This window comes from Callospermophilus lateralis, chromosome 2, assembly GCF_048772815.1.
Source record: "Callospermophilus lateralis isolate mCalLat2 chromosome 2, mCalLat2.hap1, whole genome shotgun sequence".
NCBI lineage: Eukaryota > Metazoa > Chordata > Mammalia > Rodentia > Sciuridae > Callospermophilus > Callospermophilus lateralis.
Window position 1 is genome coordinate 32,659,607 of NC_135306.1, and position 558,563 is coordinate 33,218,169.

At 48.9% G+C, this 558,563-nt stretch overlaps 5 protein-coding genes across 10 annotated transcripts; 4 read left to right on the forward strand and 1 right to left on the reverse strand.

Moving 5' to 3' along the window:
- Nucleotides 1-18,502: 18,502 nt before the first annotated feature.
- On the forward strand, nt 18,503-371,474 carry Gabbr2 (gamma-aminobutyric acid type B receptor subunit 2). Its single transcript, XM_076843252.2, has 19 exons — nt 18,503-18,829; nt 134,403-134,540; nt 168,187-168,357; nt 201,889-201,990; nt 218,258-218,323; nt 223,974-224,174; nt 236,730-236,966; nt 273,191-273,251; nt 286,216-286,296; nt 290,130-290,280; nt 292,988-293,120; nt 305,182-305,289; nt 312,240-312,362; nt 353,531-353,641; nt 357,825-358,049; nt 360,482-360,664; nt 362,818-362,947; nt 368,100-368,217; nt 371,309-371,474. Exons 1-19 carry the CDS (start codon nt 18,503-18,505, stop codon nt 371,472-371,474), a joined length of 2,832 nt encoding a protein of 943 aa, XP_076699367.1.
- A 26,327-nt stretch (nt 371,475-397,801) lies between these two features.
- Nucleotides 397,802-444,288, forward strand: Tbc1d2 (TBC1 domain family member 2). 6 transcript variants are annotated; one of them, XM_076845772.2, is made up of 13 exons: nt 397,802-398,351; nt 401,682-401,823; nt 407,890-408,034; nt 413,236-413,369; nt 420,590-420,783; nt 428,616-429,002; nt 432,942-433,052; nt 434,456-434,646; nt 435,916-436,392; nt 439,929-440,049; nt 441,897-442,082; nt 442,994-443,115; nt 443,762-444,288. In XM_076845772.2, exons 1-13 carry the CDS (start codon nt 397,977-397,979, stop codon nt 443,967-443,969), a joined length of 2,793 nt encoding a protein of 930 aa, XP_076701887.2. In that variant the 5' UTR covers nt 397,802-397,976; the 3' UTR covers nt 443,970-444,288. The 6 variants fall into 6 exon arrangements, with proteins under 6 accessions (XP_076701887.2, XP_076701891.1, XP_076701889.1 ...); XM_076845773.2 differs by lacking the exon at nt 397,802-398,351 and adding an exon at nt 398,404-398,485; XM_076845774.2 differs by lacking the exon at nt 401,682-401,823 and having other exon boundaries at nt 398,295-398,351.
- A 25,862-nt stretch (nt 444,289-470,150) lies between these two features.
- On the forward strand, nt 470,151-499,047 carry Coro2a (coronin 2A). Its single transcript, XM_076841117.2, has 12 exons — nt 470,151-470,207; nt 472,757-472,957; nt 487,447-487,563; nt 491,076-491,225; nt 492,648-492,827; nt 493,733-493,849; nt 494,634-494,738; nt 495,394-495,490; nt 496,274-496,386; nt 496,692-496,782; nt 497,671-497,945; nt 498,922-499,047. Exons 1-12 carry the CDS (start codon nt 470,151-470,153, stop codon nt 499,045-499,047), a joined length of 1,629 nt encoding a protein of 542 aa, XP_076697232.2.
- A 3,409-nt stretch (nt 499,048-502,456) lies between these two features.
- On the forward strand, nt 502,457-520,554 carry Trim14 (tripartite motif containing 14). Its single transcript, XM_076841130.2, has 6 exons — nt 502,457-502,672; nt 504,753-504,848; nt 512,111-512,344; nt 515,622-515,784; nt 516,971-517,063; nt 520,019-520,554. Exons 1-6 carry the CDS (start codon nt 502,457-502,459, stop codon nt 520,552-520,554), a joined length of 1,338 nt encoding a protein of 445 aa, XP_076697245.2.
- Nucleotides 520,555-526,256: 5,702 nt separating this feature from the next.
- On the reverse strand, nt 526,257-546,644 carry Nans (N-acetylneuraminate synthase). Its single transcript, XM_076843254.2, has 6 exons — nt 546,424-546,644; nt 541,362-541,577; nt 532,039-532,138; nt 530,358-530,512; nt 528,147-528,413; nt 526,257-526,487 (listed from the first exon to the last, which is right to left on the reverse strand). The coding sequence occupies exons 1-6, from the start codon at nt 546,553-546,555 to the stop codon at nt 526,278-526,280; spliced, it is 1,080 nt and encodes a 359-aa protein (XP_076699369.1). The 5' UTR covers nt 546,556-546,644; the 3' UTR covers nt 526,257-526,277.
- Nucleotides 546,645-558,563: the final 11,919 nt, after the last annotated feature.

A 558,563-nucleotide genomic window follows, 5' to 3' on the forward strand; every position in this document is an offset into this window, starting at 1 on the left:
ATAAGGCCCAGGGAAGTTGAGTGACCTGTCTAACTCTACTTAGTGCACCTAATTCACTCCATGAACCACATTATTATATAAAGAAAAGCAGAGCAAAGAAAGCAAGAGTTGGGTGGGGTCAGGCAGGGGGAGCAGAGGACAGGCCAGTGTTGGAGCTGTCATGCACCTCAACAGGTCACTTAGTAGATCTGAGTCCCACCAGTTATTTTTGAATAAATTTCATTTTTACTGTTAAAGAATTGCACAGGCCCTGATCAGCGAGTGTATTTTGTCATGTAGAGTATAACAGGGACATTTTTATGATGAGATCCCATCATCAGGCTCACCTTTCACGAGAGCCCAGTCTGGGTGCCAGCATGTGCGGCTGGGGGACAGAGGGGCCCTCTGACAGAGACCCCACACCTGGAAAAATCCTCCAAATGGGCTCCCCATGGGGCCACCAAGCTTGAGCTTCCTCCGGATGTGCACATGGCTCTTTGCAAGATGAATCATTCATGACCCTCGCTGGGAGCCCTGCATGGGGGCTCAGGCCTGCAGTCCCAACCTCTCAGGGACCCGAGTCAGGAGGATCCAAAGTGTGAGGCCAGCCAGAGACTCTGCCCCTAAAGATAGAAAGGGCTGGAGATGGAGCTCAGTGGTAGAGCGCTTGCCTGACCAGTGTGAGGCCTGGGCTCCATCCCCAGCCACACACACACACACACACACACACACACACCCCTACTCTGTGTTCTCCTAGCTGCAGCCTTGCCACTCAACGTATGATCGGTGGACAGGCAGCTTTGGCACGCCCAGGGCATTCATAAGAAGTGCAGGCTCTCCAAGGTCCCAGGGGAGCCGGGCACGTACCACAGCAGGGTGAGAACCAGTACTCTCATGCATGTGGGCGCTCCGATGCAGTCACCCCTTCACAGAGAGTTGCACGCATACCCGAAGTCACATGAATAGATAGGGTGGAACTGAGCCTCAGCCAAGCTTCTCCGGTCTCTGCCACCCCATTAGTGCTTCCTGTGGTTTCACGGGCATATTTATTCAAATTTCTAATCCATCCAGAGGTTCCGTTGTTACCACCCATTTTATGGAGGAGGAAAGTAAAGCACAGAGAAGGCAAGTAACTTGCCTAAAGATGCCCTGTATTGATCTAGGTCCGGGGACCCTACGGATTGCTCACCATTTAGCAATCCTCAGCAGAGTGGACGGTCTGCAGGGGAAGGAGATCCCTACTCATCCTGGTGTCGTGGACCCCACGTGAGGTCCTGAGTCCTAACGTGGCTTTGGGTCCTGCTGACACCACTGAGGGCCGAGAGCAGCTTGCCCTGTCCCCGAGGCCCTGTTCTGACCACAGAGGCTGCTGGCACTGCTGAGGGCTGAGGGGTCGGGAGCTCGGGAACATGGGAGACTGTGAAGTGCTGGCCCTTGTTACTCAGGGGTGTTCTTCTCGAGGGACCCCGATGGGGTGGTGGAAGAGGAAGAAGCTTAAAGAACAGGGAAGTTGCAGTAGGTGGAACTTGAGGGTTGCCATGGGAACCGAGCGCCAAGGCTGATGGAGGCAGGAAATACCATCTGGTTTGAAACACCAAAAAGCCTCCACTCACACTGGACTTATTTCTGTAAACAGCAGAATTAACATCATCCTCCAGCAGCTACGTCATCCCACAGCAATCTGGAGATTATTTGTCATTCACCCGATGTCCGTGGTCCTATCTGGACCAAGTCTGTCAGGAACTCCTCATTCATCAGCCCTCGCATCCCAAGAAACGTGGACACGTCACTCAGGAAATCTGAGCTTAAAGGGAAGAAAAATGCCCATCCCTCACCCCTTGTCAGGCTTTGCAAGCACAGAGGGGAGGCTGGGAGTGACATCCAGAGACAGCAGGTGGGAACCTGGGGTCCCAGTCAGCCCCAAAGGTGGACAATCAATCACTCAGCATCTCATCTTTTTGTGTCTAAGTTATGTGATTTTTAAACTGGCCCAGAATGGGATGGTGCCTGCCCAAGGTCACACAGCAGACCAGTGTCAAAGCTGACGCTTGCACCTAAGTCTGTCTCCTCTAAGTCACCTCTCCTCCGCTGATACTTGTTCCAGCCTCACAGCGTTGCTCCCCGGGAAACACCAGGCCTGGGATTTCTTGGGCTCCCCATGGGCTCTGTGAGACAGAAGGAACACATTTCTTGAGTCCTCCACCTCCCAGCGATCTGACACTGGGAGGCAGCAGATTGTTGTTTTCTTAGGAGAAACAAGGCTTCTGTCAAACACAGGAGCTGAAATCAATCAGGAGGAAAATTTAAAAATAAGAGGGCTACGTCCTTAAGTTTTCCAAACCTAGAGGAACATTCCGGTTTCTTTGCAGCTCCACAACATAGCAGAGGTGTTGTCACGATAAGGACTTCATCACCCGGGCTACTTGGAATCATTTAAGAAGAGAGTGTCACCAGGAATGTAGGCCCATTCCATGTAGCTGTGCTGTGCAGTCTTGCTTGCCCTCTCTGAGCTCTCTTTCCCACGTGCACTGTAAGGCACTTTGTGCACCATTTTGGAGATGCCTTCCATCTCGTGACTTGATAGCCATTTCTAAGAAAGGCTTGGGAGCCACTGCTTCTGGGGCCACCTGGTGTCTTGTTTGTCTTTGAGCCAACACAAACCTGAGTTAAGGGGTGGAAGTCCCAGGCCTTTCAGCTCCCTGGCCTTTGAGACCCAGGGGTTTCCTTGGAATGAGGCTTGAAGGGAATCGGCCTCTCTCCAGGATCAAGGGAAGGGGGCATCTGAGACTGTTGTCCCCAGGCAGCCCGAGATCCCCTGGCTTCAACTGTCACCTTAGGCAAGTGGTGCCCCAGGGTGGGGATGGCAGAGCCCTTGTTCACAGCTGGGCGTACTTCAAGTTGCCCCGTGTTGCCCTCCAACACCCACGCGGTGCCCTCCAGCACCTCCACCCTGTATCTGCCACAGCGTTTGGGCAGCTCCAGCTGCCGGCCGTGGAAAGAGGGTCCGTGGGGTGGAAAGCCCCCACCCCCAGAACTCAGGAAAGCCTCCTTCCTGGGAAACGCCCACCCCCACATCATGGGGAGCAGCTCCAGGGCAGCTGTGGCTCTTCCCTTTTGCCCTGGGGACAGGCGAGGTCCTCCCAGCCCTTTCTACCTGCTCGGAGCTATAGGAACCACTTCAGAGCCGTCTCAGGGGACCCCTCAGAGCCTCCGCAGCCAGGCTGGAGGTCCCTGGGGCTGCCAGCACTGCTCAGCTGTGAGGAATGGCCCGGCAAGTACCATCGGTAATTTCTAACCTGGTGCCCAGAGCAGTGAAAGACAGAGGGCAAGAGCCAGGGTCCCCCAAGCAAGTGACTGCTCTCAGCCTGAGAGCAGGGGCCTAGCAATCCTGGGTGTGTGTGTGTGTGTGTGTGTGTGTTTGCGCTGCTGGAGAACAAACCCAGGGCCTCTTGCATGCTGGGCGAGTGTCTTCCACTGAGCCACCCTCCAGCCTCCACACCAGGCTCAGTCCTCCCCATCCGAGTCCAGGGGCTAGTACTTCATCTTTCTGAACCTCTGGATTGCTCAGTCTTCCCACCTGTAAGATGGGAATAAGGAGTCTTTGCTGCGATTCAGAGGATTACATGAAGAAAGCCATCTGCCCCCCTCCCCTCCCCCTCCCTCTCCCCTCCCCCTCCCTCTCCCCCTCCCTCTCCCCTCCCCCTCCCTCTCCCCTTCTCTTCTCCCTCCCTCCCCAGCTGTGCCTATCACACAGGAAGTGCTTCAAACTCTGTACAGGTCACGAAGCACTTCCATTTGCACTCTCCAATGGAAGCTTCTGAAGGACAGGTGGACCTGGCAAACCCCACGTTCAGGCTAGGGTGACAGGGTGGCCAGGTGAGGCGACTTATAAAAGGTCACCGTTCCACCAAATGACACATGGCCCACATCTGAGTCCACGGCTCTTCGGTCTCATGAATCACTTTCGGAGCCCTTTAAAAAGACGAGGGGACTGGAGATGAACTGAGGTGTGGCACCTGGGGAGGGCGAGAGCTGAGAAGTGCCAACTTCCAACGTCTTCCTGACTTCCTGTCCCTGCAGTTCCCGAGAGGGACCCGGTTTGGAAGCCAGCTCTGTTCCCTGCGTCTTTCCTTCATCTTCTGCGTTGCTATTTCTAGCCGAGGTGGTGTTGGTGATGACAGTGTCTAGTATGTTCTCTGGGAAGTTGACATCCCAGAAAACGAAGTCTCCGTGTGGGATGAATACGGGCCTGGGAAACGGGCAGAGAGCAGCCATCTTGCAGGGACAACCGCTGACAAACAGGCCCGGAGGAAAACCTGGAGAGCAAACCAAGGTCCTCTCTCTTTCTCTGCAGTTATGGGCTGAGAGTGGCTGTCCAGGAAACTGATGTGGTCAGTGGGGATAGACTTCTTGACCAGCCACAAAAGGTACAAGTAAAGCCCGGTGCAGTGGTGCACACCTGTAATCCCAGCGATTCAGGAGGCCGGGGCAGGAGGATCACAAGTTCAAGGCCAGCCTCAGAAACTTAGCGAAGCCCTAAGCAACTCAGTGAGACCCTGTCTCTAAAATAAAAAATAAAAAGGGATGGGGATGTCACTTAGTGGTTAAGTGCCTCTGGGTTCAATCCCTGGTACCCCAAAACAAACACACAAGTAATAACAATAGATCAGGCTACGTGAGGGTTAAAGATGTCTTCTTAAATGAAGGACACAGAGCCAACAGACAAGGCACTTGCAACATCCAAGTCTGACGGGGGTTGGCAAGGGATGCACAACTGGCTGGATGATACAGAAATATTTGCAGACCAAGAAGAGGTCTTGGGGAGAAGCAGAGAGAGACCAGCTGACAAGCACAGGCAGAGACGCTCTCGGTGCCCGTGAGTCAGAGCAACCAACGCAAATGACAGTGACGAGTCCATTTTATCCCCGGGGTCTCACGGGTGGGAAAGGAAGGGGGCGCTCAGGGCTGGTGAGGATGTGGCTCCCGTGGCTGCCAGCCTCTGGGCAGCAGCCAGCCGAGCCCAGCGACTCGGGGCACGTCTGCCACGTGTCCGCCCCAGGTCACGTACCCTCGGGTGGGTTCTTGTTCCCCTCTGCTGCACTCTGTCGTGGGGGTCTGGTCCCTGCAGATGGCCTTTCCAGGGCTTGTCAGCTGACCTCTGCTGAGAGGCCTGACTGGCCCCTTCTCTGTTCCTCAAGGGAGGCGTCACTAGCCAAGGGCATGTCTCTCAGCGCAGAGCTGTGCCAGCTTGGGGTGGGGCCCATCACAGGAGGAGTCTGGGACTCCCCGTTCCACTGCCTTGGTGACGTCCCTTCCCAGGAGATATCAAGCAGCAGACTGCGGGCGGGCAGAAAGCCAGGGTGTCTCCTGCCACTCAGCCAGGGTGTCCCCTCCACAGACCGGCTCTGGCTCCCCAGGTCAGCCGTGGGCCCAGCTTCTGGGGATTGCCTCCCCTCATTCTGCCCCAGCAGCAGGGGGCGCTCTCCTGCTGGTGCTAATGTCCTCCCATCCCCAAGTAGCATCCCCATCCTTCTACGCCCCGAGGAACTGGTTCCCGCCTTCAGGCCCTCGTGTAAATCCTTCATGGTTCTGTTTTCTGGTCAGACTGATTGATCCCTGGGATCCGGCAGCCCCAATCCTGGACGCACACACCCGAGAGAAACTCCTGCAAGTCCCTGAGGAAAGCTGGACAAGGACACTGACAGAGTTGTTTGTGAACAGGGAGAGACGGAGCTGTGGAGCCTCCCTGCTAGAGGAATGAACCTTTTATAAGGTCAGATAAGTATGTGACATGTGTCAGGCACTCTGGAGGGTGGAGAGGAAAGGGGACCAGGAATAAATGGGAAAGCAAGACAGGAGTAGGGCCTGGCCCACGAGAGGGAAAGAAACAGGCAGAGAGGAGGCTGGGAGGGGAGGCTGAAGTCTGAGCAGAGGGGCAACGTGGAGGAAGGAGCCAAGGCTCAGACGCTGTCTCTCAGGAACAGCAAGAAGTGGGGTGTGGCTGGGCCCAGGGTCTGTGCTGAAGAAGAGGCTGGGGGCTCTCGGGGCCTTGCGAGCCGCACTGAGTGCTCTGGACTCTGCCCTGCAGAACTAGCGGAGGCAGCCACACTCTCCTAAAGCTCTCTGCAGCTTCCCATGGCACAGATGGGAAAACTGAGGTCCAAAGAGGGGCAGGGAGTAGCCCAGGGCCACACAGCGGCAGGACTGGTCCAGAGCTCGGGATCCTGGCTCCTGTTTAGGGAAAGTCCTCTTCTTTCCTGTCCTTTCTGTGCTGAGAAATGTGCTGGCCCTGGGGACCTGGCCCTTGCCCTAGAGGAGTGCCACTGTGAGAGGGGACAGGCACAGTCAAGTGGACCCCGTGTGTGGTGTGATGATCTGTGATGTTGGTGGCCCTGAAGGACTGTCTCTGGGCATCCCTGCCTTCTTAAAACCCTCTCCCCTTGTCTGTGACTTGCTTTCCAAAAGAATATGATGGAGGTGACTCATACTGCCATTTCTGGGCCTACCCTTAAGGACACCTGTGGGCCTCCGAGCCACCACATAAAAACTCAGGCTACTCTGCTGACCACCAAGAGAGGCCGTGTACAGAAACCATAGAGAACCCCAGCTGTCCCAGTCTCCCCAGGGGAGCCCAACCTCCCACTGACCTGCCGACAATGTACCCACATGAGTGACCACTGGCAAGACCAGCAGAAGAACTTCCCAGCTGGGTCCAGCCCAGATTCATAAGCAAAGTGTTTCGGTATTTTGAGTCTCAAATTTTGGGGGTCAGTTTGTGACCAAAACAGGCAGTAGGAAGCGCCTGTTGAAAGGGACAGAGTGGGCTGAGGAACAGAGGGAGCAAGGAGGAAGGAGGAACCGGCCTGCAGGGAAGTTCCAGAGGGTGAAGAGGGCGAGTCTTCCAGTGAGCTCCGAGGACCTCCGCGGGCCTGGCCTGGGGCTGGGCTGACCAGGAGATGCAGGGGAGGACATGAGCTGGCAGAGATGGCTCTGGATCTCGGCAGGCGCGGTGCTGGCTGGGCAGGGGGTCTCAGTGCCTGTCAGGGGATGGCTGAAGGGCTGGGGACTCAGAGGAGTGTCCTGGGGGGGAAAAACACCTTCACAGAAAAGGCGGAATTTAATTTGGGCCCTCAAAAGCAAGTGGGCTGTTGAGTTGGTGGGAAGAGCTTTCTCAGTGGAGAGTTTTGTGTGGACAAAGCAACACAGAGGTTGGGGTGCTTGGTCCTGCAGGGATCAGAAGTGCCCAGGGCCAAGCGGAGCAGGTAATCACAATGAGGGACCACAGTCGTGCCCTCCGCCTGGACAAATCCTCCACACCCCACATATGAGGAGACGTCTTCCAGTGGAAGCAAGCCCTGGCAACTCTGCTCTGTGAGTTAGGGCGGACCCCAGCCCCAGATGAATGAGATGTCTCCCAAGGTAGCTCATGTTATCACCAGGAATTGGGGGACAAATACATCCCCAAGAATAGATACAGAACAGTAATTTTTCATTGATTATGATATAATTTTCATGCACATTAAAAGCATAGACTTTTGGCAAGAAATACTTTCCTGAAAGAGGGAGCAAAGAGATTTAGGAAGGTGTGGCAGGTGTCAGGTCCCTTTTGATGGCTGTCAATCATTGAGAAAGGCGGGCCCTTTGGGTGGGAGGGGGAAGTCATGAAGGAAGGCTCTGGAGACTCCCAGACTCAGGTGAGAGTTCCAACTTTGCCCCTTTGTGGTTGCAAAGACTAAGCACAGCATCCAGCACATGGTGACGGTTTAGTAGTCTTTATTGCTAAAATTGCTCACGACTCTCTTTCACCCAATATCAAATGAAGAAGCCAACGTCTTGGGGACGCCCAAATGTCAATATGTTGGGAATAGCCTGCTATTCTAGGGCTTTCCTTTGGCTCCCCCCCTTCATTCCTTCCTGCACCCACACACTAGGGGCACAGAGATGAGAGGGTCGAACTCCAGACCCCCATCCGGGTGGTTTCTTAAGTAAGTCAACTGACCCCCTTGGAGATGCAAATGGCCTAGAACAGTGTCCCGAGAGCCAGCCAGCAGCAGGGGACCCTGGCAAGACAAATACAAAGAAAGGTGAGGCGTCAAGTACCCACTTTCCACAAAGGGAAACAAAATAAAACAAAAAGTTAGAAAATCAATAGCTTACTTACCCTTGACGCTGTGATATGATGGGAGAGATTGGCTGAAACCTTAAGTTCAGTTTGTCACTTTCCCTGGGCTGCCTTGGGCGAATCACTAGCCCTCTTTAGAACCCCATTACCTCTTCTGAGCAATGGGCATGCAGACACTGCGAAGAATTATTAATGATAGTTAGACGATGCATGTGAGGGCGATGGACACTGCATTGCATGGAACTAGGAAGATTAGCCTTGGGGGTGAGGGACACAATCCTTGGTGCCTTGCTTGGCAGAAGGAGCCTGCAGCTCCCCCCAGGTTCTCTAGAAGCTCCCTCATCACTCCCCCTTCCAAAATTAGAGATACCAACATCGTGCATTTTTATTTTGTTCTATTATAAGATTAAATATAGTTTCAAAAAATATCAGAGCAGAGAGAAAAGAAAAGACAGGGAAAACAATAGTAAACCACAGACACCCAACAGAGTGGGTTGGCTTTTGTTTTTGTTTTGATCTTTCTGTTGTTTGTTGGAGGTTTTTTAATGAGTGGAGTCATCCTCTGGACAAATTTCACAAAATGAAAATATAAATAGAGTAAGAAAACCCAAAAGCAATAATAAAACAGTGACATAAGAAACATTTTTTTTTTAAGTAAAAGGAATACCTGTTCATGATTTAAAAAAAAAAAAAAAGAAAGAAAGAAAGAAATTTCATGTGAGAAATAAATCTGTCCTCCCCTCTGATTGTTCCTCACTCCTGGCCCTATTATCTAGAGTCAGCTGCTCTTGACAGAAACTAGAAACTTATTCTTGATTGTTTCCACACTGCAAATGATAATGTCCAGTTTTGTTTGTTTGTTGGTGGCAGGAATTGAACCCAGGGATGCTTAACCCCTGAGCACATCCCCAGCCCTTTTTTATATTTTATTTAGGGAAAGGGTCTTGCTAGGTTGCTCAGGGCCTCACTAAGTTGCTGAGGCTGGTCTTGAACTTGCTATCCTATCTCAGTCTCTCAAGCCACTGAGATTACAGGCATGTGGCGTGGTATGGTCTCCCATGTTTGAAGGAGAAGAGAGAATTTAGAAAATCTCCAGAGGCATCTAATTTGCAAAAAGATAATGAACATCATCGGAAAGAATTAAGAACTTTCCTGGATCCTGACAAAATAAAGATATCAATCAAAGAAACTCCCCAAAGGAAGTCCAGATGGCCATGCAACTGAACTTTATCATGCTCAGCGGCCTGCAATGCCCGTGCCCTTGAAATACCCAGGAAAACCATCCAGCACAAAGCAACACCTGATACGTAGAGTAAATTTTTCAGAAAACTGACCCCAAGCAGGTGAAAACCCTCCCTGAGGAACACAGAAGCAAAATTCCTTGCAGGCCAATCCCTTGGACACAGCCATGGAATCAGGGGTCTTGTGCAGAGCTGTACAGTGTCAGGAAATGAGAGTATCGCTCATCACATAAAGTGCATCATACCAAAGCATTTGGCCAGCTATGTTGTCATTCAAATTTTTAGAAACATGGGGAAAAAAAACAAACCAAAACAGTAGATTGCTATGGTTTGAGTGATCGTGTCCCTCTATGATTCACCTGGAGACCCAGTCGCTATGGACTGGAATTTTTACAAAGTAATTAGGTCATAAGAGTTCCACCCTCAGGAATGGGTTTCCTGATCTTATAAAAGTGGCTTGAGGAGCCTCTCACCCCTCCTGCCATGCAGGGACATAGAAGGTGCCATCTATGAGGAACTGGCCCCTCCCAGGCACCAAATCTGCTGGTGCATTATTGATCTTAGACTTTCCAGCCTCCAGAACTGTGAGCAATTTGTGTTTATAAATCACCCAGCCTGAGGTATTTAGTTATAGCTGCTCAAACGGACTAAGTCGAACATATTGGACTTTACTAAAATGTTTATGAAATTGAAATGAGTGGAATTATAAAACATGGACAAAGAGTAATTAAAATGCCACTAAAGCCAGATGCCAGGCTATCTGTGTCCTTTGTTATTTATTATGATATATAGCAGTGGTGGGGGGGGGGAAGCAGGAGAAATAACTTGATTTTATTAGGAAAAAGCTAATTAAAAGACTCACTGTTGTTGCTCAAAGGGAGAGGCTCGGAACAAGATTGGTGCCAGAGGAGGCTGCTGCATCCTATCGCAGTGCGCTTCTGAAAATCTGGCCATAAATCAGATTCTTAGAAAGCAAATCATATTTTCCCAATAGGAATGATGCTATAATTGAAGCTTGCTTTGCTGGTCAAGGATCCAGCATGAAATTATCCCACGTAACCCCCACCCCAAGCTGACAGCCAGCCACAACAGGATCCCTCTGTGGCAGACTCTAGCCCTCCCCTGTTACCATCGGGTTCCCAGCATCCTGGGAGAAAAAGGCCACCCCATCATCCTTGTGAACCACACTCAGAGGACTTCACCGTCCCCAGGTCCCCGTTGGACGCACCTTCAACAAACATTCTCATTCAACAAACATGCAATGCTTGCTTGTCACCTATGGAGAGGAACCCAGAGTTATAGACAGTTACCAAAGCAAAGCAATGTGATGCCCAAAAGCCATTCTAGAATATGCTGAGATAAAACAAAATGTTGTGTTTTGTTGACTCTGAAAAGCTCTGTTTTATGTATCATGGGAGAAAAAAAAAATACTCTTCCAACCCTAAGGCACTATGAAGGGCAAAGTGCACCCCGATCCCAGATATGAAGGCGTGTGTGTTTCAGGATGGTAGAATGGGGTAATTAACTTGTGAAGAGTGATAAGTGTTATCTCTCAGCATGAACTGAGCCTCCACACTGGAGCTGAGAACAGGGAGCCGTTACTTCTCCTGGAGTGACTGGGAGGAGGTGTTGCAGAGGAGGTGACTTGATCTGGGTCGCGGAGGGTTCCGCTAGTGGGAGACAGAGCAGGAGGAACACGCCAGCCTGAAGGCTAGTTTGAGCGAAGGTACGAAGGTTGACGAGACTGGCGTGGCCGTGGACCAGCTCATATCCTTTAGCAGTTAGAATCTGGAAGGTGTCGGGGAGAGAGCTGCCTTTTAAAGCTGGAAATACTGAAGCCACATTGTAAATAGCCCATAATCCCAGGCTTGGGAGTTGTGTCCAGTAATAGGGAGCCATAGAAGGTTTCGCCCTGGGGAGTGACAAGATTATAGCTAAGCTTTGAAACAGGTACGTTGGCAGGGTACATGAAGAACAGGCTACAAAAGGGTCAGAATGGACTAGCAGCCAGTCTGCAAACACAATATGGAGAGAAAGAAGTCAGATGCAAAGGAAGACAGACGCTGATACCATTCACATCAAGTCCAAGCAGTGGCAAAAACTCATCTCTGCTGTTAGCAACTAGTACTGTGATTTCCCTATAGGGAGCAGAGTGACCAGGGACACCACAGGGATTCCTGAAAACTGGTAACGTTCTGGTTCTTAGTGCTGGTTTTATGGGGTCTGTTCACTTTGTGCGAATTCATTGAGCTGTGTATTGAAGATTTGTGCACTTTTTTTGTATGTGTGTTGTATCTCAATAAAATTTATAAGAAGAAAGAAGAGGAGGAAGAGAAGGAGAAAGAGGAGGAGGAGGAAGAAGAAAAAGAAATGGAGAAAGAAGAGGAGAAGGAGGATAATAATGATAATGATAATTGTGGCCATGGGGAAGAACTGGAAGTCAAGGTCTAGAATGGAGGAGTAGCAGGAACCTGCTGGAACATACAGGCATTCAACCCCGGCATGAGTCAAAGCTTTGGGCATGGCGTGGTGTGTCTGGAGCAAGCAAAGGTGGGCAGAACTCTCATTCCAGGCCTGTAACAGAGACACTGCAGATGTCTGGGTAGAGAATATCAGCAAACATAAAATAAAGGAGCGATCAGGATTAAGAGGGAAATGCAAGAGGAGGAGGCTGTCCGAGGGCACCGGGATGCTTTAGTGAGCCCTGTGTCCAGGTGAAGGGGGAGAGGGACAGGGGCAGCTGGGCTCTGGTTTTCTTCAGCCACTGGCGATGCAGGCATTGGTCCTTGGCAGTACTTGAGAACCGATCATGCAGGTGCACAGAGGAGAGCCGGGCTTCCCAGAAGTGGGCATGGGTTCACCCAGCTACACTCCCCTTTATTCCTGGAGTTAGCAGTTTGGTAAGTCAGAGAAAATAGGAGCCGACATGCATCTGGGCTTTAGCAGGGGGTCAGCAAGAGTTCTCCTGATACCCTGGAGTGCAAGGGTGAGAAACAGGCTGCAAACGTGCAGGTAGGGGGAGTTTTCAGAAGGTTTAATGTCAGGAACCCCCAAGTGGGTGGTCCCAGAGCTGCTACTTTGGCACTTTTTTTTTTTTTTTTACATTTTGACCAATGTTTTCAGATCAGAAAGAAAATCAGGTTATCCAATAGTAGTGGAAGATCCACCATGCAGGATGCCCTCAACAGACCAGAACATCACAACATAATCACTGATGGAATGTTCCAATCCTGTTCCTAGGTCCCCAAGCTAAACTGCTGACACACAGGATCAGAGAGATCTGGATTGCTGTTCACTTGAAATGGTAGCAATGACATCATAGAAAACAAGCGTAGGCTCTTGGAGAACCACAAGCTTAGGAATCAGAGAAGTGATGTGTCTACTAACAAAACGTGAATAACTCTGGCCTGCAAGGACAGAGGCCTCAGCACAAGGGACGGTCCTTCCGATTTTACATTTTTCTTGGCCCAAAGTGGGGGGGTGGGAGGTTATGGCCAATTCTGCTACCACCTTTGAAGAGAGCCCTGGGCAGACTAGACACCAGGAAAGGTGGCCCTATCTGGGGACATTTCTCCTAAGGAAAGACAGACTTGATTAGGGTGGGGTGTGACAAATGCCTCTAAGCTGTCTTTTGTGAAGGGCTGCCATTGATGAGGGAGAGTGCCATGGAATCCAGCTGCAGATTTGGATCCAGAGTAAAACCTTCAGGAAAGCCAACTTTGGTGAAGCCTAAGATAAACCTGTACAGACACCTCATCAATCATGTAATGGACTGGGCTCCTCAGCAGGTGCTGATCCTGCCATCTTTGGTGGCAATATTGTTATTATTTATTGCCTGCTTAATCCATGCTTAGGACTATGTTAAATGCTTCATGTGCATCATCTTACTTAGTAAGAGAATTAACTAGAGGCAAAGTATTTGAAATAGTGGTTGGCACCTGTAGTGCCCACAGATTTAGTGGTTATTATTTAATCCTCACAATTACACTACGAAAGAGGGATCATCCTCATCCTCATTTTTACGGATGAGGAAATTGAAGCCCAGGAGGTGAAGTGACTGACCCGAAGTTGCACCACTAATAGTTGGTAAGTCAGGATTTGAACCTAGGACTCTCTACTCCAAAACTCACCACTGATTCTAAAGGCAAGGGAGACTCATGTGTTGGACAGGTGGTTGGACCAGTGATTTTATAAGCCTTTCCCCCTCTCGAAGGCTCCATTCCCAAAACATGCCTCTTGTCCATCCATGGTACCCTTTGCCAAAGATCTAGAAATTGTTTTTGAGATTTCTAAGTGCTAGGGGCTTTTGGCCTCTTTGCCAGTCTGAGTCCTTCTGGAGACCACCTGATTGTGATCTAAATTCCCATCTGCATCCCTTTAGGATCTGCCCAGATGCTGTGGTTTAAATGAATCCCTCCAAAGCATGTGTGGGAAACAATCCCCAGTTTTGGGAGATGGGGCCTAATACAGGGTAATTAGGCCACGAGGACTCTGCCTTTGAGGATGGATTGATACATGCGTTATTGAGGAGGTAGGCCGCCGCAGGACTTGGAAGAGGCCTCGGCCACCTTTCATTCATGGGGGACCCTGGCCAACTCTCCTCCCTACCTGTTGGTGTTCATCTTCAGTGATGCCCTTTACCTTTTTTTTTTTCAGTACCAGGGATTGAACTCAGGGACACTCTACCACTGAGCTTCATCCCCAGCCCCTTGTAGATTTTATTTTGAGACAGTCTCTCTAAGTTGCCCAGGCTGGCCTTGAATTTATAATCCTCCTTCCTCAGCCTCCAGAGTAGCTAGGATTACCAGTGTACACCACTGTGCCTGTGTTCTTTGCCTCTTTCAGACTTTCCTCCATAGTCATCTAAGGGCACCCTCAAGATGGGACAGTAGAGTAGAGGGTTTGGGCCCTGTGACCACCTCTGCTGAATATCATTAGGTACAACATTTCACCAGCCTGGACCTTAGTCTCTTAATATGCAAAACTGGAATCTTAACACCCATTTTTTAGGCAGTCATGAAGACGAAGATGATGCCTACCAAGGTGTCAGGAGCAGAGTAGGTGGGTGTTTATTATAATAAATGATGGCTGTTATTACTCGAACATAGCACCAGACCACATTGATGCCTGAAACCCATTTTTTTTTCAGTTTAAGAAATATGCTTTGGGTAAAGAAAAAAAGCTACTTAGATTCATTCAGCTAATCTTTTTTTAGAGCTATCATTTGTAACTTATCCATTAAAAAAGAAGAAATGGAAAACAATGCATTTTTTTTAAACTGAGCTGCTTGACTGAAAGAAACATTTCAATGTAAACACGAATAAGAAATAGATGGGAGATGTTTGCCAAGATGGTTGATAATTTTTTTTTTTTTAAGAAAAAATGTGTAGCAGAAGGCCTCGCTGCTGTTGGGAGTTAGAGTCAGGTGTGGATGAACAGGGAATGGGCTGGGATGAGGCAATGGCAGGGGCAGATCTAAGCAGCCCAATGAGATGGCAGAAGGCCCAACCCAGGAATGAGAGAGAGCAGACATTGGGACCATGAGAGTGTGGGCTGCTTTGCTTCTGGACAACAGGATACTACTGAGAGGGATGATTGTCCTGTGACAGGCAGGCAAATGGACCATGGAGCCCCCAAGTCCCTGTGAAGCAAGTGGGCACCATCTCTCAGTACTTTTCCTGCCTCTGAGCTGGGGTCTAGAGATGGACTTCTAAACACAGGTGGGGGTGCATGGGAAAAAGAAGGTAGGGAAGAACATGAGAAGTTAAAGCCATGTGGACTTGGCCTGACACTGGTGATTTATCCCGTTCTGGAGGTGTGACCTTGAGCATGTGCTTTCTTGGTCTCTGCTGCATCTCTTAGATGAGCTCAGTCAAGTGTTTCCACAGTCCTAGGACTTGGTCAGTGCATCTCATTCTCATTAATAATAAGAACAATTAGAACTCAGGTCACTTCTAACCCTCTCCTCTGCTTGTATCCTGTGGTTCTTTTTCTTTTTTTAAAAATTAGTGCATTATAGTTTTACCTAATAGGCATTCATTTTGACATATTCATAAATGCATGCATGGCCTGCTTCCTGCCACCAAACCTGGCTTGTTGTAATAGCTTCCTACCCTGTAATCCTGCTTCTGTCCTGACTCTTCACTGATGGTCTCCACTCGGCCACCAGAGGGATCTTGTTCAAACAGTTCAGATCATACACTGCTCTGTTCAGTACCTCCCATGGTTCCCCAGTTCATCATGGATAGCCAAAGTCTTCACAGCACCTAGGCCCTGCACATCTTTTCTGCCCTTGACCTTGGGTTCTACTGCTTTTTCCATGGCTCACTCTGTTCTAACCATATTGGCTTCTGACTGTTCCTTGAACGTGCCAGTCACACCCCTGTCCCTGAGCCTCTGCCACTTGCTGTTCCCTCTCTTGGAACACTATTTCTTGTTTTTCTTTCTTCCCTTGTGGCTTTGCTGAGAAGTTACCTCCCTGTATCCTTCCCTGACCTCCCTATTGCAGACTACAGCCCCGCCTTGCAGTCTCAGCCCGCTTTCCAATTGTACTGTCCCTGGGGGCACATTTCATGAACTGACATACTAAGATGTGGTCTTATTACTATTACTCCTGCTTATTGTCTCCATTTGTCCACTAGAATGTCAATTCTACAAGGACAGCAAGTTGGGTCTGGTGGATTCACTCTTGCCCCAGCTCCTAGGACACTGGCCAGCATGGAGTATGGCCTCCCACACACTGTTGAAAGAATGAGCAGCAATTAAAATAAAAGAGGATGGACTCCAGCTTTTGAGGAACAGGGATTCTAAGGCAGCACTCCAGGGGACCCAGTTGCCCAAACTGGAACACAAGGCCGGGATAGAAACTCAGAACTACAGGAATGCCCAGGCACTGGAAATGGGGCATGAGCTCAGAGCTTGACCTGGAGCCAGCTGACGGACTGGGAAGTGGGTGCTCCTCCCGCCAGGGCTGCTCCCAAGCCATGTGTCTTGGGGACTAGGTCACCCTGTAATCAGAGACAGGGGCTAAAGGGCATGTGGCCAGACAGGGCCTTGCACCCCTTGGTAAATGCCAGGCAAAGTTATCCCAGCTTTTAACTTATTCCCAGATGTAGTTGTCAGCGGATCGTCTGTATTGGCACAGAGTACAAGGAAAACACAAATGACTAAGGGGAAAAAAGAAAAAAGAGTAAAAATGCTTATTCAGAAACCTGAGCTGTCGAAGAAGGGCAGAAGCCAGAATCCCGTGATTTAGAGGATGTCTGTGATGGCAAGTGAGACACCTGCTGAGTGGGCTCTTAGGGGCTACCCCATCTTTTGGATATTTTGGGGGGAGCGTGGAGATGCTCAGATGAGCTCTGCTCATGCAAACCGTCCAACTTGGGGAGGAAGAAATGCTAAGTAAAGTGGAAGGTAGCGTCTGTAGAAGCCTAGAAAGAGAAATTGGGGCAGGTTTTGGCTCACTTCCCTTGGCGCTGTCCAAGGTACTGACTTCTGCTCTGCCCCTGCTCTGGTCCTGGTATCCCAGCCCTGCTTCAAGGGCCGCTTTTACCTCACTCACAGAGCAGCTCTGTGGCCAACACCTGGTCAGACAACCTCACCAAATGCCTGAGGGAACTGAGATCCATGGGTGCAAACAGCCCCTGGTAGCTCTGCAGTTCCAATCCTCCCTAACTCTGGATACTTGGGCAAGCTACAGACCACTTCAACCTATTCACCTGTAAAGTGGGGATGATGAACCCAGTATACTTTATAGGACTGCTGTGTGGACTACATTGTAAGGCAGGTAGCAAGCACTGGGTGAAGGTTAAATTTCCACCCTTGTTACAAGGTCATGGGTATGGCCCACAATGCTTGCTTCATCCTCAAGGATGTTTTGTGATTTGATGTCCTGCCATATCCCTGGCATTAAACAGCCCCTGAGATTTTATAGTTTGTGGAATAAGGTCCCGACACTTCATGGAGTGACACGGAGGGGGCCAAGGTGTTAGGTCATGGAGTTTATGCATATTTGGTCCAAGACCACTCTGGCTAAGGTTAGCCAGTGCAATTATGCGACTCCAGGGGTGCACGGCCGGCTCTGGCCTTAGGACAGAGCTCCCACTCAGGGAGGAATTCTAGGGCGGGGCCCTTCTGGAGTGGGGACACGCGGAGGTCAAATGCCTGGAGGGGGCGGTAGCGCACGCAAGGTTCGGATCCCAACCCTCGCCTGGGGTCGGCAAAGGGCGGCTACTGCGTCAGGTGAGGAGAAGGGTGTCCTCAGCCAAGACCCAAAGGAGAGGAGAGCCTAGTACCAAGAGGCTTTCCCGAGCACCGGCGGGCATCTTCCGTGGTCCTTCGGGCTCCGCCAGGGCCTTGGGCTCCAGAGCAGAACAGGAGAGAGCAGGCTTCAGGTGCCTCTAGGACGTCTTCACCGAACGTTTGCCTGCCCAGACCTGCTCGCCCAGACCTCTGAGAAGCAGTCACCCTGCGGGTTCTACAGGAAGCGCTCGGCAAGCGGCAGCGGCCCCCACATTTGACAGCGCACGGTCCGGGTCCCCCATCTCTGTCCCCGGGCGCTAAGGGCCCGGCGGCCGGCGGGCAGCAGCAGCCGGTGAGGCGGAGGGCCGGGGGCGCGTGTGTGCGTGTGCTGGGAAGACGGCCCTCCCCGCGGCCGCCGCAGCGCCTCCCCCTCCCCCGGCGCGCACGGCCGGTCCCCGTCCCTGGAGGCGGCCCAAGCCGCCGCTGTGCTGCCTCGCCTTCGCCTCCCGCGTTTCCTGCCGCCCGCCCTCCCCCGGCCGGGCTCCAGGGGCTGCCGCCTAGCCGCTCAAGGCGGGAGAGCGGCTCAGAGCGCGCACGGGGGCGGGTGGAGGCGGCCCGGTGCGGGGCGGCCGCGCTGGAGAGAGGCGCGCGCCGAGACGCCGGCCCCCTCTCGGCGTTTGCTCGCTCGATCCCCGCCTCCCGCACTCCGCTCGCTCCCACCCCTTCTCGGCGTGATTGATCCGTCACGGGAGCCGCCGCCGCGGCCGTTCTGAGCGAACAGCAGTCGGAGCCCGAGCCGAAGCCGGGGCCCGGGCCGGCGCCATTGCGCGGGCGCCGCGGGGAGAGCTTGGCGCCGGGCGGCGGGCCGGGCCAGGCCATGCGGGCCGAGTGAGCCGGCGCCCGCAGCCCGCGGCGCGGCATGGCTTCCCCGCGGAGCTCCGGGCAGCCCGGGCCGCCGCCGCCGCCGCCACCGCCGCCGCCGCCCGCGCGCCCGCTGCTGCTCCTGCTGCTGCCGCTGCTGCTACTGCTGGCGCCCGGGGCCTGGGGCTGGGCGCGGGGTGCCCCCCGGCCGCCGCCCAGCAGCCCGCCGCTCTCCATCATGGGCCTCATGCCGCTCACCAAGGAGGTGGCCAAGGGCAGCATCGGGCGCGGCGTGCTCCCCGCCGTGGAACTGGCCATCGAGCAGATCCGCAACGAGTCACTCCTGCGCCCCTACTTCCTCGACCTGCGGCTCTACGATACCGAGGTGAGTGTCCGGCAGCTGGTGCCGTCGGGGCTCCAGAGACGGCAGGGAGTGGGAGTGTTGGACAGAGGCAAGCTCCAGCCCTTGGCCAGAGCCTTGACTGACCCGCCCGCGCCTGCCGAGGGCACCACGGGCTGGTGCTCAGTGCTCACCCCGGATCCCGCTGGCTTTGGCTAGCACAACTGGTACCCAGATTTGCCGAGCATCCTCCAGATCTGGAGATAGTGTGTTGGAGGGGGGCAACACAAGACTAGTGTCTCCTTTGAACAGAGAGGCAGTGGAGAAGGTGGATCCCCAAAGGCCTGCAGTGGTTGCCCCTGTCCAGATGCCACTCGTCGGGGTATGGGGGACGGGTGAGAGGAACAGGCGCATTGACTGCAAACATTGACTGCAAACTGGACCAGCCGGGGCTGGAGGGGCCGTGGGCCTGCTTACCGTCCCCCTCCCTCAGGAAATGCAAGAGGCGCTTTGAGGTCCGTGGGGCTGCGGGATCTTGGGACCCGAGCGCACGGCAGAGCTGGGCGTGTGGCGCGCGCCAGCAGCACAGAGCCGCACGGCGTCCGCAGGTGTGGGGCCGCCGGCTCTGCAGCGCTGTTGCTTGGATGTGTCCGGCGCTGCCTGTGGCCCGGGCGGTTTAATGAGGAGAACCCCCTCGGGTTAGTTGCTCCTAGAGTGTTGTGGCAGGTCTCTCCCCGGACGTGTAGTGGTGTGTGGACTAGGCGGCTGCAGGTGCAGCTTCTTTCTCGGGTGCAGACTTGAAGCGTTCTAATAGCCCGAGCACGGACTTAAAGCGCAGCAGCGGGCTTCGTTCGCCTCCTGGCCTCCTCTGAGCGGAGCCGGAGCTTTCCATCCCAAGACCTCTCCCTATGCCCTCTGCCCGAGTTCTGTCTGAAGCCCCAGCGCCGACCTTCACCGCCCACCGGGGGCTAGGGAGCGTGGAGGGGTTCTGGAGAAGCGGTCACCTGCACCCCAAGGTCGGGTTTGCGAGTTTTTCCGGACTGAGGGAGCCCCTACGCTCCGGCCGCGGCTCCTGAGATGCGGCCTGAAGGGGGCAGTGATTTCCTGTGCGGTGCTCTGGGTTGGTGCCTCTTCCAATGCTCCAAGAACCTCCGAGGCGCTGAGCTTGACCCTGCTTTCCAGAGCTCCCCTCGGTGCTTCTGCTGGAGCCCAGGTGCAGCCACTTTGGGAGGAGGATGGCGCTACCACGCTGGTGGTGCAACCTGGGCTTCCCTTCTTTCTCTATCTAGCTCTTTTTTGTGTCCCCGGGGAAAGAGCAGAATCTACACTGGTTCTTATTCCCCACCTTCCGCGCTTCACTGATGAACCAGTCTATTCTGCTCGGTAAATAAAAGGTGAAGGAACCAGTGGCAGTTGGCAGCGATGCGCGCAGGCTGCTGCAGGCGAAGCGTCCTCGGGTCCCGGAGGATGCAAGCTGGGTTGCTGTACAGGGCTAACCGGGTGTGAAATCATTTCCGAATGACATTCCTGTCATTCTCATCTTTGCCTGAGCACTTCAAGTTCTCTGGGGGTACTTGTCCAGCACACACAAACGCAATCACACAGAGGCATGTCCTGGCACTGTTTCCATACTTATTCTTCTAGAAGGGACACCACTGGAGACCAGGTTCAGTGGAGACAAAAACATATGTAGACAGGGCAGTCCTGCTTGCATGTCACCAATGATTGTCAGTGGCATGATGTGTTCACTATCAATTTCTTCCCTTTAGAAACTTCCATGAAAGAGATTTCCGGTTAGCCTGTTTGTGGCAGCCAAGGCTTGGGTGCTTAGTTTCATATTTTATTCTTCAAGTGTGTCTTGGTCATTTTCTGAGAGGGGCCAAAGGCAGTCAGAGGCTCTTCAGTTTCTGGGAATGTTTAGGAAACAGTGGGGGAGAGAACAGAAGATAATTTTCAGTCTCCTGCAAACAGTGTGTGTGGGAAGTCTCTAGCCATTTGAAATGGACCAGACCCAGGGCTTTGGAGTAGGTTGGACCAGGGTAGGACACTGAGAAACTGGTTACCTCCCCACACCCGACCTTGAATGAGGTACCTAATTGCTTTTGCCTAGATGTCCACATCTAAAAGAGTGTGGATATTATATACACTTGTAGGGCAGTGATGTGAGGCTCACAGGAAGATACCTGAGTTGGCAGGTTCAGCTCCCCGTGCTCTGCTGGCACACTGTGCGCACTGGGTAAATGGTTTTGCCTCCTTTCCTTCATTTCCATTTAGTGTGTGTCCACAAGTGAGCTGTGTGTGGCTTTTGCTGTGATAACATGGTCACAACTCAACTATTAAGAGTGCTTTTTTTTTTTTGAAATGTTGTGGAGAGTCAGTGAAGTTATCGCTAGAAAAAAAAATAATTGTAGCTGACAATCAAATATATTATTTTCAGCCACCAAGCATTACATTTTAGGAGTGTGCCCATGTGATATAATTAATTTTTTTGTGACCTCATCTTTAAAGCAGAGGTATTTTTTTTTCCTCCTCTGAGCCAGAGTGAAGGAAAGATTAGTCTGGGTAATATGCAGCAAATCCAGGGCCATTCGAAGGGTGCTTGGGGCCTTTGGTGAGTGTGGGGGGAGCTGTGTTTCTGGACTATGAGTGCCACCTAATTGCTTGCTGGCTGTGCCACTTATTGTCTGAAGACTCAAGCAGAGGTTGAATGTGATGACTGTATTTCAACTGGCTTTGCGGATATTTGCTGTCAGTCACTGGCCTGTGACAATGGGCAGCCAGGATGGACCTTGGTCCATATGGCCTGTAAGATGACATTTAGAAGGAATGGGTTAATCTGGTCACTGGGGAGAGCCTATCTCTATATAGGAGCCTTCCATATGTATTTATCCAGGGTGACCCTCTAGTGTAATTAGAAAAACGATAGAACTTTCAAGGTCCCACTCAATGCCCCAGGCTTGTCAAAACGAAACATCACAACAGATCACCTGTCAGAACCTCTGCTTCTCTGGTGTAACATCAGATCACTTCAGCAAATGCTTGCTTATGTATTCCAAGGAGGATTTGCATATCTAAAAACAAGCAAGACACTGAAAATATAGATGAAAGGAAGCATCAGAAACTAGGTAACAGCACGGAAGTTACCAAACCAAGACTAAAATGGTTATTGGCATTTTATGTATGTGTGTGTGTGTGTTGCTGGGAATTGAACCCAGGGCCTTGTGCATGCAAGGCAAGCACTCTACCAACTGAGCTATATCCCCAGCCCAGTTATTGTATTTTGATTATTAAATTTTTGCTCTGAGTTTCCTACCAGTCAAGGTAAAAAGGAAAATTTGGTGGATTACATTACTAACATGTTTGATTATAAGAATCTGGGGGATGATGTCTTTTTAAAAAATCTTTGTCAAAAAATATCACTTGAGTTTGGTTAAAAGAATCTGAGGGACAATATTTTAAGAGATTCAAAGACATTGTCCATGAGGTTGTTTTTCATTCTTTAGTAGTCACATTAATAAAATGAACCGATGATCAAGGAATGAATTTAAAAAATAGTGTTGGTTAGGGCTGGGGATGTGGCTCAAGCGGTAACACACTCACCTGGCATGAGTGGGGCACTGGGTTCGATCCTCAGCACCACATACAATAAAAATAAAGAGGTTGTGTCCGCCAGAAACTGAAAAATAAATATTAAAAAAATTTTCTCTCTCTCTCTCTCTCTCTCTCTCTCTCTCTCCTCTCTCTCTTCTCTCTCTCTCTTAAAAAAATAGTGTTGGTGGTTCTGATTGAATTAATGTTCATTTTAGAAAAGTTGAAATAGTAGAAAAGCATAAAGAAAAAATTTCCCATAATTCACTTACTCAAAAATAATTATGCCTAATAAGTAACATTATTTCCTTCCAGTGGCCCAAATTTACTATATTATGTACTTGAGATATTATACTATGTGCATTTTAAGATCTTGTTTCATTCAATTAACAAAATATAATGGGTATCTCCCCTTGTCCTCAAGTCCTTCTTGTCAAGATGATTCTTAGTGGCTGGGTACAGTTCTATCGTATGGGCACTTAAGTATTGAATCATTCCACTCTTGATGGATTTATGTTTTCCCACTTGTTGCTGTTTTAAAGCATTCTGCAATGAACTAAAGGAAAGTCCAGGGAACCAAAGGTGCACAGCCCAGATGTGCAGCTCCCAGGAGCAGCACCCTAACACAGGATCCAGGTTAGAAGATCCCGTGAAAACCCAGTGATTGATGAGCAGGGTTTTTTTCCATGAGTGGCTTTGCCAGATACCTATTACTCACCAGGCTGAGCCTCCTCAGGAGGCTGAGTACCGCTCTGCTGAGCACCTGTGGAGTTACTGGTGCTGCAGGAAGGTACAGTCCACACAAGGGGCAAGAATGAAGTCTTCGTTTTCCATGCCAGATAGAAAATGATAGTAGAATGGTTGCATAATTCTGTAAATATACTAAAAACCATGGAGTCGTACACTGTAAATGGTAGAATGTTATTGTATGGAAACTACATCTCCATATAATATTTATTTAAAATGTAAAGATGGAGCATGAACTCCTTTAGGATCAGGCCCACATCTTTGTGGTGGTAGCATTCCGACTGCCCAGCACGGTACCTAGCCCTGGTAACTGGTAAGTGCAATGCTTAGGACTCCTGTTGTGGAAACCCAACTTTTTGCTTGTTCATATCACTGAACAAGACTGCAGTGTGCTGTGTTCAGGCATGGCTGAATCCAGAGGCTCTAAAGAGATCTTTAAAAATATCCCCCCCTCAGCATCTTGGCTCTGATTTCCTGTCAGCTTCACTCTGGGGCAGGCTGTCCCCATGTGGTGGCACAGATGGCCTCTCACAGCTGCAGGTCTGCACACTCCCAGTTTAGAAACTCCAGTAAGAAGAGTTGTTTCTTTCCCAGTGATTTCAGCAGCAGCCCCAGACTCACATCTTGTTGGCTTGCACTGGGTCACGTGCTCACCCCCAAGTCAGGCACATGGTGTCCATGGGCTAGGCCTGGGACATCGGGCAGCATATCATGAAGGCCCGGGAGGTGAGGTCAGCCCCATCCCACCACATGAATACAGAGTGGAAAAGAGGTGATTCCTCCAAGCAAAGGGAAGTGGTGCCAAGTAGGTCTGACCAGACACCCACAGGCAGGCCCTGGGGAAATGCTACATTGGACAGTGAGAGGACAGATGCCAGGGCTGTTTAGAAAGAGACCACGTCTGGGTCAAGAGCGGCTCCTGGGGGAGGGGAAGTCATGGTGGGCCTGGAAGGGTGAAGATAAAGATGCAGTCAGGCACAGGCCCCGCGGAGGGGAGGTTGGGTCTCAGGAAGGGTCCCCATGATCCAAGGATGAGACTGTAAGGTGTGTTTGACCTGCTTTCCCCTGAGTGCAGGGCCTGCATGGGGAAGTGGGTCGGTGCTGGGTGTGCATGGCCCCGAAGGCTGCTTCAGGAAGATGGGGCCGGAGGAGCCACGGGAAGGTCTGCAGGGTGAGTGTGCTGGGTGGCGGCTGATAGGAGCTGGTGGTGGACTAGGGACAGAAGGAGCCTGGAGACCCAGGAGCCAGCTAGCTACGGAGTGACATAGCTGAAGGCAGAGACGATGGGGTCTGGAGGGACATGGAGAGGCAGAGTGGGGTACCGTGCAGAATGGGCAACACTGGGACCTGACAGGGCAGGAGGGGTGACAGAGGGGACATGGGCCGAGAGGGGTGCACCACTGAATGGTGATGGCTGCACTCTAAGGAGCCAAGAGAGAGCCTCCGTGCAGGAAGAGGCTGGCGGACTTCCTCCCCCTGGCGCTCCGCCGGGTGCTCACCTAGCACCTGTGGACTAAGTCTTGGTCTCAGGGTCAGGAGAGCAGGATTTGTATCCCATAGGGTGCTCCTTGCCTTCTTGGTGACCCTGAGCAAGTCAATTTGCCTCATTCCTCCATGAAATGGAGCCACTATACTAATGGCCTCCTCGCGTGTAAGAGGAGCAAGTGAGGGGAGCAAACCAGTCAACGCTTGGGCCGTCAGGAGTGTTGGTAAATATTTGCTGCTCTTTGCTAGCATTATTATTATTTTTGTAAGGGTGAGGACAATCAGGCTGACCTCCCAGGGCTCTTATTAGGATTGAGTGGAACGGTGCAGAAGCTCTGCACAATGAGCTAGAAGCAACCTTATCTGCCATCTTGTCGCACGCTGCGTTGCTGAGCAGGGGTATTGGAAATGGGACACAAACACTGAGGTCTTCATGGATGGGCACCTCCCAGCCTGGCTCTTGTTCTGCCTCCTGTCACAGCCCTGTTGGTCTCTTGTCCCTCCTCCCTGGGCTGAAACTCTGTGAGGCCAGGCAGATTCCCCAGGCCTGCCAAGGCTGGAATGCATTGCTAACCTGAACCCTAAAGGAACAGCCAGGTCTGCTTTCTGAGTCGGACAATGACCTCGTAGGACATTGCGCCTGGCCCACAGCCCCAGGCCCTCCATCTTCCCTCATATCAGGGTGCAAATGACTCCGGAGATCAGGATGCAGCAGGCTGCCAACCTGTTGCTGCTCTCTATGTGTTCCCACCGGCCACAACCCCTGAGCACTCCAAAGTGAGGACAATGGCTTGGCCATGCTCATCCCCCATAATTCCTCCAACCTAGTCAGGCACCCACGGACACACCCACCGTCTCCAGATGTCTTTTAAAATCCTTGGAGAGGAGGTGGTGGGTGGAATTAACAGACTAAGGGCCTGTTTAGTCCTTGGCATTGGGCCAGAGTTTTAGCAGTCTGAATTTTTCTTTAAAGGGGCCTTCTTCATGGGTCTGGACTTCCGATGAATGGACACAGAGAAAGAAGAACTTCTGCATACAGAGACCTAAGAAATGAATAGCTGGGAGTATAAAAGGGTGATGCAAATAGATTTGCTGAACAAATAGGTACATAGGCTCTATGTCTTCTGTTAGTCAGGATGGGCTAGGCTATGCTACATTAACAAACGAATACTGAAATCTCTGCTGCTTAACACAGTAAGATTTATATTCTGCTCTCACAAAGTCCTGGATGTGTCAGAGGTCCTCCTGTTGGGTCTCCTTCAAGTGTTAGGATAGGGATTCATGCTGTTTTTGTGTTGTGACCCTTCCATCTTTGGGCTTAAAGGAGGTATGGCTAGAGAAAAATCTGTGGGGGAAGGCACATTAGATTTATAACCACCTTTACTTAGAAGTAGCACATTTTTTTCTGCTCATATTTCATTGACTAGAAATAGTGACCAGCCAAAGTAGTTTCAAAGGATCCTGGGAAATATAGAGGAGCATATGGATGCCATGGACATTTGTCATTTCAGGAAGAAGATATCAAGATAGATTTATAAGTGTAAGAGGCCTTAGGGGTCTTACCTATGAAAGATGAAGGAACAGGTGGGAAAACACCTAGCTCATGATACTGTTGGGATACCTCAGAAGGAGAGGGGGCTGGATCGAGAACTGGGTAGGAGGAATTGCCGACTGGGGGCCTCTCTCAAGAAGTCGTGGCCAGATCAAGGAGGAGGAGTTCCATGTTGGACCCAAAGATCCAGGCTCTAGAGTCTGCACTGGGCGACTGTGGCCTGAGTGGCATGCCATGCTGGCCGGCTGTACCTCTCCCCGTGGGTTCTCTCTTCCAAGGAGATGGAGCGGCCGACCTAGTTGTCTGCCACAGACAGCCTGTTTCTGCTGCCGTGACCTGGTAGCCCACATGCTGACCAACAGGACCTTTTGCCAGGCCCTGTGCAAGCCTCTGGGGTTTAGATATGGATGAGATGCAGACCCTGCCCTGAAGAGCTCACCGTCTAACAGGTGATCCAGACAGACAGACAGACAGACAGACACAGCTGCACATGGTACGGTCCAGAGATAACAGGCACTGACAGAGGGTGCCAGCAAGGCTCCCCCTCCCCAGGCACCTGCCTGGCCATCTGCCGGGTGGCTCGGAAGTGAAGCAAAGTTGACTCCTTATCTCTTACTTTTTGGTTATTTATTTTGGTTTTAGGAAGGTGAGAAAATTAAATGGCACAGTTGGCCCAGGGAGCAGCTGCATGGCATCTGCTACTTTATTTTCTTCTCCTCCTTCTCCACGGTTATGTAACAACGCCCCGTGAGGCTGGTGGAATGCCTTCCCCTCCGTACCTGGCTGTCTCGGGATGAGCAGGTGTGCCGGGCTGAAAATGGAGCAGCCGGAGCCCCAGAGAGGGTGGGCATCTGCGTTCCGCAGCTCTGTTCATCATTGAGACTGGGGGGAGTCTTCACTGCCCTGGCGACTGCAGCTCTGTGGAAGGTGTCTGCTCCTCTGTCAGCGTGGACAGGGCAGGTACCGGACAGTGTCTGGCTCTGTGCTGCTCCCAGGCTCCATCCCAGGGCCGGGCACAGAGCAGGAGCTCGATAAATATTTATCGAACAAACAAAGAGATCTAAAAGCCTGGATCCCGGCTCTCCAGTTCCGAGTGGATTAACAAATGAAGGAAGGGCTTGGTCTTAATTCATTCTCTAGGGTTGATCTTTAGCATTCTCATCATTTGATGCTTTAGGGGAGTGAAAAGAGGAAAGGGTCCTTGTTGGATGTTCCAGTGAAAGATGACGTGACAAGCTGATGTCACTCTTCTCCGACCAACACATAGCATCCTCCAAGGCCCAGCAAACCTAGGAAAGAGATGCTTCCAGTGGCTGAGAAGTATCATGGCCTTAGGAGGTCAGCGTGTTGGAGGAATGCTTTAATTAACGGAAGACATAGGAACCAGCTTTCGAAAATTTTTTTTTAAATTTATTCTTTTTAGTTATATATGTCAGTAAAATGTATTTTGATATCATACGTCCATGGAGTATAACTTCCCATTCATACATCATGGTTGTACATGATGTGGGGTTACATGGGTCATGTATTCATATATGAACATAGGAAAGTTATGTCCAATTCATTCTATGTCTATTCCCAACCCCCCTCCATTCCCCCAACTGCGCCCTGTCCAATCTGGTGACCCTCCCCTCCTCCCTCCTCCACCTCCACCTATTGTGAGTCAGCATTCACATATCAGAGAGAACATTCTACCTTTCATTTTTGGAGGACTAGCTTATTTCACTTAGCATGATAGTCTCCAGTTCTATCCATTTACTGGCAAATACCATAATTTCATTCTTTATTGCTGAGTAATATTCTGTTGTGTATATATACCACATTTTCTTTATCCATTCATCTGTTAAAGGGCTGGTTCTAGGTTGGTTCCATAGCTTGGCTATTATGACTTGAGCTGCTATAAACACTGATGTGGCTGCATCACTGTAGTATGCTGATTTGAAGTCCTTTGGGTATATGCCTAGGAGTGGGATAACTGGGATAAATGGTGGTTCCATTCCATGTTTTCTGAGGAATCTCCACACTGCTTTCCAGAGTGATCGTACCAATTTGCAGTCCCACCAGCAATGTATGAGTGTACCTTTTCCCCCCCACATCCTTGCCAGCATTTATTGTTACTTGTATTCTTGATAACTGCCATTCTGACTGGAGTGAGATGAAATCTCAGTGTAGTTTTAATCTGTTTTATTTTTGCTGACCGATCGTATTTCTTCTTCTGTGAAGTATCTGAGGAACCTGGTTTTGATATTCTACTTCCACTTCCAGAGAACATTGAGTGCCAGCTGCGGCAGTCCATGCTCTGGTCCTAGCTAAGTCATCAGCCTCAGTGAGCCAGGGCATCTAGTAGCAGCTCTGGACACAGTGGGAAAAGAGGTGCCCTGGAATCCCCTGAATAGCCAGACTTCTTCCAGGTTCCTTGCTCCTGGGCCAGAGGCTTCAGCACTTCCCCTCTCATGATCAACACTGGCTCAGGAACTGGGCAAGCTCTCCCTGTTGGTGACCCCAAATCAGATAACCATGTCTATTAGAAGCAGGTGCAAGGTGAGCATAAATGACCTGGAGCTGGAATATGAAAATTCTGAGTCAGTGAAAGGCATGAACCTTTTTGGATGGATTGAGGAAACTTTTTGCCAATTTTCTACTTTTCTGGCCTTTTTGAATAGTCTGTGTTGCTAGAAGGAGGAAGTGTCATTGTCATCTAGAAAATTAGTGGTAGATCCAAAGTATGGAGTAAATGGACTCATCTGTCTTCATCAGTGCCTGTGTTCCACGGCGCTGGCGGAAGCAGACCCTTCTCCTGCCATCTGGCAAGGACCTCATCAGTCACTGTTCGGATAAAATCCAGCCAAAGAAGGACTTTGTGGAGTGATGCATGACTGCCGCTCTCGTGGCGCGGGGTCAGGCGGTGGCACCAAGAAAATGATATTTTCACACTCTGCTCATGATCCACTTGACTTTGCTCAGAGGGAAGTGATTTGAAAGCCATTGTCACACTTAGAATGATCATCACTGTATTATCCAAATAGCTTTGTTTCTAGAACTACCCATTCATCGGATCTTCTCTGAAAATGCCCAGAATTGTTTCAGGAATTTAACTGGGAGCCGGGGACCTAGCCACCCACTCTGGGGCATATGGCCAGAGCCCAGGGTAATGCCCCTACGCGCCCAGCTCAGGGAGAGCCTTGACTTTGATGGAAGGGAGATCGACACAGCTGTCACTTGAGCATCCTCTGGGGCCCAGTGCTCCCTGGGATATGGAGAAACATGGGGAAGCCTTAGGAGAGATTTTAACCTCATTGTCATGAACAAAGAAGAAAATGGGAACATTGAGTTGCAAGTGAATAGATGAAAGGAAGAGAGACCAGGATGGGATGATTCACCCTTCTCAGGTGCTTACCTATGTCAGTCCCAGGTGCTATGCAGCATTCATTCATTCGTCACTGTCATCTGATGAGTGCACTATTATCATCCACATTTTACAACTGATGCTGAGAAAGTTTAGCTGCACCCAGTGGTGCACACCTGTAATCTAGCAACTTGGGAGCAGGAGGTAGGAAGATCAGTTTGAGGCCAGCCTCAGCGTCAGACTCTGTCTCAAAAAATAAAAATGGCTAGGATGCAGCTCAGTGGTAGGTCACCTCTGGGTTTGACTCCCAGAACAAAATAAACAAAACAAACAAACAAACAAATAAATAAATAAAAGGGGGGAGAGGTTAAGAGAATTATTCAACATTACAAATGACCAGGCGGTGAGCTGGGATTTGAATGTGGAGGGTCTGACTTTGATGCCCACGGCTTCAGGCTTCAGCGTTGAGTGAACCAGCCTCTTCCTAGGTTGTCTTCCTCCCCCAAAAGCAAAGGACAGCTGTCAGGAGCTGATGCTTCTTTCTCCCTCATAAATTTCCCTCCCTCTCGCTCACCCGCCCTCTCCATCTCCCCGTCCACCCCTCAGCCACACACTGCTGCTCTGCACTCTCTGCTCACCCTGAGTATGCCTGTCCACACGCCTGGATCACATAAACCCTCCCTCTGCACCACCTCTGCCCCCCGCCCCCATGCACCTAGGGAACATGTCCCTTTAAGCACTTGTCACCTGCTGTCCAGTTGACTCCGGCGGCCGTGTTTGTGTGTCTGCGCATCTCCCGTTAGGTCCTCTCCAGGACAGGGTGGCATCTCTGTATACATTTGGGTCATGCTTGCAAAGCACTGGGCCAGGCCCCAGGCGTGTTCTGGGGCACGCAGAGACGAGCCTGAGCCTGAAATATCTGCGTCCTCAAAGGTACGTGGGGGAGGCCACCCAGGGATCATTACCATGCAGCATGAAAGTGCCACCGTGCAGGTGGGCTGGGGTAGGTGCAGGCACTGTCCCTGTCCCTAACTGTCCTCTGTACCCCCAGCTACAGCTCCACTGGCCCAGAATGCTGCTCAGGTGGCCTCCCTCTTGGTACCCTGGAAATGGGGACAAAACTTCTCCCATGGTCATGGAGCCCTCCGAGGTCCACTCCCACAGTCACTGCTGCTTTGTCCACTCCCACAGTCACTGCTGAGCAGTGACTCTCCCACTTCCTCTGGGCACAGCCATGTGGTCCTTTTGTCTCTTGGGTGAACATGCTCGTCCTGCGCAGGGCCTTTGCACAAGATGCTTCTGCTCCCTGGAATGCTTCATGCTACCTTTCTTCTTCCTTTGCTACTCGCCCAGTCATGCTTCCTCTGATCTCCCTGGCTGAGAAAATTCTCACATCATTTTCTCTGAGAACTGTGAACTCTCCCTTTTGAGTGCTTATTCCAGTTGCAACTTGACATCGGTTGGATTATTTGACCAATGTTGGTCTCGTCTTGCTCCTCCAGGGGACTAGGAATTCCATGAGTTCTAGAACTGGTCTGTTTTGATTCCCCACAGTGCCAGGCACACTTTCTAGCACATAGTAGGTGCTCAGTACACGTCTCTAGAATGAATGAGCAAAGGCTGAAGGACCTCTGAGGCTGATGCAGATGTTGGTGACGACTGGCTAGCGTGGGGGTGCGGGGCTGGGGGGGCGGGGGGAGTCAGCCGGGCAATGTGGAAAGACATTTGGAGTAAGACCAGTGGATGTGTGTTCTGCTCCGCCCGAGCCACACTGTCCATGTTTGAGAGTCATTGTGAGGATTGGCATGCAAGAGTTCACATAAAGCACTGAGCACAGGGACCCGTGTCATAGGCACCCGCTACAATTCACTGTTGTCATGTGATATAATGCACGGGAAAACGTAAAGTGTCGTGCCGTCACATGGAAATTGGTTCTTCATTCAGTGGGAGAGCGTGTGTTGGAGGCCAGTGAAGTGGTGACCTGGGCCTGAGCTCTGCTGGGGGTTTTCTGGTTAATGGCTGCTTTTCAGCCCTGTGCATTCTGGAAGGACTGAGGTGCCCTGAGAGCTCTGTGGTGAACCCCTGGCCCTCAAGGGCGGGAGGTTGCCCCTCATGAAGTCTGTTTAGCTTTGTTTTGTCACTGCTGGTCTTTGTCCACTACTCCCTTCCTGTCCCATGAGGACAGACATGTCACCTGTTTTGTATTTGTATACGTCACCTGCTGGGTCCTGGCACCCAGGACTGAGGCGGGGAGTGCTCAGGAACATTTGTGTGGACACAGGCCTCTGCGTCAGGGGACCTCACTTGGTACCTGGCACGTTGTAAGTGCTCCGCAAGTGCATTTTGCCTGAGTGGCACTAAACACAATGTGAAATATCACACTTTTGGATAAAATCACAAGTGAGTCTCCAAATGGAGCAGAGGGAGAGGGTGTCACGAGGCATCTGTGAGGAACAGCTTGCGGTGACTGAGCCCTGGATTTGAAGGTGAGAGAGATTCTGGTGTCCCCTGGGAGAAAAAAACACGTTTCCTTAGGACCCAGAGACAAATCCTTGAGGTCAGAGGCAGGGCGGTTCAATGGCAGAGCTCTGGACCCGCCGTGGATGACTGGATTGTCACGCTCTGTGGGGGCTGACCTTGAAGTCGTCACTGAACTCTGCACCTTGGTTTCATCATCTGTAAAATGGGAATAATAATGCCCTCCCTGATTCTTCATGGAAGTATTGTAGAGATGAGATGAGATGAGATGAGAGAGAGAGAGAGAGAGAGAGAGAGAGAGAGAGAGAGAGTTTTAATGATTAACATGAAAGGGCTTTAAAAAGCCATAAAAAGGTACAGATATAAGAGGTACCTGAAACTCCACACAAAGAGTAATTAACTCTGGGCTGCTCTCCCAGGACCACTGCCTGTTTCCAATAACAACTTTATAAAAGACAGAGATGGTGTCCACATGAGTGAGCCATTGACCTCCTAATAAAGGAGCACACAGTGTTAGATTTTTAATCCTCTGGAAGTGCTTCTGCAGGGATGGAGGTGTGGTGACCCCAGCAGGCCGTCTTACCAAAGCACCTGGATGAAGAGGCAGTTCATGTGTCTTCCCCTCAGCGGTCGGATGACTTTGGATGTCAGCCATCGTCTCTGGCAGGTGTCAGACCCAAGAACACATCCCGACTATCACACGAGGGTCCCGGGGCAGAAGCCTGGGGCGTGGCAGGGAGCGAGCGTTGTCTGCTCAAGGCAGTGATTTGGGATCGAGGCTGGCAGTGGGGGCTCAGCCGTCCACCATGGGGGTTGCTAGGTTAGGTAGCTGGAGTAGAGCCTGCACGTCAGTTGGAGACGTGACTTGTCCTGACCAAGCCAGCCTCCAGTGCCTGGGGACAGCAGCACGGCTGTGGGCTGAGCTGATGATTTCTGTTTTCTCCAGGAGGAGCTTTGACTCTCCTGGAGCAAGGTCTGGGCCAGGCGGTGTGGCAAGGACAAACCTGTCTTGAGAGGTCTGGGGCCACCTGTTCCAGCTGACTACCACATACTCAGAAGAGCGCTGGCCACACTCCGGGGATGCCGTGTTTCTAGGCCACGAGTGTGGCTCTGCTCTGGGGACTCCTACTCTCTGTGAGCTGTGGCCTGGCAGGCCCTGATCCCAGCCTTGTGGAGAGAGAGATGTGACAGGTCCTTGCTGGTTCCCTTTATGTGACGGGCGGGCCCGTATGGGTGGCCCTGGGCTTGTTCTTACCCGTGAGCCTCCTGGCCCGGTGTGGAGGGGTTGAGAGCTGGTGAGCTGACTCGTTCAGGGGACTGAGCACATAAAGCCCTGCAGGTATCGGGCAGGGGCTGTGGGGGCTCCTCGGTGAGGAGGGTGTGCTTCTATTCTGGGCAAATGTTGCAGAACAGGCCTCTGAGAATGGCAGGTGGGCTCTGCTTTCCACGTCTGAGCGAGTCACCTGTGACTCTTTGGTGACACAAATACAAAGCCAGGCCTTGTCCTGGGAGGAGGGTGTAGCTGGAGCAAGACTCTGGGCTCTGGTTGGGTTCTACGTTCCATAACTTTCCAGAGGCCCCTCTCCGTACCCTCGGGAAGCTTTGAGGTTGCCAAGCAACAGGCCGCAGTTGTCTCAAGAACACGGGGTCCCCTGGAGGGAGAGGGATGGGACTCGACTCCCTCCCTCTGGATCTGAAGTTGTCAGGGTGTGTCTGTGAGGTGGCACTGCCCTGGATGAGGCCTGTAGGCAGGAATCCTGCTCACAGTGTGGCCAGGCTGTGGGCCTGGAGAGCAAGGCTGGGCGGAGGTGGGGCCTGACGTGGAGCCTCTGCCTGGCACCGCACGGCCACCAGGGACCGTGTGTGTGCATCAGTGTAAACTGGAAGTGCTCAGTGTTGGGAACCGCAGCTCCCAGTTTCTGTTTGTGAGCCAGCCTCGCCCTGCGTAGGCGGCCCAGAGGAAGGAGGCCTGTGTCTCAGGGCTGGGCCTTGCCTTGGTTTCAGGGGAACCCCGGACCCCTATTGCTACCAAGGCAACAGGGTGGAACAGAGGGGAGCCATGGCCTGCTGTAGGTCCTGGCTCAGAGGACTCACTGACCCATCAGCACGGCCCCCCTCCTGGGGGGAGTTCCCTGGGCATGGGGCCAGGTGTGGCTGAGACAAAGCCTGGTCTGCTTCCCTGTTTCTTCTTTGAACATTCAAAGGAACAAGGCCCAGAATGCTAAAGTGTGAGGTCCAGTTGGCTTCTCATTCAGCTCTTCTGAGTGGTCTTCTCTTCCCAGGTTGTTGTGAATGATGCGTTTGGAAGCAATAGCTAGTTCAAGCATGGCCACCATTTGTTTAATTATTGCTGAGTGATGAGCCCAGGGTGAGCAGTCGGGGTCAATCTACTGACTCAGCCCAGTGTTCCTTACATTGCCCATAGCTGCTGGTCACAGTGTGGCCCGGCCAGATGGGCCTCTGGTCCTACTCACTCAGGGGTCTTGGGGGATCCAGACAGGCCTAGAAAGTTACCCATTATGGTTGTTCATGAAGGCCTGGTGGCCACGCCTCAGAGACAAGGAACGAGGAATGGTCACAGGGGCCCAAGTGTGTACACTCGGTCAGACTCACGGGTGAGAAAGGGATTCCTGTTTCATTTGCCCAGGCTCCTCAGGAAGGACTGCCAAAGATGGCGGAGGCAGGTGCTCAGAGCACCTGGAAGTTTGGTGGGCCAGTCCCCTGTAGGCCACCATCAGCTGTCCACACAGAGGGCGTGACTTTGCTGGACATTGAGCTCCATGCAGGAACAAGCATGGAACACCTGCCTCATGTTGGGCTCTGGGAATCCAAATGTGACTTGGATGTGACCTCTGACCTTAGGGAATTCACAGGACAATATGGACAACCCACATACCAACAAGTGACCCTTGTAAGATTACATACAAGCCGTGATGGTCCTGGGCAAGCCACTGGTTCTCCCTGTGCCCAGTGTCCTTGTCTATACATTGGGGCGATGACAATAATACCACCACCTGGGTTAGTGACGAACATTCAGTCCGTAAAGGTTCCTAGAGACACCAGCGCTCCAGGTGCCTGGTCAGTGCCATAGGAATGTTTGCCAAAGGAGAGGAAGGAGACCTGGGGATAACCTGTAGGCATATGTCAGGGCCATAGGGACACAGAAGAGAGGGGACAGCTCTCACTGAAGAAACCTGGGAGGTGACTCACAGCAGGCGACCTTTAAGCTGGCCTTGAAGGACAGCAGGTAGATGTGGGAAGAGCCCTGGAGGAGGAGGGAGCTGATGAGAGAAGATGGGTGTGTGTGTGTGGGGGGGGGAGACTTTGAGGGGGTGAAGCAGTGTCATTCAGATGTGGCCGGCACATGGTGACAGTGTATTTTTAATCAATAAGCTGGCACCCAGGGCTTCCTCAAGGTCCTGGCTTCTAGACTCCCCGCCAGCAAAGAGACTTCCTGCTGGCTAAGGTGGAAGACACACCCTCAAGTCACCTGGGAGCTGGGCAAGGTCACCTCCCTGGACCCTGCCAAGCCTAGGACACAGGGAGAGAAGGTGGATCAGGGGGACTTGGAGTTCAGCCCTGGCTCTGTGGCTTCCTAGGGGTGTCGCCTTGGATAAGGCTGTAATTTACCAGCCCTGTAACTCACAAGCCCTGTTAACGCCACCAGCCTGTTTTCCCATCTGCACAGGGGGGTGCTTGCCTCGAGGGTGTCCACGAGGCTAGGGGGAGAGTTTGTATCCCCAGAGCCCCAGCTGGAGCTAAGCACAGCACGGGTGCCTGGGGACATTGACCGGGAATAGGACCCAGCCTCGTTTGACACGGCTTAGATTTGGGAGTGAGTCTGCTGGGAGACCATTCTAATTTTAACAATCGAAAAATGACTCAGGGTCTGGAGAGGGCCCGGAGTGATTCGGAAGCGTACTCTGAGTGTGGTCTGTAGGTGGACGTGGCAGAGGCAATCAGCTGTACATTGCTCTCGATGGCCTTCTGGATGCAGGGAAGCAGGGCACCGCCGCGGGCTGGGCTGGGCTGGGCTCACTTGTGGGGCCTTAGCAGCGAGGAGTCAGGTTGGCAGGGCCCAGTCATGCAATCTGGGGACAGAGGGCTGGTGCTCCCTTCCCCAGGCCTGCCTGCCCCTGTCCTGCAGGCTGATTCCAAAGGAGGCTTCCCTTTTTGACATCGGGGGGAGCCACACACTGTCCCCAGTACCTGTCTGTACTTGCATGTGGCAGGATATCTCAACAGGATGGGCCCCTCCTTTATCCCTCAGTGGGGCAGATTCTGGGTTTGGAGACAGCCGAGCTGCCGGGGGCCCGCTGTCCTTTTGGATTCTGGTGATTAATCAGCCCGTCTGGAGAGGACGGAGCTCTGGCTTCCCAGCTGGGACCACGAATGGCTTTCCTTTTGAGACCTGCCAGGTTCCAGCCCTTTTGCTGCCTGCCACAGATTACTTCTGCTCTGGGCAGAGTGATGGGCCGCTCCTAAAATGCACTTGGATGGAAGAGATTCAGGGCAGAGCAATACGGAGGCTTTCTCCCGAGCGCTGATAAAGAAGTGGATGTATAAAGACTAAATTGGATTTTTACCAAAAGAGACTCAGTTCTGGGTGTTTAGCGAAAGAGAGTTATAATGGCTTTGGGGGAGCTGCGGGAGAAGGAAGGATGTGTCCAGAATTAGGCATGGGCCTTGGAGGGACTGGTCCTGCCCTTGCCGAGAGAATCTGGGCTCTTGGGGTCTTGGTTTCCTTACCTCTGAAAGGGGGAAGGAAGGCCCCCACCTGCCCTCTCAGGGTGACCTGGGGCTTCTTTTGGACGATGGCACTGGGAGCTCTGGACCAAAGCCGAGCTGGGATTCTGGGGTCAGGCACTCGGGCCAGGCCCCGTGAGGTCATTGTCTGACATAGGGGGAAGGGATCACATGAGCCACAGAAGAAATGGGGCTGTGAGACGTTTGGGGACCAAGGAGGTCTCTTTTTGGTTTGGGGAAGAAATAGGGCACGGGATGTCAAGGCTAAGCCATCTGTTCTTGTTTTCGAGTCAGAATTTATTTTTTTTTAGGGGAGAAAATGAGCAGTTGGTGTTTTCCTTCCTGCAAAAGTTAAAGTTGGGACCTCGGCAGAGATTCGAGGCCCAGCCGAGCAAACAGGTCCATGCTGGGGAGGATTTCTGGTGTGGCTTGGATGTGTCTGAGAAGCCAGTTTCCAGGGCTTCCTTTGGTATCTGTAACCTTAATCGCATAACAGTGTTAGGAAGCGTGTGCAGTGCGGCAAACCCACTGTTTGGACTCCTTTGGAGACAGCAGGTCCAGCAGGTCCTGGGAGAGCCATGTTCGGGGGCGGTCCTGACACAGTGTAGCTCTTCTTGTCTGGAGCTGAACAAGATCCTCCAGAAACCTGGGAAGTGGGGATCCTGGCTGTCACCACGCACCAGGAGCAGGCGGGAGTTTGCCTAAGCAAAACAACAGCACATCCTGTGATTGGCACCACGGCATTGCAGGGCCAACATCTTTTCCTCACCAAGGCCGGATGGGGAAGGCATTCCCGGTGTTCCCATTTCCAGATGAGAAAACGGAGGCACACAGTGGGGGTTTCTTGACCTGCCTACAGTTACGTAGCTAGCAACTAAGCTGGGATTCCAACCCAGGCTGTCCAGTGCCAGGCCCACCTCCCTGACCATCATGCACCACTGTCTTTGTGTCTGGCTCTCAGAGGGACCTCAAGAGATCAGGGGCCCAGTCACCTGCCTTCCACAGATAATCTGATCATTATTGCCATTTTTTCTGAAGTGAAAATTAAGGCCCATCAAAGGAGAGAGACTTGACTCAGGGAAGCCTCTGAGTGGAGTGCAGAACTGGGACCAGAACCTGTCTTCGTGACATTGGAAACTCGCTCGAGAAATTTCGCCCTTGCTTTTTATTAGTCCCAAACCACTCTCTCTTTCTCAGAGAACGAGAGCAACACCGACCTCGGGCCTCAGTTGGCCTCTCCTTCCTCATCTCCACCATGCTTTGAGCTCTAGCCTTCTAGAACCAACAGGTGCTCCTCTGGTTGCCTGCTCATCCTGGTTGCCAGGACCCCCCTTGGGTGTGTCCCTCCCCGCCATCCAGAGGGCTGCATTATCCCAGGTAGATTGGTAGGAACCTCATGGAGCTGTGGGTACCGTGGAGGCCCTCAGAGGTGGACTGATGGAGAGAGAAAGTGGTGTTTGCTGCCGATACCCCAACTGCATTCTTAGGGCAGCGAGGGGTTGAAATGCCTCCAGATTGGGAAGTATTGAGCAAGATGCTCCTTCCTGTCGAGGGTCTGGCCTGGTGTGTAGGCGTCCGCTTATATCCAGGTCTCTAGTGGTGGGTGGTCAGTGGGTGGTCGGGCCAGCATGGCCTGGTCCAGTCTAACACTGGTCCAAGGTTAGTAGCCTTTTTCTAGTGAAGTCTTGTTCTTGCTTTGCTGTAATTCTGAAGATTTGTAGAGAACTGGAAATTACAAAGTAATTTATGCCTTTTTTTTTTTTTTCTACCAGGCAGAGATTGAGCTCAGGGGCACTTGACCACTAAGCCACCTCCCCAGCTCTATTTTGTACTTTATTGAGAGACAGGGCCTCACTGAGTTGTTACAGCCTCGCTTTACTGAGGCTCCTTTGAACTCGAGATCCTCTTGCGTCAGCCTCCCCAGCTGCTGGGATTACAGGCGTGTTCTTGAGCATACTCATACATTTTGGTTCTTTCTGCCCTTCAGGCTCCTTGGTCTGGCTCACAAGTTGTCCACCAGCTCCCCTTTCCATCTTCCAGTGGGGACACTTCTCTCTTAGAGACCCTGTTTTCTTCTCTGTATCCAATTTCAGTGTCATTGAGTACTATGGGCAGTTTCTGCCTGGGGACTCGGGCCCATAGCAGGCCACCAGAGTCCATTCTGCTGTTGGGCCCCTCCCAGCTGGGGAGGGAAAGGCACATCTCCAAGATCATTTGCATCTTTTGAAAACATCCTAATGGTAAACTTGTATTTCCATATTTGGAGAGTTTGCATTAAAAAGTAACGTGTTTTTATCTTATAGAAGTAGTTTATGTTCATTAGAGAAAATTTGGGGCATGCAAATAAAAAGAAAATTAAAATCACTCATAACCTCGATATCTAACATAATCACTGTTGATATGGTGTTATCATCACACCATTAGGAAAACAAAATTCAGATTATCTGTGTTTATTACCTGCAGCCACCCCACCCCCCCCGCCTTTTTTTTTTTTTTTTTAACTGGGGATTGAACCCAGGGTCGCTTAACCACTGAGCCACATTTCCAGCCCCTTTGTATTTTTTTTTATTTTGAAATGGAGTCTCAGTAAGTTGCTTAGGGGCTTGCTAAATTGCTGAGGTTGGCCTTAAGCTTGTGATCCTCCTGCCTCAGTCTCCTGAGTCTCAGGGATTACAGGTGTGGGCCACCTTGCCCGGCTTTCCCCCATTAAAAAAAAAAAAAAATTGTAGTAGAATGATTTTTTTTTTTAAAATTGTAGTTTTCCCCTTTAACCCTATATCATGAAGATCTTTCTAGGCCTCTCATCTCTACTCCATATGTTTAAGTGGCTTCCCAACGTTCCCCTGGACTCGAGATCATCTGTGTTGAGTATGTGAGTTGGTTCTAGTGGCGGGCGGCAGTGGTGGAGGGGGTGCGTGTGTGTTCTGGTGACTCAATGCCTGAAAAAATATATATTTGCTTCTCCACAGTTTGTTTCTTAGAATATCACATTTGCTGGGCCAAAGGGGACACAAATTTAAATATTTAATGGGTAGTCATTGCTGCCATTTGTGGAGAGCTAGCCATGGGCTTTACCCGCATTGTCTTGAACTTTCCTAACATAGGTAGGAACTATTATTATTCCTCCTCCAGATAAAACATCAAGGCTTAGGTGGTTGTAGTTAACTTGCCCAAGACCTCCAAGCTGGGACAAAGTCCATGGAGGCCACCTTCAGGAACATGCTAGAATCCTGCCCCAGGCTGCCTGCCGAGCTGGGGGGCCAGCAATGGAAGGGGGCTTTTGTTGAGAGCCACAGCCAAAGGGGCACCAGCAAACTTCCAGCTGCCAGCAAACTTCCAGCTGCCAGCAAACTTCCAGCTGCCAGCTGATGATTGGCTCACAGCAGCCCCAGCAAACTTCTAGCTGCCAACTGATTGGCTCCTCTGCGGTGATGCTCATTGGGCTGTTTCCCCGCCCTTTCAGACCAGGGAGCTGCTCATTACTCCCTAGAGTAAGTACCTAACTGGAAACTAGTACTTGACAAAAACCAAAATCAAGCCTGGTGTCATGGCGCACGTCTGTAATTCCAGTGGCTCTTGAGGCTGAGGCAGGAGGATTGTGAGTTCAAAGCCAGCCTCAGGAATTTAGCAAGGCTCTAAGCAACTCAGTGAGACCCTGTCTCTAAATACAATACAAAAAAGGGGCTGGGGATGTGTGTCAGTGATTAAGTGCCCCTGAGTTCAATCCCTGGTACAAAAAAAAAAAAAATTAAAAAAAAAAATAAAAAGCTCTGCCAACTGGGTAGTCCATGAACTTATTTTGCATTTTTCTTTTTAATTTATTAGAAAAGCTGGGACTTAGGGCTGTAGCTCAGTGATAGAACTAGCTTACCAGAGGCCCTGGGTTCCACCTCCAACATTGCAAAAAAAAAAAAAAGAGAGAGAGAAAGTGTGAGTGCATTTAGATATTCAGTGAGCCCTCTCTTTTAGCAAATTGACTTGGCATATCTCTTATCTGTTGCCTATTTTTATTAATATGTGTAGCTCTTTCCTACTGATTTGTGAAACTTCTTCAGATATGAACAATTGCTTTATGCTGTCCCCATTCCATGTATATTGTGGATTTTGTGTGTGTGAGTGTGTGTGTTTCACTTGCCTTTTAATTTTATGTATTTTCCCACATAACTGGTTCTTAAAATTTCACATAGCTAGATTTAGATCTTTATGATTTCTGCTTCTGGCTTCATGCGTAGAAAGTCCTGCAGATACCTTGTGGCTCTATACCCACTTAGATTTTCATTTGGTTCTATTAATGGTTTCATTTTTTAAAGTTTAACTCTTTAATACATATAGAATTTTTTCAAGTCAAGCAAACTTCTAATGATATCTATTTTTTCCAAGTAGTTAATCCTAAGTCCTAAGACCATTTTTGGAATAACGAATTTTTCCAATATCAACCTGACGTGTAGTTGGTCTGTTTCTGACCCTTCTGCTCAGTTTCATAGGAATGTCTGGAACTTTCTGGATGGACATGCCTCCTAATTCAGTCACCTGAGCTTGTATCAAACTTTAGTACCTGATAAGGAAATCCCCTTCATGAAGGGACTTCTTTGCAATTATTTTCTTAACTGTCCTCAAGCTAGAACTTAAGAATTGCTTTGTTGGGTTTTAAAGATAATAATGAAATTTGCATTTTGGTTGGGACTTGGTGAACTTAGAGGTTGATTTTGGCATAATGAACTCTTTTACAGCATTGAATCCTCATATTCAGAAACAGGTTTTGTTTTGGTACTGGGGATTGAACCCAGGGGTGCTTAACCACTGAGCTACATCTCTAGCCCTTTTTTTATTTTGAAACAGGGTCTCACTAAGTTGTTAAGGCCTCACTAAGTTGCTGAGGCTGGCCTCTAACTTGTAATCCTCCTGCCTCAGCCTCCAAAGCTTCTGGGGTCACAGGTGTGCACCACCATACCTGGTGCAGGGTATTTTTTTAAAAATACCTCTTTTATCTAATAGAAAAGTATATGAATTTATTTAATATAACTTTTACATAACACAGGAGCCTCTGTTAAAAAAGAAAAAAGAGGACCTAAAGAAATAGGTGAATGTTTTATTTCTGTGCTTAGGTTTGATGAAGAGTTGAAGAGTGAAGTTGATGTGGGCAGAGAGTGTGGCTTAATGGTAATCAGGGCACGGGTAGGAGGGCTTACCAAGGTCTGTTTGTTCAGATTCTTGTGTCCCTGTGTCTTCAGAGACACGCTGTTCTTTTCTTCTGAATGTCCAGGAGACCTTGGAAATTAGGGTGTTAGGTCCTACTTCAAAGGAGAAGGTCAGGAGTGACCTTACTTGGTTTTGTGACCTGCTTCACAAAGAAGGGGGAGGGGAGGGGAGAGTGACCTTCCTGGGCCTGCTGTTTTCTCAAATGCCACACTTCCATATTTTGGGGTAGTGTGTCCTGAGCCCCATCACATCCATTCAGCAAATATTTCAGGAGCAGCTGCATCCATGATAGCCCTCTTCACATACATCCTACAAAGGGTGATTCCCCTAAATTAGCTCCTCAGTGTTGCTGAATTGCAAATGATGTTCTTTTACTATTATGGTGGCTCCTCTTCTCCAGAGGTATCTGCTAATTGCTGCTGGTGTATAGAAAACTTTGATTTGTGAATACTGCTACCCTACCCAGACATCTAACTGAGCATTCTCTTTGCACCTTGGGTTTCCCAGGTAGTCAAAGTCACAATGTTAAGGGCCAGAGAGATGCCAATGGAGGGAATGTGAGGTTAGAAGAATAATTCTGTAAAATGGGCCCACTGTTCGGACCCTCACATGCTTTCTTTTCCAAGAAGCAACTTACCTGCAGCCTGCGTGGCCTCAGTGAACAGGTTCACATTCCTCAGCAAACTACCTGTTACTTGCAGGAGAAATGCAGGCCCCAAATAATGTCCATAGAAGGAATCTAAGTTACCCTGAAGGGGAAAAATTGTGTGATCCTTTTCATAGAGGAGATCCTGAAACTCAGGGAGATGAGGATAATTCCTCCTAAGCATGAAATTTGTAAGGATGTACGGTTAAGAATCCGATTAGAATTGACCATAACTAGTCAGCATGGGCCAAAGGAACCTAGAATTGTCGTGGCAGTGGGGACTGTAAAGTCTGATGTCACCCTCCCGTCAGTCAAAGTTAAAGGTGGACCTAGGTGGGACTCACTGGAAACTTCTCTGGGATCCCCAATAAACTGGAGTGCAGGGGAGTCACGTTGTCCCTGTCCTCTCTGAGAGAACCCACTCTCTGCCTTGAGAATGTCCCCTTTCCTTTTTCCTATCCCTTCAATAAACTCATTTCTTTTTCTCTGAAGAAATGTCTGAAATCTTCCTGACTTGATCACAAGAATCAGGGCTTGAGGGGGCGGTCTTCACCCCTTCAGTTTCCCAGGAGGCCCCAGCTCCCTAGGAGCAGTACTGCTGCCCCTTCTGTTCCCGTACTTTTATCTTGTCTCTTCATCTACGGTTTCAATTGTCTGTCATCCACGTTGGGTCAGGACTGAGCAGAAGTCCCGAGCATGAGCACTCTTGTCTGTATCCTAAATTTGACAGGCTGTTGGACCAGCTCGGGATGCTGGCTGTCCTTTGGGTCTTCCAGGTGTCCTCTGTCTCACTGGCTAAGAGGGTTTGGTTTTGTTTCATCTAAATCCGAAAGAAATGCTGGACTTATGAAATGCCTTTTTCAGCCTTTCCCCTGGATGTTTTGCATTTCAAAGAGTTGTCTCTGCAGGCAGGTGAACTTCACGTCGTTGCACCTTGTACATATGAAGACCTGATTGACCAACAATCACCTACAGCTAGATTCCCGTCTTCCCCCAAGTTGGTTGCTCAGTCTGCAAGTATGGGCACCAGTGGCTGCATATCCTGTCCGTGGCATGAAATTTGGGGAGACATGGAAGAGAAGCACTGGGGAATTTGGAGGTGGGATGACTAGGAACTTCACCTCCCCGTGTGCAACAACTAGGAAGCCATAAATGTGAGCAGGCATTTCATCCAGTTTTCTCCATGGGTCTGTATCATGTTGCCTCAATGAGGAACGGAATGACATTGCCATAGACATTTAAATTGCGGGCCATAGAGTGCTTGTCAAGTGCTAATTGCAGCCTTGCAGAGCTGGGTATTACCAACCTCATGATTTCCCCAGCTGCCGCCTGGGTACCAGGTTTTCCAGCCAGAGCACCTCACAGTGAAGGTGAGGCTGGGGTGGTTGTGTTTTGTCTGTTTGGAGAATCAGAGCTGCTTTGTAAATGCATTAAGTGGCGAGGGTGCCAGCGGTTGGAGCAGAGCAGTGGTTGGATGTGCCTCCAAGGCTGGGACGAGTTGTTTTGATAGAAAGCAAGTTGTTCTAAAGCAATTCAGCTGAAAACAATGTGATGGAGACGAAAATTAGGTCCAAAATGATGAGTTGACCAAAAAAAAAAAAGTGATCTTCATGACTAGATTTTCATGCAGTGGTAATTTCTGTACACTCTTTGTTTATTTAACACATATTCCTCATCTACTGTGTGCCAGGTGCTATTGGAAGTAGCTGGGGCAGAGGAGGATACCTCGCTGAACAAGATCCTGTCCGCAGAGAGCTTGAGTGCTAGTCCAGAGGTAGACCAAGGATGCATAAGGAAATACAGCATCTCACCTGGCCAGCTGGAAAACATGCCAGGCAGCTCAGCATCCCTTATCTGACATGCCTGGGACCAGAAGTCTTTCAGATTTTGTATTTTGGAATATTTGCTTACATGTTAAGAGACCTCTTGGGGATGGGCCCTAAGTCTGAACATGAAGTTCATGTATGTTTCATATATACCTCATACAGATAGTCTGAAGGTGATCTTATACAATATTTTAAGTAATTTTGTGCACAAAACAAAGTTTGCATATGTGGAACCATCAGGAAGCAAAGGGATCAGTGACTCAGCCACCCCTGGGGATAGTCTATGGTGGTTTGGCCTCACTGTCACTCCCGACTTTGGGTTTTTTGGATTTTGCATTTTAGGGATGCTCAACCTGTTCTAGAAAAGGAGAGACAAGGATGAATGGTGGTGATGTGGGGGTGTCCAGAGAGGGCATATGGCATATGGCATTCATATATATATATATATATATATATATTTTTTTTTTGGCAGAGCAGGCATAATTGGCTAAAAGTGAAAAAGACATAAAAAGATAGAAAATGTAGCTAGAAACCACCACAAAACCCAGAAAAACAATTCTGAAAGATTCAGAACAAAATACCCACGAGATGTGGCAAACCTGCCTCAGGTGCTCTCAAGGGATGAATATGTGAAAAACCAAGGACCAGGGCTGTTCACTTTCCACCCAGTTATTGTTAGGGTCACGCCTGCAGCTGTCCGAGGCTGCCCAGCGTGCATCCCCCTCTGCTCAGAAGCCTGGGTCTGGAGGCATGCAAGTGGCCAGGTCCATCTTCTTGAGTTGAAAATAGTTGCCACAGATGGTGGGACTCCAGCCATGGTAGCACACTCGGGGTCAGATAGTGCAATGGTCCCCTTGGCCATGTGAAAAGATGGTTTCATCTTGTGCTATTCCTATTGTTTTATAGGCTCATAAGGCAGGGGAGCTTGGGACTGGGGTCCTACTTGTTCACTGAATGACCATGAGGTCCCCAGTCCCAATGTAGAATTCTTTCCCTTGTGTCATAGGGATCCCATGTACTTCCAGGGCATCTTGCTCACTTCTGTGACCTAATATCTACCCTAGAATAGTGGAAACGTCTGTTGCTGTGCTTATTTGTTGGCATTTCCTTTAGTCAGTATGCTTGAGTGAGCTGCTACGACAAAGAGACCCCAAATGCTGTAGCTTAAGTAAGTTAAAGATGTATTTCTGCTTCAATGAACAATCTGGCTGGTCCAGGCTGATGGGGCATTTCTGCTTCACAAGGTCCTGTAGGGATCCAAGTTCCTCAACCCTTGTTGTCCCCTCATGTTGTAAGGTGGGTCCTCCCTGATGTACTTGTAACAAGGTCACTGCCACCTCAGTGACTATTCCCCAGAAGTGGAAGAGGGGGAAGAGAAAGTGCAGAAGTCAAGAGCAAGCAGCTTGTCTTAAAGCAGAGGATGAACCATAAATTGTCTTTATCATTGCCATTCCATTTCATGTTTAGAAATTACTCATATCATCATACCTAGCTGCAAGGGAGGTGGGTTACATTTAATCTCTAACTAGGTGGCCAAGAGCCTACCTTAAATTTAATGGTATGCCATATTAGTTTCCTATTGCTGCTATAACAAATAGTCACAAACTTAGTGACTTTAAAAGCACAGACTTTTATTTTCTTATAGTTTTGGAGGTCAGGAGTCCAAAATGGGTCTTGTAAAAGTCAGGATATAGGCAGGACTGGTTCTTTCCAGAGCCTCTGAAAAGAAACCCCTCACTTTGTCCAGCTTCTGGAGGCCACCTGCATTGTGGAGAGCAGTGATTTGAATCATGATCTCTAACTGCCTTTTGGCCACGTTTGCATTGGGAACTTCCTGTGCAAAGGTGCAGGTCAAGATGGCCCAGTTGCTATGGTGATAACCAGGTCTGAGGAAGTTCCATGCAAAGGTGCAGAGCTATATCAGTCTGGACCTTGAGCTCGGGCACCAACTCCTGGAAATAGAGAATTCTGGGCATAATAAGATAACCACAGTGTCTCACAAGTGACCACGACCTTCAAGGTCTCACTGAGTTGTTTAGCACTTTGCCATTGCTGAGGCTGGCTTTGAACTCCGAGATCCTCCTGTCTCAGCCTCCCACACGGGATTACAGGTGTGCACCACTGCACTTGGCTACACAAATAACCTTTTGATAATAAAACCTATATAATAAAAGTCCTGAGCTAGCTCTGGGTCATTATTCCTCCATCAGAGAATAGTGTCCCACCTGGTCCCAGCTGTCTATGTGTGTCTGTTTGTCTTTTCTCAATTTCCCATCAACCCTCACCGGTTTCTGAATTAATAGCCGTGCTGGACGCAGCACTGAATTCCTTCCTCATGGTCCCTTCTTTGTATCGATCAAACTTGTTGATTTCATCCTCACATCTCCATGATCCACTCTGACCTCCTGTATCCTTTTTCTAAGGACCCTGTGATGGCAGTGGGCCCACCTGGCTGATCCTGGCTGATCTCAAGGTTCTTAACTAATCACATTTTTAAAGTCCCTTTTGCCATATAAGGTAACATATTCACAGGTTTCTGGGACTAGATCGTGGATAACTTTGGGGGTCATGATTCTGTCTGTCACAGGTGAAAGGAGTCTTACCAATGAAAAAAAGAAAGAGAGAAAGACCCAGAGGAGCACCTGCTTAATAACTGGTGTTGTAGATGCTCAGTGTTGAGTGAAGGACATTCGATGGGGTCTTACCTGCCGCCTCCTCCATACGCCCCGACATTCACTGGCTTAACCAATATCTCTGTATAGAAAAGCAAATAGTCACGTATCCTGTGCTGCTCCTTGGGCGCATATTCTCTAAGTTTGTGGCAAAAGAAACCTGGAGGAAGACCACAGGTTGGTTATCCCCACCTATTACTGTTCAGTCTGCATCAATCTGGAGTCCACTCACCCAGCCCCGCCTGCCCCTGGATACTTGGACCTGATAGATCCTTCCACAGACACATAGCCCCACAAACAGAGTCCATCACACAGATGTGGTTTGTTCTCCTGGTTTCCTGGGACTGTCCTCCTCTGGTCACACAAGCTGAGGGCCTTGGCTTCACCTCCGATACCACTCTCTTGACCCTCTCCTCATGTCAGCCCCCCTCCCCCACTTACGGATCGTGGTGTCCATTCTTGGCCTTTCTTTGTAGTCTCGCGGCTGTGGAGCTGGCCCAGGCCCCGTCCCTGCAGCCCGCATGCCTGCCACAGCTGTTCAACTACCTTTCTCCCCCAGATCCCCCATCCCTCAACCTCTTCCGTCCTTGGTGGCTCCTTCTTTGGACACTTACCCAAGAACCAGTGTCCTGTTGAGCTATCTCCATTAGGTTCCCAGTCCCTATCAGGTGAGACCCATCTGTGTTCAGTCTCTGCATGTTTGACCAGGGCCAGGGGCCAGCAAAGGACCCTCCCTCTGAGTTGGAGCCCCCGGGTCTCATCTTCTGCCCTGGATCTGCTGGGAGACCTTGGGACAGTCACGTGCTTTTCCTGATCTGCTGTTACCTCCTGTGCACGATGGAGGCTGGCCAGCTGAATTCTCATTCTAAGCTTTGGTGACTCCTTGTGTTCGAGTGTCCCAAGACTCCTGCCTCCAAGGCCACCACAGGCAGAAAGGATCTCACCACTGAAACAAGAGAGAGACAGAAGCAGGAGAGGGTGTGGAGAGAAGTGAAGCCAGCTTACTGTCCCCTCCACTGTGTCCTGTGGGGTGGCTCCCGCTCTCAGCCCCCTCCCTGACCTGAACCTCTGGGCTCAGGGTCCCTGGATCCTCCTAAGCTGCTGCTCCCAGCAGGGGCACTGATGGCCGCTCTCCCTCTGGACCCAGCTCAGGTCTGGGCCTGGATGCCACTGGCAGCCTCTCTTCTTGTGTCATCTGTCAACCACTCTCCCAGAAAGGACCTTCCATCCATCGCAAGCCACCAGTCCTGGGCTGGTTCTGGCCTGTCATCGGCTAGACTGGACCCTGCTGCTGGGACCTTATCCATTCCCATGGCGTCCCCCCACCCCTCAGTCTGCACTGTAAATAACATGAGCAGAAATGGACCAGGCGAAGGATCGCAGGATGGCCCCCCGCGGCCTTGTGACTGGGCCTGCTCCGTCCCCTCCAAAGACTGTAGAGGAAATCTCTGTGGATGGGTCTAACCCTGTAAAAATGGGCAACTCACCTGAATCAGGACTTGGGAAGCCACAGAAGGCCACCTCTCCTCGCCTCTTAGTGACAATCCCTCGGGTTCCTCTTGTGTCCCAGCACCGTCCTGGGTCCTGCGGGGAGGGCTGCTAAGAGAAGCTTCTCAAACCTCCCTGCGCCCTCCCTGGAGGGTGACGGGCAGAAACCAGCCTGACGGGGCAAGGCTGGAGACATCCTCCTTGTTCAGCAAAGTTCATGAACCTTTGCTCCCTCCCTAGACTGATGTGGGGTGTGCAGATGGGATTTGCAGTGACTGAGGGGTCCCAAATGAGGTTTCATCCTTAAAAGCAACCGTGACCATTATCTCCTCCTGGACAGGGCTGCCGGTGACCTTCAGAGGCAGACGGAGGTGTTGGTCCTGAGCGTAGGTCAGCCGGAGCTAGCTGGCAGAGCAGCACTTTGCAGCCAAACCGGAACCACACAGGTGATGTCCACGCTCACTGGGCGTCTCGTTGCTCGGGATCTGCAAGGTGCGGATTGCACGGAGCAGAGTGCTTATTTGTGGGGAATTAAGGTTTCCACATTTAAACACCAAGTGTTTTCTTTTAAAAGATTAGCCATTTGGCATTTCTCTCTCGAATATTTTTATTCCTTGCTTTTCTAACTTATAAAATCTTTCCCCATATATGTTCACTGTAGGAAGAATGAACCAGAAAATGCAAGCCGTGAGCATTCTCTCCCTTCATCTGCCCCTCTCAGAGATAACATCCCACTTTCTAAGATATGGGGCTTTTACTTTCATCTCTTATTCATGATTCAAGATCTTCATCTCTGTTTTCTTTAGTTGCCCTCTACAAGGATGCTGTGTGAACTGGGAGTGGTGGCATGCACCTGTGATGCTAGCCACTTTGGAGGCTGAGGCAGGGGGATCGTAATTTGGAGGCCAGCCGCAGCAACTTAGCAACCCTCTCTCAAAATAAAAATGAATAGGCAAAGACAGAGAGAAGGAAAGAAAGAAAGATTGGGGGATGAGGCTCAGTGGCAGAGGGTCTCTTGGTTCAACCCCCAGTTTGGAAGAAGAGGAAAAAAAAAAGAAAGAAAGGTTGTGAGTTTACTATCTATTTAGTCTGTTTCTTTCTTTCTTTTTCTTTTTTCCCTTGTTCTCTTTGGGTCTTCTGGGGCTTTCTACTGCAGTACATAAACCTTCCTCGTATTCCCTTTGCTCTCTACAGGCACCACAGCCTCTGCATTCTCCGGTGGACATCTCCCCTCAATATTTTAATGTTTCTGAGACCAGGATGTACCTTGCCAGCAGGCGAAGGAATAAGTTCTGGCGCATTCTTGCTGTCTGGGTGTAAACGGGGCTCCGTTTGTTTTCTACCTCGGTTGCTATGGTCACTTCTTCTGGTGGAGACCTTACACTCCCTTGAATTTTAATGTCCGTTCAGACTCCTAAATTATTGCTTATGATGTGTTCTAACAGATCACACTGTAATGAAGTAATAAAATCACTGGGAATGTGGAAGATCGCCTGTCGTGTGCCTGGCGTGATGATGAAAGGCACTAGAAACCGCCAGATCTCTCAGACCAGATCATAAAATTCTCAGAATTAAGGGAGGTAGACGGGACCGACTCTTGTGCAGGGAAGGGCTCAAGCTTTTATGAAAAGCTTCAGATTGATTTTCAAGAGACACTGGGTAGTTTCCATCAATAGATCATGTAATGAAAGAAAAAAAAACAGGGAAACTGCAAATAACCAAATAGGGACTTTGGCTGAAAGCGCCTTTTCTCCTTATCCTTTTGTTTACCTGAGAATTTTTCTGTCTATCTGAAAGATGCTGAAGGGGTCAAGGTCACCAGTTCAGGTCATGGAGAGCAGGGGGTCAGCGGAGGCTGTGCATGGCTGGCCGAGGGAGCCTGATGCAGAAAGACCCTGAGAATCAGAAGCTGAAGAGACCTTGAGGAGAAACCATTTTTGCATTGGCAAAAAATAAGTGGTTTGGATAAACCCAGGCTTTTTGCTGCTCAAAAAAAAAAAAAAATCTCTGTGTTTTCACTTAAGAAGGAAGGGAATCCTGATACATGCTGCAACCTAGGTGAGCCTCAGGAACATCCTTCCAGGTGAAATCAGCCAGTCATACGGTACTTGTCTTGTGACTCCACTAACAGGAGAGATCAGGGGTGTCCCCCCCTCAGCCGGCGGGGGGTGGTGGGGAGTTGGTTAGTGGGCGTGAAGCTTCAGTTTTGCAAAGATGAAATAATTCTGGAGATTGGTGGCATGACATTGTTAATATACATAACATCATCTTAATCATTTTTAGAATACGTGCAGTTCAGTGGTATTAAATACATTCATAGTGTTGTGTAGTCATGGCCACCAAAGCCATCTCCAAGTCTCCCTTTATCCTGCAAAACTGAAACCCTGGGCCCTCCACCCGCTCCTCCTCAGGGCCCCAACAAATACCACTCTGCTTTCTGTCACTGACATCTGGACTCTTCTAGGTACTTCTTGGAAGTGGAGTATTTGTCTTTTGTGATGGCTTGTTTCACTCAGCAGGAGGTCCTCAAAATTCATCTGTGTAGCATTTGTCCAAATTTTCTTTTTTAAGGCTGAATAGTATTCTCTCGTGGGTACATTCTGCACTTTTCTATCCATTTATCTGTTGACAGACACTTGGGTTGCTCTCACATCTTAATTCTGATGAAATATGCTGCACAAATACCTCTTTGAGACCTTGCTTTCAGTTCTCCTGGGTATGTACCCAACAGTGGAACTGCTGTTCATATGGTAATTCTGTGTTTAATTTTTTGAGGAATCACATAGTATTTTCCATAGCAGTTGGGCCATTTTACATTCCCATCGATGGTGCACAGTGTTCTGATGCCTTCGTATTCTCACCAATGCTGCTCTTTTCTTCCTTCTTTCCTTCCTTGCATCCGTCCTTTCTGTTGAAAGTAGCCACCTAATACGTGTGGCATAACATCTGGGGTTTCTTTCTGAAGTGATGAGATACTCTGAGATTGACTGTGGCAATGGTTGCAGATACGTGGGAATGTACTCAGCACCACTGAATTGTCCATTGAATGGCTGAATCGTGTGGTGTGAAGTACATCTCATTTTTTACGAAGCCTTCAAGGCCTCTTACTGCTCTTAGAAGAAAGTCCATAATCCTCTGGTTGGCCCTTGGGGTTCTGCCTACTTGGCCCTGGTCCGTCACAGTGGAGACTGCAAGGGCAGGCTGGCGTGCTGGCCTTTGCCTGGAACGCATCTGTTGACTCCACTTGGGTCACTTGCTTGGTCTAGTTGAGATCCTCACTCACATAACCCCTCCTGGCAGCCTGGACGAGGTTCCCGTGGGCACTCCTTGTCTCCTGCCCCTGTGTGCCTACCTGGTGTGTGTGCTGGTGCCCAGCCCCCAGCAGCCCTGCCCCCAGTCTGTTCTGAATCCTCTGGCCCCCACCATTGTGCACCATTTGTATTTATGGAGTGATGATTCAATAACATCTTAGGTATTAAGATTTATGGTATTAATATTCTGCCTTTTTCCTAGAATAATTCAAAGCAGCTTAAAATAAAACAAAATAGCAGGAAATAAGGTGACTTACAAAGGATATTAATTAAAATGGCGTGCTCTGTAACCAAAAGGTGATAGACTTATCAGTGGGACAGAATAGGAGCTGCAGAAGCAGGCCCACGTAAATGCAATATGTGATTTTTTTTTTTTTTATTTTTTTTTTATGATGAACGTCGTGGGTGAAACAATTGAGAAAAACCAAGTTCTCCCACAAAGGGCCTTGGAGACAACTGGTTACTTGCAGTAAAAAAGCTAAAAGGTTAAAACAGCCCAATTCAAAAATGGGCAAAGTCCTTCAATAGACACTTCTCCAAAGAAGATGTACAAATGGCCCATAGGCCCACGAGGAGATGCGCGACCTCACTAATGATGAGGGACGCACTTCCAGCGCCCTGAGATGCCACTTCACGCCCATTAGGATGGCTCTGAGACAACAAAACAGGACAAAACAAACCTCACACGAGAAAACAGAAAATAACCAGGATTAGCAAGGCGGGGGAGAAACGGAAACTTGGCCACACGGTTGGTGGCAATGTGGTGCGGCTACTGCGGCATCACATGGCCATCCCCCTGCCCCCCAATACATGGGGGGTTTTATAATACATTTTATGGTTACCATAAAATTCAGCCACTCCTCTTCCAGATGTGCACCCAAGAGAATGGAAAGCAAAGACTTGGACACAAAGCTGTACCTCTGTGTTCACAGAAGCACTGTTCACAACTAGCCAAGAGGGGAACAAGCCAAAGTTCAACCATGGATGAATGGGGAAAGAAAATGCATGCACACACACACACACACGCATACACGCACACACACACATGCACACACACACATGCACACATGCACACACGCATACATGCACATACCCGTGCACACACATGCACACACACACACACACTGGGATATTATTCAACCTTTAAAAGAAAAAAATTTCTGATACTGCAATAATATAGATGAAACTTAAGAACAGACCCCCCTCCAAAACCCCAAATATTATATGATTCTAATTTTATGAGGTACCAGGAGTTATCAGATTCATGGAAACAAAGTGGAATGGCGGTTTCCAGGGGCTGGGAAGGGGGACAGAGGAGGGTTAACCGGCACAGAACCTCAGTTTGGGATGAAGGTTCTGGAGATGGATGGTGGCGATGGTCGCACAACTTGTGAATGAAATTTCACGCCATCGGATTGTACTTAAAAATGGCTAAGCGGGCAAAATTTGCGTTATATGTATAATTGTCATGATAAAAAGGAATTAAAAAGAGTTGAAATGTTCGCTTCCTACTTCACAATGATTTCCAGCTGTGACACTCCAGTGTAAAAAAGGCATAGAAGTAGCAGCAGTGGCTGCTGATAGAGTCCCAGGAAGGTTCTAGGACCTTCGAAGCATGACACCAAGGAGCCACAACCACAAAAACAAGGATTGCTAAATTCGAGGACACAGTAAGGTTGAGTCAGGCACGTAGGAAGGAGGGTCGGGGGTGGAGAATTGCTCTCGTGGGGCTTGCTGGGGAGTACTTAGGAGAGTCAGGCATTAGCAGGAAAGGACACTGGAGAAGGCAGACAGGGAGTCCACTAGCACTGCAGTGTCAACTGATGCCACAGCTGAGCCCACAGGGAGCCTGAGCTGGCCCGGCCTTTCAGGGCTGTACCTACTGAGGCGATGGACCAGGCCCGCATTTCCTACACCAGCCAGTCTCTGGCTGCCTCTGGGCATGAGGTGGTTCCCTGAGACCAAGGGCAAGTTCCAGTAAGGGACTCAGTTAGGAACGGTCAGCAGCTGCAAGTCAGGCCTGTTGTCCAGCCAAGGGGCTTGGGTGGAGCCCACAGCATCCACTGCAGCTGTAAACAACACCATATAGGTGTCTTAGGTCAGATTTCTTGGGAAATGGCCTCTCAGCAGAGATGTGCGCGCAGGAGGTTGTGTGGCAGGGATGTCCTCTGGAATACACCTGGAAGGGGAGGGGGCGGGATTGGCACTCTTGCAGGCCCCCACTCTCCAAGAGCAGCCCTACTCCTCCCAACGCCTGGGGTCAGTTTCTCCTGCCAGCGGGTGGCCCCCATCCTTGCTGGGTTCAGGTAAATCCATCCCCAGGATATGTCCTGAGTACAGTCAAGATAGATCATCCCCCTTTCTGAGGCTGAAGGGGTCCCATGGAATCAACTCCCCTCCAGGCGGCTGGTTGGATTCCTCAAGGGTTGGTGCCATATGGGGCTCAGCTTTGGTCTCTACTGCTGGCAGGTTGGCTGCTCAGCAATGTGAGAAGTTCGAACAGGCCTGGTGAGTGGGAGGCCGCACTCCATCTCCACCAGGGCTCAGTAGCACATTAAGTGCTGCTTTCCGAACACCGTGCAGTTCTCTGCTGCAGATGGCATGGCCCCGCTCCAGAACCCCAGGGTCTATGTTGTGATTCTCCTCTTCAGGCTTGACACAAACTCCACATGGCACATTCTCCCCACCAGGTCCCTCTAGTACTGTGAGGTCTGCTGGGTCATGCGGCTGAATTGTCAGGGCTGCTTGGGCCACGGCTCGGACCCATTGCAGAGACCTTTTCCTGCCCTGGCATCTATTCACAGCTGGTCGCATTCTCTGTCAACCAGCAAATGGGTCAGGACTGTATTCTCAAGTGTGAAATGTGCTGCTGTTGGAACATGAGGAGGCTTCTTAGTGTTGGGAGGTGCAAGATGCACAATTAGTTCTTTACTCTGGAGAGACTGCTCAGCATATCTCAGACCTCGGGATCCCTCTACACGGCGCTGATGTGGTTGGCCCTGAGTCTTTGGGCATTGTATCTAATTCCTTCTGGAATAGACATATCTTACCAAGGTGGACTTCTTGCTCTGCTGGCCCAACTAACAGGACTCCATCGACATAAAACACCAGAGTGGTGTTCTCTTCAATGTCCAGATAGTCCAGGTCCCTTCAGACTGTCACAGAGAGCGAGAGAACAAACCTTGCCCTGCACAGAGGCTGTAAATGCTTGCTGACATTTGTTCCCTTGGAAAGCAAACAGTTTCTGATCCTTCTTCTCCATGGATGGAAAAGAATGAATTCCCCAGCTTGGCTACAGATCATGTGCCTGAGGCTGTGTGGATGTGGTTTTGCAAAGATACAGCTCTGGCGTAGCGGCGTAGTAGGTTGCTACTTGGTCGAGTGTGCATTAGTTCACTGTCATCCACCAGGACACAACTAGTTCTTGAAGGGGCCAGACTGGAGATGGGAATCGTCAGCCCTTTGTTCTTTGGGGCTCTTGCTCTTCTCCTCCCAATATGGCGAGATCGTTCTTGACTTGCTGTCTTGGCTGGGGCAGAGGGAGGTGCAGTTCCAAGAGCTTTTTCTTGGCCTTCCTGCGGATGACAATTTTTACTCCACAGGCCAAGGAACCATGGTGGGGTTCCTGCCAACTCTCACAGTGGCCCTTCCAATCATACCTCTCTCAGGATGCTCATGGAGACACGGCGGGTGGGGTGGGCTTGTGGAATTAGTAGACTCCTTGTGACCTGGACGGAAACCAGGGTGCCTTTTGTGAGTTACCGCCATATGCATCCATCCATGACAGGGAGCCTGTATTTAACAACCCTCAAAACGACTGGGTCTTTCTTCTTCCTAAGTGTATGGTTACTTGTCTAACTTCTGCAGGTCCTCCTGGGGAAAGACAGAGGGAATCGTTGTCCCATGTACTTGCTCTGCTTTACAGGGTCCTTCCCCACGGGAACCCAGCCTCTCCTTCAGAGGGTTTAGGTCTGCAAACTGTCTTGGCTTCACCAACTGAGCAAAGAAGTTCATGCTGGTTTTCATTTTGTTTTGGAGATAGGGCATTGGTATGTTGTCCAGGCTGGGCTTGAATTCCTGGGCTCAAATGATCCTCTTACCCCAGCCTCCTGAGGGGCAGAGACCACAGGAGTGCCCAGCTCTGCTCATCCACCCTTGATTTCTTCATCTCTTGGTTATATGGATTAAGCAATGCTCTTGTTGGCTGCTCATCCCTCTTTCTCCGAGGAACTCTGTTCTGTTGAGCATCTATCTCCCTAGACCTCTGGGGACCAGGCCCCTGATGCTGCTCTGACCCTGCCACGCATTAGGATAATCCCACCCACCTTGCTTCCCACAGTTAGGTGCTCCTGTCTGGCCTCTTATTACTCGGACTCTCATCATCCCCTGGCTGTCAAGGGGTCCAGTCCAGAACAGCATTTTCTGCCATTAGCCTGGCCTGCAGGGGGGAGCCAGGGCTCTGTACCCCCATAATGCTGGTGCCCCTTCTCCACGTGCCCACCTAGCCCCACCCTGGGTGGCCTTCTGGCCTGAGTAGTGGGTCCTTCCTACGGTGAACGCTTCCCTGAGCTGTGTGGTCCCTTTCTCCACCCCGTCCTAACTGTTCCTGCTTCCTCGAGCCCCCAAGCCATTTTGGAAGCGTCTTCTCCAGGGATGCTCACAGAGGTATTCCACACCGGCCCGTCCATCACTGTAAACTTGTCCTTCACCAACTGTGTGTCCCATCCCCCTTGACCCCCTACTCTGAGTCCCAGCACAGATACCACCTTGTGCTCCCTGCTGAATTTTGGCCGGGTCCTGCAGCTTTGGTGTGTGCCACCTGTCATCCCTCCACAGACCCTGTCTGGGCTGTGCGACTTGACTCTGATCTTTGGTCTGATGGCCTGATGATCTGGAAGAGAGATAGGGGTAAGCATGTGTGGTATCATCTCTGGGTTCAGGCTGTTATGGTGACAAGGCGGGAGGGTGCGTAACCTAGAGTGGGCATTTCCTTCAGCCCACGGGAGTTTCTGGATCTCATCTGTGATCCATTAATAGTAAACACACCTAGCAGCTAGGGGAATAGGTGACTCTTGTCCTGAAAGGGGGATCTGGACGATGCACTGTAGCTTCTACTATCACAGTCAAAATCTCCTTAACGCACCAAAGAAAAAACGAGAAAGAGATGAACACTCCCAGAACAGTGGGGAAACAACTCACTGGGCAGCTTTCATAATGGCCCCAGAGATGTCCACAGCCTAATTCCTGGATCCTGTGAATTCTACCTTACATGGCAAAAGGGACTTTGAAGATGCAATTAGGTACTTTGAAGGTGAGATGGGGAGACGATTTATCTTGGATCATCCGGGTGGGTCCAATGTCAGGGAGCAGAAGGTCAGGGTGAGTTGTGGAGCAGTGAAGATAGAATCAAGAAGTTTGAGTGATACAAGGAAAAGACCATGACCCAAGAAACTCAGGGGGCTGTAGAGACTGGGAAAGTTGGGGAGTTTCCTTTCAGAGCCCTTTGGAAGGAAATAGCTCTGCCTACATCTAGACTTCAGCCTCATAAGACTCATTTTGGACTCTCGTCCTCCAGAATTACAAGATAATAATGGGTGTGGTGTCAAGACACTAAATTTGTAGTAATTTGTTATAGCAACAGTAGGATACTAATTTGGATTGGAATGGGAAATTCACTAAAGAATACATGTAATTGGCCAATAAATGCAGTTAGAAATACGCAACCTAGTTACAAATACACACACACACACACACACACACACACACACACACTTACACTCTATCAAAGAAATTAAAATCAAAGCAATATGATACCCTTTTACCTATCAGATTGGTAAAAGTTTTTAAAAAGGTAATTCCCATTATTGTTGAGGACTAAGGAAATATGGATTTTCATACGGTTTGCTGATCGTGTTGTATGCATTAGTATAATTTTTCTGCAGGGTGATCTGAGAATATTTATCAAATAACCTTAAAATATGTATCTGCTTTGATATAGAAAATCAATTTCTAGAACATTATCCCAAGGTAGTGGTTAGAGTTCTATCTGTAATAATGAAAAAATAAAACCTATTCTCAATGCTTAAGGGGAAAGGATTGATTGAATAAATATTGACATACCTATACAATGTTTATGCACTACTTTCTGTGTCCAATTTGACATAGAAAAATATTAGTGCGTTATTAAATGAGAAGGCAGATCAAAAAATAGTGTGTATAATATAATCAAGATCTCATTAAAAACAGGCACATAAAAATGTCTTCTTAAAGGATAGGCACCATAATTTTAGTAGTGATTATTTCTGGTAAGTTACAGTTTAATATAGTTTTTAAGTCTATATTACATGTCAGAAAACTATAGCACCTATTTTTTTTAAGCCTGCAAGCTAAGAACAGCTTTTAGATTTTTAAAGGGATGTTTAAAAAAAATAGAAGAAGGAATATGTGACAGAGACCATATGGTCTCCAAAGAATAATATATTTATTATTTGGGTCTTTATAGAAGAAGTTTGCTGACCCCTGATCTATATCTTCTGATTTTTTTGCAGTAAATGAAACAATGTTAAAATATAAAATAAATGAACAAAAAAATCATAAAAATTCCCACAGTATGCTGTTTTAAACTAAAGGAATCAATGGAGAGTTTAAAATATGTTAAAAGGAAGATGAGAAAATGAAAAGAGGGATGAAGTAGGTACAGAGAAATGTACGCAAAAAGTTTTGAATAATTGCCAAAAGTAAGTCACAAGTTGGGCCCTGAGCTTCCTACATGCATGATTCATTTCATCATCTTTAATATCTAAAGCACCCCTGCTCCTGAGAGAAGTATAATAGCTTTTCTTGGCTGAGACAGTATCACTGTTACAGCTTTATAAAGTGAATTTTTTCACGTGATCGGACTTGGGAGTATTTGAAGCAGAGGGGGCATGCATTGGTTTTGAGGATGTGAAGAAGAGATCTCCTAAGTCTGGAAGGCCAGGCTGTGACAACCCTCTTGCTGACCGGAGCCCTGTCCACTCCATTTCTGTTTCTTGTTGCTTCCAGGCAAGGGTCTTCTGGGAGGTGAGTTGGGGTTCCAAAGCTTGTACTTGTGTGGCCCGTGATCTCAGTGAGCCCCCACGGTCACTGCACGGCATTCATGAGGCCACGTGTTGCCCCCACTCCGAGGCTCTCTGCCCTCTGCACGCGCAGCCCTGGGTGAAAGGCTGGCTCTGAGGACACCGTCGCTGGGTTCTTGGGAGAGCCCTCCTTTAGGATGCCACATGGAGCAAGAACTGGTCTCTGTGTGACAGCTGCTGGTTCTGCCTTTGCAGGGCTGTCAGGGCGATGGGTTGGAACAGGCACTTGTCTGTGTGTGGAGTGACTGCTATAAACCAGGTTGCCGCCGACAGCTTCTAATGGGAGAAGTGGCCTCTGAGCACTTGTGGGATCCAGTTCACTCCAGTATTCATTCATTCCGCCGTGGGGGGTAAGGTGGCTGCTCTCCACTGAGCTGTGCAGATGGAGCACCTGGGAACTGTAAAAATAGAAAGGCCCAGACTCCACTCTATACTTATCCAGCCAGAATGTTCCGGAGGTGGGGCCCTAGGCGCACGTTTCCTTAATGTCTCCCTTGATTCCCACATGCGTCTCTAGTGGAAACCTGCATGGCTGGCGGGCTCCGGGTTTTGGCCTCTGAATCCTCACTTCCTCATTAGTCCGATGACCTTGGGTGAAGGACTTACCTTCTCTGAGCCTCAGATTTCTCATCTGTAGAATGATTTTAATAGAATACATGTAAAGCACTTGGCATGCTGTTTAATATACAGTCGGTGCTTGGTAAAAGCTGTTGGTGACTGTCATCATTAGAATCATTGTCACCGAGTCTGCTGACTTGGCCCTTGCCCTGGATCCTGGTTCTAACAACTGAACATGGGCCTCGGTTGTGGCCGTGGCTTCTTTGCACCCCTTTCCCCTATGTTGGGTGCCCCCCTTATAGCTGAGGAGAGCCTGGACCTGCGTGGTGTCTTGACAGCTCGAAAACTCAGGAGCATCGAGGCCAATGGGGGTGGGGCAGATAAAGTAAATGCAGGTGCAGAGCAGGTGTGAGGGCAACGGCAGATTTGCATCTTGTGTATTACAACTGTACGAGTAGATCTGAATGCTGTGGAGAAATACACCCTCTCCATTTTTCTTGGAAACATTAAACATAAAGCAGTCCCCTTGGTTTATGTTTTGTTTTTCCACTTTTAATAGAGACTTGGATACAGAGAGATATTTTTTCACTGTGAAAAAACCTAGTCTGTAATTTCCGTGATAAATGTCAGCGGACGGTCGAGATGGGAAAACTGTGAGGACGGGGAGTTATGGGACCAGGTTTGCAGAAGGGCAATGGCTACTTTGGCTCCTCCTCCCCACGAGGGGAAGTGACCTATTTTGGCCAGATCTACTGATTTCTCAACAGAAGTCAGAAATTTGGATTTTCAAACGGTTGACTCAGTTTTAAAAAACAAAAACCAAAAAAACAGCCCTATGTGGATCAAATGAAATATATTTTAAGGTTGAATTTACTTCCAATTTGCAACCTCTAATCCACAGTCAAGCACCTGCTGGCTCTTGCCAGATCCCCCTCCCCAGCTGCCTGTTAAGGGACCCCCCCGCAAACTGGTGACTCCTCCTTGTTGATTCCCCCACATTTCACATTTCATTTGACAATGACTCGCCCTCCTGCTGGCATCTCCACATTCCTCCCTGGGTTCTGGAAACATGGCTCTCCTCTGATGAGTTTCTTAAGAATGGATGAAATGAGTTAAGGCACAACTGGTAATTGGCTCACTGTTATTTGGCAATGGAAAAATATTCCTTGCCAATAATTTCTCTCAACACTTTTTTTTTTCCAGGCAAAGCAACATACGGGGTGATTATTTTTAGATCAGAAATAATTTGGGTGTTATAATGTCAGTGTACATAAACCTGGTAAGATTATAGGAAGGTTTTTAAATGAGTTTTGAAACTAGTGACATATAAATTAAATGTTGAAGTACTTGCCCACTTATTACTCAAAATATCAGCTCAAATGTTTTTTTTTTTTTTTTCCTCTCTATAAGACAGCCACGTAAAGCTGGGCTTTGCCCAGTGATGAGGCCTGTTGGATGCACTTGCAGCATCCATCTCTGAACACCAGAGGACTGGAGGCTGGCCTCCACGCCCATTCATCCTCACCACCACGTCCAGCCAAGGTACTTCCTGGGGCCAGGCACTTCTACTCTCCTCTTTTGCCGCCCGGGCTAGTCCCCCATCATCTGGCTCTTGGGCCTTCCTACTGTCTCCCTGAGTCCACAGGGACCTCTTCTCCATTCATTCCTTATACTGTAGCAGAGGATTATTTTCAAAACTGAAGTCCTAGAGCATCCCATTGCCCAGGACCCCCAATGGCTCTGTGCTATCCTCCAGATAAAGATTCAAATCCTCAACATCACTTTTAAGGTCCTGAATGGACAGCACCTCTCCAGTCCCTTACTCTGCCCTCTTGTTCTCTGGGCCCTCACCTCTGTGCCCCCCAACAGCCTTTTCTCAGACTTTATTGTTTTTGGAGCATTTTCGGGTTCACATAAACACTGAGAGGCGGGCATAGGCCCCTGCCCCACATGTGCTCTGCCACTGACACTTTCAACATCCCACACCAGAGGGGCACGTTTGTCACACTGAGGGACCTGCACCCATGTCCCACTATCACCTGAGCCCCTGGCTCTCCTTCAGGTTCACTCTTGCCCTTGAACATTCTGTGGGTTGGGAAAAACATCTGGAGACATAAATCCACCTCATAGGATCATACAGGGTGGCTGTTCCACTCCAAAACCCCATAATCCCTAGTCCTCCCTCCCAGCCCCTGGCCGACACTGACCTTTGTACTCTCTCCTTGGTTTTGCCTTTTCCAGAAAGTCCCACCATTGGAATTGCACAGCATGGAGCCCTCCCAGACTGGCTCCTTTCACTTAGTAACATGCATGGAAAGTTCTTTTTCCACGGCTTAATGATTCATTCCTTTTTTTTTGGTACCAGGGGCACTGGATCACTGAGCCACATCCCCAGCCTTATTTTGTATTTTATTTACAGACAGGGTCTCACTGAGTTGCTTAGTGCCTCATCATGACTGAGGCTGGCTTTGAATTCTCGATCCTCCTGCCTCAGCCTCCTGAGCTGCTGGGGTGCACCACAGTGCCTGGCGACTCATTCCCTTTTAACAACGAATACTATTCCTTGTCTGGTTGCTCCACGGTTATCCTTTGTCTACTGAAGGACATTGTGGTGGTTCCAAGTTTGGGCAGTTATGAATAAAGCTGACACACACATCCATGTGGACAGAAGTTTCCAACTCCTTTCTGTGCGACCAAGGAGGACCGTGCCCTTCCCAGCCTCCTATGCACTGGGCAGCACTCTCTTGGGGACCTCACTGTTCCCCACATCCCTGTGCCTCATTGACCCCATGCCTGTCCCGTCAGAGCTCGGCTCTGACCTCACCTCCTCAGGGTGCCTCCCTCGCCCTGCAGGCCGGTGGTCCCCCTGCCCTCTGTTCCGTGTGTCCGGCCCCCTGTGCTTTCCCACGGTGCTCCTCAAGTTGTTGTCAGCCCAAGTGAGGAAGTTCCACGCTCCTCGCCCCTGCCCAGCACATGGGAGGGACTCAGTAGGTGGATGCATAAGGGAGAGAATGCTCCTTCTCCCTCCCGTGTGGACCCTCAAAGAGCTCACAGGTATTTAAACAATGTGCTGGGGGTGAGGGGGCTGTGATGGAGCTGTGTACCAGGTGCAGAGGGCCCAAGGACAAGGACAGTTCTCTGTTCCCACAGAGCCCACAGTTAGACGGCTGTTGACGTTCAGGAACACCCCGTGCCGTTGGCCTGCCGTCCTCAGCATGTCCGGCTCTGGGTGCCCATTTGTGTGGACATGTGAGAGAGATGGTTGTGGCTGGAATGGAAGACCACTGAGCTCAGAGACTGAAAACCAGAAGAGAATCCAAGGATCGTCCCCGACGAGCTTTGTGACCTGAGCAAGTCACTTCCTCTCTCCAAACCTGAGTTTCCTCCTGGGTGAAATAGGTATAAAAATACTGGCTCTCTGTGTTTGGGGGGTGGCAGAATCCTGTGAGGAGCACCCCGGCTTCCCCATCAGCCAGCAACAAACATCAGCTCATGGCCATCTTGTTCTGTGGTGATCCGGGCTACTCCCTCCTCTTCCCTATTATTTTGAAGCTAATCTCACACATTGGCTGGTTTTGTTTGGCAGTGTTTCCATCTGTATCTCTAAGAGACAAGGACTCTTAAAAACCATCACCACACCTAACAAGAAACCAACACTAATTCTTTAATAGCATTAAATATTTATCCAAGGTTCAAATTTCCAATTGTCTCATACACGTCATAAATTTTTAAGTTTGCTTTGGATTCAGGTCCATGCATTGTGGGTTGGTTGGCAAATCTCTTAAGCATCTTTTTTTTTTTTTTCTTTAACGTGGTAAAATGCATGTAACATAAAGTTTCCCATTTTGAAGTGTACAGTTCAGTGGCATTAAATCCATTCACATTTTGCAGCCATCACCACCGTCCATTTCTAGAACATTCCGTCATCCCAACTGAAACTCTGCATCCATTACACATTAACTCCGCATTTCCCACCTACCTCAGCCCCTGGCTTTCACCGTTTTGCTTTCTGTCTATGGATTTGAGTACACTAGGTCCTTCCTATAAATGGAATCATACACTTGCTTGTCTTTTGGAGACTGGCTTATTTAACATAATGTCATCAAGCTTCATTCATGTTGGAGCACACAGTGGAAGGGTTTTAATACTGAAAATTTTTCTAGTGTATTTATATACCTCCACCTGTTTATCCATTCATGTGTTGACCTGCACTTGGGTTGTTTCTACCTTTTGGTTTTTGGTAACTACTGCTGCTATGAACATGGGTTAATCATCCCTTAATATCTCTTAAGCATCTTTTAATCTAAAGATTCTCCCTTCATCTCCTTCCTCCCATTCTCTTTCTTTTTCCTCCTTGCAATTTATTTGTTGGTGAAACTGGGTCATTTGTCCTGTAGTGTCCCCTCTCTCTGGGATTTTTCTGATGACCTCATTAACTTTTGGACTGGCAAAGGTATTATAGAATTTGTCCATTATATTGTGCTTATTCTGTGCTGGACACAATTCTGAGTGCTTAAAAAAATACAGAATGAGTTAACCCTGTGATTTGGGTGCTATTCCTTTAATCTCTATTTTAAAGACAGGGAAAGTGAGGTGAGACAGAAATTAAGGGATTCAGCCTCAGTCACCCAGCCAGCAAGGGGCAGAAGCAGGACACTGGCCTGGGCGGCCTGGTTCGTCGATGCTCCGCTGCTGCTCTAGGGAGGGTGTTCTTCAGTTAAAAGGAGACGATGGCTTTGATTCCTGGGAAGACAGGATGAAAACAGGTGAAAAATTAAAATGAATGAATAAATAAAAGAGGAAGTTAGAAATCCCATGAACAGAGGCCGCGTAATTGGCCCACGCTTGGTGAGCTTCGGGATGAGCAGGGCATTCTGGGCATTTCGGGGGGTGAGGGCAGGAGAAGCCCTTCAGAGCGCTCGCGGAGGAGGGGTGAGTCCATCACCTTCGTGTCGGTGGTTAACAGAGTGTGCATGCTCACTCTTGGAGAAAATATCTAAAATAGCTGGCCTTGTGATTTAGTGAAAAGAGAGTGAGGAGAGTGGCTACCCCCATCTTCCTGTTAGCCACCCAATTCCCCTTTCCAAGAGCTTCATATATTTCTGTAGTTAAGTTTGCATGTATTTTCTAAACAACATGCCACTCTAGGGAGATGGAGAATGAGATCATGAATACAACCCCCGTGCCCTGTCTGTTTTCCTCAGTCTGTTTTAGCTGTAGGTGCCGGGTTTCTGTTCTCGCGACTAAAATGTGCTCAGGGGTCACTCCAGTCAAACTGGGCTAACTGGGCTGCACAAAATAACCACACAAGAGACACAAATACCTTTTTCTTTGGGGTCGCTGGGACGGCTCCTCTGACCTTAAGGGTCCGCAGAAAGAGAGAGAGAGCAAGAGCACGCGCTGACCCCTTTTACTGAGGAGAGGTTACTTAAATGAGGCAAGGGGTCAGGTTTCAGGGGGCTGAGTCTATCTTCATGATGTCCCCTGTCAGCAGGTTGACTGACACCTGGGTAGGCCACACCCAAGGGCACAGTAAGAGGAGGGGACACACACAAGGCACTTCCATGGAAGATTCTATCCTAAACAGGGCAAGGGGTTATATTACAAAGGAACAGGTGAGCATAGCTTCACCCATGGGGCTGTAGCAAGACACACCCATGCAGGAGACACCGACCCTCGCACCCAAGAAGGGTGCGACTGAGCGCCTCAGCACCCGGCCGGGGAGCGTAACTCAGTCACGTGTAAGGTTGGCCTCCCACATGTAGGCATGATCACAGACAGATCTTTCCATGGTTGCAGCACCTTAAAACTGGGAGCCATGTGTCCAAGTGACTAGTACCATTGTCCCTGGGCCTGCGGATCAAGGAGGAGGGCTTTCTCATCTTTTGCTGCTATTTGTGTCCCACCACCCCTCTCAGTTTTAGGTAAAAGGAAAATGAAGCCATTGTCCAGGATACTGTTGAGCCATAGGACCCCTAGGAGGGACCCAGTCAAATTGGAGGCAGTGGGGAGTGATGGAAAGGAGGCTCTTTGGGGGACTGGGGAGTGGAGAGCCGCTTTCCCCTTGCCCTGTCACAGATTTCCAGTGTGATCTCAGACGGTCACTCACTGTCTCTGTGGGGCCCGATGAGGTAAAACTCAGTGACCTCTAAGTTGTTCAAGCTTTGACATTCCCAGATGCTTGGATTCTAATAAAAAATCACTATTTTTTTTTTTTTTAACAAAGAGGAAAGTTGCATTTGTCTCAGCTGTAAAGAAAGCTTTAAGGTTATATTTCTGAAAAAAGAACACATCTTTTGTAGGAGAAAAATTGGCCAAATTGAGTCTTCCTCACTGGTGAGTTAAATCAGTTAGATTTAAATCAAACCCACGCAGCCCTGCCCTTTCATCCCCGGGAGATGAAGCAGGAGAAGTCTACCTTTGAAACTGACCTGAATTCGGAGACACACTTTTTAATGGACCTTTAGAATGTGGACTTTCCTTTGGGCCCTCTGTGAGCTTTCTGCTGATGCCTGTGAATGAAGGAAAATGACGGCCGGCATGGCCCATTTAAAAAGAGCCACAGGAAAATGGAGAAGAACTCAGATGCCTGGAAATTGGGGAATGATTAAAATCATCCCTAAGTATCTGTTCTGGGAGGTCATTATTGAAAGGCAGCAGATCAACTCTCCAAGGAACTTGAAGGTAGTCTAGCCTAGCTGGCCTGTGGCCAGACGTGAGACCCAGTCCCCCTCAAGGGGAGGGTCTTGCTAAAGTCAGATTCCCAGGTCATGGTGCAGGTTGGGCAAGGCCTGGGAATCTGGATATTTAAAAGCTTCATTGGTTATAGTGCTCACTGAGCTGGGTTTGGAAACCCCTGAGCTAGTTCCAACCTATCACTTTACCTGGGATAAAGCTGAGACCCAGAGAGGGGGACTGGTGAGAGTCACTGGTGGCAGAATGACCTGGAGAGGTGATCTCTAGCAGTCACCATCCTTATACTCTCTGGAAAGCAGCAGGTTCCAGGATGATGCTGAGACACGGAGATGCGTCTTTAACATGCTCTAAGGTGGTAGCAGTGTGTCCTCCATGATCATAGATGCGCCAATACGGGTACTTAATGATAGAATGCCAAGGGGGACTTAGGGAAGGGTCCTGAATATGAGTAGACAACTGTTGGAAGTGGAGTTTCCTGTGGCTATGAACTTGCTTAAAGGGGGAAAAACAAACCCCAAACGTTTCATAAATAATTAGCATTTCCATTGTCAAGTAAAATGATATTCATTCTTATGTAAGAGAAGTTGTACTTGAGTAACTGGGAACTTTTCTTGACTAACTTCCATAGACTCAAGGTAAGGAGGTCAAATATCTTAACGCCGTTTGGGTAAGAACTTCTACATTTATTTAACTTGTGAACAAAAGATGTGATTGGAGACCTTATTACCCTCTTGTATTTCTTCTCAATGTAATTAACCTAATTCTCCCTCCTGGTGGTGGAGGGAAGAAGGGAAAGTAGGTGGCCTATTCATAAAACTGGTACATCTAGCACTCAACATCCAGCGAGTAGGGCACAATCTGCCGGGTTCCAGGCCCAGGGCCAGGTGCAGATTTCATGCAATCTCCCAGGCCCCTGTTATTCACACATGCGGGAGCTGAGAGTCAGAGGACTTATGGGACTTGCTAGAATCCCAGACATAGTGTGGGGTAGAGATTGGACCTGAGGCCATCTGTTTAAAGGCCACTGTGTCCTCTCTGCTGGTTGCCCGTGACTTTCCTGGGCTGGGCTTTCTTTGGAAAATGATAGAGCAGAGATCAGGGTTGGAGAAGGAAGGTTGTGGGCCTGGGAGATGCTGGCCTGGCATTCTCAGGTACATAACCACTGACTCTCCTGCCGGACGGAAGTAAAGCCCCCTCCTACATGAGAGCACCCTAGGACAGGGGCTGTGACTGATTCTTCTGGCATCCTCAGCAACCCCTGCACAACACCTGTGTTTGTTCAGTTCATTCATACCCTCTTACCGAATGAAAGGCAGACCCTATTACTGCAGTTCCCTAGATGACAGCAGCAACATGCCCTCCCCACCTCCTCTACCCACTGTGATGGGCACTAACTGGAACAGACCAGGGTGATCCTGCACGAAAAGTCAAGAGACCTAAGTTCCAGTTCCGGAGAAGATGAAGCAACAATTCTGAGCCTTAGTTTCTCTGTAAGTAAAGCAACATTGCTGGGCCTACTGATTGCTGAGGACCCACTTCTGATGCTCCAAGATAGTCCTTCAAAAGTCCTGCCAGCCTTGGCCCCAGGCCAGTCCAGGGCTGGACAGCCCTCTCCGAGGCACATCAAAATACTAGAGATAACCTGAAGCAACGTAAGTAGGGGCCTGAAAACCGTCACCAAGACCAGCGGAGCCAAGATGTTCTTGGCTCAGTCTTTCAGATAATTAGCTTTAGGAATTCAGAGGATATATTGGGAGCCCCAAGATCATCTCTAGGTTCGATAATCTCTAGGAGGACACACAGAAAACCTATGCTTGTACTCACTGTTACGATTTATAACAGCAAAAGGCTACAAATACAAAACAAATCAGCCCAGGGAAAAGGCTCAGGGGGGAAGTCCAGAGGAATCCAAGTGTGACCTTCCGACAGGGCTGTCCCAGGGGGGTCACGCAGGTCATGCTCAATTCCTGTAGCAACAATGGCAACGGCGCCTGCGGAATATTTTGCACATTAGTCTCATGGGCAGGGTTCTCACCGGGGGCTGCTCACACAGGTACCCTCTGCCTGGCACACACTTAGATCCATACTCTCGGAGGGAAACCAGGTGTTCCACACAAACTGCATGGTTCAACCATGTAGGCTCAGAGAGCCATTCCTCCAGGGCATGGTGGGAACTCTTGAAATCCAAGTTCCCAGATACCAGGCAGGGGCCAGCCTCTCTAGCAGAATTTTCTAAACACACAGTCTCAGACCTTGCTCAGAGGATGTACATTGCACAGGGATCATCAGTGGGGGACCCTGGAGCCAGAATGCTGGGGTTGGCATCCTGACCTGCCATTGGCTAGAGAGAGAATTGAGGGCAAGTGATTTAATCTTTCTGTGCCTCCGTTTCTTTAGCTATAAAATTAGAATAACGTTGGTGCTCACCTCACGGAGCTGGCATAGGGACTGAAGGACTAGTCTGGTGCGAAGCCCTAGAACAGCGCCTGGCAGGTGGGAAGCGCTAGATGGCACTTACAGCCTCACTGCTGTTATTATTACAGTTGTTGCTGTTATTTAAGGTTCAGTGGTGCCAAAGATACATGTTTGGTTGCAAAAAAGTTCCCAAAGGAACCACACTCTTGCTAACTGGAAATATCCCTCTGGGCTGTAGGTGGTCCAAGAAGGGCTGGAACGTGCCTTGGACATACACATTTAGAACCTTTGGGGTGGGGTGGGGACTCAGTCACTGAGAGTCTCTTGAACACTGGAGAATTCACACTGGAGAAATCGGGGTGAGGGCGGTTGATGGAGGTGGGAAAGGCTGAGTGTGTAGGGAACCGCCCACCTCCGAAGCCCACCAACAGAAACAGGGTGAGCGAGGCCTTCTAGCTTCTCTGTGCAGCAGAAAGAGCACCTGCTTCTTGTTCCAGGGATGTCACCAGCTTGCTGGTGACCTTGGAACAGCCCTGACACTCCCGAAGACTGGAGGAGATATTCCTAGTCCTCTAGCTGTGGCAAACAGGGCTTCTGGGTGTGAAGCTGGTTTTCTGTATCGTGGCTCCACTCAGCTGACTGCATCTTAGGCTGCACGGCTACCACTTGCCTGAGCCTGAGGGACAACATGTGCCCACATGGCACAAAGCAGGTTGATTACATATAGTGTAGCAGCCAGTGATGAGCCCAGGACTCGTGATGGGCCAGTCTCCCAGGGTACGGGAAAGCTCCGGGGATGGGTGGGGTCTCCAGAGCACACCTACCTTCCCTGAAGCTGAGGGACCCCAGAAAGCAGCTCACCTGGAGCTTTTTATCTTGGGTCCCAGATGACATGCTGGGCTCCAGTGTTGAAGGTCATCTTGGTTTCAGAGGGACGGGAAGACAGCCCGGCTACTCTGGCCAGCCCCCCCATATCTCAGGAGATTGCATCCCCCATAACTCCACAGTGATCTTTGAGAACCCCAGGTGAGAAATGGGGAGAACTGGGTCAGCCCGGGGCTACCTGGAGAACTGTCCTGCACTCGAGGCCTCTCTGGAGCTGAATCTGGGTTAACGTGCTGGCAAGTTCCAAGGGCCCTGAGTTAGAACCCAGGTTCCTTTTAGAATGACCCAGACAACCCCAGACATGCTTCAGCCCCCGGCCTCCTTTCCTGGTCTGGTCCTTGTTGCTCTTTGCTGGCTACCTTCTGCATATGCGACTGTCTACTATATCTGGTTTGGAGGTCATGGCTAAGACCATGTCTAGATGTCTATGTCTGCCAGTGGCTGAGAACTTCTGTGGCCTGGGAAGTTTGCCTGGGTGGCACCCCACCACCACTTTCTCTAAACTCTTGAGTTTTCTTTACTAAGTGACAGGCAGCAAAGAGGTACAGAGGGGTCACCCTCCAGGGAACAGTGCAGTGAGGGATAAAAAGCAGGCTGCCCTGGATGGGATTCTGGGTTGCAAGTGAGAGAAACTCGGTTCAAGCTAACTTCAAGGGAAAGAAGAGGTTGATTGGCTCAGAACTGAGTCTTTCAGAGGCTTTTGGGAAGGCTGGCCTCAGGGGCTGGCTTCATTACCAAGACCTGGTTCCCCCTCCCCTCCCTTCCTCTCTGTTTACTGTGTTCTTTGACATCTTTTCTCCTCTTGGTGGCAAGATGACAGCCGGCAACTCACAGCAATGCCAGCAACAAAGGGATTCTTCTTCCTAACATTCATACAAAAATGTATGAGCCTCAATGGATCTATTGGGTCAGTGTCTATCTCTGTCCCAGTTCCTGTGTCCACAGGGATACAGTTGGCTCATGGGGACTGAGAATAGAGGGAGGGTTGTTCCCCAAGGAGAAGATGGGTTTTGTCTCCAGGAAGAAGAAGGTGTGGTATTGAGCTCCTCTGCTCCTCCCTTAAGGAGCTCACAGGCTTCTTAGGGGGAACAGACCTACAGAAAAGGGGCTCGAGCTAAAGTAAACAGATGCAAGTTAATAGAGCAGAATGGAGTCTCTGCTCTGTTAAAATCTTTATGTCAGTGAGTTTCAAGGATGAAAATAGCGGAAGGAATGTCTCTTACACCAGGGGAACCATGATGTGCATGTATATGTGTGTGTGTGTGTGTGTGTGTGTGTGTGTATACATATGCACATGTACTCATATGCATGAATGCACATCAAGGAGGATGGAGTATATGGGTGGATTTTGTTGTAGGAGGTGACCTTTGTCCTAAGCCTGTGTAGCTGTCACTGTGGCACCGCGGCCTTCCCAGGTCTCCTGGGCATTCACTATGTCCTCCCATGCTGCCCTGGCAATGTCCACGTGCCAGGATCTTGCAGCAATGGCTGATAGGGGTTGAAGGAGGACTATCCCAGTGCCCTCGTGCCTCAGAGATCCCTGTGGGATTGATCTCCAGTTGCCCACGGTAGGAGCCTGCTCAAGGGTGCCCCCAGGCCAGCTGCACTTCCTGTAGTTCCATGGCTCCATTTCCTTACCCATGCATTTTGGGGTCATCTCATAAATCACCATCCTTGTCTCAAAGTCTGCTTTTGGGGGAAACCAGCTAAGGTAGCCGGAAAGAATGCCTAAGATCTGGGTGGATGGAGGTGGCTGTGGGGAGAGAGGAGTAGGAGCTGGAATGGTGAGCACCAGAGAAGAAAAACAGTGAATCCAGTCTGGCCCAAACGGTGTTTTTCAAATCTTTCTAACTGTGATCCATGGTAAGATGTGCATTTCATAACGCGATACGGTACGTTCACACCTACACACACATATACACACCCGCATGCACACATCTAAAACAGAATTATATGAAATGAATGCTTCCTATATACAGTGCATTCCTTTTCTATTTCGTTAAAAAGTCCTGCTCAAAACCTGCTAAATTAACTTGATGTCTTACCAATAGGGTAGCATCTGCAGCTTGAAAAAACACTGCGTAAGAGGGAAGGGTATGGGAATCAGAGTAGTGGAAGATGAGTCAGAAAGTCAGGTTAGATCAGACCTCAAGAGGACTTGAATGTCCAGGCGGAAATATTTGCACTTGACTCTGGAGCTGTGGGGAGCCATTGCAGGCTTTGGAGTAAGGGCATGACAGGTTCCTAGCTGAGCATGGGAGATGGACTGGAAGAGGGAAGGGGTCCACTGAGGAGCCTGTTGCCCTGATCCAACTGAAAAAACCACAGGTGTGCCTTGATGCTGGGGCAGGGGGTTGGATAGAGCTGACAGTGGGGGCCTGGGCCTCAGTGATTGATTGGAGGAGAGAGGGAAGCTGAGCGGGAAGCCATGAGCCACGGGGATCTAGGCGGGCTGGCAGGCTGGTTAGGAGGAGGGACGGGTTAACTCTTGGTTCCTGATGAACTATTTATCAGGGCATGAAACTTTCATTAATATTATTCCAGTCTGAGAGCCTGGAAATGCCATAAAGGACTTGTTGAGCGGTCAAGCACCTGGCACTCGGTGCGTACAGGAGGCTGAACTGTTCCCTGGGCGCCGTAAGTGCCAAGTAGCTGTGCTGGAGGAGGCTTGCTTCTTGATGGATTTCATTCTTACGACTCCTCCAAGTCACCGCTGTTTTCCCCTTGGATGAGGCCTTCGGGGTCCCCCCAGCCCATCGACCTACTTACGGCACCATTAACAGTAAGCCAGGCCGAGGGGCTGCGGGGTTGCGGGGTGGCGCTGCGGCCCTCCTTTGTTCCACAAATCACTTACCTGGCCAGGGATGTTCACTTGGCCCCTCTCCTTTTGAAGCTCATGGTCCTGTTGGGAGAAGCAGACACAGAAACAGACATAGGAGCGTATGAGGCAGAAGGGATTCTCTGCTCTGTTAAAACCTGTGTAAGCAATGAATTTCAGGAAGGAAGACAGAGGAGTGAAGGGCAGCTACAAGCCGCAACCATGGGTGTGTGGCACTAGTTGCTTTGTGTGCTGGGTACTTGAGTTTTATAGTTTGCTGAGTTGGTGTTTCATGGGTCGCAGGAACACCACCTCCGGAATGGCCTCAGTGTGTATCTGTGCAGGGGAGGGAAGCATACTGTGCATTAAAACATATTTTGGGTCCTGTCTTAGACTCAGACTCTGTATGTATGTACTTGTATAGAAGTGGAAGTAGGAAGAAGGAAGCTGTGGAATCTGAATTTTTAATAAGGCTTCCAGGTTACTCTTATGTGTGCCAAATATGAGAATCACTGAAGAGGTGGACCTTTTATTCCCATTTTGCAGATGAGGAAACTGAGGCTCCAAAAGTTTTAGGAACTCAGCCACGCTCCGTCTGTTAATGTCTCTCTCCAAACCCCTCACTTCAGACCTACTGATCTGCTAGCGCTTCTCTGGGTTCCCTGCCTGCTCCTCCGCCCCAGCAGGGCTTCCTTCCCCTTGCATGCCAACCTGCCCACTCTACTCAAATGGAACCTCCTCCATAAAGTCTTCCAGACCTTCCCACCCTCCCCTTCCCCAGAGCCTTAGAAAGCTTAGCTTGCCTGTGGCCTCGGGCATTTTGTCTGTCTGTTGCAGATCTTTCCCCAGAGGGCATCTCGTACACTTTCTGCACACCAACTTCTGGCACCTGATAGGATTGCTCAGGGTCTACTCAAGGGTTGTGGATTCTGATTGGCAGGAAGGAGGGTATTTCATGGGGTGGAGTGTGGGGCATATCTGAGTGGAGTCTTGCAGGATGAGGATAAAATGAGGATTTTGTAGTCTTTGGTGCTGCCAGTAGGTTACACCCCCCCACTCTGCTCCCCTCCCCCACCCATAGCCATGGGTGGCTTGCAATTGAAGGTAGAAGAAAGCCAGCAAGGTCCCTGGGTCTGTGGGCTCAGCTAAGGTTGGAGGATCAAATTCAGTTCATCACACATTACTGAAAAGCACCTACTCAGTGCTGTAGGTGCAGCAGATCCAAGATTAATAAGGCCTGTCCCCTGCCATAGCAAGGGGACTTCTAGCTTTTCGGAGGAACTATCAGATTGTTGAAGTTATTATATATAACATTCTCCAAAACTTCAAAAGGTATCCAAGTGAAATGGAGGTCTTAAAGGTTTAATTGAGTGGAACTTAGCCAAAAATCCTTTTAAATGCAAATGAGGTGATCACAAAGGAAGAGGTAAGAATCCAGAGGGTTTCAGAGCCAGCTCCAGGGGATGGAGGCCACCTGTCCTGCTGCCACCACCTGGCTCTCTTCTGTGGCTTGGAGGGAGGGGTTTCAGCAGGCAGGTCCCAGAGTCGGCAGAAGACCACCCAGGCAAGGCTGTTTTTAAGGGAACCCTGGGATCCTGGGAGCTAGCTGCGGGGCTGCTGGCCCTGAAGGTGGCACAGCCAGATTTCTGGGAACAGGCTCCAGGCGGAAGGGGGGACAAGTGAGGTGCTCTCTAAAGCAGAGCGTGCAAAACCAGGACCTTCCTGAGCCATTCTAAGTGGTCTGTGAAAGGAAAGCGAGGAGAAATGAAAGAGGGAGACCAGGCAGAGATACAGGCCAGAGTTTATTTGTCAGAGTTGACAAATAAAGGCCACCTCTCCATCGATGGAAAGGGGCAACACGGGCTTGGGGTTCGGGACTTTGATGGGGCAGGCTCAGGGATTAGAGCCCAGCAGGACCTGATGAGGGCGGTTAAGGGTGGGGTTGGTATGAGGGGTGGTGAGCCTTTCTCAGAAAGGCCCTTGGGCGGGAAAGCAAAATTTTTCTTAAAATGGCAGCTGTCACTTAAGAGGGCCGTTCAGATGCTAAGCAAGGACCTTACATTCCTCTCTTTTTGGTTTGTTATTGGGCCTCTCAAGGGATGGGGTGCAGATCAATTATCTGTACCTTCTCCCAGCTGGGAATGGGCAGCGTCTGGACCCTTGTTAGGGGCGCGGGGGTCATTGAGCCAATGATGATGACCAGGAGGTGCCGGGCGATGCTGACTCTGGATGGCCCGATTTTGGTGAGGGGTTGGAAGTCCAGTGACAGAAGCTGGTTCACGGTTTGGTTAGCGATCCTTTGAATCTGGTCTTGAATAAATCTAATGACGCAGGGGGCAAGCATTAGCCAAAGGCCTATGACGAGGAGAGAGGTCAGGAAAGGAAGTGCCCACTGGGGAAGGGGGTTACTTAGCTGCCCTCCTTCAGCTCCAATGGCAGTGGGAAGCTCGGAGGCCTGAAGGAGACCAGAGGTAAAGGGGGCATTAGTAATTGAGGTTCCCTTGGTGGTGAGGAATCTGCGCTCCTTCCAAGTAGCAGAGTGGGAGAGAAGCATGTGGAAAGCGTATTTGGAGTCAGTGTAGACATGGAGGGAGGCTCCCTTTGCCAAAGTCAAGGCTCTGATGAGGGCCATCAGTTGAGCCTGCTGATGGGATGTTGTGGGGGAAGGGAGCCGCTTCCACTACTGAGGTTACAGAGACTATAGCAGACCCTGCCTGAGAACTCCCAGGAGCCATCTGTGAACCAGGTGTACGTACCTGGAGCAGGGGGCCTTCCTGGATGCGGGAGGGATGTGGAAGAAGCTCCTCCAGAGTCTCAATGCCTGAATGGGCCAGAGGAGAAGAGGTGGAAGAGTCCTGAGGAGCGGCGAGGAGAGTAGCAGGGTTTAAAGGTGAGCACGTGTGGAAAGTAAGACTGGGGTCTTCCACCAGGGAAATCTGCAGAGATAAAAGGCTGCAGGGGGGTAGGGAATGTAAGCCGGTGCAGGTTCCTTTAGGTGATGGGCAGCCCCATGGTGGGTGGGGCCCCAAAGATGAGTTTCTTTGACTCGTTAATGAGAGGCTGCAGCTAACGTTGGTAGGCTAGAGGCCCATCCCCGAACAGACCCTTTGATAGATAAGCCACAGGGGCAAAGGTTGGCCCTACCATGTGTCCCAGGAGCCCTAGAGCAAATCCCTGCTTTTCATCTGTGTGTAGGAGAAATGGGTGTATGAGATCAGGGAGGGAGGGAGGGAGGGGGAGAGAGAGAGAGATAGAGAGAGAGAGAGAGAGAGAGAGTTTTCTGAAGTCTTCTTCTATGTTGTAGCCAAGGGAAAAGTTAAGTCACCGCTTTTCCCCCCTTTTCTTCCTTAGGCCTCTTATCCAGCCTGCCGAGTCTGTCCCCTGTATTTCAATGTTAGCTTCACTGTGGCCTTGGCCAGGGAGATGGCTACCTAGGGCTTCACAGTGTAGGAGAGTTCTGGGCCCCTTGTTTGTCTAGAAGTAGGGTTTCTGGAGGAATCCAGAGCTTCAGTGGCAAGTAGAAGCTGGCGGGGGAGCAAAGAGGAGCAAAGGGAGGGCTTAGGATGGAGAAAGGAGAAAGCCTGCACCTAAGGGACTTTCTTCCATTTTCCCGAGCACTGGCAAAAGTTATGAAGGTGGGAAGGTTGAATTGGTCCATGGGCCTTTAGATAGGAGCCAAACGGAGTGGGGCTAAGTGGGCCAGGAGGCAGCCCAGAGGAGAGTCTGGTGGGATTGGGAGTTCCCCAGGGCGAGCTGGAGTCTGGGACTGAGAGAAGGGAGTCACCGGCTACTTCTCTAGTCCCGGGCTTTGCCCGTAGAGAGTCTTGGTTGCCTGGCCAGGGCTTTGTGAGCTCTGCTGAGGAGCTGAGAACCAAGACCCGAGAGTGAGCTCGCCAAGGGGAAGGGGTGGATGAGAATCTTGGTGCTGGGCCAAGGTCTAAGTCTAGAGAAGAGACTTGTCACTGCCATCTCTGGGGAGCAGACGTGAGGAGGAGGGGAGGGGAAGGGCGAAGTCACTTACCCAAATGAGGCCACAGTGTGGATGGAGAAGAGCGCTGGAATGTCCAGTGGTGGGTGCAGAGAGGGCGTTCTGCAGAATGGAGGGCCAAGTCCCATGAGGGACTTTGGACCAGGGCCCGGGGGTGCTCAGTGACCCTCAAAGACAGGAGCAGGCACACTGGGGAACCCGATCCTGGGTTTCGGCACCAGTGAAAGCGAGGAACTGGGAGACTGGTGAGTGAGAAATGAAAGACGGAGACCAGGCAGAGACACATGCGAGTTTATTTGTCAGAGCTGATAAATAAAGGCCACCTCTCCATAGACAGAGAGAGGCAGCACAGGCTTGGGGTTTGGGACTTTGATGGGGCAGGCTCAGGGATTAGAGCCCAGCAGGACCTGATGAGGGCGGTTAAGGATTGGGTTGGTATGAGGGGTGGTGAGCCTTTCTCAGAAACACTTTGGGCGGGAAAGCGAATTTTTTCTTAAAATGGTGGCTGTCCCTTAAGATGGCTGTCCAGCTGCTAAGCAAGGACCTTGCAGCCTGTATTTGCAGGTTTTTTCTCTGCTTGTGCATGTGTGAGAGCAACGGCCAATGATGAGACATGAGACTGAAGTTTATACCAAGCTAATTGAATTGTGCTCATCCAGAAAGTGTGTCACTGTAAGTGTGCTGTCCTTCTCCTAGTGGGGAGGCACTGGGTCCCCCAAGTCCTCTTCCAGGGCCATGCCAGGCTCCTGGCAGAGAGCCATCATCATGACTGCAGTGGCATAGTTCAACCCAAAAGGGGAAGTGGTGACAGATGCCAGCACACGCCATGGATACTTGGGGTGAGTGTGGCATGTCCTCATCCTAACTGCTTGGGCTGTCTAGGAGCCAGAGGCCCTTCCAGGTAAGGACACTGCTATGAGACATGATAGGCGTATGGCTTCCAGCTGTCTCTTTATCTCTGAGCCCTGGATGGAGTGACTCCTCACTCTTAAGTCTCATGAGCTGTCACTGACTCTATCAGAAGGAAGGAGGGAAGACCAGATGGAGGGGCATGGAGAATAAGAGCCAGGGTCTCCACGGAGGGCCTGGGACTTTGTATGTATGGGAAACTCTGAGCCAGGTTGTTTGAAGGAGACTTTTTAAGGGATGGCAGGTTGGCCCCAAAGGTTGTCTGCCCTTGAGCGCTTGCTCCTGAGACACGTTTGCTCTGAAATCCAAGTTGCTTTTCTAAAATACAACAAAATGCCTATCTCGACCCCTGTGGTAACTCTTTGCGAGGGACTGACCGTCTCCAAGGGCATGATTCCACTGCCAGGGAGATCTTGGGACTGAACCCCGTGAAATCCCGAAATGACTCTGGGGGTCTCTTTTTTGCAAAGTCCAGGTGGTCTCGGGGGTCAGTGAGAGAGTGGGAAGCCCCAGAGGTCCCTGCTCCGCCTGCAGAGGTAATTTCTGATAAATTCTTTGCCTTTCATTTTCGTCAAGTACCTTGATGAGGACTTGAGATCAGCTTTCTCTCCCCAGTGCATCTTTTTAGATGAACTGAGATTGCTGGCGTTCTGGCATAACCTAATATGTTGTCATACCACCCACACCATTTTCCATAATGGAGAAAGGTGAGAAGCTTCTACTGCTTCCCAGCGGGGATTTGAGCCCCTGCCTTGGAATCAGCACCACGGGAGGAGGTTGATGAAACAGAGACCTCGGCCCCTGCAACCTAGAATTGGGGTGCAGGGGCATGGGGCACCGTAGGGCAAGGCTGGGGTCTACGTGTGAGACAGAGCATGGGTGATTTCTCATGAGCAGGAAGGTTCAGGAACCACCCTAAGGGCTCAGTTTCATGGTGCAAGAAAAGGCGCTAGGGAGAGGAAATCTTTTCTGAGTGTAAGAGTGTCTCTTATTTCGCCTTCTCCTCCCTCCTCTTCGCACATGCCCCTCCTCCAGCCTTGCTGACCTGTCATTCTTCCAATAGGCTCTGCCTTGCCCTCACCTGGGAGGTTCCTGTGGGCTGTTCCTTCCCCCCCTTTTTTTTTTCAGATTGACCATTCTGATTTAAAGGCCTGACCTACAGACACCTCCTTCTGGAAGCCTGCCCTGATTCCACCTCAGCAGGCTGCCATGCCTCTTGCCTTTGTGTCTTTCTCTTCGTTTAAGTGAGAGCATGACAGTTCACTGAGTCACGCCCCAAGTACCAGGTAGTATTTCTGGCTCTGTCTCCTTCACCGTTGCTCTGGCGGTGATTATTCTCATTTTCTTTTTCTACAGTTCCCAGCTCCCACCCCACGCCTCCTTCCCCATCATCCTCAGCCCCCCAGCCATGAGTAGCCCAAACCCAGGCACCTGGAGCTACCCGCTAGAGGTCTGTGGAATGAAGGGACTACTCTCCCTGGATTTGGGTCTGCTGTGCCCGCTCAGCCTCAGTGGCTGTCCCCAAATGCCCTGTGGTTGCTAGAAGCTCTGGGTGTGCCAGTTCTGTGAGTGTCTGATGAAAATAGAGTCAGAGCCGTATGCTAATCAGGGAAAGATTGTCTTTAGAGCGTACAGCTGATAAGACGACTTGCATATCCTGGTTCATTGTTGTATTTGGAGTAAGTTACATTATTCCTTAAGGGACGGTGCTGAGTAGCCTGCAGGAAGATTTAGCAGAAAATGGGCTGTCAAGAGCAGGATGGGACCCAGGGAACAAGGGCAGGCCAAGCTGAGAACACAGGGAGGCAGATCCTCCAGGTCAGAATGGGGAAGGGCTTGGGCTATCTGAGCGCCCAGGCCAGAAGCAGAGTCCCCTGGGGGTGGTAAGTTCCCCCTCCATGGAGGTGCAAGCAGAAGCTAAATGATCTCTTGCCCAGAGGTGCGATCAAGGCGCAGACGCGCATCTCAGGCATTTTCATTCCAGTAGCCACAACTGACCCATGATGCTTTCCTCTGCCAGCCCAGGATGCCTGCGGTTTTTAAAAAATATTTTTTTTAGTTGTAGATGGACAGAATACCTTTATTTTATTTATTTATCTTTTATGTGGTGCTGAGGATCAAACCCAGGGCCTCACACAGGCCAGGCAAGCGCTCTACCACTGAGCCACAACCCCAGCCCCATGTGGCTGCAAGAACAAATCGACACAACCCTGGTGGCCTGAAGCAGGTGGCCTGAAACCATAGAAACGTATCTTTCCGCAATTCTGGAGGCTAGAGGTGCAAAGCTAAGGTGTCAGCAGGCCCTGCTCCCTGGGGGGATTCCAGAGGAGGCTCCTCTCAGCCTCTTCCAGCTTCTGGTGGCTCCTGTATCCTTTGGCTTGTGGCTTCAGCACTGTATCTCTGCCTATCTTCATGTGGCCTTTTTCCTCTTATGACCTCCCAGTCACCGGATTTAGGGCACACCCTAAAGATCCTTAATAATTACATCAGCAAAAAAAACTATTTCCAGATATGGTCACCTTCTTAGGTTCCAGGTGGACATGAATTCTGAGGGGGCAGGGGGACACTCTTCAGCCCACTGCAAATAGATACAAGACATGTCACCAGACCAGCGGGCTCATATTCTAATGCTATGCCCCGGAAAGTCCCGTATTCTTCTGGGCCCAGCCTCCTGGTGTGTTCAGGCTGAAGTGGTGTAAGTGTCTTCCTAGGCCCGGGTGGGGGGACAGGGCGGGGAGGTGGCTGGTGCTCTGTGCCCTGCCTCCCGTGCATGCTGTCAGTGCCCACTTCAAGGGCCCATTGCACTTTTCTGGGTCTCTGTCTCACAGTCACTGGGCCCCAGGTGGCAGCCCTGAAAATGCACCTCTGCCATCTCCCAGGAGTGGCAAGGGTGACTGTTGACACTGAAGTCGGTCACCGCTTCTGTCCTGAGGCCGAGCTTCAGGTGCACAGCTCCCAGCCAGTTCTGAGCGGTGCTGGGGCACAAAGGCAGGCCATCCCTGGGAAGCCCAGGACACTCTTCCTGGGCACCTCTGGCTCCAGGACTCCCCAGCCACATTGTGAGCACCCCAGAACTGCACTGCAGCTTCCTGCTCTCTAGCCACCTCCCCTCCTGCTTGGCCACCCCTGCCCTGGGGGATACCTGCATTGCGAGCGGATGCCCACCCCAGCCCCTGGCTCTTTGCTTGCTTCTCTTACCAGAGTTGCCCCTGTGTCGGCTCTTGCACTTCTAATTGTGCCCTAGCATCTGCTTCTTAGAGAAACCCAACTAACCTGGGGTTGCCTCAGCCTCTCGTTTGTCGGATGCACTGTTCTGAGAGGCATTCTAGATTGTTCCTCAGCTGCCCACAGCAGTCAGCAGCTCAGCAACACTCTGTGCTCCCTTTTCCTGCACCCTGCCCTTGGGTCACCTCTCTGCCCTCAAGCTGGCTCTGCCTTTAGGGAAACCAGTGCAGACTCAGCAAGCTGAGCTCCCGGCCTCCTCTTACATAGTGTTAGATTTGCATTGCGGAGCCCTGGAAGTGTAGGGCCTAGGGCCAGGCACAGCCCTGCTTAGATGAGACAGCATTGGCCCTAGAGAGACTCAGACCTTTGCCATGTTTCTTTGTGGGGGAGGGGTATGCATGGCATATCCTTCAATGTTTCTTTTTTTTGGCGGGGGGTGGGGGGTGGGGGGGTCAGGCAGGATTCTAGCTGGCCCCTCTGGTTTCTTTTCCCCTTCAGTGTGGGTGCCTGTCTTTTTAATTTAACCATCTCCTCCCCTGTCCCTCCAAGCATTACCTCTCCACAACCTCCCCACACCTTCCCCCTTTAAATCCATCCCCTATAGCAGGTGATCTGATCCACTAGTGTTTCCCCCCCGAGGTTCCCGACCCAGGGGGACTTTCCTTCTGGAAGGTGGGTTTAGATCAGCTGTACACCTGCCCCTGTTTGCTCTCGTCTCCTCTGCAGTTTTCCCCAAACTACACGTGTTCTTAGCAACTGCTCTCACCCGAGAGAGTTTATTTTTCACCTTTCAGGTAATTTGAGATTTGGGAGAATCTCTGTGTTCCGGCTGTATTGAGGGTTTGTATTTTATTTGTTCTTCTTTATTTTTCTTGGAGAGGATATGGGGCATTTGGGACATAAATAGCCGCCCTGACCTTCACCATCCAGAATCTCCCTCACCCCTGACAATTTCTCTACCTGTTTCGCCTGGCATCCTTCCTAGACCAGATGTGGTCCTCAGACGGCGATGTTCTGAGGCCCCAAGAGCTGATGTTAGATTCTCAGGAATTTTCCAAGCTGGCTGACTTCACATAGAGAGCTTGAAATTGGCAGTGAGGGGACTGTTCATACCATGGGTATCAGGAAACACCAAGCCAGGGCCTCCCCACGTCCCGCTGCCTATGACACGGTCACAGGCACACTGCGAGCTGCTTACATTTGTGTCTCTGCACTAGCCCACACTCCCCGAGGCTCACCACAATGATTTGGTTGTAGAAGGCCCCGGTGAACGTAGAGAGGATGAGCGGCACCTACTTAGTGTACCAGTTACAGCTTATGGCTGTGTAACCAACCATCCCAAGTGCAGTAACAAACATCCTCACCATTTTATTATGTTCAGAGAAGCTGTAGCTCAGAAATTCAGATGGATCACAGCCAGGTTGACCTGTGCCCCATGATGACCGGCTCTTAGCTGGCAGGACCTGATGGGCTAGGTGGCCTCAAAGGCTGCACCTCACTGAGACATTGACCCGAGGACCTACATGCAGCCTCTCAGTGTGCTCTTGGCCTCTCACCACATGCAGCCAGGTTTTGGGAGGGAGAATTCCAAGGGAGAACCCTGAGTTTGCATGTTCTAAGAGCCGGGGACACTGCACGGCCTTCGTGAAGCCTTGTCTCAGGTCATGGAATGCCATTCTCACTATGCCCTGGTGTTAAAGCAGTCCAAGGGCTGTTGGACCCAGGAGGAGGGACATAGACCTCACTTCTCAAGGGGAGAAGTGTCTACGAGATTTGGTGTCATGGTTTAAAACTACCGCACTGAATAAGCCAAGGAGCTATGTGTATTGAACACTTTCTTTGTGCCAGACACTTTATATAAATGACCTCTACTTCTTCACAACTACCTTGAAGATACTGTGATTTCTTCCATTTTGCAAATGAGGAAACTGAGGCTCAGAGAGTTTAAGGATCTTGCCTAAAGTTACACAGCCATAATTCACTCCAACCCACCAGGACTCCCTTCACTCATTTGTGGAGGGCGCTATCACTTTTGTTAGGCTGGGGGAGACAAAGATAAACAGACCCAGTCTGGCTTCAGAGAACACAAAATAAATGCAGCCAGTTTGTACACCCCTGGGGCTTCCTAGTGTCCAGCCAACTAGGGCCGGGTGTGAGCAGGCTCTTCACTATTCCTAAAAGTCAGTCAAAGCAATTTGTGCTGAAAGTGCTGAGTAATTGCTCTTGTCCTGGCTAATTCAGCTTCATAACCTCAAATCTGAAGTCAGTAGTGTAGAGTACTTTAAATTAGCTGTAAAATTTCAATCCAATTGCTAAACTGCCTAAATTATCAAGTTTGCTCATTGCTAGTTGAATGCATGCATAATTAATTTTTTCTAAAGTCTGGACTAAAAGCTGCTGAAATCAGATCTTTTTCTTGAATTAGATTCAAATGTCATAGGAAGTCTTTGGTTGGATGATGTAACCCAAACTGGTACACCAGTTTCAAGAATTCTGAGTGAGAACTGTATCTTGGGAGGGAGATGAGTTAGAGGACTGAATTGCTTTAAAGATTGAAGTCACATTTTTACCAATTGAGAGATGGAGCTTGTCTCTCCATCAATGACAAACGTGAATCCTAGTGCTGTCCTGGCTGTTAATATTGTTCTCAGCAGTAATAGTCAACTTTTGCCAACATCTTTTAGAATGTAAGCTCTTTGAAGACAGGAATATCTGTCTGCTTTATTCCAAATATGTAGAATAAATAGCAATTGGCCTTTAGTGCTCCACAAATACGAATTGAATGGACATGCCTACATTAACTAATGTAATCAGGGCAGCAACCCTATAAAATAGAAATTTTCATTCTCATTGTACAGATGAGGAAGCCGAGGTTGAAGAAGGTTTATTACCTTTCCCAGGTTTCCACAAGCAGGAAGTACCATAGTCATGGATCAATCCAGATTTTAAGATTCTTTGCTCTGTGTTTTCCGAGGTATTTCTGGTTGAAAACCTACTCAGTCTTGATTCTGATGGGTGTCACTGATGGTTTTGATATTAATATAGCACGTTATGATGTTTTATTTATTCTACATTATTGTCGTGCAATGCACCATTCATTCCATGGTGATGGAACTGTTCTGTACTTGTGCTAAGATGGTAGCTACTAGTCACTGTGGCTAGTGAGTACTTGAAATGGGGCTAGTGCAATCAAGGAATTAAGTTTTTTTATTTAACTTAATTAGAATTGATGGAAATTCAGATAATAGCCACTCGTGGCTAGTAGCTCCCAGACTGGGCTGTACAGCCCTATAGTTTAAAATACTACTGGGTTACTGGTCCCTTACAAATCATCTTATCCAACCCTTCCTTTTCATTTTTATCTTTTACAGAGACTTTGAAACCCAAGAGAAAAAGAGAGTTCCCAGGGGCTTGCAATAAATTAGTCATAGACGTGGGCCAGGAGCCCCAGGTCCTGCCTCCCACGCCGACTTTTTCCCTTTGTCATATGATCTTTGTTGCTTGGAAAATTTAGTTCCTCAATTCCCAATGGTCTCCCAATTTTGGGGAAAAAAATCCCTTTGTTTCTCTTCTTTTTTAACTGGTTGTGTTTTGATTATTTCTCTGACCTTGTTGCTGAGCCAAAGAAACAAAACTCAAAAAGAACTGACAATTAAGTCAGTCCTGCCTTGGGGCTTTGGGCCACCTCACAAGCTCCTCAACCACCCCATGCTCTTGCTCATTACCTATTGCCAGGTACCCACAGCCTCTGTCGAAGACCCCCCTCCCTACTTGGTTCTTGTGTTGAGTGATCTCTCTATGAGGCAGTGCTATCCCAACTTCACCCATGCAAAAATTAAGACCCAGGAAGATTCTAAGGGGGATTTAAGGCAAGGTCTGGCCCTTGGGCTCATTTACTTTCTCTGGCTACTTCTTTCCCAGTGCTCTGTGGAGTCTGTTGTTGCAAGGTATCTGGAGACTCTTGGTTGCAAGAATAAGAAAAGCCACTCCACGAGTCACAAACCATCAGAAGACTGATGGGCTCCTGAGGAGAAGTCCTGAGTTCCAATGGGATGGAGGGCCAACTCAACCCTATAATAGGACCAACTTGTCCATGAGTCACAGGGACACTTTAAAGGCAGCAAAAATGTTTTCTTTTAAATTAAGAAGAAAACAACTTGTAGGTTGGAGAAAATGTTTTGATATAGAATATTAATGTATTCATCTTCATGCCAATGCAGTAGGAAGATGTGAATTTACATAATAATGCATAAAACATATAACAATATACATATGTATATGTATATATATTTATTTATATCAGTTTTGTTTTGTTTTAGTGGATGAAGGGGCTCAGGAAGGCAAAAATGCCGGGATCACTTGAGCAATATGATGTGGCCCTTATTAAAGAAATAACTCCAACACATTTTTTCATTGTTCATTGGCCCAAATTTTCCAAGTACATGACGTCACGGGATTATGTGTTCTCATTGGCTCGCTCAGGAACCAATCACAGTTAAGAAAACGGGCTGAACACAAAGTTGCTCTGGACCAAGGCACCAGTGTCCTGTGTGGCATGGCTTGCGGCCAATGGAAGGATGAGCCCCGTGAAAATCTGAATCTGTCTGAAACAGGAGGTAGTTGGGTGCCCCACAGGTGACCTCCTATGTCCACAATATTCACCTTACAATAAGGGGGGCAGAGAATGCTGATGCATTAGGCGTGTGGGTAAAGGACAGCCACTCCTTTAGATCTGGTTTCTATAATCTCATCTTAAGGAAAAGAAAATAGCTTTTATTTTAAGGAACACCCAGCAGTGAATGTCCTTGGTTAGGCTAAATGATTAAGATCAACTTAGAATGTCTTCTTGGCCTAATGTATACCTGAGTTCATCATCTGATCATTTGTGGCCTTTTCTATGAAAATTAACATTCTTTATTAAAGTAATAGCACAAACCTGCATAATTTCTATTTTCTCTTTATAAATAAAGGGACCTAGATGAATGGATAAGGAAAATGTGGTCTATACACAGCCGTAAGGAAGAATGAATTGTGGCATTTGCTGGTAAATGGATGGAAATGGAGAGGATCATGCTAAGTGAAATAAGCCAGGCTTGGAAGTCAAGGGTAGAATGTTTTCTCTCATATGAAGAAGCTACAGCCGCACCCCAAACCAGGGGGGACACCCTGAAAATGGAAGAGAGACCAGTAGAATGGAGAAGGGAGGCTGAGGTGGGGGGAGGGATGGGGAGGGAGGTGGACAGTGGCACCAGGTGGCCCAGTTATGCTGTGTGCATGTTTTAAACCATGGCGAGTTCCACCTTCATGTATACCTATAAAGTACTGATTTATAAAAACAATAGATGGGGGAAGGCCAGGGGGGTGGTGGAGGAAGGTGGGGGTAGAGGGAGCAAGGGGGAGAGGTACTGGGGACTGAAATGGAACCAGTCCTATGTATGTGTGATTAAGTCAAAATGAACCTGAACCGTTATGTACATCTATTTATTACATAAAAAAATAAAGAGGCACATAATTTTGGAGCACATTCAAAAAATATAAATATTAAGTACCAACAGATTGCTATGCTCATTATACCTGAGCTGCACTGTCTCTGTTTTGGCGAACGCTGATGTTTAGGACCATGTGTGTGTTGGACTTACTCCTTCCTACCCAGAGTGGTTTCTTCAGATCTGAAACTGCCAGGATTTTCCCCTTGGTTCTGACTTAGACTCAGTTTCAAATTTGGTGACAAATTTAACATTGATCAAGAGAGGGCACAGTTGGCGGCAAGAATGAAGCAGCTGGGTGGCTGCAGCAGCTTTGGGTGCGTTCATCTGCATGTACCCATGCACCCAGCACGTGGGTGCCGTTCACTGCGCAGGAGGAAGGGAGAGACTTGTAGGTAAGAGAAATTGGTTGGTGGGGACCCGCACTCTGTCATGCAGCAACCTGGCCTTTCCTCTTAGGGGGAACAGCTAGGGAATTAGCTGGCCGGAGGTGTTGGAGGCAGGGCCATGAGCTCAGGGAAAGAGGGAAGTTCCAGCTCCAGGTGTGACTGGGATCACCCAGGGAGCAGAGAGCAAGGGGCGTGAAGAGGAGAAGTTCAGGGGTGTAGCCAACAGAAGAGCTTTGGAAAGCAAAAATGTACTTTTTATGTAAAGGAGGACGGAAGGAAAGAAGGAAGGAAGGAAGGAAGGAAGGAAGGAAGGTAGGTAGAAAGGTGTTGCCATGAAATGGGTGATTTCACAGCAAGCTCAAGTGTTTTGCTGCCATATGGTGTCCCCGGGGGTGGGGAAAACCTTGCAAATGCCCAGAGAAAGCTCTGATCTCAGGAAGTGAATTGTGGGGCAGTTTATAGCCAGTGAGCTCCTTAGATAATTCTGAAATCAGTGTCTTTCTAGAATGTGCCTTTAGAACACATGGTATTATGGTTTGGATGTGAAGTGTCCTTCAAAAGCTCACATGTGAGACAATGTGAGCGGATTCAGAGGGGGAAATGATTGGGTTGTGATTGGGAATTAATCACCTGCAGGGATTGAGCGGTAATTAAAGGCAGGTGGGATGTGGCTGGAGGAGATGGGTCATTGTGGGTGTGGCCTTGGGGTATTTTTATTTTTGGATCTGGCAAGTGGAGTCTCTCTCTCTCTCTCTCTCTCTCTCTCTCTCTCTCTGTCTCTCTCTCTCTCTCTCTCTCTGTCTCTCTCTCTGCTTTTGGATCATTATGTGAGCCACTTTCCTCTGTCCCTCTGCCACTTTCTTCCGCCATGATGTTCAGCCTGACCTTGAGCCCTGAGGAGTGGACCCAGCCTGGTCTTAGATGGACTGAGCTCCTAAATAAACCCTTCTTCCTCTGTAGCTGTTCTGGTTGCATCTTTAAGTCACCCAACAAAAAAGCTGCTAAACACAGTTATGGGATAACTGCTAAAGCACTAGTAGTGTCAGGGAGTAGGTTTGGAGTCAGTCTGGGTTTCTAGTTCTTGCTTTTCTGGAATTTTCTGGGTTCTCACCCTCCTCTCTGGTAAAATAGAGCTAAAATTAGAACCATTTATGGTTGGGTCCCCTGGGACACACTTTTAAACACATGTAAGTTGTTATTGTGAAACTTTTTGAAGTCTATTCTGATTGCTGTAAGTTCTCTGAGATACATCCTCCTCTGACTAAAAGCCATTTGGCTACACTTGGAAACAAAAAAAGCTTGAAACAGATATTTTTTCAGCAGCAAGACTGGCTGCCAGCGTCAACTTCAGGCCCAATTGAATACTTCGATTTAAGACTCCGGGCTCTACCCTGAATAGCTGCGTGGCCTCGGGCAAGTTAACTTCTCATCTGTGAAATCCCATTTTTCCTTAGTAAAATAGGGCGTTGGGCTACGTGGCTTCTGAGGTTCCTTCCAGCTCATTTGGTTTGTGATTTTTGTAGTTGGCTGAACCTTGGGTTGAGGGGATAGAAACCAAGGAAAATGGACATGGGACTCCACAGATAGTCAGCCAGGTAACCTTTCAGGATACCCTGATGGTGCTCATCTGTACCTGTCCTGCCTGTGTGGTCACCTCTGGGGACAGGGCAGTCACTAACACAAAAGAGCCTTGCTCTGTTCAAATACTCAAATAGGTGTTATAGCCACAAAGCCCTCCAAATGTAACACTCACATGAATGTTCCAGATGATTCCTGAATTAGCTAGAAGAATGGACAAGAGGTAGGGTAGTAGTTTGTCCCGACTCTCTCTCTCACCTTTTTTTTTTTTTTTTTTTTGGTAAGGGATTGAACTCAGGGGCACTCAGCCACTGATCCACATCCCCAGCCCTATTTTGTATTTTATTTAGAGAAAGGGCCTCATTGAGTTGCTTAGTGCCTTGCAGTGGCTGAGGCTGGCTTTGAACCTGTGATCCTCCTGCCTCAGCCTCCGGAGCCTCTGGGATTATAGGTGTGTTCCACTGCGCCCAGCCCCAACTCTCTTGATCCCCTTTACCACCCCTAATCCTGAAAGTAGCAGCCCATTTCTTGGGCACAGGGGCCTGCTCTCCCAGCCTCTCGCTCTGGGACCCAAAGGCAGGCCTCCAAGGGTCAGGTGTCCATCTGTGGGCTGAACGAGGCCACTGAGGACAGGTGACAGCTTTTCCACTGCTCGGCCTCTAGTCTCAGTAGCTTATTCAAGGAGGAAGCCCAGGAGTCAGGGTGGGCTCAGAGCATCAGGTGGGCCTCTGAAATTGGCCTATTGGTGGCTGAAGCTGAATCCCACATCCTTTTTGGCCAAGATGCCTCATCCTGGTCAGTGGAACAAAACCCAGAGCCCATGAAGCAGAGAAAGTGTCTGATGAGGGTCCATGTTTCTCCCCGCAGCCCTTTCTCAGGAAAGGGGACTTCACCCCTGCCACCTTAGTGTTGCCCATCCTCACATCTGGTTCCCAAGGCCAGGTGATCGTCACAGTCTTAGAATTCCCTTCCTTGTAGTCTCCCAGCGGGTTCGGCTCTCCAGAAGAGAGTCCACAATCCAGAATCTTCTTCAGAATCCAAGCGAGAGGTTCAAGTCTGAGGCCGAAATGCGTGCTTGTTGGCTGACGGAAGGAAGGCATGAGCTGGAGAGCGAGCCGTCTTAGAAGCACAGGTGTTGATATCCTTGAACTCAAAGCTTACGATCCTCAGACATAAGCATTGTCATCCCTGTTGCATGAATAGGGAAACTGAGGCAGGAGGTTACGTAACTTGCCACAGATCACACAGAGAGCAAGTGGAGCAGGATTTGGACCCAGGCTGGTAACTACCAAGACTTCACTTTGAGTTAACCCAGTGTCACCCCCATTTCCACATTCTTGTTGTAATAATAGCTCTTTGAGATATATTGCACATAGCATATAATTCACCCATTTCAAGTGTATAATCTAACGGTTTTTGGTACACTCAGAGTTGTGCAGCCATTATCACAATCAATTTAAGAGCATTTTCATCACCCCCAAAAGATACCCTATAGCTGTGAACAGTCACTTCCTGCTACCCCCGTCACCCCAGTGCCTGGCAACCCCTGGGCTACTTTCTTTGTCTTTGGATTTGTCTCTTTCAAATGGTTCCTGTAAGTGGAATTGTTATGGTTTGGATATGAGGAGTCCCCCCAAAAGCTTCTATATTAATGCAGAAATGATTGGATTGTGAAAGCTGGAACCTAATAGGTCCCTCCTGGTTTGAATAGACTATTGGTGGTGGTGGGGTAACTGTAGACAGGTGGGGCATGGCTGCAGGAGGTGGGTCATGGGGGCCAAGCCCCGGAAGGGTGCGTCTTCTCTATGGGCCCTTCCCTTATCTCTGTCTGCTTCTTGGCTGCCAAGAGAACTGAGCAGTTTAACTGCATGCCCTTCACCATGCTGTTCAGTCTCAATCAGGCCCAGAGCAACGGGACGGCCAACCATAGGCTGAACCTCTGGAACCATGAACCAAAATAAACTTTTCCTCCTTGAACTTGTTCTTGTCGGGTATTTTGGTCACAGCTTTGCAAAGCTACTACCACAGGAATGACGCAACACATGGTCCTTTGCAGCTGGCTTCTTTCACTGAACAAGTTTTCAAAGTTCATTTCTAGATCTTTGCCCACGGTACTGCCCCTTCTTCTGGTTGGCAGGGAGCGTTCTCTCTGTTCTTCTCCATGGCCTCTACAAGCAAGTCCTGGCTTCTCTGATTCAGACATGTCCCCTGCTCAGGTTTTGGATGACTTGGTGAGATGAGAATCCAGGTCACTATATATTATGTGCTCTTTGGCAAACACCTTAAGCTCTCGGAGTATCTCTTTGACTGTGAAATGGGCACAAATCAGCCCCTGATTTTTGAGGTTGCTCTGAGGCCTCGAGGAGAGAATTGACTAAATACATTTCTTCCAGAGCCATGCACAGTGGCACACGCCTGAAATCCCAGCTGCTCAGGAGGCTGAGGCAGGAGGGTCCCAAGTTCCAAGCCAGCCTCAGCAATTTAGCGAGACCCTGTCTCAAAATAAAAACTGAAAAGGGCTAGGGAATGTAGCTCAGGTGGCAGAGAGTCCCTGGGTTCAATCCCCAGTGCTGCCCACACCCCCCCCCAAAAAAAGGAAAAGAAAAAAATGTCCCTCCAGTATGTGACTGGCCCATGGCACTGAAAGAATATGGATTTGATTCATCTGAGGTTTGTCTTCAAAACTCAGAGGCACCTCTAAAGCCATAGTTTGAAATGATTGACAAGGAATGGTCCTAACCACTGTGGGTTAGGACTGGCTGCAGGACGGTCACCTTGTTATCTCCTTTGACTGAGAAATCTGGTGAGGGGGGTGTCAAGGCCACTCCCAGAGAAGAGGCTCAGGATCTTCCCCAAGAACCCCAGGAAGAAGTGGCAGAGGCAGTTCCTTTGTGAGCCCACATTTGCTCTGCCCCGGGATCCCCTGGGCCTGACCAGGTCTGAAGACACCCTGCCGTTGTCAGGGAGAGGAGGAGCCACAGGCCAGCAGTGTGGGTGCTGGGGTCTCCCAAGCAGCCTGAGCCTGGGGCGAGGTGTTGGGGGTCTGAGCTTTCCTTCCCTGAGCAGGTGAGTGGAGATGAAGGCGTGGTCGGGGGCAGGGAGAGTGGTGACGGGATGGAGGACCAGCATCCCTTTGCTTGGCCCTCAGTATGGCCCCTGGGGTGTGGGCTAACTTCAGGCCCCTGCAGAGGCCTCGGCTGGGCCTTCACATGTGGCACACGGTTCCCAGGTGGTGACCTGGCTGCACGCTGAAGCACTTCCAGGGTGGAGGCAGCCAGGAGGGGCGGGGAGGAGGGCTCAGTGTCAGTGACTAGGCCAGGTGAGGAAGGAAGGTGGGGTTCCATGTTGCAGAAAACCCTGCGGAGAACGGCTGACCCCTTCCTCGTGTTTCCCGACCCATATCCATGCAGAGACTGGAATCCAGAGGGGGAAAAGCCCTTGCCGGGCTCCTGCAGAAAACCTGACAGGCTGCCTGGCCAGCTCCAGGCTCCGGCCTGACCCAGTGCCCAGCCTCGGCACCCCATGGCTTCCCCCTTCCACCCCAGCTGCCAAAGACTCCCTGCGGCCTCCTCTTCCTCCCGTTCCCCAGCGACAACTCTCTTCCTCCCTCCCTTCCTCCGCTCTAACTCTCTCTTTGTTATAACCACCCGCCCACCTTTTGTTTAACATCTCATTTCTTTTCTACTGGAAGACAGTATTTGAACAATTAGGATAATTGAAGTTTTCTCCCCCACAATTCTGGCCAAAATGTATCAACTTTTCAAGGAACTGGGGAAGAACCTAGTGTCCCAGTGGAGGCCTGGGTCCCTAGGTTGGTTTCCTGGAACCCCGGCAGGCTGTGAGGGTAAAGTGTCTGTTCAGCCTGCATCCTCCAGGACAGCCCCCACCCAAGAGCTGCACATAGGAGGCCTGCCGGCTGCTGCCAGCCTGCACTGGCTGCTTAAGGTGGGGGCTGGGGCTCCATAGTGCTCAGGTCAAGTCTGATTCCTACCTGCTCAGAGCCCTGGCCATCCCTCTCCTGCTTGCAGGCTGCACCCCTGCTGTTTCCCATCATCCTCTGCTCTCCAGCGGGATCTGCACATCTCTGCACTGCTGTGCAGCTTACAGAGCAGCCCACTTCCCCTGCAAGGCCTGGAAACTCACAGAATGGCTCTGTGCCTCAGGTTCCCCAGCAGGAAAATGGACAAGAAGAGGACTGTAGGAGGCAGAATAGTGGCCCTGAAGGTGTCCACTCCTGATCCCAGAGGCTGTGGATGTTACCTTTCAAGGGAAAGGGACCGTGCAGATGAGACCAAGTTAAGCAGCCAGAGCTGGGGAGATGCTCCTGGACTATCGCAGTGGGCTCCTGAGAAGGGAGGCAGGAGGGTCTGAGTTGGAGGAGGGTGGCAGTGGAGGGCGGGGCGGGATCCCAGAGACTGGAAGATGCTGTGCTGCTGGTTGAGAAGAGGGAGGAAGGGGCCCAAGCTGAGGATTCCAGGCCACATTTAGAAGCTGGAAAAGGCAAGGAAACCGTTTTGCCCTCAGAGCCCCCAGAAGGAATGAGCCCTGCTGACACCTTGCTTTTAGCCTCCATGCCCTGAGACCATGTTGGACTTCTGACCTCTAGAATTGCAAGATAATCACACATTTCTGTTTTGTTTTGTTTTTAAAGACTCTTCTTAGAATAGTTTTAGAGTCACAACAAAATGGAGAGGAAGCTACAGAGGAAACCTGTACTTCCCAGTCTCCACATGGACATGCCCTCCCTGATCAGCAACAGCTCCCCCTCCCCTACCAGGGCACACTTGTGATAGCAGATGAACGCACACTGATACATCATTATCACCCAGAGTCTGTAATTTACATCCGGGCTACTCTTGGCCTTTCCTGGACTGAGATGTAGGTGTAATGGCATGTATCCACCATTATAGTATTTTGCAGAGTAATGTTATTTCCCTGAAAATTCTGTCATTTATGTTGTTTTTAAGCCACTATGTTTGGGGTGGTTTGTTACAGAGCCATGGGAATTCAATACAAGTCACTACCTCCTAGATGATTGTGACAGGTGCTTGGAAGACTGCCTGGTCCACAGGTGCTCAGTGTACCTGGTACACAGGTGCTCAGAGTTATCATTATCATCACCATCACCATCATCATCATCACCACATCTCATTTAGAGCTCAGTCTCCCACCTGAAACTACGCGCTGCTCTCTGCCCTCCACACAACCCTGTCACTTGGTAGGTTTCTGCGCTTCAGGACACTCTGTAGACCTCACTCCTGGCAATGCTTTTGCCCCCCCAACCTGGAGCCAGACCACTGTCTGCACCCGTCACCTTGCACAGGAATTTTCTGTTCTTATGCTCATCTCGTCTCCCCCAACATCAGACCCTTTATTCATTCAACAAATATTCCTCAAACGTTCCCATTCTTAGTGTGGGCATATATTTCACAAAAAGAGAAAAGCTCTGGTCTCATGGAGCTTACCTCCTGTTCTAGTGAGGGGAGACAGACAAGCAAAGAAATGGATGGATTGCATAGCCGGCTAGAAGTAACATGGGAAAAACGGAATCAAGCCGTGGGTGGGGAGTGGTGGGGGGAGGGGTGTTGTAATTTTGTGAAGTATAACCAGGAAGCCCTCACGGAGGAGGTGACATTGTGCAAAGACTTGGAGATGAGGGACTGAGCCATGTGGACATGGGGCAAGAGCCTTAGAGACAGAGAACGTGGCAAGTTCTTTGCCTTTGCCCTGAGTCTTGGTGTTTGTTATAGGTTGAAGTGCAGCCCCTAAAAGGATATGCCCGAGTCCCAAGTGCTGATATCTGAATGTGACCTTGTTTGGAAATAGGGTCATTGCAGTTGTAATTAGTTACGGGAGGTCCTAGTGGAGTAGGGTGCAAAAGAGGGTGCCCCTACTCCACCCTTCCAAGGAGAGTAGAGGAAACAGGCAGAGAGACACGGAGCAGAAGGCCCTGGAACAACAGAGGCTGAGATTGAAATGGTGCATCTACAAGCCACGGAACACCAGCAGCCATCAGAAGGGCCTGGAACAGTTCTGCCTTAGAGCCTCCAGAGAGCACGGCCCGCCCACATCTTGATCTTGGATTTCTAGCTTCCAAAACTGTGAGAGCATAAATTGTTGTCGAAGGCTCTTGGTTGTGGCCATGGCTACAGCAACACCCTGGGAACTTGCATGAAGGACAATGAAGAAGCCAGCGTGCTTGACACGTGAAGGGTGACATTGAGAGGCATCTCAGTTGTTGAATGAATAAAGGATCTGATGTTGGGGGAGATGAGATGAGCATAAGAACAGACCCAGGGCAGGTCTCAAGGAGCTGAGGCCTCTGCAAATCTTTGGCTCTGACTCCAAGTGAGAGGGGCTGTCGTGGTCTGGCAGAGGACCCCAGGCAGAGCGTCCCGAGGACAGGTCATCTGGATCTGGGTCATCCTGGCTCCTAGCCACTTGCCCAGACCTTGCTACGTCCCTTGCACTGAACAGACATGGACGGCTCTCCTGCCTCCCTGTCGTGGCTGTGGGTTCTGGTTTGGTGGTTACAAAATATATACTGTAGAGGGGAAAAAGGAAGGCTGATCCGGTTCTTGGAACATGAAGGATGCGCTAATGATTATAACATTGAATCATTAAAGGCATACATTATTTACTTGAGATGCCTACAAACACTTTGTGTGTGTGGCAAGATGTACTTTTGGTCTTAAAACCTTATAGTTGGTTATTTTGTATCTTGATTTTAAAAAAACAGTGCATTTTTCATGCCAGGCCCTGAGGAATTGACTTTCACATCCTCAGCATGGTGTAGATGAGCTTCCATTCTTCTCCCCGAACCTCTCAATGCCGGATATTTGTAGGCACGTTAGTACAGGGAAGCATCGATTTTTGCCAAGCCCAATGTGCCTTCTCTTTGAGGAAATGAAAATCATGACAAATGAAAAGTCATTTTTCAAAGTGACTTTGATTCTTGGAGTTTGTGATTAAAAAATGAGGCCTGGGAGACAGAACCCTAGTTTTGGGTGCTAATTATTTGGCTGCATATATGAAGCATATTTCTACAGACAGAGCCCTCAGCGGGCCCACAGAGTCGGAGGGCACACCAGGTGCTTTGATACCACAGAGCTTTGCAGTTCTCGGCACCTGTGTGTACTCAGGATGCTGGGAACGCTAGCGACCTGCCCAGGTGAAGGGTCCACATTTCATCATGCTTCAAGGGGACCAGGTTCAACAAGCTGTCTCTTTCCTGGGGCCACATTTAGATGCCAGGTCTGTCCAGATTTGGCTGGACACTCAGAGGACTGAAATAAGCCATGATGCATCTTCTTGGGGTAGAATGGAGGGAGAAGATGATGCTTGGGCAGCAGAATGTGGTCTGGGAACATCTGGACCAGCTGGTGACCTCAGCCAACCTGTTCACCTCTCTGAGCCTCCCGGGTCCCTCTCTAAAGCGGGCATAAGCATCCCATGCTGCCCTCCCTGGGCCGCTGTGCATTCCCCAGGAGATAATGGAGAAAGTGCTTTAGGAATTGTCAAGGGCTCTTCATGAACTGAGGGTAATTGCTGTGCAGATGAGAGCTTCGACGGTAGAGACTGTAATTTCTGCAACATTAATAACAATGACAGCTTTTTAAACACAGAACCATGACTGTGTGCCCACCTAGCGCTTCCCAGGGATTATCACATTTCACGCCAACGAGGGCCCTGAGGTCGGTACTTATGTTAGCACACCCATTTACAGATGAGGACACTGAGGCTTAGAGATGGGGAATTATGTGTGGAAGGGTGCAAATCCAGCAGAGTGGAGTTTAAACTGGGGTGCCCAGATGAGCTAGCGCCAACTCTCCATTTACAGATGGAGAAAGCATCTGTAGGGCTCAAGCCCAACCCCAGGGTCCCTTCTACCTTGCCAGATCATCATCTACCCTGTGCCTGCTTGCCCGGGGGGCACATCTCTCCCCCAGGCTGTTTATAAATCAAGGGTCAGGATGGCAAAGAGACGAGGACAGGCAAATGTCATGTGTGAATTTTGTTTTTACTTTAGGATTTAAAAAAACATACATTTTTGAGTAATTGGAAAATTATAAATATGGATTTATTTTGGGTAATATCTTGGGTAATAATATTATACAAATATTCCTTTTTAAAAAGTATACAGTAGGAGTAGGGCGCAGTGGTGCACACCTGTAATCCCAGCAACTCAAGAGGCTAAGGCGGGAGGACTGTGAGTTCAAAGCCAGCCCCAGCAAAAGTAAGGCGCTAAGGAACTCAGTGAGACCCTGTCTCTAAATAAAATACAAAATAGGGCTGGGAATGTGGCCCGGTGGTTGAGTGCCCCTGAGTTCAATCCCTGGTACCCACCCCCCCAAAAAAGTGTACAGTAGGAACATAAAGGGGAGTGTCCTTATTTTTAGGAAATATACCCCAAAGTATAGGGGTGAAGTGGTCTTATATTCACAAACCACACTCAAATGATTTAGGGAAATAGAGAGAGAAAGAGAAAGAGGCACATGTGGGAAATTTTAAAAAAAATTTTTTTAGTTGTAGATTATCACACAATATCTTTATTTATTTGTATGTGGTGCTGAGGATCGAACCCAGTGCCTCACACATGTGAGGCAAGCACTTTACCCCTGAGCTACAGCCCCAGCCTGGGAAAATATTAATGATTGGTGAATAGATAAAAAGTCTATGAGTTTTTGTTGTATGGTTCTTTCAACTTTTCCATGGATTTGAAACTTTTAAAATAAAATGTAGCACTGGTTAGGGAGAGATGGTCATTTGCTGACCATCTTTTATGAGCCAGGCTCTGGGCCAGGCATGTACAGAGCTATCTTCTTTGTTTCTCACAGCCTCTTTGTAATATAGGTGTTGTTATCCCCATTTTGCAAATGACTGAACAAAGTACAGAGAGGGTAGGTGGCCTTCAAAAATCACACAGTAGGTGAGTGGTGAGCCAGAGTTTACATACAGGTCTGTGTGAAGCTTTGAAAGCTTTTGACTAACCCACAAATGAACCCTCCTCCCTCATCTGTCTGGAGACTCTTCTTCTCCTGTCTTTTCCACAATGGGAATGCATACAGAAATAACTTTTTATATCTCAACAGGAACTCTAAAGGCTTCATTAGAAACATCCTACACCCTTCATCAGGGTTCTCAATCAGAAGCATGGAAAAAAGGAACTCCAAGTATCAAAAGTTTCATCCACAGGCAGGAGACCCCTCAAGAAGGAGAGTTCTGGAAAACTAAATGTTGACATTCGTCACTGCAGGAGTGCCGATTTCAAAAGACGCTTTAAACCAAAATTGACTCCACAGAATTCAGTATTGAAAAATCAGACTTGGGTTCTGATGAATTCAAGTCTTCTGATATTTATCGACTTGGGTAAATGTCGGCATTTTCAACCCAGAATTAAAATAATAGATTGAGGGAGCGGGACAGGACCTCTGAGGTCATCCTGTTCCCCCTAACATCTCTTTCTGGGCTCTGCGGGACGGGACATTGCTGCTATACTGTTCAACTCTCTCTTCTTGAACTGCATTTAGTTTTACAAGTCTCCCTCAAATCCTGGTTCCACAGGCACAAGATCTAGTTAATATTTTATTTTTTAAAGAGGAGAGCCAGGCGAGGCTGAAATAAAACCTGTGACTTTAGAGAGAAGGAAACCAAGAGGAGGAGGAGAGGAGCCTGCCTGAGGTCACAGAGCTGGGGCCACACTCCCTGTCCAGTCAAGCTTCTCTGAGACCTTTAGGCAAGCATAAAGGAACAGGTGAGCAGTGGTCTGTTCGCCTCGGTGTGGTGGCAAGGTGGGAATCCTGTTCAACAGATGTCAAGTGGAAAGAGGAGAGACAGAGATACAGAGAGACAGAGACAGTACACAGAGATAAAGACATGCACTCAGGGAGATGGGGTGTCACGCAGATTCTTCCTTTAAAGGAAGCATCTTCCAGATAAATGTAGAACATGCCATTAAATTAGATATTATTGTTCCATTCCAGTGTGCTTTCACATGCCTAATTAACTACTGCACACAAACCCTCACTATGAGGGAACAGTCCCACAAAGTCAAGATGATGCAAAAGGCACAAGACTGGTAATTTTGCAGAGTGTGTGTCCCCTTCTGAGGGCACATGGTAAAGCCATTCAGAGGAGCCTGTGGAAGAAAGTGGGTGCCCTCGCTGACCTCTGCGACCAGAGACTGGAGCCGCAGGATCTGTTAGCCCCGGGGCCTGGCCGCTGTGAGGACACAGGCCTCTGACTCAGGTAAAAGTCACATGTCTTAATGATGCCAAGACTAGAGATGACATCCACTCCTTTTGAGCACTTCCTGTAGCCCAGCCCCAGGCTAATTTTTTTTTTTTTTTTTTTGGTGCGCTTTTTGTCCACATGGACAACACAATTGGATGGATTGGGTTTTATAGATGAGGAAGCGGAGGTTCAGATCCGGAAGGGAACTTGGTCAAGGCCACACAGCCTGCAGCAGTGGGGCTGGGCTAGGTGCAGGTCTACTTGGCCAGTCACCCACTCTGGATACCTCCGTTCTTACACCTGCAGGATTGAGGTTTGCCAAGAGTGTTTGATCCTTGAACACCCTTCCTGTCCTTGCCAAGGCTGTTCCTTCGGCCTGAAGTCCTTGCCAAGTCACTCTAGGTCCAGGCAGAATCCGTGGCCCCTGAACCACACTGAGTCCGCCATGGCCCTGTCCCCGCTGTGACTTCAGCTAGGGGTTTACTGAAGTGCTTTTGTGATAATGAACTGTCCCTGTGTCCCAGATTCACTGCAGGAGAGGTGAGGACTTCCGTGTTATTGACTTGAGTGGTCTCATCGGGGATCAGGGTGAGGCGACTGCATGGGAAGCTGTGTCCTCATCCCCCGCCGCCCTCCCACGCAGGATCTTGGGTCCCTGGGTGGGGCTTGTGCTGTCTTGATGTTAAGCTTTCATCGTGATTCAGTGAGCACAGGAATGTAACTATGGGACAGGCACCAGAAACTCAGCAGTCCTTGGGCCCCGGATCAAACAATGCCACCACTCTCTCAGGCTGTCTTTGTGGCCCCTTCCTCTGCGTGTCCCCAACTCCTTTTTGACTCTCTTACTCCTCAGGCTGCCTTTTATTTCTCTATGCCCATGTTAACTCACTGACCAGACCCTCCCCTCCTCCGGGCACAGCTGGTTCTCACTTACCTTGGGACCGCGGGGATGCTACCCAGGGCTGTCTCCCGAGCGTGTTTGGTTTGTGGCATGGTTTAGTATTCAGACATGCGCGTGTCTGGCAGAAACTTGCGATCGCGCGTCATAAAGAGGATTTATTGTAGGGAGCTGGAAGCTGTTTACATGCAACACGGCACCTGGTGAAGATGCTGGGTCTCATTGGCACCTTCAGAGTGTGCATGGAGGAGAGCGGGCGGTAGGTACCTGGGAAGCCCGGGGTGTGGATTTATGCTGTCCCCGCAATTGCAATGCACAGTTCTGTATTTGGAGAGCAAGACAATTTGAAAATGCCTAAATCAGCAACTGTAGTGTTAGAAAGTAACAAATAGGTTCATACGCCAATGCCTCGGGTATCTAGAGCATACCTCATCTGCTCCACACCTGGCCAGGCAAGTGCACGTTGAAGGAGAAGGTCGTCAGGAAGACAGCCAGCTCGGGGCTTCACTCTGTGCCTGGCTGTAATCGTTTTGTGCACTCGTCTCATCAGCAAAGTGTTAGATCTGATCTCTGGTCTATAGCAAATCAACCCATTGGGGATGTCCGTGTAGGGATGAGGGAGGCACATTGTCAGCAGCAAGAAGTGACAACTCACCATCCAACCCACAGGTTGGCTGGCAGTGGGGGATGTATCAAGAAGATCTAAGGATTTAAAAAGCACTTTGGGAAACTAGAATGGAGGGTACAATGTCACCTGACAGCCCTTACCTTTGTGTTCATCCGCTTCTGTCACTGTGACAAAATACCTGAGGTATCAACTTGAAGGGAGGGGCTGGAGTTACAGCTCAGGGGTAGAGCACTTGCCTGGCATGCATAAGGCCCTGGGTTCGATCCTCTGCACTGCATCAAAACACATGAATAAAATAAAGGCATGTGTCCATCTACAACTACAAAAAAGTTAAAAAAAAAAAAGAAGAAGAAGAAGGGAGGTTACTTTGGTTTCTAGTTTCAGAAGAGGTTTCAGTCCATGGTCACTTGTTCCTGTTACTATGGGCCACGGTCCATCCTGATGGAGCATGTGGTGGAGCAGGCCTGCTCACCTCCGGGTGGCCAGGAAAGCAGAGAGACAGGAAGAGACCAGGGTCCCAACATCCCCCCCAAGGACACGCCCCCAATGACCTAACTTCCCTCAGCTAGGCCCCACCTCCCAGTAGCACCACAGTCTGGCAACCAAGCCTTTAGCTTGAGGGACATTCCAGCTCCAAGCTTCAGCAACCTCCCGGGGGCTTCATGAGGGGCTTCATTGTTCCTGGTGGGGACATGGCTTCGCTTTCAAAACCATCTGTTGGCAAGTCACTTAACCTTTCCGAGTCTCAGTTTCCTTATTTGTAAAATAGAAACGGCTTATTGAGCTTTGACGTGTCACGCACTGTTCTCAGCTCTTTGCACGTGTGAACTTTAATCCTGATGATCTTCTATGAAGGATACACTGTTTGTTAGCGCTAAGAAGCTGAGGTGCAAAGCAGATGCGAACCCGCTTAAGCTCCCGCTCATAAGCCACAGAAATGGGTCCGAGGCCAGGCAGCCAGGCCCCAGAGTCACGCTCCTGACTGTGGCTCCTATTCTAGGAGCAGTAGACCCCTTCCACCACAAGCTTTTGGAGAGTGAATTTAAATATGAGTGAAGGGGCCCAGCACCATTCTGTGGGCACTGAGGGGTCTGAATGGAAGGATCTGGGCTGGGTACAGGATCCTTTGTGTAGCAGAGCAGGGAGACCACGGTACTTATTCCCGGAAGGTGAGATTGGGGGGAACAGGGAACCTTCATTTTCCATTTTGTATATTACTCTATTGGAATTTTCTACAAATGTGTTACCTTAGCAATTTAAAAAATGTTCTTGGGGGAAAAGAGAAAGAATTGTAAACAATAAGACCTTGTCTGAAACCTGTGGGATGCCTAAATGTAGATTGCATTTTTAAAAATGAGTCTATTGGAAAGGACGTGCAGGTTGTCATATTTAAAGCCATGTACTTCAATGCGTGCTGTCCAAAAACATTTGGAGTCCTGTGCGGGCCCCACTGTGGATGTGACCTGTGGCTGTGCTGAGATGGGCCTGTGACTGTCACCGTTCCTCAGGACTTGGTTTGGAACTGGGTATCCAGGTTCCTACATGGACAGTGATGATGTGCTCTGGGGTGTCCTGTGCCCTGCTGGGGACTGTTGGTCAGAGGTGGATTGGACATTGGCCCTGCCTCTGGAGGCTATTGGGGAAGACAGAGGTGACCCAATGGCCCAGGGCTGGCCCAAGGGACATGCCTTGGTGTGACCGGCTTTGATGGAGGTCTCTGGGAGGTAGCGTATCAGCTGAACCTAGGAGGAGAAGGATTTTAATAGAAAAGATCACAGGATGAGAGGCTGTTCCAGACTGAAAGAATAACAAGGGCAGAGAGAAGGTCCACTGAGCCTGAGAGTCCATTCTGGGCAATGAACTCACGAAGACCTGCATTAACAAGAGCCAGGCCCCGGGTGTGGTGGGTGTCGCCTCTATTTCTGGTGGAGTTCTGCAGGGCTGACCCTCATCTGTGCCTGCTGCCTTCTCTCCTTCCTTCCTCCCTCCCTCCCTCCCTCCCTCTTCTCTCCAACCTCCCCTCCTCTTTCTCTCTTCCTCCTGTTTTTATGGTCCCCAAGATTTGCTTCTTCAAGTACAATAAGACTCAGCCATGGAGACGACTGTCGTGAGGGAGGGAGTTTTTATGCAGTTTCCTAGAAGAGGAGGTGGCATCCCACACTGGGCCATGGGGAGACCACAGGGTCACCCCATTCAGGGCCACCGAGGAGGAGGCAGGGCAGAGGGGCGAGAGGCAATGTGGGTGAGAACTTCATTGTGGTTTGCACAGAAAGGAATGGAAGGAGCAGGGCGAACCGGCTTAGGCCTGACTCATTTGAACAACTTGCGTGGCTCTGGGGCACAGGACCTGTCCCTGGTTGTCTGATGGCTGGCCCTGGGGTGATTGGGGGCAGGTAGATGGTGGCCCAGGCTATGGGAGCCTATACCAAAGGAGGTGGGCTGTGGGATGTGGGCTGGGGGTTGGTTGGTGGGGTATAAAAGACTCATAAGCTGTTGCTTACTATCTTAGGACTCGCTAACCCTGGGACGGGGTCCCTCCAGGGTGGGCAAGGACACAGGACATTAAGGCATCAGAATACCAAAAAAAAAGGACATGGTTAGTCCTCCCTCCCTCCCTCCCTTCTTGCCTTCCTTTCTTGCAACTTTAAAACACAGCACACACTATTTCAAACATACCCCCCTCAAAAATAAACAAACAAGCAAACCAACAACCAGTGCAGCTGTAGGGCAGCTTATACCTACACTCAATTTGGAAAACGTGTCTGTGTTCCTCTTATTTTTCAAAGAAGGAATTATGCAGACAGCCCCCCTCTCCTCTTTCCCATCCCTCCCCTCTTCCCTCCACAGAAATAACAGCTATCTGAAAGACAGTTATATCTTTTCGTGTCTCTATTTTTATATTTTACTGCAGATGTACACATCCATAAACAATCTATAGTATTTTTAAGCTTTATGCAAACACCACACTGTATGTAACATTCTGCAGCCCGTTTTGCTTTACTCGTTTTAGTTTGCCTTTTCCTAGGTGGCTTTAATTGGTTTATGTTTAGTGTGATTACTGACATACTTCTACCATCTGATTTGGGGAGTTCCTTCTGCCACCCCTGTTTTCCTCTGTTGATGTGGTTATAACCTTAACATTTTAGCATACATTCTAAATTATATTTATTTATTTTTCTACTAAAATCCAAAAGCTATTCAAAGTCTTTCTCTTTCTCTTATACTGAATCTGATAAGAATTGTGACAATGTCTAGTGAATGATCCATTAATACTTGCTCTGTATTTCTTATTATGTCCCAGAATTTTGGTTCCAAAATTTCAAGTCATTATTATTTTTATCACTAATGATTGAATTTGCCAATGGATTTTACCAATGTATTTGCTCACCATTGTTTTTTGCACTCCATTCTTTCTGCAGAGTTCATTTCTTTTCTTGCCAAAGTTCGTACTTAGGCTGTACTTAGTGTATATGGTGAAGGTCAAGGGTAGTCAACTTTAACTAACTTGGTGTCATAAACTCTCCCTATTTTCTTTTCACTCTTGAGGAATAGTTTAGCAGGGTATAGAATTCTAGGCAAATAGCTATTTACCTTCAGACCATTGTCATTTGACTCTCTTGTTGTAGATGAGAACTCTGCTGTCTATCGAGTTATTGATTCTTTGTAGCTTATCTGTCTTTTCCTGGTTGTGCCCAAGGCCCAGTGCCAGGATGAGTTTCCACTCACTTCTATCATATCCTTTTGGCCATATCAAGCACAAGACCAGCCCAGATTCAAGATTTGGGGAAACAGACTTTAACTTTCAATGGGAAGAGCTGTGATGTCATATACCAAGGCCCTGAGTACAGGAAAGGGGAAACAGTTAGGGCCAGTTCAATCTGTCACTCTGTTTGGCCTTCTTGTCTTGCCGTCCTGAGCACAGCTCTGTCCTCATGAGTGGAGGTAGCTGTTCCCCACCTAATCTGCTCCGCTATTGTTTTCAAATAATGAGCTTGGTTTTGGTCCCCCTTTGTAAGAATGTGGCTGTGGCCCTGCCTTTACGGGGGTTGCTATGAGTCTCTCTTATCCTGGAGTTTTCTGGCCGACAGGTACCTCTATCTGCTTTGCACCCAGATCTCATCAGATCCACAGCTTCATCTCCATTTACTACATTTGTTTTTTCCCTTGAGGATTTCATCTTATTTTTGAATAACATTATTTTTCAAATTTTCTATTTTACTATTTCAGCTGCTATCATTGCTGTGCATTTTGTACAACGGGGGTGGGGGTAAGACCTCAAATGTGCATTTAATTTGTGATCCCACTTTGTCTGGGATTCTTTGTTGACTTTCTTCCTAAAACAGTGCTTGTCACATTCTCCAGGAAACATGACATTGTGACAGCACATTAGAATTTACATTATTGTGATAGTGAGGAAACAAAACAAAAACAGAGCCTCCAGGGCTTGAACGTGCCTCTACCTGGCCACAGGTGAGGTCGTTGCCTGGACACCTCCGGCAAGGCTGGCCCGCCACCTCTTCACCCATCTCTGCACAGCACTGTGTTTGCAGACAGGCCCTTCCCCTTCAGCTGAGGCCTGCTACCCAGCAGCTTCTCTGGCATGTATGAGGGACTGTGGCTGGATCCTAGGCACCAGGGTGAGCAAGGGACAAGGTAGGCACAGGAGGTGGCAGTGCCAGACCATGCAAGCCTCCAAGGCCATGGGAGGACTTTGATCTTTTTGTTCTTGGTACCAGGGATTGAACCCAGGGGTACTAAACCCCGGAGCCACAGACACGAGCCTTTTTTAAAATTTTTTTATTTAGAGACAGGATCTTACTAAGTTGCTTAGGGCCTCTCTAAGTTGCTAAGGCTGGCTTTGAACTTGAGATCCTCCTGCCTTCGCTTCCTGAGTGGCTGGGATTACAGGTGCGCCACCTCGCCCTTCTGGGACTTTGATCTTGATGCTTGTCTTCATCCTGGGCTGGGTGGCTGCTGGCTGGGGTTGGACGGGGACAGAATGGCCAAGTAGGGAGAAGGCAGGATGCAGGTGCTGGAGGAGGTAGAGAGACCAGGCATGATGCGGGGGATCTGAGACAGGAGCGGAAGGTGGAGAGAAGGTGATGTCAAGGGGCGCCCTGTGTCCCATTGCCATAATTGCTGTGACAGTTACCACAAACCAATTGGCTGAAAACAACATGCTTTTTTCTCCCAGTTTGGAGGCCACAAATCTAAAATCAAGGTGTTGGCGGGGCCAGGCTCCCCCTGAGGGCCACGGGAGGGTTGGTCCTTCTCTCCTTTGCAGCTTCTGGAGGCTCTGCCCCTTCCTGAGCCCTGTCCCCAAGACTCCAGCCTCTGCCCACGATTGCACGGTCTCCCGCTTCATCTGTCTGATCACTCACCTCCCTCAGGGGGACTTAGGCCCACCTGGGTGTTCCAGGGTGCGCTTCTCCTCCCACAGTCCTTGTGGACTGACATTTTTGCCATCTGAGGCTGTGGTCACTGTCGCCCCATGTAACTAACATTCCCAGTTCCAGGAGTTGGGCTGTGGACCACCTGCCTGTGGGCCGCCATTTGGCCACGGCAGTGTTTAAGGACAGTGGTGATGTAAGCTGGCACTCGTAGAGTGCTGGCCGCATGTCAGGCTGTGACCTAACCCCTTCTGGTGTCTGGACTCACTGAAATCCCAGGGCCACCTTAGGAGTGAGGCACTATTGTCATCCCCTTGATAGATGAGAAGATTGAGATGCAGAGAGGTCAGACGTGCCCCCTGTCACCACCAGGAAGCCATGGAGCTGGGATTTGAACCCAGGTGTCCGGCTCCTAACCAGCAGGCTGCACTGCCTCTCTGCACTAAGATGAGAACCTGATCAGAGGCTCAGGGGTAGAAGGGAGGAGGGGAGTGTGGCGTAGGAGATAGTGAGCCACAACCCCCGAGGCTGCGTCTTCTCTCTCCCCTCCTCATTGCCAAGCACAGCCTCCGCATCCAGGTTTCTGAACCTGCCCTCTACCCTTTTAGCATGGGGGGAAATGTCTCCCAGCCTTCTTCAGAAACACCTGCCCTGCTGTCCAGCCTTCTTCCCTGATGACTGGTTTTGGGTTATCAGTGGCCATGCAGACTTGTCGGGAGCTGGAAGGCCATCACAGTGACATTCGGGAGGTAAGGGCCTGGCTACAGGAACCTGAGGAATCCAGAGCCCAGCACTACCCCAGGCCACTCTCCTGAGGAGCAGAAGCCTGCAGGCTGCTGCCTGCCTGCCCTCGCCACCATCTTCCCCAGATGTTTGCTCACTACCAGATACCCTTCTTGGAATGCCACCTCCAACCCCGGTCCTGTTCCCTCCATGTCTAGGGCTTAGGGCTCAGCTTACATCCAGCTGGGTTATGATTGGGAGCGGGTATGTGCTCTGTTATGGGAAAAGCACCCAATTAAATGTCTGGAGAATCCTCCACTTTCACTTGAAATATGGGTAAATTGTGGACTGTGTGAGTGGAAGAGGGAGGCCACTTGGGGTACAAGATGATGGCAGAAGTTGGGGAGTAAAGGCAGAGGTGGGAGAAGATGGATTGTGTTTGGAAATACCAGTTGCAAGATGACTGATGTAGGATGCCGGAGGCGGGGTGGAGGGCAGATTCCAGGGCGTCTGGGACACCAGTTGGAAGGAAGGGAATGGCGGTTTTATGAGAAATGATTCTGTTGCAATTGCAGAAATTCTCTGCTGATGTAGTTGTTTGTACTCTTAAAAAAAAAAAAAAAAAAAAAAAAAAAAGACCGATAGTAATTAAAAAGAATAATAGTAGGTACCAGATCGCTGATGGTGCCGGGCGTGGTTCCAGGCTGTTTATATGTATTTTCCCATTTCCACTGATGTTCCCATCCACTCTAGGAAGGTGGGTCCCATTATCCCCACTTAGAGGGGCAGACATGGGATGCCCTGAGGTTAAGTGATATGCTGCTTTCATGGCTCCTCTGCTGATATCACATGGTTTCAAGCCCAAGGTAAAGGAAGATTTGAAAGTGGCAGGGTGTCTGAGAGGCACTCCTGGCCATGACTCCAAATAGCAGCGGCAGCCTCTAGACCCTTAGCAGATCAATTATGAAAAGCAGAAGACGCCCGACCCCTGGAGGAATCACACGATCGCTGATCCTCAGGTGGAGCTTGTGAGTTTCCCCATGGTGTCCCCTTGGGCATCCCAGCGGTTCTGTACTGCAGGAGAGCCTGGAAACCGGAGAGGCGGACGGAAGCTGAGGTTCAAGTGATGCCTGTCCCACTGCTGATCTGCAGCACAGCCCTGGGCAGTGACAGTTAGCACCAGTACCTCCTCGATGGGAGCTGTGGACTTACAGCCCCTGAGGCTAGGAGGGCAGATGCAGTTAGCTGCCTGACCTGGGACTGCTGCCTGGTGGCTCCTGGCACTGGCCATCCTTGCTAAGCCTTGACAGGGGAAGGGGACACTGCTGGCCTGCCACCTTCTGCAGTTCCTCATCTCCTCCCACATGCATGCCTTGTCTCCTGTTGACTGCTTTGGCATCGTTCAGGGTGAAGACATTGAGAGACCAGGAGGGCTGGGACCACGTCAGCCCTGGCTCTTCCACCCTCAGCTCCCGTGTGGTGACTGGCATGAAGTGGGTGCTCAATAATGATTCACTGGATCAAGGAAAGAATGATTGAGTTCTGGAGTCAGGAGACCTGGATTGGAGCACCGGCTTTGCAGCCCTCGAGCCTCCGTTTCCCATTGGCACAGTGGATGTGTTCTGAATGTTAGAGACGATGGGGCGAGTCCAGGGGAGACGAGGGCATGTCCTTGTACACTGGAGAGGGCTTGATATAAAGAACCTTTCTCATGAGCACTATGTTGTTAGGACTAGTGTCCAGGATGCAGTCAATAGATGCATATTTAAGGAATGACCTCCAGCAGTGGTTCTAGTGTCACCAGGCATTGATCAGCCAATGAGCAGTGTCCGAGTGCCCGCTTTGCTCTGTGCCCAACTTCTGCACACTGTGAGTGGAAGAGCAAAGCAGGAAAACCTGACCTCTTGGGCCAAAGCAAGCCCTCGGAGCCTGAGGGTGTCAGGGGGCCATCTCAGCAGGGATGAGGCGAAGTGGGGGCACAGACCAACACCCTGAGAACTTTGGAGGGCCCACAGTGACCCCCAAGGAGCTGCAGTGAGTGCCTGTGTGTGTGAGGTGGGGGAGGGGGAGAGGCCATGCAGGCTCCTGTAGCTCATCAGGGGTGCTTGTTAAAACTGGAGCAGCCCCAGAGATTCCAATTTTGAAGTTCTGTTATAAAGCTTGGGAAGTGACATTTTAACAAGCCCTGAGGTGTTCTGATACCATGGTCTGTGCTTTCGAAAAGGACCACCCTGTGCCCTGGGCAAGCCTCTGGGCCCCAGCTTTTGGTTGTCAAACCTAGCCAAACAGAGCTCCTTAAAGATGCACCAGAGACAGTAGCAGTCTCTCTGTATTTGCCTATTCTGGACACAATTTTTTTTTTTTTTAGGTTCATATGCGTGAAATGGGTGAATTGTATGTTACATGACTTGTATCTCAAAAAAGCAGTTTTTAACAGAAGCACAGAAAACAATGGAAGTGCACCAAACTGCATTCTCAGTGATATTTTCGAAAGGAATGGGGCATTATTTTTGTACACGTTGGCAGGAAGGTTCTTAGAGTTTAGCGAATCGGAGCTGAGGCTATGGCTCCACGCCGCTCTAATTATGGTCCCCGAAGCTCTCAGTGGGAAGTAAAAAAACCAGAATATTCTTTCTGAAGCTCTTGTGTGCTACCCTGGAAGGTCTGTTTTGCAAAATTAATCAGCTTTGGGCCAGTTTCGGATCCTGAATCGGTTGGGATTTCTGAGCCATAGTTAGAGAAAACATGTTGGGGGAGAAGAATTTCTTCTTTTTATGTTCGTTTCCAGGGCATTAGCTTCATCCAGCCGATGTGCCAGGCCCAGAGGTGGGATACGAAACTCAGGGAAGTGATCCTTGCCATTGAGGGAGGACCCTAAATAGCAAACATACAGCTAGAATATGTAGGAGAGCCTGAGAAGTGTTGCTGGAAGGCTTTGTGAGGGTCTTGAGAGAGTAACACCCACCCAGGGGAAAATGGATGAAAAATCAATTACAAAATCTCCAGGAGTAAATTGCTCCCTCAAAAGTAATTAGAAATATTAAATTCCTCCTCTCACAAGCATGAATGAATGCTGGCCATTGAGGAAACACAGTGGGAACATCCCAGACCCAAACCTTGGCTTTCGAACGTCCACTCAGATGCTGATTGCAGCCGGCAGTGAGGAACCTGCTGCAAGAATTATTTACAGCCTTCGGGGATCTTGTTTATCTCTCTGAAACAGGGAAGGCCTTGGCAAGTGAAATGAGGTGCTCCGTAGGAGACAGGGCAGAGAGAGCCGGGTATTTATTGACAGCCATTTCTCGGTTAGTCCAAACTTGCTGAGTGTCAGGTGTTATGAGCGATAATAATAATAACAACCACACTGGCAGCAGTCCCCAGGGATTGCTCAGTCCTGCAGTTTCATAGCCACTGTCCTTCCGTCCCTCCTTATAGCCCTACAAGGCAGGTAGAAAAGAAACCACTGGGCTTGATAGGGGAGGACCCCGAGGTGGTCAGAGGTGAAGTGACTTGCACAAGGTGTTTTAGTGACCAAAAGACCCTACTAGAGCAATTTTAGAGGAAGAAAAGTTTATCTGGGGCTCAAGGTTTTAGAGGTTGCAGTCCATAGATGGCGGACTCCTTTGCTCTGGGCCTGAGGTCAGGCAGAACATCACAGAGGAAGGTGTGGAGGGAGGAAGAAGGCAGCTCAGGACATGGCACTAGGAAGGGGGGGGGAGAGAGAGAGAGAGAGAGAGAGAGAGAGAGAGAGAGAGAGAGAGAGAGATACCGATCACAGGGACAAAATATAAACCCCACAGACACACCCACCAGTGCCCCACCTTTTCCAGCCACTCCCCACCTGCCTGCAGTTACTGCCCCGTTAATCCACATCAGTGGATTAACACTGATCAGGTTCAAGGTCTTCTATTCCCACTCATTTCACCTCTAAACTTCTGGCATCGTCTCACATATGAGTTTTGGGGGACACTCATATCCAAACCATAACACAAGGCCACCCACCGTGTGGGCTTCTGCCTCCTGGACTCTGCAGATGTGAGTCCCCCACGTTGTGGCAGGTGGCAGACGGGAGGTAGCTGGCTAAAAACAGGACCGGAGCGTCTCTGTGACAGCTTCAGGTCCTTTTCCTCCAACTTCCCCCTCCCACTGAGCCCATTCACACTCCAGGCCACGGCCTGGGGTTGGGCAGGTTTGCTTTACTGTCATTACGGCTGTTGTTATTGGACATGTGTTTCCTGAGCGATATTAGAAGGAGCCGCTGTTCAGCATGATCTTCCTGAACCCCACTCGGCGCTCGGCAAGGGCTTTGCTGTGACTGAGTGGTTGGTGCCGTGCCAGCTGTGGCCTCCCCAGGGAGTGGGGCACGGGAAGGCACAGCGTCCCTTGCAGCGGGCCTGGGCCAGCTCAGCTGGAGGCCGTCTCAGCTTCCCAAGGATGTTCACAGCGGCCAGCCCTCGGCCCACCATTGGCCTTGGCAGAGCTCTGACAGGCCATGGCAACGGGACAGAAATGAGGATGAATTCTCCCTAGAGCTGACTTTGTTGTTTTGAAGAATCCCTGGGCTTCAACACCAGGCCCTTCCTTTTCCCCATGTCCTTCTTCCTTCCTTCATGTCATGTCCTTTTCAAATTAAAATCCTGGTGAAAGGTGTGAGGAATTTTTTAGTTTATCTTTTTTTTTTTAAGATTGAAACAGTTCTTATTAAATTTAAGAACATTTTTATTTAAAAAGTAAATAGCCGGATGCGGTGGCACACGCCTGTCATCCCAGCAGCTGGGGAGGCTGAGGCAGGAGGATCAAGAGTTCAAAGCCAGCCTCAGCAACTTAGCAAGGCCCTAAGAAACTCAGTGAGACCCTGTCTCTAAACAAAATATAAAAAAGGGCTGGGGATGTGGCTCAGTGGTTAAGCACCCCTGGCCTCAGAGTACCAATAAAAAAAAAAGAAAAAAAGTGAATAGGCAATCGATCAAATGTGTGTGTGTGTGTGTGTGTGTGTGTGTGTGTGTGTGTGTAGAGCGTGCACTCGTGCAAAGGACTCAGATTGAAAATACTGAAATAACTCCTACGAATCAATAAGAAGAAAGTACATAATGCAATTAAAACAGTGTTGAACAGACTCTTTACAAATGGCCAAGACACAAATGATGGTGCCCAACATTAGTATTTGTCACAGAAAAGCAAAGGCCAACTTTCAGTGAGATGTCACACACCAGAATGGTGAAAATAAAAAGACTAACAGTAGCAAGTGCTGGTGAGAATTTGGGACCTCCAAAATGCGAGTGAGTGTGTGTGTGTATGTGTGTATGTATGTGTGTGTGTGTGTGTGTGTGTGTGTAATGTCCTTTCTTGAGTGGGGAAAAAATGGGCAACTCTGCTGGCATATTGATTTTGTTGTTATTATTGAAATTTTGTGTCCTATGACAGCCCCCAGTCTGGGGCATTGCTGTTGTTGGTGGGGGTGAAGAGGGTGTTTGAGGTTGGCAGGGTACAAGTGGTCAGTCGTGTTCACTGCAATGAGGGAGAATTTGGAGAAGGAAGTAGTAGCATCTGAGCTTTGCCTTAGAAGGTGACATGAACCGTTCCCTCCAGGGGACAGGAGGTTCATGATGAACTTTTCATGCTAGGGCAATGACCAGAGGGAAGGGCAGGCAGACCTGGGAACAGAAGTTGGGCCCAGGCCCAGGCAGGTACAGTGGGGGAGGTAGCCTAGCTTCTCAGATGCTCTGCAAACGAGCCTACAGGACTAGCGATGGACTGGGTGTGAGTGCTCGTGTCAAGTGGGAAGCTTGGCCAGCTCCTAATTTTCTGGCTTGGGGACCTGCAGAGGGGCATGTTGGCACTAACACTAATGCAAAAGGACCGAAGCACTGATGACTGCGGCCGTCCACTGAGTGCTTGCTGGCGCTGGGCACTTGTTGAACACCAAGCTTACGTGGAAACCTCACACAGAGGAAGCAGTTTCTCTGTCGCAATCTGCAGTCCCTCTTACCTGGCCACATTGGTATTGATGGGGACTCAGGGGAAGGTGGTGAGTCTGGGTTTGGACCTGTGGGTCCCTGTGTGACCTGGTGCTGAGGGAAGTGCAGGGATGGAGTTTGGAGCTTGGGGTCATCAGGCTGGTGCTGCAGGAGGGCAGGGCCACCTAGAGAACACTGCCCAGAGGGGCAGTCAGAGCCTCCCCGCCTTGGCAGCCCCTCCACCCTCTTCCTAGCTGTGATTTGGACACTTGATTATCTCTTTCCTGCAGGTGTGCCTGGAAGGTTAAAGGGGGAGGTTTGAGGGGTTGCTTGGCCCTTTCCTTTCCTCTTTTATTCACTCTTGAGCTTTTGTTTGGGGCAAAACTCAGCTTTTGCTGATTTTGGAAATAAACTGCAGTAGAGACAGTGGGCTGAACAGCCTCTCAGTCAACCTGCCACCAGCTTCAGTCATGGCTGTGCCTGGGCTGTCCCTTTCTTTCCTTAAAGAATAAATTTCTTTTGGAATTAAACCCAGGGGCACTTTGCCACTGAGCTACATCCCCAGCCCTTTTTAATTTTTTTTATTTTGAGAGTGTCTCGCTAAGTTGCTGAGGCTGGCCTTGAACTTGGGATCCTTGTGCTTCAGCCTCCTAAATCACTGGGATTGGGGCATGTGCCACGGCGCCTGGCTTGGTTTGCTCCTTAGTTGACCTCCTGGCATCACAGCCCTGCAGGCACCTTCTACTCGGGACCCCATCTCGGTCCATTTCTCCTACCTTCTGCTTCAGCAAGATGAGCTGGACTTCCTCACCCCGCCTCTTGCCCATCCGACCTGTCCCTGACGGTCTTCCCTGTCGTCTAGTCCTGAACACCAGCCCCCTTCTTCCTTAGTTGGGAAGATCCTCCTGGTGCCTGGGTGGGGTCCCAAGGTCTGTTTGTGTTCTGGGTTTACACCTGTGTATATCTCCACACACTTGCAGAGCCCATCAGCACCCCCATGTGCTATGCGTCCAGGGTCTGGGGGCCACATGCTCCATAGTGTAGAGGTGGCCTTCTCAACCTGGCATTCAAGGCCATTTATAATTATTATTTTTTCTTTTTTTTAAATTAGTTGCTCAAAACAATACAATGATCTTGACATATCATACATCATACATTTGATTCAAGTGGGTTATGAATTCTTATTTTTCCACGTGTACAGATTGCAGGATCACATTGGTTATACAGCCACGTTCATACATTTATAATTCAACCCCAGCTGAATCGAGAGAAAACCCTGGTCCTTCTCCCCATGCTGAAACTCCACGATTGCCCTTGTCTCCTGGGAGTTTGACGTTGTCTGACGGCCAAACCTACTAGACCTCTTGTAGGGCAGAGCTTTCCTGCCACAGACACCTCTGGGCTGAGGGGACCCATCTGAATGGGGTAAACCATGACCACCACAGCAGGGTCACCTGTGCGCCTCTCTCGTCTCCTGGTGTCCACTCTTCTGCTTGGCTACAGAATCCTCCTTTCAAATAAAAATTTCTGGAAGTCCATGTATGGAATCCTCAGGAGGAAACACTCCTGGTCAGAACCCTGGCCAGTAGGGTCCCACCACGTCAGTCTCCCTCCAAGAGGTCTCTCGGGGAATAGTTTGAAATGCCTACGTTGGAGTTCTTACTTTCAAGGACACCAAAGACCCCACCCAGGGACAAGACCCTCCCTGAGCCTCCTTATGATGCCCATCTGTGTCAGCTCGGTTGGACAGGATGGCAGAGAGCCTGAGTCAGGGGCAGGGCTGGAGAGGTGGCTCAGGGGTGATTGTTGCTCCCAGGCAGGCCCACCCTGGGGTGTGGGTTGGCAGGGGAGCCACTGTGCCAACAGCCTCGCTAATAATAGACAGACTGAAGCCCACATAGAGGACGTGGTGGAGACTGAGAAGACAGAGAGTGCTGTCTCTCCCGCGGGGTCTGTGGCAGGCTGAGGGGTGGGGAGTGTGCGGCTGCACTCATGGGTGCTGGGTGGGCTTTCGGAGCTGTGTCCTGCCCTTGGTGGGCCCTGGAGAGAGCTGATGGAGGTCCTGCCATCAGCGCCAAATTCGATCTGGTACACTGTGCACAACTCTGAGAATTTTTTTTCTCCTTTCCTATGTGAAGTTTCAGTTTTTCAGTAAACAGTAATTAAAACCAACGTACGCAGAGACAACAATGCCACATTTTAATTTATCTATTTCGGCTGACGGCATCCGCCTGCCTCCTTGAGAAAGTCCTTTGTTTTCCCTGTCACGCGCCGGGTCAGGGATACACCTCTGGGTGGGGCTGTGTTCTCCTGTCCCCCGAGAACACAGGGAAGGCAGGGTGGGCGTGGGGTCAGGGTGGAGCCCTGTGAGCTTCATACCCCCCGGATCCGTGATGCACTTCTCAGGCTCCTGTCCTGCTCAAAACCCTCCTCCTCCAAGAAGGTCCTAGCCAGTGGCCTCTTCTAGGAAACCCTTAAGGTAGCTTTTGTCATTGACAGGACGAGCTCATGTGTGGCTCTTGGAACTCACCTGTAGGTAACTGCTCGGCCCTGCTTTCCCCTGGCATGAGCCCTTGCCCTCTCTTGGCGTGGTTTCCTTCTTCATTCTCTGTTTCTGGAAGTTTCCGTGGCTGTGCCATTACTCCTGGAGACTGTAGGAGGTCAGGGAAGCTGCCATTTTATCCTTGATGTTCCACCCCCAGATCTCATGAGTCCTAGGGGGGTATGGATGGCTGGGTCTAGGCTCCAAGCCAGCTTCTCTTTTGCCAACCGCATATCCTTGAGTTGGTTATGTAAACTCTTGAGATTCTCTTTCCAAATCTGTGAAATGGGGATGCGGTGGCCATGTGGGGGCATGAGATGATGTTTGCGATGTGTGTGGGTTTGTCCTGCCTGCAGGAGTTGGGAGCTAGTAAAATGACTTTTGAGGGTATGATTCTGCCCTGGTGGGCCCTCTGGCCACTTGCATTGTTCCTGGCATGATGTTTGTGATTGCCACTTTCCCGATTTAAAAACCAGACTCTGTGTGCCCCGTTGCTGTGTAGGAGAGAGAATCCAGCACGCCCTTGAACATCTATTTTAGAGCAGCGTGAATGAGATCCTGGGGAGGTGTCAGCATCCTGGGCCCACAGGAGTCGGGGTTTGTGTGTGCTCAGACAAGAGGCACCGTGGGGCTCCTCAGCAGTGTGAGGCAGCTATTGGCCCAGCTGACCCCATGAGCCCCTCTTAGCCCAACACTTTCTGAACTGTGGGTGCCTGGAGGCTGAGCACCATGGGTTGCCCCCGACCCTGGTTGGGAGGGTGAGTTGGCACCAGGGTTTCATGGAAAGCTTTGAGATGGGAGCCCCGCCTCCCTCTGCACTTGCATGCACCCCACTTTCAGGCTTTGGGGAGCTCAGCTGCCAGGTCCCACGCACATCTCCAGTAGGGATGCCGAGGGGAACATCCCATCTGCTGCTTGCTCTACCTCAAAGAGAGCGGGTCTTGACAGGATCTGTGGAAATGAGCTCACCAGCCGGGAGGCAGGTGGATAGAGGCTGGGCCTCGCAGAACGCGCTCAAAAGGGTGGGTCGGCAGGATCAGGAAGCCCGGTTGTCCCGTCACAGATTGGCCTGAAATAGCAAGAAAGAGCAAGGGGCGGGTTCCCATATGGTCCTGTCTGACCATACCACCGGCTCCTTCCACCACATGGCTAGAGCTGGACCAGGCATTTTATAGGGATAAAACAGGGGGCTGTGAGGAGAACCCCTTCCCTTTGCCTCAGGAGGGACGGGGTGGGGTTGTTGCTATCCTGGGGTCTCTATTGCTGAGAAGGAAACCCATAAGCCAGACCCCCCACCCCAGCTGGGCTGCGCCTCTCTCCATTCCATTCTCTGGACATGTGCAGAGGTTGGTCCCCTTGCTGAGCTCCCAGAGGGGTACATATGGTATTCTGGGGCCGTGAGTGGAAGGGCCACGGTTCTCAAGCGTGTAGAGGTGCTGGCACGCGCCCCCACCCCCAGTACTTTGAATGAATGAACTCATCGAACCCTCACCACTGTATGAAGTGGACGCTTATTATCCCTGTATGAAGAAACTGAGGCAGGAGGCTGGGGTCTGCCCAAGGGCATTCAGCTGGTAAGTGGGAGATCTGAACTCAGAGCCAGACCCTTGACCATTGTGAGACAGAGATCCAGGATAGAGCCCCTATGTGCTGGATCCCTCTGGAAACACCATCCCCGCAGCATCCTACTCAGCAAAGGCTTCCAGACGAAGCCACATGTGCAGGACCTGGCCAGACCAAGGGGATGGGGACATGCTGTCATAGCAGAAGCCCCCTGCCATCTCGGGGGGTGGGGGGTGGGATCTAGGTGAGGGGGTCTGGGGGAGGCTCTGCTGGAGCTAGGAGACCCAGGTGTGCCCTGGGCAACTCCTGCTCTCTCTCAACTCCAGTTGCATCACTGATGGAAGTTTCTAGGCTCCTGTCTGCCTGGGAATCCCACCCACTGATGCTGCTGTGTAACAGTGCAGTCCATTCTTTGGTTCCATTTTCATTTTTTTTTTTTTTTTTTAGTTTCTGGTTTGAAAAATGCTCTCCTGACTCGGCAGAGAAAAAGACATGGATTTTCTAACCACACTCAAGGCTCAGAGAACAGGAAGGAATGTATTCTCTCTCATTTTTTAAAAAAATATTTATTTATTAGTTTTAGGTGGACACAATATCTTTATTTTACATTTATGTGGTGCTGAGGATCGAACCCAGGGCCTCGTGCATGCTAGGCGAGCGCTCTACCACTGAGCCACAACCCCAGCCCCTTCTCCCTCATTTTATGGATTAGGAAATTGAGGCCCAAGGAAGCCATAAGACTCATGCTGGGCAGGTTTCACTTCTGCTTGTTCTTGTTTTTGTTTTTGTTTTTGTTTTTGTTTTAAATAAGCTGTGGTTCAGTATGCACAGCATAGCACTTATCTTTTTAGCCATTTTTAAAAGTGCAGCTCAGTGGCGTTATGACTTTACACTACTGTGCATTGGTCACCTCTGTCCCTGACCTGTACTGTTTCCATCTTTCCATCTTCCCACATGGAAACTATGCACCAGGTAAACAGCTCCCAGCGCCCTCCTCCAGCCCCTGGCCGCCACCATGCTGCGCTCTGTCTCTGGATGCCTCTGGGTGCTTCAGATAAATGCAGTCCACAGTCTTCCTTTCCCCTCTGCCTGATTTCACTTCCTGCTTGTTCTCCTCACTCCTTTTTTTAATTGTGAGAAAAAACAAATGTGTTCAAATAGTTTTTCAAGGCTCAGGAAGAATCTGTAAGCCTAAAAAGAAAACAAAGTAACAATTTCACAGCAAGGCTGCTACTCAGGGGGGAAAAATCATAATTTTTTTTTTTCTGCTTGAAAATGAATAAACACTGAAGAGCCCTCCTCTCCTGTTTGCAGAATTCATGAAAGTAAAACGTCCTTGGCCCTCAGGCCTGGCGAGGGGCCCAGGAAGCTGTGACAAGTGTTTTGGGGCACAATCCTGGGGAAGAGGCAGAGTGGGGGCCGCATGTAGCCCTGCTTTCCCTCTGTGTCTGGGCAGGTACTCCCCTGCCCCCCGGGGTTGGACCCAGCTTTGGGAGGGAGGGTTCTTGCAGGTCTTGCTCTAGAGGCACCAAACTACCATGTGTAGGAAATTCCCCAAATCCTTGGAGTTGAGAGAGCCCCAGAGGAAGTCCTGGATGAGGATCCTGAGGCTCAGAGATGGCAAGTGCCCACACCAAGGTCACCCAGCAAACAGCCAACACCTGAGTCCCTGGTCCCAAGGCAGCCTCTGCTTTAGGTCCAGATATGAAATTGAGTGTCCCCTCAAGGTATGTAATTCCAAGGTCATCCGACGTCTTTCCCATCCCACCCGATTTGCTGTCTGTCCTGGGGGAGGGAAACCCATTAGATCTTGAATTTTAAGAAGCTCAGGAAGGTCACCATCTACCCAGGGGTCACCAGCTAAGGGTTGCCAGAAGTAGGATGGGGCTGGGACCTGACTCCTGGTCAAGGCAGAAGCCTGGTTTCCAGTGCCGGCCCCGCCCAGTTCACGCCCCGCCCCCGTGCTGCAGGGTACCTGGCCTTGACCTTCTTAACGCCATCACTGTATAGTGTGCATCCTACTCATTCATCTCTTTGACATTTGACCTTGACTAAAAATTTTTCTATCCTCCTGATTTATTCTCCCCAATTGGAATGGCAGGTCTCCAAGGACAGGGATTTTGTCCCTGTGTTGTCCCTGACACCTAGTGCCATGCCTGACAGAAAGTAAGTTCTCAACAGTTCTCCTAGAGTGAGTGGGTGGGTGAGTGGGCGAGTAAGTGCCCTTCCCCGGTGGCCTCCCTCCTCCACCCTGCATCTGCCGTCTCCCTCTTATGCATCCAGATTTGGCATCAGCACCAAGGCCCCCTCCTGCAGGAAGTCCTCTCTGATTCCTGGTACTGAACCCAGGGCCTCCTCTGGCCCCATCTCTGCCCCTTTCACGGTACACTTCCCCACTGTTGATGTCTGCATGTTGGTGTGCCCCCAAGTCATCTGTTGAAATCCTGATGCCCTCTGTGATGGCGTTAGGAGTAGGGTTTTAGGCGAAGGATGGAGCCTTCATGAACGGGATTAGTGTCCTTCTAAATGAGCCCCCAGGGACCATGTTCTAACCTCTAACCACCGTGAGGACACGGTGAGAAGTCACCACCTATGAATCAGGAAATGGGCGCTCACCACAAACGGAACCTGCTGACCACTTGATCTCTGGCTTCCCAGCGCCCAGAAATGCAGGAGAGAAATCTGTACCTTTTATCAGCTGCTCAGTATTTTGCTGTAGCATCCTGAGGGGACCAAGGCCATTCTGTGCTGTGGTCTCTTGTTGGCCCCCTTCTCCTGTCCCCTGCAGCTGCAAGGACTTGCCTTGATTGGGTTCTTCCTGTTTGCCCAGTGCTTGGTGGAGCTTGCGTCAAAAGAGATCCTCGGGAAATGCCTAATTTGGGAAACTGAGTACACATGGCACTAACCCTGCAGCCCGTCGGTGGCCTATGGTCAGGCCATCCCAGGCTCAGCCTCCTGTCACTTCAGTGAGAGTCCAGTGCAGGCTACAAATGGAGTAAAGAGAAGTGTGTTTAGCCCGCAGTCATGGAGGCTCAGCGGCCAAAGTCAGCAGGAAGGGAGACAATGGTCTGGCCCATGGTGACAGTGGCAGGTGGCAGCACTTTGAGGCGAGTGAGCATAGAGGCCCATGGCGACATCTCAGAGCAAGGCAGGGAGAGAGAGAGGGCGGGGCCAAGCTGAGGTTTTGACCTCAGTCCTCTGGTGAGTACTAGTCAGGAGTCTCATGAGATGTCCCCCTGAAGGCACCCCATGGCCTGAAGACCTCCCCGAGCTCCCACCCCAGCTCCCTGCACCAAGCCTTGAACATATGCGTCATTGGGCTCCGCCCTGCCCAACCACAGCAGCTGCCCAGCTCGCTTCCCTGTGTTACAAAGGGAAACTGAGGCATGTGAGTCCCCTGCCAGGCTGCAGTGGCTGCCTCCAGGGCCTGCACCTCCCCTGGTGCCCCTGGGGCTGCTGCTCAGGGCAGCCACTGAGTCCTGCACAGGCTTCCCAGCCCTGGCCACCGTCCTGGTCCCAGCCCCTGCCTCGAGGCCCACTGCAGCCTCCTCTTCCCCTGCTCAAAGCCACCCACTGGTGCCTCTCCTGCCCCTCCCAGCATGGGTGGCACCTGGAAGATGGTCTGCGGTCTGGCTGGCTCCACGCAGAAGCCCCTCTGCCCTCTTTCCTAGGTGAGGGACCCTCACACTTTTCAGCCTGTGCAGGGCCAGCCTCAGGCATAGCAGTTGGGGTGGGCACAGCTGATATGGGCTGGGGGACCCCCTAGCAGGATCTCAGCCATGGGATGGGCCTGAGTCCTGGGACATTAGGACCTCAGACTTGGGGATCTGGAGTCTGGGCACAGCATGTTAATGGGACCCTCAAGTTCCACTATACCTTTCAAGTGAGATCACTATTGTGCCTGTAGGGTCAGGGGCAATAGGGTGGGAGCGAGGAAGCAGCCCAGGATGTTGGGGTGCTGGGAAGGTCACCTCTTGGAGGGACCTCTGGGACCAGGTACCTGCTGCAGCTCATGCTGCAGAGAAGTAGGATCTGTGACAGGTCCTGGAAACTGGCAGGTCCCTTGAGCAGAGTCTTCTGGTCACAGGGATGTGTGACAGGGGCCCGGCACTCATCCATCAGGCTGGGAGTAGCCGTCGTGTCCCCAGCTGGAGGACAGGGAGGCACGTAATTAGCTCCAGCTGAGTGGCTGCTGAGGCAGGGAGGCAGCTGCCTGAGGAGCAGGAGCCGCTGCTGGGGGAGTGGTGGCCATGCTGTGCTTGGCCTGCGTCTCCAAACCCGCGCCCAGCGAATGTTGTGCATGTCCCTTGGGCCTGTGGGTGATCCACAGGGACAACTCTGGCCTGTGTCCCAGGAAAGACAGTTGGATTTGGGGATGTGGCTCCCCCGGGGAAGTCAGCAGACTGGTGGCCAGCCTCACCTGCCTTATTCCACACGATGGGCTTGGTGGTGTCCTCAGGGCCCGTGTCCCCTCCCGGCAGCTCTACCTCAGCCACTAGGACTCACAGGGCTCCTGGAGGAAGCTGAGACTCCTCTCCCTCTCCAAGGCCTCCCTGCCTCTGCTCCTCACACTACCCTTCCTGGGCATTGGACCTCCTGGGGACCACAGTGCTACTCACCACCCATCTCTTCCCCTGCCTCTCCTCCTCCTTGACACCTTTCAAGTGGCTTCTCAGGTCCCCACATTAGCTATGGTGATGTCACTGTCAGGTTGAAGTGCACTTGAGAACTTCCAGGCTGGGCACAGTGGTGGATGCCTGTAATCCCAGTGGCTCGGGAGGCTGAGGCAGGAGTATCGCAAGTTCAAAGCCAGCCTCAGCAATTTAGTGAGGTCCTAAGCAATTCGGGGAGACCCTGTCTCTAAATAAAATACAAAAAGGGGCTGAGGATGTGGATCAGTGGTTAAGCACCTCGCCCTTCCCCCCTGTTCAATCTTTAGTATTGCACCCCCCCCCAAAAAAAAAACAGAGTTTAATGGGTACAGAGCTTTTTCTCTTGGAGAGGATGAAAAAGTTCTGTAAATGGGTGCTGGTGATGACCACACAGCATTGTGAATGCACTTAACACCACCAAACTACAATTGAAAATGATCAGAATGGTAAAACAACAACAACAACAACAACAAACACCTCCCCAGGACCTCAGAGGTGTTCTGGTGTTACCCACCCCCAGGTTTGTGTCTCCTTCTCCCAAGTTCCCAGTAAGTGGCCAACACAGAGGACAGGACCACTCTCTGTCCCCAAGACTTGCTTTTCCTGTCTCTCGGCCTTTCCTCTGGATTTTCAGGATTATAGCCTAATTCCTTCTCTTGGTGAAATCATCAATTCTGTATCATCCTCCTGCAGGATTCCCAGCATTCTCGGAGGCATTTTACCCTACCCCTGGTAATCTCTAAAAGCAGTTTTTCCTGAGAGCATGTGGTTCGGGGTATCTTGGCTAGGGCAGGAGTACAGGCATTGGGACTTACCAGTCATGAGACCTTGGCTTTTCAGTTAAGCTCCCTGAACCTCAATTTCCTCCTCTGTTACAGGAAGGCTAATAACTGCATCGACCTCACAGGGTCATTGCAAATATTGAACAAGATACAGGGTGAATAAGAAATGAGATAATGCATGGAAAAAATTTAGTCGAGCACTGGGCACATAGGTCAGTGTTAAATAAGTGTTAGCTGGATATGTCTAAATTGACTCAAAATCTGGCCTTGAGCATAAACAAAACTCCAGACTGTTAGGGCTCCAAGGGGCCTGAAAGATCGCTGTGGCTGGTAATGGCGGTTTCCTGCCACCTCCTTCTCCTCTCCAACATGTTGGCCACGTCCTAAGTTACACCTTGTGTCAGTGAACTTGGGTGGGGCCTGTGTCTCCTAGATGGGGAGGTCAGTGAGTTCCATGAGTGCTGCTCGAGCCCCTCCACGCCATTCCTTTTCTTCTCCCTTGGCAACTGGTGGCATCCAAGATGGTGGCTGCTGCGTCAGCTGGGGCCCCTCCGTGTCTATGGTATGTCAAGCCTCCTTGCTGAAGGAGAAATCAGCTATTCCTCGGGCGAGCCATTGAGATTTGGGGGTTGTTTGTTGCTACCGCAGAAACCACTCCCTTGACTAACTCAGCCTTCTTAAGCTCAGGCATGTGAGGAGAGGGCACAGAGGGTGGTGGGCAGGTCTGCGGTCGAGAGATGCCTGATAGAGCTGAGCGTACTCCATCTTTGATCTCTTTCCCATCTCTGAGCTTCCTTTGAATGGGTCCTGTGAAGATCACAAGCCAGTCAAACCCATGCCTGAGTCCCTTAGTAAATGAGCTTCTTGCTGGACACACATCCTCCCCAGGGTCACTGGGCCAGGTGGCTCACAAGCCACCCATCAGCCCCTCACTCCTGGACCATCCATTGCACCACCTCCCAGCTGGCCTCCTCCTTCTCCAGAAGCCTCCCTCCTCCTTTCAGACCCCCAGAGGCACCTGGATGAAGCAGGCCTCACTTCCCTCTCCACTCCCCTGATGAAGGCCCTGTAGTGACCTGTTGCTGCCCAAAGGAAAGAAACCACAGGCATCCAAGGCTCCTGGGTGCTGGCCCAAGCTTGTTCAACCTCATCTGTGCTTTCTCCTGCCACACCCCTCTCCCTCCTGTGCTCCTGCCACCAAAGGGAGGCTCCATTTCTCCTGTTGGCCTGTAGTCTCCCACCCCTGTGCCTCTGCTCACACGGAACTCAGCCTGGTGTGCCCCCTGCACCCATCTTTCAAGGCGTGGCTCCGATGCCACCTCCTCCAAGAAGTCTTGGCGGAATATCCAGGGTGACTGAGTGTTCCTTCCTTTTGCACGACTTGCATCTCTACACACTTTCCATTTTTATCCTGCTTTGTGTTAAAACTTTCATTTGAATCTTCTATCCCAGCCGATGGCTGAGACTGCATGACCTTTCCTGTGTCCCCAGCACCTGCCACAAGCTCTGGCTCCTCATCATTCAGTGTTGGAGCAATGACGGTCTGTTCCAGAACTCCTGATCCAAACCGCCATTCATTCCATGATCTCTATGTGTTTCACCCTCTCTGGATTATGGGTCCCCCGAGGGCAGGGACCATGATGTACCCATCTCATATCCCTCGGACTTACCCAGGCCCCCAGCCAATGTCGAACCCATACATCCCCCAAAAGCAGGGAGAAAGGGGTAGAGATGACTTGGTGGCACACAACAGGACAGGAGTTCTGTCCCTCATCAACAGGTGACCCAGGCGCCCATCCCTAGAGGAGCGTTGACGACGTGATATTTGCACAGACCTAGAGAAAAGAGCACCCCTCCCCCCTGCAGGCAGCATGCACAATTTGCATTTGTGACCCTGACTTTTTAAAATGTCACACCTGCATATGCAGCAAGATTTATTGACAGCTAATTAGGAAACACAGTTTGTGTCTACCAGCCTTTGAAAAACATTTTGTAAGTCAGGTAATTGGCTTTAACGGTGCAGAGGAGAGATGTGCGCTGTGGCTCCATCCCTCTCAAATAACTCTGTGGCTGGCCAAGAATTCAGAGTGACAGCTCCGGGGAGAACTCAGAAGTGCCAGTTTTCTTCTCAGTGTTCAGGATGGACAGCCTGGCTCTCAGGAGACTTCTGGAAGCAGATGGTCTGTCCATCACCCCCAGGGAAGGGGTGTGAAAAACTCACGCTGGCTGGAGTGAATAAGCTCTTTGGGACAGAGCCCTGGAGATGGCGGCTTGTATTTCAGGCTGGACCCACCAGTGGGGACTGTATCTGACACGAGCTGCGATTCCAGCCCACCTGCATGCAGTCAGCACCTGTCTGGGGCCTGGCCCTTGGCTAGGCACAGAGAGATAGAAGAGAGGTGGTGCAAGGAGAGGTGGAAGGAAGGAGACCCCGGGAGAGAGCCTGGGCTAAGACAGCATCCCAGCCAGACCCCCGGGGCTCAAGGGCTGCCCATGGGAAGCCCTTTCTTACCACCACGCTCTGTTGATACTTTGGGTCCTGGAGGCTGTCAGCTTGTGACGTCGCCCCCAGTGATGGTTTCTCTCTTGGTTTAGTTGTAGTCTTCGCTGACTGTCACAGGAATTTGAGGTTTAAGGGCTCTGTCCCTTTCTAGGTCTTTGGATTCTTCTTTGCTCACTCTATGATGGGGAAAAGAGCACCGAGCACCATGGCCCACGTGGGCCTAGCGCATGTCACCTCTGTCACATTTTATAACCCAAACCCAGTGGTCACACCTTATATGCAAGGGAGGCTGGGGAGCATAGCCTCCATGCGTCTAGGAAGAACAGACCATGAGCATCACTCAGGGTGGACTCTGGACCTTGCCTCCCGAGGCTTGACTCCCATCTCTGCCCCTGTCTGCGAACAACTTTAGGCAGACGGGAAAGGAAAACACTGGAGAATGATATTGGTTGGATTATATTGTTATATTGTGCGCCTGTAGGAATATGTAACAACAGATCCCACCATTATGTCTACTTGTAAGGCACCAATAAAAAAATATGGAAAAGAGAAAGAAAACTTCAGGCAAATGACTCACCTCTCTGACCCTCAGATTCTTCATCTGTTAAGATATGGGTAATAATAGGACACAGTTCATAGGGTTGTTATGAGGCTTAAGCGAGTTAAAATATATAAAGCAATGAAAATAGCCGCGCACAAACAAGTGCTATATAAACACTCACTGCTATTATTATTGCTGTTCTAATTTCCAAATCTGTTAAGGACTCTTGAGTACCTGTTCTGTTCAAGGAATGTTTAGATGTTGCATGGACTCACTGTTTCTGGGGTAACTTCTAGTACTTGGTAGATGATCATAAAAGGTTTGATTGAACTAATTGTAGTGGCCCAACAATATTGTATGTTTAATCCAGTTGTCCGTAGCCCTGGCTAATTTTTAACATCAATTAGCAATAATCAATGTGAAGTCCCGTTCTTGGGTTCAGGAACAAACAGGAGAAAGCATCGGAAGCGTGGAAAGCCCTTCCAGTTTAAAAGTGACTATCTTTATAAAAGTCCTCTGTGTGTTTTTGAATTCAAGTAAAACAAAAAGTACTAAGAAGAGAGACAAAGAAAATCATTCAAAAATCCCACGGGCTTTAACATGACCTGACTGCTGTTGTGTCTACATATTATAAGTAGAGAGATGGAAAGAAAGACTTTTATAATGTGAAGTCATTATTAATCCTATTTAAATCTGATGTTAAATGGTATTTATCTGCACCTAACCCAAGAAAATAGGGACAAGGAAAGCGGAAGGAATTGTTCAATGTTAAACAGTTTTGCCGTCACTACTGAACCATAGTTGTTTTCAAAATATCTCTCTAAGGGTAATAAAAGATTATGGAAAGCAGTGAGGTTAGAATCCTGGCTTTTAAACTCCTGTGTTCAATTTTAGATGGTATCGATTAAAGCCCTTCCATGACAGGAGAGGAAATTAGCCTCTTCCAATTCCTTCTCCCTCCTCCGTCATCTCCTGGAGCTGATGTTCCTCATTATCTCCACGTTGAGTGGAGCTGGCTAACACCATCATTGTTCTTCACCACAAGCCCTCCATTCCTGAGATCTTTGTTTTGATTCATCTTTCAGTTGCCTAGATTTTGTCAATTAGTTTCTCTCTCCTTCCGCGACCGTGAAATGCTCATAAGTGTTTGGTGACCAAGATGATGCACGCTGAGTTTGTAGTTTCCACTGACAGTGTGCACTGTGTGCTGAGCACAAGAGCTGCAGTCTGAGGCCACATCAACAGAAGTCAATACCCAGAATGCAGGAGGTGACCATTTCATTGAGTTCAGGGTCGTTCAGAGCTCTAGAAGCGCTCTGAACAAATCAATAAGGAAATGATGAACAACCCAAGAGAAGAATGGGCAAAGTCATCCATTCAAGAGAGGAGGCACAAACAACCCAGAAACCTGTGAAAAGATGGCTTACCCTCTTTAGTGATCAGGAACCCACAAATCGAAATGAAATATCAAATACCCACAAGACTGGCAAAAATTAAAGTTGGCAAGGATGTGGAGCCGTGAGATCTCTCAAACATTGCTGGTGGGAGTGTAAATGGATCACTTTGAGAAAGTGTGGCAAACTGTATGATTCAACAATTCCGCTTCCAGGTTTACCCCCTAGAGAAACTCTGCCTGGGTCTGCCAGGAGATATGCACAGAAATGTTCAGCCATCACCACAACCAAACAGAACCCTGGAAGCAACCCAAGTGTCCATCGACAGGGGAACACACAATTGAACCGTGGTGCCGTCACCGTGGCATGCTACTGCCTGCGAAGGTGAAGGGAGTGCAGCTGTGCTCAGCCACAGAATCTGTCAAACGTGACAAAGAGCCACAGAGTAACTGTCAGAGGAACACACAGCATGATTTCACTTATGTGTTAAAAACAGGTCAAATGAAATGGCAGTGTTTAGAAACCTACACATTCAAAACTCTAAAGAAAAGCGAGGATGGATCAATGCAAAGTTCAGACTCCGCCCCATTGGGTGAGGGCAGGGTATGTGCAGGTGGGCACCTGGGGGCTTCAACGAGAGCAGGCATTGGATGTATTGCAGGTGTCTATTGCTATTTTTCATATCATATATAAGGTATATGCATGGGGTGAATTCCTGTCTCTATTTGATAAGAATGGATTCTTATAAAAGTATCGTTCATTTTTTGAGATGGGGGGTCTCACAGTGTTGCCCAGGCTGTTCTTGAACTCTAGGGCTCAAGAGATCTTTCCTCCTCAGCCTCAGCTGGGACTATAGGCATGCACCACTGTGCCCATTTCTGAATGCTTACTTAAAATAAAACTGCATTCTAAAGTTACAGTGCCTAGAATTGAATCCTTACCATTTATGTGACCTTGAGCAAGTTATTTAACTTAGTGAGCCTCTTTATCTAGAACACAGAAATAATAATAGTACTGACCTTTTCATAATATTGTGAGAGATGAAGTGCTTAGCACTGTACCTAACACATCGTGAGGGCACGGTATGTGTTAGCTAGCTTTATTTTCTGTGCAGAGCAGATGGGGGTTTTTGGGAGACCATGCTAGGTGCTACACCCCCAAAACATTGGTCCCCCGGAGCCTTCCCAGGGAATCCCATAAGGGATTATGAAGCTGTCTCGACCTGGGTTGGTTAGAAGAGCAGAGGGCATTGAGACTGAGGACATCTCGTGGAGTCAGATTGGCTGTTTGGGTGTCTGAAGGTCTCTCATGGGGTGGAGGACTGTTCTTGTTCAATGAGGTCACAGAGCAGGGGACAGCAAACTAGGGCACAGGGGCCAAAGCCTTCTGCTGCCTGCTTTTTAAATAAAATTATACTGGAATGAGGCCTTGCTCACTTAGTTGCCTATGGTCTGTGGCTGCTTGCATGTAAACAGCAGCAGGGTCAAACAGTTGCCATGGAGACCATAGGGACCAGGAAGCCTAAGATATTCACTATGTGTCCTTTATGAGAGAGATTTGCTCAGCCCTGCCCTAGTGTGAGAACTTGGAAACCGGAAATGCAAAAGAAAGGATGTTCTAGGCCAACAAAAGGAAGGACTTCCTAAGAAGCAGAGCTGGCCAGGGACAGAGCCTTTTGCTGGTAAGGGATTGAGGTTCACGAGAGGGATTGGAGCAGAGGCCCAGGCTCCTCTGTGAGGGAGGCAGGGGACAGATTGGACACCTGAGCTTTCAAATTCTTCCATTCTGATATTCTGGAGTGAGCAATTTTCAGTTTCAAATGGGTTGCTATTAACTCTGGCATTTTCTTGGCACTTTTACATTTAAACTCTCAGCAACATTTTCTTTGAAATTTCTCAGTCAACAAAAAGTATTTTAATTCTTTAAAAATGAGATTTAAATGAAAATGGATTTCATTCTGGAGTCTCACTTTTTTCATTAAAAAAAAAAATTGATTTTCATGGCCCTTGGATCTGTTCCTGTTTTTTAAGTGTTGAATTTTAAGAGCCCACATGTGCCGGCGATGATTTGTCCGCCGCAGGTCCTTATAGGAAAGGAGAAGCCATCGGTCATGAAATAGTGGAATTTGGAGGGAGCAACTGGGAGCTGCCCTGGATGTGGAGTCAAAGAGGCAGGGAGTGGAAGGCTCCAGGAGCCGAGGTGGAGTGTGGGAGGTGACAGTTGCTTAGGGCCAGAGTGGGGCTCCGAGGGGCGGGGCTGCAGATGGGAGGCTGGTCCTAAGGATGAGTTGGATGGGTGACAGAACCTTGTCCCCTCTGTGCTGGTCGGGTGGTGACTGGGCCAGCCAGGCGGCTCGCCCTCTGCAGGAGCATGGGGAGAAGTTTCTAAGGGGGATTTGGGGAGCGGGAGGGCAGGAGACAGTGATGAAGACCATCTTTCTTCCAGGATGCCGAGCCCCCTTCTAGGGGCTCTGAGAGCAGCTCATCCAGAGCCTGATGGCTGAAGGGCAGCTTGCCATAAACAACTCCCAGAAAGGTGTCCCGCCCAGTGAGCGGCTCTCTAGAAGCCGACAGACCAACACCTTTAGTGAGGTACCCAAGAGCTTCCAGTGTTTCCCTGGCTTATGCAGCAGCGGGGCCACCAGAAGGGACCATCATAAACAGTCCTTTAGGGGAACATCTCCAAGCAGCACTTGGGAAGGAGGCAGATGCGAAACGCACTTGAAGTTGACTTTCACCGGAACTGAAGGACGGGTGCTGTGAAACGCGCCTGGCGGACCGTCTGCGAGGCATCCCCAGGAAGCCGACGCCTGGAGAAATTCCCCGGTGTTTTGATGAACTGATCATCAGGCAAATTGATGGGCCGTGAACTCACTGTCAGTGGGTAGCCGTGGCGTCTGTGCCCAACCACCTTGTCCGGGAGACACTCGCTGCCCTTCCCGGGGTCGGAAACCAAAGTCAGACTTGACAAGGACCTCTGGGGTCATTCCTGCACAGGCTGCAAACATTGTTTGCTACTAGCAAAGAAACCTGCTTTTCATATTCAGAATTCTGTGGACCCTGATGCTGTGTCTGAACCGGATCAGAGGCAGGGCTGGCTACCACGGAGGGTAGTGCTCCTGCCACTGTCCCCAGGTCCTGCTGGGCTGAGTTTGAAAACCTCCAGGTTGATCCAGCTTCACAGATTCAGCTGGGAAGTCCATCTATTTGTGACAATACCCAGGTCAGGTGAGAAGATGCAGTGTCAGGAACAAGGGGGAGGAAGGACAGCCTGAGAGGGGACAGGTCTGTCCCTGTCACTTGCAGTTTGTTAATCAGTGTTCGGGAAGCGTGAGTGCCTACAGGTCATCTGGGCTTCCAGCACTATTCTGGGGGCAATGGCCCTTTCTAAATGTTCCTCTTTGCCTGTCGAGCTTCTAGATTATTAGAAAACTCTAAACTGGGAATCCAGAAAATCGTCTCCTAATCCTGGCAAGATGGGGGACGGATCCTTTCTCTCTGATCCTTACTCTGAATCTGAAAGTAAGGGCACGGGCTAGATTCGCACTGCTGATGTGTGTGGATTTGCACACCAAGGAAGGGGAGCCCTGGAATAGAAATTTAGCTAAGTTGGGTGCAAAACTGTGTTATGTCAGCATATTAAAAACAAAAACCCTCCTCCTATCTATCACTTTATAACAGAAAAACACTCCAACACCATATCAACTGCAAAGGGCCTTATCTAGAAATTAAGGCTAAAGGAATAAATTTAAGTGTAAAGAAATCTCACTACTTTGTTCTTACTTTTCTCATTTTATCTGAGGACATTGGTTTTCTATTGCTGCTGTCACTATGATAAACTTGATAGTTTAAACCACACCGTTTATTGTCTCACAGTTTCCTGCCAGAAGATTGCTCACAGTGTGGTTCTTGGGTTCTTTGCATAGGGCTTCATGAGGCCAAATTCAAGGTGTCAGCTGGGTGGGGTTCTGACCTGGGGTCTCAGCTGGGAAAAACTTCCCTCCATGCTCATTCATGGTGTTGGCAGAACTCAATTCCTTGGAGGTGTAGGTCTGAGGTCTTCTTTTCCTTGGCACTCTTCATCTTCAAACCGACACTGGCTCGTCAAACCCATGTTGGCTTTGACTCTCTGATTTCCCCTCTGTTACTAGCCAAAGAGCTCTGGTTTTGAGGGTCTGTGCAACAGCACTGGGCCCATCTGGATAATAATTTGAGGCCAGCTGATGAATAACCTTCATCATACTTGCAAAATCCCTTTTGTGGAAACACAGCATTTATGGGAGTCCCACCAGAGAACATTGGTCACGGGGTGCTGAAACTGCCCACCATAGATAGTCGGGTGAATATGGAAAGTTTCTTCCAGCTCCAGTACTGGTTGCCAGATATCTTGAGAGTTTTGAGTTGACATAGCCCAGTGTGTTTGCGAGAAGCCAGGACACCCTCACTAACACAGGACCTTGGACAGGCTGGAGATCCGGGAAGTGTTTGCTGAGCAAATACGTCTTAATGAGTTCAATGTTCTTAATAGGATTTCAATGCAGGATTTGATTATAAATCTTGTGGTGCTGTCCTCATGATTGTCATTAGATCAGAAAACAAGCCAAAAATCATTACAGAAAGATATTAAAGCTACAAATGATTCAGTAAATCATGGTAGAAACAATTAAAACATGAACCACTGTATTGTGTCTATTGCTGCAGTGGAAACAGCCTTCCCTCCCTCCATTCTTTCCTTTCTTTTATCTTCCTCTTTCTTTATTAGCAAAATAAAAACAATAACCAATTTTAAAATTAGAGGAAATCTTAAAAATGGAAATTTCCCCCAATGGTCTATAGGATGCAATCCCACCTCCCCAGCCTGTGTCCAGAACCCTGCCTACACTTCCCATGGCCACCTGTCCATGTCCACCCACTGCTGAGGGCAGCAGGGCCATTCCTGTCCCACCTCCTTGCCTCTGTTCAGTGCCACCCCTCCACCCATGACTCCCTTCCCAGAGTGCCCCTCCCAGAGTTCTCCGGGACTGGCCCTCGTGGTGAGCCATGGCCTGCATCTGCCTCTGCGTGCTGTCCGTCATGTGATGTGGCCACCTGTGTCCTGACTTGGGGTGTGGCTCCCAGCAGACAGGGAGCTGTCTGAGGCCAGGAATGGTGGTGGACTCGTTTCTGTGTCCTGGTGAGCATCCCTGTTGGGGCAGCCTGGGGTAGGTTTGAATGCAAACCAACACCAGCTTGCTCTGACCCCGGATTGTAGTCACAAGGGGAGGGTGGGGACCCGCAGAAAGGAAGAAGAAGACAGAATGGACGAGAAGACAAAAAAAGGAGAGAAAACATTCAGCCTTTGGTTTTTTGGATTGGCTTATTTTGCTTAGCATGATATTTTCCAGCTCCATCCATTTACCTGCAAATGCCATAATTTCATTCTTCTTTAAGGCTGAGTAGTATATGTACCCCAATTTCTTTATCCATTCATCTCTTGAAGGGCTTCTGGGTTGGTTCCATAGTTCAGCTATTGTGAATTGAACTGCTATGAGCATTGATGTGGCCGTGTCACTGTACTATGCTGATTTTAAGTCCTTTGGATATAAACCAAGGAGTGGGATAGCTGGGTCAAATGGTGGTTCCATTCCAAGTTTTCTGAGGACTCTCCATACTGATTTGCAGAGGGGTTGCACCAATTTGCAGTCCCACCAGCAATGTAGGGAAGAATGGAGGAACTTGGGATTGGGCAGAAAGCAGTGAGGGGAGGGGAGGGGATGCGGAGGTGGAATGAAGCAGACATTATTACCCTATATACAGGTATGATTATATGACTGGAGTGACTGCACCATTACAGCCAGAGGAATGAGAGGTTGTGCGCCATTGCCATTTGTGTACAATGTGTCAAAATGCATTCTGCTGTCATGTGTAACTAATTAGAACAAATTTTCAAAAAAATTTAAAAAAGAAGAAATGTATTTACAATAAGCAGAAAAAAAAAAAAACAATTAAGAGAGATGAGGGAGCAGTTCGGGCTCCAACAGGTAGCTCCTGAATCCTGGGAAGCTGAGCTCAAGAGAGACGGTACGGGTCCTCACGCTACGGGGGCCTAGGTTCTAGTTAAGGAAATCAGCCATGTGCAGGTGACCAAAAAATAGACAAGATGACTGCAGATCATTTTAGGAACGAAGCTGGGACATTAAATAAGGCCAGTGTTGGAGAGAGACTCGGCAGGAGCCCTATTGGGTAGGGAGGCCTGAGTGAGGAGAAGCAAGGAAAGAGTGTTCCTGCCAAAGAAAGCGGCAGGCGCCACGGCCCAGAGGCAGGCAGGAAATGGCCTTTGATTTCAAGGCACAAAAAGGAGCCAGGTGAGGCCTGACTTGTTGAGCGAGGAGGAGAGGAGAGAGAACGGGGCCAGCGTGGGAGGCAGGGGCTGGCCTCCTGTGACTTCTCTTAGGACAAGGAATGTTAAGAAAACTTGAGAATATTGCAAAGATGTGACCATTTGGCCTGACACCTGGAGCGGTGTTCTTCCTGCCTGCCTGCGGGTCATCTGAATGGAGGAGTGAGACTCGGCCTGGTAGATTAAGGCCCAGGACCTGTAATTCTCTATAACTGATAAGAAGTGCTGGTTTGCAGTGATTTTCTTCTCTGTCCCTAATGGTTAGCATTTTATTTCCTTGTAGGACGTTAATTGTTTTTATATTGAATTTAGCAATCTTATTCCTTATTATTATTTCATTGTGAAAATCCTTTTTTTTTTAATTCTCTTTCGAATCAACTTCATCTTACAGATCCTCTTATTAATGAGTTAAATAAAACAGTGTCATGAGCACACTCTGGATTTTCATGAGAGCTATGTTTTGTTTTGTTTTTGTACTAGGGACTGAGCCCAGGGGTGCTCAACCACTGAGCCACATCCCAGTCCCTTTATTTTCTATTTTGAGACAGGGTCTCCTTAAGTCACTTAGGGCCTCACTAAGTTGCTGAGGCTGACCTCGAACCTGTGATCCTCCTGCCTCAGCCTCCCGTCACTGGGATTATAGGCATGCGCCACAGTGCCTGGCAAGCATTGTTTTTAACCTAACCTTTCAAGAATTACATTCTGATAGGAATTCGAGGGTGATTTCTTTCCTTCTTTTCTGTTTGCTGTGCTGGGGGGACTTTGCACATGGTAGGCAAGCACTCTTCCTCTGGGCTAGACCCCTGTCCAGGAATTTGAGTTTTAAATGCACAGAAAGCAGGAAAGTGAGAACAACTAAGTTATGTTTAGCAAGTGCCTGCAGACTGCCGGGTGGCGGATGGGCTCCACAGGGCCCATGGGAAAACTAGATGGCCAGTTAGGAGCCAGCGCCCTGCCCAGGAGAGGGCTGACCCCACGGCTGGGATAAGCCGGGTAGAGGTGGGAAGGTGGGAAGTTAGTCGTGACTGACTCCAGACGCTGGCAGACATTCCTGGCAGACATTCCATTTCCTCGTTGGACTGCCCCTGGTGCTCTGCAGCCAGCGGTCCTCTCTGATACCTGCCTGTGGGCGCTCCTTGGCGGGGGCAGGGTCCAGCTTTCCCGCAGTACCCAGCCTGGGGCTGAGCACAGAGACGCCACTCTGGGCATGCATTGGCCCATGGATTGGCCCCTTCAGATGCCCCATCATCTTCTTTTCTCATTTATTTTTTACTATGGTGGCAAAATATCCATCATGTAAAATGCACCACATGGCTGTCTTTAAGGGCAGAGCTCAGCTCAGGGGTGTTAAATGCATTCACACTGTTGGGCAGTGTGGCCTCCCTCTATCTCCAGAATGTCACCATCATCCCACACTGAAACCCCGAGTCTGTCAAATACTAGCTCCCATGGCCCTCCTCCCCCAGCCCCAGGAACCTCCATTCTGTCTCTCTGAATTTGACACCTGTAAGTGCTTAAGATAAGAGGACTCCTGCAGCATGTGCCCTCTTGTGTGTCTTATTTCGTGTCGCAGTGTCTCCCAGGCTCAACCGTGTTGTAGCGTATTTCAGAATTTCCTTCCTTCTTGGTGAATGATGTTCCATCCTGGGTGTAGACCACGGTTTGTTCACCCTTTCTTCTGTTGATGGATATTTGTGGTGTTTCCAACTTTAGGCTGATGTGACTGATACAGCTGTGAACGGGGGTGTACAAATGTCTCCTGGGCCCCTGCTTTGGGTTCCTTCCACTGGAAAGAGAAGTGGAATTGCTAGATCCTGGGTTCATTCTGCTTTGACTTTCTGAGGGCCAGCACGTTGGGGTTTTTTTCCTGTAGAACTCTCTTATTATTCCTGCTCATGGTGTATGTGGGTTCCAGACTCTCCACATCCTCGTCAATACTTGCAAGTGTCTGTTATGGAAAGGGGAGACCCCAGGGTGAGGCATCCCAGACTCCGGAAGATCCTTTCCTTGGAGTGCTGAGAGGGGAGGTGGTGGAGAGTGAAAGGAAAGTCCTAGATTTGGAGGATGCTCAAGGGAGGGCAGTCAGGGTAGGAGATGCCGAGACCACACTTCCCTGCACCCACGTGTGGGCTCGGGGGTGACAGAGAGTGTCCCTTCATGGGGGGGAACTGAAGCTGGCAGGTTTCCCATGAGGAAAGGCTTGTGTGACTCCACGGTTGGGTTCCTGCCCCTGGGGAAAGCTGAGTCTAATTTGAGCCTCTCTCTCTTTCTCTGTTGCTTTCCAGTGTGATAATGCCAAAGGACTGAAAGCCTTCTATGACGCCATTAAATACGGCCCAAATCATTTGATGGTGTTTGGAGGCGTCTGTCCGTCTGTCACATCCATCATCGCCGAGTCCCTCCAGGGCTGGAATCTGGTGCAGGTAAGCTCCCCGCCAGCTTCCGTTGGGGTGTCTGTCTTAGTGGCCGCCAGTCCTTTGCAGGGATGGTTCTCGCTCAGTGTGGTCCCCAAGTCACTCCTGTTAGGTCTCCCAGGCCCTCTCCTGCTGCCCCTGCCTCCTGGTCTAATCCTCTGGCCTGACCAAGCATGGCCTCCACGGTGGGTCCTTAAAGGGCAGTCCTGAGGCCACCACCCTGTGTTGGAAACCCTGGGTGCTAACCACCAGCTCCTTAGCCCACCTGCTATCCAATGTGCTCTCCTGCCGCTCCCCACGGCACAGATGCTCCAGGCCCTCGCCTTTCACACAGAAACCCAGACCTTCGGGCCACACAGCCCTGTTTGCGCTATTTCCTAAACCAGATGCCCCTTAACCACTCCCTGCGCAACCTCCCTCCCCACTGAAATTCTTTTGTCCTCTAAGACTGCCTTTCTCCTCAATTAAGGCTCTCCTGGGCTCCTGGCCAGTCATCCACTCTGTACACTGCGGGTTTTAAACACTATCGAGTGCTCACTAGTGAGTGCATAGTCCACTGTGAGACTCACCAGCGTCTCCTATTTGGAATAGGAAAGAAGAGTGTAGGAAGATGTGACTACCAGGAGGGAGCGGTGGCTCAGGCGCATATTTACTCCAACCATCCCTCCCTCCACCCACCCACCACCCGTCCATCATCCTTTCATCCCTGCCTCCCTCCCTTTGTCATCCCTCCATCACCCGTCCATCAGTCCATCCATTCATCCAACCAACCAACCAGTATTTTGGGCGACTTGCTTTATGCCTGGAATCCTAGGGGGTACTGGTGATATAGTGCTGAACAGGACAGACATGGCCCCCAGCCTTTCAGAGCCATATTCTAGGAGGAAGATGGGCAATCTGCAAATAAATAGGTACCAATACTGAGAGCTACTGGGCGTATCTATAGGGCCTACTATGGGCCAGACACTGTTCTGAGCACTGTTCTTAGCTCATTTAAACCTATAGCTGCTCGATGGTATCATTATCGTCCTTAGCTTGATAGAGAAGGAAACTGAGGCACAAAAAGGCTAAGTAATTCACCCAAGGACTTAAACCCAGCTAGCCTGGCCCTTCAGACTGTGTTAAGGACACTGGGCTATGATAGAAATAAACCAGGGGACGGGGATACCCAGTCACTGCCATGGGGTGACCGGGAAAGGCCTCTTAGAGAAGAGGCGTTTGAGCTGAGACCTGAAGGGTGAGCAGGAGCCCAGCAGGAGAAGAGCACTCCCTGCCGGCAGGTAGAACAGCGCGTGCAGTAGGCGACTCGGAGGGAAGAGCCCGGTGTGTCCAGGGAACAGAGACAGGCCTGGGGCGTGAGCAGCCAGGTGGTGCAATGGGTGAAGAGGCACAGGAGCCAGGCCAGCCCGGACCAAGGGAGCTTCCCAGGGCAGGGGATGTGGTGCTGGTTGCTGAAGGAGAAGAGGGTAGAGGGCAGCTGGAGCCGTGGAGAAGAGGCTGCCGGCAGAGGGTGTGCCGGATGCAAATCTGACCGAGTACCCGGGAGCCTGCGTGGCTCTGTGTGCTGTGGGAGCCTGACTTCAAGCCTGGGAGGTACCCTAGACTGCTGTGAGGTCTTAGATAAGTCACTTACTTACCTTCTCTGAGCTTGGGTCTCTGTTCCTGAACATCAAGGAGCACAGTCCTGGTGGTCAGTCCAGGCCCTGGGCCTTGGTCCCCTCCGCTGTGCAATCAAGGGAGAAAGCAGGCTGATTTCACAGAGGTCTTGTAGGCATTAAAAGATGGAAAGTAACTAGGACTGTGCCTGGCATGCAGTAGGCGCTAATAACAGTGAACTTCTCATTGGTGTTAGCCCTGCCCATCTGCTGCTACTCCAACATGAATACCGTGGTTACTTAGCATTCCTGGTTGTTCTTGCATTTCCACTTTTCTTACACTGTTGCCACCACCCCAAACAACCCATTCTCCCTCTGTCCAATGTGGCAAGTGCTATCTGTGCTCTGAGATCCAGCTTAAATGCTGCCTCCCCCAGGAAGCCTTTCCTGATTGCCACTAGGAGACCACTAAAGTGGGGCCCCATAGAAATTCTTTGTATTCCCCCCTTGTGTATGTCTAACAGAGCATGTGCACAGCCTGGTTCCCCAGGTCCCTCTCTTGTTCCTCTCATAGGGTTTTGTCTATGCGTGAGCTTGTGTACAAATGCTCGCCTCCCTGGCTGGGTGTGAGATCTTTGAGCCCAGGTCTGAGGTACCTTTTCACAGACTTTACTAAATGGAGAGAGGCAGGGAGGGATGAGAGGATCAGGGATAAAAGGATCTGTAAATTGACATTTTTCTCTAGACATGAGGGGCCAAACTCCCCAGTAAACCCCCAACCCAAAGAGGAATCGAAGGAGCTTCCTGCTTCTCAGCGTCTCTTAGAGCTGTCTGCCTCTCAGAATTCTTGGGGGAGCTGCAGGAACAAGGGAAGGTTGGAAACTGGCCAAAGTGACCAGGTCCCAGCAGGAGTAAGAGAGGCCTTTCCCTGGAGGACTTGAAACAAGAGGGAAGTGGGTTAGGAGACAGACTGTGCTTGTTATTTATTACCAGGTAGCAAATCACCCCAAAACTTAGTGGCTCCGAACAGCAATATCATTTGTTATTTCATTGTTTCTGCATGTCAGGATTCAGACCCACAGAGTGACTTGGGTCTGCCCTGTGATGTGTGCAGCCCCGCAGGAAGAGGGTTGGGAGCTGTGTCATCCGAAGGCTCAACTGGGGCTGGAGGATCTGTTGCCCAGATGGCGCACTCATATGGCCGCCAGGGCAGTTCCTCTCCTTGTGGGCCTCTCCCTGGGATGCTTGAGCATCCTCATGTCATGGCAGCCAAATTCCCCCAGTTCTGCCAAATGAAGTCATCCAAAAGACCAAGCCAGAGCTGGCAAAGTCTCTCAGGACCTGGCTCTGGAAGTTGCATACCTATATTTGTGCTGTACTCTATTGATCATGCAAATTAGCTGAGAGTATGAGAGAGAAGTACCAAGGTACAGAGGAAGGTGAAGGTCAATGGGGGCTTATCTTGGAGGCAGGCTACACAGTGACTAATGTCTGAAAGGAAAACAGGAGCTCAAGAAGCCCAGCAAGGGGACTCGACACTGAGTCCCTTCCCTGTTTTGCTGAACTCCTGCTCATCCTTCAAAACCCTGGGCAGGTTCCCTTGCCCCCTTTCCTTTTGTGCCTCTCATCCTCTGCCCCTCAAATTGAAATAAATATTCCTTCCTCTTCTATACCATGAATTCTCAATGGGGAGTGACACTTTCCCCTAAGGGTGGAGAATAGGCTGGGAGCCTAAAGCCCTCCATGGAAGAGCCTGTCGCAGGGTGGACTTGACTGTGGGGCAGTGCAGGGTGTAGCACATGCAGATTCTCCACCTCCACCTGCACAGAGTCGCTGTGCATTTCTGACCGGCTCCAGCGTGATTCACTCCTGATCCTCTGCCGTACTAGTGTTGCTAACAAAACCGGGCCAGATGACGGCTCCAGCTGGGTGTGCGCAGGGGCCTCAGGAGCCTGGGAACTGGACGGTGTTCCACAGACTGGAGTGCTCTGGGCATCTGGGAGCAGAATTGTGGGATTGACCCGGAAGAGCAGGCTTCTCCCAGCCTTGTGGAGCCAGGCAAGGGGGGCGGAGGAACAAAGATGTGGGTCCTGATGGGGGCAGGGTACCCTGGGAGCCTGGCTTTCTGCCTCCCTCCCACTCCCAGGGAACACAGCCAAACATGTTATGAGCCAAACTCTGTGGACCTCCCAAGCCGCCTGTGCCCCTGATCTGGGAGATGGTGGAAGGCTGGCGAGTGGGGGCTGCAGCCACTTGAGGAATCTGATGAATCCCTTAACTTATTCAAAACCGAACCAGCTCACAAATGGGAAAATGCATGTGATTTGTGTGATTGAAAAGACGCTCTGACCATCCTTTGGAGGAACAATGCTCGTGGGACAGGGACAGCCTGGGTGTGTCATCCGTTGTTTCTGTTTCCTGGGCCACAGAAATAGGAATTGGCAGCTACGGGGTAAAAACTCACCCTGGTGTTGGAACTGGTTAAATTTAACTTTTGCCTTTCTCTGGTCTTCTTGATCCGTGGTTGCTGAACGGGGAGGATGACACTGTCATTGTGACATGAGTCAGATAGCCCCTGGGAACCTCAGTTCTCACACCTAAATGCAGGCACCTTCAGAGTCCTGGGTCTGACCTGGAGGCAAGGTGGCTCTGTCCCTCTCTTGTCTGCCCAGGGTGTGGGGCTCAGATCTAGCCTCACACAGGGAGTGACCCCCTGGGAGGTGACCCAGGGAGGGTTGGGGTGTGGATGTTGAAGATCTGAGTGTGTTGAGACTGGAGAGGAGAAGTGTTGGCCTGCAGAGCAGCGTGGCTGCCGCTGAGAGATTTTGCTGATGCCCTGTGAGGTGGGTGGGGAGAAGCGGGAGCCACGGTGGAAGTTAGAGGGAAGCAGGGCCTTCACTCCCCGCCATTGAGTCCTGCCACTGGAGGCGCCCTCCATGGGACAGGCCATCTGGCTGTGATGATGAGCTCCCTGAGCATTTTGGTTTCAGCCAAGCTGTCTTTTGGTGGCTCACTAACTGCACAAGATGAGTGGCTTATGAGGACCAGGGTTCTGCCCGGGAGAACAATGGAGGTCCCAGGGCCCCACTCTGAGCAGATCCCTACGGCCCCCTCATCACCTCGGTGCCAGTTCAGTGCCCGCAGCTCAGGTGACACAGATGCGCTTGGCTCCTGGCGACGTGCCAGCCCAGGTGCTTTCTGAGGCTCGTTCATCTCCCGGGCACCAGGGCTCTTTAGCACATGCTGCCCGTGTGCAGAACGTGTGGGAAAGAGGCGGGAGGAGATGCCAGGGGGATGACGCTGGGGCACGTAGCCCGGCATCGCCAGGGCCAAGCCCACATCCACGGCGTGACCATGGGTGTCCCTCCCTGGCCGCTGGCCCACTTCTTGTTCCTTTGTGCAGCTGGCCTCAGTGTAGGTGGCTCCCTTCTCTTGGCGGTCTCTCCACCTGGCAGGACCATGCCCATCCATCATGGCACAGCTGGATGCCCCTTCCTCTGGGAGGTCACTGACTGGGCCTCCTTCTCACATACCCTGTCCCAGGCAGTTGCTGCCCTGGAGCTGCCAGAGGTCAGAGACTCCTCTCCTTCACTCCTGACCATGGGCCTGGGCACAGGCCTGGGCTCCACGCAGAGCAGTACTCGGGAGGTTTGCCGTTGGACACCAGCCCAGGACGCCTTGGGCTTTCCCTCAAGAATGGAGGGCAGATCGTCCAACCCTGCCAGACCCACGAGGACCCACGGGCTCTCAGCTGTAGCCCCCCTTGTTAAAGGAACTCGGAGGGAGGCCTGAGATGGCCTTTGGCTTAGCTTCAGCCAGCATCTCCCAACTCTGGACCCACTTTGTTTTAATTTTGCTTTGCTTCCTTTGCAGTGGTTTGCAGACCCCCCTCAGACCCCATCTTTAGAGATGGGAAGGTGGCTTGCTCCTATCCATACCTAGCACTCTTTGAGGGTGGTCCTACACACCTCCCACTGGCCTAGTCTGTCCTTCTGAAGCCTGGGGCTGGAGGAAGGCAGGAGGCCTTGGAGCAGAGTAGCTTCACAAGAGATGAGGGCAGAGCCCAGCGAAGGTAACAGACGTGCTGACGAGAAGGAGTTTGACACCTTTGGAGACCGGGATGGAACTCCTGCCTCCCCAGGAGCAAGATGAGAGCAGCCCTGGCTTTCAGACAGAATGGTCCAGCTGCCAAGTATACAGTCCACTCCCTGGGGGCGTGAGGGGCTGGTGATAGGGAAAGACCAACTCAAGACTGCATCCCACAGAGCCTGTCTTTAAAAGTGGCTGCAGCAGATCATGAAATTGCGGGTGTTTCTCCTGGCGCCCGCCCAGGCCTGCCCTCGCAGCCCACCCTGCCTCTGGTCTGCCCTGGCACTCCCCCAGGAGCTTCCTGGGGGAGAACGCTCTGGCTTGTGTAATGGGGCCAATCTCCTTGGAGAAGCTCCTGCCAGGGAGCAGAGGCCAGGAAGACTTGGAACAAGAGAAGGAAGCTCTGTAGATGTGTCGGCAGCGCAGGCCCAGTACAGTTAGGACTTGATGTCTGGAAACTCGAAATCATGCTTGGTTTTGACATTTTAAAAAACCAAACCAGTGAAAACCCCAAAGTCAGGCCCTTTGCTCTTGGCCAAATTTCAGCATCTCTCTCAACTGTCAGTCAATGCCATGTTGCTTCAGAGGAACAGGAATTTTATGATCTGACTTGATTTTCCCACATGATTATTTTGTTAAACTATAGGTTACCAGAGAAATCAAATACCACTTCTTACTTGGCAGGGGGTTGTAGAATGTGAGGTAGATGCCTAGGGTGGCAGGGCTGGTATGGTCTTAGCAGTCTTTGGGTCCTGAGTCTTCATTGCACATACTGGGAAACTGAGGCCCAGGCAGGGTGTAGGGGTAGGATCTCACCAAGTTCTCACTGTCACAGTAACACTGGGCCCCTTGGCTTGCTGTCCAGAGCTTGGCAATAGATGCCACGGTTTTATTTAATCTCTTTTAGCCTCTCTTTGCTTCTCTGTAAAATGGTACTAGCAAACACGACTTCTATGTTTTATGAAGATGTTGTGTTTTTTTTTTTTTTGGTGGTTCATTGTTTTCTTTTATTGATTTTTTAAAAAAATAAATGGCAGTGGAATGCATTACAATTCTTATTACACATAGACAGCAAAAATTTTTTATATCTTTAGTTGTATATAAAGTATGTTGATACCAATTTGTGTCTTTGTATATGTACTTTGGATAATGATGTCCATAACATTCCACCATCCTTGCTAATCCCCTGCCCCCTCCCTTTCCCTCCCACCCCTCTGCCCTATTTAGAATTCATCTATTCCTCCCATGCTCCCCCTCCCTAACCCACTATGAATCAGCCTCCTTATATCAGAGAAAATATTTGGCATTTGGTTTTTTGGGATTGGCTAACTTCACTTAGCATTATCTTCTCCAATGCCATCCATTTACCTGAAAATGTCATGATTTTATTCTCTTTTATTGCTGAGTAAAATTCCATTGTGTATATATGCCACATTTTAAAAAATCCATTCATCTACTGAAGGGTATCTAGGTTGGTTCCAGTTTAGCTATTGTGAATTGTGCTGCTATAAACATTGATGTGGCTGTGTCCTGTAGTATGCCGATTTTAAGTCCTATAGGTAAAGATAGAGGACAGGGACAGCTGGGTCAAATGGTGGTTCCATTCCCAATTTTCCAAGGAATCTCCATACTGCTTTCTATATTGGCTGCCCCAATTTGCAGCCCCACCAGCAGTGTATGAGTGTGCCTTTTCTCCCACATCCTCGCCAACACTTATTGTTTGTTTGTCTTCATAATAGCTGCCATTCTGAATGGAGTGAGATGATATCTTAGAGTAGTTTTGATTTGCATTCGGATGTTGTGTTTTGTGTGTAGTCTTTACTGGTGAGCAAAAGTGTTTGTAGAAACTGTGAAGCCCTGGCTGTTGCTGTGATGGCTAGGACTCCTGCTAGGAGCAGACCTCTGATGGGGGCTGTCAGAGTTGAAAAATCAGCCCCTGATTTGCATGGACAACAAGGGTTGCTCACTCTGGTGTGGCAGACCCTGGAACTAAGGGGCTGGAGCAGGATGAGAGCTCTATTAGCAAGACACTCAAGGTATCCACGTCTGCCTTTCTGCCTCTGGAGTCCAAGTCCACCAGGCCAGAATGGAGCCAGAGCCCACATGGCTCCACGCCCTTGCCACAGAGCATGCAGTGGTTTCCAGATGTGACTAGAAACCATTTAGGAGGGGAAATGTAACTAGGCACAGTTGGAGAACGTTGCTGTCTAAGAAAGAGAATGGAGGCCAATGATCCAGGGCAGGTTGAAGCCGTTTCTTGGCGCTGGTCTCCAGAGGGGACATTTAGCACATTAATAATCTATGAGATGCCTCCACTTTCTGAATTCATTAAAAACAAAACAAAAACAGGAGGAGGAAATGCAGCTATATTAAGGGCATCCTCCATGGCCAAGCAGACGGTGCAGGAGAGACCCCAGGGGCCTGGGGACTTGGGACGGTCCTTCCTGCCTGTCTTGGATGCAGAGTGCAGTGAAGTCCTGATTTTAGAGCAAGCAGGTGTCCTGCATGAGGATGGGGAAGGCTGGCAGGTTTTTGTTTGGATGCAGTTGGTAGGAGAAAGGGGGAGATCTCTTCCATGACAAAGGTTTTCATGACAAAAGAGTGTGGGGTTGGCTGGAGGCAGGACCTGCAGTGGTTGTTGCAACAGAGGGGGTCACTTTGGTTGCGGTGAGACACAGGACTGAGGGGCAGCAGGCTAAGCCCCTGGCAAAGGTGGAGGAATAGGAAGAGGAGCATGGGGAGGCTCCGGGGGAGGGTGCTGGCTTGTGCCTGGCTCTCCTATGCATTTTCCCCAAATCTTCAGCTCCAGGCACTCAGAATTCCTTGAGGCTGCTCAACTACCAGTGCTCTTCCAGGACTAAGCTTTCCCCCAGGGGGTCCCTGATGCCTGGCAGAACTTCCCTCCCCTTTCACCTGGGAAACCGAGGCCAGCCTGTAAGTGCCAGCCTCAAATTTTATTTCTTCAGTGGAAACTTCCTGATTTCTCCCAAGGGAGCTGCTACCTCCTCCAAGCTCCAAGTCTCAAGTGTACTGTGCCCCCTTTTCCAGAACCACCTCTGCTCCAGAGTGTCCCCATTCCTGATTCAAAGTCCATTCCCCCACTAGCCTGTGGCACCCTAGGGACAGTGGTCATGTCTAATCAGTTGCTTCCTGCCTGGCCCTGCCTATGGCCTGGTGCAGGACCCAGGAGTGTGCATGAGGGACAGGGGAGAAAATTCACTCTCCAGCTTTGCCTTGGCCTTGAGGATTCACTGTCCTTCATGATCAAAACCGCAGGCCTTCCACAGACAGGGTGGAGACATGTGGTCCCCACATCCAACCTGGCTTGCATAGGTCCCTGCAAAACCCACTGATTTTCAGGGGAAAGGGGTTCTCATTCATTCATTCTAACTCATGCTCATTTTATTCATGTATTCTCTGACTCAGCAAGCGTTGTACCTACTGTATACGCTCACAGGCTCTCCCAGACTTCTGCAATTCACCACCCAATACTGTTACCCTAGAGAGAGACATGGCATATTGGTGCAGTAGCCGAAACAGAGAACTGCAATTCAAAAGCTCTGGATCTTTGCTTTTCTGCTGCTGTCACTAATAGAGCAGACCTGGGGCAAATTAGCAGCCCCCATGGAGCCCACCGAATTCACATGTGTGATGGGACTGATCAAGCCTGCCCTTCTCCTGGGGCTATTGAGAGCCTTAGCTAGAGGGAAGGTGGAGTGTGTGGAAGCCTTTTGCAGACCGTGAGCCCTGCAGATGTAATATTAATGCTTATGCAATCTGAGACACACACCGAGCGCTGATCAGGGAACTCCTTGAAGATTTATAGGTCTCCATTTGTCTCCAGTTTCAAAGTTGTGTGGATGAAATGAACTACCACTGACCATGAAGGTGATTCAGAACAGTACGGTGAAGACGGAGAACCTGCAGGAGAGGCCAAAGAAGCCCAAGGTAGCAGCGAGAGGGCTCTAGTGCTTTTCCTGGTTGAGTTTTCACAAATACTGAGGCAGGTCACAGAAGAGCAGGATGCTATCGAGCACACAGAAGTTTCCAATCTATTTCTGCCGCAGACCCAACCCATATCTTTCCTGTCGATCCGGGGAAACATTCAATGCAAGGTTCTGACCCCCATTTTTAATTCAAGACCGTGGTATCTAAAGTAATATCAGTTCCCAGTGGGTAACTCCAGTGGCCTTATTGTTTATGCGTCTTTCACCGTCAGCCACCCCAACCGCTTTCTGGAAGTATAAAGGGTGTAAATAATTCATTCTAAATAAATAAATCACTCGCGCTACTTACGGTACAGTGGAGCTGCTGGTCATCCGCACAACTGCGGCCACGGCATTGCGTTGAGTCTGGAATTGCAGGTTGCATCTGGAAGGAGCAGGAGACAGAGTCAGAAAACTAACGCTCATCCAGGGTCACAAACGTGTAAAATGGGACCATACCCACCTAGTAAGCTCACAGGAGTAGAACGATAATGCAGAACCTAGTGCCAGGTGCCTAGTAGGCATCCTGCATGCACTCCATATTATTGTGGAAACATTAGTTCTGTAATTGATGAGTGAAGGTTACCAGCCTCTTGAGGAAGATGGCCTGCAACAGACTTTCCTTAAAGCAGTGGTTCCTGTCCTTTACTGGGACCTTGGTGACATGTCAAAACCCACCAGGAATGATCAGCCGTCCCCGTCTACCTGGGATTGGAAGTTTCCCAGGAGCTAAGGCTCTTGACTTTCTGTATTAAAGGCAGGAAAGTCCAGTTAAAGTCTAATTGGTCACCCTCCCGGTTCCGGCCATACCCTCAGGAGCCCAGGCCTCTGTGCTGCATAGCACTCAGGGGCTTTGATGCAGCTAGTGATGAGAACCACTGCTTAGCAGGACAAACCCCCCTCGGGTGGCACTTGGGTGGCTCATGGAGAAGAGGCTGAGGACATAAAGGCACCATGTGAGGAGGTTGGTCTGGGCAATGCTTACCGAGGTAGGAATCACCAGGTGGGCCCTGGAAGTTCCAGTATCAGGGAGGTTTGGATACACTGGTCTGGAGATTCTCTAAACATGGGGGTCACCATGCAGCAGTAGTGGCAGCAGCAGCCCCCCAGGAGCAGTTCAGAGATGCAGAAGCCCAGGCCTCACCCCCAACCTGCTGGCCCCAAGTCTGAATTTTAGCAAGATCCTGGATGGTTTCTGGCCTCTCCCAGGAGCCTCTCATCCAGGGTTACCGGGGGCCTCTGAAGGGAGGCCAGGTGTGTCTGTGGAGCATGGAGGTCCAGTGTGCAGACTCTGGAGTTAGTTTCAGGGACAACTGCTCATCCCCCACTCCACTCTACCGAAGGAGTCACTTTTTTTTGTACCAGGAATGGAACCCAGGGGCACTCAACACCAAGCCACATCCCGAGCTCTTTTTTTTATATTTTGTTTAGAGACAGGGTCTCACTGAGTTGCTTAGGGCCTTGCTAAGTTGCTAAGGTGGATCTTGAACTCGAGATCCTCTTGCCTCAGCCTCTAGAACCTCTGGGATTACAGACACGCAGCACTGTGCCCAGCCAGGATTCACTTTTATCTTGAACCAAAAGGATCCTTGTCAGACTGTGGTGGGGAGTGTGTCCTGACAGCTGACCTAGGAGGCTCTTCTAGCCAGTAAAGCCCCCACCACTTACTGGCCAGGGACACACAGAAGGCTGGTGAGTCCAAAAAGGAAGAGTGGAAAGAAAGGGCCCCGGGCTCACAGGAGAAGACCTGACTTCTAATCCTGGCTCTGATGTCTCCTGGCCAGGTAGCCTTGTACCCACTACTCCGTCCCCTGGAGCCTGGACATGTGCATCTGTAAGCGCTCTGCTCTCCTCCTGGGAAGATGCACAGTGAGCTGCTGGGCATGTGCTCCAGGGACAGAAGCCCAGCGTTCATGTCATAGTGCAGCACTGACTGCCCCTCCTACGTTCTGTTTGATGAGGTGCTGTGCTCATTTGTGCAGGGAAGGCTGTGGTGGCCCAGGGAGGCCCACCTACCCATAACAGCAGGTGTATTTCCTGGCTTGGGTCAAACACACCGGCCTTCACATCCAGACTCTGGCCCTTCTTAGCTGCTCACCCCAGGCAGGTTACTTAGCCTCTCCCAGCCTCAGTTCCTCATCCGTGACATGGCAGTGGCATCACATATCCTGGAGATTGTCAGGAGGGTGGCCTGGGACGGTGGCCACAAGGTTGCCTGCGCCATGCACTGCTCTCCTTCTCCATCCTGGGCCTTCTCTGACGCACAGAGGAACCCAGGTGGCCTCCTGATCTACCTCCCAGGTAGAGGCAGGGTGCTGGGGTCTGGTCAGCAGTGTGATCTTGGGGGCCTCCTGTTATAAAGGGAGAGGGCTAAGCCAGTTGATGAGCCCTGATAACCTTAGTATTGTCCTATCACTGTCCCCTGTGGCTCAGAGCCATCTGTGTCTGCCTCAAGCCTGTCATCTTCTCTCTTGGGTCCCTGGATGTGATTTCCCCTGGCTTCTAGGGCCTGGCTCCCCCTCATTCCTAGATGCCATGAGAATAACCCAGCAGGTGGCCAATGGCCAAGGCTACTTGCGCCTGTAACTCCATGCAGAACAGAGGCAATGGCCTTGCAGCTATGTCGAGCCCTCAGCTCCGATGTCTCTGGATGCCCACCTGCGCTCTCCAGGTAGAGAACACCTTCTTCTAGTGGAGGTGAGCCTGGGAGGTCAGAACCTGGGCAAGGTGGCCCCTGGGTCATGGCAGAGCTCTGCTGCCAGCATTTCTGTTAGATTCCCCCCTCTTGTCCTTTCCCCTAGTGCTAAGGGACAGTGCCTGCTCTCTGGAGCTCTGGGGCTGGCACCCATGCTGTCCCATGGCTGGATGCCTTCTCCCCGGCATCCTTCCCCGGCCAAGGCCTGAGTAGACCCTGATACTTGGTTCAAGTGTCACTTCTTCCTCCAGGAAGCCCCACTCATCTTCCCACCTGCTCTCAGAGGTAGGAGGTGCTGATCCCTCCCGGTGCATCCTCCTCCTTTCTTCAATCCCTGACAACCTCTGATGAGGTTTCAGCGTTGCCTGCCACACCATGAACTCCTTCAGGGCAAGGACAATCCGGCCCATCTGAGCTTGGCTGTCCTGAGGCCTTGCTGGGGATCTGCCATCGTGTAGGTGAATGGACAGAAATGGTCACTGGACACACCTGGACAGCCCCTTACAACACCAACCCGGAATCTCAGTGGCCTACACCCCGTCGGCCTGTGTGGGGGGCCAGGTGTGGTTCTTACCACTGCACTTAGGTTAACTCACTTACTCCACACACCAGCCTTCTGTGGTGGACCCCATTATTCTGCTCATCCCACAGATGAGGAAACAGAGGCACAGAAAGGTTGAGTGTCTTCCCAAAGGATTGGCAGTCCCCAGCGACCGCAGAGTCCCTGCTGGCAGCCACTGAGCTACAACGCCCACCACTCACTCCCACCTGAGCCTCAGGGCCACACTGGGGAGGGGAAGAGCGGACCCCGTGCTAGTGAGGTCCATTTCCTGAAAAAGGAAAATAAGATCCAAAGGGAGCAGAGACCTGCCCTGCTTCCTGCTGCATTAGACCACAGGGTGAGGTCTCCCAGAGGCTTCTAGGAGTGGCCTCTCCAGAGGCCATGGAGGTTCCAGACACTGTATCTCCACAGCCCCTCCCGGGCCTTTGTGGGTAAGGGCTTCCATGTCTGCAGAGGACGTGGACCAGTGCATGCCTGTTCAGATGGGCACTGTTCTCTACATAAGTCACTCATCACACACACCCATGTACACACATTCACCACCCCACCCCCGCCGCACACACCCACACACCTCTTAAACTTACTTTTCCTCCAGGAACTTGTTATATATATATATATATATATATATATATATATATATATATATATATATATATATATATATATATATATATATATAATGGCTCCTTTGGACTCAGAAAGTAGTTGGACTGGCTGTTGATAAAAATCAATAACTATGCTAAGTATTTCAAGCGTGTAGTACTTAGAGTTCTACTCTAGGTGATATTATAATGAATGAGTTGATTTTTTTTTTTAAATAGAGCATAGCCTACAATACATTTTGAATGTATGGGAAGCTTTTGCTTCAAATCAGTTCACAAAGAAGATTAAATTATTTATTATTTCCATGATGCGGATACTGAGCCTTCTGCAGTAGAAAGGGCTCAAGAAAAACAATCCCAGGTTAGATAAAGGCTTAGAAGTTATGCCCAGATGCAGATATAAGCACTGTTCGCTCCATTTCCCGCCCCCCGCCCCGCCCCGTTCCCATGCAAGCTATTCCACAGCACCATCCCAGCTACGTTTAAGATGCCATATTGGCTTGGCTATTGATGCTACTACCAAAAGAGAGAAAAAGAGAGAGGGAGAGAGAGATTTTCCCCAATTCTCAACTTTAGCAGCACTTCTTTGGGAAACAGACTCTCTAGAGCATGTTTCCAGTAGACACATCCATAATCTCTCCCTGCCCTGCAGCACCATCCCAACTTCAGTTCCACAGTGAGTGCCATTGTGATTGACAGCTCCCTCCATGGGGGTGGGACAGTGTCTGCCTGTTTTCCCAGTGCATGGCCTGGAATCTAGGAGGAGCTCCAAGAAACTTTGTTTAAGGTTTTGCTTTTGGACACTGTCTCTCTCATCTCTCTCTTCTATGTAAGTGACATCAGGAACTTGTAGATTTTAAAAATATATGAATGATGCTATATTTTAGTCAGTGACAGACATTATTTTCAACGCAGGTAGTGACTTTGTTGCTCTATTTATGAGTTTACCTGCCCCCCAGTTTTATTCCAACTTTTTATTTTGAAAAATTCAAATGTACAAAAAAGAAAACAGTTAAAAGAGAGTACAATTAATATCCAATTAAAACACTAGTTGTTAACATTTGGCCACTTTCTCTCTTTCCCTTTCACCCACACCCACACACACACACCCACACAGACACATTTTTTTTTTTTATACCAGGGATTGAACCCAGGGGCCTTAGCCACTGAGACACATCCCCAGCCCTTTTATGAACGATTTTATTTATAGACAGAGTCTCACTGAGTTGCTTAGGGCCTTGCTAAATTGCTGAGGTTGGCTTTGAACTTACGATCCTGTTACCTCAGCCTCCGGAGCCCTGAGATTACAGGTGTGTGCCACTGTGCCTGGCTCACTTACATTTTTGAAAGAAGCACTTGACAACAGTTTGCAGATATAATGACACTTCACCCCAATACAGTAGCATGAATGTCCTAAGAAAGATTATATTCTCTTTATATAACAATCATATAATTACCACATCTAAAAAATTGAACCTGGGTACAACAATATTACCTAATGTATGGTCTACATTCAAACATTTCCAACTGTCCCCCAAATGTCCTCACTGCTGTTCGTCTGCAGGTATGTGGGGGGGTGTGCAGGAATGGGGGATCCAGTTAGTGAGCATGAGATGGGCTTGCACCGTCCACCAGGTCTCCATCACTTGTAACTAGAGCAGTCCTCTTTTTTTTTTAACTTGTAGAACATTATTTTTTGTGTCTTGGTTTCGTTTTGTTTTAAAGCCCAAGTCGGTTGCTTCATGAAGGGTCCATTTGTTTGTTCCTTCATGATTAGATTCGGGTTACACAGCTTCAGCAGGAGTGATGACATTTTTTATGTCCCGATCCTCCCACTGCAGCTGGTCAGGAGGCCGCGGTGTCCGTTTGAACTATTGCCGTTGATCCTTGTTAAGGTGGGATCTGCCACACTGTGGTCAGGTCACCTCTCCCCTCCTGGAACAGGAAATCACCCAGGGGTGAAACTCATGTGCCATGTGAGTGCCACCCCACCCCTGCCCTTCCCAGTGGTTCAGCATCACGGATGACCCTGCCCTGCCTCAGATGCACAGGGACAGGGTGGTCATTTTCTCAATCTGCTCTCCTGCTGGCAGGCAGCCTTCTTCTCTACAGGACAGTGTTCTCTTCTGGCCCTTTCTTTCCCTCCCCCGGGCTCTTTCTCTCTTCCTTTAGCACTAACTTGAGCACTTAATATTTTGCCTGCCCAGTCCTGGGATGGGCAATTTCTCCAAGAGCCCTGATTCTTCCTGGGGTGGTGGGGGGAACTATTGAGAAAACCAACATCCGGGCGCTGGATGTACTCCTTGCTCCCAGGGGTCACTGCTTCTAACGGCTTTTTCAGTGGATTGAACTTGAAAGACTAATATTTTAAACTAAAGTGTTCGAACTGACCGTGAGTACAGACTCAGACAGATATGGGACGTCCTGTGTCACCTGGTCTGCATTCTTCAAAATGCCCGGAAAACAACACAAACTACCATAAAAGACAGGGGACAGCTCTAGATGGGAAAAGCCCAGGAACAAAACAAAAGAGAAAACCCGACAAATACAAAGCATGAATGTAGATTGGCTCCTGAATCATAAAAACGAGAAGGGCATTTTTTTGGAAATTGAAGAAATTCGTGGACTCTGCATTAGATGATAGTAAATTATTGTTCATGTTCACAAGTGTGGTAATGGCGTTGTAATGATATGGCAGAGTGTCATTCTTAGGAGACGCATTCTGAGCTGTTCCGGTATAAAGCATCATGATGTCTGTGAGCCAAGTTCAAACACTTTGAAACCAAAAAGTTACATGTGTGCGTGTATGTGTGCCCAAGTCTGCGTGTGCGCATGAACACACACACACACACACACACACACACTCACAGCACATACATATTTATAGAGAGAAAAGCAGATGTAGAGAACCACAAATGTAAATGACAGGTACATGGTGTTCACTGTACTGTTCTTTCGACTTTTTTTAGATTTCAATATTTTCACAATAAAAGCTGTAAATGTGCTAGGGGTGGGGGGAGAACGTTTTCCTTGATTGGACAGGAAAAATGTGACCAAAGTCCCCTTACAGATCTTTCTCCATTGGTTCTATTAGAAACTTGATGTGCTCTTAGGTTCCTTTATTCTGTTTTCAGTTTTTAGGGACCAGTTCATTTGTTCTTGAATATTTTTATTTTGTTTTCAAATACATGCAGCTTTTACATGATTCCATAGTCCAAATTATTCAGCAAGGCATGGTGGAGAATCCAGGGCTCTGATCCCGGCTCCCTCCTTTGTTCTATCCCACTCTCTATGCTGGGCCAGGATCTGTTACTTTTTTTTTTTTTTTTTAAAGCAACATTTTTTTTTTTAAATTGTAGTTGGACACAATACTTTTGTTTTATTTTTATGTGGTGCTGAGGATGGAACCCAGTGCCTCACATGTGCCAGGCAAGTGCTCTTCCACTGAGCCACAATCCCAGCCCCATGATCTGTTACTTTTAAATTTTTCCTGGCAGTGTTTCTTATTACAGATCTGTGCATGGGTGTGTGTGTGTGTGTGTGTGTGTGTGTGTTCCTCTTCCCTCCATCTTACCCAGAAGGCAGTATCCTATGGACACTCTTCTGCATCTTGTTATTTTCACTTAATTTTCCTCGGCTCACTGCTTCATACGGTAGAAAGCCAGCCCTATTCCTGGTCCAGATGAGCAACACTTTTTTTGTGAGGATGTACCACAGTGCCAGGTTTCTGTTCTTATGACTAAAAGGCTCAAGGGTCACTCCAGTTAAACTGGGCTAACTGGGCTGCACGAAATAACCACACAAGAGACACAAATACCTTTTTCTTTGGGGTCGCTGTGACGGCTCCTCTGACCTTAAGGGTCCACAGAAAGAGAGAGAGAGAGCACACGCTGACCCCTTTTATTGAGGAGAAGCTATTCAAATGAGGCAAGGGGTCAGGTTTCAGGGGGCTGAGTCTATCTTCATGATGTCCACTGTCAGCAGGTTGACTGACACCTGGGTAAGCCACACCCAAGGGCACAGTAAGAGAAGGGGACACGCACAAGGCACTTCCATGGAAGATTCTATCCTAAACAGGGCAAGGGGTTATATTACAAAGGAACAGGTGAGCATAGCTTCACCCATGGGCCACCATGCAGGAGACACGGACCCTCAAACCCAAGAAGGGTGGGGAAAGCTCTGCCCCATTTTTGCGACTGAGCGCCTCAGCACTCAGCCGGGGAGTGTGACTCAGTCACATGTAAGGTTGATCTTCCAAACCACGGCTCGTCCAGCCAGCCTCTGTGGGTAGACTAGACACCAGGGTCACTTCCAGTCTTTTGAAATAATCTTGGCCACCTACTTGTTCCAGGGTAATTCCCAGAAGTGGGACATCTAGGTCAAAGGAAAAATACATTTGTCATTTCTCTGGAAAGTACAGAAAAAACAAGTGAATGCACTTGGTTAAGAAAAGCAGGCAAGGAAAAGGGCTGATACCTAAGTGGGGGGTTTAAAGCAATTAGGGTGAGAGAATCCCTTCGTCAAAGAGCTAGTGGGAAACCCTTCAGCCACTGCTGACTTCCTCTGGCAATGTTATGTTGTTACCTGAAGAGAGAAGAAATTATGAAATGAAACACAGAATTACAAGATCATGAAATTTCAGAGTTCAAATAAAAACCACCTTTGGTTACAACAAGGAAACAGAGACGCAGGAAGAGGATTCGGTTCAATTCCATCCAATCCAGTGATCCCTAAATGAAATCCTGGCTTCGTCATAGAGCACGATACCTGTTTTTAGTTTCCACCAAGAGTTGAATGTGAAACCACTCTACAGAGAGCCCCCTCCACCCCCAGGGTGATCCATCAGCCGCACTGTGGTTCAGATCTCTGAGAGCTTGGCTGTCACAATGACATTGCCTTCGACAGAATTCTCTCAGTGTAAGTGGATTTTGTTTCACGTCTTCTGTGTTATTCCGGGGTATTCAGATGCAGTCATGATGATGAATTGGATCCGGCGGAGGGTTTGACTGGCTGTGTGCACTCCAGCTGATGATGTGGGTGGCCATGTTTGCTGAGGGTAGTCTGCAGTGACATAACCAGGGCGTGGGTGGAGTTGTGTTTTGATTCTGAGCAGGCATCATGGAGAAGAGATTAGATTTCGCCCAGCCCAGCCCAACCCAGCCATGAACTTGGAGGGTGAGCCTGGGCAAGTCCCTTCTTGGTGGTCCTCTGTGTGTAAAACCAAGAGCTGGACAAGCCCAGAACAGCACATCAATGAATGGCACCCACACCGCTCTTTTCTCCTGTGCTCGTGCAGACATAACTAATGGATCCCCACTTGTTCGTTCTTCACCTGCCTCACCCTCTCCTCTCTGCTGCTCCTGTCAGCCCACAGGAGATACTGCACGGGCCTGAGCCTATTTTTCTAGATCTATCTTGGATTGTTACTTAGGGTTACCAAATAGGGTTACCAAAATACTGGATCTTTAGTTAAATTTGAATTTAGAAAAAGATTTTTTTTTTTTTTTTTAGCACAAGAATGCTCTTAATATTACTGCATCTGGCAACCCTACTACTTAGGCCTCTTCAGTTATTTCTCTTTTTCTGTTCCCTGTGCAATCTATTTCTTTGGTTTGAGAGATCCACCCTCTCTTTAGACTTCCGGTAGTGCCTATTTCCCCAGTGCCCAGATAAAAGTTCTGCTCGTTCTCTAATTGTTTAGGTTCACATTACAACTTCATTTAACTGAAAATGATCAAGATTTAGGTAGGTTTTTTTCCTTCCTCCCTGAGGATCCTATTCTTGTAAAACTCCCTGAAGAACCTATAATCCCGGGTTTCCCAGACTTCATCATTTGCATATCACTTTCTTGAATTTGCCAATCCATCCACCACTCATATTATTTGCTTCTTTAATATTTTCCTTTAAATTGACTCATTGTTCTCCATTTAAGTCTCACAAATGGAGAATCAGTATCATTTGCCAAGAAGATAGCAAAAAAGCAAATAAATGGAAAACATATCTATTAAGATCTAAAACTGCTCATCTGGGGATCACCTGAGATCATGGGGTGTTCTGCCCTCGATACACATGAAACTCAACACTGACTGATGCCACTCCCTGTTGTTTTGGGGACACCTTCTGTGATCCTCACAGATCATCCCTGAGGATTTTCTTGACTGCCTCCAGCGATGGGGAGCTCAGTACTTTGCAAGGTCTTGATGCATTCTTGAAGCCCTTACTGTCAAGTATTTCTGCTTCGCATCAATCGCCACCAGCCTCCTTTAAACAGCTATACGTCCATCCTACTTTTCCCCCTGGGAACCACAGTTAGCTCCGTCGTATTCATTCACAGGTTCATTCATTCAGCAAGTATTTGGGGTTTGTCGCAGGGCGGCTTGAGGGCTTATGAAGTTTTTTTCTGAGTGAAGGAAGATGCAATTCCGTTTCGGTGTGATAAGGCTCGGGATGCAGTGGGGGGTGGGGGCGACACCTGGGCCTGGACTGGGGGTGGGGGCGCTGCCTGGAAGGCCTCTTCCTACAGAATGAGAGAGAGTCTGGCTGGCTTTGGGGAGCAGAAGGAGCCGTATGAGGCTGGAGAGGTAGAGCAGGTGGGGAGCAGAGAGGCCGGGTGGGCCTGGTGGCCCTCATTCTGTGTGCTCTCGTTGTGTTTTGAACAGAGCCCTGGAGAGGTGGTCAGCGCAGGACTCATCTTCCCAGGTCCTCAGGTAGGCGACTGAGGCCTAATAGGCATCTGGCAGGGACTGTGGCTGTCCCCCCAAGGAGTGGGGTCTTTCTATTACGGAGCCAGGCAGCAGCACCCCAGGCCCCGGCAGGCACTCAGCCCCAGCCCACAGGGCCCACACTGACCTCCTCTGTCCCATCAAAAGAAACGTCCCTTTCTTGGAAAGCTGAAGCAAGTCTCTGTGGCCTGGGGCCTCGCGGTCAGCTACTTCCTGTCTTGCTCCCAGAAGGCTCTGGCTCACAGGGGCAACCTGGGTCTGAGATGACACTTTCTGTGACAGCTCTAGTGTCCCTGTGACACAGGTGTGTGGTGCCTGGTGGCCTCTGCCCTCCAGGCCCTCCGTGGACTCCTGGTTGGTGCATCAGTGGGCGGGAGGCTCGGGGGCCTCCTGGGAGTCTAGGCCTGTCTAGTTGAATGATTCTGCTCTGGACTCCATCGGCTCAAGGGGACAGCCTCAGACCCCGCCCTCCGTCCTCAGCCAGAGACACCAGCACTGTCCTTCTGCTCAGGTCTGGTCTGTGTGAGGACCGCGCCGTGGTCCAGAGGGCAGAGCACGGAGGTGTGCTGCCATCCTGCTGTCTCCCTGCCTGTCTTCTACCTTTGCTGCCGAGAACAGAGAGCTCACCTGCCAATCCCTGCAGTGGGCCTGGCCCCCGGTCCCTTTAGTGCCCCACAGGAGGAGGAGGAGGACAGCGCTGGGGACTGAGGGAGAGCAGGGAGGGCCCCCAGGAGGAGGTGTTGGAGCACAGGAGCTGGCCCGAGGGATGGGAGGTGTGTGTCCCCTCGCGCTGCAAGAGTGGAGCGGGGCCCGGCACACCTTCCCCCACGATGTGATCCCAGCCTGTCGGGTAATCAGAGGTGCCACACTGACGTGAGGAGGCATGATTTCTGCAGCGTGGTAATTAAAAGGCAGTTGGCTTCACAGCTGTGCTCACACGAGAACGCTTTCACCCCTAAAGACACCAGCCGACGCCAAGTGCAAAGGAGCCCAGGGAACCAAAGAGACTCCCCGTGTCATTTGTTAATTTCCTGCATTTGTCACCTGCACAGCTGTAAGGGGGGAAACGGGACATTTTACCAGAAGTTTTAAGGGAAAATTAAAGACATACATCCTAATTGTACACAATCAGGCAGGCAATCTAATCATCATTGTGTTTGTAATTAACAAGCCATTTAAAAATCACCCCAAATAGGGTGCAGAAGGCCTGATGAAGAACGATGTCCCTGCCTAGTGGCAGCTACGTCACTGTGACCCAATCCTTTGTCCACTGAGGCCTCTCATCTGTGAAGTGGGTCTACTCACCCCACCTGAGGTGATATGGAGTGAAAGGGCTGTGGAAATTAAAAGTCCCCATGTCACCACAAGAACTACTATCCCATCCTCCTGGCTTGGAAGCCCAGGAGTTGTGACCCTCTGCTGGCAAGCATGGGTCGGTGCCTCTGCTACGCTGAAGATCACAACAGCTCTGAGGCAGGAGTATGACCCTGCTCTTATAGAAGAAGAGACTGAGGTCCCCAAAGGTGCAGAAATCTCCCAGAGTTGCTTAGGCGCAGGCTGAGGTGCTGCTCAGACCCAGTCTGTCCAGGTGGAAACAGAACTCTTACCCTTGGGCCACCCTACGGCTTAGAGTTGAATTCATTGTGTTGTTTCTCTATGATCCTTCCTTTTTTTGTTTGTTTGTTTTGTTTTTTTAAGATCTGAGGGAGTTACTTTTTAAAAAATATTTTTGACTTGTAGATGGACACAATATCTTTATTTTATTTATTTTTATGTGGTGCTGAGGATCGAACCCAGAGCCTCACGCTTATGAGGCAAGCGCTCTAACAGGGAGCCACAACCCCAGCCCCTGAGGGAGTTATTTTTGTTTTCTAAACAAAATAAAATAATGGTGCAAATATTGAAGGAGGGAGAGAAGAAGGAAAATTTTTAATTCCCATAGCAAAATAATCATATCTTGAGAAAGAATTCAACTACTTCACAATGTACTGCTTGTAAGCAAATAGTAGCTATTTCTTAAATCGGGTGACGGGCAGGTGGATATTAGTTCTATTATTATTCTTCAAAATGGACATTTTTTTCATACATTTATGTACAGAGTTTTGATTTGAGGATGAAGGTTTTTAAATTTTTGTGAAGAATTTTTAAAAATGCATGCATGTAATTTTTGTTCCATATCATAGAATCCAAGGCATGATAAGCCACTGCCGTGGGGTTATTTTTTCTTTCAAGTAAATCCTGTGTTTTCTTCCTCTTCCTTTTTACCTGGCCCCAGTGGCCTCCCCATCTTAGATCTGGGTGCCTCCCTAGGAAGGCCCTTTTGTTTCTGGAGAGAGGACTTCTTTCTGATAACCAAAGTCCCCACTTCGCCGCTTGCCGACATGTGACTCTGACCAAGTCAGTTACCCTTTCTGAGCTTCAGTCTCTTCCCCTATAAAGTAAGAGTAATACAATCCACTCTACCTTTATTACGGATTTTTTCGATGATCGAAATTAGTCAAAAGAAGCAAGTGTGTCTTGGAAATCGTTAAGCCATAGAGAAGAAGCTTAGCAGTCTGTGGAATGGGGGGGGACTTGTGAAGTTAGATCTGCCAGCTGCTTGCTGTGTGACCGTGTACAAATGACTTAACCTCTCTGCACTTTATTTCTTTGTCTGAAAAACCGCAGGTCCCACTCGTGACTATCTCACAGGGCTGTTTTGCACATTCAGTGAGAGAGCAAGTAGTAAGCTCTCCCTGTGATGTTTACTCCATGTTTGTTATTTGATCATTTCAAGGAGTCAAATAGCTAATCTCAAATCCTAGTTTTGCCATTTACTATGTGTGGGGCCCCGGGCATGTCACTATATCTTCCTGCCTCAGTTTCTCCAAGAGGAAAAAAATGTCTCCTCTGCATCGCTTGCAAATGGCTGCTAGCCCCAGTGAGCATGGCCATGAAAGGGGGTGATAAAGGCTGCACTGCTGGTGACCTCTCAGTGATGAAAACCTCGACATCAGCTGCAGGAAGAAGCCATGATTGTTGCCCAAGTGGTTCCAGCCCAGACTGTCTCTGAAGGCAGAGATTTAAAACCTACCAGCAAGTCTACGCGTGCCGTCCTGAAGGCCCCAGGCAGATGGGGTCTTTGAGAAGAGCACAGCACCCAGCCCCTCGCCAGGCGCTCATTAACCAGCACTCTCCTGCCCCTCCGCATCACAGTGACCTCACGGGCGTCTACGCTGAGGTACTTGGTGTCCAAACGGTTTTCCACCAGGACTTGGGTGCAGAGGCCACTTGGCGCAGCCCCCAAGTGGCCCTGAGTTCCCAGCGCACCCGGCCCACACTTTGTGTACCTCCTGGCACTGGCCACAAACAGTGTTTTGTCAAAAGCTTCCTGAGAAAGTTGCGTTGCATTCAGCTCTGCTGAAAGGGGCCCGAGATGACAAATACCTCCCTCATTTAATTACAGACACAGTCAGCAAACTCACGGCCGAGGAAAGAGCAAGGCTCGCTGGCTTTCTCAGCCCTGCATCTGGCCCGAGTTCCCTACCTAGCACTTAGCAACTGCGGCCACCCCTGTTTCAACCATCCCCCCTGGAAATGCCTTATTTCTGCTGAAAAGTTCAATTCAGGTGCCCGAAATCAGGTAATGCAGGAATTGCGTTTGGCAAGAATTCGTCAATGGCTTGGAATTTAATAAAGATTGTGAAGTTGGGGGATGTATTTACATTTTTCATCTAGGTTTATAGCTGCAAAAGAGAAGTAAGGCAAACAAAAAATTGTCTGAATAAGTCAAGATTTAAAAAAAAAAAAAATCCACCCACTCAAAACCAACAAGCTCCTTAATCATTTTCTTCAGTAACTGGGGAGAAAAGCAGTTTTGCAGCTACAAGGAAACAGCCATCACTCAGATGCCTGAACAGGGCAGGTGGCTTGCCCTTGCTCTTTCCTAAAGAGACAGGTGGAGCCTAGGTCCCCCAGATCCTTAAGTGGCCTTGGAGTGGCCGGAGCCAGCGTTCCATTTCTCTCTGCCTGGGCGATGGGGTGCTTACTGCTCCAGGTCAATGCACGGACCCTAAACTCAAAAACCTGTTGCCGCCCGCCAGAGTGTCCCTCTGGGAGATGGATACTGGCCACTCCCTTCCCATCCTGCTGTGCTGGTGACGTGTGCATTGCCCCAAATCTTCCAGCCAAGGCCACCCTGGAAACTTGCTGTGTTTGAGAGATCCCCTCCCCCCAGGCCTGGGAATTAGCCTTCTCCTCCCTGTTCTATGGCCTCCTCTGAGCTGGGCTGAAGAAAGAACCAGGCATGATGTCCAAAGAGCGGTTTCCATCTCCGTTACTACCCTGCACGCTTCCTGTGGACGGCAGTTTTCCTAACCGTAAGATGGATGATAGTCTATCTGAAAGCACCGATTGATCACCAGGGCGGACTCGTCCATGCAGACTGTCCCTCAGATAGTTCACATCACAATGAGCCACTTGGGTGGTGGCCTGGGCAGTCAGTTCACGTCTCTATCCATTTGTCAACCCACTGTTGGACATTTTCATTCTCAGGCATTTCAGAGACTGGATTTGGCTGGGCGAGTGTAGATGAGAGGGTAACAGTAATCCTGTCCCTGGGAAGACAGCCACAGGACCCCTGTGCTCACAGGCTCTCCACAAAACCAACTCGACCACCTGGCCCGCGTCCTAACCGTGAGCACCGTGGACACCCCGTGTCTGTACAGCCTGGGAGGCCACACAGTCCTTTCACATCCTGACGTCATCCCAGCAAGGCAGGTGGGACAGAGCGGTCCACCTTCCTTGACAAATGAGAAGAGGTTAAGTGACTTGACAGGGTCACACAGGGGGCAGAAGGCAGAGCTGAGAGTCAAACCCAGGGTCTTTGGAGCCAGGGGATCTGGGTCGCCACCCACCTTGCTCCTCATTGCTGGGTGTCTCTGGGGTTCAGACTGAGGGGCGTGTGTCATCTCCCAGGGGCTCTGAGGGTGGGGGGTGTGGGCCCTGATGGTGTGGGTTACACTCCTCCATTTCTAAGTTTTGAGACCTTGGGCAAATGCACATAGCAGAATATCTACCTTGTTAGCCACTTTAAAGTGAAAAATTCAGTGTCGTCGAGAACACTCACAGTGTGGTGCCACTATCACCGATGACGAGTGTTACAACATTTTCATCCCCCCAAAGAAAGCCCTGTGCCCATTAAATAGTCACTCTCCAGTCCCCCACCCCCAGCCCCACCCGCCCCCAGCCCTGGTAAGCACCAATCTGCCTCCTGGGCCAGGTTCCTAACCTGGAAGTCTGTAAGGTGAGAAGAGCAGCGGCACTGGCCTGGGATGGGGGCGGCGTGAGCATGAGTGGGATAACTGGGCAGCACTGGGCACAAGTGCAAGGCAGGACCCGCTCTGTGGTGGGCTTCTGGAAAGACCCTCTTGGCCATGAGGATCAGGTGCAAAGCTGTTCGCCTGGCCGACGCCCTGGCTTCCAGGAGGAGTCCACAGCATTCTGTGAACTGGGCCTCTGACACTGAGATGCTAGGAGATTTGGCCACCGCTCAGGCCAGGTGGCCGTGGGTAGTTCAGCAAAGCCAGAGGTCCTGTGGCTGGTGTGGTTGGGCAGTTTCTGGACACCTTCATTATCACAAGTACCCCGGCAAGTTCCTGGGTGGGGATGAAAGAAGGAAATGTGGCTTCAGGACCTTCTGAGGACTAGGCTGTGCCCAAGGACCCCTGGGACACCTGCTCTGGGCAGGGAGAGCCCCTCTGTGCTCCAGGTGCTGCCTGGCTGCAGATGGGGGGCAGGGAGAGGCCGGGACTTCAAGTCCCACTCAATGCCCACAGCTGGCAGGGTTGGGGTGTGAGGGGGGCACAGCAGCTGGCAACACCCAGTAGACAGCGGTTTGAGGGTGCACATCAGGAACCTCCAAACCTTTCCATCAACCCTTGCTCTAAATGGCATCTAAACCATGCAAAGGAGACTGTGAGTCCCTGCTACGTAATGGACTGATTAATTCAGATTGAATTTATTTGCAATTTTTCTAATACTTTTAATGGGGTGACCTGACCTATAACTTTGCACTATTTAAGAACATAAGGTTTACTAAATTAAAGAATGGTATACACACACGAGGCAAAACAAACCAAAGGGGAGCATTTAGCACTAACAGTAGCCAACAGAACATCCTCCAGCTTTCCTTGGGAAGATCCACTAATTCTCCAGTAGATGAATCTGGATTGAGAGAATCCTAAATGTTGCCTCCTGGCACTCTAAACCTTGTCTCACAAAGTAGCCAACGTCCTGAAAATAGATGAACATTCCTTTCTTCCCCCGCCCCCAATCTGGATTAGAGACCAGGATCTGGACATCGGACAGCTAGTCTTTACTTCATGGTGGCTGATCTCCGCGGCAAACAAAGTGCTTTTTTTCTCTTCATGCTCCTCCTTTGTCTTTCCGAATTCAGAGAGTTATAAATTCCTAGAAAAAAAATTGAATAGGAAGAGGAGAGGCATATACTCTAAGTGCACTGCATTTTGGGAATTGAGATTTTTTATTTATTTATTTTTTTATGGGCAGAAAAGAACACTAGCAGCAATGCACCAGGGGAACTTAATGTACCATGTTGATCCAGAGTCTTAGAAAACCAGGCACTGAGAATAAAAAATCATGTCACCTAATCACTATAAACCAGCGTAAGGTGAGAGCCTACTAGACACCAATAGCTGTGCTCAGATACTTACCCTTCAGTTTCCTAAGAAACATTCCCAGTCATAAACAGGCAGAAAACGGGCCAAGAGCAGTCCACCTATGATGTCTCTCTTCTGATAAGCTGAATCTGAAAAGACTTGCCTTGCTTCTGAAGGTGAGTAGATTGAAAACATCTTTGAAAAAGTACTTCAAAAATAATCAAAGGAGCACAATACCCAAAAGAAGCAGAGGAAGAGTCCACTTCTGAAAACCATCTCTTGTAGGATAAAGAAGAGAACTTTCAGAAGGGTGGTTGGCGTCCTCAACCTTCCACAAAACAACACAGGTCCCATGCAATAGCCCAAGACAAGAGGACTGGGGAGGTGGGGATTGATCACATGAAGTGAACAGTAAACCCCAAATGTCCATAACACAATAAAAATGCATTCCAGTCAATAAAGCTCGAAGCAGAGGCTATTGCAAATCAGGTCAGGAAACTCAGAACAAAGACCCCGGATGGCTGACATGCGTGTGCACATCTGCTCAGCTATATCATAGAGAGCTTCCTGGGCAAACAGGAAAGGAGGACCACTTTGTCTCTGAAAGACTCACAAAATTAGGAAGTCTGATAACTCCAAATATCGGCCAGGAGGTGAAGAAATAAGAACCCTTATACCTTATTGCCAGAACTGTGGATGATATAGCCTTTTTGCTAGAAAATGGTGAGAGTTAATATGCACATACTCCGTAATAAAGAAGATGGGATAAAATAAGATGTTCTTCTAAAATGAAGATGAGAATCAAGAGATGAAATCATGACAGCAAATATGATAACTATGGATGTGCAGAATGAAGAGACAGCATATAATAATCAGATGTGCCAGAGGGAGATGAGAATACATATGAATACAATAGAAACACACTACGTACACTGTATTTATTATGTATAATATATACAGTATGAAAAGTATGGAATATAATAAATACACTAACTCGTATAAATGATTATTATGTATAATATACACAATTTATATATATATATATATATATATATATATAAATTTTTTTTCGGAGTTGGAAGACTTCAGTGTCTAAATTAAAGGACGCCTTGTATCACAGTTCAAATAGAGTGCTGCACCCAGATCTATCCTGGCAACTTTTTTTTTTTTATTTTTAATATTTATTTTTTAGTTCTCGGTGGACACAACATCTTTGTCTGTACGTGGTGCTGAGGATCAAACCTGGGCCGCACGCATGCCAGGCGAGCGCACTACCACTTGAGCCACATCCCCAGCCCGCAACTTTTTTTTTTAATTCCAAGAGAAAATATCCTTCAAGCAGTCAAGCAGAGAAAACCAGTCCCCTATGAATGAACAATGACTGAGCTAGCCTCAGAGTTCTCTTGAGCCTCACTTTGTAGTTTCAAGGGAAAGAAGTAGTAGCCCAAGGATTTTATACCCAGCCAAATTCCATCATTATCAAGACAACAGAGGCCCATCCTCAGCAAGTTTCCAATTCCTTCCCTTCCTCAGAATATCAGAAAGCACTCCATCAGGCTGAGACCAGCATAGAGGTGTGTCCAAGATCACATACCAAGAGAACACAAGGAAACAAAAAGGCATAAAGAGAGAATAAGATGGTTAATGAGATGGTGCAGGACCAAGCATTTTTTATAGCAATATGCACACATAAAGAATATGTGCTGTTTTCAGGAATTAGATATTTAAGATAATCTTAACAGAATACAAATAGAAGGAGGATCAAAGCTACAGACAGAAACACGAGTACAAACTAAAGGGTCATATTTTTTTTTTCTTGGTACTGAGGGTTGCACCCAGGAGTATTTAACCACTGAGCCACATCCTCGGCCCTTTTTGTTTTTTATTTTGAGACAGGGTGTTGCTAAGTTGCTTAGAGCCTCACTAAGTTGCTAAGGTTGACTTTGAACTTATGATCCTCCTGCCTCAGCCTCTCGCATCACTGGGATTTCAGATGAGCACCACCGCGCCCAGCAGGTCATATCTTAATATCAAACAAGATATAATACAAAACCAAAAGCAATAAAATGACACAGATATTTATTTTGCATTGACAAATGTTTTAATCCTCAATTCACCTAATGACTATCCACTAAGTACCTGCTATTTGTATTAATCAAGGGTACACATTGCTGAAAAATAAAAATCATGATGAACCTTTACACTCAAAACAACATAAAATCAAAGCATCAAAGCAGACACTGCTGAAAGACATGGGGAAATGGTCCAAGGCAAGAGAGAAAAATTTAGTAATACTATCTCTCAGCTTTTGATAGACCAAGTCAGCAAAAATAGGAAGCATATGAAAATATAATTAGAGCTTGATTATATCTATTATGCATAAGTAGTCTCATAAAGGATTCTATAGCTTACAACTAGAGACTACATTTTTTTTTCCTCCCAACACCATGGAACTTTTACAAGAGTTTACTGTATAAAAGCCCAGAAAGAAAATCTCAATAATTTGCCAAAGCAAACACTGTACAGGCCAAAAATTCTCAAAACAATGCAATAAAAGTAGATACAACAAAAACTATGAATTAAAATTTAAAATACTCTCAGAAATAGATCCCTGGTTAGATCCCTGATCACAGTCTCTTCAGAAACTAATTTGGTTGTGTGAAATAAGGCAGGGAGCCCAGAAGTGTGGGTCTTTAAGTTAGGGTGCTGATGCTGGTGGCCCTGGTGTTGCGGATGCTGGAGGAGGAAGGTCTGGGGACCACACAGGATGCAGTGGACAGCCATCGGGCAGGGAAGAGCACTGATGTTAGGAGTCCTTTAGTCCTGAGTTCAAGTCCTGCTTCCACCTCTTATTGGCTATGGTGGTAACTCAGTATCACCCCATCTCTCAGCTGTAGTCTGCTTATTCATAACTTTTTTCTTCCCAACACCATGAAACTTTTGCAAGAGTTTACTGTATAAAAGCCCAGAAAGAAAATCTCAGTAATTTGGTATTGATCTGCACTGGGGGTTCTCAACCCTCCCTTGGCATCAAACTCACCTGGAAAGTTTTTTTTTTTTTTTTTTAAATACCACTGTTTGGGCTGTAGGTCCAGGAAATCTGACTTAGTTGATTTGGAGTGGGATCAAGTTATCAGATTTTTAAAAATCTCCCCAAGTGATTCCAATGTGCACCCAGGATAGAGAACCCCCAAACCAGGTGATTTCTTAGTTTCCCCCCAGTTCTGAAGTTCAGCAATACTAGTAGGCACCTGAGCCTGCCCGTGGAAGAAAGTTTCAAGAGGCTAAAGCCAGAGAAAGAGAGACGCACAGCAATTCAATCAAAATGTGCATTATCTCAAATGGTGCAGAAAATGTCGGCGCCAGTTAATATTTTGCACCCAACATGATTTAGACCTGGGGCATATATTGTACTCCAAGCCTATGGTAAACACAATGGACCATTTATTCACTGAACAGTAACCACCGTAATTACCTACAGGGCAAACATATGAGGTTGTTCGAGCAACAATTAATTGTGGACCTGGAACTAATGGGACAATAACGGTAAAGTATCAACCAGAGTGTGATTCAGAAATCACATCAGAAAACCAATATTTTCCAAATTGTATTAGATAAGCATTTGGGGGGCTGCGATGGCATGCATAATGTCCCAGGTCCTGAAAAGTGTCGCTCCCGGATTTTTTTCAGAGAGCTCCCCGCTTACCCTGCTGAGCAGAGGAAACTTGCAGGGTGGTTTTAATCTTGAGAAAAGAATCGTGGATAATAGTTAGAGAGGACTGTACAGAGCTGTTCTTTTTGGCACTCTCCACAGGACCTAAATCTTACCCCCAGGCAGGTGTGTGGATTTTGTTTGGATTATGGGATCCTCTTTATGAATCTGTTAAAGCCATGAAATCTTTTTTTCAGGGGAAAAAAAATGTGTATATTTGTATGCACATATACACTCACACAAACTTTTTCCTACAGTTTTTGGAGGGTCTAAAGACATTGTGGGACCCTTCTGATCTCACGAGGTTATGGCATAGACTCCCTGTCCACACCTCCAGGCACAGGGATGTCACTACTTCAATTGGCAGGGTTTCTATTGCTGGACAACTCTGAATGTGGGGACTCCTCCATGCACCCCGCTGGACGGTTACTCTCTGCAGCTTCTTCCAATTGGTCCTTATTCTACCTGGAATTTTTTCAACAGTCATTCTGCCCTTGACTCTTACCAATTGTGAGGTGTCCCTGTCTCTGTGGGAATCTTAGAAATCTATTTCTCTAGGCATTCCCTAGCTTCAGGCATTGGCTGACGGGTGTTGCACGGTCACCTGCAACAGATTGAATCTGCAGGGGCTTGTAGAGTGGAACGGACCTCCAGGGATCTGAGGGAGTGGATGACTGCACTCTGATCAGACCACGGAAAAGGATGGATCTCGATAGCTTGCCCTCCTGGAGTCCAAGGAGAAAGTCCAGTGAAGGACCTTTCTCTGGGACAGAAGGGTGCAGGATGTTGTTTCCTTGGATGCGGAAACTAGATTCTGGGATGTATAGAGTTGAGAGCTGCTGCTGAGAAAAGCAAGGGTGCAGGAGGACACTGGTGGACAGTGCAGACTGAGCTTGCTGCAGCTTGCCCTTTCTGGATCAAAGATTTAATAATGCCAAAGAAAGGAGAGAAGGGAGGGGAGGAGAGAGGGAGGGAGGGAGAGAGGGAGGGAGGGAGAGAGGGAGGGAGGGAGAAAGAACAGATTAGAAGAAACCATGAGCAATTCATTCATAATCTCAGAGTAGGGAAGGCCTTTCTAAATATGACAGAAAACCTGAAGACATAAGAGAAAAAAGTGATAAATTCATCCACTTTAAAAAAAAAAAAAAACACTTTTAGCTGGGCACAGTGGTGCATAGCAGCTCAGGAGGCTGAGGCAGGAGGATCGTGAGTTCAAAGCCAGTCTCAGCAACTTAGCAACGTCCTAAGCAACTCAGTAAGACCCTGTCTCAAAATAAAATACAGAAAAGGGCTGGGGATGCAGCTCAGTGGTAAGCACCCCTGGGTTCAATCCTTGGTACTAAAAAACAAACAAACAAACAAACAAACACTTTTGCATGAATAATCAGACTATAAGCAACATCAAAAGATGAAATACAAACTGGATCAAAACAATAAACAACTTATATCATAAAGCACTAATTTCTTTAATGTAGAAGATCACTTTTCTACAGAGGGGAAGACTAAGAGTCAAATTGGAAAATGGACAAAGGATGGGAACAGTTTCCAAAAAGGAACTAAAAATTGCTGCTAAACATAGGATGAGAGACTCAGCCTCACTCACAATGAGATAAATGCAAATTAGAACTAGAAGATGCCATTGCTCCTCATCACCCTGCAGAGATCAAAAAGGCTGATAACCACCTTCTGTGGAAGAGGCCCAGGAAAAGGAGAGCTGAGATCAGAGGAAGTGTCAGGGGAGTGGTGACATTTAAGCTGGACAGATCATTAAAATCGCAACTTAACAACTGGCACTTGAAACAATAAAGGGAAAGACGGACAGATTTGACTACTGAGTGTAAATTAAAATACCCACACCCAACACGCAGAGGCAAACAGAGGTCTTTGCCACAGCTCTCACAGCCCGACCTGGATCCCGTACATATAAAAAGTCTTAATTAAATTCAATTAGAAAAGCATTACAAGACCCTCCAAAAATAAAGGACACGAAAAAGAAGTTCCTTAACTAGGACACGCTCCTTGTTAAGAACCACATGAAAAAGGTTCAACGTCACGAGGAACCGTGAACACAGTGATTCAGGTTTTTAAAGTGATAATTCATTATAAAATTAGATAGAAAAATGTTCTATTCCCTGTTGACAAGAATGTGGTGAAATTGGCCCTCTAATTATACCTGACTAGCAGATATGCAGATTGATAAAATTCTTTGGGGAAATAAGTACAGTCTAAAGGTTCATTTCCTATCTTTTTTCTCCCCTACCTTTGGTACCAGGGATTGAACATAGGGGTGCTTAACCACTGAGCCACATCTCCAGTCCTTTTTTATATTTTTTTTTGAGATAGGGTCTCACTGAGTTGCTGAGGGCCTTTAAACCTCTGCCTCAGCCTCCCAAGCAGCTGGGATTACAGGTTTGCACCACCGGGCCTGGATTCATTTCCTCTCTTTATCTGGGCAATTTTACATATCAGATTCTGTCCTACAGAATAATCCTGAAATATAGGGGAAGATGCTATGCACAAAGATGCCTGCAGAATAAGAGGACAAATTACAAACAATGTTCCCAAATTAGAGATGCCTCAGTAAATTGTGATATGTTCATATGCTGGAATATTATGCAGCTATTAAAATGTTTACAGGGAGTTTTTAACAGGATGGTTAAGTTTATATAGAACAATTTTAACTGGGGGGGAAAAACAGTTGAATTGTGTATGCAGAATGATCTCAAGAAACTTTTGAAAAAAGTCGAATCACTGTGCATAAAGATGGGCAAGAAACAGACCCCACATTAATGGTGGTTCTTTGATAGATGCCTGGTTATTTATTTATTTATTTATTTTTGTCCTTCTTTCTCCTGCTTTGCATCTTTTAACCATCTCTTCCATTTGAATCTATTACTCTTAACAATCAAAAGCCTTAAAAAAATACCTTGCAACATGCGTTTCTGTCCCAAGATAGGATTACAAGCCTCCTGTTAGGAAGGATGCTGAGCTCCTAGTAAAAAGCATCGTCTCTTTTTTGTTTTGTTTTTTCAGCTTTCCTTTGCGGCCACCACGCCTGTTCTAGCTGATAAGAAAAAATACCCTTACTTCTTCCGGACGGTGCCATCTGACAACGCAGTGAACCCGGCCATCCTGAAGCTGCTGAAGCACTACCACTGGAAGCGCGTGGGCACGCTCACGCAGGATGTGCAGAGGTTCTCCGAGGTAGGCCGAGCATCTGCGCCCCGGGGGCCTGGGCTCACCCTGGGCTGCGTGAGTGACAGCCCCCGGCTGCTCTGCTAGATTTCACCAGCACCATGGAGGCTGCTTGGCCTCTGACAAAAGAGCTGGTAGCTGAGGGATGTGCGCCTGGGCCCGTGGCCCTAGAGGGGAGTGAAACCTCCCCTGTCACTCTTCCCCTTACTCCTAAAAGGCCCTGTGGCCTCCTCCTGCTTACTGATGATAGAGTGACCATCTGAAAGCAAACTGGCCACCAATAGGTTTGCTCCTGTGAGCAGAGTTTGGGGGAGGAATTGGTTTGGAACCAAGACTCCTAGGACATCTTGGATTGTGCTTTGTGGGTTTTTTGGTTTTGTTTTGTTTTGAACAATGTTTTACAAACTTGCATAAATACCTGGTGCTTTGTTTTATTTCAATCAACAATGCAAAAATATATATGGTGATAGTGTTGTTTTCTCCAACGGCCCTGTCCCCCGCTCTCCTAAAAGGCCCTGTCCCCCCCTCTCCCAGGTCCCCCCCATTTTCAGTTTGGTGCTAATCTGCCTAGAATTTTTTCACTATATTTGTTTGAACCTAAATGACTTCATACCAAATATATTTTGCTTTTTTATTTTCTTTGCAACACATTTTAGAGATCCGATTGATCTCATGTTTAATGACCCAGGGTGTTCAGTCAATGGATGGACAGTGTGACTTATTGAACCCGACCCCAGGGATGTTTACAGCCTCTGGTAACACAACCAACACCTTCGTGCATAGGCGTGCACCGTGGCAATAGATTTCTAGAAGTGGAAATATGGGGCCATTTAAAATTTTAAGAGGGACCGACATCCAACAGATCCATTCCAGTTTCTAGTGTCACTGATGGCTCTTGACGATTTCCTGTTCCCACACCACCTTATTAACAGTGGATTGTAGTGAATAGTTAAAAGTTATCCTCCTTTCTGTCAGTGCAAAGTGGTCTTTGGTCCTTTTATCCTTTTCCATTTGCTTTATATCTCCTCCTTTCTCTTCCCACATTTTTTTTCCCCTTTGGTACCAGAAGTACTTTACCACTGGGTCACATCCCCAGCCCTTTTTTATATTTTATTTGGAGACAGGGTCTTGCTGAGTGGCTTAGGGCCTTACTGAGTTGCTGAGGCTGGCTTTGAACTCTCAATCCTCCTGCCTCAGCCTCCCGAGCTGCTGGGATGACAGGCATGTGCCACCACACCTGGCCCCATATGTACTCTTGATACTTGGAGCCTCCACCAAACCAAGACATCCCAGCTGTGCATGTGTGTGGCAGCCCAGGGGAAACAAACTGTGGTGTATTATTCAGATTTCCAGGCAAAACTCCAAGGGAGAGTGAGGAAGGCCACACACCCTGCTGCCAGCCTGGGAAGGAGGAAGTTCCAGGTGAGGGGACCCGCCAAGATGGAGCCGAGCAAGGCTGGGAATCCAGCTGAGCACTTACCTTTCAGAGGCTCTTGCCCTGCCTCCATGCAGAGGAGAGGCCTTTTGATGTTGTCCCCATGAGACCTGGGAGAAGCTTCCTTCTCTGAGCCATGGTTTCCTCCCCTGGAAGTCATATAAAGCTAGTAACCTTTTGCATGCCTCCCTACAGGGTTTTTACTAAGATCCAATCTGTAATAAATTTGAAAGAGCTTTGTAAACTATAAAATTCATGCACCAAAAAAATAAATAAATAAATAAATAAATAAAGGATATTTGGGGAGGTGCTTGGAAAGGAGAAGTGTTGCCCCAACTTTCCCTGGTGATGCAAACAAGACAGGTTTTTCCCAGGCCAGTGTTGCCCACTCTTCCACCTCTCTGCCTCTCATCCCCTAGGAGGAAGCCCAAAAGGAACTTGGCCTCCGGTGGGAACAACTCATTGCCAAACACCGAAGAGGCTTTTGCTGGCAGACTGCCCTCTGTAGAGCAGCAGCGAATGTTCCAAAATGAGACTGAGAGAGGCCAGTCCTGGTAGAGGGGAAAGGTCAGCCCCCTGGCCTCATTAACACCGGACCCTGCAGGGACTTGGGAGTACTTCCTTCTTTCCAATAGCATCGTTGGCTGCTAGAGTCTGAAGGGCCCTTAGAGATACCTCCCCCAATCTCCTCATTGTGTAGAAGGGGAAACTGATCACCATGGGACACAGTGCAAAGTTTCAGAGCACCTCTGAGTCATGAGAGATCGTTCACACAAAGTCAGGACTGAATCCCAGGCTCCTGAAACCTACTTGAGATTCTCCATCACTCTTTGTGTCCATTGATAACTTCCGGGAATCACATGTAGCCTCAGAGGTTTGCAATTCCCACCAGGCCTGGACTGCAGAGGAAATGTGATCAGCCCTGATGTTGGTTGAGTGCTTCATAGAGTCTCAGATGCTCTGATAGCTGGCTGCCCCGTAGGAAGCCGTGATAGTTCCCACTTTGCAGATGAGGAAACGGAGGCTTACAGAGGGTGGGTGGCTTTTCACCCCAGGGCACATGCTGGCAAGGAAGCCAGCCAGACCGAATGCCTGGCCCTCCAGATGTAGGTCTGTGTGTTCTCTACTACACTGTCCTCCCTGAGATCTGGTCTTGACAGGTAGATATCCATGTCTCCGTCCCATACAACCCCTCTCCAAAGGGTTTCAGTGCATCTTCAGGGAAGTCTCTTTTCCCAGGACGGGATGTTGCTTGGTGGTAGTCCTGGCAAGAACCCTTCTTGATTTAAATCCATCAGCCCAGATGACTCCTCTCTGTGCCCAAGGGCTTTGGCATCCCTCTGCCCATGTCTGGGCTGCATTACTGATATACAGCCTCTGGAAGCTTGCCAGGGCTAACAGCTTTTCTTTTCATGAGTGCAAAGGAAACTGGATTCCTTTTATGAAACTGGTCAATCAACAGTGTCAGACACTTTTTTTCCGGATGGGTGCGCTGGAGGGAATGTCAAATGAAAGCCGCCCTGAAGTTGGAGGGGTGAGGCAGCAGAGAGAGGGACCTTCATCCCATAGAGTTGTGGCATTAGATCTGTGGGAGCCAGGAAGGTCTGAGGGTCTCCTGGCTTTGGGACCAGCTGCTCCTGTGAGCCCCCAGAGGCTGCTCTGTACTTGGAGAAGATGCACTGATCTCTGGGCTCTATTTCACCCAGGATGGCTGTGTGACCTCAGTCAGTATACTCACCTTGCTGACACTTGGGTGCATCAGACCTCAGCTTTGGAGGATCACAGCTGAACGGAGGTGGCTCTGGAATTAATAGGTGTTACACTTCCTGCCAGGTTCTCAACTCTAGTTGCCCAGTGGACTCACCCATGGAATTTTGGTTCTGATTTCTTATTTTAAAATCCAAGACAAAATTTAAATTCCCTTAGTCAGACTTTTTTTTTTTCTTTTTCTTTTTTTCACTTTCAACAACTTTTGAGATACAATCTACATAACCCAGAGTCTGTACATTCTTAGCGTACAGTTCAATTATTGTAAATACGCTGACATGGTCGTGCAATTATCACCACAGTCGAGTTCTAGAACACTCCCGTCACTCCCAAAGCTCCCTTGTGCTCATTTGTTGTCAGTTCCACCCCGTAACCTGCTTTTATAGCTTTGCCTTCTCTAGAAATTTCATGTAAATGAGATTATACAGCATGTGTCTTTGCTATATAACATCGCACAATGTTTTGGGGATTCATCCACATTGTGACCTGTGTCAGTAGTTGGCTTCTCTCTACTGCTGAGCAACACTCCCTGTTTGGACAGAGCATTTTGGGGGGGCTTTTACATTCCCCATCCCAAGCCACCTCCCAGAGCAGCAGCATTAGTACCTGCTCAAGCCCTAGGGTGATTTCAACCTGCAGCCAGCATTGAGTGCAGTTGGCTCAGTCAGGCGTTCAGGTGGGAAATGACCCCCCTCTTGTGTAGAAGTCCTTGAGCTTAGAGTGGCCCAGTCTCCTTGGTGGTCTGATGACCTTCAGCAGGTCCTGGAGCAGGATGGAGAAGGCAGACAGAGTTCTTGTTCCAGCGCCAGGGCTCCACCGGGTGGAAGATGAAGATGGTGGTGCTGATGAAGAGTTAAGGGTGCTGCCGAGAAGGTGGTCCATGAGGTCCAGGATGAGATGGGATGAGCAGGCAGGGAGCCTGTAGGCCTCGAGGAAGTGGAGCTCTGGAAGGCTCTGGAAGACGAAGGATGTGGGAGTGAGGATGCAGGGTGGGATGGTTAGACCTGGAAGAGGAAAGTAGGGACTGATGCTGTGTAGGACACAGAGTCCAGGCCTTGGCTGCGTGCCCGCAGCTAAAGTGGAGTGGATGTGCAGGTCCCTGGAAATAGGACCCAGGAAATGAGAGGCCAGAGTGCTGAGCGAAGTCCGCAGGGGCACTAAGGCCCAGATTGGAGGCAGGGCCAGGAGTGGAGATGGAGGCCTAGGAGGACCAGCAGAGGACAAGAGAGGATTGGGGCCTCTCCCCCGACTCTAGGCATATGACTCCTGAACCATCCTCAATCCTGTGACACGACTCACCTGCAAAAGGACTTTAGGCAAATCACTCGCTCTCTCTGAGCCTCAGTCTTCCTCCTGTGAGATGAGGGAGTTGGGCCAGTTGACCTTGAATACAAAAGATTTTTGATTCTAGAAAGTGGGGTTAGGGAGGTCTGGCCCTTCACCCTGATCCTGCCATCACAGGGGCGTGGTCATGGGAATGACTTGGTCTCTTTGTGCCTGGGTTTTGCTCTGGTTTTTTAAAGGCCTATTTTTTATTTTCCGAGCAGTGTCAGGTTTTCAGAGAGGAAGGCAGAGACACTTTCTACATATCCCCTGCCCCACATGGTCAGGGCCTCGGCCACTATCCACCTTCCCCCCACAGTGGGGCATTGGTCCTAACTGATGGACTGATCTGGTGCATTGTGATCACCGACGTCCACAGATTTCACTGGGGCTCACCATTAGTATTGTATAGTCTATGAGTTTGGGCAGTGTGCACTGACGTATCCATAATTACTGTATCTTAAAGTGTTTTTATTGTCCTAAAAATCCTGACATTTCACCGTTTTCCACATTTTTCCCTTTTCCATTTCTTATAATTGGATCATACAGAAGGCAGCCTCTTCAGATTGACTTATTTTACTTACTTAGCATGCATTTAACTTCTCCATGTCTTTTCTTGGCTTGACACTCACTTCTTTTTTAGTGTGGAATAATATTTCATTGTCTGGATATTTACTTATCCAGTTGCTGACCAATGGACATCTTGGTTGCTTCCAAGTTTCAGCCATTATGAATAAAGCTACATAAGCCTCCTTAGGCAGGTTTTTGTCTAGACTAAGTTTTCAACTCCTTTGGACATATACCAGGGAGCTCAATTGCCGAATCAAATACTAAGAGTATTTTTAGTTTGGTAGGAAACTGCCAGACTGTCTTCCAAGGTGGCTGTACCATTTTGCACTCCCACCAGCAATGAATGAGAGTTCCGGTTGCTCCAGCTCCCTGCCAGCATTTGATGCTGTCTGTGTTCTGGATTTGGCCATTTTAATAGGTGTTCAGTGGCCCCTCTCTTTGTTGTTTTAACTTTCTTTCTCTGATGAGGTAGAATGTGGAATGTCATTTTGGTATACTTATTTTTCATCGTGTTTCTTGGGAATGATCATAGTACCTACCTCTTAGTCTCATGAGGATTAAATGTGTTAGGTCACATAAAGCACTAAGAAAAGAGCCTGGATCATTCAAAGCACCATGCAAGGCACAGCTGATATTTTTATCATCATCCAGAATCTGGTTCCTTAGCCAGTGGCTGCCCCCACTCAGGAACCCCGCAACGTGGCTGTCCCCATCTCTCTCACCCCTCCAGACAGGCTTCAAGACTCCCCACCTGCTGGCTGATCTTCAGTGATCTCAAGGTTCCTGGCACTGACCTTTCCTTACAGGGACCTCCCTCAAGTGGCAGGACCCACCAAGGCCCTTGATCTGCCTGAGACCCAAAGGTCACCATCTGCAGAGCTTCCTCTTCAAAGCACCTGCCCTTTCAGGCTCTCCGGGGTCCTATCTGGCCCCTCAAACCTCCCCCACTCGCCAAGTTGCCATCTGCTCCACCATAAGGGTCTCTGAGCTCCTCCAAAGTTCCTGCTTGCTCTTTGGAGTAGCAGCCTGGGAGAGACAGCCCCGAAGCAGAGGGCAGGGAGACCCCTTGATGTGTTGAAGCCAGCAGAGGGTGGGCCTCCTTGTTAGAACACAGCTCTTTCCTGCCACTCTGAGCAGGAACCTTAGTGTGGCTCAAGAAGACCCTTCATGCCACCCGGCCCCAGCCACCCTGTAAGGACTCCTCTATCACACCCCTGGTCACTTCCTCCTGGCACCTTTGGTCCAGCCATACCTCCATGGGGGCACCTCTCTCTGTAGGAGCATCCTTCCCCACCCAATTCACACCTCCCTCCCCAGAGGGATCAGGCTTGCCACTGGGCCTCTGTGCCCACTTCCCCTGGGGCTTCAAGGCACAGGTGTTGGCACAATGAAGTGTAAGAGACCACCTGCTCTCTCATCTTTCCTCCGTGGCCAACACTGATCTCTGAGTCCCCTCACCCTGCGTGATGGTCCATGTGTGTTCAACAAGAATTTCAGCAATGGATTTCTCTGTCCATTAGGTCAGATTCGAAGGGGCAACTGCAGTTATCCCCTCTCTGTTGCCCTGAGTCGGCCTTTACCTGGGGTGGTGAGATGACCATGGGAGATTCAGAAAAATCCCAGCCCTGCTATCCATACCTGTGCCCATCACTCTCTATCCTGATTGCCTCCTGCCTGAGTCACCCACACTACAAAGGAGGAGCCGTAAAGCCAGCAAGCCGGGCTCCCTCCGCCCTCAGCCTAGGGCACGCTGTCATTTCTTAACTTGACGTCTTTTTTGGCCGTGACATGGTTTGCTCATGGGGATTCTCTTAGAGGTCTCAGTGACAAGTTTCGGGCCTGCCTCTGGAGCCAGCAGTGATCAGGGACTTGCCATATGACTGCTTCTGGGTGATGTTGGTGTGGGGTGTTGGGAACGCATATAGTTTGTGTCTGAGTGCATTTTCCCGGAGGTTTCTTCTGAGTGGTCAAGGACTCGGCAACCTTCATCTTTAGGATTGCACAGTCCCATCCTCTAGGGCTGTGGTTCTCAAAGTGTGGTCCCCAGACCAGCAGAATCGGCAGCATCACCATAGCTTCACAGCAGTCAGACACTCGAGGGGACTCAGCCATTTGATGGGAGGCAGGCTGGGGTTGGAGATCCACTGTCCTGGAGGAAGGAACAAGCTGAAGGTGAGACCACTGTGCCCTAAGCCCTCTGTATCTGATCAAGGGTCAAGCATCCTAAGAGGGCTGACCCACCCCTAGGCTTCCCCTGCTGCAGGCTCTGGACTTCCAGTGCATCCACAGATCCTCTATCACTAGGAGCCAGGAGGGGACTCAGGACAGATTAGATTCTAGTCCTAAAGGTACTAGAGCCCCAACTTTTACCTGAAGAACTTGCTGATGTTTTTAGGTGACTTGGCTGTGGCCAAAACATGCATCCTCTCCCTCTCTGTACTTCCCCCCACCCTGCCACCCAGCCCTGGAGGGACCAGCCTGCATCAGCCAGCAGGGGCAGCTCCAGATCCGTCCTACCCATGCCAAGGCAGCTCTTTATGCAGCCTCTTTGGCATGTTTGGGAAAGTAGGTCCATTATTTACCAGAATGTGATTTTTAAAATTTTTAATAATGCTATATTTATGTTTTATATACTAAAAAAAGTTTGTTTATTACCAGCTCATTTACTGTATCTCATGGATATTATTGCTTTGAGTAGAGCCCCCATTGAAAAGTGAGACAGGTTAAAGGAAAATAAAGTTAGGGATCACATGGGTGTTGCACAGAGAAGGTGAAAGCCCCCCCCCCCCAAAACACCGGAGCAATTGAAGTTTGGGGACCACTGGGATGAAGGAGGGCCTCCTGGCCACCTGTTCCTTTAACTCAAACGTGGAGAGTAGGGGAGGCAACAGGCTTTTCCTGGAAACTCTGATCTAGAGCAGTAACCAAGGGAGAGGCTTCTCCACCAAAGTCACGAATTGGTTCCTCAAGCCTTTCACTGTTTGCTGAGGCCATGGAGCCTCAGACCCACTTGGGGATCACTGTCACCCATCAGGGCCCCTAGTGCCTCTTTGGCATGTTTGTGCAAGTCAAGGGTTCTTCATCCAGGGGTGTCCGCATGGCTCAGCCTGCTAAAGAAAAGGCGGATCTCCAAGCTGGAATCCTCAGTGTGCCTCGGAGCTCCTGCCCATGGAAGCGCACAGCATGGTGCTTCTCTCCCTCCACCAGGGGACAGGGAAGAGGAGTTGGCCCACCCTGGTCCAGAGGGGAGCCCACAGGGCCTCAGGGATGGTCGTCCCTAACACTCCTCAGAGTGGAATGTGCCTGCAAACACACATGCACACACACACACCAACCCTTTTCAGAAAGGGGCTGCCTGGTCTCTGCTCAGTGGCAACTTGAGAGGTGACTATGTCCTTGGCCCAGGCTGCATGGATCCTAGAACACGGGTGAGAGAGGGAGCGTGCCTTCTTGAAGACACTCTTCTGGGGAAATGGCCATGTATAGTGACCTCCAAGCTCTTCCAGGGATCCTTCCCAGTGCCTTCTGCAGCCCCGGGCCAAGGTTCCCAGGACTCGACTCCAGCCCTGTGAGGCAGCTCTGCATCAGTACCTTCAGGTTAGGAAAATGTCATTGTCCCACCATCTACTTGTCTACTACCATTTTTTGGAGTACCTACTATGTGCTGGCATTACAGCCAGTCAGCCCGCACAGTGCCATCTGTTTTGTAGAGGGACGGTTATGTGACTTTGCAGCCAAGAAGTGATGGGTATGTACATGAGCCCAGGTTTGTGCCTTCCCTGGTGGAGACAGGCTAGGGGTGGGGGGGTGATGGCCCCGCACCCCGACCCAGAAGCAGGGAGGTGGGTATGTGGGCTGAGCAATCTCTGCCCCAAGGCATTGCCTCCCAGTCCTCGGGAGCTATTGCCATAGGATTCTGCATTTAACTTTCATTCCTTCCCTAGCTCCCGGATCGCAGCACCTGGCACGCCCCTCCACACCTGCTCCTACAGCACGTTCCTGCCTTATTTGGGTTGGGCCTCTTGGCTGACAGGCAATTGCATCTTGTAGCTATGGGTTTTCCAGGGCTATTCTGGTACATTCTGGCTGCAAGTTCTCCCCCAGGGCCCATCTGGCAGGCTTGGGGAGTGCCAGAACCACATGAACAAAGCAGTGGTTTGGGGAAGGTGTGTGGAACCTTCCCTGTTCAGGAGACTGAAGAGTCTGTTGGGGCTCCATCGCTCCAGGCACAGGAGAATGAGTTGGTAGGAAACAAAGATGGGGAGGGCTCCTTGTGCCTCCAAGTTGGGACTTTGCCTGCCAGCAGTAGGGAGCCAGGGAAGTTTTAAATACGGGAGTGAGATGGTAGCAGTCTTGGGTGCAGATTGGGACAAGATCAGAAGCTGGGAAACCAGCCAGCAGGCTACTGCAGTAATTCAAAAAGAAAAAGCATAAGATTGTGGTTACTTTCTTATACAAAAATGTCAGAATCTCTTGTTATTTTTTGCTTTTTTATTTAAAAATATTATTATTTTCCAACTGTAATATTGATATGTACTCAGGGCAGAAAACTTGGAAAACACAAAGCAGCAAAAAGGAAAATTAAACATCAGTCATAACCTAATGTATTACTCTATTTTCTGTTGCGATTGCAAAATACCTGAGGCTGGGTACTTTATTTTAAAAGATGGTTTATTTAATTCACAGTTCTGCAGGTTCAAGGCCATAGTGTCAGCATGGGCTTGAGTCTGGTGAAGACTCATTGTGGATGGCATCACAATGGAGAGCCCAAGAGGGAAAGGTCACATGGCAAGTCGACCCTCCTTAGAGAACTAACCAGGATCCTAGGAGAGCTACTTAAGCACTGGCTAGGACAGTGCCTGGAATGACCTAATTATTTCTCCCACTTGACCCCTTCTCTTAAAGGTCCCACACCACCTCCCAACTTTGCCACGTGGGCCTCCAACCCATGACCCTTTGGGAGACAAACCACATCCAAGCCACAGACCTACCCACTGAAAGGTTGCTGTTAGCATCTAGGCTTACTTCATTACAGTTTTTTCAAGGTGCACAAATAAACATGTACAAACAAATACATGCTCTTACTATAGATGTGGCTAAATTTGGCAATCCAAGGGGAATGTTTTCCCAGGTCAGCAAATGTGACTCAGAATGACCATCCAGTGCTTATTGACTCTGGTTCTAGTGACCCCTGGGGATCTGCCCCCTCCTGGGCTATAGCCATCTCTCATGTGATTTGGGCTGTACGATCGTCCAGTGTCACTTATCCTACAATCTGTTCCCTTCCTGTGTTCTAGAAATTCTGCAAAGATTCTGTCCATTGTTGGCCTTCTCAATTGCTTTTGAGAACTGCTAGGTGCTTTTTTTATTCTTCAAAAATTCTTTGTCATTTCAAGGAATTTGGAACGGGACAGGGGGTAGATGCCTATCTGCTGTTACCATCTCTATACAATCTCTGTTCAAAAAATCCTCCCCGTGCCTGCGCTATCAGGAAAGTGCCCATTACATGGGGAAGTAGCTGCCAATTGCTGCTGATTATAAACAATGATACAATAAACTCATACTTGAATTTTTGTTTGAACATCTCTGATTATTTTCTGTGGATAAGTTCCTAGAAATAGCAGTGTGCACATTTTTGAACCTTTTATACATATTGCCAAATTGTCCTCCAGAAAGATCACACCAATTTAGTTTCGTTGCAGTATATGAAAGCTGTCCTTTGCCAACATCGTGTATTATTCTTTTCTGATCTTTGGCAATTGCTATTTTCATTTGCATTTCTTTGATTACTATTGAGATTGAATTTCTTTTTGACTAAGATTCTCGTTTCGGTTTCTCCTTTGTAAATTGGCAGCTTGTGTGGTTGGCACCTTTTCCTATTGGAGTGTTCTTTTTCTTACTGATTTATAAATATTCTTTACAAAGTAAGGCTATCAGCCCTTTGTCACATTTGTCAAAGATATCTCCCCATGTTTCATGTGGCATTTAATTTTGTTTTTGTTTTGATTTGAGATATTGAACAATCTTAGTGCTTGATCCAAATTTATCAACGCTAGTTTTTCACCTTTAATGTTGTGCTAAGCAAGTTCTTTTCAACACAAGAAATTTTGTAAACATTCATCTATTTTCTTCTAGTGCTTTTATAACTTCATTTTTCAGTTTATCTGGAATTTCAGTATACGATCTTTCTTCAGCATTTAATTAATTTATCTCATTTTAAATGCCTCTGCTAAATTTTATCTCATCATGACTCATTTAAAACGCCTATGTTAAATTTTGTCTTCGGAAAATAACTTATACTACATTTTATATATGTTTTGGACCATTTCTGCATGACGGAAATATAGTGCAAGTCACCTATAAGATTTTTAATTTTCTCATGGCCAGATTTTTAAAAAGGAAAAAGAAGCAGGTAAAGTCAATTTAACAATGCATTTTTTAAAAATATTTTTTTTTAGTTGTAGATGGACACAATACCTTTATTTTATTCATTTACTTTTATGTGGTGCTGAGGATCAAACCCAGTGCCTCATACGTGCAAGGCAAGCACTCTGCCACTGAGTCACAATCCAGCCCACAATACATTTTATTTAATGCAACGTGTCCAAAACACTATCGTTTCAACACCTGACAGGAACACCCTAAGTGTGGTCCGTGGCCACCAGGTTGGACAGTGAAAATTTAGAGTGTTCCTGAGTTGTCAAATTTGTTCCATTGACCAACTGTTTATTCTAGAATTGAAATCCCAGTGTTTTAAATAGTATTCTAAGATGTTATGTAATAATACATATAATAATATTATATATATATATAATATATATATATTTATAAGTTATATATATTGTATAATCCTCCCTTCTTTTTTCAGGGTCATCTTTGTTTTCACCAATTTAATTGGTGTTTCCAAAAATTCTTTTGGTGTTTTTATTTGAATTCCAGCAACCCTATAATTGATTTGGGGCAGATGTGACGTCTTTATGCCCCTGAGTCTGCTTCTGCACGTTTCTCCATCCAAAGTTTCTTGCTGGGTCTTCAGCAAAGTCGCATCATTTCTTTATGTAGTTTCTTTGCATTAGCTGTTAAGTTTATTTTCAGGTATTGCTTTGGGGAATGGGATCCATTTTCCATGACGTTTTTAAAGTAGTTATTGCTGGAGTATAGGGAAGCTATCGATCTGTGTATACACTTCTTACGACCGGCCATATTGAACTCATTACTTCTGGTCGTTTTTCTTCTCTTAATTCCCTTGGGTTCTCTAGGTAGACAACAGGAGTACATTTGCTTGCTGTTTTTTAGCATTACAGCATCTTTATCTTCATCATTTTTTCATTGAGGCGTAGTGGTTAGGGCAGGATGGCTGACTGCCTGCGTTCTAATTCCAACTCAGCTACTTATCGGCTGGGTGACCTTGGGAAAGTCATTGAACTTTTCTGTGTCCCTTATAATGGGTGCTTACTCTTATGACCTCAGGTGTCCTGAACATTAAAATAGTTAATAAAGCTCAGAGCCAACAACAGTTCCCAAAAGGAGCATCCAATGCATATTCATTATTATTGTTGCGTTTACAATTGTTTCATTCACTAGACTTTCTAGAGTCATATTTAAAAATGATAATACTGGGCATTCTAGTTTTATTCTTGATTTTAGTAAGAATGCTGTTAGTGAGATTCGATGTTAAGGAATATTCTATTTTATTGACTCAATGTGTGCACCAGATTGGCACGCTACAGAATCAGATGCCCATTTAGAATCTCTATTGGTAACTGTGCATATTTTTTAAAATCTATTAGTGTGACAAATGATAGTCATCAGTTTTCTTAAATTCCCCTGCAGCGCATTCATTTGTTTAACATATTTATCAATGACCAGCGTCTGCAGTTTGTACGCTAAGCACTGCAGACCCCTGAGCGAATGAAAGAAAGTCCCTGCCCCTCAGGGAGCTTCCATTCTGGTGCCAGGGGACAGGTGGTACAAACAATGGGCAGGTAAATGGACAGTATGTCAGGTGATAAGGGCTAAGGAGAAAAAATGAAGTTGGGTCAGGGGAGTGGGATGTGTGGTGCACAGTGGGACAGGGTCTCGGAGAGAAGCTGTCACTGGAGCAGACGCCTGGAGCAAAGTGAGGGCAAGTCACAGGCTATGTGGGGAAGAGGGCTCGGGTGTGCAAAGCAGCTGGTGTGGGAGGGATTTGGGGTGCTGGAGCAACATCAGAGAGGTCCTTAGGTCCGGGACAGGGCAGGAAAGGGATAGTAGAATGGTCGGCTGCGGTGGGAGATGGGTGACAGTCTGTGGCTCTTCTAGGACATTTCTGAGGACTTTAGCTTATGCTTTGAGTCAGCTGAAAAGCTACTAGAGAGTGCCTTGGTTTTTGTTTTTATGGGGGGGGGGAAATTCACATAACAGAAAACCCACCATTTTAACATTATAAAGCATACAGTTAAAGGATATTTCATATGTATATGAGTATGTACAACCATTACTGCTAATTCCAGAATATTCTCATCACCCCAAAAAAGAAATTCCATGTCCATTAACCTTCACCCCAGCCCCTGAGAACCATGGATCTACTTTTTGTCTCTGTGGATTTGCCTCTAATAGATATTCCACGTCAATGGAATCATAAAATTTGTAGCCTTTTGTATCTAGTTTATTTCACTAAGCATAACTTCAAGGTTCCTTCTGCTGTAGCATATATCCACATTTCCTTTTCTGGCTCGATAATAGTCCAGTGTGTGGTCACAACACCTCTTGTTCATCCATCCATCCACCGATGGACATTTTGATTGTTTTTACCTTGGTTATTATAAATAATGCTGCCGTGACATTTGTGCCTATGCATTTTTGTTTGGACTTAGGTTTTTAATTCTCCCTTAGATAGCCAAGGAGTGAAACCACCAGGTAATTCTATATTTAACATTTGGAGAAACTGTCAAGCCATTTTCTGGTTTGCACCAATGGATGCGTCATTTTGACATCCCCACCAGCAACGTACGAGGGTTCCAATTTCTTCACTCCTTGTCAACACTTGTTATTTTCGATGAAAAAAAAAAAAAAAGAAAAGAAAAAAACCTGTAGCCACCCTTGTGGGTGTGAACTGGTATCTCTTTTCAATGTGCATTTCCCTAAAGAATATCGTTGTTCAGCATCTTTTCATGCTTATGGGCCATTTGTATACCTTCTTTAGAGATGTGCCTATTTGACTTTTTGGGCAACTTTTGATCAGGTTTTCTGTTATCAAATTGTAAGAATTTTTTTTACATATCCTGGATATTAGACCCATACCAGATATAGTTGCTTCTCAACTTAGGGTGGCATTAGGTGCTGATAGATCCACAGTAAGTTGAAAACATAGTAAGTTGAAAATGCATTTAATATACCTAACCTAATGAACAGCTTGACTACCTAGTAACTTAACTAGCCTAACTAAAATGTGCCCTGAACATCCACATTAGTCTACAGTTGGATAATATCTAACACAAAGCCTGTTTTATGTTGAAGTGTTGAACACCTCATGTAATTTATTGAAGACCTATATCCAAAAACACTAGCAGCACAGCATACAGTAGAGGATTGGGGTGTCACCTCGTGAACACATAACTACCTGGGAGCTGTGGCTCGCCATGATATTGCAGGAGACAGTATCACACTGCATATCACTAGCCCTGGGGGGAGGGGGGAAATCAAAATTCAATGTTTGGTTTCCACTGAATGTGTTTAATATTTGCACCACTGGAAAGTCAAAAAAAATCCCAAGTCAAACCATTATCAGTTGGGGACTCCCTGTACCTGGTTTGCAGATATCTTCTTCCACTTGTGGGTTGTCTTTTTACCTTCTTTTTTTTTTTAAATATTTTTTTAGGTTGTCAATGGACCTTTATTTTATTTATTTATATGTGGTGCTGAGGATCAAACCCAGGGCCTCACACATGCTAGGCAGGCGTTCTACCACTGAGCCACAACCCCAGCCCTCTTTTCACTTTCTTAATGGTATCTTTGCATAAAAGGTTTTAGTTTTGATGAAACCAAATGTATACAGCTTCTTTTGTTGCTTTTGCTTCAGATCTCATATTTAAGGACCATTGTCTAATTCAAGGTCGTGAAGAATTCATTACACAGATTTTTTTTTTCTTCTGAGAGTTTTACAGTTTTTAGCTCTTACATTTGGGTCTTTGGTCCTGTGAGTTGGTTTTTAACCCCTTGTGAAGCGAGGCTTACCCTCCTCTTGATGAGCATCAGCCAGGTGCCCTTTCCAGCACAGAGCTGGGGGAGCCTGCCTTCCGTGCCCGTTGATCCTGCTTCCCTGGTGGCACTGCTCTCAGTAGCCAGCCTGGTCACTGCCTCTGATCCAGGTCTCTGGGCAGCTTTCAGGCATCCTCGAGGTCCATCTCCTATGGATCCAGAACCTCTGTCAGCTTTTTCTCCTCTGATATCCATGTCCCTAAGGGTCAGAGAGAAGTTTCTCTTAGAACTCTGCCCCCGAGTACCCCATGTGTTACCTAATAGAGCTATCGGCCACCCTCTTTAGTAAAGCATACACCTTGATTGCTGAAGGGAGGGGTGGGGTCTGTCTTCCCTTTAAAGATGGCCGCCTCCCAGGGATGGCAAACCTTTCAGTGTTTAATTTCCTGAAGAACATATAACAAAAATAAAAAATAATATAATAAATCAACACACACGTAAGTCTTCAGTGAAGCATCCCATAATACCATTATCTTTTTTTTTTTTTTTTGTATCAAGGATTGAACCCAGGGGTGCTCATCCACTGAGCCACATTGGCAGTCCTTTTTGTTGTTGTTGTTACTGGGGATTGAACTCTGGGGCACTCCACCCCTGAGCCACATCCCCAGCCCTATTTTGTATTTTATTAGAGACAGTGTTTCACTGAGTTGCTTAGTGCCTCCCTGTTGCTGAGACTGACCTTGAACTCTGGATCCTCCTGTCTTGGCCTCCAGAACTGCTGAGATTACAGGCATGCGCCGCCACACCTGGCCTCAATCCTTTTTATTTTTATTTGCATAGGGCCTCACTTAGTTTTTGAGGCTGGCCTCAAACTTGTGATCCTCCTGCCTCAGTCTCCCGAGTCAATGGGATTACAGGTGTAGGCTACTGCACCCAGACCATTATCTCATTTTTTTAACCAAAGGATCAAATCTTGTACTCTTTTTGGCTCTACTCCTATTTATCTACTTTCTAATTTATTTGGTTCTGCTTTTCTCTTCATTAATACCTTCATTATTTATTTTGCCATTTTTTTCTTTGTTTACTTTTTAAATTCTTTTTTGGCCGCTATTAAGTGTACCTAAGCAGGTAAGTTTGTCTTTGATCACAACTTTAGCCAAATCCTGTATTTTTAGCTAAATAATATCTCATCCTCATTATAACTATTTTAACTATTTTGTAATTGCACTTTAAGTTTAAATACTAGGACTCTACTCCTCTAAGTACCAGTTTAAAAATGCAGTAGTATCTGTTGTGAGCTATAGACATTAGCACAGTTATTTAATCCCCAGCTCTCATAAATTCTCTAATTTTATGTTGTTTTTATTCCTTACATTGTGGATATTCTTTATTGTTTTGATTTAAGGTATTGATTTTTCTTTGAAACTATACTGCAGTTATTATGACTTTAACATTCAAAAACATATTTACATGAGTTCAGTTTCTATTGACATATCTTTCATGAGTTGTGTCTTTCAATTTATTTGTCTATGGCATGAGTACATCATTGAGTAATGTTTTTTTGGGAAAATCAAATGTGTTTTATATCTATAATGCCCTTGCATAAGTCATAGCTTCCCTCCATTGTTCTCCTATGATGACAATTTATCTAAGTATAGATTTCTGTGATCATAACATTCTTCCTCAAACCTCTTTAGACATTACATCAATGTTGAAATGAAGTCTGATGCAATCTGATTTGGTTCCTTTTTAGATAATCTCCCCATGACCACCATCCAGGATGGTGTAGAATTCTTCACCTTTGGAATTAAGAAAAAATAGCACACATCTGATGTTTGTCTGTCTTGTCTAAAATGTAATCAGCAGTTTTATTGGAAGAATCTGCTCTTTCTCCAGATTGGAAAAGTTTTCTTCTATTATATCTTTAATTATTACTCTTTTGTTCTGCATTTTTTTTTAGAAATATTAAGCCATGACTAAGTCTCTGTAGTGTATCCTCCATGTTATTATTTTCTCTATGGAATTTTTATCTTCGTCCTTCCTTCTCTACAGCTGAGAGAACATCTCAAGGTCATCCTCTACAATATCTACCAGTGTTCTACAATTAAATTCTGCTCTTCACTGCTTCCAATACTTTTTACAATTCTACATTCAATAACAGAATTTATTTCCTATCTTTATTATCTTAATTCTACCAGGTTTCTTTTAATTCTAGTCTCTTTTGTTGCATTATTTTTACATTTTAGAATCCAGCTTTCTCTAATGTCATTGAAATATAAAACAGACACTATGATTTACTTTTATAAGCCGAAGCAAATCCTTTTAGAGATGATATTCTTCCTCTGTTTGTATTCCTCATCTGTTTCCTTGATGTTTTAGTTTTACGGGTTCCATGTGCATTGTAGGCTTTCTTGACCAGTATTTTCCTACAGTATGAGTGAATTCCCCCTGGGTCCCCTCACTGTTTTATCTAAACCCTATTGGATTCTTGACCTTGGATATCCAACCAGAAGACTGGAAGATTGGGGAGCCATCTTGTGCTATGGCATTCTCCTCTCTGTGGTTTCTTCTCATTGTTTGTTGAACAGCTACTCCAGGTGTACATGGGTGTGCCTGGCCTGGCCTCCTCCCTCCATGTCCTGACTGCACTGTTTGGACGATGTCCAGGTCTAGGTTGGGAAACTGGACTTGGAGAGTCTTTGCTTGTTCTAGTGTCCCAGCCTCTCCTGAAGACCGGTGGACTGCACAGCGAGACCGGTCTCTGGTGGTAGGTTCTCTGTGTGGCCCAGCCTCCCTTCCAGGGCTCCTTGCCCATGAGAGGCTGTGAGGCTGCCCGCCCCCCAGCATATCCGCCCTCCCTGCCGCACCACGCTACTTTCTGGGGAAGGAGAGCTGTGAGTCAGCCTTCAATCTGGCTCCTTTGGCACTGCACCTAGCAGAAATTCCTCAAAGTAGCTGGCATATTGATGGCACTCTTTCCTATTTTCCACTGCTGAAGCAGATCCCCCTATTTTTATACTCCCTTCGTCCTTTCTGTCACTTTCAGAAGGAGGTAGCTTAGGTGGGAGTCGGACATCTGTGCTCAGCTTTACCATCTTTCCCCAAAGTTTCATAGTTAACAGAGTTTCCCATAGTTTGGACTTTGGTATACAGAATCTGCATGAGGGTTCCCGAGCGTTTCCTGTCGTGTGGCCTTCCTTTTAAATCCATATATATATATTCATTCTGGCCCTCCTTGTATCTAAAACTACTTCAGGGTTTTTCCTGGGCACATTTCCTCTCCCTCTCAGATTTCAGTTTCACATCCTCTCCATCAGATGGGTAATTCTCCCGCCAAGCACGGTGTCGCCAGTCTCAGGGCAGTGATGCTGTCCCTTGCCAGGGATGCGTCGTCTGGCATCCTGAACCACATCCTAGCCCTCAGCGATGTTGGTGGAGCTCCCTGCGTTTCCCCCCTGAGCTGCCAAAGTTATGACCTTCAGGTGGAAACGGCAGCCGCAACTCCCCTGCCTCCCAGTCCCCATCCATCCCCTTCGGAAGCCTGCGTCTCGCTGGAGAGCCATTTTGGATTCCTCCTGGCATGCCCAAGCTCTCCTGGGTGAGTCAGCAGCCGTGGGCAGCAGGTGGTGGGGTGCAGAGGCTCCCCGTCTCTGCTTGGCTGCCCGCCCCAGGAAGACAGCACATCACACAATTTGCCATATCAAGTCTGTGAACAGCTGCCTCCTGCCCTCCGTGGGGAGTCACGGAGCTCCACACATCTGCTCCTTCCGGGAATGGGGGAAAGATCCCCCACCACGGGCACCTGAGGACCCCCCGGGGGTTGCATGGGGTGCAGAGTGGCATTCTCCTGCAGGACGTCCACAGCCAGCCCCTGTGAGATGACCCGCCTTGCTGGGTTTAGACCAGTGGCACCAGCCTCAGTCCCCCCCCCCCAGTCCCCACGTCCTTGCTGGGGTTTCTCCACCTCCCCTTGACTGCGCCATCTCTGACGATGACACCGCCACTTACTGAACAGCAGCCAGGGTCAACCTCAGCGCTCTTAGCTTATTCCCAGCAACCCAAGGGGAAGTTCTAGTTATGCTCCATCCACAGATAAGAAAGGGGCTCAGAGAGCTTCCCTGATCACCCAAGGTGGCCCAGCCAGCGGGGTAGGCCACTGGCTGAGTCCTCTTGCTTCTCTCTCATAGCCTTCCTAGAGGGGCCTTTATCATGGGTCTAGATCAGGGATCTGCAAACCATGGCCCAGGGCCAAATCCAGTCCCTGGTTTTGTAAATAAAGTTTTATTGGAACAGAGCAGCACCCATTCAGTTGTACATTGTAGCAGCTTTTGCAATGCAATGGCAGAACAGAGTACTTGGGACAGAATCTCAGAGGCCAGAAAAGACTAAAACATTTACTATCTGGCCCTTCACATTAAAAGCCAGCTGATCTCTGGCTTATAGCACAAGCTATAGAGGAAATAGACCTCAAATTAAATCCCAGGCTCACTGCTATCCTAGCTGTGTGACCCTGGGCAACTGGCTCAACTTCTCTGGGTCTCATTGTACTTACCCATAACTGATCATGATTGATCAATTATTCATCAATAATTGTACCAATGGCCAAAAGGAGTGGTCTGACATGCCCGAGGGGCTCACTACATGAAGGGCACTTGATAAATCAGAGTCCTCAATCTGCTCTGACCTTTTCCACCTAACAGAGATGTGTAGCCTTCTCCACTTTTTCTTTCTGACTTCCTTTCTAGAGTGTTCTGGCATTTCTGCTTACGAATCCTTCTTCTTCTCAGATACCTGCAGCACAGATGAGGTCCAGATGCTCCTCAACGGTGCATGGCAGGCATCAGTCGTGAACTAACACACACACCAGGCAGATGAGGTGTCCTGTCTTATCCATTTGTTCAGCTGGTTTCGGTTGAGCCAGGCCATGGGGCAGCTCCTGTACTGCTCACAGCCCAGGGGCATATGGGTAGGTTAACAAGCTGTGATGATAACCGTAATGTCATGTCGATGCTTCCAGATTTTGGTCCCCTATGGAAAATTCCACTTGGACTTTGCAGAGTAAGTGCAGGCCCCCCAGGGCCTCTGGGTACTGCTCCTAGCAAAAGATGTTATAAAAACTACTTAGCTCAGCACAGCTTCCAACCCTGCTCCCAGGCTGGCCGTCTGCTCAGCACTTTGGGGCAGCATCCACGCAGGACGCTGTGTGCTCACCTGGCTGCCGGCTTCCTCCCAGGGCACACTCAGCACCTCTACAGGATGGGCTGGCTCTGGGCTCCAGGCCAGGAAGAGCAGACTATCTTTCCTGACCTTGGAGAAGCTGCTCAGAGCTTAGCTCTCAAGGTGGTCCGTGAGCGTCATGGATCTGGAGACGTCATGCTATGTGCTGCCCTCATGGATCCTCAGGGCTGCAGATGACCTGAAGAACTTTCTAGTTTCTCCAAAAGCCCAAGAAAGCTTGGAGCTGGGAGGTAGGGAGAGAGGAGCCGAGGATGCTGGTGTGCAGGGGGCCAGGACAGTTCACTGAAGAATCCAGAAGGACTACATGAAGGAGGGGCCATTTGTGATGGGGGCTCAAAGGGTGAGCAGGATGTGGTCAGAGGAGAGCAGAGTGCAGGGACTTGGGCTTATTAATGCACGTGTTATGGGTGGTAAAAATGAACTAGAAGATATATGGTAAAATGCTAGGTGTAAAAATCAGAATATAAAATAGTTTATACTTTGATAACTTCTACCTCAAAAACTTATCTCCTGCATTAATTAAGGCCTCAGCAGGAAACAGATGGCATGCCAGAGAGTTAGAGTGAAGAAAGTTTACTTGAAAGGAAGTATTTTGGGCAGGGCCAAGGGAAGTAGCCAAGGCTAAAGCAGCCCCAGGGACTAGCAACGCGGTGGGAGTCAGGACCACCCACGTGCCCTGAGAGCAGGGAGAGAGGCTCAGTGTTGGGGGAGCTTGGAGGTGGGAGGCTGGATGGGCTTTACCCCAGCAAGCCAGGGAGGAGCCAAGGCACAAGTACCCTGAACTCTTTCTCTGCCAGCCCTTGAACTCCTGCTGGGGCCTCCCACTGGCCCTTGGACCCCCCTTGACTCCCATTGGCCCTCTCTAATGGTACCTCCCTTTGATCTTTGGACCCCTGTTGGACTCTCCTCAGCCTCCGACTGCTGCTGGTGCCTCCCATTGGTCCTTGAACCTAGCTGCACTCCTATTGGCCTTCAGACTCCTGCTAGGGCCTCCCATTGGTCCTTGGACCCTAGTGGGACTCCCGTTGACCCTCAGGTACCTGCTGGGACCCTAGTTGGCGCAACCTAACTAGAAGTCAGAGGACAAGCCAGCTCAAGTGGCGATATCCATAAGTCAGGTTCCAAAAATGGGCCAGGACTGAAGGGTGTGGCTGAGGGCAAATGGAGAATAGCCAGCAAGAGCCCCTACGCCTATGAGTTCGCACACTGGGCTCTGGGTAGTTGTTTGCTCTCCTCCTTTCCTCAAATTGTTATTTCCGTTTAGAAATTACTTCCATAAGCTTAAGGGCTTTGAGTCAAAAGCAACGGAACTGACCTGAGTCACCTGGAGAGTCCTGTGTTGCTCCAGGCTGACCATGGGTTCCCCGCAGTGGGGGTGTCATCCCAGGGCTGGGGGCCAGGTACTGGGTTAGGCCAGTCTGACACAGACATGGGGACGGGAGCCTGTCCTAGGGCCGCTTCCCTGGGAAAGAGACTCAGGCGCACACACAGGGGATTCACTGAAGAGAGCACCCAGGAGGCAGCGGGAAAGCAGGACTGTGCAGAGGAGAAAGTGGCACACCGCGAAGTCGCCAGAGAGACCTCAGCCATGCCATGGGGAGCTCTGGAGCTTGGGGGAGGTTTCAGAGGTGTCTCCTATCTAGACAAGAAGGCTGGGCCTGTCATTGGCTGTCGGCTGCTGTGGGGCAAGGACGTGAGTGACCTTCCACAAGGCTGCTCCCTTCATTCAAGGGCATATCCTGGCAGTTAGGGGGAATGAATATCTTCATCCCACAGAAGGTTCTGGCAGTGTGCCATGGTATCCATTACCGGTCCCAGGGGAAGGAAGGAGTTTAGCTGAAGGGGCAGTCAGACTGGGACACCCTAAAAGGGTGTCACTTGACCCTTGGGTCCCAAATCTGGTTATGCAACAGAGACTGCAGGGCACCTCACGAAGCCCAGATTGCCGCCTCCCTTCCCCAGCCCATGTACCAATGTCAGAATCTCTCAGTTGGAGCCCAAGAATCTGTATTTCTACAGAGCTCCAGGGAGAGGCACATGCACAGCAGGTTTGGGGGCCACGGCTCTTCAACTCCTAGCCCCGGGGAAGCTGCTGTCAGGGAGGTCTCTGGGTCTGTATGTCAAGCAGGCTGGGTCCCGGAACACAGAGGGCTTCTGTAGCTCTGGTCTCGTGGTCCTGGAGGACCGCTCTCTCTCTCTCTGTTCTTGTGCCACTGTTAAAGAAATGGCAGTCGTAGTCTGAGAAGGAAAATGGGTTTGAGTCCAAGTTTTGCCCTTCACAGTTGTGAAATTTGTGGCAGGTCCCCACCCCTCCTGGGACTTCAGTTTCCCCCATTGCCCAGTGGAGGCAGGTGGTGGGTGAGTAGCAGTTTGGCTCTGATGGTCCGAGCTCAGCACCTCTCAGACACGTGGGCCTGAGTGTCAGAACCGGTTCTGCCTGCTGAGCACAGGGCTCCCTTTGCAGTGATCTTGAGGCTGGAGGTGAAGACCAAGTACATCTTGGGCACTGCCTGTCTGATCTGGATGTTCTTGCCCCCTGGATGTGCCTAGCTCCGCTTTCCTCTTTCCTAATGTCCTAATTGTTCTTTGCCACATTTGTGTCCAGCAAGGATGCACAGAGAGTCCCCAAAGAGTCCCAACTTTCCAGGGCCTCCCAGTTGAGCAGGGGACACTCAAGTGGAGGAGCACTTACCTGCTCACGGGTCCTTACTGCGGGATTCACACCCTTACCCAAGGGGTCGGGCCAGTGCTACCACCAAGCCCCTCTCTCTTCTTCCTCCACCCTCCTCTCCCAGATGTGGGAGTTGGGAGGTGGAATCCTGGCCCTCTGGCTTACTGATTGTAACCTGGGGTAAGTTATAGCTTCTTGAGTCTTTTAGATCCCTCCTCTACAAGATGGAGGCAGTAGTGAGATCTGCTTTATAAAATTGGCAAAAGGGCAAAATTTACTTAGAGAGAATCCCATGGTGTTCCCTCCAGCCTGCTTCCTCCTGAGCACTTGGAGGAAGAGATGGAGAGATGGAAGAGAGGTGGGGAAGGAGAAGTGGGCTTGGGGCCATTGGCACCTGTGACTTTTGTGCAGGAGTCTGTCCCTTCACTTCTTCCCTGAACCCCACAGAAAATCCAGAGCCCAGAGGAAGAAGCCCGTGGAGGCCGGGAGAGGTCTTTGCTTGGGGTTTAGGACTCAGGGTTGACCACCAGCTGAGGCTGAGGAACCCCTTCCGGAACATAGAACTGGAAAGAGTTCCTCACATGAATGTGTCGCTGTTCCCCAGGGTCTCAGAGTCCTTTGTGCTCCACCTTGAAGCCAGAGGACACACTTGTCCCAACTGCTGACCCAGTAAGGAGCCGCCTGCTGGAAGTGGTCCTGCTTCCGCAGGGGTGGACTGTGCACCGCCGGGGCTGCCTCACACTCACGACCTCACAGCTTTGGGAATTTGAGACTTTCCTCAGGGATGCGGCAGTCTCCCCTGCCCCTCTGTCTGATGCCTGAATTCCTCTACAGCTCCCCCACCTTGGCTTGCACCCTGCTGAGGAGGGGTTCACCCCATCCTCCATTGAGTCTCTGCTTAGACGGTTCTGCCTGTTGGCTACACCCATCCATCCTGGCCCTTGGCCCTGAGGCCCTGTGCCCTGGTCTCCATGACAGCTCTCCAAGGATGTGCAGGCAGGTGTCTCACAGGCCTGAACCTCCCCACCTGGCCCCCTGCCATCCCTTCAGCCATTCCTGAGGTTGGAGGAGCAGGGATGGGGCTCCAAGAGTTGATCTGCTAAGGACTTCTGCTCTCCTTAGATGTCTTGGTGGGTCACCTGCCCTCTTCTGTGAGGAGCCTCACTCCGCGGACCCTTTACACAGGTTACATGCCACATCCCAGCCGAGCATCTCCCTATTTCAGTAATATCCTATCTTTTTGTAAATGTAGGTTTGGTCCCACAAATCTGCTACAATTGAAGCAACAGGTCTTTGTCACCAGGAAGGAGGGAGGTTCTTAGGGCTAATTTCCTTCCCTGGATGGCTGATCTAGAAGCATGGCCTGGGACGGGGAGCACGGGAAGACTGCTGGGTGGCCAATGGGGAGGTTTGTGCATCGTCCAAGAAGGGGCTGCGCTCCTGCAGAAAGGGGTATCCAGATGGAAGGCATGGGAATCCCAGGTCATTCTCTGCTTTGCCAGGGAGCGGGGCCTTGAGCCCAGGACTGCCCTTCAGTGGAGGGGTCTGCTCGCTGGGGAAGGAGGGAAGACTTCCTGTAGGAGGTGGTTTTGAGGCTATGTGAGATCCCCAGATGAAAGTTCATTGTGTGTGTCTCCTGTTTTGTAACAAATCATCATGAACTTGTCGTTTTTGTCTTAGGTGTATTAATGGGAGACGTTCCATTACACCCACATGTGTTTTTTGTCTTACAGTCTTAGTCAAAAGTTCAAAATCTCTGGGTTAAAATCAAGGTCTGGTTCCTTCTGGAGACTGCAGGGGAGAATGTTGCTCTTCCAGCTCTGCAGGCCGCCCACAGTTCTGGGCTGCAGGCCCCTTCCTCCACCTGCAGAGCTGCAGCAGCACATCCCCAGATGATCAACAGATGTGATGCCTATTTCTGTCTCACCTCAGTGTCTGACTCCCCGACTTCCCTGCCCCTTGTGAAGACCCTCAGGTTGCACTGGGCCTTCTGGATAATCCAAGGTGGTTTCCCACCTCAGGATCCTTAACGTAAACCCATCTGCAAAACCCTTTCTAGGGAAAGTGACCCAGTCTAGGGACTGGGATGTGAGTGAGTTAGGGGGGCACTCTGTCTACCCCACTGGTGACTCTGGAATTTCTAACACTGTGCAAGTCTGGCCAGTGGGAGAGGAAGCCGAAAACCAAAGCAGCTCCGGCTGCCTCCAGTCACCATCTGAGCCCCTGCAATTGGATCCAGGGTGTCTCCCACTACAGTAGGGGTTCTGGGAAATGGACCCCAAGGAGCAAGTGGGGGCCAGGGAAGAGGAGATCATGGCCCCTGGGCTTTCTGCCCTCCTGACAAAGAGCTGCCATATGGAGAGTGGGGGACTGGCATGTTGGGGGACATGGGGGCCTGTTACTTCCAGTAGGGTCCCTGCTCCCATATGCCATGTGGGATAGCTGGATACCCACAGCAGGAAGGAAGCTGTCATAGGGCTCAGTGTGAACGGCTAGGCAGGACTCAGGCCACAGGTCCATCTCCCTGGGCCACAGTGAGGGAGGCAGAATCCCAGGGAACTCCAGTTGCTCCCAGCCCCTGTGTGTCCCCACAAGGGTGCCTACAGAGGACGACAGCACTCTGCAGCTCCCCACTTCCCTGGGGCCTTGATGGACGTCCAGCCAGTGCAGTCGCTATGCCCCAGGCTGCCTTCAGGTTGCAGCCAGCAGCCAGCCCTGGGACGCTGCCGCCTCGTGTCCCTGCAAGCTGGGCTCAAGTCCTCATGAGCCCTCCAGGCTCAGGACACCAGCCTCCCACATCTAAGGGTGGACAGGTACAGTGCACCTGGGCTTGTGCTCCTTCCTGCTCAACCGTCTCCAGTAGTTTGGAGACTTCCCAGATGCCAGGCACCATCTGGGGTCCTGCAAGCCAAACAAAGTCCTTGAGTCCTGGAGCTCACATGCTGGTGCTGGAGGGATGAGACCACTGTCCCAGTGCCACAGCCAGCTGTATGTCAGGGTCTGGACTCCTGAGCCCAGCTCGGGAGGCCCCCAGAGGACAGCGGCTCATCCCTGGCTTCCATCTCCAGGTCACTGCAGCTCAGCATCCTCTGTTTGTGTCTCTGCTCTTGATAACCAGGGAGGCAAGAAAAGCCATGTTTCTTCAGGACAGACGTGCAGTGCCATCCAGCAGAGGGAAACTGGGCCTCCCTTTGGTCTACGCTGATGGAAGCCAGGGCTTCTCCATGGGAATGGAGTTTGGCTCAGGGAACAACCAGCATCCGGGAGGCCTCAGGTGTGCTGGTTTCCTGTGGCTGCAAACTGGGGAGCTTCAAACAACAGAAATCTGCTCTTTCCCAGCTCTGGAGGACAGAGGTCCTAAATCAAGAAGCAAGCAGAGCCCTGCCCTCTCTGAAGGCTCCAGGAGAGAGCCCCTGAATCTCCCTTTGCCTTTTCCCATAAGGACACGACGTTGGATTTTTCCAGGATGAGCTCATCTGGAGATCTGCAAATTCATTACATCTGCAAGGACCCTTTTTCCAAATCAGGTCACGCTGACAGGTTCTGAGGGTTAGGACTTGGACAGTCTTTTGGGGTCACCATTCAACGGCTGGCTCTGCACTGTGCACACACAGGGGTCACACACGTGCAGATGGCAGCAAACCAAGCTGCCTGTCTACCCACGGGAATTGCCCGTGGGTAGGAGAGCTAACACATGTTCACTTTGTACTTGCCCTTTAAAAAAATTTTTTTTCACTTACATTCAGCTCTGATCATAGGTTATTAAGAGCTAACTTACCTGTAGAAATCCGAAAATTAGGTGGCTCTATTTTTTTTTTTTAAAGGAGAACCCTCCTCAACAAGTGCTCATCAGGTTTGGAAAAGTGGAAATACCACCACAAGGAGAAGTTTCTACAAGAATTTAAGCTGGTGACCCAAATCTTTGAAACCCCCCAGGGCTGTGCAGGGGTGCTTCAATACTTTTAAATTTAAAAAAGCACAGAATATGGACAGATGAGATTTCTAAATGCTCTCCTAGAACCACAGGCATTGGTGAAGAAAAAGGAAGCCCCTCCACAGTATCCCAACCAGCTCCTGCTTGCACATTTCTGATGACGGGGAACTCACTCCCTAACAAGGTCCCTTCTCCATTCTCACAAAGATTTTGTTTGTTTGTTTCCTCTCTTTGGGCCAAAATATGCTTTCCGGAGCCATCTACCTGTTGGTTCCCCCACTGCCACGAGGATGCCCAGAGCCACGCCCCTCCTCTCCCCCATGACAGCTCTTCCATGTTTGAAGTCAGCCATCACTTCCTGCCTTGGTCTTCTCTTCTCCAGGCTAATTTTTTAATTAGTTTAAATTAATGGTGGTTCCTGGGGAGCTCCAGGCCCAGTAAAAGTGACCTGAATTATTCAAAGATTTGAGTGTTTCAAATGCCTGTTTATCCTAATTAGCATCTTAACGACATCGGTGCCCTCTGCCTCTAACGAGCGACATTTTAACACGTTCCATATTTTAATGGATTTTACTTGAATGAACTATTTAATCAAGTGAAGACACATTTCATGAATGAATAGAAGTAAATCTATAATTACACGCTTTAGTCAGGTAAGAGGAGTGACATTTGCACAATCCAAGGCTATATATAGCCAGTGCATTTGAATGACAAAGTAGGTTACCTAGGCTTCCATAGGAGAGCTGGGAATCGCGCTGCTCTCAAGTTCATCTTGTAACCTAATTAGAATTTTCAAAGAGTTGTAAAGTGCATTTGGCACAGTCCTGGTTCTCTCCATCTTCACTGGAATCTTGGCCTTTCTGGATGATTCCTCAGCTGGCACAGTGGCCTGGTTAGGGAAGGTGTCTGGGGAACTGCTGGCCACAGAAGCCTGAGTGTCTCAGGGTCTGATGCTCCCCGCAGCCTCAGGTCACTGACTCTGAGCTTCACTTGCTCATTGGAATCTTTCCTGCCCTAGACATGTGGCCTGGATGTGGTCACTTGTAGCTATAATAATATTTGGCTACTCTCTCCTCCCTTTCCTACCTTCTCTCTCCTGTTCTTCTCCATTCTTCCTTCGGACATAGCTGGGACTCACTCTGGATCCTAAGGGCCAGGAGTTGAAGGACCTTGGATTCAAGATGAGGTGCCCCATTGGGTGGGGCAGGAGAGGGCAGAGGAGTCCCAGCTGCAAAGGAAAGATGGTGCCCTGGATCTGGAGAAGGTGGGGCCAGGTGACTTGGATGTTGAGGCAGGCTGCCCCACCCCACCCCCTGTCATAGTTCTGTTGCACATGGGAATCACCTGGAGAGATCTAGGACCACTAGCACCTGGGTCCTGTCCCGAGACTCTGATGGGTTCAGTCAGAGGTTGAGGAGGCTCCAGGGCATCCCCAGGTGATTCCCAGAGGCAGCCCAGCAGTCTTCAGGCAACCGGGTGGGGGATGGGGGGCCCTGGCCAGCATCTTCCCACAGCCTCAGGGAAGAGCTTGTGCCCAAGCCACTTTGCATTGAGCCACTCTTCCATTCCTCATCCATGGAAACTGGGCGACAAGAGAGATTTGTTTCAAGCTGCTAAGTTTTGGAATAATTTATTACGCAGCAGTGGAAGACGGATACAGCTTATGAGTTACCCTGAATGCAATTCTTGCTACTCTACCAACCTCTCTTCATCCAGCTTCCAGAATCTCTCTCAGAAGACTTTTGTAGCCTTCCTGTCACTGCCTCCCTGCTCTCTCCATGCCCCTGTCCTCCATCAGTCCTAGAAGCCTGAGTTACCATTTCAAAACAGGCTCTGATCATGTACCCCCTTCACTTGACAACTCATAGTGGCTCTCCATTGTACTTAAGATCAACACCAGAATCTACAATATGAATTGTGAGGTCTAACTGGTCTGCCCCTGTTCACCTCTCATTTCTCATTTCATTCCATTATCTCCTCACAACCCCTCTTTTAGGATCTGCTTTAACCCAAGTGTGAAATTGCTTAGCTTCCCTACCAGCTTCTGACACAGGACCTTTGCACATGCGGTTTGTCAGGCTGGAATCCTTTGCCCTGTTCTACCTCTTGGCCTGGGTCTGAATCTAGTACAGCCTCTGCCAGAAGCATGGCCCTGAGCTCAAGAGCCTTTATCTTGGTGGATACTGATACATTCACCAGGGAAGCCATTTGATTAATGTCTCTCACCCTTACTAAAGATCCAGGACAATGAGTAAATAGTATTGCTCAACATTAGAGGCCTTAATACCACCTCACACAGTGCCAGCATCATGGAGCAGTGCATTCAATGGCGAGCTGCAGGCTTCAGAGCTGGGGACTTTACAGGTGAAACAGCACTGTGGCCTGCTCTGGCATGCTGACCCGCCTCCCTGACAGATGGGACACGCACTAGGCTTAACGTGGACCACAAAGACTCATTTATGCTGAGTGAGGACGTTCTTCCAATGGTCCTTTCACCCCTCCACCCATTTCCTGAGGCCGTTGCTCTCCACCTCCCTCTCTACCTTCCCCTTCCTCCTCCAAACCCTCGCTCCTGGCTATGCCGCTGGAGCATGGGGAAAGCCTAGCTGTGTGTCCCCATGGCCAGTGTGTAGATGCATCCAGTCAGCTGGAAGAATGAGGCCATTGGGATGACTTCATTGGAGTGACAGCTCCCTGTCAACCTCCTCACCTACTGCCTGACTGAGCCGAGGGAGGTGTGGTGCAGATGCAGAGATGACCTGGTGTGCTCGCTTTGCTCAGCCAGGGCAGGGCTGTGCCCACAGCTCCTGGCTTTCCCTGATTCTTCTTGGCTCTTGTTTTCTTACAAAATGTTGGCCTTTCCCTAGAGTTTGAAGTCTGAGCTCAAATGTTAACATTCTTGCCTTTGGATCTTCAATGGAAAACTGCTATAAGACATTGGCTCCATTAAACAAAGAGAGTCCTGCAGTTCCAAAAGAACTAGGTTTTTGCAAGTTGACTCAGTCTTCCATTATCTCACTGAGGGATTCTTATATCCAAATGGGGGGGGGGGGTGTGGATTTCCCTAGTGATGAAGATCAGTTACATTATTTCTTTCCCATGCGTTGGTTATTTTAAAATGCCATTTATTGCCGATGTCCTCCATTTGTTTTCCCTAAAATGTCCATTAAAATAAATATTCAAGCTGAGGCAGACCCTCAGTGCTAAAATGATGGGCGGTGAGTGGCTGATTGTGCTGACCATCTGTTCTGACCTGTTCCGGCTCACTGGGCCTCAGAACCCTCCACATCTGGCAGGGTCCAGAAGAGCCAGCCTGGGAGCGTGGGAAGAGCGCTGGACGGGGAGTCACCCCTCAGTTTCCTCAACTGTGAAATTAGGGGCGGGATGAGACGGCCTCTAGAGTGCTTTTTGTGTATTTGTTTTGAGTCCTGATGGCCTGTAAAATATGCCACTCTACCACATCCACAACACAGCCGCTGCGCACCCACCAACGCACTCACATGGGCACCCCAGGCCACCGACAGCCGGATGCCTGACGACCGCCTGGAAATGATTATTCTGACTTCCAAATCAGCGTGTAGAGCTTTAGGATTTCCAAAGCCATTCTACAGGGTCTCCGCTGGGTCTTGGACCAACCTGTGAGTTACTTGCTACAGTGTCTCCATTTTTCAGCTGAAAAAACTGAGACTCAAGAGAAGCTCAATACTTTCCTTCCCTGTGGGCGCCAGGCAGGTGGAGCGCCTGGGCTTGACTGCGCCTGCGCGGTGCCGCCTGCTGGGCATGCGCATGCGTGCTGCAGGTTCAGTTGCTCCGCCACACCCTCAGGGTAGAAAACGGGTCTTGGGACCCCCACCTGCATCCGAAAAGGATCCAAGCAACAGAAATCAACTCTAATGACAAAGTTAACTTAAAAATAATAAGAACAATAAACTAGTTCCCAGTCTTCCATCAAAGTAGAGGTAGAAACCGCAGATGGACAAGGTTCACTCTCACGGTGGCAGTTTCTTTTTACAAAACATTTATCAAAAAGTACTTCAAGCATTCAGAAAAGCACAGAATAAAATAAGCACCCAGGGACTACTAGCTGGAATTAATAAATGTTCACATTTGGCTCCGTTTGCTTCGTAGATCTTGAAAGAAAGAGAATATGGCAGCTCCCACTGACATCCCCTTTGTACCCCCTCCTTGGCGGTGGCTTCCTGGTGACCAGTGACATTTAGGGCCAGGCTATTCAAAACACTTTGATATATGTATGAGAAGGATCTGCTGACTGTTGAAATAAGAAGAACTTTTTTTATTGTGGTAAAATATGCATAATATATAATTTACCATTTTTGAGCATTTGTAAGTGTACAGTCCTCTCAAGTTCATTGACATTGTTATGCAACGATCATCATTATCCAGCTCCAGAACTTTTTCATCATCCCAAACTGAAATTTTGTAGCTGTTTAACACCAGCTCTCCTCTCCCTCCTGTCCCCATCCCCCCAGGTCGTTTGTGACTATTCCTCATGCTTTCATATAATTGGAACCATACAATAGTTGCCTTTTTGTTTCTGCCTTTTTTCTAGGTTCATCCAAGTTGGAGTATGTAACAGGATTTAATTATTTTTTTAAGACTGAACAATGCTTCACTATATATGTATACCACCATTTGTTTATTTCCATCCATCCATAAACACTCCAGTTATTTCTACCTTTTGGCTACTGTGAATAATGCATGAAGAACATGTGTGTACAAATACCTGTTCAAGTCCCTGCTATCTGTTTTAGGGCATATACCCATAAATGGACCCTCTGTGTTTTCATCAGCTTTGTATCACGCTGTGACAAAAGACCTGACAAGAACAACTTAGAAGAGAAAAAGGTTATTTGGGCTCATGATTTCAGAGTTTCAACTCCATAGCTCTGGGCCAAGATGAGGCAGAACATCATAGGCTGAAGGATACGGAGGTGGAAGGCAGCTGAGAACATAGCAAGCAGAAAGTAGAGAGAGCCCTACTCATCAGGAATAAAATATCAACCCCAAAGACCTGCCCCTCAGGGGCCTGCTTCCTGCAGGCACCTTACCTACCTACCTACCTACAGTTACCACCCAATAGTCCATTCAAATTATTGATCTGTCAAGTGGATTCATCCACTGACGGGGTTGCAGCTCTCATGAGCTCATCATTCCACCTCTGCGCATGCCTGCATTATCACACACAACTTCAAGTCGGTGCCTCATATTCAAACCATAACACTGCAGCGATTCTGTGTTTCCTTTCCAAGGAGCTGCCACCCTGTTTTCTCGAAAGCAGCGCCTCTGGACATTCCCAGTAGCAGGTCACAAGGTCCCACCTACTCCACATCCTCACAAACACTTTTGGTTTCTGTTTTTGATAATAGAATCCTAATGTGGGTGGACAAGAGTGTTGGTAAGGTTCACCTTACAAGAAGAAACAGGGGCCCAGGGAAGCGGTGGTGGGGGAGGTCACACAGAGGGGCCAAGACCCTGAGAGAGTCAATGACAGGGCAGGACCTAGAAGCTGGGCCCCTGACCCCCACCTGTTTTTTCTCCTAAAACAGCCCAGTTTCCTTTGCTAAGTGTCTAAGGGTGCACAGCCGTGGCTGTGGGCCAAATACAGACTCAGGTTTATTCAGTTTAATTCTTAAAATATTATTTTAAATGTGGTATTTTATATTGCAAATGCCTAGATTTCTGATTTCTCCCTCCAAAAAGAGTGCAATCCTAGGCCCGGGTTCTAGAATGGCAGCTGTGATCTTCAGAGGACATGTGACCCCTAGTCCCACCACTCCCTAAGGTCCTCCCGTGCTGGCTCTGTGGCCCTGCAATTTGAGCCTTCTACTTTCCAAGCACATAGCTGTCCTCTATTCTGCCCTGTCTCTCTGAATGTCTTGACTATCTACCAGAAAAGTGAAGTCATTACAAATCAGGGGGCTCAGTGGTAAAGCACTTGCTTAGCATGCGTGAGGCCTTGGTTCATCCTGGTTTCATCCGGCATCTATCTATCTCTCTCTCTCTCTCTCTCTCTCTCTCTCACACACACACACACACCACACACACACACACACACACACACACACACAAACAAATGCTAATATATAATGCAAAATGTAAACATGTAAATAAAGACACAACTGTGTATCCTGACTTGGAGATGGGGTGAGGTGGAGGGGGAGGCCGGCCAGGCCCTCTCCTAGCCTTACCTCCCAGGAATCCCCATGGCAGCCTTAGCAGGCTGCGTCCCTGTCTGGCCTCCTCCTATCAGTGTGTCGGTTGCAGGGTGGATATTCCTTCATATCGTCAGTGGAGTGGAGAAAGTTGCTTTGCCCACTCAAGTCACTTCCCCAGAACAAGCCCCTGCCCTGGCCCTTGCAGAGGCTGCCAGCATATCCACCTCTGTTTTCTCTTTGCTGACAGGTGAGGAACGACCTGACCGGGGTTCTGTATGGTGAGGACATTGAGATTTCGGACACTGAGAGCTTCTCCAATGATCCCTGCACCAGCGTCAAAAAGCTTAAGGTAGGTGCAGCTGATCACGGCCTGAGTGACAGGCCAGTGGCCTTGCTCTTGGGGTTTCCCAAATCTTGAAGGAGCCTCAGGTTTGATCTGGGCCTCAAGTTCTTGCCAACTTAGCATCTCAGACCTGGGAGAAGCTCCCTGGAGCTGGTATCCCTGGGCTTCCCCCTTACTTGGTGTCCAGCACCAGCCAAGGATGCCCATTGCCAGGTTCATCACTCTGCAGAGCTTCGACAGTGATCTCCCCTATCAGCCTGGCCACAGGACGAGCAGGGTACAAGTTATTATCATCTCTGTTTTGAAATGGCTTAGAGCGAGGAACTCCAGCCTAAAGCCACCCCAAGGAAGTATTATTGTCAGGACTGCAAGCCCAGACTCCTGACCCCCATCTTGGGACAGTCACTCTAGGAACAAAAAGGGTCAACTAGAAGTTTCGATGGTTATAAGTAAATGTCTAACTTTCATCTGTCCATCTGTTCCACAAACTCTCTCAAACACCTTTCATGTGCCAGACCCTCTCCTGGGCTCAAGGACACCATCAAACCTGTTCTTGTGCTCAGGTTGCTCACAGCATGGTGAGGAAGACAGGCAGCTCTCAGGGGAAACTGGAACAAAGGGACCTGGGAACACAGGCAGGAAGTGACTCATCCCACCTGGGGAGAGAGTTCAGAGAAGTTCCAAAGAAGGGACAATATTCCAGCCAGGCCACAGAATGTGCAGGATCCTTACCTGCAGGAGTAGATAGGAATGGGGGACATAGATCAGGGGACAGGTTGGTGTGCTCATATGCTTGGGAGCAGAGGGGACTCCAGACTGCAGGGTCAAGGGAGAGGTTGAAGGAAGCAGGATAGAGTTTGCAGGCTGTCCCCAGGAGCTTTGACCACCAAGCTAAGAAGCTGGGTCTTTTCTCCTGAGCTCAGTGGAAAGCTGTGAGGTTCACAGAGAAACAGGCAAAACTGCCTGATCTTGGAGTTCACATGTAAAGTCGCTGGTTTGGAGATCTCAGACACCTGTTGCTGATGTGACCCTTCTGACTTGGGGGAGTCCCAGGTTCACCAGACAGGGCAGACAGCAGTTTCAAGCCATTGCTTCCAAATCCCTCAGTTCATAGACGGACCAATTGTTCACCTCCTCCAGGGTGGACATGGAGCCTGAGGGTCATATGTCAGCCCTGGGAGCCTCTGCAGGAGGGGAAACAGCAACCAGGGGAGGGCCCACAGCCAGCCAGTTGGGTAGAGTGGGATCTGTCCAAAGTCTCCCTCCTGCAGTGTCACAGGCTGGCTGTAGGGTGTGAGGGTCCAGTTGGCTGTGTGGGGCCTACGGGATGCAGGGCTGGGTGGCGGTGGTGGCAGGAGGGGCCTGCGCTGTGCTGACATTCTCCTGCTACATGCAGGGCATCTTCCAGGGCAGCACTTGAAATAGCTCCCTGGCTGCAGAGGCCCAGCGGAGTTCTGAGGGCTTTCAAGTTTAAAGGGCCTTTGTGAATAGAGCAGAGGTACTAGTTGAAAGTCTGCAAGAAATTGGGGGTGGATCTGGGTGCTCTGCTCATCCACCAACCTGCTGCAAAAGAAAGAGGAGACGATAATGAGAGGAAAACGGCAGCCCAAATGAACGGCCTTTCCGTTTCTCAGAGCACCGAGGAGGGCCAGCCCCTTGCAGCACCCTTGACCTTCACTGCCTCTCCTAGGCCTCCCCAAACCCCCTGACAGAGGGAATCTTTGTAATCCATTTCACAGATGGGGACTTGAGGGTCAGAGTGGTTAAGGAACTACCTACCCCAAGACACCCCGTGGGAAGCATTGGGCTAGAATTCAAACCAGGTCTGGGGATGCCACCGCCTGGCTGTCCCCACCCCCCTGGAGAATGATGGCTCTGAGAAAGGATTCCCACATTATATAAGTCCCAGGGCAGGGCAGGCACAGAATGCATGGAGGTCCCCTCTGTGGGGAGGGCTGTCCCCCAAGGCACAGGTATGGATCCTTGTATCTTCCCTGAGTCTGTTCATTTGTCCCCTCCTCCCAGAGGCCTCCTTTGACTCTTTATTTAAATTCTTAGCTGAGCATGATGGCGCACACCTATAATTCCAACAGCTTGGGAGGCCGAGACAGGAGGATTGTCAGGTTCAAAGCCAGCCTTAGCCATTTAGCAAGATCCTAAAGCAATGTAGCAAGACCCTGTCTCAAAATAAAAAGGGCTGGGGATGTGATTAAGTGCCCCTAAATTCAATCCCTTTTACCCCCTAAAATAATAATAATTACATTAAATTAAAATCCCTGTTCTTCAAGGATCCCATTTCCCCTTTCTGCTCATTTTCTCCATTTCATGAGTTGACATCTGTATTTGTTTCCTGGGCCTGTCCTAAGGAAGTGCCACAAACTAGGGGCCTTAAAGTAACACAGATTGATTCTCTCACAGTTCTAGAGACCAGGGACAGGCAGGGCCATGCCCTCTCTGGGGCTCCTCCACACCTTTCTCTTAGCTTCTGTGTCCCTGGGTCCTTAGGTCATAAAGGTGTGACTCCAGTAACTGCTTCTCATCGCCCCTCCCATCTCTTCACCTCCTCCTTTTAGTAGGACACCTGTCATGTTGGATTAAGAGCCCACCCCATTCCAGTATGGCCTCACCTAACTCATCACATCTGCAGTCACCTTGTTTTCAAATAAGGTCACATTCTGAGGTCCTGGGGTTAGTACTTCAACGGATCTTTTGGGGGCACACAATTCAACCTGCGACAACCTCTGACAGGCCGTCCATTCCGCCCCACTGCTTAGCTCCTGTCTCCTCCCATTAGAAGGGAAGCCCCAGGAAGCAGAAGTTTTTGTCTATATAGATCACTGTTTGATTTCTCATCCCCTGGAGCCAAACCCAATTTGCTCAACAATTTGTGTTGTGCACTTGAATGAAATGCTAAGTCAGAATGGACAGAATACTCAGGAACAGAGAAAAGGCAGTTGGTTCTGGAAAGCTCCAAAGAAAAGCAAGTCTCAGATCCATTGTGGGTAAGTTAGAGAAGGAGGTACAGAGGACAAGGAAGAAAGGAGGTATCAGATAGCAGAACAGGAGTCTGCATCGAAGGCCGCAGAGAGCGGAGCGAATGCCAGGAAAAATCAAAATCAATAATGTGGAGGACGAACTCGAGATGCCTTCCCCACGTTCAGAGGAAATGGCCAAAGAGATCAATCCAATGAGAGAAAAAATACAGTTATGGATACTGGAGAAGGGAGATCCTAAGGGGGAACCAGGACACGCAGAACAGAACCAAGATCAAAAACAAAATAGGCAGCCCAGGAGCAGCAAGCACACCCAGCCCCCAGAGTTTAATTTCTAATCCCCGGTAAGAAGAACCAGGGCTACTTAGAGAAATGACTGACCCTGTGGGGCAGGACGGCTGCAAGATGATGCTGGAGCATCTCGTGGCATCAGGAAGTGGGGCAGGGCTCAACTGCAATGCGCCCCAGTGGGCTACGTCAAAGGGAGCACAAGGGCCAACTAAGGTGCTGCCAAAGGCCAAGGCTGGGACACCTGACCAATGAAGGAGGGAAGAATTGGAATATAACTCAAAGTATAAACCAAATATCCACAAGCCCATGCTTGTATAATTGACAAATAACTGGAAGAGAATAGAAAAATGTCTACAATAGAATTCCAAGAGACTTAAAAGAGTCCTCATTCTCCAAGGAATCAAGCTATAACTACCCACTTCTTGCTACTTCCTTCCAAAGAGCACAGTATAAAAAGGAGAATCTACTGCAAAGGAACCTGACTCACACTATCTCAGACCTCAAGGTCAACATCGACAATGATAGGGCATGTCAGCAGCACCCTTGATGTGACAGGATGACAATAGCACACTCTACCCTTCCTCTCCCAAGGCCACGGCTGCAGTCTAGCATGAGAAAAGCACCAGCAGATTCTAGTGGAAAGCTAGTCTACAAAACACCTGGCCAGCTGTCCTCTATGCTGTCTAAGTTGTCAAAAAGTCGGGGCTGTCAGAGCCAAGAGGAGGCTAAGGAGGCACATCAACTAATATTCACAGTATCCCAGATGGATCCAGGACCAGCAAAAGACATGAGAGGAAGAAGAAAAAAAAAACAACTAAGGAAATTTGATTAAAAGATGGGCTTGAGCTAATAACGATGCATGAATGCTGGTTCATTCATTGTAACATGGGTACCATGTTACATGAGATGGCTAAGAGTAGAGAAAACTGGATGAGCCATTTTTCTATAAATCGAAGTGTATCCTCAAAGAAGAAATTTATTTTTTATAGGAAACAAACTTAAGGGGGCTGAAGACAGACCTGTTAGGTGGGATCATGAATATTTGACCATTTAAAAACTACACAGTCAACAATTTTATATAGAAAAGCGAAGGCCATGTGAACAAACTAGCTGACCTCTCTCTGCATTCTAGCAGAATTGGTGACAAAACGAGACATATCTATACACATTTTGGCAAATGTTTTGATATAGAAATTGTAAGGGGAAATCCTACAGATATCTAGCCCAGAAAAAAAAAAAAAAAGGCTTTCCAGAAAAGATGCAAAAACCAGCGATGTCCCAGATTGAAGGCTGTTCTCGAGGTTAAACCCAAGGCTCATGTCAGCCGGCTGAGAGCAATGGCACATTTCATAGCCAGGGTCACGAAAGGAATGGCCAAGCAGGGACCACGGAGCAAAAGAACTGTCTTATCTGTTAGAAAAGTGTATACAGATGCAAAAGGTACCTATAATTTTTAGAGATGAAGCCAAAATTGAGAGTGTAATAACAATAACTGAGATATAAAAATCCAAATTATATTACAGAACCTAACAAGTAGGTAAATAAAAAAAGATGGGTGCTCGACTCCTGGTCTAAACCAGGAGAGGGACCCCCAAAGAGACCATTTGTTCATGAGCTTCCTAATTAGAGAAGGAGCTGGGGCGCAGCTAACTAACACATGGCCCTGGGTTCCATCCCCAGCTCAGCAAAAATTTAAACTAAAACAAAAACATAATAAGAGAAACATAAGCTAAGGAGCATTTTGAATGATGTGACAGTAAATATACTGTCAAGTAAACAGAACCAGAAGCTTTTGAAATAATGAAGATAAAAGCAAAGAATATTCAATCTATGTATTGAAAAACAGCACACGTGAAAATCAGTAAACTTAAAACAGATAATTGCAGACTAAATATAGTGATTCTGATCAGAAATTCAAATAGGCCAAACACATTATTAAAAAGCAAGAGCTTTCAGATTACAAATTATTTAAAATAAGCCCAGTAATCTTGAATTTTATTTTACTTGATTTATTTAAAAAATTTTTTTAAATTATTGATAAATCTTTATTTTGTTTATTTACATGCAGTGTTGAGAATCAAAGCTAGTACCTCACTCATACCAGGCAAGTGCATTACCGCTGAGCCCCAGCCCCAGCCCCTCAGCATTTTGAAAAACTTTTTACAACAGACAAAATAGGTGATGCACAGAGGTTAAAGGTCAAAGGTTAGGTAAAAGTCTATTGAACAAATCACAGTGCGGTGAGACTCCTGTTCATAAGGGACCAAAAAGAAACCAAGGTACAGGCATTCAGCAGGATTAAGGAGAGTCCTTTTCTATAGATAAGGATACCCCCTGCTGTGAGAATAATAGGCTCAGAGACCATTACTTCTCGCTGAAATAAATAAAGAAAAGCCTGTTGGAAATACAAAGAGGATTTGGCAGGAACACAATAGTGTTGGGGGACATCACATCTCTGCCTCAGACTTGGACACCCAGGCAAAAATCAGTCAGAACACAGAAGACCTGAATACTGATATTAAAAAGACTGATTTACAGATAGGTATCAAAGTTCATATTAAAAAAGTCAGGAAATAAAACCATCTTTGTGCAGGAAGCCCCAAGCATTTGACCTCATTCTAAGCCGGTCCTAAACCAGGGGCTGTAGGATCTGTTGCCAGGCAGGGCTGGGAAGCACCCCCTGCAGAGGCCAAGAACTGGGCCTGTGGTATGAGCTCCAGGTTGGGGACTTCCCTCTGCCGGATTTGCTTGCTTCGTCTTCCTTTCCTGAAGTGGCCCCCATCCCCCACTAGTATTTTCATTTTTGATTGTTTTGGTAGGTCATTATTTCAGACCCAGGCATCCATAGGCCCTTATTTCTGGAACAGAGACGTGAGGGGCAATTTCCCCAGGTCAGTGCAGGTTTGTGGAGGCTAAATACTTTTGTGGAAAGAATAGGATTTTTTAAAAAATGCTATTAGAGTCGGGTGCAGTAGCGCATGCCTATAATCCCAGCAGCTTGGGAGGCTGAGGCAGGAGGATCACAAGTTTAAAGCCAGCCTCAGCCATGGTGAGGCATTAAGCAACTCAGAGAGATCCTATCTCTAAATAAAATACAAAATAGGGCTGGGGTTATGGCTCCGTGGTCAAGTGCCCCTGAATTCAACCCCTGGTGGCCCTCTCCCTATCCCAAAATGCTATTAGAAAATAAAACACTGATTCAAAACCCACACTGACCAAATGAATGCCTTACAGAATCTTGAGGTAGACACCATTGAGTCAGAGAGCTTTGTTAGATACAAGAACCCTTCCCCACCCACTCCCAGCCCCAGCACCCTCGCCCATCTTTAGTAGTAGTACCCCTGATTGACAGTAGTCACATTCTTTTCATTTTTGTGGTTTTGTTTTTGTTTTTGCTTTGTTCCTATAGCATAAGAAGTACTATTCTATACCCTTAGTCCTTTTTTAAAATTTTATTTTGAGACAAGATCTTGCTAAGTTGCCCAGGCTAAACTTGCAATCCTCCTGCCTCAGCCTCCTAAATTGCGGAATTCTAGGCATGCACCACTACACTTGGCTCCTTTTAACCATTTTTAACAAAACACTCACTCAATTCAGTGACATTAAGTACAACCCCTTTATTTTCCACTTCCAGACTTTCCTCATTATCCCAAACCGAAATTCAGCACAGGGGCTTTTGCATCAAGTGGACCCTGGGTTCAAGTCCTATCCCTGCCTCAGTGTCCTCTGTTCAAAGACCCTAGAACATTCATGGAGCAGGGCTGTGTGAGGGTCCCTATGTGCAGAGTGTGGCTCTCACAGGCTGGTGGATGTTCTATTGGAAACCTGGGAAACAGTGGAACAGAAAAAGAACACTCAACAATAAAATTATGGAACTCAAGGTTAGAAAGCTACGGGATTCCCTATCTTTTAATGAATATATTAAACTAACAACAAAAGCCTTTAAAAACCTGTGCTTTGGGACATGAAGCAAAGCTGGGAGATTGTGAGCAATTTGTGTATGCTCTCTGAGCCCACAGAACTCCCATTTTGAAGATGCATTTACCAGAGGAGGGAGGAGCCCAAAGCTTTTCTCTCTTTCCCTTCTTATCTGTGTATTCTCCTGCCCTCACAGATGCTTCAACAACAACGAATGACACTTTTAGCCTTTGCTTTTTTCCTGAAGATTTATTAATTCATTTAATCCTCATGATAACTCTACAATAGCCGTCAGCAAATGATGGTTCATGGGCCAAATGGGGCCCACCATTTGGTTTTACAAATAAAGTTTTATTGGAACACATTCATTGACCACATTGATTTTGGCTGCTTTTGTACTACAGCAGCAGAACTGAGTATCTGCAACAAAGATTCTATGGCCTGTGAAACTTGAAGTATTTTCTACCCGGCCCTTTATAGAAATGTTTGCCACCATCTGTCCTAAAGGAAGGTACTGCTATCTCCACTTTATACATAGAGAAACCGAAGCTCAGGCAAGTTTAACAACTTTCCCAAGGCCACACAGTGGATAAGTGCATGGGCTGAGATGGCAGGCCTGCTCTGGAGCTGCAGACTGACTCTGAACCCCCACAGCAGGCTCCTGCTTCATGCCCACCCCATCCTCAGTTAGCCTCTGGACATCTCAGGAGTTTGTCCATAGATCAAAAATTTAAAATAACCCCTTCTTCCTAGGCCTTCTTGGCAATAAAACAGGAATGAGGTAGCTTTGCAGCTTACACACTGACCCTCGGTGGACAGGTGTGCCTAGGAAGGGCAGGCAGAAAGACCCAGGCTGGATAGAAAGCCCTTAAATTCCTTTTGCTACCTGAGCCGTGTTTGAGCTCCAGAATGTCATCATGGGACCAGGAAAATGGAGCCAACCTTTCCACTCTGAAAAGAAGGGATAAGGAAAACTGCCTCTACCACTCAGAGGTGCATCATTTTTCTTTTTGAGTGAGTCACCAAAAAGCCCAATTCGCTGCCAGTATCACTGGGATTCTTATGGCTCGAATGGCACAATAAGGACACGGCTTTGACCAGAAAATCAGCCCAGTTGGTCAGCAGTGATAGAGAGGATCCTGGAACCCAAGTGGAGAGGAAAGGGCAGCAGAATCTGTCCAGGGTCAGGTCCTGCTGGAGAGGGAGGTGCATCCAGCTCCTGGGCAGCTGGAGTAATGGAGTAACTGCAAACCGCACAGGTCTGTCTCACTGTCCTGGAGACCAGAGGCCCAACACCAGCCTCAGCAGGCTGAGATCAAGGCATCATCAGGGATGGGTGCTTTCTGGAGGCTCTGGGAAGGCAGTTCATTTCCTTGCATTTTCCAGCTTCCAGAGGCAACTTGGAATCCTGCAAGTGGCCCCTTCCTCTGACTTGAAAGCCACCAGTTGTCAGCTGAGCCCTTCTTATACCGTGTCCCTGGGTCCAACTCTTCCACTTTTTTTTTTTGAGGGGGAGTACTGGGGATTGTACTCAGGGGCACTGGACCATCAAGTCACATCCCCAGCTCTATTTTGTATTTTATTTAGAGACAGGGTCTCACTGAGTTGCTTAGAGCCTCGCTTTTGCTGAGGCTGGCTTTGAACTCACCATCCTTCTGCCTCAGCCTCCCAAGCTGCTGGGATTACAGGCATGCACCACCATGCCTGGATCAACTCTTCCACTTTTAAAGACCCTTGTGATTACATTGTGCCAACATAACCTCCCTATATTAAAAATCAGTGACTGTAATGCCACCTGTAACATGAGTTCCCCTGTGGTACAATACGGCATCCTCACAGGCTCTGGGGATTTGTGGAGGACACCATGCTGCCTGTTGCAAGAAGACCATAAAGACAGGCCGAGGGGAACTCACCTCACCTTTGCCTCAAGGGAGGGTCCTTGTAGGAATCATATGCTCCCTCCTCCCACTGACCAGAAAAGTCCTGGTGGGAATTGTCACCCTCTTCTCCAAGCAGATGGGAGAGTCCCTATGGGAATCGCCACCCACACACATCTAGCAGCCCAGAGCCCATGCTGACCTCGGTAACTAACTCACACAAGCACCCCAAGGAGACACAAAGCTACAAAATAAACATGGAACATTGTCCCCACAGGCCAGTTTTGCTTAGAATGGTGGAGGAAAAAAGGTATTATTTTTATCTTAAGACAGATACATTCTTAGACTGCTAAACATAGATAAATTTTCAAGAAACAATAATAAACTTGAAGGAAATTCCGTTCTGTGCCTGCAGGCTGGAGTGGGCCCCTCCCCTCCACGCCCTTTCTGTATAGCAAATACTGAGCCTTTAGACGTTTGGGGTGGTGGGAACGTCCAAGAAAGATTAATTTGGGTTCAAGAAAAGAGAGTGTTCATTCTGGGTGTTGAATCAGTCTTTCAGGAGGACATTGGAAGGAATATCTAGGTGAACCCCCTTGAGCTTCCCAGGTCTACAGGCAGACCATGGGGCAGTCCTGGCCAGTGCCTCCCAGTCACCTTCTAGTTCACATGGTGGCCAGCCTCTAAGCCACCGCCCAGAGCTTGCAGTGCCTCCTGCATGGTTCTGTATGGTCTCAACAGCTCAGCAGGTCTGTGAGACGAAGCCTCATGGGAGGGTCCTTGAGAAACCAGGGTGTGATGGACAGTGGGCTGAGACAGAGGTGTGGGTGGTAGGAGTCTCCAGATAAGCCAGGGGTCAGCAGCCTTCCCTCTAGGATGCCACACCCCGTGGTGCAAGGACTGGTCCCCACCTTCCTAGCTTCTGCCCTCCTGCTCTTCTCAGTGCACACCAGATATTTTAGTGACTTAGGGCTGCATGTGCTGTTCACATTCTTTCACTTCAAGATCTGCTCCACCTTTTCTTCATGAGTCCTTGCTGCAGACTGGATGCTAAGCTGCAGACTGGATGCCGAGCTCCAGCAGCTTAGGATAGTGGGCTTCACTTTCTCTGCCTGGGAGGCAATTGGGAGGGGGCAGTGGCCAAGCCCTGAGGTTCTTGGGGCCACATCAATCTGGGGCCCAGGTCACTTCCTATCTGTATCACCTGGAAGCTTAGGTTGAAGTCCCTAGAAACAGAGGCTGGGACTCCTATAAAAGTGCTTCATTGAGGGAGGGGAGCAGGAGGATGTGGGAGGGGAGCTAAGTCAACAGGTCAGGGCTGTCCTGGCTGGAGACCAGTTTTACCTGGCTCTATAGGGATCTCTGGGGCATAGGCACCCCAGGGGGCTGGTCTTGCCTTTCAGCAAGGACACTAGGTCTTCTATCTGTGGAACAGTCCTTAGCAGCTGCCCACAGGGTGTGGACATTGGCATGGTCTCCCAGGGCCAGGAAGGCCCCCCTTAGTCTAGAGCACCTCTCAAAGAAGGGCTGGAGCTACCAACAGCCCCCCCCCACTACAGCTGGGGTGGCATACCACCCTGGAGGAGGGGTCCACTGCATCTGTGAAAAGGCCTAATTCTTTAGGCCTCAGTTTCTTCAAAGTAGGCTTAATAATAGTGCCCCTCCCAAGGTGGGGCTGACAGACTGCTTAACACACCAGCCAGAAAGACTCTGGAATTCTCCCCACACACACGTGCTTACTTGGGTCTTCCTTTCTGTGTATGTGAGAGAGAGAAAGAGAGAGAATATTTTAGGTCCCTGTAAGCATCCTAGAAATGAAGGGAGCTCCAGACAATGAATGAGAAGGAGCCATTAAAGAGGAAAGGTCACCAACCGGAGGTCTGGGCCACCTTGGGCTCCTCTCCAGAGAGAACTCAGTGGACCTTTCTGCCTCACAAGTCCTACCCTTCTTTCGTGGGAGGTCTGGGGCTGGGCATCCCTCCCTGTCTCCAGGCCCCACCCCCACCGCTGTTTCCTTCCAGTCTTGCCCCCTTTTGGGTGTGAACAGAGGTCTCTGTCCCTGGTCTACCAAGACCAAACATCTGGGAAGGAGTTGTCATCTGTCTCACCCAGTCATCTGCCTTCATTGCCTCTGTAGAACCAAGTCCATGAAGGCCTAGAAGTTTCCATACCCTGTCCCAGACAAGTCCCCTGTCTGTCCCAGCAGAGCCCTGCTCTGTGAACCATCCTCAGGACTTCCTGCCTCCCCTCCCCACCCACAGAACTCCTAAAACTGCCCTGGGCTTTGTTGGGAGAGTGAACTTGCTTGCCCTGCCAGGTAGGTAGGCTTTTTGGCCAGAGTCAGGGACCATGGCTGACCCCAAGTTTCTCTTTCCATTCTCTGGACTTTCAGGGAAAGATACAAGCTAGTCAACAGTGAAAAGTGTGACGTGGAACTTCTGCGCACACATATGTTTGTAAAAACTATGGCTATTCCCTAAATTCTTTTCCCCACCCCAAATCTTCTCGTAAGTTCCAGAGTGCTTCCCCACTCTCAGACACCTCCTCTTGCCCCAGGATGCACACATCCATGTCTGGGTATCCTGAACTCTTCATGCTGCTCTAAAAAGGTCCCCCCAGGACCTGATTGCTCTTATCCCCCTTTGCCCACTACCCCTCTTGGATCCCAGGCTCACACTGCACTAGGAGCCTCCTCCCTCACAGGCCCCTCCTCCCTCACAGGGCCCTCCTCCCTCACAGGGCCCTCCTCCCTCACAGGGCCCTCCTAGCTCTCAGGCCCCTCCTCCCTCACAGGCCCCTCCTCTCTCACAGAGCCCTCCTCCCTCTCAGGCCCCTCCTTCCACTCAGGCCTCTCCTTCCTCTCAGGTCCCTCCTTCCACTGGGGGGCCTCTTCCCTTTCAGACCCCTCTTCCCACACAGACCCCTCTTCCCTCACAGGCCCCTCCTCCCTCACAGGCCCTTCCTCCCTCTCAGGCCCCTCCTCCCACTCAGGCCCCTCCTCCCTTACAGGGCCCTCTTCCTCTCTGGCCCCTTCTTCCACTCAGGCCTGTCCTTCACAAGTCTCTCCTCCCACTGAGGCCCCTCCTCCCTCCCAGGCCCCTCCTCCCTCTCAGGCCCCTCCTTCCACTCAGGCCTCTCCTTCCTCTCAGGTCCCTCCTTTCACTGGGGGCCCCCTCTTCCCTTTCAGACCCCTCTTCCCTCATAGACCCCTCTTTCCTCACAGGCCCCTCCTCCCTCAGAGACCCCTCCTCCCTCTCAGGCCCCTCCTCCTTCTCAGACCCTTCCTTCCACTCAGACCTCTCCTCCCTCACAGGCCCCTCCTCCTTCACAGGCCCCTCCTCCCTCTCAGGCCCCTCCTTCCACTTAGGCCTCTTCTTCCACTCAGGCCCTCTTCTCTTTCAGACCCCTCTTTCCTCACAGGCCCCTCCTCCCTTCCAGGCCCCTCCTCCCTCACAGACCCCTCCTCCCTCTCAGGATCTTCCTTCCACTCAGACCTCTCCTCCCTCACAGGCCCCTCCTCCCTCTCAGACCCTTCCTTCCACTCAGACCTCTCCTCCCTCACAGGCCCCTCCTCCCTCTCAGGTCCCTCCTTCCACTCAGGCCCCTCCTCCCTCAAAGGCCCCTCCTCCTTCACAGGGCCCTCTTCCCTCTCAGGCCTCTCCTCCCACTCAGGCCCCTCCTCCTTCACAGGGCCCTTTTCCCTTTCAGGTTCCTCCTCCCTCCCAGGGTCCTCCTCCCTCTCAGGCCTCTCCTTCCACTCAAGCCTCTCCTCCTTCACAGGCCCCTTCTCCCTTTCAGGCCCCTCCTTCCACTCAGACCTCTCCTCCCTCTCAGGCCCCTCCTCCCACTCAGACCTCTTCTCCCTCTCAGGCTCCTTCTCCCTCTCAGGCCCCCTCCTCCCTCACAGGCCCCTCCTCCTACCCAGGCCCCTCCTTCCACCCAGGCCCCTCCTCCCTCACACGCCCCTCCTCGAACTCAGGCCCCTCCTCCCTCTCAGGCCCCCTCCTCCCTCACAGGCCCCTCCTCCCTCTCAGGCCCCTCTTCCCTCTCAGGCCCCTCCTCCCTCTCAGGCCCCTCCTCTCTCAGGTTTGGCAGCTTCTGGGTCCCACCACTTGCCCTCCAGAAACAGAGAGGGCTTGAACAGCTTCCTGCCTCAGGCACCATCTGGCCTCAGAACCTCTAAGGGCCCGGGTCAACAAAGTAAGAGCCTGGACTTGGGATGCAGTTCAGCTTTAGAGAAAGCCTTTGGCTTCTCTGGGAAGGCGCTTGCTAGATGGGTGATCCCTTGGGCCCCATGCATACCTAACAGCCTGGCGCGTAGAACCAGGTGGTCTTTGCAACATGGTTGTCATGGCAGCAGAGATTCTAAATGGTCCTCGAGTGACAGAGCTGGTTATTTGTCAGCAGGTGGTCAGCAGTCAGCCATGAAGATATGGGTCCCTTGGTTCATTTGAGAAGTGGACATGGTGAGCCCAGTCAGTCCCAGGACCTGGGACCAGCAGGATACTAGTGCAGCAACAATAAAGCCTCCTGCCCGCTGAGTGACCCGTGGGGACAAGGATGGCATTCCATGCTGCACATGGCACTCCTCACTGCACCTTGCATTTGAGGCATATTTACTGACATGGGTGTCATGTCGTATGCTGCAAGCTGGGGACCAGAGATGAGTCCCCTTGGTCTCAGAGGGAAATGTGATGGAGAGAAGCATGGGTGCCCCTGGCCCACAGAGGAGGAAATGGCATCTAAGCCCAATGGGACAGAGACAGCTTCTCAGATTAGGGAAGCTCGAGGGGAGGCAGGCAGGGTGGGGAGCAGCCATGCAGGCAGAGCATGTTGAGGGGAGGAAAGTCACTGAACGGTTGAGCTTACAGAAAGAAGGAGGGAACAGAATAGGAATGAATGGATGGATGAATTGCAGGCATTTTGGGAAAAACTGCTGGTAGTTCATTTTTACTGCCTTGAAGAGGAGTGAGAAATGTGAGGGAGAAGTGGGCAGGAGTCACGTGGTAAAGAATCCTGAGCTCCAGGTTTGATCTGTAAACTTCGGGAGCCATAAAAAGACTTCATAGTCAGATTTGGATCTAGGCATGACTCCTACATCTGCCCTGTAGATGTAGAGACTGGGTGGCTAGGCAGGACCAAAGGTGAGGTCCAGCTGTCCACAAAAGAAAGAAGGAAGGACCATGACTAAACCAGGGTATCGGGGCTGGGGGACAGAGTTGATTCTGAAGATAGTGAGCAGACAGAAACACCAGGCCCCTGGTGAAGGTTCTGGCTTTGGAGGTGAAGAAGAGTGAACCTCAGGTGACTCTCAGGTTCCCAACTCGGGTGAGTGGCAGTACGGTTCCCAGAGATGGAAAATAGAGGAGAGGAAGGGGCTTGCTGGGAGGGATCATGAGTTCAGCTTCAGGCGTGTGCTGGAGGCGCTGGGAGGATCCCAAGGTGTCCCGGGGCAGCTGAACAAGAGTCTGGGCTGGGGACTGAGATTTGAGAATTCACAGAACAGACAGGGCATTTGTGGCTGGGGTCATGAATGAGGCTCCCCGGGGAGAGCTGGGGGAGGAAAGAGCTCTCAGAAGAACAACAGCATTTAGGGAGGAGCTGAGGTGTCATTATCATGCCTCCTACACCAGCATGTCAGGAAGGACCATCCCTGCTTCTGAGATGAAACTGCGGCTCCAGGTGATCAGGACCAAGGGTGTGCAGCTAGTTAGTGGCGGAGCTGGGATTTGAGCCCAGATCTCTCTTGACTCTGAATTCTAATAAGCTCTTTCTGCCATACCATGTTGAGCAACACAGGGCTTGGCACAAAGTAGATACTCATTAAATATTGGGCTGGCTGGCTGGATGGATGGACACATACTATTAGCAGCAAGAAAGGCCAGAAGATTTCAACCAACAAGCAGTGTGCCTGGGAGTCTGTCCATGATCGGAAGCAGCTTGGAACTTTTTATAGCATTGCAGACAAAGGCCTGCTTTCCTTCAACTGCTCTGTTAAGGATCCTTTAAAGTCCTTTCAGAGCGAGTTTTTTTTTTTTTTTTCCTCTCTCTCTCTTTCCATTCTTGCTTGCAAACGAAGGATGGTTTTAGAATGCAGGCCTTTTTTATTTTGCACAAGCACACGATGAGTAAGATGGCTTCCTAGTCAGCACTTTCCAATTTCGAAAGATGCTAAAAACTGATCTTTAAAGGCATGTTTCCCTTCTTGGTGCATCAAAGGGCCTGAGGCCTGCTGGAGGGGGTAGAGACCCGCAGGAGAATGACATCTCCTGTTGGACTGGGCCTCTTGGCTGCTGGGCCTCCTGGCTGCTGGGCCTCCTGGCGCTGAGTGGAGGCCAGGCCTCATGCCCAGCCCATCTTTCTTTGGCCTAATCTCTATGGGTCAGGGCCTACATCCCAGTCCCCAGAAAGTGATGTAAGACCCATTAACTTGACCCAGGAGGGACCCTCAGGCAGCCACTTGTTACATGTTTGTTGAGTGAATGAGCTACAAGGGTTGTTGTACATTATGCACCTGTTAACCACATTGAGATCACTAGTATCCCATTTATGGAGCTTCCAAGTACAGATTTACCTTAGAAATGAAGGTGGGCTGGGGAAAATTCTCAAATACTAAGGCTTTCCAGTCCCTATGGGCACTTGCTATGTGGTAAACACATCATGAGGGTTGTTATCTCACTCAGTCCCGCCAGCAAAATCCTGTCAGGTAAGTTCCACCATTATCCCCCCTCTTCTGGATGAGGAAACTGAAGGTGGGACAGGAAAAGGAGCTGAGATTTGAACAATCATGGAGAGCCTCTGGGACCTCTAACCAGGAACCTCTGGGGGCTCTAAGAGTGCCCTGAGGGGCTGGTTGGTTGTTGAAAAGATAGAAAAGTCTAGAACACAATGGGGGAGTGTGATTGACTGGAGTCTTGTGTTTTCCCCTCCTCTGGCCTCAGTTTCCCTGTGTGGAAGGGAGGAAGCACCCTCCAGGCATGGCCTGTACCCCAGGCTCTTCAGAGTCATCTGCTTTGGATGCAGTCCTGCCCCTGGCTGCCCCAGACCAGGGAGGATTCCTGCAGGAGCTGGGGACCAGGCTGGGAGGGATGGGGGTGCTGCCTGGGGTATAGGAATGTGTCCTGCCTGTGGCCTTAAGCCCCGGGCCATGCCTGTCACCCGCTGGCTCTCACATGTGTGTCCTTCTCTTTACAGGGCAATGATGTGCGGATCATCCTTGGCCAGTTTGACCAGAATATGGCAGCAAAAGTGTTCTGTTGTGTAAGTAAAGTGACCAAGCCCTTGTGTCCCCACTGGGTGTCACAGCTGGGGCGAGGATTGGGGAGCTGAAGCCTGGTGCTCACTGATGCTTCCTCTTTTCAGGGAGCCCCCCAGGCTCAGAGCCCTACCCACATCTCCCAGCCTGAAGCATCAGTGCCCCCTGCTGAAGCCATTCAGCCCCTTCTCAGCTTTCAGCCTGGCTGTGCTTTGCTGGGCCTGCTCTGTGTCCTGCACAGGGAGGCCCAGCTGTCTGCACAGGTGTGAGTGACTCAGCCTGCCTGGTCCTGCAAGCAGGGCTCAGAGCTAAGTCCAGGACAGACCATCAGTCCTTCATTGTCTCACCTCAAATCCTTTATGGTTGGCTGGTGTGTGACAAGTGATCAGGTCCCTCTTAGACCTTACCTCATTTAATCTTCAAAATCACGTGAAGTCTAATTGCATGTCAATTATACTTTAATAAAAACTATTGTTTTAATACAAAAATAATTCAAACACAAAGAAAAAATACCATGTGAAGCAGCTACAGTTGTCCCATTTTGCAGAGAAGGAAATAGAGTCCCAGAGAGGTGGAGGGCTTGTCCAACAGCTCAGCCAACTCGTGGCCAAGCCAAGCTTTAGTCCCTGCTCACCTGGTGCCCAATCTGATCTAAAAAAAAGGAACATCTCTCTGTATGATATTCGACCTTAGTTACCCAGGAAGGAAGCCTGTTTCCGTTTTTGATTCCCAGCTCCCCTCCTCCACCTGGGTCAGGAGAAAAGCCAACAGGATGAGGGCCAGCTAGGGAGCACTGTCTGCCTAAGAGCCTCCTCTGACGGAAGGTGTTCTAGGTGTAGTCCCTGGTGATGGCCACAGAGCTGTTCTCTTTCACCTCTGTGTGAGCAGCTTGGAGGCGGTTGTAAAGAGCAGGCTTGTAGGAATAGTAGAGGTCATGAAATGCACTGGGTGACAGAGCCAGGGTACAAAGAACCAGAATAGGCTGGATTGTTTGATGTTTGATCAACTCCAGGAAAATGAAATCTAATGGTTCTGATATGAGTTACATTAGAACAACCGGGCTGGCTGAAGTTCAAGGCCCAGCTGTGGAACAGTGTATGCTGACCCGAGAAGGGGCCTCTGGGGTGGTCTCAGCTGACCCCACATTTAGCACAGGGTCTATGACAGGGGTCACCAGTGTGACCACAACTTCCAAAGGACCAAGGTGACCTCAGACTTACGCACACCAGGATGAAGCTGTCACCCCACCCCCATCACCCTCACCCTGCTGTCTGCTGGGGACTTGGCCTGGAGTGTCCTGCCCACCCTGGTGCCCCATTTCAGGAAAGAAAGGGACCAAAAGGGGACCAGGAACAAGAACAGAGCTGTGGCTGCGGTCATGGTTACCTGGGATTACAAACACCCTCTGCACAGCCCTAAGCATGGCGGGTGCTTGGTAAAGACCAGTGCCCTTGTTTGCCTGTTTCGCCTCGGGGGTCTCGGGTGTGAAGATGGAGCACCTGGCTGGCTGGTGTACTTGCTGATGGGCTCCAAGACATCTGGAGCATCCCGTGAACCAGTGAGGATAGAGAGGGGCCTTTCCACAGTGAAATCAGAGGAGGGAAACAAGAACAGCCGGAAATACGGAGCACAGACATTTAATAATTTCATCCCAAACCCTTTACACCTTGCCCTTGACACCAAGGACCCATTTTGGAAAGGAAAAGGAAGTCCCAATTTGGAGAGCACTTTGGAAGGGGAACTAAGTCTCACCCTTGGGGAACCCCAGACCTTGCAAGAAGCTCGCGAGCTGCGCGAGTTGATGCTGGTCAAATGAAGAAGAGAAGAAACTCCAGGAAAAAGAATAACAGTAAATAAAAATGACCCAGGACGGTGTCGCGCCATGCGCCACACGCAGGCGGGCTCCGGATGGAGACCGGCAGAACCGCTGCTCTGTTCGGATTGAAGCCAGGCTGCCGTCCTACGACCTCACGTTGCGCACCTGCGGGGACGATTTTGCTTTCTGTAGTCGCGGCTTCTGCTCTGGGACAGATGGCCTGACGGTCTGCCTCCCACACGCAAGGGGCTCGCCGCCCTCGCCCACTCCGCCCTTAGCTCTGGCTGGACTCGGGCCCGGAATCTTCCCGCTGCAGCTCCCCAGGAGCGTCCGGGGGGGCTTCTGGTCTGGTGCGAGCCCACGTATTGGTCCATGGAGAAGGAGGTGTTGAGGAGGGAGGGGCTGCTCAGAGCAGAGACCCCCTCAAGAGCCTTCCTGTCCTGACCAGAGGGACGCCACCGCGGCTTCACCATCCAGATGCTGCCTTGCAGACCTCGCGGCCATTGCTGGGCTCTTGAGATTGGAACTGCCACTCAGTGGGAGGGCAGAAAGCGAATGCAAGGCCTATTTATAGCCCTGTGGCCACGTATTCATCTTGGCTCCAGCACAGGGCCAGCAGCAGTGTGGCTTTGGTCTTCTCCATCCTGGGTGGTCTCTGCTAAGTTCTGCAGCACTCTGATCCAGGTTCTGACTTTAGCATTGCCAGCTGTGTGTCCTTAAGCAGGTCACTTTATCTCTCTGGTCCCCAGCTGCCTCATCTCTAGGATAGAAGCAGTGCTCCTTGCCGGGTGCATCATTGGGTGGTGGCTTCATTTAAAAGTAGGAGCCTCATCCCAGCTATGACTTCTTGGCCCATGTGAAGGGTTCCTTGCTACTGTTGTTGGGAATCTTAACAGAAAAGGAAATGTTCCTCCTTTTTAAAAATTATTTTTTAAACTTTTTTTTTAGCCATCAATAGACCTTTATTTGATTTATTTATATGTGGTGCTGAGAATCGAACCCAGTTTCTCACATCTGCTAGGCAAGCGCTCTACCACTGAGCTGCACCCCCACCTGGGAAATGTCCTCTTGCAGGGGAGGGGAGGAGACAAAAGAAACCCTAATAAAAAAAGGAAATGGATTTTGTTTTTTAAAAATGCACATCATGGTTAATGTGTGCAGCTAATAAGTTCCAGTGCTGTTCATGGGGCTGGAGAACATGAGCTCAGGGCCATCTATCACACACAGGGTCCATTCTACAACCTCAGACCCTGACACCACCTGTCTACCACTGTCAGAGAAAATGAAAGCCCAGGCAGCTGCAGAAATGGGAAGTACAATACATCAGTCATGACACAACCGCTTATTGAGTGCCTCCTGTATACAGGGCACTGGGCTAAGTACTGGAGACCCAGCAGACATGATCCCCCAGCTCCCAGCCCCCCTCGGAGGTCCTGTGTGGAGCTATCTCAGCTCCTGTGACCAGGCATGGGGGGTAGGTTGGAGGCCAGTGGATCCGAGCACGGTCATCTGGGGCATCTGGAGCCATCCTCTGTGAGCCTGAGAGCATCACTGTGCGTGGCCTAGAGGAGTGTAGGAAAAGAACTGCCAGCCAAAAGAGCGGGAAGGGGTGAGAAGGAGCAGCGGAATGTTCCTGAGCGAACCTTTGCAGGCTTGGCACATCTTATCTCACTTATCTCTTAACCACCCCAGGGAGGTGGGATCTGCTCTGCATTCTCCATGGAGTTGGGATGAGGAGGCCAGCAGAGTAGCTGCTGAGGGAATCACCTGGCTGGCCTGTGGTGGGGAGCCTGTGCTGCTGGCTGGACTCTCTCTCTTTTTTTTTTCTCCCTGAAGGTCAGAAGCTATGCTGGAAAAAGTTTTAGATTCATCAAAAATAATGTTTAAAGCAAAACATGTTGTCATTTTTGCTTCTGTTTTCTGGAAAACTCAAGAGGAGACTGGCAGGTCACAGAACTGGCACTGAGAGCCCCACTGTGCTCCCGAAGCCCTTGCTGGGTGCTGAACAGCAGTTCCCACGCGGGTGTTGTCCTCCATCAGCGAGGAAAAGCTGCTCCCGCGTGTGAATGGAGGATCCCTTCAGGTCCTCGCTGTGCACCTGTAGCTCAGCCAACACACCTTCCTAACACTCCTGCAAGATCAAGAACGCTTCCAAAGAGGTTATCTGTTTTGTTTTGCTGAGAAAAGTGGGATACTTCAAAAGTGGATCTTGAATCCTATTCTTTGGACTTTCAAGCTGTGACTGAACGATTTCTTAGTCCTTTTTATTTTTTGAGCCAGAGTCTCCCCAAGTTGGAGGCTTGCCTCCAGCTTGCAATCTTCCTGCCTCAGCCTCTGGAGTTGCTGAGATCACAGGCCTGCGCTACCTCACAATGCAAGATAAGGGAGATTTAGAGCAGGCACCTCCCAGGACATGGGGAGGAGAGGGAGCACTGAGCGCCTGGCCTCCTGCAGCCTCTGAGTGCAGCTAGAGTCTCAGAGCCTCATCCACCTCCCCAGCTGCTCTCCCCAGGTCCTCCAGCTTCACCTGACCCTGATCTAGGCCAAGGGATAGCAGGGTGGGACACAAATGTTTCCCACACGACCTTCTACTGTAGGTGTCACCTTGCGAAGGCCTGAAGGATCGCAGAATGTTCAAGTTTCAACGCCTGTGCATTGAGGTAGCGCCTGGGCATCTCCATCCGCCAAGCTGCTCTGAAATCCCTTCCGGGCATCTCCATCCCTGAGGACAGGATCCATACCAAGAAATTTATTCTGAACCCCGGTGGAGCATGCCTTCCTAACGAAGGATTTTTCTGAGTGCACCAAAGCTATCCAAGGGTGCTTTTCCTTTAGTATGTGATAATTGCAGTAAGAATTAAAGCCAAATAGAGGTGCATCAGAGCATTCCGAAGCCTTTTTGTTTAATTGGGAAGCAGGCAGTGTGGCCCTGAGGTCTCACAGCAGGCAGAGCTAGGTCCCCAGACAGACTTTCCTCCCTAGCTGTGTGACCTTGGAAAAGTTAATTTCCCTTTCTTATTTTCAGTTTCTTCTTCTCTAGAGTGAGAATGATAAACCCTGCCCTGACTGCCTCCCAGAGTAAATGTGAATGACAATCACAGCAGATGTATGTCATGCATACACATGAAAGAGACCTGGGTTTAGGATGTCAATTTATGCACATCAGGCTGCCGGTAGAGATTCAGAGATACTTCTCACTTTGCCAAATGGCATGGTAAATAAACTGTCCACCCAGATTAAATATCTTGGCCCCTTGAAAATTGCTTCCCTGGGGTTATGTTTTGAGGTATGACCTCAGCTTTTAATAAAGATCTATAAAAAAAAATAACAGCTTTTATGAAATCTGTTATAGAAATGGTGTTGATGCCATGCTGGCTATTGACAGAGTCCTCCATATGAGGCATGTTTGGGGCTAAAGACTAGAAAACACTGTTTTTCCAAAAAGCTGATTTTTTTTTTTATTTATTGGTAATGACAGCTACATAATAAATAATTTTATTACCCTTTTCTCTTGGTCCTTCAGGAAGTTCATGATATAATATGCAGCTAAATCATGTATTGGGTTGGAACCCTTGATTTGCTTGTTCGTGTGTGGTTCCCTTTACCTCCTGCAGACTTATTATAGTTTGTATTTTACTCAGCCCTTATGTTTTCATTTTTATTCATTATTCATTTCATTTTTTATTCATTATTTTATTATGCATGTAAATTATCCTAGGTACTTTGAAAGAATCTAGATGGAAAATTGAAAATGAACAATGATAGAAAAATTAATAAATCCTCTGGGCCCTGGACAGATGCTTGACGCTCAGTGCCTTCATAGCCTCCCTCTGTTGCAGGCCTTCGAGGAGAACATGTATGGCAGCAAGTATCAGTGGATCATCCCTGGCTGGTACGAGCCTTCCTGGTGGGAGCAGGTGCACATGGAGGCCAACTCCTCCCGCTGCGTCCGGAAGAATCTACTCGCTGCCATGGAAGGCTACATCGGTGTGGACTTCGAACCCCTGAGCTCCAAACAGATCAAGACCATCTCAGGAAAGGTCAGTGCCTTGACTCATCCACCTTAGCCCCCAGGCCCATCTTTTTTGACCATCTTGCCTGATAATGTTGGTGGAAGATGCACCAATATTGCCCTAGGTGTTGCTGTGTGACTTTGAGCAAATCACTGGAGCTCTCTGAGTTTCACGTACCTGTAATTCAGTCAGGGATAGTCACTGGGCTCTGGGAAGCTGTGGGAATTGAGTTGCTGCTCTGTAGATACCTAGCATTGTGTACAGGTAAGAGATGGCGTACCTGACCTTCACCACATTGACCTCAGGGCCTAAAAGGCCCAGCCAGAGAGTCACTCCCTGCTGCACTGGCCTGGACTGTCATCTCTTGTCTAACTGATGCCTCATCTTATTGGTGCTCTCTGTAAGGAGAGGAAAGACCCTCCAGCGGACTTTGGGTGCTATGAACCTGCCAAGTGGGTTGGAACTCAGCTTCATCACTTACCCGCAGAATGACCTTGAGCTTGGGTTCTCTGAGCCTCTGCCACACCCTCAAGGTGGGGATAAGGGGTCAGTGAGCTGTGGGCTGGCAGAGCAATTGCACAGGTGGCCAGCGTGGTGCTGGCACAGGGTGCTGTCTCAGCTGGGCAGGGCCTTGGAAAGGTGCCGAGGTGCTCAGGCCCTCGTGCTGTCCCTGGAGGTCCCAGCCCTGTCCTGCTTATCTGGCAAGGCTGTGCCAGGACCTGGGAAGATGGTATCTGTGATGGCATTTCAGAAGGACGTCGTTCTCCATCAACATGCCTGTCACCAAAACTCAGGGTGATGGTCCTGGTGAGTGGAGCACCCCTTGTTACTTCCGACCTTCAGCTGGGTCCAGACAGCAGGACACGGGGCTCTTCCATTTCCTCTGTTGTGACCCAGACCCAGGGTTCCTGCAGACCCGATTGCATTTCCAGAAAAACCTTCCTTATATACATATTTAGCTTCTTTCATTATTTAATCTCAATCAAAGAAAACTCTACACAAATGATTTATTGGTTTGTCAAAAAATAGGAAATCATTAGGACACATTTTTGTAAACAACTCTTTAGATCATGTTGGCTCCTGGTTGGAAAACACCGAAAGAAATATTTTCAGACCACAATCAATGTGTACATAAAAAAAAAAAAAAAAAATTTGAGATGTTAAATAATGAACAGATATACCTCATTTTGGTAAATGTTATTTTTAAGGGCGTCAATGTTGGCGATTTATTAAGGCACTTGGGTCTGGGAATACCCTATATTTTAATCTAAAAATAGTACAAAATATGAGGAAAATACAAAAACTAAGAGGAAAAAAACAGCAAAATCAAAGTATGATAAAAAGCAAAGAGTGTGAGACGGAGGAAGATCAAAGGTTTGGGTGGCTCCCCTGAGACCCAGGGAGCACAGCAGGGGTGGCCCCAGGCACCCCGGGTGACATTTGGGAGCCTGGATCTCAGGAAGGGTGGAGCCCCGCGGGGGTGGGAGCCCAGCTCAGAAGCGCCCCTTGGGGGGATCATTCCTCGGGTGTTTTCTGGAGATGTTTTGTCATTTGGAATAACACCCCTGCACCCCGACTCTCATTTCTTCATTGGGGCTGGGGAGGAGGCCAGCCTCTGTCCTGCACCATCCCATGTAAAAGGATCTCAGGGCTGTTACCTCACCCCAGAGCCATAGGGGACCCACGTAGGGGGACCCCAGGGTGGGGCAGGGTGGTCAGGAGTGCTCTGCAAGTGAGGGGGCCAGTACTTGTCCCTGCAGCTGCTGAAGCGGAGCTGGCATTTCCTCTGATGTCCTGAGTGACAGGACAGTGGAGAAAAGCCTGCAGCCTCCGTGGCCCTGTAGTAGGGAATCCCAGCTGCTCCTGGAGATCTCCAGTCAGGTGTCACCAGACCCAGATCGACCAGCGGCAGAGGACTGACGGCTTCCTCCTTAACTGCTCTCTCCCCGCTGGGAGACTCTGCAGACCACTCTGGCCCTGCCGGTCTTTTGGTCCAGCTTTGGCGGTAGTGAGCACATTCTCGGGGCATCTCTCCTGCAAACCCAATGGCCTCAGCCCTTCCAGGGGACTTAAAGTTGTGGTGTGGGGCCTCAGGGCAAAATCTGAAAAGGTGTCAGAAACCTCAGTAATCAAGGTTTTAAAAAATATGTGTTAAGCTGGGCACAGCGGCTCTGGAGGCTGAGGCAGCAGGATCACGAGTTCAAAGCCAGCCTCAGCAAAAGCAAGGCACTAAACAACTCAGTGAGACCCTGTCTCTAAATTTTTATTTTAATTATTTATTTATTCTAATTTGTTTTATATGATGGCAGAATGCAGTTCATTTAACATATAGAGTGCGATTTTTCAAGTTACTGCTTGTACACAAACCGTCTCTGAATTTAAAAATACAAAATAGGGCTGGAGATGTGGTTCAGTAGTTGAGTGTTCAATCCCTGGTGTGTGTGTGTGTGTGTGTGTGTGTGTGTCTGTGTGTGTGTGTTTGTGTTTGTGCATGCATATCCTGTGCTTTTAAAAATAATCAAAATTGGTACAAAAATGTGATTAAAAATATGGTATTAAGTGTTTTTATTCTAATTTCTGAGGCTTTTTTTTTTTTGGCTCCCCCTTAAATTTTGTACCTGAAGTTGTGCTTCATTTGCTTCACCCGGTCCTGCCCTGCACAAGTTGTATTTATCAAGCCCTGACCCACACCCAGCTGTGCTTGCTCTTGTGGAACACCCCCTTCTGAGGGAACGTGGTCCCAAATGGATTGAAGTGTTCCTGTTTGTGATCTGGCCACGAGCCTGCTTCCTCGGCCAGCTGTCAGAGTGTCATATAACCAAAGAAAGTTCTGGAGTTGAGAAATGTTTCTCCAAGTTTATTTTTCTCTGCACACGACTGCTGGGGGCCAGGTCAGCTGGGCATGAGTGGCTGGACGGATGTGTGTTTTGGACCCAGTAGTGTCCGCAAGGACAAGCAAAGGCTTGTAGACTGTGACCTGCTGCCTGGTTCCTGGTTCGCAAATGGGGAAGCTCAGGGCAGGAGGGAAGGGATGCACCCGAGGTCATAGTGCGTCCTATCTGGGGCCCAGGGACTGTGACAGGGAAGGGACGGGTTGCATATGTGGTTAGCTTAAGGCTGTGGAGCTGGGTTCCTGGGCTCCCCAGGGGCCCCAAGTCCACTGACATGCGTCCCTGTGCGAGCAGGTTGGGAGGCTGGCAGAGGAGAAGCCGTGCAGGAGGCGGATCCTGGACCTGGGGTCTGCAGCGGCCTTGGGGCTGGGAGAGAAGCCGAAGACTGCCCAGGAGCCTGGGGGAGCAGCCCTGCCAACACCTGGCGAGGACTTCCGGCCTCTGGTTTTGGACTTGTGGCCTCTGTGAACAAATACACTTCCAGTGTTTTTCCAGTTTGGGGAAATTTGCTGGTAGCCCCAGGAACCTGACCTGTGCTCACATGGCAGGCCAGGGGCAAGTCCTGAAGCCAGGGCTCTTGAGTCCTGACTCGGCGTCCTCTCCCATCTGCAAGGCCATGACATGGCCTGTGTCCCCTCAGTGGACCTCTGCTGGGAAGTGGCCTCTTGGGACCTGTGGACCTGGTGATCAGGACATCCAGAAGCCCTCCCACTCATACCTGTTACTCCAGGACCTCTGCTGGTCCCACCCGGCCCTGGGCCTCCATGCTGGGCTCCGTCCCTTCAACTACAAGTGTGAGGCTTGGGTCAGGTGGTTCCTGGGTCCTGGCAGTTCAGCTCCCTGGCTCTGGAAATGCAGTATGGTGACAAACACAGCTGCAGGACACAGCAGTGGTGTCACCTGGACTCTCCTAGGACCCAGAACTCCCTGGAAGAAAGTCACAGGAGCAGGTGACCGAGGGGTGCTCCAGGATGCAGCCTCCAGGGCCTCCTCCAGGTGTCCGTCTGGCCTCAGCGCATCCCTGGCTGCTTACTGGCACCAGATGTGTGTCGGTTGGCGGAAGAATGACAAGGTCATGGGAGCACAGGAGTGTCCTGCTCAGTTTCCAACTTGGGGACAGTGTGCACCCAAGCACCTACAGAGCTTGGTCTCGGCCCCGTGGCCTCCCGAGGACAACCTCTGGGCACTGGCTCTGGGCTGTGACGTCCAGCTCAGTCTTGGAGGAGGGTCCCAATCGCTGTTCCTACAAAGTTCCTGCAAAGTGGCATTGGCAGTTTCCAGTGTCCCCTCTCAGGTTTCAAAGTGCCCTTAAGTTTCTTTTGTGGACATCTGCAGCCCTGACCTGCTAGCCCTAAGGTGGCTCAGCCTCCCCAGGGAGGACATCTGTCTCCCAGTACCGTCCCCTGCTGGGACAGCTGGTCCAAGGAACCAGATGGAGCTGTTCACAGAGCCCTGAAGCAAGCAGGGCTCCGAGGTCCCGGCCTCCAGCCAAGCCTCCTTCTCTGTAGGAGTCTGTGATGGCTTCTGGCGAGAACCTCCCGTGCCCAGCACAGTGGAGTGTCCAACAGCCCAGCTGGCCCTCTACCCCAGGACCCTGACCCAGGAAGGCTTCCACCCATCACCTCTGCCACGGAAGCACTGAGACCAAGCACTGAGACCAAGCACTGACAGCTTTAGGGAAGCTCAAGGCTCTGGGGTGGGGGAGGGAAGGTACCATGAAGGAGCCCAGCCTCAGAGTGTCCTGCTGCCATCCCCTGGGGCTCTTGCCCTGCCTGCTTCCCTGGGTGTTCACTTTCTGGGAAACAGGGTGGCCGAGGGACACGGCTGGGGGTGTGGGGGTGGTGCTGGTGGCCTATGGAGGATCCGCTGGCTAGATTGGAATCTTGGCTCTTCTACACTCCAGCTGGCAGGCAGATGGCTGGTTGTCTACCCCAACATCCATACCTGTCTTCCTGCCTTCCACCTCAATAACTCAATTCAACCTTAACTGGATATATTGCCAAGCCACTGACAATGTATATTTCTCAGACTCCCATGCTAGATGTGGCCAGGATTCTAAGCCTGACCAAGTAGAAATATGAGACTTCTAGAAAGCGTCCTTTAAGATAGGACCTGGCTCCTTTCTTTCCTTCACTTTTATGCTGGCTAGAATGTAGTAGATGGGATTGCTGGAGTTCTATCAGCCACCTTGGACCATGAGGTGACCTTAAGAAGGAAACTTCATTCTGGAGCTGTGAAACAGATGGGAGCCTGAGTCTCTGGTTACACTGTGAAGCTGTCACAGCAGCCCTGCTCTGCCTGCCTGTGGACAACTTTTACATGAAGGAAAGTACTGACTGAAGTCACTGATCATATGTTTATTGCTACATGCAGATGAACCTGAGAATGGCACAATGGTGTTGGACAAGTCATTTAGTCTCTGCTTTTGCTTCTCTGTAAAACTGGGGCAGTAATACCTCTTTCTCAGATTTGTAAGAAGTCGAGAAGGTTATACAGTAGGAAGTATCTTACCACGTGTCAAACCCACAGTCAGTGCTCAGTAAATTTTAGTTTTCTTTCCTCATCAAGGAAAGAGCCCAGCAGTAGGAGAAAGGATTGATGAAGAGTTTGTAGCCCATGTCAGCTGGAGGTATTAGGATTATTTTTATTTTTTAGATTCTTTTTTCTTAATATAACACTATCCACATGACCACCACACAAGTCAAGAAAAAGAATAAGACTATTAACCCAGAAGCTCTCCTTATGCCCTGTGCCTGTTGGCACCCACCACCAGTGGCAGCTGTTATTCTGGCTTCCTTCACTACACAGACACCTGCTGTTGAACTTGAAATAAACAAAGTCCTTTGAGCCTTCCCCTTTTTATTATTTTAGTGAGATGCAGATACCTTTTCATTTGCACTGCTGTATAGTATTCCACTGTGTGAATGTAATACAATTTACCCATCCTGCCATGGGTCAACATTGGAGTTTCTGAGTCTGGAGACATCACATGGGTGCCGCTACTAACGGTTCTATACATCTCTAGATGAATACAAGTGCTTTGAAGTCCCTTTCCTGTAGAACATATTCTGAAACCTGTCCAGATGCTTTCTGTAGTGTCTTCAGATTGAGAGTGGATTTGTTGTTCTGGTCATTTTCTAGTTCTTTTAAATGGCTCCCATCTTCTGTCTCTGCCACACCTTTCTTGGTCTGCTTTCAGTTATGTTTGCTCACTTTTCTCTTTGCGCTCAGTTATTTTATTTTATTTTAGAATTCTCTGTCTTCAATTATTGGTCAGGGTAAGATTTGGTATAGAATTTTTATAGCTTTTTTTTTTAAAGCTATTTTATATAGTCTAGGAGCTTTGGAAAGGTTTATTTAAATGCAATCTCCATTGCCTCCAGGTCCTAGAAGTCCTATAAATGGGGGGTTTTAATGAACAGAAATTCTTTATTTTAATAGCAACTCTCCCAAGGCCATGATGATATTTTCCTACTTTGTCTTTTTGAAGCTTTATTGTGAGGTAATGATCAAGATTTTTTTTCTTTTTCATATGGCTAATGGACCCTGCATTGTTGATTGAAAGTCCCCCTTTCCCACAGAGTGCCACCATATCACCTCTGTCATAAATTACATGACTGTATATTGGTTCTATTTCTTTAAAACCACCAAGCCACATTCTCAGCTCTTTTTATTTTTTACTTAGAGATAGAGTCTCGCTGAATTGCTTACGGCCTCGCAAAGTTGCTAAAACTGGCTTTGAACTTGTGATCCTCCTTTGTCAGCCTCCCAAGTTGCTGGTATTACAGGTGTGCACCACCACCACATCCAGATATTTGGTTTTATTTCTAAACTTCATTTCCCTTCCATTTGTTTGTCTGATTTTTTTTCACTCCAACACTTTCACTTCCCTAGTTTAAAGATTGCCTTGGCTATTCTTACATCTCTGTCTGTTCCTTAATCCAGTTGCCAATTTATGTACCACACACCATCCTGCTCTAGTTTTTATTGGAATTTTACTGAACCTATAGATCGATTTAGGGAAAACTGGCATCTTGGTAATATAGTCTTCCAATCCATGAATTTTGTATATCCCTGCATTTACTTAGGTCTTCTTTAATCGCTCCCAGAAATGTTTTGTAATTTTCTGTGTAGAATTCCTGCACATGTTCTATTTGATTTATTTCTAGGTAGCTGGTGTATTTTGATGACTATTCCTGCGTGCCTTACTATCAGGTGCACCCTTTGGGGTGGGGTGTCTGAGTCACAGGGTGAGCATATGTTCGGCTCCAGCAGACACTGCCAACAGCTTTCTAAAGTGGTTGGACCAACGTACCCACCCACCCGCAGTGAGAGAGACTTCCAGTTGGTTCTCATGCTCACCGCACTTGGTGATGTCACCTTTTAATTTTAGCCCTCCTGGTGGGTGTGCAGCAGTATCTTGTTTTAGTTTGAATTTGCATTTCTCTGATAACTAATGAAGTTGGGCATCTTTTTGTAACTTTAAGGGTCATTTTGATACCCTCTCTAATTCCCTGTTCTGATCTTTTGCCTATTTTTCTTATTGGATTCTCTGCCTGTTTCCTATTGGTTTGTCATTTTTGTTTTTCAACTCAGGTGGCCCTGAATGTAGAAATTCTTTTATATTCTCAGTATGGATCCTTGAGTGGTTCTTTATATTGCCTTTCTCTTCTCCCATCCTGTGGTTTGTCTTTTCAATCTATTGACTAATTTCAATGCATAGAATTTCTTAATTTTAAGGTAACTCAATTCATTCAGCTTCTGTATATTTATGTCTTGTTAAAGGATTTTTGCCCACCCAAAGCTCATGAAGATATTTTCATGCACTGTGTTTTAGAAGTTTTATTATATCTTTCACATTTATATATGGAATATACATGAAACTGAATTTATATATGGCCTGAACTAAGACCAAGATTCATTTTGTTCCCTCATGGACATTCAATTAATTCAGGACCATTTATTGAAAGGGGCCATTATCCCCCACTCCTCTACCCATGCTATGGTGTCACTCAAATGACAATATAGAGTGTGGATCTGGCTCTGGACTTTGAGTTATCTTCCATTGGCTCTGTCTATCTTCTAACAAATACTGTACTGTCTTGATTACTGGAGTTTTATAATAAAACAGGATGCCTGGCATTATAATTTTTGTTCTTCTTCTTTAGGATTTTCTTAGATGTTCTTAGCCCTGATATCATTTTTTCATTTATTCAAATTTTCTATTGCTTCTTTATATCTTTCCATTGTATCTTTTATTACTTTTCATTACTTCTCATTCATTCCTGCATTTCTGTTCTATTTATGATCCTATCTTTCTGTCTGAAGGACTCCTCTTGGTTCTTCTTTTACTGTGAGAGACAAATTCTCTCAATTCATAGTTTTCTGATATTTTATTTCACCTTTGATCTTGAGAATTTAAAATCCAGGTGTAGCTTCTAGATTGTTATTTTCTTTCAGCACTTTGAGGTGTCATTCCATTGTCTCCTGGCTTCCATTGCTTCTCTTAAATCAGCTGTCAGGCTTATTTTTGCTCTTTTGAAAGTAATGCATCTTTTTTTCCTCCCTATTTCTTTCAAGACTTTTCTTTTGCTTTGATCTTTGACAGTTTTTTTATGCTGTGCTGAAGTGAGATTTGTGTTTATTTTCATTGAAATTCACGGAAGTTCATAGAACTTCCTGCATCTGTGGATTGGTGTGTGTTTGGGGAAATTCTAGAATGGTATCCCTTTAAATATTGCTTCTTTCTATTCCCTTTTCTTACCTTCCAAGATGAAAATTGTACATGTTATACATTTTCAATACAATCTATACATCTCTAATACTCATTTCTTATTTCCTCCCTGTGCTTCAGTCTGAATATTTACCCCTAAATAACTTCAGTCCACTAGGACATGCTGCTTTGCCCATCTATTGAGTTCTTTATTTCAGTTATTGTATTTTTTTATTTTTAGAATTTCCATATTCATTCTCTCTCTCTCTCTCTCTCTCTGTCTCTCTCTTCTTTTTGTAGCTTTCAACTCTCTGGTGATGTCCTGCTTCTTTTAATGTATTTTCTTGAATATATAAACCTTGATATTTTAAAGTTCATGTATAATAACTTCAAGATTTGGACCACCCATGTGTTCATTTCTGATTACCTGTTTATTTGTTTTTTTACTTTTTAAAAAATTAAATGTCATCTGGTCTTGTCTTCTGGTATACCTGGTCTGGTATACCTGGTAAAGTTTAGTTAAATGCATTATATAAGAAAATTGTAGTCGCTACTGGTGTTATCTTTCTAGTGAATATTTATTTCTCTTCAAGCTGGCAGTTGAATTCTTAATTCAATCAGGAATTTAAATGATTCCAGGTTCAGTTTTAGTTTTCATAGGCCTGGTCTGTTTTGATTTGCCCTTATTCCTAGTGTGTGATCCTTAGTGTTTTCAACTGAAGTCCTGGGGTCTTTACTGGCCTAGTACTCTAAATTTTGTCTTCCAAATACTGTGGAATTTCCAAACAGTTCTGCTTGTTTCCTTCACCCTCTTTGACTGGTTTCTTAGCCCCTTGCTTTATTCAGCTTAGTTATCAACTTTTTGAACTAAAAATGCCACTCAAAATGCAAGACTCCCTTCCTCTAGGTCCTTGGCCCTGCAAGTATGGCTGTGTTGGTATCCCTGCACTACAGTTTTGGAGTCCCCTTCCAAGGGCCTCTGGAAGCCCTGGTTCAGTGTTTTCTGTCTCTGTAGTGCGCTTCCTACTAACTAAGCAGCAAGTCCCTCTGCAACAATATCTGACCCACCTCAAAGTATTTCCCTTCTCTCCAGAATGTTGGCTCTTCCCCTGATTGTCCTGATAAATTTCTGAGGCCTTTAAAAACTATTTTCATATCTTTTTCTGTTGTGTTAAATGCTTTTGATGGAAGCTTTGCTGTTTCATCCCAGTCGTGGTAGAGTCTAAACTGAGATTACTGAGCCAGGAGAACTCCACCTTGGGGTGGGGTGAGAACATCCTTGGCTTCAGCTCTCTGTGGGGCTGATGTGCATTGGAGGGAGCAGATGCCTTCCTGTGGCTCCACAGGAAGTTGTAGCACATGGAACCCAAGTCAGGGAGGCAAGTGTCGGCTCTGTCCCTGGAAGAACATTCTCATTGCCATCAGGCATTCTTAGGCAAAAGCTCATTCTGAAGAAATAATGAGCTTCCCCACACTGAAGAGGCTAAGGAGGGACTCAACAAACATCTAGAAGTTTCTATTGTGAGGGTCCAAGAATCATATTGCAGGAGGGACTCAGTGGTCATCATTTTGTGTATACTTGAAACCTGAAATTAAAAAAAAAAATACAGATGTGCAATTCACTTATCAACATAATGCAACAAAATATGGCCCCAGAATCTGCATTTCTAATGAGCTTCCCGAGGGATTGGCTAACTGTAGTGTGCGAGCCAGTAGCTAAACATGCCCTGGTGCTCCTTCCCACCAAAGCTGTGACTCAGACATCCCATCCATGCTGGGCTGGAGTTCAGACAGTTGTGGCCCTAGGGGTGCAACTGAAGCTATTGAGAAGGATGTGTCCTTGTCTTCCTCTCTCCTGTTCCCAGGAACGGGAACAGGCTAGCTTCTGTTGGAACGACAGACCCTTAAAGTTTAGTCACATCGTGGGCTAGCAAGCTTGTGTGGGCTAGCCTGGGAACCTAACCACTATTTATAACCTAGTTTCTGTGGGGAAATATGTTCCAAGTTTTAACAACTGTCTTTCAAAATTATACTGGAGCACAACTTGTCAGTAAGGGGGACTGTCTATATAAAGTTAGTTTCTCAGAAACTTTTAGTACCGCACAATAAACTTGACCCCAAAGGATGAGCAATTAATCAACATTCAGTGTCAAGTTTACAACTGAAGAAATTCTTCTGCCCTGAATAATTGGAGGCTTGCTTTAGGAACAACTATTACTGTTTTCTTCGACAATTACGTTTCTTCTGCTGTCATTGCTTGGCCCAAGGGAGACTGGGTTGGCGTCACCTAGGAACAGTGATGAATGGCTGGGATATAAGGTGGTAGCAAGCACAGCAAGAACAAGGTCACCTTTCAGCCCAGCTACACCTGTGTTCCATTCCAAGGACTCTACTCAGAAATGTGGTCAATAGCCATATTCCTGCTGTTCTTGGCCCTGCTCCTGCTCCTTGTCCCAAGGAAGAACAGTTTTGTAAGGTAGAAAAGAAATATATTTATAAGTGGCACATGTGAAAAGATAGGGGCTAATTAACAATAGGATATGGGCCCTTTGTTGTACACATAGACACACACACACACACACACACACACACACAAAACGACACAAAGAAGGTTTTAAAAATTGTAATTAGTTACCTCCTAGAGAGACCATACGGGCAAAGTTAGAGGATCATGGAAACCTTGAAGGACACTGGAGGACCGTAGTCTGGTTGGGACTGTCTAGAAGGATCAAGTAAATGTGGTCACTAGGTTGAACAAATAGAATTCAAAATGGTCACTGCTGTGGTTTGAATAAGTGTCCCCCAAAGGCCTGTTATTAAAGGCTCAGACTCTGGGGTGGTCCTGAGAGGGGTGGTGGAACTGTGAGGCCTAGTGGAAGGTCCTCAGGTTAATTTAGGGCATACCCTAGAAGGGGAGAGGGAGGCTCTACCCTTTCCTCTTTCTCTTCATTCCTGGCTGGTGATATGAGAGGTTTTGCTCCACCATGCCCTCCTCACCATAGGAGGCCAAAACAATGGGGCCAGCCAATCATGGACTGAAACCTCCAAAACTGTGAGCCAAAATAATTCTTTTCTCTTTTTAATTTGATTATCTCAGGTATTTTGTTGTAGTGATGGTAAACTGACCGAAAGATACCACCCCACCCTCAGATACCTTTGTGTCCATCAGAGAAAGCTCATAGGAACAAAATCCAGAGGCCAGAGACAAAGTACCACATTTCTTTCATACTTAAGGCAATTAATTAATAAACTAAATAGCCAAGTGATTTTTCAATACCTTTAAAATAGCTGATAGCCGAATTAACAACCAGAAATGGACCCAAATCACTTTTTTAAATCAAAGAAAATATAGCCAAGTAATAAAAGATGGAAAGATAGCAAGATGCACTAAAACAAACCATTAAAAGATGTTAACTATCACCAGAGCAATATGGCATAGGGAAGAAATTTAATTAAGAAATAAACTACTGGTCAATATTTGAAAGGTGCTCACTCTTGTTATTAATAGGAGAAATGCAAATTAAAATTAATTTTTTTTCTGTCAATGATTTTTAAAATTAAAATACTTACTGTCAAGGGTGCAAGGAAATGGATACATTGATACACAGTGGGATATCACCTTTGATATTTGGGATTAAGTGTAAATAGGTATGCCCCTTTATTTTGTAAACAGAGAAACTGAGGCCAAGGGTCTACACAGGCATGTGTGGGGTCCTGGTGATGCGTTCTGTCCTCACAGAGCTTCACTCCAGTGGGTGAAGGACAGGAGGTGGAACAGCCCTGTCCCTCCCTACCTCTGTGCCCTGTGCCAACCCCTTGCTCTGAATCAGTTTTCTCATCTGTAAAATGGGAAGAACGGTGGCATTCGTCTCCTGAGGTGGTTGTGAGGATTCAGGGAGGTGACCGTGCTGGGTGCAGAGGAGGCACCTGAGTGCTAATGTCCCTGCTGTAACGCGTGACCCACCCCTGTTTTTCCAGACTCCACAGCAGTACGAGAGGGAGTACAACAACAAGCGCTCGGGCGTGGGGCCCAGCAAGTTCCACGGCTATGCCTACGACGGCATTTGGGTGATCGCCAAGACACTGCAGAGGGCCATGGAGACGCTGCACGCCAGCAGCCGGCACCAGCGGATCCAGGACTTCAACTACACGGACCACACGCTGGGCCGGATCATCCTCAACGCCATGAACGAGACCAACTTCTTCGGGGTCACGGTCAGTCCCGCGCCTCTGCGCTCTGTTTTCCTTAGTGTCTTTGGGGGACAGGCAAGGCTGGAGGAGGGGCCGTCACCCACCTTCTGGTGTGCAACCTGTCCTCTCTGTGGGCCACGGGGTTGCCGGGTGTTGGACAGAGGGGCAGGACTGCTGTGCTCACTGACACACTCGGAACCGCCTGTCATCACAGGTGAGTGAGAAAGGACAGAGAGAGTAGACGTTACCTGGGCAGGTGCCTTTTACCACAAGGTGGGGTGGGGAGCAGGAGCTCTGGCAAAGGCAGGTAAAAGTCCTGGGTCTTCCCTTACAAGCTATCTTCTTCGAACTATTGAAGTTTCATTCATAAAACGGGAATAGGATCTGTTTTGCAAAGATTAGCTCTGAAAGATTAGCTTAGAAAGATTAGCTATGGCGCGTAACTACTTGCTAATACTTGTGTAAGCAATTGGCTCTGGGCCTCCGGTTTTTTATCTGAGGAGTGGGAATAATAATAATGTATGCAATGGGGCTGGGGTTGTTACTCATAGGTAGACCTCTTGCCTAGCACATGTGAGACATTGGGTTTGATCCTCAGCACCACAAAAAAAAAAAAAAAAAATAGACAAATAAAATAAAGCTAAGAAAATTAAAAAAAAAAAAAAAAATATATATATATATATATATATATATATATATATATATATATATATCTTGCATGGAAGCTGGGAAATTAGCATTAATAATGGCTGATATTTCTTGAATGCTTATCAGATGTTCCATACCATGTAGATTAGACTCAAGGATATGCTGTGTGTGGTGCTTGGTATCCAGGAAATGCCAGCCATAGTTACTGTTAATAATGGTCTCATGGCATCTTTATGCCCCATAGAAGAGGTCTTGTTATTATCCCTTTTAAACATGAGGAGCCTGGAACTTGGAGCATTTAAGTTACAGCTAATCAGAGGCGGAGCTGATACTTGAACCTGAGTCTGGCTCTTAATTGCTGCATTGTTACTACCTTCTGGTAATGGAGTCACTTATGTCTCCTGATGATGTATTTGCCCTTCACTCTCCTCCCAGAAAATAGAGGACATTTGTCTGCAGAAAAGGTTGGATAGACTAAAGTGCTGTCCTGTGTTCCATGACTCCTGTGAGTCATTTAGAGAGTCAGTGAGTCTGTCTTGGGGTATTCAGGGAGCAGATGAGCTGATTTTTGCATCTCTTCAGTGTCTATATTTGTGCATGGGTGTACTCAGCTGTGCTATTATGATGGACAGGCTCTGTGGGATGCTGGGAGTACCCAGTGATGTGGATACCAAGGGAAGATGTACTCCCTACTGCAGAACCTGTGGTCCAGATATAGGGACAAGATCTGGACAGACTGACATGGAGAGGTTAAATATGCTCAGTACCAGCTGGGAACACTGATACACACCTGCAATCCCAGTGCCCCAGGAGGCTGAGGCAGGAGGATCACAAGTTGGAGGCCAGTCTCAGAAACTTAGTGAGACCCTGACTCAGAGTAAAAAAAATCAGCCGGCTACAGTGGTGCATACCTGTAATCCCAGCAGCTCAGGAGGCTGAGGCAGGAGGATCAAGAGTTCAAAGCCAGCCTCAGCAACTTAGCAAGGCCCTAAGCAACTCAGTGAGACCCTGTCTCTAAATAAAATATAAAATAGGGTTGGGGATGTGGCTCAGTGGTCAAATGCCCCTGAGTTCAATTCCCAGTACCCCCCACCCCCCCACCCCCCCCGCAAAAAAAAAAGAATAATAAAGTCATTGGTGGCTCAGTGGTAGAGTACTCTTGTGTTCAATTCCCAGTATCAAAAAAAGCAGGTGGAGGTAGAGACTGGGGCTTGGTACCTTGGGAGAAACTATGCAAGCGGGGAGGCTTTTCTGTGAATTTTGGTGAAAAAGTCAGGGAGGGCTTTCTGGAAGAGGTGCCTGTCAAACTGTGCCTTGATGGGTGGGTGGGAGCTGGACATGCTGGCAGCCTGGCCACCAGGGCATGATGAGTGGAGAGAGGTGGGGGCGGGCAGGGGGGATAGTCCCCTGGGTCAGACACTGGGAAGATAAGTTGGGGCCAGTTCTGGAGGGACAAGCTAAGGAGCCTGGCGGAGATCTCATAGGCCAACCACTCCCAAGATGCAGCCAGTCACCTAGGGCTGTGAGAAATGCATTGTCTCGGGTTCCAGTCCCAGCCAATCAGCCTCTGGGGGTGGGACCCCCCTACCTGGGGCTCAACAGCCTCTCCCAGATTCCCATCAGGCTTGAGCTCCAGTGCTCTGGCTGCTGGGGAGGCTCTGGTTTTTGCTACAAAAGAAGTGAATTTCCAAAAACCCCTGGGTGCAGGGACCCGAAGGTGCTGGGCATCCACTCCCACGGTGCAGAAGTAAAGGCTCCATGTAGTTATTGGCCAAGTGTGTTTTTATAGCACAACCTAGATTCAGGCTGGAAACTTGAACAGCTCGCCTCAGTCTAGGGTTTAAAAAAAATCTTTTTATCCTCAGAACCCCTTGTTATAAAATCTCACAGGAGCTCAGTATGTAAGACAGACAAAAGAGGAACATCTCAGGCAGCAGAGGAGCCAGAGCCCCACCTGTTCTGTTCCTCTCCCCCACGGCCATCTTGTGGCCCCCCAAGAACCCCCAGAAAGGCTGGGCAGAGCACCAGGCAAATTACCTGCCCATCCTTTCTCCGTCCCACGTGGGCTGAGGCTCTGAGAGGGGCAGCATTGGAGCAGCCGTTTCAAAATGTGGGATGCTTCTTTCAAACTTGACTTCCCATTTAGTAGGGTGAATTCACAGTAACCCAAGTCAGGGTAGATGAATAGACAGCTACAGAATCTAGGGACCGCTTCCCCGTCTCTTATGATCTTCCAAGTCAGCGTTTGCCTGGGTGCCTGTGTCGCTTCGTCAGGGACCATTTATAACCACTTGTAAGCACTCCCTTTCATCAAAGCCAAATAATACATAATCCCCAGTTGATGAGCAATTAGATAAGGACTGCCGAAAGCGCTTTCCAGGGCTCGGAGATGAATTTCTTTTTAATGGGAAATTCCTTGACACCTGTTCCAGTTTGTGACTCAGAATTCAGGGAATATCAGACCTGAAAGCTGTCCTAAAAGATCCTCAGATTTAACACCCTCATGTTATTGATGAGTATCCGAGGTCAGAGAGGGGAAATGACTCTGTCAAAGTCACCTGGCAAGATGGTTCGGAAGAGCCAGCATGGTCACCATCGGGCTCTACTCAGCTCCACACCACAGCCCTCTGGTTGCACCACTGTGACCTCAAGTTGAGAGGGCTGCAAAGGAAGACAGTCTGCACCTCGTTTCCTTGTCCCCTTGTCACATATTAATATGTGCTTGGCCCTGGTTGCCAATGAGTTTCATTAAAATTGTCTTCTGATCACAGGAAAAAGAACTTCTTCTGACAAAATAAAATGTGCCTCTGTGGTCCAGGGAGACCGCAGAAGGCCAAGTTCAACTATCAACAAAGAGTTAGAAAGGAAAGGAACAAGGAGAAGGAAATAAATTGAAGCATTTTCCATTTGCTGAAGGTTTTCATTATGCAGCACACGGGGCCTCCATCTTTTCACTCTCAGGCAGACACTTTTTTCCGGGTCACCCTCATTCAACATGTTTACTATATGGAAAATCGTTTAAACACATTAAATTAATTATATCTGTGACTCAATTCCAATTGATCCAGCGTGCACAGATTGCTGGGAGCTGGGCCTGTGCTTCCTGGTCGGCATGTTGATGGAGAAATTTCTTCTGCATCCTGGGCTGAAGAGCCAGCTTAAATTGGGGCCCAGGTCTGTATTCTCTTCTTAGGGGCTCCCTTCCCAGTTATTCTCCAACACCCGGAAATGGGCTTTCGACAGCCTTGGGACACTGCCCACTTCTGATTTCCTGAGTGTGCTGTTATGATGTTCAGTCCTGTGATTAAGTCCCTGACCCCCACCATGATCTAGAAATCTCAGATGCTTCTTTCCCTCTTCTATCAAACAGGCAACTGGGAAACTCAGGTTGGAATTGACTATTTAAGTCTTAAAAGCTCAGAACACTCTGAGAATCCATTTTCTGAAAGTGATAAGGGCTTAGAAACAAGCTCTGCAGAGTTCATCTAGGGCAGTAATCCCAAAGTCTGTATCCTTGAGAATCTCCCAGGGAGTTTCATTAAAATCCAGATGCCCTACATAAGCATGGTGTGGCCCATGCCTGCAATCTCAGTGACTTGGGAGGCTCAGACAGGAGGATTCCCAGTTGGAGGCCAGTCTCTACAACTTAAAAGACCCTAAGTCTCTTCAATCCTCAGCACAACATAAAAATAAATAAGATAAAGATATTTTGTCCACCTACAACTAAAAATTTTTTTTTTAATTTTTAAAAAGGGCTAAGGATGTAGCTCAGAGGTAGCCTGGGTCCCCACTGAAGAACTTCTGATTCTCTAGTCTTTCAATAAGACGTAGAAACTGACATATTAACAAGCAGTCTAGGAGATTCTCAGTAACCTTGAGAATTGCTGGGCTACACACACACATACACATACTTTTTGGTTTTAACCCTATCAGCAATATATTTGTTCCTACATTCATTCACCCCTTTATCTACTCTGTGCCAGAGTAGTATAGATGGACCATGTCTAGCATGGTCTCCACCTGCAAGAGTATTCCCCATCCAGTGGGGTGGTAGACAAGTAGAAGAATAATTGCTGGGCAATTTGCAAGGTCTGTCCCAGGCCCCTGGAGGGAAGACTGTGTTTTGCTTAGGGCAGTAAACACCAAGGAGCAGTCATCCATTTTCCTGGAGTTCAGGAAGCAAAACTCAACGCACCAATAATTGCAAGGTTCCCATTCTGTGGGCACTCACCCTGTGCCATGTGCTGGGGGCAGTGCTGCAGTGCCAGGTCCCCTATCCCCACTTCCAACATGTCAGTGTACAATAGGGCTGAACAGATTCTTCTAACTTGGCTTTCCTTACAAAGATGCACTAAATTCATTGACAGGAGACCGGGATTCTTCAAAACATGCCTGGGAATATTTGCTGAGCATTCAGGTCAAGATCAAAGCCTTAATTTTTTCAGGTAAAGAGTGTTTATTTGTTCCCAGTTTCCAGGCTGTGAAAACAAGCATGGTCTCCCATGTTTAGGGATGATACAGCCCTAAACATTGTCAGACTGAGATGATACGGCCCTAAACATAATACACCCCCTTTGGTAAAGGTTTCTTCTGCTCAGTCTTTTAAAAGGACATCACTTTTAGTTGGTGGTGTCTACACCAGCTAAAATAACAGAATCTCGGTTTGCCCTATTTTGACAATGTGATGCCTGTGAGCATTTTCCCAGAGAGCCCCTCAGGCTTCGAACCCTGGTTTGGGTGGGGCTGTGAGGCTTCCAAGAGCATCTGGATACAGAGAAATGGAAAGAAGCTCCTTGGGAAAACTTCCACTGTGAAAACAGGGCTTGCTTGGGACTAAACTATTTTGCTGAGATTGCCTCTCACTTCCAGGCTCCATAGAGAAGCCATCATAGCTTGAAAGGGAGTGATCCAAAGTTCCTCCAAGTAATAGACCCATCCTTCATCCTCTTTGCTCAGCTTCTCAGCCAGCTGTAGGTCTGGACCTTCCAGCACCACATCTGTCAGGAGAGGCTGGTCCTCAAGCTCCAGGCAATCACCTCTGTTGGCTGTTATCTTCAAACCCATCTCACCAAGGAGGTGAGGCTGATGGTGATTGCAGAGTTTATTGATCTATTTGCTTTTGTTGCTAGTGAAGAGGAATCTAGCCTTAGCCAGTGCAACTCTTAAGGTTTTCATACAAGACTTAAAATTAAAAAAAAAAAAAAAAAAAAAAAAAAAACTCAGCCAGGCATGGTGGCAAACACCTGTGATCCCAAAGGCTTGGGAAGCTGAGGCAGGAGGATTGCAAGTTCAAAGTCAGCCTCATTGTATGTCACTTATTATTGTCAGGTTTATTTTTTTTCTGTATCTTTAAGGCTTACAACAGGGTACCTGGGACACAGTATGTACCTGATAAATATTGGTTTAATGGACAAGCAGTTTCAATAATTAATGACCCTGTCATTACTTACTGAGGCCCTACAAAACTCAGCAAGACTGTCTCTAAATAAAATACAAAAATGGGTTGGGATGTGGCTCAGTGGTTAAGTGCCCCTGAGTTCAATCCTGGGTAAATCTCTACCAAGACATGAATACAGTCCACACTCAGCACCCACACCCCTACCAACATTTTCCCTAAAAAGAAAACCTTATCAAGTCAGTTGTTGGAATTTCAAGGACTTCAAGTAAGGTAGGTAGCCAGAGGAAGCCAGCAGGTTCCTCATCCCAAGGGTGTTCCAAAGCTGCCCCTCCAACTCTGTTCAGAGCACCCCCACCATTGCCTGGCCTTGCTGGGAGTCTGCAATTGTGTATATATTGATCCAGAGAACTTTGCGCGTGTGCCAGGACACATGCATGTGTGCACATATGCACACACAAACGGTTCCACATCATCCTGGAGAGCTGGCCCACTTCTCCTGTCTGTCTGACCTTGAGGGGTTTTGGGTTGACCCTTCAGGACTGAAGTTACCTTTCAGGCTTCCCACATCCGCATGTTTGTGTCTTATATTGACAACATCGTTTAGCTGTTGGATTCTTTGGGAGTTGAATTTGAGTGAGACGAGAAACACCACCAAAAGTGGATAAACACCACCAATCCGGGATTTGAGCCCTGCTGGGCAGGGCACCGTCCCTTCCTGACCCCTCCATTGGCATGTCATGACCATGTTTCCTGACCTTGCACTCCAGGCTGTGCCTAGAGAACTTGCCTGAAGCTCTGCAATAGGCTGATTGTCATGTGTCCTAGAAAATAAGGTGACCTTGGGCTGGCTCCCAGTGTCACAATTTCCCACTGCAAGGTCCCACTCTCATGAGCCTCTGTTTGGCCATTGCCTACGATCAACAGCAAACCCTTTCCAGAATTTCCTCTGTCCTTCCCTTGTCCCCACCACACCAAAAACCTAGAGGGTCACAGTGGGGTTGCATCATACCCACACATACACAAACTCCACTAAGGCAGTGCCTTGAGAACCCTGTCTCTCTTCCTCTGTCCTCTGGCTAACCAGTCCCCCCTCAAACACAGATTGAAATGCACTGTTGCCCAGCATAGCCATGATGAGCTGGAATAGGAATTGCAAAAAGAAAAAAAAAAGCCACAACCTCTTAGAGCTGTGTGATCTCAGGGAAGTTCTTTGCTGTTCTGTGCCTCAGTTTCCTCATCTGCAGAGCAGAGGGAAATATATTCTACTTTAAAGGGTCTGTGTGAGAAATAGCAGTAGTGTTTAGCATCCAAGGACTGCATGCCATTATTAAAGTTATTATCATCACCACTGCTCCTATGATGGGGATTTTTCAAGGAACAGAGTTTCCAAGGCTCCAGTCCAGCAATATGCAGCATGGAATCCAGTGACCAAGCATCACATTCTTACTAGGTGCCAATCTGTTCCCATATGTGACCTCATTTAATTTTATCAACAATAAACAAACCTCCTAACCTGCACTAGGGTGATAGCGGTTAACATCAAAACAGAACCAAGTGGAGTGCCTGCAAGCAGACATGCTTTGGAGCTCTCTGCCTGCTGCCATCCACTCTAGGAATTTGAAAGTCACCCTAGAGGTGGCAGGCATCTGCTCACAGAACTCCCTCCTGTCTGGCTCAATGCCAGTCAAGTTCTAGCCTCCCTAAGAAAGGCCACTGAGAATTAGACACAAAGACTGCTACTGCTGGCACCCCATCCAGATCTCCTGGCATCCTCTTTTAGGGGTTTGGCTGGTTCTTCCATCCCCCAGGGATGCTGCAGGTGTACCCACTACTGGCTCACAGTTGTGGTCTTGCCTAAGCCATGTCCTTGAAGGGAACTGCCAGTTAGCCACTCTCATGGTCTGCAGAAGGACTGACATGTGGTCTCAGGGCTTTTGAGCCTGCAGGCTCCCCAAGAATCAGCCAAAACTGATGGAGCTTCCCACTTCCCAGCTTGGCCTGCACCTTTTTCTGCACCCCCCCATAGGTTCCTCCTGAAGACATGTCCCTTATGAACCCCACATACTTCTGGGAGACTCCATGTTAGTTTCTATGGAAAATTTAAGTATTTTCAAGAGGAAATTTTTACTAGAACCTAATTGTTACCTTGTGTTGAATTTGGACCTGATCCTCCCGACCCTGGGTAAAAGCTTTCTGAACTCTCTTCCCTCCTGCTCTGCACACGTCCCTGGCACCCTTCCTGTTGTTGCCAGCCTCCTGCAGTGAGTTAGCATCTCCCAAATAAGCAGGTGCCACCACGCTCCATTTCTCTGACCCCTACAGCAACTCACCTGGGGCTTTGCACCTGCAAAATTCCATTGTCTCTGGTCACCTCAAGGCCGCCTGCTGGGAGTGAATCCATATGCGACTGGGAGACTCCACCACGCTCTTCATCGCTGTTGTCTTCCAGGCTCCTCTCAACTCAAAAGCCATTTTCAACCCTTCCTCTGATGAGAGGTGACCATAAACGGTCGTCAGGACCTGGAATTCTCGAACCTGCTAAAAGCGATTGATTTCCAAATTCTTGATGTGATTCCGGGTATCACTTCATTCATGGAGTCGTGTGTGTGTGTGTGTGTGTGTGTGTATGTGTGTGTGTGTGTGTGTGTATGTGTGTGTGTGTGTTGGGGTCTGGGGTCTCTTGCTGAATCCTTCCTGAAATAGCAGAGAAACCCATCCTTTCCCTCCCCCATCCTCTCATGTCTCCCATCAGCATCTCTCTGGGGTTCAAATCCCAGGCCTGAGGGGAGGAGGAGCTGCTGATGGGCCCCCCTTGACTTCAGACTGTCGGGAGCTCTTCCAAGAGGTAATTACTAGTAATAAACAACAAGGATAATAATCGCATCCTTGGTGTGTGACTGCCCTGCTCCAGGGTGCATTTATAGTCTCCACTGTCTCCCCTCCTCCGTGCAATCATATGCTAACAATAGCAGTCGAGTAATGAGCTCCTACTGTATGCCAGGCAGCACCCTCAGCACTTTACATATGTCGCCGTGGCCTGTGATGCTCAGGTCAGCCACATGTTGACCGGTGCATAGGTCCCAGGGTGCTCCTCTTGGTGGGCTACATCCGGTCCCCATTCCTCGAGTCCCGTCTCTGCCCTCCTGTCCTCCACTCAGTGAGGACTTTCCCAACTCCTCCCCATCTGCTCACTCCCACCCTTCATCCTTCCCCTCCGTGGCTACACTTGTCTGACATCCAGCATATTTCACTTATTTATTGTCAGTTTTATTTTCTTCTGTATCTTCAAGGCTTAGAACAGGGTGCCTGGGACACAGTATGTGCCTGATAAATATTAGTTTAATGGACAGGCAGTTTCAATAATTAATGACTCTGTCATAGATTAAAGAAAATAGGCTGAGCAAAGGTAAATAATTTGCCCCAGACTCCTCAGGTAGTAAATGGGAGTTGATTGAAGGCTACTCAAGCCCCTGTTTTGAACTATTTAAGATATTTTGATAATTCAGCATTCCCAGCTCCCCCAACAAACCAGACCTAGGCCAGGCAGGAGGAACGAGATGTACAGCTTTGTCCCCAAGGAACGCAGGTGAGATGCTTTGGAGGGCGGGCAGGACCACTGTCCCCTTATCAATAGTGGAGTTTACTGTGTTTTGTGCTCTGAATTGATCATTTGTGTGTCTGTTGGCCCTGGACACTGGACAGTGATCCTGTGAGCCTCCTGTGGCACCGGTAATTGTCTCTGTGTACCTGATGTCTTGAATAAGACCTGGCTCTTAGTCTATGGAATTCTTATGTCTTCACTGAATGAATTAGGTGATCGCTGTGCAGAGAGGTGACATGGCTGTGTTGGGGTTCAGTTGTGCTGAACTGGTAAACCGGGTCCCAGTGTCTCAGGTCTTCTCACTCTAATGCAGTGGCTCAGTCTCCAATTCTTGCATTCCTGGGCATTTCGCGGCTGCCCCTCCCCCAGCCACTCAAACACAGTCACCAATACTGCAGAAGGAGAATCTCCTTCTGCTGTCAGATAAATTTGAAAGATCAAAATAATGTGGCTTAGCAATTTGTTTGAATTGATGCCTAGCCTTCTAAAGCTTGCTAGTTTGACTTCCACAAGTCAGGGGGAAAAATAGCTATTATTATTCTTGTTTTTAAATGAAAACAGGTAGGGGAGTTTATCACCCTCTGAGAACTTGGACAGAAGCCCTGAGTGCAGACTTTGACCAGGTGCCTGAGAGAAACAAAGAGGATGAGCCCCAGGAAGAGCTGGGGACGTGGTGGTCATAGTAACGATTACTATAACAACAGAAGTGATGATGGTATGGATAGCTCGCAGTTTTGAATGCCTGTTGTACGCTGGGTACTCTGTTAAGCTCTTAACTGATTATCTCATTTAATCTTCACAATGACCACTGTTATGATTTGAGTTGTATCCCCTGCCCCAGAATTCATATGTTGAACTTCTAACCCACAGTGTCTCAGAATGGACCTTCTTTGGAAATTGGGTGGGTGCAGATGTAATTGGTTAAGCTGAGGTCTTCCTGAAGTAGAGCAGTATGTTATAATGGGTGTCCTTATACAAAGGGGAAATTTGGAGCCTGATACACCAGCCGGGAGAAGGCCATGTGAAGAAGGCGGCAGAGGTGTCCAAGGAGACCAACGTTTGTGGCAGGAGACAGGTATAGAAGCAGTTCCCCCAGAGCCCTCAGGAGGAAGCAGCCCTGCCCATACGTTCATTTTGGACATCTGGTCTCCAGAAATGTGAGGCAATACATTTCTGTTGTTTAGGTCATCCAGTTTGTGGTCCTTTGTTAAGGCAGCCCAGGGAACTAACATAGCCCCACAAAGTGGAGACCACCAGTGCTTTGCAAGTAAGAAAACCAAGGTTAAATACGTCACCAAGTGAAGAAACTAGAATCTGAATGCCAGCAGACTTCCTTTCACCCTTTATTCTTTTTTTTTTCTTTTGTTTTTGTACCAGAGATTGAACCCAGGGTGCTCAACCACTGAGCCCTCTCCCCAGACCTTTTGGTTTTGTTATTTTGAGACAGGTTGCTTAGGGCCTCACTAAGTTACTGAGGCTGGCTTTGATCTTGTGATCCTCCTGCCTCTGCCTTCTGAGCTGCTGGGATTATAAGCGTGCACCGCCGTGCCTGGCTCACTCTTCACTCTTAACCACTATCCTGCACCAATGAAAGCTCGCTCCCAGCCCAGGAAGGCTAGAGGCCCCCACCCTCTCCCTTTCCAGGTGAGGAAACTGTGGGCTTTGGGAACCTGCTGAGGAAGAGGCGAGGCCGAAGCCAGGACACTGGCCCCTTGCTGTAGACCAGTGGGCTTCCCTAAGCGTGGCTCCCGGCGGGGCCACAGCATGGCCATTCCTGGGGGAAGCTCCTCAGGCTTCACTCACCTCTTCCCTCTCAGGCAGGGAGGGTGTTTTCCAACCTCAAGTTACATGTTTTTATTTATTCATATATTTTAAAATAACCTATACATTTATTTTTTTGCATTGCAAGAACAATATACCATTGTAGAAAACATAGAAAGTACAGACAAGTATCAAAAGACATCAAAGCCAGATGCGGTGTACATACCTATAATGCCAGTTATAGGATTGTTGGGAGGCTGAGACAGGAGGATTACATGTTCAAAGCCAGTGTCAGCAACTTAGTAAGACCCTAAATAAAAAGTAAAAAGGGCTGGAGATTTGGCTCAGTGTTAAGCACCCCTGGGTTCAATGACACATGCCTATAATCCCAGTGCCTCAGGAGGCTGAGACAGGAGGATCGAGAGTTCAAAGCCAGCCTCACCAAAGCGAGGAGCTAAGTAACTCGGTGTCTCTAAATAAAATAGGGCTAAGGATTTGGCTCAGTGGTCGAGTGCCCCCTGAGTTCAATCCCTGGCACCCCCCCAAAAAAAAGACATCAAAGTCACCCATAACCCATCATTCAGACAAACTCATGGGGTCTTCACTCAGATGTGACTTTTAGAAATTCCTTTGCTATGTATTTTCTTCTATCACATTATTAAGATTTTTCTATGGCTAGGATTTGCATCTTTATTTATTTGTTTATTTATTTTTGGTGGTACTGGGCATTGAACTCAGGGCCTCCCACATGTTAGGAAAGCTCTCTTCTACTGAGTTATGTCCCCAGCAAGGTTCTCACTCTTTAAAATCTTGTCATTTAAAAAAAAAACATGACAGACCATGCATAACACAAATATATCATTTTGGCCACTTATAGGTTCATGATTCAGTGACATTAATTACATTTTCACTGTCCTGTGACCATCACCACCACCCATCTCTAGGACTTTCTGTCATCCTAAACTGAAACTATTTACCAATTCAACAATAACCCCAATTAGGCAGGATCATTTTAAAGTTACTACTTCTTATGGGAGATCTGATTTTTATAAGTATAAGCTATATTTTTAATTTTTAAAATATTTTTAAGGATATTGTAAGTAGCTTTCTAACTTGATTTCATAGGAAAATCCAGATATTTGCAAGCTACCTTTGACCAAATAGTAGCCTAGCAAAAATTTGCCTGCCTTTGCCTGCAGAAACCTGAGAATACATGTTTAAAAGGGTTGAAACTATAGTGAGCAAATATTTTAAGTAAATAAGCATTTGTGATATCCCACTGTTGAGGAAAATACTGAGATGAGATCCTAGATGCAGATGAGCTGGAAGAGCACCAGGGTATGTCCTGCACATTCACGTTTCTCTCTGTGTGAAGCCAGAATCCCCCTTGGTGCACATGTCAAGGTGTGTTAGCCAGCCGGCTTGCTAAGCAGGAAGGAAGTTTCTAAGATCAGGGGAAGACAGTTGACATAGATTCCAGCCGACAAGACGCACGCTTTGAGCCCTAATGGATGCCAGCTCCGCCTGCGTGCACTGATACGGAGGTCACTCGTTCACACTCCATGTGGCACTCTGGTCCCGCCTGGCTGATGGCCAGCCCCTGTGTGAGGAGAGGAAGGAAGCTTGGAAGATCCATTTTCTCGTGGAATTACCAACCCTCATCGGTCCCTTACCCACCCCCATGTCTGTCTTCTTTTTGAAACTACACACAGTTCTTGCACAAACCAGTTATTTGCAAGTGAAGACCTGCAGCCTAGAGAGGACACTGTGCCTTGTGGATGGGGAAGAGGGTCACAGTGAGGGAGGGACTGCAGGGGAGTCCTTTGTCTTCTAAGTGGTGTGGAGTTGTTGAGAAAATGGGCTCTGGTGACAGGCCTCCTGGGTCCCCAACTAGATCCACCTGCTCACTGGGTCAACTTGCACAAGAACTTGATCTCCGCATCTGCTTCCTTGTCTGTGAAACAGGGATTGTGCTGAAACAGGACACTGTAGTTTGTCAGAGAGTGTGCTCTGGAAATATACCTATAAGGGGGTGATGGTGGCAGGACAGAGTAGATGGAGAAGCTGTCCGCGGTGTGGTTGCAGCTGAGCTACAGGAAACCGTGGAGCTAGGGTGGACAGGGGCTGGATCTCAGGGTTCTCAGGTCAGCCATTGCTGCTCTGGCGGGGCCCTGGGATGGAGTATGTCCTTGGGCAAGGCAGTTCCTCTTGGCAGAGGGTAATTCCCAGTTGAGACTCTGAGGCACTGGAGGATGTTGCTTTTGCCCTAGGAGGGGAGGTGGGAACAGCCCCTGAGGACTCCCTATAGATAACAATAGGGCCTACCTTAAAAGGTTGTGAAGATTAAAGGCATTTATGCATGTTAGGTGGCTGGGGCATAGTATGTGCTAAATTAGTGCAAGGACGAATGCATTTAAAGAACAATGTATTTGGATACCGGCTTCTTGGTCTTCTTAGACCCTCAAGCCCTTATAACTAATTTCCAGAATATTCTGGAGTTGGTGGGTCGATTGAACTTTCAGCTCCTGCCATCTCCAGTAATTCACATTCCCACATTCACATGCTCATGAACACAGGCACCTACCCATGCTCCTAAATATGCAATTTATGGGTCTTCATATTCGTTGTTGATAAAGCTGTTTATCCGTGTATTCCAGTGGCTTTCAAACTTATTTTTCAGAAGGGATTGTACACAGAAGCCCAATAATATTGCCCCTCCTTTAACGTTGACATTAGCATTAGCATTACATTTACTATCCCTCCCCCTCTTCCTCCCCCTCCCCAAGTGCTCCTTGTAAGACATTGCTAACCATCCCTCTGATTTAAAAATTAGCAAGCAAATATGCACAGGACCCAAGAGGAAGCAAAATCTTAATGTGGAGCCTGTGTGTGAGCCCTCAGTTCTGCTCACCGGGTCAGGCTCCCCAGAAGGTCCAGGAGTTGGGGCCCACCCCCCTGACACAGATGCACAGGCAGGGGACCTCTTTGCCAGCACCCAGATCCACACTCTGTATTTTAACAGAGATTTGTTTACTTTAACGTGTACTGCAAAAACATAACTCTCCCTTTACAGCAGCAGGATAAGGTTTCTCTGCTAGTGTTTTAAAGGAGGATATTCAGTAAACATATCAGATGGTGTATGGGTGCAGGAAAGGTGGCGCCCATATGGTGGAGGTGTGGGGGATGGTAATCTCCTTTACACCGCCTTCACTTTAGCTTGAAAGCCACTGTGGTCAGCCCCCTGAAGGGTTAAGACTCACAGAATCAGAAAAGAGTTGGTGGGAGAATGGGCGAGACCATCAACAGCACAGCATTGATTTCCTGGGCAACTGTATAGTTACCCAAGCAGCGAATAGTCTGGGGCTTTTACCTGGGAGGTTTTTGTGGTAGTGTTAATAGCCTTTTTGTTTAATGCCCTTTCACCTCATTCCCATGATTTCAGTAATAAAAAATGGTCCTAGGCCAGGAGGTGGACGTCCATTAGACAGAGAGGAGCCCAGATGCTGAAGAGAAGCGTGCTGTGGTGGCCTCAGGAACTAGCCCTGGGACCCCAGCAATGCAGTGTAGAGCTCCTTACATTAGCTCTCTGGCAATCATTGTGACTCCAAGTAATTGGTTAGCTTTACAGCAGAGGCTTCTGTTCCCCAGTCCTCCAGGGTAGGGTCTTGCTGAGACTCACCTCTCTGGAGTCAGCTGCTGGAACATGGTCTGGACTATATCTGAGTCTCAGCTGATGGTAAATGAGCAGATGCATCAGAGATATATTATCACCATCCCTGGCCCCTTCCACTCCACATCTCCTCAGGGCTTTACACAGAGTAGACATACAGGAAAGACTGGCTGGATCATTGGATGAAGGGGTGGAAAAGTGGAGGGGGACACAGGAGGGCATGTGAGTAGATACTTGGATGTCTGAGTGGATGGGTGAATGGATGGGTGGATGTGTGGGTATGTGGATGGATAGGTGGATGGACAGACAGATGGATAAGCATGTGGGTGAATTGATTGTTATGTGGGTAGGTGGATGGATGAATAGGTGGAGGGATGGACTGATAGGCGGCTAGATGGTGTGTCCATAGGCACCATCTGTCCACAGGCAGGTGGGTGTATAGATATAGATGAATGGGTGGATGAGCTAGGCAGATGGGTGGGGACTGAGTAGGTTAGTGAAGCCTAGGAGAGGTATCTCAGGGGTCTGCCTCATTCTGATCAGAGGCCACAGCCTTGATGTTTGGATTCCTTTCCTGTGCAAATCCTGACCTCTTGGTAGTTTTTATGACATTTTTCAACTTGAGGCCCCATCTTATCATCTGACTCAAGAACAGGAGTTCCATCGAGTGCCTTTGTTCTTCACTCATACTTCACCTTTTCAGGGATTGGGCCTCATTAAAATCTGTCCTCTACCCTATCGCTCTTTGAGGAAGTTCCTTGTTAGGGCCTTTCTGCTGTGCCACGGATCGCACCAGCCCATGTGAGTGCCGACCTGAATGCTAAAGACTGTTATTAGCAGATTTAGCCTCGAGATGCTTCAGCGTTGTCAGTTCAGATGTTCATAGGATTATTTTTCAAACATCATCACACATCCTCTGTGACAGACTTGATTACTGTGATGAACTCGTTTCCTTCCTTTGAAACATGTTTCAGTTGCAAAAATGGTTCGGAAAGTATTTCACCGACATGCCAGGCAAAACCCAAGTGACGTTATCTCATTTGCATGGCTCAGTTACCTTGTCAGGAGGGGCCACTTGGTGTGGTACACAGAGCACTGGACGTGGAGTCCACAGACCTTTGTTTGTGTGCTGTCCCCAACATCTTGGCAGCTGGTGACCTCAGGGAAGTCTAGTCTTTGCATTCTCTTGTGCAAAGTGACACAGGTGACCATGGGCCCCTCCATGGGATGCTCATAAGATGGATTAGGAAAGGGACCTAATAAACTGTGAAGGTTGTAGATGATTGAAGAGACCCTGGTAGAAGAAGAAAGCAAGCCATGCCTTGGACACGTCAATTTGTTTATTGATTTGTTTTACTTATTTATTTATTTTGGCTTAAACAACAGAAGAAACGGACATTTACAATGCAAATCATCTTTCAGGGAGGTCTGGCTTGTGCCAAGCTCTATGTTCATACTAAGAACACAAAGAGAGTAAGACTCCATCCCATCTGCATGCTTCAGCATGGGGGCCACCAGCTCTGTTCAAGAGCCCTGGAAATGTGTGAAGTGCATGCTGAATTTCAGACTTAGCACAAAAAAGGTCAAGATACCTCAGTGTTTTTCTACTGATTACAGTTGAAGTGATAATGTTTTACAATATGTAAATAGGGTTCAATAAATTTTATTTTTAACATTAATTTCTTTTTTTCTTTTCCTTTTTGTTTTTCTTTCTGTGCTACTGGGGGGTCAAACCCATAGAGCAATCTAACATCAGTTATATTCTCAGCCCTGCTTTTTTGCGTGTGTGTGTATGTGTGTGTGTGTGTATGTGTGTGTGTGTGTGTGTGTTGCTAGGGATTGAACCCAGGGGCACTTTACCACTGAGCTACATTCCCAGTCCATTTTTGGTTTTGTTCTGTTTTCTTTTCTTTTTGAGACAGGAAGCGACAGTGACATGAGCAGAGACATAGTCAATCAGTGTCACGGTCACATGGCTTGCCATGGTGGGCTGAGGAGAAACCAGAAATACACTAAATGTCCAGTGGTTGGGCTTGACTGAATAAATTTTGATACATCTGTTCAGTGGACTTGTTTGCAGCCATTAAAAATAATTATTATAGGACAATATCTAATGAAATAGAAGATCATTTATAATATATAGCTTAGTTGGTTAAAAAGAGAGTAGGTTACAAAGAGTTTTGTATGGTAAGTCCTTACATTTGATAAAAATTTCAAAATATGTTAAAAAAATAGGAGCATATACTCCAAAATTTTAACAGTGTTTGTGGATGGAATTTTTTCACTTATTTGTCTTTTCCAGATTTTCTATAGTAGATATACATTACTTTAGGCCTTAGTTTTTAGAAAAATTTAAAAAGAAGATTTAGGGGGAAAAAGATCAACTGCCAAAGGCCTGGGCTTTAATTGGGTCTTGGTCCCCTCTAGTCAGAGACTTTAAACAGTAAGCCATGGTCTTGGATCTCGGTTTGCTTCTTTGTGCAGTGGGTCTATTATCGCTGACGTCATAAGGCCATCATGAGAATTAAGCCCAGTTCCTGGAACAGGTGGGCTCTCAACCAGTATTAATGTTCTTGCCTTTTCTGTTACATTCTCTCTTAGATGGACCCTGATTCCCATTTAGAAATGACCTGGGCAGGGAAGGGAGAATAGGATGTCAGAGGGGCCCTGAGTATGTTCTGCTCCCAGATAGGCCTTGATTTTCTGAGCCTGATTGAGCTGCTGCTCCAATTCTCTTTCTTCTCAATATCTCAACTCTTTGTTGAATCCCTGCTGGCTAGAGTCTAGATTAACATGTTATATAATTTAATCTTGAATATGTAGAAAAAATATGTAGGAGGTTGCCTAATATAGGGTAGAGGCCAGTTTGAAAATCTCTTGAGGTTCAAAAGTCTTAGGATATTGTGCTGTTAATGACCGTGGAGATGGATCAGCTGCAGATGACTTTAGCAGACTTTTAGTGCAAATGTATGAAGAACACAGGGATTATGTATGTTTACATGTGTTTGCAAATGTATGTCCATGCACATATATGTATATATTTACAGGCCTGTGGCTTGTGATAAAACAATGACCTAGATTCTCTCCCAAGCCCACGGGATCCTTTGGAAGCCATATGTAGCGATAGTTTAATCTCAATGCCCACCGTCGAGTCCCCCTCAGGAATTTGGCAGAGACCTGCAGCATGTGCAGCTGCAGTGTTTTCCACAGTGCAGAAGAAAAAAAAAATTTCCCTGTTCATCCCCAAATCTAGTAATTCCATCAACAAGCTTATGAAGAGCTGCTTCAGTAATCCATGGTTAATGACCTTACAGCCGGACAGCTGCCTTGAGAATTAAAGTCTCCTTGGAGCAGGGCCTCCTGGGGTTCTCCACTGCAGCTCGGTGGAATCATGTCCTGTTCCCTCGCCCAGCCCCAGTGATAGGATGTGGAGCAGATGTCTAGTTGGGGTCCTCTCCTTGGGCTTAGCTTTTCACCCAACTATTTCGAGGCAGTGGGCTTGATCTGCCCTGTCCTCAGCGGACCTCAGTGGGACTGAGCTCTGTGCCCAGTTCATCGGGAAGACGGAGGGCATGTGGCCTGACACGTGATCAGAGAAGAGGCTTCAGGTCTATCAGGCCTCTTGTGACTCTAGATAGCCTATAGGGTTTCAGCTGGGAACCAACATTGACTAACCCCCAAGCACTCCATATCCTTGGAACAAGCCCTGGGAGGGGGATGTGATAAGTAGCCTTTTCTGGAGGAGGGAACCATTGCTCAAGAAGTCCCATAGCCTGCCCAAGGCCACACTGGTGGGAAGTGTCTGAGTCCAGACTTCACGGCGGGGTCAGACACCTCTAATGCCCATGTTAGTTTCATGCCCCTCGCCCACTCTCTGCCACCTGTCAATGCCACCACGCTGACCACGTCTCTGCAGGGAAATCTGCAGGTCTCGGGTCTGACTCCTCCCCTCCATATGGCTCGCCCTGATGAAGCCACCTTCATGAAATCCCAGCTACCACCCTCTTCCCTCTGTCCCCTCTGCCACTCACTTATTCTGACTCATTTTCACACTTGCCAGATTATTCTTCCTAAATCATCTCTGACCATGGTGCTCATTAAAACCTTGCGGGCAGGACGCAGCCCGGAGTGGAGGAGCCGCCACCAGGCACGCTTGAGCTTCCAGTCCTCTCTCCTCCTCCTCCTGCCCACTCAGGAGCCAGGCCATCGCTGCCTCCACATACAGGGGGACCACTCGCCCTTAGCACTGTGCTCCTGTGATTTTTCCATCACCTTTTCAATTGCTTATTCATTCAATAAATAAATTTTGAGAACTTTCAATATCCAAGCTAGGGATCCAGCAGGGAACAAAATAAAAATGCCTTCCTTCAGAGAGTGTCCAGTCTCGGGCAAGGGGGAGAATCGATCGATAGTTGGTCTATTAGATGGGTACATGGTGTGGTATGTTAGAAGGCAATGGTTGCTGTTTAAAAAGAAAGAAAGAGGAATGTGAGGAGGGCAGGGGCATTGGAAATGCCCCCAGTGGAGAGGGAAGCAGAGAAGTTTTTAAGAGCATGGCCAGAGGAGGCCTCATAGGGAAAGTAATGTTTGAGAAAAAAGTTGAAAGTGGCCAGGGAGTGAGTCATGCACACTGGGTGAGAGTGACCCAGACTGATGGGCTGGCTGGGCTTCCAGGGCAGCCTCTAAGGTGAAATTATAGGAAGTATGGGGCAGGGAGGTACTTCACGTCCACCAAGATGAAAGAGTAACAGGAACCGGCTTTGCCCACCTGCCATACACAACTGAAAAACCACTCCACATACGTGAAACAGCAGAAGTAGAGACCCCTAAGGATCATGATCCCAGACAGAAGGGACACCAAGGAAGTGACTCCAGGTGGGGAGGCTTTCCAGGCCTCTGTACAGGAAAGGGGAACCCAAACAGAGCCCAGTAGTCTTGGCAAGTGGAGGAGACAGGTATTACAGGAGACCAAGGAGGCTGAAGTTTGCAGGCAGAGTATTGGAGAAGAGAGAGCTTCCTGAGAGGAGCAGAGGGTCCCCTAGGTCCTCAACTGAGTACTTGTCAGCATACAGAAAATTTCCTGAGACCAGAGGAAATGCCAGAGGAAAGGAACAGGCGGGAGGATCCTTGGAGCTCAAACAAGTCCAGAAGTCCTTGTTCCCACCAGCCTGCATGTGAAGGCATCTGCATTGGTGGAGAGAAGACTCAAGGGGATTTTTCTCAGTAGGGGGGGAAAATTAAGTCCAGGTGAGACAGAAGGTGGCTCTGGCCCCACCTAACAAATCTTAAAAGCAACATTGAAAGTGTCACATTCTTTCCAAATAATTATAACCAAGTAACTTAATCCAGACAAAGCTGAAGAATATTTAAAGGAATTAAAAAAAAAAAACAAAACCTAGCATTCCATGAGGGGTCTCACAAATCACCCAAAAAGACTGGACTGATAAAGAAGCTGGGTTGTGTGGGGACACAGCAGGGTCAACAAAGGGAAGAGAAGTTAGAGAGAATGTCATGGAAATCTGGATTGCATGGGACCTAGTTAGTCATTTAAAAAGACTTTGGTCCACCCGCAAGAAGACATCTTTCCTGCCCCGCCCCCCCCATCGACTGAAAAGCACCTCTGCTGTGTTCTGAATCCTTGGGAAGCCACTGAGCCAGTGGCCTGTCCTAAGCAGCTTAGCCTTTTGCACCCATCCCTGCCACGAGCAGCCCTCACCCACCCCTTTAAGATAGTGAGGAGACTGAACCAAGGAGGAAAGGAGACCTTTCCTGTGTGGGCTGAGGAAGAGCCTGAGGTTCTGCTCCAGTCTCAGACTGGCTCCATGTAGGTAGTGGGACCTGCAAGACGTGTGACCATGGGAAATCTTCTAACCACCATGCTTTGTTTGCTTGTTTAACTAAATTAATAATTGAATGCCATCCACTTCTTTTTTTTTTTTTTTTTTTTTTTTTTTTTTGCTTTTTTATCTTTTCATGCTGGGCATTGAAGACAGAGCCTTGCACATGCTAGGCAAGCACTATACCCTTGAGCTAGACCCCCAGCCACCACCTACTTCTGAAGAAAGTTTGAAGCATCTTTCAATAAAAGCCACATATACAACAAAACCAGTGTAGAAGTCAAAAATCTAAAATCATATGGCCTGAAGACAAAATGTCTACCAAAAATTGAGGCTAGTACTGCTAATTAAATTATGAATTAAAATTGACTCATTTCCAAGTGAGATAGAGAATTGAACCTCGTTTTCTTCATCTGTGAAAGGGAATTAATGATCCCTGCCAGCCTACACCAGCGAGGTGCCGCGGGGATCATCCAGGCTGGGTAACAGTGGATCACTCAGGACTCTCCTGGTGCAACTAATGGGAATGGTACTTAATTCAAGATGGCGGTAAAGTCCAGGATGAGGCTTCTCCATCTCTCCCTCTCTAGATCTGCTTTCTCCTAGGCCAGCTCCCTTCTCAGCCTCGGTGTGAGTACTTCCTCATTCCTATCACCATAGCACCAAGTCCAGCCAAAGAGGGGTTCATTTCCCTGAATAACAAAATCTCTGCAAGCCCCTTAGTGTGAATTGACTGAGATCTGTTGGGTACCCATCCCTGAAACTATCACATAGCCGGAAGATAGGCTGTACTGATAGGCTGTACACCATGTGATCCACCCCTACACAGAGCCAGCCTCATAAAACTTGGGTGGGTGGATCTCTTTGTTGATTTTTCCCTTCTCTCCTCCCATGGATGGACTGTTTTGTATCCATTCTCTATCCTTCCTGTGCCCTGAAAGGTTGGTTCCATGGATGGTATCACCTAGATTCCTCGTTGTCTAGCTTCTTGTTGAGTTTGTCCAGTGGAGAGACAGGGAGGGGCCTGGAGGCCAAGAGGTGAGATATAGAGAGATCAGGGTGATACTTGTGCCTCCTCCCTGCTTTGGAACTGCATCTCCTGAGATAGCTGTGCTCTCCCATGTGGTTGTGGCCTCTGTGTCTCCTCTTCGAATGAAGCTCCAGTGACCACGTTCTTTGCTGCCTTGGCTCTGAGGGATGGTAACAACTCCTGCCATTGCCAATCTATGGACACAGCACCTTTCTTTGCTTACTTCTTTAATCTGCCCCCTTAAGAGGACTTAATAAAAATCTCCTCTTTTGAACAGAATCCTCCCAGGGTGGATTCTGTTTTCTCCCACAACCTATATTAGTTTTCTATTGTGTCATAGTAAATTATCCCAAAGGATTGTGGCTTAATGAAATAAAAACATTTATTATCTCACAGAGTCTGTGGGTCAGAAATTCAGGAGTGACTTAGCTGGAAGGTTCTGGCATGAGGGTTCATATCATATAGGCAAGATGTTGGCTTAGCAGGGTAGGAGGATCTGCTTCCAAGATGGCTCTCTTAACATGACTGGCAAGTAGATGTTGACTCTGGCAGAAGATCTCCATCCCTCCCCACAGGGACTTCTCCATAAGGCTGCTTGAGTGTCCCCATACTTGGTGGCTGGCCTCCTTCCACCAGCAAGAGTGATCAAAAGGAAAGCAAGACTGAAGCTTCAGTCTTTTAAAGCTCTGTGCTTGGAAATCACACTCTGCCATTTCTGTTATATTCTCCTGGTGACACGGACCAGCCCCATCAACATGGGAGAGGACTATAAGTGTGATTCCCCAGAAGGCAGGAGTCTTGGGAAGCCATCTTAGAGTGCAGCCATCACAGACCCTGACTGGCAGTCTCTGTTAGAACCGGGGTACTATTATCATGGGATGGAGTTGCTGAGCAGGAAAAATAAATATCACTTCAAAGTGCATTGGCAGCTATAAACCAGGTGCAAATCCTATAAATATAAGCATTGTGAGTTGAATTTCCTAGCAAGTCCCATATGTTGAGCAGGGCTCTCTTAGAAGGACCACAGGGAATGGGAGTGAAGACCCCTCAAGCCCAGGCCAGAGGAGGAAAGAAAGAGGAGAGACCCCAAAGCAATCCAGATCCAGTGTCCCTCTTCTACCTGCCCCACTCTAGCCCCCAAATAGCCCAAGACGCCCGCCTGTGTGTTCATGGTCCACTCCACGTCACATGGCTTTCAATCTGGCACCAGCTTCCAGAGTGACTCCTGACTCTAAACAGGCAGCCTCAGGGCTCTCAGTGCAGCAGCCTTAGCCTCCCTTTCTCTCTTCCCCTCCGCCAGCATCTGTCTCTTTTTTTTTTTTTTTAAAGAGAGAGTGAGAGAGGGGGAGAGAGAAAGAGAATTTCTTTAATACCTATTCTTCAGTTATCGGCGGACACAACATCCTCGCCTTGTATGTGGTGCTGAGGATCAAACACGCGCCGCACGCATGCCAGGCGAGCGCGCTACCGCTTGAGCCACATCCCCAGCCCCCAGCATCTGTCTCTTAATGGAAGAGTTTTTAGTGGATGGGAGATTTTCAGGCTTAACCAGGAAGCCAAGGGAGTAGTCCCTGGCCCCCATGCAGAGCCATCTGGGTTTCTGGTGTGGAGCAGAACCAAAGGGGAGATGAGTTCTTAGGCAGGTGTCCCAGGAACACCTCCTGCCAGCCCCGCCTGCTGTTTCCAGGGTGGGAGCAGCAGTAGTGACTCACAGGACACCAAGGGCTAGAAGGAGCTGCAAGAGCCTAGGAGAACTTCCCACCCAGCTCCTTGCCTTTGCCCTGCCACTCACCCTGGCCGATGCCACACACACATGCCCACTGCATTGCAAATGAAGGAAAGGAGACCCAGGGCCAGGACTCCTTCCAGGGTCTCCTGCTTGCTCTTTCAGAGCCCTTTCTACCACTCTGCCCACATCCTGCCCACACCAAGTGGACTCAGAGCAGACAAAGCTGTAGGAGATTCTGTCTGCCTGATGTGGCCTATGGAGGGGATGCCCTTGCTCAGACACAGCCCATGGTCCTCTGCAGCACACCCAAAGGGGACCCACACTCCTTAACCTGGGCTTCAAGTCCCACTGCCCTACCTGCCTGCCCACCCCTGTCCAGCCCTCAGAGCCCTCCCAGCCCTGTGCATTCCTCTCCACTTACTCATTTGTTCATTCATTTCTCTAACAACTGTTTATTGAGCATATATTTTGAGCTAGATGCCGTTCAAGGATTTGAAAGTTAGAACAAATCAGAACTCCATCCCAAGTCCTCATGCCCAGATTCCTGTCACCCTCCAGGGCCTAGCCCTGGTGCTGCCCCCTCCTTGAAGCCTTCCCAGCCCTGACTTGAGTGGGTGAGTGAAGCCACCTCAGGTGAACCTGCTATGCTTTCTCTTCCTTCTCTGCAGGAATCAGAGGGAACTTGTGGGGTTCAGAGTTTCACAGACCTGAGCTTGGATCCTGCCACTCACAGTTACAGCTATGGCCTGGAGACTCAGTGACGCATCTTTCTGAATCTCATTTTTCTCAGCCAAGAAATGGGGAGGTGGTGATATCCCCCAGGCTGTGGCCCACCCTGTTGCCCCAACTGGGAGCCACTGAACACTGAAGCAGACCCACCAGGCTCTTATCCTTGCAGTAGCACCAGAGCAAGGAGTGCCCATGACCCCAGAGCACTATGTTATCCCTAGAGCCCAGCACAGTCCTGGCCCAGAGAGGACTGGTCCCAGTGATGTGACCAATGAGTGAGTGCACAAACGACTGACCAACCAGATGAACAGACAGGTGGCCAGCGGGCTTTCCCCACCTTAGGGGTGGAGTCTAGGTTCTGTTGTATTTGTTTAACCTACTTCAGGTGCAGAGAACGGAGCCCATCTCAGTCATCAGTTTGTGGCAATCAGCACACTGGTTCAGGCCAGGTCGGGCTCCATTTCATTCATTCATTCCTGTTTACCCCCATTTCCCTCCCCAGCTTCCTTTCTCCACAACAGGCATTCTCATGAGTCCAGTTGTATCATTTTGTTTGTGTGTAGTTTTGCCAAATGTGTGCTATTATTGCATGTGCAGGCATTTTTAATTTACATTCAAGCCTGGTATCATAACACGTATCAGCTTTTTTTTCTCTTCCTTTTCTAATGAAGCAATGTGAGATCCATCCCTTCATTGCATGTAATCTGCCACTTCTGATTCTCTCCAGGAAACCTCTGTCTCACAGGCACACACACTCACACACATACACAGGCACACACTCAGCCGCAATGGGCAGGCTTCCAAATGTCCTCTTATGAGAATTTCCTAGGGCTGTGTGCAGGCGTGGAATTCTGGGTCAGAGGGCTTGCAGACAATTAGTAGCGCCAGATGCTGTCCAGAATGGCTACTCCCACGATATCCCACCAGAAGAAATGAGGTCCCTAGGCCTCAGGGCCCTCACCAACTCCTAGACTTATCTGGATTTCTCATTTTTGTCATTTAGTAGATAGAAAGTGACATCACTTTGATTTTCTCTAATTTCTATAATATTGAGCATCTTCTTGAGTTTCTGTGTTTTGCCCATTTTCTGATGGGCTTGTTGTCTTGCTGATTTTCAGGAGTACCGTGTAGAACCTAAATACTAATACTGTGTTGATTTCAATTTTTTTTTTACAAAATTCGTTTTCCATTCCACTGTCTGTCTGCTGTCTTTGTCTCGGGCTTCCTTTATCTAACAGGAATGCTCACTATTGATGTTATCAAACTTCTTTCGCCTCGCATGTGGTTTGTGCTTTTGAAAGGAAGCCCTCACTTACTTTCTTCTGTGATTCCCCCACTCTGCTTCCTAAGCGTGCAGAGCTCTCTCACCTCCCGGCCTTGTGTGTGCAGTTCTGCTTCGGAACCCACTCGCCATCTCCAGACTTCCCTTTGGCCAGCTAACTCTTCCTAGCCCTTCTGGGCTCTCTTGAGATGTCCTCTCTCCCAGAAGCCTTCTCTCACCCAGACTAGGACAGATGCCCTACAGCCCAGGCTTTCTGCCAACCCCAGCATTTCTGCCACTGCCCTGAGGTTACCTGGCCAGGAGCCTGCCTCCTCCACCAGACAGTGAGCTTCCAATGGTAGGGCTGAGCTGTAGGGATTGTTTTGACTGGTCTAGGCCTTGACACAGCAGCTGCCCAACAATCCCTGGTCCCACATTCCGTGGGACCCCAGCACTTGCTGCTTGCAAAACTTTCACAGGCCTTTGCTCTTTCTATCAGCCTGAAGAGCAGGATTAGCACAGCTGGATTAAGAGCTGGGGCTGGAGCCAGGCCAAGCCCCAGAAGGCTGGGGGTGATCACAGGCCAGGTGTAGGAGAGTGGAAGGGGCTTCAGAAGAGTCACATATCCAGAGGCAAGGAAGCGGGGGTGTCTAGGACAGGGACATCCCTGTATAACTGCATGACCTTCCCTCTCCTGGGAATAAAAGGTCAAGAGCTGTTCTGCCATTGCCCTTCTTTCATCGTACCCCATACCTATGACCCTGCTCCAGAATTTCCATGCCAGGGAGTTTCTCCAAAATTTTGAGACCTGCTCAACCCCAGGATCTTATGTGCCACCTGATATCACCAATGGGAGCTCAGAAAGGTTGTCAGGAAGCTCTAACCCTTAGTTTGGGGGTTCCCACAACTAACCTCAAGGTTTCTTCAAATTCCAGACCTGGAGGCCCACACCCTGTGACCCTTTCTGCTAAATTCATTTGGAATCTGGAAGGCCACATGATCCCTCCTGTCTTCCTCTGGCCATATTGATCCATGCAGGAAATGCAGCCTTTTCTGCTCTTTCTCCATCTGCAGGAAATAAAACCCAACACAAAAACCACCGTCTCCTACAGGGACTTGTGGGGGGTCTTGGTGTAGACTTGGGGTTTGTACCAGAGAGTGAATTTGAGTGGCTCAAGTTGAGCATTAGTGCATCCTTAGCCGTTGTCAGGGAGTCTCTCTCCACCTCCCAGAAACCCTCGGTCCCCATCCTCCTCAAAGAGAAAAAAATAATGCAGCCTATTGCCTCTGGCAGACTGACTGACCTCCCTCAGCTGCCCTGGCTTCCAATGCCAGGTGTACCCTGAGGTTCCTTCCTCCCTAGAGTCTAAACCAGGCTCCTACCCACACCAAAATTGTCCACAACTCCAGGAGGAATTCTGAGCCTGGATTTCAGATAACATAAACTTCACCTCCTTCCACACTAGAGAGACTGCAACCAAAGTCCCTGGGAGATGCCGATGTAGAGCCCAGACAACCTTCCTCCCAGCCCAGTGCCTTTCCTGCATCTCCCATCTCATGAGTCACCATGTCCTGACCTGTGTTTCCCATCTGTGCCCTTCTCTCTTTCTGCTGGGCCACCTCCTATGGCCTGAGCCCCTTCACCTCAAGCCTGGGCTGCTGCTTCTCCAGCTGCCTCCCTGCAGCCCAGGCCGATCTGCAGCCCACCCTGACAAAAAGCAAAGATTGCAACAGATTGCAAATGGCACATCTTAGACTTTCGGGTCGGATGGTCAGCAATTTGGTTTTCCTGGTGGAGACTAATCTATTTAACAAAAATAGAACATACAGTAAAGCAAAAATTAAATACTTCTAATGGTGAGGATACTGGCATCTGCAAATGACCAGGAAAGAAGGGGTGGGGGTGGGGACCTTGGCAGGAGGCCAGGTGGTGATGCATGGCTTTATAGCTGCAGAACTCCCCAGACTTGGCACCTACAAGGAGACCTGAGCAAAGGCGCCACTCACCGATCTGCTCAGGTCCCCTCTGCTGACTATGCAAGCAAAAGGTGTCACCACTATCCATCTACTGCCCAAACCAGAGAGCTGGGAGCCATGCATTGACCACTCTGGTCCCCTGCATTGATCATTTCTGATCAATATTGGGTTCTTGCAAAGGGAGACAATGAGGTCTTCAGGAGCATGAGGTCAGTGCATCTGGTTGAGTTCCGCTGCTGACTAGCTGTGTGACCCAGGGCCAATTCCTGACCTCTCAGCCCTCAGTTTTCTCCTTTGTGAATGCAAACAAAGGTGTGTAGCTCATTCCATTGAGGTCGTTGTTGAGAATGAATTAGTAAAAGAGAATGGGGCGGGGCTTAAATAACACAATAGCACAATGTTTAAATAGCACAAATGTTTCCACAGAGCTAAGTACCTCGAGGACTGTTATCTCTGCGTGTTTTGCAGAGGGAAACCTGAGGACAGAGATGAGAAGGGACCTGCTCCTGGTTTCCCTTCCTAGAAAATGACTTAGTTCACCTGGATTGTGTGCCTTTCGACTCCTTGCTCATTGCTCTTTTGGTTATTCAAAGTGGAGAAGAGAAATGTGCTTATGTTTTTGCACAGATTCCTGCATCTTGTTCAGGAAAACTCTAAGCTGTCAGTAAAAATTAATCTATTTCAAGAAGGAGTATTATTTTGTTGGTGATGATATTGCTATTTTTGACTGTAAAAATGTCTTATCATTTTGAAGAAGAAATTTTTAATAAGGCTTTCATACTATTAAACAATACCTGCTCATTAGAGAATATTGCACAGTATTGGAACAAAAAGTGAAGAAGCCATGATCCCATAATCCATGACTAGCCAGTGTTAACACTGTTACTTGATGGTGTTAATTTTAACAAAATTGTGAACATACTGTATTTTCCATTTTTATTCCTTGTTCCTCTTTTATCATTTGTGATTGTATTAGTTAGGATAAAGAATGCTAGCTGCTGTAACAAAACTATCTCAGAGTCTTAATGGTTTAACACAGTAAAAATTTAGTGCTCTCTTATGCAGAGTCCAGAGTGGATACTTCTGTCTGGTAGACAGCCTTCCCAAATCATCATTCATGAGGCCAGTCCCCTCTGTCTTCTATTCCCCTGGTCCTTAGGCCTCGGAGTCCTCTGATAGATCCTGTGAATTGATTGGCAGGTGGGGAAAATAAGGGAATAGGAAGTATCTTGTCAGAGGTTTGCATGGGTCAGATTTCAAATGCCACATGTTGCTTTCACACACATTCCATTGGCTAAAACTCACAGGGCCTCACCTGACTGTCAGAGAAGCTGGAAAACATCTAGTCACATGCCCAAGAGGAAAAGGCAGTGAATCTGGTGAACTGCTAGCCATGTCCGGCACAACCAGAATATAATTTTCCCCAAATTTTTATAACTTCTATAATACAATATTTAAGTGTATATGACTTACACCAAGTCATTCCCTGATTGAAACCCTTCAGTGCTTTCCAAATTAAGCCCAGCATCCTTGACATGGCCTGTAAGGTTCTGATGACCTTGTACCCATCCACCTTGCCAGTCACTGTCCATGCTCATCTCCCCCTCAGTCACCACTCTAGCTTCACTGGCATTGCTCCAAGTGCTCTGATTTCCCAATCTCTTTCCTACCTCAGGACCTTTGTATGTACATGTGGGTCCTTCTCCCCATTGCTCTTAGCTCAGCTAACTTCTTCAGGGCTGAGGACAAATGCTACCTTTCCCCAAAGATCCTTTTTGACTCCCTGCTTTTCCTTCATATTACCTATTATTGTCTGTAATTCTGTATTTGTGTGTTCATTGTTCAATGTCTGTCTCTCCCACCATGCCATCCAGAGCCACACCAATTTTGCTTACTCTTTAATTTGGCACCTGCACAATGTAGGTGCAGTACTTGGAGACTGATTGAGTGTGCTGTAGTTGCCCATTGTGTGTCTCTATCACAGTTTACTTCACTGATCATCTATTTCTTGCACATTTTGTTCTTGCCTGAGGCTTATTATAGTGACATAGGGAAGGAGAGAGAGCCAGTTCACCTCTCCTGGGCCGTCCACCAGCCTTGTCTTCTGGGTCTGCACTTCTCTCCACCATGCTCAGCCCTTCTTTTGGCCACTGCATGCTTTGTGGATGGTAGCTTCTGGGTCCTTTGGACATTCTAATTATGGTTCTTCCATCCTTACTGCTCATCAGTATGATGCCATCAGAAGGGTGGCATGGGGCAGGCCACACTCCCATCCTGCTCTTCCTCTGGACTCTCTACAGATCTACCTTTCAAGTCCCTAGCAGCACATCTAACATTCTGAAGGGTTGGGTCTATCAAAAGAATTTTCAGTGTAAGAAAATATTTTAAATAGAAGGCAAAATATGGCCTCTCCAGTAGCCCAAGGGTACGTGCAAGAACAAAGAATATTTTTTACCTTTGCAGAACATATGGGTAGATGTACCCAATTATTTGGTCTTTCTTTCTCTTTTAAGTCCTGCTGCTCATGTGGAAACAGAGGGCACCTTCTTCTTCAAGTGTGCATGCTGTAGATCGCTACCCTTGTTGAAAAACCTCCCCGCAGTCTAACCCCAGTGGTTCTCAAAGGCTGTCTTATTTCTTTGAGACCAGTGCTGTCCTGGGTGGTGGCTGGTAGCAGACTACTCCAGGGCAGGTAGGGTCATCTACCTGAACAGTGGTGTGCTGCCCCCACCTCCCTATGGCCCTCTACCTCCCCACTACTCAGAGATTTCCCCTCAGCACAGATCAAGCACTCAGATGAGCATGCGTGCTCACACCTCTGCAAGGCAAAAACATGGCTGCCCAGAGATGGGAGTGTGCCCTAGAACCCCAGGGCACCTAGAACGCCAGAGACCGCAGCCTCAGGGGACCAGCCGCTCCATACCTTCAGGCTAAGCCACGAGGTTCTCTGCCAGCTCTAGCCAGATATTGCCTAAAAACCTCCCAGAAGCCTTAAAATGCCACCACCTTCCTGCCTCTTGGACTCTATACAGAGGCCTCTGTGTCCTCCACTGCAAAATTAAACACCAAAAGAGAAAAGGGGAAAAAAGGAGGCCCAACCCAGGGCTTGACCGGGAGACTCATAAGTCGTTGCTGGAGTGAATTTCACTACTCACTAGTGAAACATTGAAGACAGGGACCTTTCCAAGAGGTGGTTTCTGGAATCTTCAGTGTGCTTTTTCTTCCCCACTGACTCATCTGGGACCACTGACCCAACATCAGATAGGATTTTGCTGATTTGAATCAACTGAAGGAATTATGATGACCATTACTCTACTGTGCCCTGGGCTGTTCCTTTTTCATAATTCTCATTAATTCTCACAGTCCTGAGAAACAGGTATTGTTCTTATTGTTTTCCAAATGGAAGAATTGAGGCCCAGAAATACTCAATGACTGTTCCCGCTCACACTAATGGTGATATTTATTCTTGTCTGGCAAATTCTGACACTGAAATTTTTCCCACATGTTATCCTATACACTGTAATGTTTTCTCTGAAAAAGCAAACACAACTGTGTTGCTTCCAATTAAAACTGAACTGTTGCTGGATTCAATGGCCAGCACACAGGCCAGTTACTGAACTCCATCGCTTTGGAATTTAATCCATCACATGGATCCGTCATGGTTCCCAGTGACAGTCCTTGGATTGCACATGACAAAAGCTTAAGGAGGTCATGCACACCTGTGACCCCCCGCAATTATGGGAGGCTGAGGCAGGAGGATCATAAGACCATAGGCCAGCCCAGGCGTTACTGAAACCCTTTCTCAAAGTGAGAAACAAAATGGGCTGGGGAACGTAGCTTAGTGGTAGAGCACCCCTGGGTTGATCTGTAATTCTTGGAAAAAGAAAAAACTGAATAATTAGTTGAGATTGGTTTGTATGAAACAGATTGCTTTTTTGACATTAGCAACATCTCTTCAGGGGAAAAAAACCCTTATCAATTATCCAGCTGAGGTTTTACCTCCGTTGCTTTATTTCTAGGTCTGCTCTGTGGTTATTCTTACAAATTCCTCATAAGTTAGGATCTGTGATCCATCAGCCTCCTTTGAGGAGAACAGAAACCCACTTGAGGCACTTTAGACAGAGATTTAACACAGACAGCTGGTTCCAGCTTTGTTGGAAGGGATGGAGAAGCCGAACATGGAGAGCTGTCCCTGAAGTCAGAGTTTTCAGACAATTGCTAAGTCCCTGGGGCTGGAGGAACCGAAAGGAAAATGGTGTTGCCATTGTCTCCAAAGTACCTGAAATGGCTTCTAGATTCTTGATGATGCTGATAGTACAGTCTAATTTCTAGAGAGTATCTAAAAATGACCACAAAGCAATAAGATAGTGGAAGTAACGCCCAAGCACACCAGCCTCCTAGGCTTCTACTCTGCTGCCTTGGAGACCCTGCCTCTGACCTCTGAGCAGACAGCCAGGAGCTGCTGGCCTCACAGACACCTGCAGCCTCTCGGAGCTCCTACTGCTAGACCCAAAGCAGCAGAAAAGAAAAGAAAAGAAAAGCTTTTCCCTGGTGCATACTTTCTAACCTTCCATGAACGTTTCTCATTAGCAGAACCTAAGTGGAACCAGGCACCAGGGGCTTCTGGGAAATGTGGCTCCCAGGCTCCCAGCCCCTGCCATACAGAAGAGCCACAGTGGACTATAGGCACCAGGCAGATACTGGCCAGCACGCAGGCCAGTTACTGAACTCCATCGCCTTGGAATTTAATCTATCACATGGATCCGTCATGGTTCCCAGTGACAGTCCTTGGATTGCACATGACAAAAGCTTACAGATGCACAAAGACTTCCTGTGTGGGGGAACACTGTTTTTGTGGAGGGAAACCAAACACATCCCTGCTCAAACTGGCATTTTAGTAAGTGACACCAGCCCGGCTCTCCTGGCTGCAATGGCAGGCCACAGTGAACTCAAAGCAGTCCAGTGACCACAGGGGCTTCTCCCAGAATCCATATCACTCAGGTCTCATGGTCCTTCACAGTGTCCTGAACAGAGACAAGGGTTCCAGAACTATGTACCTTTATATTGACCATCGGATTTAGCCTGCCCAGGGAGGGGTCATAATCTTAAATGACACAGGTCCCCTTGGTGCAGGACAACTGAACAGCAGCCAAGATGTGGGCAGCTGGGGAAATGAGTACCCCACACTGAGGCCCTCTGAGCAGCACACACAGCATTCACAACCAAGGATAAGGCACCACCACGCTCAGACACAGTTGCTGTGCACTCTGAGTAGATGAGCAAGAGAAACTGGCCACCCCTAGCCTGCCACTGCCCACTGTCTTCTGTGTTGCTGCCAGCCAGAGCCTCTGAACAGGTTCTCTGCTGCCACCTGGGCACCAGTACCATCCACTCTCTCTCCTGCAGCCAGGGCCATCTTTGCAAATCTTAGATCACAGGACTTCTTTGCCCAACCCCACTCCACCCTGTGGCTGCTTATTACATTTAGAATCCCCCCAGACCCCTCATCGGCATCCAGACCTAGTGTCACCTGGTCCTGGCCAGCCTATTCATCTCCCACTCCCCAGCCCTTCCCACTCTCTCCTGTGCCTCGGCACACCGGCCCTTTCTGTCCCTTGAGCACTTCATGCCCTCTCCTCCCTCAGGGCCTTCACCTGGTTTTTCCCTTTGATTGGAACATCTCCTTCTTGCTACACAGGACTCAGTGCCCATATCACATCTTCACGGAGGTCGTTCCTGACTAATTAAGTTAGCTCTCTCTCCCAGCCACCATTTCTATCTCTTTCACAGCCCCCAGACTGAAATGTCTTCCTCATTTATTGACTCACTTGTTCTGTCCATCCCTCCTTATCGAATACAAGCCTCTCCTAGAGCAGGAACCGATACCCAGAAGAGGTTTTGGGCTGGACACTGTGGCACACACCTGTAGTCCCAGCTATTTGGGAGACTGAGTCAGGAGGATCACTTAAGTCCGGGAATTCAAGGCCAGCCTGGGCAACATAGTGAGACCCTGTATCAAGATAAAAAGTAACTTATCACAGGATAGAAAAATGTTTATGATGTGTGAGTCGACCGCCTTCTAACATGGGAGATATCCGTAGAACACAATTTCTTGAACATCATCCCTTGGATACGAGGACTTCCTTATGCATTATTTCCTTAAGACTCCTAGGTTGAAAATGTGGTCAGTTCCACAGAGTCTTTAGGCAAATCTTAGCAAGTTGCCTTGCCTGGGTCAGTGGTCCTCTGTCTAGTCAGACACACTCAGGATACGGAATGAACCTCATCAGCAAGATGAAGATGTAGATGCCATGGTAACTCCTTTGCCAAGAAGTCGTGTAACACAATTTCCTCTGAAGGGGGCTTTGGGAGTTTTTTGGCCCTGTCTCTGGTGCAGATCCTTCAGATAACTAATTACCCACAGTGTTTCCCTAAGCTTCTGGTTACCACAGACAGAAATTTCCCCTCCTCCTGTTGGTGGTCAGAACATACAGTGGCTCATGAAGTGGGCATTCAGGCATCCTGGGGTGGTGTTTGAGAGTCGAGGCCACCTTGCATAAGGACCCAATGGCTCACCCCCTTTGCCAGCTGATGTCACGTGGGAGCTGAAAATCTCTTCCCAAGAGTTGGAAAGCTTCCTGGTGTTTCAGCTCTTTTCATTTCCGCTCCCTGCTATTAAAAGTGTTTAAATAAAGATGATTACTGCCATTTACTAAGTGCCTTTTATACCCGAGGAGCTGTGCTAACCATAATTCAGAGATGTTCAGGAACTTGCCTGAGAAGAAACTGAACCCAGGCTTGTGAGATTCAGATGCACCTCCTTCCACAGCACAGCCTGGGAAATTAAGGCGCTTGGAGGAACTGTACTTATTAAAATAGTTTTTGTTAGTTAAGTATGACAGGTCCTTCCTCAATGTGGGCTAATTAGCTTGTTTAAAAGGTAAAGGGAAGAAAAAAACTAAAGGGATATTGTTCCTGGCACTGTTCCCACTCCACTCCAGTGTCATTACCCCTAAGCTGGGACACTGTTCCCTACCCTTTTTAATTTAACTAATAAACACTCTGCAGAATGGTCCACATTTTAAACCTGGAAGTCTTTGGAATTCTTCAAAGCGAGGCTGGAGGTTGGTGAAGTAGTAAGATCTATACCTTTATCAGACAAAAATAAAAGTCCTTGTGGGCACCATTTGCATCCTTCCCACCCAGAGTGGTCCATTTGCATAAAAGTGATCCTTTGGGAAGGTGTTCTGTGATTTTCAATCATCCCTAGAAATAAAATCACAGCTCCTGTCTCACCTTCCCTTGAAGTGTTTTCACACTCCAGGGAATTGCTTACCATCACCTGAATATAGAATTGGGTGGGTGTTAGTTTCTAACTGATACTACTCACAGCTGTCTTCGGGACTTCAAAAAGGTGCCAACGTGGCCTTGGGAGGTGTTTCTCCTTCTGAGAACAGGTTGAATGATCTCCTTTGTTCTGAAAGCCCCCAGGTTTCCACCTAAGGGAAGATGCTTCCTGGAGCTTCCTCCTGAGAATTAAGTGGGATCTGATATTTTCTGTGCTGTTGCCTCATGATGCAAGTGGATTATGGGGAGAGAAGAGCAGGGTACCTTTAAGGCAGTTTTTTCTAATTTCATAATGGAAAGATTTATCTTCAGGAATTTATTTCTGGACCCGAAGCCACATGCAATAGTGAAATAGCATGGGTGTTGAAAAGAAACTTGGATTCGAGTCCCAGTCTCACTAATAATAACCTTGTGAAAAGTATATAACCTGCCTGTCTCAGGTTCCTGATCTGTAGGATGGACATCACCCACTTATCACCTAACCCAGTCATTAAGATGCAATGATGGGACACCTGCCAATTTCCTTTGCAAGACTGCAGAATTTTATGTGGACCATAAACTTGCAAAAAGAGATGACATCTCCCCCTTAAATTCCTGGTGTATTTATCAGGCATATGGAAGCCAGCAAGACAGATGCAGAAAATGACGCTGCCTTTAGCCCCCAAGGTCCCTAATGAGGGCGCTCAGCTGCCTGTGACAGTAGCCAGGTCTTGCTGGCGGGGGAAGCTTAATTTTGTGCTGCACCATAGCTCAGTTATAATTGGAGATGACATCACCGTCCAGGAAGAATTTACACAGTCTCTGTCCTTAATAAGAAATACTAACCTCCAGCACCCTCCTGGTAGCCAAGCCAAACATCCTCTGCAAACCCCCATGTCTCTCTGGGTGGGCACAGGGCCAGCCTCCAAAGGCCTTACCTCAGCTTCCATCCTCCTTGGAAAACCTGTCCCCAAGATAACACAGGACACGTAGGTGTTTGACAAATAGTCACGATGATAATGATGATTCTTATCTCTACTTTAATTCACATGTGGTAGTTCTATTATTGATTTTGTGCTCCTCACAAATTAACCAGATAAAGTCACAACTAATTTAAAAATAATGAGTTTGATTTTGCATCTGAGGTCCAATGGGAGTCTGTTTTTCTCCAATATTAATAATCACATTGTACAGTTAACAAATTGCAGTGAGTTCGGCAACGTCTGGGCTAATGTGGCATTTCTCTTTTATTCTCATTTGTTTGTTTTGTTTTGTTTTTAGGGTCAAGTTGTGTTCCGGAACGGGGAGAGAATGGGGACCATTAAATTTACTCAATTTCAAGGTAGGCTTTTTTTGGATGCTTCTGTCTTTCTAGTTGATGGCATTTGTATTCAGGGATGTTGTTTTCTGCAGTAAAATACATCAAAAGAAATGAAAGTATGATATGAGACTACAATAAAACAAGGAGGAGTCAATAGAAGACACTCTTCTGAAATGTCAGTTTTGACTCATGTTGAATTACTTCTCAGGCCTCTGGTCTCTGACCCTGAGAGGCTTAGGAAAGTCAGGAGTGGTGCTTATATCCACACACGATGCTGGGAGCCTAGATTTGGTTTTGGTTTTGATTACACAAGTGTCCAACTGACTCCACTATAGAGAGACTAGCGCCATGAGCCGTCTCCACCACTGGCCTTAAACGACGTCACACATCCCCAACCTCGAATCTTGTTTTATCTTGACTCATCCCCACCCCACCCCCACTTTCAGCTGTCATATTTTAAAGCAACTCCTAGACGTTATCTCATTTCAATCTATAAATACTTCAATAGCTGTTTCTACTAGATAAGGACGTTTTAAAACATAACCAGCCTGCTATTGCTGTACCTAAAACATTTAACAACAATTCTTCATGTGCTTTCATTCCCAGTCTGTGGGCTAATCGTTTCAAAGCTGTCTTTACTGATCATTTGCGGAAAATCCACAGGAGGTCCGACTTTGGCCAGGGTTCAATGTGTCTCTTTAGTCTCTGCTGTTAAAACCCCCACTCTTTACAGAACACTAATTTTTTGAAGAAGCCACTTCATCTGTTGGGCTTTTTCTGCTGCTGTCAGAGTTGAAAGGGGCCTCAGAAACCACCTAGGCCAAGTTCCTTGTGTGATGAGGAAGAAACAGGCCCAGAGAGAGACAGTGACCTGTCAGAGTCCACAGGACATATGTGAGGAGCAGGGCTGGGTGTCCCTCAAGGCAGATGCTTTGGTTCGGCCCCATGTGGTCATTAGCAATGTTGTCAGATGAAACCACTGGAGGGACCTTTCATTGCTGCAGTATCTTTCAGCATCTTGATGTTTCTGGAAAGTCCAAAAACAAGAACGGCACCTGCCACATCCCCTCCCTTTAAGCAGATCCCAGGGCCATCCCAGGGAAAGCAAGAAGTTGAAGTGAGTTATTCAGAATCATTCAGACATATCCCACCAAGCTTCTGATCAATCGGAAGAGGTGTTTCTCGGCACTTTCACTTTGTAATGCCATCTCCTAGATTAACCCATTCTTACCATGTCAGGTAATTGAAACACATGTCAGCTCTCTGATGTTCCCAAAAGATGTCATTTTGTGGGCTGGGGATATAGCTCAGTTGGTAGAGTGCTTGCCTCACATGCACAAGGCCATGGGCTCAATTCCCAACACCCCCCCCTCCACACACACACACCAAAAAAAGTCATTTTGGGCAAATATAATTATTTTACCATTTGTTAAATCTTCCTCCTTCCTTGGTTGAGCAAAGTAAGCATCCTGGCAAAAAAAAACTTTTTTTTTTTTTTTAGTGATGGCAACTAAACTCTGTCCCATTTCCAATTCTCAAACTGTATCATTCTAAGAGAGTATTTTGTGCAATATGGACTGGTTGATCACAGCTACGGGTGCATGCCAATTCCATTGCCTTTTTCCTTTTCATGATAGGTTTAGACACCAACTCTAGTGACTGTGGCTTTAGGCATATCTGGATTTATAAGGAAGGCAGATCAGCGAACAAGTAGGTCAGAGCCTGGGTCTTGTGGTCCCACCCACCTGACTTAAGTCACTTACTCTCTAGAACATCCAGCAAGTGACTTCTCCTCTGTGAGCCTTGATGGTCCTTATCTGTAAAACAGGGCTATCATCCTACCTGATTTCTTGGAATGTGGAAAGAACTAAGTGAGATGGTACAGATAAATATATTTTTTATTTTTTTGCTCAGCTAGTAAGTAGCAGTTATGATAAGTATCTTGTCAAAATTATGACACTTTTTTTGGGGGGGGGCAAATGTAGATTTTCCTTGTGCATTAACACCTGAGTGCCTTTTTGTTGGCCATCTGCCTAAGCTAGCTAGCTGCTGCCTTGGCGTAATGATATGTAGGACGTCAGACAAGGCAGGGCCTTAAAGACGAGCTTATCCCACCACTTTCATGGCGTAAATGGGGAAAGTGACATGCAGGGAAATGTTCCCCAGAGTCATGTGACTGGCTAGTGGCAGAGTAAAGCCTGGACTTGAGCTTTCCCCAGGATGCTGGCACCTCCATGCTTTTGTGGACACCCATGGGTATATGCTTCTTCCCTCTGTATCAGGGATTGGACCCAGGGGTACTTAACCACTGAGCCACATCCCCAGCCCTGTTTTGTATTTTATTTATAGACAGAGTCTCACTGAGTTGCTTAGTACTTCGATAAATTGCTGAGGCTGGCTTTGAACTCGCCATCCTTCTGCCTCAGCCTCCTGAGCTGCTGGGATTACAGGCATGCACCACCACGCCCCACCTTCCCTTCCTTCTTGCCTAGCTATTACTGAATGTCACAGCTAGGCCTGAAGAGACTCCTGTTACCTGTTGAACAGATGTTGATCCTGTTGACCTGATAGAAGGATCAAAGGTTATTTGGGGACTGAAAGGAGCCACTAGAAGGCAGGGGGCAGGTGTGCATCAGTACAATGGTTTTTCCAAATTTGAAGGGTCTCAGAGGTGCCTCATCCCCCAGGATGGAAGGACTCTTAGTTGTTGGATGCTCTGGCCAAGCTGGAAAAGCTCTTAGTTACCATTTCAATTTCAGAGGGGAAACTGAGGTCCAGGTCCAGAAAGGGACTTGACTAGGATAATCCCTGACTCACATGAGACCACAAGTTCATTCCTTCCTCTTTCCTGGCCATGCCTCTCCCTCCCCTCCAAAAGGGATTGATCTAGCCTCTGTCTTCTGGAACCTTCCACAAGGTGGTGGGCTCATCCTCCACCCCAAAGTAACAGCTCCTAAATTGCCTCATGCCAGTGACCTTGCCAAAGGCTTCGTGTGGGGTCACTATGTTTCCTGCTAGGCCCTTTCCACCCTCTCTCTGCTGTCTCCCCCTCCCTGGCTTCCTGCTCTCCTCTCTGATACAGAGGGGTCTGGTGGCAGAGCTGACAAGGAGCAGCCTCTCAGCTGGCCCCAGCAGGGGCAGCTCTCCATCCAGTCCTGCTCCTCAGCTTGCACTTGACTCTCAAGCATTCACTGGTGACATCTGGGAAGCTGACCCAGTCTACCCTTCCTCTGAAGACCTCATGAGATACTTTATTGACTTCTCATTGGCACAAACTCTGGGTGCCTTCTACACCCTTTAATCTCTAGTAGAGGAAGTGCTTGGTAGGAGGCTTTCCTCCCCACTTTGCAAAACTAAAACATAAAGGAATTAAAAATGTGGAAGCAGCTTTGGAAAGATCCAAAAGGGAACCAAGAAGCCAGGTCCTTCTCCACCTTTTGATTCCAGGGTTGTAGGATTGGCACCACAGTCCCTTGCACCCTACTGGGCCCCAGGCACCCATAGTAGAGCCCCAGCAAAGCTCATTGAATTCATTTGGATGCAAAAGCCCTGGATTCAAGTTCTTGCTCTGAATCTCGCTAGTAGCATGATCCCACTGGGCAGGTTATATCCCTGAGCCTCCCTTTCCTCTTCCAAAAAATGGGGAAACACTAGGGCCAGCCCTGCCTGCCTCTGAGAATGTCATCAGGGGCGAGTAAGGGCTTGCTTTAGGGTCTCTGTCTTCATTGACTTCGTCAGGTAAGGACGTCTGGTGCCCCGAGAGGCCTTAATTATAGGAACATGAGCTAGAGCTAGTTCCTGTTGCCAGCCATTGTTGTTCCAGGTGGGACAAACCTCCTCCTCTGCCCAGTTTTTTGTTTTTGTTTTTGTTTTAAATAAAAACTGAGGAGTTCCAGATAAATAGAACTGTTGTCAATAACATGCCAGGGCTAGCTCCCAGGTTCCTCTTTGGGCTGAGGCATTTTGAATCCCAACAGGTCTCCGTCTGCTTAGTTTTCAAGGCTTCCAGAGCCCTTACCTCCCATCAGGAGAATCCTGGGGAGCAGGTATGGGGGAGGCCATCACTAAGAATATCCACAAATCTCCACCTGTGGGGGGAGCAGGCAGGTTGTTCAAGGAGTCGGTGATCCCAGGACAGCCCTGAGCCCATGACAAAGGAGAAGTGGGAATAGTGCCCCAGCATCCTGTCCCTTCAGGTGAGGCTTCTCCAACACACTTCTCCCAGGGGTTGCCCCATGGCACCAAGCCTCAGCTGCCCACGCAGAAACCTTCCCATACATGGACCTGATACAGACCCCCTTCTCTCCCCTGGCTCACTCCCCATGCCCTAGCAGGGGATCCTAGGGTCACCTCCCCAGGAAAGTGTTCATATTCTTACCCTCATCTGAGAGAGACACTGTTCCAAGGGAGCTGCCCAATACTGCAGGGGAGGCTGGGGTGATGTTCGTGTCATATGTAGGTGCACACCTTGGACCTGCACCCATTTCCTGTCCAGGTCCAATATCCCTCCCCAGGCCGTTCCTCCTTCCCACTGAGCCACCTGAAGATGAGAATGAATGTTAGAAAATCGCCTATTTTTTTTCCTCCATAAGAGAAAAAAGAATCCCCATTACTGCTGAAGTCTAAACATGGCTCAGAATCTGCAGCAGGGGAGGGAGCTGAATGGAACAGCGATTGGGGCCCATCCATGCTGTTCAGAGAGGCCCCAGCATCTGCAGCTGAGCGTCCCGCTGCCTGCATTAGGCCTATCTGTGAGAATCTCTCTGCGAGAGATAATGGGCCGAGATCTCACATAGCTTCTGAGCTACAAAAAGGATTCAGACTTGGGGTTTTGGGTCTCGGCACCTGATTTGAAGGGACCAGGTCATGCATCCCTGGAATGACATAATTGTCATTCAGAATGTACCTAGTGAACCTGAGGCGCCTTCTTTCCATTTGCAGACATTAATTATGGTTCGATCTTTAGGGTAACAGATACGGTTCTATTCAGCACGCGTTTCCTGAGCATCTGCCGGGCGCTTTACAGAGTCCTCTGGGGAAGCTAAGTTGAATAAGATACAGTCCCTGTTCCCCCAGGGGCTTCATAATCTGTCTGGCCAAATGCCAGAGCCCATAAAGGCAGGAAGATAATTTCCCAGAACCTTCTAGAAAACTTTTGGGGCTAATTTGTCCCTAGTCTGAGACTCCTGGGGCTAATTTTTAACATCCTTCTCCTTGTATCACGTCACACATTGCTGCTCCCTTTCACCTGGCCAAGGGTCTACAAAGCCCATCTTGCTGGACTGCCATTCAACTCCTTATAATTAAGAGTGGAGACGTCATCCACTGAACTTCAGGGTGTGGGAAAACAGGAGTAAAAGAACAGACATGAACACAGACTCTTTGGGAATGGGAGGCTGTCCTCAGCTTTGACACCTCCCAGCCCTGATGATCCAGGGCTTCCCTTTCCCAGAGCCCAAGGAAGGTGGACAGAATTTCTTAGCAGACATATGCTTCATTGAGCCACAGACTGTCCATGTTGAAGGGAGCCCCGACTCTCACTTATAGCCTTACCTATGCTTGTATGCCCCCAGTGATGGTGAACTCATCCCCTCTCATGGGGGGAGATATGCAGGCTTTGAAGCAGGTGTGCTTGATCATTGCTAACCAGGCAATGTAGCATGTTCTCTCTGAGCCTTTATTTCAGAGTTTATTTTAAACTAATAAAATAAAAGGTGACCCTTTTCCTTGCCTGGAAAGTGACTGTGAGAATTCAGTGACATGACACCGTGATAGTTCTGGCTCAGTAACTGGCACAGAGAAAGACCAGAGCAACTGTGGGTTTCCATCTCCTCTCCTGGACATTCTTGAAAATGACCCCAGATTTATCCCCACTTCAGAATCTCTTGAGAAAAGTGTGGTCTGGCTTCGCAGCCTCACTTCATCGAGTGCCGTTAGCATTGGTCCATGAAAACCCCCGGTTGTGTTCACCCCTTATGCCCCTCATTCATTCCCATATCTACTCCTGACTCCCCACAGAAGGCAAGCATCTAAGTATTTGATGCATATATTGTTTGTATGTGTCCTTACAAAATGCGTGCTATTTTGTGAGTATCTATTTTGAATTTACCCCAATGTAACTTTATCTATTTTTACATATTTATTTTTTCTTTCCTTCTGTTTTGTTGCTTTTCCCACTCAGCACTTTGTTCCTAAGATGCCTCCCGCTCCTGGGTGCATACCTAGGGCACAGTTTGTCTCCCTGCTGCCTCCAGGGGGCACATCCACCACATCCCCCACCCCGCAATGACCATCAAGTCCCATCCTCATGGGTCCTGCGTGTCTTCTTATGGACCTACCTGGGAATTTCTGTAGGACAAATGTTTAGGAACAGATTGTTAGACCAAAAAGCGTGTGCACATGGAATATGCCTAAAACCTTCCAGAAGTCCTTAGGAATGAACATATCCATGTCCACTCCCACTGGCCAAAGGGTCCTTATGTTCCTGTCCCATACACACGTGGTATTGACCAGACCTCTGATATTTTGGTCAGTCTAAAAGAATAGAGTAACATCCCACCAGGACTTTAAACATCATTCTCTGATTCCTAAGGAGTTGGGCCTTCCTTCCTGTGCTTATTAGTCATTTATTCATCGTCAGTTCTGACCCTTTGACCATTTTTATTTTGAGCTTGCTGTCTTTTTCTGGTTGATTCACAAGAGTTCATGCTGTCAATTGGATATCAAACCTGTCTTGGTTTTTAGCTTTGTAAATAGCTTCTCCTGCTCTGTCAGGTGTCTATGAACTTGAAGTTGTTGTTAAACAGGAGTTTTATTTAAACTTTCATGTGGATAAACATCGCCCCCCGCCCCGCACTCTGTTTTGGTCCTGTGGTTCATATTTTTGAAGTTTCTCAACAACCATGGCATCCCCTACATGCCAGGCCTTGGGTGGGCACAGGGGGTGCCAAGATGGGTAAGAGGCAGGTCCTGTCCTCAGGGGCTCCCAGTCCAACGAACAGGTGGCTGTGGGCATTCACAAGAGGGACACTCAGCCCCAATTGGTGGACTCCATGAAGATGCGTGAGAAAGGTGGCATCTGGGCTGTGTTCTGAAGAGGCGGTGAGCGTGTCCACAAGGAGGAGGTGCTTCTGTGCCATCATCGCTTGTGTGAGATGGGTCCCTCAGGCATGTGGTTCTTGCCCTTGGGCCAGTTTGGTTGCGTTAGGGTACACATAAATCTCTGGCAGGTTATTCTAGCCCTGAACTATTTGGCCAGTGTCCACCCAGCCTGTTAAAAATCTCAACACAGAGATGGATGGATTTAGTTAAAATGTGGCAGTGCTGCATTGTTGGGACAGTAGAGAAGCAGGTATATCAAGGAAGCTCAGCATCCACGTCTGCTCTGCAATGCTGAGGCGGCTGCTCAGACCTGCTGCTATGGGGGAGAGCTACTCACTGGGTCTGCTCCTAGGCCGGCACCAGATAGGTGGGTGAGAGTGAAACTTCCTCCTGAGGAGCAGCTGTTCATCTTGGAGGAAGAGAAGCAGTCAAGGCCCATGGTCACCACATGGTCATCATGTTCTTCATTGGCCTTGCTGAGAGGTCTCATTGACAGGACCAGCACTTTGAACTTCTAATGCTTGTGTTCCTGGTTAACTCCATCAGCTAAACAGTATCAACCGTTTATTTGGATCCTTGCAGGTGGAGACTGTGGACCAGGGGTCTGTGCACAGCCTGGAAAGAAGGTCCATGCAGGGGTCCTGAGCAGGAAGGGCTATAGCTAAGGGCAAGCCATCAGGAGCAAGCCCCCCCGAGCAGTCAGATCCTGTGATAGGAGGTCCCATGAAGCAAGACCCTTCAAAGCAATTTCAGGGTCATAGGATGAGGGTCAGGGGCCATGATGCATTCTGCCCACTTGTTTAGCAAGACCCAGCAGGGGACAGACTTCCCCAGGGTTATCCACAGAACCACAACAAGGCCAACCCTACCCAGGAGGAGGCTGTCTTTAGCACACAGCTGTCTCCTGTGTCTGAATTTGGGATTTGTTTGGGGTCCTGGAATTCAGTGCATTTATAGAACTGATTTTTGTTGAGCCATGATTATCTTTTGTTTTCCACTCCAAAGTTAGGCACTGGATCTGTGTGTGTGAGTGTGTGTGTGTGTGTGTGTGCACGCGCACGTGCGCACGCACACACGCAATTAAATTTCAAAGCATACATATGCTTCCCTCAAATCAGAGCCAGAGCCAAAGGACAATGGACATTTGGAGGCATGGAGTGTAGGGCCCATGTCACAGGATGCAGGTCCACCTAAAGCAGAGAGTTGGCAGCCCATTTGTTCTCCTGCCTGGGAGACACAGCCCAGGAAGGAGGCAGAACCACACCATGGTTGAAGCTCTTGCCCAGCTGTCTCCTGGACGCTCCTAGGCCCACAGCCAGAGAATATTTTCAGACTGGACATTTTTTGGCAGTCAAATTTTCACCAATAGGACCTATTTTCTTTATGCATCCAAATCCAAAATCTGAAATAAAGAATGTGCCTTTTAAAGAGAACACTTCTCGTTTTGCACTGCAAGAAGGAACCGTTCTTCTGTGGGAAAGAAGGCTCTTTGTTTCATGGTATTTTTAGCCTCTGAGAACCATAAAATGTCAGCTTTGAAGGGTCCTCGTTCTAATCCAGTGGGTCTCCATCCTGGCTACACATTAGGTTCAACCTAACGAACTTTTTAAAAATACTATCATCCATGACCCACCCCTCAATCCCTCACGTTGGAACCCAGGCATCTGTATTTTCTAGAAACTTTGAGTGACTCTAAGGCCCATTCAAGGCTGAGGACCACAGTGAGCAAGTGGCAATCTGCAGCAGAGCATAGGCCAGGAAGGCCCGCCCATAGCTATAGCCCTTCCTGCTCAGGACCCCTGCATGGACCTTCTTTCCAGGCTATGCACAGACCCTGGTCCACAGTCTCCACCTGCAAGGATCCAAATAAACGGCTGATACTGTTTAGCTGATGGAGTTAACCAGGAACACAAGCATTAGAAGTTCAAAGTGCTGGTCCTGTCAATGAGACCTCTCAGCTAGGCCAATGAAGAACAGAAGGGCGTGAACCTTCCCTCGGCAGGCCCAGGAGGGACCCTGGGAGAATGCAGGGGATGAGGCCCTGTACTGCCCAGGGCAGCAAAAACACAGCCTCAAGTTCCACTCAGGAACAGATTGGGCAACAGGGATCAGAAGACTTGGATACACCCAGGGCAAAGCTCTGACCAGCACCCTGAGCCTGCAGCAGCTGGGACACTGGGAGGGGAGAGCTGTGCTCAGGGAAGGCTTCCTGGAGGAGGCAGCAGGGCATGGGCATACTCACCTGGTAGAATGAGGGAGAAGACGCCTTTCCAATGGAAGGACTACCATGGGAGTGGATAGCAGAAACAACGCATAGAAAGTGTTTGAGACCCTAGCAAGTAGCTCACTGCTCCTCTGACTGTGAATAACACAGCTACCATTTCCTGGACACTTCCCCGGGTCAGGCCCCAGGCTGGGCACCTTGAGTGTGTGCTCCTCTGGCGATTCTGAGGGTGCCTGATTTCAGTTACAGTCACACAAGCACAGAGATTATGGTTTCTTTTTCAATCTTTGTCCCTCCAGCCCCCAGCACACAGCCTGGCACAAAACAGGTGCCCCATGACATTTGTGGAACGACGAATGAGGTGATTAAGCCAGAAGACTAGTGTAGCATCTCCTCAGCACCCAGGATGTCCAAGGCCAAGGTCAAGGGCATGGGAGTAACTTTAACCTTTTGCCACCTGTGGGGCTGCTTTTGAAGGGTTCTTTAGGTTGAAATATCTTGAGCTGGCTCTGGCATACAGTAGGCACTCAATAAACACGGGCTGAGTGTCCAGAGCCTTGCACTGCAGGAATAGTAACAGTACACTGAATTGAGAGCCAAAGGACTGAGTTCAGGTGCCCAGCATGTGGCCGTGAGCTGCTACTTAACCTATTGGAGGCCCCACCCTCCTCTTTAGACTGGGGGAATTAAGCCTGATTGACGTTTGCCAGGAGGATTAAATGCAGGAACTTGTCAAGTGCCTGTCAGCCTCCAAGTCCTGCCCCCAGGGAGAAATTATGGTGATTATGGTCATCGTGGGGAGCTGAGCTTTATTCCCGTGCTGGTGCTGAGGGACACTATATACAGTGGGGCCGGCTGTGTGGCTGGGGGCGCCGTGGGGTGTCAGCCACACCACTTCCCGGCTCCCGATGATTTATTCTGATCATCCTGCATATTTCATGTGCTGTTCCCCTCGCCAAATAAATAAATCAGGCTCTGCTTCTATGAGTGGCGGGAGCTGATTGGGGCATCTGTGGGGCTAGGGACTTCAAAAGGCCAGAGCAGAGATGCTGGAGCCCCAGCAGAGTGTGCTAATGTGACATTTAGGAGCCTGGTGACCCAGGCAAGCAACAGCCACCTGCATAGTGTGATGACCCCCCCAGTAACAGGAACCCTTGCAGAGAGAAGGAAGTGACTTTCACAGCTTCCCTTCTACCTCCACAGTCAAAGGAACAGGCAGGAGTGTGACCGAGGGGATGCCCTGTCCCCTCTTCTGGTGTTCCTAAGGGACCAGAGGTGCATCTGCACTTCTGCAAAGAAATTCACTTAGAGCAAACCCAAGAAGCAGCTTTCCTGGGTAGCCACTTGAAATTCCTTTGTAAGTTCTGGGCATTTTGCTGGCCAGGGTCTGAAGCACTTGGGGCCCATCAGCACATATGGGGGCCCTTCATCCTGGGCTGTCTGTAGCTTTGAGTTCAGGAGGCAAAGGACATAAAACCGTCACTTTTTAGGGATCCCATTGAGGCAGCCCCTGTTGGGAAGAGCATGGACTGTTGGGAAAGTCCAAAGTTCAAATATGGATCTTCCCCTTGTATCATCGGGGACCGTGTGAAGCCTACACCTCCTCCACTGTAAGGTAGGAATAAGAGCAGCTATTCCTCACACGTCAGAGCTAAACAAGAAATGGGCATAAAGGAGTCCAAAACAGGCCAACTGACTTAGTCCATTTTCTTGTTGCTGTAACAAAGTTTCTGAGGCTAGGTACATTTTATAAAGAGATACATTTAGCTTACAATTCCGAAGGTTCAGAAGCATGGTGCCAAAACTTCACCTTGGCTCTGAGTCTCATGCTGGGTAGAACCACAGGATTGGGGCTGTGTGAGGGTGGTGAGCGGTGACTGGGGAAGAGGAGTCAGAGTGGGTGTCCAAAGCCCTTTAGCAACTCATTCTCACAGGAACCAAACAGGGTCCCTTAGAGTTGCATGAATCCCAACGGAGGATGGTGTCCTCCATGCCTCCCTACGGGCCCCATCTCAGTGCTGAGGTGAAGTTTTCTTCACCTCAGCACTGCCACATGGGGGACCATGCTTCCCACACAAGAACCTCTGGGGACACATTCACACTGTACCCTAAACATAGCACCCATGGTAGGGGCTCTGTAAGTACCCTCGGCCCCTTCCTGTCTGCTCCCCATCCTTGTCAAGGCCTGCTCTACCCTGGGGTTCCACTGTCGCTCCCTGTGTTTCTTCCTTTGACCCCCATCTTTCCCTGAATCTGCTTCACCTATGGTCACCAATCTCCGCCATTTACCAAAGTCACCAACCTCAGCTCAAGGGGTTTGTTGTGCCAGTCTCAGAGACGTGTCATTGCTGGCCACCTCCACTGTGAACTTGTCCCTTTCCTTGGCTTCTAAGATGCCCCTCTCTTCCAGCACCCTGCTCCTGGGGTCCTGGTCAGAACTTCCCAGTCTCCTTTGAGAGCAGCTTTGCTCTGCCCACCCCAGAGGTCAGTGTTTCCCTGATGCCACTCTTGGCCCTCTTCTCCTGGGCTCACTCTCCCTGGGGTCTCATCCCTGCCCCCTGCCCCAGCTTCCATGCTGATGATGACCTCAACTCTGCCCCCAGCCCACACCTCTGCCCTGGGCTCCAGACTCAGGACAGCTCCTGGGTGACGCACAAGCACCTCAGCTCAGCACACCCGAAACAGACTTGTTTTCTCCCCACTCTTTCTATCTGACCCCTTCCTGAGTTCCCCACTCATGGCATGGGACCTGAGCACTCATCACCATCATCCCTGGAATCCTGGATGACTTGCCTGCCCACACTTCATCTCCTAGTTGATCATCATATGTGTCTGCTTTACCTGGAAAAAAGAAATCTTTGTCAAATCTGATCCCCCCTCCATTCCTCCTGCCTCCATCTGGGTCAGTCCTCATCATCTTAACCTCAGCAATGACCAAATCCAGCAATGGGATAGTGAGGGAGAGGATCTAAGTCTGGTGCACCTGAGGAGGGTTTGAAAACACACTGAATCAGTGCACAGGAGGATCCAGTGGCAGCGGGAAGCCGTGCTCAGTGTGATGCCGCAGAGCAAAACGACTCCCAAAGATGCTCAGTTCATCCAAAGATGATTGTCAGGGCTCAGGTGTCCAGAGTCGGGTAGAGGGTTATCCCTTCTACTCCCTGCTGACCAAATCATACTCACCAGAAAGACAGTGACATCTTCCTTGGAGTGTGGCCCTAGGAAGGGCCTGGGTGGGGCAGGAAGTAGAAATGAAGTTCTGTAAGGAGGTGTAGGGGCTCTTGCCATGGGGATGATGGGCCTATGTCTTTGAGTCTCTAAGGTTGGTCCCCAGGTAGAGGGAACAGTCTGTGTGGTCTCAGAGGGAAGAGCCAGTGGAGCAGGGGGAAGCTGCGGGGAGACGGTTCAAAGGTCAGAATGAACTCGGTAAAAGTATAGAGTCCAGTTTTGGGGTGAGTGGGCTCTCCATCTTTGATTTACACAGCAGAGGATGGACACCCAATTGGGGAGATGGTGGGAAAGGAGGTCCCAACCTATCTGGGTTGGGGGCTTTGTGATTCCACCTGGAAGGAATGAAGCCTGCCGGAAAGTGCCAGGATGGGAGCCAGACACACACCCAGGATCCCCATCTAATTGGCCACCATCTCTCTCTCTCTCCAGACAGCAGGGAAGTGAAGGTGGGGGAGTACAATGCTGTGGCTGACACCCTGGAGATCATCAATGACACCATCAGGTTCCAAGGTAAGGCAGGGGCTTCTAAGAGGAGAAGGTGCTCAGTCACTCCCAAGGATGGACATTGTCTGGGGGCTGGGATAAACTGAGTCCTTGATTTCATGGGGTCAAGGTCAACACAGTTACTCCTTACGGAACACAGGGTCCCAATCACTCATGTTCATTTCAGATCCTGGAATGGGTTCCTGGAATTTTCACAGAGTGAGATATTTAAGCCATTGGGTGACCAGCAGTCATTCTTTTGAAAGGTGGTCCAGCTAAATTTAGCTGTGTCTCCAACTCTGTGAAAGGTTTTGGTTGGATTGGCAATAAGGCTCTTGCACTTGCTGCTCTTGCTAGAAGACCTTTCCCTCTCTTCTGCTAGAGGACTCCTCCTAGCCTTCTAGAATCAGGTCAAATGACACTTCTGTGCAGCCTTCCTTGACCGGCCAGCTGACTCTTTGCTTCTGACTTTTGTCTCTGCCTCTCCTATGGCCACCATCACTTTGCCTTGAAATTGTGATTTGACCATGATCCTCCTTCCAGATTCCTGATATCAGTCAGGTCTGGCACATGTTGAAGATTCAGTGACATCTGATTGAAAAAGTCATACATGATCAGGTCACATGGATGGATGGATGAATGGATAGATGGATGGATGGATGAATGGATAGATGGATGGATGCATGAATGAATGGATAAATGAATGGATGAATGGATGGATGAGTGAGTGGGTGGGTGGGTGGATGGATGGATAGGATGGCTAGCTTTCTGTGCCTTCTTAAAACCAAGGCCACCAGAAAAGGTTCTTCCATGGCCCTTTGGTTAGACTTGCCATGTCCCTACACGTCCACTGAATCTATGGAATTCAACTTTAAGGACATTGCAATGCTCCAGTCAGCCTCCAATGTGGCTCCTGAGTGTGGTCTCCACACTCAGCTGGGCCTTCTTATCCCACCTAAGGGAACCATCACTGAGCATATAACACATTACTTCATGGTGCCACAGAAAATCTCTGAAAAGTAGGTAGGCAAGTTCTCTCATCCCTGTTATACAGATTGGGAGATGAACTTGTCACCACAAGTTCATACAGGCTGTGAGAGGCAAGGCCTGTAACCGTGGCTCCTGATCCAGGGCTAGGCCTGTCTGCTCAGGGTTTACTGAATAAGGATTCTGGGTTTAGAAACTGAAGGAAAGATTCAAGTACAAAATAAAATCATGAGACATAACTAGAAGAAAAACGAATGGCAGTGGGTGGAGGGGGAGCCAGGGAAATTGCTAAAGAATGGTCAGGGTACCCACCCATCACCAATGATGCTCAGGCCCTGCCAGGCCAGGCCCACTGCCTGCTTCTCAGTCCTTCTCCACTGCCCAGAGACTGAACACTAGTGTTTGAATCCAGAGCCACGTCAGGATGCCTCCAGAATCAGGACCCACTTCTCCTGCCCGTACCTCTGCCCAGTTCAGCTCCAGCCTCCCTCACCCAACCCCCTGCACCAGCCCCTGCCATCTTCCATCACCATTGTGGCTGCTCAAGTCCCATCTGCCCTCAGCAGTCAAAGGGGCCTTGTTGTCACTGAGCTGAAGGTGCTTCACTTCTGCTCAGAGCCCTGCATGGTCCCCAGTGCTCATTCACAGAGAGGGGGTCTTGCTGTGTGCTGTGTCCCCAAGGCCTCCATTTGGGGGCCACTCCACAATTCTCTGTCTCTTCTCTCAAATCTCCATAGTCACCCTACTTACAGTTCCTCAGATGTTGTGACATTCCTGTGTCTCTGCCCACTGTGCTCTGTCCTCCTGGTGACCCCAAAGACTTACTCATCTCCCAGGACTCCGCTCCCCCTAGTCTCCTCTCTGTAGCCTCTTGGCTCTATCAGGGGGCACTGCACTGCCTGTTTCATGCTGCGGCTGTCCTGTGCTTCATGTCCTCACCCCACCAGGAAGCCATAGCACAGTGGGTAGAGCACAGGCTTCAGAGTTAGGCAGACGCAGGCCCCACTTCTGCCAGTTTTATCACTTACTAGCTGTAAAATGCACTCAACACCTAGAGAACTGCTGCCTCTCTCTAAGATGGGAATGGCTGACAGGTAGAAGGTGGCTGTCAATCATGATGAATGAACAAATGGCGGCGAATGGAAGACTAAGGAGTGAATGAATGGGATGGGAAGCAAGAAAGAAAACTCAGGGTCATCGCTCCCACTAATGCATCTGGTCCACCCTTACCATTTGGCTCCCATACCATCTTCATGGAGATATATCTTGTGGAGGCACCATTTTGGAAAGAGGGAAGGTTGGAATAAGGAGGAGAAGTTGGTGTTAATTTTCTGAAGTTGTTTCTAAACATTAGGGCCCAAACTCACTAGTGGCCATACCACCTTCCACCCAAAACTCAGTGTCCTAAGAGGAAATTGTTTCTGATCCCCAGAACTTCTCTTGATTTTGGGAGCCAGAAGGCCCTGAGCCAGCTTCTTGCAGTCTCAGTGTGTGGGGCCGGGGTGATGCAGAGTGGGGAAGAAGTTTCCAGATGTCACACTCTCACTTCTAGAAGAAAGGATATTGCCTCTACCTTGTGTTTGCTTTTGCCCTGACTTTCAGCCCTTGAAGCCCTCATTTTATAAATGTCACTTTGTATGAGTCACTTAAGGCTTCACCTGAACACACCAGCAGGTTCCCAGCTGTTTTCAAACCTGGCAACTTCCCTAGATTTCTTAGACAGCTCCAACTCTTTTTTTATCCATTGAATGTTTCTAAACGCATTTGAACCTGTGAGCCAAAGTTTTTAAACACAGATGTTAGGGGGAGTTATCCACCCCTGCCACCATGCTGGTGCCCATCCTGTTTGTCTCCTGGGGAACAGAGGCATAAATGAAGCTAGTGTCCATGGCACTCCCAGGGAGGTCATTGTGACCCCTAATGGAGCTCCCGGGATTCCCAGCTTTAGCCACTCCCCTGTATCCAGCATCCCAGTATCCCCACTGGAGGGAAAAGTCCTGAAGTTTCACAATTCCACAGCAGAAACCTGACCTGAAATAGTATCTAAGAAAGAAAGGGCTTTTCAGGAAGCTGAGGGAGTCCCTGCATCCCTCATCTCAAACCAGCCTGCACCTGGTAAAACTAAAACAGGGCAATTTTGCAACCATGCAGAGAGATGTGTTTTCTCTGAGACCCTCAGGACCCTGAGGTTTCTGGCGCCCTTGATGAATGAGCAGGGCAGCTCTGCAGTCACATGGAGAAATGGAACCCCACAGTTTCAGTCCAGTCCTAGCTCGGCAGGAAAGGAAGGTAGCTTCTGCCCCCCACAGTTAGCAAGTCTTATGGAAACAGCAAACCAAAGAACTTGTACAATATAATGACCTTGAGGCAGAAAATCTGCAGCCAGAGCACATCTGTGTCACCACGGAATTGACAGGCGGGAGGTCTGCCCTGTTGAGGGGTGATCATTTATCATGTGTGGGTAGGAGCAGAGTCCTTGAGGCCACAGCCAAGATCCTCACCCCAATGGCACCCAGTGGTACCTGCTCACATCACTGAGCCCCGAGCCTTCCAAGTCTATGATACCTTTGGGGATGAATGGTGATCATTTTCAATAGCGTAATTAGACCAAATCAAATTCTAGTCTTCTAATGGCTATTAAATGCATCGCAAACCCCTGATTGATTCTATTTAGAGAAAGAAATAAGTCCTGGCTCAGGCTCCCTGCTGGGCTGACTGGCCAGCCACCGATCCAACTCACTCAGGAGATAGATGTGCCATGGATACATTTGTGGTGCAAGAGTCTGGCCAATGTCACAAACACCTACATGAGGATGTCCCTGGGGAATGACTATGCACTGGGCTCCACTGATGTCTTCCCCTTGACATTATAGGATCCGAACCGCCCAAGGACAAGACCATCATCCTGGAGCAGCTCCGGAAGATCTCCCTGCCTCTCTACAGCATCCTCTCGGCCCTCACCATCCTCGGCATGATCATGGCCAGTGCTTTTCTCTTCTTCAACATCAAGAATCGGAATCAGAAGTAAGCTGCTAGGCCCTCTTCCAGGATAACACCATCTGGGTTGTCAACTTCATGGTCCGAGTTAGGACCTTCACATGACAGATTCTCCAGGGGCACAAAAGTTCTTAGGGTAGAGTTTCCTAAAGTGTGTAATTCAGTCACCAGGATGATTTAGGTATGTGCACATGCACACAACACACACACACACACACACACACACACACACACAGCAGGCAGGGCTACTGGTTGCACAGGAGTCCTTGGTCAACTGAGTTCGGAGAAGACCAGGTTAAATAAAATAGAAGACTCCAAGTCCACAGACCTTCTCAGCTCTTTGGATATACTTAGCATGCTGTATGATCTGAGAGTAGAAATCCAGAAGACAGAATTCCCCAGCTTCTCTTCCCCCTCCCAGGTATCTTTGGAAATCACTGATGGACGGGGGACTCCTGTTGGAACATATGACAATGCAGAAACCCTGTCCTTACATCATCTCACTTGATCCTCCTGATGTTTCCTATGTTACAAATAAGAACCCCCAACCTCCATGACAGGAGACTGCTGTCCACATGTGCGAGGACCTGTCCCCTGGGTTTCTTGTTTTAGTTGCTTTTCCCAAACATATGCCCTAACTCTCCCAAGGACAGAGCTTCATTCTAAATTATTTTGGTCAGTCCTGGGTCAAACAGGCCCCACTCCAGGTGCTGGTGTTGACCACGCACACACAGCCAGCTTCTTTGGTTTCCATGGTGAATCCCTGCAGGCAGCTCCTGCTTTGTTGTGGGAGAGCCTAGCAGGGCTCAGAGCTTGGTTATTTGGGGGACAGCCTCAGTGCCTGATGCAGCACCTCAGATCTGACACCATGCCCAGAAGCCATGTTGTGTCACCTCATAGGCTACCAGGAACAACATGAATTCCAAGGAAAACTCTTCCTACTTGCAAGGGAGGAATTTGGAAGCCCCAGGCTCTTATGGGGGGTTTTATATTTTTGGTGTTTAGGATTTGTTTTTTTAAGCAATTGCTTAGATCTAACCCATTTCCTGAAGAACAAATTAGAGTTTTATTCACCTGTTGTTTTATTAACCACAATAACAGGTATATTGCTGCAAAAAGATTGAACCAACTTTTTCTACTTGGTACAACCCTTAAATGGTAGCTGTACCTCCGAGCTGAACACAAAGTTGGCTCCCAGTTAGTGTCAAGCGCCTCCCTACCCGCCTCAAGAATTCCCATCAGAACAGCGAGCTGCCCCAGCATAAGCTCAATCTCTTTTAATTCCTTAACTACCCTCTCATGGTCTCCTAGGGTATATTGCCATTCTCTTTTCAATAGGCAAAACCAACTGCATTTTTTAGCTGGATTTGCTATTGAAAAATCTGCAGAGATAAGAAATAAATAGCAATATGATTCCCAATCCCTCTCACTTCTACTTTCCTAAATGCCGCCCATCCTGTAGGGGCCACCTACTCCTGGAAGTCTGCTAACTTCTGCCCTCCCCAGTCTGCTCTGCTAATGAAAATGAAGGTCCTTTTCAGCCTCGGGTTTATGAAAGGACCCCCAGGGACTCAGTGCCAGCTTAGTGCCCTGGGGACCCTAGACAGCATGGCCAACCAGTATGTTTCACAGGCCAGGAAACTCAGTCAGGTTAAGAGACTTATCTAGATGTGCCTCTAGAGGGAGGCAGGTCCAAGCTCTGATCCACAGAATTTCCAACTGGAAGCTTTGTATGTAGTCCACACACACAGAAAAGCAGCAAGCTTTTTATTTTCCTATTGCTTTGACATGTTGCATGTTTAAAATGTGAAGGATGAATAGAACTGCAGAATGTAAAGAAAAATACTCAGGGAACAACTGACTATAATTACAATCTGCCAAAGAGTCCCTGAACATAGTGGGGCCAGAAAACTTCAAACTTTCTGAGCTGATTGTGCTGGAGAGCCAGGTACCTCCAAGGGTAACTCCAGCCCCTGGACAGCCTCATTTCGTCCTGGCTTGCTGAGCAATTGGGAACTACCACAGAACTCCTCACAGAAGTGGAAAAGAAGCATTGGAGAGTTTGGGGGTATAAAGAATGTTCCCAACTGTAGGCTGGTGAAGATATGGGTAGGGGTAGGGGATGAGGACTCCATCATCCACCTCCTAGGACAGGGACAGTGATTGGGAGAGGCGTTTCTACCACATATGTGGCCCTTAGTGTGAGCTTCCTGAGTGCTCAAAGGCAGCCATTGCTGATAACTCACTGGATACCTGATGACAGGGTTCCTAAGCAACTCCAAATACTCACCCACAGACCTCCCTGATGTCTGCGCTCAGCAGAATCTCTCCTCACTGTGGAAGGTCACTCCAATGTAGAATTCCCTAGATTGGCATGTTTCCCAGCCCTGGCCAAAAGAACCTGTTGACTTAGCACCATGGAGTAAAATTGAAAATTAACAAATGAAGAAGTTGAGGCAACAGATCAAGTTCACCCGTTTCTAGGGGAGAGATGAGTGAACTTGATAAAGGAAGCAGGAAAATCAACAATTAGAAATGCATAGTCATCTGGGTCCTTGAATGAAGGGCAGTATCCCCTAGTCAGTGAGGATCAGGAAGTGAGGGAAACAGGGCTTCCATCTTTCTCCCCCCATCTATCCTTGGCCGCCACACACACCTGGAGGCACCTGGGAAGTGTGTTGAAGGACTGACCAGATTAGCCCCTCTGTAAATGTGCCACCTTTCTTCTTCTCAGGCTGATCAAGATGTCAAGTCCCTACATGAACAATCTGATCATCCTCGGAGGAATGCTTTCCTACGCCTCCATTTTTCTCTTTGGTCTTGATGGATCCTTTGTCTCGGAAAAGACCTTCGAAACCCTCTGCACTGTAAGTCATGGGCATATGACATAAGGGTCTCTTGGTGACCCCAGCCACCCCACACAGATGCCAACCTAAAAATGCGTGAAAATACACAGATAAGCAGGAAATGACCCACCTAGCAGTCTGCAACCCGACAGGGGAGTATGAGATCACTTTCAGACCAGAAGGAGCATGAGCTGCCTGGAAAGGAAGGTGATATGTTTAACAGGCCCCTCAGAGGTGATGGGATACCCCAGAAAAGGGAGCAAAGAGAATTACCAGAAACTTCTCAGCATCAAGTCAGGGTCAGGGTCATTGAGGAAACATCTGGCTACGTGGGTGACCTTCACAGAATGTGACAAAATATGTTTGTGTGGCTGACCTTGCTTCACTCAGAAAAGCTGTAGCAGGGTTTTGTACTTCAGTGGTATTTCCCAACTTTCTCTTTCAATATTGCTCCCATCAGGAGCCTTTGGAAACACGTTTTCCTAATCATCTCTCCCACGAAATTTTAATACCAGAAATGCCTGTGTCTGTGTGTGTACTATATGTACATACACATAAAAGATTGGTGTTCTCCACATAAAAGAACCAGTGTTGATTCCCCAGGGGGCTGTATCATCCCCATTGAGGATGCATGTATTTAAGGAAGCCCAACACAATATGATTTATTTACCATATTTTAGAAAAATCATCTTGAAAAGTAATTAACATTTAAAATTTTTTAATATCCAAAGAAATGCCCTTTAGTTATTATAGTTTTTTTTTAAGTTATGCCTTTGCAATTGTGTGAAACTAAGTCAGTCTTGGCTGAAAGGTAACAGTATAGGAACCAATTGTAACTTATTTCTGGACTTGGACAATAGTGACCTCTCAAAACTTGTGAGCCATTTGGGTCTCATTATTGACCTAACTGCAGCAATTCACCCAGTTCTCCACCTGGAAGATCAGAGCTACAGGGGCTAGCAAAACAACTTTGTGGACCAGATTAATGCAAAGGCTGCTCTCTGTGGTTGCTGTTTCTCTTGAGCTATTGGGAGCAGAGGAGGCCCATTTTTGCACAGCCATCTCTTTAGGTCTCATTTATTGCTCTGAAGTTTCAAGTTGCCCACTGCCAGACAGTGATGGGTGAAAGCCTAGCAAGGAGGGATACGTGAGTGAAGGGCCCTTAAAACATGTGGCAGGCCACTTTCCAGGAACAGCTAGTTCCTGTGCTCTGAGACAGTATGAGGAAACCAGGGAGGCCCCTGGGATCCTGTGTTCTGGGTGACGATGCCCCCTGATTCCTGCAGATGGTTAAATCAGATTGCCCCACAGCATCAAGAAATTGGTGTTGCCAGTAGTAATTTTAGCGTGAATCATCCAGCCAGAGAGATGTCTACAGATACACTCACCTTATTCTAAAGGTTCCACTGAGAAGTACAAGGTCATTTCCCAGTCACCACAAGAGGCAGTGAGGCCGGGTGTGCTCAGGCACCCTCCACTCCGGGGGTACACCTGGAGGAAGGTTGACCCCTCGAGCACCAGGGCTCCGTAGGTCCTGCTTCCCACCCAGGGTTTTTGTTCCAAGTTCAGCAGTGCCCCTCCTGCTTCCTTCTGCCCTCTTGGGAGGTCAGGACAGGATTACAAGAGACAAACATTCCTTGTGCACCTGGCTTCAGAGTGCCTGGGGTCAGATTCCAAAGACACCGAGCCCCTCAGAGGACCTTATAGGTATGGATTATCAGGGTTCTTCCTGACACTGTGAGACCCTCTGGCGCTGGAATGACTGCTGTGTGGAGGGGGTGTTGGCATCAGGGGAGGCGAGAAGCCCATTAAGTCCCCAAAGATGCTGCATCAGCAAGACTTTTATGCATGGTGAGGCACTGCCCTTTCATGACATTATCATTGTCTGTGCTCAGCTTTCCTGGGCAGTGTGGAGCTGTGTGCGGGGCCGCCCTGAGGCTCCCTACCAAACTCAACGAGAAGGAGTATGAGGATTCCCTCTTCCATCTCCAAAGTGCTTTGAGCCCCTCCACAAATTCAAGGACGTCATGATGATGACAATCATGAAAATGGCACCAGGGCTAGTCTGGCAGACACAGAAAGCTCCCCACCCAGAGAGTGTCCTCTCCCAAGAGAGAAGCCACCGGGTCACTTTTGTTTTGGCCAAAGCCTGTTCTGGCTCAGGTGCTTTCTCAAGTTTGACCTGAATTCTACAAACGCTGCAAGAAAGGGACATCCCCCACACCCGCCGTTTTTCTTTTAATGAAGCCTGACATTCTATTCCAGGAGCTGCACTCATTTGTGTGAGAGGAAGCTTGTCCTGGGAAGCCTGGGAGGGCGTATGAATAAATCATAAAGCACTTCACAAATCGGCATTAGCGGGCACGAGGCTCGGGAGGAGGCGGGGGCTGCTTCTCACACCCCTGGGAATTCACAATTGGCAGTCGGGTCCTTTCAGGGCTGTTGCAAAGGGAACCTGCATTCATGTCTTGGAGAAAGGCTTAGAGGAACTCCTCTGGGTGAAACTGGGTCAGCAAAATGTGTGCATGATTGGGACTGGGGTCACTTACTGGATCATTCTCTGGAGGAGGGACTGGAGCTCTTGGATTTAGAACATGCATACGTCCCCAGTGGGTACCTGAGGGCCACATGAGTTGTATTCTAACACTTGCAGGGGATCAGTCCTTTATTCCATGAGGTTTCTCAAGTTCTCTTCTCCTGGACCTAGAAGGCTGCCTCCCACCCCCGGGCCTTGTCCCCAGCAAACTCTGGGATGGATGGGCAACAGTGGATCCCCAAACAATGGCCTCAGTTTTGTCACCTGTAAGATGACAAAACTGTCATCTCTGTTGGATGGGACATGGGTTAAATGAGACGGTTCAGACAGCTGCCTGGTGTGCAGCACAGGGTGAGTGGGAGGGGCAGGTGGAGGGAGGGGCAAGGTGAGTCACCTTGTCTGGGTTCTGTGAGAAATCTTCAAAGCCAAGGGGCAAGATAGACCTCAAAGTCAGCCTCAGGTGTGAGGTAGAATGTTACCTGCTGTCTTATAAACACCCTTTTTCTATTCTTTTAGTTTTTAATATAAAAATAAAACACAATGATAAACCACACACACCACCTCGGGAAGAAGCCCATGACAGTCACAGATTGGACCTCTCTCGGGGCTGGCTGTGTCTCTGCTCCATAGGGCCATTCTAACCTTCAAGGGGTGGGCACAAGTGTGAGCACCTGTGTATGAACACACGCACACACAATTCTACTGCTAGGGAAGAGCTATACTTAGCTCCCATCCCCCACTCTCTGACCCTTTCTGGAATCTTCCCAGCCTGTCAGTGATGGTTTCAGCAAGTCTTGCAAACAGCTCCAGCTACATGGTGCTGTCTCCCTGGACACTGTGTCAGTAGTGGAATCACCATAGCAACGTGGCCCCTGTGGGCACAGAGCTGCCTAGGAGGCTGGTGCTGGGTGTGAGCCAGAGCCCCAGTGCCAAGGGAAGGGAGTGCCTGCTCTCTCTGACAAGTTGGCCTGGCTCGGGAAGTCCAGCCCCTGCCAGCCAGGAAAGGGAGCCAGGTGAGAAGAGAAATACATAGGCATGGTAGGCACAGACAGAACCCCAGCTCCAGGGTGCAGGATAGGCGGGGGCTCTGCAGAGGGGCTGAGGAGGCCTGGCCGGCCTGCAGTCCCAATATGGGTGTGCAGCACCCTCCCGGCTCAGGAGATCCTGGGGTGCAGTAGTCAGTAGCTTCACTACCTCCCCAGCCCAAGCCCTCACAGAGCTCAGCACTGTGCACCCTGCTTCCCCAAGGGTCTGCTTTCTGCTGCTGGGTGCAGCCGCTCCTTCCAGAACCCACAGCCACCTGACCAGGAATGTAGGAGTCACTGTCCCCCACCTCATAGGAAAATCAAAAACCTGTCCTGCATTGCTAGGTGGCAGGACAGAGACTCCCTGTTGGACTGCAAAGATGCCTGCTCTGCTCCTTTTTTTAAGAAATGCTTTGATTTTTGTTAGCTAGCTTATACCAGGAAAAACAGGTCAACTAATTTCTTGGGGATCCAGTCAATTTTTATCCAAACCAAGATCTTTGTCCATTTGGATCTTTAAAAATCAAGATATAATTCATAGACTATAACATTCACCCTTTAAAGGTGTACTTTTCATTGATGTTAATGTATAAATTCATTTTTGATGTATCCTCAGGATATATGAGAGTATCTAACACAAGAGAGAGGCTCTGGTATCAGACTGTTTGTGTTCAGTTCCCAAATACACTGCTTCCCAGCTTTGTAAATTCAAGTTATTAATATCTCTGAACCTTAGGGATTATTTACTCTTCTCCAAAATATGGATAATACTATGCTTATAAGGATTTAATGAGATTGTGTATGTGAAGGACCTAATGCATGCCACATTGCAAGATTCAGTACATGTTAGCTATTATCATTATGAATGAATGAATGAAAGGGGGGACTCTGTCAGGGTAACTGTGTTCACCTCTGGACACTGCTAAGAGAGACATTGATAAAGTGGACTGAAGAATTGCCTAGAAACTGGGGTTGGTGCTGGTCAATTTGGTGTAGGTATATCCATGACCACTTCTGGCCTTGTGTGATTTTGCTGTACCAGAACTGGATTGGGGACAAGCCAGGATGGTGTGTGCCCCTGACATATAAATATACACTTATTTATATGTATAGTATCACAAATATATCGCTCAATGAATTCCCACAAACTGAACTCAACTGTGAATCCAGGATCCATAATAAGAAATGACATGAACTGTATCCCAGGAGCCCTTTCTGTCCCCTTCTCTAAAGAGAACTACCATCTTGACTATCCCCTGCATGGCCAGTGCAGCTCAGCGTAGGTGTGGATCACCTGGGGTCTTGATGAAATGCGGATCTGTGTTGGGACATCTGGGATGACCTGTGGTTCTGTACTGTGATGCTCCCAAGAGCTAGCGCTGCAGCATCCCCAACCTACACCTGGAGTAGCAAGGGGAAGATCAGCGCTGGCTGCTTCATTTTGTGTTTGGGTCTTAGAGACTAAGCATGTAGAAGAAACGGAAGCACCAGAGACCTGGTCCCCTGAGGACTAGTGTGGGAAGACCTGGGCTCCTGGGCTGGACGACACTGGTGTGTGGGCTCCACCGCCCAACCTTGGAAAACCATGGTCCCATCACAGCTGGCAGGGCTGGGCTCGGGTCCTGCCACATGATTTCAGAGTCTTCACCCTCCTGGTAAAGGGGGTCTGCATTCAGGATGGGCATAAGCTGGGCAGAGATGGAGTCAAGGGGGTTCAGCTACTGGGTTGGGGAGCAAAACATGCCCTCTTCCTGACCTCCAGAGATGCCCATCTTTTCTAACTCTAAAAGGGTACAGACTGCCAAGGAACACCTACTGGCTCTCAGTAAATCCAAGTCCAGAAGGAATTAGTCACATGTTTTTAGTTAAAAAGCCACAACTCTGTCATATTACTTTCTTTCTTTCCTTTTAAGTAGTTGGTAGTAAAGCGATATAATAAGTGCTTTGGGGACTGTTTTGGCCTGTGATCCCATGTCCTCATGTAAGGTGTTTTTGAGTTCAGAAAGGTGGCCAGCAGGCTGGGCCAGGGGATGCCCACAGGGCTTGGGGTGGCCTCACCTGGCAGGTTCAGAATAGCTGAGGGAGGCAGCCCCAGGCACTGGAGCTAACAGGGCCTATGTTTCAGTCAGCTGTTTTGTTGCTGTGATTGAAGGATCTGACCAGAACAACTGTAGAGGAGGAAAAGTTTATTTGAGGGTTCACGGTTTCAGAGTCTTAGTCCATAGGAGGCCAGCTCCCTTTCTCAGAGCTTGAGGTGAGGCAGGACATCACAGGGGACGTATGGCAGAGGGAAGCAGTTCACATGATGATCAGAAAGCAGAGAGAGATGTCACTCCCCAGATACAAACATATACCCCAACGTCACGCCCCAATTCCCACCTCCTCCAGCCACACTTCAGTTACCTCTCAGTTAATTCCTATCGGGATTAAATCACTGACTGGGTTCTGACCCTTACAACCCACTTATTTCTCCTCTGAATTTTCTTGCATTGTCTCACACGTGAGCTCTGGGGGACACCTCACATCCAAACCTTAACAGCCTACCTGGCCTACTGGGTCTGGGGAGCTGGGTTCAGAGCCTCTCTTGCTGGGGTGACCCCCATACCCCTATTTCGTTTGTCTCTAGCCATTGAGGTCCTTCTAAGGGAGGGGACTAAGGACCAAGGACCTTAAACTCTCCAGTTGATAGACAGGTGAGGCCCTCCCTTCCTACAGTCCCATGTGGGCCACTCCAAACCCCGCCCTCATGGGTTCTCTTGTTCTCGCCATTCATTCCTTGATTCATTCATTTATTCATTCCTTCGTTTGTTCATTCATCTGATAACATTTTCCAGGCACCCACCACATGTCAAGCTCCACAGGCACAGAGCTAATCACACCATTGCTGCCCTCAGGGGGCTGGCAGTGTAAACCAAAAGGCAAAAGTCAGCAAGTCACCCCCATTCACAGTGACCTACACCCTGGGGTTAGGGGAAAGGGTGATGGCCATAAGTGGAGGGGCAAGTCTTAATATATGCTCCCTGCCCCCCACAAGTAAGCTCTGGTTATTTGTGCACATCCTGAAAAGCTGCCTCTTACTTGCCCACAAATTCCACAGCATGGCTGCCCAGCTCTTCCTCTGTGGTCCTGGCCCCTGCTTGTCCACATCTTCTATCCACAGAGCTGCCTGCAGGCACACAGCAGCCACTCCCCAGCACACACCCACGCCCCCTCCTGCCACTGCCTATCTTGAGAATGTTGTACTTTCAGACAGCTGCCCAGCTTCCAATCCCAAGGCACCTGCTGGGAGGAGGTGGGGATGGGGGAAAGAAAAGCCTCTTCCCTCCCTCAGTGTTGTTCTGTCACCTGAGCCAAGTACAGTTGTGCAATTTGTGTTCTACACAGGGATATTGGTCTCGGGGGCGGGGGGGCTGAAATTCAGTCTTGGATTTATCTGCTCTGAGTCAAGTTCTTCTGATGCAAGGGCCCTGAGGAGAGGAATCTTTCAAAAGGACCAGAGTGTGCGTCTCAGAAATCCTCCTATCAGATGAGGCACTTGTCCTCTGATTTGCCCCAAGCTTCCTAAGGTGCCCTGCTCGTCCTGGCTTGAGTCCCAGTGTGTTCCTGCTTATGCCTGGAGTCTCTTGCAGTCCCCTGAAAAAGGTGTGCTGTACTCTAAACTCTAGAGGAGATTTTCCACGCAGATTTTACCAAAAGAGCCCTGAAAGGTGGGGTCTTCTGGCGTGCTTCTGCGGGGGGGCCTTCTTCAAAGACCTGTCACCTTGCATCTCACTGCCACCAGCCCCAGGGAGACGAGGCAGGCCCTGGAGACCTGACCCTCAGCACTGGCTCTCCCACCAGGATCTGCCAGGGGTCTGGGTTGCTTCTGGATAGTCGGGGGCTTCTTTTCCCTGCCTCTCGCTATTGCCTGCCTGGAGTGAGGCTCAGAAGGCAATAAAATTATCCTAGAATCCTTGTGAACAGTGGAAAAGCAGCTTGTCCTAAGTGTCCAAACAGCCTCCTCTATCTGACTTCCAGCCCAAGGCCAAGTGCATCTATGGTGACGTGGAGGCTCAGTGTCCCACAACCCCCATCATCTGTCAGAAGGCCTGAGAGCACAGGCTGTGTGTCCATTTCCCTGCTGATCCCCAAAAGAGCAGTGAAGATCTTTCACTCTGCCTTCATAGCATCAATTGAGCGGTAGCTGAACAAAACTGTTCCAGGCATAGATTTTTCTTTTCCTTTGGAGATTTGCTCTCATTTATTTTTTCTTTTTCATAGCTGAGATGGATGGACATTGCCCGCCTGAATTTCCTTTTCCCCCATGAATGTGTATGTCTAAGGCAATTGACAGGGTATAGAGTGCTCTGTGGCCAAAGGAAGAGAAAGACATTAACTCTCAAGAGTGAATGTGCTCAAGACTTTGTAGAGACAGTGAAGTCGCTATTCATCTGGTGGTGATGACTCAGTAGAGATTTGTTTTGGAGGGGAACAATTGGAAATCAGAATCATTATAGCCCCTCAGAACTTTCTAGTTCATTTAACATCACGTGGTTATAGAGAAAGAGGGTATACCTGGAACATCATCAAATAAACCTCCCTCAGTGCAGAAATGCCCCTACAGCATACTGACAGAGTGTCCTCCAAGCTTAGCTCACTATCTGCAAGATCACATATCAAATTTGAGTGGAAGGGGCCACTGAGGCCACATACTCAGCCTCTTTTGCTATCAGTGTCAGTCTTCTCTGTGGTTGTCCTTTCATGGGCTTGCTCAAGCCCTGCTTCTTAGTGGCTCCATCTTATGGGAGAGCAGGCAGGTAGTAGACAGATGTCACAGCAGAAATGTGCATAAAGGTGGACATTGTGGGGAATGGGCAGTCATGCCCTCCCTGTGAGGTCTGAGAGGGCTTCTCAGAGGCAGTGGCCTATGAGTTTGGATTTCAGAGGACAAATAAAGAATATGTGAAATAGAATGCAGGAAGAATAGTACCAGGGACAGAGGAAATAGCTCCTGCCAGGACTGGCAGCCTGAGAAGACACAGGATGCAGCAGGGGATAGAAGGGAGGGCTACATTGACCCGGGACACAATGTGAGATGGAGTGTCGGGCATGGCCCTGGCACAAGACAGAACCCCTTGTCACTGGGAGAGACTCCCATGATGGGAAAAACTAGAGGTGTGCAGGTGGGGGTAAAGGAGCAACCTGGGGATACCGAGGTACCCAGAGGCAGCCCTCACCACCCGGCAGCCCTCCCCAGGAAATGCCCTCCCTAGTCCCCTGTAAGAATGATGAGAGTCTTCCTGGCCCATAAAGAGCCAGTGCTAGGTGAAGAGACCCAGCTACTTCCAGAGACACAGCACAGAGACAAATGGTGGGGGAAACACAGCCTCCTGACACCCCCAGCCTCCTGACCGTCCTTCCAAACCCTACCAGAGGCCGGAAGCAAAGCCCCAGGGGCAGCACCAGGACCCACCTGTCAGAGATCAAGGGGCAGGGAGAGACATGGGAGGGCAGGCAGAGGAGATGGCTTGCAGATGGACTAGGAGAGTCAGGGGAGGTGGGGACAAGATGGGTGACTCCCAGGTCCCTAACTTGGGGGACAGGCAGATGGTGACACAATTCCCCAAGTCAGGAAGAAACAGAATCTCAGGGGGAGACTGATGAGCTGAGCTTTGGCTGCGGAGTGTGAAGGTTTTATGGGGGCACTTAAGTGTCACCTGGGCCTCCAGTGACAAGAATATGTGCAGGGTTGGAGCTCAGAATGGGGATGATAACCCAGAGGAGCACTTAAATGGGCCAAGAGGAGCCAGTCCTGGCACCCTCTCCATCTCACAGACATGGGAGGAGCAGAGAAGAGAAATAACACCTCCCTTCAGCAGAGGGTAGCCCAGGGCTGATGCCGGCAGAACCAGCAGGGTAGGCAGCCCTACTGGTGGGTCCTACTGTCCTGCTCCCACCCCGCTTTCCTCTACTGTTAGTTCATTGATTTCTTAAAAGTTGCCTCCAGGTGTGAGGTGAGGCCAGGGCTGACCTGGACCCTGGCTCAGCATGTGCTTCTGGTGGTCACATCCAGGAACCTCCACAACCAAAGGACATCGTGGTTGGTCACTACATTTTTCCAGACAGAGATAGAGTGTGGGTGGGGGACACCCAGGTTCAGGGATTCCTGGTGCTCCCAGGACTCAGCATCCAGCTGCGCTCATAGCTATGATCAATGACAGTGAAAGGACACAAGCAAAATCAGAGAGGGGGGAAAAAGGCATAGAGCAAATACTAGGGAGGACCAGGTGCTAGCTTGCAAGAGGAAGTCACACAGGACACACGGATTTGCTCCAGGAATGAATAGAGACAACACGCAGGAAATGCTGTCTCCCAGGGAAGCTCATGAGAGCCGGTATCTGGGAGTTTTATTAGGGGACCATGTACCTGCCTGCCTACTATGCCCCAAATTCCAGACTCCCAGAAGGAATGCAGGTGTTCAACATAAACTATATTCTGTGCACAAAGAATTTCGGCACAGTAAACCATGTTTGTCATTGAGGGGATGGTGGGAACCCACCCCAAATCCAAATTCTCAGACACCAGTCAACAGCTCGCCTCATGGTCAGGTGGGGGCTGTGAGCTCTTCTGGCCAGGCAGCTTCAGGCAATCCTGTCTTTCCCTTCCTGGCACCATACTGCTGTTTCCAGACGCCAGATTAAGTTTATATTATCGAGTTTTAACTCACTTAATTTATCTCATTGAATCTTAATGAAGTTAACCCTCACAAAATAGGCAAGTGGCCTGAAAATAATTGCTTTAAGGAAAACCTTGGTCAAGGGAGATATTAATAACACTCAGCACATTTGTGTGACACATGGCCTTGAAAGAAGAGACCTGTGTCAGCCCAGTGATGATGTAAACTAATGGCATTATTTCCTTTTTCCATCCTTTATGAAATGTCCATGATCTGCCTGTGTTGGTATTTCAGATGGACTTTCTAATAGGAGAACATGACCAAAAACACTTGTGGACCAGTGGTCTTAAGTTGTGTCTGTGTATTAGCTTTGAAAGTGTGTCGCGGTCCTCAGGAGAGTACCTTGTGGCTGGTCAGCTGCCCCACCTCGTGTACCCTTGCCCTTGGGCAGCAGGATCAGGGTGTAGATGAGCCTGACGTGGGTTAAGCAGACTGAACCTGGGAGGAGGAAGGACAGTGGGCTGCCCCTGATCAAGGGGAGGAGTTCTAGACTTCACTCTGGGGCCACATGGGCAGTGGAGGGAAACTGTCCAATGCACTGGGCCTCGGTTTCTTCATTTGTAAAGTGGTTTCCTCATCAACTGACATCTCCTAAATAATCACCCTGGCGGTTGTTATTGTCTATTTTCATTTCTCTGTATTTTACCTCTGGCCTGATGGCACTAGTTGAGGGATCAGATAAGCCACTAAATGGATTACTGAGCAGGATGGTCTATAGGGCCCCTCAGTGCCAATGGAAGGAATTCGTGACCTGGCCATTGGATAAGCTCCTCCTTCTTGGTCTGTTACTTCTCTTGGGCCCTTGGCGTCTAATGGGGTAATAACATAGACATCCTATGCCCCTGAGGCACTGAGGTTCATCCTGACTTGGATTCCCCCCTCATTTTTGAAATGAAAGAAGACAGAAGACTGAGTGCCCCCCGTACCCAGTCTGCAGTCACATTTCACACACGTTTCCCAGTGATTTTGGGGATGCTGTTGTCCTTCCCTTGACTTAAGAGATCAGTCTTGCCTTTTATCCTGCCAGTTCCTATTTTCACAAAGAGAACAGAGAGGGAAAATGTGCTGTCTCTGAAAAGTTGGAGAGCCACGTTGCCTCAAAGGCAAGAGCAGAATGAACCTGGGCTGGAGCATTTCCAGGGATCTGCACACCCCTTGGGTGATGGAGGGTGTCTGGTCCAGCCATTGAGGGGGGAGTCTGGGAGTAATGACAGTGGAGGTGGGGAGTGGGCACCCTGTAAGCCCTTAGTAGCTAACAGATGGTGGCCATCTTGTGCCAGCCTACAGGTATGGCTCTTCCCATCAGTCATCGGCCTGGGCACACTTTAGTCCTGGGGATCAGCTGAAAGCTAGACAGGGTCTTAGTTCTAAAGGGATCCAAAGTCTGATTGTGGGCTCAGCATCCAGCCTGGTCTGCTGCTAAGTAACTGGACTCCTGAGGTCACCCTGGGCAGTAGCAGCCTGGCCATGGTGAGGGAGAGGGAAAGGAGGACAGAAAGAGAGAGTGACCCCTCAGCAGTGCTGGGACCTTCTGTGCCTCTCTCTATGATGTGCTCACTACAGGCCTGTTGGAGACAGGATTTGAATCTCACATACATGCCAAGTACCCTGGGCCTGACAAATGGCTGATGGAACTTAAAGTCCATCACCTTGAAATTTGATTGAAGGATGCCAGCAAAATTCAACATGCAAAGGAAAACATTTGTCCCCATTCTCTAGAGAACCTCTTCTGGGGTGGTGACACATCTGACAGAAGATCTGTTCACCTGAAGGATGCTAATGTCTCCGTTTTCTCATGGGCTCTAGGTCAGGACCTGGATCCTCACCGTGGGTTACACAACTGCCTTTGGAGCGATGTTTGCAAAGACATGGAGGGTCCATGCCATCTTCAAAAATGTGAAAATGAAGAAGAAGGTAATCACCCTCCTACAGCTTTAGGGGTTCACTCAGTGTTAGATATTCACTTAGCAAACAAACATGAATTAGGTGCTGACTGTGTGTGGCCTCTAAGCTTTTTGCTGAGGATTCAAAGAAACACAGTCCCTATCTCTTGGCTCCCAGGGACATCAGACAGCTAACAAAGTCTTTACAGCACAGAGGTGAGGGGTGCTGGTTGGAGACACATGGGGACTTCTGGTGCACAAGGCACTCCGGGAGGCATCACGTTCACCTCCGCTAGGTCCTAGAGGGTGTTGGGGAGTTCGTCAAATAGAGAGGGTGGGGATTCTGCACATGTCATAGGGGGAACAGTGCATGCAAAGGCCTGAGAATAGGAGTGGCCTGGTCAGAGGGCTGAGAAGGGCGCAGTATGGAGAGCCATGGGGGTCACAGGGGCAGGGTGCAAGAAGAGGCTGGAAGGAAAGGTAAGAACCACATAGATGAATCTGAACTTGAACTTACAGGCAATGGGGAGCCCCTAAAAGAGGGGAAGTGAAACAGTGCTTCAAGTGCAGCAACCCCTGCTCACTCCAGTGAAGTGGGTGGATCCTGCCCCTTGGGCCCCTGCCACAAACCCAGGCCACCACAGGAAAACCTTAGGCTACATTCAAGGGAGAAAGATTCCAGACCTGACACCAGATCCCTGTGCCCTCTGCTGCTCTCCAGGCCCAGCAGCACTATGACAACTCCCCTGTGTAAGTGAGAGAGGTTCAGCCACTAGTTGCTCCTAGTCCAGGCTGGACACTACAGGACAATGGAGACATTTGAAAATTACAAGAAATCACCTAACCTGGGGCCAGTTGAACCCAAATCTCTAGGGCTGTAGCTAAGCATCAGTAGGTTTTAGACTTTCCCAGGAGTTGTAGTTGTCCCTCAGTGTCCTCTGGGGACAGGTTTCAGAACTGTCCCCCCTCCAAGGATCCCAAAATCTGTGGATGCTCAAGTACTTGATATTAAATGGCATAGTCTTTGCATATAGCCTACATACATCCTCCGTATATTTTGGGTCTTCTCTTGATTACTTACAGTATCTAGTTCAGCGTAAATGCTGTGTACATAATGGTTATGCTGTATTGTTTGGGGAATAATTACAAGAAAAAACATTCTTTGCATGTTTGGTATAAATACAACCATTGTTGGCCTAACCACATGGTAAACCACCTGCGGGTGGTTGAATCTGCAAAGGTAACACCCTGGAAACCGAGAGCACCCTTTGCCCACTCACAGCCAGCATGGAAGCCCTCAGGCTGGGACCAGGGCTATTCAGTGTGTGCTGTCCACACCTGGGAGCTTCTTAGAAATGCCACGCTTGGCCCCAGTCCGATCCTAAGGAACCAAGATCCTGGGGCAGGGCCAGCAACCTGCTATTTCACCGTCGCCTGGGTGAGGCTGAAGCCAGCCAGTTAGAGAAGCACTGGTCTAGGTGGTTTTGGGATCCCTCCCACCCAGCAGCTCTGCTTAGAGAGCTGCTCTGCCGTTTATGACAACTCATCCTGTTTTGCGAGAATCAGTGTCGATTCCTTTGTGTTAATATGTGACTCATCCATGTTGTCATCTGTAATCAAGAACTGGCCTTTCGGTTCCCGTCCTCGTGTGAGCGCTGAGCAAGAACACCCCGACTGTCTGGCACAATCAACAAAACGTGTCAGGGAAACTTCAGGAGTTTGGTTGTCTGCAAGCTCCTTGTGGACAGGGATGTGACGTGGTCTCCAGAGACCAGGCTTAGTGTCCTTCCTGCCACAGCGCAGAGCGCTGAGCTGGATGGGAGAGGACCTATGCCCTCTGGAGACGCTGCACAGCTGAGGGTTGTGCTGTGGGGGATCCTGGCACTTTGGGAAGGCACTTGTCCCACAGGCAAGCACCTGCCCCATCTTTATTATTTACTGTTTTTTTAACTTTAAAAAACTTTTTGAACTATGTTTTTTACTGTTTTTGTTGTTGTTGTTGTTTTTCCTTTTCTAATTTTTAGGAAAAAAATCCTAAATTTTTTTTTTAAAGGATGATGATGTCAGGGACAGCAGGGGATAACACGTAGAGCCCTCAAGGAGGTGGATGTCAGAGGCAGTAATTCTGTGGTCAAGACCCAGGGGGCGACTGCGCTAGACAGGAGGGTGTCTGAACCAGCAGGGGCATCGATATAGGATGGTGAGGGTGACGTCAGGGACAGAGGGTATGACAGGGTGAGTTGCCTGCACAGGAAGGGGAGAGGCATTTTGGTCAGTGGGGGATGCTGACATCAGGACACTGCAGTAGCACAAGATCACCTCCATTCAGTTAAGGCCACTGAGCTAGCTACTTAAAAATATTTAAAATGGTAAATTGTATGTTATATGTATTTACCACAATTTGAAAAACCAATAAAACTGTCAGGTATGGTGGCACACACCTGTAATCCCAATGACTTGGGAGGCTGAGGCAGGAGAATTGCAAGTTTGAGGCCAGCCTCAGCAACATAGCGAGACCCTGTCTCAAAATAATTAAAAAGGGCTGGGGATGTAGCTCAGTGGTAAAGTGACCCTGGGTTCAATCTCCAGTACCAAAAACAAAAATGTTCTGAAAGAAAAAGGAAAACCAATTAAACAAAACCTGACTTTGGAGATAGATAGATAGATATACACACACACACACACACAAAAAAAAAAAACAGAATCGTGGAAAAGAGCCATTTTGGACTGTGACTGCCTTTACCCCTTCAAAATCATCTGGTTCCCCACGTGGTGTTTGATCCACCCAAGTTATATATACCTTTCTCTCCTCCACCATTCCCTCCTCTAACCTTCTCCTGGAGTTACAAGAAGGACTAGAGCAACCCCAGGAGTTTCCCACGCTGCAGCGTATTCATCAGCCTTCACTGTTTTTACATCAAAATCAGGGACCAAATCTTATCCTCAAAAGTTTGGCATTTCAGATCATGCCTTCATATTGTGTGGCCATCATCACTGTCCAACTCCAAAACTTTTTGACCTTCCCAAACTAAAGCCCCATAAAATACCAACTCCATTGTGCACCACACTCTGTTTTCTGGCTCTGAGGGACAACTCCTCTGGGAACCTCACATAAATTGTCATACAGTATTTCTCCTTGTGTGATTTGAGTTTCTTTTAAAGAACTTTGGACTTTGATTTTTTTTAGTGAGTCCCCCTTTTTTTCACTGATACATATACTAGATCTACATAACCTTATAATTGCAATCATATGCTTTTTTTATTAGTCTTTTTATCCTTTCCTTTTATCCATAGCTCCCACTTCTTCCTCCCTCCACCCACAATGGCAGGCCTTCCCCAAATGCACACACACAAGCTTCACCCCATATGGCCATGTTTTTTTTTAAAGACATTAAAGGAAAAGAAGTCTACTGACGAAAGTATTGACACATGGTGGCTTCACACTCCCAAATTCAGCTTTTTTATAGCATGTTACCATTTTTTTTCCTAAAGACCAGTCATAAAATCTTAAATGAGGAGCTTATTGCAGTCTTTATTCTGCTTCTCACTAGGACCAAATTGAAGTGTTGAGATGAAGCAGTAACTCAAAGATCAGACCTTCTGTTCTTGGGGCAGATGTTTTTTGAGGACAAATATGACTTGGTACTGTTGTAGACAACAACACAAGCAATAAAACCATCTTGGGACACCTGCTCAGACCTTCATCCAGGCTCAATGGAAATTTGGGGGGGAGGGTTTGTAACAGCCACCCAGGCATCAGCTAAATGACAGCAGGGGTCAGGCAAGTATTTTCTGTAAAGAACCAGAACTTGCATGAGATTTTGCAAGTTATACTGTCTTTTTTTTTAACGAGAGAGAGAGAATTTTTTAATATTTATTTTTTAGTTTTTGGTGGACACAACATCTTTATTTTTATTTTATGTGGTGCTGAGGATCAAACCCAGCACCCCATGCATGCCAGGCGAGCACACACCACTTGAGCCACATTCCCAGCCCTATACTGCCTTTTTTTCAGCTAGTCTATGCTGCTGATTTATGGAAAAGAAGCCATGGACAAATGGCATGATCACTGGCTTCCGTTGAAGTTATTGTCAGCCAGGCTCTGGGCATCTAATATGGTTTGTGTGGTTATTTCCCAATTTTGTACACAAGGAAACAGCTCAGAGGAGTCACAGGACTTAACCAAAATCATACAACTAGTTAGTTCATGGCAGCTTAGAGCCTGGTGTCTTATCATTGCTGGTACAATTCCATCTCTCACTTGGCAAGATTGTCCCAGGTTCAGAGACAGGATGGAATGTTCTGATGTCAATGACTACTGACATACCCCAGAGAGGCAGTGGGCAGACTTTGAGGAGAAACTTGAAAAAGAGGGAACGAAAGAGAGAAGGTGAAGTGAGAATTGAGAGGTGACCTTGCCCATTGGAAAGGTTCTCTGGTCCTCAAATTGGAATGGTCAGGTCAATACTATTTTTGTTTTCCTTCCCTCAGTTTTCATTACTGAAGATTATTTTAAATCACCTGTCCTTGGTAGTGTATTTTGCATATGCATGGGTGAATTTGTTTAATTATCCATCGTTAGTCTTTCCCCACTAAAACGCATGCTCCATGAAGGTAGGATTTTTTTTTTTCATGGCTGTCTAAAACAGAACCTGACACAATGTAGGCACTCGATAAACAGTTCCACAGTTAATAAATGAAATTAATTTCATAACTTTTTAGTATAAGTCCATTCAGATACCAACACTGGCCACGTGCCAGGCTTTGGGAATGGCGATAAAAGGAAATTGGATATAGCCTCTCATTACAACCTTCCCACCACAGATTCATCCATTGAGTTCTATGTCTAGTAGAGCTGAGGTGCAATATCATGTTTCACCCCTAGATGTTGCTGTCCTACACAAAAACACATAATCACTAATAGACAAATCCCAAGTAGTGGTAGTGAAATAGCCACCATTCCTTGAGCATCTTCCTTGTACTAGGTGTTTTCATACACTGTCTCATTTTATTCTAAGACCACCTGTGTAACTTGGGCATGAGTGGCTCCAGTTTATCAAGGAGGAAACTGAGACCTAAAAAAATTAAGCAACCTGCTCAAGATCAAGATCACATTTGGTAAGAACTGGGATTAGAAAGAGGCCTTTTAATTCCTAAATCTACGCTCTTTCCTTTATACCATACTTAGAGAATAATACATGAACCTCCCTCTCTCCCCTTTCTCCTGGCCATGACATAAATTAAAAATGCAGAATAAGAAAGAGGAAGTGATTTGCTCATGACCATACAAGTAGCAAGAAAAGGAGCCAGGATCCCAACCCAGGTTCACATAATTCCAAATCCTTCAGAATTCCAGTGGCCCTTTCTACCCCATTCTTGAGCCTTATGAGTGAAGGACCTTACTGTGTCACATTTACAAGAGGGAAATCCTGGTGTGTGTCTTCTAAGGTTGGCTGTGCCCTGTGATGGACATGCCCAGTTTCATGGATGAGGAGCTGCTTGGGCTGAGTCTTGAAGCTGGGGTAGGAATCCACCAGCAGAAATGTGCGGGGAGGACCTCCAGGAGTCAAGCCCAAGTGGGACAAATGCCTGGAGACTCAGGCAGCGCGTTAGGCAGAGGCTTCTTCCAGCCCATCCTAGGTCCACTCTATTTTCTCAAGCCCTACAAAGAGTTGCCTAGTTCCTCGGGGCAAGGGTTAAGCCAGGTTTCTGCAAAACCTCAGAGGTTCACTGGATCCTCCTTGAAAATTCAAAGAGGAGGTTTCTCCAGTGCTCTACCTCCAAGTAAAGCAGTCTGGGTGGATTTGATCAGCAACACTTTCTTGTTCCTTCTATATTTATCCACAGAGAGACCTCTTGAGTTTCTGTTTCTCCTTTTGAAATGGCTTTAATCGTTAAAAACCAGACCTGGAGATATTTCTTAAGCTTCTGTCTCAGTTTTGTTTATTTTTCCATGATTCTTTTCCAGAACTACTCCATCACATTGGCTTTTATTTGTGTGTTTGGGGGGTAGGGGGGACATAAACCTGCAATGAGTGAAATACAGGTGAGCACTGGTGTTCTAGTGTTTGTCCCCAGGCCCCTGCATATCAGTGATGTAAAGTGGGGTGGGACTCACAGCAGCGAAGAAACAGAGCGGAATGGGAGTGAGTTATATTTCTTCTTTTTATTTTCCTTCATCTCAGTTCAATCCATCAAACTTTTAAGTGCCTACTGAATGCCAGGCCCTGTTAGGTACTGAGAGTACACAAATAAATAACATGGGTTTCCCTCCTGTCTGAGCTTCCCAGGCCAGTGAGGAGGGAGCTGTGACAATAATTTGACGTAGTGTCTGGACAGTGCTGTGATTGTTTAAGGATGTGAACTCTGGAGAAAGGAGGTGCTTGGTTCAAATCTTAGCTTCACTCCCTTTGACATATCTGTTGAGCCCCCCAGAGGCCTGTTTCTTCATCTGTAAAATGGGAATAATGATAGACTCTTTTTAAATGAGACCATGCACGTGAACCATCAGCCTGGAATAATGGATCATTAAAGGTTAGCTATGTTGCTTGTTGTCTCTGCTGCTGTTATTACTCCTCAGATCATGTGGACACAATGCTCTGGGAGTGATGAGTTATTCTAGGGGAGTCAGAGAGGGCTTCATGGAGGAAGCTACAACTGACCTGGGTCTTTAAAGATTGTGGAAAGAATAGGGTGTTCCAGACTAAAGGAACAGCACCTACAAAGTCCCAGAGAGTGAAAATCACAGCTCAGAGGAGACTAGGAGTGGCCAGATTTCAACAAAGTGCACATGTGGGTTTGGAGAGGGGCTGGACCGGGAAGGCAAAGGAACCTGGCTACATTATTCTGTGGGTGATGGGGCATTTCAGGACACTGTCCGGCTGAGCATCCAGGACACAGTCACTCCTCATCCCGGGTCCTCAGCCATTGTCCAGGAAGCTTCTTTTCACCTCTGCCTCCCTCTTCTCCTCCCCACTGCAGATTATCAAAGACCAGAAACTGCTCGTGATCGTCGGGGGCATGCTGCTCATCGACCTGTGCATCCTGATCTGCTGGCAGGCTGTGGACCCCCTGCGGAGGACAGTGGAGAGGTACAGCATGGAGGTAAGCAGCCGGTGCCAGCAGGAGGGAGACCCTTGGGCGCAGCTCCCAGGCACGAGATGGCAAGGCAGCCAGTGCATTTCCTCGGCTGCACAATTGCTCTTGGGAACACCTGATCCCACTTCCTTCCATTTGAGATGTTTGTTGTTTCAGGAGCCCTGAATATAAGGTATGGTGAAATAATTTAATGTCAATCTTAATATATGCAGAATTAAGGGGAAATGTTGGGCTGCTAAAAATACTGGGCTGGAGGTGTAGCTCGGTGATAGAGCACTTGCCTTGTGTGCTCAGGACCCTGGGCTCCCATCCCAGCCTTCAAAGAAAAATACTTCGTAGAAGCCCCCATCTACGTGATCTTTCATTGGAGAAATTACATTGCACCATTGTCGCTTCTTTAAAGAAAGTCCCATAAGCAGTGCTTCTAGGAAATCTGCGTTCCGATAGGTCCTCCTAGTTACTGTATGATGTTCAGGGTGGCAAGCAGTGTATTTCCTCTCATACATTTGATATGAGACATTTATTGTTAACATAAGGAAGCTTAGCCAGGCATGACAGCGCATGCAGCCTGTAATCCCAGCAGCTCGGGAGGCTGAGGTGGGAGGATCACGAGTTCAAAACCAGTCTCAGCAATTTACAGAGGCCCTAAACCACTGAATGAGACCCTGCCTCTAAATAAAATACAAAGGGCTGGGGCTCAGTGGTTGAGCATCCTGGGTTCAATCTTGGATACCAAAAAATAAAAATAAGGAAGCTTATATAAAAGTACTGTTAAGTATACATTTTAATTATCCCGCATTCAGCCTTGCCCTGGACTCCTGCTGGTCTTTCCACGATGCTCTGGGGTAGGGAAATTCAAGTCCCTGAAAGTTGTCTCCTTGTCCACTTTGTCCTTTAGTTGAACATGCTTTTGTGGAGTGGAGCCAGCTGCACTGGGTGGTCTGTTTGCTTATGTTTTCCGTACGTTGTGTTGAATTCAATGGAGACAATGAGGACCTCTGTTTCTCGCACCGTGTTATTAGGGAAATCTTTTTGTGGAATTTAGTGTATATTCTGGAAGTAAACTGGAAAATGTAATTGTATCCCTTGGGGACAGAGGTATTATCCTTCTAGACAAGAAGGTTTTCCAGGAGGCTGAGGGAGGAGGATCCTGAGTTCAAAGCCAGCCTCCACAACTTAGTGAGGCCCTAAGCAACTCAGAGAGATCCTGTCTCTAAACAAAATATTTTTAAAAAGGGCTGGGGATGTGGCTCAGCACCCTGGGTTCAACCCCCAGGACTAAAAAATAAATAAAAGAGTGGGGGTTCATGAAAATAAAATGCAAAGCCACATTTATGTTGATACAGAGAGTTTACTCAGCTCAGTAAGAAGTTATGCAGTCGGTGAATATCTTTTAGGGAGGAGATTTTGGACAGCACCCCTCCATCTCTCCACCTTCCACGTATACCCTGGGAGGAAGCAGGGCTCCAGACAGGCACAGAAGGACATGACACCGGCTGTGCCTGTGGGCCAAGGGGACAGGAACTGAGTTCATTCACGCAGACAGGCTTTTTCCAGAGGGGAGGTGACAACTGATCACCATTCATCATGCACAGTGGCCAAATGAGCACCTCCTCACCCACTCAGTCCCAGGGGAATTCCCTGCCCACGACCAAGATTTAGTGATCCAGACAGATTCAATACTGGGAAGAACTGTCACTGGCTAAGTGGGCCCCTGAGCTAGGGAGAGCCTGTGGTGGTGACAATTACAGCCATAATGATGATAGTGATGATGATGATGATGATAATGACGACAGTGATGACAGCCAGTGTTGTATGTGATTTAATATCACAACAGTTCTGTGAAGTGTTACAAGTAAGCCCATCTTAGTAATGAGGAAATGGAAACCCAGAGAGGTTGTGTAACTTACCCAAGGTCGCCCAGCAGGTTAGTGGTGTCCTACCCTCCCTTCAACACCAGGACGGCTCTTTTTGCACTTTCTCGGGCTTTCCTAGGCCTTTGTTCATTGGCAAAGATCAGGGAAGTAGGTAGAACAAAGGCATGCCTGCACACCCTATGATAAGGACTCGAATTAGAGTAAAGGGACTGAGGGGCCAGGATGCCAGGGAAGGGGAGCCAACGGAACGAGACAGAGCTTGTGGGGAGTCTAGAGCTGGGGCAGCTGGAGACCAGATCAAGGGTACCCTGGGGCCTGCAAGGATGCCGCCTCCACTCTAAGTGTGCAGGGGTCAGTGGGGCTCTGGCTGCAGCAGGAGAAGGCTGCAGGGCTGGGGGCACACTGGAAGCCCCGCCGCCCAGCCATTCAAGCAGGGTAAACCGGTGCTGCCATCACAGATGATACCTTTCTTCCCCTCGATGACTCTGTGCACAGAACCCTAGAACACCCCAAATCTCTCAAAATTAAGGTTCTCCAACTGCAGAGCCCCTGGTGGCCACAAAAAGCCTTTCTGCACAGATGAGGAAACCGAGGGGCCACCCACAGGGCTCAGGGCAAGGGCCAGATATGCCCTTCGTGTGTCCCTCCAGGATCTACTGAGGTTTCTTTCTGGGTCTTTCCTGGCCCTTCCTCTTGTGCTACTTACTCCTCTTTTTGGGTTGCCTTGTTGCTCCGTTGCCATGGCAGCAGAAGCCTGTGATTTGTCCACCTGCAGCCCTGCCGGTCCACCAAACAAGGCCAAGCTGTCTGTGGGTTTCCCTCAGCCACTCCTGTTGGGCACAGCGTGCTGGGTGAATAGTGCTCAGGGGACGAGGCGTCCCATGGTCTCCCTCAAGGGACATCTTTTCTAGGACCCTCAGCCAGAGACAAAGTCTAGGCTTCAGGGAGAAGTCTTCAGAGGCCTGTTGCCTGCTGCCACCCCTTACATCCCAGACACCTTGGTTTGCTCTGGACTCTGAATAACCTGGGATCCCAGGCATAGGCCTCCTCTGTGTCAGTACCCTGCCTGCTTCCAGAACCTTCTCTGCCAAATAAATTCCTTGAACTTCAGTCCCAGGGCCACCTACTATGGAGACATGTCCCTAAGCTCACTGGCCCTGCAGAGCTGCATGACTCCCAGTTCCCCAGACATTCTCCCTCTGGACTCTGCTGAGCACAGCCCTGCCCTTACTCCTGTTGGACCACAGCCTCCCCAGCACAGGCCACTCTGAGCCAGCCCCCACACTCCACAGCATCTTCCACGGGGACACAGGAGATCATGGCCACTCGGCCCTGAGCTCATGGTGCCCGCTGGCTAATGAGGAGCTGGCTCATGAGAAATTAGCACTAGTACTTCAGACTGAAGGGTGTGGATCACACTCATGGTGAATACGCAGGACAAAGGGCTCAAGAATAACAGGAAAGATCCACAGAAGAGATTCTTCCCCGGAGAGTACATGCAGGTGTCCAGGAAGGAAAATCCCCTGGAGTCCTACAGAAGACCACCCAGCTCCATATCCTCATTCATTTTTCTGTAATAAATATTGATAGAGCACTTTTCATATGCCAGGAACTGTCTGAATGCTTTACAGTATGAACTCATTTAATTCAAGCTTTATAACAACACAGTAAGGGGCGAGCTATTATTTTCTGCATTTTACAGATGAGGGAGCTGGAACACAGAGAGGTTCAGTGACTTGTTCACCGTCATGCAGCCAGTAAGTGGTAGCTTAGATTCCAGTGAAGGTGTTCTGCTTTCAACTCTGCTGCCTGAGGGGCTCCCTGAAGAAGGGAGAGAAGACTTGAGTTCTGGTTTTGCCACCTCTTCCCTCTTTCAGAGATCTGCACACAACACCCCTCAGAACAGGCTGACCATTTAGCTATGGCCCTGGAGCCCGAGACCCTGGCCTCTAAGCCTCTGCCAGGCCTCCAGCTATGGCTCATCACCCCTGGTGTCAGTCTCCTCATATGCCTCAGACTGAGACTCCAGCTTTGCCCTCATTTATTCAACAAAATTTAGCAGACAGCCATGATGAATGGAACGTGGCCCTGCCTTCAGGGACCTTCAGGATGGCTGGGAAAACAGACAAGTCTGTGGTTGGTTCACACCCACACAGGCATGTCCTGGGGTAATGCAAGGTGCTAGGAAGCCTAAAGAGAGGCGCCAACCTGGCCTCCTGGGGTCACGAGGAGGCAGGAACAAGGGAAGAGGGCAGGAAGGGCATTGGGCAGAAGCAGTTGCCCTCGAAGAGCAGGTGACCACTAACGCAGGAGGACATGGGCAGTGGAAGGCGCCCTCTCGGGGAAGCCAGAGCATTGGCACAGGCCCTTGGAAAGCAGTTTGGTGTGCACTCGTCCCACAGCCCACCAAGTCCAGGGGTACACATTCTTAGAGAAAGTCACGTATGTGCCCAGGTGGACCTGCCCAAGGATGTTCATAGCAGCACTGTTCAGCATAACCCCGAACTGGACATGTGTCCCCAGTGTGTGTCAGCAGCAGAATGGATGCATGCACCATGGCACTTTCAACCAGAGGAGCACCACCAGAGCTGTGGAAAGGAGCGATCCCCAGCTGGACCCTCTGGTTGGATGAGCCTTGGTGATGCCTGAGACACGATGATGAGCACAAACAGCAAACCACAGGTGAGTTCCCAAAGTGCTTGGTCACATGTCAAAGTTCAAAGACGGTATAAACTAAGCAAAATACAACTTAAGGAAATATACAAAGGTAGCAAAACATTTTTCTTTTTTAAAGAAGACAACTGTTAATATAAAATTCAAGGTTGTGGTTACCTGTAGGGGGGCAGGACATCGTTAGGAGAGTCAGGTAGGGCCTGCAAGGCTACAGGAAATCATTCTTCAAATTGTACGGGGACATTTTATCTGGTCTTCAAAAGCAAGGTACATGTCATTTAAAAAAAGAAATTGTACTGAGTTAATAGACCATTTCTTAGAGCAGTTTTAGGTTTATGGAATATTTTAACAAAAATACTATTTCCTGGGCTGGGGATGTGGCTCAAGCGGTAATGCGCTCACCTGGCATGCGCGCAGCGCTGGGTTCGATCCTCAGCATCACAAATAACGATGTTGTGTCCACCGAAAAACTAAAGAATAAATATTAAAAATTTCTCTCTCAAAAAAAAAAAAAAAGAACAACAACAAAAAAGTACTATTTCTGTATACTTCCCCCAACACACACAGTGTGCATGTTTGTTAAAATGATGAGCTAGTATCCCTACTCTATTCCGTGGTTTACAGTAGGGTTCGCTCTGCATCATACAGTTCTATGAACCTTGTATGTAATGCCATCATACCACGTGCGTGCTGTTACAGCTTCATATGGAACAGTCTCAACATCTTACATGTCCTTTGTGTCTTATCCCCTTGGCAGCCACCAATGCACAATTCTTCCTTTCCTAGAATGTTCTATACTTGGAATCATACAGTATATGGTCTTTTAGATTGGTTCTTTCTTTCTTTCTTTCTACTTATTTATGTATTTGTTTATTTTTATGCAGGGCCTTGCTGTGTGACCTGGGCTATGCTCAGACTCATGGTCCTCTAGCCTCAGCCTCTGAGTGGCTGGGATCACGGGTGTGAACCACTGGCTTCTTTCATTAATAATAGGCATGTAAGCTTCCCTTATGCCTTTTTGTGGCTGAATAGTTCACTTCCTTTGGTCAATGATTAATATCCCATTGTATGAATGTACCAGTTTGCTTATTCATTTAACCAATGAAGGACACCTTAGCTGTGTCCAGATTTGGGCAGTTATGAATAGAGCTGCTATTAGTATTTGTAGGTAGGTTTCTGTGTGGACATAAGTTTCCAGATCACTTGGAAAATACCTAAACGTCCAAGTGCCAGGTATAGGATAAGAGTATATTTACCGTTGCAAGAAACTGCAAACTGCCTGCCCCAGCAGCTGCACCATTTGGTATTCCCACCAACAATGACTGGGAGCTCCTATTGCCCTGCATCCCTACCAACATTTGCTGCAGTCAGCATTTTGAGTTTTGGTCATTCTGAGATGTGCAGTAGTATCCCCTTGTTGTTTTAGTTTTGCCGTTCTCCAATGATATGTGATGCTGAATATTTTTTCATATGCTTCTTTACCATTGATTAGTTTTGAGAGCTATTTAGGAAACAGATGTGACCAAACTTGGTGATTGATTGACTCCAAGGGACATGGAGGCCTTGCCAAGATTTATTTGGATATAATTTTTACTGAGGTGTCTGTTCAGATCTCTTAATCACTTTTTAATTTGGTTGTTTCCTTATTGTTGAATTTTAGGAGTTCTTTATGTATTTTGGATACAAGGTCTTTATCAGGCAGGTGTTTTGCAAATGCTTTCTCTCAGTCTGTAGATCGTCCTTTCATTCTCTTAACACTGACTTCCACAGAACTGAAGTTTTAATTTTCATGATGCCTAGCTTATTGTTTTTTTCTTTCATGGATCATCCTTGGTGTTGTATCTAAAAACTCACTGTCAAACCCAAAGAGACATGTTATCTTCTAGAAGTCTTATGGTTTTGCATTTCACATTTTATGAAAAGTCTGAGGTCTGTGCCTGGATTCATTTTTTATGCCTGTGGGTATCCAGTTGTTCCAGCACCATTTGTTGAAAAGACTGTCCTTTTTCCAATGGGTTGTCTAGCATCTTCTCATGTAGATCTACTTCTGGAATCTCTGTTCCTTCCATTTATATACTTGTCTATTTTTCACCAAAGCACATGTTTTTTATTCCTATTGCTTTACAGAAAGTCTTGATGTCAGTTCTCCAACTTTGTTCTTCAATGTTGTGTTGTCTTTTCTGGGTCTTTTGTCTCCAGACAATCTTTAGGATTGATTTGTTGATATCCACAGTAACTTTCTGGGATTTTGATTGATGTAACATTGAATCTATAGATCAATTGGGGAGGATTGCTATCTTAATAATATCGAATCTTCCTATCCATGAACATGGAATATCTCTCCATTTATCTTTTATTTTCTTCTATAGCTTTTTAGATTTCTCCTTATAGATAGAGTACATAATTTTGGATTGATAGCTATTGCATTTTGTTTAGGTGCTAATGTAAATGGTGCTGTGTTTTTAATTTCAAATTCCAAATGCTCATTTCCAGTATATAGGAAAGCAGTTGACCTTTGTATGTAAAGCTAGTATCCTGCAACCTTGCCATATTGCTTATTAGTTCCAGGAGTTTTGGTGTTGATTCTTTGGGACTTCCTACATAGACAATAAAGTTGTCTGCAAACAGACATGCTTTTGTTTCTTCCTTGGTATGCCTTCCCCATTGGTATGCCTTTATTTTTTTCTTTTGACTTACTCCATTAACTAAGACGTCCAGTACATGTTGGATAAAACTGGTAAGAGAGGACAGACACCTTTGCTTTGTTTCTGAGTTTAGGGAAAACTCATTTAGTTTCTCATCATTAAACATGTTAGAATATTTTTTCCTAAAATTTTTTTTTTAAGTATCAAATAGTTCTGATGGCTAAAATTGGACAAAGCCCAGATTGTTAGGGACCTTGTGTACTAAGCAGAGGAGTTTAAACTTCAAAATTAAAGAGACTTAATAAAGGGAGTGACATGGTCATATCTTCCTGGCTACAGGGTGAGAACAGATGGAGGGGTGAGGCTGGCGGCCTAGAGATGGCTACAGTTTTTGCAATAAGTCAGTCAGGAGCTGATGGTGACCTAAACCAGGGCAGTGGGAGTGGAGACGGAGAGAAGTGATTGATTTTGAGAGCTATTTAGGAAACAGATGTGACAAAACTTGGTGACTGATTGACTCTAAGAGTTTGGGACAGGGAAGCAGAAGGTCTTGCCCAGATTTATGCCTGGGTGGTGGATGACAGTCACTTCAGGGTGCAGAATGAGGAATGGGCTTCGGAGGAAATGGAGGAGTCACTCAATTCTGATTATAAATTTGAGATATCTGAGGGCCTCCTGGGCAAAGGGGTCCCCAAAATGGAATATAGGTTCCTAGAGCACAAAAAGAGTAGTTTGTTCAGAAGATAGAGATTTGTGGAAGGGAGTTAATGCTTTGAGGATGGGAATCGTGGATATGAGTGTAGAGACCCAAAGGTACAGTGAGAGGCAAAGATGTCCTGACCGCAGTCCTAGGAACCACTGAGTGGTGATGGGTACAGGAGGAGGAGCTGGGGAAGGAAATCTGAAGCAATAGATAGAGAGGCAGGGAGTAGTCAGGAGAGTGCTGCCCACAGGTGGGGGATGGGAGATCAAGCTGTCCACAGCAGAAGGTCAAAAAGGAGCCATCCATACAGGAGGATAATTTGAAGGAGGGAGAGATCTCCAGGGACAATGCTCCAGACCAAGTCAAGGACTTGCAGATGTCCCAGGACCTGGCCTCATGCTCAGTGTTTCTGCATAGCATCTCGGTGCTGCCTCTGCTTTGCAGACTGATGGGAAGATTGGCTGTTTCTGCATTTCAGATACAGCAGGTGTGGATAAACCTGCCAAGTATGTTAGAAAGGTTTGTAAAGTATGATTTGGATTCTTGGTGAAAAAAGAAAATAACTCTCCCTCCCTCTCTCTTTTTTTAGCACCTACTCTTCTAGCGGTGATGGTGAGTGGGTGTTGGACATATAGGTCTGGAGCAAAGGGATATGTGTGGGTTGGAGATGAGAATTTAGATGGATCAACACATAGATGACATCAGGGGAGGGCACAGAGAGAGACAGCAGAGGAGGGAACCTAGGACTGACCCAGAATCACACCCATGTTTGGAATCCAGGGAGTTCTGGGGGAGGCAGCAAAAGAGAGCTGTTGGAGAAGCCCAGAGGTAGATAAGAAAATCAGATGAAACCAAATGAAGAAAGTATTTCAAGGAGAAAGTTTTGATGAACTCTGTTAAGTGCTGATTTTAGATCAAGTAAGTTAGGACCAAGAATTGTGTCTATATGTATACCCATATACATCCATATGGGAATTTACTTTTTCTTTTCAAGGCAATAATTTGAGATAATTTCCCCCAAAAGAAATCTCTATGCATACAGATGGTATGAAGACAGTCTCTGATGCTAGATGGACGGGTTCTCATTTTTTTCTAGACTTTCCTTCTATACCAGGTCACTGTTTAGAACCCCACCTGACCATTTGGAAATGGTCTTGAGATGGAGAAACATGACGAACAGCACTCTGGGTTACCAGACATTGAACACTGGGGCAAGCCACAGGGAGTCACCATGACAGCATCCAAAGGCTGCCTGCATCCCAGGAAGCCTCCCTGACTGGCTTCCCAGCAGGGTGCAACCAGAGAGAGAACATAATCCGCCCCGGCGGGAGCCATGTGTGTAGCATGCAGTCACAGAAATGGTGGAAGGCTGGTCCAACCCCCACCACCCCCGACAGGTGGCCAAGCAGTCTACATCAAGAATTCCCTACACTCTGGTTTCTGTGGCTTTCTAGTCATTCTGGCAGTAATTGAGTTAAGGGCAGCTTGGGGCATGGGGTATTTCAAACTTCCCTCCACATCCTGTTGTCTTACCACTCTCTGTTTGCAGAAGCAGATGAGGGGTGTGGAATCAAGGGACTGAAGTTGGCTCTGAAATGAGTGGCTTACACCAGTTACGTTTCTATGGAAACCGATATTGGAAGAGGCAAACATGTTGAGTTTTAAATAATTTTAACTCTTATCTTCTACTTCCCTCTACAGTTGCTGGGGGGGAGGGGAGGGAGTGCCAAGCAGGCACTTTCAGGAAACAGCTGGTATCTTCACAAAGCTTGTCCAAACCCCGCCTCCCTCTATTCATTGTGGAATAGAGAGCAGAATGACCAGAGTTGGGGAGTGCTGGGAACCAGGTCTGTTCTGCTCTGTGGCCTGCTCACAGGTAACCTGGTAGCCCAAGGCTTTTGATGGTAAGGGTCACATTCCAAGTGGTAGGTCACCATAGCTGAAGCCACCAGCCCTGGGCAGTGAGACAGCTCTTTGTCACCCACAGTCATCTGTGGTGTCCTGGGTGGCCAGGCTGTGGTCCCAGCCAGAAGCAGACCATGGCCCAGGCTGGTAAGCGTTTCATTGAGGGCCTTGGTTCAGTCCGATACTCAAGCCACCTAAATTAACCTGGCGAAGTCATCCCTGGGAGGGCTGCACCATCTGAAGTTCTGATTGTGCCATCCTTCTGTCTAAAACTCTCAGTAGTGCCTGTAATCCCAGCAGCTAGGGAGGCTGAGGCAGGAGGATCGTGAGTTCAGAGTCAGCCTCAGCAAAAGCGAGCTGCTAAAGCAACTCAGTGAGACCCTGTCTCTAAATAAAATACAAAATAGGGCTGGGGATGTGGCTCAGTGGTTGAGTGCCCCTGAATTCAATCTCTGGTACCCAGGAAAAAAAAAATCCGCTAGAGGATGACGTCTGTACTCCTTAGCACAGGTCAGGAGGTCTTGGATCATTTGACCTGTTTGCTTCTGCAGCTTCATCCATCATGATCCCCTTAGTCACTGGTACTTTTCCAAAACATCACACTCTCTCTTCCTCTATGTCTTTGTCCCCTCTACCCAGGATACCCTCATTCCCACCCTAAAATGCCTTCTTGACCTTTGAGTCATACAATTGCTACTTGACCTTTGAGACACAGAGAAGAATTTTCTAAGGAGCCTTTGGACCACCCAGGCAGTCTCAGATGCCTCTGTCCGATGCTCCCACCCCAACCTGTTCATCACTCATTCTGGTCACAACACTGGTAATTGTGTATGCACCTGTTCCCCCCTCATCTGTGACCTCCTCAAGGGCCAAGGCCATCTGTGTGTCCCCAGCACCCACTGCCAGGGCCTGGCTCAGAGCAAGTGCTCGGTAAATATTTATTGAATAAATTGTTCCCTCCACCTGGAACTCTCTCCCCATGCCTCCATATGTCCAAATGTAACCCATCTGTCTGGGCCCATTAAGCCAGCTCCTCAAAGAAATATCTCTGCTGAGTTGCAATTTAATTTAATATCACACCCTCACCCTTCATGAAGGGCCCACTTCTGGGGCTGAGGCTGCCAAATGAAGAATGAGTCAGCCTCTTCTGTGGGGGACTGTGGTTCTGTTGGTGACTTAGCGCCCTGAGATAGAGATCCCCGGGATAGATCCCCATAGAGTGTCATGCTAGGAAAGGGGCCAAAGCTTGCTGGTGAACTGTCTCTACTTCCTTCTATCAGGCCATAGTAATGGATAAGATGCTCTGTTTCTTTTTAACCTTGGCTGCCAGAAAGTTGGAGCCCAATTCAACACTCAGGCGCATGGCAATAACCCTCTTATCTCAGGTTCCAGGAAGATTATCTCTCCTTCTGATCGTTTGTCTTTATTTTTTAACTGTCCTGTTTTATTTGGTCTTTTCTTATGTGCTGCCTTGGGCTGTTTGGGAGAGGACACAAGGTGTATATTCCAGATTGAGTTATTAAAATGAGAACTCGAGGGGAGATTCGATGGAAATGATAGACCAGAGAGGCGTTTTAAGGGTGTCCACGGGTATTTGCCTCCTGGCATGGAGCCCAGCTCAGCCCTAGCTCAGCTCTGCTCTCAGATTTGTGGGTACAGATATGTTTGGGCCCAGTGTAGGGCTCTGCCAACCACAGACACATTTCTGGAACATCTCAGATTGCAAGGCATCTTAAGTACAGGAGAGATTGCTGTTTTATTCATTGCCTCTGTTGGTCTCCTGTGTGCCCTTGGGAAGCACTGGGGTGGCTAGAGGCCCTCCAGAACCCAAAGAGAAAGACACAGAGCCACAGCCGCAGGGGCAGCCCTGATCCTGAAAGTTCTCCCCTCCACCTATCCAGGAGGAAGGGCTGTTTACTAGAAATTCTCAAGAGCCAAGGACCAAAAGGACTGGAAAATTGTGTGAGATCCTGGCATCTTGACAACTGGGTTTGTCTTGTTAAAGTCATTCCAGTGCTTGAGCAAAAAGAGCCTTTAAATTTTTATGTTTTTTTTTTTTCCCCAATCCAACACATCCATGTTGGCAGAAACACAGGCTACGGCCCTCAGATATCTCCCACCTTTTTTTTTTTCCTTCCTGTGTTTTAGATCAGATCCAGAACCTTGCACATGCTAGGCAAGCGCTCTAACACTAAGCTATGTCCCCAGCCCACTTTCCATCTTTCTGTGGAAAGCCACCTCTTTGTAGATTCTCACCTTTTTTATATTTTGCTTCCTCAGTCATTAGGGTGCTCCTTTGGCTTTATGGGGTGTCCTATTGAGGCCATGGTCCACACCAGCTGCCTTAGGATTGCACAGTCTGACAAGCAGTAGAGTTATCCATGAGGGACCACGCCCCAGCTTGCTGCTGGTAGGCCTGTGGTTGGGTCTGTCCGTTGTGAACAGGGTTCCTATGGATGGCCTGGCTGTGTTAGCTTTCCTTCCCTCTGACAAAATTCCTGAGAAGAATTTTGGATTGAGGTGAAGCTGAGCAACATGGAAGAGAGACGATTTATTTTGGCTCATGGTTTCAGAGGTTTCAGTCCAATGCCTGTGAGCTCCATTGCTTTGAGCCTGAGGTGAGACAGAACAATATGGTGGCAGGAGCATGTGGCAGAGGAGGCTGTCACCTTATGGCAGCTGGGAAGCAAAGAGAGCAAGAGAAAGTGGCCAGAGACAACATATACCCCTCAAGAACACCCACCCAGTGACTTGTTTCCTCCAACTAGTCCACCTCCCACAGTTCCCACCACCTCCCAGCGATGCCAGCAACTGGGGATCAAGCTTCAAACACAACAACTTTTGAGGGACATTTAACATCCAAACTATAATTTGTGCTTCCAGAGTCTGGGGTTTAAGTTTGAAGTACTGGCCTTAATCTTCTAAAATATGATCTGTGGTTTAGTCAGATTTCTCACTGCTGCAACTAAAAGACCTAACAGGAAGAATTTTAGAGGAAGAAAAGTTTATTTGGGGGCTGAGGTCGTGGCTCAGTGGTAGAATGCTTGCCTAGTACGTGTGAGGCACTGAGTTTGAGCCTCAACACCACATAAAAATAAATAAATAAATATATTATGTTCATCTATAACTAAAAATATATTTTTAAAAAATGTTTATTTGGGGGCTCATGGTTTCAGAGGTCTCAGTCCATAGACAGCAGGCTCCATTCCTTCAGGATCGAGGTGAAGCAGAACAACATTGTGGAAGAGTATGGCAGGGGGAGGTGCTCACATGATGATCAGAAAGCAGAGAGAGACTCCATTTGCCAGACATAAATATATACCCCAAAAGTATGCCCCCAATGCCCACCACTTCCAGTCACACCCTACCTGCCTTCAGTTACCACTCTATTAATCCTATCAAGTGATTAATTCACTGATTGGGTTAAAGCTATCATAACCCAATCATTTCTCCTCTAAACCTCTTGCATTGTCTCACACATGAGTTTTAGGGGACACCTCACATCCAAACCATAATAGTCCAGGATTGAGTTTTGGATTAATGTCTCTCAGAGGACAAAAAGAAAAAGAACCTGTATTAGTCAGGGTGTGCTAGGTTTTGCTGTGGTAACAACAACAACAACAGAAAACCCCTCAGTAGATCAAAGCAATAAAGGTTCTTCCTCTCCTCTGTTCTTTACTCATCCGAGCACTTGTCCATTGAGGATCAACTGTAGCTTTCCCCTCATAGTGTCTTCACTCTGGGACACAGATGATGGTGCACCTTCTAGGACAGTTTTTCTGGCAGAGGGAACAAGTATAAGGCTTTTAAAGTTTCCATCCCAATGTATCACATGTTACTTCCACTCATATTTCATTGGCCAAAAGGTGTCCTGTGTCCAATCCTGAATTCAGCAGAGCAGAAAGAAGGAGAAAAAGAACCAGGTGTCACAGCCAGTCATCATTCTACAGTATATCCCACCCAGCTTTTTAGTGTTGTCACAAATGACGCCCCATCCACTAGAATATAGCCCCACAAGAACGGAGGAGAGGAAGGGTTGCATTTTATCCAGTGTGGTGTCTCTAGCTACTAGGAAGGCACCAGGCACATAGCATACCCCCAGTAAACATGAGCTGCAGGCTTATTAGAACCCAGCCTCACAGCACTCCTGTTAGGAGATCTATGGGATATTCTCTGAGAAGTTTTGTACTACTCCTGCAGACTGTACTGTCATCCTGACCCATCACTTTTGTTTGTCTCTACTACTCCTACTGATGCAGACCACCATCATTTTTCATCATCTGACATCCCAAAGTGGGGATGCTATGGGCCAAAGCTATATAGTTGGCTCACAATGCACCACTGGCAAGATAAGCAAAGAACATTTATCATATGAGCCACTGAATTAGTGGTGGTTAATGTTGGTCAGCTTACCATCACTGTGACAAATACCTGAGATAAATCAACTTAAAGGGAAGAAAGGTTTATTTGGGCTTACAATATCAGAGCCAGGGACTGGATCCCAATATCCCCTTCAAGGGTACAGCCCCAACATCCTAACTTTCTTCCACTAGTCCCATCACCTCAAAGAGAAACCCTGTTCCTTTCTCCCATCACCCTTCATTGTCCCTCCCTCCAGCACCTGCCAGTCACCAGTCTGCTTTCCATCTCTATGGATTTGCCTATTCTGGACATTTCATAACAAGGAAATCATACCCCACGAGATATTTTGTCTGGCTTCTTTTGCTCGGCATAATGTTTTTTGAGTTCCTCCTTGTATCAGTATTTGATTCCTTCTGATGGCTGAATGGTATTCCTTTGTATGACTACAGCACATGGTGTTTGTCCATTCCTCAACTGGTGGATGTTTAGATTGTTTCCACTTTTTGACTGGCATGGGTGATGTTCCTGTGAGTGTTCACGTACAAGTTTTTGTGTGAACATATGTTTTCATTTCCCCTAGATATTCACTAGGAGTGGAATTCCTGAGTCACCTGTGCTACATTTTCAGGAACTGTCAGTTTTCCATGGTAGCTGCCTTTACCTTTACCTTCCCACCAGCAGTGTATGAGGTCTCTGGTTCCTCCACATTGTTGCCAGTACTTGCTATTTATCTGCCTTTTGGGTTATAGCCATCCTTCGTGGTGTAAAGCGGTATCTCGTGTTTTTGATGAGAATGATTATCAAACAACTAGTAGCTTATAGTGTTGAGCATCTTTGCACGTGTTCACTGGCCATGCATATAACCTCTCTGGGGAAGTGTCTATTCAGAACCTTTGCTCACTTTTTTGAATTTTTTTTGTTTAGTTGGACACAATACCTTTATTTAATTTATTTATTTTTATGTGGCACTGAGGATCAAACCCAGTGCCTCACACATGCTAGGCGAGCTCTCTACCGCTGAGCCACAATCCCAGCCCGCTTTGCTCATTTCTAATGGAATTATTTTTCTTTTTATTGTTGAGTTGTAAGAGTTCTTTACATATTCTGGATTCTAGACTCTTGTCATATATATGACTTGCAAATATTTTCTACCAATCTGTTAGTTATCTTTTCATTTTCTCATTAGTGTTCTCTGACATGTGAAAATTTTTAATGTTGGTGAAATCCAGTTTATCTATTTTTTTTTCTTTGGTCATTTGTTCCTTGGGTATCATAGGTGAGGAAACCATTGTCTGATCCAAAATCACAAATCTGTACTTGTGTTTTTCTAGAAGTTATATGGTATTTAGTTCTCACATTTGATCCACTTTAATTTTTATACATGGTATGAGATAGTGATTCAAATTAATTCTTTTGCATGTGGATATCTAGTTATTCAAACATTATTTGTTAAATATTCTTTCTGTTAAATAGTTTGTAACCTGCACTGAAAATCAATTGACCATAGAAGCGTGGTTGTATTTATGGACTCCCAAATCTATTCCATCCTATAGTCTGCACTACACTGTCATGATTGTTGTAGCTTTGTGATAGTTAAAATTGAAAGGTAGGAGTCTTCTAGTCTTGTTTTTCTTTTTCAAGACTGTTTTGGCTAATCAGAACCCTTTGAAATGTTATATGAATTATAGGATCAACTTTTCCATGTCCGTGAAAAAGCTTTTGGGATTTTCACAGGGATTATATTGAGTTTGTAGATCCATTTGGGGAGTATTGCCATCTTAACAATATTGTCTTCTAATCCATGAACATGGGATATCTTTCCATTTATTTAGATTTTCTTACATTTCTTTCAGCATTATTTTTAGTTTTCCATGTACAAGTCTTGCTTCTCTTTATTCACATGTATTACTAAGCATTTAATTCTTTTTTGATGCTATTATAAACTGAATTACTTCCTAAATTTCCTTTGCCTATTGCTGGAGTATAGAAATAGAATGTATTTTTGTGTTGATCTTGTATCTTGAAATTTCCTAAACTAATTTATCAGCTATAATAATTTTTTTGATTGACTCTTCAGGATTTTCTACCTAAGAAAATTGTGTCATGTGCCCATATAGCTTTATTCCTTCCTTTTCAATCTAGATACCTTTTATTTCATTTCCTTGAATAGCCAAACGAATTCTTGAACAGATTTTCAACCTATTTGCGTCTTTGAATCTAAAGTGAACCACTAATACCCAAAATATATATAGTAGGATTCTGTATTTTTATTCCAGTTTGCCAACCTCCTCCCCTTAATTGGAGAGTTTAATCCATTTAATGTAATTGCTAATAAGGCAGGATTACATTGACTCTTCTAAAACAAATCTTTTTAAAATCCACAGTATATCTTACTATTCCCCAGTTAAAATCCTCAAACCTAGAATAAAACCCGAATTTCTTACCTTGATACTGGCCCTACAAAATCTAGTCTCTGACACCACATAATATATTTCCCCTGCCTCCCCCTCCCCAGCCATGTGGGCTTTCTGTGACTCTGACACTTCAACTTTATTCCAAACTTCAGGCCTCTGCACTTGCAAATTCCTCTGCCTGGAATGCTTTTCCTCTAGATCTTTCCATGTCTGACTCTTTCTTGTCATTCCGGTCTTGGTTTAAATGCCACTCCCTAGCCACCAAGCCTGAAGTAGTCCCAATATGCGAGTTCTCCATCACAGCTTTTATCCTTTCTCTCTTGTCTGTTTTGCGTCCTCATCCCCTAGAAGATGAGTTCTGGCCACTCTTGCTCTATGTCCACCGTGCACAGGACCTGGCAGGCACATGGCTCAGTGCAGGCTGGGTGACTGGATGAGCAAGTGACTAAGCTAAGGAGTGCATGGTGGATGACTGAAGGGAACAGCATGACACTTGGCAGTGCTGACAGCTTCGAACCAGGTGACATGGCTGCTCAGCATCTGTATTAAATTGCTGAGTGAATCTGTGGATAGAGAAAAGAAAAATAAGTAATATTTTCAAGTAAAAAAGAAGATTTTTAAATTATTTCAAAAAGAAGCTAGACTTGAGGGTTCTCAATGTTGGCTGCATCACCAAGAAAAATCATTTTTAAAACTCTGGTCTCAGGCCAGGTACGGTGGCACACACCTCTAATCCCAGCGGCTTGGGAGGCTAAGAGAAAGGATCTTGAGTTCAAAGCCAGCCTTAGCAATGGCGAGGCGCTAAGCAACTCAGAACCCTGTCTCTAAATAAAGTACAAAATAGGGCTGGGGATGTAGCTCAGTGGTTGAGTGCCCCTGAGTTCAATCCCCGGTACTAAAAATAAATAAACAAACAAACAAATAAATAAATAAAATTCTGGTCTCGGATCACACTTTAAACTGCACTTTGAATCCCCGAATGAGAAACAGGCTCAGGACAGTAAATTTAAGGCTAGAAAAGGAAAAGAAAAAGCCTGAATCCAGGGAACCTGAGTCTAGATGGTTCCCGTAGCCTCTACCTTGACTCTCAGCTCGAGCAGGAGATAATGATAAGAACCATGATGGCAGGTCGAGACACGGGCCACCTGGGAAGTCAGACCCCATGGGTGCCTGGACCCCTCCAGTCTCGTGTTTCTGGAAATCCTTTAGTCATTATTTGAACACCTGTTTCCCAGCAGAAGAGAGAACAGGAAAGAGGAAAGAAGGAAAAGCTATGGCATTGCTAGGCCTGCAGCATTGTCCATTGCAGGGGAGAAGCAGAGGGTAAGCAAGTTCCAGACCAGAACTTGAGGCAGTTTTTTTTTTTTTTTTTTATTGGTTATTCAAAACATTACAAAGATTGCAGAATCACATCAGTTACACATCCACATTTTTACATAATACCATAATAGTAACTGTTGTATTCTGCTACCTTTCCTATCCTCTACTATCCCCCCTCCCCTCCCCTCCCATCTTCTCTCTCTACCCCATCTACTGTAATTCATTTCTCTCCTTATTTTTTTCCCATTCCCCTCACAAACTCTTATATGTAATTTTGTATAACAATGAGGGTCTCCTTCCATTTCCATGCAATTTCCCTTTTCTCTCCCTTTCCCTCCCACTTCATGACTCTGCTTAATGTTAATCTTTTCCTCCTGCTCTTCCTCCCTGCTCTGTTCTTGGTTGCTCTCATTATATCAAAGAAGACATTTGGCATTTGTTTTTTAGGGATTGGCTAGCTTCACTTAGCATAATCTGCTCTAGTGCCATCCATTTCCCTGCAAATTCCATGATTTTGTCATTTCTTAGTGCTGTGTAGTACTCCATTGTGTATAAATGCCACATTTTTTTTTATCCATTCATCTATTGAGGCTCATCGGGGTTGGTTCCACAGTCTAGCTATTGTGAATTGTGCTGCTATGAACATCGATGTGGCAGTATCTCTGTAGTACGCTCTTTTGAGGTCTTCAGGGAATAGTCCGAGAAGGGCAATAGCTGGGTCAAATGGTGGTTCCATTCCCAGCTTTCCCAGGAATCTCCATACTGCTTTCCATATTGGCCTCACCATTTTGCAGTCCCACCAGCAATGTATAAGAGTACCCTTTTCCCCACATCCTCGCCAGCACTTGTTATTGTTCGACTTCATAATGGCTGCCAATCTTACTGGAGTGAGATGGTATCTTAGGGTGGTTTTGATTTGTATTTCTCTGACTGCTAAAGATGGTGAGCATTTTTTCATGTACTTGTTGATTGATTGTATGTCCTCCTCTGAGAAGTGTCTGTTCAGGTCTTTGGCCCATTTGTTGATTGGGTTATTTGTTTTCTTATTGTTTAATTTTTTGAGTTCTTTGTATACTCTGGATATTAGGGCTCTATCTGAAGTGTGAGGAGTAAAAATTTGTTCCCATGATGTAGGCTCCCTATTTTAAGGGAAACAAAAAGAAAGAAAGAAAGAAAGAAAAAGTGCCCTGTGATTGCATAAAGCCACCAAGCACAGAAACTGTCAGGAAAGCAAGGGGAGGAGGACCTGCAGCATCCAGGCCCCTGCACAGGGGCTCTGAGATGGAGCCATCAGGCACATGGTGGGCGCTTATCACATCTCCAAGTGATGGTGTTTCGACCTTGACGTAGGCTGAACACTCACAGGGCCCTAGAGATGCTCAGAGTCAAGGAGGCTGAGACAACCTGTCTCAGGGGACAGCAGCCAGAGGAAGCATGATCGTGGTTAGAATTACCCAGTTCTCCATGCCTAGCCACCCACACTCCTGCCCTCCTCCGGACTGGGGCCCAGACTCCAGCCTGTCCCGCAAGCACACACTGTGATAATTGCAGTGCCTCCCGGTTCAGCAGCCTGCCACAGTCCCCAGGGCACCTGGACATCCCCATTTTAGAGACGAGGAAACTGAGCCTTGACAGACAACCTGGTTGACCTGAGATATCCTCACCTGCTACACCGTGGGCCTGGAACCCACCCAGCCTTGCGGTGTCGAATGCCTCAGTATCTCTGCTCTGGAGCTGGTTGGTCTGTGGGTCCAGTCACACTTGCTGCTTCTGTTTCCATCAATCCCCTATTTCACTTTGTTTTGTTTTGTTTTGTTTTACTGAGGCTTTCAAAATTATTAGCATCCAGTTGTGCGTAATGCTGTCTTATAAATATTTAAGTATCTTTCCTATCTGTGATGATCTGGTGGATGTTTCATAAGAGCAAAGCACTTGTGAGCAGATATTCAAACCCAGCAGATTGAGCCCCGAGAGCATCTCCTTCCAGTCCAGACTCGCCTTTGGTAGCAGATCTGCTCAGCCTTCACAGGGGCTTTCAGCTGATCTGCATTTTCTTGATAATAACACAAAGGCAATAATAGCCACAGCTCTGTTGGAGGGCTAAGCACTATTCCAATTGAAATGTTCTATCAATTCATTTAATGCTCACAACAATCCCATGTGGTAGCTACTATTATTATCCCTAGTCTACAGATGAAGAACCTGAGACACAGAGAGGCTAAGTAATGTGCCCATAGTCGCACAGCATATAAGTATTCAGCATATAGCCCAAAGTGGTTCAGAAAATGCCTTCTGGAGCTAAACTTGACCTTGATTCACAGCTCAGCCACTTAGAGTATGACGTTAGGTCAGTATTGTAGGTTAAATTGTGGTGCCCCAAAAATATGTCAGCACCCTTATCCCTGGAACGCGTGAGTGTGACCTTATTTCAGAAAAAGGTCTTTGCAGATGTAATTAAACTGAGGCTCTTTAGAGCAGATTCTGGGTTACCAGGCAGAAGACAAAGACAACTGTTCTTATAAGAGAAGAACAGACCCAGAGCAGCCAAGTGAGAGTGGAGCTGGGAATTGGAGGGCTGCAGCAAGCAGCATGCAGGGGGTCCCCAGCAGGGGAAGTAAAGGGCATATCCCCTGCAGCCTGCAGAGGGAGGGAGCACACCCCTGCTGGGCCTTGAGTTTGGGCTTCTGGCCTCCAGAACTGTGCAAGAACAAATTTCCTTTCTTTTAAGCCAACTGGTTACTCAGTGTGGGGTCAGTTGCTACAGTTGCCCTGGGAAATTAAGGCAGTGATGACCTAGCTGGTGAGGACCACAGTTTCTTCATCCTCAAAATGGGTCCAGATGTTTCCAACTCTCACCCCTAGGAAGGACTTGGGGAAGGTTAGGGAGGGCGGTGCCAGGGAAGGGCCTGCCCCAAGCCTGGGCACGGAGCATGCTGGGGGAAGCTAGGTACCCTGCCCAACCCTCTTTATTATGGCTCTTGGCCGCCCTGCCCTTGAACTCTGAGGGGCCCTGGAAGCCAGCCCCTCCTGTTGTCATTTTCTTGCCTCTGACTCACTGTCTCTGGCCCCCTGAGCCCAGCCCAGCGTGTTCCTGGCTCAGGAACCTCAGACGAACTGAATGTGACCCCCAGCCCCTGCTCAGAGCTGGCTCCTCTAAGCCATTCCCCACCGAGCTGCCAGAGCGAGACCGAGAATGTCGGTGCACGATGTTTAATATTTCACCCAAGAAGTCATTTTCTTACATGAGTCAGACACAGGAGGCTCAGAGAATTACAGCAAGAAAGGCACTCGGGTCGGAGAGGCTTCTGCCGCCGGCACGCGGAGGATTTTCCTACGTCCCGCTCAGGTTTTCCTGTCTTATCTGTGTCTTACAGCAGCAGCAAGCCCGCTGCAGAGAGAGTGTCTGCTCAGGCCAATTATTAAAAATATATGGCAGCGGGCTGGGACTGGGGCTCAGGGGTAAAGCACTCACCTAGTACGCATGAGGCACTGGGTTCGATCCTGAGCACCACATAAAAATAAAATAAAGGCATTGTGTCCTCCTACAACTATATATGCCAGCCTTCTGGAAATGCATTCACGTGCCAAGGAAATGAACGCATTTGCCATCCCAGGCTCCGGGCATCCTGGGCTTTGGAGGGAGGAGAGGGCAACGCAAACGCCTTCATGGAAGCTTGTGCCCCACATTCTGCTACCTCCTGGCTGTGTGATCTTGGGTGAATGATTTACCCTTTCTGAGCCCCAGTGCCCATAAGGAAAAGTTCATTCCTCCGTTGTAAGTTTGCTGTGAGCATTAATTGAGAACATGTTAACACAGGCTGGGCCTGGCACCTATCAATATGATTTCTGTTTCTACTCTCTGACCCAGAATTTCCTGATGCTGAAAGGCAACTGACACAACCAGCAGCCCCCCCGGGGGATGGGGCGTGGGGGTGGGGAGGCAGGGTCCTGAGGAGCCCTGGGGTGGACTTACACATCCTATGCACTTCCACTGATATCCTCTCTTGAGTCCTGCAGTCCCTCTGCTGTAGGGTTTTCTGTTCCCATTTTGCAGTGAGCACCCCAAGGGCTCAGGGAGCAAGTGGGGGTCTGCAGCAAGAAGCCTCCGCACCCCAGAGCTGAACTCTCCCCTGCTGCCTGCTGAGGTCCTATGAGCGGGCGAAGAGGAAGGTGCTTCCAAGCCCTTCTTCCTAGCGGCCTCTTTCCTTAGTTGTCTCCAGCCCCTGTCTCTGGTCAGGCCAGTCCTTTCGAGGCAGCTTCTGAACTTGAACGCCTGTGGTTGCCGTGCACGCCCCCCACATTCCTTCTCACACATCCTTCGCTCTCCACAACCACACTCTGGCCCACACACCCAGGAGGTGCTCAGCACGGTCTGTCCTCTGTCCCAGAGAAGCCCTCCTAAGGCTCTGCTACACCATGAGGCCACCAGAGAGACCAGTGTCATTCATTCACTTGCCAAACCCACATCTGCCGCACACATGCTCTGTGCCAGAGGCTGGGGCCGGCAATGGGTTAAGCGCCGCCCCTGCTCCCAGGGCTCCTCCAGGCCAGGGGGACAGAAAAGTTCATCGAAAATGTCAGTGTAGGTGGGTAAGTGCTGAAATAGCTCCGCCCCGAGCCTAGAGGAGCAAGGAGGAGGTGGCTTGTCATCCTACCTTGAGAAATATTTTACAGAAAGGGAAAAAAAAAAAAGCAGGGGGGCCTTTCCCCAAGCCTGGAAAGACAGGTGGGGTTTGGATCTAGAGAACAGGAGCTGTGCAGAACAATTCAGCCTTTACTTAGAAAGTCAAGGAGTGGCCCTGTGACCAACAGTTCCATCCTAGGTATGTGTTCACCCAAGAGAAAGGAAAAAATAGCTCCACACAAAGCATGCACCCGAATCTTCACAGCAGCACTGTTCATCACCCAAAAGGGAAAGCAGCCCGAGTGGCCATGGGCTGACACGCAGGTGTGCAAACCGTGCCATGGAGACCCAGGACTGCAATACATCTGCAAAAGAAATGAAGCTCTGGCACAAGCCGCCACCTGGATGCACCTTGGAAACAAGTTCAGTGAAAGAAGCCAGTAACAAGAGGCCCATGGTGTGTGTTTCCATTTATATGAGATACCTCCAATAGGCAAGTCCAGGAAGGCCGCTAAAAGGCTGAGTTGGCAGAGGCTGGGGGAGGGGAGGTGGACAGTGTTAGTGGGGGCAGAGTTTGTTTGGGGGATGGTGAAAAATTATAATGAGATCATAGTGATAGTTGTACAAAACTATAGATACGTTTTTAAACCACTGAATTGTACACTTAAGATGGTCAAAATGGTGAATTTTATCTTGATTTTTTTTAAAAGACTAAAAAAACTTTTTAATACTTTAAAAAACTAGATAGGAACTTTCTAGGTGAACAAAGAGTCAAAGCAAGGGTGGAGAGAGGAACAATGCTCTTGGCCAACAGCAAGGATCCAGTGTGCCTGCTGCACTGTTTTTCAGCTGTTGCTTCAGCTTTAGAAGACTAAATGACACTCAGCCCTAATCCCTGTAGAATCTGTTAAATGTTCTTAGTTACAACATCTAACAGAATGTCAATATACAGTTTAGCGAGTTTATGCCTCAAAAGGTACAGAAGTAAGGTGAACTTCTGGCACAGATTGATCAAGTATCAAATATATCTCTGTGGTTCCTTTGTCTCTGCCCTGTGCCATGTAGGAAATATGTCATCATGCTAGCTCTCCACATATTTTGGAGACGTAAAAAGATAGATGCATTCCAACTTGAAAGAGCTTAAAAGACTTTGTGAACAACAGAGAATTCTAGCTAAGCTTCAAAAGGCAAGTAAAGCCTCAAGAGTAGATATTCCCCCAATGACATTCCTCGTAGAAAGAGAAAAAGCAGTCATGAAATTCATCTGGAAAAATAAGAGACCCAGAATAGCTAAAGCAATCCTTAGCAAGAAGAGTGAAGCAGGTGGTATCACCATACCAGACCTTAAACTATACTACAGAGCAACAGTAACAAAAACAGCATAGTATTGGCACCAAAATAGATTCGTAGAACAATGGTACAGAATAGAGGACACAGAGACTAACCCACATAATTACAGTTATCTTATATTAGACAAAGATGTCAAAAACATATATTGGAGAAAAGATAGTCTCTTCAACAAATGGTGCTAGGAAAACTGGAAATCCATATGCAACAAAATGAAATTAAACCCCTATCTCTCATCATGCACAAAACTCAAATCAAAGCAGATCAAGGACCTAGGAATTAAACCAGAGATACTGCACCTATTAGAAGAAAAAATATCATAGTGGATTAGGCCCTGACTTCCTTAATAAGACTCCTATAGCACAAGAATTAAAGTCAAGAATTAGTAAATGAGATAGATTCAAACTAAAAAGCTTCTTTTCAGCAAAAGAAACAATCAGTGAGGTGAATAGAGAGTCCACAGCATGGGAGCAGATTTTTACCACTTGCACATCAGATAGAGCACTAATCTCCAGGATATATAAAGAACTCAAAAAGCTAAACTCCAAAAAAAAAAAAACCAAACAACAAGTAACCTAATCAATAATTGGGCCAAGGAACTAAACAGACACTTCTCAGAAGGTGATATGCAATCAATCAACAAATATATGAAAAAAATTTCAACATCTCTAGCAATTAATGAAATGCAAATCAAAACTATTTCATCTCACTCCAGTCAGAACAGCAGCTATTAAGAATACAAACAACAATAAGTATTGGCAAGGATGTGGGGAAAAAGGCACACTCATACACTGCTGGTGGGTCTGCAAATTGGTGTAGCCAATATGGAAAGCAGTATGGAGATTCCTTGGAAAACTGGGAATGGAACCACCTTTTGATCCAGCTATCCCACTCCTCGGTCTATACCCAAAGGACTTAAAAACAGCATACTACAGGATGCAGCCACATCAATGTTTATTACAGCACAATTCACAATCGCTAAACTGTGGAGCCAACTTAGATTCCCTTTGGTAATGAATGGATGAAGAAATGTGGCATATAAACACCATGGAATAGTACTCAACAATAAAAGAGAATAAAACCATGGCATTTGCAGGTAAATGGATGGAGTTGGAGAGGATAATGCTAAGTGAAGTTAGCCCATCCCCCAAAAAACAAATGCTGAATGTTTTCTGTGCTATAAGGAGGCTGATTCATAGTGGGGTTGGGAGGGGGAGCAAGGGAGGAATAGACAAACTAAATAGGGCAAAGAGGATGGAGGGGAAGGGAGGGGCAAGGGGGTTAAAAAAAAGATGGTGGAATGAGATGGACATCACTACCCTAAGTACATGTATGAAGAAGAAGAAAAAAGAGTCAATATTCCAAGTGAATGAAACACTGGAAGCAGGGAAGTGGAGGTATGGCTGGGGAAGAGATTAGTCAGATGTGGCATTTTGTGGGTAAGAAATAGATGCAGGGCTGGCTGAGTTTGGGCTTTAACTTGGAGGCATTCATTGGGGGTCATAAAAGAATTTCAGCAATGAGACGTGATGCGTTCTTTATACAGGCAATCTGGTTACCAGGTAGCATTATGGATTCTTGTCACTTTTCTCAGGGATAATAATATTGTGGTCATGTAGGACAGTGTGCTCATTCATGCTGCAGTGGCATGGAGTCTGCAGTTTACTTTCAGATGGTTTATGGGCGGGGGCGCAGGGGAGAGGGAGAGAGAGGGAGCAGATCCAGCACAATATTAGCAATTCCTGATTCTTGGAGGAGAGGAAAGGGGCAATTCAGCTTTCTGATTAAGAAAAGGAGAGAAATGGAAGCGGGGGGGGGGGGGGGGGGGGGGGGGGGACCTCTCTGAGAGGGACGGGCTTGGGGTAAGCCCCCGCCCAGGGGCTGGAAGAGGCACCCTGCTGGTGAGACCGGGCCAGGGCTTGGAGGAGTAACCTGTGGACAGTAACTCTGCAGTAGCTTAATAACTCTGCAGCTTCCACCCTGAGGGCCCCAGTGGACCCCAAGGCAGGGAATAGAGCTAGAAGGTAACAGAGGAAGAGGAGGCAAAGCAGCCCAAGGAGGGTGGGGTCTGCTCTCTTCACAACAGAAGCTCATCCATGTACTAGTGTTGGATCATAGGTTTTCAGAGGCTGAAATGGAGATGTCAAAACTCATTTTCTTAATGGGAAAACTGAGGCACAGACCGACCTGAAATCCCAGCATCAGCTCTGAGACTGTTTTCCCCTTCCTGTTCTCCCCTCGAACACCCTGGTGAACCCCCACAGGAAGGCGCAGAGGAAGCCGGTTGGGAGTCTCCCTTTCATTTTAGGGAGGATTAAACCCAGGGGCGCTTAACCACTGAGCCACATCCCCAGGCCCTTTTTCAATATTTTGTTTAGAGACAGGGTGTCTCTGAGTTGCTTAGGGCCTTGCTAAGTTGCTGAAGCTGGCTTTGAACTCGCGATCCTCCTGCCTCAGCCCCCCCAGACACTGGGATTACAGGTATGCGCCACCGCACCCAGCCGGGTCTCCCTTTGTTGACTCCCCATATGAAACATCGTGTTCACTTTGTGTCTCAGGGGCTTCTTTCTGGGTAGCGTGCCTTGCGAGGACATTAGCACTCATATACGACCCAGATGGAGCCCCTCCCTCGGTCCATTTCATCCTCAGTCCTATGAGGCAGGTACCACATCTGGGACCATTTTGCAGATGGCAACAGTGAGACCAAGTGACTGCCACATGGTCACATCATTTATAAGTGACAGAATTGACAGACAGCTGGCCTCAAGGCCACCTTGCCATCAACCATGCTACCAGGAGGGGCTGGAGCATCTCCTAGCCTGCTGTGCTTCCCCCGCCTCCTGGGTGACTGGCCAATTGATTAATTGATTGATGGATGTGTTTATTTGGCCAAGGAGGGGTCAGCTGCAACCTCTGGCCCCAGCCTCGTTGGTATTTCTGTGGCAAGTCAGGACCTATTTATTACCCAAGTATTTTGGGGGTCCATGATAAAAAAGAAATGCCAAGCTTAATTTCACTTCCCTGCTACATGGCTCATTCTTTTTTAATAACCCTCTCTTATCAGCCTCCTGGCAGCCTCTGCATTTCCTGTGCATGTTAATTACTTTATTAATTACGTCGATATCTTTGGTTCTGCCCAGCGTATCTTGGTGCTTTTTGTTTCCAGTGTGCACCCATTTTGCCTTGTTGGTTGGCACACGCAGGCCCGCTTCCCGTTTCTAAAAGGGATTCTTTGAGCCTCGGTAAACACATGGCTTTCAATTAGTCTCGCAATCATTATTCCCATTTTCATCTCGGCCACGTCACTAATAGAGTGTTTTTAACATTCTTCCGAACAGCGGCTGCATTGTTACGTTTCTGATGTTGTTCCCCAATCCCTTCCCCACTCCCCCCCCCCGACCTCAGGTCACAGCTCAGAGAACCCCATAGCCTAGCTCTGAGCAAGATGATAAACACCAAGAGGTCTGGGGCAGAGGGGAGGAGGACTGGAACCCAGGGGTGGACAGGGACAGGGCCTGTGGACCAGATCCTGGGAGGCCTCAAATATGAAGCTGAGAAGTTCAGATTTGAGTCCAAAAGCCAACATGATCCCAAAGTCCTTGACATGGAACACTAATCCTACTAGGTGCCCCCAAATAAAAGGGGATGTGGCTCAGTGATCCAGTGCCCCTGAGTTCAATCCCCAGTACCCAAGAAAAAGAGAAGAGAGAACGGGGAGTTTATGGTCCAAAGCTTAAGAAATCCTGAAAAGTATATATCTGTCTCTCAGAAATGTATAATGTACTTTTAACATGTTAAAAGCTCTAGAAATTTCTTTAGTTTATTTTTTTTTAAATTAGTAAATGAAATTTTCACTTTTGGGGGGACGCTCAACCACTGAGCCACATCCCCAGCCCTATTTTGTTTTTATTTAGAGACAGGGTCTCACTGAGTTGCTTAGTGCCTCACCATTGCCGAAGCTAGCTTTGAAGTTGCCATTCTCCCCCCTCAGCCTCCTGAGCTGCTGGGATTACAGGCATGTACCATTGCCCTGGCTAAATTTTTACTTTGAATAGTAAAAAAAAAAAAAAAAAAAAAAAAAAATGTCATTAGCATTTCCAAAACTTCTTTGGCCCTGGGACCCTTTGGCCAAGTAGCCACTGCCGTACTGAGGCAGGGAATCTAGGAGGCAGGAGGCCGCTCAGTAGCTGAAACAAGACGGTAATAAGGCTCCAAATTCAGGGTCTCAGATGTTTCCCTGTTTCCTTTCCATTTTATTTCAAACGGCATTGTTGTCTTAAAATTGGAAAATCGGCATTGCTATAATAAATCATTGCACAGGGATTTTACTCAGGCATCAAATCTGAATGAGAAAGCCATGTGCACAGTCTTCATCCTCTGAGGAAGCACTTAGCCCAACAGGGTGCTGGAACACAATAGTCGCCTGTTCCTGCCTGTCCCTGGGGCTTCTTCAGGCTTTCCAACCACACAAAGACCCAGCTTCTGCTGCCAGGTCCACACCCGAGTGGCTCTGGGGCCCTAAGCAAATGGCTTTGCTTCTTCTGTGCCTCAGTTTCTCCATATGGTACAAAGAGGAAATAGAGTCAGTCCCTGTTCTCGGGTTCCACGTGTGCAAATTCAAACAACCATGGATGAAGAATATTCAGAAAAACGAATTGCATCTCTACTGAATATGTGCAAATGTGTTTCTTCTCATTATTCTCTAAAATAATACAGCCTACCGGCTGTTGACGTAGCACTTCTATGGGGTATCATAAGTCATCTGGAGATGAGGTCGTGTGTGGGTGAGGATTGTGTGTTACATAAACACACTGCCTCATTTATACAATGAACCTGAGCATCCACAGGTCGTGCCATCTGCAGGGGTCCTAGAGCCAATCCCCATGGATACCGACGGACAACGATGGTACCTTCCCGACAGACACTTCTGATGGATTGGATGCGGTGACATGCAAAGAGCTTAGCACGGTGCCTGACACATAATAGCATTCAATGTAAGCACCCTTCTGTGCCCCTGAGTCTCAGCCGCTAAAGGCAAAGGCTGAATCCAGATGGTTCTCCAGGACAGCCAGATTCCATAAGGCTACTAGGTTCTGGAGCACAAGGTAAAGAGCACCCAGACCTGGCAACAACCCTTCCAAGCTTCAGTCCAGAAGAGTCAAATGTCACTTCCCCCCGGGGCCATTGGCCAGGCTGCTGTGCTACAATTTCTGATAGTGACACTGATTTTCCAATTTTAAGACAATGATGAGAACTGTGGGTGAGCAGACAGGACGACAGTGAGCCCTGGTCTCTGCCACTCTCACCATCCCCCTTGGTCAGTTCCCTTAAGCCCTCGGAGCTCAGTTTCCCCCTCTGTAAGTCAGGACCAGTATTTCTGTCCTACCACGAGTGGAATTGTTACAGGGGCCCTTGAGAGCACATGTGAAAAGTGCCAAGTTAACCATAAGGGCCCATCTCCCCCCACACACTCCCATCAAAGCCATGCCACATTTTCTTGGTTCAAGAAAACAATGCAAAAACCAAGGCCCTAAGCAACTCAGTGAGAACCTGTCTCTAAATAGAATGCAAAATAGGGCTGGAGATGTGGCTCAGTGGTCAAGTGCCTTGAGTTCAATCCCTGGGACCCCCCCCCGAAAATAAAAGAAGACGAAGCCCAACTTTGACCTCTCTGAACCCGCCCTCCTGTCCCCTTCCCGCAGCACTGTCTTTCCTCCTGATTGCCCGCTCTTCCTCTCGTGGGTCTTTTTAATTATTTTGTCCTGAGATCATTAAGCCCACTTGCCAGTAGCCTTTAGTGGCCTATTTTTGGAACTGCACACTCAGTGGCACATCCTGACTAGAAAAAAAGAGACACTGAAAGGTCATAAGGGATGACAAGGAGGCCATTAGGGGCATTGCTCCTGGGCAGCAGAGAAAAATAGTCAGGGATTTTCAGGGGACATGGTCACTCAGGTCTCTAAGGAACCTCAGAGAGGGATGTGTGTGTGTGTGTGTGTGTGTGTGTGTGTGTGTGTGTGTGTTTCAAGCCCAAATATGCCCCTAAACACGGACGTTGACAACGTGGACTGCCAGGCTCCGAGGTGTGGTTAGGCTGCTATGTAACCAACGCAAGCTTGGAGAACAGCCCCAGACAAACAGGACGCCATGGTGGGGAGGAAACAGCAGTCCCAGCCCCAGACCCTGTGGAGGTAGTGACAAGGCCAAGGGTAGCAAGGAGGGAACGAATAAGAAACTGCAATGTGGTAGAGTTGACATCAGCCCCAAGAAGAGAAGTCTCAGAGCCACATCCCTGTCCACAACTCAGTGGAGCTATCCTGAAGCCCAGGGAAGAGGCCCAGAGGCAGAGCTAAGACCAGCTTAGGAAGTTCCTGAGATACCAATTACAGCTTAGAAAGAGAGAGAATGTTCCCGTTTAAGTCCTGCCTGACCACACATGAACCGGGCTTTGTTTGTTGGTTTGTTTTTGGTACTAAAGATTTAACCCAAAGGTTCTTAACCACTGAGCCACACCTCCAGCCCTTTTTATTTTTTTTTATTTAGAAACAGGGTTTGCTAAGTTGCTTAGGGCCTCATTAAGTTGCTGAGGCTGGCTTTGAACTTGTGATCCTCCTGCCTCAGCCTCCTGAGTCACTGGGATTATAGGCATGGGCCATTACACCCAGAATGAACTGGGCTTCTTATTGAGGTGGTGAGTGTCACTTGGCCAGAGGTATGCAAAGGCTGGAGGGGACCTTGGTGGATTCTACCAGTAGAATAGGTCTACCTTGGAAGCAGATATATATAACGACATCTTTATGTTTATTTCTATGTATTTATTGCCAGAGGACGTGTGTGGAATGAATAGAGAACACCTTTATGGCATAATGACATTGGAGCGTCATATTGTCAATGGTAACTGTCCCCGGGACACAGGAGAAATGACACGGTAGGAAAGCCACTGGCCCAAAAAGTGGAGCCCGCTGCAGCACAGGAAGGGGCCTTGTGCTCTTCTGGGCCTGCCACCACCCAGGGATTCCCACACACGCCCGCAGTGGCAGCGGCAGCAATTACAACATCCTATTTTGGAACTGTCTTTGCAACATTGCACTTTTGTGGCTCCCAATGCACTTGCCTCCCTGAATGACAACAGGAAAATGAAATGACTGTATTGTTCTCTCCTGCGTTACCGTGGGCATGTTGTGTCTTGGCTTTGTAGTCTTTTGTCTTAGTGCTCTTGCTTAAATACTCAGAACAGCCCTTGGAGCAGGTGACTCTCGCAGTTCTCAGAGGAAAACCCAGGTCTCAGCATGAGCAGGCAACAGCTCCATCCAGATGCAAGGCTGGTGGCTGTTCATGGCACCAGGCACCACAGTGGGAAGAACCCCGGTGGATAGGTGGGATCAGATCACAGAGGCACGGATGCGGGATTGGGGGTCTGGACATCCTTCGTGAGGCTGGGGAGCTGCTGGGAATGGTGCTTCAGGACCTGGGAGGCAGCATGGCGGAGGAGCTAGGTGGGGAGAGGCTAGGAGGTGATGGTGGGAAGGACCGCAGAAGCCCAGGGGCAGGAGGGAGATGCAGCAAGAGACATCCGTCAGGCAGGCACCTTAGTGTTCCACAGGTGGCCTGATGAAGGGGGCAGGGATGGATGTGAAGGAAAGAGAAAGGCTGAGAAGACACCAGGGTAGGTCTCATCTGGTGGACACCCAGGAGGAACAGCAGGTGGAGAGAGAGAATATCGAGTTCAGATGGGGAGATGCTGAGGTGGATGGTGCCCACTGTGGGAGGCAGAGAGTGGAGGATGCTGGGAAGGACCCAGGAGTGGGAGGGGCAAGGCTGGATAGGAGGACCAAAGAGGGACCCTGCATTTTGCCACTCAGAGGTCCCTGGAGATGAGGGGGAGCATTCATGACATGGGGGGTACAGAAAGGGCCAGGGACATAGGAAGCTGGGCTTGAGACTTGTAGGAGGTAAAGAATCGGCTGGGAGCACAGACTCCCCTTGCAGGAAGCTCTCAGCAGAGGCTGAGAAGCAAGAGGCTACAGAGACCAGCCCTGCCTGGCCATGGCACTGGGGAGTGGGCAGGGCCAGGAATGCAGGAGAGGAGGGTGATCAGTGGACAAACAGGTGTTGTATTTTCTCCTTCCCTCATTTTCCAGTGACTACTAGGCAGAAGCCACATGACTATTCCTCTGTCGTACTTTCAATTTTATTTATTCCAAGAGCTTAATTTATATCATCTCAGACTGGTGCTACACCGTGTCAGTGAGTGAGGGGCCCAAGTCTCTCTCCAGCCCCTCTGTCTCTCTCTGTCCCTCCCATTATTCTACTGCATCTGGCTGCGGTGGGCTCTGCCTGCACCCACATACCCTGCTAGCTGTGGGGCGGCCTTGTCCTTGGGCTGAAGGATGAAAGTGTGGCTGTCTCAGGACAGTCACACCCACAGGACCCCTGAAAATGCATTCTGCTGATTTCTGACTGACACGGTGGGGGTGAGGGGTTCAGCTGAGGGTGGGGGCAACACAGCCTAGGAATGTCTGCTTGCCACCTTGGAATCACCAAATGTTGGTCCTTGAGGGGGTCTTAGAGGGGAAGGACCTGCCTTCCAAAGGTCAGCGAGCACACCTTTCCATTCAGTAACGCTGCTTAGACAAATCTGGTAATGCACGGATAGCTGTATATCCCCATGTCCACGGGGCCTCCTGGGAAGGTTCGCCTCAAACCCCTACATCCAAGGCCCTGGGCTGTCCTGAGCCTTCTAGAGACTGCGGCCCTTTCCAGACCTTTCCCATAGGCTCCTGATCCAGTTCCTGATTCCAAGAGTCACCAGCAGGGAGCTGTGGAGTCCCCATAGGTGTGGACTCCCTGAAGGAGATCCTAACCTGGCTGCCAGGATGGCAGAATGTTCTCTGCACTCCTGTCCACTGACTGAAGCCACTCTTTGCCTCGCCCACGTCTTCCACCAACTTCAGAGAGAACAGTTGCCATTGGTCACACTCACCTGGAAAATTACCTTAGATGTACACACTCCTCTAAGCCTTCACTCCACTCTGGGGCGAGGGCAGAGACACCAGTGCCTGTGAAGGCCATGCAGGGGACATGTGTCACCCCTCATGCCTTCTGGCTTGGGCTTTGCTTCTGACTCGCTGCGGCACCTTGAGCGAGTCTCCTGTTCTCCTGAGCCTCATTTTCCTTGCCTGTAACATGGGTATGAAATTCCTGACTCCTTCACCATATTCCCCTGAGTTCAAAATCAAAGAGAGCACATACTGTGAATGCACATGAGGCCGTGAAGGCTGGTGGGTTAGGACTGTGGCTGCTCTTGTCAGCCTTTAGCCCTCCCCTCACCCTGGCTGTGGGCCTTCGGCAACCACAAGGCATCTGGTTACGTTCTAAGTCCAACAAGCAATGCCTCTCAAAATGGGACCTGGCAGGGGTCCTGCCTACTAAGCCGGGTCCCTGCCACTCCCCTCCTCTGGCACACTGCTTCTGGACCACGGATGGCTGGACAGCCCAGCTCTGGTATCTTCCAGCACTTAGGTCATAGGATAGAGGCCAGAACACTGCGTCACCCACTTGCTACGAATCCTTTTTGGCCTCAGTTTCTCAGTGTATATAAAAGAGGGCTTGGATTAGTGCATAAGCCCCTTAGTGTTTGGAATTAGGGAGCCAGAGGAGGGAGATTTGGGCTGTCACAGCGACTAGAGGACATCTGTGGCATTTAGTGCCCAGGGTCTGGCAGGCCCTATGTGCCCCACACAGCACAGAGCGCTCCCGCACAATAAAGAACCACACTCTGCTCCTCCAAAGGAAACACTGCCCAAGGTGTCCCCCGAGAGCCCCTGGTCCCTTCTGGATTTGTGGATTCTGAAAAAAAAAATCGCCCAAACTTGTAATCAAATGTTCAAAAAGAAATTCTTACCTTGAAATGACAGCTTCTAGCTTTGCTGCCTTAGAGATGTGGGGCTGCTGCTGTTGAGATAAGCAGTCCAGCCCCTGCAGGATCTGGAAGGTTCCTCCCAGCTCCAGCACTCCGTGACTCTCTGTGGTTGGAGATAATAATGATGGTTGACACATCGGGAACGGGCTTTCCAGCCTCTGCAGGCTGTGAGCACACCAGTTACCTCCCTTGATCGCTTTGCCAGCCCTGGAATGTTGTAGATGAGGAAATCACAGCTCAGAGAGGCTTAGAGATGTGTTCAAAGTCACACAGCCTGCGGGTGATGGACATGAGACTGGAACCCACACTCTTTCCTTGCCCTGCTGGGGCTTCCTTGATGGAATCTTTTGTCCCCCACTAAAGTGGCAAAGTCTACTCACCTGTTCTCAGGAAAAGAGGCAACTGAGGATACATGCAACCCAGAAAGATTGGACACACACACACACACACACACACACACACACTCGCTCACCACGGGAGGGGAAAAAACAAAACCACAAAACCTACCAATCTCGCAAAGTACTTTAAAGACTGACTTTGGAATTAAAAAGAAAAAAGAAAAAATGGCCCAGGGAGAAAGTTCTGTAAGGCAGCTCCTGGGAGCCGTGCAGCACTCTGGGGCTGGGCTGGGACAGGGAGGCCTTCAGGAAGGTGCATACAGAGTGCCATGTGCCACACCACATTATGAGGCTCTTGGATTGGGTCCCTCAGACTTTTCATATATGTGGGTGGCTCAGGTTCCTGGGCCTGGCCTGTGCTCGTTTAAGGTGTGTGGGGGAGGGTTTCCACCCAAGTGCCATGGCCAAACCCCCCACAGGACACAAGGGTGTCAGGTCTGGTGCAGCTTCAGAGTCCCAGCCCTTACCCTCTGTGTCACAGGTGTGCGAGTGACTCAGGGAACCCTCCTTAAACAAAGAACTTATACTCGGAACTTAAACTTCAAATTTAACATCCTTGAAAGGCCTTGCTGCCCAGAGGACCATCCATGGACCATCAGTATCATGTCCCCTGGGAACTGCCTAGACGTGCAGCCTCCCGAGACTTCCCAGGCCACTATCCTGCATCTTCATCCTCCCAAGCTTCCAGGTGGCCTGTGAGCACATCATCCAGGGAAACCCCGGTAGCACCCGGCCACACCAGCTCCTTCTGCTTTCTGAAACATGCTAAAGGCCTGGTCACTTTAGGTCCTTCCCTCTGCTGGGAATGCTCTTCCCTAGATTTCCACATCTTTCAGCCTTCCAAAAAGCCTGCCCCAACTAGCTGGTCTAAAGCAGGTCCCCCATCAAGACGCCAAGGGATGCTGGAGTTCTCCTTGGGACCATTTGCCATCGCTTGTGTTCACAGCTGTTCTATGGTTTGCTGAACATCTGTGTTCACGAGAATGTGCACTCCGAGGGGGCAAGCATCAGATCAGTCTTATGCACCAGGATCTGAGTTGGTGCGTGATGCACTGTGGGCACGTGAGAAATGCAGGATGAGTCAAGTTTAAATGAATAAATGTAGGACGAATATAGTCCTCCCCCGGTGAGCCACACTCATACCCACTACACTATAAATTAACCTATTGGCTCACTTTGCAAATGGGAAACTGAGGCCTGGAGAAGGGCTTGCCCAGGACATGCAGGAAGTCCATGGCTTGATGGGGCTTTGACCACACCTTGCCCCATTCCCTTACCTTCCATCTGTCCACTGTGCAACTTGACAATACAGGACGCTTGCCGGGGCCACTGACCTACTTTGTGAAGAGCGGCACTCTGCAGAGGGACTCTCAGGCCAGCTGCTCATCTTTCATTGCACAGATGAGAAAGGCTTTCCCAGGCAGCTTCTGCCTGCCTCCCACTGAGCAGCGCCAGACCAGGAGCCAGGTGTAAGCACTTCCTCCCCCTGGCCATCATAAACAGGTCCAGTCTTTCTGCTGGGCAGAGCGCCCTGCCAGGCACGAAGAGCTGGAGTCAAGACTGCGGCCCAAAAATACAGCCTTTGCAGGGATCCAGGGCTTCTGGGAAGGCTGCTGTCAAATGCTTAACAGTTAAGTCACTCTTACCGGGAACATGGCACCTCACAGTTCACAAAGCAGGTTTACATCCACTCTCCTTGGAACTTGACCCGCTGCTTAGGAGCAACGGGGTGGGTGGAGAGAGGCAGATGGTGAAAGTGAAACACTGGTTTGGGAATGAGAGGTCTGATTTCACCTCAGCTATGAAACATTAACTGGAGATCCTGGACGAGGTACTTAGCTTTCTGTGCCGCCGTTTCTTCATCTGTAAAATGAGCACAACACCTTATAGGAGTCTTAGATGTCTTCAAAAAGAGAGTGTGAATAAAATTCTGACCCGACAACCAATGTGTAGTTGTCACTCATGACAAGACAAGCCTTGGTGTCCGTATGGCTGCTGTCATGGAGTGAGGCCAGCCTTCCCTCTGAGGCCACTTCTCATGAAGCCATCCTGGTCTTACTCGAATGGGAGACCCAGAGGACAGGACTCTCTTCCATTCTGCCTCCCTGTGCCCACACAATTCTTGGCAAATGGTGGTGCTTAATAATTACGAACTAAATGAATGATGACTTAGGTAATTGCCCAGGTGAGAAACAAGGAAGAAGAATAAAGAAGAGAAACAAGCAAGCCAGCAGTCCTTGTAGGCCAGTCATCCTCCCGCCACCCCAGCAAGAGAAGCGTTCTTAAGACAGTGGAAATGCAGTCATCGCAATTGTGCAGAGTGGGCCTGAAATTGAGGCTCAGGCCCTGCCATGAGATCCCAGCATGGCATCTGCAGGTGTTGGTGCCCCGTACTGCTGGCCTGGGTTGGATGGACAGTCTATGCTGAGGCAGGCCAATGCAGTGTCCCATTATGACCTGGGCTCTCCGGTTCCTCCTTCACCAGCAACCCCCAGCAGCTGCCCTGGAAGCTGTGGAGTGGGTCGGCAGCAAGGCTTGAAAATCAGGCCTTGTTTAAGGCCCGTGAATACTTTCCCGAGTCGCCAGATGTTGCCAATGGCCTCACCATTTCCAGCCCCACTGAACCACAGTAATGCTGTGTCCCCAGCAGCAGGTAATCCCAGCGCAGGCTGGACCCTTCACACGGTTCTTTGATGCCCTCTAGCGTTCCTTTGGTGCACGACAATGACGCCACGTAAGCACTCAGGAGGTGGCTCCCACCCGCCACCCTGGGGTCTCTCTCCCCTTGCGTGTGTGACTGTGCAGATACTGTGCAGGATCAGGGTGGATCAGGCAAGATCAGGCTCAGCTTGCTTTGGGATTCAGGACAAGAATCGCTTGACTCTGCACGGATTCCCCATCCCCCAGCTTCACAAGGACAGGAAACTCACTGCTCCTAAAACTACCTGGCTCTGCCTCTCAGATCGGCGTCCTTCGGGACAGGGATGGGGCAAGGTGGAGCTATGTGAATGACCAGAAGAGATTTATTTCCGGATCCATGCCTGAGAACTGGGGTGTTAGCCGGGAAGCAGCCAAGGCCGTCCTGGGGGTCACACCCTGGTCTGATATCTCAGTGGCCCTTGGCCCTACTGCCTTTGGAAGCCCCTGGCCCCACAGCCCAGACCATGCCCCAGATTATTGAGGATGGTGGGGAACTGAAAGGCCAGGAACACCGAATTGGGATTCCAGGATTCAAAGAGGTCACAGAAGCCCAGGATGGGACCATGGAGGAGGGAAAGCCCCTAAGGAGGTAAAAAGTAACCAGGCTGGAATGTTGGAAGCAGAAGGGGAAAGAAGCCAGTGAGCGGCAGTTTTATGAAAGCTGCTGGTGGGGTAGGGAGCGATGACTCACCAGTGGAAGACAGATACTTTTCAAGCCACAGAGACTTAAAGCAGGGGCAGGCAGGAGGCTCAGCACCACCTGGAGCATGGAGCTCAATTCTCCAGAGCAGGCTGCAGGGCCAGGTACCTTGTGGAGGGAAGCATAGATGATGTGGCCCTTCCTGACTCAGACCGAGCTTGGAGTTATCTGGGGGGTGGGGGCAAAGGAAAGAGGGACAGCCATGTGTGGCAGTTCAAGAGAAGGTTCTGGTTTAATAAAAGAACTGTGCAACCATCTCACTGAGAGCCAGAGAGGCTTCCTGTCACGGAGGTATATAAGTGAGAAAACCATTGTCAGTTTACTATGAACGGAGTTTTAGTCACATTGAACAATGGTGTATGACAAAACAGTCCTCTCTACACTGAGAACCTAAGAGTCCATCATAAATTACTGCCTTTCACTGCAGAACAACAGACACAATCATCATTAATGGGTTTGCCACTCATGCGTGCTCATATGTGTCTGTGCTACTGTACTCCAATGTCTGTGTGCTTATCAGATACTGGAGAGACCCAGATTCTGATACCATGTCATTGTTGACCTTGGGACCAAGTCCATTCTGTCTCCTTAATTAAACAATGATAGGATGTCAGGAAACCCATTACCCATAGTAAAACGCAGCCCAGCTCTGAGGGTGAGGGTTGCCATGGATGAGAAATTTCTATCCCAGGCCACCCTGACTTTGGTTTACAGATTTCATCTTCCCCTGTGGTGTCTCTCACTGAAGAGTCTTCAGGGGACCTTGCTGTCACCTCTAACACCAGGCCCAAGTGTGTACTCAATGCCTATGGACCTGAGAGACCAAGCTAAGACCTTCTGTGGCTTGAGACAGCCGAAGGGAAATCAAACCTGAGAGAGCTTGCAACTGGACTCTGTGGTTACAGCATGGCCTGAACTCACATTCCCCCCTCCCCCTAATCTTCCTGCTCTCCTACAGGAGCACCATCTCTTCCCACTCACAGGATCCCGGGCATTGCTTGCCTCAAAGGCCAGGCCTAGAGAGCAATGCCAAAGAGATAAGGTTTCCAGCCCCCACCTGTCTAAGGCTTGACTCCTACCAGCCCTGGGACCCATATAGGTGCCTCTTCTTCCCAGTGACTGATTCTGAGGTTGCCCACTCCATACTGCCAGGCCTCAACAGGACAACTCTAGCAGAATACAACCTACTAAGCATAGATATTTGACAAATGACCTCAGTGGGATTCATTCCCAAGGCAAACAGATTTGCAAAGAAACCTTCAACATTGGTTGGTGGTTAAGTATATCTGTGGATCAATACTGAAACTTTGGTAGGATCGAGCAAATGAGAAAATATTTTGATGTTATTGGAAGCCAGGGATCTCACTGTGGGAGAAAAGAGAGGCAAATAAGAAATGGAGAAGGCAGCAAGAACTCTGTGGGGGTCTTATCTGTGTATATCCAGATGTAGATGGTAGAGAGATTATATTAGATATTAAAAGGCAGGACAAAGAAGTAAGGACACCCTGGAAACAGCACATCAAGGGCCCAGAGTTTGGCTTCTAAACACCATTATGCACTAAAAAGAGCCAGTCCCCCCACCACCCCGGGAAATGGTTGACTCTAATGCTGGGATGAGGACAGTGCCAAGAGAACTGAAAGATCTTGCTTGGGCCAAGAAGCAAGAAGGTGCTTTAAAAAAAAAAAAAAAAAAAACTATAGAAATGTGGGAGTAAACATGGGTAGAACATGAAGGGGTTTTCCACTAGTCAAATCTGGAAATATTTGAGCATCCAAATTAACAGTGGTATCAATTGATTATATAAGACATGGAATTAAAAAGGAACCCATGAGTCTAGAAATAAGTGGGAAGAAAGGAAAGCTCTTGTTTGCAGTGGAATGTGAAGTATTCACATAAGATGATAAGTTGAAGCTGGGCTCAGTGGTGCACACCTGTAATCCCAGCAGCTGGAGAGGCTGAGACAGGAGGATCACAAGTTGAAAGCAAACCTCAGCAAAAGCAAGGCTCTAAGCGACTCAGTGAGATCCTGTCTCTAAGTAAAATACAAAATAAGGCTGGGGATATGGCTCAGTGGCCAAGTACCCCTGAGTTCAATCCCAGTACCTTCCCCCCAAAAGAAAAAAGATAAGTCGGCAAATCACCATTTTTCAGCTTCAAAAGTAATGTGACTTAGGTAGGAACCATCATTAGTTTGTGACAACAGAATACTCAGTCTCAAAGTTACTCCCACAGATTATGTATTGATTACAAAAGGGAAATGGTACCTTTCAAGTATGAGACCTGGCAGCCATCACCTGGATCAAGTGATCACACTTAATGTCATCAAAAATGGGGAAAAGTGCCATCAAGTGTCCCTAATGTGGAGTACTCAGGCAAAGATGTCATTTATATAGGATTCCTGCCAAGAATGCATAACCTGAATCTAATCATAATAGCACATTCAGACAAACCCAAACTAAGGAATAGTCTACAAAATGACTGATATGAATTCTTCAGAAATATCAATGACATGGAAGGACCACAGTGGGCCAAAGAATGATTTAACATTAAGCAAACCAGAGACCCAACAAATCAATGTCAGACATAGCCCTAGAATGGATGGTCCTTCAAAAAAACCACAAGTACCTTAAAGGATGTTATTGAACCAATTAGTGAATTTGGAAATGGACAATATATTAGATAAAACATTGTGTAGGTATTTATATCTTGAATTTTATAAGTGTGTGTGATGGTATAATAGAATGTCTTCCTTCATAGGGAATTCATGCTGAGATATTTAGGAGTAAAGGGTCAGGATATCTGCCACATTCTCTCAAATAGGTCAGAAAAAATAAATGTACAGTAGATATTTTTTCATTCCCTGGGGACTTTTTCTCCTCTTGCCATCATTTGGCTGGTTTTCTTCCAAAATTTTACAGTTAAATTCCTGAGAGAGAGAATATGCTTGGGTAGGATCCTGTCCCTCAGAAACCTCATCCACCTCTGACCAGGCTCGGGTTTGGCTGCCTGGAGTCAGATGCCCACCTCCTGTCCAATCAGTTCTGGTGCAGCATAGGTCACATGGTATATAGCATGGCTGCCTCTGCTGCTTCCACAGTGGGGGAGGCTCAAGAAGTTCTCCTGAGAAGAGCTTGGCAGACCCCATGCTTGGCTGGGCCAATATGGTGTGTCTCCAGCTGCCCAGGTTAGTCTCAGAGACATCTGAAGAGCTCCTGACCTAACTGGGTGCCTAATTCTCTCCATCTTTCAACTAACCTCACAGCTGCCTTCTCTGGGCCACATATTGTGCTAGGTCCTAGGGACACAGAATTGACCCAGTTCCTACCCTCAGGACCTCTGACTCAAGCTGAACAGGCAAGAGGACAGACAGAACTGGAGGGCAGAGTTGAATTGCCACCAACAAACAGAAAGGCAGTCAATAGCAACTGAGGCCTAGGCCCCACCAGGTGGGCACATAAAGATGGGGTCCAAAAGTCCTCCTGAGTGGTGGCATTGGCTGTGCTCACAGAAGAGAAAAGGGATAGGGATCTTAGCTGCTGGAGGTACCCAGTCCATCCCTGCGCTTTGTTTTTTCTCTGCACAGCCGGACCCAGCAGGCCGGGACATCTCCATCCGCCCACTCCTGGAGCACTGTGAGAACACCCACATGACCATCTGGCTCGGCATCGTCTACGCCTACAAAGGGCTTCTCATGGTAGGTGCTGTGCAGGAGACAACTGAGGGGCACTTCTTTATCAGGTCTCTCTCTCCTAGGGGCCTCCCTCAACATAAAAACAAACAGAGCCCCCTAGACTAAGCACTTATTCTCTGTCGGGCCTGGCATCTGCCATATCCTCTCAGGCCCTACAACAACCCTAGAAGACAGGTACAGATGATATCCCCATTTCCCTGATGAGAACACTGAGGCTTTGTGTCTTGTCTAGGATCAGCCAGCTGGTAAGGGTGCCTCACAGCGTCACTGTGCAGCTCCCAGGAGCAGCAGTCTGATAGCATCCAGCATGTACTCATGTTCCACAGTTCACTGGATCCTCTCTAAGTCCATGGGAGGTGAATGAAATCATCCCCACTTTACAGATGAGGAAAGGAAGGCTCAGAGGAGTTCAGTGATTTGCCAAAGGCTACCCAGTAACCTGCAGTCTCTGAGTCCAGTCTTCATTCCCCTCCCTCCATCTGCTAAATCAAAGATCACATATGAAGCCAACATCACACAGTTGTGGAGTTTCAATGTTAGGAAGGACTTGAAAGGTCCCCCCTACCCTGGCTTTCAAGAATGAAGCTGTCTCCAATAGTTAAATAAACTGGGGTTTTTTGGGCCCCTCGAATGTTCTACTGACTTACAGAACTGTAGATCCTGTGTCCTTCAAGGGGCCACACTAGAAGGGCATGCATTAGGGAACCCTAGGGAAAGATTGTTCCAGTTGAGAGACTCTCAGGATTTCCACAGTGGTCTTTTGAGCCCCAGGGGGAATAACAGGACTACTAGGCCACAATCTGGACCCCTCAGGGTGATGACCTTCTACAGGAGGTGCCTAGAGTGGCAACAGGAACTGGAGAACTGGCCAGAGGTCCTGGACGTGGACAAAGTACACACAGGGAACATGGTTACCAAACACTTGGAAGAGCTATCAGAGATAGATGGCCCAGACAGATCAAAAAAGGCAAAGTTGGGCTGGGGTTGTGGCTCAGCAGTAGAGCATTTGCCTAGCATGTGAAATCCTAGCATGGGTTCAATCCTCAGCACCTCATAAAAATAAATAAATAAAGGTGTTGTGTCCAACTACAACTAAAAAATAAATATAACAAAAAGAAGAATTTTGTTCCACAGGGAACAGCATCCCGAGAGGGAAGGGAGCCCCTGAGAAGAATGAGCTCTATGGCAGAAGGCGTGCTGACGGGACTCCCCTCATTGAATAAGAAGAGAGACTAGGCTCTCCCCAAGATCCTTCCAGCCTCCACATTCCCTAATTCTGAGGTTCCTTGAAATTAGATTGTAGCAAATCATACTGACATTTTTAAACTGGATGTGCCTGCCATGTTTTCATCATTCATTATCTCTCCCGCCCACTTCCAAAAGTGGTGAGAGATGACTGCATCTATCCCGTGAAGTGAATGCCCTGGCTAGATGGCATTCGTAGAAGCTGTCTTTGACAGCACGTGTGCTTCCCCTTCCGGAGTGTGTACAGGGAGCCCTCCATAGCCCTCCTGGCCTTTAGGGTCTATAGCTAAAATCCTACCCCTACCCCTTCTGTTCCAGAAGCACAGACCCTGGGCTGGACAGAGCAGTCCACCAAGTAGTGTTCACGTGCTGCCTGCTTCCACAGAGCCAGTGATGGGAATTCGCCCTTCTCAAAGCAGCTTGTGCCACCCATGGATGTGTATTAGTTTCTTTTAGCTACCATGACAAATAGTTGCGACACAGTGGCCTCACAGAACAGAAATGTATTCTCTCACTGGGGGCTGGAAGTCCAAAATCAGGGCAGGCATGTTCCCTTCAAGGGCCTAAGAAGGAGAATCCTTCCTTGCCTCTTCCAGTGCAGGTGGCTCCAGGCAGCCCTTGGCTGTGGCTGCATAACTCCCGTCTCCACCCCTAACTTCACATGGCCTTCTCCTCCTCTCTCCCAATCCTTGCCATTGGATTCAGGGACCATCAGAATAACCAGGATGATCTCAGGATCCTTATGGCATCTGCCAAGACCCTTCTGTCTAATAAGTTCAGTTTCTAGGGATCCAGATGTGTCAGAGCTGCTTCTGATGGGTCACTTTTCTAGAAAATTCTTCCTTCCTCTCCACTGAAATCTACCTCAGTGTAACTCATGCCCACAAGTTCTTTCTCTGTTCCTTGAAGGTCTAAGAATGCATTACTCTGTTTTCTCCTGACGCTCTTGAGAGATTTGCAGGCAGCCACCAGGTCCCCAGGCATGCCCATATTTTATGACTGGTTGAGACCTTTCTGCTGGTTTGGTTGGCACCTCAGCAGTGTGGCAGAGAGGTGGCCACGCTAACTACCTGTCAGAGAGCTGAAGTCTCAGGCAGCCATCCAGCCTTGATGCTCACTGCCGTGGGTCCCCAAGCAGGTCACTCTACCTGTAAGCCTCTGCTTCCTGCTCTCTTGGATGGCACAGCCCCTGTGGGGCTGAAGTGCGTCCCATGTGAAGGAACCAGCACAACACAGGCTCCCAACAGGCAATGCTTTCCTCCCCTCACTCAGCATCTGGTTCCTGGGCTGCTGGTTCCCTATTTTTAAAGGAATTGTTTTGAAAAATAAATCACAGTGGGGCTTAGTGGTGCCCAAGTACTCAAGAGGCTGAGGCAGGAGGATGGCAAGTTTGAGGCCAGCCTAGGCAACTTAGCAAGATCCTGTCTCAATAAAATAAAAAAAGGCTTGGGGATGTGCCCAGTGGTTAAGTGCCCCTGGGTTGAATTCCTGGTGTCAAAATAAATTAAAATAATTTTTTTTAAAAGGAGGAGGAGGAGAAATCAGCCTGTAAGATAACACATTTAGAGGAAAGGATAAAGGAAGGAAGGACAAGGAGGGGAAAGCCACCATGGTGTGTGCAAGAATATCTATCACAAAGTAGCTTCTGACTTCCTTGGTACAGGACGTCTCCCTCGGCAACGTGCTTCCCTGTTGTCTTCTCTCAGCTGAGCAGAAACCCTGTGGGAACTCTGAGTTTTAGGAGTGTTCCCATTTCACAGATGTTGGAAGTGAGGCTCTGAGAGGGGGACTGACTTGCCCTAAGTCACACAGCCAGCGGATAGCAGAGTCCAGTCCAGGTCTTCTGGCTCCACGTCCATCTCTCTCCTCCCACAGGGAGTTATGCTGCCAAACTGAATCAGCCTCAAGGAGCTGTCCTCGGGGCAGTGATAAGTGGATCTTGCAGGGCTGGTGCCCAAGGCAAGGGGGCCTTGCTGAGAAGGAGGCTGCATCCAGGCGAAAGCCCTCTCACACCTCCCCTGAGCCCACCTCCCCTTGGCCCTCCCATGAAGGCGGCTCAAACCTCAACTTTGGTCTCTACCCTGCCCAGTTCTGTAGGGAGATATATTGGTTAGGAAAAGAGCTGCAAGTGAAAGAAAACCAGATAAATAGTAGTTAGAGAAAGAGGTAACTTTCCTCTCTAGGAAAGGAGAGTAAGCCACTGGGGGCTGGCCAAGAGCTACTTGCTTCTTGTTACCCACATGTCCTCATCACACAGCTTCCGCGTCATGGTCTTAGACAGCTGCTGAAGCTCCATACATCACTTTCCACTCCAACTTTTAAGGAGCAAATTCAACACCCGTTCCCTTTAAAAGACACCTCTCAGAACTTATGCACATTTCCCTTATGGAACATTGTCCAGAACCCAGTTATATGCCACACTGAGCTTCCAGGGAAGTTGGGAAATGTAGTCTCCATTCTGCATGGCTCTGTACGTTGGGATGTAATCCCAGTCCCTACCTCCAAGGTTTAATAGAAAAAGGACTAGATTGAACTCCTGGAGAGACACCCACTTTTGCCCCCATCTTGCTGTGTGGCCTTGGGCAAGCCCCTCTTCCTCTCTGGGCCTCAGTGTTCTCTAGAGAGTGGGAGGAGTTGGTCACGATCATGCCTGGCGACCCTTCCCACTGGTGAGTCTATGAAATGAACCAGTCGTGGAAGTAAAGGAGAACCAGGCACCTGTCACCCACCTCAGTCTGGATTTTCTCAGCAGGACGCAACCCAGACCATGGATGGAGACAGATGGTAGCATCCAAAAGACATGCCTGGTAGCAAGGCCCCACAGCGTTCCTCTCTGCAACTCCTCCTTCCTGAGCAGCCCCCCATTTGGCAGTTTCTTGAGGCAGCAAGTGTGTGCCGCTACTTGGTAATGACCATCTTCCCTTTCTGTTCACCATTTCAGTTGTTCGGTTGTTTCTTAGCTTGGGAGACCCGCAACGTCAGCATCCCTGCACTCAATGACAGCAAGTACATCGGGATGAGTGTCTACAATGTGGGCATTATGTGCATCATTGGGGCCGCTGTGTCCTTCCTGACCCGGGACCAGCCCAACGTGCAGTTCTGCATTGTGGCTCTGGTCATCATCTTCTGCAGCACCATCACCCTCTGCCTGGTGTTTGTGCCAAAGGTACCAGACCCCTGGCCTCTGATTCAATTGCTGGGCTTTCTCCACTTTCTAAGGTTTTACACATGCTCTTTTTATGATGATGACTGTTTTCATCCATTTTCTGTTACTATAATGAGATAACTGAGGCTGGTTAACTTTATAAATATAAGAGGTTTATTGAGTTCACAGTTCTGGAGATTAGAGGGCGTGGCACCAGTGCTGGCTATATGCCAGTGAGGATCTCATAGCAGATAGTGTCACAGCAACAGGAGGACACAGGGGAGGAAGAGAACACATCTCAAGACAAAGCCAGGGAGCAATTCAGGGGGCTTATTCAGTTGGGCTTACTCTAAAAACAATTTGCTCTCCTAAGCACTAACTCAGTTCCATGATAACTACATTAAACTCTTTTGTGGACATGCCCCAATGACCTACAGACCTCCCAAGTAGGCCTCACCTCTTTAAGGTCTCACCATCTCACCACTGCCACATTGAGAACCAAGCTTCCAACACATGGGAACACCCCCAAACACCCCCAAATTGTAGCAGCGACAACTCACATTATAGAAAGCTTCGAAAATGCAGAGAGGAGCTAGATTTTCAGAAATCTCCCATAGTCCTGTCACCTTAAAATTAACAAAGCTTAACATTTTCTTGGATGCTTTTCACTGTCACTGTTTTTGACATTGCCTGCTGGTCTTTCTGATTTCCAAAGGCTGCAAGATGATGCTTTTTATGATTTGATCATAACTAGAGCACACATTTTACTTCATAATTTGCCTCTTCCCTGAACTTTTTGTCCTTCATATTTCCCCACATTTGCAAGCATCATTGAGAGGAAGGTCCATCACCGACATGTCCACTTGCTCCCTTCCTGGTGAGCGTTGCAGTTGCTTGAAGATTTTTTAAATTACAGGTGCACAGTTTTTCTACATAACACGTTTTCCTTGTTTCTAGTTGTTCCCTAAGATGCAGACTAGGAGCAGCATCACTGGGTCTAAAGGAAAGACCATTTGGAGTACACACTTAGATTTCCCATTTATCTGAAGGGCCGGCCCTCAGGATACCGTGAAGAGATACTTTTCACAATCATCCTGTAGCAGGAGGGAGAGCCAGAGGCCTTGACCACTGAGGACACCCTGCGTGGGGCCTGTGGAGAGAGGGAAGCCACTTCAGTGGTCTCAGGGTGAAGGAGGAGGCAGGAAGCAGTCAGGAAGGAGTTGTTGACCTAGGGAGGGAGGGCGGGTCTGGGGCACAGAAGAGGAGCCTGGGTCCCCTAAGGAAAGGGCTGCTGGGAGCCTCCACCCTCTGGACACCCGCACTCCCAGGCCTATTTCTCCCAGGGGCCAATTGGCAGGAGCTCCAGCGCATGCGCCCTCTTCCTCTGCTTCCCGGGCTTCAGGCTGGTGCCACAACTTCCTGGCCAGCAATCTGACACTCTCTGTCCTGAGAAAGATGCTATAGTTCTCTGAGCCCGGCTCCAGGCGTGGCATTCTGCTGTCACCCCCAATTATCTTCTTTGCCCTCTGGACTCCACAACCAAGTTCCCGATGTTGGGCTGACTTGTAGGACTCCCAGGGCTCCTCTAGCTGTCCCGCCCCAAGAACCCCATTCATGATCCAAGCTGCCCCTCCCCTAAGTGCCGAGCCCCAGGCCTCCCTGCATCTGCATATGGGAGGTTTCCCTCCCCTGCCCCCTTCCCGACCCTCCACCTGGTGTGCACTGGGCCTTCAGACCTCCTGGCCTAGAGAAGTCCTTCCTCAGCCCCGCCACCTGCCCTGGCCTGTGAGGTCCTGGGGGACAGAAGCCCTGGCTCACTCAGCCCTTTTCTAGTGCTGAGCCCAGGCCCTGCTACAAACCAGAGGTATTTCTAGAATAAATAGGTGTTTCTTAAATAAAACTGGTCCAGTGGCAACTTTTTGTCTTCTATTTTAAAAATAATAAGTCTTCAGTACAGCTAAGCCTCGCCTAAACTCCTGACCTGCAGAAACTTTAAGATAATAAATATATTTTTAAGATGTTAAAAAAATTAAAATGCCTTTGCATTTTACCAGCCTATCAGCAAAACTTAGGAGGGTTCTCATAAGCAGAGGCTTCACTTTCCTCCATCCTTTGTCTTCACAACTGTCCCCTCCTAGTGTCATCTTCCCAAGGAGCAAGGCCCAAGGCAGAACAAGGTTCAGCTAGGGGGCTCTGAGGGGCTCTGGGTGGCCCCAACTGATGCTGGGAACACCATTCAGGGCCAGGAGACCAACTTCTGGCCAGGAAGGAGCCTGCCCAAGATCACACCCAAGCAAGGGACAGAAGCTGCCTGAGCCCAGGGCTCCTGGTTCCTAGCCTGTGTCCTTCCTGGGCCCTGACAGCCTCCAGGACAGGAGATGCTGGGAGGGAGGCAGAGGGGCTGGGAGGAAGGAAGCAGGCTTCTCTCTTCAAGTCCTCCACTCTCCCTTCAGCTCATCACTCTGAGAACAAACCCAGATGCAGCAACTCAGAACAGGAGATTCCAGTTCACTCAGAACCAGAGAAAAGAAGACTCCAAAACATCCACCTCGGTCACCAGCGTGAACCAAGCGAGCACGTCCCGCCTGGAGGGCCTGCAGTCGGAAAACCACCGCCTGCGGATGAAGATCACCGAGGTACCACAGGCCTCCCCAAGTCCCCTCTCCTCAGGCTCCTGCAGGCCCTCCCAGCCCGTGCACCTGCAGCACAGTCCTCTGCTGCGGCACCAGGCTGCCACCCATCAGATAGGGGCAGTTGTCAGATCTAACTGACAAGAGCCTACTGCCCACCCAGCCCAGACTCTTGGAGTCCAGCAATGCCAGACTAGATGGGGCATTCAAGACATCCTCAGAAAGAAAGCAATTCACAAGAGATCCGTGAGCCTCCCAGCCAGCTACCCCTAGAACCACATCACACACAGCAAGAGAAGAGGAAGGGAGCCGAGGCTTTTCTGGAGGGAGGCGTTGCTGCAGTTCTCACCCTTGTCCTGAGGGGAGTCTTATCTGGTTCGGGAATATTCCAGAGAGGTCATAACCAGATTCCTTTGTGTCCAAAGCAAACCCCAGATTCTGGACTTGCTATATCAGTGAGGGAAATCAGCTTCCCTTCTGTAGGGCCAGGGGTCCAACTAGGCCCACAGTCTGGTCTGCAGGCTGCCAAAGGAAACATGTTTACTTCTCTCCCACCCAGAGTCTGGGGAGAGAGGTCCCTATTGGGCAACTTGGCTCCCCAAGGTCATTGCTGGACCAGGTTCCTCTTCTCTGGTTTCCTGACACTCTCCAAGTAAAGCTGGGCAGAAGGCAAGTCCTCATCTCAGTTTCAGCAATGGGAGTGACAGGAAGTCCATTAAGAGGCAAGCCATTGCCTTTTAAGCAAGTGACATCAAAATTGCACACATTGGTTCTGCTCCTGATAGATTGGTAGTGCACGACTTCCAGTCACAGAGGAGGCTGGGAAATGTCGCCTTTTGCTGGACAGTTGCAGGGAAGAAGTGCCAGGTTAGAAACAGGATGCTCCATTAAATTTGAATTTCAGATAAATGACCAATCAAATTTTCAGATGAGTATATCTCATACAATGTTAGGGATATACTTAACACTAGGAAAAAAAGACCTTTTGTTATCTGAAACTCAAATTTAACTGTATTTTTACTTGATTGATCCAGCAGCTCCTTGAGGGACTTACAGTAGCCTGCCATAAAGAGTACCCTGAAATCACTGCAGCGCCACACCAGCCCCCAGTCAGAGCAGGAAAGCTTTCTGTCCCTCACTGCTGATTCTGGGTCAGCATCTGACCTCTCTCTGATTAATATCTCCGGGCCTTGACATTGCACTTCTGCTCACACCCTCCAATGAAGAGTCTGCGCACTCTGGGAAAACCAAGCCACTGTTAAAAGCCCTAAAATGTAGGGATTTCCCCCTGGAATTGGATCACATCTGGCCTCCTTTTCCTCCCAGACTTAGATCCTGGCCCTGTCATGTGAGTCACACACAAACAAGGGGGACAGGTATCTCCATCTGCACATAAAAATATATTAAACAGTGACCATGCTCCTGAATCACAACAGCATCTCAGTTTATAAGGTCCCTTCCCTAATACTGTACCTGATGCCAGCCACCCACTCAATCTACCACTGCCCCCTCCAACACACACCTTCCCGGCTTCTGTGGGCTGAGTTGCCCCAGGACCTGCACCTGATTTTTATGTAACCCAGACATGACAGGGACCAATCCTGATCAGCTTCTCCGGATAAGCCCTGCTGGCCTGAGCCTCCATAACAGTGTGAGGCTCACAGCTGTTCACCCTGTGTATCTGTTCTCCACATTGAGGGTGCTGTTAGATACCAATAATACTGTTTATAGTAATAGTACTATGGTAACAGATTACCCTTATTCAGTGCCAGGCACTGGACTGTCTAAACTTTCTACACGTTCCCATTTAATCTCCACAACACCCCTGAGGTAGGTACAAAGGTTGTCCCATACTGCTGATAAAGAAATTGAGACTCTTAAACCAGTACAGAGCCAATGATGGACAGCGTAGATTTGCCCCAGGACTGTCAACTCCACATCTGAGCTTCCCTCTTTCTGCCCTGCCTCCTGGGCTTGCTCAGCTCCTCCATCAAGTTTCAAGCCCAGGTCCATCAGGTCTTAGGTTCTCCTTGAGCAAGAGCAGCAGAATCCTGCACCTCCTCACCAGATGCAGAGATCCAGCCCACTTCTTGGCTAGCTCCCTGGGCCGGGCAGGGGGAGAGGGAGGACAGTGACTGAGTTGGAGTACTGTCTTCCAGCTGGACAAAGACTTGGAGGAGGTCACCATGCAGCTGCAAGACACACCAGAAAAGACCACATACATTAAACAGAACCACTACCAAGAGCTCAACGACATCCTCAACCTTGGGAACTTCACGGAGAGCACAGGTAAGAGGAGACGGGACCCGCACTGGACAACTGGGGTTTCAGACGCCAGCCAGCCATCTTCCTCCACAATGGCAAGGGACACACACACTCAGCTGGAGCACCTGCAGCCTGTCTCCTGATCATAATTCAGTGTCTGCTCTGAGTCCCGCAGGCTGGACGTGGGCTTCTTTCCCGTCCCTCTGGTACCAGGTCTGCATGTACGCAAGTGCTCCCAGGGAGCTGGTGTTTTCCCTTTTGTTCCCAGCAAATAGTTACGTTTACTTCTCTGAACAAGGTTTCATGGTTTCAAATGTGTCTCATGAGTGTACAAGAAAAGAATAATCAGTAAGGTAGGCTCTGATTTCCAACCTCACCAATCACTTGTGAGTGTGAGCCACAACACACTCTTGTGTGTGAATGTAGGAGTGCTTTACCACTGAGCTATATTCACAGTCCTTTTTCTTTTCTTTTTTTTTTTTTTTGAGACAGGTCTCATTAAATTGCTGAGGCTGGCCTTAAACTTGAGATCCTCCTGCCTTGGCCTCCTACGTTACTGCTATTATAGGCATGCACCAGCACACCCAGCTCACAGACCACTTTTTGCCCACCTCTCAATTTAAAAGTTGACTGGGTATGGGGCTGGAGGTGCAGCTCAGTGGAGGAATGTTTGCCTAGCATGCATGAAGCCCCGGGCTCGATCCTAAGCACACACACAAACAAAAGATTATCTGTGCTCGATCCTAACACACACAAAATGGGCATTTTCCTGTTCTCCTGTGATGTTTGGAAATCAGGCTGGCAGTCTCCAAATGTTAACTGTTAAGCTTCCTGACCTAGCAGTTCCATAGCAGGAGGTGCCCCTTGGAAATATGTCCAGGAGGGCAAAGAAGCATGCACGAGGATACTCATCACATTATCTGTAAGTGAGAAATTCTATGATTAACTTAAATGCTTATCGTTTGAAGTGGTTTCATTCATTATCACCCAACCAAACATGGCACATTATATATCCATTAAAAAGTGAAGTGGGTCTATTTATTTGTACAGATATGGGAAAAATCTCCAAGTGAAAAAAAGCTAGCATCAGGGTCTGGAGTTGTAGCTCAGTGGTAGAGTGCTTGCCTCACACACATGAGACCCTGAGTTCATTCCCCAGCACCACATAAAAATAAAGATATTTTTAAAATGCCAGCATCATACAGACAAATACAAGAGGGGGAAAGGGACAGAGGGCAAATGGGAGAGAGAGGGAGAGACAGAGACAGAGAGAGAAAGAATATGGATATTTTTTGACAGCATAGGGAAAGAGCTGGGAGTATAGCTCAGTGGTGGAGCACTTACCTAGAATTCACAAAGCCCTGAGTTCAATACCCAGTGCAGAAAGTAAAAGCCTAGAAAAATAAATACCAAAAAAAAATTTTTTTTTTTTTTGGCTTTTTGTTGTTGTTGTTTTGATACCAGGGATTGAACTTGGGCACTTAGCCACTGAGCCACATCCCCAGCCCTATTTTGTATTTTATTTAGAGACAGGGTCTCACTGAGTTGCTTAGCACCTCCCCATTGCTAAAACTGTCTTTGAACTCATCATCCTCCTGCCTCAGCCTCCTGAGCCACTGGGATTACAGGCATGCGCCACAGTGCCCAGCCAAAATTGTTAACAGCATTCACCTGTGTAGAGAGGAATGTTATTGGGCCAGCGCAGTGGTGCATGCCTGTGATCCTAGTGGCTTCGAGGCTGAGGCAGGAAGATTGCGAGTTCAAAGCCAGCCTCAGCAACAGCGATGTGCTAAGCAACTCAGTGAGGCCCTGACTCTAAATAACATACAAAACAGGGCTGGGGATGTGGTTCAGTAGTCACAGGGCTGGGGATGTGAACTCAGTAGTCAAGTGCCCCTGAGTTCAATCCCCAGTACTGACCAAAAAAAGGAATGGTATTTTGGAGGGTGGGCAAAAAGGGTTCATTTTACATTGAATTTTATAACTTTTTTATTGTTTAGATTTTTGTCATTACCATAGATTCTCTAAATTATTACAAATTTATTTTTAAATTGATAAAAAGTTTTTTTGTTTTATTTATTCTTATAGTATTCTTATAAGTATGCTTGTTATAGACATAATATTATAACCAGGTGTGGTGGTTCACACCTGAAATTTCAGCTACTCAGGAGGCTACTGCAGAAGATTCACGAGTTCAAGGCCAGCCTGAGCAACTTAGTGAGACCCTGTCTCAAAATAAAAAGGGTATGTTGGCCAGTGGTAGAGCACCCCTGGGTTCAGTCCCCTATACTGGAGGGGGAGAGAGAAGTAATATTATAAAATTATTATTACATAATATGTTGATTGCAAAAATGTTTCATAGAGAAATTAAAAGAATAAAAATTACCCCTAAAAATTTTAGTATCTTGTAAAAATGAGCATTTCAAATTAGTGGGGGAAAAGTGAATTATTCAGTTAATTTCATTGTGATCAATAGGTAACTATCTGGAAAAGAATAAAGGTAGCTCTTTGCCTCATACTTTACGTGAAACTTAACTCCAGATAGATTAAAAAATTTAAATATAAAAAGAAAAGCCATGGACTGGGTTTGTGGCTCAGCAGTAGAGAGCTTGCCTAGCACATGTGAGGCACTGGGTTCAATCCTCAAATGTAAATAAATAAATAATAAAGGCCCATTGATAATTGAAAAAAAATTTTTTTTAAAAGCAAAACCATGAAAATCCTGAAAGAAAGGAGAGTTTTAAAGATAACTTCAGGGAAAGGCCTTCCTCAGTTTAATACACAACAGAAACACAAAAGGAGAGGATAATAAATTTGATTTCAGCCAGGGGTGGTGGCATGCACCTGTTGTCCCAGCTACTCAGGAGCCTGGAGCAGGAGGATCCTTAAGCACACAATCTGGAAACAGACTGGGTGACATAGTGGGACTCCATCTTAAAATAAATTTTAAAAATTTAAATAAATAAAATTTCAAAAACAAAACTAATTTTCACAGTGAAAATCATTCATGTTTTCAAAAAAATCAAACAATAAACAAAGCCAAATAAAATGTTAACAAACTCATGTACTTATATATAAGAAGAAATTATATACAAAATATACATAATATTCTAATAAGAAAAAGACCAATAATCCAAATGAAAATAAACAAAAGAGCAGTCTCAAAGGAAATAAAACTCTTTCAGTTAATCAATACCTTACTTTGATTTATGCATGTTTCTGTTTTAAAAAAAATCTCATCTAAGCCAGGCACAGTGGCACATGTCTGTAATCCCAGGGGTTCTGGAGGCTGAGGCAGGAGGATCACAAGTTCAATACCAGCCTCAGCAAAAGCAAAGCGCTAAGCAACTCAGTGAGACACTGTCTCTAAATCAAATACAAAATAGAGCTGGGAATGTGTTCAATCCCAGTACTGCCCCCAAAAAAACCTCATTTAATATATATTCTCTAGTCCTTTATTTTTTTTATTTTAAAACAGGGTTTCACTAAGTTGCTTAGGACCTCACTAAGTTGCTGAGGATAGCCTTGAACTTACCATCCTCCTGCCTCGGCCTCCCAAATCACTGGGGATTACATGTGTGTGCCAGGTCACCCTAGCGAGCGCTCTCTCTCTCTCTCTCTCTCTCTCTCTCTCTCTCTCTCTGTCTCTCTCTCTATATATATATATATAATATATATATGATTTATTAGCATTGGCCTCATGGCTAACAGCACTCATGCCTTCTGGAACCTTACCTAATACATGGATTTTCTCCATAAGGAACCCTAAACAGCACTTCAGCATTACATTGGGGGCCATTTTAAACAGAAAAATCACCAACAGTACAAAAATGTGAGAAAGGAGCCTAGCTTGGTGGTGCACACCTGTAATCTCAGCAAGCTAGCCTCTCAGGAGGCTGAGGCAGGAGGATCCCAAGTTCAAGGCCTACCTGGGCAACTTAGCGAGATCCTGTCTCAAAATATAATTTAAAAAAGGTTCAAGGGGTTGGAGCTGTAGCTCAGTGTTAAGAGTCCTTGCCTAGCATTTGCAGCACCCCTCATTTAACGCCAGTATTGCAAAAACAAAAATGTAGAAAATGTATCACTAAATAAACCTCAAAAAAGATACTTATTTATAGTATGAGAGCTGAACAAAAAGGCAGAACATTGCCTCAGCGGGGAACGTGAGTATCAGGCAACTCAAAATTCTAGATGCTATGCTCATCAGCAAATTACCACAAAATCATGGCAGGCATTGATGGGGGGTTACAGATAAATCTTGACGAGTGGATAAGTTTGTAAAGACAAAATCCACGAGTAATGAGGATGGATGGTGCTCATGTGAGGGCAGAGTGACCTGTACACAAGGTTGTCCACCACAACACAAATAAAACCCTGATGCACTTGTCCCCACTGAGTGGATCCAAATCTCTTGGATGGGGCTGGTTTTTATATTTCTTTAAATCACTACAGATGGTTTTGAAGTCCAGAGAGGGTAGAGAGGGTCACATCAACCTGGTTTGTGGCTACACAATACTCCTTTGAATGGAGGCTCCAGAATTTACTCAAATAATCCATTATTACTGGACAAATTCAAATTAGTTCCAGCATTTTGATATAAATGATGCTTAGTTGAATATCTTTTCCCATATCCTTGATTGTTTCTCTAAGATAGTTCTCAGAAGTAGACATTCTGAGTAAAAGGTTTGCATTTTTATGATGTTTGATACACGTTGACAGTGCCCCCAAGAGGTTAGGTCAATTTATACTCCCACTAGCAGTTCACTATTAATCTTTTTGATCTTTGCTAAAACTGGGAAAAAAATATATAATATAAATTATAAAAATATACAAGAATTTTTTTGTGTATTATAGGCTATGTGCCAATGAAACAGTCTTAATATCAGAGCCTCAATTCCAAATTATGTTGTCTATATCAGTCAACTTAATTTCCCCCATTTTTCTTGGAGAAAAAGAGAGTAGAGGCGGGTCACACGCTGCTGCCCTCCCTGGGTGAGTGGAGGCTTCTTGGCTCACTACCTTGGTCTCAGAAGAGCTACTGCACAAACCCTGGTCCAGAGACGGCAGAGTGAGGGGGATCTTTTTTACATTCGTTGGGCAGCATCCTAAAGGTTGCATTGCTGATTTATAAACTAACTTAACAGAACTTTTTGTGATATTGTTGTTTTGCATTCAGATGGGGGAAAGACCATTTTAAAAAATCACCTCGATCAAAATCCCCAGCTACAGTGGAACCCAACAGAATCCTCCCGAACATGCAAAGATCCCATAGAAGATATCAACTCCCCAGAACAGTGAGTACCTTCTCCTTGAGAATTATAGGAAGAATGTGTCTCCCCTGTACATCTGTTTATGATTGGCACAGTTTTTCTTTTTTTCTTTTCTTTTTTTTTATTAGCTACACATGACATTACAATGATCTTGGCAATTCATACATTTAAATCATTGGGGTATAATTTCTCATTTTTCTAATTGTACAGATTGCATAATCACACTGATCATAGAGTCACCTATATACATACAGCAATCATAATGTCTATTCTATTCTGCTGCCCTTCCTATCCCCCCTACTCCTCCCCTCCCCTCCCATCATTTCTCTCTATTCAATCTAATGTGACACAACTTTTTTTTTTCTTTTTCTCATCACTATATTATACATGTATTCTGTATAACGATGAGGGTCTCCTTCCATCTTCCGTACAACTCCCCTTCTCTCTCTTTTTCCCTCCCACCTCTCTTCCCTATTTAGTGGTAGTCTTCTTCTCATGCTCTTCTTCCCTAACCCATTTTGAGTCAACCCTCCCCTTTTATATCAGAGAAGACATTCGGCATTTGTTTTTTAGGGATTGGCTAACTTCACTTAGCATAATCTGCTCTAATGCCATCCATTTCCCTGCAAAATTCCATGATCTTGTTATTTTTTAGTGCTGAGTAATATTCCATTGTGTATAAATGCCACATTTTTTAAATCCATTCATCTATTGAAGGGCATCTAGGTTGGTTCCACATTCTAGCTATTGTGAATTGTGCTGCTATAAACATTGATGTGGCTGTGGCACAGTTTTTCATACCCATGATGTTATTTGAGTTCCACATCTATTCTATAATACAGGTCAAATTATAATGCTTTTTTTGTTTTTAAATGTTTTTTTAGTTGTTGATAGACCTCGATTTTATTTATTTATATGTGGTGTGAGAATCGAACCCAGTACTTCATACATGTTAGGCAAGCGCTCAACCACGGAGCCACAACCCCAGCCCACAATGCTGTTTTTTACAGATGAGAAAACTAATCTCCAAAGAGGGGAGGGAGGTGATTTGTTCAAGCTCACCCAGTGGCTAAGCACAGGAGGTAGGATTTGAACTCAGGCCTATCCAACATCAAACCTTATGTTCTCCCCTTAGCCCGATGCCTTTCTTAAGTATAAAATGTACCCTCACTAAATACATTTACTTCAAGATTTACTGAAACCTGTTTATTATGCATTAGGCATAGGCAATGGAGACACAGCAGTGAAGAAAATAAACAAAAATCCCTCCCTTCCACAGTTTCCATATCTTCTAGAGCTTCCATTCTGCCTGGCAGGATAACAACTTTACAGAAACACAGGGCAGGAGGGCCGAGGACGAAGCTCAGGGGTGGAACACTTGTCTAGCGTGCATAAGACCCTGGGTTCAATCCCAGCACCACATAAAAAAAAGCATATTATGTTAAATTATAAGTGGTTTGAAGAAAAATAAAGCAAGAAAGGGAGTTAAGGAGTGTCATTTTATGTGGGGTGTTGAGAGAAGACTCAACGAGAAGGCGATGTCTAAGGCAACACCCAAAAACACCTCAGCTAACTACATTCCCACTGGCAATTTTAGTTCTTTCCAAATTCTACTAAATTGGAAGCAGGGGTTAGACACGTACACTCTGAAACTTGGCCATGGGAAATAACAAGTGGAGCCAGCCAAAGCAGTCGAGTCACCAACTCCAAGGAGTGGGTCTCTCCACCCGCTTAGCTCCAAGACTGGCCAGCTCCGGGCCAGAGCAGTTGCCAGTGTTTGTCAGCAGTTTCCCCTTCCGTTGCCTCGACTGGAGTGTAAGCACCTTGAGGTCAAGGCGAGTCCATGTAGCCCCCGGGACTGAGCACAGGTTCCAGCGTTGAGTCCGTTCTCAGCAAGGAAGTGTTGAACACTCATGGCCATGAGCTACTCACCCCACCTGCCTCGGCAGATGGCCTTGCCCTGGTACATGGACAGAGCACCCTTCTCCCAGGCCCAGGTTTATTCTTCAGCTCCCCTTTCTCCCTGGACTCTGCCAGCACCATTTTGCCCTAAGGAATGGATCATGGCTGACAGTCCCCTCACTCAACCTGCCTTTCAAAAGGGACCCTCCAGCGCTCTCCTCCCCTGTGCACCTGTGTCTCTTGGGCAGTCTTTCTGGGCAGCAGGTCCTTGGATACTAAGGGCAGCACTTCATCTGTACCCAGCCATCTCAGAACCCACCATGTCCTCAATAAACTGTGGAGCACGCCCTTCTGGGATGAGCTAGCCCCGTGAATCGATGGCCTCTGCCACAAGCCATGTGGAGCCATCGAAGCAGCAAGGGTCCCAGCTTCCCCAGGTCTGCTGAGCAACTTAGGTAAACTCCCCTCTTCACCACAGGACTGGCAATTCGTCCTTTGTTGAGTTTTTGTTAAGATCTGGTTTGTTTTATTTTGTATGCTCCTGAGTGGCCAGGCACTGGGGAGACAAGGAGGCATTAGAACCAGTCCCCTCCCTCAGGGAATGCAGTTTGCCATGTGGGTGGATGGAGAACTGCACAAAAATGCAGCTGAGCAGAGCAGGAGGGCGGTCACCTGGGCACATTCCCCAAAAGCAGCCTTGCCAAGGATGAAGACTAAGGGTGTGGCCCTGCCCAGGGGCCAGAGGGCAGCTCCCTCTTCCTTGGCACCCCTCCCAGGGTGGCATGCTAGCCCACCTCCTGCTCTTCTTGGCTTCTTTCTTGGAAATTTACAAAGGAGTCCTGGGGCTTCAAGGAAGAAGGGAAGAGGAGTCTCCTGGAAAGAGATCTGAGAGAGCCCTTAGAAGGGAGGTAGGAGGTTACTCTAGTAACACTGCCCTGTGACCGCGGAACCCTGGCCCAGAGGCTCAGGAGGACTGCATCTCCCTCCTCCTTCGAGTGTCCCCAGTTATCCCCGGTTATTCCCAGAGCAACAGAGGGACACACAGGTTTTCACTAAATACCCCCTCGATGGCTGAATGGCTAGACCACAGTTCTTGGATTCAGAGAAAAAACAGACTCCTGTCATCAGCTTTTATTAGCCAAAGTGAGTCCAGAGAACTTTCTGGAGAGCAGCCAGCAGCCTTCACTAACACCCCTCCTCTCTTCCCCTCCAGCATCCAGCGCCGGCTGTCCCTCCAGCTCCCCATCCTCCACCACGCCTACCTCCCGTCCATCGGAGGCGTGGACGCCAGCTGCGTCAGCCCCTGCGTCAGCCCCACCGCCAGCCCCCGCCACAGACACGTGCCACCCTCCTTCCGAGTCATGGTCTCGGGCCTGTAAGGGTGGGAGGCCTGGGCTGGGGCCTCCCCGTGACAGCACCATGCCGGCAGAGGTGTCTGCCACAGACACACTGTGGGCTCCGGCCGTGGAGAAGCGGGGCACCACGGCCGCCTCTCGGGACTGCGCGGCTGGCCCTCAAGTGGACGGGACGGGGGACGTGGCACCTGACCTCGAGCCTTATTTGTGAAGTTCTTATTCTTTCACAAAGAAGAGGAATGGAAATGACTTCTTCCATAATGTCTACAAACAAGGAGAGCTGGGATAGTTGAAACTTGCAAAAAAACAAAACAAAACAAAAATTCTAGACAAGGAGAGAGGCCTAGAACTCCAGCTAGACTCAAGGAGAAGCCCTGCGCAGCCTCGGGAAGAGGCCAGGGCTTCCGGAGAAACCGCCTCTGTACTCCGCACACACATCACCATCTGTGGCCCCCACCAGCCCTCCTCCACGTGGGTGGGGGAGAAGGTGAGCAGGGCCACCAGGTCCCCAGCTGCCAGCCCAGCCCACCTCAGCCTCCCTGGCGCAGGGAGTCCATGGGAAGGGCAGACAGGCACCGGCCCTGGGGCTGGGGAACCCGAGCAGGCAGAGTCGCATGCTCCCTGGGGGGGGCCTCCATCACCAAATGAGATGTTTGTTACTCTGATAAATGCCACACATTAACACAATAACAACCGTTCCGGGGACGTGGGGATTTAGGGCATGTCGCTGCAGACACGCTCTGCAGCATCACCGACAGTCTGTCAAGCACCCACCATGTTGGCCGTGTCCTTGTGTTCATATCAAGTGTTCCCGGAAATAAGGGGACCACCCGAGCTAATCACGGAATGTCTGTTCCCAGCAAACATGATAGAGAAAGATGTGCACTTTAACCTCTCCCATCAGGGCCCAAGGGCTGGCTGGGATTTTTTTTTTTTTTTCCACTGACTTTGTTTCTGACCAAAGTGAATCGAGGGCATTCTGCTAAAAGACATCCCTGGTGTCACAGGGGGAGAGTTGCTGGCTGAGGGCTTCCCTTGGCTTCCAGAAGGCAGCCTTCCATCCAGATGAGCCGGTGAGCTCTCCCCTTGGGATCACTGGGGACCATCGGTCAGCAGACTGATTCCCATTCATAAGATCACTCTTCCCATTAAATGAACCCCAAAGAGCACTGGCGTGGGAGTCAGGCAGACCTGGGTTCAAGTCCTCAGTCCCCTTGACTCCCCGCGTGACCTTGGGCAAGTCACCAGTTTCTCTCTGAGCCTCAGTTTCCCCTCTGTAACAGGTTGGGGTTGAAATAACACCCGTCCTGCCTACCTCACAGGGTCACTCTGAGGATCAACACCTGATCTCATCCAGGAAAGCTTTGTCCCAAAAGTAAGCAGCCCTGACCTGTGAGGTACCAGTGTGACTATGACCTTCAGCCCTCACTACAGCCGGGGTGCGGCCCAGAGAAGCTTCCGGTACAGCCCTCTGCCTGAAACAACCTGGCTGGAGGGAGACTCCCAACGACTTTTCTGACATTCCTAGACAGGTTCATTCTTTGCTAAAGAAAGGCCTGAATGACAACGTCCAGGACGTCTGCACAACCGAGCACTTCGCTCCATCCCTAAAGAATCCTAATGGCAGCTTCAACAGGCAGGCAATAATCTCTTCCCAGAACCACTGCAGTCAGGAACACACTGTTGTCACCACCAGGCTTTGACGAAAGGGCCCACGGGAATCACCATCGCCAACATTTCCAACACCCCTGTTCGCGTAGCACAGCTTTCCCCTCCCCTCCCTCAAGGAGAGGTTACGGAGGTACTGTAGCTTTTAGAGAAAAAAAAAAAAAAAAAAGTTCACACATCACAGGTCAAGTTGAAGTCATTCTCTGTTTAGGCACTAAAAATCGTGTTGTCACTCTGTGTATTACCAGTATTTACTTGCTTTCTTGATTTCACCAAAACCAAATTTAATTTAAAGGATCACATTAATTTTTCAAAGGGAAAGAGACACTTAATTGTACATAATGTATACACACACACACGCACACACATGCACACACAGCACACACACAAATACCTGTAGAAATATTATTCCAGCATAGCAGGAAAAAACAAACTAAAGTATTGGACTGCCGGAGGTGAGCGTGCGTCTGTAAACCTTTGTGACTCCCAAACGTGCTCTGTCTTCTAGGTTAACCCACAAAGTACATTCTCTTGTCTTACTGATCCTGTAGGTTTACCCATCTTGTTTTTTAATTTTCCCAAGAATAACAAGACACACAGAAGTGACTCTAGCTATTCCATGGTTCTGTTCTTTTATATGCAGCAAACATACCCGGTCCATTTCCCAAGAGGCTTCGGCCTGAAGGCATTTTCCAATGATGTTTAGTGCACAAATGCTTTAAATTAGACTGGAACTGCCAGAATCAAATGTAAATGAGGAATTTCTCGTACCCCTACTGCATGGTATCAATTTTTAATAAATTGTTGCAAAATTGTTTTTATGAATAAAAGGAAAAAAAAAAACTCGTCTTGAATGCCTCCTCTTCCCCAAATGGAGGTCACCTGGGACCATGTTCCTCAATGAGCCACTAAGGGGCTGAGAAACAGCCTGGGGGTGCCTGGTCAGCTAGGCCCTTCCTGCCTTCAGCTGACAGTCACATGCCCCACCACCATGCAGCTCCAACTTCTGACTGGCCCAAGGGTGGAAAACTGACTAAGCAGGGCAATAAACCCCTTCCCAGGAGTCCTCCATGTAGAGGTATTTAGTCTGCCCTGCAAGGGAAAAATGGAACCCACTGAGAGAAACAGGAACAAGATCTGGGTACTGATGGGCTCCAAGTCCGTGGTTAGCTGCTCCCGAAGGCCAGTAGCATCCTGGGCCTTTTCCTGCTCAGTTGGTTAGACCTTCCTCGAATACTCTGTTCTTCCAATAAATTGCCCTTTTTGCTGAGGTTAATCTGGACTAAGTTCCTATCACTTGCAAACAAAAGGTTCCTGATTGACATGGAAAAGTCACTCACTCCCCAGCCTCAGCCCCCTCTCCAGGCCTTTGTGGCCTATCAAGACTTTGCCCATTCCTCTTTCCCAGCCCTGTGGCTGCCTCTCCCTGCACCCCAGGGTGCCATCTAAAGGCTGTGTACATTTCCTGCATTGTGCTGGGCCCTCAGCTGGCTGTTCCATCTCATTCTCCTAGTTCCCCTGACAGGAATTCCTCTCTTCCTCTTTTCTGAGTTGAGGACTGTGCTGTATCTCATGGCACTGGGGACAGGCTCACATGGTCCCCTCCCCACCTGCATCATAAGCTCCCTGAGTTTGGGAATCATATCTGCTTCCTTGATGTTCTACTAAGCAGCCATCTTCCCAATGGCTCAAAACAGGTTTCAATGAGACTTTGCAGCATTGAACATTTTGGCCAAGTTGTGTCAAGACTGGTTGCTGAGACTGGAAGAGAGAGCAAGGGTAGAGGAGGCCACAGCAGGCTGGAGAAGTCCCAGGCAGTGGGACCAGGTGTGGGCCTCAGAAATGAGGGGGCTGGATTCAGACTTCACAGGAGAGCCATTCCCAGGTCAGAGGTTTGAAGTGCACAGGATCCTCTATCATGGCATCTGCCTAGGAGCAGCCCTGCTGAATGCCTGCCACTCCACACTACCTTTTTTACAGTCCTCCTGCATGATACAGGATGTTCAAGGATGTAGATGGTTCACCCAAGGTGACCTCACAAGCCCATTGCAAAGAGGAATGATCAAGAATCCTGCCAGGTCTTCCTTCTCTGTCTGACCTAGACTCACAGAAATGAGCAGTAAGGATTGGAAAAACCATCCTATCCAACTCTTCACTGTATAGGTGGGGAAACTGAGGCCCAGTCACTGGAGCCAAAGTCAATGAGAAGGTCATAAGAGGACAGGTGGGAAACCCAGATGTCCTGGCTGTGAGACTCGTTCTTTTCTCCTGAACCCACTTCCTGACACTCGACCCAGAACCACAGTAGAACAACAGCGAGGGAGAAGAACATGGAGTCATTTCTCAGGGGCTCCGACTCTCCATGTGGAGTCCACTGATGGAAACGTTTCTTCTTAGCACCTCTGAAAGGACAGATGTCCCCTGCACTCAAGAAAATCCTCCTATCATCATCCTCACCCAAGTTCTTCATGTCCCGCTTGGCCTTGAGCAGCAGGGTCTATGTGAACTGAAGCCCAGGGCAAAGGCCCAGAAGGCAGTGTTGCACTTCACACTCCATTTTTTTTAATAAACGTTTTTTTTGTTGTTGTTGTTGTTTTTTTTTTTTTTTTTTTTTTTTTTTTTGTCTTCCTTTGATTATGACCAGCTCATTTCTGAAGTAAAAATAAAATAAAAACACATTTCCAAGCCTCAAAGAAAGGTATTCTGGAGTTGAAGCCATTTGAAAAGCGCTGTCGCCCTGGATCATAGTGGCAACACTGGGGTCCTCCGAGGGACAACAGGAAGGAAATTTCCAGAAGCAGCCAGCCAGGACCTGACCTTCGAAGCAGTTTCGCCTCTGCAAGGATCTTCCTGAAATCAGCTTTCAATGCCTGGAAGCCAGGGACAGGGAGAGGAGTGATGGTGGGTGGACCGTATAAACAGACTGGCAGCCACTGGCAGTCCTGCCTCTTGGGCCCCCTTTCTGCGCTCTGAAGTCACAGTCCTGGCTTTGCGAGGAAGGATAGGAAGAAATCTGGAGCCCCGCCCTTGTTCCCATTTAGACACAGGGATTGGTTCAGGGATATGTTCATTACCCAAGCCCAACCAATCAGAGCCCTTCCCAGGGTTTCTGCCCGCTATTTTCAGGAGGTTTGAAATCTCTTCCACTTTGAAGGTTGGAACTGAGCCCTGATCCCCTCATCTGGGCTCAAGGAGAAGCAGCAACTAAAGATGCATCTGCATTGAGTGTCTCCGTTTAGAGCAACTAAGTCTCATTTTCTGCAGAGAGAAGGGTTTCTGTCACTTAGGACCAAAAGAAATCTGTGGGAGCCAGGGGATCTTCACCTGAGTCTCACTGTGGTCCATAACATTCAAGAATTCCACCTTCCTCCCTTCCTTTGGTCTTGAGACCTACGGGAAAGATTTCCCTGGCCCACACGCTGCTGGGTAGGGAGAGGGGTAGGGAAACCCACAGGCTCCTGAGGGCTGAGGAAACCTTAGGAGGCTGAGAAGGTGTCATTGGACTAGCCTAGAGACCCAGGAACTGGCACCAAGATACAGGAAAGACCCATGTCTGTTCTGCAGTTCTTTCTTTGTCACCTCTTTTCCTCCCACATCCTGGCTTGTCGTTCCTCGCTTGGATTGGGGAACCACCCAATGCATGAAACCCCTGACAGTCCCAGAGGCTCACCCAGTCATGCCTGGTCTCACTCAGGGTCTGCCCGGAGATGAGAGTTCACTGCCCGCTTCCTCCAGGTCCTGCTGGGAGGCTTCGGAGCCCCCAGTGAGGCCCCTGCACTGAACCAGGGCCTGCATGGCTGATGACAGCATGTGATAAGCAGACAGCCCAGACTGGGGAGTCGGACATGCTTCCTGGGGACCTAACCTCCAAACAAGGGCTTGCCACCTGTACAATCATTTTAAATACCCCATGACTGGCTTGATGCTCTGTCGTCACTGTTTTAGAATTCTTTGTGACTTTTGAATATTTTTAAAATATTTTTTAAATATTTTCTTTTAGGTGTAGTTGGACACAATACCTTTATTTTATTTATTTATTTTTATGTGGTGCTGAGGATTGAACCCAGGGCCTTGCACGTGCTAGGCGAGCGCTTTACTGCTGATCCACAACTCCAGCCACTAGTACATAGCATTTTAATTTTGTCGGGGACCCATAACCAGCCTGTACCTAGACCTGAAGACAGTAGGAGCCAGCTAGCCTGCAAAAGGAGAAAAAAAAAAAAAAAAAGCAAAGCATGGGGAGGGAGCTGACCTGTGGAATGCAGGTACCTGCTGGGGTTGCTACAGCTGCCCCTGAGGGCAACTGGGCTGTTGTGCTAATTATTTACCCTGGAGTTCCTGTGGCCTCAGATTTCTAGATGATAAGACAGCAAGCATCCTCTGTGTGTGATGAGGGGTCTTATCTCAAAACTGTAAGTCCTGAGCCTGCATTTCTACTCCTTCACTTACATAGTGTGTGGTTTTGCATGAGCTACTAAACCTCTCTGAATTTCTGGTCCTACATCTGTAAAATAGACATAATACCTCACCCAGGGTTGTTCTGATGGTTAAAGGGGCTCAGGTGGGTAAAAGTGCTTTATAAACGTTGTTCTGCTCCCAGACAAAAGGAATGCTGGTAAGGTGAATCCGTATAGGAAGCACAGTGGGGCAGGCCGTGCCATCCAATTCCGGACAGAAGAAGTCATCTGAGGAGGGACTCTTAGCCAAAGCATCTTGGCATGTTATGTGGGGAGCAAGGTGAGAAAGACAGAACGACAGTTCTGTTAGGAACAGCAGGAAACTTGGTGGGGGAAGAGAGGAGGGGGGGTTCTAGAAGGGGGCAATGGTCAAGTAATGGCATCATAGCTACAAGACTTAAGAATAGGGATATGAAGCAGTTGAATTTAAGTCATTTGCGTTGGCAGGAAGTAAGCCCTGTCCCTTCTCTCCCTTCTCTTCATTTCACTCCCTCAGCAAAATGTCCCTAAACCTTCAGGAACATTCACAATACAAGCAAAAGTCTTGTGGGTTTTGATGCAAATGCAGGAAGAGAACAAATTCTGTTTGGAAAGAGGCCAGAATAAGGGAAAGAAGCAACCACAAGACGAGAGGGGAAAATATGCTCTCTGCACAAGCAGGAATATGGAGTAAGAAATGACCATGAGCACACACACTCTCAGAAATTCATGGAAACATTGGAGAGGAACTGGCCTTTCCCAGAACTAAGCATGGGAAAAGGGGGAGCTCAGATTAATCATCTGGGCTCACTGGGCATGCTCACCCTTACTGACATGGGGTGACATGAATGCATTAGCCTGTTTCGCGTTTCTATAACAGAATACCTGACTCTGTTCAGCCTCTGGTGAGGGTGCCCTTAGCTGAAGCACAACATGGTGGAGAAGTGGAAAGGGAACTGGCTGGGTACAGAGAGGGGCAAGTGTATGGAGTGGCCTTGCTTTATACAACACATTCTCAAAAGAACTCACTCCCCAGCACCAGCATTAATGCCTTCCAGGGGCGATGCCCTATGGCTTAAGACCTTCCACTAACCCCACACTATAGGTCCCACCCCTCAACACTGCCACACTAAGGACCACGCTTCCTGCATGTGAACTCTGGGGGACGAACATCATGCAAACCACTGCGATGAGCAACAGGAAACATGTTGACCCTCATAGTCGTGGTTCTGAGGCCCTGAGTGCCGTGGCTTCTGAGGTACAGAAGCCAATGCCAGAAGCACCTCCATCGACTGGATCACAGGGTAAACTCCATACCGGAAGCTGCAGGAGTAAGGTGAACCTGGGGCAGCTGCCAGCCTGGAGAACCCATGGCATTTAAGAGCTGTTTGCTGGGGCTCCTTTGTTCTCCAAGGTGATGGCTACTCTTTTGTGTATGGTGCCTGGTAACTGGAAAGTTCTGGCACTAAGAGGAAATTGCAGTTTCTAAACAAAGAGAAGACACTTTTCTCCTATTGGAATTCCTATGGAAAAGACCTAGGGCGGGGTTCCTCAAACTAAAAAACCAAAGGGCACAATGACAACAAAGTCTTTTAATAAAAGTCCCTGGTTACATTCAAAATAGATATAAACTGTTACAGTTTGGATGTGCAGTGTCCCCCCAAAACTCACGGGTGAGACAATGCAAGAAGGTTCAGAGGAGAAATGAGTGGGTTATCACCTTAACCTAATCAGTGACAGATGAACCGAGTGGTAACTAGAGGCAGGTGGGGTGTGGCTGGAGGAAGTGGTTCACTGGGGGAGTGGCTGCGAGGTATATATTTGAATCTGGAGCATGATTCAAATCATTATCATTCAAATGATTATCATGTGAATTGGTTCTCCCTGCCCACTCTTCCGCCATGATGTTCAGCCTCACCTGGCGCCCTGAGGAATCAAACCAGCCTTCTATGGACTAAGACCTCTGAAATCGTGAGCCCCTTAATAAACCTTTTCTCCCCTACAATTGTGCTGGTCGGTTCCTTTAGTCACAGCAGTGAAAAAGCTGACTAAAACATAAACTTATGCTTAGATCCTCTGTATAAAAGCCAAACAACTATTCAGTCTTCATCTGTCTCAGCAGAAGTAGCTGGCTGCAGATGACCCAGGTATGCTTGTTTAATTTTGTTTAGATTATCTTGAAATGAAAACACATCTTTTATTTTAATGTTATTAGAGGTGCAGACTCCTGAGATTCACCTGTGGCATCTCCCAAGAGTCTAGGCCCCAGTCTGAGAGCCTCTTAAGGCAAGCCAACAGCTTGGAGCAATGCCTGTTAGATACAGAAACTGGCCCCTGGCAAATCCTGGGTCTTAGGGACCTGATTTGGAGGGCAGGGGAGTCTGGGAGAGGCAGCTCTGTGGATAGAAGTGGCAGTGGCAGAGCTCCCAAGCAGTTCTTATAGTAGAAGCTGTACAGAGACAAGACCCTTTGTCAGGCTGCCTACAACCCTGTCTCTCTTCATTTTATATATATATATATTTTAGTTGTAGATGGACACAACACCTTTATTTTATTTATTTATTTTTATGTGGTGCTGAGGATCGAATCCAGTGCTTCACACATGTGAGGCAAATGCTCTCCATAGAGCCCCAGCCCCAGCCCTGCAACACTCTTTAATATTTAGAAAAAATTAGAACTCACCTTAATGTTAAGATACAGTCATGCTATTATGGCACACTGTCCAGCTGTAAAAGATAACATGGTAGATCTATACCTATTGCTTTAAAAGATCTCCATAGTATATATAATATTAAGGAAGAAACAGTGAGATGACAGCTTCTTTTTTTTGGGGGGGGGGGGCCGGTACTAGTGACTAAACCCAGGGGTACTTTACCAGTGACTTACATCTCCTTTTTATTTATTTTATTTCATTTCATTTTTTGTACCAAGGATTGAACCCAGGATCACTTAACCACGGAATCACATCCCCAGCCTCCCCACCCCCCATCTATTTTGTGAGAGGACCTTGGCTAAGGTGCTTAGAGCCTTGCTAAGTTGCTGAGGCTGGCCTTGCTGAGGTTGGCCTTGTGATCCTCATGCCTCAGCCTCCTGTGTTGTTGGGATTACAGGCGTGCAGCACCATGCTTAGGGAGATGATAACATTTTTATTTAAAAAATTGCACATATTTATATTTATATTTGTATATGTCCTTGCAGAGTCATCATTAATTCTATTCAGAGGTGATATCCTTCAAAGCTGAGGAAACCTCATCCCCAAACCTATAGCTGCTCCCCCTACACAGACATCCCTCAGTGCCCCACAATTTCAAGGCACCACTCCTGCCCCCAGCACAACCTAACACTGGTTCTGGTGAGAAGTTCTGAAAGGACTGGGTGGGACAGTAGGGAGGGGCTCTTCAGGCCTTGGGGGTATAATGACATGCCCACCCACATCCTCTCCCACCCTTGCAAGGTCATGGCTGGGGTTACCCATACTTCTTGGGGAGGCTCAGTCCTGCCGAACATTCCTTGTGTTCTCCAGAGATGCCTGGCACCTATTCCCAGACTCCCCAGCAGCCTGAATGACTGAGATGGGCTTCTGTATCTCATTGCTGTCCTCAGAGATTCGAGGTCCCAGGTAATACACAAACACAGCATCTGTGAGAATCGCATGCATCATCTCAAAGGAATGCCCTCCACAGTAAAGCTGTCCAGCTTTTCCACATGGCTTTGCAGAAATGAGACCTTAACTCTCTCCAGTCCCTGATTACCCCCAAATAACATCAAAGGGTGAAATGTGGGGCTGGGGGTGCGGCTCAGTGGTAATGCACTTGCCCAGCATGCATAAGGCCCTGGGTTCCATCCCCAGCACCACAAGGAAAAGGAGAGATGCAGTTTGGCAGGGAAAATGTTGCCATTTGCTCAGCACCTGGGAGATGAAAGGTACAAGGTGTCTACATAATTGTCTGTCTTGCCGCCAGAACTCCAGTGCTGATCATGAAGTTTCTGAAGGAGCAGGTTTGGAGGAAGGGACTGGATAGTGACAAGCCTAGAGCCCATTTCATGGGTGTCACAGTTCAAGGAAGACTGGGACAGTGAGAGAGCCCAGCATGTCACTGTCTTCTCCTGTGGGAAGTCCTCATACATTAGAGGTGTTGCCTTATTTTCTGATGTGGTTTCAGTGTCACCCAGAAGTTCACGTGCTGGAAGCTTGGTCTCCAGCGTGGAATGTGAGATATGGTGGAACCTCTAAGAGGTGGAGCCTCATGGAAGATGGCTGTCACTGGGGGTGCTGACCTCTGAAAGGACTAATGGAGTTTTCACAAGACCCTGGTTAGTTCCCACAAAAGTGATTCTCATAAGGTGAAACCATCCCACATGCTTAGCACCTTCTACCCACAGCTACCTCTCTTTCTGCTTTTCTGCCATGTGGAAGCATAGCCTCAATTTCCATTTCCAAAACTGACAGCCAAATAAACCTCTGTTTACAAAGCATCCATCCTCTGGTATTTTGTTACAGCAACAGAACACAGTCTAAGATCTCTCCCAAAAGGAAAAAGGGGAACAAACTGTAGCAAATTCCACAAAGGCAATTTTGAATCAGTAAACATAATGTTTACACAGTGGGATGGAGAGCCTATTAAGGAAGTGACCATGGCACCAGGGAAGAGTTCAAACAGGGAGACAAGAAGAATTCCTACATTGGTTGAGAGATTGGAATGGAGAAGCCCAAAGACTCAAAGCACAGATGCAAATTGATGACAAGCATGTCCTATGAGGGAAATATGTTTTCTTTCACTTGCACAGTGTTTGCCTACAAAGTGTTTTTATAATAATAATTATTATTATTATTTAAATAAAATCTGCATTTCTAGTTTCTTGTGAAAAACAGAACAGAGCTGATAGAGGGCCTCTTTTACATAGACCATATGTTCTTAAATTCCCACAGTCTCCACCATGCTGTTAATACTCACATCCTAGCGAGCGTCAGTTGACATTTAGCATTCTGCCTGCCCTGTAGGGTTTTCCTTTACACCCAGCCCACTTCGCTCACGGTGTGTATCATTACCTGCCTTCTCTCTGCAGGCATTTGAGTGGGCAACTTTTCCATATTCTATGGCTCTCAACCTTCATCTGAAATAATGGTGCAGAGCTGCATTCACCTCAGTTCTCCCTCCCTCCCTATGCCTGTCCCTCTGAGCTGCCCTGAAGATTTGTGAAGAGCACAGGAACTCACCAAAAGGCTGCCTGTGTGAAACCTTGGGTTAGACTCTCAAAAACCCAAAAGAAAAGGGACAGGCAACACCTGGGATTTGGGACAACTGGTAGACCACAAAGGTCCACCACCTCTGCAGAACAAAGGTATTTTACTTTGTTTTGTTTCCAATGCTGGAGATTGAACCCAGAACCTTGTAAAGGCCAGGCAAGTGCTATACTACTGAGCTATATACACACCCACCCCACCCCACCCTTTTTTTTACACTTTTATCAGGATGTTAATCCCCTTTAAAGGAACATTGATATATAGCTGATTTCTATTTAGGAGAGCTAAAGTCTCCCAGTACTTAATGAAATCAACAACAAACAGAAAACTATCTAGTCTGCTAACCTGGAATAGAAATGAGAGAGTTTGGACAATGACCTGGATAAAATAAATGTTGGAAGTTTCCTACCAATGTCGAGAACCAAAATTTCTTAGAATGCATAATAATTGTACTGGGGATTAAACCCAGGATGCACTACCACTGAGCTACATTTCCAAGTCTTTTATTTTTTATTTTGAGACAGAGTCCTACTAAGTTGACCAGGCTGGTCCTGAATTTGTGATTCTCCTGCCTCAAATTCCCGAGTTGCTGGGCTTACAGGCATGTGCCACCACACCTGGGTCATTACATGACCTCTATGGAATAGACACTATGCTAAGCACTTGAAATAATACCAACCAACACTAAGGAGTAGGTATTATAATTACCCTTATTTATAAAGATAATGATACTCAGGTACAGAGAGGTTAAGTTACTCATCCCATATTACCCAGCTAGTGAGTGATAGAGCCAGAAATTAGATCCAAACGCCAACTCCAGAGACAATACTAGAAAAGTTGTGGAGACACATAGTATCCCATGGGAATTTCCTCCTCCACCCAGTAAAGGATTTCTTGCCAGGCTTACAATAAGAAGAAAAAACACAGAATTCTAGTTTTGCATTTCTCCAACTTAAAAATTTGTGAAAATTAAACAAAAAAATTCCCTGGGTTTTCTCATTCTTTAAAATACAAAATAATAGTCTGGGTTTAGCTAAATGTTAAAGCACTTGTGTGAAGCCCTGGGCTTGAGTCCCAGCAACACAGTAAAATATATAATTTTTTTAAAAAAATTAAATACATGCTGGGCTCAGTGGTGCACACCTGTAATCCCAGTGGCTTCAGAGGCTGAAGCAGGAGAATCAAGGGTTCAGAGCCAGCCTTAGCAAAAGCGAGGCACTAAGCATCTCAGTGAGACCCTGCCTCTAAATAAAATATAAAATAGGGCTGAGGATGAGGCTCAGTGGTCGAGTGCCCCTGAGTTCAATCCCCAGTACCCCCTTGCAAAAAAATGAAATACACAAAAATGTTAAAATCACATTTCCCTAGAACTGAAGCTTCTTTTGAAGAATCTTTTTCACATTCAGAATCCAAACAAAATATAAAACAGAAGAGGGTTCCATGTGTGCCAGGCCAGGTGATCTCTTGTAAGATTCTGTAACTAGGCACAGTGCTTGAAATGAGGGGCTGAATTCCCATTATGTTTGGTCAAGATTTGAGTGATGGAGTTTTTGTTACCAGGGTCCCACCAGGTAGCTTGGAGAGCCCATTTAGGTCTGAAGTCATGTTATATTATGAGGCATACACGCAAAGCTGAAGATTATTTTTCTGTCCTTCAGTTTTTGGTAATCACTGTCTAAATCAGGATTTTCATTTTGTTGTTATTGTTGTTGCAAAAACTAACAATAAGAACTCCTATTTGAGGTCTCAACCGCTCCAAGAGCGGTGGCTCACAACATGGCCAAGTCCAAGAACCACACCACACACAACCAGTCCCGAAAATGGCACAGAAATGGCATCAAGAAACCCCGATCACAAAGATATTTATCTCTTAAGGGGGTAGACCCTAAGTTCCTGAGAAATATGCATTATGCCAAGAAGCACAATAAGAAGGGCCTGAAAAAAATGCAGGCAAACAACGCCAAGGCCATGAGTGCACGTGCTGAGGATACCAAGGCCCCTGCAAAGCCTAAGGAAGTTAAGCCCAAGATGCCAAAGGGTGCCAGCCGCAAGCTTGATCGCCTTGCCTTGCTAGCCCATCCCAAGCACGGGCATCGTGCTCGTGCCCACATGGCCAGGGATCCCAGGCTCAGCCGGCCAAAGGCCAAAGCCCAACCCAGGCTGCCACTCCAGCTCAAGTATCAGCTCCGGCTCCGGCTCTGGCTCCAGCTCTGTTCCCAAAGGTGTCCAGGCCCCCAAGGGTGCCCAGGTCCCTGCAAATAAGGACAAAAGGACTGATGTGACCCCTGAGCCCCTGTCTATGGGAACTGGTGTCCTCCTGTGCTGTTTGTACAAATAAATCCAGAGGCAGGATCTTTAAAAAAAAAAAAGAACTTCTATTTGCAAATGACTTGTGGGTTTAAGTGAACATCATTGTCTTAACACATGTACTTGAATATCATACATGTAAAACATGAATTCTTTGAGCTTATTAATAGAAAACCATATTACTCCAAAAATATTGTGTAAGTTTTCTGTTGCTGTAATGAAATACCTGAGAAAATCAGCTTACAGGAGGAAAGATGTCTTTTGATTCAGCTTCTGAAGTTTCAGACCCCTGGTAGGCTGACTCCAAGGCAGAAATATCGTGGTGGAAGGGTGTGGTGGCAGAAGGCCACTAGGATTAAGACACAGTTCCCCAGGACCAACTCCCCTTCAAGTAGGTCTCCCCTGCTGCAGTTTCCACCACCTCCCAACAGCCCAGCTAGGAACCCATCCATGGATTAAGCCATTGATGAAATCAGAGGCCTTGTGATCTATCACTTCCCAAAGCTTCAACATTACTGAACTGGGGATTAAGTCTTCAATGAGCCTTTGGGGGATATTTCAGATTCAAACTATAACAAATAGATACCTGAGAAAGTATATGATGTTTTGCTATTTAGAAATAACAAGTTTTTTAAAAAAATATTTTCAATAAAACTGTATAATCACATTCATGTAAGTTATATTCTTAATAAAAGAACTAAAATTATCTCATAGTAAGCAAAAAAACACCACTAACATAGATGATGACTCAAAAAAACTTGGAGTATAATACCTTATTAGTGCATAAATGCATGATTGTTATATGACTTTATAATTTTTAGCCATTCATTAAATAGAAGGATTAAAGGAATACTTAGGACATGAGGGCCTAAGGGTACCAAATTAGTAACCTGCCTGTTTTGCACATGTTGGGGGTTAGGGACATTGCTTGGTGCCTCTTTTAATCCCTTGGCAAAGATTTGGGGAATATTAAAAATGATTAAGGGCAGAACTCAAAAAGGCCACAAGATGTCGCTTTCTGACCTCTTGTTATAGCTAATATGGTAGAAGAAAAGGGACAGAGAAGGGTATTGATCATATTTTGATAAAATAAACGAAAATGCACCCATTGGGATACAGAGCAATTGACGAATCTGGGCCCACAGAGGTTCCTTTCTAAAGTCTTCAAATTTAAAACATAGATCTTTTTTTTTTTTTTTCTCTTTTTTCCTTTTGCCCCTGGAGCAACCCCTCTGAGTGTATTGGTATTAGTGCAGATGTGGGAAACAAGCCAAATATTTTCCATTATTTCCTTTTGGTTTTCACAAACATTCAACAGAGTAATTCTGATGTCCTGAGCAGGTCTTATGTGATCCGTATTTTACAAACGAGGAAATCAAGGCACAGGAAAATGAAAATTCTAGCAGCCAAGTTTCTGAGGTTTGTACAGCTTGCTCCTCTCTCCCCCCCATGGCTCATAGTAGAGATGGTTGGGGGCAGGATTTGACTATTTTTGCTTTTTGGAAATGGGGATGGACTCATATTTAATTACTATGAAACAAGACTTCTCAGAAATTTTGTGGTTGCTCTAAGCCACTTTGAGTGCCTCAGGGAATTCTCTGCTACAAGGGGTGTGGCTGAGCTGAGACTGTGACAAAGCACAGAATCCCCGAAGCCTATACAACAGCAACGGATTTTCTCACAGTTCTGGAGGCTGGAGATCCAAGGTCACGGGGTCAGCAGGGCAGTGTCAGTTCTGGGCTGTCTTCTCTCTGTGGCTTTGCTTGGTCTTGCTTTTGTGTTAGCCTATGCCCCAATCCTCCTTATAAGGACAAGGATCACGCTGGACGAGGAGGGCCCACTCTAATAACCTTAGTTTTACCTTAACTCTTTAAATGCACGAATATACTTGGTTATATTCTGAGTTCCTGCGGGTTAGGACTTCAACGTGTGAATTTCAGAGGGAGGGGACACAATCCAACCCACAACAGGGTAGAAAAGTTGAGAAGCCTGCATTATCCCTTCCAACTCTTTGCCATGAGAACAGTGTTCTAGCCTGTGTCCTCCACCTATAACACCAGACTTGAATGTTATTCACTTCTCTAAGAAAACTCTCAATCTGCTTTTGTTATGTGACTCCTTGGTTCTTTTTAGCTTCATTTTGTTTTCAGCCAGGGATCCAACCTGGATCCAACTCCAGACCCCTGATTGTGGAGCTTTTGCTTTTCATTCATTTGTTTGATTTATTTGGTACTGGGGATTGAAGCACTGAACCACTGAGTTACATCCTCAGCCCTTTTGTATTTTTTGAGACAGGGTCTCACTAAGTTGCTGAGGCTGGCTTTGAATTTATGATCCTCCTGCCTTGGCCTTCAGAATTGTTGGGATTACAGGCATGAGTCACCATGCCTGGCTCTTTTGCCTTTTAATGTTTTTGCCTAAGTACATCAATAGCCATCACTACTGATGCCTCAGAAAACTTATTAATCCTACAAATTTGAATTTCTAAATGAGTAAATGTCAGTTTCTATAACCCACTGAAGCAAAAGCCTTCCAGAGTTTCTTATTCTTATAAAAGTCAAAAAGGTCCTGAAGGCCCAAAACTGATGACCCCTGGAGGTGATGTCCTGGCAAGACTGACCCATTTCTTGCTCTGACCTCACCAGAGGGAACTTCACACACTGGCAAACTAAGAGGCTGGCTGAAAGTACAGGAAGCTCTTGGTGGTGACCTATCAGATTCATAGATAGAGCAGTTGGTGGTTGGTGGTTGTGGTCTTTTGATTTTTTTTTTTAATCTGGATTTTTGTAGCTTTATCTTTTGGTTTTGTCATGTTTTTCTAGCATCCTTAGTTGGTGTTCCTACTTAGGATGTGTGGTAACAGGAGTTAGGGATGGTTCAGTGCTACAGGGGCCTAGTTGGAATTGGGTTTGAGTTGAAGAATGAACACTACAAACACCAAAGTAAACAAGTGAGCAGGAATTTTACTTAAAAAGGTGAAAGACAGAACTCTGAGTGCAGGGCACCTGAGAGTGGTAAAAGTGCCATTTCAGTCTTACAATGTTCCTTCTTTTAAAGGCACCTAAGGAGAAGTTGATAAACTCCTCTTGACTGGCTCTTGGTATCTCAGTTGTCCCAGATTACACAGCCACGCTGTGACGTGGAAACCAGAACTGCTTTATAACATGTTGGGGCATGTTAAAATGGCTGTTCTCGAGCTTGCCTTCTTGATGACCTTTACTGACCCTTCCCTACTCTCGACTGCCTATCCTTTTCTATCTCCTTCATGAACCATTATCAGGTTCTGAGGAACGCTGGACAGGGTGGCTTTGCCCAGGTGAAAGTAACCCGCCATCTCCTCAACTGGGACAGAGATGGTCGTGAAAGTTCTACCAAAGGTAGAACAGAACATCCCCATCTTATCTGAACCGGATAGGCTGATGGCTGTGGAGCATCAAAACATGATTCAGCTCCTTCAGGTCATTGAGACCATCAAAACTATCTATGTTATCATGGAATATGCAGTTGGGGGATAGCTGTGGCCCCACATCCCAAGAGGAGGAGGCCCAGAGACTGTTCAGGCAGATCCCAAATGCCATGCGCTACTGCCACAAGAAGGGTATTGTGCTCCTTGACCTGAAGGTGGGAAACATCCTGGTGGATTCCAGAGGCAACATCAAACTCATCGACTTCAGCCCAAGCACCATATTCATGGCTAGGTGTAAGTTAAACAAGTTCTGGGGCACCCTCTTAAATACCTTAACTCTGAAGTCATCTAGAGGAAAAAACATGAGGGCTCCCCTGTGGACATCAGGAACCTGGGTGTCGTTCTATATCTGATGGTCACAGGGAGACACCTATTTCCATAGACCACCGCTAAGCAGCTAAAGGAGCTGATCATGCATGAAAGGTAAAACATCCCCCGTACACCAAATAATGATGTTGGACCCCACACAGAGGTCCACAGTACAGCAGATCCTGGAGCATCCACGGCTGAGCCAGAGTGAGGACTATTGGCCCAGTTGGTCTAGTGAGCCACTCTCCCAACACCTAGACCTCACAATTGTGACAATAGGTCACATGAGCAAATCAAAAATACGATGACACAATGGCCATGTACCTGATACTCCAACACCAGAAAAGCCAGCAGCAGGCCACAAGTTCCAGGTGAAACACGTGCCTTGGGGGGTTGCACAGGTCCCATGCTCAGGCCCCACGGATCCTTCCAATCTCCCTGTCTGCCCAAAGAGCAGTGCCAGTGAGCCCACCCTCCCACCTTCCCTTGAAAACAGCAACTGCCTGAGGAGACCAAGCAGTCAGGGCAGAAGGGCGGTGGGAAAGCCAGCATGCCTGCCATTCGCCTTCACTTCCTGCATGCGAGGACCCCCACTCCCAGCATAGCCTCCCAGTATGACCCTGTGCCCCCCATACCCAACGCCTTGAGGATCCTCAGTAGGTGGGTCACAGGACACAGCAGCAATTTCTCCCAAGGTACCTCCACAGGGCAATTCCATGACAACAGCAAGGGTTTGGAAAAGAGTGACCAGGAGGATCACCTCCTGCATTGAACAACTGTTGCATGACAAGCTTCTGCAGGCTGGCATTCAGAAAAAAAGTGGCTCCCATGGAAGGAGGGCAGAAATGTGCTAGATTGAGAAACAGAGTGGCTCCAATGAAGATGAAGGACTGAGACAGACAAAACCAGTGGACAGCCAGAAGCCCCTGGGCCCTGTGGATCCTGACGTCATGGTGGAGGCACTGATCAGGCGTGGACTAAAACAGCTGCAGAAGTGAAGTAGACAAACTGGCTCAGGCTTCTCCCCACAGGCTCCAGCCAGCCCGAGGAGCTTCCTCTGCCAACACCTGCAAGAGACATCAGGGACTTTTTTCCCCAGGATACTTTCCCCTGCCTGGCTCCTCTCTGTCCTTTCCCTGTTTCTGGGATCAGATGGATGGTTCTTAATAAATTTCTGTTTCTCACAAACTGTATAATAGAATTGATGTTCCAAAGATCATTTTTAAAAAGGCAAATTAAAACAGAAAAGAAAAGAAAAGCAAGGGGGAAGCCTTATAACACGGACAGGAGCCCAGCTACATCCTCTCCAAGGCCTGGCCCACTGTGCTCACCCTTATGCTCAGTATAGACAGAGACTCCCTCCCCTGAGCCAGTGTAGATGGAACTCACTTGCCTTGATCCTTTGTAAATGGAGACTTGCTCCCCTTGAGCCAGTGTAGACTTGATTTAGTTCGAGCTAGTTGCTTTCTGGATTCAGTGTCTGGAGAGGGTGGATGGCAGCTGGGCTGCTGCAGCTGCTGCTCCTGCCAGATACTTCTCCCACCCTTCCAAGGTCATCTGCCATCTCCACCAGGGCCAGGCAATCGGTGGTACCCCTGGAAAAAAAATTCTGATCGTATTTTTGTTTTCCAGGACTCCGTGCTGCGTTTTATTTCGGGGAGGGACTCAGCAGGTTCGCCACGGGAAGCGACAGGGCTGGAAGGGTCTGAATGTGGAAGGGCGGGATGGACTGGGTAGGAGGCCGTGGGTAGGAGGGAGCGACAGGGGGCCTGCCAGCGGGGCAGGGGTTCCAGGGGCAGGTGCTAGGGGGTCGCGCGGGCCTGGGCGGCAGGCCCTCGGAGTCGGGGCTGGGACGGCGGTGGGGATGGACGCCGAGGTCACCGAGCCCGGCCCTGGGGGCGGCGCTCAGGGGTTGGAGGCTCCTGCAGGGGCGGGGCTGGGGAGGGTCCCCACCCGGCCGACTCCGCACCTGACTCGCTGCGGTTGCCCGCTGGCTCCGCCGGCCTCTCCGGGAGCCGCGCCACACCCACCTCCAGCCCCGCAGCTCTGCTGGTCCCGCCGCGGCCGCGGCTAACGGACCCTGGGCCCGCGGTGCTTGAAACGGCAGCCTCGCGGCTCCGCGGCCCCTGGCTCGCTCCTTGCACCACGAGCTGGGCCGTTTTTGTTGTTTTGTTGTTGTTGTTTGGTTTTGGTTTTTTGTACTAGAAATTGAACTCTCAGGGGCAGTTTTTTTTTTTTTTTTTTTTTTTTAAGAAACGGGGACTCACTAACTTGCTTGGGGCCTCGCTTAGTTCTTGAGGCTGGCTTTGAACTTGTGATCCTCCTGCCTCAGCCTCCTGAGCGGGGATTACAGGTGTTCAACTTTGGAGCAATTTAAGTACTGGGAACAGATGTGTATTTACAGTGTATATTTTATAGACTTAAACAATTTTATAGACTTTAACAATTTATAGACTTTAACAATTACATATTTTAATTATGGAAAACACAGAAAAGCAAAAAGATCATAACAACTCAGAGAAAACTTTCAATCTTATTTTTATGTACATATGACACGTATTTCTTTCCTTACCAAATAGTAATTTTTCTCTGGAAATAGTTCTGTGTCCTACCTTTTAACCTAATATTTTCCATATTACCCAATATCCTTTATGCAAAAAAAAAAATCTTTAATCACTTATTTGATGAACTTCTGGGGTTTGGACATTTATATTGCTTCCAATTTTCCTATGTAGTAAATAATGCTATGATGAGCATATTTGTAAGCATGTATGATTGTTTTTCTTATAACACATTCTTACAGTGCAATTCTTAAATCATAGAACATGCAAACTCCTGAAGTTTCTGCTCTCATTGCTCAGATATCTTGAACATGCCCTGCTTCAGTTTACAGCACTCTGCCCAGCAAAGACTCAAGTACTATTGTCTCCCATTCAAGGAACAGAGATTTGTCTGACAAAAGATCTGGCCGCATTAAGAAGTAAAAAGTAGCAGAGGTATAAAAGTGTTTAGTTCTTTACACATTTATTGGCCATTTATGTCCTATCTTTGATGAATGGTTTATTGCTTTGACGATAATTTCCATTCTTTTTTCTTACTTTTTTTTTTTTTGTACTGGGGATTGAACTCAGAGACAGTCAACCATTGAGCCACATCCCCAGCCCTAGTTTGTATTTTATTTAGAGACAGGGTCTTATTGAGTTGCTAAGCGCCTCACCATTGGTGAGGCTGGCTTTGAACTTGAGATCCTCCTGTCTCAGCCTCCCGAGCTGCTGGGACTGCAGGTGTGTGCCACCGTCCTTGGCTTTTACTGACTTTTATGTGCTGTTTATAAATATTAAACCTATAACCTATTTGATGTAAATGTATTTTAAATACTTTTCCCACATTGCATTTGTCTTTTTATATGGTTCCCGGTTTTTTTCTGCATACACATTTGAAATGTTGCTGTGATCAGCCCCACAAGCTTGAGTTTTCTCTTTTTTGTCTTTGATGCAGCTCTTAGGAAGGCCTTTCTTCCCTCTAAGAGTATATAAATAGTTAGTTGTCTTTATTTTACTTGTGTCTTTTTTTTCATTTTAAAAATATTTTATGGTGAAATATACATAACATGAAATTTACCATTTTAGCCACTTTAAGTGCACAATTCTGTGGTATTAGGTACATTTACAATGTTGTGCAACTATCACCACTATCCAGTTCTAGAACTTTTTTATAATTTCAAACAGAAACTCCATACCCATTAGAATTGATAAAGAAAATGTGATATAAGCACATAATGGGATATTACCCTGGCTTAAAAAATAAGGAAACCCTGCCTATTCGCAACAACATGAATAGGCCTGGAGACAGTATTTCAAGTGAAACAAGCCAGATGTGGAAGGGCAAATATTACATGATACCACTTATATGAGAAAACTCAAATAGTTCAAGTTGTAGAAGTCAAGTACAGAATGGTGGCTGCCAGCGGGTGGGGCAGGAGAAAATGAGGAGTATTGGTCAAAGGGAACAATGTCTCAGTCATGTAGATTAAGCCCTAGCGATCTACTATACAGCGTAGTGCTGACAGTTAACAACACTATATGGTACACTTAAAATTTTTGCTATTGGGGTAGACCCCATGTTGTTATCACAAGTAGAAAGAGGGCAACAGGAAACTTGTGGAGGTGATGGATATTTTTATGGCAATGATTGTGGTGACGGTGTCATAGTTTATACTTATTGCCAAACTCATTAAGATGTACAGATAAATATGTACAGATTTTTGTTTATCAATCATAACTTCATAAATTTTTTTTTAAGAAATTCTAGCCAGGTGTGGTGGTGCATGCCTGTAATCCCAAAGATTCAGGAGGCTGAGGCAGGAGGACTGCAAATTCGAAGCCATCCTCAGAAATTTAGCAAGGCCCTAAGCAACTTAGCAAGATCTTGGCTGGAGGTGTAGTTCAGTGGTAGAGGGCCCCAGTAGAGGATTCAAACCCCAGTACCAAAAAAAAAAAAAAAAAAAAGAAAGAAAGAAATTAATTATGTTCCCATTTTACAATAAATCCCATTTCTCCTCCCTCCTGCCCCTATTAACTACTTTCTGTCTCTATGACTGTGCCAATTCTAGGTACTCATATAAGTGGGATCATACAATATTTGTCCTTTGGCTTATTTCACTTAGCATAATGCCCTCCAATTTCATCCATTTTGTAACTGAATAATATTCCATTGTGTAGTAGGGGACAGATAATACAGGGCACCAAAGACAGCAGGAAACAGTTTCATTTGGCTACAGCAAGGTTCAGAGGGCACAGCTTTCACTGTAATCAATTAATCCCCCTGAACCCTGAATTCAGGCAGGTTTAGAACTTTACACCCAGCATGTAAGGGGAGGGGCTCAGAAGTTCACAGTCTGCAGAAGTTCACACAAAAACAGCTTTTTCTTTCACTGTTCTGGGCAAGTTAACCCTTCAAGGACAGCACCTGAGAAGGGGAGAGCTTCTTCTCCCCTTTCTTCCCTCCCCTGCCAGATGTTACTGTGGAGCCCAATTAGTTACCTCCTCTCTTATCTTTGAAAGGTAAACATCTCTGTGAAGCTCCAGCCCAAGGCCAGGAGCCTAGATAAAAGAATCTGTTTTTCTTATTACACTCTGCATTTGCCACCACAGGCCTACAAACTATTATGTATGTTGTTATTTATATTAAACAGTCCATCAATGTTTGTGAAAAACTAGTAAAGGGGCATTCAACACCTGGAGTGTTGATCTCTTCCAGGCCAAGTAAGATAGAGCAACAGGAAATAAGAATTTTAACTACACTGAACTCTTTTGTAGAGATTCTTGTGCTGATAGTCCTAAGATCAATTATGGTGAAGATTTCTGGAGAAGCTTCATTAAGATTTTCTGTGGAGGAGTGGTGCCACTACAATTGCATTGTGTCATGATTTCACTTTTTGAATACAGTTCTCTACCAACCCAAATTCTATTTTGATAAATAGTGCTAGGGTCTAAATGTTGGTGTCCAAACTTTCTATATCTGAACTTAATACCCAATGTGATAGTATCAAGCAGTGGGGCCATTAGGAGATGATTAGGTCATTAGGGTGGAGCCCTTATGAATGAGATTAGTCTCCTTATAAAAGAAGTTTGAGGTAGTTTGCTTTTTCTGCCCCTGGAGGAAGTGCCAAGAAGGTGCCAGCTTTCAAACAGAAAGCAACTTCTTGCCACTGGATCTTCTAGCATCTTGATCGTTGACTCTCCAGCTTCCAGAACTGTGAGCATATATTTCTGTTGTTACCCAGTCTAAAGTATTTTGTTTACAGCTGCTCAAATGGACTAAGACAGGTGGTAAAAGGTAAATATCTAAAGAAAACTTAGTAGTTGTTTCCCCCACTGATTTGAAATTCTAATGTTCTCCTATGTCCCAATGCCATGCATTTCAACTAGGGCAATACTCTCCCAAGGGGGCACAAATTGTTTCCTGAGGTACAAAAAAATCTTATGTGTAAAGCACAGATATAGATAGATAGATTTTATGTTCCTTATGTATATTTGTTAGACTAATCATTCAGTGTTTTTTAATTTTTGTCTTTGTTGATTCCTTCTTGCTTTTATTTGGTTGAATGGTTGTTTTTATATTCATCTAAAATAATATAAGCATTTAAATTCCCTCTGCTAATACTCACCACATCCCACAGTAGCTTTTTACTGAGTGATTGCTACTTGTTTTACAAGTCTTATGTAACCAACCCTCCCTTCAAGCCTATGAGGTAGGTATTACCATCATTTCACAGATGAGAAAACTGGAACTCAGGGAAGCAAAATAACTTATCCAGCGTTTCACATTAAATAATCAATTGTGCTGAAAATCTGATCCTGGAGTCCATATTAATTCCAGTAACTTAAGCATTCAGTGCTGAATTTTGATACATGCAGTTTTTATTGTCTTCTACTCTCCCCACCAAATGGTTTATATTGGCAGCTTCTATTTTTCCTTTTACCCAACAGTTATTTAGACAATCTATTTTTATGTCCAAGAGATTTCTTTATATGATTAGGTTTTTCATATTATTTTCAAATCCTTATACGTTGTGGACAAAGTACTCAGGCAAATTCTGCCCACCCTTTGAGGGGAGGGGTACTGAGAATTGAACCAAGGGGCACTCTACCACTGAGCTACATCCTCAATGCTTTTTGAGACCTCGTCTTGCTAAATTGCTGAGAAGCTCACTAAGTTGCTGAGGCTGTCCTCAAATTTATGATTTTCCTGACTCCTGTGTTTCTGGAGTGAGAGGTATGGGCCCTGTGCACAGCTGTGGGTTGCTCTTAATATAGAACATGGGGCTGCATAAGTGTTCAGTAAATGTTAGCTGTAATCAAAGGCCAATAAAGTAGAGCTCAAGGCAAAAAGCAGTAAACACAAAGGATGGTAGGTAAAATAAAAGATTCACCTTGCTGAAAACCGGGAAATACTACAGTTGCAATGGGAGATTTTTTTTTCCATATTTATTTTTTTAGTTTTCGACGGACACAACACCTTTGTTTGTATGTGGTGCTGAGGGTCGCATGCATGCCAGGCTAGCGCGCTACCTCTTTTTTTTTTTTTTTTAAGAGAGAGAGAGAGAGAGAGAGAGAAAGAGAATATTTTAATATTTATTTTTTAGTTTTTGGCGGACACAACATCTTTGTTTGTATGTAGTGCTGAGGATCGAACCCGGGCCGCACGCATGCCAGGCGAGCGCGCTACCTCTTGAGCCACATACCCAGCCCCAACAATGGGAGATTTTAACACACCACTTTCAAGCCTTTGTAAGATTTTTCTTACTCTATTTTTTGCCCCAGTACTGGGGATTGGACCTAGGGCCCCACTGTGCCACCAAACTACATACCAGCACTTTACAATTTTTTTTTATTTATTTTTTTTGAGACAGGGTCTCACTAAATTGCTGACTGGCCTTGAACTCAACTTCCAAAGTGACTGAAATTACAGATGTGCACCACCAGCTTAAATTCTGCTTTTTTGGAATAAAAAAATTATTTATGACATGGAACACAATGTAAAAGACTAGATGTTCTCTACTTGATATATACTATATTCTTAGTATAGCATTCTGATCTCTCCATCCTTATTTTTTTGTAAATATTAGAAAGGCCTGTAATTCCAGCGATCTAGGAGGCTGAGGCTCTTTCTCAAATAAATAAATTAAATTAAAGATCTGGGACTATATGGTAAAGTGCCCCTGGGATCAATCCCCAGTATCTGTTCCCTGCCCGCCCCCCTCCAAAAGGCATCCCGCATATTTAATTTATTTACCAAAAAAAGAAAGAAAGAAATCTAAAGGTAGGTGTGGATCCAGATTTTGTGTATGAACACAAAATTGGGAAGGATGATGAATGTTTATTTAGAACAAGAAAATAAATCATAACGAATTAAGAGATCTCTTCTGGCATTTAGGAGAAATGCTTACTGTATGCAACCTTCTCACCTAGGGGACTACAAATTCCAGTGGCCCCTGCATGTGAACTTAGAGCTCATTAGCTTCACATAAATTGGATGGGGAAGAGTAAGAGCTACAGTTACCTCTATAGGAGAAAAAAAAAACAAGGTCGAGCAGAATTTGAAAAGCATGCAAATGCACTCCAAGCCCTCGCCTTCGCCCCGCTTGGCTTCTCATCAGTGTCTCTGACTACTCAGTAGGGTTTGGCCGCGGAGGGCAGAGCAGGACCGGACGAAGCCCCTAAGAGAGGCGGACGGGAATGAGCTGCATAGCCCTAATAGAGAAAGGTGCTTTGTGAGCTACAGGCAGAAAATTTAAGGGAAAGACGTAAAGTGAGGCAGGAAACTGGGCGAGTTAGCCAGACCCTAGGTACTTCCATTTATTTAGAAAATGTTCGGAACCCTTCCACGCCCCAGGCGTGACTCCAGATCGCCGCAGCGCAGCGAAGGGGCCTGGAACCAGGCGAATGAGAGCCGGGACCGAGGCGGAGGACGCGGGCCGGGCGCTGTCACTGGCGTGCTAAGGACACGCCAAGGGAAGAGGTGGGCGCGGGTCCGGGAGTCGCGCACCTTGAACAGCGCCGTAAGTGGGCCCCCAAGCCCGGCGACCCTCTCAGCCAATGGCTGCGCGATGCGCCAGCCCACCCAGGGAAAAGACGGACAGCCTATTAGGCAGCAGAGGGCGCCGTACGCGGGCAGTGTAGCCAGGGACAGACGTCTCCTTCCATATTTCTTCTCACGGTTAACCTACCCCAGCGCCTCCACGCTAATGATTTGACACCCGCCTCATGCACCTCAGCTGCCCTCAGTAAAGATGGCTGACAGGAGCGCAGGAAAAGCCGGAAGTGGGCGGGCCTGGGAGGAGCCGGCAGCGGGTAGGGCGGGTCCTGGGTCCTGGTTTGAGGCGTGGGCGGGGCCACCGCCCCCACCTGGGTTAGCTGTGTTTGGGGAGCTCAAACTGCAGAGCCGCGTCCTGGTCTCCTTCTGGGGGCGGGTCCGCCGTTGGCTCCGCCCCCTCTCAGGTGTCTATCTCTCTAAGGTGCTGGCTGAGCCTCGCATTTGGCCCCTAGGATCTTGCGGACCTCCTGTCCCTCTGAGGTGGCCCGCCAGCGGCGATGGCAGGCGCCCGGGAAGATACCCCTGAGTCTTGCTCCTCCGCTGCCGAGTCCGAAGACCCTCCTGGCTCCGCCAAACTCACTGAGGCGGTGCCTCCAGCGGAGTCAGAGGGCTGCGGCCGGCCGCTGGAGGAGGCTCCCAAGAAACTCTGTGGATATTTAAGTAAGTTTGGCGGCAAAGGGCCCATCCGGAGCTGGAAATCCCGCTGGTTCTTCTACGACGAGAGGAAATGCCACCTCTATTACTCGCGGACCGCGCAGGATGCTAATCCCTTGGACAGCGTCGACCTCTCCAGTGCGGTGTTTGACTGCAAGGCAGACGCTGAGGAGGGGACTTTCGAAATCAGGACTCCCAACCGGGTCATCACGCTGAAGGTAAATGGAACGGTCTCCTGGGGCGAGTTCCCAGGCGCTTCACACTCGTTTCCTCATTCCTGCAGGCCAGAATGAGGGACCCGTTTTTCTGGATCAAGAAACTGAGTCAGAGAAAGAAGGAGTGAAGGCCCGAGGTCAGGTATTTAGAATGGTGTAGTCCACCCTTGGAATCCTGTAGTCTTTCTACATCTCGGTTCTGTATTAAAACTTTTACTTTTGAAACGCTTATGGAGGCAAACTCCTTTAATCCCAGCGATTTGGGAAGCAGAGGCAGGAGGAGAATCTCAAGTTCAAGGCCAGCCTCAGCAAATTAGGGAGACCCTGTCTTGAAATAAAATAAAAAGGGCTGAGGATGTAGCTCAGTGGTAGAGCACTCCTGGATTCAATTCCCAGCACTGCCGAAAAGAAAAACTTTTACTTTTGGGTATTCCTCACTACAAAGTTACCTAAATTTTCTTACTTGGAACTGAAGTATAGTCAAGATATTGTTCGTTGCAATTCTCAAGACTAGGAGTCTGATTCACTTCTTAATATTTGGGCCAAGGGGAGTAAATGCTGACATTGGCAGGGATTGGGAGGATAAACAGGTAGGATTCACTGATACACCTAGATTGTCATGTAGGCACGTCTAGACTAGTGGGTACTTAGTTTTTGTTGAGTGAACACACATGCACATACCGGATGTTGGAACCCAGATCAGAATGCTCATGTTAAGAGGAAATACCTCATCACTTAATTGGAAAGACAGATCTGAGTTAAGATATCTGCAGGCATCAGAGAAGAGTGTGCAAGGAGAGAGCCTCTCTCCCCCACTCTGCCTCCCCACCCTCCCCACAGCCTCCAGTTAACCAGGCATCAGAGGATGCCACAGGTTTAGTTTTTTGTTTTGTTTTGTTTTTTCTGGTGGTGTTTGGCTGATGACCAGGCTTGAGGACACAGTTAAAATAATGGAAACTAGGAATTTCAGGCTAGGAAAGGCATTTTAGAGATCATGTGCTTCCCAGTCATGTGTCTCCTTCCACATGTTGAATGCTGTGTATAGGGCCTCCTAACTCATGGCTTTTCCTATTCCATTGATCCTCACATGTGCCCTGCTCTGTGCCAGTTTCTGGAATATGGAGCCAGGTCAGACCTGCCACCTGCTTCCCTGCCCCTGACAGTGCCCAGACAACTTGAGGTGTGGTGGGAGGGACTGGCAGGGAAACTGGCAGACATAGTAAATGCGCTGTGGAAATACCCTGGTAAGTCTATGTAAGAAAAGTGTGCTGATAGGTGGGTTAAGGAGCTGTCTAGAAAGGCATCACCAGAGGTTTAAAAGAAGAACTAAGTTTTCAACAAGCAGACAAAAGCAAGAATAGTTCTCGAGGCCAAAAGAACCCTGAGAGCAAAGATCAGAAAACATGATGCAGCCACAAGTGTCCCAGCAAATCACAGGAGCTTGAGATCCATACAGGGGCCCAAAAGATGGAGAGCAGAGGGAAGGGCATTTGTGAGTTAGGCTCAGGAACTTGGACTTTGCCCTGAAGGCTATGGAAGTTGTCTAAGAGGCTTAAGCTTAGAAAGCATGACCACTGGGTAGAAAACAAATCAAGAGAAATCCATTATGGAACAAATCATTGAAGCCTATCAGCAGGTGACCAGGGGGGAATGATGCATGAGCCACATCTATGCTTCAGGGTAGGGAGGGAGATGGCAGTGGCCAGAGATGTATAGGAAAGTAGAACGCAGGGGAGACATCAGGGATGGCTCGAGTAACCAGCTGGCTGTCTGGCTGGATTAGTCACTGACAGGAGGGGACTCAGGATGAGGAGGCTGCAGGACCTCCATATGATGTTGTCTAAACAGGGACCATGTGTGTTGGCTCACCATGGTATCTTCCAGTGCCTAGCAGAGTCCTTGATGCATACACAGGTGATAAATATACGGATTTGTACCTGGGATTGAACCCAGGGGTGCTTAACCACTGAGCAACATCCCCAGCCCTTTTAAATATTTTATTTAGAGACAGAATCTCACTCATGTGCTTAGGGCCTTATTAAGTTGCTGAGGCTGACTTTGAACTCGTTATCCTCCTGCCTCAGTCTCCTGAGCCACTGGATCACAGGTATGTGCCATCACTCCTGGCACTAGGTACTCAATATATATTGATATATACTTATATATATATGTCAAATGAATTGTGTGATAAAACAGGGTGTTTGGATTTGGCTGGAGTTTATCAGCCTTCAGGTCATGATGAAGCCCTGAGAGCTCTGTTGGGGACAGTATACGGAAACAGAGGACTAATGAGCACCTTTTGTTCTTAACAATACTGCACAACAGACTGAGGGCCGTTTTTCTGAACCCCTGGCTGAGGTCATGCTCCATCTGTGGTTTTCTCAAGATGGGAAGCTTCCCTGATTGCCACATAGCCACATTGCTGCTATTCTCATGAGGCTTTGATTACAGGCAGGTCTTTGAGGCTCACCATCCACTCTCAGAACACTGCCCATCCTCTGTGCCCACTGTAGCAGATCTCAGGTCTTCATTATATAAGTAACAAATATCCTGGCCATAAATTACAACAAAGTTCCCGTTTGGAACTGGAGTCTCGGGGTTCTACCACCACACGCCTGGGCTGCTTCAGAACCAAGTGTCTTCATCTATAGAAAGGGCTGGTCACTCCTGCCTTGCCTACCTCTGAGGATCCAGCCAATGAATGGATGTGAAAGTGGGTATTTGGGTGGTCTAATGCTGGTTAATGACCAGTGTCCACCCATAATTTATCTGGAATGTTGGGGCACACGTAGGGTCATCATGTTGTCACAGTGTACATGTGGCTCTTTGGTCCCCATTCATATCCATAATTTCCATGCAACTCCATGGCAGGAGGGATCACCCCCATTCCACAAAAATGCAGTTAAGACTTAGAGATAACACACAAGGAGAGAGTGCTGGTCCAGCACCCACCCAAAGGATGCCAGAGTTCTTTCCGCTCTCACAGTACCTGTGTTTCTCCATCTAATAAGCATATATTGAACACCTGCCCTGTCAAGTACTGTGCAGGGCACTTAATTTCCCTTATCTCATTTCATACTCATAACAACTTTGATTTCATGGATGTTATTGTCACCATAGCACAGATGAGGAAACCGGCCTAGAGAGGTTGAGAAACCCAAGTGGAAGACCAGAGCTTGAGCTGTGGCCAAGAAGCATGTGATATTCCACAGAACCAATTTCTACCCCCTGGGAAGAGACAGTGTCCTAGCCTCCAGTGACCCTCCCTATGTCCCATACTTAATGCTATTCTGCAGGCACAAGGCCTTGCCAACTAATCCTTGTGCTTCTCAGGCCGCCACCAAGCAAGTGATGTTGTACTGGCTGCAGCAGCTGCAGATGAAGCGCTGGGAGTTCCACAACAGCCCTCCTGCACTTCCTGCCGCCCCTGATGCCACCCTGGCTGGGAATGGGCCCACCCTGCACCTCGAGCTAGGTACTGAATAGGCTGGCCTCCTGCTGCACACCCAGGGCTGGTGGCCAAGCCTTTACCCTGCCAATGGGAGTGAGTGGGAGGAGCCCTCTGCAACGAAAGCAGAGCACCAGGATGTGACTTGGGATTCGAATCCTTAGGGCAGGGATTCGGGCTCTGAGGCCAGTCCTGTGGGTGCAAATCCTAATCCTGTGTGATTTCAAGCAAGTTGCTTAGCCTGCCCGAGCTTCCGTTTCTTTCTCTATAAAATGAGGTTAATAAATTATCCGTGCTTCCTGAGGCTATTATGGAGAGTAAATGAATCCACACACTTGAAATGGTTAGAGCAATACCTGCACCATGTCAGAGCCCAATAGATATTACCTACTGTTAGGATGAGATTTATGGGACATCTCAAGAAGTGGAACTTGCCCGGAGTGGCTGTGAGGAGGGTGAGTGAGAGAGAATGCAGCGTTAGCCCGGCTCCTCACCAAGCGCTTCTGTACTGGGAGTTTTAGATGAGCAGTCTTATCCCTGGTGTTTCCAGAAGACAGAATCCTTTGCTCCCTGGTGACCCACAGAGAAGTGTCTTGACCCCAGATCCTAGAACATCCCCACATGGAGGAGCCTGGGAGATCACACCTGACACCCCTCAGCTGGCCCTGAAGGAGCCACAGGGATCTAAAGGGCTGCATCCCAGTTGATGGGGAGGCCAAATAAGCAAAGGCAGGACTTCTGGCCACGCATCACCTGGATGCTTTACAAAACTGAGTACATCTGTCCTTGACCCTTGACCCAGCTTCCCTTCCCTTGGTACATGGCCCCCCCATACCCAGTTGCCCCAGCACTTGCAAGTCACCCTCCATGCTTCCTCATTCTCAGGCAGCCAGTGCAGCCAGGCACCACGCTGCCCGCTCTTGCCCTCCGACCCACATGTCAGCCTCAGGCCTTCCTCACTGCCACCGCCTGGTTTAGATCTCATCTCTCAGCCAGAAAATCACAGCAGCCTCCACTCCAGTGTCTCCACTTCTATCCCTGTGCCTGAGCCTGGCCCCTCACTGTGGCCTGAGTGAGCTCTCTAAAATGGGAACCTAAGCCTGCTACCCTCCTCCCTGGCCACCCACCATGCCGGGCCACTCAGCTCCTTGCATGGTGCCCAGGGCTCATCTCTCCTGATCCCACTCTGCCAGCCTCCCAGCCTTCCCCCCAGTACCCACCTTGTGTCTACACGTCAGCAGCACCAGATGAGGCTCTGCTGTCCCTCTTCACCTGGCAGATTTCTGCTTATTCTCTAAGGTGGAGTTCTAGTGTCACCTCCTCATCTTGTCAGCCTCCTCTTGGACACACTCTGGGACTTTTCCTCCTGGACTCTGTATGGACCCCGATACTTTTTTCAAACATTGCTAAGGAGGCATGTCACATTGTGTTCTGATTACCAGTGTCCTTGTTAGTCTCTGCCCACTAGCCTGTAAGTGCAGGGATCTTTTCTTTGTCACCTGTGACCCAGTCCTTGGTGCTCTGCCTGGCATGAAGATATTTGTGGAGTGAATATGGGTGAACACATTGAACTTTATGATTACACAGAGGAAGGAATGTGAAGCTCATGGCATGAAGTCAGACATCTAGAAAGTGCTCAATACAAGGGAACTGTCCTAATACGATTACAATTTGTGTGCATATATATGCACATACATAAACATTCTATTATGGTCATGAGAACACACACGTAAACTATTGCTATTATACGAGCATGTGCACATAATAGTGCACACACATACATGCTATTACTATTATAATAACTGCTTCTTTGGTTATCACTAATAATCATCAATAATTCTTTCAGCCAGCCCTTTACAGGGTTTCTTTGCATTTGTACTTTTGCTTAGGCCCCAGGTCCCCCTCTGTCAGGAAGCCAGACAACCTTGGCTCTGCATAAAATGGCAGCCTGAGTTGACATAACTGTTGAAGTCAGCTTGTATCTTACTGGTCCTTACAAAAATCTCATGGGCATGATTCACATGGTACAGACTAATAAGTAAGGAGAAATCCTCCTTCCTGTATGTCTTGAACTGAAATTTGAAGAACTAGGTTGTCCAAAGTATAGCCCTGAGATCCCGCAGTCCTCTTCTGCTGTGACAAACCTGGTCTAAGTTCTTTAGTTCTGTGTCTTTGCTTCAGCATACTTGGCCAGGCCTGCTGAGGGCCACCCCTGCTGAGGCCATCGGGCAGGGGGTGTGTTGCCTTGATGACCAGGGCACTCACATCCAAGGTGGATGCTAGTGTGGGACTAAGGACACAGAGACTCAGGCTCTCCTCTTGAAGCCTTTCCTTGTCCCGTAGCAAGCCCACAACCTCCTGGACCCAGGGCCTGAGAGGAAACCTTCCCAGGACCCCTGAGCGTTGTTTGTGGAGTCTTGAGCAAGCTGGCAAGGCCTGGATGGATTAGCAGCTGTCTGAGCAGGAGGCCCTTCCCCTTCCTGAGGAAACAGGGGCCACTCCCAGGCGGCAAAAACCTTCTGACCCACATCTGACTTTGACTCACAGAAGCTCCGTCTTGTAAGAATTCGTTAGTCCCTGCCTTGAGCAATCTGCAAGTCATGATCTCTACAGCATTTTAGTATTTACAACTTTATTTTGTACTTCTCCTAAACAGTGGTCTCCATAGAGTCAAGAAAGATCAAAGGGCAACCAATAGATTTATAATAACAGTACATTGTCAAGGTAAGCTTCAATACGTAGATGACATTTATACATGTCTGTCATCATAAAATTATGACGTTAGAGCTTGTATCTTATTACTAGTCCTTACAAAAATCTCATGGGCATTATGCACATGGTACAGAAGAAGCAGCTGAAGCTCACTAGTTAGGAAATGTCCGCCCTGAAATTTGAACCATACTCTGTGGACTCATACACCCCTTCCAAAGCTGAGAAGGCACTCAGCCATCTGCCAAGGGCTCTCCAGGGAAGCAGTGACCTCCTGGGCCCTCTCTTGTCTAGACAGTGTCTTCTTCCCACTGGTGATGGGCAGCTCCTAGGGCTCAGGCAAAAGGAGAATTATAAACAAATGCTACCAAGTATGCATTATGTGGTCACCTTGTGGAGGGCATTTCTCCCTGGAGATATGAGGCTAGAGAGGGCAAGGCCTTGGGTCATGTATTCTGTCTCCTATGGGAAGCATTAACCTCAGCTGTGGCATGGCCACCATGTATGACCTATCTCTTACACCCCCTGCATGAGCTTGTGCCCTCCTTGGCAACCCCTCCCATCTGTAACAGTCTCCTTTCCCTGATGAGTCATGTGGCTTAATGAGAAAAGCAAGAGGAAGACTGCACTTGAGTCCTCAACTGTCACCTGCTAGCTCTGACCTTGGCCATGAAGCTTGTGTTCTCTGAGCTGCTCTTTCCCCATTGGTAAATTGTTGGAGTTATAGGAGAGCAGATATCAGCAGTTAAGGAAGTACTTGGTAAGACATTAAAATCTTAGGAAAACTAACGTTTTGATTGTTCTGAATGAGGGAGAAGAACGTGGTTAAAGTATTGATAAACAACAAAATACTTTGAATCAGTTCAAAGTCTGGATTAAAGAATACGCTGAAAGATTTGAGTACACATTGTGGGATTTTAGCCTTTTCTAAATAATTTTGTGTACTTTAACTCTGAAGGAGGCAAGGTAGAGAGTATCCTTTCTGCTTTTTTAAAAGTGATTTCCAGCCAGGTCACAGTGTCACCCCATAGAAATGGGTTGGCCTCAGATATTCCAACCAAAGCCAGATTTAGTACTTCAGGCTCCTGCTTAAACTGTACTGCCTCCCCACCCACCCCTACCCAATTTGGGACCAGATGAGATCCAGCCTCTTAGCTGTACTCCTTCCCATGTGACTTTCCCAACTTTCTGTCCCCTGGGTCCCTATTTGCATGCTTAGCTCTGGTTCTGGAACCTCTCCCTGCTGCCTGTATGTGACACAGAAAGATCCTCCCTTATTCCTTAGGCAGATTCAGATCAATCCCAGCTCCAAGTCCCATTTCTAGCGTTCCTTCTCCAAAAGGTCTTCCCTTGCTCAAGTCGGAAGGATTCTGCCTCCACCTTACAGAATGGCCCCCTGCCCCGGCTCCAGCCCACCTGGTATTCCAGAAGTGTGTGCATTTTCCCCTTGCTGGCTTCACAGGCTTTGAGCTTCCCACAGTTATGATTCATCTCACTTTTTCAGCCACATTTGGAAACCTCAGGGTAGACACCTCGTCTAGGTGTGATGAGAGGGTGAATTGAAGGGAGAACCTCAAAAGAGTGGCTTTGGTGTTTCCTGGTACTGGCCAGCCTGTGGGATCCAGTGGAGCCTATTGGGAATTAGCAAATGTGTTATCCATGCTGTTTTGGTGATTGCAGTTTTTCTTTAGTCAAACAACTCTCCTTGGCCTCCACAATTATACTTACATTTTGTACCCACACCCTCTTTACAGATGTAATGCAAAAATAAATTTCCTCCACCCCTAAATTACCATCTCAATCAAAGGGCTCCAAATAAAAATGTCAGCTGCCTTGTGAGTTTCTTAATTTGTCAAGATTGTTCCATTCCATAAGTGGTTGTGGTTCTTGTGCGCATATTGTACACTCCAAATAAACTTCTAAACATGCCACCTCCTCTCTCTTATACTTCAAATAATGTTTCCTTAGCCTGGAAACTTTTCTTAACATTAAACATTTTGAAGTCACCCACTATAGAAGAATCCTCATTTAAGCAGAACATTTGGAATGCAGAAAATCAGTGTTGATGTGATAATAGGACCTCCTGCCCCATTTTTATTTAAATGTATTTTGGATCATATAATAACACAAAATGTCCTACTTTCCCAGGTGCCGTGGCATTGAATTTTAATCCCAGTTACTCCAGAAGTTGAGGCAGGAGGATTACAAGTTTGAGGCCAGCGTCAACAAAGTAGCAAGACTTTGTTTCAAAATGAAAAAAATTTAAAAGAGGGCTGGGAGGTAGCTAGTGGTAGAGCACCCCTGAGTTCAATCCCCAGTGCTGTAAAATGTCCTTCTTTGATTTTGGTACTTAGGATTGTGACCCTGGACCTGTGTTTGAAAATCTCTTTATAAACATTATCTTTGATGAATACATATTCTTTCTTTTGTTTATAAAAGTAAGCCATGTTTACTGTAGAAAATTTGGGGAAAAAAATTAATAAGAGTAGCTCACTCCTAATTCCATCATGCAGCCCTAACTTCTGTTAAGAGTATATTTCTGAGACTTTTTCTATACCCTTAGAGCATACTATAATTCCATTTTTTTTAAATCTGGCTTTCTCCATTTAGTGTTATCTCATTTATGTTCCCTGTGTTCTTACACATTGCTCATTAATATCATTTTAATAGTTGAGTAATATTTCATTTTATGAAGGCGTAATGATTTGCTTAACCTGTTCCGAGTATTTTTTGTTTTGTGTTTGTTACCAGGGATTGAACCCAGATGTGCTTAACCACTGAGCCACATCCCAAGCCCTTTTTTGTATTTTATTTAGAGACAATGGCTCACTGAGTTGCTGAGGCTGGCTTTGAACTTGCAATTCTCCTGCCTCAGCCTCCTGAGCCGCTGGGATTACAGGTGTGTACCACCATGCCTGGCTGGTGTTTTGTTTTGCTTTGTTTGGGTCCTAGGGATCAAACCCAGAATCTTGTGCATTCTAAGCAAGCACTGTACTACTGAGTTACAGCCCTAGTTTTTAAAATTTTATTTTGAGACAGGGCCTTGCTATGTTGCTGAGGCTGGCCTTGAACTTGTGGTCCTCCTGCCTCAGCCTCCTGAGTCACTGAGAATACAGGCATGCAGAATTATTTAGTGTGGATTCTCAGATGTAGAATGGTCTGCAGTTCTGCATGTTTTTAAGGGGTTTCCAGGAAGGCTTCCCTAGCAAAATGGCTGCAGAACATGCAGCACAAAGTGCTGCTTTTAACCTACGGTGGAGACTCGCTGGCCGTGCAGCTGCACACACCCTCCCTGATGTTGTTCAGAGATGAGCCATAGCCCTGGACTAAGTGTTTCCTAGTGCAGAGTCCTGGGGATTGATATTTCTATCCTTGGCTCCCCAGGGCAAGAGGAAGCAGAGCTGGAGGAGTTCTGCCCTGTGAAAACACCTACTGGGCTCGTGGGTGCGGCAGCTGCCTTGCAACCTGTCCCCGCCATGCCCTTGGCCCTTCAGAACATCTCCCTGAAGCACCTGGGAACTGAAATACAGTAAGTGTCAGTGGGGCCCTAGGGCCGGCCTGACCCCAGCAGCCCCTTTCTGTGGTGGAGTTTTGCAGGGAGGTGGGGGGATGGCAGTAACAGGCTTTAGTTTCAGTTAATTATATCATTTAGAATACTGATCCGAAAAAGAAGTACCATTGACCAAATTATACTGTTATATTGCTTTCATGTACAAATATGTAACAATGAATTCCACTGTTATGTATAATTATAATGCACCAATAAAAAGGGGGATAAAAAGTAGTATATGTTCATTGTAGGAAATTAGAAACTTCTGAAAGGAAATAATGAATGATTTACTCACAATTCTATAACCCGGACAGACATTCATAGCAATTTTTTTTCCCATAGTACTGGGGATTGGACCCAGGGCTTAGCTTGGGCTAGATCAGTTCTCTACCACTGAGCTACAACCCCTGCCCTTCCTATTTTTTAGTTTGAGACAGGGTCTTGCTAAATTGCCTTGGCTGGCCTCAAACTTGAGATGCTCCTGCCCCAGCCTCCCAAGTACCTGAAATTGTAATGTGATGGTTTCACAATGTCTGTGTCAAATTATTCTCTTATCATGTGCAACTTATTGTATATCAAGCAGATGTGAACTGTGTTTTCACTTAATACTGTATTACATATACCCTTTCCCAGTGTCAGGCTTTATTTTAAACTGCATAAAAAGATAGCAGTATGAACTGGGTGCAGTGGCACATACCTGTAATCCCAGAGGCTCAGGAGGCTGAGTCAGGAGGATCATGAGTTCAAACCCTGCCTCAGCAAAAGCAAAGTGCTAAGCAACTCAGTGAGACCCTGTCTCTAAATAAAGTCTAAAATAGGGCTGGGGATGTAGCTCAGTGGTTGAGTGCCCCTGAGTTCCCTGGTATACCGCTCCTCACCCCTGCCCCACATACACACAAAGGATAGCAGTATAGACTGGGCCTTGGGGCCAAAGTGCCTGTGTTTGGATCCTGGCTCTGTCAGTCATGAGCTGTGCTGCCCTTGACAAGTTGTTTGCTTTCTCTGTGCTTTAGTAACCTTGTTAGTTCCTGTAAGCACAGCAGTGATTGCCTCTTAAGGTTCATGTTGGTCTGAGTGGCTGAATGCATGCAAACTACTCTAGAACTGGACTTGGCAATCACAATCCTGTAATAAATCCTTTCCGCAGCTGCCATAGTTGCTCTAGTTAAAGGAATAGAAACTTTCAGGAATGCAAACTATGCCCAGTGCTGATCCTGTTTGGGCGTCTGTGTTCTCTGTGGACTTTGGACACACTGGGACCTCTTAGAAGACAGAATAGATTGCTCACTGGACTTGAATTAGGGGCCCCAACTGTGTGTGACTCAGGCAAAGTATATTCCTCAGTTGGCTTCAGTGATTTGGGGGGACTAGAGTGGTGATGATACCCTTCCTAGGAGAGAGGCAGGTGTCGGGTATACTAGGAGCATGCAGGGAAAAGGGGAGGCCTGCCACCCAGGCAATGTGCACCCAGGGCAACTCACCAAGATTAGGCTGGGTTCATGCTGGTGGAAGCCACAGCAACAGAAATGGCACAGAGAAAACGCAGAGACTGAGAAGGGAAGGAAATTTCAGAGCATCGCTCAGTCACTTCCCTCCTGTAACTTGTGATAGCCACAGGCATGAAGCAAGAGGAGTGCCTGACTGCTGAGAGCCCCAGCAGCCCTTGGATAAGACCAGAGATAAGTTCTGATGTAAGAGCAGAGCTGCCTTTGCCCTGGCAGGTTTGGGAGCTTGTCATGGGTGCTGCGGTGAGCGCAGGTCATACCAGGGGAAGGGCTTAGGGAGCTTCCTGACCACTGTGTGGGATGCTTTATGCTCTCATCGGGCTGTCTGGACAGATCTGTGAAGTGGTGTCATTGCGTGGTTAAGCTCTCGAGCCGAGGAGTTAGACACCCAGGTCTGACACTCAGCTGCCACTTACCAGCTCTGTGGTTTGGGTTTCCAGTCCCTTTGGGATCTCAGTTCTGCTCCGTCCGGTGGGTCTGACCATAGTGCTTATTTCATTGAACTGTTTCACGGATGAAATGAGTGAAATGCCTTATAGTGTTTTGGCTTAGAACTTGGCCCATGGAGGGGCCCAGTCAGTGTTTGGTATGGATATGTTCATTGACCCCATGGCGATGAGCAAACTGAGGCTCAGGGAGGAAACTGACTGGCCCAACATTATCCCTTCGGTATAAGCCTTTATAACCATCAGTGTGGTGCTGGCCAGGCCTTTCAGAATGGAGCAGACGTGCACAGAAAATGCTCTACAAATTGCTCCAAGTGAAGTTGGTACCTGTATGAAACAGATCTTTTCCAAGAACACTGGCTTAGAAGAGCAGCAGCCAGCAGCACTGTCTGAAGGTAGAGCACTCCCATCCCAGGGGAGATACGTGTGAATAGGGCTCAGAAGGCCCTTTGCTGCCCTAAAGTTGGGGTTTCTTCCACACCCCAGGGATGACTAGTCACATGTCCTGGGACTTATTAGGGAGGCTGCCATTCTGGGGCAAGAGGAAATGTTGGCAACAATGATAATTACCCCACCCTTAAGTGCCTCTGGCTCCAGGGATGTGCCCCTGGCTCCCTTTCCAATTTATGTGGCTTATGGTTTGTGAAATCTGTGTGACAGGGCTCAGCACAAAGTGATATAAGTAGCAGCTCCCATCATGGTCGTCATTATTCTCTCCTTCTCGCTTTTTTGTTTTCCTTCTTGAAAGTAGGTCTCACTAAGTTGCTGAGGCTGCCCTCAAACTTGTGATCCTCCTGCCTTGGCCTCCTGAGTAGCTGGGATTGCAGGTGTGTGTAGCTGGGATTGCAGGCATGTGTCACCACACCCAGCATCGCTGTTCTTTTCAGTGTGCCCACCACTCCTTAATTTTTACATGGGGAGAGTAAGAACTAGGAAGGGGAAGTAGCTGGGCCAAGGAGTCAGGGCCCCTTAGTAATACAGGGCAAAAGGAGTGTGAGAGCAAATTCCAAGGTCAAGTACTAAGAGTGCTGAATTTTAATTTCTTTTCTAATCATAATTAACTGATGAATTTTACCTTCCATCAATCCATGAAAGTATAGTCTCATTCTAGTTTCTTTTCTTTGAAAAGATTAACAAAATCAACAAACCTTTAGATAGATGGACCAAGAAAAAGGACACAGTTCAAATTACTAAAGTCAGGAACAAAAGAAGAGGCATTACTACTGATCTTACAGAAATAAAAAGGAATATAAGGAATTCTATGAACAATTATATATGCCAACAAATTTGATAACTTGGATACAATGGATTATTAGACACAAATTACCAGAACTGTCTCAAAGAGAAATAGAAAATCTGCATAGACCTTGTAAATAGTAAAGAGATTGAATTTATAATATAAAATAAGTCAGGCCAGGTATGATGACACACGCCTGTACTCCCAGTTCCTTAGGAGATGAAGGCAGGAGGATCATAAGTTTGGGGCCAGCCTGGGCAACTTACTTAGAAACTATCTCAGAACTAAAAATAAAAAGGGCTGGGGTTGTAGCTGAGTGTTAGAGCATTTAGCTGGCATGTGTGAGGTTCTGGGCTCTGTGGGTTCTATCCCCAGTCACCATCCTTCCCCACAACAAAACCTCAGGACCAGGTGTCTTCACTGGTGAATTCCACCAAACATCTAGAGTAGGAGGAAGTGCTGTTCTCCCATCATGGTGTAGCAAGGGAGTTAATATTTGCAGAACAGCAATCTAATCTACATTCATCTTCCTTTTCATTCCCACTGAAGTTTCAAGTCCTTGGGGGATTCCCCTTCTTTTTCTAGGATTTGAGCTAAGTGTTTTAAAACTTGGTTTTGTATTTATTCAACATCTAGATATTTGTGGAATGAAAGCTCTTCAAAGTGATGTATCTGTCATATTAATAGAAGTGTGTATCACACACAGGGACAATAGAACAAAGTCAGGTCCTTCACATGGCTGTAGAGACTTTCACATCCTCTTCTTTACTGCCACCCACTAGATCTCCTTAATGTGGTGTTTTTCAAACTGTTGACCATAGTAAGAAATGCATTTTTTTAATATTGAGATTTGAACCCGAAGGGTGCTTTGCCACTCAGCCACATCCCTGGCCCTTTTTATTTTTTATTTTGAGAGAGAATCTCACTAAGTTGCTAAGGGCCTTGCTGAGTTGCTGAGGCTGGGCTTGAACTTATGATCCTCCTGTCTCAGCCTCCTGAATCACTGGGATTACAGGTATACACAATGACACACCCATGCCCAACAGAAATGCATTGTTTGTTATAGCTCGGTACACATACATGTAATTCACAAAATATAACACTAAGTGACGTGCACTCTGATATTTTTTATTTCATTTTAAAAGTGCTAGTCATGACACCGAACTGATTTGATAATCTACCAACAGGGCATAACCTACAGTTTGAAAAAACTGACATAGTCAACTCCTTTAATCACCTTCTCTCCCTTGCTGTCAGTTTTAGACTATATCTGCTTTTATCTCTTTGCAAGGGAAAATAAACTCAAGAGAGCTGTCTTTTCACATGGCTCATTGTGAATGTCTGTGGACTGTGCTCTCAAACGGCCTTCAGTGCTGCCTCGCACCTTCTGGAAACCACTGAGCCTGGGCTCTGGGCATGCCCACCCCAGTGCCAGGTACTTAGTGCCAAGTTCTTAAAGAAATTGATACCATGGAGCCTCAGCCTAGACCAGTACTTGGCCAAATCATGAAACAGTAAATTCCTTGGAGACTGAGTCAGTAGAGGGTACAGAGAGGACAGATCCGAGAGGGGAAGGAGCAAAGGGGTGAGGGATGAGAATGCCAGGAGGTGCTTGCAATGTATCCCAGCAGAACTGGGAGCCATCAGTAGTTTTTGAGTCAGGTAATTCTGAGATCAGATGGAGGTTTCTAGAAAGTTAGTTCAGCAAGTCCATTCAATATTTGTTCAACATATAGGTATGAAGTACTTCTATATTTCAGGCACTGTTGTAGGCATTCTGATTCCACCCATAAACAACAGGCAAGCATGAAGTGCACAGTCCAGCCGCAGGGTTGGGGGAGAAGGAGTGAGGCTTATCTAAGCCATGCTGGGTGTGGAAGGGGTGAGTGAGAGGGAGGGGACTGGGAGTGGCATGTGTGACTGGGGGTGAGGCCTGAGTTCCATCAGGCACAGGAAGGGTGTCAGCCTCATGCTCCTCACTTCTCCTTTCAGAAACACCATGCACAATATCCGTGGCAACAAGCAGGTGCCAGGAACAGGCCACGGATCTCTAACAGAAGACTCTCCACAGAGTGCGGAGCCTCAGAGTGGGGAGCAAGCCTCAGGCCTGGATCCTGGCACCCCAGGTGAGCGTCTGAATGAGATATGTACCCTCCCTCTTCCTTGCCAGGCATGTGTCTGACTTAGCCATAACTGTGTGGCTTAGTGCCACTTATTTCTCACAGCTGAATGGAGGCTGGGAAGTCCAAGATAAAGATGCTGCAGATGCAGTGTCTGGTGAGGACCCTCTTCCAGGCTGAAAGAGAGAGCTGTGGTCCCTTCCTCTTCTCCTAAGGGCACCAATCCTATCATGGGGTTCCACTGATCACTTTACAAAGGCCCTGCCTCCTGACACTGTCGCGTTGGGGATTAGGGCGTCAACCTGGGGGTACGAACATTCAGTCCATCAGTATGTGTCAAAGACCAAATTCTCTAGGTCACTCCTTCTCCTGGATTTCCAGAGGTTGAAGAACAGTGATTTTTTTTTTCTCTTTTTTTCTTCCTTTTTTTGGTGATAAAAGATACAGAGCAGGATTTTGTCGGGTGCAGAGGCGCACACTTATGATGCCAGCAGTTGCAGAGGCTGAGGCAAGGAGGATCGTGAGTTCAAAGCCAGCCTCAGCAATTTAGTGAGGCCCTAAGCAACTAAATAAAATATAAAAAAAGAGGGGCTGGGGTTGTGGCTCATTGGTAGAGTGCTTGCCTACCATGTATAATGCACTGAATTTGATCCTTAGCACCACATAAAAATAAATAAAATAAAGGTATTGTGTCCAACTACCATCAAAAAATAAATAAATAAATAAGGGCTGGAGATGTGGCTCAGTGGTTAAGTGCCCTGGATTCAATCCCCAGTACCAAAATAAATAAATAAAATAAAATATATATTTATATATAAAATATACACACACAAGATTTAACACTCACTGACTGCACTTCCCCCCCACCCCCTGTGGCGGGATTGAATCCAGGGCCTTGCATATGGTAGGCAAGTACCAGTGTACTACCACTGAGCTGCATCTCCAGTCCCACTGTACTATTTAGTGGTAAGTTAGGATGTACAGATACTCCTCAATTTATGCACAGGGTAATTCCTGGGACAATTAAAACCAGATCTGCCTGAAGAAGTGGAACAAGGCACCTTTAGGTTGACACAGCATTTCATTGTTTCTGTCACAAAATGTGAGTGCCCCACACCATCAGAGAGGGTTGGCTTCTTGAATTGGCATTGGTACCCTTAGAATGTATGTTACACTAGAATCAACTGGGAGAAAACTAGCTAAGACAGCAACAGTGTGGGGTCTTCTTAAGGCAGAGATGACCCTTGGGCTGTGTAAGGTGACCCTGGACCTGGTGTCCCTTTGCAGCACCCAGTACCCCATAAGGCTCCTGGAGATCACAGTGACCAGTCCACAAAGAAGTCAGTGCTGTCTCAACCAACAAGACTAATAACAAACTAATACTTCTGTGGCAGGCACCTTGTGCTGGGCTGCACTAAGCACTCTTTTTGGTAGCAACTTTATTAAAGCATAATGCACATGCCATACAATCTGCCCATCTAAAGGATGCAGTTCATTATCCAACCATCATTCTAATCAATTTGGGGCATTTTTATTTCCCAGAAAGAAACATTGCACCCCTGAACCATCAAGCCCAGTACCCACCTCCCTCCAGCTGTAATCTGCCATCTGTCTCCATGCATGTGCCTGCTCTGAGGTTTCCTGTGAATGGAATCTATAACTTGTGGCCCTTCCTTGTGACTGGCTCCTTTCATTTAGCAGAATCTTTCAGGTTTCATTCATGTGCATGTGTTAAGCATTTAAACCACATGGACCTGTAAATCCTTACAGCAACCGGCACTGTAGATACTATTGCTATCCTCCTGTGATAAGTGAGGAAACTGAGGCACATCAAAGTGGAGTGACTTGCTCATGACCACACAGTGAGTGACAGACCAGGATTGAGGCCAAGCCTTCTGGCCCCCTGGCTGCCCGCTGCCTCATCTAAATTAGTGGTTTTTAAAACTAGAAGTGGTCCCTGACCTATGATGGTTCAACTTAAAATTCTTTACAAGAGACCAAGAGTAATGTGAGTTCAGTAGAAACTGGATCTTGCTTTTTTTTTTTTTTTTCTTTTGAGGAACTGTGGATTGAACCCAGGACTTTGTGCATTTTAGACAAGAGCTTAAATTGCTGAACTACTTTGATGTCTTCCCTGGCTAGCAATATGCAGTATGATACTGTCACTCAACACAGAGCAGTAGCAATGAGCCCCAGCTTCTGGAAAGCCATATGATCATGAGGGGACACAGTGCACTGTGTCCCTAACTGGGATGTTCCATAGGTCAGGTGAACTACATGCATTTTCTGTATATGCTGTTTTCAACTTAGAATGAGTTTATCAGGACATAATCAACACATAAATTGAGGAGTATTTGTACATCTTCACTGCCATGACACTTTGACCCCCAAATAAAATCTAATATACAAAGCACAGTTGAAACAGGGATAGAAATCTGGGCCCCTCTGCTCCTCTCACCCTGCCCCACCCTCCCAGTCATTCTAGGGGCACTCCCACAACATCCTAGGGCACCAATCCAAACCACTGCCAGAGGCTTGTTATCTCTGACTACCAGATGGGAACAGTGGTCCCTCCCCAGCTTACCCTCAGGGTTGGACAGTGGTGTAGTCAGAGAGCCACTGGGCTGCAGGGAGCTCTCGTGCTCCTGGACAGGACTGGGAAGGAGGCTCTGCGTCCTCTGAGCTCTGCGCTCCACTTTGTATCTGCACAGCTGAATTTCTCTTAAATCTGGAACAAGATCACTCTCTCTTGCACCCAATGAGGCTGAGAGGTATGTGGGTTCTGTTACCTACAAAGAGTAATTCCTTATTTGGCTGCACCCAGCCTGGCCTCCAGGAGGACACGAGGACATTTAGTCCTTTCTCCAACCCCTGTCTGTCGCCTATCCTGGGTCCCACACCACGTCCTTATTTTTTAACATCTTTAGCACCTAAGTCCAAAAAATGATTGGTGATAGTTTACTAAAATGCATATCAGGAAAAAAACAAGTCATTTAGGCTAGGAAATTTACATAAGATCCTGTTAAGATCCTAAGAAAGCACCTAAAGGTGGGGAACAGATGTGGTGCTGAACTTCCCAGTAGCCAACAACAGGGACATGCAGGTGGCTAGTGTGTTTCCAGTGTCTATTAGACTAAAGACACATTTTATTTTCTTTTCTTTTAAGCTAAAGAGGCTTTTTATTGATTTTTGAGGAAAATCCTTTATTTATTCGGTTTTACTTAATTGGACAACAAAACTTAAAATGATAGCTAACATATATAAATGTATAACTTGGAAAAGAAATTGAACTTACCCAAGTGTTTTATTCATATTGAGACATTAACATTGGCAGGTTGTGAAATTAATTTAAATGTTTTGTATTAAATCCATGGGAGAAAAATTCAGTGCAACTGAGTGCTAGACTCATAGCTGTGGTTGAAATCTCAATGAAATGCAAAGTTTCTTGTCAGTCTCCAAAAACAACAGCCCAGAGTTGATGAGGTTGATTGTGTCAATGACCAAATAGCACTGGCAGGAACGGGTGAGGGGATGCACTACAACTCAACCCAGCTATTCTCTAAATATTTTTTAGATTTTTAAATTTATTTTTTATTTTACTTGTTATATATGACAGCAGAATGGATTACAGTTCATATTACAGATACAGAACACAATTTCTCATATTTCTGGTTGTACACAAAGTATATTCACACCATTCGTGTCTTCATACATGTACTTAGGGTAACGATGACCATCTCATTCCACCGCCTTTCCTACCGTATTTCCCCTCCTTTCCCCTCCCACCCCTTTGCTCTATCTAGAGTTCATCTAATCCTCCCTTGCTCCCCCTCCAATCCCCACTATGAATCATTCTCCTTATATCAGAGAAAACATTCAGCATTTGGTTTTTGGGAATTGGCTAACTTCACTTAGCATCATATTCTCTAACTCCATCCACTTACCTGCAAATGCCATGGTTTTATTCTCTTTTATTGCTGAGTAATATTCCATTGTGTGTGTGTGTGTATATATGTATGTGTGTGTGTGTGTATGTGTGTATGTATGTGTGTGTGTGTGTGCGTATATATATATATATATATATATATATATATATATATATATAACATTTTCTTTGTTCATTCATCTACTGAAGGGCATCTAGATTGGTTCCTCAGTTTAGCTATTGTGAATTGTGCTGCTATAAACATTCATGTGGTTGTGTCCCTATAGTATGCTGTTTTTAAGTCCTTTGGGTATACACTGAGGAGAGGGATAGCTGGATCAAATGGTGGTTCCATTTCTAGTTTTCCAAACAATCTCCGTACTGCTTTCCATATTGGCTGCACCAATTTGCAGTCCCACCAACAATATGTTAGTGTGCCTTTTTCCCACATCCTCGCCAACACTTATTGTTGTTTGTATTCTTAATAGCTGCCATTCTGACTGGAGTGAGATGATATCTTAGAGTAGTTTTGATTTGCATTTCTCTAGTTGCTAGAGATGTTGAACATTTTTTCATATATTTGTTGATTGCTTATATATTATCTTCTGAGAAGTGTCTGTTCAGCTCCTTGGCCCATTTATTGATTGGGTTATTTATTTATTTATTTATTTTGGTGTTAAGATTTTTTAGTTCTTTATATATCCTAGAGATTAGTGCTCTATCTTTTGTGCAAGTAGTAAAAATTTGTTCCCATGCTGCAGACTCTCTAGTCATCTCACTGATTGTTTCTTTTGCTGAGGAGAAGCTTTGTAGTTTGAATCCATCCCATTTCTTGATTCTTGTGCTATAGGAGTCTTATTAAGGAAGTCAGGGCCTAATCCGACATAATGGAGATTGGGGCCTACTTTTTCTTTTAATAGGCGCAGTGTTTCTGGTTTAATTCCTAGGTCCTTGATCTGCTTTGAGTTGAGTTTTGTGCATGGTGAGAGATAGGGGCTTAATTTCATTTTGTTGCATATGGATTTCCAGTTTTCCCAGCACCATTTGTTGAAGAGGCTATCTTTTCTCCAATGTATGTTTTTGGCGCCTTTGTCTAATATAAGAAAACTGTAATTATGTGGGTTAGTCTCTGTGTGCTCTATTCTGTACCATTTTCTACAAGTCTATTTTTGTGCCAATACTGTGCTGTTTTTGTTACTATTGCTCTGTAGTATAGTTTAAGATCTGGTATAGTGATGCCGCCTGCTTCACTCTTCTTGCTAAGGACTGCTTTAGCTATTCTGGGTCTTTTTTATTTTTCCAGATGAATTTCATGACTGCTTTTTCTATTTCTATGAGGAATGTCATTGGGATTTTGATTGGGATTGCATTAAATATGTATAATGCTTTTGGTAGTATGGTCATTTAAAAAATTTTTATTTAGTTGTCAATGGACATTTATTTTATTTATTTATATGTGGTGATGAGAATTGAACCCAGGGCCTCACATGTGATAGGCAAGTGCTCTATCGCTGAGCCACAACCCCAGCGCTAGTATGGTCATTTTGACAATATTAATTCTGCCTATCCAAGAACAAGGTAGATCTTTCCATCTTCTAAGGTCTTCTTTAATTTCTTTCTTTAGTGTTCTGTAGTTTTCATTATAGAGGTCTTTCACCTCTTTCATTAAGTTGATTCCCAAGTATTTTTTTTTTTTTTTGAGGGTATTGTAAATAGGGTAGTTTTCCTCATTTCCCTTTCAGAGGATTTGTTGCTGATATACAGAAATGCCTTTGATTTATGGGTATTGATTTTATATCCTGCTACTTTGTTAAATTCATTTACTAGTTCTAGAAGTATTCTGATAGAATTTGGGTCTTCTAGATATAGAATCATATCGTCGGCAAATAGTACTAATTTGAGTTCTTCTTTACCTATCTGTATCCATTTAATTTCTTTCTAATTGCTCTGGCCAGTGTTTCAAGAACTATGTTAAATAGAAGTAGTGAAAGAGGGCATCCCTGTCTTGTTCCAGTGTTTAGAGGAAATGTAAAGACACGTTTTCTTAGAAGAATCAAAACAGCTTTACCTAGCACAACGGGCTGAGGGAATTTCTGTGCTAGGACTTCATAACAAGTAATGACATTTGTCCTGTGTGAACATACTTCTTCATGTCCCTTGACCATGTAATTGGGTCACTGAATGTCCTGGGTGTAGGCCAATGGCAGTGTCCCAAAGCATGGGAGTGTATGGGATGGGACAGACAATGAGAATGATTCTTTGATGTTCAGTTTGATTCAGGAATATAGTTTAGAGCCTGGTGTAGTGGCACATGCCTTTAATCTCAGCAACTCAGGCAGCAGAGGCAGGAGGATCTCAATTTTGAGGTCAACCTTGTCGATTTAATAAAAATAAAAAATGGCTGGGGATGTAGCTCACTGGTAGAACACTTGATAACATGCATAAGGCCTGGGTTCAATCCCCAAAACCACCAAAAACCAAAAAAATGAATACAGGTTAGTGACTTAAGAACAATGGTTGGCAAATATTTTCTGTAAGGAGACTTTTCTATAAGTAAATAGTTGAGGCTTGCAAGTGCTCAGCTTTCCCTTTGTGAAGTAAAAGCAACCATGGACAAATGTGACCAAACGGGCTTGGCTGTGTTCTAATATAATTTTATTTACCAAAGTGGGCTGTGGGCTAGATTTGGCCTGTGGACTGTAGGCTGCTGGTGCCGGCTCTAGAAGAAATAAAAGAATTATGCAGGGCTGGGGCTGGGCTCAGTGGTGGAGTGCTTGCCTAGTACATGTAAGGCACTGGGTTCGATTCTCAGCACCACATAAACATAAATAAAAGTATCGTGTCCATCTACAACTGAAAAAACATTTTTAAAAAAAAGACCAGGCAGCTTTGGGGCCATCAACTGTGGGAACCCTGTCTCCTGACTTAGCTTGCAATAAGAATCAAAGGAGAGCTTGAACTGCTCTCTGGAGCAAGAATGTAGAGTAGCTGTTCATCCCAAGCTGCTATCAACAGATAGATCTGCTTTGAAAGTCACCCAGAGGGTAGAGGTGGGATTCTGTAGTGAGAAGCAAAATGTTGTAAGGCTTGTGCCTGAGGACTTTGCCCCCAGCAGACCCTAGCCGGGTGGGATGACAGACCCATGAGGGTCAGGGTAGGAGGACAGGACACAGAATGGGCAGAATGGCTCAGCCAACAGAGTGCCCTCAGGTGTTGCTGAGGCCGAGTCCTTGGGAAACAGTCCACTCCTTCGAGAACAGTCTGGATGGAGCCTAACCTCAGCATTTCTCCTCTTGGACAGGGAAAGAGCCAGTGGATTCTCCAAAGCCTGCACCCAAGTTTTCCCTGACCACCTGTCTCACACAGAAAACCAAGTGCCAGAGCAACACCTTCCCCTTCTTTTCTGAAGGGCTACGGAACCGAACTGCCCAGGAGAAGGTGGTAGCGTTGGAGCAGCAGGTGGAGGTGCTAACCAAGGAATTAAAGTCCCAGAAGGTGAGCACTGCCTCCCTGCAGGCCTCGGGCCCAGAGGCCCCCTGGCTGGGAGCCCTGTGGAGATGGACAGCTCAAGGTGAAGCGCAGCCGGCCAGTCTGGGGTCTTTAGAGGACCAACTGCAGGAGGTTGAAAATGCAGCCCGTTGTTGATTACTCAGGGATGTGCTGTCACTCAAACTCTGTGACAAATGGCCACCAAGAGCAAGGATCTCTGGAGAACTACTTTAATAATTGTCTCTTGGACCATTCCTGGGGTGTTCTGACCCATCACCTGAGGAAGGGCCATGTTTGGAGGGGGTGTTCTGGATGCAGGGTCTTGGGAGGGGTCACTGACAGAACTGGGGGACCTTGGACCTGAGCTGGCAGTGACTGCTGGATGCAGATATCTGAAGGACTCTCGGAAGATGGAGAAAGCTGGCAGGGTGTGGCCCAGGGCTGAGCCAGGGCCACTTGTGCAGTGACAAGGAGGAAGATTCAGACTTAACATAGTGAGAAGTTCATGATTGGAGTTACAGAAGGAAGAGCCATGAGGCCATTGTGGAAGACAGACCCCACACAGCCAGACACATTCAGATTGTTCAGAAGTTCAGCCCAGAGGAAATGAAGTGCTCGGGCCACTTCATGGAGGAGTGGATGGGTCATGGCAGGGATACAGGGGGGCTGCTGCGCTGGGCAGGAGCCTCTTGTTAGCATGGTAAAAGCAACTCAGGGAGCACTGCTGTTACCCTAAATCCTAAGTGGGAGACCTGGGGGCCTCAGGAGCTGCCTCACTGAGAGCCCAGACTCGGCTTCCTCTGGGAGGAAGGCCTAAGCGTTTGTTGGAGCTTGGCCTCGGTCCCTTGCTGCTCCACTTACTGGCTGTAGCTCCGTAGCTACAGCCTGGGGAGTTGTGGGGAATGTATTTTACTAACTGCTGGATATCCTCTCTTTCTTCTTCTTTTTTTTTTTTTTTTTTCCTTTCTGCTCTGTTTTTGGAGAAAACAATCCAGAAAAATACTCTACTTACCTAGTTCTGCTCCTTTCCTGCCTCAGAGCAGTGACCCCTGTGAGCAGATCTCAGGGGAACTGACAGAGGTTTCATTGCTGTAGGTCAGAGGTTACGTTCAGTGAAGTAGCTGGCAAAGGGAGAGGCTCGCGTGTTCCTGTGTTCCCAATTCATTTGTGTATTCACCAAGTGTTTCCTGAGGGCCTGTGAGGTATGTGCAGTGTTGTCCATGCTGGGAAAGAGCAGCGAGAAGGACAGAGGCCAACTTTACAGGACCTGTGTTTCATGGCAGGGACAGGCATTGTGTTTAAACAAATCAACGCTCCAAGACATAATTAGAGCTTGTTAAATCCCCTCTGATGCCGCTGCGGGGCCATGGCGATGATGTGGGAACTCAGGTCTTCCTTCAGCCTCAGCCTCTCTTCTCCCCGCCATCTTGGTGTTTTTGTCATGATGCTGCTTCGTGCTTCTGAGAGCCGAGAGAGCACTGACTGAACCGCAGCAGCTGCCTGCTCCCTGGACTAGTGCACTGAAGTCCCAGAGGGAGAGGCTCTGGCTGTAATGTAGCCTCGGCCTTCCCCATATCTCCCCTTATTCCTGGACACATGGGCCACCACCTTGGCCTAGCGTTTCTTTCTAAGGAATGATGAGTTGCTCCATGTGGCCCACAGGCCCTGGGAGGCTGGATGCAGTCAGGTTGGCCCTGACTTTTGTCCTCTGGAGGACTGTCCTTCCATAAGCAAAGGCAAGACTCTTGGAGGTTTGTAAGTGTTGCCCAGGCTGTGGACAACTCCCTGAAGTTCAGAAGGAAAGGTCACGAGGAAGTTGTTCAGGTCTTTTAAAAATCTGGATTTAATTTTTTTTTTTTTAAACTAGGTAACTTCCCAGTAAACCTCAGCTCTGTTCTGGGACAGGTGGTGGAGGGGACTGAACCTTGCGTGGCCTTCGATTGAGGATTGCTGTGCTCCAGCCACCCCCCCCCTCTTTCCCCCCTTCCCCCAGCCCCGTGCACTTCATTCAGACTGGGTTCTAAGCACAGGCCTTCGCATGAGACAGCACAGGCCCAGATTCTGGCCATGAGCAATGTCTTCAGCCTCTTTGCTCTTGTGTGGATGGAGTTGTAGCCATAGTTACTGGAGAGCTCTGTGTCTGGATCCTCAGCATTGATTCCTCTTGTCTTACAAGGAGCAGGATGCCCCTGTAAGAGGCCCTGAGAAGGTGGCCAAGTGAGCCCATCAGGGCCTCCAGGAACATGCACATGGGGCCAGAGCACTGACATGAGAGCTTGGGTCTCCATTCATTCCTGCCCCATGGACTTGGGTTTCACTTACAGCCCAGAGAGCAAAGCCAAAGAGGAGAAGGAGAGCAGGAGACTGGCTTATACCCAAGGGCAGACACAGGAAGGTGGGGCAGAGGGGACCTGGCTCAACCTCTGGGTGTCCAGTGGTTGCTCAGATACTATAAGCGCTGGGTGGGGACTTCGGGCCAGTTCCTCAGAGGGCAAGCAGCCCCTGGATTTTCCAGTGAGATGATTTCCTGTGTCTCTGTGGTAGGAAAGAAAGGAGTCTTGTACCACTAACTTCATGAAGATGGGCTGCCAGGGGTCTTAACCTAGTTCAGTCAGTCAGGAAGCCCTTGCCAGTGGTGTTAGTGACCCTGTAAGAATTTGTATTTCAAACTCTGACGCTGCAGAGGGCAAATGAGGATCAAATCCCTACCCTTAGGGACCTCGCTGTTCAGTGGGAAGAGATGATCTGAGCATATTAACTGCTGGCATCGACCATGGTGCCACCACAGTTCTGGGGCTCTCAGTGTGTCATTTCTAGTTCTCATGACAGTTACCATCTTTTCCCCAAGAGGAGACTGATGGTCTGAGAGTTTCTACATGCCTGAGGCTTCGTGGGGGCTGGGCCAGGGTTTGGCTCTTGTTTGTCTGCCTCTGGAGCTTCTGACCTTTCACAAAGTCATGCTTGAGGGTCTAAGAGAAGCTGGGTGACTTGCCTGAGGTCACCCACAGGAAGAGCCAGAACTGGGGCCCTAGTCCTCTGCTCCAGGTCCAGGTGCCCCTCCCAACCCAACTGCACCCCTCCCCGCTGTCTCATGGCCCAGGATTAGATGCAAAGGACTGGTCTTTGTAAGTGTGCCACTGCGCCTTCCTGGTGTCACATGGAACCATAGCAACTCTGATACCCAGGAAGCCATTGTCTGTCCTGGCACCTGCAGGGCTGGCCCATAGAGGTGCAGACTGCAGGAGTCGGTGCCAGGTGGCTGACTGGCCAGGTGACTAAAGCCTGAGGAGCTGCAGCCAGCCTGAAGGCCATCCGCTCTGGCAGGTGGCAGGCTGCTGTCCAGTGCTGTTGGCCATCTGTTCACTGCCAGGAAGGCTGAACCCCTCTGGGATTCTGTGGGCCACCTTGGCTCCCTGGGATTCCTTGGTAAAGACATAATTTAGGAAACGTGGTGGGGACAATGTGTGGCCCCTTTCCTGGAACTCCCGCAAGAGACTTCAGAGTACTTGTCCCTCCCTGGCTGAGGGCTCAGACAGCCTGGGGTGGGGGGGGAGGCTTGCGAAGCACCTTTTTGCCTGGGGGGGACACACTTGCTTTCTCATTCTTGGGGCAACTCTGCTTGGAGCAGGGGGTCTTCATCTCCATCCTAGTTACAGGAAAACTAAGGTTCAGCCTGAGCCCCCCCCCGCCCTTGTTAGAAAAGCCCTCATAGGTCTGGAATGGGGACTGGGTTGGTCAGATTGGGGTTTTTGTTTAGGCCACGCTGCTGCACCTGAGATAGGCTCCTTTATTTAATTATTTATGGTGGCAGAATCCCAACCAGCGCAGGCCATCCCAATGGCAAGGGACAGGGAGCATTTGCATCTATCAGTGTCTCTTTTAGTCTCTTTCCCTCTTACAAAGCTTCCCAAATCCAGTCACAGGGGCTCCACCCTAATACTTTAGCTAATCCTATGGACCTCCAAAAAGCCACACGTGGAAATGCCACCCTCTTAATACCTCACCATAGGGATTAAATTTCAACACACATTCCCTGGGGACACTCAAACCATTGACAGATTTGAGGCCATGTGACTCCAAAGCTGGTGATCCTTTGCCTGGTCTCTCTTGGAACCACCCACCTTAATTTTAGCAATGAAAATATCAGTGCTTTAATAAAACAAAGGATTATTGTTTAAAGATAGTTTATTGACTTTTAAAAATGTAAATAAAATGACAACTTACAACCAGCACAAGATTACAGAGTCCTGTAATCTCAGTGACTCAGGAAGCTGAGGCAGTAGGATTGCAAGTTTAAGGCCAACCTGGGCAATTTAGCAAGACCCTGTCTCAAAATAAAAAGGGCTGGAGATGGGGGCTGGGGCTGTAGCTCAGTGGCAAACCACCCTGGGTTCAATCCTCAGTACCAAAAATTAAAAAAAAAAAAAAAAAAAAAATATATATATATATATATATATATGAATGGGTTTGATTCCCAGCACTGCACATGAGACCTATATTTAACACAACATTTTAACTAGTTTTTAGTGTACAGATCAGTAGTATTAAATATTCTTAAATTGGTTTTGTTTTGTTTTGCTACCAGGGGCACTTACCTGCTAAGCCACATCCCCAGCCCTTTTTTTTTTTTAATCTAAATTTTGAGACAAGTCTCACTAAGTTGCTCAGGGCCTTGCTACATTGCTAAGGCTGGCTCTGAACTTGTGATCCTCATGCCTCAGCCACCCAAGGTGCTGGTATCACAGGCATGCACCCTTGTACCTGGCTCACATTGTTGTACTATAGAACTTAAGAACTTTTTCATCTTGTAAACCAAAACTCCTAACCCATAAAACCATAACCCCCTACTTCCCATTTCCATTCCCATAGCCACTGGTCCCCACCATTCCACTATCTAGCTCTGTGGGATCACACCAGTGGACTCATACAGCATTGGTCATTTTGTGACTGGGTCATTTCACTTGGCATATTGTCCTCAGTGTTTCATTCATAACACAGCACATGTCAGAATTTCCTTCCTTTTCAAAGCTGAATAATATTCCCTTGTATGTATGCACCACATTTTGTTTACTCATTCATCCCTCAGTGAACACTTGAGTTGTTCCCATCTCTTGGGTATTTTGAATAATGCTGCCACGTTCATGGGTTATTTTATTTTTCAAAAACAAAAAAAACATGGCTGGGTGTGGTGGTGCCTACCTATAATCCCAGCAGTTTGGGAGGCTGAGTTTGGAGAATCCTGAATTCAAAGCCAGCCTCAGCAACAATGAGGCTCTTAGCAACTCTGTGAGACACCGTCTCTAAATAAAATACAAAATAGGGCTGGGGATGTGGCTCAGGGTCCAGTGCCCCTGAGTTCAATCCCCAGTACCAAAAAAAAAAAAAAAAAACATGAAAGAAGTATTTCACCATGAAATCCATGAACTACAGAGCATGGAAAAGTGAAGGCTTCTAGATTAGAAGTTGGGCTTCTCACCCTTTTCCTATCTGGGCTTCAGCAAGGCCACTGGACCAGAAGGTCCCCAGAACCTTGCTGGCCTCCTGCATCCATAATCCTTTGCCACTCCTCATCTGCCAGGTCCTCCTGAGGCTCCTTCCCTCGCCCCCCCTGGTTCCCTCCTTCCAAGCCCTTCTCTGGTGGAGGGTCCTGGGGGTGGGAGCAGAGCTCCTGGGCTGATACCCTGCTCTTAGACTGTGAGAGCCAGGTGGGAAAGGAGGAGACAGCCAGATGTAATGAAATGACTTTAGATTCCACTCTCTCAAAGTTAGAGAAAAGATACCCACTGGATCTGACCCAGAGCAAGTCTGAACAGTGGTGTCTAGTTGAACTCACCAGGCAATCACCCAAGGAAATCTCCAGATCTCAACTGAATCCGAAAATGTTCTAAGCTTCCAGCCATCCTGGAGCCACAGGAATGTTGATCTCTGTCACACAGTCCTGGGAAGCTGGCTGCTGCATTCCGAGCATTCCAGACATGCTGGTTAGTGTGTAGGGCCATCCACCCCACCCCCTGCCTCACCCAAGAACTCCCACAGCTCTCAGCTGCTCTTCTCTTTCTCCAAGCCTCTACACCAGCTCCCTGTGAGCTTCCTTCAGGAGGAGCCCCTTCTGGAAAGTTAGGTGGATGAATGGGGATTGCATTTAAAAAGTCTTCCATCTGGGGCTGGGGTGGTGGCTCAGTGGCAGGGCGCTTGCCTAGCATGTGTGAGGTACTGGGTTCGATTCTCAGCACCATGTAAAAAAAGTCTTCCATCTTTAACTCCCCCATGCTGATCTCCCCTGTCAGCTCAGTCACCTCTCATCCTCTTTGTGCTCCAGGGCTTAGTTGAAGGCACTCTGCCACTCTGTAGAATGTCTGAATGTCCCACTCCCAGCTCTGTGCCCCAACAAACACCCCTGCTTTCCTCTCTTGTAACAAATCGTCCATTGGTAGTTCCTCTTCGCTCCCACTCCCACCAGCCTTTGCAGTTCTTGGAGGTAGGAACTGTGACTGGTCCCCCTCTGAGCCCCTCCACCTGGCAACGGGGCGTGGCTCTGAGCACCTGCTTGAGAAAGGTTGGACGCTTGGATGGCTGGGTGGGTGGGTGGGTGGAAAAGAACCAGAGGAGGTCACAAGTACCGGGGTTTCAGAAGACTCAGCTAAGCGGGGCTTGCCATTAGCTTCTCAAATAGTCACAGTGTTTGGCAGTTTTCCTCCAAAATGGAATTACTCTTAGCGAGTAATCCTATCCAGCTGATCCATTTGTTTAAAGACTGGCACAGGCACAGTGGATATGTCACTGAGAAAAGGCTTGTGGGCCTGGCTGTGGGGCTGCCTGGCTGCTGGCATCCTGACCCTGGCCCTGGAGGAATTCACAGGCTCATGTCCTAAGAGCTCAGGGCTGGAAGCCAGGGGAGCAGCAGACCTTGAGTTTCCACGTGAACAGCTGCTGAGGAGGGAATCAAGGCCTGTTTTTTCTGTACTTTCTAGCACTTCCTTATACCAGCCCTATGAGTGTCATTCGGTGGGCTCAGGGGCCAGTTACAAAAAGATTGAATGAGGTCCTCTGTGCATGACTTTGTGTGGGGATTGCCAATGTATTTCCTCTCTAATGCTGTCTTGGTGATGCTATATTGAAAAGGATTCTGAGGCCTCAACACGGCATTGCAGTAAAGAATATCCTAGCTAACATATCTGCCATGGGATGAGAGGGAAGAGTAATATTTTTGTGCCATGTAGTTGCCACCCCTGGTTTTATTACTGACTAAGCTTAGGCTTTGGAGTCTGCATGATTCAAGATTGAATTTCATTCTACTCTCCTGGGCCTCAGTTTGTTCATCCCTGAAATGGGCATGTATGAGTCAGATTATGGATTCAGCTGCTATAACAAAGAAGCCCATAAGTATTCAGAGTTCTTTCTCTCTTGCACTGTAGAATGGAGAGGTAGGTGAGCAGCTGTGTGCGCTAGAGGGCAGCTCTGCCGTCCTCATACCTCAGCTTATGGGTGTGAGGTGACTTCTCATTCTTGCCATTTTCCAGCCGGAAGGAAAGGAAGGGGCACTGGCCCAGAGGAGCATGTGTCTAGTGATTTCAAAGGTGACCTAGAATCTGCCTACACACCTCACTGCTCATTCTTCTTTTAGGCAGAATAGTCACTTGGCCACCTCCACCTGTGACTTCCTAGGAAGTGGAGTTTTGCTGGGGAGCTGTGTGCCCAACCAGCACTGTGTTGGACAGAGATGGGACAATATGCCCAGAGCACCTCCCAGGGTTGGTAGGATTGGTGACAACATGTGCCCACCCCTGGCACCTGAGAAGCTTCCCCCAACTCAGAGATGCCACCCTCTCCCTGCCCAGGAGCTGGTGAAGATCCTACACAAGGCACTGGAGGCCGCCCAGCAGGAGAAGAGGGCATCTAGCGCGTACCTGGCAGCAGCAGAGGACAAGGACCGGCTGGAGCTGGTGCGGCACAAAGTGCGACAGATCGCAGAGCTGGGCAGGCGGGTGGAGGACCTGGAACAGGAGCGCGAGAGCCTGGTGCACACGGCCAGCCTGCGGGAGCAGCAAGTGCAGGAGCTGCAGCAGCACGTGCAGCTGCTTATGGACAAGAACCAAGCCAAGCAGCAGGTCATCTGCAAGCTCTCAGAGAAGGTCACCCAGGACTTCACACGGCCCCCTGACCAGCCCCTCAGCACTGCCGACAGGGACTTCCTGAGCCAGCAGGAGAGGATGGAGCACCTCAAGGTAGGCCTCCCCCCACTCCCTGGGCCCCAGGAGGGCGGCTGATGGTTTTCAAGGTGGAGAAGGGCTCACCCTCCAAGCATCTGTACTGGAAGTAGATGCTGATGGATACAATTTGACCCTTTCATGGTGTCCTGGGCTGCAGAAAAGCAGGTATCTCTGATTATCAGATTAGAGATGAAAAAGCCCAAGACCAGCTAAGTCTGAGGCCCGCCTGGATGGCCTTCTTTGGTGCCATTCTGAGGCCCCAGAGCCTCTCCCAGTACTCCTGTACTCACGCCAACTGTGGCTGGTTCATGACCATTCTGTGTATGGGATCGATGGCGTGGCCTGTGCCAGTGCTGCCTGCTTTACTTGCATTGTCTCATTTTATCCTTGCACCAGCCCTAGGAGAGGCAGTCACGCACAGGGACCCCACTTTACAGATGGGAAGGCTGAGGCTGAGAAGGTAAAGCAGCTCACCCAGACTCCTGAAATGGGGAGCTCACGTCTGCTGCCTGCTCTGCCTCCCAGCTTCTCTGCCTCTCTAGCTGCTGCCATCTTCCCTGCCCCACCCTGCCTTCCCCTGCTCCGTCCCTGTCCCTTTCCCCAAGCTGTCCCAGTCCATGGGGACCAGCCCCAGCACCGGGGACAGGAACTTCATTTGAGTTGTGATGCCTGCCATGGGCTGCAGTCTCCTGTCTAGAGGGAATGACAGGTGCCACCTGGACCCCAGGAGCCTGAGACTGGGAATAGGTGCTTCTAGGCCAACTGCTCCTAGAGGTAGCCATATAAAACCAGGCCCAGTCTTGCCCCGAGTGCTGCCCTTCAGAGCCACATGTTCTGCCGCCTCTATAACCTTGGAAAGTCCTGTGCTCCTGAATCAGGGAACTGAGGAATGGAAGGAGGGGGAGAAAGAAAGCAAAAGAAACAGGAAGCTTCCGAGAGAAGCAATGGGCGTGTTGAACAGGCTCATGGCCCAGCTTTGAAGTGAGATGGCCAGTGTTGGAGTCCTGGCTCTGCCTCTGGCTAGCTGCATGGCCTGAAGCAAGTTCTCTTACTTCCCTAGAAAGTTCCATGCTGCCTCTGAAGGGCTGTTAGGAGGTAAAAGGAAGTGAACTTGCAACCCAGATTGCCTTCCCTGTCTGCAGAAACTGAAGAACCACACAACCAGCTAGACCTGGAATCCCTCAGTCTGAAGCCAGAGAGTCCTTGGGATTAAAACAAAACCAGAGCTTTCAAACGCATATGAGCTGGACTGTATGCACAGTGACCATAGTGACGTGCTTCTGCCACTCCCTGCCCCAGCTCAGGGTCTTTACGTCCACGGGGCCCACTGTTCAAGACCCGTGGAGCAGCACAGTGCTCAGAAGCAGATCAGCTGCATCCGGTTTTCTCTGACTCACCTATGAGCCTGAGTGTGTCCCTGAGGTCATATCTTTAAGGAATTTACGTCATCATCGAGCCAGGTGCAACTAACTGCACATGTGAGTCACATTAATGTGATTATTACATCTGCCCATCTTTGAGTTTGGCCTCAGGGAGTATTTGCATTTCCTGCTGCTTAACCTGTGACAGTTGCTGAGGCTGCCTTTGAACTCCTCCTGCCTCGGCCTCCTGAGTCACTGGGGATATAATTATGCACCACCATGCCCAGCCACAAATGATGGTTTTGATGTGGTAGCTTACGCCTGTAATCCAGCCACTTGAGAGGCTGGGCCTCACAAGTTCAAGGCCAGCCTTGGCCATTGATTGAGACCCTGTCTCAAAATTTAAAAGGGCTAGGAATGTGGCTCAGTGATAGAGTGCCCTTGGGTTCAATCCTCACATGCTCCCCCACCTTGGGGAAAAAAAAGAGGGGGGTTGAATATCAAAGCTGGGAACTGGGGACAGTAACTGTGCCACCTCTTGAGTATCAGAGCTGGGAAGACTCAGCAATCTAGTTTGCCCCTTATTTTCTGGTAGGGACAATGAGCTGCAGAGAGGTGGGAGGACTGGTCCTGGGCCACACAGCATGAGGGGCAGTGTGGACCCAGGCCTCCCATGCTGGCACAAGGGCCTTGCCCAGGGAGAATCCCAGGGTTCTGTTCCCGGCAAAGGTAGGGAGGCAGCAGGGGCTTCCCCCCAGGCCCTCTCCTCCTCTTGCTCCGCTGGTGAGTCCCGCGGCTCTTCTCTTCTCTGAGGTCTCTCTTTTTCCTTCCTACAGTTCTGAACCCAGGAGAGCATTCAAGGTAGGGTCACGAGCTGAATGGGAGGGTGCTGCCCAGTCGCCACCCCAGCCAGTGCTGCTCCAAAGGTGCTCACACCACAGGCCACTCCGAGCACGTCTGCCCTCCCTAGAGCAGGAAGTGGGCACCTTATGTGACAAAAGCCCTATTTCCAAAGTCTTGAAAATACCTGTCAACAATTCTAGACCTGGGTCGCAAGGAGACTGGGAGGGACATTGGACGCCATCCTGGCCAGAGTGAAGACCCTCCCAGCAGAGGGCCAAGATCATCTGGGGGCTGCCCATGGGGCCTGTCTCTGATGACAAAGTGCCACAGGCCATGAGCAACGCTGTTCATGTCCACATCACTCAGGGCCTGCCCAAGGTCAGCTGGGCCACAGCAAGAGTACCTGCGACTCATCAGTGATGACTGTGATGTGCGCAGTGTGTTTGAATGGCTTCTGGAACGTCCTTCCTGGCAGAATAAAGACCAAGAACCTCGGCTGTAGCTCAGGTCCCTGGGCAAACCTTCCCAAGACTTGCCTAGCCTCTCGCACACTCCTCCTGAGGGCTCTGGCTACTTCCAGGGGACAGTGCAGAGGGAACCCTCTAGGCTCAGAGCCGTTCTTCACAGTGTTATTCAAAATCAAATTCTAGCTAAAACCAGCCGGGGCCCAAATTTTAGAAACAACAGAAATATAAGGGTTGTAAGTAACTTGTGGTGTAGTTGTCCATCATTGAAAACAATCACTGCAGCTGAACGGGGTGGCGCAAGCCTGTGTCCCAGCTCTGTGGGAGACTGAGGCAGAAGGATCCTAAGTACAAGGCCACCCTGTCCCTTATAAGAACACTAAGGGGTCTGGGGTACAGCTTGGTGGTAAAGCACATGCTTAGTACGCTCGAGGCCCTGGGTTTGAGTCCCAGCACACACACACATACACAAAAAAAAACAAAACAAAACAAAACAAAAAAAAAACTAGGAAACTTATATAACAACATAGAACAATATTTACAGTGACACTTCATGGTCACAAATATTTGATAAAATGCATTGCTTTTTAAAACAAATACTACTGGGGCTGGGGATGTAGCTCAGTTGGTAGAGAGCTTGCCTCACACACACAAGGCCCCGGGTTCAATCCCCAGCACCACCAAAAAACAAAACAAAGAAAAAAAACCAAAAAACGAAATACTACTGAGCACTTGCTGTGTTCTGTCCTCACATTTGGTGTTATCTGTGTGACCATTTAGCATCCTCACTGCCCACATAGGTGGTTGGTATTTGCCCTTTTACAAATGAGGAAACATAATAGTGTAGAGACCCTCCCAAGGGCTCGGGCCAGGTCTTGAACCCCAGCTTGATGCGCCTTTCACCGCAGCCTGCGGGGAGCAGGATAGAGAGGAGGCTTGGAGTGGTTCTATCCTTCCAGACTTCCTTTTTTCCCTTCCTTTCTTTCTTTTTCTTTTTTTTATACTGAGGATTGAACCAGGATGCTTTACCACTGAGCTACTTTCCCAGTCCTTTCTATTTTTCATTTTGAGACAGGGTCTCATTAAATTGCTTAGGGCCTTGCTAAGTTGCTGAGGCTGGCCTCAAACTCGCAATCCTCCTGCCTCAGCCTCTGAGTCACTGGCTCATGGACCTGCGTCATCATGCCCAGCTTACGTTTCCTTTTCTGTTGTCATTATCGGGATGACTCCTCAGGACCAGGAAGTATCCGTGGTCAACTCCTGAAATGCTGTGCTCTCTTCTCCAGGATGACATGGAAGCTTACCGGACCCAGAACCGCTTCCTCAACTCTGAGATTCACCAGGTCACCAAAATCTGGAGGAAAGTGGCTGAGAAGGAGAAGGCGCTGCTGACGAAGGTGCCAGGGGAGAGCTGCTTGGCCATCTCCATGCCCTGCCACCCTTCCAGTCCCCCTGCTGGCCACCCCCACTCATGCTCCTCCTTACCTGGCTGCCCTCCCTCTGGACTGAGCCCTTGTGAAGAGTGTCGGTTTCCTCCCCGGCCCCTGTGGTCTGGCTGATTTGAGCCACCCAGTTGGGTGCTTTGCTGGGCAGCTATGGGGAATCGACATCAAAACCAATAAGCTTGGCTGCTGCCCCAAAGGGAGTGCAGACTAGTGAGGGAGCTGAGCTCAGCTAGGACTCACAGACTCATGGGGCCCGGAGGTAGAAAGGTAAGTCAAGGAAGGCTTCCTGGAGGAGGTGTCTTCTGAGTGAGTCCTAAAGGCTAGTTGGTGTTATCCAGCAGTGTAGAAAGGCCTTCTAAGAAAGGAGACCGTGTGGTAAAGGTTTATGGCCTGAGAGGCATGAAGCAGAGCTGAGGAGGATGAGACAAGGCTGAGTGGGTCTGAGTGGAGACATCCTGGCCCAGACTGATGTTCTGAGAAGATGGCTGCGTCTGCTCGGCAAAGGGTGGGCTTCTGGAGAGGGCCTGGACACAGGGAGACCAGAGTCTCCAGCAGAAGTCCTGAGAAGGCCACTGGTGACAGAACACAGGAAGCAGTCAGGGGCCTGGGGTTGTGGAGCATCAGTGGGAGCCAGGGGAACAGGAAGTTTGGGCAAGTGCTTGGGGCTGCCGACTGGCAGGGGTGCCGTGGACTGCAGCATCTGCCACGAGGCTCCCTGGTGCACCTGTGGGACATGGCGGCTCAGGTCTTGGCAGTACTCTGAGGCAGCTTTCTGTGTCCCCATCTCATAGCAACAGAAAACAAGGTCCAGAGAGGTCACCCGCCCTGCCCAGCACCATCTGGCTTGTACACATAGAAACGGGAATTCAAGGCCGGGAGGAGCGCGCAGAAAGACCTGGGGGTAGGGCACTGTGTGTTGGGGGGATGACACCCAGTGGCACAGATGGCACAGGGTAGGGCCCTCCCAGCCACACCCCCTGCAGAGGGTTCTGTGCCCAGCCCCCGGGGAGGGTTTTGCTCATCAGCTCGACTACTCCCTCCAGAACCTGAGGCTGTCCCCACTGTGCACAACAAGCTAGGGCACAGAGAGGTTAAGTGACTTGCCACAGGCTGGGACAGCTATCGGGCAGACCAGAATGGGACTGCAGGCTGCACCATCCCTATCTTCTCTTTCTCTTGAGCCCAGCCCCAGGCCCAGCCCTCTCCTGCTTCCCTTGCCTCCGTGCTCCCCCTGTCTCAGGCCCATCTTTCCCTTATGTGAAGGCCCCATGAAGGGGAGGCTGGGCGAGGAGCTGGAAGGGCTGCTTTGCCCGGAGCCAAGCAGGGTACCTGACCGGCCGCCCCTCTCCTCACAGTGTGCCTACCTCCAAGCCAGGAACTGCCAGGTAGAGAGCAAGTACCTGGCTGGGCTGCGGAGGCTGCAGGAGGCCGCCGGGTCGGAGGCTGGCGAGTGCTCAGAGCTGCTGCGGGAGCTCATCCAGGAGGCGCTGCAGTGGGAAGCCAGCGAGGCCACAGCTGATGGTGGCGTGCAGCTGGGCCCTGTCAGGTGAGCCTGGCGGCTGCAGGACCAACAACCCTGCTGCCTTGCTGCCAGCCCTGCTGACTGCACTGTGCAGACGTGACCTCCTCTGGCTCCAGATGCACCATGCAGTGCCCGCCCAGGAGCAGGCTCAGAGGAGCAGCCCCTGCCCAGAGCTGCCGAGGACATCAGTGCAGCCCTCAGGGCTGCCTCCGAGCCCCAGGTCTGCCCTGGCCCAGGTTCCTCCCAGACATGTTGGTCAGAGGGGAGATAAGCCAAACCCTGGCTGAGCAGTGCATTGGGCAGTTACAATAACAGACGTGGGTGTGACTCTGCTTACAGGTCCCTGAGGCTGTGTGGCCTACCCACAGAAGCCTGGGCTTTTGAGCCAGACATGGCTCTATTAGGGGGTGGTGATGAGGATTGAACCCAGGGTCACCTCCACTGAGCCACATCCCAGCTCTTTTAAATTTATTTGTGTAACAGGCTTTAAGTTGCCCAGGCTGGCCTGGAACTTGTAATCCTCCTGCCTCAGTCTCCTGAGTTGTGGGGATTGTAGGCATGTGCCACCACACCCAGCAACCTGGCTCTCTTGCTCTTTGATGAGTCACTTAATCTTTCTGAGCCTCATTCTCAGCTGACTGTTGCTTTGCAAGATCATAAGACTGGCAGCGCTGGGGGCAGGGGGTGCACACCTGTAATCCCAGCAGCTCAGGAGGCTGAGGCAGGAGGATCAGGAATTCAAAGCCAGCCTCAGCAACTTAGCAAGACACTGTCTCAAAATTAAAAAAAAAATAAATAAATAAAATTTAAAAAGGCTGGGGATGGCTCAATGGTTGAACTATTCTGATTCAATCCTGGGTATCAAAATATATATATATATATATATCGACAGATAGCACCTGCAGGGCACATAGTAGGGGCAAATAAATGTTGAATAAATGAGAAGCTATCTGGCCCCCAGGTATTCCACCTCCTCCTGTCATTGGTGCAGTCTGTCCCCCTCTGTCCCTGAGCTCACTGGCTGGTGAAAGGTTCTGCTCCTTGGCCCCAGGTACCTGAGGTCTTTGGAGGTCGTTGGAGGGTCTCCTAGGCACTATGTACCAGGCACTTCTAGGACCTCACCGGGAGTTCAGGAGGCAGAGCAGGGCAGTTTAGGAGGGGTGGAGGGGCCTGCCCTGCCCTGAAGACCGAGCCTCAGTGAAGCTGGGGAGGAACCTGGCCCAACACCCCCACCCACCCCTTGTCCAGGGACAGGCCCTGCAAGGTGTGGCTAACGTGGGTCTTTCCCGGCAGTGAGTATGACGAGTACGGCTTCCTGGCAGTGCCCGACTATGAGGTGGAAGACCTGAAGCTGCTGGCCAGGATCCAGGTGCTGGAGGTGCGCTCCCACCACCTGCTGGCCCTCGACGCTGTGGAGCGGCCACTGCGGGAGCGCTGGGCGGCTCTGGGCCAGCTCGCGCCCTCTGCAGAGCTCAAGCAGCTGCTGCGGGCAGGAGTGCCCCGCGAACACCGGCCCCGCGTCTGGAGATGGCTGGTCCATCTCCGTGTCCAGCACCTGCACACTCCTAGCTGCTACCAGGAGCTGCTGAAGCGAGGCCAGGCCTGCGAGCACCCTGCTGCCCGCCAGATCGAGCTGGACCTGAACCGGACCTTCCCCAACAACAAGCACTTCACCTGTCCCACCTCCAGCTTCCCTGACAAACTCCGCCGGGTGCTGCTGGCCTTCTCCTGGCAGAACCCAGCCATTGGCTACTGCCAGGGCCTGAACAGGTGAGCCTCTGGCGGTCGGGCACACCCTTTGCCTTCAGAGCACTGCTGACTTTTCAGGGCCTCCCAGAAACCCTGAGAGAGAAGCCCGGGAGGCTGGCCCTCACTGGACACATAGGGACGGGCAGGTGAGAAGACATGTTTAAGACAGATGGGTCAGAACACAGGTCCCTGTCCTGTGCTCTCCAATTTGTGCTCCGGAGATGCCACTCACATAGAGCCATCAGGAGTTGTCCCCTAGAGTGTACAATGAGGGCCCAGCTCACATATGACAACCCTGGCCAGGTCAGGGAGCATTATACAAAACCCATGCAGAGGAGCCCAAGGAAGAGGGACTTTATAAATGGTGCGGGGGAAGCTCGGGGAACTGGAGGAAGAAGACAGAGCTGAGGATAGATGGCCCAGCAGGGGCACAGCGCTACAGAAGCCCAGGCTGGCACTCATCCAGTATTGCCTGGAATGCCCTCCCCCAAGGCCATGTGGCCCCTGCACTGCCCTGCAGCTGCAGGGCCTCTGGCCCCCACCCCACTCTGCCCTCGGCCCCACCCCTCTTGGCAGACCTTTCATTCTTGGGGCATTTACAGCCCATCGAGGTCGTCAGAGTGGAGCACTAAGTCGTGGGCTACAGCGAGTCTTCCCACCTTATACCCTGTGCCCTTAACCCTCATGCCCAGGACCTGCATCCCAAAGAAGGAATCTGAATGGTACAGCATGCATTACTTTCCATTTCTGGTCTAATTAGCAGGGGAGAGGAGAGAGACTGGGGATGAGGATGGGCCCTGGTTCATAGGGCTGTCTTCTCCACAAGTGGAAGGGGACTTTCATGAACACCATATACCTCCATAGAAATTGCATAGTCTTGAAGATTTCCCAAAGCAAATTTTGACTCAATTTCATTTAAACACACACATGCTTGAGTAAAATTTGCAAAAGCCATTCTGCTCTATTTTTTCTGAATAGGTGGTGTGTGGCATTTATTTAACCCAGAATTGACATTCAGAGTGTCCTTAACTCAAATTTGAATGGCTCCCAAGAGCACATATTTTCAATACTCTTATTCCACCCTAAATTTAGGTAAAATTGAGCATGGATATGTACAATTACTGGGAATTCAGAGCTAAGCTCCAACAGGAATGCCTCTTAATTTAAGCCTGAAATTCGTGTTATTCTGCATGTCTGCTACAGGTGATGTCTGTAGAAATTCTACTCCTTCACCAACAGCTGAGCAAAAGCCTGTATATTTTTTTATCTGTGTGAACATGTTGAAATCTAGGAGGAACAAAAATTGCAAAGCCTTTTTAAGAGCAGCTGTGCAGGGAAATGGAAGCCATGGGATTCGTACAAATAATGATTTTCCCATTTCTTAGAAAAGTCAGGTAGGAAGCAACTTACTGAGGGTGCTTTACATACCTGACATCACTTAATCCTCATGAAAACCTGAAGTGGGCACTGGTGCCCCCATTCTCCAGGCAAGTCAGGGAAGCTCAGAGAAGCTGAGTCACCTGCCCAGAGCCTCACCATGCCTGGTATCTGGGCCAGCTCCAACCCTGGACACCCACACCCAGTCCTTCCCACAACCCACCCTCACTCAGAGTGGGAGCTTTGGCAGGCAGTGGGCTGGTGCCACCCTGAAACATTTTTTCCTGATCCGATGTGACCTCTATGAGATGCAATTAGCCATGTACAGGCTATGGTGCTCTGGGGTGCAATGTGTGCCAAAGCAGGAAAAAGTCCGGGAGCCAGGGGACCTTGAGATCAGCCACACAGAGAGAAGCTCCCCCTGTGGAAGGAGGTGGCACAGGCTGCTTCTAGAAAGCAGATGGGAACAACTGAGGCCAAAGAAGAGAGAGACGCCCAGTGGGTACTTTTTACTATCTCTGCCTCTGCTATTTTTACTTAAATTTGATATGTAAGCACAGATAGTTGGTATTCATGCAAATATTTGTGCTATTGCTTTAACTAGAAACTTAAGTGTATTAGAAAGGGCCTGTTCTACTGTGGAAAGTGCAGTGTGTTCCTTTGGAGGCCCCTTATACTTGCCTGAGTTGCCATCTAGTGGCAGCAGTTGGAAATGCATGTGTTGTGCCACCACGCCCCACCCCCACCCCATGTCTCAAAGATAACATCCTGCTTCTAAGGCAACAAATCCAGCCGGTTTAGACGGTGAAGATAGAACACGGTGATTTAATGCCAATTTAGAGCAAACATTTTAAAGCCATTTCCCTGTGCAAAATAAGTGGAATCCTTCCAAAGTAGCTTGCTCTTTCCCCTTTGGCTCATTTCCCCTTTGCAGGCCTCCTTGGGCCCTGAGAGCCTGAGGGTGGAGCCCTGCTGGAGTCTGAGCAGTGAGCAGCCCAAGTGGGGACCAGCCTCAGGTAACTGGCTTTCTAATGTGTGCTGTGAGAAATTCTAAGCTGGCACTGGCAGCCAGCTCCTGGACTGAGGACACTCTGAGTTGGTGGGCTGGATGTTGGGATTCCTGGGTTCTCTTCCTGCTCTATCATCAGCCGACTGTGATCTCGAGGCATTCTCTTTTGCTTTCTGGGTCTCAGTTTTCCTATCTGTGAGTAAGGAGTTTGTCTTGACCAGAGAGAGCCAATAGGAAACAGCTGCTGGAGGCCTATCTTGAGGCAGTCACTAAAGTAACTTCAACTCAGGGGGAAAGAGTGCCCTGATCAATTAGTTATGTCTGCTCTGGGCTTCGACAAGGGGAATGTTGCCAAGATCTATTAGTTATGTCTGTCCTGGGCATGGATAAAGAGAATGGTGGCAGAAATACCACATATTTGCTATCCCAAACACTGGGAAAGGAGAAAGATTTTCTTTTTTCTTTTGAGACTCAGCCTTGTTTCTAGAAGTCCTGAATCTCAAAAGAAGGTGGAGGCCATAAATCCAGTCTAGTGAGAACCCAAGGAAGCATTACTAGTGGCACAATGATATGGCTCCATGGCCCACAGTTACTCTGGGTTGGTTAAAGTCACACAGGGTCTCCTTGCAGGATTCCCCAGAGGCTTTCTGAGTTAGTGTACATCATAAGCCCCCAAAAGGGTCTGTAGTGGGCAGCATTCCCCAGGTGGTTTTGAATACTGGACCTTGTATTTATGTAGCATCTTAGGAGAACAGGAATCCAAGGAGGACATTAGGGAAGTATAACTTGGATTGGACCTGAATGCAGCCTACAAGCAAAAATGGAGAAGCAGAAAGACTTCCCTGCTCAGCCCTGGGGGCTTGTCCCTCTTACCAGTGGTGTCACTTGAGCCTCCTGAGAGGGGGTGGTCCAGGAGAGAAGGGCTGTGCTGTGCACTGCTGTGTGCCAGGCAGCACCAAAGACAGGCTTCTCAGGGGCCATGGCCCAGAGGTGGTTTTTTTTATTACCTTACAGAGTGTGAGGCCGAGGCTCAGGGAGGTTCGCACACTTGCCAGCGTCTCAGAGCTTGAGAACATGGAAGTGAGGGCAGGGCAGCCAGCATGTTAGAGCCCGCAGCGTGCCGGGCCCTGGGCTGGGCGTTGACCATGTCACCTTGCTCATCCTTGCTCAGGCTGGCCGCTGTGGCTCTGCTGGTGCTGGAGGAGGAGGAGAGTGCCTTCTGGTGCCTGGTAGCCATCGTGGAGACCATCCTGCCAGCCGACTATTACAGTAAGACGCTGACAGCGTCCCAGGTGAGAGGGAGGGAGGGGATATGGCAGCCATGCAGGACAGTGCCCTTGAGTTGCTCCTATGAGTCAGTGACTCCCTCGAAAGTTGGAAATCTCCGGCCTCCATTTCTCCACCTGCATGGTGGGCCAATATCCCTTCTCTGGGACGCAGGGTGGTTCCAGCCTGAAGAACTTTGGGGATTCTGCCCAGAGGACAGACTGGTATGAGTCCAGTGGTGACATGTCACTGGGAGAGGAAGAACAGACCTAGTTTCATTTTCCATTTGCCAGTCAAATTTCAGAACACAGCAGGGCTTGGTGGCACATGCCTATAATCCCAGCTACTTGGGGGCCAGAGGCAGGAGGACTGCAGGTTCAGGGCCAGCAAGGGCAACTGAACAAGACCCTTAGGAATTTGGCAAGACCATGCCTCAAAATAAAAATTTCAAAAGGGCTGGGGATGTAGCTCAGCGGTAGAGTGCCTGCCTAGCATGTGCTAGGTCCTGGGTTCCATCTCCAGTACTGGAAAAAAGAATTCAGAACACAGTTCAGCAGGATAGGGGTGATGGTGACCATTCCTGCTCATGCTCATCACTGTACACTGAGCAGCATGGCTGCCTCCACTGTCCTATTACGCCTCTACTGCCCTCTGGCCCTGTGGTCAGGCAGAGCAGGGTCCAGAGCTCTGCCCGTGGCTGACTTGCTGTGCTGCCTTGGCACATAACATCACCTCTCTGAACCCCAAGCATGCCTGCTCTAGAATGGGAGTAAAGTTGCTGCTAGGGCTTGTTAAGAGGCCTAAGTGCAAAGTCATTCCAAGCCTCCCCACCCTCCGCCGGCCTTGCCCACTGCTCACCTCCAATCTGGACGCTGTCTGTGTCCTTCCTTCCCCTCCTTTCCTACTTCCATCTCTAACACTGACTCCTCCCCCTGGAGGGCGGGACCTTGGCAGCTCAGGGACAGCTCTGGGGAGAGGAGTGAGGCTGGGGAGTCAGCAGGGAGGTGGGGATCAGGTAGGGATTGCACTGGACTGCGTGGGAGGGGGGCTGGCCGAGGAGTGGCTTCAGCGGGGCATTATTCTCTCACTTCTTGATGCCCTCTGGGATCAGGCTCCTCCTAGCTCCCTATTCCGCTCTGCCTGCCTGGGCTTGTTACCTCATGGTTCCAGGGGCTACCGCACCCCTTGGCCTGGGTGGAAGAAGCAGAAAGGTGGGCAGCAGAGCTGGCTCCCCTTGGGGCGTTAGAGCACGGGGTCTCTAGTGGCCCCTCACTGGGGCAGGGGCTGGGAATGTGCCATACTTTACTTCCACGTCTCAGCATCTCTGAAATTAAGGTGGCTTGTGTCACCAGGATCAAGTTTGCTTTTTCTTTTTAATTTCTTGCTATGGAGAATTTCCCATATTCAGAAAAAGAGAAAAGAACACAGTGTGTCCAGGGCCTGCTCTCCATATCTGTCAACCCAGAGGGCCAGTGTTGTCCCCCGTCCTCCACCCTCTGCTCCTGCTTTGACGGTCCTGGAGGGGACCTCAGCGCGGTCCTGGAGGGGACCTCAGCGCTGTGCCAGTTCATCCATGAGTTTCTCTGAATCACCAGGATGGTCAGCTGGACTTGGGGAGGCCAAGAACTAGCCAGCCCAGAGACCTCCATTGTAAAGCCTGATGCTCCAACCAGGTGACCCTGGCCTGTGTTGGGAGCAGCGGGTGATGTGGAGCTGTCCCTGGGTCCCAGCTCTGCAGGTGCTCAGTGCTGGTCAGGGCAGGGCCGCTCAGCACCCCAGGCTTGCTGTGGACGGCCTGGGTCTGAGGGGCCGGGAGGAAGGGAGGTGGCCATTTCCCTAGGGTGCCAGGGATGGCCCTCTCGCTGCCTTCCAGGTAGACCAGCGGGTGCTGCAGGACCTCCTCTCAGAGAAGCTGCCCAGGCTGATGGCCCACCTGGGGCAGCACCGCATCGACCTCTCCCTCGTCACATTCAACTGGTTCCTCGTGGTCTTTGCAGACAGTCTGATCAGCGACATCCTCCTGCGGGTCTGGGATGCCTTCCTATACGAGGGGACCAAGGTAGGCGCTACTGGGCCCCAGCTGGTCCCCCCACCCCTCTGTCTTGACTCTGCCCTTGGAGAATGGAAAACAGTGTCCCCCTGGCAGGACTGCTGGGGACAGCTGAGGGGGTGGCTTGTAAATCGTGAAGTGCTGTAGCGCCTGAGGGAAGGGGCACTTCTGCCTCTGAAGATGCGCCCTGAGGTTGCCCAGTCGCTCCCTGAGAGGGCGCCCAGCATGACCAGGGATGCATATCCCCTGCCTCTCACCCAGGCCCCTCCTTCCTTCCTCCTGTGGACTGAGCTCTGCACTGAGGGTGGAGCCTGGGTCTGGGCCAAGCCCTGCCCTGACCCTGTGAGGAGACCCAGGGCAAATGCCCACCTCCCACAGACCCATCTAACAACACAGTTTGGGATTTTTGTTTTGTTTTGTTTTGTTTTGTTTTTACTGGGGATTGAACCCAGGGGCACCTTACCACTAAGCTACATCCCCAGCCATTTTTTATTTTTAGCCGTTTTTTATTTTTTATTTTGAGACAGGGCCTCACTAAGTTACTTAAAGGCTCACTAAGTTGCTGAGGCTGGCCTCGAACTTTTGATCCTCCTGCCTCAGCCTCCTGAGTTGCTGGGATTACAGGTGCATTACCATGCCACATACTATACCGTATTCACCCTGAGAGGTCCACCAGATGCAGTGCATTAGCTGTCTTGGGGAAGTCCAGAGGTAGAGCTGGAACTTCATCCAAATCCCTGCCTTTGAAGCTGTGCCCTGCTCGGGGTCCTCAGCCTCCCTCACTTCCTGTGTCTACCCCAATGTTGTGCCTCCCTCTCTGCAGCCTGCCCAGGGACTCCAGGCTCCTGGCCTCTGGGTTTCCTTCCTCTGGGGATTCTGGCCCACGCCATGCCACACCTGAGCCCCTGCTGTGCCCCCAGGTGGTGTTCCGATATGCCTTGGCCATTTTCAAGTACAACGAGGAGGAGATCCTGCGGCTGCAGGACAGCCTGGAGATCTACCAGTACCTGCGCTTCTTCACCAAGACCATTTGCAACAGCCGGTGAGGGTCTGCCCCTGCCCCCAGGTGGTGACTCTGGTCCTCCGTCACAGGTTAGGTGTCTGGAGGGAAGTCCTGCCCCTTCGTGATCCATCCTCCCCTTAACCTGGCCTTCAGACTCTCCATACAGCTTTAAGTGGTGTGTGTGCTGGGGATCGCGCTGGGTCACTAGCGTCACCCAGGTGCTCTGCCACTCGGCCCCAGCCCCTGCCCAGTCTCAGTGCTTGCCCACCTTTCCCTCCCTGAGTACCCGGGGCTGTGAATCTAGAAAGCAAATCATTTGAGTTTCTAGAACAGCCCTGCCTCTAGGCTTGTGCCCTGCATGCTTCTGTTAGAATGCCTCCGTGCCACCTCCCCACCTTGCCACCTCCCTTCTGCCTGTCAACTTTCATTCACTCTTCAAAATTCAACTCACCTGTCACCTCTTCAGGACGTCTTCCCGGCCAACCCCTCCTACTGGGTGAGGCGCCTCTGAGGTTCCTCCCTGTGGGTCAGTTCTCTCTGGGTGGAAAGGGCTTCTCACATTTCCTGCCTGCAAGTCACGCTCCCCAAGGGCAGGCCCAGGGCCCCTGTGGTGGGAAAGGTGTCCGAAGGTCCCAGAACAGGCCCAGCAGGCCGCACACCTGAGCTGACTGTGTGCCCCTCTCAGGAAGCTGATGCACATCGCCTTCAGCGACATGAACCCCTTTCCCATGAAGCAGCTGCGGCAGCTGCGGGCAACCCACCGGGAGCGGCTGGAGGCAGAGCTGCAGGAGCTGGAGCAGCTGAAGGCCGAGTACCTAGAGAGACGGGCGTCCCGGGGCAGAGCAGTGACCGAGGGCTGCGTCAGTGAGGATGATGGGGACGGGGACGCCTGACCTGGCCACTCCCCTACGCAAAGCCTTTTCACCCTTACGGGCAGCCTCCTGCAGGCCTGGCAACCCCCCAGCCCCATCACCATGTGACCTTCTTTCACGGACACGCACCAGGGAGGCCATGCGCTTCTCACCTCTCCACAGAGCAGGCCGGTGGGCAGGCCAGCGGGATAGTCTTCGTGGGCCGCCTTGGGCATCCTCTAAGTTATATCTATAAACCAGTGTCTGTGGGGCTGGGGATGTGGCTCAAGCGGTAGCGCGCTCGCCTGGCATGCGTGCGGCCCGGGTTCGATCCTCAGCACCACATACAAACAAAGATGTTGTGTCCGCCGAGAACTAAAAAATAAATATTAAAAATTAAAAAAAAAAACAGTGTCTGTGCTGGAAACCACCCACAAGCTTTGGGAGTCACATACTTCTCAGTGTCCAGTTGTTCTTGGTGGGGCCCCGGGGGCCCGGGTTTGCCACCCTCGGCCTTTCAGCTGCTGTTCCAAGGTGACCCTGCAGGGCACGTCTCCTGGTTCCTGCGGAGCTTGGGGCCTGAGTCATGAGGACACCTGTCTTTCAGGACAGCAGATCCCCGTCAGTGCCCACCAGGTCTGTGTCCAGGCCACCCCCCATACCAGGGTCTGGTTTCACAGCCTGCACCTGGATCCTTCTTTCTTCTTTTGCGGGGCTCCCCAGAAGAGCTCTTCTGACCACCGAGGGGATCTGGCCGTAGGGGCTGGGCAGAAGCCCTGGTCACACACCCACTCTGACCTGCTGCTGCCCCTGCTACTGTCAGCTTTCCTGCAAAGGTAGCTGGGGGCAGACTGTGGTGGCAGTGGCCCTCCACCAAGCCCCCGGCCCCCCAGGGCAGGGCTGCTCCACACTGATGACTGCTGAGCTCAGGGCTTCTGTGCTTCATGGTCCCAGGCTCAGGGTCAGCTCTTCCCAGCTTTCCAGGTCTTTCTCAGCAGACAGCAGACACACACTGTCCCCACCCAAGGCAGGGACGGAGACCGCACACGGGTCACAGTTCATTTCTCAGCAGATCACACGGGCAGAGCCCTGGGCCTGACTCTCCAGCACCAGCTGAGGCACTTTACCACCAGTTTCCATGGAATGTGCTGGGGGTGGGGGGGCAGGGTCCTGGCAGCACCCTGGCAGGTAAGGTCGGTCACCAGGCTGGCAGGGAGCCAGGAGGGCAAAGGAGGTGCTGCTGGTGTTCGCACAGAGAAGAGCTCCCAGCCCCAGCCAGCACCCCCAGTGAGGGAAAGCACCCCAGTCCTCGTGCTCTGCTGACTCCGCTGAAACTCACGTTCCCCCTCCAGCGGTATGGTCTCTCTACCCCATACCGCTGCGGCACCATGGAGGACACAAGCTGTGTACAGCCCATCTGCTGGCCAGAGTCCCCAAGGTGCTGGGCAGGATGGACTCACAGGGACAGTACACACAGGTACATGGAATTCATGGATGACACTATCTCCTCCCTCATCTGGAACTCAAAGGCCCATCCAGAAAGTGATGTGCTGACCTTGCTGGAGTCAGAAGAGGCTCGGAAGCTTTGCTGAACTTGCTGCTGGGCCCTGGGTTCCTACTACTTGGCCGATGGTTGGCAACTGTTAAATAAAGCATTTGTATTGTATATTTAGAAAACACACAAGCAGGGTAGGGTGGTGCACGCCTGTAATCCCAGCAGCTTGGGGGGCTGAGGCAGGAGGACAAGGAGTTCAAAGCCAGCCTCAGCAACTTAGTGAGGCCCTGAACAACTCAGAGAGACCCTGTCTCTAAATAAAAAATAGAAAAGGGCTGGGGATGTGACTCAGTGGTCAAGCACCCCTGGGTTCAATCCATGGTACCCCCCAAAAAACCCCACACACCCCCAAAAAACAACTGATCAGGCAGAGGGCTGCTGCTCCCTCCTGTCCTCCATCCCTCTGCTTTCCCCATTTCCTCTTTCCCGTTCACTCCCTTCCTTCTCCTTCCCATCACCCATTTCCCCCTCCAAACTCTGTCCCTTTCCAGCTCTGCACAGAGCTGGGAGCCCAGCTCTTCTCCCAGCCTGGAAAGGTGGGTGGTGCTCTGCACTGGGCCAGCTCTGTCTCCTGTTTCCTTTCTGGCTGCATCTTAGAATCCCCTGTGTAGATTTTTTAAAATTGGGGGCTGGGAATGTGACTCAGTGGCAGAGCACTTGCCTAGCATGCACAAGGTCCTGGGTTCCATCTGAATTACGATACAAAACAAAAAGAAAAATAAATTTTAAAACAATGTGGGTTCTAGACCCTAGATGCAGGCTGTTGTGGAGCCTGGGTGGTCCAATACACTGGGAGCATCCGGACCCCTGGACAGTGAGGACCCGCTACTTCCTTCGCCCTGGGGAGGGGCGCTGGGAATGAGAACTTCCTGGTCTGCAGCACCTATTCACCCAGGCCAAGCTCAGGTGATGGAGCACATAGATGCCAACTAACCTGTCCAAGTCACACAGTCTCGCTAGGCCCTGGAGGCCCTGACTGCAGCCAGCGAGGGCCCCTGCCCACTTACCTGCCTTTTATAGGACCTAGACCTCTCACAAGGACAGGACTGGGGGACTGAACTGGCCTGGCCTCTGGCCTCATGTGGACACACTATGGGGCCTGCTGAGCAAGGGGGAAAGGAGAAGGAGCTTCCAAATTGTTATCCCAAGCTGGAATTGTGGCACTGTCCCTTAATCAGAGACAAGCATAAGGAGCAGACACCCACAGGACAGTGAGGATGCAGCAGACAGGTCCCCACCCCAACGTGTCTGAGCCTGCTGCCCCTGCTCCCCTCCCCCTGCTCTTCCTGGAGGGTGCCTGGGCCCACCCCTGGTGTCAGGTTCCGGGCCCTGCACCACAGCTGTCTCCCCTTCCCCAGGGGCTGCTGCCTTCCAGGTCTGGAGGATCAGATCCCCCAAAGCCCCTCCTTCCTACCCCAGGGGTGGGCCTTCCAAGCATCCCTCCCCAGACCCTCGGCCCCCAGCAGGCTGAAGTGCAGGCCCCATTCTCCAAGGGAGGGAAAAGAGCCCTGGGGAACCTCTGAACAAAAGAGGAGGAAGGGCCTGGGGGACTCCCAAAGTGGGAGGCATGCACTCCCTCACACAGATCCAGATCCGCCCCTGTTCAGGGCTTCCATCCCCCAGCAGAACCTCGCCCCAGGTGCTGACATCTCATTTTCTCAGCTCCCTCCTCCGTGGTCACAGGGCCACACTGTACAGGAAGCTCCATGAGAGCAGATAGATGGTGAGCTCCCCTACCCCGACACACACACACACACACACAAACACACACACCTGTCCTGGTCCCACACGGGTAGTGGACAGTGAGGACACCATGGCCAATATGGACACCCAGAGAGGAGAGGGCTCTGGCCCCTCCCAGTCAGCACCAAGTTCCAGAGGAAGGTGCTGGCTTTGAAGTCAGCCACCCTCTGTGGTAGGCAGGCCCCTGGTAGGTCAAGGCTCGCTCAGGCCTTAGTTTCCCCAAGTATGCGATTCAGGGGGCGGTCAAGCCGCCTTCCATGCCTAGACCAGGAGAGGGAGCAGAAAAGGAAGGCCCCCCTTTTGCATCCCACCCCACAGCAACCCTAGGAAGGGTCCCAGGTGGTGTCTTGCACAGGCCTCCTCTCTGGCTTATGGTCAATATGCCACAGAGAGGTCCCCATTAAACCAGCCTTTCCCCAAACAGTCCAGGCCACCATCCATCCTGGCACAGGCTGGAGAGAGGCTGATGCAGGCTGGAAGGGCACATCCACAGCACATCTTGGGAGGCTGGGCAGGAAGGCAACACTAAGGGAAGGAGAGGAGGGGCACCAGACACTGCCCAAGCCCTGAGGCAATTAAGACATTCAGAACCTCAGCCTGGGAAAGGTTCTGGACACTGAGCTTGAGGAGAGCCCCTCCAGCTCTGGGCAGGGGAGTGGCCTGGTGATCTGAGTTCAAAGCCTGAGCTGCAGACCTTGGCCCTGGCTGTGTAGGATCATCGATAGCCCCCCCCCCCCCAAGTACTTGGCCATTCTAAGTCTCAATTTTCTTATCTATGAAATGGGAGCAACAATGGCTAAGTAAAAAGGTTGATAGGATCAAAAGCAACAAAGTATGTAAAGTAGCATAGTTTCCTATTCATTCAACAATCACGTATTGAGCGCCTACTATGTACAAGGCACTGTTCTAGGCCTTCAGGATGCCCTACTACACAAGAGTTGTTCTCAAGAGAGGTGGTGTGTGATCTTACGCTAGGTACCTCCCTCTCTGAGCCTCAGTTTCCTTATCTGTAAAATAGGTAAGAGTATCAAACTCACAGGGGTGTATGATAGGTAACGCCATCACGTGCTGGTTCAGTAAGTGTGAGGTAGTGTTATTAAAGGCAGGGCCTCCCATCTCCACCCCACCATTGCCTAACGTCCTCGGGGCTCAAAGTTGCCAAGACTGAGCAGCAGCGCCCCCTCCTGGCTACGGGGGAAAGGAGTCCTCCCTGACGCTCAGTGGCGGTCCCGCTTGGGGAGCCTAGGGGACCCTCCAGGAGCCCGGGTGCTGGGAGCGCTTCCCTGAGCCGGTCTCTGAGCACGCAGGGTACCCCGCAGGGCTCTTCGGATCTAGTTCTCAACCCGCCTCTGAGGCAGACGCAGTTACTGCCTCCACTTCGCCAAGGGGGATACTGAGGCTCCGGGAGGCCGAGTCCCTGGGCCCACGCCACCAAGCGAGGTGTAGACAGCCAGGCGGGTCTGACGGCCCCGGGTCTGGGCTGGGTCTCAGGCAGCCGGCCCCAAGCACCGCATCGTGTGCGCGCCGGGGTGCGCGCCTGCTTCGAGCGCGTGCGCACCCGGAGACCAGCCGGGGGACCGGGAGCGCGGGCTGCGGCGGGCGAAGGGCGGGGCCTGACCGAGACCCGCCCCGCCCCGCCCACTCGGCCCCGCCCGCCGGGCTGCAGGGGAGGCGGTGGTGCTGCGCGCGGGGACTCGGCGGGTGGCGCGGAGCGCGGAGCAGAGCCGGACGCTGCCGCCGCCGCCGCCACCTGCGCGGCAGTCAGCAAGGTAGGGTGGCCAGCGCCGGTGGCCGGGCGGCCGCACCTCCGCGATCCGCGCGCTGGGGCGTCGGGCGGGACGTGCGCGATGCACCTCCGGCAGCAGCCCCGGGAGAGGGAGGGATGCTGGGTTTGGCTCGCGGCGGGGTCCCGGCGGGGCGCGGGGACCAGGCTACCAGCCCCTCCGCGTGACCTTGCACAAAGCCCTGCGCCTTTCCTGGCTCAGTTTCCCCATCGAGATAGCGGACGCAACGTGGCCCTCGCCCTGGCGGGCTGTTGGGAGCGGCCGCCCCTAGGTGCGGGTCCCGACGGCTTGCGGCCCGCACGGGCACGGGCTGCACCGCCCGCCGCTCCCTCCCCTCCCTCCCGCGGCGAGGCGGCTCGCCCTGGGCGCGGCCAGCCGGTCCCGACAGGCCCCTGTTGTGGCCCGGGTGCCCCATTGAACCCAAGTCGTGACCCTCCCTCTCTTGGCTGGATGACGGATTGGGCCTCACTTTCCCTGCACAGGAAACAGTGGGGGGATAAGACATCCCCAGGTCCCTGTCGCGCTGGCCTGGGCGTGCGGGTGGGGCGGGCAGAGTGCGTGCCAAGACTGGCTTCGTCGTCTGAGGCTGGAGGTGGCCGGAACTCAGCCACAGAGCTGCCTGACCAAACCCACGCAGACACCCACCTGCATGTAAGAAATGGGGTAGGATGGACTCCTCCATGCCCTGGCTGTCTGTCGGAGCCCAGTTCTGTCCAGGGCTGACTCGGCCACACCTGGATCCTGGTGACAGCCCAAGGAGTGCCATGTCTCAGTGGGATTGGCGGGGAGAGCTTCTGACAGAGGGGCTGTAGTTCCAGGCTCTCTGGGTGTGGACCTCTGGCATGGGCCCAGTCCCTCTGTAATATCCCTCTGCAAGGTCTTGCTGCTTTGTTGCACACTCCTGAGGATGGGGAGGTCACTATCTGCAAACTGAGTGGAGATCTGCTTCCCAGTCACTGTCCCTCCTGCTGGTCTTGCTAGGGGTCCAAGGACACCATCTGACCCCTCCCTCCTCACCCTGAGGCAGTGGTCGCATCCCTTAAATCTGCCCATCACCAGGCTGAACAGTCGGGGCAGAGCAGCCTCTCTGGTCAGAGGCAAAGGGAGCAAAGGCAAGAAGAGAGCCCTGAGGTGTCTGCTCTGGCCCCAGCAGGCTGTGTGGACCCCCTGTGCATCTCTGAGACTCTGAAGTTCCTTGCACCTCCTGGGATCTCTTGAGAAAGCTGGAGTGAGAGGAGGAGCCTAACCCCTCTCCAGACCCTTCTATCTGAGAAATCAGAAATTTCTGGAAATCAGACTTCCGGTCTCTCCTGTCCCCTTCATGACCTGCCTGTCACCCAGGAGTCCTGAGGCCATAAAAAGGGAGGGGCGTCAGAGCAGGTGGTGAGCTCTGTGTCACCTCAGGTGTTCAGAGGCTGGACGGAGGCATATTTCGGGGGCAGTGGGATTCCAGGGCTGAAGTGGAGTGATCTGACTTTGCCCTGTGGCCGGGATGGAGCTGCCCAGGACTTGCAGCTGGACCAGGGATGAGTGTTATTATCCCCTGGTAAAAGCAGACTAAGTATGCATGCTGTCCCAGGAGCCTTGCCCCAGCCCACGGGCCTAAGTGCTACCTAAGTCTCCTGTCTTCTCTACGCAAGTGTTTATCTGGGCCCCGTTTTCCTGCTCAGCTGGTTCAAGTCATTTCGTCCTGATTTGGAAGCATGGCAGATTCTGGTTGTTAAAAAGTCATTCCGTACTAATTCTTTTTACTTATTTTTTATTTAGTTTATTTATTTTTGGTACCAAGGATTGGACCCAGGGACTCTCTACCACTGAGCTACATATCCAGACTTTTTTCCTTTTTATTTTGAAACAGGGTCTAGCTGGATTGCCCAGATGGCCTTGAACTTGTGACCCTCCTGCCTCATCCTCCTGAGTGGCAAGGCGGGATTGCAGGTGTGCGCCACCGCTCCCAGCTGTATACTAATACCTTTTAAATGTACCAGGGAATATCACACCTGAAAGGGGCCTTAAGGAACCATCTCATTCAACCGCTTTATTTTAAAGATGAGTGTCCCCTGTCCCTGGAGGGGATGTCACTGGTTGAAATTTTACAACAAACCTTCCACTTAGTCCAGGAATCCTAATTTCAAAACTAGAGTGTATCTTTTTAAAAAAAAAAAAAAAACAAGCAAACAAACAAACAATTTAAATTAGCAAAAGTAATATAAAAGGATGGCTGTGCCCATAAGGTTGTAGAGCCACCAGTGTGGCGTTTGGTCTTGTGGGGTAATGGGCAGCCTGTTAGAAAAGTCCTTGAAAATGATCCTGCCTGCCCTTTGTTCCTAGACTTCTACTTTAGGGACTTTACCCTAAAGGAAGGAACTAGAGAGAGACAGAGGTGGTGCTGTGATCTGTAAGAAGCTGTCCTGTGGTGAAGCCACTCCCCATGGATCACCTGAGGCTTCCTAAACATTTCCTTTGAAAAAGACACCTTAAAAAGTAGCCAGAGTAAAAGCTGGCCGTACCAGAGACTGGGTGGCGTAGCAGTGCCATCCAGAAGAAAGGCCGTGATACTGAAGTCAGTGGAGGTAGATTCCAGGGTGGGCTCTCCCTCTGCCCCGCCCGCTGACCTTGGCTCAGTCCCTGCCCCTCCCTGGACCTCCTTTTCTCCCAGCTGTGCAATGGGCGTAGACCTAGCGGTGGTTGGATTTGTTTCAGCTTTGGCAACCCAGGAGTTAGACTTAGTGAAGACCTGTAGCAGGGCCTGTTACTGAAGGGAGCAGTGAGCAGGTGGCAGCCAGGGACAGCTCAGCCTCCCTCCCCCATCGTCAAGTGGATTCCCTTAGAGTGGACAGCTAGTGTCCCCCCGAAGGGTTTCAGCCTTAAACACTCTCTCTCTGTCTCTCTCTCTCTCTCTCTCTCTCTCTCTCTCTCTTTGGTACCAGGTATTGAACCCAGGGACACTTAACCACTGAGCCACATCCCCAGCCTTATTTATTTATTTATTTATGAATTGCTTAGGGCCTCACTAAGTTGCTGAGGCTGGCTTTGAACTTGCAATTCTCCTGCCTCAGCCTCCTGAGCCACTGGGATTGCAGGTGTGGGCCACCATGTCTGACTCTTTTGCTGCTTTCTAATGGCCAGAGCTTGGGTAGAGCGGGTGCCTTTCTCAGGAAGATCCGGGATAATGCAGACGCTCCCTCTGTCATTTTCCGTCTGTAGCTGGTGTAGGCAAAGCTTTGCCATCCTGCCGGGTCTGGAGGGCCAAGTGACCTCACTCCGATGGGCAAACATTTTTCAGGTATCCCCTGCGCCAGGCCCTGAGGTGCTGTGGGAAGCCTATTGGGTTATAAACCATGTGAACCAGACAATATATGACCATTTTTGACTTACAAAAAAAAAAAAATCGCAATTTCACTTGATTCAGCCTAAGTGGAAAAAGATATAATTAAAGATGTAATTACCGTTCCTTACTATAATTGGGAGATGCGCAGGGTGCGGCGGAGACTGGGAAGGTGTGATTATGAGCTGGGAGAAGTCGAGGAGGAGGGCCCTGGGAGCCTGCTCCAGGGATCAATGATGACATTGAGGATGGTGATGTCCACTCATGGAGCACCTCCCTGCCTGTTTCTGTCCCAAGGGCTTCCCACCACCCCCTGAGTCATTCAGGCCAATACTTATTAGGCGCCTCCATTGTGCTAGGAATTTTCTAGGTGCTGGGGTTAGGGGCGAAGGTCTGATGGTAAACAAAACAGACCAGCAAAGAACTTCCCTGAAGGAGGTTAAGATCAGACAGGGAGAAGGGGCAGCAAAGAACCATGGTACCTAGAGCCGGGGAAATGAGACGGAGCAGGGCCGAGGGTCCACTGTGGTTCTCAACAGGGTGGTCTGGGGGCTCATTGAGAAGGTGCCCTTGGGGCGAAGGCTTGCTGGAGTGAGCTGGACTGATTTCTGGGGGAGCAGCCTGCTAGTGGAGAGAAGAGCCAGTGCCAAAGGACCATGAGCTAGGACCAAGCCTGACCCTTCAAAGAAGAGCAGAGGAGACCAGAGGGAGGGAGGGAGGGAGGAGGCCAGGTCAGAGAGGCCCTGGTTAAAGATCGCGGGAACCCCGCCCCAGGTTCAGCATAGAATCCTACAGGTTTCTGAGGGAGGCACTATTTTTATCCCTCCTTTTCAGTTAAGAAAACAGGTACAGAGAGGTTAAGTAACTTGCTGAAACCGTCTCACAGAAGCTAGGGCTTTTGGTGCAGGGCAATGGGGAGCCATGGAAGGCATTTGAACAAGGCGGGGGCATGGCCACGCTTGGATGTTAGTGCGATTCCTCTGAGGTTGCTGTGTTCTGGGTGTTTGCATCCCTCTAAAAATCATGTTGGAATCCCGAGCCCAAGGTGGCAGTGCCAGGGAATGGGACCTTGGGGAGGTGTTAGGTCACGAAGGGCCTCGTGATGGGTTAGTGCTTTATAAAAGAGGCCCCGGGAGACCCTCACCCCTTGGCCACCTGAAGACGGCATCCTCTGTGACCAGGAGGCAGGCCCCGGCCAGACACAGAGCCTGCCGTCTTGTCTTGACTTCCAGCCTCCAGAACTCTGAGAAATGCTGTTGTTTACAAGTCACCCGTTTACGGCGTCTTGTCACAGCCCCTAATGGACGGAGGCAGGATGCAGAGAGAAGGCTGTGGACATAGTCCAGCCCAGAGTAGTGAGCATGGGCTTGGGTGGTGATCCTGGGGACAGGGGATCTGCTGCATCTGTCCTAGGGGAGCAGCTGGGGGGCCAAGGTGGGCTGGGGAGGAAGAGGGCAGCAGGCTGGCCCAAGGCTCGTTAAACTCCTATTAACACTTCTGCTCCAAGAAGTCTTAAGATTTTAACCCACCATCCTCATGCAACGCACAGGGGATATACTATTATTTATTACTCTTCCGTCTTTAAACGGGTGTATTATGTTGTATATAAATTGTATCTCAATAAAGTTAACTTATAAAGAAAGTACATTTGTTTTTTTGACTATCAATCCTTCATGGTAATGGAGATTTTTTTTAGAAACGGATAAGAAAACAGACAAAATAAATTTCCCAGATCTTTTCTCATTCCAGTATAAATACTGAAAGTGTTTACTTTCAGTCTTTTTTCTACTATTGTCCCCATTCTACAGATGAGTCTCCGGCTGGGTGGCCTGTCCAGGGGCTCATTTTTGCACCCATGTCATCTGCCCCCGGTGTCCAGGATTTCCAACGCTGTGCTTTATTCTGGAGGCGAACCCCAGAAGGGCACCTCCCGCTGTCCCACTCCCAGCATGATTCCCCAGGAAGGGAAGGTGAGGCCCGTGGAAGGCAGGGCCTTGCCCAGTACCTGTCACCTAGTCAAATACAGGAGGTCTCAATCCCATAAGAAGAAATTAGGAGCTGAGCACTTGTACAAGATTGAGTGATGGCTGCGTCCATCCTGGCCTCCAGCCCACGGTTTGCAGGTGGCTGCCCACAGGGAGTGCTAGGGACTGCAGGGCAGCCTGGATTCCCTGAGCCCCAGAGTCTTAGCCCTCAGCCAGCCCTGGGAGGTGGCCAGGTGAAGGGGAGGGAGTGTCTGGGCCTTTGCCAAGGCCGTGGCCCCTGGGAGATGTCTCCTGGACTCTGACTGTGCATTTATTTCTGGCTTCTGTGCCAGCCAACTCCTGGGGCTGCCTGTGCCAGGGATGCAGCTCAGACTTCCAGCCCCGGCTCAGCCCTAGTGGCCCTGGGCCAGTCTCCCCTGCCTCCCTGCACAGTGGCATCATAATGGCGGCAGCCACAGGCGGGAGGGAGATGTGAGTGCTTTGCCTGGGTGTGGCCCAGGGCGGCGCTCGGCACACGGTCAGCTCCTGTGGCTGTTCCTGAGGCTGCCCCAGGTGTCCTGGCTGGGGGACTGAGCCCACCGCAGACAGAGCCTCCTGCCAACCTCCCTCCAACCACACCTGGCTGCACCAGGTAGGGCCCGGCCAGTGCAAGAGGAGACAGAAATGAACCTCAAGCAGAGGTTTGGAGTCCAAAATTGCAGACCAGAAGGGACCCAGCGGAACGAAAGGACCCAGCCCGCTAAGGAAGGAGACCCCGCCCTGCCACCAGCCTGCTCCCTTGGCAAGTCCTGCCCCTTCTTTAGGCCTTGGTGTCCTCATCCGTAACATGGTAAAGGGGGAGAATACTTCCGGCCTTACCCAGTGACCCACACCGAGGTTTCTCCCTGCTCGGGAGGGTGGGTGTAGGTAAGCGGGACCTACCCCCAGCCCTCAAGGGCTCACTGGGGAGCTGTAGTCACCGCAGGGGAACATTCAGCCTGGGGCGAGGGGTCCAGGAAGGGTCCCTGCAGAATGCGATGCCTGGGGTTGTCTGGGAGGAAAACATGGACGGACATTGGGTAAATCACTCCACCTCCCTGACCTTCAGTCTCTTCCTCTGTAAAATGGGGATAACGAATACCTGCTCTGCCTAACTGATCGGGCTGTCATAGGGCTTCGACCTGGATAGAGGGCATGGAAGCATTTTTATGAGCTGTAAAATGCCAGGCACCTGTTCATTGTTGTGATTTCTGAAGCCCTTGAGGATGGGGGGCGGGAAATACCAGGCCAGCATCTGGGGCGGGAGGACTTCTGATCTGTTGTGGAAGGCCTACAACCAAATGTCCAGGGACAGATCACACATCTGCTGGGGATGGGGGCAGCGACCATGACACCCTCCAAGGCCCTGCCTGCCTCCCGGCGCTCGAGCTGGCCTCCGAGACCCGCCTGAAGGGGGCTGTGGGGTCAGGTCAGGTGGAGGGAGAGAACATGGGTCAAACAGGGGACCTAAAGAGAGGTCCCAGGTGTCCAGTTAACTGGAAAAGGCAGTAAAAGAGTAGAATGTGCGTCATGAGCCTGTTTGGGTTCAAATATGAGAAAAAATATATACTTATTATGCACATGTGAATATAGAAAAGCACGTTCCCGGTATAAGCTGGTTATCCGCAGGTGTTTTCCTCAGCCCGGTCTATGTTTTGGAATTTCAGACACAGTAGACGTCGTATTTCGTATTTATTTCTTTATTTTTAGATGTTGAACCTTTATTTTATTCATTGATTGATATGCGGTACCCAGACTCGAACCCAGTGCCTTACACATGCCAGGCCAGTGCTCTGCCGCCGAGCCGCAGCCCTGATGAAGCAGCTGTACACGTGCAGCATAGGTCACAGCCAGCTGAAGGGCAGGTGGCGTGGTACCCGGGCCGGCCTGACGTCTCCAGGCTGGTGAAGGGGGCACCCGCGGTGGCAGGACCTGGGCGAGCCCCGGATGGCATCCTCAGTGCCTGCCTCTCAGAACACTGGGGGCAGAGCCCGGGTGGCTTGATGAAGGAGCCCCCTGGAGGAGAGGTCTCTGGGGTCTCTGGGGCTGGGTCCAGGACTCTTCTTACAACAAGGTCCGGGTTTAGGTGGGCTTCATCCAGAGCATCGTCAGCAGGACGCCCGGGCCCTCGGCATCCACAAGAGCACTGGGTCAGAGCAAGAAGGCAGGTGTCCTGCTGGAGTTGGACTGGGCAGACCCAGGTGGGCACCAGCCTGGGCAGGGGCCTGAGCCATGCCAGACCCCAGGAGGCCATCAGCTCTGTGCAGGGAGGTTCTAGGTCTCCGGCCCCTGGGGCTCTCACACCCCATCCCGCCTCTCTGCAGAGGAAGAGACTAAGCAGCCGCCACCATTCAATGAAGGTTGGGTTCCATCCGTTATTTTATAATCCATTAAGCAGGAAAAAAGAGCAAATTGTAAGTCACATCCCGGTTTTCAGAAATGCCAAGATGGAAAAACTGTGTTTTGGAATCACATGACATGTGGCAGGCCCCACCTAGACGCTGAGGTGGATTCCCACACTTTATCCTCACAGCAGTTAGAGATTCTTGTTCTCTTTTTACAAGTGTGAAAGCAGGGGCCCAGAGAGGTTAAGTGACTTTCAAAGGGCTACACAGCCCGCAAGAGGTCAGGCTGGGATTTGAACCTGTTCTCACTAGATTCCACCTCTTCTTCCTCATCCCACCTCACCCCGAGCCCCCCCACCCCCAAATGCTTGATGTTTGGCCCTTGGAAAAAGAGATGCTCACATGGCAGAGGCACGTTCCAGTTCAGATATGCTCTGGTGGCCTGGAGGGCAAGTGGCAGGTGCAGGAGCCTGAGGAGGGCGGGAGATGACATCAGGCAGGAGCCCAGGGCTCACAGGCTTCTCACCAGCCTCTGTTCTGAGCAGTCCCAGGAGTGGCTTGGCCTCTGGCCCACCCTGGAGGAAGGCCACAGGGATCCACACCACACATCCATCCTGGAACCTTGCCCCCACCGGCCCATTCATTCAATCCCCCAAACGCTATTTTTCAATTTGGCTTTTTGAATAGGACCTTTGTTCGTGTATTGATCACTTTCTGCGTGTGAAGTGCACGCCCCAGTGCTAGAGGTACAGAGCAGAGCAGAGCAGACCCGGCCTTCAGGGGCTCACAGGCCAGAGGGGACTTGGATAGGAATTGTCTAGTCCCACAAAACCTGGGGCAGAGCGGGAGTGAAGATCGCAAAGTAGATTCTTAGCCCAGGGTCAGAAGAGAAGGAAGTGTTGAGCTGAGCTCTGAAGGATAAGCAGGGAGTGAGCAGGTGAGGCTGGGGGATGGGGCATCTGATAGAATAAATAGCCTGTGCAAAGGCCCTGGGGCTGGGGGAAGGGGACCTTTGAGGAATTAAAAGCATCATGGGTCTGTAGCTGGAGAAGTAGAGCCCTGGCCAGGAAGCGGTTTGCTCAGATTTTCATATTTTGAAAAGATTTGGGGCAAGAGGCTTGATGACTAAGACCCAGTGACCAAATAAGACGCAGTGGTCCCAGCCGTGGGGGTGGAGCTAGGTGGACGGGCTGAGAGAGCTGGAGGATAGGGTCAGTGACGGGCTGGCTTCGGGTACAAGGTGGAAAGGCCACGGGGCAACCCCTGGATCCTGGCTGGTCCGCAGTGCCCTTCACAAGCCTGAGTGGGCACCGCGGATGCCTGAACTACAGGCGCTAAGTCCTGTAAGGTCCACTGACCACCCAGATCTCAGGCCCCCAAGCAGAACCCTCCAGAGTGTAGGGAAGGGTCACTTCCCACACCTCAGATGTCACTGGGAACTGAGGACAGACAAGCAGCAGCCCAAGAGCTGGGTTTGACTAGTCCCCATTTTGCAGATGAGGAAGCAGAGGCTCCTCAGAGCCAGAGGGAGAGGCTCAGAGCCGGCCAGGGCCCGGGGGCTGCCTGCTTTTGCATCCAGAACGGGTTGTTTGTTCGTTTGTACCAGGGATTGAACCCAGGGGCATTTAACCACTGGGCCACACCCCATGTCCCCATGCCTCACTGAGTTGCTGAGGCTGGCTTTGAACTCTGCCATCCTCCTGCCTCAGCCTCCCAAGTTGCTGGGATTACAAGCGTGCACACTGCACCCAGCCCAGCACTGAGCAGCCAGGTGACCGTGGACCAGTGGCACCGTGGTGGGGTCCTTGCCCTTCCTGTGAAGTGACAGGTAGACGGGTGGGTGTCTCCCATCTATTGCACCTTGAACATTCCCCCTGCCTATTCCCGGGGCTCCCAGGGTGAGGTATGCTGTGTAGGGGGCAGGTACCATGTGACCCCCCTCCAAACAAGGAAAGAGCTCCGTGTCAGAGGTTGGTCAGGTGTGGACACACTGACTGTCACCTTCCCCGGGACGGTGTCAGGCAGCCATATCTCATGTGGTCCAGAAGGACTCCCTGCCCCCACCCTAACCTGGTGAATTCATCCAGGTGAACCCAGACTGACGAACCCGGGTTGGACCCACAGGTTAACTGACCACTCCTCACTATCCCTCACAAAATGGACGAGGGTTTCTGAAAGATTCCTGCTGAAAACCTGTGGGTTGGTTGTCCCGATCGTGTGGACCCTGGTCTTCACTGGCCACCAGACAGGAGGAAAGTCTGATGAGAAGCCAGCCCGAGATTTTACTTTTTTGGGGGGGTTGGGGGATGCTCTTTGACATACAGGTTGACAGTCCTCTGGATGATGGCGAGGTCTCGCTTGTGTCTTGAGACTACTGATGGCGTCGCTGGTAGATAATATGGAATATTGTGGGGGCGGGGGCGGGCAAGCCCGATTCATTCTCCCTCTGGAAGGAGCAAATGATCAGAAGAGTTCAGAGCTCCCTGCTCTCGGCTCCTGGTTTCTCCTTTGAGGGTGGCCCGGCTCGGTTCTGCTGGGGTAGGCTTCGCCTTTCTCCCTGTGTCCAGCAGAGGAAGAGACCTGGGGTCTGCCCTCTCTCCTGACCCTCCGGAGCCCCACCTTTCCAGCCCAAGCCACTCTGGGGAAGCAGTTGACCTCTCTAAGGCCTGAACCTGGGGAGGCCCCCAACCTCACAGTTCCAAGGCCTTTCTTCTTCTCCTGGCCACCTTTGGAATTTGTCCCTCCACAAACAAGCTTCCCTCTTACAGCAACACAGATAAGGAAGAAAATATTTGGTACTGTATCCAGGCACAGGATGAAAGGAAACTGTGTTCCGTGTCTCAGAGGCCCCAGACGCCCAGGCTGGAGACCTGGGTCTTGTCCCTGGTTCTGTCCTGGGCACGCTCACTCCACCGCCTCCCGGGGGCTGGAGAGCTACTGTTCTGAAGGGTGGCAGCTGCTGTCCTTTTGGGAACCGGCTCTGCTGAGTGGTCCTCAGCCCGGAGGGCTTGAGTGTGCTCTGGGATCCGGATGAGGTGGGCATAGCTTGGCACACTGTGGGAAGGCAGCCAGACGGGAGGAGAGGGAAACTCAGTCCCACGAGAAATACCCCATCCTCAGGCAGGGCCTTGCCGGGAACCCAAGGTCAGGGTCAGTGTGCGAAAGGCTGTTACGGGGCAGAAGCAACAGATGTGGCTGAGAGATGAGGCAGTGGGGAGATGGGAAGGGGAAGCAGTTCACTTGGGCCCTTCTTCCCTAAAAGGGGTGAGTTCCCATCACTAGCCCAACTCTGACTGTTAAGACAGAAAGGTATAAAAACGGGGGCAAGGTGCCCACCTGGGTCCCTGACCCTGGGCAATTGTATCTGGTTTTTGCTTCCAGGTACGAGTTTGAGAGAGAGGATCAGGGAGTTTGAGAGAAAATTAGATTCAGTAAGAATTGGGCTTCAGCAGTAGGGTCAGCACTAATCGCTGGAGGTGGGCACGGGCTTTCTCTGTTTTCCTCTAGTTAAGGGGGAGTTGGTGCCTCTGGGGGTGGATGTCCCCCATCCCCAATCTTTAGCTGCTTTGATGGGAAATAATTGATCATAGACCCTGCTCCAGTTTAAGCCCTGCTCGGAGCCCACGGTCATTTTGCTCAATGTTCCTGCAACCTGGGCGCACAGCGAGGAGTTTCAGGCAGGCCCAGCTCACCGTGGGTACCCAAGACTTAACAGGTTTGCAGTTGGAGCTTACCCTGTGCCCGGCAGGGTTCCCGCGCTCGCAGGTGTTAACACTGTCACCGTCCCCTGGTGTGCAGATGAGAAAACCCAAGGTCTCCGCAGGTGTGTGCAGGTGACCTGTTGGAGCCCAGCAGGGGGGCCTCCCAACTAGGTTCCCCAGCCTTTCCAGGTGCCTCTCCTGGGGTCACACTCTGCATTTTGGCCTGCGTTGTCCCTGCAGCCACAGGAGGAGGGGCACGGGCAGGATACTCACTCCCATTCTATAGCCTGGGGGTAGGGGGCCCCGAAAGGGGTGCTGACTTGTGCAGGGTCACACAGTAAGTGGGGGTGGAGGTGACTGGAGCTGGACCCCCTTCCTTCACCAAGAGGGAAGTGGGTGAGAAGGGCCACCCTCTGCCTGGGCCTGGGGCAGGCTCCTCATCCCCCAGAGTACTCAGGTGGGGGAGTGAGCAATCAGGGGCCCCGTCTCTCAATAAAATATAAAAAGGTGGGGGGTGTGGCTTAGTGGTTAAGCACCCCTAGGTTAAATCCCCAGTACCAAAATAAAATAAAATGCTCAGAGTCAGACCCAGTGGCGCACCTGTAACCCCAGCTACTCAGGAAGCTGAGGCAGGAGGATCGCAAGTGTGAGGCCAGCCTGGGCAACTTGGTATAAACCCTGTCTCAAAATAAATAGAGCCGGAGATGCAGCCGTTCAGTGGTAAAAGTGCTTGCCTAGCATGTGTGAGACCCTGCGTTCGATTCCCAGGGCCATAAAAAGTGAAAAAAAAGAGACACCCAGATCCTTCATTGGCCTGGGACCCACTGCTGCTACCGTTTATTGAGAATTTGCTACATGGCAGGCCTGAGGCTCTGTGAGATCCTTGGTGCATCACACCCGCTGCTGAGAGGCAGAGCCCAGACCTCAAGGCGAGTCTGGATCCGGAGCCAGATCTCTCTGCCCCTGCAGCGCAGGTCTTAGGCACCTTCCTTCTGTCCACCTGGGGGATGCCCAGCTGTGGCTGGAGGGGCTGCAGAGCCCCCGAGGAGGAGGACTGGGCACCCAGTTCTTGAGTGCAGGCCTGTGAGCAGGCCTTTTAGCTATGGAGGGGAATATTTGAAAGACGGGGAGCCAAGAATCAGCCTGAGAGCTCCCGAGTCAGCAGGTGGTTGTGTGTTCCTGAGCATCTGGAGTCTGGACTGTGGGCTCCAGCTGATTACAGGATGCACAACCTCAGAAAAGTGACTGCGCTACTCTGAGATGAGGTCTGGAGCTGCATCTGTGAAACGGGGTGTCGTGAGGAGTAAACTGAGCCGAGAACAGGAGGGACCTTGCTAATCAGACGCAGGGCTGGACAGCAGTGGCTCTCTGGATGTGGTCCTGGTACCTGCTGCTTGGTGGACACCTGGGAACTTGCTAGAAATTCAGATGCTCAGGCCCCGCCCTGACCTGCTGAATCAGAAGCCGGAGGGTGGGGTCTGATGAGCCAGGTGGTAATCAGCCACCCCAGGGTCTCTGATGTTACCCGATGCTGCGAAGCATTAGCAGACGTATAATGAGAAGCTGGCTCTGTCCCAGCAGACAGGGCCACAGACACCTCTCCTGTGCTCTTCTCATCCTCATAAGCCCCGGCGTCCAGCACTTACAATTTTAGGAGAATATCGTGGGCCGTTGCCCTCCCCGGCCTGCAGGCTCAGCCTGAGCAAGAGATTTGGGGGGGCTGGGAAGGCTGGCGACCGGAGGAGGCCTTCCACCCTTCCTGCCAGCTGCCGCAGCCCCTCCCCAGGGAATTGATTAAGTTGAGCAGCGGCATTTATCTCCATGGTAATAAGCAGGTGAAAGAAGCAGAAGAGAATTTCCCATCATCCTCCTGTGTGGGCTGGGCTGGGCTGGGAGGTGGGCGTGGCCCGGCATCTGCAGGAGCCTGCAGGCCCTGGGTCCTCCTGTCTGGGGACTCCAGTAATGGGCAGGCACACTCCTTCCCTCCAGAGGCCAACCAAGGCAGCCTTCGGAGTCCTCCTCCTCCTCACACTGCGCCAGAGCACCTCTAGCCAATCAGAGCCAGGCACAAAACAAAACCCACTGTAATCTCCTCCTTGATCCCAGCCCAAAGCCCAGAGAGAAAATCCTTCCCAGGCTTGTTAATGGCAAGGGCTGAACTCATTTCAGCACCGGCCACGTTACGCCCCCAGTTACCAACTCTGATGACCTCAGTTGTCTCAAGTGTCAACTCCTCGGCTGGCATTAGAGCCCTCGCCCAGCCCCTGTCCAGCAGTGGCTCCCGGCCCTGGCCCTGACACCAGCTTCCCACCCTCACCCCACGCACTGCAAGCCCCTGGCCATCTCTGCACACCGGATGGCCACACGCCCGGGCTGCACGGCCGGGCTCAGGCTTCCTCAAACGCGCCCTCCCAGAAGGGCCCTCAGACCCCAGCTCCCGTCCCCTGCTGCAGCTCAGCTCTGGGTGGCTCGCCCTGTTCGCCCTGCACGGAGCTTGCTGGCTCCCCACTGACCTGTCTGTGTACTGAAGACCCTTCAGGTGACCCTGCCTGGGTTGTCCTTGTCTCTGCCCCACAGGGCCCACCATGGTGCCAGACTCAGAGGGCTCCGGTGAGCCCTGTGGGACTGACTCTGGGCTGACGGTCCCTGAAACAGGCAGATGGTGGGTCCACAGGGCTGTGGCCAGCGGCCTCCTAAGGCTGGGGCTGCGAGGGCCTTGGCCCTGCCCGCTGCTCCCCCTCTGGGCCTCAGTGCCCCTCCCTGTTCAAAGACGGCTCTGGGCATTCTGTACCAGGGAGTGGACCGCAAGCAGGAAGTGGAGCCTCCAGGTCTTCAGCTTCCTGCTGGAGTCCTGGGAACCCCCTGCCACCCGCCATCCGTGACCCTTGTTGCTCGAAACTCCCAGATAAGGAGCTTGTGGGGCAGTAAACCTGGAGTTTTGGTCAGAGCTTCATTTGGGGAATAAACAGGAAGAAGTTCTGTGCTGTGTCTCCAGAAGGTCCAGACAGCAAGGGGACCATCCCTCCAAGGACACGAACAGCTGACAGGCGGACAGCTCTGCCGCTCCAGGGGGTCTCGGGAGTGTCTGGCACCTGCAGGCTGCAGAGCCCCCAGCACATCTTCATCCTAACAGGTAGGCAGGGGTATGGCCAATGTATGGATGGAAAACCAGAGAGGGTGTGAAATGTGCGCAAGGTCACAGAGCAAATTGGTGCCAGAATTAGGACACTAGAAGCTGCCCGGCTGGCTTGCTGTGGGACAGCTCCAGCCCCTGGTTTTCAGTGCCCAGGGGAGGGTCTAGGAGAGGGGGTGGTGTGAGAGAGAGCTCCAGCCGGGAGGCAAGCTGGCTGCCTCTGGGTTCCCAGGAACAAGGGGGGGGGGGCATTGGGAGACTGTCCTCTGGCTGGGTGGTCAGGTGGAGGACAAAGAGGAAACCCAGGAGCAGAGAAGGAAGGGGGAGGGGAGCGTCCTTCCACCGAGGGCTCAGGCCAGACGCACGGGAGGTGTTTTGCCCCCCTAATCTCAGTGACCCTTCCAGACCCCCCCCCCCCGGGGTGTAGACATCAGGACTCCTTTTAAGATGCACGTGCTCAGCTGCGGGGACCAATGGGGGGTGCAGGACTCGAACCCAGGGCTTCGCTCTCCCTGCCCTGGGCCACATCCCTGAATCTGAGGGTGGGGCCTTCTAGGCTGGAGAGGCCCCCTGGAGGTGGGCGGAGGAAGGGGCAGCCGCGGAGGAAGGGGCAGCCGCGGAGGAAGGGGCAGCCGCAGAGCCCAGCTAAGTGCCAACCAAGGACTTGCCCTGCGTGGTTCCAGGCAGGGAAGGAGCGGGAGCAAAGATGGTGCCTGGGAAGCCTGATGCTGGCGGGTGGGTGGAGACGCAGGCGGGAGGTGGGCGCGGCCAGGCCTCCAACCCAGGTCCAGCCTCCAGCCCAGGTCCAGCCTCCAGCCCAGGTCCAGCTGAGAGCTTTATTCTGAACCTGGGCAAAGTACAAGATAGGAGGCCTGGGGACGGTGGGGGAGAAAGAGCAGCCCCTCAGACCCCTGCCTGAGGGGAGGTAGGGAGCAGGGGCCAGCTGGCGGGGGAGCAGGCCGACCCGGAGGTGCCAGCCCCGGCTGCTGGCCCTGGACAGTGTCAGATGTCAGGAGGAGGCCTAATCTCATCAGGGAGAAAGAGGCTCTGCCTGGCTGCCGCATCTGTGCTTCCTGTGGCCTGCAGGAGGCCTGGGCTGGGCCAGGGGTGGGTCAGGGAGCGGGAGCCGGGCAGAGGCCTGCGAGGCCTGGAGACAGGACTCTTGTCCTCTGCTGGCCGCAGATGGCTCTGCCTGCACTGTGACGTTTGAGGCCGTCAGGGTCCTGGGCAGCTCGCCTGGCCCCTGCCTGGGCTGTGCTGAAGGAGAAGCCAGAGGGCTGCCCACCGCTCACCCCACCCGTCCCCAGGACCAGGGCTCACAGAGCAGCCTGGCCCTCTGAATTCCTCTCTTTTTGGTACTGGGGATGGGACCTGGGGTGCTTAGCCACTGAGCCACATCCCAGCCCTTCTTATTTTTTTATTTTGAGACAGGGTCTGCTAAGTTGTCTAGGGCCTCACTGAGTTCTGAGGCTGGCTTTGAACTCGAGATCCTCCTGCCTCAGCCTCCTGAGCCGCTGGGATTACAGGTGCGCACCACGGTGCCCAGCTTGGCCCTCTGAGTTCTTGACCCACAGGAGTCTGTTCCTCACCCAGTGGCCAGCCCTGGGGGCCACGTGGGGGTGAACTGCTTTGTACTTTCTGACTTGGGATTTTTTTTACTCTGACCCCCAAAATGTTGGGCCATCAGCACATCACTGTACCGGTCACGTGCTGAATCCAATCTGAGCTTCCTGTAACCACCAGGACCCCAAACGGCCTTGCTAGCTAACGTGTTGAGCACTAAGTATGCGCCAAGCCTCCCCCCCTTGCTTGATCGTTAGGACAGCCTATGGGAAAGTGGGATCCTGACTCTGAACCGCTCATCTTCACGTTCCAGCTGTGTGGTGGTGGGCAAGCTCCTTAACCTCTCTGTGCCCTAGTTTCCTCATCTGTAAAAAAAAAAAAAAACAAACGGGATGATGATCGTATTTGTGGGGCTGCTGTGAGGGTTGAGTTCACACGTGGAACCTTCTTAACAAGTGTAAGGGATAGAAGTGGCGTTCGTTCTCTGTAGTTTATCACCATACCTGAGGTTCCTGGTAAGGAAACAGGCATGAATGTCTCAGAGACAGGAAGTGACCCAGCAGTGCTGTCCAGCAGAAGTTGCTGCAGTGGGGACCGTAGTCATGCTGTACCCGTGACCACATGGGGCTGCTGGGTGCTGGGAAACGTGGCTGATGTGACCAAGGAGCTGCCGTCAGCCTCTCGTGGGATTTTAATTAGTTTTCACTTTGGAGGGCATGTGTGTCTAGAACCTTCCGTGTTGGACAGAGCAGGCTGGAGCCAGGATGCAAACCCTTGCAGTCAGGCCGCGGTGCCCGGGCCACCCTGGGGTCCCTGCCTCTTCCTTGCTTCAGTCTTTTCCATAGTGACACACGCACAAGACCAGAGGCACCACCCCCGGCCACACCGTGCGCCTGCCACGCGCTCCCCGAGCCCGGTCCAGGCACCCAGGACCTCGAGAGGCCGGCTGCTGACCAAGAGAGCCTCCTGCTGCTGTCCCACCCGGGAGGGGACAGTTCCTCAGGTCGTCGGTGTCACGATCGTGGCGCTGGTTGACGGGACTCTTATCTGCTCCGTCTCTTCAGGTCTGTGGCCTTTCTTCGTCCCTCCTCGTCTGTGAGGGACCCACATCTTCTCTTAAAACACCTGTTGCCGTGGTGACATCTGCCCCACATCACGTTGGCCATTCATGGCGTGCAGCTCAGTGACATCAGGGACATTCACGTTGTGCAGCTGTCACCACCGCCCTCCAGAACTTTCCCATCTTGTAAAATGAAAGCTCTGAACCATTCGGCCATAACTCCATTCGCCCCCGCCCCCAGTACCCCGGCCACCATTCCACTGTCCGTCCCTGTGACTTTGACCACCTCATGGAAGTGGGATTTGGTAGTGCTGGTCTTTTTGTGACTGGTTTATTGCATTTGGCATGATGTCCTCAGGGTCCGTCCATCTTGTGGCGTGTTGTGGAATTTCCTTCCTTTTCACAGCTGATTCATATTCCACGGTATGTCTGTACTAGCTCTTGCTTAATTACCCTTTCACCCCTTGATGGACACCTGTTTGCTTCCTCTTTTTAGGTAGTACAATAATTCGGTTATGAACACGAGTATACTGACAGCTCTTCAAAACCCTGATTTCTATGGGGTGGGATGTTGCAGGCCTGTAATATTAGTGAGTCAGGAGGCTGAGGGAGGAGGATCACAAGTTTGAGGCCAGCCTTAATAACTTAGTGAGATCCTGTCTCAAAGAATTTAAAGGGCCAGGGTGGTAAAGCACCCCTGGGTTCAATCCCCAGGACTTAAAAAAAAAAAAAAAAAACAACCACCCAGAAGGGGAATTGCTGCCTCCTGTGGTAATGTTATTCTTGGTTGTTTTGAGGAACCAGCAGCCTACTTCCCACAGTGGCTCTGCTGTTTCAGGCTCCCACCAACAGTGCCCAAGGGTTCCAGTTTCTCCACATCTTCATCAAAGATATGCACGTGACTTTGTGCTTTTTTGACAGCAGCTGTCCTAATGGGTGTGAGTGGCCACATCTCGTTGTGGTTTTGATTTGCTTTTCTCTGATGATTAGTGACCTTGAGCTTATTTCACGATTAGTGGTCATTAGCGCATCTTCTTTGGAGAAGCATCTCTTCCAGTCCTTTGCCCTTTTCAGATTGTTGGGGTTTTCTTGTTGGGTGTTAGGAGTGCTGTGTCGAGTCTGCTGCATATTAATACCTTACCAGAAATACCTTTTGCAGGCCAGGTGTGGTGGCGCATGCCTGTAATCCCAGCGGCTCAGGAGGCTGAGGCAGGAGGATGGCAGGTTTGAAGCCTGCCTCAGCAACTTGGTGAGGCCTTCAGCAACTCAGCAAGACCCTGTCTCTAAATAAAAAATAAAAAGGGACTGGAGATGTGGCTCAGTGGTTAAATACCCCCGGGTTCAATCCCCAGTACCAAAAAAGAAAAAGGAAAAAAAAAAACCCCAACATTATTTGCAGATATTTCCTCCCATTCTGTTGGATGCTAATTTACTCTTTTATAACGTCCTTGATGCACAGAAGTTTGTAATTCTCACGAAGTCCAGTTTGTCTGCTTCTGTTGCTGTTGCTGCTGCCTGTGCCTAAGTGTCCTATCTAGGGGATGACTGCCGAATCCAGGGTCCTGAAGCTCCTGTTCTTCCAGTGCTGAGGTCCAGCCCAGGGCTTGGCACATGCCCGGCAAACGCCCAGCCTCTGAGCTATACCCCAGTCCGTCACCAAGCTTTTGCCCTGTTTTTAAGAGTTTTATAGGCTTAGCTCTTGGGCCCATTTTGAAGTAATGTTATTAACCAGGATTGCACAGGCAGGGCAGCCCCAGCCCGATGGGTGGGATTTCCTGAGTTGGCCGACCCCGACCTGTGCTTAGAGCCGTTTCTCCATGTCCTGTGTGTGTGGTCACAGCAGAGACGTCATCAGTGGGACTTCGCACTCTGGGGCACGTCCCGTGAGGTCATCTCTTCCAGTGATGCTGAGGTTGGCCGTTGGGTTCAGGTGTTCCCAGCCCGACCCACGCATTACACTGCAGCTCAGAGATGACCCCAGAGGGGTCAGTGCCCAAGGAGGGTCCCGCCCTGCCCGGGCTGTGGGGACTTCTAAGGGGTGGCCCCAGGATGATGCCCGAGGGGGACCCCCCTTAAGAGCCACCCCACTGCTCCCTTGGAAGCTTCTGTTCCTTTAGCCTCATGCACTTGGGATCCCCCGGAAGCCGCAGAGTGCTGGGTCTGGCCCCACAGCCAGTGTTGCCATTTAAGTGATTCTGATATCGCAAATTTGGCAAACCACCCAAGGCCCCAGTCCTCCAGGTCACACCATCCCCTCTCTCCCTGCACTTGGCCATTTCCCCGAGAGGGGTCAACAGGTGGACAGCTGTGACAGAATTGATCAGCTGACCCTCCAGACCTGCACCCAGCCTAGGGCGTGACACAGAATGAGGATCCAGCCGACCCTGGAGGCTTGATGATTGAATCCACCCTGTGCATTCCTGCTTGCACATTTAGGCTTTGGAATGCTCTGATCTGTGGCTCAGGAAGTTGGTTTCCGTTTTGTCTCACAGGCTGGGGTTGGACTCAGGGCTTGGTGCATGCGAGGCTAGCCCTCTACCACATCCCAGCCCTTTTTATTTTAGGACAGGGCCTCACTAAGTTGCACAGGCTGGCTTTGAACTTGTGACCCTCCTGCCCCAACCTCCCAAGTGATGGGATTGCAGACGTGGGCCACCACGCCCAGCTAGATGTTGGCCTCTTTAGGAAACCAATTCTAGAACTTTCTCTGTCATTGGCAAGGCTTTCAAAGTCAGGGCTCTTGGGGATATAACAGGGTGGTTACATATGGTGGAGTGACCAACTCGTCTCTGTTGTCCTGCAATGTCCTGTGCTCAGGGAACCCCTCCACAACCCCAGGCTCACAGGGACGGTGTCGGCCTCCTTGTTCACTTGAAGGAGGGAGGGAAACTAGCCCTGTGGACTGGGACCCTCGTTTCTAGCTCCCTGGTTTTACTGTGTCACTTTAGGCCTCTTATTGGCCTCTGGGTGGCCAAAATAAAGACACTCTGTGCCCAGGATTTATGTTTGACACCAGAGCCTGGCCTCAGGTTGGCAGAGACCACCGTGGGTGAAGCCCTCACCCAGGAGAGGCAGCCGAGATGGGCGTCCATTCTGCTGGGGAGACAGGAAGGCTCCGTGAGAAGCTGGGGGAGGCAGAGGCCTGGGCGCCCAGCAGGGTGGGCAACCGGAGGCGGCCACCTTGCCCACCTCTGAGTAGTCAGAGCCCCTTTCTGAATCCTATTTTCATTTTTGATGCTGGGGATTGAGCCCAAGGGCACTTTACCACTGAGCTACATCCCAGCCTTTCCTTTCTCAGACAGGATCTCACTAAATTGCCAAGGGTTTTTAAGCAAACTAAGGCTGGCCTTGAATTTGCCATCCTCCTGTCTCAGCCTCCCGAATCGCTGGGATTAGAGGCGTGTGCCACACCCCCCTGCTCTGCTCAGAATTCTGGAGGAGTGAGAGAGGAGCGTCGCCATCAAGTTTGGGGTGAAGGTCAGGATCAGGATGAACTCTAGGAGGGGTAATATTCAGCCAATGACGGAGACACGGTGAGGGACTGTGTAATTAGGCGTTCACTATAAATTCATGGCCTCTGCCGACCTCTCTCAAGCCGAGGTCTATGGTCTTGCTAACGGTAAACTCTTATTTTGTGTGAAATCACCTCCAGGCTTTGTGTATAAGGTGTACAGGAAACCACAGGATTTCGTGTTTAGAGTTGGGTCCCCTCCCCAAGATATCTCATCACGGACCCGCACATATTCCAGAAGCTGAGAAAATCCAAAATCTGAAACACTTGGGTTCTCCAGTGCTTTGCATCAGGGACGGCCCAACTTTTTTTTTTGAAGCCTCAGGGTAACATGGTTCTAACCCCCCTCTATTACCTGGCCTGTGACCTAACAGTGGGGCTCAGAACCTCCCAGGAGGCGCTCGCAGGGAGGTTCTTTGGGGCCTACACCGTCAAAGCTGAAGGGTGGGGGGATACTTCAGGTATTAGAAGTGCCACCGCAAATTGACCAAGGGACAATGGTAGCCGGCAGTTCCAGATTCCTACCCAGCCCACAAGTTCAAAGACCAAATCAGGTACTTTCACTCTCGCCCGAGGCCCTGAACGGGCGGCTAATGAATAATCTGCTCTGCTGGTTTGTGCCACACCCAGTGTGGGTTAGTTTCCGCCATCCTGTCACTAACCCTTGTCCTGCAGTAATGTCAGGCCGGGGTGGGGAAGAGGCGCCTTTGGGAACAGGCAGGAAAACCTGTCCCCTCCTGTCCCTCACACACACCCACCGCCACCAACACACGCTGTCAGAGGAGCACGTGGCTCAAACCAGCCTGATCTCCATCCCCTGCACCTCAGTTCTCCCATGGTCACGTGGGGACACCCACCCCCACCTACCTCGCAGGAGGGTAGTAAAGTATGGGACAGGCCAGAGGCGTCATGACACAGCCAGGTGTTCAGAAATAAGCTCAATGCCAGGCTGGACCCGGAGGTGACGGAATTCGTTTTGGAGCGTGGAATCCGCAGTCCCAGGAGCCTAATCCCCTGGCCCCCGGCCAGCTGGGCACGCAGAGGTGGCAGCAGCAGAACAGACACCGCCCCTGCTCTGTGTCCCTCCTGAGAAGGCAGCTGAGGCTGTGACACGGGCCCGCCCCAGGCCAGGGGCCACCACAGCCCTCACTTGGGACAAGTGCCTGCCTGTAGGGAAGCGGGACTCCTGCTCTCTGAATCCCTGAGCCACTGAAGCCTGCGGGCTCCAGCACCTCCCCACCAGAGCTGGGGGCTGGTGAGGGGGACTTGGAGCCCAGGTGCCACCGAGGGTTTCTACAGATGCACCCGCAGACGGGGGGGGGGGGGAGGCAGGCCTTGCTGGAGCCTCCTGGCCCCCCACGTCTGCAATGGTCCCCCCGGAGGCAGGTCTAGGGGAACCTTGGCAGGAGAGATGAGGGCCGGCTGGGCAGAAGGGTGTTCGCACTGGTCTGCCACCAGCTGCTTCACCCATCAAGGCCACCAGCTCCCTTTTCAAAGGGGCCACTTAGCTTCCTTCTGCTTATTTTCCTTCTCGGTAAAGCGGGGGCTGCGAATGGAATGGTGGTGACAGGTCCCCTTAGGGGCTGGCGTGAGACAGATGCTGTGTGGTCACAGTCCACTGTGGGAACTGGGGAGGCGCTGGCACTGGGCGGCCGCACCGTTTCCCAGCTGGGTGACCTACTTCCCTGCCTCCTGCCTGCATCTGGGAAGCCGGTGGCACCCAGTCATGCTCAATCATGGGAAGCACTTGGAAGGGTGCCTGGGACGTGATGAGCACTCAGACACTGTGGCTTCTCCCTGCAGGGGGGTGGCTGAGCTTCAGGAGAAGTGGGGCCAGTGTGTGTGTGTGTGAGAGAGAGAGAGAGAGAGACTTTCCTTGAATATCTTCGTGTTCATCTTACTAAATCACGCATCGTTTCCCAAACCTCCCAAGTTTGATGCTGTTACAAGACCCTTGCCTCAGGCTCTTCCGTCTGCCTGGGACGCCTCCTCCAGCTCTTGTCCTGCCTCCATGGCCCACTCCAAGGCATGGTTCCAACGTCACTTCCTCTGGGAAGTCCTCCTGGCCTGCCATTACAAGCCCCTGTTACAGCACACTGGGTCCCAGTGGCCCAGATCCCCCCATCGGCCTCACCCCCAGGACTCTTGGCTGCTGGAAGGACTGGGCTCTGGCCTGCTGCCTCCAAGACCCCCGTGCCCGGCACAGGGCCCAGACGCAGTGATGCTTAGTAAATACGGAGTGAGCAAACACAGGCTGGACAAGGGCAGAGGAGCTCAAGATGCCCAGATAACGGTACAGGTCAAGCATCCCCCACCCCAAAATCCAAAGTCAGCAATGCTCCAAAGTCTGAGACACTTTGACCACCAACACGATGCCACCAATGGAAAAATCCCATGTGACACGTTGGAGTTAAAACACAGGCCCCTAAAGCTATTGTGTGAAATTGCCTTCAGGCTTTGTGTATAAGGTGTACATGAAACAACGGGATTTCGTGTTTAGAGTTGGGTCCCCTCCCCAAGATACCTCATTATGGACCCACACATATTCCAGAACCTTGGGTTCTCAAGCACTTTGCATAAGGGACGCTCGACTTGAAGTGGTAGTAAACTGCTGCTGTCAAGGATCTGCCATGCGCCACGGGACCTAAATAGGTCTCTAATTGAGTCCTCATGACAAGACCTGAGACCGATGCTTTGGTCACCCCATTATACAGACAGGAAGACCGAGACTGCAGAGGTTAAGTCGCCCATCCAGTGGGTAAGAGCTGGAACTGGAGTCAGTTAGTTGAGCTGGACCATGGGGTGACGATTCTCTGTGGCCTCTCTGCCTGTTTGTGTTCACACTTAAAGAAATGGAAGCCTTAATCCTGTGATCAGCAATCAGATCAGCGGTGACTGTTCACCATCCCACCCTGTCTCACCGGATATGCACCCTCAACCACAGTCACGGCCCGCCCACGTGGCCTCTTCCTAGCAGGTCACTGTCTAGTTAGAACCCAGTGCTGCTGGACGTCCCTCTTAGGTATTCTCAGGGTGGACTCTCCAGGCGCCCCATCTCCAGGGCACGGCGCCTCATGCCTTTTGTCCCCTTTGTCTCTTGCAGATGTCATGGCACCCCCAGTACCGGAGCTCCAAGTTCCGCCACGTCTTTGGCAAACCAGCCAGCAAGGAGAACTGCTACGACTCGGTGCCCATCACCCGCAGCGTTCACGACAACCACTTCTGTGCTGTGAACCCCCACTTCATTGCAGTTGTCACTGAGTGTGCTGGCGGGGGGGCCTTCCTCGTCATCCCCCTACATCAGGTAAGGCCCCCTGGACACCCCGAAGCCCAGACAGGTCTCCGGAGGCAGTGCCGGCAGAGAGAAAGCAGGAGGAGTCTAGGTTGTAGCCCACAGGAGGGTGCAGTCCTAGCCCCGCCTAGCCCTAATTGTGTGGCCTTGGGTAAGTCACTCTGCCTCTTTGAGTCTTGTTTCCTTCTTGGGAAAAATATACCTCTCCTGGGATTTCAGCTTCCAACGTCTGGCCTAGCTGGCCTGGGACCTCCTCTGCCCGCTGCAGAAAGTTCTGCACATTAATCCACCCCTGAGGAAAATAGAACTTTTAGTGCTTTGCTGGACTCATATGGGATTGGGGAAATCTCCAAAGTCATCTTTCCCTGCAAAAATAAAAATGAGGGAGAACAAATGTCAGGCAGGAATCCAGGCAGGATGAGGAGGTAAGCAGGAAGCAAGAGCGAGATCAGGCCTGTCCTCAGAGCGGGCGTGGATAGTATAGATTGCACCTGCTGATGCTCGATGTTTCCCACTCCCAAAAGCAATGCTTCACACGAATCCCTCTGATAGCAAATATTTTCAGGATAGCGATGCTGAGTCTCAGCCTAAAGGCAGAACGGTAGGGCTCCCTGGTTGAAAGTGCTTCTGGTGCACAACAGAGCAGGTGTGAAGCCAGCGCCGGGGCCCACGCCTGTAATCTCCGCAACTCGGGAGGCTGAGGCAGGAGGATTGCAGGTTTGGGGCTTTGGCAATTTAGCGAGACCCTGTCTCAAAAGAAAAAGTGGAAAGAGCTGGGGATGTAGCTCAGTGGTAAAGTGCCTCTGAGTTCAATGTCCAGTTCCAAAAAGAAAAAAAAAGAAAGAAAGAAATAGGTGTGAAGCCTCTCAGGGAGAAGCAGATTAAAGTCAGGGAAATAATAATTCACCAAGACCACTGTGCAGGTGCGCCCCCATGAGTGACAGTCAGCTGAAGTGGGATATCGCAAACCTAGACCTCCAAAGGACTTCAGAAGTTAGGGTTATACGTGCAACTCAGAATCCCCTAGGCAGGGTGTTTTCGTCTCCTTCCTTGTTCTCGGTACTATCTAGTTTACATACGCAACCCTTTTTTTATTTTTGACTCAGGGTCTCATTAAGTTGCTAAGGCTGGCTGCCAACTTTGTGTGTGTGTGTGTGATATTGTGTGTGATTGTGTGTGTGTGTGAGTGTGTATGATTGTGTATGTGGTACTGGGGATGGCTTGCTTGCTAGCCAAGGCTGTACCAGCCGATCAGACTTGGAGTCCTTCTGCCTCATCCTCCTGGACTACAGGCATCTGCCCGCATGCCAGACAACAGATGAGGTTTACTGACCACAAGAAATTGAGTTAGAAATCAATTCACCCTGAGTGTTAAATTCTCCTTCCGGGCCAGGTGTGGTGGCACACACCTGTAATCCCAGCTACTCCTGAAGCTGAGGCAGGAGGATCACAAGTTCAAGACCAGTCTTAATGCAACTACTTCAAGATTTAAAAAGTAAAAAAAGGACTGGGGATGTAGCTCAGTGGTAGAGTGCCTCTGGGTTCAACCTCCAACCGAGGGGGGGGGGGGCGCGGAAGATTAGGAGAAAAATCCAAGGTAATAAATCCAAAGAAAGAATAAAAGAGGATACAAATAACATCAGGAACCCAAAATGCAAGATAGCAGCAGAGTTCCAAAATCTAAGAAGACACTAATATGAGTAATTTTATGCCAATAAATCTGAAAATGTTTACAATATGGGCAAATTCCTACATATATATATATATATAACTTGTCAATATTAATTCAAGTAGAAATAGAAAGCCTGAACAGTTCTATAAATGTTTAAACAAATTGAGCAACAAAAATTTTCCTTAAAGAAAAATAGCAGAAGGGCTGGTGTGATAGCATGTGTGAGGCACTGGGTTCGATTCTCAGCACCACATATAAATAAATGAATAAAATAAAGGTCGATCAACAAAGAGAATTTAATTAATTATTTGATTGATTGATTAATTAAACAAACTACCAGATACTTCTGCTGGGTGTGTATATTGGCATGCCTGTTTTGAAAAAAATTAAATTAAAAAGGAAAATAAACATATTTATGACCCAGAAATTCCACCCTTAAGCATATGCCATATAGGAATGTGCTCGCGTGCACTAGAAGTATGGGCTAGGGGCATTGTTCGTATTACTGCAAAACTAGAAAAACCAGGATGTTGACAAATTGAATAAATGAATAGTGGTCTGTCCAAACTACTGAATGTACACAACCCTGAAAAGGAGCAAAGTGTAGCCACGTAAAGAACAAGGTCCGTCTCCTCTAGACTGAAATAAGCCCAACAAGTTACAAACTGTACCATTCCATTTACCTAAGATTGAAAACAGCCTGTGTTCAACTATACTGTAAGGGCTGCATAATCAATTAGTAAAATTTTTTTAAAAAGCAAGAAGAGAAGGATAATTGCTACCCCATGAGGGAGGAGAGGTCGTGACTGGAAGCTGTCTTGTAGGGGGTCCCCCGGTGCCAGTGAGTTCTCATGTCTTGACCCGGGGGGGAGGGGTTCCTGTTGACCTGGGGGTGGGTTATTCCCAACAGCTCATTAGGACCTTACACTCTAGGCACTTGTATTTTGCACATTTGTTAGATTTTACACATTCATACACACAAGGCCTGCATAGATTTACAGGCAACTCTTACAAACCTTTCAAGGAAGAGATAACAAGCTTCTAAAAATAGGAAAATGGAATACTCCCTTCCTCATTCTGTGAGGCCAGCGCGGCCTTGATACCCCAACCAGACAAGGACAGAACAAGAAGGAAAAATTGTAGATTGGGCTGGGATGTAGCTCAGCGATAGTGTCCGCCTAGCGGGCAGGAGCCCTGGATTCATCCCTAGCACCACAAAAAAAAAAAGAAAAGAAAAAAATACAGACCAATGACACTCAGGAAGATGAATGCAAAATTACCAGAAAAAAGAGTGAAACTGTGAATAATTAGGATCCAGTTGGATTTATAACAGAATAAAGGTGGTTTAATACTAGTCAACCAACAAAGGCAAATGTCATTCATCTTAACCAATGAAAGGAGAGAAGCACGCCGTCCTCTCCACCAATGCAGAAAAAGCCCTTGATAAAGCTCAGTACCCACCCAGGAGAAAAATCTCAGCAAACAAGTAGTGTTAGTCCACTTTCTGTCCCTATAACACCTGAGATAATGAACAGAAAGAGGAGACAGTTGCTGTGTCTCACTGTGGTGGAGGCTTCCGTCCATGATCACCTGGCCCCTTTGGGCCTGTGGAGAGGCCAGGCATGGGGAGGGCATGGGGGAGTGAAACCATCACCTGATCACCAGGAAGGAGGGACGAAGGCAAAGGTCACAGTGCACAAGCCCCCGCTAGGGCCTGCTCCCAGTGACCTAGAGCCTGCCCTGCCCACTAGAGCCAGGCAGGGTAGCACATGCCTGAAACCTCAGCGCCTCAGGAGGCTGAGGCAGGAGGATCACATGTTCAAGACCAGCCTCAGCAACTAATGAGACCCTGTCTCAAAATAAAAAACAGGACTGGGGGTGTAAGAGACCAAGCACCCCTCAAACACGCGTGCGTGCGCGCACACACACACACCTCCCACCAAGCCCCACCTTCTATAGACTCCACCACCTCCCAATAGCACCTCCTCCCTGGTGACCAAGCCTTAATATCTACATGTGTCTTTGTGGGACATGACAGATCCAAACTGTGGCACCAGGGATAGAAGGGAATTACACAGCCTGTAGCAGACAGCATTTATTTTTTTTTAAATTTGAAAATTTGCAAGTATCGTTGAATGAATTCCAGTTTTATCGAGTTCACCAGTTATTAACATTTTACCAAATTTGTGTTGTGTGATTGTGTGATTGTGTCTGGGTGTGTGTGTGTGTATTTGGAAGCAGAGAGAAGTTATAGATATGATCCTTCACCTCTGACTACTGTACTTCTCTCTGTTTCTTCTAAGGACAAGAACATTTTCTTATAAAACCATAATGCAGCCACATTCTGAGAATATAACACAATACAGTGCTAAATCATAATGTGCACCCCAAATTCAAATGATTAGACTTATATATGTATTTTTGGCAGGACTGTCACATGTATGATGCTGTGTCCTCCTCGTTTCATTACGTCATGGGACACATGCTGCCAGTTTGTCCCATCATTGGTGCTGTTAACTTTGGCCTCTTTTGTAAATGGTACAAATATCATTTCTAAAGGAGGAACAATAAGAGCAACCTTTTAAAACCACGAATAAGAAGTCATGGCCTGTGCAGTAAGTCTAGAAAAAGAAGTTGAAGGTATTGGGATGGAAAAGGAAGAAATAAAAGTACTATTACTCACATATAGGATTGTCTACATAGAAACCCAAAATAGCATGTCGTCAAATTGTTAGAAAAATCAAGAGCATTTAAAAGGCCTCTGGATAGAAAACTCAGAAAAATGAATTGTATTTGTACATACCAGGAACATTTAGAAATTGTAATTAAACATTTGCAGTGGAATCAAAGAAGATTGGATACCTACAAATATGCAAGATTTAGAAGGGAAAATTACATAGCATTACTGAAGGATTAATATCAAAGATGCCCTAAGTACATGGTGATGTGCACCATGTTCATGGATAGACACTGCCGCTTCCTCCTCCAGATTGCTATAGGATTCTCCTTTCTGAAGACACATTCCGCAACAGAGTCCTTGCTCAGGGCACTGAGCTGTGGCCACTTTTGAACTAGAGTCATTTGTAGTCTTGGGCTGGTACCTCCAAATGTACTTAGGATGGGGAGGGGCACCCGTACTTTGTTCACCTTCATATTACATCTTGGTCACGTAGTTGGCGTCCACAAACACCATTGAAAATTGTCCACAAACATTCATCAACTGATTACCTAATGGTTTGTTCATCCAGAAAATCAGGGTGGGCACAGACGGCCAAGGGCAAAGCACAAGAGAAGGCGTGGAGGGGAACTGTACCATGAAGTGTCCGGGGAACAGGGCAGAGAGCCAGACAATTGATCAACCCAAGGAGAGGAAGGGAAGTGTACTCTGGGAAATAGATGGGGCCAGGAGGGAAGAGCCTCTGATGCCAGGGGGGGACGCGTGAGCTGCCTTCCAGGGAGGGGACAATTTTTTTTTTTTTAAAGAGAGAGAGAGAGAATTTTTTAATATTTATTTTTTTTTAGTTTTTGGCGGACACAACATCTTTATTTTATTTTTTATGTGGTGCTGAGGATCGAACCCAGCACCCCACACATGCCAGGCGAGCGCATTACCGTTTGAGCCACATCCCCAGCCCAGGGAGAGGACAATTTGCAGGCTGAGGAGGGAAAGTGCAAAATGAGGCTTAGAGAACTTGAAGGTCACTGCTTGTTTCTTGCAAGCTCTGGGTGCCTGTAAGATTCCATCCACCAAACACACTGCATCCTAATAATTAAAAATGAGTGAATTGATTATCTTGATTTGGATTACTCAGATTCTTTCATAACTATCAGTTTCTAACCCACTTGAATTACTCAGTATAAATAGGTACTAACAAGTGATATCAAGGAAGTGCATTGGTTTGATGAGAATAGAGTGTGACATGGGTGGGGAGAGGGGGACTAGTTTAAGACAGCGTGACCTGGGAAGACCTTTCTTGGGAGGTGACCTCTTAAGCAGAGAGACATTTGAAGCTCCAGAGGAAGTGTTTCAGCAGAACAAATCACAAGTGCAAAGGCCCTGAGGCAGAAATAGGTTTGGAATGTTTGTGCGCTATTACTTGGCAAGAGGCTGGGAGGTGAGGTCAGATGAGCAGGGCCTCGATTCTGAAGCCTATTTAGAACAGTTAGTCCGTGCTCTTTTAAGTCCAACGGAGGAGAGTTAGAACTCAGTTTTTCTGCACAGCCTGATTCTAGGTAAGATTCATGGTCCCCTTTGGCTTTTTGAAATCTTATAAATAGCCTGAGAACACATGTTAATTGCTACCATCCCAGACTCCAAAGAATCCAGGCCTAACAGGAGCTTGGAGCCACCTATCCGAGCCCCTGATACTTCAGTGCTACTGTCAGATTGTCATTTGGTGGTCCAGAGTGCGTTTCCAGCAGGTTCCCAGAGTGGCCAAGTCAGAATCAGGATGCCTAGTTCAATTGATTTCAGACAAACAATTCATGTTTTCACTGTAGACTTTTTAATTCAATAATTATAGATTCAGAATGCAGTTGTAATAAATAGTACAGAGTACCGATCACCCTGTAGTAAAGGGTAGGTGTTACCCTTTGTCCCCCAGTAGTGACATTTTACAAGAATGCAGTACAATGTCACAACCGTGACACCGACATCGATACAGTCAAGGCACAGAGCCTTTCCATCACTACAGAGACCCCTCCATTGCCCCTTGATGGCCACAGCCACCTCCCTCGGCCCTACTCCCTCCTTTGCCCTGACAACCACTAAAATGTTCTCCATTTCTATACTCTTGTCCTTTCGAGAATGTTATATAAATGAGCAGCCGTTGGGTGGGCACTTTCCCTCGGCCTCATTCTCTGGGATCTATCCAGGTTGCTGCGTGTGTCGGCAGCCTGTTCCTTTTTCCGGTCGTGCCGTGTTCCACAGAACGGATGCAGCAGTTTATTGAACCACTCACCCCATTAAAAGCCATCTGGGGCTGGGGCCGGGGCTCAGTGGCAGAGCACTCGCCTAGCATGTGTGGGGCACGGGGTTTGATCCTCAGCTCCACATAAAAATAAATAAAATAAAATAAAGGCATGATGTCCTTTTTAATTTTATTTTTTATATTAAAAATTTAATATAAATTATATTTATATTAAAATTTAATATTTTTATATTAAAAATAAAATTAAAAAAGAAAGCCGTCTGGCTGTTTCCAGTTTGGGGCTGTGAGGGATAAAGCTGCAGTAAGCATTCATGTTCGGGTTGCGTTCTTGTGCGTGGAGATGTAACGCAGTCTCTGTGTCTCTGGGATCGATGCCCAGGAGGGCAGTTGCAGGGCCACAGGACACTTGCCTGTCTACTTTTGCAGGAAACTATCAAACCGTTTTCACAAATGATTTTTTAGTAAAGTATTGCATGGGACTCATTTATACCAAGAATTTCTTTGTCGTCTTATGTGAAAATTGAATAAAATGGGGCAGCCCGTATTTTTCTTGCTGACCCTCCTCCCTTGCCTCCCAGGTGATGCTCAGGCTTTTGGTTTGCAAGCCCTGTTCTCAGAAGCAATCCTCTATCTAGTTCATCTTCATAATTCCAGGAAAAAAAACCTCGAACTCAGAAGTAGATAAAAACAGTGTCATGAATGCTGTATACCCGGCTTCTAGAATCATCAAGCGTTCACCCTCTGGCTTTATCCATAACCTTTTTTTTTTCCCCTGAAATATTTTAAAACAAATCCTGGTCATTTTGTCAGACTTCTGTGTGCAACTCCCAAGACAGGGACGTTTTCTGACATCACCACAATGCCAGAATCACATCGATCACTTCTTGGAACCGTGGATCCCCGTTCAGAGGACAATGTTCCTGGTCGTCTCATAAATGCCTCTGTGTGTGGTTTGTTTGGCCTGCAGGTCCCGCCAAGGTGCACACCCGGGGCTTGGTGGACGGTTTCTTGTCCCCAGCAGGGACGCGAAACTGACGGGGAATGAAGACACCTGCACGTCCTTCCTGAAGGCTGGCCTTTGTCCTGGTGTAGCCAGGGCCGGGCGTTCACGCTGGGCACTCCCTGCACCAGCCTATTTTGTGGGGACGGCCCCGTTGTGCAGATGAGAACGCTGAGGCTCTGTGAGATGACTCCCCAGCACCCTGGGCAGTAGGGCCAGGACCTGGATGGGAGCCCGGACCTGGGTGTGACCTCGGAGCTGCCTCTCCTAACCCCCCTGCTGCTCCTGAGGTTGACTCTGTTTATTTACTTGTGCTTCTGGATGGTTACCAGGGATTCATTCCACACCAGGCCTAGAGCAGAGTCAGGGAGCCCCTGGGTGGCCACAGCCACCTCCCTCCACCCCAGCTCCCTCCTTTGGCCTGACTCTCTCCTTTGCCCAGCAAAAGGAGAGGACACTTCTCCAAGGAAGCGTGTAGGGGCGTGCGGGGTTGGGACTAGCCAGAGGGGCGTGCTTGTCCCAGGCAGAGTCTGATGTCCCAAAGGGAGTGGCGCTGTCTTCCCGGCCCTCCCTCTCGCATACTGTGACATGAGCCTGCAGAGGGCTGGAGGGCGAGTTAGAGGCCTGCACCTGCAGCCTTGTCAACCAAGGTCTGCCAGGGAACCGGGGGAGGACAGGTCTGAGGAGGCCACCCTGAGCCTCAGGGACAGGAGGGGGGGGCGCTCCTGCCCTGGGACAGAGGCGCTCCCCGTCCCCCAGGGCTGAGAAGTGTGGACTTTGCTGTGAGGTGTGGAGGGTGGAGAGGGACCAGGCAAGGGCAGCAGAGCCTGGGACACAGCTGGGCGTGGACCAGGCCACAGGGGGCCGTGCCCTGCGGGCCAAATGGGTGCTTGGGGGGAGGGGGCACTTCACCGCTGTGCGCTCAGAGGACACACTGACGGTCGAGCCTGTGTGGCCAATTGGCACTCTGCTCGGACTCCCCCAGGGCCACTGCCTGGGAGAATGACCACCTTCCTCCTCAAAGCCTCCAAGGCAAGGCGGCAGGCCAGGATGGTGAGCCTTCCCGCCTAGCAGTGCAGGGTGGGGCCAGTCGAGTTCTCTGAAGCCTCTTCCTGGGTACATTGCATCTTCCTTCCTCCGGAGACAGGCAGACACTGGGAGGCATGCTTCCTGGGGCTGGGGGGGAGTCAGCGATATGACCAGCCCGCAACCACTCTTTAAATGCGCATCCTTAAGGAAGACATTCACAGTGCCGTCCTTAGAGCCACGGGAACGTGGCTGACCCAGCTCTTGAGATGGTCAGTTGGAAAAGGGGCAAGGCATCCGTGGGCTCACTGGGGCCCCCTGGAGCAGCTGCCATCCGCAGGGATGGGAGTCCCCCGAGAAGAGTTTCACCTCACGCACAGTGAAACACACCAGCAACATTAAAATCTGGGCAGGCGGGGGTGCAGCCCAGTGGCCGAGCGCTGGCTTAGCACGTGTGAGGCCCTGGGTTGAGGTCATGGCTGTGACACTGTGACTGGATAGCCACGCCCCTGTGAGTGCTGAGGGTGACAACAGTCCAGCCCCTCCCATTGTGGCTGCTGAGGTCTGTGCTCCATGGCCTGGAGCCCACCCCACCTGCCCCAGGGCCGCCTGTGGGAGACTCGGGCTGGACAGCCCAGCCCCAGCACCCAGCCAGGGCTCTCTGGAGCCTGCAAGGGAGCAGGTGCATCTTCCTGGATTTAGAGCCTGTGTCCCCATAAATCAGAGGCCTGTCCCTGGCTAAGTGCTGGCCTAATGCACAGCAAGGTGGAAATGGCCTCCTGTTTATAAGTGTCCCTGCCCTGACAGGCTTTTTAGCAGTTCAGTCAATAGCCCATCAGACTGGCTCATGTCAGCTAATGCCGGTGGTCTCCGGGGAGGCCTGGCCAGCCTTGTCTGCTGAGGGGCAGCTGTCTGGGGCTGGAGCTTCTGCCCTGCAGGCCTGGAAGGACCGCTGGCCCCAGCTCAGCCCTCTGGGAGCTGCCCCTCTGAGCCAGGCCTGGCCCTGGGACACCTTCCCTTAGCCTGAGGCTCCCACTCAGAAGGACACAGGAGGATGTGGGAAGTGGCCTCCTGTCAGCCCAAGGCCAGCCTAACAATTAGTGCTTCCTGAGAAACCTTCAGGGAAGAAGTTAAGGCCTGGCCCTGGGCCAGACATTGGAGATAAAGGTTCTGAGAGCAGGTTCAGTACTGTTCGTGCCCTTTGACCCAGGAAACAATCCAAGAAAAGGGAAAGGTTGAGTGTGGGAAGAGGGCCAGACACTGACTCAGAAGGCCCCCCTCAGAGCACCGCCTTAAGTTCAGCAGAGGCTGACGCCAGAGAGGCCAGAGGCCTGGGCTCAAGCCGGCCCTGGCCCTCACATTCCCAATGATCTGGAGGCCAGTCCCTCCTGTCTGGGCTTCCCCAGGTGCCAGAGTGCTGTGATCCATTAGTGATTGCTGCCAGGGACACGGATGAGAGGGCCCAGCTGTGTGCTCACCAGTCCTGCCTGGTCTCTGAGAGCCCTGGAGGTTTTTGCTGTTTTGTTTGTCTCACTTAGTTGGCCAGGCTGACCCCAAACTCAGGGTCCTCCCACCTCAGCCTCCTGAGATCTGCGATTACAGGCATGCACCGGGCTCCTTCTGGCCATTATATTTTTTTTGGTGGTACTAGGGAGATTGAAGCCCTAGAGATTAATAGGGTGCCCTATCACTGTGCAACACCCTCAGCCCTTTTTTTTTTTTTTTTTTTTTTTGAGACAGGGTCTTACTAATTTGCTGAGGCTGGCCTCAAACTTGCAATTTTCCTGCCTCAGTCTCCTAAGTCACTTGGATTACAGGCGTGTACTACTGCACCCAGCTGTAGATTTTTTTAAATTTATTATTTTTTTTAACTTTCAGATTTAATTTTTTTAAAATTTGTATTTGTTTTGTTTTTTGGTACCAGGGATTGAACCCAAGGGCATTTAACCACTGAGCCACATCCCCAGCCCTTTTTATTTTTTTATTTTAAGGTAGGGTCTCACTAGTTTGCTTACAGCCTTGCTAAGTTGCTGAGGCTGGCTTTGAACTTGCACTCTTCCTGCCTCAGCCTTTCGAGCCACTGGGATTGCAGGCATGTGCCACTGTGCTCAGTTATAGTGTTGTTTTTAAATACCTTTTTCATTACCAAATTTACATAGTTAAAATTAAAGAAAAAGAAGATGTTAAAAAAGAAGATGTTAAAAAACCACCCACATATCCCACCATCTAGATATAACTACAGTTAACATTCTGGTGCATGTGCACACACACACACACACACACTACATATGCAATCATAGCTATTACTGAGCACTTCTACAGCACCTCACTCTTTGGCTTTTCATATATAATATCCCACTTAACCTTCAACAGTCTTGCAAGGAAGAGATTATTTGCATTTTACAGATGAGGAAAAGAGACTTGCAAGATTTGAGCAGGTGCTGGGCACGGCAGTGCACACCTGTAATCCCAGTGGCTCAGAAGGCTGAGGCAGGAGGATCTCAAGTTCAAGGCCAGCCTCAGCAACTTAGTGAGGCTCTAATCAACTTAGTGAAACCCTGTTCTATAAATGAAAAATAAAAAGGGCCGGGGATGTTGCTCAGTGGTTAAGCACCCCTGGGTTCAATCCCTGGTTTAAAAAAAAAAAAAAATTGAGCATGTATGTGACACATTTTTTTGGTTTGTTTGTTTGTACCAGGGATTAGATCCAGGGGCACTTTTCCACTGAGTTACATCCCCAGTCCTTTTTTGGGGAGGAGGGATGTACCGGGGATTGAACTCAGGGGCACTCGACCACTGAGCCACATCCCCAGCCCTATTTTATATCTTTTTTAGAGACAGGATCTCACTGAGTTGCTTAGCACCTTGCTGTTGCTGAGGCTGGCTTTGAATTCTTGATCCTCCTGCCTCAGCCTCCCAAACTGCTCTGATTACAGGCATGCACCACCACAGCCGGTGCCCTTTTTATTCTAAGACAAGATTTCTCCAAGTTGCTGAGACCAGCCTGAATTTGGAATTCCCCTGCCTCGGCCCCCGAGCTGCTAGGATTACAGGTGTGGGCCACTGTGCCCAGCTATCAGATTTTAATTTTTGAAAACTTGCCCTGAGGACTTGTGTGGAATGGCTTGGAGGCCCTGTGGGGAATCAGTGGCGAGAGGGATGGTCTCGTGGAGACCTGATCAGGACCGTGGCGTGGGCGGCATGCATGCCTCTCTCCTTCCTATCAGGGACCCATTTTCTTTACCTGTGGAGAAGATTTTGCCCATCTCACTCACACACCTGGAACAAATGACACAAGTCCAAGTTCTCTGAATGGGTGTGTGTGTGTCCCTCCGGTGTGGGACCCTTTCCCTAGGGGAGAGCTGAGCTGGACAGAGTATTTCCAGAGGGGAGCCCAGGGTTGCCTCCTCTGCTTGCAAGCTACTAAGATGCATGCACGCCTAAAGTTAGCCCCAGGAACCAGAGGCCCAAGTGGCTGCGTTTCCTAGTTTGCCCAAGGTGACCAGAAAGCCCTGTGCCCACTATCATGGAGCCTGCCCAATTCCCAGCCTCGTTACGCAAAGCCAGACACTATCTCTGACTTGCTCAGTTGCAGTTAGGCATGGTCTCTGGGGTGCCACACAGATGTGTAGTGGTCAGCTGGGGGTAGCTCAGCAATAGAACATACGTTTAGCTGGGTTCAATGCCCAGCACCAAAAAAAAAAAAAAAGAAGAAGAAGTGCCATTTCTGCAAAGTCAGGGAGGTGAGAGAAGGAGAGGAAGTCCCCTGAGTCCACTCTGTTGAAAGTTCCTTTGCAGGGCGGGGGTGTGGTCCAGTGGGGAAGTGCTTACCTGGCATGCACAGGCTCTGGGCTTATCCCCAGTACTGCCAAATAAGTAAATAAACAAGCAAAGTTCTTTAAAAGAAAGTTCCTTTGAGCCAGGTGCTGTGGTGCACTCCTGTAATCTCAGCAACTCAGAAGGTAGAGGCAGGAGGATTGCAAGTTTTAGGCCAGCTTCAGCAATTTAGCAAGGCCTTGAGCAATTTAGAGAGCCCTTGAGCAACTTAGACCCCGGATCAAAATATAAAATAAAATAATGTGGCTTCATGGGAAAGCAGCCCTGGGTTCAATATCCAGGACCAAAAATTTTTAAAAAAGAAAAGAAATTGTATCTGTCACTTCCAATGGGGCCTGCCACCTGGCACATCAAGAGTATTGGCAGGATGGGTGGGTGGCCCACCTTCTCCTCTTCTGTCTCTTCCCCTGTAAAGAGGCATCCTGGGGGGTGGCTCGGGGGCCTGAGGCTGGATGGTGGCTGTGGGGTGGACCAGGCCTGAGTTTAGGTCCTTGTTTTGACAGGGCCATGAATGTGCTGTGCCAAAGGAGTGTGCCGTCACTGCCAGGCCCAGGTTTCTGGGACTTGGCTGGTCTGGTGGTTCCTTGAGCCCAGGAAATCCAGGTCCGTGGGTGGGGCTGGAAGTCTCAGCTCAGGGCTGTGGGGGCCAGGCTGCGGGGCCCGGGCTGCGGGGCCTGTATTTCCTTCCTTGCATGGGTGCAGGAATTCTCCGCAGGAAATGGGGGGCTGTGTTCTAATGGAGGTACAGGCACACACTGCCACATTCTCCGTTTCAAAGTCAATGCAGTGGGTCAGTGTGGTCACAAAGCTGTGTGACCCTCATCACTATCCGATTCCAAAATTATTCGTCATTCCAAAAAGAAACCCCCTACTCACTAGTCTCCCCACACAGCAGCCCCTCTCCCCAGTCCTAGGCAACCACTAATCTGCCTTCTGCTCCATGATTTTTTTTTTTTGGTCCCTCAGATTAAGCCCAGGGGCACTTAACCACTGAGCCACATCCCAGCCCAGTCCATTTTATTTTTTATTTTGTGACAGGGTCTCACTAAGTTGCTTGGGACCTTGCTAAGTCTCTGTGACTAGCCTTCAACTTCCTGTCTCAGCCTCCCAATGGCGGATTATGGTGTGTGCACCGAGCCTGGCTTTTTTGGGCTTAACTGAATCATTCTACCTCAGGCTTCTAAGTAGCTGGGACAACAGAAACCCTCCAGGGTGCCTGGCCTTTTACACCTGTCTTCTAATGTAGCACAATGTTTTTCATGTTTCATCCACGTTGTACTATGTATCAGTACTTCATTCCTTTTCCTAGCCGAATAATACTCCATGGTATGAATGCACAACACTGTAGATATCCATTCATCACTTGATGAACATTTGGGTTTCCAGTTTGGGGATGTGTTTGTGTGTGTGTATGTGTAGTACTAGGGATTGAATCTAGGGTTTCAAGCATGCTAGGCAAGCCTTGTACCGCCGAGCTACATCCCCAGCTCTTTTTATTTTGAGATAGTGTCTTACTAAGTTGTTGAGGCTGGCCTTGGACTTGGGATCCTCCTGCCTCAGCCTCCTGAGTTGCTGGGATTACAGGCTTGTGTCACTACGCCTGGCTAACATTGGGAGGTTTTATGTAGACCTGTGTTTGCATTTTCTTGGGGATACACCTCGGGGTGGAATTGCTGGGTCATATAGTAATTCTGTGTGTGACCTTTGAGGAACTGCCCGTCTGTTTTCCCCAAAGGGCTGCACCATTTTTCACAGACGGGCCAGCAGGGTAGGAAGGGACTTGCCCTGTACTGAACACTCCCGGGTGTGGGCACCGTGCCGCCTCGGATCCTCACATGTACCGATTATTCCCTCCACTGGACCCAGGAGGACACTGAGGCTCAGAAAAGTGTCGTAACTCCCCGACGGAACCCGCGGGGAGGCCTAGATCCACGCCCAGATCTGTCCCTTGCGCTTTCCCCTCCGCGATTGCTGACTGGGTGACCTGGGGGTGCTAGACTCACAGTGGCCTCCTCCCCTGGCCAATGTTTCACAGACAGGAAAGTTGGACCCCCACTACCCAAAGGTCTGTGGGCACCGCGGGAACGTCTTAGACATCAAGTGGAACCCTTTTGATGACTTTGAGATCGCCTCCTGTTCAGAAGACACCACGGTGAGTGTGGGCACCTGGCCCCTTGCCTGGAGAGGGCGGGGCGGGGCAGGAGGCCAGGGACATCTACTGGGCCCTGGGGGGCTCACCTTCATCACGGAGGGGGGGTCGCCGCCTGGGGAGGGAGAGACGTTGAGAAGTTCTGGGCACCGTGGGACTTGGGGACCACTCCTCTCTGGGGGCCTCTGTTTCCCCACTTACAAAATGGGTATAATGGCTTCAGCCCATCTCCTAGGACCCAGTGAGGGTCGGCCCCAGTGGGAGAGCCCAGCCTCTGGGGGACTGCAGAATGCTGCGAGGAACGTTTTTATTGTGGTCAAAAAATAACATGCCACTCGATCTCACAGACGGTGGGGAAGTAAACTATAAAATGATGGAAACAGGAGCCTTGTTGACCGTGGACCCCATAAAGCTGGGTGTGGTGGCCCACACCTGTGATCCCAGCCACTCAGGAGGCTGAGGCTGGAGGATCTCGAGTTCAAGGCCAGCCTCAGCAATTGAGCAAGTTTCCCTGTCTCAGAATAAAAAGGGCTGGGGATGTGGTTCATGGGTTAAGCACCCCCGACTTCAATTCCTGGTACCAAAACAAAACAAAATATGGGCTCCAGAACCATCCCAGAAGGTCAGTCCACCATCCCAAAAGGTCAAGGTCAGTCCCACCAACTTTCTTTTCTTCTTTTTAGATGAGGTCTTGCTGTGTTGCCCAGGCTGACCTTGAACTGCTGGGCTCCAGTGGTGATCCTCTTGCCTCAGCCTCCTGGGTACCTGGGACTGCAAGCATGAAACACCACGCCCAGTTTTCACCCACTTTTTTGAGCTCCTACTGTATACCAGAGACCTAGTCACTGTCACCACAATGTTCAGTGTCATTTACTTATAATTCATCCTGTAGCTCCTCCTAAAAGAACAATGGCTGTGGCTTAAGAAGCGCGGGTGCGACCAGAAGATGACAATCAGGTGACAGGGCAGGCATCATTCCTTGCAATCCCGCTGCATTCTTGACTCATGGCACGTAGTTCACTCCGTCTTCCCAGAGACCCCACAAGGGAGAATGTATTTCGGGTGGACAAGCCCAGGGTCAGAGAGGGGCAGCACCTTGCCACGTTACGATGACAGGTGTGACTGACACCAGAGCCCCTCCTCTGTCTGCGGAGCTGTGCCACGTTCCTCAGAGCCGCAGATGGAGGACACAGGGAAACAGCTCTGTGGGCCGAGCGCCTGCTCTAGCTGGGCCCTGCCTGGCAGCTGCGGCAGGAAGGGAGATAGAGTGGCTCGCAGCACCTCCTGCTGGATGAGAGGAGGCGGAACAGTGTGTCGGGCAAGGCGGGCAGGCACTCCCGAGGCTTTGTGCCCATACAGGACACTGCTGAGAAACGTAAGGGACAGCTTCACCAAAAGGGCAATCAAGGCCTGGCACAGAGGGCCTTTCTCTAGTGAGTGTGGCTGCTGGCAGGATGCCACCCCTAGCTCAGCCCGCCCTCCCTGATCCCTTCTCTCTCCAAGCAGCTCTGAAAGCCCCCTAGAAGGACAGTCACTCTCTCTCTCTTTTTTTTTTTTTTTTCTTTTTGGTACCATGGGTTGAACCCAGGGGCACTTGACCACAGAGCCACATCCCCAGCCCTGTTTTAGAGACAGGGTCTCACTGAGTTGCTTGGCACCTCACTTTTGCTGAAGCTGGCTTAGAACTCACTATCCTCCTGCCCCAGCCTCCTGAGTCCTGGGATTACAGGCCCAGCTAGGTCTATTTATTAAAGACCTCATGGCCTGCCGCGGTCGCTCCTCTGATGGCCCAGGGGCAGTGGCCGTGATTATTGGGATTGGGGTGTCTGTTGGTCAGCTCTCTGTAGCTGTGACAAATGCTGGAGAAGACAACCTAGAGGGGGAACGACGTATTTGGGCCTCTGTTTTCAGAGGTTCGGTCCACGCTGGGCTGGCTCCACTGCGCTGGGTCTGAGTGGGGCAGAGCCTCATGGCAGAAGGGGGTGGCAGGGGAAAGCCGCTCACTCATGACAGCAAGTAACAAAGAGAGAAAAGGGCCCCCAGGGACAAGAAATGCCCTTGCAGGGCACACGGTGAGAGGCACTTCCTCCAGCTAACACCCCCCACCCCGTCCTAAAGCTGCCACCATGTCCCACAATGCCATCAAGCTGTTAATGCCTCTGTGGATCAATCCACTGATGCCGTCAAAGCCTCACCATCTCATCCCCTTCCTAAAGCCCCAACATTGCTGCCTTGGACACCAAACCTTCCACCTTCCATGAGCCGTTGGGGGACACCCAAGCCTCAACAGAGGGGAGCAAATTCATTCTGGGTAAATGCATCCGTGGAAAGTGCCAGGCTGCCTGCTCTGTGCCCCCAGGCCCTGGGCTGGGCACCATGGGGATGGGCCAGCAGCAGACCTGCCCAGAGCCTGTGTTCCAGCCAAGTCCAGCTCTGTGCAGCGACAGCCCTCCCCGGCCTGCCCTGTCTGAAGCCTGTGCCTCTCCAGACAGAGTTCACTTCCTAGTTTCAGATCCAAGGCCATCAGGAAACAGGTGTTAGCTGAATGATTTTAAAAGTCTCCCACCTGAAAAACCTGTCTGTCCCTAAGGGAAGTGTACACACATCACGTAGGACCTGAGAACCCGGCAGGACAATAGGAATGTCAAGGCAGCACCATCCCTGGCTGCATCTCCATCGGTGTTCTCAGGATGGGCTTCCTCTTTGCCACGGCAGCCCCCCTCTGTGTTCAGACGACACCACTCTAGAAGGGAGCCCAGGCCCTCACGGTGAAGCTCAGCCTAGGACCCCTCCAGCCCAGCCTCCTGGCCAGTGGTCTTTCCTCCCCCAGGCCACCCACAGTTCCTCTCTAAGTCAAGTCTGTGGCTGCCCTTCCCTGCTCCAGGGCCCACAGTGATTCCCTAGTGCCCTGGGAACATAGCCCAACCCCTTCATACTGACAGTTGAGGCTCCACTCTGGGCCTCGGGGCAAGGAGAAGGAACACTCTTTGAGCAGTCTTCCTAGGCTGAGAAGCAGATTTGCACTGGCATCCAGCCTGGGAGACATGCCTACAGTCCACCCACCGGCCACCACCTCCGGCCGTCAAGATGGCAGAAATGAAGCCAGGCATGGTGGGACACAGCTGTAATCCCAGGCACTCAAGAGGCTGAGGCAGGAGGATCACAAGTTGAGGCCAGCCTCAGCAATTTAGCAAGACCCTAAGCAACTTAGAGAGACCGTGTCTCAAAGAAATAAAAAGAGCTGGGAATGTAGCTCAGTGGTAAAGCATCCCAGGTCCAATCCCTAATACAAAAAAAAAAAAAAGATGGCAAAGATTCCCTGGCGGCACATTTGGAAACATAGACTCATCTCTGATCAAAATCGGCCCCTAAAGCCCTGTCCCCGCTCTGAGTGAAGAGCAGCTATGCAGAGCTCCTCCCAGTCTTCTGCTGGGCACCACACGGATCTGTGGCTTAGGGTGGAAAGGTACCAATGTGCCCCGGATGACACTCCCCGGACCATGTCTCCCTACCAGATTAAGATCTGGGACATCCCCAAGCAGCTGCTGACAAGGAACCTCACAACCTACAAGAAGGAGCTGGTGGGCCACTCGCGCAGGGTGGGCCTGGTGGAGTGGCACCCCACGGCCGCCAACATCCTCTTCAGCTCTGGCTACGACTACAAGGTGAGGCTGCCCCGGAGTTTTCTGGGGCTTCCCAGAGGAGTCCCCGCGAGCTGGGGGCTTAGGACAACAGAGACTCCCTCGCTCCTACTTCTAGAGATGGGTAATGGGGAATCCTGGTGTTCGGAGGCCACGCTCCCTCCCGAGGCTCCAGGGAGAATCCTTCTGTGCCTCTTCTGGCATCTGGGGGCTCCAGGGGTCCTTTGGCTGGTAGCTGCATCACCCCAATCTCTGCCTCTGTCTTCACGTGGCCGCATCGCTGTGTATTCTTTCCTGGTCTTAGAAGGCACTCCTGCCATTGGATTGAGGGCCCACCCTAATTTATCGGGACCTCGTCTTAATTAACTATACCTGCAAAGACCGTATTTCCAAATAATGTCACATCTGAGGTTCTGGGTGGACATGAGTTTTCTCAGGGGGACACTGTTCCGGCCATTACTGCCTGCCTGGAAGGGACCAGCTTCCTTGGCTCCACTGACTGCCCATCAATGGGGACAGTTTACAGCCCAGGAGACCTGGATGCTGTCCGGCTTAGTCACGGACTTGCAGTATGATCTGGGACTGTCCCTTTGCCTTTTCTTGGCCTCGGTGTCGCAGTCTGTGGACCAGTGGGTCGGTGAGACCCCAGGGTAGTTTCCCAGCTCTCCTCTGACTGTACTGGGTTTGCCGAGGCTCTGCAGGGACCTCTGTGGTGGGTCAGGGAGTGGCTGGGAGCCCTTGGAGGGCTCTGGGCCTTCCGCAGCCCTCTGATCACAAGTGGATTTCTGAAGCCAGGTGTGTGATGCACACCCAGCCACTCAGGAAAATTCCAAGTTCAAGGCTAGTCACAGCAATTTAGGGAGACCCTTTCTCAAAATGGAAAATAAAAAAGAGCTGGGGATGTAGCTCAGTGGTAAAGTGCCCCTGGGTTCAGTCTCTAGTACCTGCGCGGGGCGCGGGGGAAGAAGCGCTTTTGTTACCTGTTTGTGCAGCGCCGTCTGCCGGGCTACCCTGTGCGGGTGTGCAGGCTGTTCTGCACCCAACTCCAGGGGGCGCTGTTCACATCCCAGGCTATGAGCACGGGTGGCCTTGGAGCTGCATAGGGCCCTGGTTATCCCCGGGAAGTGGAAACTGCTGCTGATAACTGCCTGAAACCCCCTGGATTAGCTAGTGGGTCCCCTGGGGTCCTGCCCGCATGGAGGCTGTCTTGCTCAAAGGCAGATGGTGTTTTCCTGTCACTGCGGACAGCCTGACTCCTGGCTTCCCCCTCCCGCCACAGGCGCGCCCACCCTCCCTCCCTCCCTGTCTTCTGGGCCAGGCTGCCAGCTGCGGCTTCCCTCCCGGGGATACTGTGTTTCCCTGCATCCTGGTCAGCCGGCGGGCGTGTGGCTCTGGGGGCTGGGCGGGGGTGGCCTCTGCACTTAGAGCCAGCACTCCACCGTGCAGGTGATGGTCTGGAACCTGGATACAAAGGAGTCTGTCATCGTGAACCCCGTGAGGACAATTACCTGTCACCAAGATGTGATCCTCTCCATGTCCTTCAACACCAACGGCAGCCTGCTGGCTACTGCCTGTAAAGACCGCAAGATCCGGATTCTTGACCCCCGTCTAGGAACTATCCTCCAGGTCAGTGCTGAGCCAGGGTCTGGCTTGGAGTCCAAGAATGGGGTGGGGAGGCTTCTGAGAACAGCTGGCCCCCTGTCAGCACCCGGCTCTCTCTGTAGGCAGCATCCGCATCTGGCCTCTCGGCACCGCTGGGAAGTGAGATAAGTCATGCCCATTTTTCAGGTGAGAAAACTGAGGCCAAAGAAGCCTGAAGTGTCTCTTGCACTTCATGAGCTAGGATTTGAACCTGGTCTAACTCCAAGACTGGTCTGTGTGCCTCAGCTCTGTCACTAGCTGGGGGTCAGTGACCCTCGGCAAACACTTCCCACTCTCTGAGCCTCTCTGCTCATCCGCGACAATAGGCTGTTAGTCCTTCCTCTCAGAAGACTAAAGAGAACAACCCTAATGCCACCTGCACCAGCCCCATGCCTGGCTCACAGCGGGTGCTCAGTATGGCTGGGCAAGATATGGAGCTGGCAGGAGGTTTCCTATATCCTACCTCTGAAAAATAGTGGGCAGGCTGGGTGTGGTGCCGCACACCTGGGACCCCAGCAGCTCAGGAGGCTGAGGCAGGAGGAGCATGAGTTCAAAGCCAGCCTCAGCAACTTAGCGAGGCCCTCAGCAACTCAGTGAGACCCTATATAAAAATATAAGAGGGCTGGGATGTGGCTCAGGGGTTACGTGCCCCTGGGTTCAATCCTCAGTACCAAAAAAAAAAAAAAAAGAAAGAAAGAAAGAAAAGAAAAAATAGTGGGAGAATCTTCGTGTAGATGGGAGTGATCCGGGAAGGCTTCCTGGAGATGGTGCCCCTGGGTGGCTTCTCCAGCAGAGTTGGGGGGCTCCTTCCACGTGGAGCAGAACCCCCAGCTCATGGCCCAGGAGTACCCTCCCAGCGTCCCTGACACTGACTCCACCTTTCCCTCCAGGAAGCCAGCTACAAGGGGCACCGGGCCAACAAGGTGCTGTTCCTGGGGAACATGAAGAAGCTGCTGTCCACGGGCACGTCTCGGTGGAACAACCGGCAGGTGGCCCTGTGGGACCAGGTGAGCCTCAGGCACCGGCCGGCCCTCAGCTGAGGGTGGGCTTCGTCCTTCTCGGGGGTCTCTCACACGCACTTGGCAGAGTCTGCCCAGGGCAGGGGCGGGGTTCAGGGTGAAGAGCAGGGAGATGCCCCTGGGCAAGGCCAGACCTTGTGCAGCTGGTCACTGAAGGAGTCAGGAGCCCCCGGCTTCAATTCCCGATGCCAGACAGTAAACTCTCACACAAGATGGGGGAAGGCAGGCAGCAGGGGGCAGAGTGAGATCAGGTGTGCCAAAAGAGACCCGGTAATGACAAAATGCCGACCAAATAGGTGGAGGGGTACATAAGTGCTTTATTTATTTATCATGGGACTAGGGATTAGACCCAGGGATGCTTAACCACGGAGCAGCACCCCCAGCCCTTTTTATCTATTTATTTATTATTTTGAGAGGGTCTTTCTCAGATTCTGAGAGTCTTGCTAAGTTGCTGAGGCTGGCCTTGAACTTGCCATCCTCCTGCCTCAGCCTCCCGAGTTGCTGGGATTACAGGTGTGCACCACCCGCCCAGCTTGTTTTAGTCCCTTTAAAATGTTATGTCCACCTGGGGCACTTGACTCCTCCAAGTCATTATGACAACCCACAAATTGGTCCCCAAGAGCCAGGGACTCAACACATACACACAAAGTCAGTATTCTTTCTCACACACACGTGTGTGCATACACGGCCCTGTGGCAAGGATCCTAACCTCAGAGCACCACCGAGGCCCCCAGGGGACTCACGGGCCTTCCTGGTCTCCCTTCCCTTGCAGGACAACCTCTCTGTGCCTCTCACAGAGGAGGACCTGGACGGCTCCTCAGGTGTGCTGTTTCCCTTCTACGACGTGGACACCAACATGCTCTACATAGTGGGGAAGGTCAGCCTGGCACAGGAGGGAGGTGGCCACCTGGAGCCCTGAGGCAGAAGGCAGAGATGTCCCAGGCTTGGCCCCACTGGTGCCCAGCCTGGGCCCTTGCGGATATAGGGCAGGGACAGGCCACTCTTCCCCATGGGAGAGCACCCCTCTGCCACCTTCCTTGCTCCAGAGGAACTTGTCCCTCCCCAACTCTGGGTCCAGAGCGTTTCTCAGCAGGGCACTGTGAAGCTGGGGCAGAGCAGGTGTCCACCCCGTAGGGCTGTCCATACCTGGTACCTCTGACCTCTTCACCGATGCCAGGATGGGTGCGCTCCTCACCTCCAAGTCATTACGACAACCAGCAATGTCCCCCGAGGGCCAAGACTCCCCGGTTGTCTCTGGGGACCTGCCAGTGCTGACCTCCGTGGGTGGCACTAGGGTGGGCGTAGGTTCAGGCCTGTCTCCCCAGAGCTTTGCCTGGCCTTGGAGGAATCTGGGGGGTTGGTCATGGTCGGAGGAACTCTCTTGCCTGCCCTGGTGAGGGGCCCAGCTCCCTGGTGTCCCCTGTGGGGGGGGCACTGCCAGCTGTTCATGCTAAGAGCGGGGGTCTGGCCGCCTGGCGGTGGCTGGGGTGTGCTGCTGGGCACCGCCCGAGTCTGGCCTCCTCGTTTCCCAGGGAGACGGCAACATCCGCTACTATGAGGTGAGCGCCGAGAAGCCCCACCTGAACTACCTGACCGAGTACCGCTCCTACAACCCGCAGAAGGGCATTGGTGAGCGGGGCCCCGGCTGCGGGGGTGGCAGGGAGCAGCCAGCCAGCGGGAGGGGACCCACAGCGGCCCTGACCTGTGGGCTGTCTTAGCCACTTCCTGTTGCCAGTAGCACAGTATTGACAACAGATGAGGTGTGTTTTGACTCGGGATCCTCAAGGTCCAAGGTCAGGGGGCTGCATCTGGTGATGGTCTTTGTGCTGGCAGAGTCCCGGGGCAGCACAGGGTGTCATGAGATGGGACAGGAGCATGCATGTGTGTGGCCACTGGGGTTCAGCCAAGAGGGCTCTACCCTGATGACCTCCTCCAATCCTAATCCCTCCCGTCTCTCCACGCGGCAGTTGGATTCAGTTCCCAGCTCTTAATTCCTCACAGCAGAGATGGAATTTCAGTATCTGAGGTCTTGGAGGACTCCGATATTGAAATTCCTATATTGAAATCAGAGCCTCCAGGGAGCAAGCCCCTCCTCCTTTCTTTAGGGATTTAAGAAGATCCAACTTTTTATCCATAAGAAACCCTCTTTAGCTGGACGCAGTGGCACATGACTATGATCCTAGCTCCTCAGGAGGCTGAGGCAGGAGGATGGCCAGTTGGAGGCAGAGTCCGACTGTCTCAACCCCATTCTCCCAGTGCAGGGCCTGGCCCCGCGTAGGTGTCGTTCATGAGCTTTTTCGCTGAGGGGAGGTGGCAGGAGGAGGGCAGTCTCTCTCCACGTCCAGGTGTGCAGGTCCCTGTGGCCCCAGCCCAGCCGGAACCTCTTGGCTCTTCTTGGCCCTCTGTCCCCAGGTACCATGCCAAAGAGAGGTCTCGAAGTGTCCTCCTGCGAGATCTTCCGCTTCTACAAGCTGATCACAACCAAAAGCCTCATTGAGCCCATATCCATGATTGTACCCCGGCGGGTAAGGGAGGTGGGGGCCATTCGGGAGGGAACGGGGGGAACCCATCCTGGAGAAGACAGACCCGGGGTTGTCGGGGTTCCAGACCCTCCAGCCCCTACCTTGGTGGCAGCCACAGGACAGCGGAGAGCCGCTTCTCCAAGGGAAAGCCTTTCTCATGGTCAGGGTGACATCACTGGGGCCAGGGGTCCTGGCTCTCTCCCTACCTCAGCTCTTGAGCTGCTGTGTGTCTTTGGGCAAGCCCCTTTGGTCTCTGGGCCTGGGTTTCCTCCATTCAGCAGGAGTCACCATCTGGACTTTCCTTGCAGTCGGAATCCTACCAGGAGGACATCTACCCGCCCACAGCAGGGGCCCAGCCCTCCCTGACTGCCCGGGAGTGGCTCAGTGGGATGAACAGAGGTGAGGAACGTGGGGGGGAGTGGTGGAATCCCAGTGGCCCCAAGAGCAGTTGGACCTGTATTTTTATTTTCTTGTGGCCTCTGAGGAGAGGCCCTTGACAGACACGTGAAAGGCCAGGAGAGCAGGGACTTACCCAGGTGGCTCCGAAAACTCCCTCCAACCCGAGGGGTATTTCCCCAGGAAAGCATCACACCTGGGCTCCCCAGGGCGACTGACCAGACTCGGCCAGACTCCCCAGCCGTCCCCACTTCTATGGCTGCAGTTATTTGACTCCAGGGAACCCTCTAGGCTGCAGGCCCCACCCAGGCTCCCCCAGCCTGGCCTGCCCCTCTGTCCCCCTCCTGCCCAGTGAGGGCAGGCTCCTCCCTCCCCACCTCGCTGCTTCCTGCCCCCTCCGTGTCCTCCCACGCCAGGTGAAGGGAGCCCCCTGGTGCACTGGAAGAGCCTCAGCTGGGGCCAGAGGCCGTCAGCTCCCTGTTCTGTGTGGCCCTTAGACAGGGCCTGCTCCTCCCTGGACCTGTTTCCTCCCCCATATGCCTGATGCCCACCTCCCCTGCTTCCCAGGACGGTTGGGAGGACTAAGGAACTTGGTAGATGGCAGAGTGCAGATAGGACCATCTTTAGAGTCAGGACAAGGTGTCACTCAAGGAGTTCCCCGTGCTTGGGGACAGCCCCAGGGCCTGAACTGGGCTGTTCCCACAAAGGAGCCTTTGCTTAGTTACACACGTGGCTACTCGGGTCTGATTGTCCCATCCATCCGTGGACTTGTGCCATTCCGCAGTGGCTGGATCTCCTGCGCCTGTTGTATGTCGCTGTGTGGCTGTGTGTCTGCCTGTGTCCGCGTCCCATGCGCAGTGCTCTTACCGCCCTTGGCTTCTTCCCTCCCAGAGCCAATCCTGGTGTCCCTGAGGCCCGGCTCCCAGCCCCTGAGCCCCCGGCCACTGCCTCCAGAGAAGCCCCTCTCCAGCCCCACGGCCCGGACCTCACCCCGGCTCTTGGACCACACTGCAAAGCTGTCTGCAGAGGACGGCCAGAGGCCCCTCTCCCAGCCGGAGGGGAAGGCGCCAAGGTGGGCTACGGAACACAGGCCCGAGGAGAAGAAGTCCTGGCTCACAAATGGCTTTGATATTTTCGAATGTCCCCCACCAAAGACAGAGAACGAGGTGGGAAGGGGGTCTGCTGGGGGGCGGGGTCAGTGGAAGGGCCCCGAGGGAGGAGGGGAGGGGGGTGAGAGCCCACCTAGGCCTTCACTCACTCTGTGACTTAGACAGGTGGTGGGAAGCCCTTGGTCAAGTGCCTGGGGCTTGACCTGCTGAGCATCCAGGCCCTTCCCCTGCTGACATTCTGGGGTTTCCTGGGCTTTTGGAGTCAACATCTGTTACATCCCTACTGAGAAGCAGGGCTACAGGCTTTGTGATCACATTCCCTGGGCAGCCCTGGGGTCAGTGCAGAGGAGCTAAAAGCATAGAGGGGGGGTGGGTGTCTCAGAGGGATCTGATCATGGCCTTGGAGCCAGGGCCCAAAAGTCTTCATGCTTCAGTTTCCACGTGTCAAGGGAGGCTACTGACACTGCCCCTCGTTAGGGATGTCATGAGGATTCAGGGGGATAACAACAACATCTAATAGCTGTTCTACGCTGCAGCCACCAATGATGAGGTTAATTTTCTAACCCCCCCACCCGCCCGCCCCAGTTCCCAGAGGAGGAAATTGAAGCTCAGAGAGGGTAGGTAAATTGCCCACGGTCACACAGTTACCGATGGTGAAAACACCAATCTCCAAATATCCTTTCAGCTATCCTTTAGGGATCCATGAAAGCAAAATATATGTCTGAATCATTCAAGACTTTTTTAAAATTGTTGGGTAAACTAAACAAGATCTTTGTAAAAGATCCAAGCAACAGTGACCCTTCACTAATTTAATCACAATTAAATGGCTTTGATATTTTCAAAAGTCTCCCACCAAAGACACAGAACGAGGTGTGAAGAGGGTCTGCTAGGGGGCGGGGTCAGTGGAAGGGCCCGGAGGAAGGAGGGGAGGGGGACAAAGAGAGGTAATGTTTTGGCTCTTCTGCTGGGGACCTGCCCCAGCCGCAGTCCAGGCCACCCAGGTGATCTTGCCCTCTGCCCTGTGCTTTTCCAGCTGCTGCAGATGTTCTATCGGCAACAGGAGGAGATCCGAAGGCTCCGCGAGCTGGTGACCCAGCGGGAAGTCCAAGCCAAGCAGTTGGAACTAGAGATCAAAAACTTGCGCATGAGCTCAGCGTAGTTCTGAGCAGAGGCCTCTGCCATCCTGGCCCTCAGGGACGCCACTTGGCTCTGTGGGGAGGTCCAGAACCAAACCACAAGTCCCCCGAGAACAACCACTATTTCTATATTTTTTACCAGAAAACAAAACTCTCAGTCACTGAAGGAGATTCCAGTAGGACGTGGTGCCGTTTCCTATTTGCCTTCTCGCAGCAGTTTCTGCACTGACTGTTTTTAGATGTTCTGTTGAATTCTGCTTCTGAGGTCCACATGGAGCTGTGACTTCTCAAGGGGCAAGAACACTGCAGGAAGTCAGAGCTGGTAGAAGTGGGGAGGTCAGGCTGCCTGTCATCTCGTGCAGAATGGGGGGAAACGGAGGCAGGAGGGCAGTGTTCCCACTGACCCCATCCCAACTGACACATGCTTCATATGTTGGACTATGGAGTCCGTGATTCTGCTACTCCAAAAAGAAATTTAGAAGTTTGAAAACCAGTGACCTGGCCCAACTCGTTCTTTGAAAAGTGAGGAAACTGAGGCTGAGAGGCAGGCGGGTGAGGCTGGGCTGAGCACCTGGTCTCCTGGGTGAGTCTTTCTGCTGTTTCTGGCCCTGTGCACTTCTCAGCCCCCAGGACAGGAATAAGTTGGGTCTGGCCTCACCTGGGCCTTGACTGACTTGGTGACCTCTTGCAAAGTCTTTCTTTCTCTGGTCTCAGTTTCTCCATGTTAAGAAGGGGGACTCTGGATGAGCTCCCTCCGCAGGATCTGCCACCAGAGACCTGGACTTGAGGAAAACCACATGTGGGCCTGGGTTTGCTGCAGAAACTCACACTGACCAAGGGGTCAAGTTTAAGGTCAGGGAAATGAGTCAAGATTTAGCCCAACTCTAGAACTCAGACAGGCAGTCAAAACCTTCCTTTCCAGCCTGCCTCAGATGGATGTGAGTAGACCCCGTCTCCTATGTGGGGATGCAGACCTCAGAGCTGTGTCCTTGACTGCTGACTACACAGCGCCTCCTGCAGGAGAATGTAGGCAAAAGAGCCCCCACACCCCAGGAGGCAGTGGGTCCCCAGCACGGGGTACCAGCAGAGCCCTGTGGTCACTCACCGATGGCAGTTTCCAGAGAGGGATGAGTGCACTAGGTAAAAAGTAGGACCACAGATGACCCTGAAGTTCCCTTCTGGCCCAAAAGTCTTCTGCATCGGTTTCCTGGGTCAATTCAGCAACCAAGCCAGACTGGGAATGATGAGGAGTAAAACTCATTCCTCCTTCCCCAAGAAGAGTGGACATCACATTGGGTGACTGGAGCTCAGATGGGGACAGCAGGAGTTACCAACCTGGAAGGGAGCCCTGTACATTAGAATCCCCTTGACAGCATTCAGGAAATAGATGCCCAGGACTCACCTGGATCCACTGAAGCCAACTCTGGTGAAGGGCCTGGCCCTCTGCATAAGCTGCCCAGGTGATTCTGCAATTCAGTGGACTCATCTGTCAGTACCTATTTGCCGTAAAGATGAGAATAGTGAGTGCCAGACAGGAGCCTGGGAATCAGTGCTGATGGTAGTCTCACCCCCCCCACCCCCACTAGCTAAGGCTGATGTCCCCCATTAGCACACACCAGAGATCCACGGTCCTTGTCTTATCTCCATTTCCTCAGTTACTGAGACTCACTCCCAGCCAAAGCAACAGCCAAGTTGCCTTACTGTGCCGCAGAGCAAAAAGCCAAGTCCCAGGCATTGTCAGGAAAGTAGAGTCCCTGGATGGAGTTACCCCATGCACTTCATTTGTGGCCACACTTTACAGTTTACACAGCCCCTTGTCTGTTCACTGGCACGTGCTACTGGAACACAGGTCTGTGAGTATTATAATCCCCTGTTCAGAAGGGAAGACCTAGCCTCAGAGAAGTGAAAACCTCATGTCCAAGGTCATTAGCTGCCAAGCTAGAGGTGTGTGTGTGGGGGGGGTGCATTTAGAGAGCTTCTGAACATGACTGCCTGGTGCCATCCCTTCCCAGCCCCCTCCCCCCCCAGGGACCCAGACCTCCCACTCAAAAGCAGGACACAGGCAGCTTTGAACAAACTCTTTTTCTTTCCTTTTTTTTTTTTTTTTACATTTAGAATAAATTATTTAAATTATTTCACAGCAAGGGAGAGGGATAGATAATTTTTATTCGATATTTTTTAGAACCATATTTTTTAAAAACTACTTTTTTTTTTTTTTTTAATGTTCTTGAGCTGATGGAGCAGAACATGCCCAGCACTGGACATGTCCTGCACTCAGACAGTCTCCTTACTGCAGACCCCGGGAGCCCCCTTTCTGTTGACTCAGGAACTTTCCGAGGGTGAGGACAGTACAGGGAGATAAAGTTTGGCTGGTGTCCATCTTAGCTCTATAATAATTGTGCTTCCTGGTACAAAAGTTGAGAACCATCATAGAGGAAACAGGAAGTCAGAAATCAATCTATGCTTTTAATATGAAACCGTGCCTGAAACAGTTTGAATGATTATTTTAATGTTTCTGAAATTCCTTATACCTTTGTAATAAAAAAAAATTAAAAAAGAAGTAAAAGTGAAAATAGATACGGAATTGTGCAATGGAAAGAATGCAACAAAATAAACATCCGGCTATAGACAGTTTAATACACGCAGCTCTTCGCTTCTTGATTCTGTTTCACTAATGCCAAGTAGGCAACTACTTTAGAGCCAGAAACAGGGCTAGGAAACAGGGCAGGTCCTAACACACAGACCCGCTTCTCTTTGGAAGTGGCTGGGAGTATGGAGAGGGGCCAAGATGAGGGCAGTGCTGGCTGTTCTGGGAGGAGAAGCTGGGGAGGCTTCCTAGAGGAAGCCTTAACCCAAAGTTAATAAGCAGGAAAGAGGACATTTGGGGAGCTGAATGGAACTCCAAGCAGTGGGGAAAAAAAAAAAAAAAAACGCAAGTCCCCCAGTCTGGAATCAAGCAAATGGTCGAGCATCAATAAGGCAGGGACCACGGGTCTTAAAAACCAAGGACCTTATAAATTTTAGCCTGAGGATAACTGATCTTGGCCAAAAAGCCAAGAAGCGATTCTTTAAATTGTGAAAAGGGGCTCTCCCAGCAAAAAGGCACAAGAGTATAAGGGAAAGAGTGTGGGTGATGCTCACTGTCCGGAAAGGCCACCCAGCTTCGGTTAGGAGGGAAGCCCATTTTCTTCCAGTCACTTAGCCCAATAGGAGCAAGCCCGGCTTTCCGCGGTGGCCACCTGCGGTCCAGGGCAGGCGCAGGAAGTACCCTGCTGGCGGGAGGATGCAGGGAGGCAGAGTCCTCCGCTCCGCCCGACGGTGCCGCAGCTTCGCAGCCGCCCAGCGCCTGACCAGCCTCCGCCCCGCCCCGCCCCGGACCCCGCCAGGTTTCGATTCCGTGGGAGCGCGCGGTTCCGCGCTGCGGGGGCGCGAATGGAGGGCGCTGGGGCGCCGAGCACGACCCCCGGGGGGCTCGGCTGTGCGGAGCCCGAGGAGGTGCGCGGCTGGCTTTGCCCGGAACATAGCGACCGCCCCGCGGAGCTCTTCTGTCGCCGCTGCCGCCGATGCGTGTGCGCGCTGTGCCCTGTGCTGGGCGCGCATCGCGGCCACCCGGTGGGCCTGGCGCTGGAGGAGGCGGCCCACGTGCAGGTGGGGAGCGCGGGTGCAGGTGGGGAGCGCGTAGCGCGCGGGGAGGGGGCCGAACCCCTGAGTAACGGACAAGGTGAGCGTGTGCCGGAGGTCCCACTGTCTGTTCCCTGGGACCTGGAAACGTGAAGATGGCCCCAGAGGTCATCCAGGGGATAGACCTAAGAACCGGAGACTGAGGCCTGAGGAAGGGCAAAAGTGATCCAAGGCCACCTGCTCAGCTTCAAAAGAGGTGCGTTTAGGAGTGGGAACTGGGGAGCCCAGGCTGGTACCCAGATGTCCTTGGCCTTGACCACCATGATGGTCCACCCCACTACCGTGGGCTATTAGAAAAATTACTTCTTAGTTAACAGAAGTGAACCCCATCTACCCACAGATGGCAAACACCCACACAGAAAGCGATCCAACTGTGACCTGTACCATTGCTCTAGAAGTGGCCTCAATGGCCTCTCTTCCCTGCATGCCTTGCAGCTCCAACAGCCCAGCTAGCTGTTACTCGTATTAGTCATTTATTAATAACAAAAGGAATGCTCCGGAGCTAGGGACCGCCTTGAATTCAGTCCTCCACCAGCGGATAGCCCCACTATCCCTCACTCTGATGTAACACTGATAATGGCCAGGGTCTCCGGACTCCTGTGCCAGCCCTGCTCTGGACTTGTTTTGTGGCTCTGGTCAAATCCCTCTTCTCTGGACTCCCTGAAGGTCTGCCTAGCTCTCCAGTCTCTACAGACCTAGATTCTACTATGTCCATCCCAAAGAAGTCCTCTGTGAGGAGCCCTGCCCCGCGAGAACGTTTTCCCTACACAGCATGACTAAACACCACCACACTGTGACAATCTTGGCGTTCCAAGGTGAAACTGGACCCACTGGGGGGCTGACTGGTGGAGACCTGGGTTCAAGGCCTGCCAGAGCCTTCCTGTTGGTCTCTATAAAATGGCTGTAATAATAATACTTGCTCCCCAGAGCTATGTTATTCAGAGTTAAGAAGACTGCTTTCCAGAGATACGGTGCTCCACTTGTCCACCTGCCTGACCACCTTTCTTTGCACACCCATGTTGCATCCAAACATCTACACACTCACCTATCTGTCCATCATCCATTCATCCATCACGTCTGTCCATACCTTGTGCCATAGGTGTGTCAAGTCATTGATCCTATTCTTCTCTAACCTGGAGGAGTTCCTGGCTGGCTGAGGGAGGACAGAGGGTGACATTACAGTGTGATAAGCCCAAGGTAGTGGTGAGAACCAGATGGAGAGAACTGGAGGCAGGATGCCCCAGAAGATTTCTTGGGGAAGATGTCATTGGAAGTGGCCTTGAAGGATGGGTCAGATCCCAAGACACCTGGGTCTGGAGGAAACAGGCACCTGGAGGTTGGGGGTGTTCTTGACCCACGATGGACAGGACCTGGGTGCAAGGGCACCTGCCTGTCATCCCAGCAACTTGAAAGTCTGAAGCAGGAGGATTGTAAATTTGAGGCCAGCCTGGGCAACTTAGTGAGCCCCTGTCTCAAAAAATAAAAAGGGTGGGGCTGGGGATGTGGCTCAAGCGGTAGCGCGCTCGCCTGGCGTGCGTGCGGCCCGGGTTCGATCCTCAGCACCACAAACAAACAAAGATGTTGTGTCCGCTGAGGACTAAAAAATAAATATTTAAAAAAAAATTCTCTCTCTCTCTCTCCCTTTCTCACTCTCTCTTTAAAATAAATAAATAAATAAAAAGGGTAGGAGATATAGCTCAGTGGTAGAGCACTCGCCTAGTATACGTGAGACCCAGCGTTCCATCCCCAGTACCAAAAGAAAAAAAGCAACAAAGAAGGAAAAAATAGCAATTTTGAAAAGCAGAGCTGGGTCAGGTAGGAGGAGCAGTCCAGCCCTGAGTGATACCTTATGTGGCTCTAAGGATCAGTGTGGCCCAAGTCTCAGCTCATCCTCCAATTTGCCACCAGACTTGGGGCGAGTCACCTCACCTTCCAGTTCTCAGATACCTCTGCTGACAAAGAGCACAGGAATGAATAGAGATAAGGGTCTGTTATCTGAAAAGGGACAGAGATTTGAATTTTTTTTCCTTAATTCTCTCACCTACAGAAACTCATCCGAGAATGTTTACAGCAACTGGAGACCAAGAGGCAGCATCAAGTTGGCAACATCACCCAGATAGAAGATGCAGCCGAGAAGCTCAAGGCAAGTGGACGCTTCTTCACTCTTCCAGTGGGGTTGTCCACATTTCCCCTCAGACGTGAGTGTCCCCTAGTATGGCATCAGGGAAAAGAAAGACCAATCTTGAAGGGGCAGTCAGGTGGGTGGGCCTGGAGCTGACGGACAAATTCAATGCAGAACCACGAAGTGGGCATGCAAGTGAGGGCCCTGAGACTGCCGCATCATCAGCCACGGGGAGAATCTGCCTGGGCCAGCGCCCCAGCCCTACCTCCTGCCACCGCCAAGGCGCCATCTTGTAGCAGCTGCTCTTCTCTCCTGGGGCTTCTAGACCGCCACCTCCCACACCCCAAATTGCCTTAAATAGAGCAAAATGCAGTCTACTAGTTGGGCGCAGTGGCGCACGCCTGTAATCCCAGCGGCTTGGGAAGCTGAGGCAGGAGGATCATGAGTTCAAAGCCAGCTGCTCAGCAGCTTAGCAAGGCCCTAAGCAACTTAGTGAAACCCTGACTCTAAACTTTAAAAAGGACGGGGTGGTGCTGGGAGTGTGGCTGAGTGGTTAAGTGCCCCTGGGTACAATCCCAGTACCAATAAAAATTCAGCTTACTGAACATACAAATTTCTCTTAAGGTCTCTCCGCCATGAACGAAATTAAATAAGGTATACATATATTGTATAAATACATACTTCTTCACGCTTTCCCTTTCATACAATGTGTATTTTCTCTATCTATTTCCTTATTTTTTTATTGGCACTGGGGATTGTGCCCGGGGTGCTGCTCTCCACTGAGCTACATCCCCAGCCTTTTTTATTCTTTTATTTTGAGGCAGGACTACACTCAGTTGCCCAGGTTGGCCTCACACTTGTGACTGTCCTTCCTCAGCCCCCAGGTAGCTGGAATCCCAGGCCTGTGCCTCTGTGCCCAGCTGTTCAATCTTTATTTAAATGGAGTCTTGAGGGTTTTGGGCATAAAGTTGGGTCTGACACCGTGAGTTGCCACTTTGACTATGAAAAAGTGGTCGCCTCTTTGGGCGCCTTCTGTGAGAACTCAGGTGGGTCCTTGTTCCCTGGGCCTCAGCGGCTCCCTCCTCACAGTGAGGGCTGGGATGGGGGATGCCCTACAGGGTCCCGCCTCACAGAGGCCTGGCCCCGCTAACTGACCCACACAAGGCAGAGGGGAAGACGGGCTCTGGCCAGGGGAGCCACTGGCGCCAGTTCTTCCCAAGCCAGGCCCACAGTAGCGTGGAGCAGGGCCTGGAAACCACAGCATGCTAAGGCCATGAAGAGGCCTCCATCTTTGCCTGACCTTGTTATCTGCCAGGTGTCTACCTGCCCCAGTGTGATGAGACCTCTGTGGCTCACACTCATGGCCTCTGTTTAATTATTAATAGTGTCCCTCACGTCTCCAAAAGCAGGACTCTGGGCTCAGGAAGATATGACTGTTCAAAAGAACTTGGAAAATGAAAGTTGGCGAGTGCCTCCCTGCAAAGGGTGGGGGAGGTGCTCGGCTGTTCGTCCTGAAGAAGACAGCCACGGTGCAGGTCCGCTGCCTGCAAATCCCTGAGCAGATACAGTTTGAGGGTCCCCAGGGAAAGACATAGGACCCTCGTGGAGGGCCTAAGGGCTGTGGAGGTTCCAGCAACTTTTTGATTTAAAATGATCATAGATCCAAAGGAAACTGCAAAGATAGTACACAGAAGTTTTGTGTACCTCCTAGTTTGCCCCCAAGAATTGTGTACCTCTTACATAGCTATAGTGTAATATCAGAATCAGAAAATATTTATGTCCATTTCCCCGGGCTGGCCTTGAACCCCTGAGCTCCTGCCTGGCCGACCTGTAGCTGGGGTTGCAGGCTGCCAATATCGGTGTTAAAGGCTGTATATTCCATTCTTTGTATATTCCATGATTCATTAAGCCATTTTCTGCATGTCGAACAGTTAGATTATACCTGGTTTTCCCCTAGTGCAAAAAAAGGAGTGCAGAGAACATATTTTGGCCCCTTGATTTGCCTCCTTTGGGACAGGATTCTAGAAGGGACACATTGCCATAGGCACAGCATGTGTGAGAAACGTAAGACATCCTGTGGAGTCGCGGCCACGTGGTTTGTGGCAGGGAGGTTGGGGCAACCACGCCTCCTGCAGAGGCAAATGAGGGGAAAGACCATTCCCATGGAAACAGCTTTGTAAACAGATCAATAAAGTTTGTGCAAGGTCCAGAGTCTGTTGTACGGAAGCCCATGACCAGGACTAATCACCATCACCCATTCCCTTTTCAGGGCACAGTTGAGAAGGACGTGGTCATTAATCCCCAGTCAACACCCATTTATGATCACATCCTTGTTAACAGGCTTCCCCCATCATGGCACCTTAGGGGCCAATATATCCAGTGCAGAGAAAATCCAACACCCGCCTGCAACCCTCTCTACGCAAATGGGAATAGATGACACTACATCTCTTCTATGTTCTTCTTCCCGGTTTCTTCCAAATTTTCTTTTTTTTTTTTTCTTTTTTTTTTTTTTTCAGTACTGATGATTGAACCCAGGGCTTCATACATGCTAAGCAAGTACTCTACCACTGAGCTACATCCCAGTCCTTTTTTTATTTTTGATTTTTGAGACAGGGCCCTGCTAAATTACCAAGGCTGGCCTCAAATTTGTGATATTCCTGCCTCAGTCTCCCCAGTAGCTGGGATTACAAGATTATGCCATCACACCTAGCCTGAATCTTCCAAATTTTCTGTAGTAAGCTTTTGATTCTTTTAAAAATTATAAGAAAGTGTGTGTGTGTGTGATTTTTTTTAATTGATTACTATCAAATCCAGATATAGGCTAGGGATTTAGAATGTGCATAGGGTAGCTAGGCACAGTGGCACACATCTATAATACCAACTGTTCAGGAGGCTGAGGCAGGAGGACGGCAAGTTTGAGCCCAGCCTGGGCAATTTAATAAGATCCTGTCTCAAAATAAAATATAAAAAGGGCTGGGGATGTAGATCACTGGCAGAGCACTTGCATAGCATGTGTGAAGCCCAGAGTTCAACCCTTAGTACAGAAAAATAAAAAGAACTTAGGCTTAAGGCCATTCTAGATGAGGCTCAAGGCTGGGTTTTGTCCAGGCTACTCAGGAGGCTGAGATAGAAGGATCCTTTGAGCCCAGGAGTTGGAGGCCAGCCCGGTCAACAAAACAAAAAGGGAGGAAATAATTTCTCACTGGTCACATGGCGAGGTGGGACCTGGGCTACAGCTACATCCACCAAGTGTACCCAGACAGAAACCACTCTGAGGGGTCCAGCAGAGGGATGTGCCCAGGGAGCTAGGGCTCAATCATGGAAGAGACCAAGAAGTCAACCAGAGGTCATGAGACACCCCAGCCCCTGGGCCAGTGTTAGCAGAGTGCAGGGGCCAGGGCCCCAGGGAAGAAGCTAGAACCAGACCAGGCCTGCCCTGGGGGAGCTGGAGGATGAAAGGAACTTGGGGAGAGCCTGCCCTGGTGAATGGGGTGCTGGGGCAGCCCCCTTGCCTCACGCTCTGGTCTCCCTCTAGCTCCTCTCTCTATCACCAGACCTGAAGGAGGATTTGGGAAATTCAGCCTGCAGGGCTCAGCCCTCTGCCCTACAGAACAAAGCAGAAAGTACCTGAGCAGGGTGCAGGGGTACTCGCCTATCATCCCAGCAGCTCAGGAGGCTGAAGCAGGAGGATCACAAATTCAAAGCCAGCCTCAGAAACTTAGCGAGGCCCTAAGCAACTCAGTGAGACCCTGTCTCTAAATAAAATATAAAAAGGGCTGTGGATGTGGCTCAGTGGTTGAGAGCCACTGGGTTCAATCCCAGTACCAAAAAAAAAAAAAAAAAAGTGGACCTGAGATACATGAGCCCAGGCTGGCATGCGACACAGTAACTGCTGGAGGCTGAACTCACTAGCCTCAGATCCTACTCTGGGACCCACCAAAGCTGCAGGAATGGAATCAGAGCATGCAAGCAGGGGACCAAGGGGGTGACACGAGCCAGCCTTTGCCAGACTGGAAATGGAAAGATAAAGACCCTGTGAGGTCTTGCTGTTGATGTTAGTGTCACTGGACTCCCTGTTGGCCCTGGCTACCCCTCCTCAGGACAGCCACAGCCACCATATCACAGTCCTGGGGGCCCAAAGCTCATGTGTCCTGGGCAGGGTTGGAGAGCCTGGCTCCCTTCCCAGGTGGCACAGCCCAGGAGAGATGCCCCGCAGGGCTGTCCAGTGTCCTACTGAGTTTTCAGGAAGCTGATCTTTGCATCCTCCTCACAGTCCCCTCACTCTCCATGGGACCCCAAGATGGATTCACATAGCGGACAGCTCTCCATGGACAAAGCCCCCCGCCCTTCCCTGACCCAGGGCTCCGTGGTTGGTCTCCCTCTTTCTCAGAATCCTAAGGCTCCTCTCAGCTGGACCCCGTCAGGCTCTTACCAGCCACCAGGTGCACCCAGCTGTGTCCAAACCCCAGCCAGTTCAACCTGGGGTCCAGTTCCATTTTGAATCCATGTGGCCCAAACCAGCACTTCCTTGTTTCATTATCAGCGCTGTCCTCCCCCTCCCCTCCCCTGTCTTAGCTGTGTTGAGTAACCAGCCCTAGCTGCTTAGACAGGAAGTCTTCTACGGTGTTTTTTTTTTTTTTTCTTTTTGGCACTGGGGATTGAACTTGGACATTCAATCACTGAGCCCCATCCCCAGCCCTATTTTTTATTTTATTTAGAGACAGGGTCTCACCGAGTTGCTTAGCTCCTTGCTTTTGCTGAGGCTGGCTTTGAGCTCTTGATCCTCCTGCCTCAGCCTCCCTAGCTGCTGGGATTACAGGCATGCGCCACCTTTTCCAGCTCTTCTGGTGTCTTTAATCGTTCCTCCTGCATTGGGTGTGGTGTCATGAAGCCTCTTCTGTGTATTGCTCTTGACTAAGGCACTGCTTGGCACAGCTTGGTTAGGAGGAGACACCTGCCTCTCATTTATTATGTTGCCTCCACCATGTTCATCTCTCCAGGGTTTGGAACACATTTTCTTTCCTTCCCTTGGTCATTCAGTGAAGATGTATTCACGTTTAGGTTCATGGACCTACTGCAACTTATCAGGGCCAGCAGGTGCAGACCAAGTCCCCACCATCCTAAAGCCAATTGAATCCATGAGGTCTGAGGGATGAGCTAGCCCCAGAAGCCAAGCACCACCTAAAGAACCATAGAGGAAACCCAGCTGGGGAGCTCAACTCCTGGGTCTTGCCAAACCACACAGTAGTCCCACTAAGAAGAGAACATGGGGAGCCTGCCCCAAGCCCGGCCAGGTACAGGGGTCCTTCTGCTACGTGGATTACACAGATGTTTGGGCTGAGGAAAGGAGCTGGCTTATGGTTTTGGAATTTTTTCCCAATTGATTTCTATTTTATTATTTCATAAGTGAAATAATAATAAAGTGAGAGCCTGTCATTCCCATCTCTCCAATCCCACACCTCCTTCCAGACAGGACCTCTGCTAACATTTTCATTGCACTAGTAAACATACACAGGGAGGTGTCCTTATGCAGTGTTTGCTATGTTGTGTGTAAGTGGGATTATTGTGCATATATTATTTGGACACTTTCTCCTTGCCATCAAGCCAGGACACATAGCTCTACTGTATTCTTCATGTATATATATTTTATGGTGGTAAAATAGACGTTTTAAGTGTTCATTCCTGGGTGGTAGCTACATTCATAAGGTTGTACAACATCACCCAAAATAGAAACTCTGAAACCACTAAACAGTCACTTCCCACTCCTCCTCCCCCAGCCCCTGGTAACCTCTACCCTGCTTTCTGTCTCTATGTTGCCTATTCTAGGCATTTTGTGTAAATGCAGTCATAACATTATTTGTTCTTTTGTGGCTGGTTTATTTCACTTAGGAAAATGTCTTGGAGGTTCATCCATGTTGTAACTTATGTGAGAACAATGCATTCTTTTTCATTATTATAAATTATTTCACGTATGAATGTAGCATAACTTATGTAAGTAACATTCATGCATGTCCCATATTGGAAACTGCACCCAACTCTTCTCTGGACTCCATGGATAATGCTATAGTGAGAATCACATGGTCGTGACGCTCATGTGAGCACATTTTGTAGGATCAGTTCCTATAAGGGGAAAAATGGTGTCTTTAGAGTAATGAATCTTCTCAATCAGGGACGTTTTTTTTTTTTCTTTTTAAAATATTTTTAAAAAATAAATGACAGTGGATGCATTACATTTCTTAATTTTTTTTTTAAAGAGAGAGAGAATTTTTTCTTTTTTAGAAAGAGTGGGAGAGAGAGAGAGAGAGAGAGAGAGAGAGAGAGAGAGAGAGAATTTTTTAATATTTATTTTTTAGTTCTCGGCGGACACAACATCTTTGTTTGTATGTGGTGCTGAGGATCGAACCCGGACCGAACGCATGCCAGGCGAGCGCGCTACCGCTTGAGCCACATCCCCAGCCCCCATTACATTTCTTATTACACATATGGAGCACAATTTTTCATATCTCTGGTTGTATATAAAGTATGTTCACACCAATTCGTGTCTTCATGCATGTACTTTGGATGATGGTGTCCACCACATCCTACCATCATTGCTAGCCCCCTGCCCCTTCCCTTCCTTCCCACCCTCTGCTCTATCTAGAGCTCGTCTTTTCCTCCCATGCTATGGTTTTTTTCTTCCATGCAGTTGGAGGGTTTTTCTGTCTTTCAGTACAGTTTTATTCTTTTCTTTATCTAGGTGCTGGGAATTAAGCTCAGGGCCTTGCAGATAACTGGGCAAATGCTCTGCCAATGAGCTCCGCTCCCAGACCATTTCGTTTCTGTTAAGTTTATTTTTAGATATTTTGCTATTTTCCTCCTTACTTTAAAAAGCATCTTTATTAGCTGGGCACAGTGGCGCACACCTGAAATCCCAGCAGCTCTGGAGACTGAGGTGGGAGGATTGGGAGTTCAAAGCCAGCCTCAGCAGTGAGGCCCTAAGCCTCACAGCAAGACCCTGTCTCTAAACAAAATATAAAAAGGGTTGGGGATGTGGCTCAGTGGTTAAGCACCACTGGGTTCAATACTCAGTCCCAAAGAAAGACAAAAAAAGCATCTTTATTTCTCCATGCACTTTCTGATGGATGCTGGCCAGTACTTACACAAGTTTTAGTTGTTATGAGTCGATCTTGTATCTGTCACTTTACTAAAACTTAGTTTGTAGGCATTATAAGTTTTTTTTCCATGTCAATTATTCTGGAAATCTTGATTGCAAACTTATCATCTGCAAATGGTTTTCTTTTTAGGCTCACGCAGAGTCAAGTAAAACCTGGCTGACAGACAAATTCACTGAACTCAGACTACTACTTGATGAAGAGGAAATGCTGGCCAAAAAATTCATTGATAAAAACATGCAGGGGGTCCTCCAGGTGTACAGGGAACAAGTGGAGTCTTGCAGGAAGCAGATTGACGTCATGGGCAGTCTCTCCAGCAGGGTCTGGGGTATCAGCCAGGAGCCCAACCCTGTTCAACTGCTGCAGGTAAGCTGGGGTCTCTGCTCTTGTTGCTGCCACCTGCCACCCCATTCCACCTCGGCTGTTATGGCCCTGAGTACAGTGTTCCTGTAACATGTAAAGGGCATGGAGATCTGCTTGTCAGCATGTGGATTTTCTTGCTTGTGCACGAGTGTGCAGAGAGTGCATGTTGTCAGGAAGATGATAGACATCTTGGACTAATTAAATACTATTTAACATCATTTTCGAGGGCTTTTGTGTTCTAAGCATTTTTTGTATCTCAGCTCTGATAGTTACTACAACTCTACAAAGTGGACTTCTCATCCCATTTTTACAAATGAGAATTTGGGGCTCAGGGAGGTGAAGTGGGCTCACATAGCTACCAGATGGCAGAGCTGGGATCACACCCAGATGTGTCTGAACCAATCCAATCCACAAGGCAGTGTTTTGTTGTTGTTGTTTGATTTTTCTTTTACTGTCCTGGGAATTGAACCCAAGGATGCTCTAACACTAAGCTACATCCCTAGCCCTTTTTAATATTTTATTTAGAGACAGGGTCTCCTGAGTTGCATGCAGTGGCTGGTCTGGAACTTGTGACCCTCCTGCCTCACCTCCGGAGTTGCTAGGAAGATAGGTGTGACCCACCACAACAGCTACTCAGCCCTTTTTTTTTTTTTCATTTTTGAGACAGTCGTCCAGGTTGGCCTTGAACTTGCAATCCTTCTGCCTCAGCCTCCCAAGTAGTTGGATTACAGGTGTGCACACCGTGCCTGGCTCTGCTTAGAGTGTTAAGACACCTCTCCTGAGGAGATTCTGGTATCATAAAACACAGCTTCGGGGCTTTGGCAGCGCTTTCTTCCATTTTCTTGTGCCACAGCTCCTGGTTTGACCATTCATCATCCCTCTCTCCTGTTCATTTGTTTATGTATTTCTCCAGTACACACTGAGCCGGGCCATCTGCAGAACGTGAGGAGCTCACAGTGGGGCAGAGAGACATGCTAAGAAACAGATGTATGCAAAGCAGCTCAAGCAAGTTAGCAAAAGTATGTCCAAGAAATGATCTGACTCTCTGTGGGGGTGAGGCCAGGTCAGGGAAGACTTCTAGGGGGAGGCCGCCGTAGAGGGGGGTGTGGAAAAATGAGTAGGTGTTTACAGAGGGACAATTCAGAGAGGACATCCGGGCAGTTTGGAAATATGGACCCGTGAGAACCTGGCAGGCAGGAGAACTACTTGGGGTGGCCTGGCTTGAGGAGGGGCAGGTGTAAGGCAGGTGGTATTGAGAGATGGAGCTGGGTCAGGAGGTCAGGGTCAGTTCATGAAGGGCCTCATGTGCCAAGCCAGAAGTTTAGACTTTGTCCTGGAAAGAGATGGCAGCCAGGGGCGTGTTTGGAACTGAGGAATGAAAGCGTTGGCTTGGGCGTGTTACTTAGGTGACGGGGTGGGAATGGACTGGGGTCCCTCCCAGGCCGGAGGTTGGAGGGGAGACCATGGGGCCCCGGGGAGAGATGATGGTGGCCAGGACCCGGGTAGGGGCAACAGGGCGGGGAAAGGCAGGTTCAGAGACGCAACAGGAGTGGAGTTTGGAAGAGGAGGGTGAGGACGGATCCAAGGTGGTACTTGGGTTTCCTGCTTGAGAAATGGCGGCTGGGTTGGGTGGGGATTTTTCTCTGAGTCTACAAAGGCGAAAGTCAGATGTGCTCAATTTCACTCATTTAATCCATCATACAGACCTGTTGAGAATCTACTGTGTATCAGGTCCCACCAGACATGGGTGCTTGAGTTACCGGATGGTAGCGTTTTGTCCTCTATTGAGGACAAAACTGGGGAGCTCCACCCCACCTACATGCCCTTTGGCCAGCCTCCCACCTTCTTGGGGCTGCTTCCGGCCACCCCTGGATTTTCTGCTTGTGTTCTGTCCCCTGGGCAGCTCTAAGTGGAACCTTAGCCCTGGTTTCCACCAAAATGAGTATGGGCCCTTGCCTTCTTCGGCCAGGTGACAATGGAGGCCTCCCTCAGCCCCCTCCCAATACATAGGCTCCCACCAGGTGGGGCACCCATCCACCCAGCCCTTGTGGGGTAGCTCTGCCTGCCAACCAAGGCCTGCTCACCTGGGGCAATCTCCCTCCTTGCCCAGGACAACCCTTTCGAAAGTGCAGAGGACTCACCTGCAAACCTGAGAATACAGGCTTGTAATTTAAGGGTTTTAAGCAAGAAAAGAGTTGATGAGCCAAGAGAGGTGGGGCATGCCTGTGACCCCAGCTACTCCTAGGCTGAGGTAGGTCTTGAATCGCAAGTTCAAGACCAGCCTGAGCAATTTAATGAGACCCTATGTCAAGATAAAAGATAAAAAGGGCTGAGGATGTAGTTTGGTGGCACATGTCCCTGGGTTGGGTTGGGCCACAAAAACAACAGAGTTTATGAAGGAGTATGAGGTCACCCACAGGACCTCCAGGAGGACCAGAGAGTCAGGAGGAAAGACCAGGCCACAGGGGGTTTTGTGCCGGTGTAGACCCCACCATGCTTCTGCTGGCAAGACCTCAGGTCTCCAGCGCCACTGTCCCTGAGAGCCACATGCCACCATCATTACCTCCCCCTCACTTCCAAATCCTGGACTTGAGTTGGTGGGATCTCATCACATGCCTGCGCCCTGGTGCAAAGAGGGCTGGGAAGGGGGAGTTTCCTGGCTTCCACTTAGCAAAGCCACACAGCTAAGGCGGCTGTCAGCTGGAAAACAGGACACATGCCCTCAGTGGTGGCCACACCCCCCACAGTCATCTCTCCAACTGAACCTTCCAGGGTCCTCAGTTTCCCTCCTGGGGCACAGTCTCCTGCTCTACCCTGTGGACAAGCCCCAGGGACTCCTCCTTCAGGAAGACTGGCCTCTCTTTCTGGGGCCCTGTGCCTGAGGTAGACTCCTGTTAAGTGTCTCCAGGCTGAAGCCTTATAGGGAGGGACCCCATGAGATGGAGAGCACCTAAGGCCAGGTGGTCACTGGCTCCTGCCTCTGTTCCTCAAAGCTACCGTGGGGGAGGCCTCAGAGCACTGGGAAGGGAGGGAGGGAAACTCGGAGGGAGGGAGGGAGGGACTGCACAGCACCAGCCCTGAAATGACCTCCACTCGCTTCCACTCGGGCCTGTAGGCTGTCTCTTGGCGCTGCTCTGGGGACACGGCCTGGGCTAGCCAGGGTGCTAGGGCAAGCTGGGGTCTGGTGCCTGGTCTGGGCTTGTTCCTGGGTGCCACAACGGAGGCTGGGATGCAGCCTGCAACCTCCAGCATCGCCCTGACCCCTGTGCCACCCACACAGGCCTACACAGCCACTGAGCAGGAGATGAAGCAGCACATGAGCCTCGGGGAGCTGAGCCACCCCGTGCCCCTGTCCTTCGAGCCCATCAAGAGTTTCTTTAAGGGCCTTGTGGAAGCCATGCAGAGTACGTTTCAGACACCACTAGACGTTCGCCTGAAGGAAAGTAAGTCGCCATGTGACCAACTTTGAGTCCTTAACTCCCAAGTGCCCTGTCACCCAGAGACAACTGCAAGGGTTGCCACCCTAAATCGTGTCTCCCTCTCACACAGGCCCTCGTCTGGGAAGGCAAGGGCTCCTGGGCCTGGTGCCCACCCCCACTTATGACTCCGACATCACCTCCTACCCTTCCCAAGATGGCATCTGCCTGCCTCTCCCCAGCCACAGGGCTCTGCTCTGTCCCAACCATTCCTGCAACCCTGTCACACTGCAGCCTTGCCCACTCTGGGCTCCCAGCAGGATGGCTAGCCCTCACTCCTCTCCCTTTCTTCTCTGGGACCCATGTCCTTCCTGAGGTGTTGATGAGATAGATTCAGGGCCTCACAAATGCCTGAAGGGCAGAGACCACTTTGGGTACAGCTCCAAGGTCCCCACAGGGCCTGGCACAAAACAGGTACTTAGAGGTCCTTTCCTGACTCCTTCACTCACTCACCGCTGTGATTCTTTGCTCAGAACACTGACAGAACCCTGCTATGTGGCAGGCCCAAAGGGCCCATGACATAGCCCATGCTTTTGTGGTAAAAGAAGGAAGATCCCATTTTCTGAAATGGGAAGGAGCCCTTAGGATTGGAGGGAAGGACTGTTTGGACCTACTGGGTGTGGGAGGCTTGAGCTACCATGGCTGATCTCGCACAGGTAATAGGATGGATGGTTCTAGAGTTCTAGGGAGAGGAGAGAGACCTTCTTCTCCTAGAAGTTGGCCTCCCACAACCATCGCAGGCCATGGGGATGAATGAGTGTCCTGAGAGCGATGGGTGGGGCAGGGGTGCCTCTGAGGAGCTGGTCTGGGGAGGTGGTGAACTCACCAAGGTGCCCCCCTGAATGCTCTTGAAGGGACAGCCTCCCGCCCTTTTTCTTAGAACTGGATCCTTCCCAGGACTCAGCTCTAATGGTTTGGCATCAACCTCCACCTGGAGGCTGCCTCCCATCCCAGAGTGCTGCACTCAGGAGCTGATCTACTCTAGGGCTCTCCATGGCCTGCCCCCGCCGAGCTACTTGTGGTCCTGGAGCATCTGGGTCACTGTGAATTTGCATTTCCTATTCCAGGAGGGGAGAGTGTGCGAATCTTTTTTGTGTGTGGATCTGTGCTGCTCCCAGAGCTCTAGGCGATCATTTCTCACTCTTCCTTTCAGACATCAACTGCCAGCTCTCAGGCTCCTCCAGCACCACACTTGGGACCCTGCTGAAAACAAGCCCCTCACCAGAGAGATCGCTCTTCTTAAAATGTAAGACCCCAGGAGTGGAGAGAGGGTGGAGGGGATGGGAAGGACAGGTGCAGGGGGGGAAGAGCAATGAGAGCCCCCCACCCCCTCGTCTTCTGTTAAAGAGACCCACCTTGTGTTTTGGTTTTTTCAAAAACTTTTATTAATAGTCTTTTAATAATAGATGTTCATTGTAGCAAAATTAGAAAACAAAGGATATTACTGAAAATCTTTCCCATATTTAACTAGTATGATTTGTCCTTTTACCTTTTTTTGTTTTGCATAGCTAATGTACATACAATGATGTAACACGGTATCATACTATACACATTCTTTTATAGTCTGTGTTTTCATTTACTGATATATTGTGAATATCTCTGTTCCCTTAAAAATTATAGGTAAGAGGCCGGGATGTACCTCACAGGTAGTGTGTTTGCCTACCATACAAAGGCCCCTGGGATTGATCCCCAGCACTGAAAGAAAATAATAGTAGAAAGAAAATAATAGAGGCAAATCCTGCCAGGAGGGGAGTGGGTGTGAGGAGAATAGAAGTTCAGTGGATTAGAGAAAGGGGAATGAAGGGAAGGGAAGGGAGACAGGAAAAGGAAAGATAGTGGAATGACTCTGACTACTTCCCTGTGTACATATATGAATACACCAAAGTGACTCTCACTATCATGTACATCCACAAGACTGGGGTCCTAATTAGAATAAGATATAATTATATTGTATAGTTATATCAAAATGGACTCTACTGTCATGTATAACTAAAAATAACATATAAAATTTTAAAAAAATTTAAAAAAGAGAGGGGCTGAGGCCATAGCTCAGTGGTAAAGCGCTTGCCTAGCATGTGTGAGGCACTAGGTTGGATCCTTAGCACAACATAAAAATGAGACAGATAAAATAAAGGCATGATATCCATCTACAACTACCAATAAATAAATAAGTAAATAAATAAGAGAATTATAGAGGCAAATCTTGAAGAAAATCACAAAATATAGGTGTACAAAGGAAAACAACTACCTGTCCCAGAAATAAATGCTGCTGATATTTTTATCTATTTTTTTCAGACATTACAAAACATACATGTATGGGTATTTTTCAGTTGGAAGCATATTTTCATATTTTATATTCTATTATATTCTTTTAACATAACAGTATAGCTTAAATACTTTTCTATTTCAATAATACATTATTATTCATGAATGGATCATATATAATCATTCTCATACTGCTGAAAATTTAGAGAGGTTTACATTTTCAATCCATTTTGTTCATTTTTGTTGAATTAATGAGTGGATGAATATGCCTTAACTTATTTTCTAATTATTTTTTTAAGAATAATTAAAGAATTACTGAACATACATTTTTTTCTTTCTTTCTCTCTCTATTTTGGTACTGAGGATTGAACCTAGGGCATTTAATCATTGAACCACTTACCTAGCCCATTTTCATTTTTTATTCTGAGACAGGGTCTCACTAAGTTGCTTAAGGCCTCGCCAATTTGCCAGGGCTGATTTTGAACTTGTGATTCTCCTGCCTCAGCCTCTGGAGCCACTGGGGAGAAAATGAAATTTTAAAAATACACTATTTTCAGTAACATTTTCTTTAAAAGTAGGAAAGAATCTAACAGTTGATATGTAAAACCTCTGCACAGAAAACCCTAAAAACATTACTAAAGAATTTAAAGACAGCTTAAATAAATGGAAGGATAGATCATGCTTATGCATCAAGATAGTATTATTTCCTGTACTACAGACTTGGTGACTTAAAACAACACAAATTTGGGGCTGGGGTTGTAGCTCAGTGGTAGAGCACTTGCCTGGCATGCAAGTGGACTTGGGTTCCATCACCAGCAGTGTCCCCTATCCCAAATGCCTTAAGTTACCCACAGTGACTTAGGTCTGGGCCAGTATTGGAGCCCAGATCAAAACCCCCCTCACCAGCCACCAGGCAAGTCTAAAATGGTCCCTACCTAACCCTTCAGGCCAGGATTTCAACCTGGGAGATTTGACTGTTATCTCAGGGGAAGGATCAGCAGGTGACTTGCTAAGCAACCAAAGGTATTTTTCCCTATTACAGTTCCATATGTACCGTTCTGTAGGATGTAAGTGCAACAAAATCTCACTGACAAAATCGAGGCTGGGCTTCTTTCTGGGGAAAACCTACCCCCTTGCCTTTTTCCTGTTACTAGAGACTGCCTGAATTCCTTGGCTTGTAGCCACTCTTTCCATCTTCAAAGTTAGCAAGTATCCATCTTTTTGCCCCTCCTGTGATCACATCTCCATCCAACTCTGCCTCCCTTCGGCTTTAATTAATTAATATGGGGCTAGGGTTGTGCCTCAGCCGTAGAGGGCTCGCCTAGCACGTGTGAGGAGCTGGGTTCGATCCTCAGCAACACAGAACAATAAATAAAGATATTGTGTCCAACTACAAGTAAAATAAATAGATAAATAACCAACCCAACTCCTGTAATTGACTACATTGGGCCCACCTAGGTGGTGCCCACTGATTTCTGCACCGCGCCCTGCAAAATGCTCTCTTGAGAGTATCTGATGTGGTAAAGTGTTCATCGATGTATCAGTAAATTTTAAAAATCAGATTACCTAAGAGCATGTGGAGTATGATACCAATATTAAGAAAAACTAAACGTCAAGTTAAGGACAGAAAAAGATTGGAAGGACACACATCCAGCGTTAACAGTGATAGGATTCTTTATAATAAATTTTTAGAGACTGGCGGTAAATTCCATGGTACAAAATTCAAACATTAAAAAGGATATATATACGGTAAAATTTTCTCTCCTTCCTCTTCCTCCAGCCCCAGAGGAAATCGGGGTAAAGGGTGGCTTTCCCTCGGGCCTTCTGTAATTCCCGGGGCGTTCCCATTTTTGCCCTGCTTTTACCTGCGTGGTGCGGGGGCGTGTCCGGAGATGACCCCGCCCACCACGCGTATCCTTGTCCCCGCCCCCCACAGACGCGCGCACGCCCACGCTGGATCCGGACACGATGCACGCGCGCCTGCGCCTCTCCGTCGACGGCCTGACTGTGCGCAGCAGCCTGCTGGGCCGCCTGGGGCCGACTCCCGCGAGGCGCTTCGACGCGCTGTGGCAGGTGCTGGGTCGCGACTGCTTCGCCGCCGGCCGCCACTACTGGGAAGTGGACCTGCAGGAGGCGGGCTCCAGCTGGTGGGTGGGCGCCGCCTATCCCTCCCTGCGGCGCCGCGGGGCCTCGGCCGCTGCCCGCCTGGGCTGCAACCGCCAGTCCTGGTGCCTCAAGCGCTTCGACTTGGAATACTGGGCCTTCCACGATTGCCAGCGCAGTCGCCTGAGGCCCCGCGATGACCCCGACCGGCTGGGCGTCTTCCTGGACTACGAGGCCGGCGTCCTCGCCTTCTACGACGTGACGGGCGGCATGAGCCACCTGCACACCTTCCGCGCGGTCTTCCAGGAGCCGCTGTACCCCGCCCTGCGGCTCTGGGAAGGGGCCATCAGCATCCCCCGGCTTCCCTAGGGACCACCGCGCAGTGAGCCCCAGGCGCGCTTGTCCCTGGCGCGGCTGGTCTGCTTTCTAAGACCTTCTCCCGGGCCTAGCTCCCCCATTAGTGGGTTGCTTTGAACCTCTTCCCGGGCTAGTTTCAAACGTGTCCCCAACACTGCAGCTGCCCTTTCCCCCACCACCATGGCTTCCGCTACACTACTTTCAGTGCAGGTTTCTGAAGGGGGCGTACCCACAGGCGAGCTTCGGCATTCTGGCTTTGTCAGTGCAGTTGTGCTCAGCCAGAGAACCATCTTCATACAGCGCCTAGACCCTCCTGGCACATAGTAAGCACACAGTAAATAACCGCCTGAGAGTCGCACAGCGGTGGCTCTTCTGTTCCTTAAGTTCCAGTGATCTGCCTGCTCTCCACCTACTTCAGCTTGTTCACGTCACCTCCCTTCAGAACAACTGCAAGGGCTTTTTTACTTCCTGGTCTGAACCCTCTCTCATCTTCATCTTAAAAACTAGAGGGATCTGCCTAGAACTCCCAAGAACTACAAAAATGAAAAACAAAACGCACCTTCCCTTAGCATTCAAGGCTTTTCTAGTCTGCCCTCCTCGGCTTAGCCTCATGCAGGTCCTGTTGCTCTTTTCAAAGAGGCTCCAGTTGGAACTGTCAGTTCTACCTCTGCCTCTGTGCCACCCTACCCACTCCCACCCCACCCCACATGCGCAGGAGAAGACTTTCTTCTCTTTGCCTTTCTCAGTCTTCTCAGCCCACAAGAATCTCTCTTACTGTAAGGTCCACAAATCTGAGACCTGTGTTTCCAGCTTGACTGGAAGCTTTCTAAGGGCAGCTGTGTCCTATACGCACCCTGACCTGAGAAGTTTACAAAGTCCCTTTCCTCCCAGGCAATGAATGAATGACCAGCAGGCTGCTACCACTCACTCAGAATGGCCAAGCTGGGAGGACCTCACAGATCAACCTGACCTCATTGTACATTTGGGGAGACAGGTTCTGAAAGCAAGAGCTGCCTTAAGTTACCCACAGTGACTTAGGTTTGGGCCAGTCTTGGAGCCCAGATCAAAACCCCCCTCACCAGCCACCAAGCAAGTCTAAAATGGTCCTTACCTAACCCTTCAGGCCAGGATTTCAACCTGGGAGATTTGACTGTTATCTCAGGGGAAGGATCAGCAGGTGATTTGCTAAGCAACCACAGGTATTTTTCCCAATTGTCTTAGGAGAAAAACTGGGATTTGGGTAGTTTTAGATATGCTCCACATAGATTGCTTAACTCAGATGTGGCCAAGGAAACCCCCCAAACCCATTTTTTTTTAAAATAAAGTGACCAAGAGAAAAGGCCAAAGGGCCAGGCCCTCAGAGGCCAGCTCCTCCAGCAGAGAAAGGTGGCATCTTCCCAGGGCCCGCACCTGTTTTGGAGTTCAGCATTCTGACCTGTCAGTTCCCTTGCTGGTTTTGAAGCTCTGATGGTGCTAAACCATATTCTCTTGCTTTTCATTTGGGGATGCAGTACCTGATCCCCTTGTGGTTTAAACAGACTGTATGCATTCATTAGTTTGAACCATATAAAACAGTCAAGTTCCAATGATTTGGGGCTTTAAAATGGTACTTTATATAGCAATATAAGTTGACTACAAGGCAGAAGGAATCAAAGTGCCTTCAGTTCTAACCAAATAATTGAAACCTCCACCTGAATAGATGACTAAGCACTGTGTTCTAGAAATCTTGAGTAAAGAGAAAACTGAAATAGGGAATGGCCCAAGGCTGAATTCTGACAGGCAGACAACATTCCTGACAGATGTGTACTTCAAATTTCCACCCAACCCTGAAGACCAGCATGTCTTCCCAGACCCACCACTGCAGGGGCAGTGACAGCCCTCAAATTTGCCTTGCAACTCACCTCATCTGAGCCTTATATAGTGTGGAGGGCAGCAGTTAGTTATCCCATTTACACATGGCAAAATAGAATGTTTGTTGCCCAAGGTCACAGAACTAGTGTTGGAGTATGGGGTCTGGGCTCCTGTCCATCAGGACGTACTGTTCAGGGTGGATGCAGCTGGTCACTCCAGCTCCTCTGTTGTTGAGCTGACTGTGATGCTTTGCTCTCACCTGGTTCTATGTGGGACCTGAATCTGCCTTTGGATTGCATTCCTTGGGTTTAGATGAGGCTTTCAACCTCGAGGGAACTTGTTTTGAGAGCTTGGGATTTAGGTAGCAGAGAGAGAGATGAACTATAAAGCAGGAGAACAGCTGTGAGCCAAGGCCCATACTAGTGAGAAAACTGCAGCAGCAGCCCATAATCAACCACGAGATCTTGGACCATTTTACTTCCCATAGCCTTATCTGTAAAAGGGGATAATGACCCGAACTACCAATGAGTCAAGGTTATGAAATTGCCTTAAAAATTGTGCAGTGCTACATCATGCTAGGATTTATTAGCACTTCCCCTGGGAATTTATTGTGCCCCTGCTGCAGTGCTGAGACACGTCAGGCCAGCCACTATGTGGCAGCAGCGGGAGCCTCCTGGATACTCTCAGCACAGGAATGAAGCTTTCTTGGGGTCCACATCCATAAGGGTGATCATGTGCCTTAATCTCTTCCAGAATTTGTAGGTGTTTCCTTATTGATGCAGCAAATTGCTTACAGTTTATTCCCCTGTGGTTCTGAAGATCCAATCCAGATCCTCTCACAAATGCCAGGCAAGCACTCTACCGCTGAGCTACACCCCAGCCAGTAGATATTTTTAAATGACAGCAATTTTCTGATGTGGTTTGTTTTAATAATGTATGTTTTTTTCTTGGCCCTGGAGATCAAACCCAGGATCTGACACATGCTAGGCGAGTGTTTAACCACTGAGTTACAGTGGTTTTGTTAATAAAATCTGAATTTTGACACTCGCAACTGTGTTCTTCATTGGGAACTCATGTTGCTTCAATCAAGTATGTAGCATCCAGGCCTGGACAGGTCCTGGCTCACTTCCCGTCCCCTTCACAACCTACTTGTGGTCATCAGCTGGTCCTTGATTGAACATCTCCAGTGATGGGGAGCCTACCCCTCCTGAAGTTAACTCACTAAGTTCTTGCTTCCATGGAAACAAACCCCAACTCCCAGCTGTTCCTACCCCAGATAATATTATGTAGCTTTTGATATCTTCGTGACCATCCTTTAGCAACACGGAAGCCATTTGTGGTCACTTAGCAGTTTTTGGAAATTTCAGGGACCCTCTTTTCCTATGGTATCTCTTCTATGATTCCACTTTGTCAGTGACATCAGCTGGTGGGGGTGCAGCCTAGCAGAGGGCACACAGAGGTGGCACTGCAGAGCCCAGGCCTGGTATGCCAAGGCACCCTGTGTCCTGATGAGAATGCTGCATAAGGGGAGTGAGCATGAGGGCAGGGGCCCAGGTCTGAGTCTGCCCTGACCTGCTTAGAAACTCCCCACTGCCCAGCGGGGCAGACCTTTAAGCCTGTCCTTCTCTCCCATATGCCACTCCTGCTAATGCATTCCTCGGGCACACTATGGGCATTTTCCAAAACCTGTGCACATGGGTCCCCCCTCAGTCACTACACAGCCTGCAAGCCTGAACTACAGCGCCACCTCTTTTGGGAGACTTCCCAACCTGTGCCCCTCTCCCACCATGCTCCTGTCTCAGCTCCCATGACTCTTGTCTACATCTTAGCAATTCTTACACATAGGGCACTGTCTGTTAAGGAGTGAGGAACTCTCAGAACTATATGCTGCTTGTGGGTCTGCACATTCCACTGGTAGATGCTCAGGGATATCTTCTAGACCTGAGCTTCCCAATTGGAACTGGCTAGAGAATCCTTCAGCCCTCGGGTATCCTGGTAAAGCATGAAGTATCTTTTAATCAGCTGTTACTGGTTGCTGGCAACCTCATACTAACCCGCATGTATTCACACATGCTGTCATTTTCTCTGCATGGTATGATGGGAAGCATAGTCTCGACAGAGACCCTTCTCCATAAAACAATGAGGATACCTGGTTTTATGATTTATATGACATAAAATTATTTTGTTGAATGTGGAAGGGCTGATCTCAGCATCATCCCAGATTTAAAAGTCACAAGCTCTGAGCCCCCTGCTGCCCATCCCTGCACACAGATCTGTTTTCTTCCCTTTGCACTTGTGCCCTCTGGTTTACTCACTGTGCTTTGGCTCTTGCACCTGCCTATCTGAGGGGCAGTTCTATAAGAAAGGACTGCGGCTGTTCACTGTTGTGTCCCCATACTCAGCAGAGCCCAACAGAGAGCAAGCCCTGGGGATTTGCTGAAAGAAGGAATGAGTGCTACTTCTGATTTGGCTCCACAGCCTCCAAGCCACACAGCTGGCCCACTAATCCCCACTGAGAAGTGGCAGCACAGCGATGGAACAGGAAGCAAGCATGGGTCACAGATGGCGCAAAGCCTGACATGCAAGCACAAGCCTGACACACAAGGGAGCCAGGTGCAATGACCAATCGCACCCTAGTGGTGCTGATGGACCCAGGCTTGGTGCCAAGGCCTGTCTGTCTACACAGGACTGCAACCCCAACCCCTGATCCAGTTAGCAGTATCCACTATGTGCTAACCTCAACCTTGGAGTGGCAGGAAAACAGACCCTAAAGGAGATTGCACGACTAACCAATAGCATTGAACTTTTCAAACCGATTTGCATAAATTTGGACCAAGAGCATTGACCTAAGTACTGTATAGACTCCTATACAGCATACTCAAGCGGCAACCCCTCTTTACTGGGTCCCCTCATCTTCTAGGAGTTGTTTCTATTTATACTCGAATGAATCCTACTCTTACACCCACTTATCCTTGTGGGTGCATTTCATTCACTAGACAAGAATCCAGAAAGAAGCCGGGTGTGGTGGCACATGCCTATAATCCCAGTGACTCAGGAGGCTTAAGCAGGAGGATCCCAAGTTCAAAGCCAGCCTCAGCAAATTAGTGAGACCCTGTATTTAAATAAAAAATTAGAAAAGAGCTGGGGATGTGGCTCCATGGTTAAGCACCCCTGGGTTCAATCCCTGGTACCAAAATAACCCAAAAAGAAGAAATTGGCAGTGAGTTGCTGGGGTCTACTGTTAACACTGGAGGGTACGGTCCACCATTAGGAGCTGAGCTGCAACACGTCACTCAATGGCAGCGGAGAAGAAATGGGCTTTCTTGGCTTCAGAGGCCTGTAGCTTACACAGACCACACCCGCCAGCAGAAGCAGAGTGACTCCAGCTGCACTTCTGTCTTATTTGCTCAGAGGTGGGAGTGCTTTCCTCTGCCCACAAGATCTTCTGACCAATCCCTTCTCTGAGGCCAAGTGACACCACATAACGCTGACTGGACCCCCAAGGGCAAGGAGAGGATAAGGGAAAAAGAGAGGAGAGACAGCAGGAGGGTCTGGTAGGAAGTGAGATCTCAGGCCATTTGGGTTTGCTCCGCAGAATGAGAACAAAGGCTCAAAGGAAGGGATAACACAGCAACATTCACCCTCTGAGTGGCCACAGAAACTGCAGGACATGTACTTGTCTTGGTCCCTCTGAGACAGCCAGCTTGAAGCAGAGACTGCCTCATTTGCTCTTTTTATCTTTTTAACAGGCCAGACCTGGGCTTGGCCCCAAAATGGCACCTGTGTAAGGGGAGTGGGGGGACACCAGCACTCCTGCCCCACCTCACCCAACACCCTGCACAGTACAATGAGGCAGTTAAGACTTCAGAGAATGGCACTTTATTTTAAGACTTGATTTTTTTGCCATGATTTTCTACCGATTCTTCTAAGATGGTATCATCTTCTTCAATAGTGACCAGAACCTTCTTGCCCACCAGATTGAAGATGTCTTCAGGCAGATACCCTTTGGGCTCACTGACCTTCACAGTAAGCATGTCCAGTGTGAGAATGGTGCCTTCTGGAATTTTCACTTTGGCCACCACTGACTTGCCCAGCTGTGGAGAACATGAACTCAGTGTCAGATTCACCAAAGGAGCTCCTAACTGCATCACACCCAAGGTCCTGATCAGCCTCCACAGGCACCTTGGGAGCAAGACTCTGTTGTCCCCCCAGTGCCCACTCAGGTCCTCGCCACTGTGGAGTGGCTTCACAGACTCAGAGGAGGCCCTTACAGTCTAGTGCAAGGAGAGGATGAAGCTATGGAGAGAGCCAGATCTAATGCCCATCAACTGGGGAGAAGAGCATTCTAGTTTTGCTGAAAAATGGGGAAAAATGGCATCTGTATCTTTTATTTGTTTGTTTGTTGTTTGCTGTACTGGGGATGGAACTCAGGATAGACCCATTTTAACTTTTATTTTGAGACAAGTTCTCATTAAATTGCCAAGGCTGGCCTTGAACTTGCCATCCTTCTGCCTTGGCCCCTGCCTAATAACTGGGATTCATCAGTGTGGGCACCTTGTGAGATGACTGTCAAGATCAGTGATAATATGTGGTGTTCCTGGGATGCAGAATGCTCAATATGTGAAAACTAGCCACTCTTGTCCTTACCCAGTTCAACATCTCACTGTAAACATGGAGAGTCTATGGCCCCGGGACAGCTGACTTGAGCAAGGATGTAGCCACCAGCATGAGAACCTGGAGGACACTGCTGACTCAGGGACCCTCACCCAACTGCCACTTTGATAAAATAGGACTATGGTGGGGGTGGGGGTGAGGGGCTCACAAGTCAGGGAGGGTGACTGTCATCTGAATGACAGGAAGGGGCTCCGTAGGAAGGGGCACAGGACAGGCAGGTGGGAGGAATGAAGGCTACCTGGAGCCTGTGACCAGCATATCTGCTCTCCATAAATGCTTCAAAACGTTACTCCAGACAAGGCCCCAAGACATCAATTCTGCTTGGAATTTAATGCCAGGGAAGCATATTTGACAACCGATGATTACCAAGCTATGCACCTCACTGTTTCACTGTTTGCTCAGGAGCCCAATCATGTGCTCAGCTGCTTCATTCCCATTCTGATTTCTGGTGGGTTTATCTCCCCTCTTCCTCTATAGGTTAGTTTGATTCATTTCCCAGTTTATGTGCACCTTTAGTTTGGGGGCAGCAGCAGGTAGGCCCCGCTAGAATAAAATGTGACGACCTTCACTGTGCATGCCTGGCAGCCCTGAGAAGCCTGACTCTACCTTGAGGCAGGAAGGTCCAGGCCACAGCTTCTAAGAAGCCCAGAGAGGGCCCGTGTGCCAGGAAGTGTGCTCAGCTTCATCATCCCATCAAGGCCAACGCTGCTAAGGATACAGGCACCATCGCCCACCCGTGCATTCACCCCTGCCTCCCATGCTTAGAAATGACACAGGCTTTCCTCTTCCACAGGACCCCAGACTGGAGTCCAGCAGCACATGAGCCACAGGCTTTAGGAACTTTCAGTGGAAGACTCTAATGTGATCTGACCAGAGAAAAGGCCAGAGTTTCCCACTGTGTAGCACATTTCCCTTGTTGCTCATATGAGCCTGAAGGAGGTCAAGAGGGGTTGGGGCAGCATTCCTTTATCCTTCTATTGGTCTGGTCAGCTAGGGCTGGTAGTGACCCCCACCTCTCAGACACATGTACTAGGTCCCCCACAGAATGGCAGAGCCAAGCAGAGCTGGGCAGCACCCACCTTCTCATTGCAGGCCATCTCACAGGGCAGCAACTGCTTGGTCGGGGAGCCCAGCGCCCTCTCCACAAGGCGCACGGATCGCACCAGCTCAGCCAGTTCACCAGGCTCCAGCGAGGCTGAGTGGTCACTCCCCTTCCAGGTCTTGTCAAGAGTTATATGACGTTCCAACACCTTGGCCCCCAGAGCCACTGCGGCCACAGATATTGCTATGCCTGTTTCATGTCCAGAATATCCGATGGGGATATCAGGAAAGAGCTTCTGATATTCCTTTAAAATAGAAAAAGGAAAAAGGTCACCCACTGTGGTGCTTTGTGCATAGTCCCTGGACTCAGGCAGATCTGGGATAAGACCCAGGTTAGCCACTCACTAGCTGCTAAGCCATGGGGGAGATACTAGGAGATGCTCTCAGCCTCTTTCCTGGGAATAATAATAGTACATCTCAGGGGTTGCTCTGAAGGCAGGAAACACATTGAAATGCCCCAAAGCATTATTCTTATCATTAAGAATGCATTTTGGGGGCTGGGGCTGTAGCTCAGTGGTAGAGCGCTTGCCTAGCATGTGTGAGGCCCTGGGTTCGATCCTCAGCACCATATAAAAATTAATAAATAAATAAAGGCATTGTGTCCATCTACAACTAAAAGAAGTATTAAAAAGGAGTGCATTTTGTGGTACAGCCCTTTCCAAACACATATGAGTCCCTGTGGTCATTACCGAGCAACACACAGATTACATTTGGAAGCTGAAGCAGGAGGATCACAAGTCTGAACCCAGCCCAAGCAACTTAGCAAGATTCTGACTCAAAACAAAATTGAAAAATGGGGCTGAGAGCTCAGTGGTAGAGCCTTGCCTACCATGTGCAAGACTCTGGGCTCAATCCCCAGTACTACAACAATGCCAAGAAATGCATTTTAAGAATGTTCCATCCTGAAAAAACCACAAGGAATAATACATGACTAAAACCGAATGCCTATGCTCATTCAGAACTCATCTGTCATATTTAATTAAACTACACTGCAGAAATCAAATGTGCTATATGCACAAATATCATCATCAATAATATATACAGTACGTTGGTAAAAATGCTAAATAATGAATCAGATATCTATAATTCACTAAACACAACAAGACATTCTAGGATGGGTAAGTCTTGTCAGTGAGGGTGACCAGAAAGCTTAAGTACAGTAGAAAGACTCAGGAAGGGTTTCATAAAAAATTAGGATAGCACAATATAAAAATAAATAAGACCAGGAAAGACCTGGAAAACCAGGCTTTGTGCAATGGAATGCAGGTCGTGGAATACCTATATATCTAATGTCACTATAATGTATTGATGATAAACACATTCACACACACACATCCATTTCTAATTAGTTAAATTTCAGTTGCTAATAGAAAACTGATTTCACAGTTCTCTGGGGAAGATGAGCACCTCAGCTAATCAAGAGGCTATACAGTATGGTTCAGGCTGAGTATCTCTGAGACAATAAGAGACCAAGGATTAGGACTCAGCCCAAGCTCTGGTTCTAGTTGGCCCTAAGACTGGACTTTGTCATCTATAAAACAATTAAGTTGGAGTAGATAAAATCTTGGGAGAAAATTCCCTTAAACTGGTCACTATCACAAGTTTGAGCATCAGGGATGCTCAGAATTAGAAAATAACAAGAGCAGCAAATAGCACAGCAGCAAAGCCCAGGGTTTCAAGGTCTCCTATGAAAAAAGACAGATGCCTGCACACTGTGTCTACCACAGTACTGTTTCCACTGTAGCCAGGAGTGGGAACGACCCTATGGCCATTGAAGGAAGAGTGGGTAACCACAATACGAATACTAGAATCATATTCAGCCTTAAAATGCAAAATTCTGATGTGCTACAACATGCATGAACTTTGAAAACACATAAAGGATATAAGCCAGTAAGTCACAGAAGAACCTAAAATGGCCAATATATGAAGAAAATATAAGCAAAGCCAATTACAAGGACTCCACTTTAAATTTTATGATGAGAGAAATTAAGAAATTTATTGCCAGCCTCTCTAGAACACACGAGCTTTCTCAACTTTTGTTGATTCTGCAACAGCAAGACTGTCAGAGATGTTTAAACTACAGAGTATGCCACGGTTGGTTAGAATTCTGCTTATATAAAAGGCTCTATCTTCCCTACGTTCCACACAGTAAAAAGCCATCACACCACAGCCACATTCCCTCTGCTCACCGTGATGACACGCAGGTTGGCGTCCTCGGGCTGGAGCGGGTAGGCACTGGTGCACTGGAGGAAACAGAAGTTGGGGTTGAGGGGCTTCACGATCTGGTAGACCTGCTTCATGGTGTCCATCGACTGCATCCCGCTGGAGATCACCATCGGACGACCTGAGGAGCCCAAGACTTTGTTTAAGGGTTCAGACTCTCCCACAAACACATCCCAACCACAGTGCTCACCATTCAACCAAACCAACAGCATTTCTAGCCACTGTGCAGGAATAGAGTTGAGTGTGATAGGCTCCTGCCCTTGACCATGGGAAATGTAGACTCCCCTCTGCCCCAGCACTATCCTTCAGCAAAGTGAACTAAATTAAGAGGAGAGAGGAACTTCACAGGCCTGGGGAAAGATGAGGATCTCAGCTGATGAAAAGGTCACATAGTATGGTAATCTGAAAAGCTGAAATCTGAAATGCTCCTAAAATCTGCAACACTTCTGGCCCCAACCTTCTTGGATCAGAGACATTCAACCTGTAGGATGGTAGGGTGTCCACTGACCTCTCTCCCCCCCAATTCAAGAGCATAGCTGAGTGTGAGAACCAGAGCTTCTACCTCCAGTTGTGCCTGGGCAGAGCTGTCCTTGAGTTTCAGATGTCTTGTCTATGAAATCAGTAGAAAGCAGCAGAGTAATCTGACCTGCTTCCATCCCAGGGTTATTATGAGGTCAAATGAGATCAGTCATGTGGTCAAAATCTTTTTATAAATCATCACATATAGACAGATAGAATAAGCTTACAGAATGTTTCTCAAATCAGTTTCCCCTAAAAAGTTTTCACATACTGTCATACCCTTCATTTCCTATATAATTTTTTTTAAAAAAAATTTTAATTGATTAAAAATTATAAGGTTGGGGTTATGGCTCAGTGGCAGAGCCTAGCATGTGTGAGGCACTAGATTTGATTTTCAGCACCACATATAAATAAAATAAAGGTATTATGTCAATCTATAACTAATTTTTTTAATGTACATATTGGGCTGCGGTTGTGGCTCAGGAGTAGAGTGCTTGCCTTGCATGTGTGAGGCACTGGGTTCGAATCTCAGCACCACATAAAAATCAATGAAAAAATAAAGGTTCGTCAACATCTAAAAAAAATTTTAAATGTACATATTTATGGGGTACCATGTGATGTTTATACATACACAATATATATACATTGTGCAATGTTCAAATCAGGAAAGTATATCTCCTCAAACATCATTTCTTTGTCACAACAACATTCAAAATGCTTTCTCCTAGGTTTTTTTTTTTAAATAATAAATGGTACATTATGGTTACCTATAGTCACCCTACTATGCAATAAACACCAAAACTAATTTCTCTTATCTAACATAATTTACAATGCATTGACCAACTTGTCTCCTGTCTCCCCCTTACCCTCCCCAGCCTCTGGCAACCACCATTCTAGTCTCAACTTCTAGATTAGGTTTAAAAAAAATTTTAGTTAAAAAAAATTCTTAGAAAATTGTCATATCCTTACCTTCTTGCAAGTTAGCACATTAAAAAGTGGATGCACACTGATTGAGGAGGTTTCTGAAGTTTATCTTCATGAGACCTACTTCAACGTGAGCTGCCACTAGGCAGGTAAAAATATGAAGGTTGGACTCCCTCAGGTTTTGTGACAAACAATGAAACTCACCTTTTTTGGCTGTCTTTTCCAGATAAGGAAAATTGTTAGTGTCCCCAGATCCAACTTTGAAAAATGGAACATTCAGTTCATGCAGAAACTCAACTGCCATCTACAAAAATGAAAGAGAAGCTCTTTTTTACTACAGTTCTAGAACAGTCCTATTCTTGAGGCAGGCAAGGGGTGAGGCAGGAACAGGAGAGCTCCTCCTCTTAACAAAGGGGGACTCTCAACAACCTGAAAGCGGGAGAGATCTGTTTGAAGTCACCTCATTCAAATTTAAACATTCCCTCCTATCTACCCACCCACTTATCCAGAAACACACACACACGTAGTGCTGGAACAATCATCCCCGGCCAGACCCTTCCTTCCCTAGGCCAGGGAATAAATGTGAAGGGTCAGGAACTGACCTTGACCCAGTAAACTTGACAGTGGGAAAGTAAATGGCCCTCAAAGGCTTTCTGTTCACTCAGGACCAAGGAGCTGGGAAAGGAGGCCTTTTCAATCCTTGTCAAAAAAGGGAAAATGGGCTGGGGATGTGGCTCAAGTGCTAGCGCACTCGCCTGGCATGCGTGCGGCCCGGGTTCGATCCTCAACACCACATACAAAAACAAAAGTTGTTGTGTCCGCTGATAACTAAAAAAAATAAATAAATATTAAAATTTCTCTCTCTTAAAAAAAAAAAAAAGGAAAATGGAGCATTTTGGGCCTAGCTCTGACACAGTGATTCATATCTGCTGGAACCATCAGATCCAAGCCCCTTCAGACTTCAACCATGCTGCCCACAGAAAAGCAAGCCTCAGTCATGTTCTTCTGACAACATCGATGTTTTAAGTTACCTATTTAGGGTCCTCAACATCCTTAGCTGGGATTCATCAGGAACACTGAGCATATTGGGGCGTGGGATGTAGCTCAGTGGTGAGCACATGCCTGGCATATACAAGGCCCTGGGTTCCAACCCCAGCACCACCAAAAAATAAAATAAAATGAAAATGGCTAGAGTAATCAGTAAATCATAATTATAAGAATAAAATCTCAGATTGCTGTTAAATAACAAGAACCCAAAAAACTACTTCCATTAAGGTATATTTGGCATAACAAAAGCTGCATATAATATACATGGTTCCAAATGTAGAAGTTCTATCCTAAAATATTGCCTGAAATTAAGAAGTAAGTTTGGACTCGATGAGCCAGGCCAGTGCATCTTACACTTTAATATGTGCATACAAATCTTCCAGCGATCTTGCTAATATGAAATACAAATTCTGCTTGTCTAGGGTGTGGGGCCTGAAAGTCTGAATTTCTGTAAGTTCCTGAGTAATGCTAATGCTGCTGCCCATGAATCACATGCTAAGTAGCAAGGAGCCAGACTACTAAGCATAAGCCCAGATTGTAGGAGGTGGTAAGAAATGTCATGAGAAGGTCATTCCTCAAGTAGCTCTTTAACCCACTGTGGCTAGAACTTCACCTGTCTTCCTAGCAGCACAGAGCTACTACAAACACTGTAGCTGTGTTCAGAGAAAACTGTGCTCCTCTGTACATCTTCTATTAACATATAAGTGGGCCAGGCATGGTGGTACGTGCCTATAAACCCAGCAACTCAGGAAGCTGAGGCAGGAGGGTTGCAAGCTGGAGGCCAGCCTCAGCAACGTAATGAGGTCCTGTCACAAAATAAAACAATAAAAAGGGCAGGGGATGAGAGTACCAGTACTGCAAGCAAATAAATAAATATGGTGGGGCTGGGGTTGAGGCTCAGTGGTAAAGCACTTGCCTAGCATGTGTGAGGCCCTGGGTTCGATCCTCAGCACCACATAAAAATAAGTAAATAAAATAAAGGTATAAAGTAAATAAATATGGTGCTGCAGAACCAGGAAGAGTGGTTACCAAGCCAGTTCAAATGCATTCTATAACCCTCTTGGTCCAAGAGACACTGTGCAGTATGACCAGCATGCCACCCCAAGTGTCTGAACCACTTAAAATGCACTTCGTGCTGTTCTTCCCTTTGCTTTAGTTTTTTTCCTCTTCTCCCTGCCATATTCCTCTCCTATGTATGTGTCACACTTTTAACCAACCCTAAAATGGGACTGAAAACTGCTTTGTTTTTATAGTACTGAGGATTGAACTTGTGGGTGCTTTCCCACTGAGCTACACCCCAAGTCATTTTATTTATTTGTTTATTTTTTTGTTTTGAGACAGGGTCTTGCTAAGCTGCTAAGGCTGGCCTTGAACTTGAGATTCTCCTGCTTCAGCCTCCTGAATTGCTGGGATTACAGGAGTGTACCACCACAACTGGTTCATTGATTGAACAAAGTCTAATTTTCTCAGTCTTCTGACTGTATCTGGCCGCTGAAGAGGGTATTTTCTATGTAAAGAGGGAAACCCTTATACTAAGTTTTCTTTTAGATAATACTCATTTGGTGGAAAAGTGGCCCTCCAGGGCATGAACACCTAGATGAATGAGCCAGCACAGGAAAGGGGCAGAGTAAGCAGGGGTGGGGAGGCCATGTGCATAAAAATCATGGCTCACCTATAAGGGCTGTGAGATCTGCATGGAATTCTCTAATTAAATGATGAAAAGGGACAATTACTGCTGGGAGGGGAAGGGTGTGCACCATTTTGCTGCCCTCCTGTGGGATCTGTCACCACCTAGTGGCCAGTTAGAAAACTGCTGCCTCAGATTCTTAACCTGTAAAGGCTGCCAACTCACCATCTGGAAGATTTACCCAGGGTCCCTCAGGGTGCATCAGAGCCTGATGGTCTCCTCTTCACAGACCCCTTGGCTTTCCCTATCCTGTCTTCCCTGTTGTCAGATCCCATTTCCATCTAGGGCACAATGAATCCAGGTAGCCTCATGACTTCTCCCTCCCTTCTAGTCTTCTGGGGTCTGTCTGAAGGGAACTCAGCCAATCAGACCCTCCTCAGGCACCCATGTGGGTTCAATGCACAGAAAAGGTCCCAACAGACTGGTTTGAAGAAAATGCCAAAATCATAGTTCCTTAGAGGTCCCAGTAGATGGACTTGTTTTCATTTTAAGCCTACTGTTTGCCAAACCTACTTGGCTCAGAATACTTTTTAGCTCTAATTCAACTAATGAGAATTGACAATATGCCCACGGAACCTCCTTTTGTGCTGTGTATTGAGAAACTTGGGCAACCACTGGTCTAAGGTGGGGGGGGGGGTCACAATAAAAGGGCTCTAAAGCCCTCTTATTGTCCCATTTCTGAATCCTGAAAGAGAGGGGGGAAAAGGCCAATGGTGAGGAGATGTGGAAACCAGGGGTGCCACAGGGTGAGGGGAAGCACACAGCCATAAAAGCTGGGCTTGCCCTTAACTTCAGAGTGCCCAGAGCCATCTGCTGGCGGTGGCAGGGAAGAAACAGAAGTAAAAGGAAAGGGCACTGCAGATGCAGGTGTAGGAGGGAAGGGCAGCTCTGCTAGAATGGTCACCTTGTGTGAGGGGGGCGTGCCCTGCAGGGCCCCTCTAAGGACACAGCTTCCATCTGCTTCCTTGGAAGAACTATCTGTTCAGGCTAAAGACGCTGCTTATTTCCGCTGAGCTGCACAGGTCTCAGTGCACCTTCAGCCAAGAAGGGTCCTGATAGCTTTCTGGCCTTAATAAAACTCTGACACACTTTAACCTTTCCTTAGCACAAAGAATGCCCTAGAATAGCACGTAGGGTGGAGAAAACCAGCCCTCAATAAATGTACTATCTACAAGGAAGTCAGGGTGGTTCAATACCGGGAGCCACTTACTGGGTAAACACAGAAGAAGGAATCAACACAACCCACTCCAACAGCTGGCCGGACAGGAAATATTAGTGCAGCAAAGCAAAGTAGATTAACTCTTTTGTAAAGGCTTTTAGGAATGCATTTTCCCCATGTCCCTGGGTCAGCTAGGAGACCGGTTGGGAACAAACAGCATTCTGAGGACAGAGGCACCTCCCTGCCCAAACAGGTTGAAACAGGAAAATTCCAAGGGTTCCAGGGGACAGGACAGTTATCACTGATAGGAAGACACTGACATGGCACTGTCCTTGTCCCCACAGGCTTATCTTACTGAAGCCTCCCCACAGTCGTGGGGGGGGGGCACCTTTTCCATCCCTAGGGCTACTGTAGCTACAAGAGGTTCCGTGAGAAGCCCAAGCCACACAGGCAGCATCAGTACCAGGACCTGAGTTCAGAGTAGGGTGCCACGGGCCAATGTCCAGGACACCAACCAGAAGGGCCAGCTGGGGTGTGAAGGGAAAAGAAACCAAGAAAGGGATTCAAGTGGAGGCAGCCAGCCCCTGCTACCAAACACCCAGGCTCCTCTCTGTCTCCAAACTGCTTCTGGTCCTCAACCAAAGTCACCTGGAAGAAATGACCTAAAGAAGTGCCTTTTCCTCAGCACTCACAGATGAAAGGAGGTACCCTCCCCTCCTGCAGGCAGACCCAGCAGCTCAGGGCCTGGAAGCATGGCCTGGGAGTCCTCATCCTACATGTAAGTCACTTGGTACCATCTTCTGTGGTTCTTTGCTGACTCAGGACCTTAGGGCAGGAAAGCTCTTGGAAAACAGCTTGTTCACACACAGAAAAGGAAATGAAGGTCCAGGCAGGGCAAGTACCCCCCCATGTCCCGGATCTTAGCCTAACATTTGCTGAGCGCTGACTATGCTTTGTGTCAGTGATCACATTTAATCCTCTCAAGGACCAGATGGCTTCTGCTACTAACCCCACTTTATAGCTGAAGAAAGGAGGCACAAAGAGGTAAAATAACTTCCATGTGGACACACCAGTAGTGATAGGCAGAGTCATATTCAAACTCAAAATATGACCCCAGGGTCCATTTTCTTAGCCACAGGACCACACAGCCAGGGTATGCCACAGAGCAGAGGTGCACACCATATGGTAGAGATATACTATGCCACTGGGTATTGTACCTCACAGCAAGAGTATGCACCATGTGGCCAGGGAGTGTGCCATTCAGGCAGGACATGCACCGAACAGCAGAGGCGTCCAGTACACAGCAGGATGTTCACCACTCAGCACGGGCCCCAAATGTTTTGATTTTTACATTCTTAAAACTTACTGATTTTTCGTTTTTATCTATTTGTTTACTGAATAATTAAAACTAAGGGGCTGAGTTGGTAGAGTGCTTGCCTCGCATGCACAAGGCCATGGATTCAATCCCCAGCACCACAAAAATAAATAAATAAATAAATAAAATGAGAAAAAATTTAAATTTTAAGTTGCAAACTTCTGACATTGGATTTTTTTTTTTTTTAAGATGGGGTCTTGCTATGTTGACCAGGTTGGCCTTGAACTTTCAATCCTCCTTTGTCAGCTTCCCAAGTAGCTGGGATTACAGGTGTGTGCCATTGTGCCCAGCTGAGACTGGTTTTTATGCTCAGCATTTATATATATATATATATATATATATATATATATTTTTTTTTTTTTTTTTTGGCACAGTGATCATAACCAATGACACCTTACCACTGAGCTATATCATTAATGCTTTTATTTTTTATTTTGAGATAGGGTCTACTAAGTTGCTTAAGGCCTTGCTAAATTGCAGAGTCTGGCCTCCAACTTCTGATCCTCCTGCATCGCTGGACTTATAGGTGTGCGACACCACACCTGTCTTAGCGCTAATATTCTTTTTTTTTTTTTAATTTTTTTTTTAATATTTATTTTTTAGTTCTTGGCGGACACAACATCTTTGTTTGTATGTGGTGCTGAGGATCGAACCCGGGCCGCACACATGCCAGGCGAGCGCGCTACCGTTTGAGCCACATCCCCAGCCCCAGCGCTAATATTCTTGATATGCATCACAGCTGTTGTGTGCAAACAGTTCATTCCTTGTCATTGCTATTAATATTCTGTGGTATGGATGTAGCAAAATTCAACCATTCACCTGCTAAAGAACACTTGAGTTATGCTACTATGAATAAAGGTTAGCTACTATAAATAAAGGTTCTATGGACACTCATGTATAGATTTTTGTTGACATTCTTTTGTGGCACTGAGGATTGAACCCAGAGCCCTAAGTATGCTAGACAAGCACTTTACCCTTGACTATACCCTAGTCCTTATTCCTTTAGGGATAATATCAAATGACAACTGGCAGCCCATAATAAGCCACTATAAGTGGCTTAATTGTACAATATGTGAATTATCTCTCAATAAAGTTGTTTTAAAAAGAAATTACCATATTGTTTTTCAGAGTGATTAGACATTCTATATACCTCCCCTCCAGCAATGAGGGATCCACTTTCTCTGCAACCTTACCACCATCTGGTGTAATTATCCCTTGTTATTTAGCTATACTGATGTCTGTACAGTCATAATTCAATGTGATTTAAAACAGAAATTCAAGGGCTGTGGATGTAGCTCAGTGGTAAAGCACTTGCCTAGCATGCATAGAACCTTGGGTTCAATCCCCAGCACTGGAGGTGGTGGGAACTGAGAAAATTTTAAATCATAAAATTAGATGATAAAAGAAAAAAATGGACATTCTGTTTGATCTTTGAAGGATACCATCAAGTAAGTGAAAAAATCTATAGAATGGGAAAAAATTATAATACTTATTATCTTAGAATTTGCATTTAGGATTTTCTCCAAAAAAGATACATGTACAACCAATATACACAAGATGTTCATCATTAGCTCAGGGAAATGCAAACCAAAACCACAACAGGATAGGACTTCACACCCAATAGGATTGTTTGAATCAAGAGAGATAGAGGGCCGGGTTGTGGCTCAGTGGTAGAGTGCTTGCCTCATATGTGTGAGGCACTGGGTTTGATTCTCAGCACTACATATAAATAAGTGTATAAAATAAAGCTTCATCAACAACTAAAAAATGCATATATATTTTTAAAAAGACAGAAATAAATTGGTGAGGATGTAGAAAAATTGGAATGCTCAGACACAGCTGGTGGAAATATACAGATACAGCCACTTTGGAAAACAGTGCCAGTTCCTCAAAAAAAATTAAACATAAAGTCAACACATGACCCACAAATTCTACTCCCAGACATAAGCCCAAGAGAAATGAATAAATGTCCCTACAAAATTTGTACATGAATGTTGACAGCAGCATTATTCACAGCAGCCCAAGTGTGCATCAACTGATAAATGAGTAAATGAAATATGGAATATCCATTAACACTGGCTACTATTCAGCCATAAAAAGGAGTGAAGCAGTATCAATACATGTTGCAACACAGATGAGCCTTGAAAACAGTTACATGAGAGGAATCTGACTCTCAGATTGTATGATCTAGTTCTATGCAATGTCCAGAAGAGGCAAGTTTACAGAGACACAGGTAGATCAGTGGTTGCCCAAAGCAGGGAGAATTGGGGTTCTCCCTGGAGGTGGGGGTGCTACTAATGGTTAGTTTTTCTTTTAGGGGTGATGTTTTTGTATGGAGAGGTACCAGGGATTGAACTCTGAGGTAGTTGACCACAGAGCCACATCCCCAGTGATATTTTGTATTTTATTTAGAGACAGGGTCTCACTGAGTTGCTTAGCACCTCTCTTTTGCGGAGGCTGTCTTTGAACTCGCGATCCTCCTGTCTCAGCCTCCCGAGCTGCTAAGATTACAGGCGTGCACCACCATGCCCAGCTTGGGAGTGATTTTTAAATGGGATGCAGTAATGGTTGCACCCTGCAATCCTCCAAGTGAACAGGGTTTTGAAAGAATAATATTTAACTGCAGGCAAAATGTTGATTTGTCTTTTGAAAACAATCCTATTTTTTGAAGGATACCACAGAGAATTTCAGAAGCTCTCTCAGGCTATGCACACTCAGAAGGATTAACACTATGATGTCCCTGAAATGCCATACTGGTTTGGTTCTGTTACCAACATTTATATGACTTATTCCTTTCTAAAATGGATGCTGATGTGTCACCAGTTCAAAATGAACTTGAGGAAGCCTAGTTCTCAGATGTAGAAATGGAGGCAGAATGAGGCCTCTGCCTCAGTTAGCAGGGCAGGAATGAACTGAAGATCAGCAATACCTAAGCAACATTTCTGGGTAGGTATTCCTGGGGGGGGAATATATCTGTCCCCTTCCTCCCAAGGGAGCTCCTAGGCCGAGTCTAGTAAACATCAGATTTCGGCCAATATCAAGGGTGGAGAAGAGCAGGGGAGGCCCGAAACTGTGCTGAGCTTTTAGACATTTACTGCCTCAGTCTAATATTCTGGGAGCCCAGACTGATGCCAAGGGCAGGTGAGAAGCCTGCCCTACCTAGGCATCAGATCTGCTGCCTTCAAGACCCATTTCCCAGCGTCTGACACTGAACAAACTTCCTGGCTCCTTTGACCCTTCCTTTATTCATCTGTAAAATGGGGCACTGTAGGGATAAGATATATTACTGTAGGTGAAAATGCTCTGTAAACTACCAAGTATACTTAATTATTAGTGGTACTTTACTTAATTATTAGTGGTACTGGGAATCAAAACCAGGGCCTATGCATGCTAGATAAGTGCTCTACCATTAAGCTACATCCTTAGACCTGGAAATGGGTATTAGATGAAACCTATGAATGCCAGGTGTAGTGGCAAAAGCCTGTGATATCAGCAACTTTGAAGGCTGAGGCAGGAGGATTGCAAGTCTGAGGCCAGTCCAGGCAAATTAGTAAGACCCATCTCAAAAAAATAAAAAGGACTGGAGTGTAGCTCAGTAGAAAAGCACCCCTGGGTTCAAGGACATGACTGTGTTAATCCTTCTAATGTGTGTACAGCCTGGAAGATTTTGAGATTCTCTGTGGTATCCTCTAAAAAAATAGGACTGTTTCAACAAACAAATCACAACATTTTGCCCATGGTTAAATACTGTTCTTTCAAAACACACTTGGAAGATGATAGGATTCATCACCACCACCAAACAAAACCTAAGAACATTTTTATGTCATGGTACAGATAGGACCCAAAACCTGGCACCAAATGGATCCTTCCAGGATGTCAGCATGGCAAAGCCAGCACCTACCCATGACCACTCCCTTCTGAATGATGCCAATGCCACCTTACTGAAGTCAGTCACACTCCAGCAACATATCCTGGCTCCTAATCTAGGCCACTTTCCACAGGAGAACCTAGCACAGCTTGGGTGTACCATGAACTTGAGGAACCCTGGAGGTGCAGTGTGGCTGTCCCCTATTCCAGAGACAACTTGTTTTTAAAACTATAGTACCCTTCTCACCAACTTCACTAGGCCTTGGCACCTGCTGGCTTCCCACTTAGTTGGGCACAGAAAGGTGGCTAGAGCTGGCTCTAAGCCAAAAGACACCACACTGCCTATTATCCCCTGAGTCTGCTAACATGGCACATGACAGCAGAGAGCTCACCTCATCCATGCCAGACGCAGTGAAGAAGATGCCAATCTCCTTAGCATATCGCTGCAGCTCCCGGTATTGGTCATGACTGAATTCCAAATGGCGTTTGTGCTCCCCATACGTCTTCCCCCAGGAATGCTTTGAGGTGTATGGCCTCTCCAGGGCTTTCCGATTAAACTTGAATTCCAGCTCACTCTTCTGGAACTTGGCACAATCGGCTCCACACTCCTACAACACACAGAAGGACACCTGCCTGTGACCTAATGTGCATATTAATGAGAGAAGAAATGTTGGGGCAACTGCTATGACATCATTATCTTTAAAGACCATGAGGACTAACAGAGACATTATGAGACTCCAAAAAAGGAATGGGGTGGGGGAGGGGACAGGAGAAGCAAGAAGAGTCTGGAAGGATGAAAAAATTATTTGTGAATGGAAGATTCTCTCCTCCCCCTATATTTCCCTCTTAAGGTGTGGAAAACTTCAGGGCTTTTTTTTTTTTTAATATTTATTATTTAGTTATTGGCGGATACAACATCTTTGTATGTGGTGCTGAGGATCGAACCCGGGCCGCACGCATGCCAGGCGAGCGCGGTACCGCTTGAGCCACATCCCCAGTCCCTTCAGGGCTTTTTTTGCAGTGTTTTGCTTTGTAATATTAAACGTGCTGAATGCAAGAGCTAAGGAATATTTTAAGTTCTATAACTCAGAAGATAGCAAAATGAGCACTGGGCCAAGATTTAGGAAAGAAAGTCAAACTCTGGCTTAACTCTGACCCTAACTCTTAGATAAGATTATTTTCCATCTCTGGACTCGGTTTCTCTCTCTACTCCAAGGCCAAGCTGAGCTAGCACTGTGCTGAGGAGCTCCTTACAAGAGTGGGGAAACAAAGGGACAGGGCCCCGTGTTCCACTCTCTGACTTGAACAATAACCACTCTACTTTTAGCTGTTTTGTACTCATGCTTTTCTATACAACTTTTTGTTTGAACAATAGGTTCTACAGCAAAACCACACAAACAAATCTGAGAAATGCCCAGCTTAGGCGATTTCTACTGAGTAGAAGTGATAATATAAAAATGGGAGCTGCATGCAGTGGTGCACACCTGTAATGCCAGCTACTTGGTGATTGGTTGGTTTGGGTACAGGGGAATAAACCCAGAGGCTTTACCACTAAGCATCCCCAGTCTTTTTTTTTTTTTTTAAGAAACGTTCTTACTAAGCTACTTAGGGCAGCTGAGTTGCTGAAGTTGGCCACAAACTTGCAATCCTCCTGTCTCAGCTTCCCAAATCGCTGGGATTGCAGGTGTGTACCTCTATGCCTAGTTAATGCCAGCTACTTGGGAAGCTGAAGACAGAAGGATTCCCTGTTTGAGGCCAGTTTGGATAACTTAATGAGACCTCTTCTAAAAAAAAAAAGTGCTAGGGATGTAGTTCAGTGGTAGAATGCTTGCCTTGTATGCACACAGCCCTGGGTTCAATCCCCATTACCACCAAAAACCAAAATGGAACATCTGACTTTAAAAGCTAAGTTGGATACAAATCTGCCTCCCATCTCTCAAGATTGTTTCAAAAACAACTCAACAGAAATATTAGGAAAAACCCTCTAAAGTTTCAGCTTGCTGCCATCTCTATAGACAGAGGCATTCAGGCTGTTGAAACCTTATTGGGTCCACCAGAAACAAATCACAAGATGGCACAGTCAGGATTTGATGCTGGAAAGAAGTTAAAAGAATGTTAGAACTGCAACTGGCCTTGGGCAAGGGACTTCTCATTATCTAGATTGCTCTGTGTGTGTGTGTGGTGCTGGGGATTGAACCCAGGGCCTTTTGCATATAAGGCAAGCACTCTACTGAGTTATATCTCCAGCTCTGAGAGTTTCTTTGTTCAAGAGTTTACTGCTTCTCCGATGGCAAAACCAAGCAGTATGTGGCTCAGTGGTAGAGCAAACAAGTGCAAGATCCTGGGTTCAATCCCCAGAACTGCAAAAAACAAAAGCCATTAGAAGTCCACCATGAGCAAAGGGTGTAATATTTCATTTGCACCATAATCTGAAAGTTACAGGTAAATTTCTAATTGTAACAACTTATGCATTATGTATTATACATCATAATACATTTCATTAATGTAATTAGAATAAAAACTAACTGAAAAAAACTCTACCTTCAGTATTGCAAACAGATTTAGGGTTGTAGCTCAATAGAAGAGCACTTATCTAGCATGCACAAGGCCCAGAGTCTGATCTTCAGCCCTGGGGATGTGGGGCAAAGAAAAAGAAAAAAAAAAATTGCAAGCCAGCTGTACATAACTATACTCTGGATAGGCTTGGAAATTTAAGTCCATCTACAAATGGCAGCAAAGTCAGAGTAAATAATAAGAATTTTAAAAAATTCCAGTGCTTTATTAATTTATTTATGGTACTGGGGATTGAACCCAGAGGAACTTAACCAGAGTCACATCCCCAGCCCTATTTGTACTTTAGTTAGAGACAGGATCTCACTAAGTTGCTTAGTGCCTCCCAGTTTCTGAAGAGGCATGCTTTGAACTCCGGATCCTCCTGCCTCAGTCTCCCCAGCCACTAGGATTAAAATAGGATTATAGGCATAGGCCAGTGTGCCCCACCCTGCTTTCATTTTTTATTTATTTATTTATATATTGCCATACTAGTGACTGTTGTATTCTGCTATCTTTCCTATCCTCTACTATCCCCCCTCCCCTCCCCTCCCATCTTCTCTCTCTACCCCATCTACTGTAATTCATTTCTCTCCCTTGATTTTTTTTCCCTTTCCCCTCACTTCCTCTTGTATGTAATATTGTATAACAATGAGGGTCTCCTTCCATTTCCATGCAATTTCCCTTCTCTCACCCTTTCCCTCCCACTTCTCGTCCCTGTTTAATGTTAATCTTTTTCTCGCTCTTCCTCCCTGCTCTGTTCTTAGTTGCTCTCCTTATATCAAAGTCATTTGGCATTTGTTTTTTAGGGATTGGCTAGCTTCACTTAGCATAATCTGCTCTAATGCCATCCATTTCCCTGAAAATTCCGTAATTTTGTCATTTTTTAGTGCTGAGTAATACTCCATTGTGTATAAATGCCACATTTTTTAATCCATTCATCTATTGAAGGGCATCTAAGTTGGTTCCAGTCTAGCTATTGTGAATTGTGCTGCTATGAACATCGATGTGGCAGTATCCTTGCAGTATGCTCTTTTAAGGTCTTCAGGGAATAGTCCGAGAAGGGCAATAGCTGGGTCAAATGGTGGTTCCTTTCCCAGCTTTCCCAGGAATCTCCATACTGCTTTCCAAATTGGCCGCACCAATTTGCAGTTCCACCAGCAATGTACAATTGTACCCTTTTCCCCACATCCTCGCCAGCACTTGTTTGACTTCATAATGGCTGCCAATCTTACTGGAGTGAGATGGTATCTTAGGGTGGTTTTGATTTGCATTTCTCTGACTGCTAGAGATGGTGAGCATTTTTTCATGTACTTGTTGATTGATTGCATGTCCTCCTCTGAGAAGTGTCTGTTCAGGTCCTTGGCCTATTTGTTGATTGGGTTATTTGTTATCTTATTGTTTAATTTTTTGAGTTCTTTGTATACTCTGGATATTAGGGCTCTATTTTAAGTGTGAGGAGTAAAGATTTGTTCCCACCTGCTTTCATTTTTAAACAAAGTACCTGTACATACTGTGAACCAAGAAAAACTGGGACCTAGAGAAAAAAAAGTCACCTGCCGAAGATTACTGAGACAATAAATGGTGTACTGATTCCAGGGGTCTCACAACTATAATACAGCCTCAGTCCCATCATTCTCTTCCCCCTGGAGAACTGTCTTATAAAATTAGTTGAGAAAGTATGAAGAAAAACTAACTTTGTTTCCATGGTTTCCTTATCTCTCCATATTTTTACAACTTCAGCATGTAAAGAGGTCACACCTTGGAAAAATACACCGCTCCTCTAATTAAAAGCAGTAATTTCCTCTACAAAATAACTTTAGAGTACAAAAGTTTGGAGCGCAGAGGCTAAGAGCAATTAGTTGTTGTTTTTGTTTTTTCCTTTAATGCACTTTTTGCTAGTTGTGTGTCCTTAGGCAAGTCATTATCTTCTTGAGATTTTAAAATGAAAATGACAAGGATTGGGGTGTAGTTTAGTGCAGAGCCCTTGCCTAGCATGTGAGAGGCCCTGGGTTCATTCCCTAGATCCCCAGCTCCACATAAATAAGTAAAATAAAATCAACAGCTTCTCATGCCTCAGGTTGTTACGGGAATTAAACAAGATGAAAAACATGACAGTCTATCTCCTCCAGGAGGTTTCATGGTCTAACAGAGAAAGAGGCTTAAATGGTAAATGACAATGCAATGCAATACCCAGGACTGGGGCAGGGGCAGGAGGTGGTGGGAGAAGACCAGGAAATCATCCAAGTAATCTTGGAATGTAAGTGGAAATTTACTAAGAAAACAGGAATATTCACAAACATCATATCACTAATAGCTGACATTTATAGTGCCAAGTACCAATGCCAAAAGTTTACATGAGTTACCTTATTTCATCCTCTTAACAACTCTATGAAGTACTATTATTTATCAAGCTGGGTTTTCAAGCAAGGGAACAGAGGCTCAGAGAAGTTTAGAGACTGGAAGAATATGAACTCAGAGCCCCGGTTTTTAACCATTTCACATTCCAAACACTGGGATTGGCAGGGGAGAGAGACCACAGTAACTCCCAGGTACGGGAATTTCCTGGAAGTAAGTCAACATAGCAGGAGGATGTCAGAAGAAATAGACAGGCAGGAAGGGGGGCCAGGTCATTAAGATCTTGAAGGCCACGTAGGGAGCCACTGACGGGTCAGACAGGGTTGGGACCTGATCAAATCCGTATTGGGGGGAGATTATTCCAGCACCAGAGGGGAAGGTAAGAGGTGGGGTTAGGAGGCAACTGCTGAAGCGCAGACAAATCAGGAGGAGGTAGAAGAGTGAGGAAGAGAAGTTGGACAGACTTAGAAAAAGGCAAAGGCGAGAGGAGGATGCAGGGGACCAAGAAGGGAAGGTGTCCCGGGGTGCGGTGGCCGCGCCCCTCACCTTGGCTGTGCGGATCATGCGCTTGGCCACTTCCAGGTCGCCTTGGTGGTTCTGGCCGATCTCGGCGATGATGAAGCACGGGTGCTGCCCGCCCACCCAGCGCCCGGGACACAGCTCCAGCTCCAGCGGCATCGTGGCGGCTCGCGGTCCTGCACCTCTCTGCCGGAGTGGGCCCGACAGCCGCTGCCTCAGTCACTTAAGTACGCAGCCCAGCGGGCCCGCACGCCGGCCACTCCACGTCAGCCCGCGGCCGCCGCGCAGCCAATCCCTGGGCCCAGCCTCGCTCCCGGCGGCCAATCGGATCTGGGGGCGGGGTCTCCAGCGGGAAAGTGGTGGGGCGGGGCGGGTAAGCCCTGCTCCTCCAGAGCCTGGAGTGTGGCTGGTTTCTTGCCTGCAAGTGCGGGCTGTGACTGTCCCGGGGTCCTTGCAAAGCTTTGAAGGAGGCTGACGGCCGCCTCGGCAGAGCTTAGTCTATGTCTAGGTCCTGAAGGCGTGGCACAGCGCGCCCTGCGGTGTAAAGGATAAAACAGGGATTCCGGAATTGGAATCCGAGGGCTGGTTGAGTCCAGCGCCTGCCACTAGCCAGCTTTTCATGAGTACTCTAGTCCTCCTGATGATTTTTTTTTCCTTCTTCTCTGACGATGGTAAATAATATAGAACCCCTAATCACAGTGCTTGGTGTAGTAAGTTTTCAGTTAGTAGATGGCCATTCCAATTACATGACAGGCAACCAGATCATAAAGCTCCACTGACTTGTCCAGTGCCCCCCAGAAAGTCAGCAAAGGTGAGACTGGGATCATGGGCTGCCTGCTATCCCAGGGCTCCTACAACACATTTGATTGGATTTCAGACCAAATTGAAGAATGAGTTATCTGATTGCTTGTTTGACTTACCAGAACTGATGAGTAAAGTAACAAGATTGCAAGGAGGGAGGGTAGGTTTTGGTCATGTCAGGATAAATGTGCAGTTGGAACTGCCCAACAGGCAGGAGGACGCACAGCTCTGAAGTTCACAGTGGACGTCGGGACCTGAGAGAAATCTGGGAGCCAGTCAAGAAAAGAATGAAGATAAGACAGATTGCTGAAGGAGAGAGCCAGGGGAGGGAAGAGCAATGTGCAGTTGCCTGGGAAGAAACAGAAATGAGACCAGAAGCCATCCACAGAGAACAAAGGAGGGGAGATGCAGTGTGTCCAAGGCCAGCAGCAGCCCAGGAGAATGGGGATCAAGAAGAGATTAGTGGCCAGGTGGTGGTCCATGCCTGTAATCCCAGCAGTTTGGGAGGCTGAGGCAGGAGGATCAAGAGTTCAAAGCCAGCCTCAGCAACTTAGTGAGGCCCTAAGCAATTCGGTGAGACCCTGACTCTAAATAAAATATATGAAAGGGCTGGGGATATGGTTCAGTGGTTAAGTACCCCTGGGTTCAATCAGCAGTATTTAAAAAAAAAAAAAAGAATTAGTGGACTTTGAGATCATATAGGCACTGGAGACAGCAGATTTGTAGCAAAGGGGAGGTGAGAAAACAGGGGCAAAGTAGAACTTTTTGGGGGGTAGGTACTGGGGATTGAACTCAGGGGCACTTGACCACTGAGCCACATCCCCAGCCCTATTTTGTATTTTATTTAGAGACAGGGTCTCACTGAGTTGCTTAGTGCCTAACTTTGCTGAGGCTGGCTTTGAACTCCCCATCCTCCTGTCTCAGCCTCCCAAGCTGCTGGGATTACAGGTGTGCACCACCTCACCCTGCGGCAAAGTAGATAGGACAGATTGCTGGAGGTGATAGAACATGATCCTTTAGGGTGACTCAAAATATTTCAGTGTATTGGAAAAAGTTGTTACATCAGGTGGGAAATGGACCCTGGACTGGAGGGGCCCCAGCTTGAGGAAGTGTGAGATTGGAGATCAATAAGAAGCAATAAAGGAAAGAAGGAGATTGAAAGCAGCAAGATAGAAGTGGGTTTTATTCTTGCAGGCTTTGTGGGCATGCTGCCTTAGCTGGCAGAGGTTTTCTAACTCAGGTTTAAATGGGAACAACAGACCCTGATCACAGGGGAAATGAAATCCAGCACTACAGTAAGGGAGAAAAACCACTGTGGTTTTGCATAATTTGTGAATAAATGGAAATTAAGTCTAAAGGGAAAAAAGGAATGACACTTACAAATAGTCACCCCACAAGAAGCAATTAGGCTGATATTATTTGTAACTAAATAGAAACTTTCAGTGATTTTTAAGTACTGGTTTACCTTACTATAGTAAGGAGGAAAAGATGCAAATATCATTCTACTCTTGGTCTTGTGTTTAAAGTCAGTTTCTGGTGCTTTTTGTGGCTTTTTCTGCTTACCTAATGAATCCATGTTTAATATGTCGAAATGGATGAGAGTGAATGGGAAGATCATTTACAACAAATTAAAACCAACAAGGAACTCTTTCCTGTTCTTGGCAGAAAAGGGTGAGGAGGAACTTCATTTGGGGGAAATATAGAGTACCCAGAGTGCTGAGTCATAGGGTTCAGGTTGAAGATGGGGGCCCCGTTTCCCCACAGGTTTCTGGGGTCTGAGGCACTGGGGCCTACCCAGGCTGTGGAAGTCCCTCCTGAAGTTGGTTCTGGCAATTTCCTCCAACCCAGGACTCCTGCCTTTTTTTTTTTTTTTTTTTTTAACCACTCTGTGCTCTACCTACACTGAAATATTTTGAGTCACCCTAAAGGATCATGTTCTATCACCTTCAGGCCTTGGCACAGACTTTTCCTGTGCGTATTCACTTCCTACTCCTCCATCTCCATCATACTGAGCCTCCTCTGGCCACCTCCTGCAGGTCCTTCAGTGTAGCATTCATTTCCTCTGGCTCCTTCTCTAATCTCCCCCAGGGAACCCTTTTCTTTGCCCACTTCCTACCCTCAAGGTAGCTACCTCTTCTCTTGACCAGTCTCTGAGCTCTTTCAGGTCAGGACTCATCTGGGCCACCTATTCAGCATCAACCCCAGGGCAAACCCCTAGGGATATGTGGTGCCCAGAAGAAACAGAGGCCTTGTATTCTGTGTCCTACAGGGCCAGGAGCTCCTTGAGAGCAGGGCCTGGATCATTTCTTGCTGGGTCCCACACATCAAGCACAGAACTTCTAATAGATGCTGATAAACATTATCTGAATGAGCATGCGTGGAAAAGATGAAATGATGGTGAGACTGAGGCATAATTGACTCCATCTGCTACTCCTCAGGCCTCATTCAGCCCCTTGGGTTAACATGACTGTTCTGAATTGTTATTGAAGCCAGTTTTCTGGCCAGTTCCCCTGAGGAAGACATGGGGGATCAACCCACCAACCTGACCGCTGAGTCACATCCCCAGCCCTATTTGGTATTTTATTTAGAGACAGAGTCTCACTGAGTTGCTTAGTGCCTTGATAAATTGCCAGGAACCTGCCCAGACATCAAGTGGCCACAATCTGATTCACCTAAGGTTCTTAACTGTTTCTTCTGACACCCTTGCTGGGCACAGCCACACCCGCACCTGGTTCCTGCTTCCTCTATCTTAGAACATGAATATCATCCCTATAACATGAATATCCCTGCAACATGGATATCACCTCTCTGCTGTCCCTGAAAGAATAACCCCCTTCACATCTGGGAGGTGAAAGTCTCCCTTGAAGGATTTTTGACCTGTAACACACCTGTGTTTTTTCTTTTCCAGAATCTTCTTTTCCCTAAACTTCTCCTCCCTGATCTTCTTTTCCCTGAACTTCTCTTTCCTGATCTCCTCCCTAATCTACTTCTCCCTGATCTTCTCTGATATTCTTTTCCCCAAACTTCTCCTTGATTTTCTTTTCCCAAAACTTCTCCCTAACCTTCTCCTTCCCGATCTCCTCCCCCATCTTCTCTCATGGTCTTTTCTCTAAACTTCCCCCTGATCTTCTTTTACCTAACCTCCTTCCTCATCTTTTATGATCTTCTTTCCCTAAACTTCTCCTCCCTGATCTGTTTTCCCCTGATTTTCTCCTTCCTGATCTCTCCTCCCTAATCTCATTTTCTCTGAATCACCTCTATAAAGGCCCCCTGTTCCTGCAGATGGGCAAAATCACAGCCTTTGGGACAGGAGTCCCCTATGTTTCTCCTTTGCTAGCAAAACAATACGCCTTCTTTTTCCTTTTTCCCAACACTGTGTCTTCATTATTGGATTGGCATTGGGGACAAGGACCGCGCTTTCAGCACAACCAGCAGATCATTCCTGAACTCCCTCTGTGTGCCGGGAGCCAGTATCAGGCACTGGGAACAGAATGGAGAACAGAGAGCCATGGTCCTTTCCCTGCGAACTCTAGTTTACAATAAAGGTGAATTATATTCACACATATATGATCACAAAAAGCAAACTGAGTGCGGTGTAAGAAAGGAATGCAGGGACCTACTTTTGAAAGAGTCAACTTTGAGGCTGAAACCCCCACTGCACCCCAAATTCCCTCCAAATGATAATAATCTCTTCCTGTACTGGGTCCCTCACAGGATGCAGAAACAACAGTGTCCTCAAAAAAGTCCAAGGTCTGGGAAAAGTCAGGCCCAAGTTCCCCTCCCCGCTGGGGAACTTCACGTTCTCCTCTGTGAGTGGGGACAACCACCACAAGAGGGCAGTGGCGAGACTGCATGAGAAGAGGAAAGGAACCCACCTGGTAGCAGCCCAGACCTGCCCAGCATTTGGAGGGTCTCACTTCCTCCTGCTCCCAGTGGCCTGCCGCTGCCTGCCCACCCTCAGACCTCATCCTGACAGTTTAGGCCTACCACTGGCCTCATCACCTAGGCGGGTGGGGCCTGCCCCTCCTCCCAGTTCAGTCAGGACAATGAGGGTCTTTTGTTTTAATTAGTTATACATGACAGTAGAACACATAAATAGGGTGTAATTTCTCACTTTTCTGATTGTACATGTTGTAGAATCTCATCGGTCATTCAGTCATATATGTCCATAAGGTAATGATGTCTGTTTCATTCCAGTATCCCTATCCCCATTCCCCTCACCTCCCTTCACTCACCTCTATGTAATCTAAACTAACTCTGTTCTTCCCTAGGGTCACCCCCTATTGTGAATTAGCCTCCGCATACCAGAGTAAACATTCGGCCTTTGTTTTTTAGGATTGACTTATTTTGCTTAGCATGATATTCTCCAGCTCCATCCATTTACCAGCAAATGCCATCACTTCACTCTTCTTTGAAGCTGAATGAAAAAGCATCCATCTCCTCTTCTCACCCCTAACTTCAAAGAGTCCCCAAATCTCACATGACTTACACTCTTCCTTCAAGACCTGCATTTTCACGGGCAAGTCCAACTTTTCATCACAGCCATCTCTGGAAACAGCCACAGGACACCAAACTCTCTCCTGTCTTGATTGCTGTGTCTGCTGGCCTGAATGGTCTTCCTGCTCCAACCCTGCTCCTTCCCCAAACCATCTCTACACAGCTCCACATACAATTTCAATTTTTTTTTAATATATTTGTTTTGCCCACTAGTCTGCAAGTGCTGTGTGGGCAGGACCATTCCTATCCATTCCCCTATATAACTCCTCATCCGATGACATTTGAGCCCTTCCATGATCCAAACAAACACTTAATACAGAGTCGTGCACAAAGCAGATTCTCAATTATTTGAGTGAGCGCATGCAGTTGGCTGATAGGCAGTGCAGTTCTAACAGCCAGCAGAAGCTGTCCCCTGACTGGAACGATTCTGTTCAAAGGTTCAGAATCTACACCAGGAAGCAGTGCCACCCCAGGTGCCGCAGTCTCTCGGCTGGGCACAAATCACGAGTCTCCACACAGCTTGTAGACTCAAACAGCAATTCTTTATTCCCGAAACTCACACCGGCCGTCTACAAACACGTTCTGGGGGAATCCACGTTCTCTGCCCAAATCCACTCCGTTCTCTGCCCAAATCCTCTCCTGCCTAAATCCACACCGCATGGGCTTCTCTCAAAAAATACTGTCTGACCCCTAGCACTCAAGAGGAACTCAGCAGCAGGATACGCCCTATTCCAAAAGAGGAACACCCTAATCTCCTATTACTAAACCACCCTATTCTAAAGGGGAAACACCCTACTCTCCTATTATGCTAAACTGCCCTATTCTAAAGGGGGAACACCCTAAACACGGATCCTGCCCTGGTCCTTGAGCAAGGTCACCTTTCAGAAGTCCTTCCACTAGACAGCATGGGAGTAAGCTGGCAAGGAATTTGTCATACCTACTTGGCTGATGGCTCCCAGCACCCAGGTACAACCTTCCGGTACTTACTGTCCTCTCTTTCCCCAGGAACTGCCCACACTCAGCAGAGACATGAGGAATGGGTCCTGTGTTATCCAAACAGGCACTCCTGGCTTACTGTGCGGAGTCGCCCCCAGAGAAGTCCTAACAGGGGGATCAAATTTAAAACTGAAAAAACTCGCCGAGCATGGTGGCGCATGTCTGTGATCTCAGGAGGCTGAGGCAGGAAGATCAAGAGTTCAAAGCCAGCCTCAGCAACTTATCCAGATACTGTCTCTAAATATCTAAATAAAAAATAAAAAAGGGGTGGGGAAGTGGCTCAGTGGTCAAGCACCCCTGGGCTCAATCCCCAGTACAACAAACAAACAACAAAAACAAAAACTAAACTAAAAAAAACTCACTGGAACCTGTATTGCCAGCTCAGGTCCAGAGTGGGGAGGTTCGGGGACAAGGCTGAACCCTGGCATGTGGCCTCACAGGAGGTTTCAGGGGACTGAATGGTGAAGATGTCAAGGGTCCCGGCAGCCATAGCTGTGTCAATAGGGATATAATGTCTAGAACAAGGGACAGGGTACTTCTGGGCACTAGACTATCCTTTGGGCCCACAGTTCAGTAAGGACACTGAGCTAATAAGGAAAGCAAACCTAACACTGGAAACTTGTCATGTGGGTATTCAGTAGTTGAAGCCTTCAAGAGTATTCAAGAGGGATAAATTAGGGGCTGGAGGCACCACATATCAGCAAATATCTGAAGGACCCCATTTAAAAACTGGCACTAGACTCCCCCTGTCCCTTTGCTTATGTTGGCCAAGGGCCCTATGGGAAATTGGACACATAAAATATTTTTATTGATTTGGTGGTGCTGGGGATGGAAACCAGGACCTCGTGCATATTAACCAAGCATTCTACCCACTAAGCTAAACCCCCAGCCCTAAAAGGGTTTTTAAAAGTTAATATTAACAGCAGGGTCCAGGATAATTAAAAAAAAAAAAAAGGTTAAAGCTGCTTTACAGTTCCAGAGATAAAGAATTGTTTTTCAAAGATGGATACCTCTCTACGGAGTGAGCTTCCCATCACAAGGCATCCAACAAAAATCAGGCAGGTGTGTTACATCAGATCAGCAGGGACACTAGATGAGATCTGGTTTTCTCTATCTGGAGGACCTGGCTTTTCCTACATGGAATTGATATATTTTGGGGGTTTTGTCCACATTCCTGGCTTATAACTTCCTCCCAAAGCAGGCCACAGGAAGTACAATTTCTCTTCCCTCAAAGAGGTCATATACCCCAAAAACTCTGTGTCCCTTCTCAAACTGTGCCCTATGCAACTCTTCATCTGTAGCGTACGTAATATCCTTTACAGTAAACTGTAAATTGAAGCGTTTCCAAGAATTCTGTGAGTTGCTCTAGCAAATCAATTGAACCTGAGGAGGGGCTTGTGGGAAATTTGATGGATCGCAGGTTTGTCAAAGCCCAGGTAAAACCACCTGAGCTGGAGGTGATTTTGAGGAACAGAGCCCTCAAATCATGGGATCTGACACTACCCAAATAGATAGCATCAGAAGAGAGTTGAACTCGAGGACACCCAGCTGAACTGCTTGGCAGGTGGAGAAAACATTCTGCATCTGCCGTCAGAGTGGATCTGCTCTGAGTACAGGAGGAAAATCAAGTTTGATTGGAAACTTCTACATGCAGAGTGTGAAGTTTCCATGGGTGTCTGGGGACACCAACTTTGTGAGATCCAGATTGGTGGGTTCTGATTTTAGGGACTCTGGACTCCCTTGAATCATCTACTACCATTTTAGCCCTTCTGCTCCTCGAAATAAAATAATTCATTTGTAAGGCTGGGAGGGGTACGCGATCATTAAAGTGGATTAATACAGATAGGAAGAGAAGTAGAGTTTGGAACAATTGACTTACAAGATCACAAAACTGAGAAGTCTCCCACCCTGAGGTCCCCCTCCTCATCCCAGCACATTGATGTCCAAACACCCAACCACAGGGGTTTTAAGACGACTCCTGTTCTCTGTCCAGAGGTTTCTGCAACTCATGTTCAGTATTATGGGTTGAATCATGTCCTTCCAAAATTCATATGTTGAAGTTCTGATCCCCAGTACCCGAGAATGTCTCTATTGGAAATAGGGTCATGGCAGATAGAGTTGAGAGAAGGTGATTAGGGTGAGCCCTAATACAAGATGACTGGTATCCTTTAAAAAAGGGAAATCTACACACACGGACACACAATATGTCCATTTACAAACCAAGGAGAGAGGCTTGAACAGATTTCCATCTTCCAGAACTGAGATAACATATTTCTGTTGTCGAAGCTTCTCAGGGGAGTATATTAGGACAGCCCCAGGAAACTGCTGCATTTGGTCAGAGGAAAGGCTCCTGAGTGCCAGTGTGCCAGACTCAGGGGAAGGAGACTGACACATGGCCCAGGGTGTTATCGCCAGGGGAGATACGACCAGGAACAGCATGTGCCAAGGGCCGTGAGGTCATACACTGAGGAGCCCATGGAAGGAGGCCTGTGGGCCAGGCCATGTCGGGGCTAACGTCTCTGCTCTGGTTCTTGCACATGGATTTTGCTCATGTGGATGAAGGGAGTGTTTGAATCACAGTTGATGTGAATGTGCAGGAATGTACAGACAGCCACACAGGGCATGTGGGGCCAAGTAGAAGGAAGGAAGGCTGGGAAGGCAGGTTGGTAGCAGCTGATGCCAGGAGTGCTCTGGGGTCACTGAGAAGTCACTGAAAGCTCCTGAGCCACAGGGAGAGGCAGGGATGGGGAGGCCAGCACTGAGGGCTCTGGGGTGGTCTACAGTGCAGGCCAGGGATGTCCCTGGGAATCTGGATTCCCTCGGCCTCACTTCTTTTCTTCCATTTGCCAAACCACCCACATTGTAGAGAGCTCTCAGAAGTTCCTATGCTCTGAGATGAGCCTCCTGCCAGCTGAGTGAACTTGGTCTCAGCAGTCCTGTTGGCTCCCTCACCCCAGGCTTCTCCCTGTGAAGGACGCAGGCAGAAGTCAGGAAGTCGCCACTGCTCTGCATGCTGGGAACTTGCACATCACCCTGAGTCTTGTTACCTCATCTAAGAGGGTCAGAATCTTGACATGGCCTCTGAACAGATGAGTGTGGAAGAGCCATGTAAACTACAGTGTGCCATGGACACATCAGGAACCACGGTTACTTTCATCAGAGGCGGGGCTTAAGGCAGGTGTGGTGGCACACACCTGTATCCCCAGCTACTCAGGAGGCTGAAGAGGGCCGCTTGAGCCCGTGAGTTTGAATCCAGCCTGGCAACATAGAGAAGCTGTCTCAAAACAATTTATGAAAAGGAGGCTTGGGACAAGTCAGACTGTAGCTGCTCAGGCTTGAGCATGGCAGGGCCAGGGTCAGCAGGATCTGGGCAGGCAGCCATGGAAGCATGGGTGGCTACATTAGCAGGGGAGTGCTGTCCTGCAGGAGGCAGCCTATGGCAGATCAGCCCCACCCACTCACTGGATTGGGTCTTTCAACTAGTTACCATTCTAGAGCCTACAGTTCTGTGGCACTCACTAGCTTACCAGAGTGGGCAGGGCTCTCCCAATTTACAGAGGGAATACTGAGTTCCAAGAAACAACAGGTCTTTCCTAAATTTGCAACAGGGTATATGGCAGGGCTGCCTCTCAGAATGTCTGCCCACATCCCTGAGTGTCTTACCGTTCCAACTCTAAACACTTAGCTCTTGTCCTCCTGGACCTTTGGAACCAACAAGGTCTTGTTAACTGGTGTGTACTTTGCTCCCAGAGGAGAAAGAAACTGGCCACTTCCTCATGAGAACTCAGCCGGGAATCAGGGGCCCTCACAATGACAGAGACAGAACAGCAGCAGCTTGGGATTCAGGCAGAGCTGGTTGGAATTCCACTACTGAGTGCTAGGAAGCTTCTACAAGGATTTGCACGAGGCACCTGAACTCTAAACCCTTCAGTTACTACATCTCTAAAAGAGGGTTAGTGTTGGGAGCCACTCTGGACAGAAGCTATGTGCACACTTTTAAGTCCTGAGTAAAGGGGTGCTGAACAGGTATTGCACCCCGCAATATGCTGGGCCTTACCTCCGCTCGGATAAGGTGTGGCTCCAGGAGTGGGCGACACCCAATGGGGTTGAATTACACCCACCTGTTCCTTTGTAATCCTACCCCTTTGCCCTTTTGGGGATAGAATGTTCCATGGAACCTCCCCTTGTGTGTCCCCTATATAAGAATAAAGATTTCCAGTGGCTCTCTCTGTCTTTCCATGGACCCCTAAGGTCACAGAGCCTTCCCCAGATTTTGAAAAGATTTTCACTGTTTTCTTAAATCATTGGAATAGTCAGATTTTGTGAACCCAGCATTGTCGCCAGCTCGGATGGATGGCGATAGGCTAGTTTATTATTTCTCAGGGGAGTTGAGGACTAAGAGAATCTTTCTCAATAAGTGGTTATCTGCTCTTTCTCCTCCTTCAACTAGTGGTGGCAGATGTGCACCATGCTCATGCTCCTATTGCCATTGCTGGAAGACACCTCACTCACCTAGGATCAGTGCTGGGGATCAGTCCTCATCTGGGCCTTTTTCCTCCATTAGCCCAGAGCACATCAGACCTTTCCCACCAGACCATACCTCACCATCTCCAAGGGAGGGTACCTGGGAATAAAAGCAATGAGTCTTGTCTGGCACCCTGTGGCTGACAGAACCTCTGGGTGTAGTACACTGGAGCTTGGACAGCTAGAATGGCCTGCCAGCTCTTACATTGAGCCCCACGCCTTTGGTGGAGCAACCAGAGGCTCACAGAGAGGAAGAGGCTTGGGAAGATCCAATACACCCAGTGGCTAGAACACAGGGCTCTGGATTCTATGTGAGGCCCCACCCCTATCACCCCTGCACTCTGGCTCCCTAGGGCTAGAGTGAGGACAGTGCTGTCACCAACACACACCCCAACTCCTCCTGGCCAGGGGTCCTCAAGTCCCACTTAATCAGAACAACTGTAAGGGCAGATTTCTATTCTCTTCTGTGTCTTCCCAACACCTGTGGGACATTAGAAAACATCCAGTCCATTAAGATCACTGAGCTGGCCTAACTGGCTCCGGGAAGAGCTTCCACACTTGCTGCAGTCCTGGTGGCTTCCCTGAGAACAACTGTTTGGCTGGATGAAGTCTGCTAGTAACTCGACTCCCTTTTTAAACTGTCAACACAGCTGTTATCATCAGCCTGATTAAAATTGATGTCAGCACAACATGACAGAACTGGGTAAAGTGGAAGGTCACAGGAAAGGATCAATAGGTCCTTCTTTGTGGTCCTGTCCCACTGTGCTCTGGTAGCAGGTAGTGTAGCTCACAGGAATGCCAGACACAGAAAGGAAGGCACTCTCCTGTGCCTAACCTAGGTGTGCACCAGCTAGAATTATGGTGGTGATGTGGGAGGGAGCAGGATGCTAGCACCTTCAACAAGACAGCATGCGTTTCAACGGCAGCAAGTGTCACCACATTTAGAGCCTGGATCCCTGTAGCAAGAATGAACAATTGAGAAGGTGGCCACATGGTTTCTAGGATACGTTCTTTCAATTCTTGCCCAGGTCACTGGGCCAGGCCTGGGCCCTCTTTTGGGTTTCAGTTCTCCCATCTTTATAATGAGTTAATGGCTTTCCCCTCTCAGAGCACCGAAGTGTGGTTTCAAATGAAATGGCACGCCACGCTGACACCTTACACGCAGGTGTGCCTGTTAACATGCCTCGGCCCATGGCCTCCCCCAGGAGCCGGATGTCCAGCCCATCACAGCTGCTACCCAGCTCTGACATTTTGTAACCCAAGTATTTGCTGCAAAATTTGGAAGCAAACCCGTCCAATGCAACTCTCCACACAGAAGACAACTGCAGAACTGTGGTCTGTGTTGCGCA

Excerpts from the sequence above, each read along its gene's own strand:
- Gabbr2 (XM_076843252.2), top strand. The coding sequence starts at position 18,503 with ATGGCTTCCCCGCGGAGCTCCGGGCAGCCCGGGCCGCCGCCGCCGCCG. Across the intron at positions 18,830-134,402 it reads TGCGGCTCTACGATACCGAG|TGTGATAATGCCAAAGGACT; the intron begins GTGAGTGTCCGG and ends GTTGCTTTCCAG. Across the intron at positions 273,252-286,215 it reads TAAATTTACTCAATTTCAAG|ACAGCAGGGAAGTGAAGGTG; the intron begins GTAGGCTTTTTT and ends CTCTCTCTCCAG.
- Tbc1d2 (XM_076845772.2), top strand. The coding sequence starts at position 397,977 with ATGGCAGGCGCCCGGGAAGATACCCCTGAGTCTTGCTCCTCCGCTGCC. Across the intron at positions 420,784-428,615 it reads AGGAATTAAAGTCCCAGAAG|GAGCTGGTGAAGATCCTACA; the intron begins GTGAGCACTGCC and ends CTCCCTGCCCAG. Across the intron at positions 440,050-441,896 it reads AGACGCTGACAGCGTCCCAG|GTAGACCAGCGGGTGCTGCA; the intron begins GTGAGAGGGAGG and ends GCTGCCTTCCAG.
- Trim14 (XM_076841130.2), top strand. The coding sequence starts at position 502,457 with ATGGAGGGCGCTGGGGCGCCGAGCACGACCCCCGGGGGGCTCGGCTGT. Across the intron at positions 504,849-512,110 it reads ATGCAGCCGAGAAGCTCAAG|GCTCACGCAGAGTCAAGTAA; the intron begins GCAAGTGGACGC and ends TTTTCTTTTTAG. Across the intron at positions 517,064-520,018 it reads GAGATCGCTCTTCTTAAAAT|ACGCGCGCACGCCCACGCTG; the intron begins GTAAGACCCCAG and ends CGCCCCCCACAG.
- Nans (XM_076843254.2), bottom strand. The coding sequence starts at position 546,555 with ATGCCGCTGGAGCTGGAGCTGTGTCCCGGGCGCTGGGTGGGCGGGCAG. Across the intron at positions 532,139-541,361 it reads CTGCGTCTGGCATGGATGAG|ATGGCAGTTGAGTTTCTGCA; the intron begins GTGAGCTCTCTG and ends TCATTTTTGTAG. Across the intron at positions 526,488-528,146 it reads AGATGGCCTGCAATGAGAAG|CTGGGCAAGTCAGTGGTGGC; the intron begins GTGGGTGCTGCC and ends TGTTCTCCACAG.
- Coro2a (XM_076841117.2), top strand. The coding sequence starts at position 470,151 with ATGGTAGCCGGCAGTTCCAGATTCCTACCCAGCCCACAAGTTCAAAGA. Across the intron at positions 493,850-494,633 it reads AGGTGGCCCTGTGGGACCAG|GACAACCTCTCTGTGCCTCT; the intron begins GTGAGCCTCAGG and ends CTTCCCTTGCAG. Across the intron at positions 494,739-495,393 it reads TGCTCTACATAGTGGGGAAG|GGAGACGGCAACATCCGCTA; the intron begins GTCAGCCTGGCA and ends CTCGTTTCCCAG.